The 576,716-nt window shown below is 34.2% G+C and overlaps 34 protein-coding genes, 3 long non-coding RNA genes and 1 pseudogene across 75 annotated transcripts in view; 23 read left to right on the top strand and 15 right to left on the bottom strand.

Moving 5' to 3' along the window:
• Nucleotides 1-15,841, top strand: part of LOC128682797 (multidrug resistance protein homolog 49-like) — a 21,922-nt gene extending 6,081 nt beyond the window's left edge. Inside the window, exons 5-26 of the mRNA XM_053767655.2 lie at nt 1-96; nt 557-728; nt 1,240-1,364; nt 4,525-4,720; nt 5,037-5,261; nt 5,577-5,763; nt 5,916-6,058; nt 6,302-6,510; nt 6,685-6,779; nt 7,203-7,382; nt 7,754-7,869; nt 8,712-8,852; nt 9,305-9,487; nt 9,610-9,813; nt 10,878-11,007; nt 11,550-11,745; nt 11,993-12,155; nt 12,440-12,634; nt 14,123-14,332; nt 14,807-14,953; nt 15,173-15,281; nt 15,483-15,841. The exon at nt 1-96 is cut by the window's left edge and continues 5 nt beyond it. Coding sequence (XP_053623630.1) covers nt 1-96; nt 557-728; nt 1,240-1,364; nt 4,525-4,720; nt 5,037-5,261; nt 5,577-5,763; nt 5,916-6,058; nt 6,302-6,510; nt 6,685-6,779; nt 7,203-7,382; nt 7,754-7,869; nt 8,712-8,852; nt 9,305-9,487; nt 9,610-9,813; nt 10,878-11,007; nt 11,550-11,745; nt 11,993-12,155; nt 12,440-12,634; nt 14,123-14,332; nt 14,807-14,953; nt 15,173-15,281; nt 15,483-15,571 — 3,511 coding nt within the window. The 3' untranslated portion in view covers nt 15,572-15,841. The remainder of the gene's footprint in view (nt 97-556; nt 729-1,239; nt 1,365-4,524; nt 4,721-5,036; nt 5,262-5,576; nt 5,764-5,915; nt 6,059-6,301; nt 6,511-6,684; nt 6,780-7,202; nt 7,383-7,753; nt 7,870-8,711; nt 8,853-9,304; nt 9,488-9,609; nt 9,814-10,877; nt 11,008-11,549; nt 11,746-11,992; nt 12,156-12,439; nt 12,635-14,122; nt 14,333-14,806; nt 14,954-15,172; nt 15,282-15,482) is intronic.
• A 3,954-nt stretch (nt 15,842-19,795) lies between these two features.
• Clk (Clock) lies at nt 19,796-32,862 on the bottom strand. Of its 10 annotated transcripts, none has more exons than XM_053767664.2 (13): nt 32,248-32,862; nt 30,194-30,342; nt 29,362-29,543; nt 28,887-29,004; nt 26,379-26,474; nt 26,096-26,156; nt 25,636-25,874; nt 25,401-25,548; nt 24,541-24,718; nt 23,620-23,796; nt 22,949-23,125; nt 22,344-22,437; nt 19,796-21,423 (listed from the first exon to the last, which is right to left on the bottom strand). In XM_053767664.2, the coding sequence occupies exons 1-13, from the start codon at nt 32,283-32,285 to the stop codon at nt 21,398-21,400; spliced, it is 1,683 nt and encodes a 560-aa protein (XP_053623639.1). In that variant the 5' UTR covers nt 32,286-32,862; the 3' UTR covers nt 19,796-21,397. The 10 variants fall into 10 exon arrangements, 8 of the variants coding, with proteins under 8 accessions (XP_053623639.1, XP_053623635.1, XP_053623632.1 ...); XM_053767660.2 differs by having other exon boundaries at nt 22,321-22,437; nt 32,248-32,850; XM_053767657.2 differs by having other exon boundaries at nt 21,124-21,423; nt 22,321-22,443; nt 22,949-23,200; nt 32,248-32,428.
• Nucleotides 32,863-33,196: 334 nt separating this feature from the next.
• Nucleotides 33,197-74,774, top strand: LOC128683075 (uncharacterized protein). 2 transcript variants are annotated; one of them, XM_053768295.2, is made up of 14 exons: nt 33,197-33,278; nt 36,041-36,083; nt 38,900-38,935; nt 50,064-50,506; nt 51,672-51,791; nt 52,052-52,122; nt 65,207-65,346; nt 65,644-65,769; nt 68,049-68,306; nt 68,723-68,844; nt 69,282-69,414; nt 69,735-69,838; nt 71,824-72,094; nt 72,293-74,774. In XM_053768295.2, the coding sequence occupies exons 2-14, from the start codon at nt 36,060-36,062 to the stop codon at nt 72,434-72,436; spliced, it is 1,992 nt and encodes a 663-aa protein (XP_053624270.1). In that variant the 5' UTR covers nt 33,197-33,278; nt 36,041-36,059; the 3' UTR covers nt 72,437-74,774. The 2 variants fall into 2 exon arrangements, with proteins under 2 accessions (XP_053624270.1, XP_053624273.1); XM_053768298.2 differs by lacking the exon at nt 38,900-38,935.
• Nucleotides 54,569-56,416, top strand: LOC135310049 (uncharacterized; annotated as a pseudogene).
• A 2,467-nt stretch (nt 74,775-77,241) lies between the features above and the next one.
• Nucleotides 77,242-82,661, top strand: LOC128683104 (uncharacterized protein). 5 transcript variants are annotated; one of them, XM_053768359.1, is made up of 6 exons: nt 77,242-77,389; nt 77,985-78,105; nt 78,635-78,782; nt 78,881-79,072; nt 79,890-80,145; nt 80,796-82,661. In XM_053768359.1, exons 2-6 carry the CDS (start codon nt 78,053-78,055, stop codon nt 81,293-81,295), a joined length of 1,149 nt encoding a protein of 382 aa, XP_053624334.1. In that variant the 5' UTR covers nt 77,242-77,389; nt 77,985-78,052; the 3' UTR covers nt 81,296-82,661. The 5 variants fall into 5 exon arrangements, with proteins under 5 accessions (XP_053624334.1, XP_053624331.1, XP_053624330.1 ...); XM_053768356.1 differs by having other exon boundaries at nt 77,245-77,746; XM_053768355.1 differs by having other exon boundaries at nt 77,250-77,270.
• Nucleotides 82,662-82,691: 30 nt separating this feature from the next.
• Nucleotides 82,692-91,307, bottom strand: Fer2 (48 related 2). 4 transcript variants are annotated; one of them, XM_053768361.2, is made up of 7 exons: nt 89,415-91,307; nt 87,958-88,741; nt 87,273-87,448; nt 85,666-85,786; nt 85,037-85,157; nt 84,660-84,750; nt 82,692-83,539 (listed from the first exon to the last, which is right to left on the bottom strand). In XM_053768361.2, the coding sequence occupies exons 2-7, from the start codon at nt 88,008-88,010 to the stop codon at nt 83,421-83,423; spliced, it is 681 nt and encodes a 226-aa protein (XP_053624336.1). In that variant the 5' UTR covers nt 88,011-88,741; nt 89,415-91,307; the 3' UTR covers nt 82,692-83,420. The 4 variants fall into 4 exon arrangements, with proteins under 4 accessions (XP_053624336.1, XP_064293062.1, XP_053624338.1 ...); XM_064436992.1 differs by having other exon boundaries at nt 87,958-91,307; XM_053768363.2 differs by having other exon boundaries at nt 85,037-85,154; nt 85,681-85,786; nt 87,958-91,307.
• A 1,844-nt stretch (nt 91,308-93,151) lies between these two features.
• Nucleotides 93,152-127,012, bottom strand: LOC128682946 (peptide transporter family 1-like). Of its 3 annotated transcripts, none has more exons than XM_053768023.1 (14): nt 126,396-127,012; nt 109,011-109,089; nt 107,574-107,715; nt 106,760-106,846; nt 99,422-99,696; nt 98,893-98,975; nt 97,946-98,110; nt 97,538-97,663; nt 97,329-97,451; nt 96,925-97,253; nt 94,689-94,908; nt 94,113-94,349; nt 93,662-93,843; nt 93,152-93,322 (listed from the first exon to the last, which is right to left on the bottom strand). In XM_053768023.1, the coding sequence occupies exons 1-13, from the start codon at nt 126,453-126,455 to the stop codon at nt 93,682-93,684; spliced, it is 2,088 nt and encodes a 695-aa protein (XP_053623998.1). In that variant the 5' UTR covers nt 126,456-127,012; the 3' UTR covers nt 93,152-93,322; nt 93,662-93,681. The 3 variants fall into 3 exon arrangements, with proteins under 3 accessions (XP_053623998.1, XP_053623999.1, XP_053624000.1); XM_053768024.1 differs by having other exon boundaries at nt 93,674-93,843; XM_053768025.2 differs by lacking the exon at nt 126,396-127,012 and adding an exon at nt 123,176-123,491.
• Nucleotides 95,042-96,876, top strand: LOC128682947 (venom carboxylesterase-6). The gene has a single exon (XM_053768026.1). It carries the CDS (start codon nt 95,057-95,059, stop codon nt 96,758-96,760), a length of 1,704 nt encoding a protein of 567 aa, XP_053624001.1. The 5' UTR covers nt 95,042-95,056; the 3' UTR covers nt 96,761-96,876.
• On the top strand, nt 100,806-103,137 carry LOC128682948 (uncharacterized). Its single transcript, XR_008406231.1, has 3 exons — nt 100,806-100,854; nt 101,518-101,615; nt 102,711-103,137. It is a non-coding gene; the product is annotated as an uncharacterized LOC128682948 (long non-coding RNA).
• A 2,137-nt stretch (nt 127,013-129,149) lies between the features above and the next one.
• Nucleotides 129,150-134,831, bottom strand: LOC128683222 (uncharacterized). The gene is made up of 4 exons (XR_008406258.1): nt 134,567-134,831; nt 132,891-133,096; nt 130,383-131,403; nt 129,150-129,292 (listed from the first exon to the last, which is right to left on the bottom strand). It is a non-coding gene; the product is annotated as an uncharacterized LOC128683222 (long non-coding RNA).
• On the top strand, nt 130,566-131,717 carry LOC128683221 (uncharacterized). 2 transcript variants are annotated; one of them, XM_053768612.1, is made up of 3 exons: nt 130,568-130,705; nt 130,991-131,152; nt 131,461-131,717. In XM_053768612.1, the coding sequence occupies exons 1-3, from the start codon at nt 130,643-130,645 to the stop codon at nt 131,674-131,676; spliced, it is 441 nt and encodes a 146-aa protein (XP_053624587.1). In that variant the 5' UTR covers nt 130,568-130,642; the 3' UTR covers nt 131,677-131,717. The 2 variants fall into 2 exon arrangements, 1 of the variants encoding a protein (XP_053624587.1); XR_010370339.1 differs by lacking the exon at nt 130,991-131,152 and having other exon boundaries at nt 130,566-130,705.
• A 654-nt stretch (nt 134,832-135,485) lies between the features above and the next one.
• On the top strand, nt 135,486-157,350 carry magu. Of its 2 annotated transcripts, none has more exons than XM_053768330.1 (12): nt 135,486-135,899; nt 137,367-137,544; nt 138,814-139,032; nt 147,402-147,455; nt 147,566-147,765; nt 147,951-148,077; nt 149,603-149,704; nt 150,337-150,452; nt 152,714-152,906; nt 153,412-153,505; nt 154,654-154,910; nt 155,093-157,350. In XM_053768330.1, exons 1-12 carry the CDS (start codon nt 135,825-135,827, stop codon nt 155,167-155,169), a joined length of 1,692 nt encoding a protein of 563 aa, XP_053624305.1. In that variant the 5' UTR covers nt 135,486-135,824; the 3' UTR covers nt 155,170-157,350. The 2 variants fall into 2 exon arrangements, with proteins under 2 accessions (XP_053624305.1, XP_053624306.1); XM_053768331.1 differs by having other exon boundaries at nt 135,487-135,899; nt 149,636-149,704.
• Nucleotides 157,351-157,919: 569 nt separating this feature from the next.
• On the bottom strand, nt 157,920-166,972 carry LOC128682933 (uncharacterized). Of its 2 annotated transcripts, none has more exons than XM_053767996.2 (9): nt 166,574-166,972; nt 165,634-165,840; nt 164,535-164,642; nt 163,556-163,696; nt 161,931-163,174; nt 160,503-161,673; nt 159,748-159,866; nt 158,868-159,255; nt 157,920-158,206 (listed from the first exon to the last, which is right to left on the bottom strand). In XM_053767996.2, exons 1-9 carry the CDS (start codon nt 166,725-166,727, stop codon nt 158,016-158,018), a joined length of 3,723 nt encoding a protein of 1,240 aa, XP_053623971.1. In that variant the 5' UTR covers nt 166,728-166,972; the 3' UTR covers nt 157,920-158,015. The 2 variants fall into 2 exon arrangements, with proteins under 2 accessions (XP_053623971.1, XP_053623972.1); XM_053767997.2 differs by having other exon boundaries at nt 157,921-158,206; nt 165,634-165,831; nt 166,574-166,971.
• Nucleotides 166,973-168,710: 1,738 nt separating this feature from the next.
• On the top strand, nt 168,711-171,930 carry LOC128682934 (uncharacterized). 4 transcript variants are annotated; one of them, XM_053768000.2, is made up of 2 exons: nt 168,711-168,940; nt 169,493-171,930. In XM_053768000.2, exon 2 carries the CDS (start codon nt 169,513-169,515, stop codon nt 170,716-170,718), a length of 1,206 nt encoding a protein of 401 aa, XP_053623975.1. In that variant the 5' UTR covers nt 168,711-168,940; nt 169,493-169,512; the 3' UTR covers nt 170,719-171,930. The 4 variants fall into 4 exon arrangements, 3 of the variants coding, with proteins under 3 accessions (XP_053623975.1, XP_053623973.1, XP_053623974.1); XM_053767998.2 differs by having other exon boundaries at nt 168,712-168,930; XM_053767999.1 differs by lacking the exon at nt 168,711-168,940 and adding an exon at nt 169,021-169,176.
• Nucleotides 171,931-174,209: 2,279 nt separating this feature from the next.
• On the top strand, nt 174,210-197,995 carry DUBAI (Deubiquitinating apoptotic inhibitor). 4 transcript variants are annotated; one of them, XM_053767821.1, is made up of 13 exons: nt 174,210-174,228; nt 174,737-174,932; nt 177,858-178,025; nt 178,189-178,341; nt 178,974-179,194; nt 179,427-179,585; nt 185,800-185,970; nt 186,282-186,472; nt 189,230-189,409; nt 191,698-191,814; nt 193,089-193,159; nt 193,480-193,894; nt 194,169-197,995. In XM_053767821.1, exons 3-13 carry the CDS (start codon nt 177,869-177,871, stop codon nt 194,575-194,577), a joined length of 2,244 nt encoding a protein of 747 aa, XP_053623796.1. In that variant the 5' UTR covers nt 174,210-174,228; nt 174,737-174,932; nt 177,858-177,868; the 3' UTR covers nt 194,578-197,995. The 4 variants fall into 4 exon arrangements, with proteins under 4 accessions (XP_053623796.1, XP_053623797.1, XP_053623793.1 ...); XM_053767822.1 differs by lacking the exon at nt 174,210-174,228 and adding an exon at nt 174,235-174,372 and having other exon boundaries at nt 174,776-174,932; XM_053767818.1 differs by lacking the exon at nt 174,210-174,228 and adding an exon at nt 174,235-174,372.
• A 145-nt stretch (nt 197,996-198,140) lies between these two features.
• LOC128682865 (uncharacterized protein) lies at nt 198,141-203,503 on the bottom strand. 2 transcript variants are annotated; one of them, XM_053767825.2, is made up of 5 exons: nt 203,396-203,503; nt 199,914-200,179; nt 199,349-199,498; nt 198,846-198,977; nt 198,141-198,359 (listed from the first exon to the last, which is right to left on the bottom strand). In XM_053767825.2, the coding sequence occupies exons 2-5, from the start codon at nt 200,163-200,165 to the stop codon at nt 198,276-198,278; spliced, it is 618 nt and encodes a 205-aa protein (XP_053623800.1). In that variant the 5' UTR covers nt 200,166-200,179; nt 203,396-203,503; the 3' UTR covers nt 198,141-198,275. The 2 variants fall into 2 exon arrangements, with proteins under 2 accessions (XP_053623800.1, XP_053623799.1); XM_053767824.2 differs by lacking the exon at nt 203,396-203,503 and adding an exon at nt 200,692-200,806.
• Nucleotides 203,504-206,559: 3,056 nt separating this feature from the next.
• LOC128682864 (cytochrome b-c1 complex subunit Rieske, mitochondrial-like) lies at nt 206,560-207,597 on the top strand. The gene has a single exon (XM_053767823.2). The coding sequence runs from the start codon at nt 206,725-206,727 to the stop codon at nt 207,547-207,549; it is 825 nt and encodes a 274-aa protein (XP_053623798.1). The 5' UTR covers nt 206,560-206,724; the 3' UTR covers nt 207,550-207,597.
• A 214-nt stretch (nt 207,598-207,811) lies between these two features.
• LOC128682866 (uncharacterized) lies at nt 207,812-208,486 on the bottom strand. The gene is made up of 2 exons (XR_008406220.2): nt 208,319-208,486; nt 207,812-207,963 (listed from the first exon to the last, which is right to left on the bottom strand). It is a non-coding gene; the product is annotated as an uncharacterized LOC128682866 (long non-coding RNA).
• A 4-nt stretch (nt 208,487-208,490) lies between these two features.
• LOC128682862 (GRIP and coiled-coil domain-containing protein-like) lies at nt 208,491-210,987 on the top strand. Its single transcript, XM_053767817.1, has 2 exons — nt 208,491-208,627; nt 208,732-210,987. The coding sequence occupies exons 1-2, from the start codon at nt 208,603-208,605 to the stop codon at nt 210,960-210,962; spliced, it is 2,256 nt and encodes a 751-aa protein (XP_053623792.1). The 5' UTR covers nt 208,491-208,602; the 3' UTR covers nt 210,963-210,987.
• A 2,234-nt stretch (nt 210,988-213,221) lies between these two features.
• On the top strand, nt 213,222-220,166 carry LOC128682964 (polypeptide N-acetylgalactosaminyltransferase 35A). 2 transcript variants are annotated; one of them, XM_053768054.2, is made up of 11 exons: nt 213,222-213,463; nt 213,670-213,939; nt 214,325-214,460; nt 215,186-215,615; nt 215,787-216,024; nt 216,219-216,364; nt 216,735-216,887; nt 217,141-217,358; nt 217,934-218,063; nt 218,873-219,007; nt 219,885-220,166. In XM_053768054.2, the coding sequence occupies exons 1-11, from the start codon at nt 213,367-213,369 to the stop codon at nt 220,014-220,016; spliced, it is 2,085 nt and encodes a 694-aa protein (XP_053624029.1). In that variant the 5' UTR covers nt 213,222-213,366; the 3' UTR covers nt 220,017-220,166. The 2 variants fall into 2 exon arrangements, with proteins under 2 accessions (XP_053624029.1, XP_053624030.1); XM_053768055.2 differs by having other exon boundaries at nt 213,228-213,463; nt 213,769-213,939.
• A 532-nt stretch (nt 220,167-220,698) lies between these two features.
• On the top strand, nt 220,699-222,072 carry LOC135310055 (uncharacterized). Its single transcript, XM_064437019.1, has one exon. It carries the CDS (start codon nt 220,699-220,701, stop codon nt 222,070-222,072), a length of 1,374 nt encoding a protein of 457 aa, XP_064293089.1.
• Nucleotides 222,073-225,716: 3,644 nt separating this feature from the next.
• LOC128682999 (discoidin domain-containing receptor 2-like) lies at nt 225,717-409,808 on the bottom strand. The gene is made up of 18 exons (XM_053768111.1): nt 409,631-409,808; nt 312,902-313,208; nt 291,077-291,188; nt 285,303-285,534; nt 284,822-284,969; nt 284,449-284,637; nt 284,176-284,309; nt 283,848-284,055; nt 277,603-277,921; nt 277,280-277,380; nt 270,663-270,757; nt 251,335-251,502; nt 235,107-235,225; nt 234,525-234,683; nt 234,310-234,402; nt 234,043-234,184; nt 233,515-233,619; nt 225,717-232,298 (listed from the first exon to the last, which is right to left on the bottom strand). Exons 2-18 carry the CDS (start codon nt 313,191-313,193, stop codon nt 232,098-232,100), a joined length of 2,817 nt encoding a protein of 938 aa, XP_053624086.1. The 5' UTR covers nt 313,194-313,208; nt 409,631-409,808; the 3' UTR covers nt 225,717-232,097.
• On the top strand, nt 250,085-251,054 carry LOC128683004 (uncharacterized). 3 transcript variants are annotated; one of them, XM_053768118.1, is made up of 2 exons: nt 250,085-250,227; nt 250,692-251,054. In XM_053768118.1, exons 1-2 carry the CDS (start codon nt 250,188-250,190, stop codon nt 250,991-250,993), a joined length of 342 nt encoding a protein of 113 aa, XP_053624093.1. In that variant the 5' UTR covers nt 250,085-250,187; the 3' UTR covers nt 250,994-251,054. The 3 variants fall into 3 exon arrangements, with proteins under 3 accessions (XP_053624093.1, XP_053624092.1, XP_053624094.1); XM_053768117.1 differs by having other exon boundaries at nt 250,100-250,257; XM_053768119.1 differs by lacking the exon at nt 250,085-250,227 and adding an exon at nt 250,229-250,361.
• On the top strand, nt 323,518-328,110 carry LOC128683002 (uncharacterized). The gene is made up of 8 exons (XM_053768114.2): nt 323,518-324,243; nt 324,451-324,601; nt 324,936-325,106; nt 325,439-325,553; nt 325,913-325,998; nt 326,214-326,277; nt 326,449-326,595; nt 326,972-328,110. The coding sequence occupies exons 1-8, from the start codon at nt 323,649-323,651 to the stop codon at nt 327,932-327,934; spliced, it is 2,292 nt and encodes a 763-aa protein (XP_053624089.1). The 5' UTR covers nt 323,518-323,648; the 3' UTR covers nt 327,935-328,110.
• LOC128683001 (uncharacterized) lies at nt 329,599-334,560 on the top strand. Its single transcript, XM_053768113.2, has 8 exons — nt 329,599-330,317; nt 330,473-330,623; nt 330,821-330,991; nt 331,286-331,403; nt 331,570-331,655; nt 332,115-332,178; nt 332,667-332,813; nt 333,067-334,560. Exons 1-8 carry the CDS (start codon nt 329,735-329,737, stop codon nt 334,291-334,293), a joined length of 2,547 nt encoding a protein of 848 aa, XP_053624088.1. The 5' UTR covers nt 329,599-329,734; the 3' UTR covers nt 334,294-334,560.
• LOC128683000 (uncharacterized) lies at nt 364,269-367,390 on the bottom strand. The gene has a single exon (XM_053768112.2). The coding sequence runs from the start codon at nt 367,246-367,248 to the stop codon at nt 364,444-364,446; it is 2,805 nt and encodes a 934-aa protein (XP_053624087.1). The 5' UTR covers nt 367,249-367,390; the 3' UTR covers nt 364,269-364,443.
• A 14,507-nt stretch (nt 409,809-424,315) lies between the features above and the next one.
• LOC128683027 (lipase 3-like) lies at nt 424,316-426,026 on the bottom strand. The gene has a single exon (XM_053768184.1). It carries the CDS (start codon nt 425,999-426,001, stop codon nt 424,541-424,543), a length of 1,461 nt encoding a protein of 486 aa, XP_053624159.1. The 5' UTR covers nt 426,002-426,026; the 3' UTR covers nt 424,316-424,540.
• A 3,347-nt stretch (nt 426,027-429,373) lies between these two features.
• Nucleotides 429,374-432,208, bottom strand: LOC128683287 (lipase 3-like). The gene has a single exon (XM_053768739.1). The coding sequence runs from the start codon at nt 432,142-432,144 to the stop codon at nt 430,732-430,734; it is 1,413 nt and encodes a 470-aa protein (XP_053624714.1). The 5' UTR covers nt 432,145-432,208; the 3' UTR covers nt 429,374-430,731.
• Nucleotides 432,209-440,012: 7,804 nt separating this feature from the next.
• Nucleotides 440,013-444,334, top strand: LOC128682962 (uncharacterized). Of its 2 annotated transcripts, none has more exons than XM_053768051.1 (7): nt 440,013-440,252; nt 440,726-440,887; nt 441,342-441,522; nt 442,025-442,276; nt 442,568-442,642; nt 443,755-443,870; nt 443,998-444,334. In XM_053768051.1, the coding sequence occupies exons 1-7, from the start codon at nt 440,085-440,087 to the stop codon at nt 444,259-444,261; spliced, it is 1,218 nt and encodes a 405-aa protein (XP_053624026.1). In that variant the 5' UTR covers nt 440,013-440,084; the 3' UTR covers nt 444,262-444,334. The 2 variants fall into 2 exon arrangements, with proteins under 2 accessions (XP_053624026.1, XP_053624027.1); XM_053768052.1 differs by having other exon boundaries at nt 440,157-440,274.
• Nucleotides 444,335-444,839: 505 nt separating this feature from the next.
• Nucleotides 444,840-457,201, bottom strand: LOC128683257 (V-type proton ATPase 116 kDa subunit a 1-like). 2 transcript variants are annotated; one of them, XM_053768681.2, is made up of 15 exons: nt 456,968-457,201; nt 456,394-456,570; nt 455,833-455,999; nt 454,912-455,086; nt 454,295-454,471; nt 453,246-453,455; nt 452,478-452,628; nt 451,680-451,841; nt 451,097-451,308; nt 449,922-450,031; nt 449,227-449,351; nt 448,383-448,630; nt 447,528-447,735; nt 445,518-445,704; nt 444,840-445,094 (listed from the first exon to the last, which is right to left on the bottom strand). In XM_053768681.2, exons 1-15 carry the CDS (start codon nt 457,082-457,084, stop codon nt 444,974-444,976), a joined length of 2,547 nt encoding a protein of 848 aa, XP_053624656.1. In that variant the 5' UTR covers nt 457,085-457,201; the 3' UTR covers nt 444,840-444,973. The 2 variants fall into 2 exon arrangements, with proteins under 2 accessions (XP_053624656.1, XP_053624657.1); XM_053768682.1 differs by having other exon boundaries at nt 444,982-445,089.
• Nucleotides 457,202-458,003: 802 nt separating this feature from the next.
• On the bottom strand, nt 458,004-471,069 carry LOC128683079 (V-type proton ATPase 116 kDa subunit a1-like). 2 transcript variants are annotated; one of them, XM_053768308.2, is made up of 15 exons: nt 470,661-471,069; nt 467,912-468,094; nt 466,888-467,054; nt 466,370-466,538; nt 465,928-466,104; nt 465,131-465,343; nt 464,682-464,826; nt 464,006-464,167; nt 463,211-463,419; nt 462,687-462,796; nt 461,781-461,911; nt 460,724-460,998; nt 459,956-460,127; nt 459,585-459,759; nt 458,004-459,272 (listed from the first exon to the last, which is right to left on the bottom strand). In XM_053768308.2, the coding sequence occupies exons 1-15, from the start codon at nt 470,739-470,741 to the stop codon at nt 459,113-459,115; spliced, it is 2,529 nt and encodes an 842-aa protein (XP_053624283.1). In that variant the 5' UTR covers nt 470,742-471,069; the 3' UTR covers nt 458,004-459,112. The 2 variants fall into 2 exon arrangements, with proteins under 2 accessions (XP_053624283.1, XP_053624282.1); XM_053768307.2 differs by lacking the exon at nt 470,661-471,069 and adding an exon at nt 468,464-468,687.
• Nucleotides 469,640-482,376, top strand: LOC128683080 (uncharacterized). Its single transcript, XM_053768309.1, has 3 exons — nt 469,640-469,770; nt 472,060-472,352; nt 481,461-482,376. The coding sequence occupies exons 2-3, from the start codon at nt 472,068-472,070 to the stop codon at nt 481,947-481,949; spliced, it is 774 nt and encodes a 257-aa protein (XP_053624284.1). The 5' UTR covers nt 469,640-469,770; nt 472,060-472,067; the 3' UTR covers nt 481,950-482,376.
• Nucleotides 482,377-492,158: 9,782 nt separating this feature from the next.
• Nucleotides 492,159-493,339, top strand: fln (flightin). Its single transcript, XM_053768624.1, is given in 5 exon segments — nt 492,159-492,237; nt 492,240-492,294; nt 492,296-492,367; nt 492,483-492,668; nt 492,820-493,339. Coding segments are annotated over 5 exon segments (684 nt in total). The 5' UTR covers nt 492,159-492,173; the 3' UTR covers nt 493,127-493,339.
• Nucleotides 493,340-497,503: 4,164 nt separating this feature from the next.
• On the top strand, nt 497,504-501,484 carry LOC128683277 (uncharacterized). Its single transcript, XM_053768720.1, has 4 exons — nt 497,504-497,663; nt 497,771-497,871; nt 498,766-498,931; nt 501,027-501,484. The coding sequence occupies exons 2-4, from the start codon at nt 497,824-497,826 to the stop codon at nt 501,377-501,379; spliced, it is 567 nt and encodes a 188-aa protein (XP_053624695.1). The 5' UTR covers nt 497,504-497,663; nt 497,771-497,823; the 3' UTR covers nt 501,380-501,484.
• A 1,364-nt stretch (nt 501,485-502,848) lies between these two features.
• LOC128682922 (uncharacterized) lies at nt 502,849-509,551 on the top strand. The gene is made up of 4 exons (XM_064436995.1): nt 502,849-503,147; nt 505,136-506,043; nt 506,379-507,071; nt 508,012-509,551. Exons 2-3 carry the CDS (start codon nt 505,879-505,881, stop codon nt 507,069-507,071), a joined length of 858 nt encoding a protein of 285 aa, XP_064293065.1. The 5' UTR covers nt 502,849-503,147; nt 505,136-505,878; the 3' UTR covers nt 508,012-509,551.
• Nucleotides 507,109-510,755, top strand: LOC128682925 (uncharacterized). The gene is made up of 2 exons (XM_053767972.2): nt 507,109-507,843; nt 509,547-510,755. Exons 1-2 carry the CDS (start codon nt 507,826-507,828, stop codon nt 510,207-510,209), a joined length of 681 nt encoding a protein of 226 aa, XP_053623947.1. The 5' UTR covers nt 507,109-507,825; the 3' UTR covers nt 510,210-510,755.
• Nucleotides 510,746-538,691, bottom strand: grnd (grindelwald). The gene is made up of 5 exons (XM_053767971.1): nt 538,547-538,691; nt 525,756-525,964; nt 520,971-521,018; nt 518,437-518,582; nt 510,746-517,402 (listed from the first exon to the last, which is right to left on the bottom strand). Exons 2-5 carry the CDS (start codon nt 525,955-525,957, stop codon nt 517,115-517,117), a joined length of 684 nt encoding a protein of 227 aa, XP_053623946.1. The 5' UTR covers nt 525,958-525,964; nt 538,547-538,691; the 3' UTR covers nt 510,746-517,114.
• A 355-nt stretch (nt 538,692-539,046) lies between these two features.
• per (period) lies at nt 539,047-575,708 on the bottom strand. 4 transcript variants are annotated; one of them, XM_053767965.1, is made up of 26 exons: nt 575,497-575,708; nt 571,718-571,828; nt 571,301-571,384; nt 570,367-570,518; nt 560,672-560,778; nt 559,568-559,699; nt 558,819-558,894; nt 555,392-555,595; nt 555,036-555,264; nt 554,646-554,757; nt 554,153-554,272; nt 553,705-553,854; nt 553,289-553,407; nt 551,672-551,764; nt 551,180-551,320; nt 550,261-550,438; nt 549,734-549,881; nt 549,133-549,255; nt 548,620-548,733; nt 548,253-548,419; nt 547,468-547,608; nt 546,336-546,527; nt 546,009-546,125; nt 545,589-545,690; nt 544,587-544,724; nt 539,047-543,512 (listed from the first exon to the last, which is right to left on the bottom strand). In XM_053767965.1, the coding sequence occupies exons 2-26, from the start codon at nt 571,807-571,809 to the stop codon at nt 543,396-543,398; spliced, it is 3,348 nt and encodes a 1,115-aa protein (XP_053623940.1). In that variant the 5' UTR covers nt 571,810-571,828; nt 575,497-575,708; the 3' UTR covers nt 539,047-543,395. The 4 variants fall into 4 exon arrangements, with proteins under 4 accessions (XP_053623940.1, XP_053623941.1, XP_053623942.1 ...); XM_053767966.1 differs by having other exon boundaries at nt 548,620-548,730; XM_053767967.1 differs by having other exon boundaries at nt 549,734-549,878.
• Nucleotides 575,709-576,716: the final 1,008 nt, after the last annotated feature.

Genomic DNA, 576,716 nt, shown 5'->3' with positions numbered 1-576,716 from the left:
AAGGATCCGAATGCTATTTCTGACATCAGTATTTCGTCAAGACATGGCATGGTTCGACACTGATTCAGGATTCAACTTAGCAAGTAAAATGACTGAGTAAGTATTCATAATATGTACACAATCTTTTGTTATATATTCTTTCTTCGTACTTCGTTTCGTATATATACCTATATGTACCTATGGTACCCACTTTAGAAATCCACCGCTGGTAAAATCTGTTTTCTATCTAATCTGTCTTGCATCAAAAAACGTTGCGTAGTTTTAAGATCTAAGCATACATAGGTCGGTACTTATGCACAGGTACAGACAGCGTGAAGCTATTTTGTTTTATTATAATACTTACAATAACAATTGAACGAGAAATGGGATAATATTTCCTCATCAATCAGACAATCCAATTAATCAGGTATCTACCCCGTTTGTTTAGTCACTTGTAATGTAAAAATGTTGATATTTCATTATACACATTGCAAATATAACATTTAAAAATAAGAAGCTTTCTTCGAATATGTAGTTAAGATTATGTATAATAGTATGTGGTACGTATTGTTTCCAGTAACATGATGAAGCTCAAGGACGGGATGGGTGAGAAGCTATCGGTAGTGTCGAACCTGGTGGGCACGTCGATCCTGTGCTTCTGCACCGCGCTGCCGCTGGGCTGGGAGCTTGCGTTGGCTTGCATCACCGTCATGCCATTCTCTGTTACCGCCTCCGTATTGCTGTCCAATGTATGTGCCAAAACTATACTCTGGCCTGTTACGTGAATAGATTCATCTCTTGATCTCCCTAGAATGGATCACTCCATATCTTCCCTGAATTAGGACCACTCTATATCCTACCGTGGATATCAGTGTTGCAACTAAAGAATAAAATATCTTGATACGTAATAGTCAACAACAGCATTGCCAATGAGGGATTCCCTCTGACGGACGACGGGTCGGCAATCAGAAGTTTGAAATGAAAATTTATAAATATATAAATGATTTTGAAGCTTCAATGTATCACAGCTGCTAATCCAACAACGAACACGTGAAAATGAGAGAAGGAATGATCAAATAGTTTAGATTTATTATTTACCAGAGGCCTGTCCCAGATTCGCTCGGGTAAAACCTTCCCCAGAAAACACACTATTAGTGAAGACGTAATAATGGTCCGGTAGTATTTGAGTCATCGCGTTCATCAGACAAACAAGACGTGAAAGGTTTGGGATATATTTTGATATACCTGTGGAATTTCCAGTACCAAACATCATCAACGATCAGAGAAATGGAGTCATACAGCCAAGCGGGCAAGCAGGCCGAGGAAGTGCTGAAGTCAGTAAGGACCATCGTGGCGTTCGCTGGGGAGAAGAAGGAAATCGATAAGTATGTCAACAACTGTGCCATACGAGTTTTTACCCACATTTCATACAAGCTTTTGCCCACAACTTCGTATGTGAGTGAAAATACATTTGCCATGGGAATTTCAGGAAATCCCTTCTTTTTGCTCCCCTACACTGTCCTATAAATCTACACACCAAATTTCAGCATTTTTGGGCTGTGCGTTGTCTGTCAGTCAGTAACGCAAGAGTTTTATACATTGAAAACAGTCAATACTACACTGTGATTTGTTGGTTACATTAAGACTGCAAAAATAAATATACATAACAAAATACTATATACTAAGCGGACCCTGGGCTCGTGAAGGAACTGGAAAAACGATCAGATGCTCAGATTTGAGATTTTCACATGACGCGTCTTCCATTTTTTTTATTACTTGGGGTGGATAACATCATAGCAAGTATGCGAATGTTTAAGAAATTCGCGCCTTTACAACTTCTAATGAAACTGGAAACGTATGTGAAAATCAATGCCGATTGTTTAAAAAATCTTTTTAAACAATCGGCAACGGCAAGATACCACTTTCTTCCGACAAAGTTCTTCTGACTAGACGTTTACTTAATTTATTTAATGATAACCGTTTAAGACACCTAGATTAATCTTTTACAATAGATGGGTATTGCCGACTATACGCCACGACTATAGTCATATATTTAATATATTTTAAGCGCAAAAGCGCACTGTAGCCACTTATTAGCGCCACCATCTCATTATTATCAATTTATTTTATATTTTAGTGAAAATGTATTCATTTTCATGTATATATGCTAAATTAAACAAATAATTATATTAGAAACTATTATAGTTTTTTTTCCATTACGCAATAGTCAGTACAACAACTGCCAAAAAGTGGCCTCTACTGGTGTCAACTGGCATTATAGAAAACTATATTACCTATACTTTCTACTAAAATTCTTGATCGAATGTGCCATCTTAATCTTTTGCGATATATTATTTTTATTTTTCGCTAAAAAATGAAATAAATTGATAAAATTGTAATGGTGGCGCTAGCGTGCGGCTAATAGCGCCACGGCGTAGTATTGAGGAACTCATTAGAAAGAAAGAAATAAAGATAGAAAGAAAATCAATTTATTCGATACACAAGATATGGCACTAAACTAAAAAATATATACTAATAACTAACTAATAAATATAACTAAAATCGAAATCACGATTTTAATGTATCAAATTGTCTCCCGCTCAGCATATGTCGTGGCATAACCAAGTCGCTGATCTTCCGCGGGTACCATAATAATAGCTTAAACCTAAATCACTTATAATAAACACAAAAAATACACAAAACATTCACTTGCAATACAGTTTATAGTAATTTTTATTTACTTATTTATTACACCAACGTTGCAGACGTTGGTGTAATAAATATTTTACACCTTTTGGGCACTTAAATAGATTGTTTTAAATTTACCCTAAATGTTTTCACAGAAATATAATTTTAAATGGCGGCGGAATATTATTCCAATAATTCGTTGCAGCGTATCTAAAACTTCCTCTAAATGCAAAATGCAGCAGTTCTAATTCTAGGGAACATTAAGCGGTCATGAAATCTGGCTCGACGGGCGAAAACTAATTTATCATATTTGGCGCTTTATTTTTTATAATTCCGAAAAGTACGGTTGCAAAATGTAATCTAACGGAGAATCCATATTAAGAAGGTCATTATTATTTAAGTATAGTGTTATGTGTGATCTGCGAGGAATGTGAAAGAAATATCTTGCACACGAGTTGCAGAATATTTTGTGGATTATGTGTTTTATATTCAAAAAGAAAACTTTTTTTTCGTTATTAAATACTACATACTAAGAAAATATAATTAAAATTAAGAATTAGTTATATACACTCTTGCTATCAAGAGAGTATATACCTAATTCTTATATAACTGCCTATTCCTCTGATTAAGTAGGTACTTGATAAAGTTTTTCATTTTCCCAATTTTCAAGGATGGTAGTATAGTTACAAGAAGTGGTGTAATGGTTAAGACGCCCGCCTGTTGATCGAAAGGCCCAGGATCGAATCCTACTCGTGCCACATGAGGTTGTATACAAATCTGACTCCTATATAGTAGTTTTCATCGACCACCTCTTTCTTCCGGTTTGATTATTATTAACTTGTGTGTGAAATGGAGAAGGCAATGACAAACCACTCCATTAATAATGCCAAGAAAGTTTTTGTGTGTGTTTCATTCCACGTAATGACTACGACTATGAAAAAGAGTATAGTTTCTCCCTGCCCCGACAGTAACTATATTACCTGCCGCAATGGTAGTTTAAGACTTAGCAACTAAGTTTTTCAATCATAAAAAAAACAATAAACAACTGGTTACATATTCTGTCTAATATTATATTTACCGTACCACAGATTATAAAATAGTTCCAGTACCGTACTAAGTTTACAGAAAAAATGTATACTTGCCTACAGTTACGAGACTATTCCAAACAATTGGTTTATGTAATAACAGTGATAAGTTTATTTGCAAAAACGTAGTTAAATACTTATAATCACAATGAACGAACCGATTAATTATAATAACAAAGCCGGTTATATAAATAATAATAATTTCAGTTAATTATTTTGTAAGTTAATATAAAATGTTCCTTATCGTAGGCAGTCAAGCATCCTTTCCTACATATTATAAAACAAAGTCTACAAGATAAACTCAAAAACTATTACACGAATTTTCATACAGTTTTCACGTTTCCTGAGGAAGGTTTAAAGTGTATAATTACCATCTTACTTTGAAGTATTATTTAAATTATAAAATCTTTACGTTGTAACAATTTTTTTTATTATGGTTATAATGCCTAAATATTTTTTTACCATTACAAACATGATTGATATCTTTACAAAAATAATATAAATGCGAGTCTGTCAGTCGGTCTGTTCCGCTTTCACGGCTAAACTGTTAGACCGATTTTAAAGTATACTATATGTATATAGTTAAAGAGCCCCGTTCAAACACAGGCATTAAATGTAGTTTGTGTGAAAATCAAGTCTGTCAGACTTTTGCAGATAAATTCAGACGGGCGAAGTCGCGGTCTATAATGTTACAATAAATTCTATGTCAGTAATATCGTAATGAAAATTAGGTTTTGAATCTCTTTAAAATAATGATGATAACGATGTGCAGGTACAAGCAACTGCTGGAGCCGGCCGAGCGCTTCGGGCGTCGCAAGGGTTTGTACACGGGGCTGGGGAACGGCTTCAACTGGGTGCTCACGTACTCCCTCAACGCCATCGGCCTCACTTACGGCACGCGCCTCGTGCTGCAAGACCTGGACAAGCCGTCTGACGAGAAAAAGTACTTAGTTGGCGTCGTATTTAGTGTAAGTAAACAGTCATGTTTGGCAGTCTGCGCACTCTTATTTATATTATTCATAATCAATGATATCTTTCACAATATTGGCGAAGCATAAGCACATTTTTGACGTGTGATAAATTTGTATTCATAACTAATCTTTATCTATACCTAGTTTGATTTATGAAAATAATTGATAAAGATGAAAACGAAGAAAATACGTATTTTATAGGTTAATATATTTCTATTTTAGAAATTATAGCAATCAGAAAAACTATACTTTATTTAGATTTTTACCGTCCGAATTGCATCTAAATTATAATCTTACGTGTTTTGTATTACAGATACTGTTCAGCATATACATGGCAACTCAATCTATAACGCTATGCGTGCCCCACATAGAAGTGTTTGCTAGCGCCCGCGGTGCTGCGGCTAGCATCTTCTCGCTGCTCGAGAGAATGCCCAAGATCGACAGCATGGCCCAGCAGGGCCTCTCGCCTCGAAGGGTAATCGGCGAGATTACGCTTGATGACGTCCATTTCAGCTATCCGTCGAGGCCCGATGTCCAGGTAACGACATATCGCATAAATCAGAATTATTTGTTTTAAGTTTGATCACTAAGTTTCCGAACTTGTTCAACTTGCTACATGATTCCTCATACTCTGTACTGAAGACTTCAGATGCTATAGGTATTAAGTAAGTGTATAATTTTTATATGGATGTCTGTCTACGCAACACTGATATCTAATAGTAGAAATTGAAGGTCATTTCTTAATATCTTCACGGAGATAAGCCATTGCCACGGCTTACTAAACCACTAATAAATCTACTTCTCAATGATTTTCTGACATCAATTCAAACTTAAAGAAGTTTTTTGTTATCAGGTTTTGAAAGGTTTCTCAATCCATGTAAAGCCTGGAGAATGTGTCGCATTAGTCGGGTCTTCTGGATGTGGTAAATCCACAATACTACAACTACTTCAGCGAATGTATGACCCTCTTTCGGGATCAGTAAAACTTGACGGGAAAGACTTGAAGAACCTGAATCTTCGCTGGCTAAGGTCATCTTTAGGTAAGTAGGTATACTTAATTATCGTACTAAAAGCGAAAAGTGTAAGTATAAGTATAGTAGGTATATGTATTGTAATTAGCACGGCTATCAGTCGTTATAAAATTAGAATATTCTGTTGAATAGAAATATTCTCTATTTTGAAATATTCACAGGCGTTGTTGGCCAGGAACCAGTACTGTTTCGTGGCACTATTCACGAAAACATAGCCATTAGCTGTCCTGAGGCCACGCGGGAGGAAGTCCAGAGAGTGGCGGAGATGGCTTATGCTCACGATTTCATCACACTCTTACCTAAAGTTAGTAATATAATTATTTGCTATATTTGCGCTTGCTCTATTTATTCAGGTTCAATATCAGGCCAGATTATGTGATCGAAGCACATCTGAGCATTTAGCCAGAGTGGTCGTGGTTAGGTTCTTCAATTACCAGTTTACACCACCACACAGCTGAACAATTACATACCTACCTAAAAATTTTTCTGACCCTGCAAAATAGAAAATCTTCGAATTTCTAACACTCCGGGATATTATTGTCCTTAGGGCTATGACACAGTGATCGGAGAACGTGGCGCATCCCTGTCCGGAGGTCAGAAGCAGCGGATAGCAATCGCCAGGTCTCTGCTGAGAGAACCAGCGGTACTGCTTCTTGATGAAGCCACGTCGGCACTGGACCCTCAATCCGAGAAGCAGGTCCAGGCAGCCCTCGATCGAGCTAGTGTTGGGAGAACTACTATCACTGTTTCGCACCGGTAAGTTTTACTGTCTTTAGTCATATGTTGCGCCATCTTTGATCGAAATACTGTGTAAATGCATTATTATTTATTTATTATTTCCAAGGTCTTCAATTAAAACACACAGCATAAATCCTAGCCGCTTACATATATATAGGTATATTTATTAATACAATTTTGTCATCATCCCAGGTTGTCCACCATTGTAAACGCCGATCGTATCATCTGTATGGATCAAGGGCAAATAGTGGAATCTGGAACTCATGGTGATCTAATGAAAGCTAAAGGTATGGATTATTAATTCTTTAAACTGATAATGTTCATTAACCAGTTTCTACCATACACCGAATATAACTGCTTATATATATATATATATATATATATATATATATATATATATATATATATATATATATATATATATATATATATATATATATATATATATATATATATATATAGTACATACTTGTCTTTTTGATCTATTTATAAATAAGAATCACTTTAGGCATGTTGCCAAAGTAACGCAATATTTAGTATGATAAAAAATGTTGTATAGGTCAAGGTTTTGATCAAGATGTTGATAAAATAGAAAATTAGTATTATACACTTAATAAATGCTATCTTTTTAAACCTTTAATACCCACATACGTAATTAGAAACAACACCCAACAGTCTTCAACAGTTTTAGAATTGGTTATTTATTTTAGGTTTCTACTACAATCTGGTGACCACCGGAAATGAGAACCAAGAAACGGAAATAATCGAATCGTTACCAGAAGAGACGGAACTAGAGGGGGAACAGCCGCCACTGGAATCGCTTGCGCCGCGACTCGATGTCAAGCGAAGATCAGGGAGGAGGCTGCACAGGCATCACTCCTTGAAAAGAGGTGACCATTTTACGCTACCATCTAAGCATATTACCGATTTCTTATTTAGGTTTCTACCTAGCGTAAGGAAGAATTTGTCAATTACAAACGCCGAAGTCTTCGGCGTTCTTAATAGCAAAGATAAAAGAAAAGTTCTTCATTTCACATTTTTGTGATTGTGAAAAAAATATTATCTATGTCTAATGGCCTGTTTAACCGTTTGTTGATAAAGTTATTAGTACTAACAGATTTATCTGGCGTCTAGTTTAAATCTGTCAGATTAAAGTATGATCATTTATCATGTGGTGAAACAGACCCTAAGTATTGAGACAGATAGTCGGTTACCGTAGTTTGTAGAGAAATAACCTTACAACAATGTGACTATGTTGCAGACTCGCACGACTGGATGACCCCTCGAGGGTCCATCAGCTCAGTGATGTCCACCGGCCTCAGCAACTTCGTGTACAACGCAGATTTCGACGAGGAAGAAGAGAAAGACGAAGAAGAAGTGAGTAATCCTCTTACTGCACAGAGTAATTTGGCAATGTCTATGAAAGTGAAAAATGATGCTATTAATATGCAATGAGATTTGAGTGACATTATAATCTGATTAAAAACCTAAAAGACGACAAAATAGAAGCGAAAAGAGTAAAAGGAAATCCAAGAAGGGCCCAATGGACCAAATAAAGGAGTGAGCAAGATTGATGTCGTACATAGAGGTCAAAACAATCGCTGAGAATAGAGAGAAATGAACCGAACTCCACCGACAAGAACGATGTTCTTAAATGTATATGAAATAATTAATTTGTGGCGACATCTACCACGCCACGTATACGACGCGGCAGATGAAAAAGCCAAGCAAACGCAACGAATAACAAGCCACACAAGTGATTCACTACGGGCAAATGACACGACAGTCGACTCACTATAGACAGCTAACAAGCCTAGACCGCGCAGACAGTGTGTTTACGATTGGAAGCATATATACAACCTCCGACATGACACCGTCGGAACCGTGCGGTTCCCCAGGCGCAACACATAGCCTGGCGGGAAGATCTTCCCTTTTCTGCCACAAATTAAATTAATTAAATAAATCGTTCCGAACAACTATATTTAGCATCATATCTTTCTTTGAACACATATTTTAAAGCTGCATATTCTTAGACTAGTACATCTCACACTGACGAATTCCTTAAATAGTGAGTTGAACCAGGCAACGTTAACTTTTACCTGCGGGCCACCATCGATAAGACCAAGTGGCTATGCGATGTTGACCGCAGTTAGCGTCAAAATTACCTGGTATTAACGAATGTTATTTGTATCTAGAAACTACTTTCCTTTTCCTTATAGGACGTGAAACCTGTGAGCGACTGGCAGCTGATGAAACTGAATGCGCCGGAGTGGCTGTCATTGACGATCGGCTCCATCGCTGCGTTTACCCAAGGCGCTTGCTTCCCAGTCTTCGCTTTGTTATTCGGTTACGCTAGTGGGGTAAGAACAATACAATAAGTTTTTTAAAATTTCTTTATTATCACATGCGTTCATTGCTTTCTTGCCCGACCTTGACAAGGCAAAGGGGCAAGGGCATGCGTAGTGCATTAACAGTTATTAACAGTCAGCAGAGGGACAGTGTTTGATTACCTTATTTTCCTCCAAACAAAGGAACCCTTATAGATTAGTTTCAGACAACATTGTTATTTTCCAAGATTAAATCGATTTATTTTAAGTGTTATTAAACATAAAAATATTATATTACAAAATAGTACAAGGCATGGTAATTGCCCCGCGCCAAGGTCCAAAAGGCTGGCAGAATAGCCAATTTGTAAATCACTGCAATGCTCAGCGTCTGCAATATATTATGTCATGTACATACATCAACCAACATTCTTGATTTTATTTGATTAAACTAAATATATTTTTGTAAATTAATGTTATTTGAACAGATATTTGTGATGGACAACCGCGCGGACATTATCTACATGGCCGATCTATACGCGGGCATGTTCGTGGTGGTGGCTGCGGTAGCGGGCGTCAGCATGTGTCTGCAGAGTGTGGCCTTCACCAACGCTGGCCTGAAGATGACTTCAAGACTCCGTCATCAGTATTTCACTGCCCTCTTGAAACAGGTGACTTCTGTAGACTTCTGTTCTTTTAATAACTAACTAAACTAATGTAAATTGAAAACTACTGAAAATTATATGTTTTACTACAAAGAGATAATTTTTCAACAAATCTTATGAACTTCCAGGAAATCGGTTACTTTGACAAGGAATCAAATACAGTCGGGGCTCTGTGCACTCGTCTAAGCGGGGACACGGCGGAGGTGCAGGGCGCTACAGGGCTCCGCACCGGGCTCGTGATGCAGGGCGTCAGTTCCGTCCTGGTGGGCTTCGTTATGGCCATATGTTACAACTGGAAACTCACGCTTGTTGGGACAGCCTTCCTGCCTATCGTAAGTTGTTTTACAGTCTAAAAAATATATATTTTTTACATTGCACCGGCTTCATAGATAAACAACAAAATAATTTCATTCAATACATTCAAGCCTGTTAAGGTGATTACTGATTACTCCTCGCACACTAATACCAACCTCACATTTTTATTAATTCGTTTTATTTTAATTCCTTTCATACATTCTGCAAAGGAAACTACTTACAATATCTATGGTTTTCCATTGAATAATTTCATGATTTATTCATATACTTACTTCGACGTCGTATATGAATAAAGCTTCATAAAACTAATGTTGTTTAAATTTGTTATGAATAAAGTGCATGGTACTAGTATCCCTGGTGAATCGACTGACACCATGCACTCTACCTACTCAGCTTTATTTTCTACTATGTAATAGGAAGGCCATGAATTTCAAAAACGAAATCATGTTGCGATCTTTCCATGCATTACCGCCATCTAGCTGTAGAGGTAGAATGCACTTTTCCCGGGTGGATAGGGCGACGGCCCCCACCTTCCGTGGGGGATGAATGAATAATAGGGTTGTGTTGGTAAAGGAGGGTGGCAGGGTTGAGAAGACTTTTTTACTAGCTAGCTAATGCCCACGACTTCATTCTCGTGCAGATAAACATTTTTTACTATTTTATTTTATGTATTGATTAGTATTGAGTAATATTGACTACCTCGGTGGCGAAGTGGTAAAGTGCTTGCCTCTGAACCGAGACGTTGACGGGTTCGATCCCTGGTCGGGTTATGATGGAAAATGATCTTTTTCTGATCGGCCCGGGTCTTGGATGTTTATCTATATATGCTGTATATGTTATAAAATATAGTATCTATCGTTGAGTTATTACCCCATAACACTAGTCTAGAAGTTACTTTGGGGCTAGCTCAATCTGTGTGATTTGTCCTAATATATTTATTATTTATTTATTGGGAAGTAGTAACATTTTAATCATGAAGTGGCGATTACTGTATTAAAGAAAACTTAAAAGTGTTGACAGATCTAAACAAACAACCGCTTTGTCTCTCAACAGTCCCGTGATATACAACCTTTATGAACAGATGGTGGGTAGCATCTGGTTGGAGGGCATCGTGTCGCAGAAGTCGCAGACGGACGAGCGCAACGCCATGGAAGCAGCCAACGCGATCGCCACCGAGGCGGTCGTCAGCATCCGCACTGTGCAAAGCTTGGGTTAGTACCTACTCTAGGGAAACAACACATATTCCTCTTATTCATAAAAAAGATAAAGCTTATTTAAGAAGTAAGTTTTAGCCTCGTTTGGTCAAATATTGTAGAGACAATGACAAAACTTATTTTAATTTGTTTCGTGAATAATCTCGATGATGTGTGGTTAGCATCGATGTCATTCTTTTACGGTCTGCCAATACGCATATAGGTTAACTAGTCGATTAGAATTTTTTGTAAGCCCAGAAAAAAATACTGATAATTACATAATTATCTCAGTATTTTTTTCTGTTATTAATAATAATAGTTTACATTATATAATATTTATACATATAAATATTATATAATTTAAACTATTATCATTCGCCTACCCTTATCCCACATTATGAATGGTCGATACAGTATGTTAGATTTGCATCCTGAATCCTACACATTGCTATAGTATGCTGACCAGATCTCCTAAAAAGAATGCTTAACATCATAATTTTTATTTCTTAAAACAAAAACCAAACATCTAGCTCAAAATTAACTAAATTTAAACTTAACAGGCATAGAAGAAATGTTCCTTCAGAAATTCAAGTTATCGCTACTAGACTCATGCAAAGCGATAATTAAGAAAACAAGATGGCGCGGGTTGGTGTTGGGTCTAGGGATCTACGTGCCGTTCCTGTCGTACTGCAGCGCCACGGTGTACGGTGCCGTACTCGTCGCTCGCGAGGGGCTGGCTTACCAGACTGTCATGCTGTGAGTATTGTTAGTCAGGGTTGGAAAGAATCAGTTTCAATACAAGGTTATTTAGACTACATTTTACCTAATACATCTACCAAACAGATTTTTATACAGTCTTAACCAAGTTAGTGTGATTCCTGAGAAAGGTCACTGCTTGGTCGTAGAATTCAACTGTTACCAGCATGAAAACTTTCACCTTCCGGATTGTAAATTTCCTGCGTGGACTTGCCTCTAACTGAAACATTTCCTTTTCTTTATTAAGTGTAAACGAGGCCATAATGTACGGAGCATACATGCTCGGCCAGTCGCTGGTGTACGCGCCCAGCTTCAACTCGGCGCGGTTCTGCGGCGCAAGGATCCTGGCACTCATCAACCGGACGCCCAAAGTTCGCACTGAGGACGGAGTGCGGGATAAAAAAGAATGGGTAATCTTTACACCCCTTAAAACTTAGCTTATTGTAACATTATTTAAAATAAAAATAATTAGATTTACAGGTGACTAACGAGTTCATCTTGATAGGTAGTTACTAATAAGTGTCAAAAATGCTTAAGTCTGTCTGTCACCTTTTTTACATAAATTTAATGGAATAGGTACAGCTCTAGAATCTAATATAGGTAGAGGTAATCACTTAGATACAAATGAGAATTCAAAATCCATCCACATTCTATTATACCTAGTCATGCAGTATAAGCAATGATATATTTTCAGACGGCAACTGGAAAGTTCAGCTTCAAAGATGTGGAGTTCAGCTACCCCACGCGACCGCACCTGCGCGTGCTCAAGGGTCTAGATCTGAAGGCGGATGCGGGGAAGACAATCGCACTGGTTGGAGCCTCTGGCTGCGGCAAGTCCACAGTGCTGCAGCTGCTGCAAAGGTTCTACGACCCAGACGCGGGATCTATAGTGAGTGCCTTTTGTTCAGTAAAGTGTACCGCTGAAAAATTCTGTTCTCGGAAATTTCCTCCCTCGAATATTCCTACAGATTTCAGAGAGAAATTCACGCGAACGATCTAAAAAAGTTTTCGGAAATTCCCAAGAATATGTCCGAGTCGTTTCCATGTATTATTCCAAAGTTCAAGGACGACACTTTCCTAGAACAGGGCGGTAGGTATGTTCATCGCGATTAAATTGTGATTTGGAGACTGGCCATAAATGGTATATGCTGGGCATGAAATAATAGTATGCAGACATGAATTAGAATACTTACCATAGAATTAGTATGTAGGTACCTACTCCGTACAACAGTACTTGTTATATCCATAGTACCTACTAATTCCATGTCTATACATGGAATTAGTAGGTACCATGGATACCTATGTACAGATCGTTTTCATAAATATGAATAAAGAATTTAATCAATACCAAGACGACCTAATTAGAAAAAAAATAGTAGTTATTGACTTTTGACTATAGTTGAATTTCACATTGACATCTTGTTTCATATACCTAATTCAAGGCTTTTTCCATTTTCAAGTACCTAAATAATATTCGTTATCAATTTAAAAAATAGGCGATTTTTAATTAACTAAATTAGTACACAACACAAAACAGTTTTGTAGTGAATTTTAAAACTTGTTAAAATGGGACAATATCTGGGGCAATATTTGGGGTCGTTCACGGCGAGAGATGTAGGATTGAACGCGGACGATAAGCCAACCTTCCCGCCAGCCAAAGGCTTCGGCTTCACGAGAGGAAATCGACAGATGATAGCCTGTGAAGATGATCTAAAATCCTGCCGGATACCACTTAAATATCGCGACTACTGTGCGCACCTCCTCATCAAATACCACATGTGTCGGTACGAGCATATGCCTTTCCTTCTCAAGTGTGCTCATGAGAAACACGCCTATCTAAACTGCGAGAAGGATGACTATGTGTTAAGAATGAAGGAATTCGAAAGAGAGAAACGCTTGCGGGAGAGAGAAGTAAGAATAAAAAAAAGTAAAGAAAAATAGGGATAATGGTTTAAAACACGTCTTTGGTGAAATATTGTATAATAAATTATCTATATTATCTTTGTGTTTATTTCAGTATTCTCATAGATAACTATTTATCGCTAGATACATATTAGTTTTTACTTAAAATATCTAATAGTTGGGTTTGGGCGATCCCATGTTTTCTTCGCCCAGAACATAGCTACGCCACCACACGCTATAAACGACATTCGTGAGTGAAGATTAAGGGCAAAATGTTTAACAAAATCCCTGTCTCCCATAATAGTCTGCATGTTACATATTATGGAACTGATCGTTATCATCTCACGTGTTCTCTCTCTTCACATCTCAATGTAAAGTTTACATCGGTCGCTTTAAAGCTCTGTCTCAATGGACGTTATCTTTCCGGATGGGAGCAGTGCGGTACAAGATACTTACAAATGCATTTAATGTTTAGGAGTTAGACGAACGCGACATCCATAGCGGTCTGACGCTGCCGCGGCTGCGCCGTCAGTTGGGCGTGGTTCAGCAGGAGCCAGTGTTGTTCGACCGCACGCTAGCGGAGAACATCGCATACGGCGACAACAACCGCAAGATCTCCATGCACGAAATCATCGCAGCTGCCAAGGCCGCCAATATTCACAGCTTCATATCATCTCTGCCCAAGGTATGGCTAATATTTCAGCAAACCCACCTTATAATTCCACTGCAGGTCATTAGGCTTCCGGGGATAACTTCCAAATTAATATAATAACAACAAGCTCTTCAAAAGCTACATATTATTACGCGATAACTCATATAAAAACACTCCGTGGTGACAGTATATTAATAATATTTGTGATTTCGCAAACATTCCTACATACAATATCCCATAAAACAAAAAACACAAGCTTCGATATTAAAGTGTTTAAATACATATAGCCTACAGCATTTATTTATTACCATTTAAAATGTGTGCTTAAATTGAACCTGTTTGCAAATTTTGTTTCAGAAACTGAGTTTTTTATTAATAACTTTAACTCAGTAGTGCCTTTGATCTCTATCTAGCCTGATGATAAGCAAAAATGAGGTCTAGGGACACACAAGGTCAAAAAATATTTTGGCTTTTTATTTCTGTTGGAATACTAAATCCAAATTACAGGGGTACGACACCAACTTGGGGTCTGGTGGTGCGCAATTGTCTGGCGGTCAGAAACAGCGCGTGTGCATTGCGCGTGCGTTGATTCGATCCCCGCGGCTCTTGTTACTGGACGAAGCTACTTCTGCTCTGGACGCTAACAGCGAGAGGGTAAGAATTAAATATAATCCATGTATCCCCAACCGGTCAGTCATTAGGTAACGTTAGCATATTCGACTCTTAATAGGTTTGACAGGTGTATAATTGAATTTTTATTCCAAAACAAAGGAGTACAATATTAAAAGTGAACAATGAAGAGTACAATATTGAATAATCAAGATTAACAGACTGATTACCCTAATAACCATTGTCAATATTAAAACTTTGCAGGCGGTGACGGAAGCCTTAGAAAAAGCAGCTCAGGGCCGAACATGCGTCACAATCGCACATCGCTTGTCTACTATAAAAGATGCTGACACCATATGTGTGGTCGATAAAGGTAATTTAAAACCTGTTTGTATATTTTTATGAATTGACCAGATACGGGCCAAGATAGGCCGGTAATTACAGGTTTAATACTTCATAAAACTAAGAACTTGTACAGTCACGTGCATAATTTGTACACATGTCACGCACTGCACGTGATGTTCGATGATAAGTTGGTATATTTTTATTAATATAATGTAATGATTCTATCTAGGTAAAATTGTGGAGCGTGGCACCCACTCTGAGCTGGTCAACATGAAGGGCATTTACTGGCGCATGTGCAGAGGGCAACGTATGGCATGAACTGGAACATGCGAACAGCCAACCCCTAGGAAAGCTATTACCAAATATTTGCTAATGTTCGGCATTCACGTTCATATTTTTGTTACCTACATGTTATTTTTTTCTACTTCTATTACGTAGGTTAAGTTGTACAAATCTTAATTAAAAGTATAAGTACATTTTATAATATAATGACGTCTAATGTTACGCGTCAACACAATGTAACGTGTTTAAACCATATATAGATCTATTGAAATTAATCGTTAAATAAAAAGTCAGGGACAGACAGTCCATTATTTATTTTTATTCATTCCAAAGATCGTCCATACCACATTTAAATCATTTGCACACTAAAGCTAATAATTTACTTACATTACTTCACAAACTTCCTTTTTGGCAATACCCTGTAAGATTTCCAATACACAAGCACTAGGTACTAAATGTAAGACTTGTGAGCTAATCCAGGAATCCAAAGGAGCTAATTTACTAAAGAACAAATGTTATCTCTCATTCTATTTTATTTGTGGATATTCTCTCAGTCACATTAGTGCTTTATAACATTTGTCATTTAGTAAACACGCTATTTCATTATATTAGACCCTCTACAGCTCGTAAGCGAATCGTATTATGTGCATAGTAAAATCAACCACACACGAAGTCACCCCGCATGGAACTAGCAACGACAAATATTTTTTGGTAATGTGTTGTGTCGTTAATACGACGAGCACGAATATATGCATACATACGTGCTCGTTGTGCTCACTACATACTACCTTCATCGAACTACTTCGTCTGAATTACTTACTATATGCAACATCGCATAAAAAGAAAAAAGCCGGAGTCACTAGCCTGTTTGTAAAATTGGCTTCGCTCAATAGTTCATTTCGTAGTGACAACAAGGTTAATGCCAAACGCAGAAGACCAACGATCTTCAAATGTAACGTAATACTCCTATACATTATGTTTCATAAGAACGTAATCGACCCACTTAATTGCAAGTAGGACAAATTCGGCATTAGGTTTACATCTAAATTTGAAATAGCTAACGATACAGTTTGCTATGCGATCACAATTGATTTTAAAAATGTTGGTTAGATTACTACATTTGTTTGATAACCCTACCCAAAAAAGTATTTGATAAAAAGAGACTATGATTGATAAGCGGTAGGTTAGCCTAGTCCTAGTATGTCAGACGCTTTTTGGCGACTTGATCTGTGTCGAATCAACCTATAGCACACTCAATAAGTACAACTAAATCATAAGAATAATCAATGTGATATGAATATATCACAATCGCAAAAAGAAAAATTGTATAAAGAAAGTAATCTGAAATATGATAAAAAATATATTGTGCTACTCTTGTTTTCACCACCGATTAAATTAGTAATACTACAAAATTTCCTTGACGTTGCCTGTTTCGCATAGCAGACCGAATCAGTCAATTCTTTAATAATATGAGAAATATAAGACACTTAAAAGCTGATCTGTTTAGTTCGAAGCATATTGATTTTAGGGGCAACAGCAGAAGATAGAGTAGGAGTAGTGAACTGTTATTAGAAGTCACTTAGTTGTGATGGTTCAAAATGTCAATGTCATTTGGAAGACTTGTTATTGTAAACATGGCAAACAAAAAGTAGGTGATCAATATCTGGGAAACAGAGATGTCTTGAAACGTCAACATTTGCGGGAAACTGTTCAGTTCTTCACTCATGACAGAGGGTTTCATTACGTGCCTCTGTCAAACAACCAGCTATCACAATTTAATGAGAATCGTACAAAAGATCACTAATATAACAACCTGAGCGCTTCTAATAGTAACAGAACCTTTAAATGTGATATATAAGTCATATGCGCTCATACTGCGGAACTAAACTTCGCTGCATTGTTCTAAACTTGTACTCTGGTGTGTTAAAATGGCAATATATTGTTCCCTATTGTTAGCAAACTATGGTACTTGCTGCTCAGCTCTTGTTTTGGTTAATACTATCATCTGCTGTGGAACCCCAAAGTTATGTCTTAAACTAGTTCTACTTTAAATGCTACATTACTAAAGATCAATATGAGAATAAAAAACGACAATATATAAGATCTATATCCGGGATCAGAAATACAAATATATCGATATCAAACTAACGTCCTGAAACAACTATGTTGACTTATAAAAATTGGTAGTAAGTAAAAAGATTTGTAAAACTGAATTCCAAAATATATCAAAGGTTGAGCAGTGGGCGTGAAAAATTTCGGAATAAAATACTTACATAAATAGTTACATTAAAATTGTTGCATGTTTACTGAGCCATGCCGTTTCTAATAAGTCAGTTACAAAACGATTTTTACAAATACCAGAATATTCTTATAAATAATTATGTAGTGGACATGAGAAGATGAACAGCTTATTGTTATATTATCAATGGTCACCAATTAGGTATGTTACACCGTTTGGTATGAGATATTTTATGGCAAGTTAAAGTATAATTATAATTACTTATATTAAATAAAAACCTGTAACATAATTACATTTGTTTAAAAAAACCTGTGTGGACGAGCGACAGGACAGCTGAATTCTAAATTCAAGTTATTGATGGTACAGCTCTATAGTTACAACCATCGGGTAGCCGGTCGAATTATAACTTCACTAAAAATAAAATATTTAATAACCATGGTAATATAATTGTACATTTTTCTCCTTATTATGAAAACTACTTTAAATTGATGAATATTAATAGACATGCATACCATATATTATAATGCTCTTGAATCAAGCGATTGTTGACCTAATAAGTACAGATGTGACGAAATGCTTCATAGATTTTATGGCACATGACGGCAAAGAGCGTGTCTGTACTTTAACAAGATATTGCCGTATACATATAACCGCCTAATCATGCCAAAATAGCAATTAAGAGTATTTTAAAATATAAAAATGGGATAAATTCAACTAAAATCCACAACTACCAATATAAACAGATTTATACCTCAAAAGACAGCATTCAAAATAAACGCGTAAAACAAATTTGAAACTAGAAACAAATAAAAAATACACCAAAATTTTAAGAATTTAGAACGCGTGTTGTCGTTTAAATCAATTTAAAAATATTGTAATGACATACGGTTCTGCATGAAACTTGATTCACTTCATCAAATAATACTAAAAACCGAAATATGAAAAATATCAGGTACACAGCTTACGAAACTAAAATAACTCGCTTAGCAGATTTATTAAACCATTAGAATTGGTCATTGAATTGACTGGGCGTGAGTCAGGTAAGTAAATAATACAAAAAAATATACATCGGATGCATCTAGATTTCACCAAGACTATGGAGCTGGGCGATTTTCATCCACAGATTGACGTTTATATCAATTTCAGGCATTTTATAAATCCCAGCGATAATCAATGTTCCTCCACTATTTACAGAAATAACAGATATATTACTATATCTTAATTAAAAAGTATTAATCCAATTGGCCAATATCTTCCTTGCATGTGAAATTTTATCAAACACTGATGTACATATAGATACGGATAAGGTAAGTTTGTATTTTATTTATGGTTAAATGTCTCATCATGGAATCATTATCATAAATGACAAGAAATGTCACATTTTACAACATTCCGAGTACAACTCAATGCTATCGTTCATGCTACCCGGTATACAGGACATCACCAAATTTATTCTACACTATAATATTATCTTATGATAAAAATCTTCTTTTAATATATTAATTTAACATGACGTCATTGATACTTCTTTCTGTACAATTTTAAGAATGTATAATTTGCACCTGCTTTAGTAAAATACCTAAAATTGGTAAAGAAGCTCATTATTATATGACATATATGTTATATATATTATATATATTATGGCCAATATAAATGAACTAAGACCCACCAATCTACAAAAACACAATAAAACTTTCAATATCTGTTACAAAATATACTTATAATTAAAATACATTGCACATGATTCAAAACACCATAAAATTTAAATTAAAAATTATCCTAACAGAATTAAACTTTACGTAAAAATAACGATATTATAATAAGAATAAAAACTCTATTTTATAACATAGAATGTCATAAAAGTTTCACTTTTAAATACTGACTCCGGAAAAGTCAGCGCTCTCGCGGATGACAGTTACTAAATTAACAATTACACAGAAAAAACGAAAATTAAACTTTTGCAACTTTGCCACTTTTATCATCTCATCATTTTCACCTTATTTCTTTAACTTTTTCCAATATTTATTTAAACACATGTCTAAAATCATGCAAATTACCCTTTTCCCAGAATAAATATACAAATGTATGTACACACGTTGGAATCAAAATTTGTTCACGATGTATATTTCTGCACGGATCTTGAAATACATTTATTTCAAATTATCTACACATAATCATCAGTTATAAGCCAGTTAAAATACCATCGATTGTAACGATTATCCGTTACAAATATATCGCCAAAATTTCAAAAAGTATATTATATTATCAGTAATAATCTGCGAACGTACAAATCTACGTCTTTTTAGTAAATAAAAATTAGTAAAGCTTTATTTAGTCATACTAACAAGTGGCGATTAAAGAAACGGGACTATCTTTCATGTGCGATTAGTATATTTATTACAAACTGCTTTTTTGCTTTCATGACATAAGCATATACAATAATCATATCATACATATTTTAAAATCAGATAGACACGACAATACTATTTACACTTCATAAAGAGATCAACGAAAATATAATCAATCAACAAGTGAAACGTATGTATAATAAATATACTAAAATGGCACATAACTTTTCATTTTCATAAGCCTAATATATTGTGCCTTTAAACTTCTTAATTAGCTCTTATTAATTTACATCTAGATAATATGACAGATCACAGACAGTAAAATAATATTTGTGTGGAAACTAAAGTAAATATACATTTTTTATAATGAAGACAACACATTGCACAAAAATTAACAATTTAAAAAACGATGGGTATAATATACAAATTATATTGGATGCACAGCCTTTGAAAATAAATAAAACTTCCACTAAAGTTACAACATAGTCGAAGGCGGGTGTTTAGCGCAAAAAAAGGTTAATTAGTATTCGGTGATATAGTCTTATAATTAAGACGCTACTAAAATTACGTGATCTACACGTCACATGAATATATATATCGAATAATATATGTTTGGTGATCTTAATATCCTATTTGATCACAAACAACAAATATCTAAAATCATCATAAATACCACTTATGTAATTGAACATAATCTTGACAGATCAGGTTTAGGCAAAGACTGATCAAAACATGTACGGATCATGAGCGCGCGTTTGCGATTTATTAACATCTAGTTTTCGTTCATTTTCAAATTCGAAGAGTATTTCATCATACACTTACGGATAATCCGCTATCTATAATCGACAGCGCTATCCACTAGTTCAAACAGGCATCGAACTCTCGACCTATGCTCACAGATATCGACTACATTTTAAAGTAACACTTAAGTTTTTCTTACTCTAGGCCAAAACCACAGAGTATATGTATTGACCATTAATCTAATTTCTATATGTACGTTTAACTGTATTTGATTAAAAAACATGTATAGATATTGATATAGACTATTCATAATGACGGTAACTCAAAATACAGTCCCAGGGTACTATTTAGACTAGGATCATATCTTATAGTAGTCAATCAATGAACATCAACAAGATGTCGCGTCACTGTGGCATATTATTGTGTTGGAGATTGTTGTCTTGAGAGTGATGCGGCGGGGGGTACACGACGGCAGGGCGCGGCGCCTGCACGTCGTACACTATCTGTGCTGGCCGTTGGTTCTGTTGCAACTCCTCAGACGTCATATACTGGCTTGGAACCTGATCAACAATTATTAGAAATCAAAAACACAAGATGCAAATCGATACCTATTCTCACAAGCTGCACCCATAAGAACCGAAGCGTCCAAGCGTATATAGCTAACAAAAAGCTTTACCAAAACGTACAACAAAGTCATCAGTAACCAGTCTTATAGCGACAGTTGCAGACGTTACCCACATGAAGTGTATTAGTAAGCAAAGAGTTCCAATACCATTTAGTAAAAGATTGCGGCAAATTTTGGTTGAAATGTTTCCATTGTAAAATGTATCTAAAAACATGACTTCGCTCAAATTGAAATGGGTTGATGAACGATTTAGCGAAAATTATAAATGTTTAGTATTTAAGGCCCAAATTTGCCGGCTCTAGCTGAGACAGCCTAGTCAGTTTTTGTTTTATTTTACCTAATGATTGATTTCTACGGAAATACGTAGTTTATTTTCTACTATAATAATAAAACGCCATAATCTTTATGATATTTTGTCTACAAAAAAAAATCTTTCAGACATATTATTCACGCATATTTCTTACTGGACTGATCCTGCTGTCTCAGATTGCCCAGCGTCTGCAGTTTGGCAAAATCATCAAAAAACAATAAAAATTATCACAATCGAGATCGTAACTCTCGTTACGGAACTTTTGCTAAAGTGCTACAGCCTGTAAGGTTCCAACCCGATTGATCCGTTGTCCTCCGTCCCTCGTCAAGGGACGTCAAACAGAGGACTCATAGAATTTTATGGAGTTTCGACGTACGCCATTGTGACTAGCAATCAAGGTAGCGACAACGCGCTACCTCGACGCCAAAGTACAACGGAGCCGGGCCTTATATTGACGGGATTTTGTCAAACTTCATAGCCAGGAATGTCGCGCGAACGTGAGGCCACGTGTTGAGTACTCACGTTTATAATCGGCTGCAACATACCAAGCCTGGCGAGCAGCAGCTGCTCCTTGACTTGGCGCAGTTCCTCCTGCTGCTGCACGATCATTTGTTGAAGCTCCTCATGTTTCCGCTGCAACTGCTCCTGCCACAGCCACTAACTAGTATCATATAATCACAACACCGGGTGAGGGCCTCGGTAGTTACCATTATTAACTATAAATAACATGCTTTAATTTGAATGATGTGTAAATTTAAATCCAAACTCCCATTTTTATATCAATCCAACTGATCACAAACATTAAAATCGAATTTGTTGCAATCCTTCCCTGAACTTCTACATGATATGATTTAGAAATAACAAAAAATTGATGGAAATATATTTTTGTTATTTCTACATCATCTAAAATTTTATTCCTTTTAAACTAACATATTTTATATTTGTTTACAGCCTTAAGTATAACGAATCTTGAATTGCAATTAATGAATATACTAAGTAATTTAATTTCATACTGCACAACTTAAGCACAGGCCACTTTTACGCTGTTCTATTTTTCCTGTCCCTAAATATACACATATGAAATGTAATGAATTTCATGGGTGTATACAACAAGTTTACACCAATGTATGTATAGGAATAACAAATTCACCTGCAACTGAGCCTGGTCCGGCGATACGATAACAGGCAGAGGCGGCAAGACCGGCAAGGGGGGTAAGGGGCGAGGCAGGACGCCCTGGACTCCCACAGCGCTGACGTAGGGCGCCGGGTCCAAGTACTGAGCCCCGATACCGTGTTGCGGCACCAGGGCCGGCTCCATCTGATGCGCCTGCGGGAACATCATCATGTTACCATGACAAGGCTGCGCATAAAACGGCTCCATAGGGAGCGTTGTCCGCTTCAGCTATCGGACAAATAATAACAACACAATTCGAATTACAATATAGATTCATACATTGAAAGATTGAAAATACATTGTCACTATAAATATATCCAAGAGCAGTCAGTCAGAACTACTTTACTTTCAAACAAGTAAAACTTAAGTTAACACACACAAAACATTAATTTTAAAAAAACACGAAAAATGTTGGAGTTGGTATTACTTCTTCGCATAAAAGCGAGCGACTTCGCTCGCTCGCTCCAAACAATACACGGCAAGTGAATAAAAATTGCGAAAGTTATCCTTTCACATTGTTATGCAAAATTATGCGTAAGCTGTTTGCCAAAATATTGTTATGCGTAAATATAATAAAGATAAAAGTAGGCATTATTATATTATATCTCAAAATTTTATGCAAATGGATAGGCAACTGATGGAGTTACCTCTTGGGAGCTGTTCCGCTGAGACCTCTGAGAATCGCCGGAGAGCGAGGCGGTGTCGGAGGCGGTGTAGCGGGTGTGAGAAGCCCGAGTCCAGGACGCAGCTGCGGTCGCTGCCGTGTTCGAAGTCGCCACGGTGCCCGTCGTGCTGCCTCCAGACGCTGACTTCACAGAAGCGGGCTGACAACAACAACTCATATTGCAGCCCGAGATATTTAGTGATAGTTCGGGGGTTTACTAATGCTTACACCCAAGCTAACTACTCTGCTTTACATCTCGATTGTGAGGTGAGTAGAAAAAAACCGGCATTACAAAAATAAAACATATTTATTTCAATAAAGAAATTGAGCTTCGCCGTTCGATATATAAAATTGATGACTATTATACACATACGAAGACAAGGCCGGATAGCGAAGCGACGTCTTTGGTCATAGAGCTGAATGCATGATGTCTATTGCCAGTATGATGGTTAGATATACGGGAATTTTTGAATAAGTGAAGTGTTTTTAATTACTTACCGCCCTAGGGCTTTTCTAGCTACCCTAGAGCGCTTATTGGTCACCTACAAGCCCCATTTGGGGGTAATAAGGACCTATTATCGAATATGAAACATGTAAATACTATTAAATTCCCTGACCAATAATGAAATTAAATAAATTTATTTATAACGTTGTGGCAAATATTAAGTAAATAAGCAACCAAAACTTATTTGGCTGCCGGTATTCTAAAGTGAAGTTCTATGGCCACGTAATTATGGAAACCTATTCAATAAATAAAACATAACAAACCCCTTTTTCTAGTCGAAAATAAAAAATGGAATTCTTGCAATAGCGATAATTTACGTACTTGGCCTACAGCTCCTTATGAATCAAGATTTGGCATGTTATTTTCAACTAATATACAACTATATATACTATATGTTACCTGTGACATATGATGGTAGTTATTGCCGAATGCGTCGCTAACCTCTGACATGTATGATGGCGACATAGTAACCATGTCTTCGGAGGGATTATCTTTCATCGTATTATTATTATCCGTCTCGCTCGCTGGTTCAGTTTCAACTCCCTCTTCTTTCATACTCTTGACTATATCCGAGTAGCTGAAAAATAACATTATACTAATTTTAATTAAAGAAAATTCACTTATCTTTGCATATTCCCGCAACTTCGTCAGTAAAACGTTGAGAAGTTCCCTCGAAGAAGTTAGGAAGCGATTCTCGGTGCTCCATCAGGGTATACTAAATATTATGATAAAAATGCATTATCATGGAAACTGAAGCGACGTGGAAAACTACGATTTGATTACACACACAATACTAAATAAAAGCATGTCATACACGAAATTAATTCGCGGAGTAAAGCTAGTATCGAATAACGCAGTTAGTGATAGTCGTGGGCGTTATTTCAACTAACCGTTTTATTCAACAGTTTTCTATGCTCAACGATCCAACTGGTTTAATCATAACTGCAAAAGTTGGAACGCCCAAATGGTTTTCTTCCAACATAGCCACGCGAGCGCGAGCGAGCTGTAGATGTTTTGCCTACGTGCAATGCGTTGAGCCAAAAACGGTAACAAAACAAAAAGTAAAAATCGTCCTCAAAGGCGCACACTACGACCTCAAAGTTTTGCCGATGTCCTGCTAATGGAATTAATGAGCAAAAGTCATAATTTATTTGCAAATGTGGGATTTTTCTTTATTGATTAAACAGAATATGAAATAATTTACATGTAGTTTTTGCATACACACGTGACTTGGGAAGAAAATCTATTGAATGTATTACCTGACGACACGGTGTGTGCATACAACGAACTCTGGCTTCGAGTTCCACTGATGGTATGTGATGTAGAAACGGGTCTGAAGCCAGATCCACTGCTGCCCCTTCGTCAAGAAGCGATAGTAACAAGACGTCAACTCGCCTTTTTGCATCACTGTGACAACCAAGATTGACCATTACATTACATTAATCCAAACAAAAAATAAATACTATATTGTAAAATCATCCAGGCTATACTTACGTGCTTCATGGCACGTCATAACCTTCTCCAGATCATCAAAATGGTAATAATCGTATCCAGAGGTGCCTAATACTTCGAAAGGCAAGTATCCAATGATGGGCGGCGCGCGGTGGTCGAGAAAGAGGAATTTCCATTCCAAACTGTGTCTGGACGTGAATTCGTTTCTATTCGAGTCTACCAGCGACACGTCGCGGATCAGCTGAGGCGTGTATAAGCGGCCGGTACAAACGAAGAGCAACCTAAAATATATATACAGATAGTAACTATAATACTGATCTAATAAATATTATAGATCATTGTCTCACCAGGAAATTTTAGCCAACCTATTTGCAATAACTACATTTGATTAAAATTACAATTGAAATTCAATAATGAAAGTAGAATTTATTTTACAAAAGTATACATTTTTTGATTGAAATTAATTTTTTTATTAGTACCATACTAATAAAAAAATTCTTACCGTGAATCTCGGTCATGTTGATATATTATATCCTCACGATCAGGTTGGTCCATGTTAGCTCCTGTAGAAAAATTATGAGAACATTTTTTATAAAATTCATTCAACATTTTACTTCCTTAAACAAGAATCAACTGCAAAATTTATAAGGTTTAATACCTCACTATAAAGCGCGCATGTTCGCTACTAGTTTACACTACGTTTTTACTCCTAGTTTATAGAAAGCTACATCCATGTTTAGGAGTACAAGACATTTATTCAATAATGAAAGTAATTTTGTACTAACTAAAATGACCATTGAACTGGATAAGCTCATAGGTGGTTTCATCTCTGAAGTCTAGGGTTCCGCGCCGTAAGTGACACTGGAACCTTACCTCGTTTTCTGTAACATAAAACAAATATTGTTATGAGATTTGCAAGTTACAATTTTTAATTGTACATCTTTTTAATAAATGATTATTTAAAAAATAACGACGCAGCGCTTCATGAAAAGGTATTATAGACCTTACGTTACTCTGGCTTGTATTCACCGAGACTGCTGGGAGTACTCCCATGCCTACATACATTTTGTCGGAGCGAGGCTCCAGTCGGTATTTCGATTTTCATATAGCGTAGTTATGAAATCCGAAATGAGTCATTCTCCGGGCACCTATATTTTGAAATGTATGTGTGGCATTATTCTTCATGTCCATTTTTCATATATTTTGGCTGTCTGATTAGTTTTCAGTAAATAGGTACAGTATAGCAATTAATAACGTATAATTTGTTCAGTGTACATAACTACGAAAAAGAAGTAAAAGAAAAACATGATAACTTGGTGATCTCAATTTTATTGCACGGTGGTATCGCCCATGTGATTTGTCGACGGAACCAGTACTTTTTACTGAGATGACTAAACAAAAGAAATGAAAAATATATTTATTTTATAGATCTGAAAAAAAAAACCGAAGTATATTTGCACGACAATCCAAATTTTTATATTCCTTCACCTTCTTGATTAAAACTAGCAAGCCTTAGTAATTTAAAGTTATTGGGCAACATGCCGAAACAAAACAAAATATGTATAATATATAAGTAAATACTAGTTAACTATACTGTTGTCTTGTATTGTACTAATTATACAGAAGATGAAACTAGGTAATTTCACGACCGGCCAATGCCAATGTCCCATTTTTCCAAAAGAAGTGTTGCTCAGCTGTCCGGCTTTATATCCCTTAGTGGCTTCATACGACATCCGCTGGATGTTATAGAGTGGTCCTAATCAAAGGCTGGCACCACACGCCTCAGCAAAGCAAAAATCGTTCGCCAAAAAAAACAATTCGCCAAAGCATATTTGTATTTCAAGTTTAGATCTAAGAGCATACATATGAGTTAGATTTAACAAAAATAAGTACGTCGAAGATGTACTGAGATGCAACAGTCATAATATTTATCGATTTGAATAATTCTCGCAAGGAATCCCGTGGCTTAAGCCCATAAATAAAACGAATTGCTCGTTTCGGTAAAACAAATTTTTTTCCTATATCAGCTGCATTACCCCATAACAATAATCCGTAAGACATTATGTTATGAAAGTAGCTGTAATACACGAGCCTGTTTCGATATTTGTACACTGTCTGATCCTTCTCACTGCAAAAGCTGCCGAACTAAGTTTTTTGGCCGTGATTTCAATATGTTTATTCCACTTAAACTTACTATCCACAGTAATGCCCAAGAACTTGGCACTGTGTACCCATTCTAATATTTTACCATTAACTACTAAAGGAATATCAAGTAGTAGGGGTGCGTTTGAAAGAGAGAACTTAATACACTTGGTCTTGTCTGTGTTTAAAGCCAGGTTACATAGTGACATAATGTTGCTTACATTGTTATAATTTCTACTTTTTCTATCAACTTTAAACAGTAGTGACGTGTCGTCAGCAAATAAAATTACATCACACAATTATTGGGCAAGACAAGGAAGATCATTTATATAAACTAGAAATAGAAAAGGACCAATAATGGAGCCTTGAGGCACGCCCATGTGCACAGGAGCGCTGTTAGAGGCTGCTCTATTAATTTCTACTTTCTGAGTTCTATTGTCTAACTAAGAAGATAGTACATCAAGGGCCGCTCCAGTGACACCATAGAATTTAAGCTTATTTTTCAGTATGTTGTGGTCGACACAGTCAAAAGCTTTCGAAAGGTCACAAAATACACCTTCCCAAACATCATTGACAATTCCAACTAGAGTGGCTGCTGCACCAGAAGTGGAACGACCTTTAGTGAAACCGAATTGACTATTGTGTAATATTTTGTTTATGTTAAAATAAGAAACTAATTGAGTTAAAATTAGCTTTTCAAAAATTTGCATCAATATAAAGTATTCGTTTGCTTTGTAATTACAATACGTAACGTAAATCGTTGACCAATTTGATAAGGTTGATCAGACAAAACAATAATTTACAAAATTGTAAACATATTTTAGGATTCGTTCGCTTTCAAGATTTGGTAAAATCGCAGTAGCTTCTTAATCTTAATTTACATAGGTACTAGCGACAACTAACTACTAAGTAGCAAGGTACCCTATGTCTTTCTCCATACTTAAAATTATGCTATATGTATGCATCATTACAATAAGTTTGGTTAATTAAGCAGGTAAAGAGAGAAGGAGACGCGAACTTACTTTCGATTTAATAATATTAGTTAGGATCAATTTATACAAAAAAAGCAATATTCTGACATCACAAAAAATTACTCAAGACACTGAAACAAAGTCAATAAAAATATTAATGAGGAAAATTTAAATATATACCTTCGTTAATACCTTGCTGGGCCTCCAATAGTGGTGCCGGATTCTGAAGCAAATTATACAAGCTTGGCCGATCGTCTTCGAAAGCCAAATCAAAGATGCTTTGGTTTAATAGACTAGCCTGTGAAACAAACGAAAAACCAAATTATTACGTTTTAGAAATAAATCTTAAAGAGGGTTTTAGATAGTGTTGTAAAATATGAAAAGCGAACATTTACTCTGACTTTTAGAAATTGTAAAAAATAATCTTTAAATTATTGTTACAGAATTATACATTAATTATTCATTGAATTTATATTGTAAGGTTGTAATAGTATAGTAACTATATTAATAACCTAATAACTGTGCAGTCTTTATTATATTTTGTCTTATTCTGTCAATTTCAAATATCATAAAGTGACAAAAGCTTAACGTTTGAGTTTTTAATGAATAACAAACATTACATAATTTCAATGAAATGTGAAACAGAACAACATACAGGATTGTGACCGAGGAGTGACGATATACTTTCAGAAACATAATGGATTCGCCCACTGGCGGAAAAAACCATGACAAAGCCTTCTAAAGCTTCCAAAATTAAAAAAGTAAATTCTTCATTTGACAAAAATGCCGGTTTCCAGTCTTCTTGCACATCGTGAGCCCTTGACCTCACTGTGATCTCTGAAAAATTTTTAAGATTATATTCTTTTTATACTTTATTAAATTTTACTTATCTCCATTTAAATAATAAATAAATCAAGAGCATCTCGAAAGTTTAATATACTTCAGCCAATACATGACAATAAGCTTTGCGTGCAGTCATGTATGTAATTAAAATGAGAAAAAACACTAAAATGCCTATGATACCAAGTTTGTTTTGTCAATCCACTGATCGCTGCACTGACCACCCCACATGCAATTAAAGTATTCTTAAAAATGTTGTTACAATTATAGCAGCTAGCTATATTACGTCCCATGGATGGCATACAAAGCGATTAAGGACACATATTCTTGACGGCTTATAGCCAACAATAGAATTCTCAAATAGGTCAGAGAAATCAAGAGCCAAATCTTTCTAATAAAGTCATAAAAACTTGTAACTTGTTAGACTTCCCAACCCCGAACGAATCATAAACAATTTTAAAGTTGCAAAAATATTATACTTGTTAGGCTTCACAGCTCTGAACTGTATAGAAACGGGAAGTCGTAAAAACTTGTAACTTATTAGGTTTCATAACCCCAAACTACATGCGATCAGGAACCCGCGAGGATAGGAGCAGCCATAATAAACAATAATTATTATAATTTATTAGGTTACAAATATCACTTACCATTATGATTTTTTAAAAATGATATTGTAGCCTTAAGGACTGTGGATTTATCCATTTTTCTGTTGGTAGACGAGACCATGGAGCTTAATTCATTTACTAACATGTTAAACTGGTCCCGCCGCTTTTTCTCACTCAAGTTACGTGTCCTCCTAATAAGATAGACAAAATTAATGAAGTACAAAATATGTGATATTAAGAAAATACTGAAAGAAATAGGTAAGGTAAGGTCATACAACAATACAATTTTGATAAGTACCTTATGAATCAAGAGACTTAATACTAGACTGAAAGAAGTAATGGAGGGAGGGAGGTTTTGGCAAGCTGTCAAGCAGTAAGCAACTGACAAGTGTGTCAGCTGATAATGATAACACATCTGGGTCAAAGCATTTTTTACTTTTATTTATCAATTATCAGATATTTTGTAATGGTCACATACTATTTCTTCCTTTCTCTTATTTTATTATTCTGTGATCTACATCACTCTCAGTTAACACAGTCAAAAGGCATAAATAAATATGTTGAATTTTAAATTTGGTTAATTCAGAGGATCGTAAAACAAAGAAATGTACTTGAGAATCACTATTCAAAATTTATGTACAATTCTTTTTTATAACTAAGAGACAGTTAACATAGTGTTACAAGCTTTTAGTCTCTCATTGACTTACAGGCAAGTTGACTTTGCCAATTCATAACACATACATTTTTATAAGAAAAAAAAACATCCAGCATGAGTTTTCATATCAGACACAGTGTTAAAAGATTTCATTACAATTCATATTGAAGATTACACATTGAATATAAATAAATCTTGCCTATGATTGTGCACACCGAGATAGTGAACACTGTTGCTGAAGGATCAAAACACCTCAGAAACCCAGCTCAAGTATTTATATAAATGAATTTGAATAAATAAATAAATATATTAGGACAAATCACACAGATTGAGTAAGCCCCAAAGTAAGTTCTAAGACTTGTGTCTTGGGATACTAACTCAATGATACTATATTTTATAACATACATATAAAGACCCAAACCAATCAGAAAAATATCTTTTTCCTTCATGACCTGACCGGGAATCGAATTTGAGACCTCTCGGTTCCGAGGCAAGCACTTTACCACTTCGCCACCGAGGTCATCATATTATGAATTATTATTAAACTAAAAATAATTAATTTAGATTATCTAGATTTATATACAACTTAACAAGATGGAAATATACAAATACACTGGGCAAGGACTCCAATGCAAAAGGAAGGAATGCATGAAAGCATAAAATGTACCCAAGTGTATTCGTGGCTTAATGTTTGCTGGCAACCTTAAAAATATTTTCCTTGTTTTGCCACTTGAACTTTTGGCATTCGCCTTCAGGTTTCAGAAATTTTAGCATTTAAAATCCAAAGGATGGAATATTAGGATGCTGTACCAAAACAATTGTTAGACAACAATTCTAATTGTTATGTTGATCTAAAGTTTTCAACTTTCAACTATCAACTTTTCGACAGTCAAATAAATAAAAAACATGGTAAAATAAAGCCACAAGTAAATAAAGTGGTAGATTCCACAACAAAAATGGCTGTTGGGGTAGGGTAGCCAGAACCCGGACCATAATTATATGCCTTGAAATTCAATCCTATAATGATACAATTTATCACACCCCAGAGAATCTATAACTCCATATCTATCTACTTGAGTATTTAAAAAGAGGTCAGTTAGTTATCAAAGAGAACTTGAGTCTCTCACTTATATTTACTATTTTAATAAAATGATTACTTTAGCACACTAAAAGATTGATAAAAATTCAGTTTGATGAAACTAGCTTTGGGCCGCAAGTAGGGTTGCCAACAAAGTTTAAGATTCTCAAGGCAACTTTAGACTAACAATTCTTGAGTGGTGCAAAATTATTTATTGAGTCTTATAGTCTGAGAACAAAAATACCTTTAGGTTTTGATTATCTTGAAAGTATTACATGTGCTACCAACCATACAATTAAGAATCTACATGCATATAATTGGTTTTAACTACTACTACTATGACAATAAAGTAGCGCTTCCCACCTTTTAGAGTCATCTTTATCATCTCCGTCGTCTTCCATCCTGGCAGCTATTTTGTCACTTAACCAAGATACTCAAAACACATCATAGTATAGTTCAAGCTCAAAATGTTTAGTATTGATCCATGTAATACATACATATAATACAAACTACAATCTTGAATCAAATTGCTGATCTCTACGTTTCAGTTTAGTATAGACTGATATCTATCTCGTAATAATAAATCGCGTCACGCCTACGCGAGGACCGACAAATTATTCAGAATGTGGTATTAGCAACCCGGCATCCAGAAGCGCCGTTGCAGCACTTGCACCGTATACTGTGCTTAGATACCATGCAATTATGGTAACTTTCCACACCCACGCTATTGTTGCGCTTATTTTCTTTGCAGAACAAAATCTATACTGCACTATGTTGTCAATAGCCACAACCTAAATCCAATAATAACAATATGAAATTCGAATGATAAGTAATTACTCCTCAAGTGAATTTATACGCGATATAATAGAAATTCTTATATTTATCACTGTAATTTCACTATTTCTAGATGCAAGCAAACATTGATTGAAAAAATAATTTTCACGAATGTGTGTGTCATTCTTCTTCCGTTCTTCGTTCGCTTCGTTTCCGTTCGTACAGACCACAGATAAAAGACCATAAGACTAATCGAACCTACTGGCAAAAAGTGTAGTATTACGAAGTACTTACTAAATCCATGCAGATAAAATATTTTTACTAGAGACTGTATCTGTACATAATAAAAAAGGTTCGTGGCATTATAAGGAACTATCAAAAACAACAGTTATGCCACATTGTTGTTAGCAGCGATTTACTATCGCCACGTTTGCGGGAGTTCTTTCGTTATACAAGTTCTTTCGTTATAAGACTCTACTCCTATGCCTCAAACAAAAAAAGTACCACGTCACGGTGACATATACAGTCACTATGACAAGTCAGGTAAAAACTATTTCAGTCATTCTATTCCTTCCAAGACTATTCGTCCGCTCAGTGTGGTTATAGTTGGTGCCAATCATGTAAGATTTGTTGTTTATTATTATTTCGGTTGTTTTATAGTATGTATATGTATTATATAATATATAAATCAAGTAAGTCCTAATATAGATAAGTAATTATTTTACATTAGTGCATTAGTACTTTTCGTAAATGTGATGGTACTTTAATGTAGGAAAATGAGGGTACCTACTTGAAGGATAATAAGAAAAGTTTTTTCTTTTTCAAAGGATGAAATAATGAGCTTTAATATATTTACCTTTTTGGTTGGTCTTCATTCTACTTACTTATTACGTAAGAAAATTCATAGTATAAGAATAGGGATGAATAAATCCGGCGAACCCTGCGCTCGAATTTCTATGTACCTACCTACCCACATTTTACGATAATCAGATAATGTACTGGTCCAAGTCTAAATGTGTAATAAGTAATAATCGGCTTATTGTGCTACGAAGTTTAAAAATTTGTGCAAAAAATTGTGTAAGAATAATGCAAGAATTATGGAAGTATAAATCTAGCAAACCCTGCACTCAAGATGGCTTTAGAAATTTTTGTATGTACCCTCGATTATACGAAAGTGACTAACGGTTTTACTATAAAGGTCTGTATAAGTATCACTAAAATAATACTCCATTGTCCATCAGTCTGTCACCAAGGTTTGCCTTAGTCGTAGAGATTTTTGTTTTGTAAGGAGTGTAATTCCATAGAAAAATTCAGATCAAAAAAAAAACAGTTCATTCACACACCTAACCTTTGAAATTCTGAATAATTATATACAAATATAAAATAATAACAATAAATTTAAAAATTGTGACATATATTTTTTCCATTTGCACTATTTTTTATACTATTGAACAATCTCCCTTATTTTCATCAAAAATGGGCTAGGTTTTGTTTTTTTAAGCGGACTAAATAAAATTAATGGCTGTTCTGTGTCCACTAATTAACATAACAATTCATTATGTATTAATTAGAGAAATTTAAAATACTTATTGTTCTATCGTTCATTTTATACAATACTATGCAATAATTATTTTTTATTAGATAGAGTTATTGCAATACAAAGTAGTCACATTATTCAAGGTTCAGATAATATAAAATTACTTTGTTTTTTTTTTTTATCGGAAGCTTGATCAATGTGTATTTTTTCATTGTTATTATTGATTCAAAATGGTAACAAAGTCTGCACATATTTTCTTGTCAATGAAGTTCACTTAAATCTCCCAGGGTATTGTTTTGAATGAGTACCTATGAACCTGAGTAGAATTGATTCTAATGCCAAGAGGAACTAGTCTGCTTGACTCTCATACAATCTGCTATATTTCACCTCAATATTTTATGCTATTTTTATAGCGTATTTTTTACCTTGTTCCTTCTGTGCTTCAATGTCATTATAAGACTTTCTTCAATTGGAATTGTTTTCTAAATAATGTTTGTTCTGAAAATTCAGAGTAAATAAAAGAAAAAAAATAAAAGTTTAATAATAAATAAAAGAAACTACTATTATTATTAAAAATATATTATAAATTTGGATGCCAAAAGTTAATATGATTTTGAAACTAGAATGGATTTTAAAGCAACCAAAGAAACTGATGAACTACAAACATGGACATAAAAAAGATACTCTCTTTTTTACGTCCACGATATTCCTCGCGTATTATAGGATCAGTCCTTTGACGATGTGTGCTTTGGCGCTCCTCATTTCATATACACACCGAATTTCAGTTAGAGAACATGGTATTTTAAAAATATCAGCCGTTTGATTTTATGCGCAACTAATAAACCATTTTATGTAAGTTTTTATTGTTCCTGTCTCCCGCATAACGTATAAACAAGTACTTAATATTGATGGGAGGAAGAACATGGTTCCCGGAATGCTGATGTAAATCAAATAAAGTTTTCCCAAATTAAAATAAATAGTAGAGTAATATTTAATAGATCTGGCATCGGTAACCCTACGCGCTAACTGTTGTAGGCTGCAGAGTCAGTGTGCCACTGGGTCGTGTTGCATAATGTCAGTAACCGCACCGCTTACTCGGGTTTGCGTAACTGCAAGCAACACCACGGTAACTAGTTGATTTCTTCGTCCTACACTATACCGTAATTTTGCCATTGAAAATTTTTATGGTTTCAAAATACGCAGTTATAATTAGGTTATTACAACACTGATTTCTATGTGTTATATAACTGATATAATCCTTGAATATGGATTGTTGATCTAAGAAAATGGATTGTTTATCAACTTGATATTATTATTGCAAATGTAAGTTTTTTTGTTTTCACGGTCTATCTACACGACCATCTTCTTGAAATTTTGAATACATGTAGTTCGATGTGTGGAGATGGAGTTAGGCTTCAACCGATACGTCCATTCAATACGGGGAAAAAATACTGTTCTCGTGGAAAATTAGGCAGTGATACCTACATTTTTTGGGTAGTTCGCTCTAGATTGGGGCCACTCCATATAATCCCGGAAATTGTGTACAAGGCGATCGAGCGGTAAAAAGTACAGTGCCTATTCCAAAAGAGGATAAATCAATTAAAACAGATCCTCTTTTAACTCGCGCTTGGTGAACGAGTAAAAAAACTCATGAGAAAGCCTTTCTACCTATTATAGGTACGTAGCATTGATTATTACAAAGTACATACATTTATGTACAATACTGTGCATTTATGTGACTTCGTGTAAGCCTCTATGAGATGCAAAGAAAATCTTCGAGAAGTATGTAAGGTTTTTTTTAATAATTGGAAGTTTGAATAGTACATATGACGATATTTGTTGCAGATAATTCTACGTCTTAAGCATGGAGCATGGCAACGATGATCAAGTAAGTACATATTTTCACACAGTAGTAGGTCTTTTCTTTTAACTATTAATTATGCCATAAGCTAATAGTTGTGTCAAGGACATACCTACTACGTTGTGCAAAGATACAGCACAGATTATATAATACTTCCAGTTAGATCGATAGTACATATGATGATTTATGTCTATTATGGCAGTGCATTCTCGTTGGAAGCATTATGTTGGCAGCATGGACGTATAAAAAAAGACGGACGGAGTACGAAGTACCTAAACAAACGGGGAAGCTTAACAACTGACCTTCTTTGTGTGCCAGAAATGTTGCCATAATGCAGATTTTTCCCCCATGGTAGCTTTTTATATTTATTCATTTCATCTATGTATTTAATTGTTGTGCTAAGCTATGAATAGATATACTAAATACTAGCTGTACTCGCAACTTTGTTGATATTAGCTCATAGCAGAACGAAATTTTCTTTCACAAACAAAATTTTTAAAATTATTCATTTTTGTTTTACCATCGTCCTGGCTACGTCCGTGATATATATAAAGTGTATGGGGATTGAATAAAAAAAAACAACACAGTTCTCTCGAAATCAAATAAATATAGGACTAATATGGCACATTTTTAGGCAATTCATAAAATCAAAACGAAAGATATTACTGTTATAATATAGTTGACTTAATAAATACAAAAAATGATGGCGAAAATCTTTCCATTTTATTTGTTAACTCTTTACTTGTCATTTGTTTCTGCATCATTCTAAGACAAGCCATTAACTCGTAAATAATTTTAAAATTTTATTTAATAGTCATATCGGATTCAAATGAAGCTAAACATTTTTAGAATTTGTTTTGTAGTCTACTTTTTGACTACTAGGTATGTTTTTTTTTCAGTTTCAAGTTTTAAAATGGACTAACGCAACGTCAAACCAATTCGCCTACATTTGGGAGATTTTAAATTTCTAATAATCGCAACACCGGTCCATATGTCATTGACATTTATTATTTTTCAATTAATTTCGGCGTAATAATTATGCCATAAAAACATAGGTAATATGAAACCCGACTTATCTGTGAAATGTTACTCTCTGACTTATTAAGAAAACCACTGTGTTGCGGCAGCATTTAACGACGCAATACGGCATTTTATTTTTTTTTGTGATATCGAAAGTTCGAAACGCGGTTTTCTAGATGGTAGCTCGCTGCGTAATGGTGGCCGTTCGATACACTAAGGTGAGAGATGGGTGAGAGTGTGTGCGTGCCGTACTGTCTGTACAGGAGTCCGACACACTAGGGGTTTCTTCCTAGCGCTGCCTTGTAAAACGCCGTCCGTCTTTTTTATACGTCCATGGTTGGCGGTATTTCTCCCATACATTTTGTTTTAATCTTCATAGAGAGAATATGAATATAATCTGTGAATAGTTGATATTGTATTCTAATTTCAATTTCGTATTGTTGTAAGGATCAATAGTGTAGTATAGGATCAGTAGATTTAAAATTATTATAAACGCCAAGCCTAAACCATAGAAACTATACATTCCAAATTTCGGCAGTAGCTTTAGGTTATTACGTAGTGATCAGATAAGAAAGGAATTTTCAAAATTCGATCCCCAAAGGGGTAAAAATTGGGGGTAAAGTTTGTATGAAAAATAACGAAAATCTTTACTGATCTACTTACTTGAAAATAAATGCTATGCAACAAACATAATGAAACCCGTGTTTAAATTTGATCTTTAGGGTAGTTAAATGAGGGTGAAAAGAAATAACGAATAGTCCCATTCAAAATTTCGTCAACTAAATATATGAGTAGACAGCTCAGCGGTAGACAGCATTGAATTCACGTTGTTGCTGTTTATGGTTCGAATCGTGAACTTCAATTATTTTGAATTCAATCTGTTATCAATCAAGATTGATTATGGTTTTACCCGTGGTTTTACTCGAGAGAAGCCGGGACGGGCTGCTAGTGTCCCATACAAACGTTGCTTCTCTTATTGCGGTATAAACGGAGGTATAACGTAGATAATAAAAGGGGGGGCTTATACATCTGGCCATAATAAACCCCTTTTTATTACCTCAGTGGATAGATACGTCCAGGGGAAGCAACGTTTGTATGGAACATTTTTTAGAAAGTCATCCCTTAACCACTTTTTTGCCTTTCGCGGACGCGCAAATGTCATTGCGCGGAAGGACACTTGCGCGCAAAGAAATTCGCGCAAGAGTCGTTCGCGCTAAAGTACCAGATTTGTCATAGTCATATATCGAGTCATAAATATATGACTCTGTCAGTGTGTATACAGAGCGTTGGTGGTGTAATAATTAAGCCTATGAACCAAAAGGTCCCAGGTTCGAATCGTATTGCATGAGTTTGTATACCAATTTTACTCATGTATTGTATTTTTACGACCACCACTTGCTTCATTAGTAGATTTTTTGTTTGTAATGAATAAACTCAAAAACTACTGGGCCGATAAATATCTGTGAGAAAAAGCTCAGATTTTCATCTGAGCTTTTAGAGCTCGAGAGAGAGCTGAGAGAGAGAGAAGACGAGAAGACATTTCTTTCAAACATAATAACAAGTCGAGTCTTCCGAACAGGAAAGGAGGGCCGAGGGCTGACCTAATTAAATTTTGACCGATGTTATAATTTTAATGTTCTATAATAAAGTATTTAGACTAATTTCTCAATAATGTAGGGTGTTTGGCCTTTTAACCTAAATGTCTGGCCTTGGTTAGCCTATTAGGTTTGACTCGATCCTACCTAGATACCCTGTTAGATAGGATTAATCTAGTGAAAAGTATCGCGATACAAACATTATCGTTTGATTGTTTCGTTCTACAGGTGGAATCCGATGTTTCGGCCGATACTTCTTGCCTCGTAAGTAATAATTATTACTTTATATTTTTTTAAGTACTTTTTAAGTCAAAATTTATATTACTAAAGGATACATACATAATTCATTACATTAGTATAATGGTATGTTATGGACCAAAACGAATATAGATGAACAAGATCTATATTCGTTTTGCTACCGTCACGTAGATTTCTACAAATAAGATAACGAATGCGTTATCGCATTTCTAGAGTAACGAAACGGCCAACCTACGTTTTAACTAGAATGTTGATTATGTAAAGTTAGGTCTGGTAAAGTTAGAGCTCATATATCAAGAATCTTGGCTCTACATGAGATCTGACCACTTTTTAATAAATTTTGACTAAAGTGTAGTTTGTGAAGCAAACTAGATTCAACTTGGCCACATTTTTACATGAAAATTTTTTTGGTGGGATATTTTTTACTCGAATATTAGAACCCCCTCCGTTTTGGAAGTCTATTAAAATTGTGTTCTCTCCAATTTTATCTATAACCTGATGTTGATAAACATGTAAGACCCAGGTCAATCTGAAAAAATAATTTCTCATCTTGGCCTGACCGGGGTCGAATCCGGAACCTCCAGTAGTTTGGCATGATGGCCACAGAGGTCGTCAAATATATCTGTTATACACAGTCTAAATAACCGTGAAGCTTGATTACGAGTTTGTTCTTACTGGTGTAATAGTCATAAATATGACTGTCAACAATTTCATGATTATAGTCAAATGACTATAATCATGAAATTGTTCATCAATCATGGATATTGTTAAATATTTTATTACGTCATTATTAAATAATTCTAGCAAGCGATTAGCGAACATATATCGTATTAAGATCTAACAAAAACGTATACCTACCTGTAAAGTACAATTATAATAAACTAGTTTTGCCCGTTAATTTCAGTTCTTAAAAGAAATCGAAGTAAAATTTCAGTTATTTTTTTATCGCGTATTCTAAGACTGGTAAAATTTATTTATTAATATATGATTGAAATTTGTATTTTTTGTCATATTTAGTTCAATTCCCTGTATCCCGCTACGTGTCTCATTCCGAAACTTGCAAATTCCGTTTCCTGCAAATTGTCCCTTGTCGTTTCCCGCTTCGTGTCCACTCCTGTTTCCCATAATAGGTGCCGAACATTTCATGAACCTCTCTTCAAAAATAATAAAGTTTGGCATACATTTTCACCCCCTCATAATTTCCCTAGAAAGGCATTTTCAAAATCTAGTAATTGCATTATTATATTTTAATAACTATGTATAGATTATTAACTACAAATATCAATTAAAAATTTCATGTGTATCACTTCAGAAATGACGAAATTTCATACAAACTTGCAACCCCTATTTCACCCCCTTAGAGATGAAATTTCGAAATATCCTTTCTTAGCGGATGTCCTAGTCACAATCTACCTTCCTGCCAAATTTCATCTTCATGAGCTCAGTAGTTTCAAGATTTCGTGATACGTGAGTGAGTGAGTGTTTTACGCTTTTATTTATATAGATTTAACAGCGGTTATTGCACAAACATAACATACAGACATGTGTGGCACGTCGCGAACTGTCACTCGAGGTGTTAGTGAAACCAATCATAGCTGCATACAATCTCTGCTTTCAAAATTGCAGTTCGGTTACACATTTTGTTATCTTTAATTTTGTTATCTTTCGAGATCCTTTTTCATAATTTTGCTATCATACAAATACAAATATCAAACAAAATCGAAGATATGCTTGTAATAGATGTTAAGTAAATAACTAAAGATTGGCTAAACGGCTTAAAAAAAATAACAGTTTTTTTACAATTCGGTTTTCTTAACTGCTTATCTACTTAATATCCGCCCCATCTCTATAAATAACTGGTGTTGCTAATTATTTGTTTGTATTAAAATAGTTCAAAACAAAGTAAAACGTAGAGTCTTACCACAGCCGTATTCTCAGTCAATCTAACAACTAAATTTGCTACCCACGCCCATTTGAGGTAGAATACCGAACTGTCAGCTCAGGGAATAACAAAGATATTTGATTTGACGACCAAAAATAGAAACTTTCTGAAGTCATTTTGAAGATTTCAAATTTATTCAACACCAGCAACACCTTCACCGGCCGGATAAGTTTGCTTCCTTCAGTTCACATGGATCTAAAAAAAATATATAGAAATGGCATCTGCAGATATTCGGATTCAGGAATTAAGCAGTTTTGAAGTTTACACAACAAACTTAGGTGTCCCTGTGTCCATCGTCGCCGCTGTTGAATAAAAATGGTAATTTAAAATGACTTTTCAAAAATATTTTGTCGCCGCTAGGTCAAGTTGCTTCTCAATGTGTTTATATTCCTAGCAAATGAAAATGTACTTTTTATAAATTAATAATTATTTAAAAAATGATTGTCATAAGTGGGTTTAACTTGCGGCTATAAAATTAGGTTACTATCGGTCGTCCTATATCGGCGTTTCTGTCAAATGACACTGACGTTAGTTTGCTCAGATTATACTCTGGGAACGGAATATTTTGATTTCAGTATATATTATCCTTGTTGAGTTCAATATGCCAAACCATTAATTTGAATTATTTTTAAATAAAAGTTAGCTTTCTTCAGTCCAGAATAATGTTTGATGGAATAGGTTCCCTCAAGGGCCTCCAATATGAGGAAGATTCACGGGGCGTAGCGCGGCGCGACGAGGGTGTCCAACATCAAAATCCAAATCAACGCATTAGACCGACCAATCAACACCAACTGCCCAATGAGTGAGGTTATGTCAAATTCAAGTCGAGTAGAGATTTTAGAATACGGGTGTAGAGTATATCCGCCGATGTCCAATAGCAAGGCACATATCGTTACCAAGTAAACAAATTAAATCAAAAAATCTTTCTTGAATTCAAATTCAAATCATTTATTCAGAAATTAGACCTTCACAGGCACATTTTCACGTCAATTTTAATATTAAATAGTTATTTCTTACAAGCTACAAACTACTGTCATTTCGAAACGACCACTGCAGAGAAGAAATACAGAAAGAAACTCACTTTAACAGTGTTGGTCCCTATCATTCCAGAAGGCCTACCATTATTTTTTTTTTCTAATAATATATAAGTACATAATGTATCAATACAGGTGATTGTGATCCGAGAGCTGATTAAAATATTTAATATATTATAATTATATATACGTATATATATCGATGTGAAACACAATTAACTTTCACAAAAAATTATGAGAAACGAGATGACCGGTTCCCTCTGGCAGCACCCGTTTGAACAATAACGTCAATAATCTACTATATAGATGCTTAAATGTAGGAATGTAAACATAACATTTGCTTTGCCACTCATTGCTACCTGAGGGGTTAGTGCGGGTTAGCATTTCACTTCTCACCATCGAATCGATTCGAAGTGGGACACACCGCACCAATGACATTGCAGTGTGGATGTCGTTGCGTCACAATGGCGCAATGTGATTGGTTCGCTGTGTCTCATTTCGAATCTATCCGATTGTGAGAAGTGAAACGCTAACCCACACACCCACTGAAACCAAAAAGTAACTTTAAGACTTTCACCTTCCGGACACGGAAATTTTTATAAATAATCGTATTTAAAGAACACGTATTTAAGGAGTACTTCGGAGTAATAGTTTGTTGTGCTATTTCTTCACATTCGCTTTGTTAGTCGGGGCAGTAGACTTGAACTATACGTAACTTATAGTTCAAGTCTACTGCCCAAGTAGTAGGTAAGTTTTCTGTATTTAATCCCATATTGAAAATAAAGAACTTTAACCATTTAAGTGAATACGATACGCAACAACTACAGTCCATCCAGTCAAACTCACTGAAACAATTAGAATAATAGGCGACGTAAAACTGACACTAATGAAATAACTAACTGGAAAACAACAACTATCGTATATTTTTAATGATATATTTTGTTGAATGGCGAAATTTCCATATTGCGACTGGCGTCGCTGTACACTTATACACAATATACTCTATGAAAAAATAATCCCACCAAAAATATGTTATTCTCTTTATTTCTCTACAAAAAATAATCAAATCTCTAGTCAGTAACGCTCAGCCAAGTCTAAGCAACTCTATTAATTGAGAAAACGCGGTAAGGATTCTGCGGGCTCTCTATTAATTGAGTTTGCTTTTGTCATAATAGTTTGCCTTTTATGTGGAACTCTATCTCTACACCAAATTTCAGCGCTCTAGGTATATAGAAAATACTACTTCTATAATATTTTGACGATCAGTGAGTGAGTCAGTGAATCAGTGTCGAAATCGTGGAACTTTGCTTTCACATAACTTTGAAAATATTTGACCCACAAGGTCGATATTTTGAGGTGTTTATAGCCTACTAAAGATTCTCAAATGGGTGCTCGAAAATGCCGAATTACTCGAGCGTAGTCGGGACGGGCGGCTAGTTGTAAAATAAGCAGTTCCCATATAATTCATGAAAAAAGACGAAAGTTGACTGCTTGTATACAGAAAATATTTAATACTTCATTGATGCGAGACAAATTGCATAGATGGCGCTAGTGGCTTTACAGTTTGCCAAACTTTGGTGGATTGTTGGTTTTTCATTGCGCAAAATAAAAGATTTCATACAACAAGGTTCACGCATTCGCGTCGGAGGCATGGGTCTGTAAGTTCGCCGGCGAAGGCGAGTGTATACTCGTCCCCTTGATTTCCAAACCTACTGAACCTAAATTTTTGATTAATTTGTGATTTAATTGAAAAACCACAAACATTTGTAAAGGTTTACCTCAATTGGTTTAAAAATAGGTTCTTATGAACTAACATTAGTCCGATATTATTTTCCTTGTAGTAAAAATACTCTATTCTTTGAATTGAACGTCTCTTCACGCGAGTTTAACTCGCACATGACCTGTTTTTGTAAACTAAACTAACTTGATTTTTCTTATTCTCTCATTGCTGTAGGAACACCAGAAGTAACGTTTGGAATCACGAAATACCACGTTGAAATGATATTTGATTTTCATAAAAAAATTGTACAGGTTCGTTGTGAGGTTCAATAAGACTTTAGATATAAGTCTTAATACTCATGTACTAATATATATATATATATATATATATATACTAAGTACCCAATTTTTTTGCAATTTTTCACTGCATGGATTAAAATGACCTATTACTAATATATCTATATCTCTGAAAATAAAACCATCATTTTTAAATGTCTATCCAATAACCCACCAAGCTACATATGTTGTCTAAAAATTTTTTCATCCCTCACTTACATGTATAATTTTATAGTACGCATAGTCTCAAAGTAAAATGACTGCGACATACGGACAGATGAAAATGACAAAACTACAAGTTTTGCACAATCGATAGTAATACTGATAGTAAGCAAAACTATCGCTACTATTGCTTTTTCTCAAATTATCGAAAGTCTATTGAAATGCTAACGATAGTTGAAACGAGCAGCAACACTAGCACAAGATACACAAACTCATGGCTTGAGCTTCTTCTCCGTTCAGTTGATCCTCTCAAAGCTTGTTTACATACTCTTGTATTTGATATGCAACGTTCACTTCATGCTAACATCAATAATACTTTGCACTTATATTGAAACATTTATCCCCTCGGGTCGCGCTCTGCACCCCTCCCCCTCTTTGAAATCCACTCGGTGTCTAGTTAGCCAAGTACTATTCATATAAATATTGTTTGGTAACTGAAATTCAATTTTCACAGTTTTGGTATAACAATAATAAACTTTGAATTGATATTAATATTAGTGACTAGGAACCAGGCCCGACTGCCCGTCCAGTATATTTTTAATTCATTGCTAAAAGATAGACAGACAAACCTGACAGAGGGCTTTATGTTGTAATATGTAAGGAAGAACTCAAGACGTAATCTAGCCTTTGTTTCTATATAAATATCAATCTGTATCTGAATAGAAACATTTATTTGTATGAAAGGTAACAAAAATCCCTCCTGTTCTAGTCCATCTAGACGTCCATACAAAATCCTGGCATAGAAACAATATAAACTCGTTTACAGGTTGTTGCGAAAACAGTGGTATTTTCACAGATTTCCAGGCAGATTATTATATTAGGGTTGTTTCGATTTTATTTTTGGTTTCACTATGCTGCTCACGCCTCTTGTAATTGGACTAATGTTAAAACATACGTTTTTGGTAGCCGGTTATGTAAATGGCATTTTATTCTAACCATCACATTTTTTACAGTTTCTTTTATTTATTAGCAAAAATTAAAAACATGCAACTGCATTATTATTAATTATGCTACCTTAGATCACAAAGTAGTATAGTGTTCTATGGAACACAGTTATCAGGAGTCCGGATAAAGTAGCCGGACATAGGCTTTTTGGTTGCGTGTCCGGTCAAAATTAATTGTTAAGCTTTTTTCAATGGAATCATAATAAATTCACAAGTCGAGTCATGCGATCACGAACGAGCGAGTGCCGAACTAGAATTTAATTGGACTGATTAATAATAAAGTACTTTCACTAATTTGGCATTCCATTTTATTTATATCATACGAATTGGAGAAGATTTATGGTAAAAAACCTATGTTTTTGCATACGATCTTTTTATCGTTTTTCCAGTTTTTTCACCCAGTCCTGGGTTGGTGAGATTTAAATTAAACATATGGTCAAAATTACATGCACAGTAATTACTAGGTTTTCAAATTCACATGTACATAGGTCTAAAACGCATGCACTTAAATTAATAAATTAGGTAGTCTAATCTTAAATGCACATTTGAAATAGTGGTTGTGCTTTATATTCGTCATTTTTTTAATTAATAAAGTCACATCAAATGGATTTAAATTTATGGTTAGTAAAACACGTGACGAAGATATAACTAGTCGGACAATACGTAAATGAAATGAAATACATTTTACCCGACCTGCAGAATACATGATAATTTTATGCGGAAGCGAAATTCACACAGTCAAGCCCCGGGAAAAAGCGTGTGTTCTCTATGAACTGACTGGAACAAATTTCTACTCAGAGCTTGAGTTTTTACGAAACCAAGACTAGACCTGTCATAAGTTTCCTAAAATGTTAAATAAAACTTCGTCTGTTTATCTTAGGGAATCTTTGTACAGTTATTTCAAGAGTTATATTAAATGAAAGACGGTTAATTCATCTGTCTTCGAGTTATAGGAATATGTATGTTTTAGTCTTATCTTCTACTAGCTTTTGTCCGCGGCTTCGCTTGCGTGAATTTCATAGTATCCCGGTCATTCTTTAAGAAAAATTCATGAAGACCATTATTTAAGTAAAATTGACTCTTATTTTGTGATTCTTTAAGAAAGTTCCATACAATCTTTCAAACCCCTATTATTACCAAATACGTATTCATACATTTGTTGTACCTAAACAACCATATTCAAAATTTCAAGTCACTAACTTCGGCGGTGTGGAACTTTCATATAAATGTTACATATATTTAAACTTTTATATGAAAGTCGTCTGTAGAGTTAAATTTCTCTAATAATTCGACTCCTTACCAAAATCGGTAACGCCCTGAAAGTCGCGGGCATCAGCTAGTCAATATATATATATAACAAAAATTGTTCGGTCACGCGCACAAGGTCGCGGGCATCAGCTAGTCAATATATATATATACTATAACTTATACAGAACGATTCCAATGAAACTCAGTTCAATTTAGGCACCTAAAATGAATCGCATTCATACTAAAAATTAAGTCGATGGTACGAATTTGCGATGCAGTTCAGTTTAGGTCGTAAAGTGGATCGCGTTAAGAGATGATGGTAAGACCCTCAGATCTTCGATTTTTGTACTTCGACAGGAAATGCTCATCAGGCTGAACAACTTTTGCTCAGGCGACATTTCTATATTTCCTATAGTTTTGCTGGACAATCATGGGTCTGCATCAGGTGTTCCAGTTTTCAAAATCATTATACCCATATTTTGCCCAAGCTTATTTGTTTTTTTTTTTTTCAAATTCTTTCCCTTACTTGACTCCATCGCGAAATTTTGTTTTTATGTAAATATATTCATTGTACATGCAGGTTTTTTTTTCTACTGTTTTTTTAAAATAATAGTATTAATTGATGGATCGTAAAAATGCATATCAATACATCTGGGGGCACGGCTAGTCGAGCAAAAAAAAATGGCACGGCCGTTCATCGTAGCATCCTTTTCTCTCGAAGTAATTCAGGCCAATTTTGAACCCCAATAACTTCTTTGTGGATAAAACAGGAAGCCTGCACTTTCATATATTATATAAACTTTCAGGCATCGTATAAACACTGTAAATTTCAAATTTCATTCAATTTGAACCAGTAGTAAAAGAATTTTTAAAGTTTCTTGATTTTGAAACTGCTACTTTCAAGAAACTTGTTAAAGTTTCTTGATTTTGTCACTCGCTCACTCACTCATTGACCGATCATCAAGTCTTCTAGCAGACATAGAAGCTTCAAATTTAGAATACAATTAGTGTTTCATGTCTAAACCAAGGGAAAACCTAAAAATTTTGTAATTTCGGTCCAGTTTTCTAGATACACCAACTGCATTAATAACTTCCCAATCCCATATAAATATAGAAAATTACAAATTTACATTTGCAGCTAATGAATCATTGTACCTGTATAATGGAAAGGTGTGTTCAGCCCATGAAATTGAACAACATTCCCATATCAAAATATGTTGAAATATGAAAATCAAACTATTTTCCATACAAATTCTACTTATGACTACAAAAAGAAATGAGATGCCACCAAAAACATGCTGTAAAAAACCCAAGTCATTACATTATTTAGTCCCGACTTAAGGAATCTTCTGCCTTAAATTATTACGCAAGTTATTATCATATCAATATTAAAAATCTTTTAGGTTTTAAATAAATAAGTAAGTAGTTAAGTAAATATGCTAAAATTATTAGAATATCTCCTTACAGAAGAATTATTTTACAGAAGAGCTTATCTTCGAAATTAATCGGCAAACGACGTTGCAACAATGATGAGTTTAGTGAGATGTACAGACTTACAAACCTAGCCAGCGACAACTACAAATTTAAAAATATATTAAAAGAAAAATACTTTTCAAAAGCTTTTACTTAAATGCTCCATAAAGAAGATAATAAAATTTTCCTTTAAAATTTTTACTATCAACTTATAACCTCATATGACAAGCTTTTTGACCATATAAATTGTGTATAAGTTATAAAGACAACGAACGACGGGTTCCGTATTTTCCTTTGAGGCGCGGAACCCAAAAAACACAGACGCGTAAAGAATAGAAGGATTAGTTGCTAATGCTTTTTTTTTTAATTAGCCGCCTGAATTCAGGATGTAGTAGGCGGTGCGGTGGGATGCATTTCATGCAACGGGCGGGGGGCAGGAGCGCGCTGCTTCGATTGCATAAGCGAGTTCGCCGTCACAGGGGACTGTTGCCTGTTGCTGCCGAGCTCCGACGCGGCCCGGCTGTTCACTAGGCCAAGTTCACATTGACCGTTTTGTCCGATTCTTCGCACGATTCGTTCGCGCGCGCTCTTTTCCATACGACCCTCTAAACCAGAACACTATTATTTCAAAATAAATTTCTGTAAAATAAGTGATGTGATCCTGCTTGTTGTAGTCCTGAGTGCTGCAACTCTCTTTTTGAGGTTCGTGATATCATTAACACTTTTCTTAGATTTACTTAATGTCAAGACATTTTTGTTATTTTTTTGTTTCGGATTAGATATCAACTTTATATATTGAGAGAGATAACAATGATTTACGGGACAACATAATATATTTCGTATGAGGCCACATTTCGATAGCACTTTAAATAACTGTTTAAATAACTCTTTTGTTACACTGTTTTTTTTTTGTTAATAATGTGCCCTAGTTACCTCGTTTGTGATGGTGAATAAAATATTTTACTCGAATTTGTTGAAAAATTGCTTTTTACAAAACACAACCGAAGCCGGTAACTTCATTAAAGATGAAATCTGAGAAAAGAATTCAGTTGATCCAGATGACGGGCGACACGACACGACATGCGATGAACACTACGCCTTAAGGTTACGAAATTGTTATTTACTTTTCTTAATGACTTACTTTTCTACTGAATGTTTGTCGTCGCTTCACAAGCGCGCTTATCCAGAGCTTTGTCATTTTGTAACAGCTGAAACTGTCTGTATGGATATGTATGAATACAGATAAGAATGATCTGTGATTAATTTGATTGCGACTAATTGTCACGTTTGTTCTGGGAGATATCGTTGGCATTGTACTTTAGTTATTTATAGTGTTTTTATTTTTTTCACCTGATAGCAGTATAATAAACTAGATTTTTATTGTTTTGTCCAGTCTAAAAAGTTATATCGAGCTTTAGAAAATAGTTCTTTTATACGTTATAATATTGTGGCCCTTATAATAGATATGGTTTTTGGCATTTATTCACCTATAACTCCTACTAATAAAGAGAGAGAGAGACAGAGATATATATAGATAAATCAATAAATCAATCAATAAATAAATGAAAGTGAATGAATGAACGAACGAATGAATGAATAAATAAATAAGATATTAAAATGTATAGTAAAAATCCATCCCATTACATATACCATGACGCGTTACGCTTTACGCGTCATTTTTCATATTTTTTTATGATGGTGGCCAGATTATTTTATGTATTTATGTAGGGAATTTATTTCTTATGCTCAGTTATGTAATCAGAAGTCATCTCTGTGATCATATCAGTATTCATAGGTTGTTATTTATTTCATAACATATATCCTACAAATCATCCTAATAAAATATTATGTGAATGATTGTTTGAATAAACCACAGCTTGCCACTGTATTCCTGGAAGCATTCCTGTCTATGACGCCTAGACGACAGGGGCCTGATTTTGCTAAAAAAATAAATATTCGGCTGTGATTTGACGACTACCCTTTGCTTCGGTGTGAGGTGTCTAAGTCCCTTAGTCGCATTGTACGACATCCAATAGAGAATATTGAATGGTCCTATATGTTCATGTGCCTGTATGGTCCTATATACATTCATTATGTAATTATTATTACATAAAAACAACGTCATATTTTCTGTACGTAGTTTATTATTGCAAAATAACTGAAAAATTATGATATAAGTTCCTACTAAAAATATTTTTTTCTTTTTTTGTTTACAGAGTACGACACCATACTCTCGCTACACTTGTAAACCACCTACAGACTTGTATTACGAGCGTAACCGTGCACGTAAATTACGACCCAGAATGCGTTTAGCGCGAAGAAAGCGCGGCGCCGATGAAGTCGAGGAAGAACGTTCAGTAGCTCGGACTCTTACTTATGAGGACTCCGATCAATCACCGTCGACCAGCCAATCCAGGCCTAGTACTCCAGTCAGGAAAGTCGTATTAGACTACCAGATCGAACTTCGGGAATCATCAAGTCCCGAACCCGAGAAAAACCTTTCTTGGCAGAACGGTGACAGCGCCATGATTGCTAGCCGCCTTATTTCCCATGCACGAGAATCGCCCTGCATGGATGATAGGGCCATTAGTTGCTTGAGTTGCGGAAAGCTGCCGTTGATGCCTGTTACCAGCTCTTGTGGTCACACCAGATGCCAAGCGTATGTATTTCGTTTTACTTTGTATTCGGGGGGTGTCCGCTGTGCGTTTTTATTACATTTCTTCCTTCTAATTTTTCCCTCTCTACTCCACATTTCTGTTTGTCCCAATGTTAAATTTAGTGAATTGTATATATATTTATTTATAGTCTAATACGATTTGATGATGAAGCTGAAAAGACACAAAGCCACTTGTAACATCATTAATGTAACAAACCACGAGTGGTTCCATTAATGTTATTATTAAAATCCGTTCTATAAATGCGTAAATCTGTCACACTTGCACTGTTAAACGGTTTTGGCAAAATTAGGAATAGATATGACGACCTCGGTGGCGCAGTGTTAAAGTGCTTGCCTCTGAACCGAGAGGTCCCGGTTTCGATCCCCGGTCGAATCATGATGGAAAATGATCTTTTTCTGATTGGCCCGGGATGTTTATTTACGCATGTATTTGTTATAAAATATAGTATCGTTGAGTTAGTATCCTATAACACAAGTCTCGAACTTACTCTGGGACTATCTTAATCTGTGCGATTTATCCTAATATATTTATTTCATTAGGTATATTTATTTATTTGTAGTGATTCGAGATCAAACAGGTAAAATAGGTAATTTAAGACTATGGTAATTCAAGAATTCAGTACTTACTAGAAACTGGTTTAAGAAAATAGTACATGATCATAGATTTAATATGTAAATCAATTAATCGTTTAATAATATATCAATCGGGGCTCCAAAAGGTTTCATTATATAATATTAATGAGTCTATACTTCATTTTGAATTATTTGATTCAACATTGTGCGTGCAGCTTCTTCTTGATGTGTACGTTGGCATTTCAATTCATTTTATTTTCATTAATTTATTTTTATTGTGTCTTTGTTATGTTATTGTTCATAGGGATTGGTAAACTTCGATTCATATTGCAATCATTGTCTCTTGTTTTTCTATAATTTTTTTTTTTTCTTTGTTTCTTTATATCTCGTTGAAAGTTTAGAAATGTATATGTGTTGATCTTGGTTCATCTACTGTAAACATAAGTTTCATACATACAAAAAATAACATAAGTTTTAGTAAACATAAGTACCTATATAACTGTAACGCTGTTGGTTTTCTTAATAAATAAATAAATTCATACCTATATCTACTTAGTGAAATGTTCTCCACCAGGTGTGTACAAGAGTCCGTGATATGTACTTGTGGGATCTCACACACCCCCTGGCTGCTAAATGTCAATGTAATGGTTCAAGGGATCACCCAAAAAATCCAATCTTCTGAGCCAGATTTAAGGTAATTATCATATTGTACATGAAATTTAGAGTATTTAATGTTTATACTTGTAATATAATAATCTCCGAGAGTTATTCGATGTGTTATACATGGAACTCTCGGAGATCATTATATTATAATCTGCCATTGTCAACTGTATGAACTTGAAATATTCTCCACGTGACAAATTAAGCTGATAACATAGTTGTAACATGTTGCCATGGGCATTGCAATTGTTTAGTTGTTTATACATATCATTAACTTTAATAACGTTTCTACAGGCAGTGGATGTTGACTTCTGAAGATGAGGCCGGCGCCCGGGGTGGTGCCGCGTCCACTCCGTCCGTTATAGGTAGGTTTATTATTGTATATAATAGGGGTGTTGCGGATGTTCCATAACGCGTCAAATGACACATTTTTAAAACGCTTGCGGTGTTATGCTTCTTATCTTCCTTGATGTTTCAAACTAATATTGAAGTTATTTTTGAAACTTGTAAAATTGAAAATGTAAATTTAAAAAAAAAAACAAAATGCTTGTACGTTTGTTCATACTTCCGTAACATCCCTAAATTCGTGCAACTGCGATTTTTTATATATTGATTATATATATATGCATATTTAAGCGAATATTATTAAGAATTTATGAAGCTATTTTATTATAAGTTATTAATAGAAAAAACCTTTTGCTTGCGTAAATGCGTAATATTTCAGTAATTTCACGTTCCGAAAACCCTATCAGTCCTCTGTTTTAGGCCGTGTTCGGACTAACGTAATACCGGCAATGTATTATCGGGAAATAGTTCGGCGAACTTAGGCGGATTAGCCATACATTCCTGACTTTTCATACCGGAAAATAAAAGCTCTAATACAAACAACGCAATATTCGTACATTCGCGTGGGAATCTGTGAGTTCGGCGATAGTGTATAGAAGGCATAAAAAATTGAAATTAGCCAAAACGCGAAATTCTAATGCGATTTCAAAATTACGCCCGTCCGAACACGGCGGCATTGCTTGATCCCTTATGAGCGTGAGAGAGGTACTTTGATAGTACCTAATCAAATAAAGTACCTATTATATAGATAAAATGGATAATTTTCGCCAAAATCAGAATTTGGTGTAAATCGAAAATGTCGTTATTGATGATGATGAATAAGTCAAGAATTTAGCCATTCCAAGTGACAACGATAATAGATTTGAATATGCACTTGATGCACTTCGCAATTGACATAAAAGACTATTTTATTTGGACCTCAAACCTCAATTTGGGCCGATTCCTAGAACTGGGTTGATAATAAGCATTTCTTATACAATTTCTTATATAGCAAGTATCTTCCTAGTCAACATCCTCGCAATGTAAGCGAATGTATCTATCAATCATTTATCGTATAGATTTCATAAAACCTTGACTCGAGTAGCACCGGACCGTCGCCGTCACCTTAATATTGTTATTTCAATTTCCATTTATTCAGGTAATGTAGATCTATTGTGTTAGTATAAATTATTCTACGTAATATATGTATTTAGCAAAAGATAAAGTAATTTCTACACGCCATACCCGAAGCAATGACTTTTAGAAGACTGATGTAGCTACCACGAATTCTGATTATGAGGAGACTTTTTCTTTTCCTAAGTACTTAATGAAGAAAAGCTATTCACTACTCCTCGGCCGATTTCTTCTTAACCCTTTGTTGTTATGCTCAGAAATTCTCGTGTTTCTTGCTATAAAGTGGTAAGGATTTTTATTTTAAATAGTATAACAGTATTTTCGTAATATAACTGTATTTTTTTTTACATATTTATGCATAAACTGCTGCTTTTTCTGTATTGTACATACATATGTGTATTAAAAACAAAAATCTTATCAACGAATATAACTTTTTAACTCTTTAAACTCCGTATGCGTGATGGCTTAAACATTACTTCCCCTAAATAACCGGCTAAGTGTATGCCGGGTAATGCTCAGTGTAGGGTTCCGTAGTTTACCACCACAACCAAACGTGTGCCAGTCAGATTCACTGACCGAGTTTCGTACCATGCCACCAGTTGTTCGAAGTTTTATATTGGAATACAGTTGATCGACTATTGCTCAGAACCTTATGAAGTGTTAGTTTTTCTTCTAATTATACGTTTGAATTCCTAACAACAACCTTTTCGTTGGTATTTATTGTTGTAGCAGGTTGGACACTTGACTCTAACGAAAATTGGCACATTATAGCTTAATAATTTACGAACATCTTAATAAATCCAAAAAGGACTTCCATGCGAATATTTTGAAAGGCCTATACAACAACACTCCAAGCTATAGGAAAGTAGTAAAAAAAGCAATCCCACTTCACTTGTAGGGGAAGTACCCTAAAACTAAAACTTTCAAGATTTTATTCTCCCAAACGATTTTATTTGTCAGCGTGAACGTCCATCATTGTCAAAAGTATGTAGTTATAAAAACAAACGCAACCATCATAAAATAAACTAAAATATTGTAACAACGCTAACAAAACGGCGGCGCTAGTGTACGAAAAACAGTTGCCACTATTTCGCAAATTGTGACTACATTTTGTATTACTGAAAACTACAGTTCTTTAAAAACCTTTTCTAGTGAAGCATAAATTGATAAAATAGTTTTTTCGTTTTCGCCATTATATGACATATATTTAAAATTTCGTAGCTTAATTCATAAGTACGCAATGTAGGCCTCTGACCGTATGGTCAGAGGCCTAAGGTAACTTATTGCACGTTTGTAGAGTTATTTAATCGATATTTGATTCGATTTAATCGATACCATACAAGCTCACTCGCACATATCGCGCTCGGCGCCATCATTATTTTCTGTGCGAGGTAACGTTAGCACGTGTCATACTTTTTTCTTTGTTTCGCAAAAATGTCGAAAAGAAAAAACAGTGAAAAAATACATCAATATGAAGAGAAATTCAGACGTTTAAAAGAAGATAAGGTTGGCCCTTCTCGTCGTCGAGTTATAATGTACTCGGATTCGGAAGAAGAAATGGTAAGTACCATTTTCTTCTTCCGAATCCGAGTATATTATAACTCGCCAATTTTTTGTTTTTACAAAAATATTAAGTGCCTGTAGATATTACCCTAGAGGTCGTATGTAGGGATGGTGTACACATAGGTTTTCAGCCTATAGGTTGTCTGAGAGTCAACGAAACGCCCCCTACTGAGGTGACAGCGGCCATAGAGGATGCACCCGAAATCGACTCCGATTTTATAACGGCACTAGGAGACCCAGCTGATGAAAAAACCGACGTATGGACAAAAATACCATCAAAATCTCGCCGATCGTTGGCTACCGCTATTATGTGGGGGTCGTTCAAAGGAAAATAAAAAATCCCTCCTTAAGGAACATAATATTCCAGAAAATAGTAAACTTCTTAGGACTCCTACCCTCAACCCTGAGATTTCGGCCGCGATTTCCGAAACCGTGAGGACCCGTGACAAGAAGTTTGAAACTGCTCATCAACAACTGGGCCTTGGAATTTCGGCCATAAACAGAGCACTAACAATACTTGTTACGAGTGTAGAAGACAAAGACACAAAAGTAAAATTCATTAAAATGCTGTCAGATGGCTGTCGCATTTTATCTGATCTCCATTTCGTTGAAACACAAACTCGAATGAAGGCTATAACGCGTGCCTAAGATAAGGCATTCCTTCATGTTGTAGAAGATGTAGAAAGAGATGAGTCACTTTTTGGGTCTAAATTATCAGACAAAATCAAAGCTATTAAGACAATTGAGAAACAAGGCTTACAAATACAAAAACCTGCTCCACAACAAAAAACATCCTCTACTTCTCAACCGACAACTAGAAACCGCTATGAGGGATACTGGACAGCCCCAACCCGCCAGTGGTTGTCAAACAAGGGGGGGAAGAGCAGGAATGATGTAGACCTCGTCATCAATCCAAAGGACAGCCCAAGCATAGACAAAATAACGTTATGTTTAAGTTATGATGGAAATTTTGTAAAGACAATAATGTTCACTTTCTCGAAGCCTCGACGTCACAAGTACTTATTTTTCTAACTAACCAGTTTGAAAATGGAACTGCATATGGTTCCTTAAGCACACATCCTCCGCACTCACCTTTCTGTTACGAAGAGAAATAGGTGAAGACGGCCGCATCAAAACACTTTTTAAAGGGGCTTATAGATTAAGACCATTTACCCCCAAATATTCTGCGACTTGGGACCCCCAAATTGTTATAAACTTTATTTCTAAATGGTACCCCAACAAAAGTTTGAACATATCACTAAGAAATTTGCGATCTTATTAGCTCTTTGTACTGCACAAAGGGTACAGACTTTGTCACTCATAAAAATAAATGTTATGTCGAGTACTAGTGGAGTGAAAATTATTATCTCCAATTACTAAAAACTTCAGCACCTGTCCGGGACCAGCTAGTTTTGTTTTTTGAACAAAACAAGGATTTGTCCAGCCACCATTTTAATAGAATATTTAGAAATAACACTACCGTAAAGAAAGGATAAACTCCAGGACAGCGTCTGCTCAATCTATCAGCAGATGGATTAAACAGACGTTGTACGTGAGCGGCATGGACGTCAATGTTCAGCGCGCACAGCACGCGGCCACGTCGGCCGCGCATGCAGCCGGTGCGTCTCTTGACGCAATACGCAGAGCCTCAGGCTGGCTTAAATCTTCGGAGACTTTCGCAAGATTTTATTAACGGCCCATTTGACTCTGATATTGATTAAATGATTGGATTATTTTAGACGAAAATAAAAGTTATTTTTGTTAAATAGTATATTAAAAAAAAAATGAAAATTATTATACATTACCCATACAAAACTTCGAAGCGTAGGTGGTGTAATGGTTAAAAACGCCGGCTATGGATCGAAAGGTCCCAGGTATGAATCCTACTCGTGCCACATGAGTTTGTATACCAATCTGGTTCATGTATAGTAGTTTTCATCGAACTTGCTTCCGATGAAGGAAAAACATCGTGAGGAAACCTGCACACTTGTTAACTTGTGTGTGAAATGGAGAAGGCAATGGCAAACCACTCCATTAATAATGCCAAGAAAGTTGAAACGTGTGTTTCATTCCATGTAATGACCACGACCCTCAGTCATGAGGAATACGTCGACTATGAAGAATACGAAATTTCATTCTCTAAACATCTACATTGTGTACTCATATCTGAAGAATGAAGCTACGAAATATAATATATGATCAAACTTCTAGAATGAAGTTCGATCATTATTATATGAGTAAGCTTCATTCGAAAATATAAGGATACACCCTCCCAAAACCCTATGAAAGTTTCGTTAAATTCTCTAAAAAGAATGATGGCGCCGAGCGTGATATCATATAATCGAATCAAATATCGATTAAATAACTTTTCTGTTCTTATATCTTCAAATGAAGCTTACTCTAATAATAATAATTGAACTTCATTCTAGAAGTTCGTTTGATCATATAAAACGTGCGCGATATATCATCATTAGAAGTCATCACCATAAATCTGTAGAACACACATAGCTTTCTTTGCGAACATTAACCAAGTTATGATGTCACATCTACATGTCATTTAATATGGATTGTTTGGACGAATCCAAAAATGTGTGATTTTATTTTTGTCACATCTTGGAAAGCATTATCACTGTATTTTTTCACTGGTGTATTTATTAATAAAAGGACCTTCAAAATGTTAAATTTTACATATATAAAAATCAATTTAACTAAGCTATAAAATTTTGTTTTCCCTCTAATTATACGTGTATATCTATTATTAACTTTAAATGCATGTCAAAACCGCCACGTCTATTAGATAATATGTATGCTATATGTATGCTGATACACGATCCATTGCCTTTATCAGCTATATGTAGACGCTAGTTTACAAGTTCATTATAAAATGTTTTTAAGAGACACATATTATAAAAATCTTGTTACTGCTTACTTACTACCCTTGTTACTACCCCCTTTGTCCTGTCTTTGCCCTTTCTTTGCCGTGCGAACACATTTTCATACCATAAAAATATTCTCGGAAATATCCAGCCGTTTTTTGATGAGCACCGGGCATATTATCAAAAATATCAAGTTCAACGCGCAAGTTTGCTAGAAGTGTACCGATAAAAATTATTGTACCAACGTCGTCAAGACAATAAGTTGTCGGATTTTCGTCGTCTGCGTAAGTAATCGAGAACTGAGCTATTATGTAAATCGGCTATTTGTCTGTTACAATGCTGTTATATAAGCATATTGTCGGCGTTAGCGTTACGATGGAGAACGGAGGTCGCAGGTTACGTTATTATTCGATATATAGGTCGACATTGCACTGTGCAAGTCACACTAAGTAAAAGCAGTCACTCTTCTTTAAAAATGCCACTATTTAGTCCACTAAATTATATAGATTTACAAGCGGCCCGTACCGGCTTCCGTTTCTCGTCACATGTTCTGGTTATTATAAAAAATTAGATCTTTGCTAATGAAATGCTGATCTTTAAAAATTCCGCCCCGTTCACCGTTTTGGTATGCCCTCGCTCAATATCTTATATACGTAAAAGTGTTTAAGTATGATATGATTCGAGTCTCTGTAAATCACATTTCCTTAATTGGTGTTTCCTTTAAACACCAAATTTGGCCTGAGTTTATTCATTACTAACAGAAAAAAAACAAAGATTAAAAATTACTTTCTCTTTTTTACTTTCATGTAAAATCCTTGATGCAAAAACGAAATAAAAATTAGATATTTTCTGCGGAAATCTAGTTTTAGTCATCAATTAATGGATGTTTTTTTGCCCATTGCTTTTTCTGTTTCTTGTGTATATGTTTTGTATTTAATATGCAATAAAATTATTTCAATCACACAAACAAACATAAATATTATTTTTACAAAAAAGTAATTTTTGACACAAGCTTTTAATAGTTTTTAAAAAAATCTTGTTGAATTCAATGTATGACTTAAAGTCACGTCCATGTTGAAAATCGTTGAATAGTTCAACCGTTGAAAGATCCTTGGTGCATCCGTCACAAGGTTTTGCTTGTCATACATTGTCATGGACACTAAAAAATTTCAACAACTGACTGACTGACTGACTGACTGACTAACAGACTACGTGCAGCCGAAAATATTGGGCATAGGAAGCTGAAAGTTGGCATGTAGTTCCCTGCGGAGTGTAGGTTAGCACTAAGAGAGGATTTTTGAAAATTCTACCCCGAAGGGGGTGAAAGGGGTGAAAAACTTATATATAAAAATTCTATACCGTTGAAGTTAGTTACGAGAAGCCGCGGGCAAAAGCTAGTCTAGTATAAACGGACTTACGTCCGTTCGAAGTCAGTTTGTACTGTCAGAACAATAATCGTTGAGTCGTTGACCTACCGGGAATTACCTCGTAGAACAAAGTAAAATAACATTTAATTATCGTATTTAATAATGTCATTGCATCCACTCATTTTATTTTATACTTACTCTTGCAAACCCTATTGAATACCTCCGATTGATATTGGTTTAAAACATGAAGAATCTTATATTGAAAAGAAATTTTTAATTTTCGTTTAAAGTACTGAGCTGCGGCACTTCGCTTCACAGTTTCCCCGATGCTCGTCAATATCACTATATTGAAGGGCATCGGGGAAACTGTAAAAGAGCTTCTTGGTATTACAGTAAATTAAAAGGGACTGCGAAGTTTTTAAAAGCGTCTGCTTTCAGTACGAAGCTTTTGAACTTCAATTCCTGAAATTTCTAGACCAACTCTTCTAGCTACGTGCTCTAGAAAATCATACAACTATGTATAATACTATTATGCACATACACACCCACAAGTTTATAGTTAAACTTATGGTTAAAAATTAAGTTTAGTTCAACTTAGAATTTGCGTTAAAACTTACTACTACTTTAATTGGAATCACAATATCGAATTATTTTGTATCCAGTTAAATAGAGAATAGATAAACAAATTAGAAAAGTCTTTTACTAGTCCCCGTTTTCTTTTTTTTTTCTATTTTATGCTGTTTTAATGATCGTAAAGTAAAATCTTTCTCTGTCCATGGCAAACAGGCGTACGGAGCAGTTTTTGTTTTACCAAGTTGCTAGACACAGATATTGTACCCGCGTAACATTTTCTATCACTGTATTTATTAGGCAGTATTATGCCCGACGAAGACCGGGACAGGTAATTTTTATGCGTTAGTGCCATCTGTATTAAACAATATATAATCTATCCTAGCGTAATAGTATAATATAGTATTTTAGGGGCTATATTATTACCTTCCGGACCATAATGTTAAATTCCAGAAATATATATTTCTGTAATATATATTTTAATTACCTAAAATTTAGCCAATTCTACTATATACAGAAAACATACATAGTAAAAATATACTATGTTTTACCTAATATTTAAGCAATTAATATTTTAGTTTTATATTGTAATTGCACACTTTACACGACAAGTTGTAAGTAGGTACTTGTTCGATTATAAATTTACATTACATAAAAATAAAACTGCATATATTGTGTACCTAATGTAAAGATGCGCCCTGATTAACTAACCACGGATCACATTTACACAAAATAAATTATGTACTTCTTTTCTTATTATATTTCTTGGATTCCCCTCAAATACTATTTTAGCGCTACTTTGAAATAATACTGTTTTTCAGATAAAAAGGTGGTGACCCTACGGGCTAAGCAAAAGCATGTTTAATGTCTGGTGTACTAATTGAATTTAAGAGTTTTATGTTCCGTTAAGTAGCAGTGCATTACATTAGTATGTGAAAATAATACAATGAGACAATAGGATAATCTATAAAATAAATCGGGTAATTTTTTAATTACTTTTATTTATATTGTTCTCTTTAAATTCAAATTCATGCGGTCGTCAATAACAAGAAATGAAGAATAATAACCCTGTCAATAATAGGAATTTCTATGGAATGTGCATAACCAACAAATTTATTTAAACTTGACGTCACCATTTCAGACCAAAGCATTCCAATTTACTTTATTTAATGAAAATTAAAAATTAAGCAGAATTTATTAAAATTACGTTATATTCGTGTTTGGTTCATCATTCGATATTTAATAATGAAATTTAAACTTTCAAATTTTAAATTTTACTAGCACTAACCGGCAGCTTTGCCCGTAAATTTCCCATGAGAACAGCTAAGTATTTTTTCGGGATGAAAACCCTACGCTTCGTCCCATACTCTATGTCCTTCCTTATATTTTAAACTACATATATTCCAATTTAAGAGGTAATAAACAAACTTATTTTCGCGTTTATCTATATTCTGTCTAACCTAATTAAGTATAGGCCAAGTAGGATGGAATAGAGAAATTCGAGTAAAAACATACTGCGATGTTTTGATTCAGTAAATTATAGTTCTCCACTATACTTTTAAGTCGTTAATTTCCTGTGACATGCCAGCTAAAGTGCCGCTGCCTGATTAAATAACTGCAATTGCTAATAAAACGAGTGATTTGGAACGCCAAGTTTAGGCAGACAAGTTGAGCAATATGATGCCAGCAAAATGGTATTTATCCTATACTTACTTACAAAGCGGGCTTCAGACTTAAGACTCGATGTCGCGTACATTGAGAAACATCGACGCGATGCGACGCCATAAGAAAATATGAAATTGTACATATTCGCCTGTGGCCAGCCTCCCAATCGCGCTCGTATTTTTTATCGTTTCAGTTACAACGTTGGTACAAGGTCTTATTTTAATCCAAGATCCTACGATACACAGAATTGCACATGTGAAAGTTGGTCTAATAGTTTGTAAAGCTTACGAGATTTGGCCCGAACAAACAACGAACAATTTGAAATCAAATGAAAACAGTTATATTTTCAGCTATTGTACAATAAATGAAGTTGGTCGAGTAAAACATTTCAGTGGAGAAACGAAAACAAGGGACAAATATACGCATATCGAAATTTTAACAGGCTATAAAATGCAGGAAAGTTTGTGAAAATACATTGCACGCTCATAGCCATCGCTTCATATTTAAATTTTAAATAATACAGTAAACATGTGCATATGTTGAATTGTTATCAATTTTGAAGTTGCGTGTAACTTTACATAATATTTATAATGAGAACTAGTTATTAAATTGACTAACATGTTACATTTCTTAGTATTATATGTAAAGGTTTAGATGTAACATCATTTTATTTTAGCTATAGTTGCTGACCTATTCATGAGGCTAGGTAGGTCGTTGTCAACTGAGCCGATAGCGAACTTGAAACGTAAATACCCAAGAAAGCGTGCAAGGCACGAGGAGCGGCGGACAATTGACAATTTTAATTATTTTTTAATGGCAATGATGAATTGCAGTAGCATGCATTATTTTATTCAAACTTACAATCAAGAATTATATAATGTGGGCAACGAATTACTTATTAAAAAACGAACTGAACACCACATTTTGCTATAAAAATACACCTTCATATGCTATAAAATTGATTAATCATTTTGTATTTCCATACCCAGTATCAGTATTGAATGAAAACTAATAGACCTGTATTTAGTTACAATTTGCTGAGCCAAACTCAATACCGTATCTCAATTTGCCTGTAATACAAGTCTTTGTCGGTAGGTCGAATTTACAGCCTGCACAGTCCATTAACCACGTGAGTTTCCTTTGATACGGGAAGGGAATCATATTATCTTAGGGATACCTTTGACTAATATATAATATATTTCATGTGTGGCGCACATATTTATATATATATATATATATTATAGCACATAAATAAATAATTGCTCGGTGCTATAATATGCAACTAATGTTGCACAAACACGTGTACTTATTCATAAAACTAAAACACGTGTTATCACGAACACAGATTGATATTGTCACAAAACCGCTGCATTCTTATCGCCGGTGCAGTTACGTAATGATTGTTAAACTCTGACTCCATTCTAGGTTATATAACAACGGCATTATGTAGAAGAGCGTACAAAATGTCACAGACGTATGATCGTCTCTGTTTAGTTGACTAGCTGGCCATGACGACGCGATGAGACGTCACAAATATATCGGACGTAAATAATGTTTTGTACTTTATAAAATTATGCAACTGTGTTGTACATATTTGAATTTATTGCTTACAAGTTGTATCGGGTTCACCCATATGTATTTATCATAATAGCTATTAGTTATTAGTACCTATTAGTACACAATACTAGATGTATTTGTATGGTGAAGGAAAACATCGTGAGGAAACCTGCACACTAGATGGTGGTGGGTAGGTGTAAAAGTCATGTCATATGCATTTAGGTAACTTGAATAAAATATAACACCTGGGTTATCAATAACACACTCGATAAGAAAGTATGTATTATAAATATAATTAATGTGTTGTAATTAGTATATATACGAATTGTTATTTAAATAACAAAGAAAGATTCGTCGTCTGTACGGTCGGCTGCAAGTCCAAAAGTTTTGCAATACTTTTGAATTTCATTTCCTAGGAATAAGGTTCCATGATATGACTGACTGACATTTGCGGGTGTCCTAGCGTCGCGTTGCTTGCGGCTGCTGTTTGGCGAAACGTCTGTTTATGTCAGGGTCTCCACCCGGATAATTGGGAATAAACTTGATATGTTTGGTTTTGAATTGTTAGTAAATGGATTTACTAACAATTCAAAACCAAATGCGTGCGACATCAATGTGTCTGTACCAAAGGAACTATTTACTCGAAATATAACTAGGTTTCGTAAAATAATTCTTGTTCCAATTTGTTTTTATTTTTGTAATTTTTGTGATGTAATCTTATGATCCTCTAGATCAGTGTTGCCAAATTTTTTAGGCAAAGCGGGATTTTACACCTTAAGGATGTAATAAGAAAAAAAATCGCAGAAAGTTTAAAAATTTTTAAAGTTTTTCATATTTTTAATCTAACATAACAGTTAAATTGTATTGAAAATTTAAATTACTTGATTTTTTGAGCAAAACAAACATTTTAGGTTACTTTTGCGTTGATACTGAAAATCCAAAAAAGCGGGACTGAGCTATAAATTCCATGGACAGTAAATTCTGGAGTTGTGACGTCCCGTCATAATCGGGACGTCTGTCAACGCTGCTCTAGATCCAAGGTCGTATCATTGAAAACTGCATTTTTAAGTGTTATAAGTACAGTATAAATAGTTTACATTGTTATTGCATTGTAATAAACTTTTAACGTTTTAATTACTATTTTACGTCGCGGCAATATAAACTTTGTTACGTAATATTTTATAATGAAACCTTGAAGTAAACGTGATCACATAATACTTTCGAGTACTTTCATTACAAGGTCGAAGCTCATGTGACATTCAACCAATTTGCTCCAGGTTTCATCAACGCTTACATAATTGACCGAGCGAGCGAAGCGAGCGAGGTATAACATTCTACTTGAGGCAAAAATACATTTTTTTATGTATGTAAATATGTATGTTTGTAACGCGATAACTTTTTAAATTTAAAAGGTTATATACCTTTCTGTCAATAGAATAAGTTCTTAGAGCACCAAAATCGGCTAAATCGTTTTCAAAATATTCACAATTTTGTCAAATCTCATAAAAATTATTATAATCTCATAAATAATTTTGTTTAATTATTTTATGTAGGTAGATACCTATACGAGTATATTGTTGAACAAGGCAAGCGCAGGCGTGTGAAGCCAAAATACTAACTTCGAAAAAGATGTTTTGAGATATTTGATTGAATGTATATTTTATTGCATCTAGAAGTTAATGTAGTTATATGTGTCTTTTATGTATTTAGCCGAGTCAATTTTAATAAAAATTGTAAATAAAATAAGAAGATACGGCTTATAACTTGTATTGTTAAAATAAAAAATAACGTAAAGTGTATATTTAGGACATGGCTAAACACTGTAACGGACATTACAGTGTTATGTCGCACTATCAAATTTTGCTTCAACCTAATTTTGTATTGATGGATAGCTGTGACTATTTTTCTTGTATATATTCGCGAGGTGATTGAATGTATATTTTATTGCATCTAGAAGTTAATGTAGTTATATGTGTCTTTTATGTATTTAGCCGAGTCAATTTTAATAAAAATTGTAAATAAAATAAGAAGATACGGCTTATAACTTGTATTGTTAAAATAAAAAATAACGTAAAGTGTATATTTAGGACATGGCTAAACACTGTAACGGACATTACAGTGTTATGTCGCACTATCAAATTTTGCTTCAACCTAATTTTGTATTGATGGATAGCTGTGACTATTTTTCTTGTATATATTCGCGAGGTCGACGTTCGCGGCGAAAAACTAGTTAGTGTAATTAAAATTTGCTAGCAACAAGTACGTTTTCATATAATAATTATAATTTGTTCTATAATGCCTACTATGGACTTACAATAAACTGGTTAGAAACAATTTGACGTAATAACTATATTACAACCTATATAGATAAATTGCAATTTTTTTTCTTAAAGAACGCGAACAAGAGGCTGGTCCCTCTGCTGATGACGGAATTTCCCGTGGTGATGACGGGAATGGAGAGGAAGCGGCAGGTGGTCCAGAACAGAATGAAATGAAGGACAAGGAACTGTTCCGAATGCCGATTACGCCTCAAGTAAGTGAAGACTAACTATTTTGTAGTCTGACATGAGTACGAAAAGGTAAAACAATATAAGTTTCATTGGATAAGGTTTACATCGATTACACCTCATATAGGTGATCGAGTCCCTCAATTACCAGTAGGCTGGTCTACTAGTACACACAACATTTTTACTATGTATGATGAAAAATTTGGTCGGGTAAGTCGCAGTAAGTACGCGGATACCTGGATGGCGAACTTATACAGAGGCTTATTCTCAGTCAGCGGAAAGAAGATGAAATGATGATAATAAACTGAATGCTTTGATGACAGGACCGCTTAGATTACGCGAGCCTTCTCACCCGTGAAGGCAAATTCATGGAAGCGGCTCCTCACTTGGCCCGCCTGGCCATCTCCACCGGCGCCAATGCTCTCACCGCCCGGAAAATGCTCGTAGAGGTATGGGTATATCATTCGAATATCTTAAACCATTATTCAGAAGTTTTTCTGACTATGTGTACCCATAATAACTTGTAACATTTTCATGTTTAATAACACCATGTCTTGCAATTTATCTTAACCGTTACCTTCATAATTCAAATCATTTATTCAGAAACTAGCTGATGCCTGCGACTTCGTTCGCGTGGCCGAACAATTTTTGGTAAGGAGACAATATTATTCGATTTGTATACATCAACAGGCGTTTTTTAGCATTTCCATCAGGCTGAACAACTTTTGTTAAGGCGTCATTTCCATATTTCCTATAGTTTCGCTGGACCATAACGAGTCTGCATCAGGTGTTCCAGATCATCAACTTTTGTTTAAGGCGATTTCCTAAAGTTTAGCTGTACCATCATTGTTCTCCATCTAGTGTTCCAGTTTTCAAAATCATTTATACCCTATATTATGCCCAGGCTTAATATCTCTATAACATAAAAGTTTCATTCAAATCCGTCCAGTAGTTTCGAAAATTAGCGTGTACAGAGTTTTTTTTTCAAATTCTTTCTCTGTTACTATGACTCTATCACCTAATTTTTTTTAAATGTAAAGGTATTGATTAGACCTTCACAGGCACATTACACGTAAATATATATATCGATGTGAGACATAATTGTCTGCCCACGATGCCACCACCAGATTGACCATTGGATGCCACGCTCGATTCCCATGACTCATTCCTTCATTCATCGACATTTCAGACACTTGAAGATCACAAATCACGTACATGTTTTACAAATAAAATTTTAAGGTCACTAATGAATTATTATAATAAAAATAACAATTAAATGTAAAAATAATAATATAATTGTAATTCAATAAGTTTATTATCTGCACTAGTCTATTCGACTTACCCGAGGGCGGCATTGTCAAAGGCAATACCTCAAAGGGATGCCAGTTTGATTGTACCTTTGCGAATTAGTCACAAAATAGCTTATATCGAGTAGTATACAGCTCGAATACCTGACATACCTTTATTATATTCACATGCACACCATTCTTGTTGCTTCCCGTTTCCTGAAAATTGTCCCATGTCGTTCCCCGCTACGTGTCCCACTCCCGCTTCCCGTAACGCGTGTCGAACATTTCTTGGACCTCTTCAAATATAAGTAAGTTTCGCATAAATTTCCACCCCTACATCATTCCCTCAGAGATACAATTTTCAAAATCTGATTAATGCATTATTATTTTATCTATTACAAATTTAAATAAAAAAATTCATGTGTCTCACTTAAAAAATACGAATTTTAATACACTTAATAACTTGCAACCCCTGTTTCGCCCCTATAGGGATGTAGTTTTCAAAACCGAATTAATGTATTATTTATTATTTTTACCAATACATACAAAAATACTGTAATTTATATAAAGAGACGATGTGTTAAAATATTATTATCTTTAAAATACGACTGACAGGTGACGCTTTAAACCAAACATTGTTCGAATACAGCGCTTTTTAACAGTACATCGTATAAGTTGAATTACTCCAAAAAATATTCCGTATCTCGGTACAGATTCACTAGGCCAATAAGCTGCAAGTAAAGCATTAACGTTTATTTCTGTTGACAGTTTATACAAAGCAAATGATGACCTACTCAGTCTTTTACAAAGGTATTCTATATGCTGTTTCCTATTTATTCTTGAGTCGTATATTTTCAACATCATTTATAAATGGCCTTGTTATTCAATATTGTAATTATCGAAATGATTTATAATAAAAGGTAGTATAAATATTCATTTAGAATTTGTACAAAACTAATTCTTTTAGCTTTAAACTATTAAGTAAACACTAAATAAATATTTACTTTCTTTCATTAGTTTATACGTTAAGAGTGCATCTACAAAAACATGCTTTTCAATTTCAATATTCGGGTAATATACCTACTCCCAGTTAGATGTGGACTTAATAGATTATAATTACCATTGGAGTAAGTCTGGGGTGGTGGCGGACGAGTTAATTTGATCAACTACCAGTGCGGTGTCTATGTTATCTGATATGCACCAAACGGAGTTTATTTAAAATATTTAATAATAAATGTAATAAAAAATGCACACAACATTTTTCACGATGATGTTTTGCGAAATTGAAGTTCTACATTCGATATCACTTTATCATAATGAAACCTACTAAACGGACCAACTGTTTCGAATATTGTGTGACATCAACCTGTTGGACATCTTCAAAAATCACTTCAGAGACTTGGATTACTTATATATACTACGTAATTATACATTAACAGGCCATATCCGAGTTGTCTAAGGAGGGAGACATATCAGAGGTGGAGAAACAGCTGTGCGATGCGATCAGCGCACAAGGGACAACCAAGTGGCTGAGCCCTGGCGACTTGGAGTGCGTGTTTTGCTGCGACACCCTCAACGACCCGGTGACCACCCCTTGTGGCCACACCTTCTGCCGCCAGTGTCTGGAGCGCTCCCTAGATTACAGGAGCACCTGCGCGCTTTGCATGCAAGTCATGATCAATTTCAACCTCCAGGAGGTAAGTTAGAACTTACCTATCGGTCTCCGATATCATAACTCGTGTTTACCCGTGGTTCAGATGGCGGCATATAGCCACCAATTATCTGGAGGCCATTCCCAATAATCTATTTACAGAGTAAGATGCTTTCTAGAGTTAGGAGACCAAGCATTTACTTTTATATTTTATTTTATTATTTATATTATTATTACATTTTTATTTTATTAACACAAAAACAAATTACAATCCTTAGGTATATCATTTATAAACAAAATACTATAGAGAAGGTAACAGGGTGATTTTTTAGAGCTGGCTGAACTAGCCAATTGTATGATATATCAAATGCAAGCGAAATTCTGAAATATATATTTTTAACTAGTTTTGAAGTCGTTTGAGAAAATAGCCGTGATCAGTGATAAATGGTGAAATGTTTGCAGGTGTGCGTCACAGAAATTGTGCGCGCGGCGCTCGAGGGAATCGGCGCGATCAAGCCGCCCGAACCTCGCGACCCCAACCTCCTGCCCATACTGACCTGCTCGGGCCCTATTACCTTCCCGGGGTTTGTCTATAGCCTCCTACTAATATTTACTTTCAAGGAATTCGATAGCACGTTGTTAAGTTACTTTCGCTATGGTCGTTATTGTTATAGGTGATCAAAATTGTATCATCTCCTCCGTACTTCGCAAGCCACTTTACGCACGGTGCCGGTTGTTTACGGTTGTTAAAACCAACCAATCCAGGCCCATTTTCCTTATTCATCCACAGGGACGGCCATGGCAATAGGGACGATTGTTTATTAACAGGTCTTCGAATTGCTTTGTACATCTTGACTTACTACGTTGCTTTTAAACGCGGAAGTACACATGTCGATTGCTTAGGGCGCGTGTCACTGTATAGACATACATACATACATACTTATGACACGAGAATTTTATACATAGATGAAGCAGTCATAGTTTTTGTTAACATTAGTGACAGTGAAATGTGTTTCCCCAGTGTGCCGTGTCCCCTGTACCTGTTTGAGCCGCGTTACCGCTACATGGTGCGCCGCATCATGGAGAGCGACTGCCGCAGGTTCGGGCTCGTGGCTCAGGAGAGAGAAAGCGGCGAAGTTTCCGACTTTGGCACTGTAACTATAATTATTTGTTAATTATTAATATTTGTTTATACTTTTTTATTACATAATAGGAATTTGTCCATGTGTCTAAAACTAAATATATGTATATGCATATATGTATAGGGCTTGTACGGAATTAGGCACAAGTAACGTCACAAGTGTTGGTATCAATAAAATAAAATTGACATTTGATTGATTTTATACACAGGCAAATACCCTATTTATTACCCTATTTTTATTATTAATTACAATATTTACAACAAAAATATTTCTAAAGTGAAACATACTTTAGCTTAAAATATACGTTAACTTTTGAATATATTTATTAACAGATATTGGAAGTACACAACTGCATTCTGCTGCCAGACGGGTGCGCCGTCATATCTACTATTGGCATCTCCCGCTTCAAGGTCATCGCGCGCGACACTTATGATGGGTACGAAATATTCTCCTAATATTTCTCCAATAAACATATTTCCAGGAGCTCAGTGACGCAGTAGTTAATGCCCTCAGTCTGGAATAGTGTCAGTTAGGTCATCAATGTATTACATTGAGCTCGCCCGAGCTTCGTAAGCAAGTTCGGAAGGCGTGTTAAACCGTTGGTCCCGGTTATATATGCAGTCTTCAAAACCCGCCAATCCGCAATGCGACCGCGTGGTTAGCTTATACTTACCATCCATAAGGAAGGCCTATGCCCATCTGTGTGGAAGTTTATATAGCTATTAACGATTGAACCATATTTTCGCACTTAAGTACCAGTGGTAGATCACACAAGTAATATAGGTTTTATTTGTTGTTTTCTGATCCTAATCAAGGATTTACGCATGGGTGGAATTAAGTTATATATAATTCATGCAAATTATAGTTTCCGGTGTAATCGAGGCTCGATATTCGAGTTATGACATGGGCACAAGCGCAGCCAACCATCAAAAATTTTTGACGCAACGATTAATGGGTTGCGATCGAATTCAAATTGAAAGTTAACACTACGCACTCTGAACACAACATGTAATACGAGGGCTGCTATTTATGTATCCGGAATAACAAAATTAAACAAACATATATTATTACATATGGTTTTATTGTTTCTCGAAGTATTCTCCGCGATGATCTATGCACTTCTGCATACGATGAAACCAATTTTCAAAGCACTTTTTCCATTCTGATTGAGGTATGTCCAAAACGTGTGTTTTGAACGCATCAACGGCCTCTTCGCGGCTCGAAAAACGTTGACCACGTAATTTATTTTTAATGTTTGGAAATAAATAAAAATCATTGGGTGCCAGGTCGGGGCTGTACGGCGGATGACCCGCCAATTCAATCTTTTGACCCTCCAAAAAATTATTTGTTTCAGCCGACTTGTGGCAGCTAGCATTGTCGTGATGAAGTATGATTCTGCGTTGTGGGTTGTTCTTTCGTATTTTTTCAAAGACTTCTGGCAAACAAATGGTGGTGTACCATTCAGAATTAACCGTCCTACTATTCTCTAGTGGCACTGTAGCTACATGTCCGTTGATACCAAAAAAACAAGCGACCATTTGCTTTAAAGTGCTTCTCGCACGAACAACTTTTGTTGGATTCGGTTCATCTTGAAAGACCCACACCGTTGACTGCTGTTTAGTTTCAGGGTCATAAGCATAGATCCAGGTTTCGTCACCTGTGTAGATATTATAAACAGCTTTTGACGTGCCACGGTTGTATTTTTTATCATTTTCTTACACCAGTCGACACGAGCCTGTTTTTGATCTACGCTCAAGTTGTGCGGAATCCAACGCGAACAAATTTTTTTAACAATTAAATGTTCGTGTAATATCGCGTGTATACTCGTCATACTAATGCCCAGAGACGCCTCTATCTCGCGGTATGTAACATGACGATCTTGCATTACTAATTGTCGCACAGCATCAATATTTTGTTGTACCACTACCGATTTAGGACGACCCTCCTTAATTTCATCCGTGAGCATAGACCGTCCACGTTGAAATTCCTTAAACCAATAATACACAGTGGTTTTCGATGGTGCTTCATCTCCAAAAGTTAAAATGAGTTGTTCGATGCACTATTTTTGAGTTAATCCACGCCGAAAATCATAATAAATCATCGCGTGAAAATGTTCACGAGTTAAATCCATGGCAATGAAGACAAGCTATTTTCAAAATTGGCGCCAATTGAAAAAAACAAATGACAGGGACATGAAAAATATTTATTCTCTAGCCGAAGAGTTCTATTTTCAAATGTTGTAATTACTTTTTAAATATTCTAGAATTATTGGCCAGTTCCGGATACATAAATAGCAGCCCTCGTATTTACTTGATATTAGCAGATATTTGATAGAAATACTTCTGCTAATATCAAGTAAATTACTCTAAGAATGCGTGCATTCTTAGAGTAGAGTATAAGGAATAACGTTTGTTATTATAGATGGTGCGACGTAGCCCGCGTGAGCCCAATCACTGATATTCCGATCGTAAGCAACGACATTGTGGAAGGGCTCCGCGTGTTGGCGCGTCATATCTCGTTCAAGGTCGCCCTGTGGCTCAACTGCTTCAGCATCCAAACGCGAGAGAAGATCCAACGCCGTTTCGGTGCCATGCCCTACATTGACATTCAGGGCGATTGGTGGAGGACCTCTGATGGCCCCGTTTGGCTCTGGTGGATTATCTCCACTCTCCCTCTGTCTATGGAGATCCGGGTAAACTTTTAGCTAATTTATCATTTTGTGTCACGATTTTCGGCTCCCTCTGAAACGCTGTATAAAATATATTAATCACCTACAATAATAAATTAATGACTGTCATTAAATGTAAAAATATTTAAACTTTTTTCTTATTTTATCTTATTCTTTTTCGCAGTCGAATTAACAATTACTTAACAATCACATTTTGCTCAGGTCCTGATGCTGTCCACCGACTGTTTGCTGAAGCGCATGCGCGCCGTCCTGCGAACGTTGGACAGCTGCCTGGCTCAGACTCGCTTCAGTCTGGTCGAGTACGAGTTGACTCTCAAGGAGTGGTGGGACCAGCGGCCCTTGTGATCACTCACACCCCCCGCACCCGCCGCACCCGCCACAACCGGCATGCCACGCCGACGCCGAATGCACTTTTTCACCTACGGCCAATACTACTATTGCACCGTTGTTGCTTACCAAGTCAACAACCACGTGTATTTCTCATATTCTCTACCTTTTGTATTACTCTAAATATAATTATCCATCTAATAAACAGGGTTATATGTGATTGTAAACTTTCGTCAAATGTGCACGTTTACACCTATTAACATAATAAACTCTTATATGTCTGTTTAGAAAGGGTAAGTGTGCCAAAATCTACATAGTATTCAGGTTTTTTGCACACATCCTTCTCTTTTGATAAATGTCAATGTTTATATTTAAAAAAATAGCTCTATATATAGAGCACACTGATATATTTGTAAGTCGACCCTCCATTTTCTCGTAATAGGTGCAATTAAATTGTATGCAGTATTTTCCCGTTCACGGACGCTCAAGGAGATACAAAAGTAGTTAATGTGTTAGAACTGTTATGGGCAGTAGTGCATTCGCGGACGTATTTAGAGCCATTTTGTGGATTATCTCCACTTCTATATTCAATTTAAAATAAGTGTATCATGTTCATTAGGTCGTGTGTTCTTTTTTGATTCGCGCATGAGATAGTGCTATAATAATTTAAGACAATGAAAATAAATGTTGTTGTAGTAGTTAAGTCGAAGTGTTTTAAAGACATATCCATTCTACTCCCTTTCTATAATACTGATTGTCAATTATTTTGATCTTGAAAGGACATACCTATTGAGACTGTCTTATATACCGTACTATTAAGTTTCAATTTAGTATATATGATAATAGTATACTTGCATTTAATTTTAGTTATTGAAGATAGAAGCAGTGGCATGTGGTTTACCTTACTATTACCAGAACGTGTTGTACTATCAATGGAATGGAACTTATCATCTAATTTAATCTCTGAACTGAAACAAATAGGACTAAGATACAATTTGTGGTTTGTCTTTCTTTTATAGATATATAGTCTACATTTTAGGATAACCCACATATATCTGATTGTATTAAGATAATCTGTCTTTAAATTATAGATATATAGTCAACATTTTGATAAAGTCAGTAACCCTTATAAATCTGATTATATTAAGATAATCAAGTAATTAAGCTATTAACAGTAATCAAGAGAATATTTAGTGTGACCATAACTTTAGTAATGTCATTCTAAATATTCTTTAGAAAGCGGAATTTGATCTCATTAATTTCGGGTTTTTATTTTACGAGATTTGAAATTTTGAAAAATGGTTGCAGTAGACGTTTCTTTTATAATCAGAGAATACGTCTTGGCTTTATAGCACTTAACTTGATCTTGAGTTTCGTCTAATAAAACTTATGTAAATATAAAACCTATATAGATATAAGACCTACCTACATGGATATAATCATAAGTCTATTTACTATTTTAGTGTATAAAGTCTCGCTGTGATTTATCATAATACTAAGTATACCAAGCACGAACGACGAATGTATTTTCTATGCTCCATCCTACTTAAGTATTGAATAGTTTCCTTAAAACATCTTTCGAAAGTTGATCATGCATACTCTACTTAGAATGTTAGATGTAATTTGCGTCCCATTATATCCGTTTCGGAAAATCGAGTTTATATATCGAATTAAATTAATATGTAATTCTATATTTGCATGTTACTCATTTTGCTTAATGTTACAAATGTTTAAACGCAAAATAGCGTACAATTATTTCATGAACCCCATTGCACCCCTCGGCTTAACTGTCCACCCTCACATGCGATTCGAGTGGATAAGTGGATAAGCCTTGGGTCAGATCCGGAATCATCAGTCACTTGATGTGCATCAAATTAGAAATAGTCATACCACTAATTAATATTTGATGTTATGGTACCTAATGCAATTCTTGTAAGTGTTGTATCTGTGATTGTTACATAAAAAAAATTAGATTATTATTTTATTATTTTATTTTTAATTTTTATGTTGTTTTTTTTTTATTTTGTTATATTTAAAAAATTATTCACTCGTCTTTGCACAAATGCCAAGGACCTATTTAGTGACTTAAATATTAAAACAATGTGTAGGTTATGCTGTTAACTGTCGTGAATTAGCATTTATTAATTATTTCCCTCCAATTATTAATTCCCTACACATTTTAATTTTGATTTGGCATTGGTAATTGTTGTTAAAGTTTATTTTGTTATTCTTTTTTATTTACTTGTAGTTTTTCTGAAAATGTTTGGTAAATGTTGTTAGTTGAGAATCTAAAGTTTATTTTGTTGTTCTTTTTTATTTCCTTGTAGTTTTTCTGAAAATAAAGGTTTCAATGTCAGATTGATGTTTTATTTACATTCCATGTAAACCATATATACCCACAGACCATTTATATCCTATTAGAAAATATTAGGTACTCCGACGGAGTACTATTTCCTAATCCCATTTGTGCGTTACTCCAGCTAGAAACTATCTCCTACAGAAATATGAATAGAACCTATAATTAGTGCCTAATCAGCTATGTATGTGCCCGGCATAAATCATTTGTGCCTGCTGTATTTTTTTTTAATGGAATAAACTATATCTGCTGGAATAATGTTGTTCTAGTGTAAATTGAGTCATTATATGTATAGCCAATAAATATGTCGGATGAAAAAAACAATTGCCAAAAAATCTTTGAACGCGACTAACGGTTGAGGACGTTCAATAAAGAAGGTCATCGCTGTATATGAAACCGCCGCTTTTTCGTAGCCATTCCAATTTGGTCGGAAAACCAGCAGTTATTTGCATGAAACATTATTTGTTTTCTATTATTATCTTCTTACATACGAAACATTTTAAGCTGATAATTTTCACTGACTTATTTGATTATAGGCACTAACTTATGGTTCTCACCAGCACGTTATGGTTTGACCCGATTTCTTGTATGTTGACGTCAAACTAATAATAGCGCCGTTTAGACTTTTAGTACTATAATTATTTTGAAACTTTATGGATATATATAAGGCATAAAGAAGAATCGATTATTTTTGTTTTTCAAAAAAGTGCGATCACTCGTAAGTTATAAGTATTTTCATAAATCTAATTATATGTGCCATGAGCACTAATCAAGAAGCTACTCGTGTATATTGAGTCTACATGCGTACCTGTAATGGTTTAAGAGAAACACGATTTTGAAAAACGTTACTCCAGCAAAAATCTCAGTATTTCCATAAACTGAACACGCACAAATAATATTTTCGCGACACTTACACACATATAAGCTTCCTGACCATGAACATTGTCTATCTATGTGATTATTACCTAGTTTAAAAAATTCTTGCTGGAACAACGTTACTCCAGCAGAAATCGTTTTTTCCATTTAAAAAAACTATTACGGGCACAAACGTTTTATGCCGGGCACATACATTGCTGATTAGGCACAAATTATAGGTTCTATTCACATTTCTGTAGAAAATACTTTCTAGCTGGAGTAAGGCACACCCACGGTTCCTATCTATATCACTAAGATTTAGAAAACCCAGTGCTAGATATACCAACCTAATATAGTCATATAGCCTGACGGATTCCGTCAACATTTAGTATTTGTATGGGGGTGTATCTTTATCCTATAGGGAGTGAGGTCGAAGGAGTGTCTGCCTGCTATACAGCATACATGGAAAAAATACTGCTCGAAAACTGTCGTCGTTCTTGTTCTTCTGTACTGCGTTTTTTCTCCATCCCGCTCGTGCCGCGTCTCGGAAAAATGAACACAGGTGGAAATATCATAGCATTGATAATTCATATGAGAACGGCTGTCGCCAAACTCACACATTTACACACACTGTTAATCACAAAATTATCCAATGAGAACGGGCACAATTCGGTGAAGTCAACGACTATTACAAATAAAGAAATACCAACCATATTGTCCATATACTATAAAGTCGAAGTTAGCCATAACACTTAGATGTCGGAATTCTATTCGATGATAGAGGTCACTAAATAATATGTCCATAATATTACACCCTATTCAGTAATTATTAGGTCGAGATTCACATACGCTCATTCGTTTTTTCTAGAACTGTGCTTGCGACTCAAATAGGTGATGGGGTGTAGCTACTCAACGTTAGATGGCGCGTACGAACCAAGCGTTATACGATTTTAGATTTTATCACAATGAAATGTCGTTTTTCATTCGTACTAATATTTTTTCGAATTCATTGGAAAAAAATATTAGCGAAATATGAAATAATGATACGAGATCGTAATAAGTTCTTAGTACCATAATTGCTTTTGCACTCTAGAACAGAACATCACCGAGTCGTTTAATGTGTTTTTTTTTTTGTAATCGAACATATCGATACAGGCGTCACAAAGCGTTAGTAACCACGAAGCGACTGCGTGTAGACTGAGTCGAGTTAAGTCTCCTAGACATAACTTTGGCACCATATAATGTGTGATAACGCTTCCGCCAGTCTATCGTATTTTCCGCAACGAGTACTGACCATTTCCCGCAAAGCGATGAATATTACTACTTATATAAATCATATTTATTTTATTTATCTTAAAGTGTCCCGTCCCGTTTCTCGTAATGTGTCCCACTATATTATCCGCAACGTGTTCCGTTCTATTTCCTATGACATGTCATATTATCTTTATCCTAACCACGTTGGTATGGATTTAGCATGAAATAAGAAATACTATGTCTCTACCTATCATGCATGTCGTCATTCTTTGCCTTGCTTGATTGTCAGATCTGGAGAACACAAGATATTTATTGCCAGAACACAAAATATTCTTTCATGTCAATACTGCGAAGTGTCAGTGTCACAGTCCAAGTGTCAGACATGGTGTGAGTTTTCTAAAAGTTTTTATATCACTGAGCTCAAGGAGAGGCCGTTGTCAACATATACGATGATAAATTTGTTTGATTGATAAATGTATACATCATACATTTATCAAGCAAGTATGGTACAGAGCATGAAACATATGTATTTCTCTTTTTTCTACCGATTACATTTTACATTACCGATTATTTGCACTGACAGCTGTCAACTGTTTGTTGATCTGTGAATACACAGAGTATACATTTTTATGGCCGGCCGGCATATATTATCTGGGTAAAAACGAGGCGCCAATTTTTATGTAGTATTGTTGAAAGGGAAATAATTGTAATATTGTAATGGAAACTGTTGATAAGGTGATATGAATACATGTTATTGAATGACACCAAATGGTTTCGTTTTCCAATGATATTTGATGTTTTGATACGATGCCAAACACTATAGTGTACTTGTAGTCATGTATACCTTGGTTTCTTAATAATGGGTAGGTAGTTTTAATTGTATTGTATTGAATCATTACATTATTGAATGATTACAGAAATAATGTGAACTATAAAGATAGAAAATAAAAAGATCAGACATTTTCATTAAAATAACAAACAAAAACCTTTTCAACTCAACATTATGTACCTATTGCATTGGTGTTGTTTTCAGTTTTGGTGTTGGTGTCATAGTTCTCTATAATTTCAATCTTAACAGTATATCATTCTTTCTTCTTTTAGAGACTGACTGCATTTACCTACTTTCTTTTTCATCCTTTCTAAATATTTGAATTATATAAACTACAATAATGGTTGTGATAAAATGGAGATTTCGATGGAGAGAAATATACCGACGGATTAAGTAAGTACTACTAGTGTGTGCTAAGTAATTTTATATCAGTGTAATTCTAGCTCTTGTCTTTTCGTCTATAAAAACAAAACAAATCACTATTTTTGTACTATATAAACTAAGTAGGTATGTCACAGAATATCACTATTCATAAATTACATTTTATAAGTTCTTTTATGTAATGGATTTTATTATCTTATTCTGTTTGACAAATAACCCTGTTATTCATCAAAAAGATCAAGTGCATATTTTTGGCTAAAATATGTTGTCTCATACTATCAATGTCAAATTTTGCTAAGTGTGATGGTGACAAAACATACTTTAGATTTAAATATGGTTTATCTTTTTATAAATAACCCACTAGACTCAATTCTGTTCTCCTTAATGAGTGAACTTTAAATAACATGGTATGAGTATGGTTTTGAACCAAATATCAAATGTTTGTAACATAGAGAATGTAGCGGCCCATCCTAGCTTCACCTGAGTAAAACTCTAATAAATTATACACCTAACATACACTAAATCTTTTTGTATATTTCAGGGGCAATGTATTACAACATTACTCTGAAACAGCTCTTGCAATACGTTCATTGACCTATAATGAACATATGAGTCTGAATTACATCATTGACTGTTTGTTGGAACCAATTTTCTGGTTTGTTGATAATTTTGCAAAATACTTAGGAAAGGTAAGTTGGAATATCAATTTATTTTCTGAGGAATTAATATAGGTGATATCTTTTTTTCTTAATACAAATATAGTACCTATATTGAATAAATTTTACAGGTGTTTGTGTTCTGTGTCTCAATTTTGACCTCTGCGGTTGTAGCCATAGCCTATTGGGTTGGCCTGCCCTACTGGTGGCAGATATGTCCCTACACTACATTATTTCTGGTGGTGTTTGGCAACTGGTTGCTTTTGAATATAGTATTTCATTATTATATGGGAGTAGTTACCAAACCAGGATATCCCCCACATGTAAGTATTTAAGGTACACTTGCACAAGCACTTTTGTATTTAATTGTTTAGTGAGAAACATAATTAAACCATTATGAATATTAGAAGTAAAAATTATTTGGACTACTAATTTGGGAAGTAAATGAAAGGCGGTAAAATGTTAGGGTAATTTTTGTACCAATCTAAATTCAATCAAAATTATTTATTCAGTAAGTACAATTTGTTTACATAGAAACGATATTGGAGTCTACTTTTAAGCAAAGGAATGCTTGTACCAGTTGACCCCGCTCTTCCATATTACTAAAATATAAGTACCTACATAATTTACAATTTGCATAATTCTTAGTATTAGATCTAAGGATTATCAAGATTACATAATATATATTACCTAAATGTATTATTAATGTATGTATTATTTGTCTATTATATATGTATTGTATCAAATGTAAAATATATACTAATTAGTAATACAAAAAATTAGGGGACCAATAGAGATCTATATAGATCTCTATAAATCCATAGATATATGAATGTGTATATGTCCCTACTAGTTATTGTGCCTGCTGTAATAGTTCAAAAATAATTTTTATTATTCATATTGGTATTGTGGCATACCCAAAATATGGGAAATGGCAAGGAAGATCACAATGATTTGTCTGTTTATATCTGCTACAACAATATTCAAAAGGAATTTAAGTAGGCTTTCACTGATGTTAGTATGTTATATTTGTTTGAAAATATCCCTGGTTTTCTCATGGTTTGGTTGTGTTCCCATTAATTAATATATCACAATCTAACATTATAAAATAATGATTATAGTATTCATGTTAATTTTCAGGGTTCAATGATAACGGAAGCAGCTAGTATTTGCAAAAAGTGTATCTCACCAAAACCAGCTCGCACTCACCATTGTTCAGTATGTGACCGGTGCATCCTGGCGATGGACCACCATTGCCCATGGCTCAATAATTGCGTTGGTTACTACAACGCCCGACATTTCTTCCTCTACATGGCATATATGGTGGCAGGGGTAACCTTTGTTATAATAGCTGGATTGGATATCGGCTATCAAGTGTTATGGGTAAATGACACAGGTAATTTATCAAATTATATTTATATACATTGTAATTATAAACAAAGAAGGTACACCACAAGATTGTAGTTATTGTATTAATTACGTTTGATGAAATAGTACTCGGTTGGAGCCTGACCGGGCCGAAAAAAAAAATTTTTTAAAGTGTATGCTTGTATTTTTTATTATTAAAGTTGGACCAGTATTTCCCGAGATAAGCGTGTACAAAACATATTTTTCGTAAAAGTTACGGCGCACTTTACTCTGGGGCTTTTTATTCTCCTTTCCAAAACTTTTAAATTTTCTAGAATCGAAGTAGAGGTCATGATAATTATCTACTATTGGTTAAACACTGACTGCATTTTTATATAAATATAGCTAGGATTTAAAAGTCTGTGAACTCAGCCCTAGGCGGTGTTGAAGGACAACAAATACCTACATAGTGTGTAGGAGTAAATAAATAGTGTTAAACAAATATTATGGTAAGTAAGGAATATTGATCTGTTCTAGAGGTTCTAGGACAAACTTGTTATTCGTCAAATTGCACCTGGGTAATTGGATAACTAACTCGCTAACTCAAACATTTGTAACTTTTATAATATTTGTCAGTAAATTACATACACTATGTATGTTGATTGCACGTTTTTAATTATTTAATAATTTATATTCTAGGTGGCCTTATCCCAAACAACGACCCTGATCTAATTGGGCACCCGGTGCGAGTCAACCAGTCAGGGGTGCTTGTACCTGTGAAGGTGATAGTGGAGTATGACTCCATAAACTTCCCCCGGGAGCACGACTTGCCAGTTCCCCCACTCACTGAGGCGCAAAGAATTTGCGCTCACCCCTGGAAGAGAAAAGCTGTTATGTTCATGGCAGTCACGTGCCTGGCTGTACTCTTAGCACTCGGGGTGCTAAGCACCATGCATGGAAAAAATATCAGCAGAGGAGAAACAAGTGTAGAAGCACACATAAATGAGAAAGTAAGGAAAACACACAAGTCGTTTAGGAATCCATACAATTTTGGAAAAAAGAAGAATTGGAAATTGTTCCTCGGACTGACCCAAGGTAGAACATTTTTCAGACATGTCTTATTTCCTTCGCGTCACCGACCGCCAGGCAATGGGCTGACCTGGCACACTGTACATAACGTCTCAGAAGACTGGCCTTGAGCAGCATTCCTTGAGAAGTACTCTCGTTTATTACATAACCAGCCTTTTCATTAGGCTCCACCAGAGGGTCTTTTTTACAAACTTCGTAGCCGCTTATGGGGGCTGTGACTAGTCTTGTCATTAAAATTAATCCAACATTAGAAGTAAAAACTTAATAGAACAGTCTGTATTGGTAATAAATTTGCTATTATTAAGATTACTCGTATTGGACTAGTTGATTGATATCGGCTTCCCGAATTCTTTTTAATGGCAATAAATAAATCATGATAATATTATTGTATTATATAGTGATAGACATTTGTGGATAAAAACTCTGACATAAATCTGTGACGAATGTGCTAGTCATATCGTGCAATAATGTAATTCACGCTTGCACATTCATAATAATAATGTAGTTAGGGTCTGCAATAACCACTTTGTGATAATATATTTTAATCTCATAGATAATTGCTCTGTCATCAGCATAAACTTGGTGTGGACCAAACTATAGCTCTTCGCTAAGATATTACACAATTGTGACGTCACCTTAGTTATTATTTAGTCCACCAGTATTTAGTTCATTTAGTCACCAAAAAAGTGTGATTTTATTTGTTCACTAAATAATGTTTCTAATAATATAAGAGCCGAATCGAATTGTCATCAAAACAAAAAAATGTCTTCTACCCTATTGAAACTTAATTATGTGTGCCGACATAACGGCTATTTCTAGTTTAGATTTTGATATCTAATTGTAAATAAATAATAAATGCCAAGTATATATCTCATTAATTTGCGTTTAGACAGGTTGTAGATTTTGAAGTCATGGATCACTATTGTCAATTACTATCGCTACCCAACATTTGTGTTATTTATGTGTATCAATGTCATCTATATCTGAATATTGGAAATTTTTGTGTAAACACGATATATTGGTTTCAATCATCCGCGATACAATTATAATATTTATTAAGTATTATATTGAAATGGTCGACAAATTGATGTGTTTAGTCTAATTGAAGTCATGATGATGTATTATATGTATTATAGACTTTAAATATTGCTACTTTGTTACTAAACCGGCAAAGGTATCTATTAAAATCCGTGTTGTAAGACTGTTGTAATAATGTAGGTATTATTATATATTTGGGAAAACTAATATTATCTAATGAAATCCTCTATCTAGTTCAGCATCTCTGTATTTTTTAGTTTTCTGTATAAATTTTAAAAATTGATAAAATTACGGTGGTCAGAAAAAATATAAGATTGGTCCTCTGTGGTGATAGAAACCGTGATGACCAGGCCGCGATTGTCAAGTGGGCCTTAGTTACCTACTGACTCATACCTTATGTATATTCTAGAAGTGAAATAAAACATAAGATAATTTTAACGATATTTTTATTAATTATATAATTAAATATACCCTCAACTATTATATGTACTTACATTGCACCATTTTGACTAAACTCAAATACTTATAATAATATTACGGCTTTGTAACATGCTTAAAACAAATATATTACCAAAAAAGAAATTCACAAATGTTCACGACACTACTGTCTCAATCAATACTAATTGTATGGTATTTATTTTACCAATACCTATATACTTAATCATCAAATGGTATTTAACAACTTTGTAAATTTGCCCTGTATTATGATTTGAACATATTTATAATTGAGAACGTAAAACTATTGCATTCACTTCAACATAATTGACTGATTAAAGTGTGATTTTCGACTTATTCTAACTTATGTATTACAAAAAGTGCTATGGTTAGACTAATATGGCACAGGCCAGTGTGATTAAACTCATACGCCTAAACAACATTCCCAGGCCTAACTGCGGTAAATTGTCTTTGTAAAAAGTATTATATAAGTAAAATCTCGGCGTAGGCAATAAGAATTAGAGAATTCTTTATTTTTTTCCCGAATAAGCTTTTTCAAAAAGGAGGCGTATAAGCGCACACCCTGGCGAACAAGTTAGGTACGCCCAAGATCCATTACAATATCGGCACGGCAAACAGTTCGCCGAACTGTGGTTTCGACGTACGGTGCTGGTTATTCGTTGTGGATAATATAGGTTCTTATACAAACTACGCATATGTCTGAGTTCGGCGATAGTCAGCCGGTATGATGTCGCTGCGGAGTTAGTTATGCGCATATTGCATGTTGTCGGAGCTGAGCGCCAGTGAGGTGAGGACGCTGCGGCGCTGAGGGTTCACGCCCAGGTTCTCCCAGTTGATCCACGACAAACGAGCCGTCAGATCTGAAATGTTTCATAATCATTTATTTGCCAACTAAGTTTACAGTAACTTGTGTGCTGTGTATACGACTAGTGTTACTAAACGGCGATTGGTAGTCGTAAAAGTTATGTAAGATGGCTTTAGGCGACTTGAACAAAAATCTGACACCAGTATGTTAGCTATACCACACTAGTAAGAAATATGTTAATAAAATTCGCTTTTCTTTAGATTTTTCCACACCATGTTTAATTGACCGAGAGAACGAAGCGAGCTAGGCTACAATTCAACTTTGGCCCAGCAAAGATACATTTTTGTATGTTTGTAACGGGATAACTTTTTATTTTGAAATATTCACAACTAGCTGACGCCCGCGACTTCGTTTGCGTGGCCGTACAATTTTTGGTTAAGGAGTCAAAATTATTAGAGAAATTTAACTGCACAGATAAAGCGTAACGATGCCTATACAGAAGATGCTCATGCAACTGAAATATATAGTTCCTATAGTTTAGCTGGACCATTATGACTCTTCTTCAGGTGTTCCAAATATTCGATTTTTATACATCAACAGGAATTGCTCATCAGGCTGAAAAACTTTTGTTAAGGCGTCATTTACATATTTTCTATAGTTTCGCTGGACCATTATGGGTCTGCATCAGGTGTTTTAAATCGTCAATTTTTATACCTAAACAGAAAATGCTCATCAGACTGAACAACTTTTATTAGGGCGTCATTTCTATACTTTCTGTAGTTTAGCCGTACCATCGTGGGTCTAAATCAGGTGTTCCAGATCTTCGATTTTTATATCTCAACAGAAAATGCTCATCAGGCAGAACAACTTTTATTATGGCGTAATTTCTGTATTTCCTATAATTTAACTGTACCATCATTGTTCTCCATCAGGTGTTCCAGTTTTCAAAATCATGTATACTCTATATGTTAGTGTTTGTGAGGTCTATGTTCGCGGCAAACAACTATATAGTAATGTGGTTTCGTGTTTACTGTGGCGTTACTTATCAGTCAACCCATACAATTTTATAAAATAATGTTATACAACCAGATGAAATAGATTGCGAAAGAGTCTTCATTCGGATAGTATGGCATATAATCGGCTGGGAATTAGAATGTGACTGACTAGTCCCTCACCACTTGTGTTCCAGTGCGCCCTATCAGCTTTGATTTCGCCTCGCAGACATTTCTCTACATAGGTCAACGGATCGTAATCCGCATCCAATACCTGCAAGAAATAATGGAAATTATCATTTACGTCTTAGAAAACAATCATATAGGTCAGCAAAAGAAAAACTACATGGATCAAAAAACATTCGTCTTGTGTCAAAAAGCTACCTATCTATTAAAAGATTTTCTTGGACATGATCGTTCGACATGATGGTAATTGTTTTCAATTCAATTAGTTTCTTTCGGTATTTCTTCCGTTCTAAGGTGCTAGTAGGTTATAATTGGAATTAGTTGTGAGAAAGTGGAAAACCTTGTTTGCCTTATCAAGTATGAGAGTTTCTCACCTCCCTCAACAGAGCAATATAGGCGATAGCGAGCCGGAGAGTGTCGATTTTGCTGAGGCGTTTCTCGTAGGGAAAAGTGGGCACGTGGACGCGCAGTTCATCGAACGCCGAGTTTATACTGCTAAAATCAGAATGTCACACACACGGTATAGCCACATTATAATGAAGAGGACTACGTCGGTATAGTATAGAGCCTTGCACGAGAGTGAATTAGAAAATGCTTGTTCGGACCATGGATAAACGGGTATCGCTGAATATATTGTGAAAAAGTCGAACGAGTTTAAAATGTTTGATTTGTGAGGAGACATCGTAATATAATTCATTTTAATAATTCCAGATCCTACGAATGTGTGATGATGTTATTATTCAATCACAAACAATTGATAGGCTGGCATTAAGAATATTACCGTTTTTTTAGGCCGATATTGTCGGTAGTGGTCTGTTTGAAATATACACTAGGTACCAATGTTAAGTATTGACCAGACAAAAAATAATAAAATTATACCTATTGGACTTTTATGTTTACCTATACAGAATGTAACTAAAGAAAATTTCTCGGCCTGCCATCTGAATGAAGCAGAAATAACAAGAAGCAACACAATAGAAGATCTGCAAACGTGGGTAGGTACCCATTGGGGGCGGACCTCAGCATGCGCCTGCGCTCGCGCACGTTGGCTGCGGCGCGCTGCACGCGATACGGGGATCCGCCGCACTGGTACTCTGTCTCCGTTGCTGTCTCTAGCAGCACATCTGTTCCAAACATGTAACATAAATACTCGTATTGACGGGACTTTCTAATATTAATAGCCTATGAGCTAAGCCAGTGACAAATAGACATGTTCCTTGTTTAATTCGGAACTCTAAAAAGGTTCTTGCTAAGTCCCGTTTATATTGGTAGTTATATGCTTAAAATACGATAGATAAAACAATATGGCTAAATAGTAACAGCTGCGGAGGGAACCGGGAAATTCTCAAATGAGAGAGAATACACACGAAACAAAAGCTATTGGCTTTCTGTTTACAAAAATCTGAATACAAAAAGGCTCGCTAAACCCCACAGGCTCAATGCGATCAGATAAGGGAACAACCGATACTTGAAGATAACTATCACCGTAATCGACCATCGCGAAATTATCACGGATAAAGCGTGCGTACTTCGACCTCAAAGAGTTCCATTCCAAGAGATATATTATTATCGCTTGACGAGCATTTTAGCACGTTGCGACTTCACTTGTTTGTGTCATTTAGTACTTATAGAGCGTTTGGACGAGTCCAAAAATGTGAGATTTTATTTTTGTCATATCTTTGAAAGTGTTATTATGTAGCTTTCGAACTAACATATGTTATTTCGAATGTTACATTAAATATTACATTTATGATGATGATTGTTACAAAACTATAGTTTTCTCTTTTTGAAAGTTTACTACTCATACTTTATGAAAACATGAACATCCTAAATTTTACCTAGATCATATATATTTTTTACAATTGTCCTTGTCGTCAAACTTTTCAATTACCCTATGAATGTGGAAGTGTGTTTCTTTGTTTGAGATGATTTTTGGTGTGGAGATAGTTGTAGAGCTGGATATAGTGCGGCTTCACTCGCGGCAAAAAGTACCCACAGCAGTTATATGTATATACAAAAGCTAGCAGAAGAGAACATGTATGCTAAAAAATAAAAACGAAGCCATCTCCGACGCCAGGCTGGGCTATCGTCTCGTGGGTTTAAGAAACAAAGTCAGGCTAATCACTCGACTATGTATGTAGTAATTATTGAAGCGGTGGTGGTGTAATGATTAAAACGCCTGCCTGAGGATCGAAAGGTCTCAGATTGGAATCCTACTCGTGCCACATGACTTTGTATACCAATCTGACTCAAGTATAGTCTGACGCATGTTTATGTAGTAGTTTTCATCGACCACCACTTGCTTCCGGAGAAGGAAAACATCGTGAGGAAACCTGCACACTGGTTGATTCTTATTAACTTGTGTGTGAAATGGAGAAGGCAATGATGGCAAACCACTCCATTAATAATGCCAAGAAAGTTGTTGTGTGTTTTTCATTCCCAATATGGTTATTGGGAATGAAAAACACACACGAACCTCAGTCATGAGGAATACGACTATGAAGAGAGAAATATTGAGTGGAGTTACCTCATTATTGTGCTTACGCGAACGAACGCACTAATAGGCAGCTCCATCGCCAGGGACGGACTTTGTGGTTGAGTGAGTATTACCTGGGTGAAGCTGCCTGCTGTGTTGGTGCACGTAGGCGGCCAGGGGGAGCTGCAAGCGGCTCCTCGCCGCGGCGTACACGCACGAAGGCAGCTCCGTTGCCAGGGGTGGACTCTCGTCGTCCGATCCGTCGTACGCGAATTTTAACCCAGAGTAGTCGATACGACGACTCGGGTTGCTATAAATAAGTATAGCAGATTTTAGTGTCGGAATCATAACCAAAAATAAATAATTCTGATGCACATCGTAAATAGGTTCCTATTTACAATAACTTTCCTGGTTATTTTTTGAAGAATTTTTCAGTATATAACATTTGTAGTGTACTCAAATTTTACTTATAAGAAAAATTTTAATAATATTATTAGCACTTATTTATCTTCTTCATGATCTCTGCAACTTACTGAAATATGTAAAAGCTATAGTCTCCATTTACAGAAGTAAAAGGCCAAAATAATTAATTAATTAAGTAATCAAAGTAGGTGTACCTACTTGCGATGTACATACAATTTACAAACGATTTACTTTACAAAAAAATCCTATATAATCGTAAGTAAGTAATCAATCAAACCATTTATCATTTTGTATATAAATATGTCCCAGCTAAATAAAATGACGTTTTTTATCGTTTCACGTAATTTGATAATAATCTACGATCTTAAATTTATTCTTCATAATTTAATCAAATACCTCAGTGGGGGCGATGTTGAAGAATCTGCTAACTGCGCTCTGGTTGCAGACATTTCTTAATTTATACTTATCACCAGATAAACAAGTCACTCTAAAAATACGATTGAAACTGAACTGAATCTGTATGAGTAAACAATTTTATAGTACAGGGGTGGTTACGAGACAGGGCGAATGCTAGAGGGTAGTGTGCGTGGCAAAATTTGGCTATTACTACAGTAGACCTTAACTATATCGGTAAAGAGGTTATTTTGGAGTAGCTATAGTGTTGTTGCCCAAGTCTCGACCCTGTCATGTGGGAGGCGCTACTGTTAGGGACGAATGGGGCGGGGCTATACAGATTTCCAAGATAAAGCTGCAAACTATATTTTTGAAAAGCCTTCTGAAAAATAAAAAATGTTAGAAGTTATGTATATATTTGTTTGTTTTAACTATTTGAATTATTATTTTCAAGGTGAATTTCACGAGCGATTTGTTTATTAAATTTTACCATAGACAGTAATTAATTTAATTATCCTATTTTACAAATAAGAAAAGTACTGCTACATTGTTAATTTTATGAATGATTAATTAAAAAAAATGATGTTTTATTAAATAATATTGTCTTGACTATCTATTATAATACGCTCATACACCGCGTTCAAACGCTCGTGAAATTTACCCTAGAATAATTTATATGTACTTGTAGTGTTAATTTATATTAATAATGGAATAAATTCTAATTTGTAAGCATATAGGTTTATCTGTATTACCGTAATACCACTTACCTACTGGAAAGTCGGGTAACCTGAAAAATCAGGGAAAATTGTGATTTTGTCTGAAAAATATCGTGGTAATTATAAAATTGGATGTGTTCCTTGACCCCAAATTATTACCTGCCATTTCCCACTCCTAACACTTTCATCTTTCAATGCTCTTGATGGAGCAGTCTTTGGCGTCATTACAAAAATATTTCAGATTTCAGGGTGAAATTCAAGAACAAGACAAAGTTTAAGAACACATAGCGAAACCGTACATAGCAAACTTTGCTTCCTCGTCGTGTACCTACAATCTAGTGGATAGCCAATAATTTATATAATAATATTTTGTACTAAAACTAGGAACTTGTTTGTTTTAGTGTAAACTTTTTCGTAAAATACTTATAGATATTTTCAAAGCAATGGTCAGGAAATTTAAAAAAATATGGTCAGGGAAAGTCGGGGAAAAGTAGGGATATTTTTAAAATTTGCTCTGACGCCATGATTACCGTGCTGCTACCACGTAAGTTTGCAGTGAGTGCGGAGGATGTTTGTTATACATTCACGCAAAATTTGAAGCGTTTAGATAAAATTGTGTACAAGGGTAGAATAGCACATAGGTACGGTGCTTTCTTTTCTTTTGGTGGATGCATATAATGAATAAAATTATTTTGGGATTTTTGAATAAAATAATTATAAGGTAAACGTGGAAATCTTCTTTACCGCCTTCTTCAATCCGGACTGGTGTGGATGTTGCCGCCCCCGACCTCCATCGCGCCGAGCCTGCCGCTGACAGCTCCCATAAAACGCACGCTGCCGCCTGCTGGTTTCAGTCAGAACCCCACTTGAACCATTTAGAAGCCATTTTCTTCACTAGCCTCTGTTATGTGGTTTCACTTAGATATATTATATTAGTTTGGTACATTATTAGTACATACACATGGATAAGTATCACGTAGAATGACAAAGAACACCCTTCAACGCGACCGCGTGTTACGAGTCTGCGAACAAAAATCTCATACTAAGTTTAATTTATTCTTACATAAGTATATTCTTTATATGTTTTTATGGATTTTCTAAGGTGTACAATAAAACATATAAATCTAGTAGTGTGCCTGCACCCAAGGGTGTGTGGCCTACCAGAACAGCACACTAAGTAGGGTCATACAAAAAACAATGTCATTAATAATAACCGACTACAAGCTGGGCGGCGTGTGAACTCTTAACGGGCAATCTACATTCGCGTCTACAAATTAGCGAATCGCCCTAATATAAACAAGTAATTTCGCGGACGACTATAATTTTGCGCTAATTCTCATTCGGAAGTCGCCCCCTGTAATTGATTTGTCGCGGCCCGGGGCTGCCGGGGACGGGCGCGCGTCCGCCACGCGCCGCCACGCCCCGCGAACATGTTTGATAGTTTTACGCCTGAAATCCTTCAGCCACTTGTGGGATCTAGTATTTGTCCCCTTATAAGTAGTTTGTAGTGGTTCGTTTGGATTCACCACCTGCATCTGACATTTTAACCCGAATTTCAATCGAATCCATGTCATACATGCAACTTTAAAATAACAAAAAATAGTTATTTTAAAGTTGCTAAAAGATAGATACATTATATCTTAACAGGTGCCTACTAGTAATCAACCTAGCTAAGGTGCTTAGTATTTTATTTATTTATTTTATTTTCGGCGATCTTACAGTGAAATATAGAGTAAACTTACATATGTTTCAATATATAAAAACTATGCTAATTACAAGACTCCGCCTATTAAAAAAGTTCCCCGAGTTTTTTTTATTCTTAATGTTACAAATACTAAACGGCTTTACCACATTTTTGTTACCCTTGATTTGCAAATAAAAATATAATTTATCAACAGACTAAAAAATTAAATAACCCTAATAAATTCAAATCTAAATAAAAAAATCACATGAGTCTTAATTCCACAAAATCAACATACGAGTACAGAAACCGCGGTTTTCATTGCTTTCTTCATTGGCTTTGGTTAATTTATTTATTTGGCGGCTATGCTCTAGGTTGGGATTATCCCCTATGCACGTGGTCGCGAGGCCGCGTGGCGAGGTCGCGTGTCTGCCTTGTTCGGCCACGCTCAATGCACGCGTGACCCAAAGCGCACAGAACATATTGACGCCTCTTCAGAAACTGTTTTTCTGACTGCACTTAATTAATCCGTGTCGTGCACAAATGCCCGATACGAGTTCCAGATCGAACCTCGCGCATGCAGCACTGCGTTAAATGTCTGCGTTAGGACCTTGGGATACAGGGAACTTAAATCTCTTTAGACCTAAAATTTTAGCCTATAATAGCATTTCAGAACAGTCGGTATGATATCAAAATAAAGGGCCTGCCGAAACCAATTAGAATAATAGTCTGACATCACTCTTAATCCAATATGTCGGACTTTTATAGTTTTTTATGCTTTCTTATACCTAGTATGTATGAATGTATGTATTAAATACACATATTTAATGAAAGGTCTGAGAATAAAAAGGTAAAAAAGATGCTCTTTGCTGGTGGTAAAATCATTACAAGGTCTCATTGTTCGAGATTAATCGGCAAACGACTTTGAAACCATGATGCTTTGAGTGAGACTCAGAAACCTAGCCAGCGATAACTAAAAATTTAAGAATAAATTAAAAGAAAAATATTTTTTTAATGGTTTTATTTAAATGCTCCAAAAAGAAGAAAATAAAACCTTCCTTTAAAATATTAACTATCCAACTTATAACCTCATTACCTATACACAATTTATATGATCATAAAAGCTTGTCGCGAGGATTACTTGTGTAAATAAACTAGGGTAGGTACCTATTTATTTGAGTAAAATACTATAGGTACTTACGCAAACGTCGTGACAAGCTTTTATGGTCATATAAATTGTGTTTAAGGTTATAAGCTGATGGTTAAAAATTTAAAGAAAAATATTATTTTCTTCTTTAAAAAAAGCTTTTATTTAAATGCTTCAAGCATTTAAATAAAAGCTTTTTTAAGTACTTTTCTTTTAATTTGTTTCATAATGAATCGATTTACGATGAATCGACATTGTGACTCGGTTTTCATAGCTGTTCCAATGATTTATTATCATATCCTATCGATTAATTGATTTTCGTATAAATTACCTACTTATACTTTATCTCGTTGTCTCCCGGAGCTCTTCTGAATCTATGGTTTATTTTATACAGGTAAAAAAATGTCATACGACAAAATCATAAATATTATGTGACAAATAGAAACCACATGTGGTATGTATCTACATTGTTTCATTTTAATAACGATTTAGCCCAAACTTCCCCTTCTCCTGTAAGTGATAAGACAGGTAGAAAACAAAACTTTTCACAAAGAAACGGTTATCATAATAAACGACGCACGATTTCATATTATTGCACAATTGACATTTTCTACTGATCTAGATATTTTTTCAATAGCCTGGAAACTAAATATACTCGAACAGTCTTTTATGAACACCCCTACCCGTATTTGTCGGTCTGTTTGTTGTATTTAAGCATTTGTATACGCAATTATTAACAAGTCGGTTGCAGACCCCACGGTTACAGAATTGTCTGTGAATGGTTCAGTGGTTCCCAATATAATGATTTTTTTTCCTTCGGGGACTTTAAAAGATAACGAGTTTAAAAAAAAATACAGAAATTTTGATCGATAATCTATTTTTCACTATTCTTCAGATTGGTTAACTTTTACTAAGACGTCATTTTCATATAGATTATAAAAGAGCTGTTGCTCGCGGCAAAAAAGACGGGGAATAAAATAGATTTTTGAGTCTCAAGATGTTTGTGAATCATTGTTAAAAACGTGGACCAAATGAGTCTTTTTATAAATACCTATGTTAAAAATGCTCATTAGGCTGATCAACTTTTCTTAATGAACCTGATGATGAACTCCAACAGACCAGCTACACTATAACATATATGACAAAAGCGCCTTTTGTCATATCTGTTATAGTGTAGCTGGTAGATAAATATTATATGTAAGCAAATCACCTATATTTATCTATTTACCATCCCTTTATTTTAAATAGCGTGTAGCTAATTAATAGCATGCAATTAATTTCTTTCCATAGGGATTTACGCTCCTGTACCGGATTCCCCCTTCATCCTACGGCCGCACTTTGAAGCTATTCCCTTTCCCTAAGTTTTCTTGATATCTGGCTGTTTTGGAGGATTAAAGGAAGTGGTGTTTTTGTTTAGAGACCTTTTTATCAATCGGGATGGTTAATATTTTGTTACCCACCTATTTAATGGTATCATTCTATTTCCTTTTTGTTACATTTTCTAAAATTAAAATCTGTCATTTTTGTAACGAAGTCATTTTTTTTATCCTTTCCTTACTAGTTTAGAATAAATGTTACAACCTGTGGAAATTTTGATTACAACATTAACTACACCATTTCGTTCTAGAGTTTACCCAGTAAGTACTGACAACATTTCTTGAAAATATTTATTGTCTAGTTTTTGCGAGGATTTTTGGACCTTATTATTTCAATAAATAAATGTTTGAGAAGCAGTGCAATTGACCCTATTTATCTGTGAGCAGGACACGGGTGGTTAACCGCCGTCGCTTGTCATCAGCCCCAGTGATGCGCCGGCGCCGGGTCCTATGGGAACAACACACAAATTACCCCAAACTAATTGTTTAATGTGTTCACGCCATTTAACTAAACAGATTGAATATAACATTTCGAGTGGTATTTTTCACATCCCTGTTGCGAACACTCGCAATTTAAACACATAAATATTGGAATTTCTAGGTTTTGAATTATTAGAAATAATAATTTCTTGATCAGATATAAGAAATCTTACGCGTATATTCTTTAGCGTATTAGGAAAATTAAAATTATATTTCAATCAATTTAGAAAAATAATCTTCCTTTTAGCTTCCAATTTTCCTAATAGTAGATGAGGTAAAAAAGAAACTAGAACATTAATGTATTTACATATTTATTAACCATATCAGCTAGGATTGTTTCTGGGCATTTTTCTCCGGCAGTCTTATCTCCTCGACCGGCAGCTCCTCGACGCTGGATCGCACGTCCACGTACCGGTAACGCAGCGCGAGCGTCGCGAAAATTAGCATATCCACCAGCATCAGACCCGCGAACAGGAAAAACTCCTTCCACTGGAACATAGAGTTAAACATGAAATATTTGTTTAATGAACCATGACACAAGTACATATGGCGTTATTTGACAGTGGAGCATAAGCCTTTGAGGACTTCCCAACAAAATTTCCGCTCAATTTGACTATATTATGAACATATTTCCATAAATTCATCGCAAGTTAAATAAAATCTTATAAATAATAATAAAAAAATAACAAAATAAATAAATATGTAGAGATGCAGAATCCTGCAAATGGTATACAAGCAGTGCGGTACAGTGAACTTACTTGAGCATCTAAGAAGTTTCCTTCGACGATGAGCACCACGATGAGGTTTCCGACGGCGACGGTGAGCAACCAGACGGACTGCAGGACCGACTTCATGCTGGACGGCGCCTGGGTGAAGGAGAACTCCAGCCCCGTCACCGAGAACATCACCTCGCCCATCGTCATCACCACGTATTGTGGGATCAGCCACAGGATGTGCACTGTGTTCGCGGGGGTTATCATCACTGGATTTGCCCACTGAAATTTGAGACAGGTCAGTGTAATTATAGTTTGTGCTTTGTGGTACACATAGCCTAGGCCGTTGAAAGAATAATAGCATTCCCAAGTACGATTAACGTAATGTCGCGGCCGGTTGTAAAATCATACATGACTCAAAATTTAAATTTTAAAATTCGCCTGTGATTTTATTTTTATTGAAATATATATTTCAGTCATATAAGGAGCATCTTCTGTTTCTCTAATAATGTTGACTCCTTACCAAAAATCTCCTTACCAACGCGAACGAAGTCGCGGGCATCAGCTATTATATAATGTGAGCCATTGTTTGTAAATAAATATGGAGAAAGTTGCACTTACGTAAGTTCCATTGTTGTCTTCATATACATTTATTGTGTACACAGCTCCGGATTGGAAGTAGAAATCTTTCAAGACTATGACGCCATTTATGTCCACACTACTGACACCTTTTTCGATGTGCCTGGGCTCGGTATCACTGCTCGGGGTGATCAACTTCGTGATGTTCTTCTTCGTGTCAAATACATTTATCTGTACTAATTTCTTGATATTAGATAAAAATCTGAAATAAAACATAAACAAAAAAATTAATCTTGTTAGTAGAGCGAGACAATCGTAAATTTATAACCAAAACAACACTAGCAAGTTAATTAAACCAAGGCTCTTTGAATTCAAATCAGTTAAACGTATGTACTCTTTAAAAATATGTGATGTTTTTAAAAAGTTTAAACATATTCCTGTTATTAATTGCAGATGTTGCATTACACACAGTGCAAGTGAAAGTTGAGCAGGGGACTGTAATCGGCATCAGACTGAGTACCGTTTTCGAGAAGAAACTTTATTATGCATTCTACGGTGTTCCGTACGCCCAGCCCCCCGTCGGTGAGCTTAGATTCAAAGATCCTAAGCCGGCGAAAAAATGGGAGACACCGTTCGATGCATCTCTCGAATACCACGGAGCATGCTCCCAGGCACATATAGTACATAAACAAGGTTTATATGGATTTGAAAATTGTCTTAACATGAATATATATACACCTCACCTCCCGAAAGATGGCAATAACAATCTCAAACCTGTGATCGTATGGATTCACGGCTATGCTTTCACCTCAAGTTTCAGTCATATACATGGTGCTGATTTTATAATAAACAATGATGTCTTGTTTGTCAGTGTGACGCATAGGATTGGAGTTTTCGGATTTTTGAAGAAAAATGAAACGGATACCCATGCTAACATGGGTCTTAAGGACATAGTTCGGGCTTTACAATGGATAAGGAGAAATATTAAAAAATTCGGCGGAGATCATAATCAAATTACTGTGATGGGAAACGGATCCGCGAGCACTTTTCTTTCTATATTACTTATGACAAAATTTAAGAAACTGTTTTCGAAAATGATATTACATAGCGGAGCACTGTATTCTCCATCTCTTTTTCAAACTGATCACATTTTAGAGAGAGATAGATTATTAAAAGCTCTTAAAAAAATAACTCTTGACGATTTGGACACAGCGCAAACTAAAGATATAATATTAGCTTCAGCAAATATTTACACCAGTAAAGAGCTTATCAATTTCCAACGACCAATAATTCCGTTTATGCCTACTCTAGAAGAAAAATCAAAAATGGCGTTAGTTACGAATGATCCTCTGAAAGAAAATTTAAAACACAATACTCCAATATTAATTGGTTTCAATAGTCAGGAAAGTATATCTGAAGCAATCCCGTTCATACACAATCCCAGATTCTTGAAATCGTTCGAAGCTTTCTTTAAGTTTATGGTGCCGTTCACAGGAAAATGTAGATACAATTATACATCTAAAAAGTATACAGAAATTTCTGACAAAATAAAAAATAAATATTTTGCCGGTTCTATAACAGAACATTCTTTGGATAATTTTTTGAGATATGTGTCAGATTTACTTATATATCCCATATTGCAATTTATAAATACATCACTGAATAAAAAAAAAGATAATATGTATGTGTATAAATTTAATTATGTAGGCAATTTTAGTGCGGTAAAGAGAAATTCCCTGGCAAATGCAAATGTAAGAGTAAAGGGCGCTGCGGCCGGTGACGAGATATGTTACGTGTTGAAGTGTGAGCCGCTCTGGGAGGACTATGTTAGGATAATTCCTGATGCCAATAATAAAGACAGAAGATTAATCGCTGAAATGGCAAATTTATGGTCAAATTTTGCTAAAACGGGCAAACCTACGCTTTCAGTATCCACAGAGACTTTTAGTTGGCCACCGATAACATTAGGCGACAAAAAAATTGCCGTAATTAGCAATAACATAAAATTAAGCAGCATGAAATTAGAGCAGGAAAAGTTTTCTTTTTGGAAAGATATCTACGACAATTACTATGCAGACGAAAGGTGTAATAAAAATGATCATGATGAACTATAGTTACTGATTAATTAGTAGTAGTAATTAACTATCTTCTAAAAATAATCTTATTTTTATAATAATCTACTTCTGTAATCTTGAAATTTCTGTAAGTTCGAAATGGCGATCCTGTGAAATTGTTTATGTAAATAAAATACCATTTGCAAAAAGATGTATTTACTAACCTCACACTAACACCGTCGATGGCCTTATCATTCTTATCAGTAAAGTTAAAGACACCGTTGCTGTTAATAAAGAAGGAATTGGCTGTTTTCTCTTTCAAGCTAAAAATTCCGCTGTAAGTGACGCTTGCACAATTGGTGTCGGCCTCGCCCTGCATTGAATACGGCAATTGAGTGACTTGGTCAGCTTTTATATCTAATTGTTCATAGGCTGACAGGGGTCCAATAACGTGGGTGTTATTCGAACCTGTGCTTAACGTAACGTTACAGTTAAATCCGTTGTAGACTCTGAGCTGAGCGAGACCAGCTGCTACTGGAGTACCATACGTAGGCTGAAACATAATTTTCTCTACGTCATTACATGTCTTCAATTAATACAATAATTAAAATAAGAGAAATATACCAACCAGAAGATGCAGTTCCACTATACCAGAAATCACAAAGGCGCACGCAGCTAATATTCCTCCCCAAATCATTTTGTGAAGGGGTTTCTTGATCAGTCGGCACCACGTTAGGAATGGATAAATTGCCTATAATATAAAATTATTTTTAAGTTCAACCTTTGATAATGGGTTCCACCTTATTGCAAATGCCAATGTTGCAAATTTAAACTTACCACTTCGAAAAGAGGAATGAAGACTAGAATAAGAAGAGGATTGAGCACTTGCATCTGGTCCGCCTTCAGCTGCCAGTTGCCTATGTCCTGGTCCATGCGGTCTGCCTGGAAAGTCCATCTCGAACCCTGGCATGCAGACATAAAGTAAGAACGATACTACTTTGTTCATAAAAATTGCTTTCGTTGCTTTTTTTATTTCTAGATGTCAACAACCAACAGGTTACGGAATAGGTACAGGATTCCATAAAGTGACATTATTAGGTGTGATGGATATTACCTGATACCCTTGACCTTACCTAATAAGTAATTAAATTTCCATCAAAGGTGCATTTACCATTTGTTTTTTTGCATCAATTATTAAATGAGTTCTGCGACATACCAGGCCCAACAAACATAAGGAATACTCACTTGCTGGTCGAACAGTGCCCAGAATACTGGCAGCGGGATGAAGAGCACGAGCACTCGCAGCAACGCCTTGACGTCTTCGATGAGTCCAGCGTCGTACTTGTCGTCGGCATGATCCAGCCAGTGCTCGCGTTTCTCTTCGTTCTTACACGATCTCACTATCGCATGCTACAATGAAAATAAAAATTCTTTAACATATGATATACATACTTACATCACTTAATATGATAATTTCCTAACAACGAAGTCTAAGAGAGCGCAGGTGAGGAAGAACTCAAATATACTTATATTGCTTTATTATCAGATCGGACTGTGTTAGCAATTTTGTCAGGTTTTATTCAAGCCGCCTAAATCCATCTAACATGATTTTTATGACTACCGCCGTCTTGTGACACGAAGTCGCATAAATAATATTGATTGTTCAATATTGTTTTATTGCTAGTTTCCAATAAAATTGCCAACAAATAGGCCTCATTTCTACACTTTCACACCTTGTGTTATATTCTACATAATGGCTACGATGTCGGTCAGCTTTGAGGAAAGCCAGAATACAGGGTCCTTCTTGATATATGCGGCAAAACTTGAAGTATAATCTTAAACTTGTCTACCTACTTACAGTTTTCCTGTTGATTTTTTTATTCACTTGCATGATTTACTTATTGCAAACAAACAAAATTTTAGTTAAGCGAGATTGTTTTTTTTTTGTTTTTGTTTTTACTTAGATTAATGATTATTTATATAAGTACGAATGATTATATGTAATTAACCACATCACACATCAAGTACATACCTATTTGGATATTGATAGGTGAATGTACATATATTCTTTGATAAATAACGTGAAATAGGTATTAAAAACCATTGAGACGCGATTATGATCAACGTCAGAATCGGTACCTAGAAGCTTAATTGATGTAAACTAAATTAATTATTAGAAAAGAGTTACTCACGCCAATGCACGTGCCGACGCGGCCAATCACATTCCCCGCCGGGTTTTTTATTATGTACAATCTTTTGCCGGCTACGAAGAAAACTGAAACAAATTACAGTACTTTAATACACTGTGACTTTATAAAAAAACAGGCTAATATTCGACAAAATAGAGCAGACCAGTACAGGTATCAAAAACGAACAAGACCAGACAGTTTGGAGGCATTTTGTTCCCACCATTCCCAGCCACTTCCCACATTTGGTATTTAGATTTCGTGTTTAAAAAGCACCCTATATTTGCCGACCTACGTGGTCCAGAATCGCCCGTTCACTATCGTTAGGTATTCGATTCCATGGTCAAATGTTTATATTTAGGTACTATGTTTATTTGTCCGCGGTAAAAGTAAATTTACCCCGTCCATTTGGATATAACTTTCAGTTCAGTAGTTTTTGATCACTTAGCAATTTCTAGGCACCATAGAGGATTAAAAAGCTAATTACGAATGTGTAGGAAACGAAATCTTATATAAAAAATTGAGATAAACTTACGAATGGATACAATCATGAGTATTCCAGGGACGCCAAAAGCTAAGGAATAGCAGTCGTTTTCCCCGAAGCAGTGGACGTCAGCCCTAAGGATGGGCGTGAGGAAAGTGGAGATGAGGCTGCCGGCGTTGATGGCGAAGTAGAAGAGGGAGAAGAAGTAGCCCAGGTACCTCTCCTGGTCGGGCAGCTTGAACTGGTCCCCTCCAAAGGCAGACACGCAAGGCTTGATCCCCCCCGTGCCGAAGGCTATGAGAAGTAACGCGAAGATGGTGAATTCACTGGAAATTAATATATTTGTAAAACTTTTTGACATCCGAGGGTCTGCGGTAATTATTATTTTTATTTCAAAGTTACATGTTAACCTTGTCCGGAATCACTCACCAAGGAAGGTGCTTGACTCCTATGCTTTTGTTCGTTATATAATTATTTATTTCATACTAGCTGATGCCTGCGACTTCGTTCGCGTGGCCGAACAATTTTTGGTAAGGAGTATAAATATTAGAGAAATTTAACTGTACAGACAAAACGTAGCAATACCTATATAGAAGATGTTCATACAACTGAAATATATAGTTCCTATAGTTTAGCTGGATTATTATGACTCGTCTTCAGGTGTTCCAGATCTTCGATTTTCATACCTCAACAGAAAATGCTCATCAGACTGAAGAACTTTTGTTAAGTCGTTATTTCTATATTTCCTATCGTTTAGCTGTACCATCAGTGGTCTACATCAGGTGTTCCAGTTTTCAAAATCATTTATATCCTATATTTTACAGACGTGCAGACGTGCAGACGTGCAGACGTGCAGACGTGCAGACGTGCAGACGTGCAGACGTGCAGACGTGCAGACGTTATTGATTTTACTATTTTCCCTGATCTACATTGTAAGGTGATCTGCATTGTATGTCCTTAAGAAGTTTTAAATCTACATTGTACATATTTTGATACTTTAAAATTACAAGTTCATTTTTTCCCCAGCTGAACGAGCCGAGTAAATACTCGTACTAGTAAATACGAGTATTTACTAGTACGAGTAGTGCCGAGGCACTCGTATATAAACAATTTGATATTTTTACCCGACGGCGAAATTTATAGAACCTGCAGTGCGCGCGTTGACTCGCAATTTACTGGTATTTTCGAGTTTCATGGTGAAGGCAGGCTCAATAACGAGGGGTTCCAAACCTGACACCATATTGCGATGAATTTAAAAAACCGGTGTTTTTTATTTAATTTAAAAGTTATTTTTGTCGGCAAAATATGTTATACACATAAAAAAGTTATCATTTTAGTGGACAGTTTTAATAAAATAACTCCTCCTCCTCCTCCCACAACTTCTCGTTGTTGCACCCGCCTTATCCTTCCTCACTTTTCTGTCCACCTTGATTAGTCGGAGCGCACGCACGTGCAATAACGTCATAGTGGATTTTCACCAAAAGGTAAGTTAAATTTTTCAGTAATGTGGGGACAGAAATGGTTGTTAATGATTTCATTTCGGTAGCTGTTATACTCGTGCCAGATTTATTTCTTTTATTTTGAAATTGTGTATTAAATTCGCCGTAAGTCCTGTATTGTTTGAGTAGTTTTGAAATGTTTATAATGATTTTAATTTTGAATTAAATGTAAAATTACGCTCTTTTTATAATCTCGGTGTTATTATTTCAGCAGATTTGGTGGATTGTAATAACGATAACTGTTCACGGGAATAAAATGTACCTCCGAAATAATAAATCCATAGTTTTAGAGCTCCTCGATGTACTTTATTAGTAGATATATGTAGATTAATGCAAGCATGGTGGACTAATTTCATTCCGGTGCAGTCTCAGATGCATAATTATCATTTCGATGGTCATTTTTTTCATTTCCTTGGACACTTTTCATTTCAGTGGGCTCTCAAAATTCAACCTTAAATATTTAAGTAAGTTTTGGTGTTATTTGATGTCCACTCACATAATTTGATTGTCATAATTTTAAAGCATTTTTTTAAAATAAATATATTTAAATAAATATCATTCAAATAAAGAAAGTCCACCGAAATAAAAATCACTTGTTGGCCCAAATAAATTATTTAACATGTTTATGTGAGCAATGGATTGTTTTAGAGGTGTTCAGAGGGTTGCGGACATCAGCTAAAATAAACGGACAGTTGATGCTAGCAGCTGACTAGGAAGCGCGCTCCTACATATCGGAGCTAATTCACGTGAGTTATACGATTTTTAAATAGTGTTCTTGGTTGCCTTTGATTAGTTTAAAATTATTGTTTCTAATTTCACTTCGTCAAACCTTATTAACTTAACTCACAACGCACAATTATTATCTAGTCTAATAGATTATTCTGCACTTTAATAATTTAGACATATAATTGTTAACTACAATTTTAGAATCTCTATAGTAAGACATCCTAAAATCGATTGGAAATTATTTCTTTATACTTAACAGTAACCTAGTTTAATAATATTTGAGACAATATTCTCATTTCAAATGTATGTATGTAATAATAATTTCGAAATGTACTACAACAAGTTAAAAATTTAAGCGGATAGCAGGGTTGAAGGGGGGCGTCGGGGACCGGTAACACCCCGCAATAAAAAAACCATATAGATAACAAACTTAGCGTTGTCGGTTAGGTTAGGTATGGGGGCCTACCATCAACTATTACAAAACGATTATCTCAAAACACCTTTTTTCAAAATTACAGTCTTTTGGCTTCACACGGCAGCGCGTGCCGTGTTTATCAATATATAGGTATCTACAGCCTACATAAAATAATTTGGCGTGCGTATTTTTTAATTCCACGATATTTCAGAATCTATTAATACAATTTATGTGCTGTAAGGGACAAAATTTATCTTCATGAAATTATCTTGATGATGAAATAATATATAATCAACAGTAGAGCCAGCGCAAGCACGTATAGTAGATTTTCGGTAACCATTTTTTCGGAATACTTTATAATTGTTCATTGATATGGCTGAGAACAAACATACATACATACAAAAATGTATTTTTACCCCAAGTAGAATGTTATTAACAAACATTTTATTTTTAGTATTCGAAATAAAAAATTGTTTGCCAGTTACAAAACGCAATTTCGATGTATGTACATAATTCAGAGCGTTAGGTAGCGCAGGGTGTTCAATATCTCACATAGTTTGAAAAAAACTTATTTCACATAGTTTCAGTTATTATTGCTTTGAACATTTAAAATATCTAAGTTTAAGTTTGGTTATCCGATATATTTTTTTTATCTTTACTTACGCATAATTACAATCACTAACAATATGTTTTCTTGTAGAATAATGAACTCAAGAAAAAAATACACAAAAGAAGATCTTCAAAATGCTATCATGGCAGTTAATAATGGCAGTACCGTTTATAAAGTTTCTCGATATTATAATGTTCCAGAAACGACATTGAGAGATAAACGTGATAAAAAATATTGCAGTAACCTTGCCGGCAGAAAACCGATACTCTCCAAATCTGAAGAAACAAAGATTGTTGACTGGATCCATTATTTAGGAAAACATGGTTTCCCAGTTTCCAAGGAACTATTGAAGGAAGAAGTAGCGAAGCTAGTAGAAAATTTAAACAGACCAAACACATTTAAAGATGGCGTTCCTGGTAAATACTGGATTTCCAATTTCTTATCAAGACATCCAACTGTTGCCAAGAAAGTAGTAGCACAAACATTGCCCACTAATTGTAATATAGTGACTAAAAAAGATGTGCACAATTGGTTTGATAGAATAAAAACCTATTTTGAAACAAATAATTTATTAAGTGTACTTGCAGACGGTTCGAGAGTTTTTAACTGCGATGAAATAGGTTTTTTTCTGTGCCCCAAAGAAAATGACGTATTAGTCAAGAAGGGAAGCAGGCGAGTGTACAATAGAGTTGCTAACCACGATAAAGAATGTTTAACCATCTTAATCAATGTTTCTGCCGATGGCAAAATAGCTCCACCTATGGTGTTCTTTCCATTTAAACAGCTGCCAAAAAGCTTATCCCAGACGATGCCACCCACGTGGGGTATAGGATGCACGGAATCAGGGTGGATGAACATGGAGGCCTTCTATGAGTATGTAGTGAATGTATTTTATAAATGGTTACTAGAAAATAAAATAACAATGCCTGTTGCTCTCTTTATGGACGGCCATACCTCACACATTTCTATGTCACTCAGTCATTTTTGCAAAGAAAAAGGAATTATACTCTTTGCAATATTACCAAATACGACGCATATGCTTCAACCTCTGGATGTTGGAGTTTTTCCACATGTTAAGGGTGCGTGGAAAGAAATTGTTCACGAGTTTAGAGTAAATAACAATTATGCCAAATTAAGACGCACAGATTTTGCCAATGAAGTACAAAAAAGTTTCAGAAAAAGTCTTACAGTAGAAACAATAAAAAATAGCTTTAGAAGCGCTGGAATCTTTCCATTTGATATTAATAATATTAACTTCTCAAAAGTAATTCCGCAGGAAACAGACTGTACCGCTGTAATTAATTCACAGGATGAACACACAGAGCATTCTAAAATTTTTATTACGGAGTTTAAGAAACGACTAGATCCAGAAATTCTTATAAATTTCGTTAATTCTGGAAGCGAGTGGAGAGGCGAGGAAAAATACAGGTGTTTATTTGAATTTTGGAAGAAAATCCAACAAGAAGAACCGTATTCGTTTCCTATTTTCAACGATAAAATAATTATGAACAATTGTGACTTGTCAGAAGTTGTTTTGAATGTGGAAATAGGTTCAAATGGCACTGTCATACTACCATTGAGCCCTAATCCTGAATCCAGTGTTTTGCAAAGGGAACGTTCACTTGAGCGTGTAACTGAACCTTGTTGTTCAATGACTATAAATCTAGCGTTTGATCCTGTTGATAGCTCTAACCAGAGTAAGGAAGATATCGTATTCAAAAGCACTATTTTTGATTCGAAACCAAACGATGTGTCACAGGCTTGTTGTTCGAAATCACAAAATATTCAATTATCCCGAGCAAGCTCAGGGCAGTCAAGTAGTGATATAGCAATCGATATTTTTAACTCCAAGAGTTTGAATAATAAACTAGAAGTTGAAAACACTACGTCTAATACGAAAGTAATTTTTCCAACTCCGTTTAAAATACCGTTTTCCTTTCCAAAGTCCGTCAGGAAAACATCAACTAGACAAACTAAAAAACTAACTACTTTGGTTGCAGTTGCAGACGAATTTCTAGAATATCAACGTAGAGTTGAAAAAGAGAAGAAAGAAAAAAATGAGGGCTGTAAAAGACGAGAAGAGAGATTAAAGAAACAAGAGGAAAAGAAATTAGAAAAACTCATAGCGGTGCAGATGAAAAAAAAAGGAAAAATATAATACAGAAAAATTTAAGTTAGAGAAGTCAAGCGTCCTTGAAAAATTTGAAGAAAATCAAGAAATTGAGGCAAATATAGATGATGACAATTCAATCAACGAAATAATCAAACTTATATATTGAACTCTGAATCCTATTACGATAAAGAAGACATAACTTTGACATAACAAACAAAAAACCTGCCAGTATTAAAAAAAACTTATTTGGAGTTGTTCGGTGACTCTACATCGGAGGATTCAACACAGGTTTTTAAAGGATTGCGTTATTAACCATTTTTAATTAACAGATTCTTATCTTTCAATAGAATTTTTAAGTTCTTGGGGTTAAGTCGTTTTTTAAATATTAACAATTTTATAAAAACTTGTGTTCGCTAACCACATTTTGCTGTTGTTTTGATCTTATAATTGTAAGAAATAGTCATTATTTTTGATATGATTGTTAAAGTTGTTATGCTTAAATTATAAACAATCTATAAACATACGTATGTTGTATAATTCTTAGTCATAATATTTATGTACCTACACGAAATTGGTATCCCGTCATAAATATATTATCTAAGTTTAATAATTATGTTTTGCGTTGTTTTCACTATAATCTGTTTTTAGTTTTTGATATTACATTTTCAAATTGTTAATTTTGCTAGAAAGTAAATTTATAAGTACTAAAAAATATAATATAATTTGTAAATAAAGTACTGCGATGCCATTTTAATTTCATGTAACAAAGAGAATGAGACTGATGACAGATATTCTAAAAACAATAAATACACTTTATTTATGAACATCATGTATCATTGTCCCTCACCTCCATTCCCCTCGGATTTAGGATCAATATGAGTCGGAATTAAGATTTTTAAATCGGAATAAGGGCCCTCGAACTCATTTGTTTTTAAATAATTTTACATTTATAAAATTTGTTTACTGTCAAACTTTAAGTATATTTTAAAACTAAGATAAATGTCACTGCTGAGAATAATGGACAATTCTACAAAAAAGGTATATTAAATTTAAATTTCGACGTTCATTTAACTTTAGACGAAAACACCGCGGAATTAGGTGACTTTACATTGACTCAATACATGAAAACCAATATTATACCACCAAAATAAGTACAACACTTCCAAAGGACGTATATATAGCATTGGCAACTTCCTGATAGGCAACAATAGTTTCCCAAACGGTCGACGTTAAGCAGGCGGCTGGTTATAATTTTACACTAAACTCCAGTGTCGTAGCTTCCCATCCCCGAATGCAAGCGGGAATAAGCTAGGCCGTCTAGGTAGATCTACCGTAAGAGAGCCATAGCAACTTAAGATCACGATCCTTAGCAATGAAACTTTAATGTAGAAATAGTAGATTAGTAGCCAAGGGCTGTAGGGTTTCAATTGCAGCCCGAGATATTTAGGCGCACGAGCGCAGCGAGGTCGCCTATAGTTCGAGGGTGCAATTGATGCTTACACTCGAGCTAACTACTCTGTTTTACATCTCTATTAAGAAAAAAAAGGCATTACAAGAATTGTTTTTTCCTAATTAACATGTAAAAAAATCCCAAAAACAAGCAATATTTAAAGTAAAAGGTTCTCCTATTCCCGCCGTTTTTCATTAAAAAGAACCAAGTAAAGAACTTTTTAATTTTTTTTTCAAGAACGAAATTAAGCTTATTGAGCATTGATATTTAAAATTGATGACTAACTCATACGAAGACCAGGCTGAATAGCGAAGCGACCTCTTTGGTCATTGGGCTGAATGCATTATGTTTATTGCCAGTATGATGGTTAGATGTACGCGAACTTTTTGAAAGAGTGCTTACTTACCGCCCTATGGCTTTTCTAGTTACATTATTACTCTAGAGCGCTAATTGGTCACCTACCAGCCCCATTTGGAAGTAATAAAGCCTAATTACCGAATATGAGAGATGTAAAAGTCTTTTTCTACATTAAGTAGATACAATAAATAGAAAAGAGGGACAGACATGTTTACTCACAGTTGAGGTAAACTGATCGGCGGCATGGCGGTCAGTGAGATGAGGACGGTGCCGGCGGCGTACACTAGCGACAAGTACAGTATTGTCCTGAAAGAGAAACACACCCCATGAGAATTCATTCATGATTTGTCGTACCTCATCTAAAATATGTTTAACAAACTTTTATGACATTCGACAAAAACCCCACCTAAATGTTAATTTAGTTCAGTGCTATTTTATTAGTCTAATAATGTCAAAAAAATTAATATTATTTTTCTTGTTTGTATAATTACCCACATGCTTATTTTATATAAATTTTTCACATTATAGATGCACACTTTCCAGTAGTTCAAAAATCTCCAAATTGTCTACCTTAACAACTGGTTTCGGGGCAAAAACATTACTCGTTACTCGGTAATTACTTTTTTACATATTTTACTCGAATTCTCCCGAAGCGAAAAGAGCTCTGTAATTACAGTATTTTTGATATCGATAGAAAGCCTGCTTTTTGTGCTTTTTGAGATTCTTATTATCTGCCATTAAAGATACGACATTTTTCGATTCTTCGTGTGATATATTCTTCTTAGCGCAAATCGGTTGGAATAATCTGTCGAATGCATGGTAAATATTAGGTTTTTAATTTCTCCACCTATTTTATTTGTCAAGTTCCGAGAATTTCTAACCAGTATCTAGTATCCTACTTATTGAGATTTTTTAAGCTCATATCATCTTGTTTATATTACTTTTATTTTTAAATCGATATACGCGGCAGAGGTTATGTACGAGTAGGTATATGTTTTATTTATAACATGTAAGGGAGTTGCGCCTCTCTTACCTGAACCTGCCGAGCCAGCCGTCCGCAATCATGGCGCCCAGCAGTGGGAAGAAGTAGGCGAACATGGTGAACACGTGGTAGATCACCGTCGCGCCATTGTCCGAGTAGCCCAGCTTGTCGCGCAGGTACAGGGACAGTATTGCTGGAAAATTCACTGAATTAAACTCATGCACGTGAAATAAATCACGAAATAAAAAAATATTAGCTTATTGATAAATTCTTAGTACTTATTAATTTTTACTATTTCAGCAATGTTCTACGGGCCTCGGTGTATGTTCTGCCCTGGGCCTGTGTCGAAAATGTTATTTGTTTTTAGGATATCATTATGATTCAGTTTTTAAGCGACATTGATTTATTAGAGCGACATATATATATACTATGTATGTACCCTAAAAACACTGACAAGGTGTTATTTTAAAAATGTCATAACAGATAATTTTAACAATTACTACTATTATAGATATACTATTGTTTATTTATTACTATGACATAGTTGCATCTAGCTGTCGATAAGAGTTGAAATAGCTATACAAACTTGCCGAGTGCGGCGTAGCTTGGTCACTTAGGCCCTGTTACAAAATATAATCGAACACCCTAACCAAGCTGTTTTAAGTTTTTCATATGAATAGAAATGATGAGTAGATAGGCAAAAAAAAGGGTTGATGGAAGAAGTTCATAAAAATATGATTTCTTCTCAGTTTATTTGAGATGGAAAGTGAATACAGATGAAGCTGTGAAACGATGTGTGTTCGACATAAAATAGATACGGGCGCCCTGCGCTTCATGAGCCCGGGTACACGGTGCGGTCTTTCTTTATATAGCTACTCCGCTACGGGCTGGCAATAAAAATTAAACCTAAGTAGGTCGCTTTAAATATATAACGTACCGTCTAGGCTACCTCTATCTAATCGCACTGAAAAGTGTGTGTTTGTTCATGTGTACGAACAAACACACACGTATTCCAGTGTTGCGAAACTTGCCCAGGCTGCAAGTCATTAGAATGCATAATACAATAGCCAATGTCTAATCAGTGTGTTATCTAATACGACTTATTGGCCAGTTTAGTTTCTTTGGCGGTAAGTATAGGAATTATTGTTCATGTAGGTATAGTTACTTTTCTTTTACTAAAAGTTGTGCATGATTTAGTTTCAATTTTTACTCGTATAGGTACCTCCGATGTTAAATTTTGCATTATTGATGTCAAAAAATATTACAAACTTTTTTGCAAACTTTCTCACAGAAATTTGATATTTTCTATAGGTACCTATACTTTCTTTCGAGAAGTGAAACTAGAAAATTTTATTGCGTAGAAGTTACGTAGTACGTAGAAAATTACGTAGTAGTAAAAGTACGTAGAAAAGTACGTTATTGAACACAACTCCACAGATAATAAAGAATTCAAATCTAATTACAACATAACCAATTAACCATACTCACTTCGCATCCCATAGTATGAGAATCTCTCGCAAAACTCATTTGTGACTATGAATCCAACCGCTTTCGGATACGGAAGTTTCTGCAAGAATAACCTTATATTAGTATATAATAAACCAAAGCTTTTCCAGAAATAATGTATCTACGTCTTTTTACAGACCCTTCTGAACATACTTACTCTCATTCGATTAGTATTTATTAAACTTTATTTTTCCAAGTAAAACATTTTTAACCAAGAAAGAATTAGCCATGAACCTATGTATCTCTCTCTCTCTCTTTTTGGCAATTTATTTACCGAAAGAGGGGGAACCCACAAGATTAATCTGCGCGGTATTATTGATTCCACATCAGAGTCGACCGCAGCAATTCTCTAGGTAGGTAAACTTCAATCATGATTATGTCGCAGCGGTGTTGAAATAGTAATCATTTTACAGTGTAAAAATTAGTAAGTGTAAAAATAGTAACACTAGACTTTAATATAGTCCCTACATTGTTCAAAGTTAGCGGAAAAATTATATCTATATTTAAAAATATCTAGATAAGGTATGACATCTTCACAGGTAAAATATAAACGATCGCTTTCACGTAAGTAAAATTTTAAAAATATCTCAAAACTAACTACTGCTGGCTGAATACAAAAGCTCTTAAAATACGTACAATAAAAAAAAGATAAACTAACTAGCTACAAGCGTCTTCACATTGGCTGGAATTTCAAACACAGGGAGTTTGAAGAATACGGTAAGACAGAAATATGTTGACTTGCTTTAATTAGGTATCATGAATTCTTCTGCAAGTACTAGAATTAAGCAGCAACATATCCTTCTATGGATGGATGGCAATGTTGTTTTACAAGAGACATATTCATAGCCGGTTTTATTAGACTACAACATTACAATAGCGGACATGTAATCAATAGCGGACACGCCTGCTCGAGACGACACTGTAGTCTAAGTGTCCAATTCGTTGGAGAATAACTCTTGCTCATTACACTCAACGACTCAACCATGGTACGATAAGGACTTATATACCTACTTTATTGTAAGACAATTCTCGCAAGTTTTGGTTGTCAGCATTCGCCTCACAATCGACTATGCGATTTATCCGTTATTTAGGTACCTTTTCAACTCTCTCTCCATATTTGCCGATTGCATTGAGGCCGCTATGTAGTGCATTGAATAAAATCTGACGCAATTGTCAGCACACACACTAGAGAAGAAAGAAAGAACGGAGAGAAGTCCATTGTGAAAAGTTTGTTTTTTATTTTTATCCACCTGCCTGAACTGAGGAAGTAACTAAGTTCATATTATTATTTATTGATTATATTATGTACTTTTGCCTCGACATTCACGGGAAGTTATGGAGTGATTCTAGGGTGGAACCACAGGCCACTGAATATGTCATACAAAGATAATATATGGAAAGTACCTATATATACCTTTTTAGATATTCTTATACTAACTGGGTGGTTAAATGGGTCGCACGCGAAAGGGTTAATTAGAGTTAACTATAAGAAGTGACCAATTTGTCAGAGCAAATTCGTCTCGTCCACGGTCCAAAATAATAAAACTACAGAGGCAGAATAATTTACACATAAAATAAATTTAACTTTTAGGTTTTCACCTCTGTCATTGAACAAAACACATTCGAGGTCGTTGGAGATATAAAAATGCATTTAAAACCCATTAAATTAAAAGAGTCAACCTTCGACCCATTTAGTTTTAGTAGGCATTTTTTGCGAAATAAGCCTGAATATTTTGGTTATATAACCGATTATTCATAAAAAAATTCAGCATAACTTTTGCTAAAATAGTTTTGTCACTATCACATTTTATATTTGCCATTGACAAACAATAAGTGGCTACAAACTTTATAAAAGGTATTACCTTACTTCGTGCAATTTTCGTGAAAACTTACATGCCTAAATAATAAAAATAAAAATATTTTGATATTATCATACTTAATGCAATTTACACTTCTACGTAATTTTATTTTGCGCCAATATCTTGTCCAAATCATAATTACACATGAACTGGTTATAACCGGATCCCGGTCGGGCGGAACAACTTTAATTACAGCAAGTACTTTTGGGGACATTATAGTGATTGACCATTAAATTGTTTCACTAACAACATTTGTGCTTCTGTAATTTTAGCCACGCACTTAGCAGTATAGAGCGAGAAATTCCTAATGACGAGAAAATTGAGATTACAATGTTAAGGCTAGAACTTTTACTAATTTTAGTTTTATTTTGAGGTTATACAATATTGCCTTTAATACATGTAGTATGTGATCAGAAGGTAACTGACCGTTTTGATGATTGATTCATTGACAATCAATTCCAAACACAATAGGTACCATCCAATAGGATGTTCCTACAATAGACAATAGTACCACTATTGATATTCTATTTGGTGACGTCTGTGGTTTAGTATCAATCACTCCACAATAAGACCGACGTACGGAGGGCTCCCCAATAAAAAATATTTTAAGTATATATTTTTATGGATACAGTTGTAAATATCCTTGAACGTTGCGCACTGAGCCATACTAATTCGTGCCTGTAAACTTGGCACATCAAAGTTTCGTAGGAGTTATAGAAATAACTCCCATGAAACTTTGATATTCTGAAGCTTGTTGCGCCAAGTCCACCGACATTGCTAATTCTTCCCATTGTGATAAAAATGTTGGTAGGTGTATGTTGCCGAAGCCAAAGAAAATATTCACAAAAAGTCACAAATAACTTTTTAGAAGTAGAACTAACGGTTTGAAAACAATTTGTGTACAAACTTTTGAAACAATTATACTAGCTTTTGCCCGCGGCATCGCACACGTGAATTTTTCAATTCTTAAAAGGAATCGAAGTAAAATTTCGGCTATTTTTATCGCGTATTAGATTGGCAATATTTATATATTATTATGATTCAAATTCGTATATTTTGTCATCTTTATTAATTCAATTCCCTATTTACCGCTACAATTTCCAATACGTGTCTTATTATTGTCCCATATAGTTTCCCGCAACATCGCAACATGTTATATCCCATTTCTCGCTACGCGTCCCACTCCCGCTTCCGAACATTTCATCTTCAAAAATAAAAAGTCTCGCATAAATTTCCACCCCTACATCATGGCGTAGAATTCTAAAAATTGCATCTCTATGGAATGCCCCTAGAGATGCCATTTTTAGAAGTCTCAAAAGCATAGGACTCTTCATATGCTTTTGAGACTTCTAAAAAACATTTTTTTTTAATTTTCAAGGTTTTCACTGCTTTTAACAAATTAAATTTTAATAAATTAATTTAAGATTTCAGAGATTTATGTCATTTCTCGCAAATATGTTATAAAACTCTCACCTATATAGGCTGTAATTTTCAAATTATCGCACTTACATCATAATGAAAAATAAGATACAAGAAAAGATAAATTTAGTGTAAAACAGTGTTTGCATTTTTAATCCAAGCATGTATGTACAAAAGTATCCCATGAATAAAACATTCGAAAGAGGAAGCGTACGGAATGTACTCCTTGACTGGAACGCATTCAGCATGGCGATGAACTTCTGGGGGCTTACCATCATCTCTTATAGCGAATCATATCAATCTTATAGTAATTCGTACCATCGACTTAATTTAAGTATGATGATGCGATTCATTTTAGGTGCCTAGATTGAATTCAGTTTCATTGGAATCGTTCTGTAAAAGTTAATGGTAAACCTGCTGGTTAGTGTGCTCATCGCTCGAAAATTATATACTGCTACTACCATACTACACAAATACCATACCATAGATACAATAATAATATAGTTATAGATAAAAGAATAATATATAGTACGTAGTTACTCATCACTTATTATTACTAAAATTAAAAAAATAATAATATCTGTAACTATAAAATATGGTAATAGTCATGCTCGTTCTGACTACTCAGTACCTTGGTTATTTATGACCAGCGGCTCCCAGCGTTAAAACAGGAAGCCTATGTTTACCTCAAAGTCTAGTCTCAAATTTTATCTAAATCGGTCGAGATTCTTTTTAGTTTTTTCTTTACAAAAATTAGTAAAAGATCTGTCCTCTTTTTGTAATAATCGATATACCTATTAATATTATTTATAAATATATATATATCGATATAGATCTTTATGTAGACGAATCATGAAAGTTATTATCAATTTACGGCTTAAATTCCAATGAAAATATAATAACAATATATTGCTATCAAAATGTTACCACATCCAAATAGCATTTTTCAAGTGTTTAACCTACTTAAGCCTTTTTGGTTCGCCGTTACTTAATCTAATCAACAAAGGTAGACAGAAAGTGGGTTTTAATATGGTTTCAATATTGTCCTTTTTCATCTTCTTTGGTTAATTTAGAATGTGCTAATTATTTTATATTGCATAATTTTTGTGGATAGAATATTTCTTAACTAATCTATTCTTATAAATAATAACTTATTTCTAAATCATGTTGAAATTATAGATTTTCTTGCCTCACAATTGCAATTTTTATAGTATCAAATATTGTTATGTTAAATAAATTATTGTTCTACCATTTAATATAAAGAGAAAGTTCTTGAGTGTAAGGGGAATCTCTGCTTTTCTATCTATTTTTAAAATTCTTTCTACTTTATATACGAGAACCCAAGTCTCCGACACGGGAGCGAGGAAATGGAACGCAACAGTTAATATTTTCGGAATATTTATTTTTTGTATTATTTAATTAATGACATAGTTTAGTAGTATTTTTGACAAAAATATGAAAGTTAAACGAACTCAGCGACTCACAAATTTATTGCAAATCAAATAATAAGCAGTATTTCTCCTCTGTTTCGCTCGGTTAGTTACTATGTCAAGGCAAGAGGATTCGAGCAGAGCAAGTCAAGGTGGCTCGGATGAATACTAAAACCAGTATTTACGTTTACAACATAAACGTTGGGATGAAATTAAATTAATTAGGATGGATAGGGATGCGGGTCATCCCATAGTCATGTTTTGAAGAAATAAAACATTATGTTGCTTTCACAACATAGTTTTAATTAAGTTTTCATAGTTACAATCGGACACGTCAGTAGGCTAAAAGCTATTATTTGGAAAAATATGGATGCTGTTCTTTGAGATATATTCCTCAATAATTTATATAAAATAGTGAAGACGAAGTGACTTTTTTCAATCAAAAAGCATTGTTTTATAATTAAGTAATTAGGTACTTACTCTATATAAATTCCTAATTACGTAATTACCTAATTACTCTAATTAGAAGACAAAAATAGTATGTAAACCACGTTAATATTTTTTTAAATAGATAATAAATAATTATTATCGTATTTTGTTATATAAACACAGTAGTTACACATTTCATTTTTCCCAAAAAACAATCGTACAAGAATGATGTACTTAAGGACGCGATAAAAGACTTATTCATTGTTTGTGAAATGTCTGATCTATCTTCTGATGATAATTTGGATAAACAGGGTATTTTTTATTACACATTTTTAATTTTTTTTTGGTTCCATTTTTACCATTTGAGGTAATCTCCAGGCATTTGGGAGAATCTCCAGTTTATAGCCTTCTCCCTTATTTGACTTCTACAATCCGCAGGGGAAGAGAAGCATCTGGCACAAGTCTGGCACATGTTTACCTTTCGCTCCCAGGCCAGCATGGAAGGTAGTAAAAAATTGAATGAGACGGTTATTGTGTCGACCTCACGTCAATGAACTACAGTGACTTCACAAATTGAACCTACGCAATGTTTTATTGTTGTATAGAAATTTATTCAGATAACAATAAACTTTTATTATATACAACATAAAGTACTAGGAGACAGGAGGCTGGCGACATTTACTCTTTCTATGGCCAAACTCAAATGTTGGCCAAAATAGTCACTAGCATGAAGCACCAAGGGGACCCCAGAGACATCGACGTGCGGAAATTTCTTTGTTTTTGCATCCGCACCCCAAGTTCCCAGGGTCTCTGCGGCAAAAGGCGTAAATATATACGGCTCTCCCAGAGATGCATATTTACGCCTTTTGCAGGACCCTGTCGCCAATGCAACCGCACCAGCCTTACAAACACTCGCAGTTACGTGGCATGGAGCTACTATATCCACGCACGTCGCATCCCACAGTTGTATGACTAACGAGGTAACATTTATATTCATAGAGATGGGAAAATGGTTAAGAAGAAGCAGAGGAGACCGCGGACGAGACAGCAAGAAGCGAGGCTCCTCACTCGTGATAAATAAATAATAATAAATAATCTCTGCGATAGATAACTATTTTGCTTGATGTTATTTGACGAGTTAGCCCTATCGAACATTCATTTTAACGCTGTCTGTTCGATATGTTACTTATGGGCTATCAGATACAGTACAAGCAAGCGATTTTCTTGCTGTTTTCGTGGGTTTTCACCAATAGATTGTGTTTCCTGAGGGCAGTTTTCATTTATAATTTCATTATTTACCCGAGAGAAGATAGACCGTCGCTAGTTTTTTAATACATTTAACCTGTTCCATAAAACAAAAATAAAAATTCGCCTTGAACAGAAATACCTACTATAATAGAACATATAATAAAACAGTAGAAAAAAAATCCTGTACATTGAATATATTTACATAAAAACAAAATTAGGCGATAGTCTGTCTAGATCTAGATAGTCAGTCTGTTTGTCTGTTTGTACACGCTAATCTTTGGAACTACTGGACAGATTATAATGACACTTTTTTGGTATATACCTAGCTATTAAGCCTGGGCAAAATATAGGGTATAAATAATTTTGAAAACTGGAACACCAGATGGACAACAATGGTACAACTAAACTATAGGAAATATAGAAATTACGCCTTAACAAAAGTTGTTCAGTCTGATAAGCATTTTCTGTTGAGGTACAAAAATCTAAGATCTGGAACACCTGAAGAACAGTCATAATGGTCCAGCTAAACTATAGGAAATATATATTTTCGTCGTATGAGCATCTTCTGTATTTCGCTTCGCTTTGTCTGTACAGTTAATGTTATCTAATAATTTTGACTCCTTACAAAAATTTATAGGCCAGGCGAACGAAGTCGCGAGCATGAGCATATACAATATATATAATATATTCGATATCGATACTACATTTCATTAAATATATATTTTGTAAGTATCTAAACAATAAATTTACGAGTATATTGTGTCTCATCGAGTGACCGTTAACGTATGTTTATATGAATATGATGATTTTCCCAAAGTACTAACAACAAGGGATGCCGACGACTGCGGGCTGCGACGCTCAACTGCTAAGAAAGAAACCGAAATACGTTCAGGTGAGAGAGAAGTTTTATACTACAGAACAAATATACAAAGTAGAACGTTACTACTACGGTTGGCAGATTATCATCTCATGACATACGATGAGAAAGTGGCTTATCGGCAACTAAACAAATAAGATATAACAGATGGCATTTATCTCTATGTAAACCACTTGAAATGAAAAAAAAACCTAAGATTACGCGTGTATTTTGTATTATACAAAATACATATATATTTTATAAAATGTAAAAAATGTGTCGTTGAGTCTCGTTGAGCGTTGAACTTTCGCGATTAAAAGTGTCTAATTGAATTGCATTTTATTGTACCTAAACATAAATACTGAACTGCTACACGCGGGGCATCACTACCGAGGAAATATCGGGATAAAATGTTATTTCAGGTACAGAGTAACATCGCATCACATTGTCGCAAACTTTTGCATTTATAATATTAGTAAGATGTACCTATATTTTTTTTGTCTTGTAATTTTAAATAGGTTTTGCATGAAGGATTAGTACGATGTATGATTTTGTCTTATGACTGGAACTATCTCGTATGTACCAGCGCAGGTGTATCCTGGACTCACTTCTTTGGAAGTTCCATATAAAAAGTACCTATGGCTAATGTTAGGAAAAATTCTGCTTGTGTATGGAATTTTCAATTTGCTTTTAGTTTATTTAGTTGGGTATTACAAATATGAAGCAAATTTTACATTACACTATCCACTATTTGAGATATCAATATTAGTTAAAAATTTGATCAATGGCATATTCAGAAATAAATAAAGTTGTAACAAATCATTCGGCAACGCTGACTTTCACGAGGACGACTAAAAATAGCAATAAAAACTTTAAACGACTTGAAAATTTTAAACGACAAAAAGATAGTTTACTCATTAGTGACATTGCAAATGTAAATCAATCGCTGAAGCGTTGTTTAGTTGCTGACGAGAATGCTGGAGATTATCGTACATAATGCAGTACCGTAGCGTGCCTTAGCCAGGTCCAGCATCAAACGTTTTTGGGGGCACTTCAGTGAAATAAATAATAATACTTTCAAATAAATAACCCACGTTTGTTTGATAATCATTGACACTTTCAATGTTCCTGGGAAACATTAAAAAAATATATAATTGACTTCTTGTCGTTTTTCGATAAACTTTTTCATTAGGTAGCACAAAATTCAATACATATAACTTAAGACCACATTAAGTTCCCTAGATAGTACTCTAAATTATTTTTTATTTTTTCAAATTATTTAAAAACCAGCGGCTCGTCCTGGTACGCTCGGGTAAAATCATACACCTAAACTTTCCTCAGGAATCACACTATTGTTGAAAACCGCATGAAAATCCGTGCAGTAGTTTTGATGTTTGTAGAACAAATAGACAGGTGCAGAAATTTTGTTTTATAATATTAAAAAAAAAAAGTAATTTTCTTAACCGGGTTCAGGCAATCCGGGTGCCCCTTATAATAGATACGGCTGATAATTACGACTGCTACGCCTCTATCGTAACGAGCTATTCACAATAATTATACAAGGAAAGCCAGTGAAATGCTATATCGTCCGTGTAGATCGCAATGTACAAAATACTTGTAGCTGATCGCATTTCTATTCCACTTAGATTTAGATCATTTATTCTGGAAATCAACGACATGACACATGCTGAGCTGATACATTTTTGTATGATAATTAATGTACTTGACAAATTTTTCATATAACATGTTTTTATCATACAAAATATATATCTATTTCTATATATGTTTATTGACACACTCAGGACAGTCGTAGATAAAAGAAAAAATATTAATTTCAATATATTAATTTTATCTATGGGTATTCTCGTATGGACAAGATTTCTCTATGTACCCACTCCTGAACATTTTAATTTTTAATTAAATCCCGGAAATAAGAATATTCCCGTGGGAAATACACCAGGGCGATGCTGCGGGCAATAGCCTATAAATTGTCTATAAATTATTATTTTTGACAAATATTAACAGTCGCCACTTTAAAAAATACAAAGTTGTTTTGGGGTTGCTCTGTTTTAAGTTAAATAAATTGTTATTACCTTTACTGAATTTCAATATTAACCTGCTAATATGTATATGAACGACCCGACCTGACTTTGCTTGGGAAAAAGCCATTATAAAATGTACACCTAAACCTTCCTTATTAATCAAAAATCCGTCCTTTAGATTTTAAGATTATCACGTTCATAGGGATAGACAGATACGATAGGGGGACTTCTTTTTATAATATGAAAGGATGGGTAGGTGCTATTTATAAATTTTAAATTATATACAGAAATAAATTATATTACAAGTTTGTTATCTAGTAGTCGTGAACGATCAATAGGCGATTTATCTTAGAATAAATCGTTAACAGCTTTCCGCTCCGATAACTTCAGAGAATTGCATTTCGTAATGTAAGTGCGGACCATTCGTCTGAATTTCAATGTTTGATGTCATGCTACTTTAGTAAAATAATTTTATTAAGTAATTGGTTATCATATCTTCATATAATATTTTTACATAAAGTCAATATCTGAAGCAAGTAAATGTTGAATAGAGTTCCACATTAAGTTATTTCACAACAAAATCGTTAATTTTTTCACAATATAAGTGAGTTTAGAAGTGGCAATCACCACTCCTGCAATAAGACTTGCAAATAACTGTGTAAAATAGGTTTTTATTAATTTATAGATACAGAAACACTCTGCCATTTATATACCTCACATATAGGTAACATTATTATAGGTGTAATGATTATCTAACCTCTGAATAAAGAATAAAAGCAATAGTAGAAATAGAAATAAATTTATTCATAGCATACAAATATACATCACAGAAAATGAACAAAAAGTACATTAAATATGATACAAAAGAGTACCAGGTACTACTCTGCTTGTGCCACGACGAAATGCTATGACGCTGATTTTCAGTGATACCGAACTACGCATGACACTACCAGAAAAGAATTTGCGAGATAAATCCGCGAGATGCGAGATTATTTTGATAATATATTGTCTGTATATGTCATACATACAATTAATATTATCAAAATAGCAATGTCAAGAATGGATAACTGAGAGGAAAATACACATAACAAAGACTTTCCTAACTCCCTATATCATCTGATTGGGGATTAAATGAACAGGCACGTTTGTTGTGACCGTAGATGGCGGAATTCCCCATCCTCACGGACATCGCCATCAATTTATTGTTTTTTGCTCATCTAAGTACGAGCTGGTGGGCTATTGCGCAGTGTGTGCTCACACGTAATAAAATACCTAACATATAGCAAAATGCATATTAACAATACATTTACAAGTTTATACTTATCGTCCATTGTTAAAATGAGATTTATAAAATGTGAATTATCACACCACGTGGCACTATTAGTACAGTGCAAAAATGGACTTACAGGTTGTAATATATATATTATTCATAACACTGGTGATCTTGTCTACTGACAAGACGGTTAGCAGTCATGTTAGTAAGATAGGGATAGAGAGACGCACTGACTTTGTCATAGCCTGTAAATTTAAAAAATGGAAGATAACAATCAAACAGAACAAAAGACAAAAATGTATAAGTACTTATTTCTTATTTGAACGGACTTATAGACCTACAAGATAGGAATATTTATCCCATATATTGTTTTGTTATAGGTCAATTCGTGCGAGTGAAGCCGTGGGGTAACTGCTTGTATACAAAACAAATATATGGATGTGAAGCGGCGTAGTTCGAGACCAATGTATCTTTTTTATAAATTCATTTCTTTCTTGACCAACTAGATCATTATATATTTGTTACATTGTTACCTTCTTGTTCTTTGTTTCTTTTAAAATTATATTTATTTTTCGTACAATTACGATACCATTCATAATACAAGTACCTACATATAAGTTAGTTTAAACAATTATGTAACAGACAAGCTGCATTAAAAGCATGTTCTTATAATGAAATTCGAAATCGCAACACAAACTTAGCTAAACCAGGCTGGCTTACCTTGGATGGAAAACTTATGTAATGTACCCATGTACCTTAATAATAATTAAGTAAGAAAAATTATATACTGTCATGCAATACTGTCAGAAAGTCGAAATTTGGTATCAATTCTAGGGAGTCTTTTGCTATCCCATGTTTGGCGAACTTTGAAAGTGTACACAATTTTGTCCTTTTTTGTCTGTATTCAGTTTGGGTGACATAATAAGTTTAAACAAATAAGTACAAATATTGTAATTTCGAGGCTGAGTGTTGAGTTTGTTCTAACTTGACGATATTTTCCTACTAACGACATTAATCGGAATAATAAATCTTTGAACTAAAGATTCAAAATTTTTATTTTCTTCTTTAATTCTTATTAATTAATGATGTGCTAAATAACTTTGTACTTATATGGTGTGTGTGTCGTGATCACTATGATGAAACTTAATATATAGTTATGATAAAATCTTTATTACAACTACTGAGAACAATAGTGATGATAAAATATAAGTACCTAAGTACCATTGCGTGTATCGTTATGTTAAATCCACAATTTTATTAAATCTTCGCGTCGTCACAGTCAAGAACAGTCTGTTCGGATGTCAAAAGCTATACTCGTATAAACAGAATAAAGAATCTGATTTATATTATATAACCAATTTCAAACGAACTTACAAAAACATTTCCATACTTTTATTGTGATATCAATTTATTGTATTAATATACTACATAAAACGAGCAATATTAGCATATAATTACATATTAACGCGTTAATATGTAATTATATGCTAATATACATATCAGCAGGTTAATATTGAAATTCAGTAAAGGTAATAACAATTTATTTAACTTAAAACAGAGCAACCCCAAAACAACTTTGTATTTTTTAAAGTGGCGACTGTTAATATTTGTCAAAAATAATAATTTATAGACAATTTATAAAAACATTTCCATACTTTTATTGTGATATCAATTTATTGTATTCATATACTACATAAAACGAGCAATATTAGCATATAATTACATATTAACGCGTTAATATGTAATTATATGCTAATATACATATTAGCAGGTTAATATTGAAATTCAGTAAAGGTAATAACAATTTATTTAACTTAAAACAGAGCAACCCCAAAACAACTTTGTATTTTTTAAAGTGGCGACTGTTAATATTTGTCAAAAATAATAATTTATAGACAATTTATAAAAACATTTCCATACTTTTATTGTGATATCAATTTATTGTATTCATATACTACATAAAACGAGCAATATTAGCATATAATTACATATTAACGCGTTAATATGTAATTATATGCTAATATTTACTTAAAAATCGTTTGGTAGAACTGTACGGTTTTCACGAATAGACTGTGTTGTAATGTTACTTAAAAATCGTTTGGTAGAACTGTACGGTTTTCACGAATAGACAGTGTTGTTTCTGAAGATGATTCAGGTGTACAATTTATTACTATGGTTTTGACGACCTCGGTGGAGCAGTGGTGCTTGCCTCTAAACCGAGAGGTCCCGGGTTCGATCCCCGGTCGGGTCATGATGGAAAATGATCTTTTTCTATTGGCCCGCGTTTTAGATGTTTATCTATATATGTATATGTTATAAAATATAGCATCGTTGAGCTAATATCCCATAACACAAGTCTAGAATTACTATGTGATTTGTCCTAATATTTATTTATTTACTAGCTGATGCCAGCGACTTCGTTCGCATGGTAGAACTGTTTTTGGTAAAGAGTCAAAATGATTAAAGAAATGTAATTACAGAACTGAACCACTTTTGTTAAGGCGTCATTTCTAATTTCCTATAGTTCAGCTGTACCATTATGGGTCTGCATCAGCTCTTCCAGATCTTCGATTTTTATACCTCAAAAGAAAATGCACGTCAGACTGAACAACTTATGTTAAGGCATGCAGACAAAGACATGCAGACGCAACTTTTTTACTGTTTTATTATATGTAGATGATATGCTGTCCATTGTAGACATGTATATAGTTATTTGATTTATATACCAAACTTACAACTATCATTAGACATTCGATTCTAATACGATAGACGTAGCAAGCAGTAGGTAGTACCTATATGGTTGTCTGTGGGAATCATTTGGAAAAATATTCCTAATGATAATGCATATCAGTTGGTCCACGAGGAAAACTTGTTCCAAAATCACATTTATTATGATTAGCATACTTTATTATTATGTTTATTGAGTCCATAAATACTCCAAGTACCTTGCGTGCGTCCATGACTACATGTATAAAAAAGTTTGCAATCCTACCTACGCGAAACTTGAACGGAGCCTTCACGGAATAAGTGCTCTTCAATACATATCTACCTACTCACTATCATAATATAAATTGGGTACCTATCTCCAATTAAGTACTTTGTCGAAAATCAATTAGACACATTAAACGTTATAAGTTTACTGAACTGATTAAAATAATAGACACTTTGTTCACTTTCTGTGATGTATATTATTATGCTATGAGTAAATTTATTTATATTTCTAAGTACGTTCAGATCAATCAAAGACGATATTGAATTAATAAAAGTTTTAATCAAAGCATTTCTGTTTACACCGAACTTCACAAAAAGTAGTAAATGCAATGCACGAAACATTTTCTGTCAGTAACGTCAGAATTAGTATAAGACCCGGTGTTACCACAGGCCAACATTTAACGACATTTAGATAAAGAAGCAATAAACACAATAAATAATTACCTAACGTATTCAGTTTCACAAACCATAGTTCAAAATATATAAAATCTGCTTCAAAATAACAACAAGTTAGGTTTATTAATTGTACCAACATAATTATTGAAATCAATCAATTCGCAATCAAAATCGCAAAGCAAAATAGAAAATAATAATACTCACCCCTGAAGACTTTTCCATGGTTGTTTTCAATATATTTCGCAAGTTAAACGTATTTACGAATCAATACTGATATCATAGTTTCTAATTTCGAACGATGCGCGTGCGTCAGTGAGAACGCGAGAAATCGGACTGTCACTGTCATTTGAAGGCGCGACTTCGAACGATCCCCGCCAGTCTTCATCAATCGGCAGCCAGGACAGCAGATGAGTAGATAACTACGAAGTCGCGTGCCACAAAGGCTATTCATATAAAGAAGTGGAATGTACGCAATCTCAGCGCATAACATAACGATAGACGGGTGCTTAAGACTTGTAACATAACCTTGAACACATTTGAACATGACTCTCTAAACCTTAGATTAATAAAGATTCCAACCGACATTATCCAAAGACATTGTTTATTATTTGCGATAATTCCAAACAGCATACATCAATGCAACAAGCCGCTGTTCTACGGTCAGTTGATTATTACAGTCGCGACCAATTTTAATTTCGGTGGAAGCCACACAACACACGCCTAACGGCGATGCTGCGCCCACAGACAATCCTAGCTATTTTGCCAAACACTGCGAACCTGCCTACCAACCTGATGCAGTAAACCGCAGTAACGCAATCGACACAGCCTATCCAATGGCTTTCACTGTAAATCAAATCATGCAAAAAAATTTAAGCTAAAGCTAGCTAAGCTATTTACGTACCTACCTATCCTAAATAATATTGATGCGAAAAAAGTTTGTTACCTCTTCAGGCTCTGCTCAACCAATCTTCTTTAAATTTAGCATGTACCTACTTAGTCTGGAGGAGTATGGGAAAGGACATTAATTTTCCACCAATTTTAAAATAAAAAAGCTAATAAAAAAAATAAAAAAATATATGAAAACTTATGATTTCTTTAATTTAGATAGTTTTTATTCATTGGAATAAGTGGTCAAGTGCGTGTCAGGCCATGCGCAATGATATGGCTTCGAATATACTTACATGTGTAGGACATACCTCCCATAGACTTCCCCAATCATTTTATTTATATATTTTTTCAACGTTTTTATTTTTAGCGAGTTTCGTTGTAATATTTACACGGGGTTTGACCGATATTTACCTTTCATATAAGTAGACAAAACAATATTTTGAAAACTATTTCAGTGCTTTTCGTCGGAAAACTTTAGAGAAAATTTGCAAGTTTTTCCAAAATCTTTGTTCGGTTTAGAATGCTCCAATTAGTAGGTAGATACCCCGTGGAGTACCTACTAATTCCATGGGCCTCGACACGTCCTCCACGACATCTTTTTTGACCACGGCAATTTAAATTTTCACTCAAAAAATAATCAGACGATTTTCGCGATTTTTAGGTATTTAAATTGAACAAAGGTTGATTAAAAAAAAAGAATTATATAGAAAACATTAAAATGAACGCCTTCAAAACATTCATCACATCCATTCCAAGGCATAGGCATGGCTGTTCAATTTGAAATATCTTCGTAACTAGTCTCGCTTTGATTGTAATACACGTGTATTTTATCTATAATTTTATGATCTAAAAGCTGATGGAAATCTGTTTAATCAGCACCTTATCTAGAATAACTATATTGTTTCCACTTTCCACTTGTCAAGGGTGAACGCGCTGGAAAGTAACTTCTGAGTGAGTACATACTTATTCGATAAATAAAGCAATAAATAATATTTATAGAAACCTAGATTACTGTGAGGTTAATACTTAATAAAATGAGGACTCGAATTGCAATGCCACGTCGTCAGTAAGCAACATTTTCTAAGTACAGGATATTTATAGGTACGTCAGTATTCTTTCTTATTTGTTTCAACTCGTCATACCTATTTGGGATATTAATTTTTCGCCGATGTTATTATGTAATGATGATAAATTTGCATATCTTACAATCCTAAGTTACAAGTTGTAACTTAGGATTGTAAGATATGCAAAAGAATTGTAAATCTTAAATATGAATGTCTGGGAGCTAGGAAAAGGTTAAACCTAATGAGTGAATACTACATACATATGTATCATAAAACCTGAAATACAATAGGATTTATCGAAATCTCTACAAGGAGTTACAAGTTGTAACTTAGGATTGTAAATCTTAAATATGATTGTCTGGGAGCTAGGAAAATGTTAAACCTAATGAGTGAATACTACATACATAGGTATCATAAAACCTGAAATATAATAGGACTTATCGAAATCTCTACAAGGAGTGGTCCTGATCAGTATTTTACGGCAGGTGAAGTCAACTAATGACATATTTAGTACGTATGATCAAGAATGCGCCTGCGCCTCAATCTAGCGAAGTCGCTTCTACCTGCTTCCTAATGACGCTAATCAGCAATGTCGCTGGATAGAGGAAGGAGCAAACACGAAACTGGTTTGTTGTCACCAAGGATGAAATGTGTGCCAATGGTCTAATAACGCCAAAGACCGTGCAAAGTAAAGAATAAAAAGTGAACTCAAACTCAGAAAACGACGAACTTAGGAAAATCTGTAGAGGAGTTAAATCTTCAGTTAACAAGAAGCATCTAAGTACGAGACGGTGTAGGAAGAGGGCAACAATTTTGTAACAATTTGAGATGACAATGGCCGTGGCCGAAGAGCGTTAACGTGACCGAATTACTTTGAAAGCGGTAGAAAAGTATTTAACAAATAAAGTGGTTTCAAAGGTAAAAACCCGTTTTTTACACGATTCGTACACGATATGGAAAAAAGAGACAACATGTTGAAGTTGGTAACGTGTTAGGTATGTGTAAGAAAATACGAAATATAGATAGCATACTTCATAGAATATAAATATAGCTTCTCTTTCTAATCTTTTACTATTCACACATGCATTATAATATATAAAACTAGTATGTCGAGTACCCACCTGTGTGGTGCGCATGTCACTATATACATCTGCAGTTGCCGATATATCTAGTGATATTTATATCGAGTGTGTTAATTACCAATACTGTTGTTAGATTTTATTCAAGTCGCCTAGAGGCATCTGACATGACAATGTATCACCACTACTGGTAGTACTTGCCTATAGAACTCAAAGATCACGATGCCATTTCGTGGTTACACTAGTAGGACAAATAGTCTAATTCAGGTTTAACATGATAAGTGTTACTCGCCCTATTGTTATTTTGTTATATTTACTATGTCTAGTCTAATAATATTTTGCATAAGACTTGCAACATAACCTTATTGATAAAACCTTAACCATAATGATTACCTTAACATTCCGATGCGTCAGCAAGTCGCTAGCCTCTTCGATTACTTCCTCTTGCCGCATTTTATAATTAACAACACTGCTTCAATTAAAGTAGAAACTTAAATAGTGCACCTGCACGCTGCTGAAGGCTTGATAACGATAGGTTACTCTGATAAAATCGTTAACATTAATACGCAATGTTGGCAAAGTTGAGCCCTGGCAAACAAACATCTAGATATGGGCGACATTTCAAATGATTCTCCAAAATAATCACGTACCTATACATGATCTGCAACTATCCATCAAACGTGCTGTTAAAAAAGATCACATTTTTGTATTCTTTATACAATTTTACATGTAAGATCCGTATAAGCATTATATTCCAATTAAATTTAAGTAATAACTACAAATCATTTTAAATCGACAAAGCTAGGCGTATCTAGTACCCATGCAGAGATTGTAAGCAATACACTTATTACGAATTTATCACATTTCACGCACATTCAACTCCTGATAAGACACATAACTTTCCTTCACAAAAAGTTAACATAGTTTAAAATATACACAAACGCACGCAAAATAAAATTGTCCCATAAAAAATTTCACGAAACACTGCTTACTGAGAAGATGTCGGTACTTGATCATCTACGCAGTAGGTTCAAACTATTTATAGTCTGTTTAGTCATTCAGTGATCAATTTGTTAAAAACTGTAGTCTCATCATTGTTAAGACACGTGACGCAATTTTTTTGCAGGAAATTGTGGAAAACCTACTCGTCTATTGTCGTATTTGTTTTTTTTATTTTCGTATGAATATATTATGTTACTTTGTTCTCTGTATTTTGTAGGTACTTAAGCGTTACTCAAATAGGTTCAAAAAAGAAACACTTTTCTATAATGAACTTCTAATTCCAATTTAGTATTTTTTTCCATTATGTGTATGTCTAGTCGACTAAGTAACTCGACATGTTGATTAATTAAGAGGTAGGTTATTGTAAAAAATACAATAGATCGTCATAGTAGGTATCTCACGATTTCAAGGATATCTTCAATTCATTGCACGCAAACTTTTTCATTAGTGTGTTCTATTAGACAATCTGTGGATGAAAAGTTGACAATATATAATCACACAGAAATACAAAATAATTCTTGTAGAACTTGAAAAATTAAAATTCTTATAGCTTCCTGAAATACATCGACAGGGAAATACTTAACTGAGACCCAGGTATACACTAATGCAAAAAATCATAGTTTGGGAAAACAAACCAAATACCTATACAAAAAACCAAACGGGAAAGTAGACCGATCGTTCCGGAAGATGTATGGTATGACAATGAATTAATTCAAGTTATAAGTACCTACCTGTATTAATTAGGTGCCTACTTTCTCCTTAACCCAAAAATAATGAAAAAAATAATATGAGGATTTCAGTTAACTGACCTGGATAAGAGGTACTTTTATTAAGTTTAGTGTGATCCACATCTTTCAGCGATATTGACAGGTATTGTGACACGTGGCGAAACGTTTCCAAGCAGAACAGGTAAACATTGGAGGAGACCTTATGATATCCGATCAATTTTGCAGAGGCCCCCAAGGAGTCTCTCAGGCATTTGGTCCATAGAATGCAGACTAATTGTAATATTGACGTTTGTTTATTTGGTTTTTCGACAGTTCTATCCATGATTTGAAAAAATATATTTAGAGAAGCTAGATTTTATGAGGAGTAGAAGCAGCATGCTTTCTTGCAAGCCATCGGCACGAGTGGTCTTTATAGTTGGAGAAGTTTTTGTCTTAAGAGCAGTAGAAGCAGCATGCTTTTCTGGAGGCAGCCGGAACGAGGGTGGTGGGGTAAGTCTGCGTAAACGCGCACTTCTTAGTGAAGGGGTTTAGAGGCTCCCTTATGGCCTGATGCTTCACTTGCATGTTAATCCGCGCAAACTTGTCTCCTTTTTCTTCTTCCTTCCTGATCAGGACATAGTAGGGGCGAAACTCGTTAGCGTACATTGTGCATAAACTAGTTTTTACACTATAATTTTAAACAAATCCTAATGCTATAATAAATAATTTATTTTTTTTGATCTTTAGTATACTTTTGACAAATTTGAACCAAAGATAAAAAAACACATGAAAACCCACTGTCTAGATCAAAGATCATTGAAAAGAGATTAGATTTGAAAGAAGAACCAAGGTCTAATATCAAAAGAAATTATTAAAAAATTAGACCTTCGTTCAGGCAATGTAGCGTTGCATCAAATGCTAGAAATTACAACTACCTTCCTGATCATAACCATGGAATTAGTAGGTACTCCGTTACTAATTCCATGATCATTCACATTCATACTAGCAATTCGGAACGACCACATCGGGATAAAGAATTTCTAAAAAAAACTCATTTAGAATATTTTTCCTTATCATGCCCAAAGGGCCTTGTTTTTGATGACAGGATTAGCATCCTTTATATCAGGATTCTTCTTTTGCTTCAGATAAAAAATATGAAATTGTTTAAATATCTATGTAGCTTGATGTATTTATTTCCGAACAGGGGATGCAATTACACCCTCTTCGCTGTCGTTGGCAGACAGACAAACAAATAGGATCAAAAGTAACCTGAATAAGCTTCTCATATTTCATTGCAGCTTAAAAATCTAAAATGTATGTCTATAAATTTAGATAAATTAGAATAAATATTCAACAATTTTAACATTGTAAATTAAATAAGTTAGGTAGGTATTGGTAAAGGCGAACACATACTTAATTGAAATAAAAAAAAACTAACTTATAATAATTTAAATAAATATATTAGAGATAAAGAGATGAACTCCCCTTGAGACGCAACATGAATTTCCTTTTAGGTGCCGCTATTTTAACAAATTTATCTTTTATGCCATCTGGATCCTTGCGCCCAGTACATCCCTCACACTGAAAATACACACAAATATTATTCGACTTGTTACACCATTATATTTCTTTTATCAATGTGTTACACATACACTAGGTATGATAAGTATCTGAAATTCTTTACACCTTAATATTTTCTATAGGGTACACTCTTTTTATTATTTCTTTAATACGTCCAACCGAAGCTCAGCTTCTATCTTCGGCCTAAAATCCACCTTCGGCCAATATTCTAGCCTTGGTCAGGCCATCGGATGCTCGAAGTCTTCGCAGATTGATTTGAGCAAGCAAAAAAGAATGAATTGATTTTAAAGTTCTTAAACTTTAGATAACGGGTCTCTTTCATGTCCGACTTCGACATATCTACTACTAACTAATACTAATTATCTGAGACTGGCTACGGCTAGGTCTAGCCGAAGTGGGTTGAGGTCTAACCGTAACATATAAGCTTTGAGGGCATTTTTATCGCGAACTTTCCACGGGAGCGAAGCCCCGGCGACCAGCTAGTCTATATATACCTGTAAAGATGCTCATACCTATACTTAATTTATATAGGTACCTAATTATATTGCCACTAGGCTATAACTATGCTGTTTGGGTTATTTTGTATCGATGAATTAAATTTATCGACTGTCCTTCTGAATAGAAATCGGAAGGCATTAAAGGCTCCTTGAAACTCCGAACTGTCTGGAATTACCACGGGCTGGACGACATAGGGATAATATGCTGGAATCCATTGTGTCTAAACAAATAAGCAAGAAAAATAATTGGAAATTAGAAAGTTTGGTATATGAATAATATATAATTAATCAATTTGGTATAGGTTTGGGTAGTAATTTGATAATATATATATAGACAAACAAAGAGTTTGAGTAGGTATGACTGAAGAATTATTGAAAATTAGTAAAGATGCAATAAATTATTATAAGTATCTAAATAAGTATAACTACTTATTTATTTTATAAATAACTTTACTGGCATCAGCCAGATAGGTAATCATTAATATCATAATGATTAGGTACCTATCCTGTCAAAAGAAAAATGAAAAAAATATTCAACGTTTTCAGTAAGAGAAATCCAGTAAGACTAAATATAAAAAAACTTTAGCACTTACAGCCATTGTTACATAGACAGCAAAACAAAAAAATATGGCTAGGCAGAAAAGCATGTGACGAATAAGGCCCATCGCAGATAATACCAAGTTTTCCTATACAGCTTCGGATATAAAGTGAAAAACGTATTTCTATCAAATGTTATAGTTATTGGAAATTTAAAAGGCAATAAAGTTTTTGCGAAACATTTATTTCCACCGGGGCGTACCAGTACATACAATAATCGTTTAAGATACAAAACAAATAAGTTTGATTATAGATAATGCATCAGCATCTGACTTATTTCATTGTCATATTGTTCCTCTTTGTCTGTTATACAAATGCCGTGAGTAAGCTTAGCGATTCTATCATGTTTTTCGTAACAAGTGTATAATTAGATAGGTAGGTATACCTATCTAATTATACACTTGATACGACTAGGTAAGTAGATTTACTTATTCGTATAACGTGCCAAACTATTAGAAAATTTGGTGGTCGAACCAATTGTTCACAGGGTAGTCCCCGTGGCGCAGCTCTCTATTCATAGACGATATTCTGCTTAAGGATCATTGTACCGTTGTCGGTTTTACTCAGGGCTATGCAATTGCCAATAGTTCGCTTGCGATTGCAGGGTTGTAACAGAAAACTCAGGGCATTCAAAGGTAACGTAGAGGGAAAAACGAACCGCGAGCGGGCTGTTAGAAAGCGTCCTGGCCTGCTCACCATCAATGCAAGAATGCAAAGTGTCTCATACAGAGTTCCTAGTAGGACAACACAGCGGAGGCGGTGGCTGGTAGGGCACCAAAATGTTTCTTATGGCTTATCGTAGCAACTGAAGATCTCAATTGAAATTGCAAAATTAATTACTTGACATGTATAACCTATGCACAGATGTATCATACAAATGGTGGTACTACCTACACCTAGGTTATTAAGCCATTTGTATCATATATTTTAATCATCATTCTTCGTTAACTCTTCGATTCATATGACTCCGACATGATAGACAAGTATGCACCAACCGAGGTCGTCCGCGTCGTCCATCTGTAGATATGTCGCATTTTATAAAATACCCTTTATAATAAGCCCTTACTGCCACAGGGACGACCCAAAGCCAACAACGTGTTCCGTCGTGATGGCCTGCCCGAGGACTTCAAAGAGACCACCTTATCTCCGAAGGCGCAATTTGTCCTCAGCCAACTGAGCAACAGCAAGATAATTAGGGACAAAAAGAACTACAAGGCCTTGTTGCAGCAGCTCAAGAATATCTTCCACACCACCAAGCGTCCCACCCAGAAATGCGGCAAATGCGGCTAACGTTAATAAACTATTGGGATCTAAGGGATCCACCTACGTTATTTTTATTTTCTACTAGTGGCCTACCCGACCCGGTTTGCTCGCGTAAAATCAATATCAATACATTATAATAAAACAGTAGAAAAAAAATCCTGTACCTTGAATAAATTTACATAAAAATAAAATTAGGCGATAAAGTCACAGCAACAGAGTAAGAATTTGAAAAAAATCTGTTTGTACGCGCTATTCGTGGGAACTACTGAACGGATTTGAATGAAACTTTTTTGTTATATAGCTATGAAGCCTGGGTATCATATAGGGTATAAATTATTTTGAAAACTGGAACACCAGATGGAGAACAATGATGGTACAGCTAAACTATAGGAAATATTGAAATGACGCCTTAAAAAAAGTTATTCATCCTGATGAGCATTTTCTGCTGAGGTATAAAAATCGAAGATCTGTAACACCTGATGTGGACCTATGATGGTACAGCGAAACTATAGGGAATATAGAAATCACGACTTAACAAAAATTGTTCAGTCTGATGAGCATTGCGTGTTGAGGTATAAAACACCTGAAGAAGAGTCATAATAGTTCAGCTAAACTATATAAATTATACTATTTCAGTCCGAATGTATACGTATCGTTACATTTGTCTGTACAATTTTTCTCTAATAATTTTGACTCATTACCAAAAAAATTGTTCGGCCACGCGAACGAAGCCGCAGGCATCAGCTAAGTCATTAATAAATAATATACCTATCCCCTAAACCTTTGTGCACCCTGGATCAGCTTCCAATTCGAGGGACCTCCTCAATGGTTTAATGCATGGCCATTGACAAACTTCTCTTGTTCTGAAGTCTTGTGGCAAAATGTCATTTTCGTATGTATGAAACTTGGATTTGTTTGATAAATTTTAACTTGACAACTCTCGGTTTCGGAGAAAAAAGTCTTGACAGACGGGTAGTTGGACAGAGAACTGAATTATAGACTTACAAATACAGAAATATATGTATGTGAGATTTCTGTAATTATTTATGTATGTTATTTTTTCGTAATAATACAGCAAAACGTATTTGCGTGTGACTAAAACTAAAATCCATCAGGCGCCAAGGAACATAGTACGTTACATTTATTCTGTTCCCGCAACTTCTTTTGCGTGCTGTTTTGTTTTTCTATCAAGAACTTAGAAGTTTAAGAACTTAGAGTTTTGAAGTTTAATCATTGATTACCTATTAATTCCATGAGCTAAATATGTAAACTGTCAAATTAAGATCAAAAATCTGCCATTAGAACTGTGTTGTTTTTCCCAGGTGTTTGAGGAAAAATCGTATTTTTATCTTAAATCTTTGTGTAACCTAAAGTTTTTCTTTTGTGTTTGTTTTGTCCAGGCACAGGACATCTCTATACGACTTGCTTCCCCCTTATGTCCCAAGACCTGTAAATATGCAATTTTTATTAACATTAGTTTTCTCCCCATTTATAACTATATTGGCAAAATTTATACAAAATAATAATATCTACTTAAATTTTTATTTACTTTATACGTATATATGTATGTATAATATATTTATATACTTTTATATTTTAGGGTACACACTGATCTGTGTTTATATTATGTTCCGTCAATTTCGACCTTGACGTTGGCAAAATCATCGTTTTGGCGAACGATGGAGCCATGAAATTAAAAAAAAAAACATTGGAATCTCCCGAGATTTTAGAATTTATTTTTACGCTGATCCTGGACTTCGCACCACCACAGCCCGGAATGAAACCGGATACTTATATGCGAAGATGAGAGGTCGATTCCCAAACGGCTCTAAAGATTTCGATGAATTTTTCGTTCATATCATCTGGGGGTACCCCAAGTCGAGCAAAAATAGCGGTTCATTTTACTGAAACTCAAACAAATAAAAAAATTACAATAGGTATGTTAATTACAATAAAACGTCCATCATCAGTAGGGCTGTATTGGTTTTATTTATCAATCACTATACAATTATTTTAATGACTTTTTAAATAGGTAGCAAATAGCAAAAAATAATCATAATTAGTAGGTACTCCATTGTATAAAATACTTATTAAATCCATGATAATATTGTTTCAAATAAATTGACAGGACACAATAATTAATCCCTATGTAATTAACATACAGAAATATAAATATATTTATTAGTAACATATGTAGGTGATACATTACCATAGGGATGCGCATGTTAAGTAAAATTAGGCAGGTAAGTACATCAAGTATGCTAAAAAATATAAAGTACAACACTATATCTCAAGAATATTTACTACATTAGACTAGAGACGAGACAAATATTGTAGGTAACACTTTAAAATTAAAGGACATTAAACTAATATATAAATTATATATAAATAATCCTATTTGAATATTAAGAGTACACAGCTAATGTGTCTGATTGTGAATTTGATAAAAACAATTTAAGGTTTGACTTAAAAGATGCTAACATACATGATTCCCATTTCTACATCTATATTTACCAAAGTATATATACAATAAAATACATTTGCTATTCCAAATGATTTATTCCATTGATGAACAAGTTTGATTAGTATTCAACATTTGGTTGATTGTACTTACTACTAAGTATAACATTTGAAACAAAAAGGAACAAATATTGTGTATGTTTATGGAATAAATCAAATACTAGGGACATGTAACAAATAGAAGATACAATGTTGATCATAATCACCATCTAAGCCCTTTTTTGCCCACTGCTGAGAATAGGCCTCATAAATATTTACAAAAGTGCCAGTCCCAACAATTTCTTGCCTTGAGGTAAAGTGCCAAGAAGGCTGGCAACATTGCCAAGTTGCATGCTAATGTTGATTCTCTGAGCGAGATAGGTAGGTACGTACTAGACCATTGGTCACTTATTATTACCTCTATAATTCTTTTGGAGATGGCGTCATTCTATTTTTTATTCTATTCACCTGGATTGAAGAAATGTATTTGTTCGAAACGGCTTCTATATGCGACTTACGTGGATATTTATGTATGTTGTGATAAAGTTTGTAGGAATAACTTGTATTTTTAGAATCATATTCATGTATCGTATTTAAAATAAATTTATGTAAAACATCAAAAAACTAGGTAAGTAGGTTGAAGAAAAATTTCAATTTCAGATTAGAGGACTCGACAATGTGACAGTGACAGATTGGGATTGTGACAGTTAATTGACACTGACATTTGCAACGATTTGAATCGTTAACTATTCAAACAGATTGAGTACGTATTCGATAACAATTAATATAAATAACGATAATCTATAAAATTTATCGCTTCAAATAATATGTTCAGTTTTTATTTTATATTAGGACTATAATATGTATACATTTTCGTTTTAATAATACGTACATATTATGTGCTCTTCGCTTACTTATGAATATAATATAATGTTTTTTTATAATTTTACCTGTATTACGTAGGTAACAGTTATTTATTAAGATAGTTAAAGTATTCTTATATTTTGTCTTGTACTGTCGGTTTTAAATATGCAACAGTGACAAAACATGCTTAAGTTTACGCTTCAATCTTTAACTTTTATAATTAAACATGTATAATTTATTTTTTTTTTAAATCTCGGTACGTATTTCCTAAACAAACTAAAATCAGTAGAAGATGACAGGTTTTATTTTTGCTCGTTCAGTAATTTTATATTCAAAATGAATCGACTATTATTATAATTTAATGTTACAGCTAAAACACCGGTTAACGTTTAAGAGGTACATCATTATTCATAAAGTGATGTGGTGATTGTGAATATATGAACGAAACGAATGCTAAGCGGTGGGCGGGGTGCGTATGCGCTTTTTGCTCGTGGCAAGGCAAAGCGACCGTCCACAGCCGTCATCGGGGCTGGGACGCACCGGTCTTTAATGTATTTTATTTATTCTATTCCTTGTTCCCTCTATGCGATCGTCGATCGCTCTGCGTAGTGCATCCCAGTTTTTATAACAAAATTATGTTATTGTGTTTTACATAAGATTTTAGTAATGTTTCAATAAGAAGGCAACTAAAAGTTTTGATGTGATTGTGATTTTATTGTTTTGTGCTTAGTGTTGTAATAATCAATGAAATATTGATTAAAAATATACGTAACAAATAATTTCAATTCGCATCTATACATACTAATAGCATTATGAATTATTTTGCAGTACATTTATTTATTTTTAACGTTATTTTTTTTGTTACTGGAGGGGTGCCCGATTTAAAGGTAAGATATAATTTATTATATTTTCAGCTCAACATATTTTTTTTTTAATTTTATTTAACAAACTAATAATTACCTAGCCCACCTACGATATGACTGTGCGCTGTGCTTATGTGTAGTAAATAAATAAATGACCATATTTTAAATGTTCGGGGTTCGATTCAGAGCTTTTTAATGTAGGTACCTATCATCTTTAGTAAGATATAGACTACTTTTCGGCCTACCTACTGACTTTGAGTGATTGTTATTTTTGTTTAGATTTATTTTCTTTTTTATCAATTTATTGTAAAATCTAGTTTTGGCCCGCGGCTTCGCCTGCCTTATTTCATGCATCCGCTCATTACTTATATTTGCCAATATCTCTTTTTCTGAGAAACTTATCATGATGAAACCTGATGCGTGATGTACCTAGCCATGTACAAACATAGCGACAGACGAAAATTCTAAAAGAAAAATATTTTAACTTCTACGTAGGAGTCCTATCAAGAACCCCCCCCCCTAACTCTCTCTATTACTATTATTATAAAACTCTACCTACCTAAGTTGGCTATGTCTATACATACGAAAGTACCTATAGACTAGACATAGGTAGCTCACTTTTATTATATGTATAGATATAGATAAAAAATGCTAATGTGAGAAAGACTAGCAATTAGTAATTATTAACATTTATCGTAAATTTAACGTTTTTTTGATAAACGAGACACCATTTTTTTGATAATCTTACCTACCTAGGTATACATAATAAAGATCGTCCATAGATGAATTCCAAATGAAAATGTAATCTAGTTCTTTGTACGTACTAAGTAGTAGGCTGTTTTTTTAATCATCTAAGTTTTCGGCTTGGTAGAGCTGCCTGCCGCTATCGGCCACCACCACCACCTTTTATCCAAAAGATCATACATATACAGGTACCTACCGGATTCATGTGAATGAGCACGAGCAGAACTAAAGATTTTAGTTCTGCTGTCACATAATTATCGATCTAGGAGAAAATTGGCACCAAGTGCCACATTTATTCACTTGCCACGATAGTGTATTGAATTCAAATTAATGCTTATAGGTTGTACAATTGAGCTCGTTTATAAGGAAAAATGGTCATAAGCATAAAATTTAAAGTCATCTCAAGTACACAGGCCTTATTGTTCTTAGAATATACTGAATAAATCCATACTGTCCAAGCCGATAGGTACGTGCTATGCTAGCTGAACAGTAGGTAATAAACTTTTTATATTATTAGATCAAGTTGATATTATTTTTTCTTTCTTAGTAATTGGTAAATGCCAATAAAATACTACCAGATAGCATGAAATGGAAAGGTAAAAGTAAAACCGTCCCATTTACATTGTTAAAAGTCTTGTGCTTTGCATCCAAGCAATATCGACAAAAGCAAAGCTTCTAAATACCTTTTTAAATTGACGTGATTAAATTATCTAATTCTTAGAATTAAATTATTTAATTCTTCGCCAGACTAATGCACAAGAGGACACATGTTTTGCTCGAGCAGCGACTTGTGAAGTAAATCCGTCAAATACCCGACGTTCAGTATGTGGCACAGACGGGCGAACATACTCCTCGAGGTGTCATCTATTGAAAGCACAATGCTCCGGAGCTCCTGTTGCTTTTGCACATAAAGGGCAATGTATGGGTGAGTATTCTCCTCACTTACAACATTGGTTATCATGTATATAGGTATCACTTTTACATTATCGTCGTACGTATCATCGAAATATATTTAGGTATCATGCAATTTTAAACTGCATACCGCAGCAGCAAAATGACTGTGATTTTATGAATAATAAATTACTGTGACTATAAAATTATCTAAAAGTTTCATGGTTTTAATTATTAATTTATGGCAATATAGGTATAACCATCTTTCTGTGTCATTGCACATACCTAATTTATATTTTGCTTTTATTTATATAAATATATTTATTTTATACTTTTTAGGTTCATTACATATAAACTTTAGTTAAAATAAAGTTAAGCATAGAAATATTCTCCACGTAAATCGATTAAATATAATTGATTGCTTTGTGGTTCGATTATCTAAGCTTGCTGTCTAATACCATAACATATCATTTTTTTATATTTTTAGTTTTTGCAATCATAGGTACCTAAGTAATTTATATATATAGTTGGGTAGGACCGACATTGGCATTAGAGCATAAACCTGTACTTCGATATTTTACCATGGAATTAGTAGGTAAGTAAGTATAAGGTACTCACGAGTGCCTAACTACAGCTAATTCCGCGTTAGCGTTAGCATTAAATACCTACCTAGGTATTCCGATAGAAACCAATTGTTTTTTCGGAAAGTACCTACATATCAATATATATTTAAAATAAAACGATTGAAAGAATTAAGTTTTTATTACTCTATACTAGCGTCCCGCGCCGGCGTCACACGTGTAAAAACAATAAATTAAATACCTAAACCTTCCTTAGGAATCCCACTGTTTATTGGCGAAAACAGTAGGTACATAAGAAAATTCGTGCATCAGTTTTTGAGTTTATGGCAACAGACAGATAGCAGTGGACTTTGTTTTATGATATGTATGTAAGGATACTTTTATACTTGCCGGAGAACTGAATGAGCGCATAACAACAAAAACACCATTCGACCCTCCAAACCATAATAAAAATATTCTGTGAAAAAAATATCAATAGGTACTTTCCGTTTATTTCTAATTTTCACATTTTTTTCTTAATAACAAAACATGTCAAATTCCTTATATATTTTTCTATAAACTTTCGAACAAAATTTGAAAACTTTTAACTTTACATGAATAATCTTCAATACATCAATAAATTTTCACCCCACACCCGATTTCACGAAATGTACCGATGAAACAGGTAGCCCCTACAGAACCTGCAGATATTAAATATATGACGAGAACAACCTTGTTCACAGAGGGTCAATCTTCTTGCATGATCGCGTTGCGTTACGCGATGAACGCGCGCACGGGGCGTCGCGCAACGTTCGTGCCGCGGTGCCGCGCGGATGGCACGTACGCGCCAGTTCAGTGCGCAGCCGCAGGAGCCGCCGCTGGCTGCTGGTGCGTCACGCCCGAAGGCAAGACACTACCTGACACCGCAGTTAGGAACGGAAGACCAGATTGCACCAGAACTGGTGAGTTACTTCTTATGCCGACTATACTATCGGCAAACAGTTCGCTGAACTTTGACACATACATTGCTGGTTTTCTCGCAAACACACACACTGCTGCTACTAGGTAATCCGCGCATACAAAAACTGAAAAATAGTCGCAATTTTAGGCCCGACATTCTAGCGCCTCACGGCGATTTTACATTTTATTACACTAATGACAACTTTTCCAACTCTGCAACCATCCTGTCCACATTTATACTACACCATAGATACGAGTCATCTGCGGCCCAGGGGCGCTAGCTACGCTCCACGTTTTCAAGATAAACGAGTAACTTCCAGGAGTCACTGAATTCTTATATCTTTATGGTTTCCCCCGAAACTGCGCGATAGGTGGATACTTCAATTTATTACACAGAATACACTAAGATTCTCATATCTACCCGAATTCACAAAACATCTGTTTTGGCTAATGGCGAAGTGCTGTAAATTTTGTAGAAATAGATCAGACATGTCTTGTAAACAATTATTGACCAGACGTAAGCCAGTGTTTACGTTATCTTGAGCCCGGGAGTCGAACATATTAAAAGATTCCCATCGTTAATCAATATTGTTTTCAACCGCCACTGTGCCTCTTCGCTGGTTTATGTTGTTCCTCACCACTACGGCAACTCTATAAATGTAGTACTTACTCTGCTATATATCTTACCGCAATATGATTATCTTCTGTTAGCTACGTTTGTTTGTCGTATTGGTTTGCTCGGGCAGAGATCGATTTTTTTAAGTAGTGTATATGAATGTTTGCTATATGAATTGTCAGTATGACTGTATTTACTGTGGATACATAATTAAAAATGAATTTAATTGATTTCAACCAAAGAAAATAAATACATCAATTCTATTGCTCCATTTACAGAAAAATAATATGGCAACTTCACAGATAAGATAAAAGTTTAGTTTCCACTTTTCCAGGCTTCCAGATTTTCTAAGTACGATTATTATTATTACTAAGTACGAAGATTTTACGTAATTTTTAACCGTTCATGATTCTGGGTTCGGGGCCCGTTGCGCGTTTATGTGTTCACAGATGTACATAAAGGTAACCAATAAGGTTTGCAATAAATTTAAAGCACGAAACACATGCGCGTCGCGCTCGTTAGCACGCTTACGTTACTGTTTCATACAAAGAAATGCGCACGCTTAGCTGTGTGCACCGGCCTTTAGTCTATTAGTAAATGTACGTGTACCTAGTAATATCTCACATGCTTCTTTTAATAAATATGATATCTAGAAGTCCTACACACGCGATATTTTTCGATACGGAATCATAATGATGTCGCCACGCCCATGCATGTCGCGATATAGGTAGGTATATACATGTATTCTAATGAACATGTACTATATATATGTACACATGATAGGAAAAAGGCGGTCAGTTCTTTCGCACGAGTGGAACATTCCGATGTAAGTGATGATAGCTTTATTAAAACCATTGAAATATTAAACCGAATCGATTGCAATAAGCTTGACAATGAAAAGGTTCGTGCGAAGTCTCATAAGAAATATGTAGTTACAGCGCGAAAGTTGAAAAGACACTAAGCTTGATAGTAACCAGAGTTCTTGAAATAAGTAAGTACATATAGTTGGTACATTAGTGATCAGTTCTTTAGTTTCTTCCCGGAATATCAGACCAACCTTAGATTTGGGAAGAAACTGGGCAAAAACTGGGCGTAAACCCATATCTGTAGAGGTGATCCGAGCCGCGCATTTTGTGAGGAAACCCTAAGAGAGGGTCAGGGGCCCAAAGTGGCGGAAGTCAGCAATCCCATCTTGTTTGGTGCTCAGGTGGATACTTAAATAAATGTAAGTTCACAATGATAAGTTTTTATTGCGTTCTAGATCTAACAAAAAGTTATTTATTATTTCGGTATAAGTAATTAGTATTATTTTGCATGGCCATAAGTTTGTTTTATCAGAAAATCCAATTAATTATCTAGCTATGTTTTTCATAAAGTTGAATTTGAATTATCGAGTAGACAAGAATTGCGCACCTCAGACAAAGGGCCAACGGGCCAGCCTACGCAGGGCATTACCCGCGGTGGCCTAATAGTCTGCTTCCTCGTCACCCGATGTTTACGACCTCCGCTTCATTCGGGATACCAAATGGCACTCTGTCCTATCATAGATGTGAATCACGTTGAAAACAATAAATTGTATTTGCTAGCAGTAGGAGTTAAGTTTCTATGTTCCGCAAGGCAAAAACATGCCCACTTTGTTTTGTAATTATTATTCTTCGAGCTGCTTAGAAAATTACAAAAGTCTTCAAAAAAATATACTTACTAGTATATAAGATTGTTTATTATCACATCATATTTTGTTCTTATATCAGTTCACGGTTCGGCCGAGGACTGCCTTGCGTCATACCTACTTTCTCCCTATAGGTAGTATAAACTTAGGTGATCCTTCTAGTTCAGGGCGTGTATACCTTACAAAATAATTGCACACATGTTCAGAAATACGATTTTAAGTCGTCAAAATAAGTTCTAAATAAAGAAAATAAAACAACGTTAAATTATGGCCTGCTCGGGATTCGGATTCGAAATCCTCCGGTTTATAAATCCAATATATTTGCATGTCCCGATAGAATTAAGTGCAAAATCAAGTCAAAACCAGAGGCTAAACATATTGAGTCACGGTATGGTTTTACCTGAGTTTATTTTTACAACAAAAGTAACGTTCGGTGCTTTCAGTTAAATATTATCTTTCTGACTCATGGTCATGTTATACCGGCCGCTTACAAATACACCAAGATACCTATATAATGTCTATATTTTTATATGATTATATAGAATAGATTAGTAACTACTTGTTTTTAGAAGTTGTGTAAGATGAATAAAATCGTTGAAACTCCAATGCATTATATGTAGATCTACATAGTGCATTGGAGATACGAAAAATAGATAGGTAATTGAGTTAAGTTGCTATTATTATCTTGATACAGATATTTACACTACAAAAAGATGAAATATTGTACAGTTGATGAGAGAAATAATGCATATGTAGATTGCATGAAAAAAATATGAGAAGGAAGGAGCAGTATCATTAAAAAAAGAGACGAAATATTGTACTCGACTTTGAGACTATAATTGATTTTTTTCTCCAAACACCCTGAGCATAAGGCATTATGTATCAGACACGATCTCGACAATAAATTACTATGAATAGAATAGAATAGAATAATGATTTATTTGAATACTCTTGTCTCTACTAAATTTACTCTTAACCTATGTGTTAGATCTAGAAAGCCTTGCTTATAGGATCTTGATTTTATGTATGTTACCAAGAGATACATACCTACAGCTAATTTCTCAGTTACTAATGAGATTCGTTGATCAGTCAGTGTAGGTAGTTCTTGGTTTAACTACTTAAATCTCCATATACCTATTTCACATGTCGACACACAAGATTGTTAATAAATCATAGTCTTTATAAGAGTGCATCTCGCAACAGATTCATTTATGTTCCATCTGGCTTCTAGTGGCCTGTCCTGATTGAGCCTGATGTGTCTGTCGCATCGAACGTTAACCATTTGCGCATTAGAGACAGACGCCTAAGTCGGCAATTAAACATTTATTGCTTTGATACTTATATTGACCCCGATGCCAGATAGGTACTTCGTACTGATTTTATTTGTTATTTATATAAACTTTTACTGTGTTAGTTAGGTGATGTGGGTTCCTTGGATTGATCAGACTGTAGCCTCTTATCGAGATACGCTTCTAATAATTAATAAAATATTATAAACCTATTACAACCTAGGTACTTGGAGGACGGAGCGTCGGAAATTATTTATTATATTAATTTAATACTCCTTACTCATTATTCGATTTATTAATGAACGCTGCTTCAGGATGCAAATCAGAAGAAATATTTTAGTATTTTGAGTGGTTTTGTTTGGTTTGCAGCTATTATATATTGTATGATATATGCTATTACGTCTGGCGATCATGAGAACAGAGCAGGGAAATTGACGGCCCAAGAAAGGAGTCACTCAAACTTAGAAGTACTGGTTAGGTTTAAAGTTTGTACACAATAGAACGTACCTAGTGAGCGCAGGCGCAAGTCGACCGTATTTACGAAGGCTTTCTTAGAATCCCGCGCGCTCAGACTGCTCGACGCCGCCAGAACACAATGGTGTCCAGTTTTTTGCCTCCACCGAAGCAAAGGAACCGGTGTTCGTCCATGAGACAGCAGAAAAAATGCTCCTCTTTCGTCCCTTTGATCGGCAATTCCTTTGATGTCCGCGTTTACCTGTGCCCGTTTTAATGAAGTCGTTTGGGGTCACCTAATCCGATTTGCAATCGATAACTTGTTTTGAAGAATTAACGACTTGCTCTTGACATAGGGGTACATACACAATTACAGAAAAAGAACGTCTGGAGCTGTGTATTTTTTGTTTAAAGCTATGTAAATTAATAAAAACACATTTGCATGACATTAAACATAATAAAGCAGTTATTCTAAATAAGTTTTTATAACAGGCTTTAAGTCAAGCGCCGTTAAGTCTGTTTGGAAACCAAAACCCGAATTGTTATTTGTTTTTTTTTATCCCAAAGAGATCCGATCATCAGATTTCAGCATAGGGATGGGAACTTTAATGGGGAATTAAATTATTTTTAACACACATATATAAATATTAAGTACATTACTTTCCTAAAAGTGGAACTTTAAAGAATATTATGTAAGTAGTATGTACAAGTACAAACCTATGTTATGATGTTGATTTTCGGTTTTCACATTGACTATGTATAACCTATTGAAATGTTTATTTTACGGCTAAACCTGGGCTTCGTCGATTAAACCTTGGTGTAGCCGGCCTTAGATGCTTACAGCTAGATGTAGCCTGCATATCTTCAAATAGATTTACCCAAAGTAGCGGTTTGGGTAAAATTACCACACATGCAACCATTACAGGCAGACTAAAACATAAGTCTAGCCGCACTTTGGTGTTTAGCTGTAACATACCAATGTCATTGATGATCTCTTCCTACCTATTTACAAGACTCCTTTAATATTTTTTTTTGTTTAACATTTTTCCTGTCTTCCTTTCCTTAAATGAGTCATTTAAAAACTTGCTTTTATCTGCGCGATATATACTAGAAATTTCAGTACAAACAGTTTTAATACAATCAGAAATGCGTACAATAAAAAAAATGTCGTATTGAAAATATGAAATAAAATAAATACTTATTTTTTTAAGCCTAGACTTGAATCGGCAGCCATTACCGGTTTTATCGACTAACGTGTGCATCACTCCGTTTGGACCGGTTGTCCCCCCTCCCCTTCTCGCACGTCCCCTGGCCCGTTGGAACACTACAATGTGAAAATTAATCTGCACACGAATGCAGGACATTAATGCAATTTATGTTAAAACATTCACTTCAACCATGATGAATGCATTTTTTTCACTACTCTTCTATAATTTGGGAAAGCGAAAAAACGAAAAAAATAATAATTAGTCCGGTTTGTAAAATTGATAAATAGGACGGGCTACAGCCCGCTAATGCCGGCTCGACACTGTCGCCGAACTCGAGTGCATGTACATAACGTAGTTAGAATGTTTTTATTTATCGCAGTGAAATGTATCCCGTATCCGCCAGTTTGACAAACTGTTTGGTGACATTGTGGAGCCGGTATGAGAATTAATAGTCAGGTTAAGTAGTAGGTATAATTAGAAAAGTAAGTAGATATATTTACCAGTTGTGAGTAAAACAGACGAAGCGCTGACTACCAGCAACCAACCAGCTTACTGTACTGTACCTATTTATTATCGGCATCTACCTACTGAATCTGTCACGATTTCAACTTTATCTCTCATCTTCACGTCTTCCTGGTCACAATTGGAGCTTATAAGCGTAAAATAATTGTGATATTTTTTAAGATACTATGATTTTACAACCGGCCCCGCCTAACCCTCTTAGAAAATGGCATTGTTCAATGTATCAAGCCTCATATGACATAGGCACACGCGCGGGAGGAACTGGAGTTGTCCTATTCTAGGGCGGGACCACGCCCCAGCAGATTACAACTTTATGAGAATCAATAGAAGTCCAGAATGACTAGCGCTGATTTATATTTAACGTTTAACGTGAGAAAAAGACATTTAACTAAATAAAGTAGGTGCGAAATTGGAAAATACCAATTAGTCAAATCAGATATTTTTTTCCAATGTCAGCATCATCAATCAATATCAATACATATAATAAAGTTAAAGAAAGGCAAAATTTGTACATTGGATTTTTTTAATTCTTCGTGGAATAAACTTAGTTACTGATATAGATGACGAAAATATAGTGTTGGAAATTTTCGTCTGTCTGTCTGAACGCGCATCATTCGAAATCTACTGGACCGATTTGCTTGAAATTTGGTATGTAGGTACCTTATATACCGGGATAACATCTTAGATTCATTTCATCCCGGTAAATGGTCAGGTTCATGGAGGATAATTAAAAACTAAATTAAAATTGAAGGACCAAATTTGTAAATTTTTTAAAACACAAAAAAATGTGGCCTAGAATAGGCTACTTTGTATCCCGATATTCTTTCCCGAAAGGGGAGAAATAGGGAGTGGAAGTTTGTATGAAACTTTTGTTATTTTTGAAGTAAGACACGTAAAATTTTAGATTTACATTCATCTTTAGGTTGAAGTTTTAAAAACAAGTTTGTAATAATTTATTTTATAAGTATTACAGTTTACTCTCGCCATAGAACTTTCACCATTGAATAGAGAAGCTGAACTCGATACAAGATGGCGCCACAAGGAAATTAAAAAAGCAATGTCGATTCGTATGTCCGCCGGGAAATTATATCAAACTCGAAATACGTAGGCACATATGAACTTTTGGATTTTCGATTCGAATAAAACAATACATTTTTCTTTTGCCTTAAAGGTTTCAAAACTTCCCGAAAACGATCTAATCTTTCTTCCGTTTCTGCGCACGCTTGAGATGGTTGACAGAAAGTCGACCAGATCGTGATGAACGTTTAGTTTCACAGCGTTCCAATATTGCATCGTCTAGATCCCACTTTTTGAGACTCTTTTAAAAGCGAATCATGTTTGGATACTGCCTCTCGATCTATATCAATAAAATATATTGATTTTTCTCAACCTCGCTCAATTAACATATATGCCTGTAATATGCCCGCAATGTCGTGCTTCGAAATGGCACTGAGAGCACAAAGAAATGTGTTGTTATATGGAGAACATCCGCAATCAAAACACTTCCTGGATAATAGGTCCTACCATAGCGCGTTCCAAATGACGTTTTTTTAAACCAACTAAATTTCAGGAGCATTCATCCTTCACGGTTCACCTTTAGAATTAATAGTCAAGTTTGTCATCTAAATAGTGCATTGGTGCTGACTGACGTTCCAATATTTCTGCAAATATACTTTAATATACTTAAACCTGTATTCTCTTATAGGTGGCACTAAATGCGTTGAGTTCATTTCAAATCAATAACGATTATATTTGACAGGAAGGTAGATTATGGATAGGAGACGTCCGCTGAGAAAGGAATTTTGGAATTTTATCCCCTAAGGCCGTGAAAAAAGGGTAGCAAGATTGTATGAAACTTCATAAATTTAAAAGTGTGATTGCCGTGGGATTTGTGATAAAAAACTGCCAATAAACGTTTTAAATTTTAATAATACTATAAAAATCAGTAGATGGCGCAGTTATGTTTTTCACATGGCCTGTAAACAATATGTAATGCGTGCATGGCCTGGTATGTTTGCGTGTGTCCAGTCCATGCTCAGAATTTGTTTATTTGGGAATTGGGAGAACAAGCCATATTCTATACAACAAAGTCCTAAAAAAATTTTCAGATTTGTTCAATCCTATTCCAGTTTTTAATCTCAACTAATATCTTAATCCTATCGACTAATATTATAAATACGAAAGTATGTTTGTTACCTCTTCACGCTCTAGCTAACTCAACCAATCTTCTTGAAATGTTGCATACATACAGTTTGAAATATGGAGTACATAGGTTGCGTTCCATCCTGGAAATTAAATGTTACCGTGGGAAATTTACGCGGGCGAAGCCGCGGGCAAAAGCTAGTAATTTAATAAGACCAAAAAATACCTAATTGCCTAAAAAATAAAACTGATCAAATGAACTGACATTTAATTATCTTGTTTAATTTATTACTATTAGATTTTATGCATTTAATTTATTAACTACCTAGTGAAATAGCCAATTTATCGACGGAAATATCAACTATAGTTTCGATCTTTCAGAATTCCTCCGCCCAGACCACTGTGAGACCATTTTCGAGAACTCGGAGGACCCAATCGTATTTTTATTATTATTCTTACATATTGTTTACAGGTAAATCACACACTAGACGCAGGTCGTCAGTTCGAGATCAACGAAATAAAAGAAGTAAGAATAAATCAATACTTATAAATAGATAGTATTAAGAAAAAATCTAGTCGGCAAATTAACATGGAGTTTGTAGTGTTGTGTATGTTGATTTGGGTGATTGTTGTCAGGTTGCACCCGACTAGACCGCGCGCAGTTCAACGCGAATCTGATCAAGATCTTTAGCGGAGAGTTCGACCGGGCGCGGCCAGGCACGTCCGCCCCGGAGCCCCGGCTGGTCGCCGACTGGAAGTTCCGGGAGCTGGATCGCGACAAGAGCGGCTCTCTGCAGAAGTCCGAGTACAGGGGACTTCGCCGGCTTATAAAAAAGGTGAGTTATACATACAATTGTTTGCTATAAACAGAAATGCTTATGTATGTTAAAAGGGAACTACCGCGGTACCATTACTAGACTAAAATCAATAATCAAAGATGATTTATAACTTCTAAATACTAACCTTATTGCGCAGTTAGACTTTAGATGTAAGGAATAATTTATGATCATTGTCTTATTAGGTGGTGAAGCCGAAGCGCTGCGCACGAGCATGGGCCCCGGGCTGTGACGGGGACGGCAACGGCGAAATCGCCAGGGTGGAGTGGACGGCATGCTTGCTTGCCAACCCAGAGCCGCCCGCACCGGACTGTGAGTACCTTTGTGCTATACTGATGGAAGCATGCGTAACATACACCGTTTCCGGTGAAGGTAACCGGTACAATTTGAGTATTGTAGGTAATGCTATTTCACTTTTTGTAAAAACGGCAAATTTTATGTTCAGCATAATATCTAGGCTTGCCTTTCTTTCTCTGACATTCCTATATGCCTGTGCTATAACACAAATAGACAGATTTAACTATACCAGTTGAAAGGAAAGTTACCTCAGTGTAAGACGACAGTCGTAATTAACATAATATTCGACATGATTAGTCATACAACAAGTAAATAAAAGCTTTTAAAATGTAGGACTACAAAACAAATCGGGCCCAACAGGTTTGACAAATAAAAATCCAGATATTTAGACATAGAGGATTATAACGGTGAGCAATGTAGCTTTATTCACATTCCGAATTTTAATTAACGACTGCATCGGGCTGGCTCATTTGCATTTTAATCCTTAATGCAAATAGGTACATCCGATTTCAACTAATATAAATGCAAAAGCGAGTTCAAGTAGTATCATTCGGTCAGTAGTATCATTTGTTTGTTCATGTTTACGACTTCTCAACATGGAATTAGTAGGTACTTCGGACCTGCTTAATCAATCATCACTACATAATAGTAGTCGATTCCTGCTCTTGTCTGTCCCTATGTATGTTAACTACGCAACTGATTTTGATGCGGGTTTTTTAAATAGATTCAATATAATGTTTTTATATCTGTGAAATAGATAGTGATTCAAGAAGAAGGTTTAGATGTTTAATTTATTATGATGATAGCGAATCCATGGAATTAGTATACACTCCGCGAAGTACTTACTAAATCCATGAGCGAATCATGGCATTGTGACAGGTGATGTCGAGAGGAGTTAATCAATATAAAAAATAGTACCTATCCACGTGCTATTAACTTTCACGCTGGTTTACGAAACTAAGCTTTACTTAGGTACTTTATTACAAAATAAAAAGTACTACCAAATAAGTAGTACCCTTGTATTTAAGTTTCCTATAACTTACACTGTTATAATGTGTACAAATATTTGATGTTACTTGGATTTTACACTATATTCATTGGGATATTACAATTTATAAGAGATAAATTCATCATTCATTCATCTCTCTCGGAAAAGTTCTTTGAACCATGGAAAATTAGTAGGTACTCCAACGAAGTACTTACCGAATCCATGCTTTGAACATAGTTACTGAGTGACTGACAGACAGACAACGTAAAGCCGAAACTACTGGGCGTAGGAAGCTGAAATTTGACATGTAGGTTCCCTGGGGAATGAAGGGAAACTGAAACTCCCACGGGAAACGGGAATTTACTCACATACGAAGTTGTAGGCATAAGCTAGTAATAATATATAGGAACTATTAGACATGGTTTCCTTCAGACAAATAATTATCAACTCGCCATTTTCCCTAACTGATCGACCACCTTTCTTACATTCAATAGCCTTATTTATTCTGTGATAATTTGCTTATGCGTGTGCAAACATAATAATAATATATAGTCTCTCTTCGTTTCTTCATGTCGTTGAATGCAGACGACGACAGTGGACCAGAAGCCGAGCCGGACTACACAGAGGAGGAACCGCCACCGGATCCCAGCGCAGGTGATTCATCTTGTCTTTCCTCAGCAATCAACTAATATTTATACTAGTTAGTTGTTTCTCGATGTTCTAAATATTCTCTTACACCCAGGATAGCATAACTACAGACTAGGGAACTCAACGGTTTACAGTACGGTCATGATTTCACGGGCGTTGAATGCAAAATAACAATAGGACTAGGACGATAATTAATGTAAAACAGATTCATAAATGTATGCAGGATTTGCCAAATTTGGCGATAATGTATATAACCAGGCAGTATCCCTCATGACTGTGACAAGAGACTTCTACAGTTACACAATACAATGCCGATAATCCTGGTTTCTTCACGATGTGTTCTTTAGCAGGAAGCAAGTGGAGGTGGCCAGTGAAATCTACCATAGAAGAGTCAAATTGGTACTACAAACTCTTATGCTTGTGGCTAGATTAGAATTCTAACGAGAAATAAGTAGCATATCAATATTGTACACCAATTTAATATGATACGATCGAACAAATTACATTGAATATTTTATAAAAAAATTTCGAGTTCGTAAATGCAAGAATAATCAAAGATAACCGAACTAAAGGTGCTAAACATATAAAAATTGTACGAGGCATCTTAGCAGAGTATTAAACTAACATAATTTTTATAGTGTTGCCGGGAATAATGAGGAACTCGTTTGCTCCGGACGGTCCTGACGCCGACTCGAGACGGGAGGACGAGGCTAACGACTGTCTGACAGACAGACAAGCTGTCTTGGATGAACAGGTCTGACTCAACACGTATTTGTACAGTTTAAAGACCTGCGTAAGCGAGGTGGTTTTGTCTTTAGTGGAAAATACGTGGTATAAACAAGTATTTTCACTCAGCCAAATAGACAAAATTCGAAATTAATACAGCTACAAAAAGTAAATACGAGGGCTGCTATTTATGTATCCGGAACTGGCCAATAATTCTAGAATATTTAAAAAGTAATTACAACATTTGAAAATAGAACTCTTCGGCTAGAGAATAAATATTTTTCATGTCCCTGTCATTTGTTTTTTTCAATTGGCGCCAATTTTGAAAATAGCTTGTCTTCATTGCCATGGATTTAACTCGTGAACATTTTCGCGCGATGATTTATTATGATTTTCGGCGTGGATTAACTCAAAAACAGTGCATCGAACAACTGATTTTAACTTTTGGAGATGAAGCACCATCGAAAACCACTGTGTATTATTGGTTTAAGGAATTTCAACGTGGACGGTCTATGCTCACGGATGAAATTAAGGAGGGTCGTCCTAAATCGGTAGTGGTACAACAAAATATTGATGCTGTGCGACAATTAGTAATGCAAGATCGTCATGTTACATACCGCGAGATAGAGGCGTCTCTGGACATTAGTATGACGAGTATACACGCGATATTACACGAACATTTAATTGTTAAAAAAATTTGTTCGCGTTGGATTCCGCACAACTTGAGCGTAGATCAAAAACAGGCTCGTGTCGACTGGTGTAAGAAAATGATAAAAAAATACAACCGTGGCACGTCAAAAGCTGTTTATAATATCTACACAGGTGACGAAACCTGGATCTATGCTTATGACCCTGAAACTAAACAGCAGTCAACGGTGTGGGTATTTCAAGATGAACCGAATCCAACAAAAGTTGTTCGTGCGAGAAGCACTTTAAAGCAAATGGTCGCTTGTTTTTTTGGTATCAACGGACATGTAGCTACAGTGCCACTAGAGAATAGTAGGACGGTTAATTCTGAATGGTACACCACCATTTGTTTGCCAGAAGTCTTTGAAAAAATACGAAAGAACAACCCACAACGCAGAATCATACTTCATCACGACAATGCTAGCTGCCACAAGTCGGCTGAAACAAATAATTTTTTGGAGGGTCAAAAGATTGAATTGACGGGTCATCCGCCGTACAGCCCCGACCTGGCACCCAATGATTTTTATTTATTTCCAAACATTAAAAATAAATTACGTGGTCAACGTTTTTCGAGCCGCGATGCGTTCAAAACACACGTTTTGGACATACCTCAATCAGAATGGAAAAAGTGCTTTGAAAATTGGTTTCATCGTATGCAGAAGTGCATAGATCATCGCGGAGAATACTTCGAGAAACAATAAAACCATATGTAATAATATATGTTTGTTTAATTTTGTTATTCCGGATACATAAATAGCAGCCCTCGTAATTATGAAACTTCCACGAAATTCCCAAGCAAGCACATCAGTTTGCTAGACAACTATCAACACGGTTACTTAACACCAGCAACCTAGTTGTATGTGTTTGTTCTACATCTTACGAGTTTTGATAATTATATTTTGATTGATGACGCTTTCTAGTGGGTACTATGAGATTGCTCTCATGGGGCGGGACTGAAAAATCTGGGCAAATATACTTTTTTAATGTTGATTTGAGTGATGTTTGATGAAATCAACGAAATTTGAGATAAACCATAATAAAGGCCTAGTTACTAATAATAATTGAAACGTCTGCCATTTCCTTCTTTCAGTTGTAAAAAACACATGAATAATCCTTACTGAGTTGTTTCGAAAAGATTTACGTTTAATATATTTAGCTATGGGTTCCTAGATGTGTATCCAGTTAAATTATTTACAAAAAGGCATGAGTTTAAAATATCATTGCATGCCAAATCACATGTACATGCACATGTACCGTACATAAGAACGATATTTATGCATGCCTCCACGTTACAGGATTTTAATTGATGCAGTATCTGTCCATTTTATAACTTAATTTATGATTTCATTTTTGTCTTGCTCAGCGAATATGCACGCGACATGCATTGCGATTTTTAATTTTCGGCATTTTTGTTATTGGTGAATATTTATATAAACATGCTTAAGTAAATATACTTAAGCATGTTTAAATATTTCGACCTGTAGGGGGTATTCCCTTAGCTGTTTTAGATGCTTGATACTTTATAATGCTTTAGTTACACTACTTAAATATGATTAATATTTTATGACCAAAATAAAATGTTAATTGGTGTAAATTGTGCAGAAAGCGGGCGGGTCCGTGCTGTACGTGCCAGAGTGTACTGGAGACGGGCGCTATGCGCGCGCGCAGTGTTACCGCTCCACGGGCTACTGTTGGTGCGTGCACCAGGACACTGGTAAACCGATACCCGGATCCTCTGTGAAGGATGCCAGGCCTGATTGTGACGCCGCCCCACAACATGCCAGTCCAATGAGAGGTAAAACCATACCCAGAGAAATACATTATCATTAATTAAAAGTTTAAACAGTATATTTACTCTTTTTCTCTACTTAAATCCTAAAAAGCACACACATTTCACACACTCCACATTTTCACAAGAAACTCAAAAACTTTATGATAAAATAAGCGGCAAATCGGGGTATGTCATGTGCTGTGCTGTGAGTTATTAGAAGAAAGTTAAGCGGGTCTTCGCAAAATACAAACTTTTTGTATATGTATATTGGTGTTCTAAAAATTACTTTCATCTTACTGTGCTTTTATATTCCACATATTATTATATTACTATAAACTAAATTGATTATATTGATTCGCATTATTGTGGCTATCTGAGCGAATTTATTGCTGTTGCGATTGTGTACTGGCATTATAAAGATTTCAATGTTTGTACTTAGTATATAATATTAACAATATCTAGTGAGATATTGATAATATGAAATACTAAATATATAGGTAATTCAATTATTACAAAACTTTCATGACAGGGTGTCCCGAAAACGTGAAGAACAAATTCCTAAGCGACCTGCGAAGTTTCTTCATCGCAAAGATGACGAGTGCTACTAACGGCACCGGGCCTGGGTATGTATGACATAAATGTTTATTATCGTTTATAAAACAAAGTCCTCTGCTACACCTGTTTGCCCGCCTGTCTGTTCGTGATAAACTCAAAACTACTGCATGGATTTTCAGACAGTTTTCGCCAGTAGATTACTATCTGGTAGTATTTTAAAAGCTTTTATTTAACTAGTAATGTATGTATGTAATATACATACATTACATACATACATTGCTAGTTAACATATACATATATATATATATTTGTTCGGGTGGAAACTTGCTACTCAATTTTGAAGCAGATATCTTCAAACGATTGAGCTGAAATTTTATATACACGTTTAGTTTGGATAACAATACACGATAAACTGTGTGACGTCATTCTAAATCCAATATGGCGGACCATCCAAGATGGTCCGCCATATTGGATTTAAAATAATTATTTTTAATGCATTTCTATAATTTGCGTATCAAATGAAAGGGCTTGTTGAGAATAACTCAAAAAATGTGATGTCATTCTAAATCCATTATGGCGGAACAGTCAAGATGGCGGATTAGTTATTTTTATGCACTTCTACAATATGAGTATCAAATGAAAGGGCTTGTTGAGAGTAAGTCGAAAAATAATGTGACATCATTAGATATAGAGTTAGAAACTAGTCAGCGACTACCAAAAAATAAAAATAAATCATAAGAAAAGCATTTGTTTAAATGCTCTAAAAAGAAGAAATAATCAACTTATAACATCATTATACACAATTTATATGACCATAAAAGCTTGTCGCGAGGTTTGCGTAAGTACTTACCTATAAGTATTTTACTCAATTAAATAGGTACTAGTTTATTTACACAAATAATCCTCGCGACAAGCTATTATGGTCATATAAATTGTGTATAATGAGGTTACAAGTTGATAGTTAAATTTTAAAGGAAATTTTTATTTTCTTCTTTTTAGAGCATTTAAATAAATGCTTTTCTTATGATTTATTTTTATTTTTTGGTAGTCGTTGACTAGTTTCTAACTCTATATCTAATGATGTCACATTATTTTTCGACTTACTCTCAACAAGCCCTTTCATTTTCTTAAAAAAGTTTTTTTCTTTGAATTTATTTATAATTGCAATGTGTTTGCCAATGTCTAAAAGTTCAAATAAAAGCCTTTCCCAATCCAGTGAAATGGTGAAATGGGGTGCATCGAACGAGGAGCAAGCGGCTACATGGACGTACGTGATGTTAGACAAGGACAAGAACAAAGCGCTCGAGAGGCGGGAGTGGAAAGGCTTTCACCAGCTGATCTCCAACGTAGACCACCTGAGGAAGTGTGGGCGGAAGTTGCCGCGGTACTGCGACGTCAACCACGACACCAAAATCAGTATCACAGAGTGGATGGCGTGCTTGGAAGTGGTGCAGGTTTCGCAGGGAAGACCCGGTGAGTGCTACACAGATCTGACATATCTCAGTATGGTTTGTCAACGCAGTACTCGACAGCATGCGCGCTACGAAAGATCTTAACGACCACTGCAAAGGTGTGAAATTTCCCCGTGGAAATTTCACACCTTTGCAGTGTAGATACCCCTCATATTTCTAAGCAAAGTTTCTAACTTCTTTCAGCCGAAACATCAAAGCCATCTAATCCCAGAAGGAAAGGGCCGAACCCATTGGAATCGATCCTCAAGCCAGACGATTAAGAACTACTCATTACTTCGTGGACAAACAATAGCGCTTCGAGTCTGTTGGTGGTATGCGTAAAGTCAACAAGTAATTTGACGCGGATTTTATGCTTCCCTATATGGATGGCGTTATACCATGTTACAACAATTTGTTAAAATGTGACAATTTTGTTCTTGCAGCTAAAGCCTGCACCAATATAAATGTATATAAATTATGAGTTACGTTATGAAAAGAACTGGATTTCATAAATTATATAATTATTATAATTGTATATTTTTATCAGAGTTATGAGAGTTTAAGAATCGAACAATATTACTGGATTCCATAATAAAAACGAAACTGAATGTCGTGTTTTGTGGGATACACGTAATATTAGGGATACCGTGGATTCAACGAGTCGCCACGCATTTCACTACAATCCAACAAGCCAACAGCGTCCACACTTAAGTAGTATGGAAATGGCTTAGTTTGGCTGGGACAATAAAATGTCTGGGAAAAGTTATTAATAGTCAGAAAGATATGTATGTACATAATACTACGAAATATGAAAATAAATAAATTATGAAATAAATAAACTGTCCGAGCTCAATTCCGTTGACTTTACCAGTATTATTGTGTTTGTGAAATATAGATATAATTTAAATACATCATAGTCATCATATATAACAACACAACTAACTACATGGTTATAAAATTTTGTGCCGTTAACTTAGGCACATTTATAAATAATGTGTATTGGTTTTAAAATAATATATTATCCGATGTACTCAAAGATAAGGGACTGGACCAGATATGACAATTGTTAAAAACATGTAATATGTATCATGATAGAATATTTAAATAAACTCATATTTCGTATTTTGTACTCCTATGTTGATTTATTTCATTGCCAACAACGCATGATGCCTATAATATAATGTACGATTAGGCAGCGTTTTGGCCAATTCAAATATCGCACAAAAATGAGCATTGTTATTTGTTATTTCTTGAGAAATACCTTGATATGATATCTCACTGATCATTCTAGAATTGTGAGATTCTTCAGAGGCATCAAATCTTATTGTCCGGTCGCCTATATATCGCATCAATATTGTGACGTTAATCTGAGCACTAACCGGCATATAATTTAATTGAAAATTTATAAATTCTATTTTAATTGTAATACTTCCATAACATTAGCTTTGATAATTTTATCAACATCCAAACAAAAGTAAATAGCGTAAGATAGGTTACATTTTATAGTTAAAAATATTATATTTACTCAACATTTTCGTCGTCATTTCGTCGTGGTCTCTGTAAATTAACAGTATTGTATATTATAAGTAAATATTTTACATTTTTCTCAGTGTACAGTTGATCAGATGTCAAATTCTTTATGCCACGGTAAGTGGGGAGAAGTGGGTAGATGTGCTGTGGACAGTGCTACAGTAATTTGTTAGTTTCGTCACCGATCATTGTCATTTGTGTAGAAAAAGAGAACCATTTTATAGTGAAAGTGATTAGTGGAAATGCTATGGAAATTCCCCAGAAAAACTAGGCTTCCAGTTAAACCCTTTAAATCAAATGACTAGTAGTAATATATTAATAATAGTAGTTTTCATTTTTGTCATTGGAAAAATATATATTCAGTGTTGAAACACTGAATATATATTTTTACACATTAAAATACTCGTCTCGATCATTTTTTATATACATACACCCACCTGTAAATTAGCGGATAAATTAGTTTTACATCTCTCATATTCGGTTAGTATTCCTTATTACCCACAAATGGAGACATCAATGTAAAAGAAATCACTAAGAAATGTTTTTACAGCAGACACAATACCATTTTTTTCGTTGTCATCGCTATTTATTTTAAACAAATGGGAATATCTGTACTAACATTGAATCAATGAGGAATTCATAAAATGTAAAAAAATTGTTTTTTGGCCATAATTTCAAAGGTAACAATTTGTATGTTTTTTTTCGAATATTGCACGAAAATCGTATGTTCAGCCTAGGTTTGACTAAACTAGATGCCGACCGAAGATCCTGACCCTAATGTATTAGTCATGTATCAGTGTTTTATTATTATTATTTAGTGTTTATATCTTAATACGAAAGCTATTTATAATGTAGGTAGTCAGTGTCAAAATATAAGGACTATGTGATATTTCTCATTATTATTATTGATTAATAAATAATTTAATATAAAACCGACTTTTTATTCAAAGAAGGAGCAAAGCGTATGTGTTACATTTTTTTAACTGTATTAAAATATAAGATTTAAAGTCAAAATAATATAACTACTTTTTTTGGGGGGATAACCAGCTAACTTCTAACCAGGAATAAAATACTGGTGGTGGTTACCCCATATACAGCGCTGGTATCTGATAGTGTAGCACTAAGAATAGATCATCTCATATCCTTCCAAGAATGTACGATTACGCGATAATTTACGGTCAAAGATGATTATTTTGCATGCTAATGTCGAAGATCGTGCAAACCGTAGAAGAAAAACTAAAAAAGCGAATCTCTGGCTCCGAGAATGTCTGGATTATTTTTGTATGTCGTATCGTCCTAAATAAACAGATCTCATGTCATTTATACAAAAAAACAACTTGGTTTTCTATAATATCAAATTTTTTATATAAATGGTTATGTAATTGTGTACATTCATTTTATTGGTATCATTAAGTTTTCACCCGGTCAGTGGGTAGTTTGTGAAAAGGGTGATAACTGGGTTTTAACCCAGAAGAACTCTGTGCAAGAGTGATTGAAACACATTGTATAATAAAAGTTTAAATAATATAATTTAGGTATGTATACAGTACAACATAAATGGCTTGCCAAAGCAAACCTTAACAACACTACTAGGAGCTTACTGTTCAACTTGGACTATTCTCTTGTATTCATCGATGGTTTCTGTGAGGATCCTTTGGAAAATGCTTTCGAACAGCTGGTTCTTGACGGCGACTTCGTCATTGTGAAGCGTAGTCCACTCGGGCTCGCAACGGCGCCACTCCGTGAACAGAATATCCTCTATGTGGTCTGATCGTCGCGACGCCACACCTGAATTCGTAAATGGCATAGATTAGTGAGGTTTGTCATTCTCATTTCACAATCAAACCTTTTCATTTCGCAATGAGGGGCCATCATAATCATAACAATCGCACATCATAGTATAACTTGATTGAATAACACCAGTGTGATGGTTAACTATGTCTTGCAGAAAGACTCCATAGTGAAATACACATTATTCAGCCCTCAGTGACATTAACTACTTTTAAAAATGAAACTAGTGGTACATAATGTAGCTGCACGCTTCTCGCGGGTACATGTCAAGATCGTTTCATATAATATTTAGAGAACTATATTCTTTATAATGAAGGTAAAGTAAAGAAACAAAAATCGCGAGTTATTGCATTAATAAGCAAGACAATGTTTTCAAGTATTGACATGGTTCGCAGTAATACTCTGTATAATTTATTAACTCCAGGAGGGATAACGGACCCTATCGCTAAATTTTTTATAGCTTTAAAACTCAAGGATATATGAAATTGGAATACACTGGAAGGGAGAAAGCTGCTTGAAATTTAATATGGGATTTACTTTATATGTTGGCAGCAACGCCAAGCACGTCAGGTTGAGTTTCCTATGAAGAAACATTAAATCCTTCATTTTACTATTATTTCAATTGGAGTTAATAAAAAGAGAGAACCAATCGGCTTACCTGAGACGACGGTAGGCGCGACTCCCGTAAACACATCGACGAGTTCCTCCGACGTTCTCGCTAATAGCTTTTCCGTGTTGACCGGCTGCTTTTGTGGTAACAGATTACACGCGTCCCAGGGTTTGTCGCTGTCCTCCAAACGGTGCTTTCTTATAGTGTCATTGCAGAAATCGTTAACGAAAACGTCGAACGCGTCTGTTGGGTCGCAAGGCCCGAGATTCGGATTCGTAATGTACTTGTGGACTCTTTGAGAGGTGGTTTCGTCAGCTAAGTACATGCGCGGGTTTCTGGTCAGCCGGCTTTCGGTGGGCGGAGTGTAAGGGGGCGGGGGCTTGTCCGGGATCTCGCGGACCACCAACTGACATTGTTGCTGTTCTAAAGCTTTTATCTGTAAATGTTAATGTATTATACAATAATATGTAGAATCAATTCAATACATTATGGCGGGAGCCTAAGACAAATACACAAATATTTAAGATTATTATGGGTCCGTATGGATAGATGGTTCTGTGTAGTTGGGTAACAAAGTTGGGTAAGCATGAGCCTATTTCTAGATTTAATAAGATACTTGATATAGACCTATTTCACGACAGTCCAAAATTACTTAAAGTAAAAGCATATTGTCTAATATTTTTAATTTGTGGGGGGTACATTTCATATGCTCATTTTTTAAGAAAATTTTATAATGTTTCTTTTTTTACCGTATGCTTTACATATTAATGCAGTGCACATCTATAATTGATGTAAACCTTAGAAGTAAGTTTTTATTATCATTTTTGTTTAACGATACATGTTTATATTATTTGTGTGCCTAATAAATAAATAATTAAAAAAATAACAGATGGATTTTAGATTGTTAAAAGTCTGCGTATTAACGAACCTCTCTCTCGATGGCAAGCTGCTGTCGGCGCAACTCCTCCGCTTCGTGTACCGGAGACGCCATTCCAGACAAGGACACCATGGATCGACTCAATAACGGTTGGCTACTGTTTGAGGTCTCTGTAAATTGTAACAATTGCAAACTCTAATTAATACTATATTCGGCATACATATTAATACGTCTCTTTGACACGTGGAGTAAACAATTACTCGGGATTTCTTCAAGTGGCCCATCAAGGCTTGGCTCTGGTAATACCATAACAAATTAAACACCTAAATATTTCTCAAGTATCAAAACAACTGTTCGGTAAGTAGTTTAGTCATATTCATACACACTTATTTTTTATATATACAAGAATAATAATCAACTTATTACAAATCACTAGTGATCTGTAGAAATATCTCCTTACATGGAGTAAAGAGATAATTTTTATTATTACTGGCATTAAAAATACGAAATTAAGCAACAATATTAATCAAATTATTTGTAACATAGATAAACTGTGACAAGTCACTCTTGATTGTGCTATCACTTGACTGTGTCATCATTCCACTAGTACCAGAGATTAGCGCTACTAACATACGTAATTCTTTATTATCATCATCATCATCTCAGACAAAAAGTACATTGCTGGACATGGGTCTCTCCCAAAGTCTTCCATACAGACCAGTTGTAAGCAGCTTGCATCCAACCACCTGTTTAACTAAGTGTATTATGTTATTGTAGATTAACTGACACATTACTACAATACATACCTGAACTCATCGACGATGTTGATGATGTGGGCAATAACCAAAGGGGGACATCGGGCAGTTGCTGGGTCTCGACTGTAGCGACGGCCCCCGCTGGGACCGGCAGCGGCCCGGTCTGCGTCCCCACCTCCTCTTCCCGCACTTCTGGACTCGGTAACCTGGATGGCACCACACTCTCGCAATGCTCAGAACTCTCTACATTGTCCACACTCATCACAGTCTCCCCGCAAATATTTACTGACACAAAATTACTATCACTTGGAGAAGCCACATAATCCAAAACTTTAATCACACTGTCTTTCACCTCTGTCACTACTGCATAATCTCTATCAGACAATTTATCTCCCTCCGTAAGATCCTTGTAATATTGATCCATTTCCTCGACTAGACTGCGTGCAGTTGATGGCGTACTGCACTCGACATCAGAATTCTTCATGTGATCCATAAAGTTCTCAATGACATCAGTTTGATTAAAATTATTGTTGTGGACGTTTGAAGAATGCACTATATTCCTTAATGCCTCTTCATTGACTTCGTAGTGTTTACCATGGCTGAATATTTGCGGTAGTGACAAATTATGGAAAAGAATGTTTAGATAGCCTCCATCGACAACAATAAAATTCTCTGCAGCAGTATCCGTGGTCAATGCTGTTTCTAAAATACTGTCACCTGTTTGAATGCTTTTCTCTACACTGGTTATTTGGGAACGCACTGGCGAACCAGACAGAGGCATTTCAGCCTTTGGTCGAGCAGTGCCACTGTCATCGCATCCACTACTCGACAAATCAAAACATTTCAATGGCACCGTAATGCGTTCTGCTACCCCTTTTTTCAATTTTTTCTTTCCTAATAATATTTGATCAACATTCAAGCTGTTACTCAATTTTAGTTCTATGTTTTTCTTTGTTTTCATCAAAGCTACTTTCCGTTTCTCTGTGAGTGTGAGCAGTGCTTTACGCATGCGTTGCATTTCCCCACATTCGTGCTGCAGTTTGAGAAGAGCGCCGCGCTGCTTTTTTTTTAGTGTTGATATATCTGTGTTGTCCTGTTTCTTTTTGTCTTCTAGCCAAAGAATTTGAGATTTTGTAAAGTCCTTGAGAGCATCTTCTCGCATTTTTAAAACAAAAAGAAGATTCTTCGCTCGCCTTTGTTCATCTCGGATGAGCAGGTTGAGCTGTAATCATAAAAGAAAATTCAAAAAATACTTATTCTCAAGCAGATTACTAATACAAAATGACTAGAGCTTTGTGATGTGACCAAAATTTGGCTGTTGTAGACAATCACTAATTTAGCATACAATAAATAATTTATGTCACGCAAAGCCAAAAACTTTCATGTCGTTAATAAAAAACCGACTTAATCGCTTGATGACTTTATTTGACTGGTGGCAAATGAGTAGCAATGTTTACACATAAAAAGAATAACACTTACCAGACAAAGACTCTTGGAAGCCATTGTTTCAGAATCATCAACATTTGTTCCATTTTCCAGCTTCGAGAGAAACGAGCCGTAATCCGGGCTGATGTCGGCAAACCCAGCCTTGTGGACCCAAGACTGTACTTTATTATCGGAAAAGCCTTTGTCTGGAAAGGAGCAGCTTTCTAGATATTGTAGAGATTCAAAAAAGGAATCTATAAAATTGAGTTCTCTTTGAAACTGCTCACTGATGTAGTCGCTTTGTAACAAACTATTGAATCTTATTGTGCTGATTATATCAGACGGCTTCACTAATTTACTACTATTAAAGACATAGGAATAATTAAGAGACTTAAATTCATTGAGTTGGTTTGTGTACTTTGCCTCGGACTTGTCTCTGTGTTTACACGTATTTTTAGATGACAGGCAATTTGATTCAGTATTTTTCAGTTTCTTCTTGTAAACTGAAACTACATTCATTGGGTATGCCAATTTGTTTGTGGATTGTTCGGAAGAAGAGTCGTTATTGGAGCCGACCACTTCGAAATTTATCTTTTGTCTCGTGGTGCATGTAACTGTTGCGGAACTGATAATGTAAGACTTGAAAATACTTGGTTCTTTAGTAGATTTGTCATTTAACTTAGATGGAGTTATCTGGAGAGCAGGCACTTTCAGATTTGGCAGAGATTTACTATGGAACTGAACTATTTCTTCTGTATGTTCACTTCGATCTTTCGTCAGTGTAACATTTGGTATTTTAAGACTATCAAACAATCTTTTGTTTTCTTCTGTTATAGAATAAGGAGATACTAACTGATCCGCAACCATTTGTATTTCTCGGTCTTCTGTTGGTGTGGGATCAGTTCCAATGTCTACATTTCTACATACCATGTATTTTTCTATATCCATACTACAATTACTTTTCGTTAAATTTGGCACTTCGGTTTCTAAACCTGTAACTGTACTCGAAAATTTATCATCATATTTTTGGTATTTATCTTCAAGGGGTACATGTATAATAGTGACAGGTTTCTTACTACTACTGGCAATTTTTTTCAGTAATTTTCCTTTAACATTTTGATGTATAGGAGCTCTTTGGCTACGAGATGTTTCTGAAGGTCTTGAAATATTGGAATTGCTCTTAAAATGTTGTAGCCTTTTGTATGATTTAACTTCTTTCTCACTTACACTTTTTGTTGTTGAATTTGTGTTTATGCTAATATTGGATATATTATCACTTTTCGTGTTACACATTGCATCTAAAACAATATAAGGATTATATATATGATCTACACCTTTAAAATGTCTATCGTCTAAACGTCATCAATTGACTCCTTTAGCACTGACATGATCAAAAGTGAAACTATTAGTAATAACCAAAATATTTAATAATCAAAATAAGCAGCAATAGATTTTTTGACAAAATTCCAAATAAATTCATACATGAGGCATTAAAACTATAACTAAGTGAATTGACTTTTTTAACCATGACAAACACTCTTACTTTTCATTTCTCTGACAAAATGGAATAATTAAATATGTTCATTGGCAAATTACAACTCGAATTCCATTGTAAATTAACTAATAACAGATTATTTTCCTGCACATTCAAGATCATGACTAAATCTAATGACTTTTACCTTTCCCTTTGGCTTGCTTAATAACTGACATGGACGGTTGACTAACATTTGAGTATTTACTTCTAGGGACAGGCTTTAGTACATTACTATCTTTACTGTTTACATTTCTCCCCCGAGGACTGCTTTTAAGTTCTTTTGAGTCTGAAAAAATAGGATAGATTGACACAAAATATGTTTATTAATCAAAAAAAAGGAATGCCTTTTTAAGTCCGACGGAATATATATGCCTGCTGGCACACTTGTACGATGCTTTTACCCTAGTGTTATAGGCGATCATAGGATATGGTGACTACTTCCCATCCAGTGAATCCATCTCAGTACTATGAGAAAATTATGTGGTTTACTGGTATGCAATATGAAGGAGCGGACACAGGGCGGGATCTCGTATAACCGTGTAAGGGATCCAGCACAGATGCTTCAACATCAGCAAAACAACCAATAAGAACTTGGAATGCTTGGGAATGTAGGAGAATACACCATGCCACCTACTCACATGTCCCCTTTACCAGCATGTTATTGTCCCATTTTACGATATTTGTGTGTATCTCCATCTTTACAGTTCAACTGGTAGTCAAGTGGTGAAAAAAGTTATTTAGTATGGTTCAAATCCCACTTTTTATATACCAATTTATATACCAATCTGACTTAAGTATTGTAATTTACTTAGGCCACAGCTTGCTTACGGTGAAGGAAAACATAACGAAATCTGCACACTAGTAACTTCAGAAAATTCATGACAACTGAATCAAGGTCAGCTTGTATTGTGTTGTTGTAACATATATTTCTACAGCAATAATTATCACAAAGAAAAACATACATATAATATTTTATATGGCCTAGTATTGTATGGTGTATGAGTTTTATTAGGTTTTCTCGAAAGTAATCATGAATAAACAATGTGCATGGAGATGACGTCTAGAAGAACTAAAATGCTTTTAACAAAATCATGCAAAATGAGATTCACCAGAATAGAACTTACTTTTTGGTATAGCTAATCTTGAAGCAGTAGTTTTTGAGAAATACTTGTCTTTTTGTAATAGATCAGTACCAACGGATCTACTTGTTATTTTAGGAGCTGGCTTTTTAGCTGTAAGCAAATGTTAAATATAGCAGGATACAGGTAGTAAGAATACAGCTTGCACTACCTCAACAGAAAATGCTCATCAATTTTTATTAGTCATCATTTTTATATTTCGTTTAGTTGGATCATCATGGTTCTACATAGTGTATTCCAGATCCTCAATTTTAAACCTCAACAGACAATGCTCATCAGACTGAACAATTTTTCTTAAGGTGCCATTGGTATATCATATCATAGGTGTGTAATTAGACCATCAATATTCATAAAGTGTTCCAGTATTTTTTTTTTCTTCTAAATTTTTGACAAGGCTTGAGTGCACTTTGTGTGACTATGTCAGCCTCATGGGTGATCTCTAATATAAACTTATATAGCTTTCATAATGCTTGTCCACAAGATATAAATGGATTTAACCAATGGACATGTGTGATAATGGACTGCTCGGCACTATGTTCAGCAATCCAATCTACATATGACATCCATATATCGAGATAGTAACATCTTGGAAATGCACTTGGCATTTCCAAGATGTTACTATTCTTTTTTTTTAATCTATTTTTTGTCGAGGCTTCAGTTGCTTGGTGCGACTATGCCAGCCTCATGGGGAAATTCCATTTTATTTGGTATTATGTCTGCCTTTACGTCATCACCCCTCTCCAGAATGTATAAATACATCTGGCCTCCCAAGACAATGGTTTGTTCAACTAATGTTAATCTCATTGCCCAAACAGAGATCACATCAAACAGGAGTTTATTTCTTAAGGCATGAGAATTGGTCATTACTACATTACTCTTAAACAGTTCTATGTCCCTAAAATCATGGTATACATCTGTCAGCATCGGTTTTGTTTTATTATTCCAATAATAATTCCCCTGAGATAGTTCTTCAATCAAATCGAGAGAATTGCCTAATGGCAATTCTCTCGATTTGATTAATTCGATTGAAACTGTTACATTTATAATATTAGTATGTATAGTATAATTGTATTAGTGTACATACCAAACTTAGGATGTAAATCATTTTCGTCATCCTCTGTTATAGTTACAATTTTCCTCTGAGTAATATTTGAAGTCATGGTTTTAGAAGATGCTAGTATGTCAGCACAAAGTGATCGGCTAGTCACGAAGGTTGGACCTTCAATCGAAATGATGCGGCGCACACGTGGAGTTAAAGAATACTTGTTTGAAGGCCATGTCCCTGAAAAAACTAATTAACTTCAACATACTTATTAACATTCCTGATTCCCATGGTGGTAGAGACTAGGCCACCATAAGCATGAAAAGAGTGATGACTATAGGGGAAGTGAGTGTGATTTGTCAGAATTGTGGCAAGTGGAAATCCCTAGTGATTAGTTGAATCACTTCCACTTACCAAATGCGCACCTTCTTGCCAAATTTCCACTTGTACAAGCAAATGTTATATGTAGGTTTCAAAATTAATTAGATTGGAATTTCAGATAGAAGGTAAGCTTGTGTATGATTCAATCCATGTATCAAATTTTGTAGCCTTCCTGACCACTCCCCCATGATTGTAAACCCAACAATTTTCCCCTGTTGTGACATTCACTCTTGGCCTGGTGTGGACATAACTTATCAAACATGCTTATTCATAAACAAGCTACATAACAGTATTAGAAGAAGAAGAAAGAAAGAACATTCTTATTGCATGTGGATTTCTAATTACATGAGGTACAGAAAAAATATAAATACAGGTACAAGTTTTTTAATGAGTAGTAAACAAGTTTACTGATTTTTCTCAATAAATTAAATGACAAACACAAATAAATTAAATTAAATAACAATACTTGTTTAAAGTAATTTAAAAATAACTATTAAAATATGAGGTCGAAACTTTAGTAAAAAAAAATCACACGTTTCAGTGCGTGGATGTTACAGAAAGTGCATGCAACTATTTTTTTTTTCAGACCACAAGTTCTTACCTTTCCTGTCGTATTCAAATTCCGGAAGCTTGGTGTATTTGATTACTGTACTTCTTGGCTTGACCGTACGAAAATTAGAGTTCTCAATCTTCAGAAATAACCCATACACATCATTTATATCAGCGTCAATTTGCGGCGATGCCGTAGCATCCATTATTATAATCTGGTGAGCTTTTTCTATATAACTAATGATTAATCATATTAGTGTGATACATTAAGAAAATGTAAGAAGCTATAGAAAACAGTGTTGTTAAGATTGATTTTGGTTACATTTTTACTTGAATTATTGTTGAAAATGAAAACCAACTGCTTATCTGCTTTTTTTGTCGATATTTTTTATATGTAGGTACTAGGCAATAGACATTTACATTTTTTTTAGTCTATCCATATCCATCTATGAATAAGGATCCATAGGCAATAGACAAGAGATGTATTAACCATAGAGATTTTAAAAAATATTCTTAAAGAAGGCCAATGTACTTTTGCATGATCCCCAGCGCTAAATGTGTTATCAAAACACGTTAACAAAGCCCAGTCGTTGCGCTTATTTTTGTTATTGTTTTTTTAAATAGCTCATTCTAAAAAATGACTTTCTATAATGAGCGCAAGAGGTAGGCTAAGGCTTAAAAAATAAGCAACTTAATCGTTAAATTATTTTTTAAATTTGGTTTTCTTACATGCTTATCGACTTAATAGCTTATTATTTTGAAGTAAAAACTCCTTTAGCGGTGTTGTGCACTTTTTGTAAAGGGTAAAAAATAAAAAAAAATGTAGCCCGCCAGAGTACAGCACTGTATGTTATGTATACAAAAGCTTTGCCGCCTTTAGCTATGTTGATTAAAACGTTTATTTTAGAGTACTTAATTAATCTTTTCATTATGTAAGCATTCGTTTGTGAAAATATACAACAATGTAGCATATTCGGGTGCCGAAATATTGGGAAAAATCGTTTTACATAAGATAAAAGAACTTCGAAAACCATGGGACACGTCTTACGCTGTAAAATCTAAGTAAATGATTTTCTTCTCTCCTCATCACGTGTCCAAACCAACCGAGTCTATTACACCTAATTTTATCATTTATAGGCGCAACTTTCAAACTTCCTATGATATAAATATTCCTTACAGTACACATTTCAGTAAAGTGAAGTCTCATTTCGTCCTGAACTTTGGTAGCCCAACATTCTGAGCCACAGGTCTCACAACAGCTTTATCAGCTTAACAGCTCAGCAACAGCAAATGTAAATAAATAAAGAGGAGCATGCTATCCACTACAAATAACAAAAAAAAATATACTATCTCTAAATTTTGAGTCTATCATTAAAGAAATCATTTAAAGTGTAATCATTTAAATATTTATAAATTAATAAAGACTTGAGGTGCTTTTTAAATAGATTTAAGTTTAAGCTTTTATATTGATTTGGAATTTTGTTGTAAATTTTCGGTGCCATACATACTATGCTATTACAATACAATACAAATACTCTTTATTGCACCAAAAAGAAAAAATACACAGAAAACAATTTGTAATAAATATAAGAAGGTACAAAGGCGGACTTATCACTAAAGCGATCTCTTCCAGTCAACCTTTAGGTGGAAGGAGACATATATATATAAAAACATTTAGGCGCAGTAAAACAAACTACCAAATATATAATTACATACACTATATATAAATAAATACATTACATACAATATGCATACATATATAAGCATACCAAATACACATATACATATACATATAAATACATATATATACATACATAAATATCATTATATAGAAGGAAATACATGTACAATAAAATTAGGATACGTTAGATAGATAGTGAGACTTAACGAGTTGCTTAAATTACCGAGTAAAGCAGTTTTTGATGGGTGCATAAAATAATCGATAAATATATCGGTGATTCCTCAACACAACATCAGCTATACGAGGGAATAAATGAGCATTGGTGACACCGAACCCTTTAGTTTGATGTCACTGTTGACCTGCATCAGGTTTTAATCGACAAAGTAGCAAAAGGCGGTATAACTTTGTGTACCTCTACCTAACATACAGTGCTGTACTCTGGTGGGATAAATGTGCAGTAATACTCCAAACATTGACAAACTTCAAACCGTCATTATACGTCAACGTCAAACAGTCTAATTAGGAAGCGGAAAAAAATAAATAAAACAATTGCCGCTAGGTACCACCTCGGTAAAGTGTAGCAGAGCTGTACCTAAGTTTGTCTAGTGTGTAGGTCCTAGGTACTTAATAAGTACAAGTACCTAGTATCTACTTATGTACCTACCTAGTTCGTAGACGTTTGTAAATGTAACTATATATCGTATTGTTAAAGTGATCGTGTTTTTGCGGTAAGTACTTGTAAGTTTTTAATTTTCTACTAACGATTTAAAAAGGTCTGAAATCAGAGATCAATACTTGGTGCATCTATGCACATGCACTCAAGTATTGATTTTTCATTTCAACAAAGGATTTCGCGCAGCCGCCGCACTAGGGACGCGTTCCTCGTCGACCTGTGTATTTTCGCCCAATACAGTTTTAAGTGTTCAGCTAGTGTATTATTTCATACTTATTCAAGTGCGTTAGTCCAAATATAGGTAAATATGAGTACGCAATGTTGTTGATGTTGTTTACTTAGGAACCAAGATTTATTAAACATTACACCACCTTCTTTATTTTCAATATTTATATCGTGCATTATCAAGATAGAGATTATCAACAATAATACAGATTATTATCATTAGGGAATATATGCCATAGAAGATTTTGATAGTTTTTCCTTTATTCTCAAAAAAAATGTAGGTGTTCATAAAATTGACAACAATGCACAACAAAATTATAACCCTGCAAACAATTGTTTTATATTTCATGATTTAATATGGATACAAACAACTAATTTAATTTCATTCTCAGGTGCTGCTGCTGGAGCTGCAATGGCTACTTCGAGTAGAAAACAAGTGACTTCGGTGGATTCACTGTCAAATCTAATGGAAACACTTGTTGTTTCTCCTATATCAATTGGGTCTGCACTCTGGGTACAAGTAACCCACATAAACAATCCTAACAGCTTTTATGTTAGACAGACAAGCTTCAATCATTACCTTCCGGCATTGCAAGCACCTGGTTCTGAAGTTGAAGTTGATCAATTGCAAATTGGCAATGTAGTTGTTTATAAATCAAAAATTCACAAGTGCTTCATTAGGGGCCAAATCATATTTATTGATGATATCAATGGAGATGTAAATTTAGAAGTGTTTGCTATGGATTATGGGAATCTGGAGAGACAGATACCATTAACAAGTGTTTGTAACCCCCTTAATAATAATTGGATACCACCTTTGGTGAAGCATTGTTCACTTGTATTGTGTCAGCCACCAAATTGTGAAAATTGGCCTGAAAAGTCAATTGACGCAATGAAATTTTACATTGGAGATGAGAGAACAAAAATTATTGTAAAAGGATTAAATGATGATTTGTTAACCGTGATAATGTACAATTCTTGTCCAGAAGATATTTCGACAATGCTCGCCTTACAAGGCTATTCAGTATTAAGTTATGACCAACAATCAGTTAACAGATTTTCTGCTAAACCAGCACCAAAACAAGCTTTTTACTTATTTCCAACTCTAAAAATTGGTGAATCTCTTCAAGTTAGAGTACAAAGTGGAAGAAGTTTGAAAGAATTTTATGTAGCAGAAGTCAACAGCTACCAAAAATATATAAGAGAAAGGGAAATTATTGCTCAATTTTCTCGGCAAGAACATGCAATACGAGTTGAAGATATGTATGAAGGAAAACCTGTATGTGTTCATACTACAACACGTTACCAATTTGAAAGGGCTATTATAAAAAAAGTTAATGAGTTAAAAAATAAAGCAACAGTTCAACTAGTTGACTGGGGAGATACAACAGAAATATCACTAGATAACATCAAGCCTATTCAAGAATCATGCCTTGAGAATGAAGCAATTGCTATCTATTGCTCTACAGATGAAAGCCAAGTTTGGGATAATGGATTGCAAAAGTTTTTATACCCGGGTTATTCCTTTATTATAAAAATTAAATCTTTAGGAGATTCTTTTAAAACTCCAAATGCAGTCACCATTTTTAAAATACCAAAGACAAAATCTGCCTGTTAATCATTGAGTTCATCCATACATTTAGAATAAGTATGCCATATAATCACATTATTTCATACCATATAATCACATATTTGTGTAATCGTAGAAAAGTATTAGCAACCATATGCAATTCTGTACTTGCTGTATTAATTGGAGTTAGGTTCTTAACTTGGAACAAAGTTCTAGAAAGCTGATTATGACAGGGTATGTTGGAGTTACCTATTTATTTAATAAGCACTTGTGTTTTCGCTTTTGTTTAATTGTTGTGTGTGTTCTCTAATTTTAATAAATATAATATTCACCAATAGTAAAAGTTCTGAAAAAATTTTGAAATACCTAACCTAACCTATTACAATTTGTAAAATAAATAGAATGTTTAAGTATGTATAATTTTTATAAAAGTAAATAAGAATATCAATATGTTTATTGAATATTTAGTAAAAAATTTTACTAAAATTTTAAATGTTTACTTTTTCTTATATATTTACTATCCCATATATATTAATGTATTTTTTTAAATGTTAGAATTGATTGAGCATTTGTAAAAAATATTACTTAAACTAGCAGTTACTTTTTTATCTTACAAAATCCTATTCGACGAAAACGTAAATAAGCCATTTTTAAAATTGTAATAAACATTTGTATAATGAAATGCGATTATATGGTTGGTTTGTAGAAATATCTGGTTTATAACAGCTTGAAGATTGAGTGAGCACAAGGAATCCTTTGTATTTTTTTTAAATTATGGCTCTTGATAATTAAAAATTAATAATCCCTGGCTCTAGTTTTTCCTAAATCAAGGACACTCACAAACTTTTGTAACACCAAGATCTTGCTGGCCCTCTGTGAGAGCTGAGTGAGCATACTTAACTATTTATAATCTTTACAATTGGTTTTACAAATTTTACAATTGGTTTTATAAATTATTTATGACCTTTACTAATTGGTGAATATTATATTTATTAAAATTACAGGGTGCGAACTCAATGCACATGCACACTTAATTATTTACCTTACTTTGTACTTTTTCTAGTAAGTTACTATAAAAATAATAATATTATCTTATTTTATACTTTCGGCAGGTCGTATTTTGTGGTGCCATCGATATTCATTGCAGCCGCCGTCGCCGCCGACGAATGTGTCACTCCCTATAAAAAATAATTTGTGTTTGATGTATGTAATCATTGTAATCAAATGGTAGTAGGTACTAATAAACATTCGGTCACCCAACAATTTTTTTATTTATATGTATTCTAAAGTGAGATTTAAATAAGTACTTACCTAGGTATCTATTCTTCTATTTCAAAAATCTGTTAACTATTAGACCACTGTTTTAAAAAGGAAAAAAATAATCTTGTGATTACTCAAGCCGTGTAAGGGAAACTTCAATAAAAGCTAAGCTAAGTACCTGGCTCAGATCACCGTGCATTTAACCAATGGTTTCCTCTATACAGGTAACCAATGATTTCTTAAGAGGTACACTGGCATATCTACATGCTCAGACGATGGTATAGGTACTGAACTGAACTACTATTCGTATGGAATCAACAAAGTGTACTCAAACAAGGCAACAAAGAGCTGCTAAACGTGAAGCTAAAAATCAAATATGTGTCGTTGTATATGAAGTTAATAAGTTTTTCACTATGTTCCACGACGTCGTTCGCGTGGCCGAACTATTTATGGTAAAGAGTCAAAACTATTAGAGAAATTTAATTATACAGACAAATGTAACAATACCTAATACATACAGCAGATGTTAACCAGACTGAAAAAGCATACTTTCTCTAGTTTAGCTGAACTATTATGACTCTTCTTCAGGTGTTCCAGATCTTCGATTATTATACCTCAACAGAAAATTCTCATCAGACTGAACATTTTTTGTTAAGTCGTCATTTCTATATTCCCTATAGTTTAGCTGTACCATCATAGGTCTACATGAGGTGTTCCAGATCTTCGATTTTTATATCTCAACCGAAAATGCTCATCAGGCTGAATAACTTTTGTTAAGGCGTCATTTCAATATTTTCTATAGTTTAGCTATACCATCATTGTTCTCCATCAGGTTTTTCAGTTTTCAAAATAATGTAGTATACTCTATATGTTGTCTAGACTTAATAGCTATATAACAAAAAAAATCATTCAAATCCGTCCAGTAGTTGCGAAGATTATCGGTACAGACAGAATTTTTTTTCGAATTCTTACTCTGTTGCTGTGACTCTATCGCCTAATTTTATTTTTATGTAAATTTATTCAATGTACAGATTTTTTTTTACTGTTTTATTAAATGTATTGATGTACAAGATTTTTTTTTTCTACTGTTTACTGATTTGAATAGTTTTTAGGTGAAAGTGGTTAATTGATTATGTTGAAACCACCACTTCGATGGTCGAAAATAATATACATAGCCCAATCCCACAAATAGCGCAATGTGATCTCAATAGTGTTCAATAATTATTAAAGGCGTTGTGTTTTACAATGGACTGGTATCATTTAACAAATTCGTATTTTTACACTTTGTGTTTTGAAGCGTATTCAATAAACCACTAAATCCTTTTCTTTTCTCTTTTAAACTCTATTCAATAAACCACTAAATCCTATTTTTTTTTTCTTTTAAACTCGCACCACGATTGCGAAGAAGGTATTTTAGTAAATCTTCAAAAATATTGAAAATTGCTGCTTTTTGCCTCCATTGGCAATGTTTGTGTTCTTTAGTTGTACCACTAGCGCCATCTGCACTGAGCTTAATGGGCATATTTCAGATATACACAACCTGTTGACAGCTAAACTACCACGAAACCCGTCGCATAACATGTCGGGCTATGGCACGTACCTAAACTTTTGACAGGTGTTATCAATTTAAATAAGCAAATTATGTTTGTTCTTGTAGTCAAACACGGTAGAAAAAAAGAGAAAAACATATATTTAACGCTCTGTACCATAATTACTTGATAAATGTATACCTAAGTAAAATTCATGTATATATGTTGGCAAGGACCTCTCCGTAGGCGGCCATTACACAGTCAATCTGGATCGCGATCCTGCAGGTCATCGAGAACGTGGACTGATGGATTGCGTAACAACATTACACGTTCAATCTTAATTTCGTTCAAAATCAAGTTTATATCAGTTTATGACCACAGTTGACCAAATAATGCAGAACAAAATCTAAAATTGTGTTTTTTATTTTCAGGATCCACTAAAACCTTCCTTTTTCCTTTAAACTCGCACCACGATTGCGTAAAAGGTATTTTTGGTAGTAAATCTGGAACAATATTGAAAATAGGTTCTTTTTGCCTCCGTTAGCAATGTTTGTGTACCCTAGTTGTACCAGTAACGCCACCTGCACTGAGCTTTGCATAATATGCTTTATAATTCTCTCTCTTACACTACACAAACAAGCATTTGCTCGTGTAAACGTACCGTAATTAGTGTATTCTATAGTCTATTTTCGGTCTCTATTTAGTTTATGGAATTTTATTGTATAGCTGTATTGTAAGGATAGAGATAGGTAGCTACCTACGTATCTAGGTAGGTAGATATATATTTCACATGTAGGTACCTCCTACTACACTGCATTACATAGAAAATAGTCCCAGCCAGTGATTAAAAATCAATTTCGACATAACACGCAATTTAATATCACCATTCAAAATTGTTTTGAAGCAGTTTAAGGTTTGTGAATCTATTTGTACGATTGCCTACTTGTTTCTGTCCGCCTAGGCACGAAATATACATTGTATTGTTCGGGTACTTAGTCTGGGTGAGTCTGGCTGGGTGGTATACATCAATAAAGTGTCGACTTTGACGATGAAACAATGAACAGCCTATCAGATCAGATGGATGGTATGTGCTTCGTGAGAAAGTGTCGCGAATAGGGTAGATAACTAAAAATATGGTCAAGGTATATTGGAAATCAAGACGTGACCATATTTTCTACTTTGATAGTATTGTATAAAACGTATATTCATTCGATACCTATGTGTGCTAAATTCTACCAATTTAGTAATACGAATACCAATGGATGATTTTTCTGCAGATATACTGATTGTGTCGTGATAGAAACCTTCACTTCTAGTCTTATCCTTGGAGTAAATGCAATCATGCTTCCTCTGCTATTCCATCACCGATTTAAAAGATAGAGAAGTGTTTATAATGATTAACAATATCAACAAGAGGTGTTGTAATCTCATATAAATAAAATTATCTCTATGAAGAATTGTATGGGAGTTGAGGTGAGTCCTTTTCATATAATTACCTAGATAGGTATATTTTATTTTCTAATTTTCAATACTTATAATTTTCAATAATTATGAAGCCATAATACCTACCTACTTTAAAGTTTCTTCATCATGTTTCATGTGTCACATCAGTGCGGAATTACTAATATGTTTTTTTAATACTGCCCCACAATTCTTCCTCACAAGGGATTTGAAATATATATTTTTTTATCAGCATTCAATCACAACATAACATGTCTTTTGTGTACTTGTGACATTATTGGGACCAACACTGTTTAACCCATAGATTGCGCTGAGTCGAAGCACAATAGCTGAACTATTGTTTGAGTGGTGTATTTGCACATTAAACAAGTTTCTTTAACCATTTTTTTTCAGCTGTAGTCATTCCGGACAGCTGTAGCATTTGCTAGGAGTTTATGTTAAATATTTTGGCTTTGTATCATAGGTATTGTAAATATAGTATTGTTAAAAAAAATATTGAGAATTCATCAAGGTAGTTTGAAACAAAATAGCTTTATTTAGGTATACATGACACATTACATCACATTCAAGAATTAAGTTTTTGGATTAGCCCAATGTTATATCTTGAAAAACATTGCCATTAGGTAGGTATCAGAGTGTTTGTTTCACAGATGTTCCTGTCAATGTAAGGTTTTTTATTAATCCAACTGATGGTGACAGTTACGAAAGTTTTGAATTCTCTTTTATCTTTGCATGTGACTTATGTAAACAATATTTAAAATAGGTTAAAGACCTACTAAATTACAGACAGGCTTTTGACATTCATCATTCATCGCACATGGTCCATCATAAAATGTTTACTTAAAGATGCTTCAGGCATGTTGCGTGAATGCAACCAGAAAACATGTGAAGATGAGAATGATAACATTTTGCTTCAATTTGTGAAATATTGCTTAGTTAGTCATAGAAAGCATAGTTTGGAGTATGCCTTTCATTATACATACAAATAATCTTATGTAGTTGTAAGATTACATTTTCTACAAAGTAGCCTAAATGACATTGAGGAATGGCTTGCTAAATGGCGAATCACAGGCAGTGTATCCAAATCAGTGCACATAACAATCACACTCAGAAAGGAAGATTGCCCATCTGTCACTTTAAAATATTTTGGACACAGTAAAATATTTTGGACCATAGACTCACTTGGAAAAAACATTCAAACAAAACGAGATGAAGTTAACTTAAAATACAATTGGGCACTTGGATGAAACTCAAAACTATCCATAGATAATAATCTGATCATATACAAAAGCATTAATAAAACCAATTTGGAGTTATGGCATACAACTGTGGGGCTCTGCAAGTGCCTCTAATATCATGATAATCCAACGTGTACAAAACTACATCCTAAAACAAAAATATCAAATGCACCCTGGTTTATTAGAATAGTAGAGGTACATGAAATCATGAATATGCCCATGGTTAAAGATGAAGTAGACTCATGATGCCAGCTATATCAAAAGACTATAGAAGCACCCGAACCAGCTCGCGGTGCAACTCTCTATCCCGGTAAACTTGCGATTATTTGTATGTATGATAAAAAACTTAACTATGCTATATAAAAAGAAGCTCCGTAATCGTCGCGTCGTCTCTGTCTGTCTGAATAAGATAAACTCAAAACTAACGACACTATAAATTATTGTACATAGTTTTAATCTTTATTAATTATTTTACTCCATTAATTACACAATACATGCTATAAAAAAATTTACATCCATAAAATTTTGTTATCTTTTTTCTGAAAATAAAATAGTTTCAATCTTATTTCCGTAGCTTTAAGTAAAAAATACATTTTACTTTTATTGTAATTCATACATGTAACATCTAATTTCTTATTGTGTTGCGATTGCATCCTTACAAATTTGTTGAAAATGTACTGACGTAAGCAGGTTTTCGTAGGCCAAAAGCCAATTAAGTGTCTTGGGATGCTATATGCATGCATGTATGCTACTGTGGTATTTATAAAGATCATCAGATCAATATTACAGATACGATTTGTATGCACATAATTGTTCCTGGAAAAATGCAAATACTAACAGTAAAGCCACAGTAGAGTAACAGTCGCACACTAACAGTTTATTATTGTTTGAATGTATGCATGTGTTCCTGTCATCTGATATAATTAGCCATTAAAATCTAACAAACATATATAATTTCCCAGGGGCAATGGGCAAAAATGATTGTTAGTAATACTAGGGTTTTGTGTATTAATAGGTTTTCGATTCCCTCATAACGCTACCGACCTACATCTTCTTCAGTAACCACACTTATCTATTAGTTAAATAACGCCATCCCTTACAAAAATCTCTATCATCTTTTATTCTTGCGATCAATTGATCGCATACAGACAAACAGACGCAACCTGTCGCGTCTGTTTGTCTGTACTTCTCACTATATAGTAGAAAACAAAGCCGCTTCCCTCTAATCTGTCTGCTCCTATGTAGGCTTAGATCTTCGAAACTACGCAATGGATTTTGATGCGGTAATAAACTTATATAATTTATTAAGTATTATATTGGTACCTATATAATTCTTTTTTTCTTTCGAGGCTTTTGTAAGTTAAAGAAAAACACATATAGAAACAATTATAGTTATTTAATGGAAATAAAAATATTTAAAAACTTAGTTGTTTCTACGTTTGAGTCGGCGGATGATTCACACTTTACCGTGTTTTTTAAATAAATTTTTTAGTGGTCCGCCTGGCTTCGCTCGGGTATGACCATAATAAATTATACGTTTAAACCATCCTTAGGAATAATCTCAAACTCTTTTACATCTCAAAGTTTATTCGCGTTCATTCCGACAGACAGGTCAGGATTATTACCTGACCTGCGTGTGTATTCTTACACATATATAAAATATAAAAAGTAGTATCACATCAGAATTATTTGGTTTTAGTTTAAAACACTATGGCTGTTAAAAAGCATGAGCTGGTACACGACAATCGCACACAGCTGGATCTGACTGCGTTGGCACAGTACCTCGAGCTCATGAATGAACAACATAATTACCTGCCGTCACCCAATGAAATCATCAGATGTTGCCAAGATATAGTCAAATGCTTGGGTATGTACTCTTGTTCCTTACGTCTCGTTTGGCAATCATGATGGAATGGAGACCTTTCAATGTTAACATTTGTTTTATATATCCTATAAATGACATCTGTTTTACAAAGAATTCCTTAAAATTGTAGTGATTTAAAAAATAAATAATTTTGTGTTGTTTTTAGCACGATCTACAAGTAATGAAGAGGAATTGTACGGACTACTTCATACGATTGAGGTTTTCCTTTTGCGTATCGTGACTTCGTACCACAGCAACTACCGTCATGAAATTGTCACGGCTATTCTTGAAAAATTCCACGCCCTTATTTCGGATCCTCGTAAGTATGATCTCATATAAGCTCACAAAAATGTTATATAGTCACTAAAAGAGAATCTAATTTCTTTTTCGCAAAACAGAGAAAAAGAACGAATTTATTTTTCGCTAATCTAGTCGAGTCTATTTCACATTTTTGTGTACACTCATTTAGAAGAGAGACAACGGTGTGCCATTAGGGCGGGTGCGATACGACGTTTTAGTTATGAATGGAATATTGAGATCTGTTATGAAAGTGGTTAAAATCAATGATTTTAAAAAGTTTGTGTACTTTTTGTGTAAATTTTCTTTGGTTTTTATTTGGTGTACAAAGTTAGGTTTTGGGCGTGCATCGTGGCCACAGCTGTGGATCTGCGCCCGTGTTGGTTACATTTTTTAATTGGGGTCATGATTTCTATTACGGTGTAATAAAATTGTTATTGTTTTACTTTCGTAAAATCAGTTAAGTACCTAAGGTACGGCGGATGCTGTATATATTATTATTTTTTTAAATATTTTTTTTTCTAGTTTGTACATATGGACATTAATGTGCGTGGCATACAAGTATACAACCATTAATAATGTGATTTTCAGCAAATTTGAAATACATGAATAAGATAGTTAAACTAAATATCGAGTATATTGTCATTTTTTTAGAATCCGACGCCAGTCCACTGACTTCTATAGTTTTGGTGGTTCTGGACTCGACTGATCAAGAGGCGACGTTGAACGTCGCCCGCTGGCTGGTGCAGCGGGAGAATGGGCCTGCAGGGGCGGGGTTGCGTGCCTCTCTGTCGTGCCTCTACAGGTGGCTGTATGAGTGGCATGGCACACCTACACTTGGTGAATGGGTGATGGCATATATAAAGGCATTAGAGGTTAGCATACGGAAATATTAATATTAATACGGGATAACTCACTTGTCGGCTTGGCCGATATACATTACTGACTGTGAATGTAACTCGTATTAAAATTTGTTTTATCTATTTCTCACTTTTACGTTATAAGTAATGGAATAAGTAGGTTACTGTGATTATGTTTTATGTAACAAAAAAACTTAAATTAATTAATAGTATTAGGATGTTATAAATTAATTGTACTTATTTATAGGAATACGAGCACTTCGACATCCTCATCGAAGTGTCGGTAGACAATTTGACCCCGTTGTACCTTGCCATGGACGAACCCATCGCCCTTCGCCAGTCGGTTGCAGACGTCATCGTCCACATTCTGGCGTCCTTGCGCGAGTCCACGGAGGCACTTGATAAGGTGAGTATTTTTAGTAATTTTGTTTTATGTTCCACTGTAGGGCTAGAGGCACCCCTTAGTTTCTTCCATGTATTCCAGGTCGAATTATCCGCTTTGAACCCTCTTAAATCTTTTGGCTTATTTCTTCCTATCCTCATTGAACCGAAGCCAAGTTATCAACAGAATACGGAAAGAATTTTTTAACCTTACCTTTTGGAAAAGAGAAAAGAAAACTACAGTCTCTGATTCTTAAGAATTTGCTTTGCCTTCCGAGTTATTATCATTATGGTAATACAAAATGTTTAATAACCAGTATTTCAAATCCCTTCCCAAGTGCGATCATTATGAGATATTGTATTCGATGATAGAAACAAATATCGAGTAAAATATTGTGAATGACTTACGTATATTAACTAGCTGGTGCCCGCGACTTCGTTTGCGTCCAGAACAATATTTGGTAAGGGGTCAAAATTATCAGGGATTAAAAAATTTCTTTATATACATTGTATTCGGGTTCTTTCCTTCGGACGCTAATATAAAAAGACCTGAAGAGTTACTCCCTGGAGAAAGCCACATAAAGTCGCAATAAGCGGTATACGCGGAATAAGTACAGTTTCACCGGCACCACTCCCAGTGAGAATCTCGGCTTCAATTACATTTTTATACTTCAACAGGAAATGCTAATCGGGCTGAACAACTTTTTTAAAGGCATCATTTCTTAATTTCCTATAGTTAAGCTAGACCATCCCAGGTCTGCATCAGGTGTTCTAATTGTAAATTTTTATACCTCAACAGAAAATTCTCATTAGACTGTACAACTTTTGTTAGGGCGTCATTTCTATATTTTCTATAGTTAAGCTGGACCATCTGGTGATCTAGGCCTTTAATTTTTATATCTCAGCAGAAAATGCTCATCAGGCTGAACAATTTTTGTTAAGGCGACATTTCTATATTTCCTATATTTTAGCTGGACCATAATTGTTCTTCATCAGGTGTTCCAGTTTAGGAGGATAGGTTTTAAATAGGACCAGAGCTGAGGCTTTTTCGCTTATTCGCATTTACAAATAAGCGGTTACAACGTTGAACTTCGCCCACTTTCGTTAATCATTTTTAGTAGTTTTGTAATTTCTTTAGAAAATTGTCTCCGATATGTTTAAGATTTACTCCTGTGAAACCACAATATAAAACTATTATAGTTAATAACAGAGTTTACGCAAAAATGTCTATAATCAGACGAGTAAGCAGGCATTTTGAGTATACCGCTCTGCCTTCTGCCAGAACCCAATAGAAATAGTAATATATTTACCTGCGTAATTTACTGGTTTACGCAAGTCGAGATTGTAACCCTTCTGCCACATTGGAAACTATCGTTTGAAAACTGCACTTTGAGTTAGCCGCTACTATGTCACGGACAGGAGGGCTGCTTCCATAGTGGGAGCTCCTCTCGCGGTCGAACTTCGTCATACCACACAAGCGCAGCAATTACAATTTCGCGACATGCTACTCTTTTGCTTAACTACTGGGCATACATACAATCAATCTTCAAAAATATGTATATCTATTTAATTTTTTGTAGTATAAACGGTCATACCTAAGTCTGTTATCAAAATATGCACGTTCTTTGTGTACACGTTATTTAAAAAACGATTAACTCTCGTAATATAAATAATTTCAGTGGAATTTAGTATAGACTAGCTGATGCCTGTGACTTCATTCGCGTGGCCGAACAATGTTTGGTAACGAGTCAAAACTATTAAATAAATTTAATTGTACAGACAAATGTAACGATACCTATACATACAGAAGATGCTAATCAGACTGAAAAAGTATATTTTCTATAATTTAGCTGAACTATTATGACTCTTCTTCAGGTGTTCCAGATCTTCGATTTTTATACCTCAACATAAAATGCTCATCAGACTGAAAAACTTTTATTAAAGCGTCATTTTTATATTCCCTATAGTTTAGCTGTACCATCATGGGTCTACATCAGGTGTTCCGGAATTTCGATTTTTATATCTCAACAGAAAAAGCTCATCAGACAGAACAATTTTTGTTAAGTCGTCATTTCTATATTCCCTATAGTTTAGCTGTACCATCATAGGTCTACATCAGGTGTTCCATATCTTCGATTTTTATATCTCAACAGAAAATGCTCATCAGGCTGAATAACTTTTGTTAGGGCGTCATTTCTATATTCCCTATAGTTTAGCTGTATGTACCATCATAGGTCTACATCAGGTATTCCATATCTTCGATTTTTATATATCAACAGAAAATGCTCATCAGGCTGAATAACTTTTGTTAAGGCGTCATTTCAATATTTCCTATAGTTTAGCTGTACCATCATAGTACTCCATCAGGTGTTCCAGTTTTAAAAATCATTAATACCCTATATGTTGGGCTTTATAACTATACAACAAAAAAGCGTGTGCAAACAAACAGACAAACAGACAAACAGATAATAAACAGACAGACATTTTTTAAATTCTTATTCTATTACTGATTCTCTATCGATCTCAATTTTTTTATTTAAATATCTTCATTGTACAGAAACACTTATTTACTGTTTTATTATATGTATATTGATTGATGTGTTGTTGATGCATTTGAGCTTCAAAGGGTTGCTTTTTAATAATATTTCGTTTGCCGAGGACAGAGGTTTCCAATGAAATAAATATAGAGGTAATGTGCATTGGGATGCATAGAACATTGAGCTCCATTTCCAGGAAGCAAAGGGAGGCAGCCGGGGAGTACTGGAAAAGGGGTGAGTGTAGGTGGGAAGGGTTCCTAGGATATTCTATATTTATAACAAGCTATATTGAAAATTCTCTGGTTGCTAGGCAATGTTATTCATGTTCGTTTTATAGTTACTTCCCCCCACGCATTCGCTGAAAAGCGATAGTCCATATTAATTAAAAGTTAAAAGTGTTGGGGATTGATATTTAATATTAGTAGCGCATACAATGTGGGGGGTGGATAATTTAATTATTTTATTGCAAATATTTGGCCAGCCTATAAAGTCAAAGTACCTGTTTATCCAGAAATTAGAGTTTCATTGGTTTTTATCTCGTCATATTTTTTTAACATATTGAAGTTTTTTTTAATTGCATGGTTATTTTAAAAACTATTACCTTTTCAAAATGACCACTGCTGATAAGAAATTCCGAAAGTTCGAACAAATTCATTTAAACAGTGTTAAACTAGTCAAATTAACATAATTATTTTTCATATTTTTAATAGTAAACAAAATTCAAAAAGAATGCAAAAACATGCCTTGATTGATAACAATCAAGGTCGATCACGAGGGTTAACCAAACAAAATATGTTAGAATCGAGCTGATCAGTTCCTCCTGGCAGCACCCGTTCACTTTTGGACCTGTCAAAGGACTAAACACACCTTTGATGTCAGTGACTAGTGTAGATTTTGCGTAGACAAAGTGAGGATCGGAAAATGTACGCGTGTGCAAATGTGAGCACCGGGCGCCGGATTCGGACATGTACCGGGCAGTTGGTCCTAGGTGCCTAACGGGCTAGGACCTGCATCGCGCGGGCACGCCAAAATACTCTTTTACTTGAAGTGGTTAGGTGAATTTTCGTATGAACTCACGGTGCGTACGACAGTTATTTTCAAAGTTTAAAGCAAGTCAAGCCTTTGTGAAAATATAGTCTTATCCTTATATATGCATTGCTAATATGATTGTTTAAAAGTTTGGTACTTTTGTGACTTTGTGTAGACCAGTTTTACAAAAAGCTGTTGGTGGTTGGTACTTGTAAAATACGGTATCCTACTACTATTATAAATGCGAAAGTTGTGTGTACAACGATGTATGTACACACATACATATACACATATGTACACTCATATATCGTTGTACACTAAAAATAATATTATCTAGAATATGATATAGGGTACTTTTCATGCCAACTTGACCACGAGAGCGAAGCCCTGGGGAGCAGCTAGTATGTTAGAAGCAAAACGTATAAGTGTATTCGTGAGTGTGGATATGTTACTGTGTATACTTGAATACTTCCAAACAGATAAAACGATTTAACTCCAATAATGACAGCACAATAAAATCTCAACTTCTCTTGATTCATTACTTTTTCACAGATGTTTCCTTATTGTAGTGTAACAATAAACGATTTAACTCCAATAATAAACGCACAACAAAATCTCAACTTCTGTTGAATTATTTCTTTTTTTCACACGATGTACCTATACTATGATGTACTATGTACTTATTGGTCGTCGTTTATTTCAAACGCACCCTCAAATTTTTTGGACACAGGGCTTGCAGCGCGTTTGCATTTCACTTCTCACTTTACAGTCGATTCGAAGTGAGACCATGACCCAATCACATTCAATTTTGGTTTTCGTTATGTCACAAGGGCAATGTGATTGGTTCACTGAACTACGTTGCGTTTCACTTCGAATCGATTCGATGTTGACATGTAAGTCAAGTGACAAGCAAAGTCTATGTGATTATTCACAAAAACCAGTCCGTCACCTGTACAGTAGCTGGATGCCCTTTGTTTCGTATAAAATTCTTATCTTTTACTAATTACTGTATTACCGTTAAACTAAGACTAAACTAGTTATGCAAAAATATTGCCTTGATTTATGTTTTCGCACTATAATACTTAGTTAAGCTTAACAATAATGAACTCCTATTTTACTCTCAAAATAAAAAAAACCTAACAATAATAACCCAAGTCACAAGTTAAACTTTGTCTTTGTTCAGGTAAAACTTGTCACCACACAAAGTATATATGTATACAAGGTTACTGGTATCAGGCGCATCAGGTATAAATATCCACATCCATAACATCTCCTACGACTCATCATCCTACGACTTTTGTTTAAATGTACCTAAGAAATACAAAAAGAAACCTTTTTTTACTTTTAATAGTTTTAATGTCTTCTATAAATTAACACTATGTTTGATTCCGCTACATAACGCTACTGTACTGTCTCGTGTTGTTTGTTAAGTGTGTTAAGATGTGTAGTGTTAAGATGTGTAGAATCGCAAATTAGATCGAATCACAATAAGTCGTAGAATAAAGTTTGCTTGTTTTGGTTTTAACAAGTAATCCTTAGGAGGGTTTGCGTTTGATACTAGTAACCCTCTATATACGTTATAGAATATTGAATCGTTGAGTTAGTATACCATAACACAGTTTCGAAAATTTTGGGTCTAATTAAATCTGTGTGATATGTATATATTTTGTTATTAAACAAAAATAAAAAAGTGATATTTTATTATCGTGTATCATTTTATGAATGCATTTATTTATACACTTTATTACTTTATTTTATTCACAGACAACTAGCATATTATTTGTTTAAATTGAAATTTGTAAGGATATCGCATTTATCGATAAGCAGGCGATAGTCGAGATTGGCCTGTCTCAATAGGGAACGCAAAGCTCGGCGCAGATGGCGCTACTGGTACAGCTAGGGTTAACAAACATTGCCAATGGAGGCAAAAAGCGCCAACACGTTCTTCGCAATCATGGTGCGAGTTTAAAATAAAAAAAGATGGATTGGATTATTGAATAGGTTTCAGAACACAAACTGTAATATAAGACGAATTTTCTAAATGATTCAAGTCCATTGTAAAACACTATACCTTATAATTCCTTAAAAATATAAACACCAAAACCGTCTATAGGGTTAATTTTTACCTGTGAAACGATACATGTTTGATTTCTTCACGTTTAGCAGCTCTTTATCGCCTTTGAGTACACTTGGACTTCAGTTTTAGACCATTATAAAACTGAAAGAAGATACTTTCTTTGGCTTACGGATAACTGGTCCTGAAAATTATAACACCATTTTATTAAGTTCTGCACTATTTGGTCGACTGTGTGATAAATTGATTAACTTGATTTGGATGAAGTCGTCAGATGTGAAGTGTTCCGAGCATATTTTTGGCCATATACGGCTCGAAAGCGTGGGACGGTTTTCCATAGTTTTCGAAGTTTTTTATTTTTTGGAAAACGATGTTTCACAATATTTCGGCACCCGAATATGCAACACTGTTGTATATATTCAGAAACGAATCCTTACATGATGAAATAAACGTTCTGATCCACTTAATCAAAGGCGGCAAAGCTTTTATTTACCAAACCACACAGTGCTACACTCTGACGGGATAAATCCGCAGTAACACGATAGGAAACTTACTTATTGCGTTTTTAAAATCGAAATCAATATATTTTTGTTGGCCAGATTGCTCCACATGTGGGTCATGTGCTTGTGAACTTGGCGGCAGACAGCGGCCAGTTTAGTAGGCAGCTGCTCCAAAACGTGGTAGACATCCTAACAGCTTCAGTCGACCACCTTCAAAGCGCGCTCAGGGCCGAGGCCCGCGATCTCTTCAAAAACAAATACGCTGATGTGGTAAGTGCTTTGATCTACAGAAATTATTATTTTATGTTATTTCGATAAAATATAGGAACATAAAGCTAAATTTGTAGTTATTATGTAATTGAATATTTGTCTGTCTGTATGCAAAAACTACTGAATGGTATTGCGGAGTGAGAATCTAAATTATAATTTAATTTAATTTAAGCGTAAGTTTCGTTTTAATATAGTGCTTAGAACTGGCGATTCTAACAATAGCATAAGGATGTAATGGGCAAGGGGCAAGTTTATGGGGTTAAGTTAAATTTCACAGTATTGTTACCAAAATATTGAATATGTTGGCACAGATCTTGTGCTTGGAAAGACACATGGCGTCCCGTACCTGCCGATACACCCAGTTGTCGCCGTGGAAGGCGCGCAACCAATGTTTAACATCTATGATGGATTCGCCCACCCCTAAAAACAAAATTGGGCTGCTAAACCTCGGCAACACATGCTACATGAATAGCGTGATACAAGCTCTCCTGGCTACCAGACAGTAAGTGCTATATACTCAACGAATCGAAGCGAAATGCAGTGCGAAAACTACATCGTACATAATTCCCATTATTCACTCAAGCTGGATTAAGAGGAGGGCAGGCGGGGCTTCGGCTCCAACGCCTGACTACCTGCCCCCACACTAGGACTTAATAAAACAAATATAGACAGTTCAGCAAATTTTCATATCGCTTTTTGTAACAGTTTTTCATGTTTTTCCGTTTACCTTAAAATCTCGCACTAAAACACTGTCAAGAAGATGAGAAGACCGCCAATGACAATTGCCTATTGTATTAACAGAATATTGTGGAGACGATATACTCAAAAAATAATATAAGTATTCCGTTCCTTTATTGACACTTCCAAATACTAATTCAACGGTATCCGCATTTATTTATTCAAACTATTTTTTTTTGTATAAGCTTTGCGAATGTTATTTTATATAGTGTGTTTATATTTTTACGAGTCATATTACCTGGCGCCCTTTCTACGATGTAATTTTATGTTTACGCTCTTATTTTGTCGAAATTACGCTCTTATTTTGTCGAAAATATCTTGAACTTGCTGAGCCATATTTGAATTGTTTTAATAATGTCTTTGTAAATAGAGCTCCTTTTTTTTCTTCAAATATTTTGATTTATTTAATTTAGTGTTTTAAATATTTTTGACTTATAGCTACGTGCGATTGTTTTTATTATATAAGGGATTGCTTGTTTCTTACATTTTCACGCGAAAATTCTTGGCTGATTTGGAAGTTTGGTATTAATTTTGGCGCACGAGCAGACTTATACCTGGAACAGTTTATGAAGTAGTTTCCGTCCCGAAACTACGCCGAAACTGTGTTGCAACTTGTTATATAGCTAAGATCTTTATTATGCTCTATAACAAATAGTTGACTTTAGTTTGTTTTCTACCGATCAAACTAAAACGTGCTGTCGTTTTTTCGTGTAATATATTATGACATTATATCTAGATATGCTGCAAGTTTACATTACGTTATCATACTAGTAATGAAATTAGTTCCACAAAGTTCATAAATACAATATGTTCAGATATAGGTAACTTTTGCATCGCATTCGTTCTCATAAAGTTCATAAAAATGATTTCATGCGGACAGACCTTTTGCATCATATTTGCTTCTATTTTATTATGATCTTTGATGCAGACGCGAGTTCGAATAAACTATGTAACTGAGTGCTCAAAGCGAAATATTATGCGAAAACTTGTGTGTTTATCATTTGAAACTCTTTGCGTTCTTCGATATATTTTTTCGTCTATTTACGAGCTGACTAGACAGGTACGTAACATGATTATGGAATTGAAGGGGTAATTTTCCGGTGGTTAACTTAAAGTACTTAAATTGGGCAGTGATTAAGGTAATAAAATGAAAGATATGTTGTAAGTAAGAATTCTCAAAAGATCGTTTTATTAATGGTTGCAAATCACCGATGCCACAGTCTTCTTAATTTATTTTTAAATACTTAATAAGTTATAACGGTCCGCCTGAGATCAAACAGTCCCAGCTTTGAATCCTGCCCATGCTACAATATTAATCTGACAATTTTTTTTACCACCACATGCTTTCTTTTTAGAATAAACTGCTGCTTGCTGGATGGATGCGTAGTGATAATTAAAAATGCGAAAGTTTGCGTATGATTGTTGTCTTAGTATATTTGTTGCACACAACTACTGGATGGATATTCAATGATATAATTTGATATAGGTAATAACCTTTTTGGCTATTTTTTATCTCGAAATTCCCACCAAAGCCAACTGCAACTACAAAGTTGATTTTGAAACGTAGAACGATTTGAATTATTTATTTATTATTATTATATTGATAGTGAATTGTAATGAATTTCTAACGATTATTAATGGAGTTCATTCTCACGCCCGTTTTTGCTGGCCTTGCGAAGTTCCTTATAGAGTGTATTTGACCGAAACTCACCTGCATCTCAGCGAGTAGTTTGCAAAGTCAAATAATGTTATTGTTTTTAAATCCTGCATATCGGATTTTTTAAAGTACTTATCTATCATCCCCGCGGATTCCTGGCGGCATTCATGGTTATTGCGCCTCGAAGGTCTTGAACCACGTAAATATCTAAATCTTGACGATTCAATTGTGATTTTATCCCTCCGCTCATGTTCTGAGTCTGCCTGACTAACCTATTGCTTATATTGGTGCTTGCTATTGTTGAAATACATCCGCGGGTACCACACCCCGCCGCTATCCTACTAATATTAAAAATGCCAAGGTTTGTGAGGGTGTTGATGGTTATGTTACTCTTTCCCGTAAAATGTACTGGACCGATTGCTATGAAATTTGGTACATGGATAGAATATGAAATCGTACAACTCAACACACAATATACATTATTTTTAAATGTCATGTCTTAAAGTTTTAAGGTTTAAATGTTAAGGTTTAAACTTAAATATACCTAATGTACACGTAAATACACGTAATTTTAAATATATTTTAATTAAAGTTTTCCTTTTCTGTTAATTTCTAATGTGATGGTTTCTTCTGAGTCGCCATGTTTGCTTACGTTTCAATTGACTGTGATTCCTAGCGACATTGCCGTCCAGCCTTTGTGCAACTGCGAAGATTCACTTGTAAAGTCAGTAAAATGAACATTTTGAAGTATATTACGACTAGAATTACGATTCTGCAAAAAAATCCTATAAACCAAATTAGCTTATTATATTTATAAATATTAAATAAGTAATTAAGTATTGAACACTAGTCGTTTGTTCACAGGTTCAGTAGCCACGTGATACTGCGAATGAACGGCGCACCATATTGGTCTAAGATGGGCATACTTTTTGCCCAAATGATGCACTGTAGCGGTACAAAGCTCAATCCTCAGGAATTCTTCACCGTTTTCAAGCCACCATTTTTCACTAGTGACCATCAACATGACAGCTCTGAGTTTTTAGGGTAGGTATAGTTTAAAATTTGTGTCGATTGAAAATTGAGTAAGTATGTGCGTTAGACTTCATTTCATCCCAAAAAATGTTAACACCTTCGTAGACACTCGACTACACAAAAGTATTCTATATTTGTGTCTTATATTATAAAGAAAGCCTCATATAAAAGACGAATTGGACCGGTTGACTAGATTATTTTTTTGTCTATAATGCTGCAGTCCCATTATCGCTCGAAGCTTCGCAATAGTTAACGCAATATAAACTTTGTTTCCTACCACGAAATCGGTGGTAACAAACAAAATGGCCGAAGAATTTGCTTTGTAGCCATTCTATCCTAATAATGGAATATCTAAAGTTGGTGTGCTTATTTGTCATTTATTATTTCATGATCATATGTTGTTTTGTGAATTTAGACGAAATTTATTTGACATCGGTTAGTAAAAAATCTGAAATAAAGTATTTTTACAAAACTCTGGCGAGAGCGAAAAAAAAATTTGTCGTCAATGTAAAGTACATACTTTATATACTACAAAGGCCGCTTTACAGCTCAGTTCGGCTTATGGTTCGGGTATACAATAGTCAGGTTACTTATGTCCTCAGACGCGTCTCCTTTTGTCACCTTCACCTAGTCGCGACCTTACTTCTTGACATTTCGAATTGAGACGCCTGTGCAATCTGAATATTACTAGTGTAGCCGCCAATTTAACCCAAGAAGCTTTAATAGCAATAGATCCGTTGGATTAAGTTACGCATTTTATACGAAACGATCAAATTTTTACATAAGGCGTGCGTGCCATAATGTTTAAATATTTCTTTGATTCCAATATATATAAGTATAGTATTGTGACACGGTCCTGCGTAAGCCGCCGCCCCTTACTGTTCAAAGGCATTGTCTTCTCAAAAATTATTCATTGCCTTGAATAACTGAGTTTTAGAAATTTCTTTTTGGCGCTTTTAGTTCTGTTCTTTTTTCACCAGTGACGGTACATGTGGTAATTGAAAAATATGAGTTTTTCATCTTTTTCAATAAATATATATTTAATTACTGACCTTTATTTAATTACAATTAGCTTACAGTTTACTATGGCAGATAATGATAGCTGCCATAGTTAACTGTAATTAAAGGTCAGTAATTGAGAAAAACAAATATTTGCATTGATTTTAATAGAAAGTTGTATTGTTTTAATAGCTTTATTTGTTATTATGCACTATCATTATTGCTATATTAGGAGTGGAGGGGAGTGAAAATAGGGTATTTTTCAGTTTTATCTTGATAAGAACAAATACTTATTCATTGGACCTCCAGCAGGTCTACTGTTAACTTCCGATCAACTTACATCACGAAGGCTTCCAATGAAATTTAGTTAAGAACTAAACAATTTAAGAACTAAAATCTAACTCGATGGTACGAATTTGCGATGTAGATCAGTTTAGGTCGCAAAGTAGATCGCATTAAGAGATGATGGTAAGCCCCTGGGCACTGGGAGGAAACCGAGCGAGCCACGCGAGCAAAACTTTAAACGGGAAAAATATTTATAAATAAACATACTTTTTGAATACAATGAAATTAGAAACATTAAAATTAGAAATCTCAGGCATTCTCCGATAATCAATAGCAATTTACATCGTCAAATATTATAATATGTGTCATCTATACGCATGGAATAATATACTGATGGCAGCAAATACCTATACCTATTTCTTGGGACCGGCGTCGGTACTAGAGGCACTATCAAAAGTTGCGAGTACGAAACGGGCCGAGACGTGAGACATATCGCGAAAATGGCATAGGAGACGGACACGATAATCAAACCTTTGTACCAGAGAAATAAGAATGTCTAAAATTTTAGTAGCTATTGCCTGGCGCACAAGGGGCGATGCTGCGAGCAAAATCTGTTTTAATAAATAGTTTTCTTTGTTCCCGCATCCTACTTTATCCCTTGTCTCTCACAATCACTAAGATGACATTCGGCTGATTTTCATGGCATATATTGCTTTTATATGTCTGATTAGTTAAACTCATACACTTTCAAAATCTTACTGGTGCTTTAAATTAGATATAGACAGAGGAAATTATGGACAACGAAATATATTTAATTTCGCCTATAAAAGAAAAACGCCTGATAGAAATGCACGGGAAGAAATGGGACAGAGCGCTAGTATACGTTATCCCTCATCGTTTTCCCTGTTTTACAACGCTTGGGCGCTTTGTTTGAGATGGACCGTGAAGTTACATGGAAATGTTTTACACATTTGGCAACGCTAGCGTGTTTTCAGGCATCTTTGTACTTGTTGCAGTTACTTGTTCGAGTTGTTGCAATCGTACGAGCACCAATCCGATCGCAACTTCGACTACTCCCGGCCGGCGGTACTCACAGGGCGAACGCGCGCAATAGCCGCGCCATCTACCTCCAGGTACTTACTGCCAAATATTACCTATACATAGAACAAAGACTTTATGTACATACGTTATTATTATTATTCTGGCTACACACTATCGCCAAACTCGGATAGATGCTGACGAGTGTGAATGAACATTACGTAGCTTGTGTGTGAGCTTTTATTTGCCATTTTGATTAACCAGCAATGTATGCTGAATCCGCCAATGTTCGGCGAAATGTTTGCCCATAGTATATAGCCGGCACGAGTATAACCGTAAATTAGTACTTTTCTTCGCGGCCCTCGTACCTCGGCGACATGTATGTGTGAAATTTAGTTGTCTTTGCGATCGCTCACCGTAACAGCATTTTAAAGTTTTACAGAAGATTTTGTACACCGTGTTCTTGAAGATTTTATCATACCGTTTCCGTGAGAAGTTTTATGTTGGTAGCCTGGGCTTTCCGGGTGCGTTTTGCAATGGTGTGTTCTATTACAGACAGGGATTTCTCTAATATCGCACGCAATGTACTCTTGTAATTGGAGAGTATACTGTATGTCAGTATACTCTCACAGAGACAGACTGAAATAAAATACATACATTTGCTCTTAATAAGTAAGGAAGGGCAATAAACATACGAGTACAGACAACGTAGGTTGCTCTGGTATGTACAATTTTAGTATGAGCACATTACATGTGAGTGCAGACAAATCCTCTCGCTTTGTAATCATCATGCTTCATAGTATTAAAGTCTAGTTTCCTAGATTTCTGTGTCTGTTCTGGTGGATAACGGCCACCAAATACCTACAGTTGTTGTAATATGTTGTTCGGCAAATAACCAAACATTTTTTGCTTTGATTGAAGATGTTAAAGATGTTATAAACTTATTTTTTTGGGTGAAATAAAAATAAAAATAATTTACCTACCTAATTGATTTAACTACCTATGTGGAGTAATTTACCTTTTTTAATGTTTGTTATTTTATCTTAATATTACATTTAATTTTCTACTTGTATCTTCCCTAATAAATAAATTCGTAATACGTTCAATTTTAAGTACTTTACTTCCTTGCTTCATTGAATCACGCGGGCGCAGTCGCGAACAATAGCTAGTTCTTCTAATATTAATTTAAAAAATCAGGATACTTTACCTATCTACCATGTAAATATAAAGGACATATTTTGCTTTAGAAATATGCGAGCAAACTTGGTGTCTGTACTGATATACAATGTGGCAAACGCTTCCCGGGCGAAAGTGAAACACTTAATTCCTTATTGAAACTTATTAAAATAAAATAATTATTGTTTAACAGCGATTATAATCCCGGAGAGTCGGCATCCAGCAGGCGGTCTGTGTCGCCACGCCCTGGGAACAGTGTAGCTGGTGAGCAATAATCTTCGCACAGAAATTGGCTATTTTCCAACAAGACTTTTTTTTGTAATGTAAAAACAATAATTTTATGAAATTTGTGTGTGTACATGTCATAATTTTACGAGTAGACACTTCTATTTAAGTGAGATAAGAATCACGCATTTTTAAATTTATTTATTACTCCTCGTTTTGCGCCATTGCAGCGCCGAATGCTACATGCCAGAGAGGTGCTTTGTTTTTTACCCAATCAAATAGCTAATTTCCATTAAGATGACTAACTAAATAAGAGAAAGTCGAATTTTATATTCACGTAGACTTTGATTTACGTTCAGGATCAAGCTCGGGCGCGAAACGATCGTTGCATAATGAAGCTATCGCTCCACCCAAGAAGCGCCTTCGGTACGCACAGTCATGGCAGGATTCCGTCTCCTCGAACCCCCTGCGTCGCGACTCTTACATCGACAATATGTTCGCTGGTGTCCTGCTCACACGTATCGAGTGCACCGAGTGCCACTCGTCGTCTCTTTCTCGCGACGTGTTCCGCGACCTGCAGCTCGCGTTTCCGGAGAAACCCGATGGCTGCCAGCACAATGTCCAGAATCTACTCGAGTTCTACTGCTCCAAAGAACGACTGTCTGGAGACAACCAATACAAGTGCCACGACTGCGGAGAGCTGCGCGACGCGGAGCGCAGTGTTGTTATCGAAACCACACCCAAGTATCTCATCCTCGTTCTCAAATATTTCAAGTAAGTTTTCTTTTATATTGCGTTTTTATGATCTTGGTTTGCTTTACATTGAACGGTATTTTTAAGTAGACGTGTTTACCTCTCTCTCACGTATTTGTTTTAGTTAACAATAACCATACCAACCTACCTGTTTGGTTCCAACAGTAGAATTTCAAACACGTCTTCGCAGAGCAGTGATGGGCATTCTGAGTTGAGAGCCGAGGCTGATAAATGACGGGCTGTAACGTTTTTGTAAAATTAATACATGACTTTTATATATTTTCCATAATTCTAGATTTGATCCGAAAATGCACGTGCAAACTAAACTGATGCACTCGATCTACCACAACCACACGGTGACCCTGCCCACCGTCCGCTCGCAGGCCGAGCACTCGACCTACTCGCTTTACGCCGCGGTCATCCACACGGGCACCACCATCGACTCCGGCCACTATTACACACTAGCCAAAGACTTCAGGGATGAGTGGCACCTCTACAACGATGACATCGTGACGGTGAGTGAAGAGACACATCTCAACCATTTGCAAAATGCCAGCACCCCTTACATCCTCTTCTACAGGCGCACAGATATTGACGAGGGCAAGGTCCTGTCCCTACAGGAGATGCCGCAGAAGGTCCAGGATCTTGTCTTGCGTGAGAACGACAGCTATGTGGAACAACAAGTCCGGGTCTCGCACCAGTGACAGTTAAGGTCGGATGCCCGACGGTACGGGTTTATAAATGTCGTTTAACTTCAATGTATCGAGCATTAAACAGTTACAGTATACATAATTTAACGTACATGATTTAAACGATTTTCTTGGCATAATGCTTATCCATCCCCGGCTTAACCTCGGCCATATTTCTTTACTGGCCTGAAAATCAATACTTGTAACCTGTACTTGTACTTGTAACCAATAACGTTCAGCCTAAACAATATCTGTTGCATTGAACCGTACCGTTGCCAGGTAATGGTGGTTCAAAATTTCAATACAGCACGCATTCATGAGGTGATTATTTCTAGGCTAAAACTATAATATTATCAATGTACTGAATCCAGTGTTTCAGAAGAATTTAGCAAACACCTAGCATCGTAAGTCTCGTATTTAATCGATAGATCTTTTTGTCATGCATTGTTGTAATTATGTTAGTGATTATTCGATGGAACCTTCTTTGCCACAAATCGACTTACTCAAAGTCCCGTAACTATTTATCTCCTTTTGTATGACATTTTGTGCAATAAAAGGGTTTTGTATAGTATTATATTCTTGTTTAGTGTGTATTTTCACTATTATAATTAAGTTAAATTTTAATTTACTATGACTTTTCATAATTGTAATTATGTAGTTAGCAATTTATATTCAATAGACTGTTTTTTACATGAATTGACTTCCTTACAGTCCCATGTTCTTCGATTCTGTGTACATTTGTATGTATTTTCATTATTAGAAATGAAGTTAGTGATAGACAATAGACTGTTTTGTTTGCCACTAATTGAATTTGATATAATAATATTTAGGTGGATATATTTCATGCGTATTTAATCATAATAAATATGTCGTGGCCACATCGTGATATGGCTGGGATATCGTCATGTTGATGATATGCTCTATCAAGATCTGGCTGACTATAACGATAATAAAGCAACAACGTTTATGTCGATAATCCCAGCTGAGCCAATGTTACAATTGTATACTTTTATTTTTACTACTTATACGTCCTTAACTGGGTTCCAGGAACTGGGCATCGCTCCCAAGGGAAGTTTATTAAGATAATTTTGACCATTCAATTATCAATTCAGGCCACGACATAGATGTATTAACATTACTTATTCTGTAATTTAATAAATGTCGTATATTCAAAATCATAATAAGTGGTTGTTGATTAATGGTGTCAAAAATATTAAATATATGTCTTACTAGTTTACATACAGGCGTTCTCATTAGTGTTTACATGTCTAATATTGTGATCGCAACGCTGCGCCTAGACCTATGTTTGTCGTGAAGTTGCGATGTGTGGTGCTAAGATTTCTTGGACGATGATTTATTGCTATTTCGAAAGGCCGCGTGACGGTTTGCAGTGTCTTGACAGGCTTCGTAGAAGTGTTGGCGCAGCATAATAATTGTTGGTTATATATCAACCTGTTCTTTCAACCATAATAAAAACTAGATGTGTAATTGGGATTATTCTGAATAATTAATACGATCTTATTATATTCTCCCGTTCTCATAAATATGGACTGGGATATTGTGAATCCCACTAGTTTGTAATTTGTCGTAGGTTAGGATCGTTAGTCTGTATTCTTTCTTACCGTTAGTTTACCATTTCGCTAATTTAATAAACAGGCAGTCTTACCATACAAAGTTAAAAAATATAATTATTAATTAATTACAACAAAATATGAACTAAGTAACTTCCACCGTGTGAGTGAATCCGGACTGGGTCGGTATTAGTATAATTTTATTATGTTCTATATTGTAAATAAAAATGAATTTGTCTCATAGAGACTGGTTTCTGTAAACTTTCATTGGAAAATTACAAAAGTAAAACATTAATTTTATTAGATGAAGACAATATTGTGCAGAAGGATTAAATCAGCGTGCTAGTATTTTGCCATGAAAAATTACAGAAACACTTCTAATTCATTTGTAAATGTTATTATAAATAGTAGTAAGGTGTGAAGTGATGAATGTGGGTGGTTCAAAACTGTCCTCATCATTAAGTTTGTTAAGTTTATTCACGTTTATGATATTATTTTATTTTCATCTTACAGGATATTTTGATCAAGATATTGGAAAGCTTTTTATATATCTGTGGAGAATTTTACATTGTTTCCAACTTAGTATTTAAATATATCCTTTGAAAAAAGATCCCAAATCTCCGACGTAGTTTAATCTCTATATTCTGCTAAAATATATGTTCGATCAGATTACGTCTTCCTAACCAATAGTATTAGTAATTCCAGAGAAATACATTTTAAAAGGAAGAAGAATAACCATATGAAGATAAAACTTTCCATTTCTTGATAAGTTTTAGTTAATTTGTTGTAACATAATATCTTTACCCATGGTGCAGCAAACGCAACGCGCAATACGCTCCGCTGGCTAGATATTGGTAGATTTTATTTTATCACCTCGCACTTCATCGCTGTATTAATTGTTGATATATATTAAAAAAGCGGCCATTATTGATACGCGTGATACGACTGAGGTTGTTAGGAATGTAAAAAACGTAAAAAGAAAAGTGTACTGATGTATTTTTGATATTTTTACTTTATTATTAAATTTAATATGTATAATATTGGTTATTATGCTATATGCGTTTATTAATATCAAATTAATACAATACCAACTACTAAATACGATTTCGTTTATATGTTTAGTATGTTTATGTATGTTTTTGTGTGTTTATTGTATGATTGTATAGTGTATAACGAAATTATCAGAAATGGAATTGCTGCTAAATTGAACAAACGTTTAATTAAACGTTTGTTCAATTATTATAATTATATAGATAATTCTTTGAAATTCTTATTATCTATTCCTTTTCAATTTGGCGTATTGCCAGTGAAATTAATGTTTTAATTGAATAAAATAACATAAGTATCGGAAATTCTTAAGTAATTACACAAACTGAAAGATGAAACGATACTAACTGAAGTGGCGGTCCGCCTCTGTTCCTACTGCAGGCTCCTGTGATTCGTTTGCCTCTGATCCAGGAACAGGGACAAGTAAGACGAAACTATCTTTTCACTGTGGAGCGTTGTATATTATTTTATATTGTGTATTATTTGCTCAGACTAAACATAGTATTACACTATCATCTTTGGGTGTGTCTATTCTATATATTATTATTGTTTATTTATTAATGTAATCAGATTGATCTATGTATTTAATATGTGAGTTATGCAATGAGGATACTCATTGATTTATGTTATGTTATTTTCTGTAAATATCAAATTTCGCATTTAACTATAAGGTTTAGATATTCAGTCACGGTTACTTATAACTTGTAGTGGTATATCGATGTTCGGGGCCTAGTTATGCTCCAGTGAATGTATCACTTTCAAAGATGTGAAATCAAAATTTGGTTTCGATAAATAAATCTTAATAATCATGAAAATCTTTCATTTAACACGCCTTATTGTTTCGTTGTAAATTATTTTTTTGAAACATGTGTTTAGTTTAATTATAATCCTGGTAATCGAAGTCAAACATTATTTCCCAAATCACCATTTTACCCTCGGCCTCGGATCGTGTAGTTCATTAGTATAATTGACAAAATGTTAACAACCTGTGATCGTAAATAAACTAAAATTATCTAACAATCCTTATGTCTACTAAGTAAAACTAATATAGGTAATTATAGTGTCACATAGCACATGTAACAGATAGTTCATATGTTACAATCCGATTAGTCTTCCGCCCAGATTATTTAACTTTTCTGATGCGGCTTTAGTTATCTTCCTTAGTATCGATCCTGGCACCTGAAAAAAAGAAAAATAGTTGTGAAATACTATCTGAGAGTTATGAAATATCATAAATAAATACGATAATATAAATATGAGGCATTGTGATGTGACTGAAACAACGTCGCAACCTGATTGGTTGGTTTTTCCCGCTGCAAAAAGTGAACCCGATCGAGTTCTAATTGAAAACTTAGACTCTTAGTCTCAGACTAGAGCTTTAGAAAGATGCCGTCTTTCTTTTATAATTAGCTACAACAAATAATAGCGATCGCGTCATTATGTCATCAAAGGCCACGTTTACACGAAAGTATCGACTTTTCACATCATCTTTTAATTATGATGATAAGGTATGATATAGGGGAAGACCGAAGAAATTTTTGGGTTTCGATCAAATTTAATAAAAATTAGAATTAAATTAGACATCACCTTACTCCATTACTCTTTTAAGCTTATTGGCAAGGAAATAGGCATTTCGCGAAGCGATATGGTGTGTCAGCGTCTCACCTCTATGATTGAGTTAACAAAGTTGGAGACGCCCTCGGCCCCACTAACTAAAGCGCGGCCGGCTCCTATAAATTTGTCTCCAGTATTCCCGTATTTCTCCTCCTCCTTTATAGTGTCTACTATCGGTTTTGGCTGTGAAAGAAATGTAAGTTGTAATTGTAATGAAACATTACATGTAATGTTCTTGTATCTGTGGTTGTAATTTTGTCATAAAATAATTTCTAATTAGAAACACATGAAAATATGTGTTATCTATGGTTTATTTTCTCACGAAAATCACCACTATCTACTACCCCCAGATTGAATATTCCTGCCTATCGTGACTATTGTCTATTTTATGGTGGTTATAATAATAAAATTGCTATGTATGTAATATCGGTTTTGTGTTTTGTATACGTGTAATTTAGTCCGTACTTTCACATAGTGTTCGTGAAGTGCCTATCTAAGCCCAACTAGGCGATTAAAATGGAGAGGTATAGCATAAGGCATCACATTTCTGGTACCTGTAATATTCCAGCCACAATGCTATGCAAGTTGTCTTTGACAGAGAGGGCCTTGCTGCCGATGTCCTCGGTCTCCAACAAAGCACCTTCGAGGCTGGTCACGGGAGGCGCGAACCAGCCCTCCGATCCTTGGATGTTCAGAGATCCACTCTAAAAATACATATATTATAAATAGATTAATTACTGCTGTGGCCTCATACACATTTAACAATTTAGGGTACCGTACTTAAGGTAACTTGTAAAAGATAGTTCGATCAACTGTTTGTCAAATCTTCAGGATTAAATTTTCTAACGCATCCGAAAGAAACTACACTTGCAAGCAGGCTAAACCTAAGCAAGGCGGAGCTACGAGCTGAGCTTTATGCGGCGCGGGCGGCGGTGTGCCCACTTCGATACGATAAACAATTTATATTTTACCACTTTATTTGCAAATACATTTTATTTCTATACAAAATAGAAGAAATTATTTGAACTTGTTTTAATTATTCAAAAAATATATTTTTGAGAAACCAATAGCAATTTAGATTGGTGAGACGAATGTATTACCAGTGAACGAGTCGTTTACCTTTATAGTTGAATCTGCTGATCCGAAGAGAGGTGCAGAGTTTAACTTGTGCGAGAGGAGATTTCCAACTATGGAGTTGTCTTTTTTCGGATGGTCATAACTTTCGAACGCCAGAGGCCGGGAGAGGTAGACATCGTCAGACCCTGACTGGGGTTGATCGTAGACTGGTAGATCCACTCTTATGGGATCATCTACCGGCGCTGATCTAATGCCCATCGTCGATAAAGCTAAGAGTGCAGACACGAACCACATTTTAACCGATTTACCTGAAATGAGTTTTTTTTAAATAATAGGTAAGGCTTTGTCCCCTACGACACAGTTGAATATACAACTATGAATGTAGGTACTTATACATTACAATGTTTTGTTTAAAGGTGTATTTCAATCTACAAATTACCAAGATCTGATTTTTTTTTATTACTAAGTCTGATTTTTGCGCTGAATTGTTTTATTTAATATTTGAGTAAACAACAAAATGTACTGGAACTTTATCATGGCGTGTTACCAAAAAAAATCCAAAATCCCAAAATATGATGTAAATAAAAAACTAGTGCTAGGTACTCGCTCCACCACGGGCATGACAAATAGGCACCTGCAGCCGAACGTTGGTTGGGATCGACGAGTATCGTCTATATCTTTGCTATACATATAAAAACTGCATGGAATTAGTAAGCTCTTTGTATGAAATACTTATTAAATCCATGTAAAACTGTAAGTGTTGTAAGTTAATGTTTCTGCGAAGAACATAAAAACTGTTATAAAAAGTAAAGGGACATACCTAATTTCATCCTCGACGTAACTATGGGATAGATAGGTTCTGACTCGTCTAAAATGTTTCGCTTTAATTAAATAGCTAGCCCCGTTACTCGTAAAAAAGTTAAGCATATATTAAGCTAAAATATATTTTGTCACTATCGCACTTTATAATATTTGCCATTGACAAACCGAGACCAAACAAACTTAGCAGTAACTGTGGAATTAGTATGTAGGTATGTATGTAACACAGATATAGGGACATTTGTAATGTTCTTATATCTGACTCCTTATCATGGAATTAGTAGGTATAGTACTTATTAAATCCATGCTTCGTACTCATACTAATTCCATGGTATAAACTTTTTGGGCCCATTATGATATCATGGATTTGGTAAGTACTTCCTGCTAATTCCATGCATGGTATCTATTCCATGGAATTAGTAGGTACTCCGTGGAGGACCTACAAATTATATGACCTATTCTCATCGATATTGGCTAGTAATTTGACACTAGCATTTTGACTCATCAAAATCAAATCAAAATTTTAAGTAATAGGTATTAATCACCACAAAATTTAGATTAAGCAATTAAGTTAGTAGTTGCAAGTAATTAAAAAATGAACCTTAAATAGCAAGAAACACAATGGAAATGCCAGAAGTGAAAAAATTCCTCACAGTTTTCCCCTTAAAGTTTGGGGCTTTTCTTATATCATTATTTGGCCTTGCATCTGGGGGCGTATTAGTTGCGGCTATAATTATATACGGTATTGCAGAAAACATAATATTGAGCTATTTCCCTAATGTTAGTTCTTTTGATGATGATATTAGGAAGATGGTATTGATACCTGTCGGTTGTGCTGGGCTTTTGCTGTTAATATCAAATTTCATGATATTCGTAGGTGTAACGTGTAAGAGCAAGCCTGCTATTATAGTTGGTGTTCGTGTTATGTTTATTATGTGCATGATAATTTTGCTCTTGGCTACTTTAGCCCCAGGACTTTGTTTTTTCATGGCGGATATGTGTATTTTAAAGAAGCTATCATTTATTTCCATGGTCTGTTTGTATCTTATAATCACAATATTCGTGGAGATATGGATATACAACGCTACCATCTGCTGGAACGTGGAGAGGGTCATGGGAGATTAGAAATTTATAGGTTTGGAAATGCAATGTATTATAATATACGTAAATAATAGTGAATCTTGTTCTTTTTTTTCGCCTTCAGGGTAGTAAGTCAGCTTTGGGGCTCGAATTTAAGAAATGTTTCCTTTTGGGAATACAATGAAAACAAATATCCTACGACAAATATGCAAAATTTATCGTTCTCGTTTTTGTATTGCTAAGTTATTCCTTGAGACATTTTTGAGTGGAATTAAAAAAACATATTGATGGCAAGTCGTAATTAATATACTTAAATATAACTTTATCAGTAAAGCTCGGGGTTAGGTTAGATATGACGAACAAAATAAGTATAAATTGTGCTCATTCTCATTAGTAAACTAGGGGAAAGTATAGGTAGGTACCTAATCGCGCAATTATAGTTGTACTTAATTAACCAACAGTAGACAAATCTATTTTTATCATAGATAGGTATATAATATTTTTTTTCTACGCGGGGCAATTGTGAGGTGTGGGACGAGTGGTTTGATCGATACAACAAATAATTGATTTTGAAATTAAGTAGTAGATATAAAAGGTGCGGAACTCATAGACATAATGTTACAGTTACTATGTTTACATATTAGCCGTGTATATTTTGGAAATCAGTATTGCGTCTTACAACCATTAATGTTGAATTTCATACCTAAATGTCACATTTTTGGAGATCATTCTTCATCCTTCCTGTAAGTAGATACTTTACGAATTACCTACCTAATTGTGTAATTTACACTTCTTGATATAATTTGAATACCTAACTGTATAAGCAATTATTTTAACCAAAAAGACATACCCAATAAATTACCTAGAAACAAAAAAAAAACAATTTAATATCTTTTATGAAACACTCTGTATCATGGCTTTAATTAGCAGTGTCAACCCTGTGCGTCAGTCATAAGAATAAAATCTTACTAATATGGTTAGTTAACATTCGTACCGTATTATTTATATGTAAATATTATATTTTGCACCAACATAGTTTGGTTCCAAGGTGGACTGTTAGCTGTTAGTGGGTATCATTTTGTACTTTTACATGTTGTACAAAGCCTAAATATTTCTATATCTATATAACACCACGAAAACTACCATCGACCTTGTGTGCATGATACAGTTTTGTTGTACCTGTATATGTTAGTATTACTAAATGTTTTGCTCAAAACAAAGCATTCTAATATATCTGTAAATAATAAATTATTAAAATAAAGGAAACCAAGATCGGCATGTAAATATATGGTCTAATTAAATTACTAAATAGGCACTTGATATAATTTTGTAAATGGTAATGGTAATAGGAAACTCAAATTAGGTATTAAATATATCTCAATACTTCATGGTTTTTGGATAGGAACAGGGATGATTAAAATTTGATCGTCCCGGAAAAATGCCGGGAGCTAACCATCACAGGATCACAGAAATAAACACAATAAACATGTGACACACATACACAATATATTATACTTCATTTTCAATTGAGTGTCCACTATATATAGGTACTACAAATTTTTAAGTGCGTAGGTATTGTGTAGCGTACTGCATATGTATTTAAAAATGTTTATTTATGTGCTCACCTGCGGTAGTATATCGTGGATGAGCTGCAAGCGCCGTGAGACGACTGTGCTGGCGGCACTTTCACGTGTTACGTCAACGGAGCCTTGGCACTACAAACGTGCTTCTTTCGGACTCTACATATATAAACTACAAGAAACCTATTGTTTATTTAATGAGTAGGATTCATTATCAAATATTAAAATATAATTTTAAAGTGACTCTATATTGAAGGTCTTCTTCTGCTGGGACTATGACGTTGGTAGCATTTTTGGTAAAAATCTAGTGTAAATATAGGTCGAATTAATTCGTTCGACAATGGGTTCTCCTTGCAAACATCTCATCTGCTCGCCTTGTCCGGAGAACCCGAATTGCCCAAATACCTGAATCCGGGGTGTAATGGACTTTTGGAGATACCATCACCATCGAAGATAACTATTTATCACTGATTTAGTGAGTTCAAGCATGGACGTCGTATGAGCACGAAACATTGACGCAGTGCGTGAACTATAAATGCAAGATCGTTATGTTCCATATCGAGAGACAGAGGCGTAGATACATAAGATATTACACGTATCCACACGAACAATTGCCTACAAAAAAGTTTATTCGTGTTGGATATACCGCACAACTTGATAATAAGTAGATCAAAACAGGCTCGTGTCGATTGGTGCAAAAATATGAGAAATACAATCGTGGTGCATCAAAAGCTGTTTATGATAACTTATCTACATAAATGATGAAACCTGGATTTATGCTTATGACCCCGAAACTGAGCAACACTCAATAGTTTGGGTGTTCCAACATTCATCATCATCATCTGCACCCCTCCGTGATCCACTGCCGGGCTTAGGCCTCCTTCCGTCTCCGCCAACCATCACTGTCCTGGGCTACCCCCATCCAGTTGTTGCCAGCAATTTCCTTTACATCATCCAATTTCCAACATTAGTCAAACCCAACAAAAGTTGCTCGAGCGAAAAGTACTTTGAAGCAGATGATCGCTACTAGAAAATTTGAAACCCATTTTTTGGCAGAAGTCTTTGCAGAAATTAGGAAAAACAATCCACAACACAGAAACATTATCCATCTCGATAATACAACTTGTCATACTTGTTCAGGTGAAACGACCCGATATTTGGAGGATGAAACAGTGGAACAGTGAAAGGGGACATCTGCGATAAAACCTTGATTTGGCACCGAACGACTTCTTTTTATTTCCAACCGCGAAGATTAAATTATGTGGTCATCAATTTTCAACCCTTGAAGATACGGCCTTTCAATTGGCAAAAGTGCTATTATGAAAACTGGTTTCGCCGAATGCAAAAGTTTATCAAAAGTGGATCAAATTGCGGAACAAAAGTCCAATATAAGTTTATCTGAAGAGTTTGTCTGACGAGACAAATGCACGGAGACCGACTACTCCGACTACTTGACAGAACAATTATTCACCGTACGATTGTTCGACAAGATATTTCGCCTCCTACTTAATTCTAAAGTCCTAACAAGACATATTAAGTCTATCTAGTCTAGACATATCTAGTCTAATAACTGTCCAAGATATATTTAGTTTTTTGGCCAATATCCGACAGAATCTTTCATTTTATACTTACCTATTAGTGACATGTTTTGGGTGTAAATCTGCCACATGATTTGAGAGACTCAACCCATTAATATGTATGCCATATTATACCTACATACTTATACCTAAGTACATAATTACCTAACATATACCACAGATATAAAAATATATTCATTAGGTATTCATACTATCCATATAAATACTTATGTTATAAATGAAATATAAATAGAAATAAATTTATTCATAATATACTAATATACATCATAGGAAATGAACCAAATGTTAACGAGAGAAACTGAAACGTGAGAGATAGACCTACCTACCTAAAGAAAGTTGTACCTATTATGTATCAGCATATCTTTCTTCTTCTTCAACGATTGATAAATCAACAAATCTATATGAATCGATCTTTCTTTGGGATTGTATCGTCCATGACCTGCGACTCTGGGAGCGTACGTGACCTATACTACACCAAAGTATTGTTGTTGTCGAAGAACAATAAAGTCGTACGCTAAAATGATTGTTATCTCAACGTGCACCTAGTGGAGGTACATCTTTAATCCTGAACAAACCGTGAGGTGGGCGGACCTCTTTATGATCCTACTTGTTTGTCCTTAGAGGTAAATTAGGATAATAAATATTATTATTTGGTTTCTAGTCTACACGAATGCTTGTGAATATGGGAGGGACATCCTAGACTGAGTACAAAATTTGCCGTGGCGAGCCCTCAAAGTATTTTTGGAAGTAGGGATTACGAGAGTTAAGTACCTAATCTACAAGAACTGGTCAATTGGTGCCAACAAATAGGTATCGGAACAACAGGTACCTACCTACTTGTAGTAAAAAGTATATTCGTAATAAACGAAAATACTTTTTTCCAATCAACTAGATGTTTCCGTTGCGAAAAAGTAATTAATTTAATCCTTTGAGCTCACTACAACACTGTGTGGCAAAGGCTGTGCTAATTGGAAAGCCTGAAAAGTGCACTGCATTACTTTATGCAGGTTTTCTTCCATTCATTGGACATCTGGCTAAATTAAAACAAAAAAACAGTTATTAGGTAGTAGTTGGGTTATTTCAGCATAGTCAATGGTCGGAGTTTCTACTAATAGGTAGTATTACTGCACATTTATACCGCTAGAGTAGGTACGTGCTGCACCTTCTGTATGTTAGGTACACAAAAACTTTGCCGCCTGTTGCTATATCGATTAAAACGTTTATTTTAGAGCAATCCTTTCATTATGTAAGCATTCGTTTGTGAAAATATACAACAATGTAGCATATCGTGTGCCGATATATTGAGAATTGATAATCAATTTTCATAAGATAAAAAAACCTCGAAAACTATGGAATGGAAGCTTGCCCTATTACATAATAGGGCATAAATGTGCGTAGTAATACTCCCTATACCATGTTTCAATCATATCATTATTATATTTTTCTTTTTTTTTGATCTATGGTTGTACATCATACGCACAGATGTAGTAAATAGTTCATTTAATCAATCTATGGTCATACGTTGTTGGTGTACCTTTCGTTGTACTATATCTTGTGGGATTATACTTAGATTCTAAATATGAAAAATGCGATGACAAGCTTGTCAACTTTTGTCAAGTTATTTCAATTAAATACCTCAAGTCAATTTTCTAATGACATAATTATCATTTCTAAGGATCGATTGATTATTTGACATAAAATCGAAAATATGATTCAATAAATATGTAGCATCAATAGTCCTATGATTAACGAATCATTTAGTAGTCATATAAATCAATGATGAACATTTTGAATAGCTGTTTCGCTAGTCGCTTTAGTCGTGTTGCATTGACATGCTGCAAAGAGAAGCCGCCGGGTGCGGTGAGTGCCCTCCCAAGCGGCCACAAGCTTATACCATGTCGGACTCAAATACATAAAGCTCTTCCAGTTAAGTGTTCTGGGAAATTGCAATTATCATCCGGTCTAACAATGTGGACTCAAGTGCGATTCCAAAAAGAGTGTCCCCGTTTGCACCGCGACATTAATTTCCCAAATTTCGACGCCTACAGGAAAGATGATTATCTTGATGTTAGAAGAACTAATTGGGGCTCAGGTGACGGCAAGCCCGGTTATACTTACATCGTTAGTGTCTTTGGTCTGATAGGAGCTACCTATGGTGCGAAGTCAGTGGTGACTCATTTTATTTCATACATGTCTGCGGCTGCGGACGTCCTCGCCTTGGCTTCTATAGAAGTAGATCTATCTAAGGTAGCAGCCGGCGGCACTGTTTCCTTCAAATGGAGAGGCAAGCCTCTTTTTGTCAAAAACAGAACTCAATCCGATATAGACTCTGAAGCTAACACTCCAATGTCGGCCCTACGCGACCCTCAAACTCCGGAACAGCGTGCTCCAAACTCTGAGTGGCTCATCGTTATTGGTATCTGTACTCATTTAGGGTGTGTGCCCATTCCAAACTCCGGTGATTGGCCGGGGGGTTTCTATTGCCCTTGCCACGGCAGCCATTACGATAATATCGGAAGAATTCGGAAAGGACCAGCGCCCTTGAATTTGGAAATACCACCTTACAAATTTATTAGTGAAACTTTAGTTTTAGTAGGGTAGTTTTGTGTGAATGTTTTGTGAAATGTTACCATTAAATACCTACGTATATTACTTTTTTTTACTAACTAAGCATTTAAGGTACAATGAAATAAGTGGTATGGCGCGGTTATGTCGAAATAATCGCATTAAATTGGTAACGCTTCCGCCAAGCTATTATTATCCGTGGCGCGTGGCGTAATATAAAGTCTAGGTACTCAGGTGGGGGAGTTTCCGGAACTAGACTGGAAGTGAAATAGACTGGGGAGCAAAAAAACGCTAAATGTACGCCTAAGATCTATTTGATTTTTATTTATAAAGGAAATAATTACAATAATTAATTCTTTATCAAAAGCTATTAGTTTAAATTTTAAAGATGTCCGTTCACATCGTACGAAGTAAATCTTCCAGAGTTGCGTCCTTCGTCATTATCTCCCCCTTAACCAAGGCAAGAATATGCATGCAAATAAATGAATATTAGTATTAATATATTTAAAAGAATACATAAAAATTTATAAAAAATTAGCAGCCCGTCCCGGCTTCGTTCGGGTAAAAACATATATAATAAATTATAAACCTACATACTTACCTCAGTAATCACACTATCTATTGTAAAAATGGCATGAAAATCCATACAGACGCGTAAAAGTAAAAAGAAGAAAACGATTACTTTGGAAGGATAGCAACGATGATGGTTGAAACGCTCAACAAGACGGCGTACTTGTACCAGTTTTAAATTGTAACTAATTGACGTAGGGACGGTAAATACATTGCTGATAAACCCTAAACCTACCATATGTGAAAAGTAACAATGGCAACTGCGAGCGGGCCTTCTTGCCTTTGTGGGTGTGATGCAGTATGATTTCATTGGGTGGTTTAAACGGACAGTTGATTTCTTTCTCATTTCGTGATTATTATACAATTGCTTATTCTTTAACTTTATAATTTGTTTTATGTTCAATTTTATAAGTCATAACAAAATATTGTCCCGAAAACATATTATAATTTTTTTATATTGGCAATTCTACATATGTGTAATTTTCTAGGAGTATATGATTCAATTTTAGATAAGAAATAATGTATTGTTTTTACATGAATATATGTAAGTGAACGTAATCAGAATTCGACTTGTAAAATACTAAAATTCACTTTATCGTTTCCCTGTGGACTACGACCGATCTTACCTCGATCTATTCTCTGTTCCAGGCTTAGGACTCGTACTTAGTATTAAACCTGCTCTGACTGTTCCAACTCGAAACAAATATGATGTAGATGAATTTTTCAATGATATGATATTAACACATAAGACAAAGTTCCAAAAATTAATGGATAAAATTGTAGACAACGCTGTGGAAAAAATCAACGTAATAAATCAAAAGGGAAAAACAAATCAACCCGAAGACCTACAACAATCAGTGACAATAAATAGTAACAAAGTTATATCAACAAGTTCTTCTATGGCAACCCTCAGCTTTAACGTTAGAAATATGAGACAAAATGAAAATTCAAGGTATTTAAATTGGCGGAAAGAAACAATAAACAGTACTCCAGAGGATGGGAAAAAGTCAAATAATGCTCAATATGATGGTTCGGACAATATTGTTGAAGTACAATATAGTACCAAAGTAAAAAATACCATGAATTATACAGGCAATTCTAATGAAGCACATTACAAGGGCAAAAGCTATGTTAAAAGAAATGAACTCATTTCCGAAAAATTAGCAAGACATATCAAAACAAATAAAGAAAAATCTGTGTTTAGAGAAGAAAAATATACAGATAAAAATAATGATAAAGTAGAAAGTAAAATAAATATTGTAGACAAAAATGACAATATTACAAAGCGATATACAATGAAATCAAACATGGATACAGCATCAAAAGAACGTGATGAAATAAATTATCCTCATGAAATAAGTCATAAAAAATATTATGCTAATAATAATGACCATGTTTCTAAGGAATTAACTAGAATTATCAAAATAAATAAATCTAAAGATGCAGAGATTGCAATTAAACCAGACTTTAGAGAAGCGGTAGATGATAATATAACAGAAGGTAAAAACAATGGTAAAAAAAATAAAAATCAATACAAATCAAAAAAATATATTGAAACATCACATGAAATTAAATATTCAAAAAAATTTAATACTACTGATGAAATTGATTATCAGGAGGATGCAAGTCATGAAAAATATAATACTATGAAAAGTGTCATTGTTCCTAAGGAGTTAAAAAAAAGTAGTCAATCAAAAACATTAAAGGATGCGAAAACTGTGATAAAACAACATTCGAGAGAAGGTACATATAAAATATCAACTATTGATGAATTTGAAAGGGAAAAGAACAATATCGAGAAACACACAACGGATGAATATATAACTAGTCGTTTAAAAACTACAACGTTGGAACAGGATATTGATGCAACACAAGTACGTAGCAAAAAGAAATATTCAAAAAAACCGTACAAGAAAATTGTTGGAAAAAAATATCATGTAAATCGCAATGCTAAAGATAAATCAGTAGAAGCGAAAGATGCAGACAAATCACTAGAAACTAAAAATAAGAAATCAATGGAGTCAATTGAATCATATGATAAGAAATTATTAACAGGGAATTCTAGTTCTAAAGAGTTTATTGAAAAAGATAAAATAAATAAATTGGATGTAAAAGATATGACAGATCCTAATTCTGGGATACACACGTCTGATAAAAGATTAAAACGTCTCACTACAAGAAAAATAGATCTAACAGTTGAAAAAAGCACAAACGGTAAATTAAACTATTCAAAAAAAATAAAAACCAAAGGCGCCGTACAATCTCCCGAATCACAAGAGAAACAAACAATCGAAGATTTAAATTTGAACAAAAAAAATATTGAAAACGATAAGACAAAGAACGTCGATCTTGAAAATACGAGTGTAACTAGAAAAGTTATTCACTCTGATGTAACTAAATGTGCAAGTATTGAAAAAAAAGAGTATCGGTTAATGAAAAAAAATTTTGATAGAATTGACAAGATTTACAAAATACTAAAAACCTTCACAAAGGTCCCTGAAATAAATACGACGAGAAATAACAAAAGAAAGAAGAGTCATAGACATAAGCATTACGCTAATAATAAATTTGGTTCTCATAAAAGTAAAAAAATAAATGACGAGATCGAAGAAAATAATAATAATTATCTAGCAAAACGAATAAAAAACGTTGTTAAATTGAAAAAGCCTTTGTCGTGTGAAGAGTCTTATGTGACAAGAATAATTAGAGACGGTAGAATCGAGCTGATTAAGGATGAAAGTTCAATTGAAATCGAAGAGAACAGTGAAATATCAGAAAATATTGCTGGACATTCAAATGAAACATCTGCAGCGAAATCTTCAAAAAAGTACTACAAACTTTCACGTGATGTAGAACAACATTTCTATGTGTACTTGTAAAATACAGCTATTAAATCTGATAAAAGTATTTTTCAATTCACATACCACCTACGCGGAAGCGTATGGAAATGTAAGAGAGGATTTTTAGAAATTCTACCCCGAATGGTGTGAAAGGGTGAAATGATTTTTTCCAATATCTCGGCACCCGAATATGCTACATTGTTGTATATTTTCACAAACGAATGCTTACTATTAATAACTACTCTGAAATAAACGTTTTAATCGACATAGCAAAAGGCGGCAAAGATAATCCACTAAATCCTTCCTTCTTAACTCGTACCACGATTGCGTAGAAGGTCTTTTTGGTCGTAAATCTGCAACAATATTGAAAATTGGCGTTTTTTGCCTCCATTATCAATGTTTGTGAACCTTAGTTGTACCAGTAGCGCCATCTGTGTTGAGCTTTGCGTAATTTGCCTTATACGCGCTATTCAAGTGAGCGTTAGTTGTGCATATACCATTCAAATATACGCCGGGCTTATATTTCCAAAATGTTTTATCACTAGGCCTCTGTTTTATATCCAATACAGAGGGGGCTTACGCCTTCTTAATTCTTCAGTGGACTATAGTCACTCGTATTACAAAAAATATTGATTGATTTGGCTGTATACCCTTTGCCTCCTCAATGAAACGAGGGAATAAACAAAAAAGTCATTCAAATGTCACTGCAATGTCACAGCATTGCCTAACTGGAAATAACAACAAAAAAAAACGTGCATTGCCAAACTGAAAATCGTCGCATAAAATGGCTGCCACTGCTAGGGATGTGACTACAAAGTTCCTTTTGTGTATCTTGTGTAGGTAATTTAGAAGGATAGGTAGGTAAAATTTACCCACCTAGTTTTTAATAATTATTATATATATAGATATAATTCGAACGAATAATTTAAATATTTGTGATTGCGTTTTCGAAAACGGCGCTAAGGATTTCGTTGAAATTTGAAATATAGGTGATTACGACAAAATGGTCCCATAATTAGTTTTTGCTAAGTACTAATTACCAAAATACACTGTTTATTACTGCTCATGACTGTACACCTGAAGTCTGTGAACTGATTATTTGAATTGGATCGATCAGTGCCCTTAAGGTTCAATATAATAACGCATTTAAGGTACTGTTGAGGCTGCCACGATATGACATTGCAGTACATCTGTATGTTTGCGGATGCAGATGGCTTTTATGCTTTCAAACGGGCATTGGTGTTTTTATCTGTTCAGGGTAATCTTACAACAGATCCTATTTTAAATAGAGCACAATAAATAGGTTTGTCCTGAAAATGTTAAGGTGTTTCCTAATATAAAAAAAAAAAACTACATCACGCGGACGATCCGCGAACAAAAAATAGTATTTACTATTATATAAAATTAAAGGCCTGTCCTGTTTGTTCCATTTATTACTTTATCTACTCTGTATAAAATGAAGCTTACCCTGGGCACTGAAGACTAGTGGCTCAAGACGCAAGCGGGACATTACGCTCGGATTATTGCGATGAGAGTATTTAGGATGAAAATAAAATAACAGTTTATTTTATATATTTTTATTCATTGTAATAACAGATAGGTAAAATTTTATACTTCATTTTTATTGAGCACATCACTATTTCAGAATGTAAACAAATGACGACATGAAATTTATAAAAATATCGCTTGTACCACAAAAATATGACCAAATATTAACAATTATAAATATTTTTTCGTTTTTGTTTAGTTTTATTTTTGATTTGGGATGATTTCAATCACTTTTTCAAAGAAAACAACTAACTAACCTATGAAGCGCCATTCGAGGTCGATTTTTGTTTTGGCTTGCACCACACATCGCTATAGAATGCTTAGGCATATTGCGCTAGGTTTTTCTCACACTACCACGTAATTTCAAGTAGATTTTCGCGTAATTATATGGTAAATTTTAATTTTGTCTAAAATAACACAACCTGTTGCCAGCTAATCTACGACGAAACCCGTCCCATAAAATGGCGGACATGGCACGCACCTAAACTTTTGACAGGTGTTACCATAGCTATAAGCAAAATATTTTTGTCCTTGTCTCAAATGCAAAAACACGGTAGAAAAAAAGAGAAAAACATATGTAGAGTGAAATTCGTATATGTTGACAAGGGCCTCTTAGATTCTATTCTCTAACTTTCGTATACATACATACACATTTATGTACCTACATACCTGTTGCTAATTAATAATTATGTACAATTTGTTTTTTTGGCAGTGAGTTTAGTGTGCAAGTTTTAAATTTCTCAAAACTCCGAATCACGGTCTTGGCGGTAGCATAACTGTTTGCGTACGCTCGATTCTTTTGGAATTGTAGCTACAAATATGGGCAAAAATATGGGCTTATTGCAAATGCAAATGTAGTGAAGTGATCATAGCAATAGTAACAGATTAGTATAAAATGGGTAAAATAAACAACTCTTTTCTATGGGGTATTTTGTTTGCATCAGCAACATGGAGTATTTCTTTGTACCTGTATTGGTTATTGAATTTGAGTGGTAAGTCTCTGTTTATCCTAGTACCTAGACGAAAATCGGAAAAAGTAGTATTATATAGGCTAGAACCTACTCCAGCTGTATATGATGTAGAAGTTATTTTTTATTAATTTCTCTCAAAACAGATATGTAAGTAGACTAAGTATAATAATTACTTATTATTCTCTAATTTGGTGTTTAATCCCTCAATATTTTTTGGGTGTTTTAAGGTGATAATATAGTAAACAAAGCAGACAATAAGATGTACTATCAACTACCAAACTCTGAAGAGAAGAATCGTATAAAAAACAATGATAAATCCATTGCAGCATTAGAGGGCAAAAGTCTACTTTCTGATATGCCACAAAGTAATGACAAGTATTCCGGCAACGTTTGGAAATTCCAAAGGAGTTCAGACTACCAGCGCAAAATGATGTTGAAACAAAAATTTTCCAAACAACTTAATTTAAATGAAGCTATTAATCCTGATAAAAGACTAGGTAATTTTTTTTAGTTCTACTATAAGGTGGATTAAGATATTAATACATAATATACATATAAAATATAATAAATATATAAAATGTACATAAAATATGTTACCCCAGTATTCCAGATTACACATTTATTTTACAATGAGGGTATTTGATTTTTGTCCTTGTAAAAATTATAAAAATAGTAATAGCAGCGTAACCCCCACTACCTGCTGGTAGTTTTTGCTGGTAGCAGTGTCACAACCACCTCGGTCAAAATGCTTTATATTAGCAACATAAGACTGAAATGTGTGTTGAAATACAATATTCATAAACATATCTAAATAATGAATTACATTAGATTAGATTAAATTTCCTGTGCATAGAACTATTTAAATTTATCCTTTGTTTGCAGATGGACAAGTGGGACTTATAAGGAACCCAGAAGATGTTAGGTTGCGTGAAAAAGGTTATAATTTACATGCCTTCAACACCCTTATATCCCAAAGGATTGGCAATCATAGAAGTTTGCCAGATACCAGAAATAAATTGTATGTTATGTTTTGATTATTTACTAAGTTTTTGATTTTTTTTTCTAAATTTTTGACAATGCATTTTGTGTGACTATGTCAGACTCATCTCTAATATAAACTTATCTAGCTTTCATAATGTTTGTCCACAAGATATAAATGGATTTAGCCACCTTTGATAATGGACTGTTCAACACTATGTTCAGCAATCTATTACACATGGGCACAAAAAACCTATTGCGTAGGGCAGAATATCGACCACATTCCAGCAAGACTATTTTTGATTTGAACAATATGAAAAATAAACTTTTGCTTTAAATGTTTAAACAAATCATAGCTTCAGTATATTTTACTACTTAACATCTAATCACAGATTAATTATGTTAAGTAGTAAAATATACTGTCTATATGTTTATATACTTATAAGGTTTTATTAATAGTGTATTACAGGTCTAATCTTAGATCATAATTAGAACCACTTTCTTTTTCATATACTTTTTCCTTCATTTATTATAAATACACATTATTGTTTTAAGTACAAGATTAATCAGTTCAAAATTGGCTTCAAACTTACAATTTTGGGGAACAAATTCTGAACAATGTACATTCTAAGTGTATTAACATATCTAAATTATTTATTTATATCAAGTGTGTTAACATTAGTTTCAGATTTTACTCAAGTCATCAAAAGACACATGCAACTTTAACAACTATGTACATCAACATTATGCATTTATTTTTTGCAGATGTGGAAGCCAAAAATATCCATCAAAACTGCCAAAAGCTTCTGTAATTATTTGCTTTTACAATGAACACTTTGAAACTCTCATGAGATCTGTCTATTCAATATTAGATAGGACAGATCAGCAATTTGTTAAAGAAATCATATTGGTTGATGACTACAGTGACCTCAGTGGTCTCCATGAACAAGTTTTCAAAGCAGTAAATGAGTTGAACTACAGAATGCGCAAGGAAGAGGAAATGCTTGAGACTAACAACTTAGATGACAATGTTGTGGAGTACATAAATGATGACAATAATATTATAGATAAAAAGACTACAGACAAGTATGATAAGTTTTCTAAAGGAGGCTTTAGTATAAGACTATTGAGGACCTCTAAAAGAGAGGGACTTATTCGAGCTAGGTTATATGGTGCTGCCAGCAGTGTGGGTGATGTAAGTATTTTGGTTTTTGTGAATAACTAATATTTTATTACAATCTATTCATAAAGTTTGTCAGAAAACCCGTTTTCTCTTAAAAGACAGGCTATGTTATTGAAATTAACTACCATAGCATAGTGTCTGTAAAATACACAAAGACAAAAAATAAAATTATTGTTATATCAGGTTTTAGTGTTCCTGGATTCCCACATAGAGGTGAATGTGGACTGGCTGAGTCCGTTATTGGCTCGCCTGGCTGAAGGCCTGGACGGCAAGGAGCGCTACTCCCAGAGAGCCGTGATGCCAATCATCGACATCATCAATGCCGACACCTTCGACTACACTTCCAGCCCGCTTGTCAGGGGTGGCTTCAATTGGGGACTCCATTTCAAATGGGATAACCTGCCTAAAGGGACTCTTAAGAGTAAGTGTCATTATTTAATTAATTATTAATTATCAGAGTCTAGCATTTGACCTCATTAAGGATAATTAACTATATCTATTCCAAATTTAAACAAAACCTATATCCACTGACATACCAACAAACATTTAGACCATTGTATTTCTAATGTTTTCCCAGTTTAGTTGTTTTGGTAGAAGTATATTATAATGTTGCAGATGACGAGGATTTCGTAAAGCCTATCAAATCGCCGACGATGGCCGGAGGTCTCTTCGCGATCTATCGCGAATACTTCAACTATATCGGCAAATATGATGCGGGAATGAACGTGTGGGGCGGCGAGAATCTCGAGATTTCATTTAGGGTAGGATACTATAACATCCTTGTTTGTTATATTTCATTGTAAACATCTTTATATCAAATGGTAACAACAAATGCTCTTATTTTTTGGTTTTGTGTTTTCAGAATATAAATAAAAGTGTTTTCGTGTATCGTGGGCCGGTATTGTTAGTTTTTGTTTACAATTTTGTAAGAATGTAATATTTCTTCTACTAACTCTATTCAGATTGTTTAAACAACATTGAGGCCTAAAATCTTATTTTAATTATTCAAACTTTGAACACATAGGTTGAGGCATATATTATGTAACGTGAACTGGTGTGAACGTATTTTTATTTAATAAAGTAAATGTAATAAAATCTTGTAATCGTTTAAAAATACCATGTTGATTCTAGATATGGATGTGTGGAGGGACCTTGGAGCTGATCCCTTGCAGCCGCGTTGGCCACGTGTTCCGCAAAAGACGACCTTATGGCCTGGGCGAGAAGGAGGACTACATGCTCAAGAACTCCATGAGAATGGCACATGTTTGGATGGACGAATATGTCGTAAGAAACAGTAATTATTTACATAATCTGCTAGAGTGTTCTTTCCTCCTTCCTACCATTCAATCTTTCCGCCCACTGCTGAGAGCAGGTATCTATAACGCCTATTGGAACTTCGCCGTTAATAATTAATTCAACTAATATTATAATGGTAAAAGTTGTTTATTACTTCTCCACTCTCAAAAGGTTTTGCCAAATTATATTAAAAACAATGTTGAAAATAAGAAATCTTAATATAGAATAACTTTTATTTCAGAAAAAGGTGATAGATCAAAATCCGTCGGCAGCCCACCTGGATATTGGCGACGTGTCTAGTCGGACGGCACTGCGCAAGAGTCTTCAATGTCAATCGTTCAAGTGGTACTTGGACAACATTTACCCCGAGTTGGAGATGGGAGAGGATTCGGTGGCCAAGAAGAGGCTGGCTGCTTTGAATGACCACGACAAGAATAAGTTCCAGCCTTGGCATTCGAGGTAGACATATCTACACTCACTATCTCCATATATCACTTACATGTAAACAATTGTTATACTTATTGTTGAATTTTGTTAAAAAATAATAATATATTAGTTCGAACTTATGCATCAAAGATTGTCATATTCGGTAGAATATTTATTAAGCATGAAAGTGACTTTCTGAAAGCTATTTTTTTTAATGTACTCTACATTTTAAAAAGTTTGAAGAAGACTTTAAACTCATAACAGACTTTAAACTCACAAATGGCATGGAAATTTGACAATGGGTCGGGAATTGTCTTCTTACCTGTATAACGTGTAACGCTAGTTTTGGAAAATTTATCTCCCACCGTAACTAACAGTGGTGTGAGGCATAAAGGTAAAAATACTAGCGTAATGGTATAAATACTAGTTTTTTGTCGATTGCCTTTTCCACTTCAAATACCAACAGCTCTGATAATAACTATCAACTAATATAGCTGTCTTCACGATAAGTGGTAGTATATGAAACAGATGTGAACAAACTTATATCTCACGAGTAGGATTAGACCCTGGCAACCTCAGCCATTTACAGAACTTTAATTGCTTTACAGGAAAAGAAATTACACAGATTCTTATCAAATAAGGTTGAAGAACACCACATTATGCATTCAAAGTGCGAAAGATATAAAAAGCAAGGGCAGTGGGCTTGTGCTCGCCAACTGTATCCGGACATTGAACCAGGTAAAGCAGCGTCTATTCTTATATTGGAATATTCATGTCCCACATGCTTTATAAACTAAATTGATATTGAGTAAGATTGATATAGAGTAAGATGAAAAAATTAAGTCCAGTCGGAATCGAACCCTTCTGGGTTTAAACCCGTATCTAAATTAAAATTCACAATTTGTCTATTTTCTTTACCAGTTATCATTACCACGTTTCATTTTATGGTGTACATTCGAACAACAACTACGCGTGTGTGATTATCTTGTATTTTTGACTTGTGTGATAAAAAAAACATATAATAATAATGTTGTGATTATGGAAAATCTTGAGAACGGTCTTGAGAGGGAAACAAAGCTGAAAATAGTACTAATTTGTATGTGTACTGCATATTTAAATCGAACGCGAAATTGGTGATTTGGTTTGAATAGTAGACGAAAAAATATTTTCCTCGCAATAGTCATAACAATACCATAGTTTACCAAATGTAGGTTTTGGTACAAGCGAGTCGGCAACGTTGATGAGCTACCAACAGACTCAACTCACAGTCCAGCCAGTTGGTCCGTGGATAAAAATAAATGAATGGGTGTATCAAAACTAAAAAAAAAAACTATTCTGTATCACTTCCACTATGTGGAAATAACCTCTTTATATGCGGGGAGTTCATGATTGCGCGGTGCCTAGAAAGCGGTATGCTCTAAGCGAAATAATACTTTTTGGAAAAACGAGGCATATAGGCAGAGTTATGAAGGAATTATTGCTTCTAGAAAATTCCACTTTTTACATATAAGTGTAAAATGCAAAATTAGGAAATGGCACAATTTCAGATGTGGTTTGAGACATCGCGGCACGAGCTGGTGTTAGGCCGCACGCTGTGTCTGGACGCTGCTAACAACATGACGCCATCTCTCGGGAAGTGTCACGAACTCGGCGGCTCCCAGGAGTGGATGCACGATGGATATGTAAGTATATTTTTCACATACGAGTGTACCTTCCTTACAAGGGATGCGAATAATCGTCAAACAAAAAAATCATCTAGCTAACCACATTATCGCGGAACTAAGACATGACATATTTTTTAAAATTTTCTTTGTTCATTAATTGTCATCTATATCCTATTGGACAACTAGGACGGGCTTGAATAAGAGTTAAATACATCATCAAAAGACGTCGAAGATTCGGGTCATTATTACAAACTATACTGAAATCTCACAAGAGTGTTGCGCAATGTAAAACATTGCATAATATCCTGGCATAGTTCGATCGATCACATAATTTGTTTTTAATTGCCTACTACTTTGCACCGACGCTTATATTCGCCTTGGTTTTGCTACTCTTTTATAGCATTGTTCCACTTAATAACGATGTAATCGCTAAATAACTTGGGGTTATTAATAACCTGATCTTGATGATGTTTTTTTTCACTTGTGTTGTGGACATTTCGATTGCTTTGTCCATGATCTTCCCCATACCCATCTCGTTTTTATAATTGACAATGATGTTATAGATGTTCTATTCAGTTATTTTTTTCCATAATCACTCACATGCAAGACAACTAATAAAATAAGTGTTAATAATTTGGTGACCTAATCATAGTCTTTATAATCGTCATGCCGGATTGTTTGATTGAGCTCCAACATTCAATGAGACAGCCTGGTGACAGTCAGGTATCACATGTCGGTATCACTGTCAACAACAACAACAACTGTTTTTGTAAAATAATGCGTAACGTATATAGACGTATAATAGAAAAAAAAACGGGTTTACAGGAAAAACAAAGAAAAATATATTAGGTTTTTTTGTGTGTTGTGTCTAAAAAAAATTCAATCAATTTTTCAGGCTGGCAGTCCTGTGTACAACACGGCTGCGGGCATGTGTCTCGGCGTCGAGCGTAGTTTCCGCGGGGAGCCCCTCGTCATGGTCATCTGCGACAACCAACCCAACCACCAATGGGATTTCATCAGGTCCTAGGTATCAACGACCTAATGACTCCGCTCCTTTGCACTGCGCTCCGTCACGTGGTTCCCCGAAGAATAACAAATTGTGTGAAGTTTTGACGTGCGTCATTGTCAAAACGTGCTGACCTATAACGTGCTGCGTCGTCGCAACGGATCACGACCGAGCAACGTGACATGGCTCTTAGGTATCCAGTATGACTAGCGCGAATATTTGCCATAATATAGTCGTATCAACAAATATATATGTAAAACTAACTGTTCTTCGTAGCTCCGCCCACGATAGTATATAGTTGATATCGGATCGTAACTATATCCTAATTTTATTTTTGTTGATCTATGCGATAGACAGAATTTCGCATTTATAATATAAATATGGCATGTGAATGGAAATGTTAGTTAGACAAGTTTGTCAATGATACGATTACGTTTTCGCAAATAATTGTGCTAGCCTAGGGCACAAATTAATTTGAAGCTTGCTACTTTACATACTGTAGTTATAGTAGAACCGCCTAAATGAGTCCTCGCCCGCGGAGTACAAGGGGCGCGGGGGTACGACGACAAAGGGGACCGAGAGAGGTGCGGGCGGCGGGCGCATTCTTGTAAAAACTCAGTTCGCTCGCTACGCGGTTAGCGATCACACGTGTTGACAGTTGCGGACGCCTTGTGAAAGTTATACATGAGATTACATTCTCAAGATGAGTCGAAATGTTTTCGGACATAGAATTAATAGTCAGTGCAAACAAATGGCGTTTAACGTATATGAATATTTTAGAAAAAAGAAACTCGACCCAAATTCTGATGAATATAAACAAGATATACCTTTAAATAAAACTGTAGCAGAAGTTACTGGATTATCAGAAAAGACTGTATCTAGAATTGTACAACAAGGGAAAGCATTAAATGACAACGAGAGATTTAAATCACCAAGAAAACCAAAACAGGTTCGTAGAAAAAGAGTGGAAATAGACGATTTCACAAAAGGAGTGGTAAGAAGAAAAGTCACTCAGTTTTACACAATTTTCAAAAAAATACCTACTCTGAAAACTTTGAACGCTGTACTTAGAGAAGAGAATATATTACACTGCGGCAGGGAATATTTAAGGCTATTATTACATGATCTAGGTTTTAAATTTAAGAAATGCGGATCTAAAAGGAAACTCCTTATCGAACAGCCAAATATCACATCGTGGAGGTGGAAATACCTAAATACTATTAAAAAATATCGTAGAGAAAGAAGACATATTTTATACCTTGACGAAACTTATGTAAACGCGTCTCATAACGTTTCAAAATGTTGGCAATCAAAGGATGAACTTGGCGTTCTATCTCATATTGGTAAAGGGGACCGTTTGATCATCGTACATTGTGGAGGTCAAATTGGATTTGTAGACGGAGCCCTTGTGATATTCAAATCCAAATGTAAAACAGGTGATTATCACGATTCTATGAATTTCGCAAATTTCAGTAAATGGATAAATGAAAAGCTCATGCCTAATATACCGCAAAATTCTGTCATAGTAATGGACAACGCAGCTTATCATTCGGTTCGAGAAGAGAAAAAGCCAACTATGGCTTCTACCAAGCCAACTATGCAAGAATGGCTACGACGACATAACGTGCCTTTTGATGAAAAACTTAGAAAAGATGACTTATATAAATTAATTAAAAGCCATTTCACAGAAGATATTTACAAAATTGACGAGGTATTGAAAAGAAACGGACACGAAGTATTGCGTTTGCCTCCATATCACCCAGACCTGAACCCCATTGAGTTGGTCTGGGGTGATATCAAAGGACAATTAGCACAAAAAAGTATCGACTCTAATTTGGACCAGAAAAAAGAAATATTAGAGAGATTATTTGCTGAATATCCCAAAGAGAAATGGGAGAATTGTGTTAAACACGTGATTAAAATCGAAGACGAATATTGCAAACATGATGGAGCACTAGATGAAGTTGTTGATTTTATTATTAATGTGCAAGACGATTCTGATGATTCTGATGATGGCTGTTTCGAAAGTGAAGAATCAAGTTCCAGTGATACTGATATTATGGACATAAGTGATTGATTTATAATTTTGATAAATTTTGCATAAATAAATATTACATACATAACTTTATTACCTTTTTTTTACCTACATATCATACCTATATATCATAAAATCACATTTTTATCGAATTGTTTTGTATGAAAAATAAAAATTTGAAAATAACAATAATCGAAAAATGCTTATGCTATTTAATTCATGTACGTGGTCTCGTTGATACCATGGAGATATGGGATAACAAAAGGAACACGTTGTATAGTTTACAGTTGTTTCATTCAAATTTTGTATAGCCATTATTAATTTTTTAATAAAAATCTTCACCTGTTTGCCGCTAACCACTATGACTTCACATATCTCAAGAAATGTCCAGTAACATTTCGCCTCTTGTATTACACGCTACGCTCGACCGCCGCCCGCACCTCTTTCGTTCCCCTTCGTCGTCGTACCCCCGCGCCCCTTGTACTCCGCGGGCGAGGACTCATTTAGGCGGTTCTACTATAGTTTATTATCTTTTTTCTACCAACTTTACATTATTTTGAAGAGTCAAATTATAAAACAATTTACGCATTGTACCATATTGGTAAATAACGTTTGAATAAATGAATATCTAATTGTATTGTTGACTGTACAATTACGACTTAGATTAGTTTATTAGAAGGGATGCTAGTTAATTCAATTAGTGATAGATACTTTAAATAGAATATTCTATTTTTAATCGTTACGCTTGTCAAATCTCACGAGCAATCTCGCGTTATGATTTATACCTGTCATTTTGAATCTCTTGTTGTAGAAATTATATTTCACTGGTAATTATATTTTTGTAGTCGTGATAACAATCAAATTTATTTTGTGTCTTGTGTCCGCCCGTGTTTAAAACATGGAATTAGTAGGTACTCCGTACAACTGAAAGCTCACTGTATAAATGCATGCTGAGAGAGAGCCTCGAAATCTTCGTGCGTCATTTTAGACGAGGGTGATCATGTTAAAAAAAATTTTCTGGAATAGGCACGAGTCAGCACGAAGGCGTGAGTTGGTTTTGCAATATAGTCGCGTAATTTCTGTTGTATTTGGTTATGTTGTAAGTATCAAATTTCAATAGATGCACTCGTCACAACTCGCGAGTGAAAGAATAGTAACTCTCGTACTTATAGAAAAAGGTACTTTTTAAAAGTAACTAAAGTTTCACATACATAGTATTATGTCTTCATCCCTTTCGGGATAAACAGAGACCTCGGGCCAAAATACCCAAAGGCCATGTTAGCGTGTATGTGTGTCCATGGTGGGCATAGAGGTTGAAACAGGATTGCATTGGATTACACCCTTTACCTCGACCGACTTCCTACGGTCTGTGTTGTGTCAGAAGCAGCTGATGGGTCTAGCTCCCGGACTTTAATAGTATATGATATTTTACTGATACATACAACACTCTGGCTCTGAATCACACAAGAGGGCTCAAAATTAAACTTTACTTTGTCATGAATTTGACTTCGTAAAAATTTGTGAATATTTCAAAAATGATTTAACCAATTTTGTTTCCCTACGAACTTAAAAAAATTACACAACACCCAGACAAAATGAGTCTCTTTCAAGAATTTTTCGTCTCCTATCTATGGTTATTCTAAAATAGTACGTAGCAATTTGAGTTTATTATTGTTTGTTAGGTATTTCGTAGTAATCTATCCAGTTGTACGAAGTCCGTAAATCCATGGTTTAAAATAAATAAAAAATTAAACCAAGTGCCAAAGTGTAAAAATAAGTTTGTCTTTACACTATATTATCTAAAAAAATATTTTCTTTATCTTAAAAAAAATAATCGTGATTTAATGACATTAATCATATTTTAAGAATCAGAATTTCATGAAAAATTTTATAAACTCAATCTAGGGGAATTTTAGGTAAGTTTTATGAACATTTCAATATTTATTGGATTAATTACAATTTAAGGTATATTTTAAAGAAACAGGGCCTTTTAAGAGTTTGTTTTAAATTTTGTTAAGATTAATGTAATATGAAACATTTGTAATTTAATAAACTCGTAAAAATCATATTCCATATTAAAACTTGATGTCGAACAAAAATCCATTATTTCCCGTGATAACAATAATAGATTATACTTTTAAGATAATAAAGTGAAGCATTTTAGACGAGGCGTAACTATAGTTGGGAGGTTCTCGACCGCTGCGGACGTTCGGAGATTCAATCTCAGGTGTATACTCTGCTTTTCACCTCGATTGCGAGACCTAAAGCGAGAAAGAATAATCTCAATAATAATCATCAAAAGAATAATCACAATATAACACAAATAACTGTCTTACTACATAAACTACTATAAATTATATATATACTTCTAATATATACTTACACGATCTTTATATGAATCTGTTACTTTTTGCATATGCATCACTATGTTCCTAGAGCAAGTCATACTAACCTACCTATTATACTTAGTTGATTTTAGTACAAAATAGTAAAATCGAAGTTTTACACTTTATTCCGTCCTCAATAATATATCTATAATTGCCAAATTTATATATTTTTTACAATTTCTATATATAATTAATTTTTTAATTTGCTACATGTAGTCATATAAAAAATAAACATATATTTTTTACCTAAAACATAATGCATTATTATACTACTTTTTAAGTAAAATTAATTATTGTAAATAATCTTGCGTTTTTTAAAGTACTTTTTTACTCTTAACTAAAATCGCTAAAACTATTAAATCCATTATTTTGTAATTTAAAGAATGCAGCTATTTTATTTAGGTATTAAATGAAATGAATCTCTCTATAAAAATATATATATATTCATAGGTATCTAGTAGATTAAAGATCGTTTCAAGGCACTAATGCCTAATTATCCCTTGAGTGGCTTCTTACAGTAATTGCGTAGAAAAGGACTGTTTAATCTAACATTTGAGTGTAACAGCTATGTAATTAAGTTAATTATAAAATATTTTATACAGGGTAAATCTTGTTATTTGTCCCAATTTAATACGTTAGTGTTTCTATTTCGTGAGTGTACCAATAATTCTTGTAATTTTGCATAGTTTTATGTACAGAGAATGGCATTTGGAAAAGTCCTGTTTCCGTGGGCGATCCACGGTAAAAGCTAGTACGACTACTTGTTTTGTACTACTTGTACTAGAGGGGTACAGTTGTATCATTTCTCAGAAAAGAAAATATATTGAGCTAGCATGTATTTGTTATTTGTATGTTTTTGAGATTTTTTATATATTAATGTTAAAAGACATAGTCAAATAATAAATGTTGTCAAGCAAGTTCGTTTTTCTATTATGAATCCAAGCGTTCATCGCGAACCTATTTTGATGTCGGCTATACACATTATGTGCGATACAAAAAAGTTTCTGGTTGTGCACCTTGTAATCAAGAGTTCCTTTAAACTGAGTTTTGAACTTTGTGAATCGTAACGATTTTCACTTACTAGTCTACGTATCTGATAATAAATCTGATTTAATCCACTTTGATCACCTGGGTGATATCATCTCAGATATCAAATTCCACATTTAGTGTGAGATAAGCTTACTGGTTACTTTACACTAAAATACTAAAAAATCTCGCGAAATCTCACTATGGATAGATCATTAGGAACGGCCCTAATAGTATAGGGGATTCGAAATGAAACATCAATATTGATATGTTAATCAACATTTATTTTAACATTTAAAATTACATAAAAAGAAGGCATTTTGCCTTAAAAGTCTTTGATTATTTATTAATTATGTACCTACAGAATTGATTTCATTTATAGAGTGATAAGTGACAAACATTTAGTGCATCAAGTATGAACATGCTATCATCCAAATTGATGATCGTAGGTGTGAAGTGCAGTAATCCACACATTTATATAGCACATCACATTAATAAATTCATTCTTGACATGACTGGACAGAGTATACACAACTTGATTAAAATGCAAGTGTTGAAGATCGTATAGAATGGATAGCATATTAAAACTTCATGTAGAAATAGACAGATCAACACATACGATATGTTTGAAATTAGTACATAGTGTTCATAGTTTTAACACTCAATTTAAAATATTGGGAACATCGTAGTTCGTAAAAATAAATATTTGACGTTGATCCACACAATAAAGTATTACGATATCTTAAGTGTAACGTGAGCAAACGCAGATTCTCTTACCTACATGGTGGTACAGTTCGGCTTGGCCTCCTTGGGAAACTATAATTCACAACAGAATATTGTCTTAGCGCGTCGTCGCTGGTTCACATTGGTTTCTTTCTAAATATGTATTGCAGTTAAGTAGCTAAGTATTTTTTCGGTTGATTTCTTAGGTATTCAGTAAACAAGCAACGTGACCAGCTCTGCGCTTTCCGTCATTCTACCATTGGTCCCAACACATGTAAGAGGTCACTGCATTGTGGACAGGGTGGAACAAGTTCTCCAAAATAAAAATTTTGGATATTACTTCGCCTACGTGACCTCTCGCTTCTATTAATAATCCAACAGTCAAATGAGTTCAAATTACAGTTAGTGTTTTTTTTGTAAACAACTTTAACATTAAAAATATTTTTGGGATGAAATATAGATAAGTAAATACGATGTGTAAGTACAATTTACGATGATATGATGTTGTGATAAAAGTCCGTGGCCCATCTCTACGCCAGAGCGCATCTAATTTGTAGGAGAAAGAGATAGAAATGTCTCTTAGAAACTGGCGAGAGCAGTGGACCTTCAGACGCGTTAGCCTACGTATAACAATATATAAACAACAAGAAACACCATTTCGAAATAATTAATTATCGAATGTGATTTAAATTTTAAAATGTGTACATACATATAATGCCCGATTAGGAAGAATGATACAAATAACTTATTAGTGATTAAAATAACACCGAACATTTAGTACAACATCTTCATTAAGTTGGCGCTTGTGTCGTGTTGAGGGCCTGCAATGATTGCGGCAGATTCAGTTTGCCACGCAGCCCTGCAGCACGGCGCAGTAGCAACAATACGATTACAAATGTTTATATTCGTTGTACAACCCACAATTAGAACATCATGTTTCATTCGACATACATTAAAATACAATAATTGATATAATTAATATTAAATACATTTTAACTCTATATAATGAAATACATTTTTGCAGGGACTTACTTAATTTTAAGAGTTCCTTAGCTTACCTGTTTTCTTTTATATTTAAGGTTTATATGTTTATACGATGAGGGTTGTTAAGAGCTAGAGGTGACAGAGAGGTGCATAATATGGTTATTGTCGGATCAGCACAGACACTGCAACGGACGTACGTAGGGATCCTAAGTTCACGACATCAAATGCATGCAGTACATAGTACAATAATTGATTACATCTTACAAGTAAGCTACAAATTAAGCCTGACGATAATATTCAAACACCTGCTAACTACATGGATGGAAACCAATGTACACTGAGCGGAAGCTACACTGTTCTCAATGATATTACTGTACAGTAGCCATTAACATCAAAATTATATTTAATTCTTATAATAAGCGGTAGATGTACTTTATAATTATTGTTACTTACATGCATTATTATTATAATATGATCATTCGGGTGGCATAAATAGTCTTAAATCCCATATATCGAACTCCTTACAAATAAACTTGCGCTAACATGATATTGATACCACCCTCCATGATGGTAGTTAATTGTATAGGGTAAACGTAGCAACCAATACAGCAATAGAAATTTTGAATTGCGGGACTTCTTCGTCAAACCGCAACATTATCTACAAATTCCAATTGCAAGTCAATATCTTGCAGCCTCGCCTGCTTCGGTCCTCAACTGGGACACTTGTTCCGCAGGTAATTGAAGTACTGGGTAAGTAGGTATGTACTCAGTACAAGAACTACGTAATGATGAATGATACTATTTTCAAACCAATTTTCTAATTATTCAAAAATAAATGGATTTGACCAATATGCCAATTGTTCGATTACGTTCTAATACCGCAGGTATTTGTTGCACAAACACCAGTGGTAATAGTTGTTGCTAATTTCATTACCGATAATAAATAAAAAAAATGAATAGACTGCAATATATCAAGTGAATCTATCACCACATTCATCACTACGTTTAAAACATATAATCTCTACTATATTCACAACTAATGGTCGGTATTGCTTTCTACGAGAATATCACGTATTTAATCGTTTAAAAACTATAAACTTATAATCAATAATTATAATTAACACATAAGTACATATAAAGCGATGTTTACAAAATGCTGAAATCTCCATCCTTATCCTTATGGGATCGGTGCAATACAGATATGAAGCCTGGTATACTGTCGGCCGGAGCCGTTCCCTGCGATTCAGGGTAGCCCGATCCCTACTGAAGGTATGCACGTATACACCTCCTCAGTCTTGCCACTAGCTCAGGGTATCAGGATCAAAAGGATACATTCAATACATTCTACGACTTAACAGTTAGTTGAAGAAACAGCAAGCACCCCGTTTCATCGAAAATTACCGAATGGTTAGGTTTGGGCAATATTAACCGATGCCGTTACAAACCCATGCTCGTAATATTAGTGAAGTGCAATATTGATCAGTGATGTCTTAACGTGCTTATTGTCGATGAAGTCGGGGTAGTGTCGAGGGATTACTGGGTCCTAATTTACCATGACAACAATTACACTGTAACTTTAAAAACATCCATGGTTAAGTCTATTGTAAATGTACCTCTTAAAACTAATATTAGATGGCCACAAGGCTTCAAGATCAAAGACTAGACGAGTAATTCGGCTTGAGTAAACCTTGTGACGAGCATGATCACACGCTGCTTCCGGAAATATTGATTAGATAGTAACCTTTCAGGAAATCACTTCTTGATAAATTGGCCCTTCATGACGGTCGAATATCAACCGAATCAATTTATTAAAATAATTTTCTCTCTCGAAAAATTCGCACAGTTACATCGATATTTGCGGAGGCTGTGTGACCGCATACTTACTTATCAGATCGAAGAAAACAAGAAGCATAGGGGGCAAAATACTGCCCTTAGGCCTCTCTCACCTTTCGAAGTATACAACCTTAACATTTAAAACAGGATAAAAAAATAGGAGTTAGACTTTGGATATACTATAGACTTAAAGCCGACGAGTCATTGCGATTTACCAGATTTGGAACACCACCTATAGTGTAATTTCGTATTAGTGGATCGGAGTAGAAAAGTATTGTATGAGACACAAACTAGATTTGTAGTACTACTAGGAAAGGGTTTCCCACAGTTTCCGTAGAAGAGTTAATAAAACTACCTAGAAATAAACGCTAAAAATATCATTAAGATAAAATTGAAAAAAAAAATTTAGAAATTAGCTAATATTTCAATAGAATTTAAATTAAATTAAATTATTTTAATAGTAGTAGTAAGTAATAAATAATATTTAGTGTAGTGACCAAATAGTAATCAATGAATTACCAGCTCTATGCCTAGGATGTCACCACTTTAATATGCAATGTAAATACATGTATAAAAGATCGCCATTCCGAATGGATGTTAACCAAATGGCCGATTTCGTGTAAGTCGTTTCATTCAGATTTCGATCGTGTATTTAAGTAGTGACCTAAAGTAGGGGATTGCCGTAAAGGCGTGATAGTGGAAGATCGTGGAGCGCGAACGAAGGGCGCTAGGGTGGCGTGAAGAAATACGCTTTGCCACACCACTGCTGCATTCACTGTAGGACAACATTATTTCTTCGCTCCTTCAACAACAGTCAATAAAATGCTTAAAGACATTTAAACAAACACGACAACTAACAGTCAATCTTATCAATTTTGTTAATTATAATTTACTGTTTCTTTATCCTCTTATATATCTAAGTGATTTGCCATGCTATAAAATCGTTACGTTATAAGATGTGGGTATTACGCAAAGCTTGTCGCAAATGGCGGCGCACCCTGTTAATATCTTATTCTACTTAGTACTGCACTTGATGTAATAACATCGCAGTTAACAATATGTGATTTGCAAATAGCCAATTATATTGTTAGTTGTGAAGAATAAGAAGTTATCCATGATAAAAAAGTCAGCAGTAGTGTTGCATCTCTGAAGTAGATCCTGAATGTAGAAGTCATGTCGCTCCCAATTAACTAACCTTCTAACTATATGTACACAAGCGATCCATATTACCAACTCTACTTCTTCCAGAGAATCTACTTCAGCATATCGAAACCAATATCCAATTAAGAAATTGGAGTATTGATAAAATCAATGAGTCCGGCGGAGAGTCCTTCATTGAGTTGTCCAAGTTTACCGCTGAACCAATGATATGTAAATGTATAAACATAATGTTACAATGTTCGAAAATACAAAATTTGAATCAATATTCGAGATGCTCGTGTATTCGTTTGAAATAATGTGTCGTCCACAGAAATGTGAGTACAAAAATTAACCCATGCGTATTTCGGTCCAGTAAGTAAATAGTGTCAAAATATTAATTTATGCTTGTTAACTCACGAATTAGACTTTCCACCTCACTCACAAACAAAACATGCATCCTAATAACTAAGTTTACATATAACACTTTCCGGGCACTCGCTATCACTCGAAAATTTTACTAGAGATCAAAATTAGCGAGTGCTCGGTAAATAGCAAAGCTATGCTCATTCGAGCGTTGCAAGTACTTAGATCTAATTGAAATATCTTAACTATTAATACCGATATTAATACTGCCGAATTGTCTAATATTAGAGCAGTCTGATCGAATTGCCGTATATATGGATTCCGGACAAGTTGACAAAGCTGTCGAATGCTATGCTACCTTACGCCTACAGTTAGCCTAAAGGGATGTGACGACAAGCTCGATGACGGCCGTGCATTGGGAGCAGCACGGCCAAGTCTAAACAGTGTTGCATTCCACTATTCAAACCCAACTAAACGATAAACAGGCAGAACAATAATTTATACTACAAATGAATTTCGAAAATATTTTAAAGCGAAGCACAACGGGGATCCCTTGTTTCTTTTCGATGAATGGATGACGGATTGTTAATGCTTTTTATCAAAATGTAACAATACAACTAATGTACGAGACAAACAAGAATATAGGAACAATATGCAAAGAAAAATAACAAACCCGCCCCCGACCCACCACATTTGTTCAACATCTGTATAAATCACACAAGATTAGAACAATTGTGGCCTCCCAAACTAAACACTAAAGTTAAATAAAGCTATTAAGGTGACGGTAACGAATTATATGCTTTCAAATCATATAATTTTAGATAATAAAAATATGGTTATATAATATCATAATATTATGTGGTCGTAAGTGAACGGTAGACGGAAAATAGTGCAGCCACTAAAAGAAATACCAATGTGTTGGAACTTATTTCAATGAACATCACCCTGTAAAATCAAATTAAAAATAACTTTCTAACCTTAAAAATTAATTAGAAACAAAAAATATTACCTACGTAATTATTAACAAATTAATTTATAAATTTCTTCTGAAATATTTGAAAACGTCAATTCTAGCCTATTGGGCTATACCGTTAACTTAAGCTAAATAAAAGATAAACTTATTTAGAAATATGCCAATCTTGTTATAAAGTTGGGAATTTCGTCGAATAGTGGAGTAAACACAAAGGACACAAAGCAGACGAAACCCGGAAATAGAGGTTATGCGTTAACACCATAATTTAGCCTAATTTACGTAAAAACATAAATAACCTTTGGCGACATATCGTCTTCCATATTACAAAGGTGTTAAAGCTCCTCCTGATGATGCCATACTTACTAAAATTCTTTCGTAAAGCACTAGCTTAGCACCAGCTTAGCCCATACATAAGTACCTAGAAATTTTCGTATTTTTTGTATACAGTAACGAGAAACCTCATGATTCCGGGTTTCAGGAAGGGTTGGTTACAACATCCAGTGAATCAGAATTTTTAAATTTAAATGGTTAAGCATATATAGCCGACCCTAGGGGCCGGGTAATGTTCATACAGATTTTTTTGTCTCGGATATAGTAGGTATGCTTAGGACGCATAGGAGATGGTTTCGTCGCGAACATTAACGTTTGTTGGTTTTGTACCCATGCGACATGCGGTCGAGGAAGCGATGTAGGTCGTGGAAGCGCGGGCGCTGCATGGGCTCGCGCCGCCAGCACTCGTGCATGAGGTCGTACAGCTCGCGGCGACAGCGCGGCGGCGGCGCAGCAGGAACGCGCGCCCCGCGCCCACCGCATCGCCACTCGCTGGCATTTGCTACTACCTATTACACCACATAAGTATCTAAATAACTGCAATAGTACTTAATACTTAGATTTTGTTATAAACTACAAAAGAGCCGCCTTACTCCTGTCTATATTTCTGTGGAACGGCGGATTATCACTCATCACCAAGACAATTAACCCAGTAGATGACAATCCGGCGCAAATGTGTCCACAAGTTTGGTTTGCGCCCTACTTTTTAGAAAGAAACTGGAGAAATACTACGAGTAGGTAAATCATCTATGCCACCCTAATTATAAGACTACCAAAAATTGATATCTCGTTTGTTAGGTAACTAAAACTCACTTAAAACGAAGCAATGTAGTCAACAAGTAGTTTTCTTTTTATTATAATACAAGACAAATGGAAAATTAGGCGAAGTCGTTGATTGATAGCGACAAACAATTTTTGTATGTAATGTAACTGTAATGATCTAAAAATATCTGTAATATATCAGATAAATCAAGCAACCTGCCCGTGCAAGATGCATCATTTTTATAAGATTCCAATTTCGTTCCAACTATTACGGTTAATCTTACATTGAATTCAGCTCCGATTTGCCATTTATCAAAATGTAATAAAAGTAATGTATCGAGGATCAAGTTTCTCGTGATTCTAAAGTTTGCTTTATGGTATAGTGGATTCCTTAGCCAGATCGAGTTAACGAGTTCGGTGCTCTGGAACTTTCCGATTCAACCTTATGTCGGAGTTGGCGCAACATAACGACAACTCCCAAATCATATTAGTGTCATCAGCTACATGCTTCATTCATCTCGTCACAGTGTTAGATTATTAAGTAAATATAATTATTAACTCTCTATTATTTTTTTAGATTCTTATTTATTTTTAACATGGCTGAATCTGAATTTGAAAGTATTTTTGTTTATTTACCATTATTACTACGTGTTTATTTAGGTCGATTTTGTATTGTTTTTCATCTAATAAGGTGAATATCGTCTTTCTTATATAACAACTTCATACCCAGTATTTTTTGCTAAGAAAACACTAGATCATTTTACAAAAGTAATACTTAGGTCAAGGTCACAATGCTACACGTAGACAAAAGATAATGGTGGATTATATATATATATATATATATATATATATATATATATATATATATATATATATATATATATATATATATATATATATATATATATATATATATGAATAATAATTCATCCCCTCGTAATTTTCTTAACTGAAAAAAATTACCTGGTCATCATTCATCTCATCAAATGGCTTCGCAATACAGAAAGTGAGGACCTCCCACACAGTCACTCCGAAAGACCACACGTCACTAGCTGGTGAAAACATACCCTGGAACAAAATATAAACATGACCCTTCTGACAATCCCATCATCGTACCATTAGCAAGTGACAATGTCATATATATTTCTTAAAAAAAAAAATCCTTTGTAATAAAATTATTACGAAGGAAAATGTTTTAAGAAATAGGCAAATGCCTACTAGATGAGTCCAAGCCGCCAAGTATAGCAGTAAGACCAGTCCGTCATTACGCCGTAAGCGCCCGCAATCTGCGATCTACCGACTAGAGAGAGGATAAGTTATATTCCATTCTATGCATCTGTATGCTAATCAACTGACCATTATCAATATCATCAGCAGACTCTCCCACGGCCTGAACTGATGCTCAGAGGTAGTCCAGTGCCGTCAATAGTTGGTTTGGTAGATACCCCTGACCTGCAACCTGATTTGTTTGAATGCCGACCATGTACTGACCATCAGCAGACTCTCCCACGGCATCCAGCGCAGAGGCAGACGAGTGCCGTCAGCCAGGATGTGGTAGTCGCCCACAAACTCCTCACAAAACATTGCGTAGTCCGACACTTTAACGTTTAGATCTTCGGTTACCGTGATGTTTCTGTAATTAAATATTATTTATGAGTTTTAATAAAGTTTAGTTTTATAAGGTTAATTGTTGTTATTAGCCTAAAGTCGTTCAAAGAAAAAAGGCCAGCGAAATTTACATGGAGATGTTATTCTTACCGAGCGGCGAGGTCTCTGTGTACTAACTCGAATGACTCCAGGTACTTCATGCCTGCTGCTATCTGACAGCATATGCGAATCAAATTCGTATAACTGCAACAACCAGTAAAAATATTATAATCTGTTTATCTATCTACGCGTAAAAAAGGATTCCGTGTTCCGAGCAAAAAATTACGAATAAGTAGTTCCTATTCAACCGGCAACAAGATACTCACTTCAATTTCCTGTCCAGTTTCAATATCGATGGCAGTGGAACGGCATCGCCTCGATCGAGAGCTGCGCACGGGGGTTCTAGGAGACTCAAACCAAGGACTCTGGCTAGTTGAGGGTGTTTCAGTCCGGCGCCCCACGTGGCTTCGCGGGCAAACGCCGCTCTACAAACAAAAAATTTTATTACTAGAATTGAAAAAAAAAAAACATGAATCGTGACTCTATTGTAACATTTCTATCAATATTCTCGCCAATACCCCAACTGGTAAACGGTTAAATCCTGTGCATATTTTTCTTTTGTTTGTTGCTTTCTCCCACATTTGAGCGTTTTCCCGGTACTTCCACCGACACTAAGCGTCGAAGTTTAGGGCCCGCTTTCCTATTTTTATCTTCTCCACTTCGCACGAACCTAGCATCCTTAGTAGTCAGACCATTGGTTGTTTCGGCATTCTCCTTGTCAAAATCAAGCCAGTATTTTTGGGTTTCCCACTTTGTGTCGACATTTTTTTTCTTTCCTTAAATCTTTGCCGATAGATAATATTTTTCAAAATACACAACACAATACATAATAAACAATGAGTACTGACTTGACTTCGCTATGGCAGCCACGCCACAGGGTCTTTACAACGACAAGGCGACTGTGATCGCCATTCGGGGAATCCTCGTCGCTCAGCTCGTCGATGCCGTCCGTCTCGCAAATCTGGAGCTGTCGAAACATATCCACCATCAATTTGTTGCCTAGGATACATATTGTTGCTACTGAGTTTGTGGTATCCATCCCTCTTTTCATAATCGTATTCCTCATGGCTGAGGGTCATGCTCATTACATGGTATGACACACGAAAATCATGTGATTTCCGCATTATCTAAATTGTGCCACTCCGTTTCTAGGGTTAAGAACACGCTAAAATTCCAGCAAGTGGAGAATTTGATGAAACGTGAGCAAACCTTAAAATAAAATACATACCTACCTACAAATTAATTTCTCCACACAAACTTAAGCTTAAACAAATACAAAATTGGACAAGGTACAAAATAAGTTAATGAGTCTGAACTAATAAAGCTTGTATCTCAGTCATTATGTATGTGTATGATATCAGATCAAACCTTATGTGAACTTATTTCGTCCTATTTAATGACTAGTAATTTTTTGAACAAAGAATAGAAAAACAAATATCTGTTTTCGACACGTGAGTTTTCATTGTGTCGCTGTTGCTGCGAAGTACATCACGAGTCTGAAGTTTTGGATAATTATTTTAGGTAAAACGTTTAATACAACAATCTAACAAGTCAAGTTGACATCTATAACTTTCATTATTTTTTTAAATAATGACATACCTATAGCATATATAAAGCAAGAGTTCAATCAGTTTCAAATTAAAGGCAAAGTTCGAATTGGAGATCAAATCTCGTGAGCTGTAGTAAGTCAGATTTACTGATCAAAATTTTGTCGTCGACTTTTACGAAAATGTTAGTTCAATTTGCTCGATAGTGCAGAAAATAGATAGAGAAAATACAAGAAAACTGTAAGAAAATTGTTAAAATATTGTGTACAGATTAGAGCATGAGTCAATAAATCGTATATTGTAGGCAATAATGGAGAATTTGAGACATGGCGCGTAAAAGAAAACGTTAAACGTACCTACCTATCTATATTGTAGTACCATTTATATTGTTATTTGCACCTACTTACGTTATTTTTACTTAAAGTCAAGCTTTTTCAATATAGTTGATGGGATAAAGTGTTGAATAATATAATATTTAACAACATAATAGAAATGGCGATCTACAATAGTGCCAGTAATTTGGTCACCTTGTATTTTTTCGCAGCATGCATTCACCTTCTATGTTGATATAAAAATAAAAAGCAATGTTGCAAATTGATGTGAGAACTTTCCACAGGAATATAGTTCTTAAGCACGTATAGGTAAGGTAGTGCGGGACGGTTGAGAATTTCCTATGTTTTCCATATGTTTCGCAAAAGCCTACTTTGGCCCAGTTTCTAAGTTTACCGACCGTGGAAAATGGTATCGCGTCTAGCGGATTTGTGGGCCTTGGGAAATGACTCCAATGGCAGATGCTGACTGCCATGGGAGGCATCTGATCATCACAGATTTAATGCAGAATAAATGTTTGAATAAGTACGTATTAAAAGTGCTGCATGTATTTTTTAAATATAAAGTTTTTATACATACAGACAGATTGCAATGGAATAATTTGCTAGAAGAATATAATCTAGAATAGGACCATCCCATATCCTCCCGTAGATGTCGTACGAGGCGGCTAAGGGACACTAAACCTTCGCTACTAATAGGCAGTGATATCATTTCCAAGGAGGGTCAAACCGTTTGTGAAATCATTGCCAAATTTTATAAATGTTAGGCGTATGTAACGTTATAGCGTGAAGGAAGATAGAATAGACAGACAACTTCTAGATTTTAATCACTATTAAACATTCTTTATAAATATTAGTAAGCGCTTCTCAGTTGTTTTATTCTCCACTTAATAATTATCAACTTTCTTTTTCTTCTTTCTCTCTTTTCTTTTTCGGGTAAAGTGTAAAAGGCGTGGTTTATTAAAATAACCGTAGAGATATTATGGTCTGCGACATTACTAGAAACTATTATAATAAATAATGGAATTAAATCCCTAAGTTCAAGCAAGATAGACTTTCTTTCAACCACAGACCACTAAACCACTCCACGTATCTCGATCAGGATACGATATTCGAATGGTGAAAATATTTTTTCGAATTAAAGGAAAATATTAGTCTTCACTACTGGTGATTATGAGAAGTAACGTTGTTTTTGTAGATTAGTGGATAGATCAGCGTTAGCAACTTGTTTATATAATGTACGTGATCCTCAGTAATGCAGCTAAGCTTTCTGAGACTTTAGTCCGGCAAGGGAGAAGAAGTACTTAAAATAACTAAACAATGCTATACTTAATACAACAAACAACAGTACTAACTATAACACGTAACTATCCATCGAGAGCTGAGCTTTAAAACCAACAAACTTAACATTTGCCGTGAGTCTGTGCAGTACGGATACACGAGTTGCTAACTTCCATCGGAAACATGTTGTGTTTGAAAGACTGGGGAATACGCGATCCTTGTAAATCCACGCCTAATAGAATTAAAGCATTGTTAGCTCAGGTGCGCCACATCTAACTAGCTATACTTGGGTAAATAAACTAAAAATGCTTTAGAAATGTTATTTTTTCATCAACATTGAAACAACTTGGCCACAGTAAATCGCCAGCAATCAAATTATAAACATTTTTTGAGTTGTTTTATAATTACGGAAGAAAACTTTGCGGTAAAAAAAGATATTGTTTATGGGACTCGTTTTGTAATTTGATCAGCTGTTGTCAGAGTGATTAGAACTGTTAATAGAGGATTCTGTGATACGTTAAAAATTTTCAGATATATTGCAAAAAAATACCTGGAAGATTTCAGTTATTGTTTACTATTTGGCGTATTATTACGCCAAATAGTAAACAATAACTAATATAAAAAAATATAAATAATTACATACGTTGTTTATTTTTATGTATTAAATAATAAATACGTTGGACAAGTCTGAAGTCTCACATAGTATATGCATATTGTAAGTATGAAATTTTTGTCAAGGATGAGGTAGGGCTATACATAGTTATGCATACAACATTGGGAGGGTTGTTTTTGTAGTGAACACAAATTGGAAATTTGGGTAAAAAAGATTGGAGTTTTGTTGAATTAAGTTAATTCAACAAAACTCCAATGTCCACCAAAACTCTTTTATGTCATTCGGAAGCCAAGTCGCATTGGAAAATTATTGTGACTGTTCTTTTTTAGTTCACATATAAATATGACAAAAATTGAAGTGAAGGTACTGCAATAACACTATAGTTATATGCACGTCGATGCACAGCGTAGATGCTCCATTGTTTTACAAAGATTTGACGCCGACTGCGTCACTCAGCAGTGCGTCCTGATCCGTCGCCGAGTGAGCACGTGCTTATCCGAAAATTAACCATTCTACACAAGCTATCAATATTTTCATAAAATCTTCACAATGATTCGTAAATATACCTTCAAGTATTATAAGCAACAACCGGCAAAATACAATAATGTGACTTGGTATTGAATATTCACAATTGCATGTGCCTCAGACTGAGGATAATAAAATTCCTCAGCGAGCAGCAAGGGGTTGCCACTTTATTTATATATGGAGTGGACTCTGTATGACTCTGTATTCTGACCATAGACATACAAAAATGTTATGATAATATTTTTTTTTTTCTGCTAACTTTATTATTGTGATTTATATAAATGGCCTGTCCGACACATATTCAAGTCATTATATGTTTATATATTATTGATCTGTATTATTACACGAATAATATAATAGGTTTTTACAAAATGTAATATTTGTTTCAAGATTGATGTCAGAGGCATCTTATTGCATTTAGAAGTGTGACAATAAATTATGTCCGTGCAGTGAAATTTTTATGTGAAAAGCTTTGCAAAAAGATACAAGATTCCATCCGAGACATGTGGACATATGTACAATGTACGTAGGTATATTGCATGTTAAACGCTTGTAAGAATTAAGTGTTTATAATTTGGTTATAATAAGGCAATCTTCGGAATGACTCAACGTATATAAAAAAATTATATACATTATTTCTGAGCAACATTTGATTTTATTAATCAAAGTATGCATATCAAAGTATGATGCATCCAGTATATATATATTATCCTAACGGATACGATAAATAATTCCTATCATATACGTGCCTGAAGGCACGTATAGTAACTTTACTTTCGTACTATGTACGTAATGAAATTCTACAATGTTTGGAAACACATCGAGCCGTTAGTACCGGTCACTAGAGATTGGTAGAAGTAGGTCAGACTGGATATGTCGAATGGAATAGAATAGTTTCTCATCCCTTTAATCCTTCGGTCGAGCCCGCAATAGTAGACAATGAGATTGATTGCACATAGGATTTAAGTTTTCTTTTTAACTTCATATTGTTTTTGCGAATAAATTAACTTTGTCTTTGTCTTCTATACAACCAAGAAAATTGCATCAAATTTCATCCAGTAGTTGTTGCGTGATGCGCTAACAAACATACAGAAAGAAAACAAATAAAAATATGTTTCGACGTCTATTAATATAATTATTTTTCTTTAATATGTATTATACATAACTTATACATTACTCAAGCCATATTAATAATAACAATAATAACAATAATAAATCAACTTTATTGCCCACACACTCAGCGGACTTATTGCTCAGCAATCTCTTCCAGCCTACCTTTGGGTAGAGAAGAGGAACAAATTGGCACGGGGTGGGCACAGCCACCAGCAAATACAATAAAATACATACATTTACTTACAAAAATAGATACATAAACAAATAAATACAATATAAATAAACATACATAAACATAAATACTTGTACAAACAGAAATATGAAGATTTGAACAAATGAACAAGACAATAATACTTAATTATGAAATAACATTAAATTAACACAGATATAATAAAATTACATACAATAATATTTTGTATTGTTTTTCTTCAATATATCTTATAGTAGAGACAAAAATATGATGTACTCGTAATTTTATTTATTTCTTAATCCCAACAGTACAGACTAATGTTAAAATTTAGTTTATTAGTAGGTATAATAGCAAGAAAGTATTGACACTTCGCCGTCGATTTATTTTCACGGTAGAGTAGGAATGCGTCTCTGCATATAACAGAGCGTCGCCAACCGTTGAGTCAGGGAGGGCCAGATGAAATGAAAGATAAAAAGTCAAGAGCACAAAATTTCACAATTCAAAATTAACAACGCAGTGCGTATGTGAGTGTGTTTTTTTACGGAATTGGTGGATTCGTTCGAGTGTCGAATTGCGGGGCGTTCAATAAAATAGATAGCAAATCGGGTCAGTGGACTATAGATTTTGATTTCTAATATTTCTGATAATACATAGATTTATATTAACTTACATTTTTTTCCATATTTAGGGTGGGAGGACTGCCCCTCGCTGACCCCACTTGCCGACGCCCCTGTGGCGAGCCCGAGTTCAGCGTGAATAATATTTGCATTTCTGCAAACTTAGTTACTTTTATTTTGCATTCTGGTACTTTATTAAGTAAACAGTACAACTCATTTTAATTTTGCATCTAAACGGCGAGAAATCAGCGTTGAGTTTTTTCGATTACTCAATTAAATGGGAGTCCTCATTCTAAGGTAGTATTAGGGGGACGTATAGCTTAACTAAACTTACAATCATTTACAATACAGGGTGATTTTACAGACACACAGTTCAGTTGTCTATGATACTGAAGAAGTTTTCGTATGGAAGTAACCAAAAAACGCGAAAAAAAACCAGCCGATCCATACATTGATTTTTGTATCGAGATTTCGGAGCTCCCATACGAAAAGTTTTTCAGCATCATGGATTGAGCATGTACATAAAAGGACGATAATGTATAAAAGTCACTCTGTTTAATAACGTTAAAAATATGAGTTACAAAATTCTGCAAGCCCAGCGCAGCTGGGAAATTAGGCGCGTAATATCAAAAATTATGAAATCGTCTTTACGTCGATATCTCGTTTCGTACTACGCATCCGCCATTGCTTTATCCACGGACAAACATACAGTCTGTGACTCCGCTCTAATCCACTGAACATCCGCGCTAGCCTTGCTCTGTGGACACACGGCACATCGTGTAATCGTGTTTAACGTGCAATATGAACGCGTAAAAATTTAAATTACCATTGCATATTTGAGGGGCGCGACCGGGGGCTGCATTTTTAAACGATTTCGTGGTAAATCGAATTAGGTCCTCCAGCGGCTTGTTGCATTAATACAAAATAAACCTGATCTAGTCACAGAGACAAGTTATCAATACAGATTTAGACTTTTAGACTACACTTGCTAAAGTATGCAGAAGTTTTGTAGATAATATGTATTCCACGCTATTTTAAGCGCAAATTCTTTATAAGTATAATCGCATTCGAGGCTGTGATGTCAGAAAACCAGGGGTCAAGATACACAATTAATCTTAAAATTTTGAATTTGCCTATGATTTTATAACCGGCCGCCATGACATCCTCGACAGTATATGGTATATGACAGAGCGACACCACACGTTACGTGTCGCTGTAGATTACACTATATATAAATAATTTTTATATTTTCCAAATTCTTCTTTTATTTTCAGGTAACTTTTAATCAGATATTATGTAGATATGATTTATGAACAGAATATGTGATGGAAAAACCCTGGATATTGCAACTTTTATTTTTTCAGTTGACGAATAATACAGTTACCAACTGTGGGATAGCAGTAAAGAGATTTTTCCTTTTTTTTATTCAAAGAGGCAAGCCGGCGCAAACATTTTAAAACAAACCGAATTACCGATGAGGCCCACGCGCAGACAGAGAAAAGTGTAATAAATACGATAAAATATGAAAAATAAACGGCCAGCGCCATTAAGGAGTGTTTGTTGGGAGCGGGCAGGCGGAGTGCGCAGATTGCATTTCCTTGCTATAGCCAGTAATCAATTTTTACGAGCATTTTTATGGACTGTCTTAGAATAACTAATACATCTACTTATAGAGCGTGCAGAATGACGAAGCGACTAGAACCGATCAAGGTTTAAATTAATATTAATTTAGATACATACCTGTTTTTGATTTTTACAAATTAAATATTAAAATTAATATAATAAATCATTTGTATCATTTCTGTTATTATTTTTTGTACAATTGTAATTTATTGTAAAATTGGCTAAATTATAATACGATAATATATTATATAGTAAGGGTGGCTACCCTACACCACAAAACGTACAATAACATGCGCAAAAGGCGGCCTTATTGCTATGAGCATAAGGTAATAAATATAATATCATTTATTCTAGGTAACCTTTTCGAAAAATTCTAGAAACTTATCATCCGGTTGTTATACGCGTTCCTACTGTTTTATCCTTACTCTGAGACCTCTTTTTGGCACCCTCTGAGGCAAGGTTGGGGGCGGCCTTCATAATAATTTTCATTAAGAAAATACTTGTGTGACATTGAAAAGGGTGATAAGTAGAGTAATACATTAAAGCAAGATCATTTCAAATTGAATTTTTGATACTTTATTGCCCTAATTGAAATTATTACCAGATTAGAAAATATCGTTCGGGAAACAAAAAAGAGGAATTTTGTTTACTCCAAGCGCGGAATCAGTTTTCGTTCATTAAGTCGTGTTTTTACCGTTTAAGGATATATACAAAATCTAGAAGATCTTTAAGAAATTCGAGCAAACCCAATATTGTCAAAGATCACCTAGCAACCAATTGTACTTACTAATCTGATGTCAGCCTAATCGACATTGTGATTCAATCGCGCTGCGTAATTGACCGTCACTGGGTTATTATCACTGATAGATAAACCAAACATAGCTATCAAGCATAATTACTATTGATTTGATAATAGGCTATAATATATTACTATATTTTATTTATTGGCACACAAAACAGTGTAACAACATAGCATGTTCGGCTTAAATAGTACAATGGGTGCAATGGCTGGTTGAAAAACCAAGAATGAAGTGCGCACAACATGATTTACATTATTGACAAAGAGAACAATATACTTTAAATAACGATCAAACATTATATGAAGTTATATCAAGACATTGGGTATGGACAAGATGCATGCATTTTGTATTGAATTTACTGTACAATATGTTTAAAATTATAATAGAATAAAATGGACAAAGTGAAATACATGTTTAAAAACTTAAAGCAATTGACGAATTTTGGTTTTTAATGCTATTCAGCGATAAGCTTTAGACGTCAGGTACCTGGTCGGAGTTGTTACATCTGTATAATTATAATTAATTTAATGCTTTTCTGTATATAGCGATGCTCATAAAAGGTTATTTAGTACGACATTTTTTATATTCGTAGCCACCGACCATTAGCTGATGCAAGAAGGTAGTTATTAGCAAGTATGTAGTACCAACAGCCCGCAGACAGAGTAGACAATGCGGAGCCTACGATAAAGCGAGAGCACCGATCGTATGCTCAGTGTCAAGGCCGTCCGGGCTACGACGTAGATGCGCCTACGACTGACAATGGCTGAGTAATATCGTAGTAAAAACTTAAAATCACTGGATCTCCAAGATTATCACTGCAATCCAAATTTTAACTACAGATCCACAATACCAATCATATCAGCTTCACACTGATATAACTTGGTCGCAAATTAAAAGGTTCACGGCTTTGTTAGAAATAAACAAACGGAGTTGTTAAAAAAAGATTAAGATTAACTTGTCAACAGCGAAGTGATTGCTGCTATAGACATATAGTGTTTGGTGTCAGCGTTGATCAAATGTGATTGTTATCAAATTTTGTCAATAAACATAAAAAAATGTTGTTCTGTTTTTATTTTATCTCTCACAGATATAAAATGTGTTCTTGTAAGACCCCAGTAACAAACGAAGGTGGTAAATGGTAATAAGGAGGACATAACACACATTGGTGAATAAAATGGGATAGGTATGTCTCCCATGGCCTTAATAAACTGACAGATTATCTTAAAACATTAGATATTTTGACAATTAAATATAAATTGAACTTTATTTTTATTGATTAGTAAACATCATTTTGTAGCAACAGCTTGACATTTTGTATTCTTACATATTATAATCTGATAAAGCTCCTAATTATTTATATAATATATTTAGTATTTAACTTAGAATCAAAAAGTGAAATTATTTTTTATGTAAATAATTTATTTAGTTTTTTTTATACTTCTCACAGTATTAATTATAATTATTTCTAATATTTGTACAACATTATTTACAAAGTCAAAGGTTTCCTTTTTGATAGGATCCACATCAATGGCAAATAAAATTCCTAGCAAAACGAAATTCGACATATTTAGCGGAAGTTTTTGATTGTTCAAAAAATGTTTGCTTGTATTCCTTTCATGTTCACTGCAGGAGGCGTATGAGTGGGGTTGACTGTGGATGACAATATGTGGTACGTTGACCCTGACACGCCACGGCGCACTCTGTGCGAAGGCAATAAGCAGGTAAGTAGGTATTCTATTGTATTTCAATGATAATTTATTTGCAAAAACATAAATTTAGATTATTTACTGTGGCGTTGAAAAGATCTCTTGCTGGGGACAGGCCTTCCATATGGATGGATAAGGCGTATGTATGGACTAGAACCCACTACGCGGATTGGTGGGTTTTAACGACTGTAAACATAATCGGGACCACCCGGCTCAATGCACCAAGCATGGGGAAACAATATTTTTTATCACATATCCAGTGAGACTCTGGTAGACCGAGAGTACGTAAACCGCGACTGTCACAGGCTTCACGCGCTAAATGTGTTTTCTCTTTAAAAAAGCCTAACCTGAGATGTATATAATAAAACATGATGTTATAACAAAACTGTATTTATATAATCATATACGCAGTTTTTAAAATAAAATATTTGTATTACCAGATTAGTGTGAAAGAAATATAGAAGTACAATTTAATGAATGAACATGGAAGCCGAAATTATACGTTGAACGTTGTGTATTTATGTATAGTATAGGTACGTATGTACGTACGCTTGTTCGTATCTCAACAAATGAATAATCTAGCAACCGGGACTGACAACCACTTTCTTGTTTAGTGCATTATAAATTAAAAGCCGAGCTGTCGGCCAGATATATTAAAGTTCATATTATGCTCGAGATTGTATATGGACTATAATTTATCAAAGATATAATAGGTAGGTACTTTCTTTACTCTCGCCTTCCCTGTTATCCTAACTTCAACTTTGCCTAATTCCTTGCAAATGTTGGACATTGTGACCTAGGGAACCATGCGTCACCTATCAATATGTGGAATTGATATATCTAACGAATATATAATAATAATAATAAATGCGAAAGTTTGTGAGAATATGTTTGTTACTCTTTCACGCGAAATATACATGCGCCCCGGTGCACAGCTAATATTTAAATTATGTAATCAAAAAATCTAATATTATATAATCATAAATATACAAATTTTTAAAATTGATTGAATGTGTGTTCTGTAAGCAAGTCCTAAAATTACTTGGTCAGTATTATAAACCGTTTTAATTTTATACCTAATGTGCAATCGTCAGTTGGAATATGACCACAAAAAGGTTTGCATTGCCATTTAATGGCAGTCGTGAGAAACTGTAATTTTTCACGAAGTAGCAAAGGCAATAATTTCAACTTTAATGTACCACAGGGTTTTCCCTTAGTGCGGGTCATTCCCTTATAGCTTCATAGGGTAAGCCACCATTAAATATAAGCAGACGTAAATCTTCTACAGCGTTTTATTGAATATGTCAAATGGATATAGACTGCAAAATCATCCATTTCTCTCGTACAAGATACGAACGCGAAAGAAGAAAGAAGAGATGTGCATTTTCATGCGAAACGAGACAGAGCGCTATCTTTTGTCCCTTAACACGTGTCCAGCTCAAGCAACTTCTCCCACTTTGTACGATATTTGCCGGATTGGGTCGGGAAGTATCATCTATCTCATTTAGTTACACTCGTTCGTCGTCTTTATAATACCGGAAACATATACGAAAATTAGAGAGAAACAGAGAGTTAGAAATCAAAATGTTTAATTGGAAAACGTTAAGTTACTTTTTTACACACGTAATATTTTACCTCTTTACCAAAGCCTCAATGCTTTGATCCACTTCTTTTCATATCCATATTGAATACAAATCCCCCTGATTGGGGCCCGCACTCGCGTTCCCTTTTTATCGTTGGCATAATGTTATTTCAGTAATAACATGCGGCTACTGTAAATTTAAAAATATAGCAAATTAAATAAGCTGTCCGGAAAAGGAGTTCTCATCAAAACAGGGAATTTAATATTTTCAACTGCTCGAGTTTCACTCACTACTCGTGCCATCTAAGCCTGTACACCATTTTGACTCATGTATAGTTTTAATCGTCCACCACTTGCTTCCGGTAAAGGAAAACTTACGCACTAGTTAATTATCAACTTGTATGTGCCAATGAATTGTGCCAGAAATTGAAGAAATTGTATAGAATATATTATATAGTTGTATGAGTTTCATTCCACGTGACGATCGACTTCAGCCATGAAGAATACGACTAAATATTATTTGTATTTAAGATTTTTAAGATAATATATAAATAAATTAATTTGTAATATTCTAAAAATATGAAAACTTTAAGATCTACATATCGAATTAGCGTAATGGTCCAAGTTTGCAATGCAGATATCGTATGTGTAGACACATACACAAGAACTAACTTGGGGTTAACTCAATCAGGGATACGTCCCTATCTATCACATCTTATCTGGCAAACAGCTCCTATTTTCGTAAATACAACGTTGCGGGCTTGTTCGGCAAACATCAGCAAACATTAGTGTGTGCTGTTGAGTTTTCATTAAGAACGAACAAACAAACGGAATCAGTGTGCGGCCACCTTTACCGCTGGTGTTTGTGGACAACGCCTGTCCAACCAGGTCGTACTGATGATCTGTATGATCAGTTATATTTTCCAAAACTATTTATCCAATTGCTATGAGTAGGGACACATCTAGTTATACAAAATCATTGAAAATTCGTCTCTACTTTGACTGAATAGAGTTAGTATATAATACGGTTATATCGGCTGTAAACCACAACAAGTTAGCCGAGTGAACATACAATAAACACACCTACTCATCCTACTCAATAATAGTGAATTTATATTTGACGCAGTGAAACTAGATATATATATATATATATATAAAGATTATATTATATTTACAAAACAGTAAATGTTTTAAAAGTTTTATTATAAAAAGTATTTTTAGTTATAACTACAGACTAGGTACATCCATGGAAAATCCATCAATTGCCAACCAGAAACAATGCTACACGAGCTCAAGCCGGCTTCGGTTGCAGATAAATGCCTCAATTGCGAGTACTAATTGTAATTACTGCATAAAAGCCCCTACAAAATGTTGTTTCCCAAATTGATTGATTGAATTTCAATCTATACGAATTCACAAGTATAATTTTTGTAGTTTAATACAAATTGAAAACTGGATACGCATTTATTTTTATTTACACGCTTAAGATTTTGTTTTATAGTAGGTTCAGTGAAATAATTAAATGATCATAATTACTTGTTGGAATCAATAAAGGTTATATGATTTTCTTTTGGCATTTCTATTTAGCTGTAAGTTGTTCCGAAGTCGTGTTAGTAGCTTGTAGTCACATAAATCTGTGCTTGTATCTCTGAGATAAATATTATATGTACCTATTTTAGGTACATGTGAAAAAAGTCCAGTACCTAGAAATCCTCTCTGTTGATTTATTTCCATTGCACAAACGAAGCACCCAGTTGGTTTGGTTGGAACAATTCTTCTTAGGTATATAGTTCCATTCTGCATAATTAGTTTAAAAAAATGTTTGGAAAATAAAATACACGAGTGACTTAACTACATATATAAATTGGTGCAGAAATCGAAATTTTATGCCTGTTTTACCGATTATGGGTAGTCATAAATGAGAAGCATACTATCTAACATACATATATAAATACATTCTTCTATTCAATATTTAAGCTATCGGTAAAAAGCACGCGTCATATGAAAATTGTATGATACATGCAATAAGCACTACTAACGACACGCAGTATTGATTAAACATTGACGAATCAATACTCTAATAATTATTATTTTTTCTGTCAAGGTACACATCACTTATTTATAGTCTCATTTGTAAATGGCGCCGCAGCTGCGACCGAGATTAGGGCGGAATCGTTCGGCAATTATCGCCAGTCCTGTAAGGCTTTGCTGTTAGGGCTGCCAGTTTGTAGCAACTAAGTACTTGTTAACTTGAGGCAAACCTAGTTGCAAAATCGTCTGCATAGTATCGCACTCTTGACTATTGCAGCTGCCAGTGATGACACTTCTGGTTTTTTAGGCGTCTATAGGCTGCGGCGATCGCTCCCTATATAGGCCTCATCTCATGCCTGCTTGATAACATATAAAAAAAAAACAAAAAAATACTGGCTAAATATTGATGATTTCTTTGTATCATAGACAGGTTCGCCGAACCTGCCAGTGTTATTATTATGAGGCTTTATCGGGTTGCGACCGTCTTTTATTAAAATTTTGAGACCGTTTGATAATACTAAATTGAGGTAATTTAGTATGATGGGAAGCAGAGAATGATGTCTATGTTGTTATACACGCAAGCTTAAATAATGCTTATTTATTCGTAGCTTGAAGACCAATAAATTGTAGGATTCGGGAAATATCGAAATAAGGTTTTTTGAAATAAGGGACTTATCGTAATGCGGGTCGGTTTGGTCAAATATTATATATATTTCTTTTTATTTAAGCGTATCATACTCCATATTATTTAAGCTTCAAATAAAAGAAAGCAAAATAAAAGAACAAGACAATCCATTAGCTTAGCTTTATAATATTTGTTAGAGAATGAAATGGAGGCCGCTAAAGAAAATAAATCATCGAGTGCTATTTGTTCGCTTCGACAAATAAACTTCATTTTTATTTTATCTGCTTTAATTGTAATAGTTAAAGATTTATTGTATAGCAGTAGACATTTATATTCACCGCGTGTGAGAATAAATATGGAATTAGCACTTAGGAATATTAGAATACATGATCTGGGTGAAAAACGATATCGGATGAGAATGCGGGCATAACTAGTAGAGAAATAAAGTACATCGTAATATGAGTTGGAACTAGTGCGGAAACTACACTGTATGAACATTTTAAAATCATGATTTGTAGCATAAACTGAAGTAAATTTTTGGTAGTCACCACAATAATTATATAACACGTATTTGTGTCGTCACGTAACGATACGTAGCGCACGACGACCTAAGTGAGCGCTGCGCGACGTGATACGTGTATGAAAAATTACACATGACATCAAGTGAAAGTGTAGGTCACACGTAAACACAGAACAAACAAGGTTATCTGGCCCAGTCTTAGAATAATAACTATAGCCCGGTGTTAAACTTTCCGATTCAATTCGTTGCAATTTCACTTTCATGTAATTTATTAGACAGCAGTGTCTCTATCACTGAGCTATAATTAATCTTAATTATATAATCTAATTTAAATAATCTGTAAACATTTGAGCTCAGATTGTAACATCGCACAATGTTGCGCTGGCTTGTCTCGTTAGTAGCTAGGACAGGTTAGATTCGCTTCATTAGGCCGCATTGTGCTATCCTCCGTGCATTTTAATTACATGTTGCGCGCTTTTGGAAAGAATACCTCGCTAATTGACCAAATTACTGGACACATACCTGAGCCTGTTTACCATAATTATGCGACGTATAATAAACATACCAATCAGCGCTTTTAGTAGAAATTGTCGTACTCGTATAGGTGGGAAAATGCTACAGTTTATAGATCTCCCAGTTGAATATGAATTTAATTTATTTAATAATACGCAATAAAAAATAATGCTACAATTTTCCTCTTCGGTGTTAATAAAAAAAACCTACAAAAAAAATAAAAGAAATCTCGGAAGGTAAGATATTTGACACTGACACATTGTCAAAAAATGAAAATTTAGTATCCTCTAAATCTAAAAAATTATACTGTAAACATGGATAATTTTATAAAAAATATAAAAGACAAAATATCAGGTAATAATCTCGTCGATATGATGAAAGAAGGTAATTTTTCGTAACTATTACGTTTAATTCGAGGTGGCCTCCCCGGACCTGGCACAGCAACAGGACCTGCAGCTTCATCTTAAAGGAATTTCGGGATAACATGGGTATTATAACCTCTTCCAGATCACATGCTATACGTATACCATTTTTTTAAAATCCATCTGGTGGTTGCGTAACAAACATCGTCACATCGAAAGTTAAAAAAAATCGTAGGATAGGATTTCATTAAATCCGAAGTATGGACAAATTAGTCATTAAATGATGACTAATCTAGAAGACGTTTATTTTAGTTACAGTATCGAAATATCTTTAATATTCTCATACAGTTGAACATTTAATTTTTATTAATCCTTACGTTACTGGAAATTCATGTAAAATATAATTTACACTGTCAAAATAACTTGTAAAATTAATCCAAACAATGTATATTTCAGCAAAAGTGATCGACGACAATACGATCAAAGAACAGGAGGTTCGCAGGGTTCTTAAAAACATCGACCCCAACAACGAGCTCAGCATTGAGGACATGACAACCAAGTTGAGTGACATCAGCACCGTGCCCAAACCCACCAAGAGCAAGGGTCAGGAGGCGCTGGATGTAGCCAAGAGCAGTTTGGGCGTGCTGCAGAAGTTCGCCTCCAACGAAGAGAAGGCTCCGGAACCTCCCAACGAAGACGAACCCTGCCCATACGTCAAAGAAGACAACATATTCAACCTGTGCGACGACTTCCGTTAAACCTATATAACGATCAACCACAAAAACATGTGAATTAATAATAATATTTTGATGTTTTAAAGTATTGCATTTCATTGCAATTAATTTATTTGAAGTTTTAGATATTAAAATTATAATAAAAAATGTCTTATCACTGGGTCAGAAGCATTACGACTACAACTTGAGAAAATAAAAATATCACGCGTTTGGACTAGATCTCTGTCAACTGTTCGGAATGGGGATGATATATTTACTCTTCAGGCTTAAGCCAAAATATTCTATTATATTTATATTCTTCATATTTATATAATGAAGTAGGATAATGTGGAAAACTATAATGTTAATACAAGTAGAGTACTTACAGTCCCATGGGGGCCCTCGCCAAGGAATGTGACAGGTCGCATGCGCCCCCGCGGGAAATCCAGCAGGGGCGCCACTCCGTTTGGGGGCTCGGCCTCAGGTAGTTTGATGGAGGTGAACAGCCCCGGGGTGGGGCGCTCCCGGCGGCAGGCGCGCTCTTCCGGATACGTCTGCAAAATGCTCACGTTGTAATTTCTTTCAAACGATGGTGGTCCTGCGGATAAGCGGTGTGAACCGAAAGGTCCTAGGTTTGGGAGTAGGTCCCATAAAAACGACGTGCTGCATGAGTTTGTATATTAACCTCACCTATATGAGTGAGGTTTATATACAAACAGTAGTTTCCATAGGCTACCATTTGCTTCCGGTGGATTCAAAATATTTAATCAGAATTTAGACCATGGCTTTTACCACAGTAATTTCCAGAAAAACTAATAGCATTTTGTTATTACTGCACACTGTTGAGAAAAATAAAATTTTCTAGTTCTATACATACATTATATTACTTTACATTCTATATATACAAACAAGGAATGATAACACCTATTGAATAAATTAAGAAATAGTGCATTTCCTGTACATAGATAAGCTTACTCCTTGGGAATAAACTCGGAAAATAATGGGCGTAAACCATCTGTCATCTATATTTAATAGCTTTACGCATGGATTTAGTAAGTGTACGGATTACATACTAATTCCATGGCTTTACGCCTAACTTACTGCAAAAACAAACCACGCACGTGACAGCGTGGCAGGTGGTTCGTGAGTTCGTAGAACAGATATAAAAACATTACATGTTCGTAGCATATTTATGGACTACGAACTCTTGTAGCAGATATTATGTGCTACGAACCTTGTAGCAGATCAGTGCTACGAATCTTGTAGCCGTTAAGTGCTATTAGGGACTCTGCAGCTGACCAGTGCTACGGAAGGTCAAAAGGTATTGAAATGGTTAAAGAATAATGCAAAAAAAAAAAGAAAACCTAGCGCGAACCGAAAATAGTACATATATCAGAATTTATGTTATATGTATATGATAAATATCAGTTACTTAAACGTAATGGGTTTAATATTTTCACGCTGGGACTTTTCCACTTTTTTGTCTCCATTCTCTGTTCTATATAGTCGTTTGCTAACAAAAAATGAAAGTATATTCTGCACAAAAATTGTATCACAAAAGGATGTTGAAGTAATCCTGTAATATTATTAGCACTAAGGACGTATTCATTTCGTGTCACTAATACCATAACCGTATATTTCTACATTATTTTTGAATTTCTAGAATTCTTCTATTAAATTATTTCAAAAGAATACGAGTCAGAGTATTAGGTAATATTATCAAATTAATTTTTTGCGAATAAATGAACATAAAAAATTACATAAATAGTTCTAATAGTAATTAAGCTTTAGCGTAAACTAATGCACTTAATAATTTAATTACGAAGCATTAATCATAAAACTAATTGTTATGAGAGCGTATTAATCTCGGGGCCGCAGAAGCCTGCCCCACGTTGTATTGATCAGTTTTTGTTGCGATATTACACCGTTAATAATGTCCGATCGCACATATTTTATATGTGCTAGTAAATAACCCAGGTTCCCGCTTAATTGCTATTCCCCTCCCAAGATTGCTGCTCGTATAATTTATACTACGATGAATTATGTGTAGATGTGTGTGTGTGAACTTTAGCCTTTGTGTAGATTCATGGAAAAATCACTTCATTTAAGTTAAATCGCCATCAAATTATAACCTTACGCTTCAAGTTTAAAATATAAGTAATCAAAATCTGGATTAATGTCTTCCTAAAGATATCGCAAACGAAAATTTTTAAGAAGACGTTAATCGAGATTACTTATAATTGAAAAATTACAGCATATCGATATGCAATTCGAATGGTTATATTTATATGAACGAATAAAAAGGTACGTCAATTATGCCTATTTATTATATGAACGATTAAGGAACAAAAGATCAAAAGGGTGCGTCGTGATTTCTCAAAAATAAACATTACGGCATATTATAGCGAACAAATTTACGTTACAATTGAAAGCATCAGTAACGACAGCGGGCACAAAGGCCGGGCCTCATCCGTAAGCCCCACAAAGCCATAGTAAAACATTAACAAAACAGCAGAGCCAGCGGGCAAGTCGCTCTCCTCATAATGCCGTTCTATACTCATTTATCATTTCGCAAACGGCCGCATAATACCTCTAATGAGTAAAATCCAGGCATACCTTGGGCAATACCATTAATATTACAAACCCGGGCCTCTCCCCTTTACAGATGCGTACACTGAGCGGTATAGTTTAAACTTTGAAGGTTATTTGACCGCGAGACCGTTATGTGGTCATCATTACATTTCAAATTATTTAATTAAAATAATATAGTTCAGTTTATTAGATATCACCCATAGATTATTTTATTTATATCTATGATATCACCCAATATATTTTTACGAAAAAATTAAAAGACAATAAATAACAAATTGTTTTCTCGATTTAAATTTCAAACTTTTCTGAAAGGCACATAAATCAACGGATTTTATACTTTAAAAACTGGTAATCTATCAGTCCTAATTGCCAGTTAACAAACATTATATTACTAAATAGAATAAGCATGCAAAGCAATCCATTATTTGATTCAGCTCCGGCGCGATACCACTGGCTGGGGGTGGTCGTGGGACGTGCGACATATTCTCGTCGCCCGGTACACAGCTAGTGTTGCGGCTACATGTAACCGTGTGTAATGGAGTGCCCGGGAGGGGAGGCAGACTCGTGGAGGCGCTAAAATGATGCACAAAACAATATAAAACGAAATGTATTTTTTATAGTTGAATAAAAGTTTTATTGGCACCAAAAACCATATACGCGTTTCTTTAGGAGACAGTATTCAGATTTATTACTACACATGCCCCAGTACGTAAACTGAATACGGATTCATTTGGCTTCTCCCATCTTAAAGAGAGTGTAGTCGTAGAATCGGTTCACGAAATTAAAATTTCAAGACGTGATTGTCCTGGTAAGAATCCTCATTGTCTAATTTGGTGTTTGACTCATTTTGCCCGACCATGAATGAATGCTTAAGTATTTTATTTTGACATGCACACGATTGTTGCTGATTAACGAAGAAAAATAGCTCTTCTGCTATTGCTTTGCGGAAAAAATTTAAACATTTCTTCTATAAATAGCAAAAGAGCTATTTTAGAAAATAAATAATAATAGAAATTTAATAGAGAGGTCTTATGACAGAACAACTATTTTGATTACCCATTAAAATTTATTTGTTTGAATGTGAAATCATTCCACGTGATACCGGGGCGGGTTGCTAGTAAAAATGAACTAGTCTGCTAACTTATGCATGGAAAGAATTACACGGACGTCGTAAATAGGCGACCGCGCAAAGTTGCTGAGAAATAGTTCATAATGTAAGTCTGCCTTACTTTCCGCTGAATATTTTAACCATGCCAGGGAAAGAGATAGCAGAATAAGGGCGCATGTAGATAGCACAGAATCTGTATTTTTTGCCCTTTTCTTTTATTGTTTCCGGTTCATCTCATGTTTTCTTATCATTAATATATATTTATATATAAATAAGAGTAGTATACATAATTTTTATTTTTGTTTTATATGGAAATATTTGGGTGAAGTTTAAGATCAACTGTAGTTGAAAGAATAAAGACACGTCGTAGTTTAAAATTTCACAAAAGAATATCTACTGGATTTAAAAGCGCCAAAAAGACAAAGTGGGCTGCATACGACCAGCCTGCTTGCTCCCTTATTGCCTCCCACCTCAGTCATTAATATTAGGGCTATGTTACATGCATTAAATAGATTTAAAAGTAACTTTAAACCCGAAGACGAATTTGCGGGTTTAGTGAATTCATTTCGAGGAAAATGCCTTGCTTTGCTGGTTGACTGAAATTGGACTCAAATTAAACCTGTCTGACCATAACTATACAAACGGTAATTTCACCCTTTACAAGACAGAAATGGTGTTTAATCCAGAATCTATATTTTAACCTAGTCTGGCTGGCAAGAAAATTATAAAATAGTGCCGTGTTGCAAAACCAAGGCTGGAATTTTCATTACCCAGCTCCAATTTTCTGGAAATCCCTGTATCATGAAAAGTTTTTTTAAATGGCTATCGGCTATGACTGTATGCCTGTAATTTTCACTGCTTAATCCATTTATCCTCCTAATATCATTACTGTATTTTCTTAAATAATGTTGTACAATCGAAACAAAATAATAATTTCAATTGAGAAAATCACAGTTTGAATTTGTGTGAATGTGTATGTTTGTTATTCAATCACGCAAAATCTTTATCCGACTTAGCCATAACTCATGTTTCTTTTGAATTTTTTATAACGTAATAAAGTGTTATATCTATAACCATGAAGAGCATAAAGGTACCTACAATTTAAAATTCGTGAAGTGGAAAAATTGGGCGCAGCTGGTATATCAAATGTATAATTAAATTAACATGCGTTGTAATAAAGATGGAGAAAAACCTTTAACTGTGTGCACTCGGGTTGGAGTGCTCTAATTGCTGTAGTTACCTGGGGAGACTGAATCCTTGCACCACATGTGACCACTGTTCACATTGTTCGAGTGCTACTAGGTCGATAGTCATTATAAACAAGTATCGAAAGAAGTATGTAGCACAACCCTTTATTAGACATTTTCACGATTTTGTGTATTGGATTGGAAGCTTCGCGTAAAATTTTATACAAAAACGTTTTTATTACAAAATGTATTTTTAATTATTACAATATTTGTTATCTAGTCTCAAAAAACAGTTTATATAAATCAGCAACCCTATTCATTATATTTTTATCTTTGAATAGGGAAGTCGAAATACACTTGATTGCATTGCTAATAAAATAATTTATATATATTTCCTTTGTAAATAGCAACTAATTGTTTTCTGAAAAAATTAGTTGCTATTTACAGAGAAAAACTGTAGTAAGTTTTTGTTTAGTAAATGTTTTACATTTATTTCGACACGATATAGTCAATGATTTCAGTCCAGTTATAAGCTAGAAATCATGGCAACAGCTGCTAGTGTATGGATAAAGTGAAGTAAAATATATGATCACTTGTTACTTCCACTCGCATAATGTGGACAGTGAGTACAGATGTGGAAAGAAAGTTTCATCTTACACAATACACATGTCGATGCGGGTGGGTGCAAGATGCTCGGTAGTTCGCCGAGTTTGAATCATTACTAATTACTAAAATCGGAACGAAAATAACTGTTACATTGCCATGCCATGATGCTAGCTCAATGAGGAGTCGATTCAGATTGGAAAAATCATATTCGAACCGCAAAAAAATATTATCTGCAGTAAAAATATATATTTCTGTGTAACCTCTATAAAACACGAACGTGTATATATTGCAACAAAAATTCACTCTACACAAAACAGAAATTTTTGATTCAGACGAATGGAACTTTTCTAAAATGTGGATATTGTTTGATCTGTTTGTTTGGTACCTTACCTGTTGGCTGTAGAATCATGACTGGTGTTTGCATATTGGGGAGCGGGAATATTCCTGCAACTCTCAGTCATATTTACTGACTATTATCAATAGCCCAAAATGTTTACACTAAACCAATACTGGGCAAACAAATCATCAAGCGTATCGTACCAGAATTTCGGAATTAGAAATTCAAATATGATCAAATATCAAACAAAATATCATAATAATTTGTCTAAATGAGCGATGAATTAATTTCATTTACGTGAGAGTCAGATATCATGGTTTAGAATTATACATTACTAGCTGATGCCCGCAACATCGTTCACGTGGCCGAACAATTTTTGGATAACAGAAAAAGTTTCATTGAATTTCGTCCAGTAGTTTCGAAGATTAGCGTGTACAAACAGACATACACAATCTGTGTGATTTGTCCTAATATATTTATTTATTTTATTTAAAAAAAGTTACTCAAATAACATTTTTTTAATAAAACAACTATTATTGCCTAAGGCATGCGATGAGGCAGAAATACATAAATTAAATCACAAATAATTTTATTTAGATGTCAGGTATACGAACGCTAAAAATGAAATCAATTCTATCCACGTTCAGCACATCACTACGTCCAAAAATGTTTTAGCAACAAAAGACGCTACCCTTAATCCTCGAGAGGGCAGCGAGCATACGTCGTTTGGAATCTCCAGCCAGCGTCATTATAAAACACCGACCGCAATGTGGATTCACTTTGAGAAATGGAGACCGGCTTTGAAACACCTGGGCCCGTGTATAGAGTAACTTTGCTATCAGAGCGCGCGCAATCAATGAAAATCTTATGCAGACACTATTGCTATTATTTTCATGTTAGGTTAGATCTTTGTTAAGTATTCTTGATCATTGAAATGTGAGTGTGAAATGGATTTAGATTATTTTGGTAAGAAAATCTAATGTAGCCATAAAATTATTTATCAATGCTCTTTTGAAATTTGTTTTAAAATCGCTTTTATTTGTTGACCAAACTTCATGAATAAATAATTCCAAATGATCCTTTCTCCATGTATCTAAACAGACTTTACATATTTTAAGAAAGATTATAAGATAAAAGTACTTTTCTTAAAAGAATGCGAAAAGCGTGGAATGCGAAAGAAAAGCCATTCATGGATTAGTTGAAAGAAAATGAAGGATCGTGTCTTGTAGGGAGGCAAACTCGGTGGCAGCGGATAGATGTAAATAAAGACTGCTATATATTAGTATTATAGTAGGAGCAAAAATAAAAGGAACATGTACTTGTAACTTAATTATTAATACGTAACGGTAATACACTAAGAGAACTCGCGACGGTGGTCGGATGATGGGCAAGGGACTCGTACACACAAGCTAACAGTTAGCACTACTATACTAGAGAGTTATATATAGAACGTACTAATATTAATGTTAGACAAAGTTAATTAAGACAATGCAAACACAAAATTCTCATTAGTCATTAAAACAGACAATTATTATTCACGTTATACCTACATAAGTAGATTACCGAAGCATACGGAGCTGACAGAGTGCCGTGCTCTACAAATAATAGTCACTTGAAGCCAGGGCCCATCTCATAGTCACGGCGCGCTATCTATGTAGCTGCCTGCTACCCTCTTTTTACCTCCGACGCCAAGTCACTTACATTATATTTATAACTTAAACACTTGAAAATGTTTGCTACATTCCCTGTTTGAAATTTACTTTTATTTTATTCCAAGAAGAGCATCTGATATAAATTGTGTTTTCTGAAAACTTTTAAAACACTAAATGTATTAGACTCGTAAACCTTTTCAAAATAAAGAAATCTTAAAAGTTATTTTGTTGTTACAGTTGCGCTTTTACGAATTGGCTTTAATAGCAGTGCAGTTTCAGAGTAAAATATTGTTTTCATAAAACATGAAGTTGTAAAATAGTTTTCTCAGTTAAACGTCGGTTCTCTATTTGTATTTTTTACATCGGCGTTAACGCGTTTGGTATTTGTTCAGTCTGAATAGTGAGGCGTGGCGGTCGTGGACGAATAAATACGACTTTTCGCGTTTGTGCTACAGTTCAAAGCCTCTGATGAGGGAGCCACCGCCGGATTTTCAGCCAAATAAAATATTTAGACTTTCAGAGCCTTGCAAAGATTGGACAGATATTCGGATACAGACTTCGCAAATATTCACTACAAGCCTATAATGCTAACATGAATATTTGCTGTTTATCCAACTTTATTATAGTTTATTATGTTGTGATGTGTATTCAGGCGTTAGAAAACGGATGAAAGTAGTCTTGTCTCGTGAATTTATTTAATCTAAGGTGATGAAGAAGCTTGGGTTACTTTGTTTCTATGTCTAAGAAATAGGTCAAACGGACACAAAAATATTAACTGTCGTATTTCTTTTTTAATAATTACAACGAATAGAACATCAGTATGTTGCGTACGTTAATTTTATAATTTTAGTACTAAAATACCTAAAACGGTATCATAAATACAAGTTTCAACAACAGAACACCTCTGTAAATGCTAGAAGAGAGTTTAGTCAGTAATTACCGCCGCAAGCCACACTCCACCCAACAGGAGGATAGCATCTAACCAACGCCCTCTTTAATTTTGTTTACCACAGGTGCTCTTGCTAACTCTGTCGAACGTGTTAGCTCGGCCGGGACAGTTTGTAGACTCATTTTAGTGGACCCTGCTTCAAAATCAATTTCCTCGTTAAAAGTACTCGCGATGCAATTTAAATCGAACTTGTTTTTAAAGGTGTGTTATCGACAAATCGATTCCGCTACGAAGTTCTAAATTTTATTGAATACATTGAGTTGTTATGTGAATTTGTTAGCTCTCTAGTACTTCAAATTTGCTGATATTTTACAAAGTAACCCTGTATAAAGAAATATTATCGTATACATTGTCAATTTGTCATCCCTTTCCCATACGTGACGAGTTAGTCCGTGGGGCAATGGTTAACGAACCGCGTTTAGTTAGAGGCGTGCTGCGTGTGCCGGTCGACACCGAAGTAAACATGTTGCCATCGACCCCACGCGCGCACATAACAGCTATTCTGAGTAATTTAAAGCGACGATGGCACATGGGTTAAGCGCTTGTTGAACTAAAAGTCCCAGATTCAAATCCTACACGTGCCACATGAATTTGTATACTAATTTGACTCATTGAAAATTCGTAATCGTAACGTAAATTCGTAACCTGTACACTAGTCGACTCTTCGGTATATCTCTCTTCTATATATATATATATATATATATATATATATATATATATATATATATATATATATATATATATATATATATATATTATAGTTATATATATATATATTCTCAATCGTAAACAAGTAACACTAACACAAAATTTTATATATATATATATATATATATATATATATATATATATATATTATAGTTATATATATATATATTCTCAATCGTAAACAAGTAACACTAACACAAAATTTTATCATTTTAAAATTATCTTCCCTAATAATATTTATTATACGTAATAGTATTCCGGGTTTCCATTATATCTAACTTTATTTCCGTTAACTTTGCCTTAAACGCACCACTCCGGAACTTCAAATTTTATAATTAAGTTTTGAAAATTTATGTATGAAAATTTTGCTTTGATATATGAACGAGAAGAACGCTTGACGAAAAATACATTATTTTTCGTTGAGGACACGGTAATCGTTTCTGAATTTAGAATTACGAATATTGTTATTAATATAAATATTAGAATATTAAAATACATTTGAAAAAATAATTAATATATCAATTATTTATCGCCATTATTTAAGGTGGGTTGCATCGTTAACTTTAACACGCGCTGAAAAACGCAAACTACGCCATTTTATCTAAACGACAGCAGCGCAAGGGTTAAAATTAACGTCAAATTCACCCATTGTTAAAATGTGTACTATGTGTTTTTTAGTGTTTTTCAGTTTCTCTGGGCGTAGCTAGTATAATAAGTGCGAAAATTCGCGACGATGTGTGTGTGTATGTTTGTTACTCTTTCAAGCAAAATATACTGAACGGATTGTTATGCAATTTAGTATATGGGTAGAGTATAACCTGGAATAGGGCATTTTTATCCCGAAAGCCGAGGTCCAGATAGTTTTTCATATACACGTTAGGACTCGTAAAAAAAGGAGTGTATTTACTTAAATTCTCGTCACGTCCGTAAATGTAATCATAGTTTGTAATGGTGCATGAAGCCCGATATTCATCGATGCACGTGTCATTACCCGCGAAAAAATTAACACAATCGAAATCAAATTGTATCGTTTTATCATCGCTTTCATTTTATTCCCCGCTTCATCCCCCATGCGACACGTGTACGAATTTTTTTACATTTTGTTGGATCCAGCAGGAGAACAGTGTAATATGTTTCGATTACCGTTGCTCTGGCTACGAATGGATTGAAAAATGTGTGTGTTCTGACAAAAAATACGGAGGCGGAAAGGTAAGTTGTTAGGTATGTGTTTTATCGACCAAATAAAAAACTAAATTGTGATGAATTGCGAAGGGCTTCATTCAATGTTTAGAAAATGTCAGTGAGTATAAAGTATAATTATACTAAATACTAAATTAATGAATATAATGAATTAACTCTTTGTTGTGGTACATTATACTATAATAATTAATGATAGAAAATATAATACAATTGGCGGTCTTGCCGTTATAAGCGATGTTTTCCAGAATACTTCCAGAATAATTTAACATGGCATACTTTTAATTATCATAATAATAGTTACGCACAATATTAATTTGACATAATGTTTTAGGCACAATTTTTAACGCCTATACCTACCATAATCATAACAATTTTTGGCATAATATTTTAAAGCTTATTATAGCGACTTATGGGTAGCCCAAGGGCCTACTGCTACACTATAGCTTTATACAAATCAAAATTATGATAAAATACATTCGCCTAAACTCTAATTATGTTAATTGAAATGGTATGCCAAAAAACAAGTAATTGAAAATAGTATTATGTCAAAAAAATATATGCCTAACTTGTTATGCTAAATTAAATTAGGATAAAAAATGTAAATCGAAACGAAAAAAGGGATCCCTTGTAAATGCATGAAAATAGAGCGAACATATGAAACATTTCAAAAAACAACAACGTTTCAAACGATTTATCAAATTAAATATCTATGAAACTACACGAAATAAAAAATGGTAACGGCTAGTTGACCAGTCAACCTGATACACGGCAGTGGTCCCCCGAAGTCTTATAAGTTTAAGAGTTGGGATTAAAACCTTGCACATCCAGAGTTACTCCACGTTCTCGGATTTACGTCCAACATCTTATTAAGCAAATAGGTCGAGATTGATTTGCATGTAGTGGTGTGTGAATTAGTGCCTTAAGTCAAGTAGCCACTTCCGAATTGCGGCTGCTCAAAGCAAATTGTTGATTTTAACGGCTAATCAACTCTTCGTCTAATGTTACTACAGTGGCTTACAGTACATAATCGTATTGATTAAATATAGTTAATACTCATGTTATATAGGTAGGTAGAATCTTGATTCATATTGCTTGCCACACCATAGGTAAACCTATTTAACCTCGACGTCAATTATGTTAATGACTGGAAATGACAAAACATTATGATAAATCTCAATTATTTAATGAATGGTATTATATAATCTTTAAGAATAACTATGTATATGTGTAAACTCAAACAGATATTATTTTATTAGTATGCTAAATGCAAAAGTTACTTTGATTATACTTGCGTTCGAAGCGGAATATGCCAACTGTCGCAATTTTACAAACTGTAAATTTATTTACGACTACTAAAGTCATTTAGGTAGGTAGTTGGAGAGTGTTACTATTACCCGACTAACGTTTTCCGGGATTATGTTATTCAGCCCGATCTAATTGCCCTGGGCAAATTGTCCCGCTGATTATTAGGTATATTAATTTACGTGGAAACGGAGGGATCAAATCAAATAGTGTCTCGGGTTTGCTAATGAATTAAAGTTACATTTGTGGGGCAAAAGGTGAGCCCACGGTGCTTTAACTTTTTTTAGATTAGACTGCAAATTTGGATAGAAGTGAAACATGTGTGTAGGTTACATTAAATTTTGTTTCATAATGTTATATATTATTTACATTAAATAAAAATAAACAAAATATTTAAATACTTATTTTAAACCCAGGTAATTACTCTACTAAAAAATAATTACGTGTCAGTCTAACAACAAATTTATATCGATTTAAACTCTTCTCAGCTTTCTGGTTATAATGAAACCTATTACTTAGGAAACAAAGCTTATTATAGTATTGACGACTATCTCGAATATACATTTTAATTATAATGTTACTATAAATGAATATGAAAATTACACTTTCATTGACAAATTATATTTAAGTAGACTGCGACACAAACATTTGTAGCTACTTCTACAAGCATGTATGAGATGACCACTGCACGGCGCTATGAACAAGATTTTCACGCCTGCGCCACACGGCCGACACTGCATTTCTGCGAGCGTTGGGGCAGGTCGAACATATTTATGCAGTGGACCCCTGGCGGCAATCGGCGTAAAATAAATCGCAATTTGTGATTGGTTATCATCATTTCTTATACGATTAAAATGTTAATTTTGGTAAAGCTGTCAAAATATAGTCTGATTTTCTACTACAGTTCGAGTTTCATTTCTGCACTATATCTACTCTCCAACACATTAAAACAGATATTAAAATTAAATTATTATTGATAAATTACAATTATATATTTTAAATAGTAATAATATAAATACTATTTTTCTATGAATTTAAATTGAATTGAGACCGCAATTTACAATTTATAAACATTCATTTTGAGTGCGACCTCCTCTTATCTCATGTCGCTGTGCCTGCCAGGGTACATAAATATTTTTTAATATATTCAAATTCAAAATTATTTATTCAATTTAGGATGATATACATCACTTATTGACGTCAAAAAAATTACTTAAACTAAGTCTATTGTCGGCTTCCAAAGCGCAGGTGAAGAAGAAGCGGCGCAAAAAACTTCACCGCAGCCTTTTCTCCAAGGACGTCAATTAACAAATATAGGTCTTATACATATATTAAAAATTAGGAGGACGAATTTACATCATTATTAAAAATGACAAAATTTGAATAAATAAATAAAATAAAAGTTGTATTTCCAATAAAATTATTATTGAAATTTGTCACACAAAATATATATATAAATAAAAAGCTAAATGTACAAAACGTACGTAATAATGTCATAAATCAATTACATATGTTATGAGGATACTGCGCTATGTCGTTCACATAATCATCAGACTTGTAATATGCCTTTTTACAAAGTACTTCTTTTATATAATTTCTAAATATAATTTAACACCATGTCAACTTCATGGTATGCAAAAAAAAAAGGGTATTGAAATATCAGGTTGTCGCAGTCTATCTCCGAATCACTTGCTGAAGGAAATAACTTTTCTGTAATGATTTCTTGTGAGTTTACGTAATAAACTTATCCTGAACATTTTTCAGCCTTTAGTGGTAGAATATAGTTATTTTTAAACGTGCAGTCGATTTAAAAAACTGCAATATTCGGTTCGAATATTAAGTGACGTGAATATAGCGAGAAAATAAAGTTCATGTTGATTTTTTAGTTGTCGCATCACTTAATGTATGGCGCGCTGCCGAGGGTCGCCATGGGAGGAGCCTCGCAAACTTGCGTAACAAAATATTCCATCGTAACCGAGTGGAGTTATATGAAATGGCATTTCTGTTGTAGTTAGTTTACAAATTTCCGAATGTTTTACTTAAAATTGCTGTACGTAACACGTTCTTACATTACAACGATCTTGTTACTAGTAATTGATGATATTTAAATTATTTGCATACAATCAAGTTTTAAATTCAAAAGTATGCACGGCTGAGCGGGATTATGGTATGGTCGATGCTATTAGTAGGAAATTAGTTTAAAAGTGGGGTGGCAAACTTAGGGGCACGGGTAAGACGTGGGTCGAGCTTGTTACTCGGTCATATATATGTATAAACCAATATTTCCAACAAGCTCAATCCTCGGCTTCGCCCGCGTGAATTTCACTGAAAAAGCCGATTATTAACTTTCACCCCCCATTATAGTCATTTGGGGCTTGATTTATGAAAAACAAGTTCAATTGTTTGAATGGGAGCCTTTGACTATAAGCATACCAAATTTCATCAAAAACGGTTTAGCGGTTTAGCCGTAAAAGCGTAACTAACAGAGAGACAGATTTTCGCATTTATAATGTTGGTATGGATATGGATTTAAAATAAAATAAACAGAAAGACATAGCTTTTCAGTAGTTTTATACGCAAAAAATTGAAATGTACGTTGGAAATAAAACCAGAAATATTCAAAGAATATCGTATAAAAATTTCTCATACGTTCGTAATACTTAGTCCTTTTATAGAAAAAGAAAAGGAGATAAAGATTATATGCAACACATGCATATCACCGCAATGCAGTTGTTATTCAACATTTTGTGCGTTACATTACGTTCTGGCAATAATTTTAAGTAATTTTTTCGCTTTTACGAATCTAACAGTACTCGAAATGTTTAATAATAGTCGTGGCTTTTGACGTTTGTTTTCGGTAAATGGTTATAAAAAAGTTATCTTAAACTGGTCGATATTTATAATAAGGGTGGGTTGCACCATCAACCTTGGCTTTAACTGTAACGTTCGCAGAAAAACTCAAAGTACGCCATTTTGTCTAATGGTCAGCGGCGCACAAGGTAATATCAACAAGGTTAAAAGTATAAAATATTTACTGCTCGCTCGTATTTACCTAGTATTGAAAACTAATAAGTTATTACTAATTTTGTTTACGAACTTTTCTTTAGACTTGTCATTTTGACCAAGCGACCTCGACGGCCGCAACGTAATCTGCACTATATTCCACTTTGTCGTTTTTGAGGAGCTTTTGACATATTCATGATTGCATTTCTTCAATATAAACCATACGAGTAGCAGGAATGACAGGCTGGATGGATGAATGGCGTCACTGGTTTGCGAGTCCAAAAACTATTTTCTGGCCGACCATACGATATATGACATGACACGAAATTTCATAGCCAACCACAAAGAAGATTAGCTTCAGATCTTCTTCTATTTCCAATCTTTCACAACATAAGTAATTTCGTTCGTTATGTTTTGGAGTCTTGTGTCTCTTTGCTGACGCTGAACGTATTAAAAATAAAATAAAAATCCTTTTAATTCATTCACTATAAAGTGTACAAAGATACATTGTTAGGTATTGTAATTTAATTTTGTGTATTATACTATGACTTAGTACGAACTTTAATTATTCAGTCAGCATTTCAGTTATATCAGTCAGTTTCTATAACTCGATAATCTCAATTAAATTTTAATAAGTTTTCCAATGAAGAGAATAGACGGGAAGGGACAGGTAATGTGTGTATAAACCACGAGTGCGTCGACATCTTTTCGGCTTAAAATACTCAATTAACGGTTAGAAAGATTACCGCATTCGCCTTCCGAGTTTTAATATCACACAAAGTAAAACCGCTAATGGAAGATAAGTCGCTGGTTTTATCTGACTTCACAATTTCTTGTGCATTTTCGCGTTTTCAAAATTATGATAAAATATTTAATGCTCGCTCGTATTTACTTAGGATTAAAAACTAATTACAAAACACGATAATAACGGACTTTCACTTCTTTGTGCTAATTTTGTGTGTATTAATTTAGGTTATTGATTTCGGAAAAACATTACGTCATTTCGAAATGGCGATCATACAAGTGTAGTTTAAAAAATGTTTTTTTCTTTACGGTCAGTTGCACCAGTTTTAATTTAACATTGATTTTCACGTGCGCGGCGCTGAATTTAGACCACATGGTGTACTTGAAATTTTTCTACGCTCGTTAAAGTTAACATCAAAGTTGAGTTGTTGTTGAGTCAGCCCGCCCTTAGAAAAAAGTTTGCCAAATAATATTTGGAAATAGCCTAAATATCGTGACTTGTTAGATTTCGTGACTAAACAAGCCATTTCGCTCTGTACGGGAGAGCCTCGATCTCCATAATATTTGCTTGAATGGACGGCGCCATACATCGGCTAATTGAAATGTATTCAAAAGATTGCATGGAGATTGGCATTTAGGCCATTTTACTAAATGGGCTGCTAGTACACAGTTGCCGATCAGAAGTCTGACTTATGTTGGATACATTATTTCCACCAATAATATAGCTAATTTGTAACCGAATTAAGGAATGAGATGTGCAATCTGTGGTAGTAAGTGGTTAAGTAAAATACATGAATATATATCATATTACGTCAAATAAAAATTGTATAACTAATGTAAGTAATAAGCCGATATAGGAGAAAGAAAATGTTAATGTGCATACACACACTCAGTTTTAATAAATTTTAGAGGCATGTGGTTCCCGCCCTAAAATGAAGACGGCTGGCGGCAATCGTCCGACAATCGTAGCCGAATGTTAACACAAAATTTTCTTTGCGCATAACCGAACACCAAATAGTCACAGCCAGAATAGAGAATGTAAACGTGCTCAGACGAGAAAACAGTTTTTATTTATTATATTTTATCAGTTTATAACGTAAAGCTTTTTATAACTCTGAGCACGAGATTTGATTAACCATGTCGGCGATGCGGCCCGCAATAAAACATTGGCTTTTAAACGCGCCAGGAATAATTAAAATATCCTGATAAAATTATAAATTTTAATACGAATGCTTGCAGTAGAAGTTAAATGAATCAGGACAATTATAAAGGGATTTCGTACTGCTCGGATATCAGATTTTGCGATCGCAAGCGGGTCCGATTTGTTTGAATACTACTGGCCCGTCCCGGCTTCGCTTGGATAAAAACAATACTATGTAATCTAAATTATGCATGGAGAAAACCGAACAAAAATTAGAATGTTTTTGAGTTCATCGCGTATAGACAGACAGACTCGACAGGGGGACTTGTTTTTATAATATGTAATAGGATAATAAACAAGACGAGTTAATTCTCGTAATCGCTGTTGACTTTTCGCATCTAAGTACCTATATCTTTTTATATAATACTATAATTTGAAATTTGATGATGACCAATTTAGTAACTGAAAATGGAAGCACTCTAGTTGAATCTATTGGTTTTTAGACGAATGTGTAATCAAATGTATATTGCATGAAGAACAATTTCACTAAACACTGAACTTAACATTAAACATTAAATTGAAATAATAATAATAATAAGTCCAACCAAATTTCAATCCATAGATCAGTACTTCTATCCATTTTTCTGCAATAAGTTTAGAGAGCTGAACTGGCATGAAGCGAAAAAACCCACATCAACTTCTTTTCTTTGGCTGGCGGTCATTTACTTTTTTAAGACTTGCGCAGGCGGATATGACCCTATATTTCTCTTTTTCTGTAACCAATGTCTGGTATCCAGGTAGTAAAAATGTGAGCCAAAAAGCCGATTTAATAATTACATTCCGATTCGGTCACAAAAATCGGCGCTATATTATGAAAGGGGTTTGGGAATTCATCTCTCGCTCAACGCGGTCGCCTTGACACAAAGGAATGGCCTGTCAGGGTTTCGATTTAACGTTTTCCCGGAAGATGTCAAGGTAGTTGTATATAAATAAACGACCTGCCAAAATGTATATACAATTGATGGAACTATTCCTTTAACATTCATTCGCTTGCGTTCCGAAGCAAACAAAGTTTTTAAATTTTGTAGTTTCACCATTTTTTGCATAAACTCGATTTAGCTTACATATTCTTAGGAATTATTTTAATTTGTATTCATATAAATTGCACGGTTAATATGAGCAGCAAGGATGATGTGATAAATGGTAAGTATGTAATTTAGAACGAAATGGACGGCAGAGAGAAGGATGTATAGAGCACTACGTGATGAAATGAGGTCCAACAGGTCGACAGTGGTCGCAGCCTGGAAAAATATGGTAGCAATGCAGTATGTTATTGTAAACATAATATTGACTTTATTATACTGCTTTTAGTAATAAAACTGATTACAGTTTAAATAGATATATCGATAGTTTCAGTGGTTAAAAAAGAAATAAAGAAAAATATTTATTAGGTTATAAATTATGTTATTCTACATATAATTCATATAAATACTACTACATATACTACTACAAATAGTACTACAGTACTATACAATTTTTAATAGACAGATGCACCATATTATACTTCGCTCTGCATTGTGTATTGTCATGAAACAGTACACTGGTCTTACGTGAATACCAAATTACAAAATACAATATACAAAAACAAACAAAAATGTTTAAATCGAACTTACATTTAGTCTGTAATAAATAAACAATGAAGGTGTGAAACAAAATTATTTACATATCAGGCTTACGTAAGTAGATATAAATAACATGATGTAATACGTACTTGTGAATTCAATTACAGATGGAATAAGGGGAACAACTGACTCATTACAAATTAACGATCAATCGGTGTTTTCTACACGCTCCCCGCACTCTGGCCCTCGGGAAATCAGTAGGGAGAAGGTACCTTACTATACAATACTAACGCGCACCTATAGCCCATTCTCACCGTATGCCATTATGTAACCTTGTTTATTGCGATGTATTTTTAAGAAATAGGCGCACTTTTCCTACTTACAGTTCTTTCAACAACTTTATTTATTGTACTTTCAACTTGGTTGGTTTATTTATTGTATTTACGTTCCAAGCACAGTAAACTAGGAATATTATAGAAGGTGTCATTTTGTTAAGAGTTTTTAATAATATTTTCTTAATCTAGCAGTTAAATCCCGACCCTAATGTCTTCGTATTGAATAGAAATGAATACGACTTTTTGAGTTGAGACTTTTGTCGTGCACAACTGACTTGTGTTGCTTTATATTTTGTATTTCGTGTCTTTAACCACTCGGCTAATTGAAGTTTGGTTGAAAGACATTGTTCGATGCAAGATATAATCAGTACTCTGCGAAATAACCCAGAGTCATTGTTTGACAAAATACTTTTATAGCAGTTACATATAGCAATTGTATTGTGGATGTACACTCCTCGTTTTTTGCACATATGTTTGGCTAAATATTGTAATATATTTGTGAATCGTCCTCGAGAATCTATCGAAGTAATTCATTCAGAATTACTTCGATAGATTCTCGAGGTTTCATTTGTTAAAATGGAGATATCAATGCTTGTTGGGTCAGGGCTGCTTAGCTTAGATGCCGGTGAACATGATAGCCGTTGTGGAGAACAATAGTTCTCTCTGTGATAACACGCCGGTGTCACAAACGGGCACTATGCATTCTCTAGAACTGGCGCTAGCACGAACTAATTATACGATATCTCTTAGTTCACAGGGCTGTGTTAAGGACAAGTTCTGCTACATCCCCGCCGCATGATTGCCTTTAGTAAGATGTGAACAAGCGGAAACCAAACGCTCGGATGCCTCTCCGGGATTGTTAATGGAGATTATATTATGAATACACTATTAATATAATCTGCCTGTTGCGGAACTGCATTTGGCCAGCTTAGGGAAATTGCGTTTAGATTTGAATGAAAATTGTAAACTTAATTTGTACCGTTAATTAATACCTTGGTATAAGAGGGACGTGTGTCCGAAATGTTCCATGTTATGATTGTTTGAATATTTGAAAATCCTTCTTAGGATAATATTTGTTGTCATGCAGAATATTCCCTTTTTAATATTTAGACAATTATTCTAACAATTATATGTTCTTACTACTAGGTCAACAACGTTGGAAAAATATTTTTCCTTAGACCAAAATAATTACTTCTACGATTAGAAAAAAAAGATAATAAATACTTACATGGTGTATAATATCTGTAGCAGCATAAAAACTCTCATGCGGGTCGGGTCGTTTCATCATGTAGGGACGGGGGAATTCAGGATCCTCGCATATTTCTGGGGACAATCAAACGGTCGTTAAAAAAAACGTAGTCAAGAAAATACATCAAGCTGTTCAAAATCAGATAACTTATAACTTCATTGCAGAGAGTATTGAAACTTTTGCTGCAAGATAAATAAATATTTTATGAAAGTTGTTCGGCGATCCAAGGGGCTTAATCAAGTATTCCTGACTTCTTCCTAAATAAGTCAAAACTTTATTTTGGTTTCTTTTGAGACTGTAATATCTTACAACATTATTACAGTCGCAATAAAAATTGTGTGATATAATTTGATCAGCTAAAGGAGAATTTATTTTCCAGGGAGTTTTATAAATCTTGTATTATTAATTTACAGTTATAGCAGCTGTAATCCGATTCGAATAATTCATACTAATTATACCAAATAAATGGAAAACTCTTAATTGTGATGAAATTTGGTTCCAGCATAGGCCAAAGACCTTGCGATTACTTAAAAGTACTAAAATTATTTAAAAAATTATTTAAAAAAGAACTTGTATCATATTTGAGCAACTTATTAAATCTTGTCTTGAATATTAAATTTATTTTACTGAAATGTTAAAGTGATATAACACTATACTTTATTACCGATATTGAAGTAAAATGACGTACGTACGACGTTGTTAACCAAGTTAGTGTAGCTTAATGTAGTGGATAGGTATTTTATCGTGTACTTGCTGATGTAACTGTTCGTTAAACTATTTTTTGGTGCTAAATGTACATATTGTGATTTTATTTATATTCCCACAGCTAATTTGAATTCGCCGAGTTTGGTTTTATTTTCATCTTTTTCGCTACGTCTGGCGCTGTCTGTACGTGGTAGATGCGAGAGTCATCTTGATATACCCTTTTTGTTAGTAAATTGGAGAGAGAAAATGTATAATACACATGTCCTAAACGTGAAATGATGTAGTACTCGCCTAAAATACAATTTAATACCGCAGATTCAAGCCTTTGTACATTTACATATTTCAGCACTGTACACTAAGTAAGTGAAGTGAAATGAATATGATCCGGCGAATAAAAGTACAAAAACATCGCGAGGAAATGGATAAGCGAAGCTTAACAATAAAACCAATAATCCATTGTGTAGATTCATCACAGATATCGGTATAATAAGACAACTGGAAATACCAGCTGCTTTACGGCTAGATACGGAGGCCCACGACTTTCACCGCGTTCATTATTGCTACTACCGGGGCCGCACTAAGGAAATTCTAGGGGCCCCTTTTCGGCAGTAGACTTCGAAATTAAAAGTAATTTAAATAAAAGTAATTTTTTGACGTCAATAAGTTATGTATATCATCCTAAATTGAATAAAGAATTTTGAATTTGAATGTAGAACAAAGTCCGTGTCTGTTTCTCTCAAAAACAACTAAACAAATTTTCATGCGTTTATTCGACGACAATCGATAGTTTGATTCCTGACTAAGGTTTAAGTCTATAATTTATTATATTTTTAATGGAGCGAAACAGAGACGGGCCGCTAGTTCCAGGTTGCGTTCGGGTTTGCATAAGACTAAAAAATCAATGGTACAGCTTTTAAGTTTCGGTCAACTTCAAGAATGCTGCATATGCGAGTTCTTTGGCGGAACCAACTGAGTCATGCTTAATGAAAGCTAAAAATGAAATGAAAGCTAAAACTTTGTATTTATAAAATTTTGGAACACCGAATGACAAAATTGAAAATATTACAGGCCCGGTGCCTCTTTTCAACGTGGGCCCACACGGGATAGGATCCCGACTTACGGTTAATCCAGCGCTGTCCAATACTTGTTATCTTGATGGGTTTTAAATTGGAATTGCAAATTATTTTTGCATTATAAAGGATTTTCAATATATCAGATCTTCCTGTCGACGGGCTACAACAAAGCGAGTAAATATTTCTACTGTATAGCGGTTGAAGTAACTACTTTTGTTCATTAAATTACCTCTCTGACCTCATTAATAAGTTTGTAATTTATTCATATTGAACTGTTGTTAGTAAATCGAATTGAGATTTGAAAATTACATTTCATGTATCGGTAAATACCGGAATCGGATGTTGGTATTCACATGTAAGATCAATTATTAATTTGTAACCAACTCGTCTTATGCAATGTTAAAAATACAGTTATATACTACTGTTCAAAAGTAATCTTTTTAACCGTAGTTATAAGAATTAAAGAATGTTATAATATAAAAATAGCTGAAGCAAAAAAACTGGAAAACTTATTCGTCCCAAGTTGTCTTTTTTGTAACATTTTGCGGTGGACTATGTACCGTGTAAAATAGGTAATGAGAAGAAAAAACACAATTACATTTCTTGGAACCTTTTAACATTTTTGCTTTTGTTCGGAGCAGATTTTAAATGTTTACAGCATGGCGTTCTGGGTTGTAGTTTTAATGCATACTGTAGCAGCAATGCGGTCTATATCATTATTTGTGCACTAGTGTGTGTCGGCAATTAGTACAGACGTAACTACTCTGTACAGATCAGTCAATACTAAGTACAAACACACTAAAGTTATTAAATGAAATCTGCTATAATGGTTGATCAGATATTTGCAGGATCATTGAAATAGTAGATTGTTAGATAAGGAACAAAGGTAAATACACAACACAATTTTTTAAAACTTATTATAATCCATGTATATTGTGAAAAATTGGCTGGTATTTAAAAAGAATATAATCATATAGAAAGATAACTGAAAATATCAGAAATAGGTATTTGAAAATAAACCAGCTGAACTATTAGACTTTAGAGTGTCCTTAAAAGAACTCCAAGATGGCGGCTCGTTACGACACCGGACTTCCGCCGGACGCCATATTGTTGCGCAGCATATTGAGATGACGAGAAGAGCAGATAATAGCTTGGCTATCTTACGTCCGCGACCAGTATCTGTTTATTGGATCTTCTCATGGATCTTGCTTGCTTTGTTTCATGTTTTGTTTTCCTACTTCATAATCTACAGCGGCAGGTTCAGGGGTTTTGTTAGTTGATTGCATTGTATCAGGAGGTCTGTGACCTGTTTGATGTTATCACAGACAAATTTGGGCGACAATATCTGTTTTTGTAATTATCCCCTTTTCATTTCCGCTTTAGGATTTATCTTATTCTTCATTTCGAATTTAATTAATTGATTAAAGTTTTTATTACACGTTGACCTCGGCCAACTCAAAACATGTGCAAACTCTCAGTTTGCACGTTTGGGCATGATCAGTAGTCAAGAATGAAAGCCATGTTTGCATAAATTGGAAATCATAATTCAGCATAAACATACACACGTGGATCAGTGTCTCATGTCACTATCACATCGCGATTGCCGCACTACACAAATTACCTGCTTTCAGAATGAACCTGTATTTTAAAAAGTGTGCTCGTTAAGGAATCATTAGGCCGTTTCGTCTGGAGTGCTTTGCGGCGAACAACTTGCGATTGTCAGGGACCCTAGAGGCGGGTCGGGGAGGATAACTAGTCCTAGAAAAACTTAACGAAACTGAGGCTTTCAGCTTTGAAGAGACCTAATTTGTAATTTTATTATTGTTGGTGGAATCTTGAAGATTGTTATTGTAGCTTAATTTGGTTTTGCATGGGCAGAAAATTTATTTGTTTTTAATAAATTACATAGCACATATTCAGCGCATGGAAGTAGGTACTGGAAATAACAGAAGGTATACTTATACTTAAAATCGTGAATGTGTTTTTTTTTTGACAGAAATATTTAAAATTCTTGTAAATATGTTTCAATCTCGTGAAAGTTAATAGTTTTTCCATATTAGCCACGATTATTACCTTTTCTTTTGGAGTACATAATTTATTAATTATTTATAACTTTAAAGCATCTGTGTAAAAGTAGACATGCAGGTTGATTAAGTATAGTCAATTAGCACAGTATTTCTTAATTATTAGTTTACGGTACATTTCGGCAGACTATTTTGGTCAACATAACATATGTTAGAAAAAAAATTATCTCGCGGTTTTACAATATTTTATTAATTCGCTGTATCTACGATAATATAAATGTGTGATTGCAGCTATTTCGCTCCAGTTTCAGCCCCTGGTGAATCCATTGTCAGCTTACTTTGTTCAGCCGGCAAGTCTCCAGATTCTCGGTTTTACAAAATCCGCTGAGAATAAAACTTGAAGTAATAAACATTTGCTACAGCGAAAGTTTGAAATTTTAGAAATAATCCAGAATTTTGCACAGACTTTCAATACCAATGCAGTTATGCAACAAACTGCTATACTGCATAGCGATGTATGCACGCAACATTACGAGAATTCCGCATCGGTACCAGGGGCCCGATTCTCACGCAATCGAAGTTCATATCATTAATTTTCTCAATTTTTTTCGAAGGTTAAGCAAATATACAATGGGAAAAATAGTCAATAATAATAATTGATTGATGCATTGAATCGAACTCTTTCAATTGTGACTTTTTAGTAAGAAACCGTGCTATGTTAAACATTCTAAAAAAATGAAGAAAATTGTCGAAATGAACTTCGATTGTGTGAGAATCGAGTCCCAGAACTTAGGTACAGTAAAACAGGAATTAAAGATCCAATAAATAATAATGTGAAGTATTCACGATCCGATCGCTTTGAGATTTGCTTAAGTATCATATGTGGCGCAAGACCCTGAATTTCAACGATAAACCAAACTGACAATCAGGAAATGAAGTAACTACAATGACAGATATTAATTGGTAGAGTTAACTCAAACTAGATCTTCAGGATGTGCTAAGGTTTCAAAATTGAAATATTTTTGGCTAACGCGGGTTAACACATCGATCGCGGACGCAAAATAGATAAACTATTGTTTGAACGGTGCATTCGCTGTTCCTGTTCGTACATATCCCGGATATTAAGCTGATTCAACTTCTTGTTTTCTAGTCGTATTTATACAATACGAGATCAGTATATTGTATGTCTACTATATTTCTAGAATTACTTTCATTCAGCTTAGTAAGTTTTATTTTTCCATTACACGGGCGTAAACATAATGACAAGTGCACGCTTGATTTCTGCTTGCAGCTCCACATGTGAGGTAATTGTACCCGCCCCTACTATGAAGGGCTCAGAGTACCATCAACAAAGGGCAGGGATCTCATCCCCAAAGGGCTATTATTACACGTAAAGTTTTTATTAACATCTGTGGTACATGACACGCTGCTAAATTACATTATGTACATTGAAAACTGCTACAGATTTTGTAAATAAATAGCATTAAAGGCACATAATGAGGCTAGCACTTAAAGAAGTTTCCGTGTAATAAAGGAAATCGAACACAGTGAGTCAAAGATAAATATTTTTTACTTGACCGATTAATGCTTTTTGTCTACCTTCTTGTGAGAGAAGGAAAGGGCGTCCCGTATGATTGTTACAATACTGGTAACTGGTAATTATGGTACCAAAAGAGGTTAGAATAACAGAAAAAGCTATTCGTAAAAGAATATCGTATAGTTTGGCATTAAGTTTGTTTAAATTAATTTATGGAGTCGAGTATCCTTTTATCGTAATCCGTCGGGAATCGCATAATATTAAACGCAAATATTTTCTAGACAACGACCGGGGCAGGCCGAGGCGCCCTCTTTGCGGAACAGAAAAAACCAGTAGTTTGTTCATTTGTATTATTGTTTACAATTAGGGTCAGACCCCATGGATTAAACATCCCTGACTTTATTACTCTTTTCTCCTCTTGTCTGTGTACTTATGTTTCATCTGTTTTCGTGTAGCGAATTGAGACGGGTTTGTAAGGTCAGTCGAAATATGAAATAAAATGATGGTTTGATTTTTCCTTTGGTTTTCTATGGTACAACTATTTTGGAAAACTAACCCTTATTTAAACGTTTACGATATTGAGCCCTTTAAGCGATGAATACAAATAAGATACCTCCTGTAATTCTAATCATTTATTTCAGAATATTTAATGTCAACTGCTGCTAATTTAGTATTTAATTTATTTTTAATAATTTTTCATTAGTAATTAGTAGGCTCAGCTTAACAAGCTATAAGAATAAAAATTGGGCAAACAATAATTTATGAATTTTAGAAAATCCATATTTAGAGATATAGAAGATACTGTGTTTAAATTTTATATGGATCCTCATATGTTAACTAAGTTGTTACAGGTAATTTAAGCAATACATATTTTGAAAAAAATATGCTGGTTTGATTTTTCATCTGCTTTAAGTTGTGAAATAAGATATATTTTAGGCATAAAATAATCAGCAAACGACCACGAAGAAACTATACTACTCTATTCTGCCATTTTCATAGATAACGATTTAAAAATAAAATGAATTTTCTTTATACAACATTTTAATACGTTTACGCGGGATATGGGATAAACGAGCGGTTGAGCGAGCACAAATTGAATGACATACCACTGGCATACATACAATTATGTAGTTTATGCCGGGAATAATATAGGATTTATTTCGTTTCTGTGTATAAAAGCAATAAATATGGAACTATACCTTTTGTTTTGTTAAACTTATAAATTATATATTGTTTAAATAAGGTTCAATGACTTACCGTATTCGTGATGGTCATGCATATCGCGTTTATCCCGGCGGCCCAGGGTCTCTCGCCAAATGTTGTACGGCTCCCGGTAATCCTCGTCGACGACCGCCGGCCTGGAAACAAAGATCATTTCAGGCGACACAAATAACGTAGGTATTAAAAGGTCTCCTTTTTAAAGCACGCTAATTCAATTAAATCACGTACGCATTTTTTTGGCGGGCGTTTACCAGATTTTGCTTTTACGGAATTGAGGCTAATATTGTAATTCGAGTTGAGGCTAATATAATTGTTTTAAAAGGGGTTTGGACCTTTTAAGTTAGGGTTATGTTACTTACCGGATCATATGGATGGGCGGGCAGTTGGCGAGCGCTAGCGCTAGCCTCGGGGCGCGTCTGTTGTTCCTGGTGTTGGAGTTCCCGGTTCGCAAGGACGGGCAGAACGGCTTCTTGAGCAGTTGAGGTATCCGCCGCCTGACCTTTTTTGTCATGAGGACGGCAGTGGCGGCTATAAACGCTCCGCCCCCCATTAGGGCCCCGCAGGCTAGGCCCACGGAGACCCTAAGGGAGGAGTTTCGTTTTTTTCTAGAGGAAGGCGGCATGTCTGTTCTATAATACTCCTCCAGAAATTCTATCGACGAGTTGATTACCGTTGGTGCTGTTGACAAAATGTATAATGTAAATATGTATTGTAGTGTGTTCATATTGAAATGGTTAAATTCATAGTTATATATTGCAAAAGAGCTAATAAATTACATAACAATTTTCTAATGTCTAGAGTGATTTATGCACTCAATGTAAGAAGCGCGTGGGGGTCAATCTTTGGAGATATGAAAGCACCTTGATAACCCTGCGGCATTGAATGAAGGCAAACAGCGCCGTAGGATGAGACAATGCGGGGAAATGAATAGGTGTCGCCAGCAGAACTAATTGTTGGGCCACAATGGGCCGCCAACTCGGCTGGGTTGGTCTGTATCCGCACCACACAGACTTATTGCGCGTTACCTATTCTTTCTTGATTTCTTCAAATTCAATTGATTCAATGAAATGTTAATTTTATAGTCTACCAACTGCGCCCTGGGTCTTCGCTCTCATGGCAATTACCTAATAAAAAGTACCCTATGTATTATTTCAGATTATTTTCTATCTGTGTACCAAATTTCATAACAATTGGTTCAATAGATAATGCGTGAAGATGTAACAAAAAAACTTTTGTAGTTATAATATTAGTTGGGATTACTAACGTAAATTTCATCAAAACCGGTTCAGTAGCTTCTGTGTTTTCAAAACCATACCTACTAATACAAATCGTTTCACTTCATGATAAGTTGATAGTTTACTTAATTGATGGGCAGATATTTTGTCTGTGTAGTGTAGTTTGGTGAGGCATATTTTTCAACTTTTACTCATTCTTATGAAATAAATTGTGAAATAATTTGACAATTAAGATTGGTTTGGTTCATAAGTATATGTTTTAATGATATTCTGGTTCCAGTTTGACTAAGGTACCTAGTGATATACAATTTAAAAAGTTGTTAAATGTCGGCAAAATTTAAAATTAAATTTCAATTGAAAATGAAAACATGATTATATATCCAATTTGGTTATCATTCGCAGCTCGTGAAAGTTATGAACGGGAGCAAATGACGAGAGTTTCAGCCTAGTTTGTAACGTTCGAGGGAGTACGTCTTTGTGCACACTGAAGGCAAGGCAAGCATGGCGGGCTGCCAGGGTGATGTAAGCCAAGTCTCAGTCGCTTCTGTTAATTTCTAATTGTAGAGGGAAGTGTGATATCGCAGGTCAACAGAGGCTACTAACTAAGGATTACGCCGGATTACGAGAATAACAAATGAACGTCGCAAGTTTGTAACTACAGCACAGAGTTCTAGTAGGACCCAATTGTCTGTGTTATTATAGGTAATGCTGCAGAAATCGTATTGATTTTTGTATTGATGAATTTGGCTTCGGTCTCCATTTCAGTCATGTAATGTTATTATCAAATCAAAACATAGTGAGGGATTATTCCAACACTTTCTTATTATCTATTTTTATAATTAACATGAGATATAAATTAATAGAGAAATTTGCCTGTAGTTATTTGAGAGTAAGCTCTATTCAATACCTGTATAACACAATTTTTAATGCTACCTTACATATAGGCTATCAAATATAAGAAAACGGTAAAACGGATCCTTGCATTAATGTTCTCACTCTTAAAACAGATACATAATGAGAGTTCTCGTTCGTCAATTCTCATCATCCATTGTAATACCCCTGGTGGGGTGGTGGCGTTCTTTAAGAATGGACAACGGACGACTTATTGAAGTGCGAGTCTTGACCCAAAGTTGTTCCTAATACAGATTGTAGGGTTTTAACGATCACAATCATAGCTTAGCGTGCTTTTCAGGCACGGAGGAGCACAAGATAATACATTTTGGTCATCCATCCAATGACCGACTATAGCGAAAGTTGTCGCCACTATCATTCACCAATATAGCAAACTACTAAGTCACTCGAGCTAAGAGACTCTAGACTTCTAGAGAGCAATAATTGCTAAATCCGGAATCGAACCTGGGAATTTGCAATATCTACTTTTGATATTTATTGTGTCTACGTGAGAGGAGAGGATTCAAATTCACGAACTTTGGGCCTCAACTGATTCGGTTAGCGATCTGTCCGAACTTCAGCTGCAGATTCAATTATACTATGTTACAACAAAGTTACGCGGTAGCCAGTAATCCTATTGTATGCGATTATATAAACAAGAATACTCCCAAACATTTTAGATATTGGTTCGTGGAGTACGCAGTTAAGTCTGAGAGAATATCACGGTTTAACTCTTTACATAGAAGATAGACCTCAGAATTACTGTAAAAACTATAACATAAAAATTTCCTACCATCCTGGTAAACACTGTGGTAAATTTTTCTTCTAAAATAATTTATTTTCTTCCCACAGAAATCTCCGATTACTGGATGTGCCAGGGGTAATTTTTCTCCAACGATTTACTAATCTAAATATATAGTAATGTCAAATGGAATATATACAAAATATATAATACGTCATTACGTATTATATTATATTTTGATGACACTTGTATATAAAAAATATATTCGCTGTTATTATGTATTACTTCTGAGAGAATCTTGCAAACATTAATCTGAATGCAACAACTAGAGTCTGAAGTGTGCGCTGGGCCATTGTTACCGAAAAAAGAAAAATAAATATTTTTGATTATACGAAATTAGGGGAACAGAATACAAACAAAAATATTAAATTAAAACAGATTTCATGAATTGGTTTTTGTATCAATATACAGGTAAAACACGAAAATTTTCTGATAATCTAATAATTAAAAAATAAAATCTAAAATAGAATTAATAACATCAACATATCTCAAATGTGTATATAAATTGTGTTTGATCTCCAGGAAAAAGTATATTTTTATCTGTCGAGTTGTTTGGTCCAAAAACTTTTATTACGGTAAGTAAAGGTTTATACGGATGTTGTCTTACAAAACGCGGCATATCCTCTCCTCTCACGTAGACACAATAAATATCAAAAGTAGATATTGCAAATTCACAGCATTTATCACCGGAGTTTAACAGGAAAATTGAGAAAACACAAGTACATAGGTATTTAAAAAGAAAATAAAAATATGCATGGTGAAGCTTTGAAAAGTTAATTGAGTGAATTCAATATTAACGAGAAGAACCCGAGTTGACTTTTCGATTTTTTACAAATAAATTTTCATGCAAATTCAATGCGTATTAATTCAATTGGAATAACATTTTGAATGTTGTTCGTTAATGGTATTCATAGAATTACTACAATTTGATAAACATCTCAGAGTACCGCCGCGGTTTGTGCATTTGTTATATATTCTTGCTATTCGTATTACGAGCTTGAACATGGAGTTATCACGTATTTGCAGATTGCACCAAACATTCTTGATTTATCCGATATACTGTACTATGAACTACGTAACCTTTGACACACGACAAGAGGATATCCGCATGTGAATGTAAAACATAATATATATATAACGCTATGTGAATGTAAAAGACTATATAGGCCACACGTAAATACATTTAAGTTTGATACAGAAGGGTTTCATCGCATTCGTAGCCCAGCTAGAACGAGTCACATCAGATGTCGGATTGCGCGTTCATTGATCGGCTTGCGAGCCTACCCTCTTATGTCGCAACAATTTGGATTAGGTGCTATGTAAACGGACAGGATTCAGTTGCAAAATTTAAAATAAAAACACAGATGTAGTGTGGTAATAAAATATATAGTTTTGTTTTTGTAAAAAGAGTTGAATAACAATAAAACTACCTAACAGAATTAAATATTTTCTGAAACCAATCAGACCCGTTAATAAATTAAGTACAGAAAAATATCAGGTTTCGAGGTTATGTAGTAAATTCCACATTTTTAGATCGTAAGTAAATGTATGTTCGAGGCATCACTGTGCCTAAGGCCACTGCCTTATGTGATGTTGTTATTTGAAGTAATAGGCATTCTGCTACAAAATCGTTGACACATGGCATGCATCGTTCTAATTACTCGTTCACGTAACTCGCTTGCGGACAAAGTGACGAATGTCAGTGCTATAGATATCCATAGAAATGGAGACATCTGATTACGAATGCCAGGCGTTTACCAATCGTATGTACATACAGCAGCTCATCAAGTGAGTCAAGTTCGTCACTGTGACCGCAGAATAGAGATCTATCAGTGTTTCGTAATGTGAAGCTGACTGTACTTTGTGTACCTACTACATTCACCGCAATACGTGCCATGGCACATTTGTGTAGGTTTGTTCGCTAGATCTAGTTCAGATGTCGCTTTATGTGCGTCGGTAATACCGACTGATTTGAGGGATCGTAAACCGAATTTGCTTCGAATTGTTTAAGCATTGTACATTTTTGAGTTGAAATGACATAATTTACCTTTAACTCATTTGTCGGGAGTCGGCATTGGAGTGAATTTCATTTCATTTTTAGACGGACTGAAACTATGGTGCCTTTAATAGAGGATTACGACCCGGATATCGAATACTATTTCACTAGTAAGGCTTCCTAATTGGGGGATTATGTGTGGCTTATCACGAGCGAAAATCAATTTAGTGATAAAATAATAATATGAGTGTAATATTATTGTCAGTAAAACGAATATAGTATTGACGTCTACCGAAGTAGGAAATACATATTTGAAAGAGATATTTATTATGAAAAGAAAAAAAGAATCAAAAAAGGATTAGATACGAAAAATGCACTATAACACTATTCCATAGAAAATAAGGTCGCTTTTGTCTCGCAGTTGAGTCGAAAGAACCGGCACCGGTCGGCATTTCTATTTTGGGTTGGTTAACTTGAGAAAATTTATAAAACCTATATTTAAGATAAGCTATCTTAATATATAATATCCAAATTTAATAGCATATTTTTCAAAAGTCATTACATAAAGTGAATAAAACCGATTTATATTCGTTACGCGCTTTATCGAGTTTTGTCACAACAGGGCAGTCCTACTCAGAATTTTCATTTCATTGAGATGCATATTGTATTTAAGATGTTGTTTAATCATTTAAATATAAATATTTAATAAAATATTAATATCGAAAAAATTTAACATTTTCTATTGTGGACGCCATATAATTGATTAGTTTGATAGGCGATTCCGCGTTGCGGAAGAAGAAGACAGCACAAATCCACTGAATTTACGTCGTCTTACTTTATTACTCGAATATATGTTTCTCAAATTTTATTTACTATTGACAGAAAATAATCTCAAACATATTTAATAAATCTCAAACATATATTATTTATTGTAAAGATATACAAAAGTACGAAAACAAGACCCTAGTGGATCGACCCCGCGTCCGCGCCCCAGCTGATGTTATCCCAGCGACCGCAACGTCACAAGGCGCCCCAAATACAATTGAGGGAACGAAATAATCCACATCAAAGATTTTCTTTAATTACAAGTTCTTCACTTAGCGGGAGGCGATTTATCACTTAAGAGGCGATTTCTTCAAAAGAGCTGTGGATTAATTAGAGAAAGATAAAATTTGTGAAATAGCCGGAGGCTTGCGAGTGCTCAGAACAGATAAGGGAGGTCGATTTGGAGTAATGGATCTATTAGCGTTCCTGGCTGTCCTGGACCCCTTCGAGACTCTCTTTTTGTTCGTGCGAAAAATCACCCAATCGTGCTTATGAATCTTCTCTGCTCACTTTTTCGCCCCAAGTAATTTACTCGAATAATTTGTTTATATAAAACATTTGATTCGATAAACTGTTTCGAATTCTCATTTTCGAATTCACGGAATGTTTATTCCGAGAATTGAGCGTTGATTGGGCTTACGGAAAATGAGTTGGGATTGAATTCCAAATAAATTATCTGATGGTCGCGTTGATTTATTTATATTTAAGACGAACCATGAAATCCGCTTCTCAAATCGACTGGAAAAGAATGTCTATGTGAAAAAATGTTCCCAATGATTCATGTCTCTTATTGACTAGTATCAAAAAGTTGTTGTTTAACCAAATCAATAAATAAATGTACATGTTTGAACTTACAGGACTTGAAGGTGATCTCGCTGACGAGGATCCACTCGTGCTGGAAGGTGAGCTTGATGACGATATGCTTTGCGGTTCGGTTTTGCAGGTCTATGTGCACCACACGCGCGTGCTCCGACACTCTGTCCTGCTTCGGCTCGTAGGTTACATAATCTTCTTGCCAACGCTCACCTTCCAGTGAGAAATACACTTCGGCTTCTCTGAACAACTGTTGAAAGAAACAACTTATTTTGGAGTCCTCTTTTTTGCGAGCAGGAGGGAATACATTATTGTTCAATATAATGATGTCAAATCTTTATTATCCCCCAATCTATAAAAGCAAACTAACCTGAACGTCTTTGGTGAACATGTTGTTTGTGTGGATGTCGACATAATGAAATGACCTGGTATCGGTAAAGTTGAAAGTGAGTTCCACTTCATCTTCGGTGAGCATTGTCTTGTTCCAACCGACCCAGCGAGTGCCTAAAATCATAACTTAACTTAGATGGGAGTTTAATTTTATATAAGGGAGTAGTCATAGAGAAAACTAAAAATCAACCACCTAAGAGTAGCCGTCGATAAGTCCATCTAATGTAAATAGTATTGGAACGAAATTACTGACCTCTGGTGTCAGATGGGTCAGGCAACTCAAAATCATTGGGGCCAATATAAGAATCAGTAATCTGGCCCAGGCCGTCGGAGAGTCTGCCGTCACGGAGGGTTCCGTCGAATGACATATCTTCAAACTTGGCTCCGCCTGTCATCGCCTGCATGTCTCCGCCTTTAGGCGCCGAGTATGCCACTAAAGCCTCTGCAGAAATATAGATAATGTAAATTCTCCGCCAGTGGCGGCAACCCATCGCATAGCATATAACAATTAAACATTTACATATTCAAATTAAGAAGCTTTACTGATTTCTGTCGCGCAAGCGAAGACGCTCAGCATAATGTCCCGGGACCTCGCAAGCTATGATCGAGATCCTTGTTATACCTACGTTTCCAGCGGCATCCGTAGAGTTCCACTCGCATGCATGCGGTGCGCGGGTGTGCTGCGTAAGGAAAGAAACGGACTTTGGAAGCGACGAACGGGGCTTCTAAAACAGTCTTGTGAGGCGTGTAGGTGTTGACGTTGCCAGGGATTAACTGCAAATGAACAAACGCATTGGAGTTTACATTAAATTTAAAAATTTAATATAAATCAACTCAAATAAAGTTTAAAGAAGCATTTGATTTTAACACATTTGACACTTAAAACATTGTAAAGCAACACTAAAACCGTAGTATACGGTTTCTATTCCCATCGAGACTAATTTCATATAACGAGGGTGTCATATTTTCTTATGAGTCGAGTGACTTTCATAACCTTTTTTTGAACATTTAAAGGAATTTATATCATAGGAGTGAATATAAGTAAATCGCCATTTAAGAGCTAATCAAATGTATATAATTCTGCCTATGAAAAGAAAGATTTCGTACTTTGGTTCCGTTGTAGTCCTTGTATCTGACCCAGCGGTTGAGAACAGGGCGCCAGTACTCCACGGCGTAGCTCTCGACGAACTCCACTCCGACGGAGTTGGCAAAGCGGCCCTGTGACTCCGTGGCGGTGATCAAGTACTCGGCCTGCAGGTTCACCTCAAGGTACTGGCGGCTGTCCGGCATAATCAGCCCGTTCGGGCACCAAGCACCGCCGCGAATCTCCGTGCGGATCCTGTACCCAATATAATTTTTAATTAGGAAATTATTTAATTTTAGAAGGGTTATTAAATTTACAGTTTCTATGTTTAAGTATGTTTTATTATAGTACGTCATATAATATTTTACCTATGATGATACCATGTTATGAAATGTTTGTTCAAAAATGTAAATTACAATAACAACATTGAATTCATTCTACATACTACACACATTCTATCAGCCCTGTCGAAAATTACGATATGTTGTTAAATCAAACATCAAACACAACTTTTAGTTGTCAGGATTCAGGACTGCGAAGTATACAAAGTAAGCCCTGGCTTACTTCTGATCTTAATCAAATCCTGATTTGATTTGTTTTTAATGATCTTAAAAGGTCAGTTTTGTAGTAAGAAGTAAATTTACTTTACAATATTTTATTAGTCCATATAAAATATTGTAAAGTGAATTTACTTTATTTTACGTTGATATGATAAAATGTCTATTGTGTTGTAAGATACCATACAATAGTATACGTCGTTTGTTTGAGACGTATAATATTGTAACTGTCATTTACAACATATTACGTCGGGAAAGTTAAACAAATATTATATTGTAAACTAATTTACAAGTGCTTACGTTGGAGATTTATTTTTATAGTAACATAATACAATATTTGGTTACGAACAAAATGCAATATTTTAAACTTAATCTTTACTTGTTTCAGAATCTCCATTTCCCGTGAATTTTAATAATACCGAGTTTAATGCTATGGTTGATGTTATGATAAATGATGAAAATTTTCTTCTCCCATGCATGAATCAATGCTTACAACCGACAATTTTCCAGATTCGAGTAATATTGGAACGTCGCACCCTTCGCCCAGTTGTAGTATCAACCATTTAGAATATGACTGTGATAATATTTTTGCTCATATTTCATAGAGAAAGATAATTTATCATTAAATCCATCATTACCTGAAGAATCATCTGCACAAACTGGATATTCAACGCCGCAAGCCCAATAGCCCTCTTTCGGTGTTATCTGATAATAGTCCACACACATCCAAAATTCAGCGACGTAGGAAAGACAGAGGTAATTTAAGAGAGAGACATGTTAAAGAATGGATAGATTTTACATCTACGAAAAACATTAAGAAGTTTAGGAAAGGAATATAGTTCACGACGTGGTGTAATTAGAGTCGCTCAAAAAATGGGACCTCCTTGCCGTAGTCCTAAGAAATGTTTTGAAAAACTCAGTGAAGATGCGCGAAAAATTATATTTGGAAATTTTTGGTCACTAGGTGATAGGGACAAGCAATGGCTGTATTTAACTAATCTGGTTACTAAGAAACAAAAACGGAGAGCCTTAACGGATATTGCTTCAAGACGTCAATATACTTTAAGCTACACATTACCGGTTAAAGCTCACGATATTCTAAAGTATGTAGATGTGTGTAAAAAACATTTTTTAAGCACCAAGGCTGTAAGCGATCAAGTCGTTTACAAAGCTTTAGAGAAACTTAATGATTCAAATGGGGCAATGGAAAGAGATGGCAGGGGTCGCCATAAAAATCATCCCTGTAAAATAACTGAAGGTGTTATCAAGAGTGTGTGTGATCATATCAATCGCCTGCAGCCAGTAGAGTCACATTACACTAGAAAAAACTTAGAGAAGTTATATCTGGATGGTTATTTAAATTTTCACTGCTTGTTTGAAATGAACAATGATTGGCTCAAAGATAATGAATATGAAGACAAAGCAGGAACCGAAAGACAATATCGTGATATTGTGAATAAATCTTTTAAGTTAAGTTTTCACGTACCCAAGAAGGATCAATGTGATCAATGCCACATTCATAAAAATATGGCAAACCCTACAGATGAACAAATAAACGTGTATGAAGCCCACATTGCCAACAAGAAAATTTGTAGAGAATTGAAAAATGTTACAGGCAAAATAGTTACAGCAAGTTTTGATTTTCAAAAGGTGTTGAATTCCCCTCACGGACAGTTAAGTATACTTTATTACAAGCGTAAGCTTGTATTTAATTTTACTATATTTGATGTTGGAGGTAAAGAAGACTATTGTTACATGTGGCATGAAGGAGAAGGAAAACGTGGTGAAGTATCGAGCTGTCTATATGACTTTATGAAAAAGATGAAGGAAAAAGGTGTAAACGAATTTCGATTCTGGTTTGACAACGCTTCGGGGCAAAATCGTAATCGTATCGTTTTTGCATTTTATGTGTACGTTGCTAAAACGTTGAACTTTACTGTAAAACACATTTTTATAGAGAAAGGACATACTCAACAAGAGGGCGATATGTCCACGCATTAATTGAGCGATCTTCTAACAACAAACTCATTTATACACCATTGGAGTGGTTTAGTGCGGTCAGATGGGCTAAACAGGATGGAAAACCATATAACGTTATAGAAATGAAGCATTTCAACTTTTTTAACTTTAAAGACTTATTGATAAATCGTAATTGGGAAAAGAATATTAAGGGGGAAACCGTTTATTGGAAGAAAATAAGAAAATTATTGGAAGAAAATAAAAACAAAATAGACTATAGGTATGATCTGACAAATAAAGACATGCTGACCATTGCTATTGAAACAAATACCCGAAGACGCCAACGAACTGGAATGGTAGAAGTGTCTAGAGTATATCTAAATATACCCATTCCTAAAGCTAAATATAAAGACTTAATTTCTCTTTGTAGCAGTGGTCTAATTCCGGAAACTTATCATGACTTTTTTTAAAATTTGCCGTGTGTGTGCCCTTTGAGAAACCCTCGACCATACAACCAAATGAAAACGGTTCGGATGATCCTGAATAGAATTAATTACGCTACTGCTTTTGTTTGCCTCGTTAAAAAGTACTTGTTAATTAAAGATTTGTGAAAGATTAAAGTGGTAGAACTTATAATAATCATAAAAATTACAGAAGTTCCTATGATCGAGGTTGAAAAATCTGATCTAATTGTACTGTTTTTGATAATAACTTTTTTCATATTAGGTGTATAATGATTAATGTTTTAGATCTCATTATTATGTTATTTTTATGTTACAATTGATTGTTACTTTAATAAAAAATTTCTATTAAAATATATAAGGTTAATCTCGATTTTAGCAGTTAAAGAAGTGCTGTGGAGCTGTATGAAAATCAATAATAAACCATTCTTCTCAATTTTTACCAAATGATTGTAGTTTACTTTGTTGGTTAAATTGCTATAAGTAGTTTTAAACAAGTTATGTTTTTTTTGTTTCATGAGAAGGGTATTTTATATTTTCAAGGCAAGCAAATTATGTTTTTTTTATTTAAATTATCATTAAGAAATAAAAGTTTAATTAATCAATAAGCTAAATGTTTAAAATAAAGCTGATTGCACTAAAAAGGTTTTATTTAATTTAATTTTTATTTTTTTTACATATACAATATATGTTATTTACATGTAGTTCGAAGTAAACTATTGTAAATATTACTTACAACTACGGCATTTATTTAATCACCGGTGTACATTAGCATAAGTATCAGTTACAACAAATGGCATAAGTTGTAAATCATACAAAATTATTGTATATGATTTATCTCAGAAAGTACTAATAAAATAATATTTCTATTCATAACATTCTATACATTATTACTTTTTGGACATACAGGCAAAATTAAAGTACGAAACATTAAAAAACATAGATTTTATTGACAATAAGAACTTCAAAACGCTTTCCTGTAAAATGGCATTTTTTCATTACAACATTATTCGTGGGAGGCAAACAATAAAAAAATAAAGTGGAAAATCTGAAATTATTTAGATGGCATGAAATAATTGCGGGAAAATTTTGTACCCACAAATAATTGTACAGACAATAAAGACCACGTTATATAAGATCCAGAATTTAAGACAAGGAAATGAAATAGCTTTTAATGGACAGTTAAATAAACAGGATACCGTGAAGAGAAATACAATTTTTGATGATGTTTAATCCTTAAGCACGAAATATTTGTCATTTAAGATTTGAAGTACATATAGTTGTCATATTTTTATTTGCTACTAAGCCAAGTGTAAAAAGGAAATGGAATTATGTTATTATGTCTATACTACAATACTTTAACAGTACATAGATTGTATTTTTGTATATTATGTAAGTACAACATTATCCAATTGGACAGTGTTTAAATGTATCTAGAGTATTTAAACCCAAACATATTCTAAAATGGGATTAATTATTTATATTACTGAGAGAGAATTTTTGATCACCGGAATTGGTTGGCTGTACTGTTCACAATCACAAACAAAGTGATTGTGAACAGTACACCGAAATTAGAAATACGTCAACTATAGATTTTTCTATAAAAAACTAATAATCTTACAAATGTAATTTGAGTGACTGCATTTAGATATAGGTCTCTTTAATCTTCAGAAAAAGAATCGTGCTGTTATCCGTAAAGAAACATCGCGGTTTCAGCTTAGACACACTAATTTTTAGCCTGAGATATTCAATCAGAGACTGTTTAGCCCATGGCTTTTAAATTAATTCTGTTTGTGCGAAAGGTAAACTTTAGTTTAAATTCTATAAACGCCGCCTTAGAGCACGCCGTTGCATACGCAAATAAAATTAGCGTTATAGTCCGAGTAAATAGTCTAACGTTTCGGTGTTTCGTTTGTCAACAGACGCTAGACGGCGGGCCTGTGTCGGGGCCATTTCATTTGAATATCTCCACTGTGATCTCATCAGGAGGTAGCCGGGAACAAAGAGCGCTAAACGGTGAATTAACGTAGTATTTCCTAAACCGCCTCTGACCCTATGTAAAGTGGTTCAGTTGATAAGGCTTTGGCACATCCGTCCGTACTTACATCTTGTTATCTTTAGGGAGTCAAGCTCCTAAAGGCTTTTGTAGGATCACGGCCGCTCCGAATTCATATGAAAATTTAATTTTCTGTTAGTGAATTTCTGAACGGCATGCGAGTTTTCGCGCGCTATTGTCTCGTGTGGCTTATGCGGGCTCAGGGTCGAATGTGAACCCCTGTTAATTGTTCAAGCTAAATATGAGCATTGCGGCTCTGGTATTCTTAATTATTGTAACGACTTGGTTACATATCACTTATTGTTTGAGAACAATAGACAGACGCCTCGTGTATTGATTTCATGGTTAATTTTACAAAGTGGTATTATGCGGGACTATTGGACAAAGTATCTCTTAGTGAAATTGATTAAGTTGATATCGTAATTGGAAGATCGAATCAAATAACACATACAGAGCTAAATATAGTAAATATTGTAATACTTACGTCAGTATACTGATACTCATTTTTTAAACCGGGGTTAATACTGAACTTAAACAGATCACAGAAATGGAAATATAATCTATGTCAGTAGGGGTCCTTCAGGGCAATTTGTTGACAGAATGATGTTCAGCAAGTTCCGGTTTATTTACATGTTATTAAACAATGATAGGACCTGGCTTCACTGCATCGTTGCATAGACGTGTTATGTATTTGTCATTGACTTGTGTTGACGTTCATTAAACTACATACAATACTGCGATGATGTCGAAGTCCGAAGTCTTACCTGGAGCTGAGAGGAGAGACGCTCTGGTCGTAGCTGGAGCTGGCAGAGAGGGACTCGTTAGAGATCATGCCACTCTCCATGCCCAGCGGCACCTCACAGGTGCCCAATTCAGCTGAGGACAAGCAAATATTCACATTACATTTTGTCACTAACATATCACTACTATTTATTTATGAAAATAAAGTGGAGTAGATTATTTATTTATGAAAAGAAAGTTTTTCTTGAAAGTAAGATTACTTTGAAATTATAACGTTTTTTTATAATATGCATTTTCACATATATTTCTTTTCGACTTCAATGTCTTTGATCGCATTGCCAAATACAATCCTATCTCCAAAGCCGACAGCGAACAATAAGAAATATAAAAATGTTGATAACATTTCGTACATATTTGTACACTCCTGAAATACCATACTTAATTTTATTTCACCGCTGATGAAAATGCTGTTTTAATATGCGGCGATGCTTAAAATAAAATTTTGAAACAATACTCACAGGAAGCACATAATCAATCATCATTGTTCTTTGAAATGGCACCATATTTTAAAAGGCCTGTAGCACAAAGCGCGCGAGGAATTTTTTATTTTATTTAAAAGCTTTTATTTAGTTTCAAACAAGGAATTTCAAACATGTATTTGCTTTTCAAGGTTCATTTAAGAACAAATTTACACCAAAATTCAACATTATTGTTACATTAGCAAGTTTAAACCAGAGTGTTACCTTGGGTCTACTTCATTTACAATCTAATTTATTTCTGGGATTTTTATGACCTGCTGGTACCTAATCTATTAGAAATTTGGAAACTATTTTAAAGTTAAATGCTCAATTTTTATATCGTAATGTGCCGTAGAGAAGGTGGTTTCGTAATAATCTATTATTAACTTTGGCTCGTTTATTTCATTATACTTTGGCTTGGTGCTTCAGTTTGTTAACATTAAATAAATAGATACCTACCTCATAAAATGTGATAAATTATCATAACATTTTATTAACTTTTTCCAAGGTAAATTTTATTTGTGACATAGAATGTATTACGTTTATTGTCCTCTCGTAAACTTCTTGACAACAAAAAAAAAAACAATACATAAAAAAAATACAATCCAAAATTATACTTTTCAGAATTCAATAATTGACTTATCATAGGAAGACAAAAAATAATACAAATCTCTAAGTCGGTAAGGTCATCTTCAAACTTAGCTTGGTATATAAATATGACTGGTACCTTATATACCTTACTACATTATACATACATTATACATATATTACCTTATACTATAGTATAATGTGTAATATGCGTGCGTGACATTATTTAACAGGTACATAGAGATCCGCCTCGTACTGAACCTGCGCCGGCCAAGGGAGGGGACGGAGAAACAACCCCAAATTTTTGTTTGTTCTCCTGCTTTTAATAAAACGAAAATATAATACACGGGAGAGGTACAAAGGGAGAAATTCAAATTCGGTTTTGTACGCGGCATTGTTTTTACAAACGTGTGTTTATTTTGTCGTTACCTAGCCTCCTTTTATGTACGTAATCTTGTTGGTAAAAATATCATTTATCCATGTTATTTGCTCGGCGGACTTGCTCTGCCTTTCGAATTGTCTTCTTTCCTTTGATGTGTTTCTCTTTATCGCAATAATACAATTTAATCGTTTTGTTTTGGGTGATGTTACGCGGATTCTTTTTTCAACGTAGATTTATACGACCCTAGTCCTTTGTGATTTATTTTTACAATAAATATTAAATGTTTTATTATAAAATTATTAGTTATGAGATATTAATTTATCTATATTACATCCGTGGCAAGAATTAAAATTCATCTATAGCTAATATTGAAGGCAGGCAATTATATAGGAAAAAGTAAATCGTACTGAGCATACAGTACTAAGAATCAAAGGCAGAATTGATTTTGATGCGTTCTTCCATAATCTGTCTGATGGTAGGTTATCGTCAAACAAAAATAATGAAGTAGGTTATGCATTAATAATATGTTTGAACGCACATGCATTAATAATATGGTTTTCTATTGAAGATCTATCATTGAGTTTTTTCAGTGTTCGATTGCTTTTTTCGTAAAAGCCGAGTCTATAGCAACAGATGCGTTATGACGTTAATCTTGCAAGCGGGATGTGAGCGCTGCTCAACCTAATCCACCGCCGCCACGTGATAAATGACACAGGAACAAATTACGTGAAACTGGCGGGACAAAAACAAACAATTTATTACAAAGACAAATTAGCCGCGAGACCGTTGTCGCAAGGTGATTTTAATTATAACATGATAATACTTATTTACATGAAGGCAATTTTGTATGGAGTTGTCGACGGTCTCATCTTCGCTCTAAGTACTCATCGCCTTACACACGTATATTGTGATATTACAACCGATTAATTGTGAATAGTGTACTATTTCGAATTATTGTTTTTAAATTTTCATGAAGTATAATAATAACGTAATAAAGTTCTTTCAATGTTATTGAGGTAGAGACTAGATCGTATTAAGCTGTATTTACAATCGCAACTTATTTTTAAATGAAATAATACTTATATTGTTATCGTACTTAATATATATTTTTGAGAAGTCAATTCAATGTAGTACTTATATTAGTTTTTTTTAATATCGTGATAAGTGGGTGTATATGAGTTTGTCAACTTTATATTTACATTACTAGCTTTTGTTCATGATCATTTTCCATCATGACCCGACTGGGGTTCGAACCCGGGAACTCTCGGTTCAGAGGCAAGAACTTTACCGCTGCGCTACCGAGCTCGTCACCATATAGATTACCAACTACCAATTTAAATAAAAAAATGCACGTGTCACTTCAACAATGACGAAGTTCCATACAAACATTTGCAACCCCTATTTCACCCCTTTAGGGATGTAATTTTCAAAATCGAATTAATGTATTATTATTTTTTACCAACAACAAATTTAAATCAAAAATTTCATGTGTCTCACTTCAAAAATGACGAAATTACACACAAACTGGCTACTTTACTTTCTTAGCGGACGTCTCCTAGTCACAATCTAGCTTCCTGCCAAGTTTCATCTTCATGGGCTCAGTAGTTATCGAGATTTCGTGATACATGAGTGTTTTTCGCTTTTATATATATAGCTAACACTGATCGATATACATAAAAGCTAAACAAGTTAACGACACGACGATGTCAAGACGTGTGTGGCCTACATTACACCTACATGTTACGTGTTCACATTGGATTATTTCTGATTTAATAATAACTTGTACACTCTCTTAGATTTATGATATATAATTTTGGTGATCGGACCTTCACATTAATTTTTGGATGTTTGTTCCCGTTTTATCTCTTTTACGACTAGTGCTTGAATTTATAAGGGTCTTTACAACGTCATAAACGTGTCCCAAAGCTATTGACTGTGATCGATTTTTCAACACCAATGCCTTTAATATTATTTATACAAAATCCTTTATGTTAGTTAGCAAATGGTATAGAAATGCAGTCGTGAATAAGTTTTTTGATAACTAGTTATAAAAGAGTGAACGAAAAAGCCTTTTAAGGAACAGTTATTTTACCAGGATAAAAGGTACTCTATATTCTTCTCCACACTTAAAATTACATGAAAATTTTCAGGAATTAGAGGGTGCAGAGGTAATATAAATAAAAAAACGTATATTCGATTTTTAGGACAGTTATAAATATTGGATGGTTAGGAATAATGGGAGATTTTCTATTTCTAAGGACTTATTTCAATAACAATAAGTAGAAACTTCAATCAATCGTGTGCTTATTTTATGTTTAGGTACTCCGACGCAGTCCTTCCGTTGTGAATTTTATAACGTCTGTGTATCTGTGACATCTTTGATATACAACAAAAAGATCAGAATCAGAACATTCGATTGGAATAAAATCTTTTGATTAAATTCATTTTTCTGTATTAGAAAGATAAATTATTCGAGAGTGTTTTTATACATGATTTGATGACATTTTTAATGTATAGACGGTTTTTTAAATGATTATTTTTGCAAGCGTTTTAAGATGGTTAATTTCCAAAAGAGATTCGGCTATAACTTTATACAGACACTTTATACATACAACAATCATGTACAGAAAGTGACAATTCAAAGAGTTCAACAGCTGGTTTAATTTAGACTGTTTGTACAAGGAGTTTCATATTATTAAAAACAGATATTTTATTGCAAGCGAACTCTCATCATTCTCATCAAATAAGGGAAAATTTCGTGGGACTTACGTATTTTATAACATGATTAAAAGTTTTAATCATATGTACTTACCCATCACAGAACCCTGCTACAAGAAAATTTAATTACGATGCTCAGTATTAGCGCACGCTCGACTTTTATTAACACCTACGGAATTTATAATCAGATGTTGCGTCACAGCTTTTTACATCAAAATGTATTTAATGTAATGAAAATACATGTTCAAAACTTATCTTAACAAACATTCATATAAACCAAGTAGCCTGAAAGAACATCGTTTGGCTGGCTAAACTTGCTACCTCATTATATTAATTGCCAGTCGCAAAGGAGAATTACTATTAAAAATTCATACATGCCTTCCTTCGACTTCGGTCGAATAGCATTATTAATGTTTAATTCTGCTGAGACGCCTCGCCTAATGCCCTAATTTAAAATTCTTACGAAACTTAATATTTGAACGAGGCAGGCCCCCTAAGGATACTATGCCTACTAAAAACATTTTAGCATTTCCGTTTGTTCGCAGCTATTTTCATTACAAAGCGGTGTAAATGGGTGGGTCGGTTAGAGATCGTCGAGAGTAAGCCGCAGTGTAGAGAGAGAACTGCAAAATTTTTGCGCCAGCGTGGTTCGGGGCGAAGACTCGCGGTGCGGGACTAGACTTGCACGCTCAGTGGTACATAAATTTTCCGGCGGTACCGCATCGGAACCGCAGTAGCTAGCTCGAACGACGTCCGTACCTCGTACGTGTTGCGCTGCCAAATAAAATGTCGAACGAACCCTACGTTTAACATTTACATGGCTCCTTCTTATTTGGAGATGACTCAATGGGCTTTCTATCACAGTGAGAGATATTTGTGTCGTCATAATATAATTTGCATTATTCCTATTACTTCTTTTTCAGGTTGAATATACATTTGTCGAGAATTGCCTTCATTACATTAATTTATGGAAAAGTTATGAATGTCGTATGAAATATTGTGTGTATCATAGATAAAAAGAAATGTATGTGTACGTAATTCTTTAGTATAATGTCTGCAAATTGATGAGCTTAGTAATTCTTCAGAACATTGTTTAACAAAGTTTAGCACAATAAGCAATTGCATGTAGGTTATAAGGCAATGGCAAACCACTCTATGAATAGTGCCAAGAAAGTTGTTATGTGTGTTTCATTCCACGTAATGACCACGACCCTCAGTTATGAGGAATCCGACTATAAACAAGAATACGAAATACAAAAATAAAGATTTATTGTTATTACAAATATCTAATTTCCATACATTCTTTCATACAATCGCAAATGTGCATGGTCCATTACTGCAATTACAATCCCATAAATACTATTAAGGGTCACTTGGTTTCTCTTGTCTGTACCTATTTCAGGTTAAATAATGATTAAGAAAGTTTAATTTATCAAAAGTGAAAAAGTAAAGTTTAAAATATTAATATTCACTTGGAGAGAGGGAAGTGTAACTGTTTGATAAATAATTCATACTAAAATTAAAGAACTTAACAGAGTTTCTCTTAACGAGCGGCTTAATGAAACTGTTTGCTGGAGCAATTTATCCGATTCGAAAATACGGTCAACGATCACCAACTAGTAAATTAGTTGCAAATTCACCCCTAATACCGCAACTAGATATAACCTAGCATAGCATTTTTTGTTGAAAATTAAGTTTAACTCGGAAACTTTAAAATCAAATAATAACTTTCATTATAAACTAGTATAGTTTTTACCACTAATGCATTTATCACTTGCTATTTTCGATAAACAAAAAACAAATTGTAACTTTGAACGAATGCAGCTGAAAAAATAACGCCGAGTTGTTCAGTATTGTTCGGCTAAAAGGTTAGTTTATTTTTATTTTCCACATAATGCTGGGGATCTTATAATATCGAATATGTTTCAAACAATAGGAGTGCTGTTTGTAGCCGGGATGAAACAATCATTATCTCAAATTATATTGAAGCACCTTGGCAGTTATGATGATATTCAAATAATATTTTTTATTCTTAGTCGAATTTATCATTCAGAAACTGATAGAGTGTAGTCTTTCCTGGGTGCCGTATTCCTCATGGCTCAGGGTCGTATTTTTGAATGGAATGAAACACATACGACGACTTTATTGGTAATATTAATGGAGTAGTTGGGCATTGCTTACCCAGTTTAAAATTATAACCGGAAACTAGTGTAAAACTAATATACGTGAGTCAAATTAATTGGTATACAAACTATGTGGTACAGGGGATACCGATATTGCAGTCCAGATTTTGATATAGTTAATATAGTTCTTCAGATTTAATAAAATTAAGCAAATTGAAATCCCATCTAGAATTTAAGAGCGGATTTACAATTCCAACGTAATGCGCCGGCTTCATCTCTTGATGCAGGTAGCCCACTTCGTTTAATGTATTATCTGCCTCTGGAACATAGAAATTCCACAGAAATGGTTCCAAAACTAAACGTCCAATTTCCAGGACGTTAAAATCATGAAAGTTTAATATTTCCCTAATACCGAAAAGAATTTATGATGGATCTAATGAAGGTAGACATCCGACTAATGTGAATGACATCATACTGAATTTTTCATTTTTGTAAAATAGCAGGTCAAATTGGGAAAGAAATCAACCTTGAGGGTCGAGAAAGAAAAGTATAGAATGCAGAAAGTCTGGGCGACATCATTCAGAAACCTTTTAGTTTCCTTTTAGTTGCATTTTCTTGTCACTTTAATTATCACCAAGTAATATAAGTTTATTCCTTTGTAGACTATAGTGACATAGCAAACCTAAAGAATTTAAGGCTGTGTTTGGACGAGTATAATCGCGTTTGTAGGAGCTCAATAAAATATTCAAACATTTTGAGAGTTATTTATTTATGTATGAGGAAAATCTTAAAATTTGCCAACGGGAAATTCTAACGCGACGTAATAATAACGCTCATCTGAACATGTCCAGAGCATTTTTCGATTCGTTTCAAAAATAATCCAAAATGTCATCACAAATGAGGAAAGATCAGTGAATCTCTCTTGCTGAGAGAAGAAATTCAAAGCTAATAATAAAGTAATAAATAATGCGTGAGTGGATTTACCCTCTAATGGATGAACAGTGAAAAAAAAACCAAGCTTATTTGAAGCGACTGGCGGCAGCTACGACGACAACTACGATCAAATATTAACGCAGTCTATCTTAAGACTTTTATAAAAAACGGTAGAATGTATTTATATTTTCAAAATTAAACGTTGGACTTAATTTATTTAGTTACATTAAACTTTTTAATCCCTGAGGATTTATTATCTCGGAACATTACCAAAAATACGTGAGATTCAGAACTAAAAAAAAATAATGATTACCATGAATTTACCAAACTTCATTTGTAACGATCCCAAAAAGAGGACATTTTTTGGTATTTATTCTTGGAGCAGAATATGTAATTTGACTATAGTCAGACATTTGGTGCGAATCAGATAGATTAACATAATAGACATACGTACATGGATAGTCAATTGGAATGTTATCAATCCATTAGGCAGAGTACTCCTTTGACGTCTGGACGGAAATATATCTACAATCTGGAGTTAGCTATGCGCGCATTGACATACCTGGTCGAGAAAGTACTCACCACATATTGAAAAACGATTGACGTCAATGTTCATTTAGATATGCGCCTTTTAAAAAATTAAATTTATTTCCAACAAAAAATCTGGTGACATTTAATCCGAGTCGCCGCGTTTGGATAAAATAGCATACTCTCTGTTTTTGTACACATGTTAAAGTTAACGTCATAGTTGACTGATATACCACCTCATGATTTAAAATGCGGAATTATGTTGGGGTGTTTGAGTAACTAAAAATGTGGTTTTTATTGTATTGGTAATTATGAATATATTAGGTTGTATTTGTCACGGGGGAAGGTAAATAAACTTTTGTTTTAAAGAACACACGTATTGAAATCTAAACACACATATAATAAAACAATATAAATATTTTGTCTGTATTTAATATTTGGACTGATAGAGGGACACTTAATAAAAACCATTTTTTTTTTAACTTCTAGTCTGTCTGTATGTACGCTTATCTCCGAAATTTTTGCTCAAGCGAAGCCGGGTGGGCCGCTAATATGTGATAATTTTCAATTTTACTAGGCATCTATTGCCGACATAGGTGTGCCTGACTATGTATGATAAGTTTGTATGTCTGTGGTTTGCATCCAACAGGAAACGTTTGTCCTGCTTAGATTTGACCGCGCTGTTAGATGTTGATGTAGCTACTATTTACAAGTTCCTTCAGTTCAAAGAGTTTCAATGCAATTCGTCCACATATTGCTTTATTGAGTGAAACTTCACATAAAAATGACGTACCTGATGCGATTCAAAAGAAAGTTTTGAAAAGAAAACAGATTAATACAATTTTAGCAATGAGACAGGAAATAATATAAAACATTTAAATATGTTTGCTAATATATTACTTACAATTAAATATGCATACTACTACTACTGACACGATCCGGCTTCGTTTAAGCAAAATCGCAATGAATCATCAACCTACCTCAGGAATCAAACTGCTTATTTGTGAAAATCGGACGAAAAACCCAGATACAACAGACGAGGCTTAATTTTACAATATTAGCGATAAATAGAGAGTGATGGGCTTCTATTTAATTAAATATTAAAAATATATTTGTGTATTTTGTAAGAACATCTGCTTTATTACGTTATCCTTAAACACTTTCACACAAAGTTTTTCTTCAGAGTTTTCTTCTTTCGACCGACTCATAATTTCATTTCGTAGCAAAACATCAAGTTACGTTCATTAGAATTTATAATGATTGGAAGAACCGAAGTCTGCCACAAAATATGATACATGTTTCTTTATTACAGTGTATGCGAACACAAAATGTAGTCGGTAGCGGCCCGCGTCTCACATTAGGCAGAAATTAATGATGTGGCGCTGTACTGTCTCTATGACAGAATTCTAGCCTCCACAACCTCCATATATAGCCATATATGGAGGTGCTGGAGGCTAGAGCTCTCAAATTGCTAGGTAGATGGCGAAGCTATGTTTGGGTATTTACATAAGGTGAGATGAACCAAGCGCTTTACGCAAGGCTGCGAGCCAGGAGCAGGACACTTTTTAGCGTGTTTGTAAATGATCTTGTTTTTAGGATTCCGTACCCAACGAGTACGATGAAACGGGAGAATACGATTCTGCTGTTCATCTGTTTTATCTAGGCTATTGCCGGGTGACTGACGGACAGACAGATGAACATGGTATAAAATATTTTTATTCATTTAATCGTATGAATTATCATAACAGATATAGCATTTGACCTGTTTTATATAACTGTGATAATAATCTGACGAATAAAAAGACACAAATTATTCAGGACGTTTGAACATTATAAATGGATATGTCACGAAAATTCACAATACAATCAAGGGAGAATCAACATAAGCGCTTACTTTAAAAACAGTAGAATCAAACGAACGACCTTATCCAGGCCCTCAGGTGCCCCACGCTGACCCACGTACAGTTACAAAGTGATTCAACGTTTATTCTTATTGGCTCCCTTTATCTTTACTTTAGATTGAGTGCCAATGATAGTAGCCGTACATATAATATAGTATATATGGACAATTCGAAAAATGTATTTGTTGACGAATTTATTTTTTATAGATTAAAATATAAATAATTAATAAATAATTATATAAAGACAAATCACACATATATAGTTAGTCAAAATGTTAGCTCGAGACCTGTGTTATGGGATACTAACTCAACGATATTATATTTTATAACAAATTCCTACATATATAGATAAACATCAAAGACCCAGGCCAATCAGTAATAAGAAATACTAAGATATCGATAGATAAAAAAGTTATCTTAGTTGCCGATCGATTTTGGGTCAAAATCGAAAAAAGAATACATAGGTCTGTCTACATACAGGAAGTAGATTATAAATAGCTATTACGTTTGGGAACATTTTAAAGACTGTACCGCTTGAAACTCCAAAGGCCTTAAAGTGTATAAAGTTCCTAGTAATTTATTGTCTATGAGTTCTATAGCTTAAGAACAGAATAAAGTTACTTTTGAAGGGGAATCGTAACTACCATCCCTAAGATTGTAATTATTTACTGGTTTCGCTCCACTTTGTTTATTTCATGTGGAGTTAAAGTTAACTGTAATTGTTTGTGCTTACTCCTTATGTTACTGCTATGTGCGAGTTGTAAATAGCGACGTGTTATATTGTTCACTCGGTTCTTAAAGATTTCCGTCTTAACCAACATCCTAGCTGAGCGACCGAAAGCGACACGACGTAAATAAATATTATTGACATGTCACTCGGATTGAAAGCGACAAAGTTAATTCGGTACCTATGTTATGGGATACTGACTCAAAGAATCTATATTTAGTAACGTATATTTAAACAGATGAATATTGAATCATGAAAATGATGAATGAGGGGATCAAACGTGGGATCTCTAGTGTAACAGTTCGCCATAATGACCTAGGCTACAGAAGTCGTCCATATCTTTTAGGAATAATTCCAGCAAAATAAATAGACCGTAGGTAAGGCAATTATACCGTACTTTGCAAACTGTGCATGAGTAGGAGATCTAGATGAGTTATGGACGTTTGAAAATATTGAACAGTGAAGACAGAAGTAGATGAATAGGGAACTATACCACAGTGGATCACGAATGGCTCATGACGAAGATTAGCTAGTTACATACATTTCTGACACATCGCAATGCGTCGCACTGTTTTGTAGAGTTTGTCATTCACGTATGGCCTACGATCTGAGTGGGTGGTATATTAATAATAGACATAGCGTATTATTTTATATGTGTAATATAACAATGTTGAAAGTGTGTGTGGTTGTTCAAAGTTTTTAACCGCGAATTACATTGATTACCACGTATTAAATTTCTCTATTGATATGTATAGTTTAAATGATTAAGATTTATTACAGTAACTTATAGAAATTATACACACTGCAAACTGATTTCTACGGCTAGCTTTCACAGTGTTTATTCAAAATGACTGCATAAATTAAATACTTAATGTTCATGTGCGCAATTTTCTGCACAAATTTTAATTAGGCAATGTTCCGGGAAATCATAAACCAGAAAGCGGCGTTTCATTATAATTAGTTTTCAAAATATAAGTAAGGTTGGTAATATTCCACTTTTTATATAATGGCGTGTGTTCCCACTCTAGTGGTATACTAGGTGAGGACTGGGTATTCCCAGGGTGGGAATTAGGTGCTTCAGTAGTCCACTAGTCAAAATGAAAAACCCAGAAAGCTGATAAGTAACAACAACATTCTCAAAGAGCGCGGACGTCAGGCAGACCGGTCGTACAATCACAAGGTAGGTTTACTGTTTAAGAGAAGCCGACTCGATTCGGGGCTATGGGGCGTCATAGATGATAAGAGAAAGAGAGAGATAGAAAGATTTCGCCTTTTCATTTTCAGTTCTCACCGCAAGTATTGATCTAACTTCATGTCCCCTGTTGCCATAAATTGTGAGTTTTTCAAATTTTCAATTAATCTGAGCGTGATTCAATGCGAAATCTCTTATCAAATGATTTTGTTCCCCTCGTTTTACCTTCCGATGTTTTTTCGTTATAATTAAAGCACACAAAATTTTCATCGTAAATACCTTTTTTTACTTATATAGGTATATTGATAAAAGACATCAGGTAAAATTAAATAAGTACCTTATCCAATACCAATAACATAAATGCGAAAGTCTTTTTGTGTTTTTATCACGCTTTAACGGCTAAAACCCAGGCCGATACTTTTTATAAAATCCATAATAATTTTATAAATAGCCAATCTGTTTGTCTTACCGCTTTGCTTGGCACAAGCTTTGGCAGACGGAGCTGTGATATTGCTTTAGATTATTCGAGATTGGTTTAGCCGATAGTAACAAAATATATTTTAATACTTTTTATGAACAACGGGGCAATTAGTTATGGTATTAGTCTATAAGAAAAGTATATTTGTTTTGATTCTCTGAAGATTTTGTTTGACACATTTTCCATTGAGCACCATGGTATTGTACTCAGCTTGTTTCCCGAGTAATATCTCCGCTCACATAATTAACGAACACGACACGATATACACGTTTAGTTAATTACTACCAGTTGTTTAATGTAATGAGGAACGGGAGACGGCGAAAAACAGGTCGCCACATTTATTGAAGATCTGTTTCATATATTATGTGCTTGAGGTTTTATATCAACTATCAACGGTGAAAGTTATTATAGTGTTTTTATTACACTGTATTTATTTTGGTTGCGTGTGCTTAGATTAGGTTCACTTTATATCGAAGTCGTACGAAGTGACTAAACGATAATTTTATCCTTTAGATTTTTTTTACATTTTTTTATATATTCAATATATCACCTCACTCACCTCGCGAACACAATATTTTTTTACAAAATTGTGAATATTTCAAAAACGGCTTAGCCGATTTTGTTGTCCCATGAACTTAAAAATTCTATTGACATACATACCCATTAAATTTTATCAAAATCGGACTAACGGTTCGAAAGTTATCGCGTTACAAATATACATACAAAAAATGCATTTTTGCCCCAAGTAGAATGTGAGATAAGTATTCCTGACAATATAAATACAGTTACTATTTGGTTATTGATGAGTCTGAGTCGAGTCACCTGTTGAAAGCCTGTAGAATTCAAAAGATTGCAAAGGTCTAGAGCATTTGGTGCCGAAGTATTTGAAGAATTCATGCTCACCTTGTTACCAACTAAAATATATTTAGATAGTTTTGCTAATTTTATGTTTTTAATAAAACAACCATATACATTGAAACATAACCTCGACCTTGACGACCTCGGTGGCGCAGTGGTAAAGTTCTTGCCACTGAACCGAGAGGTCCCGGGTTCGATCCCCGGTCGGGTCATGATGAAAATTATCTTTTTCTGATTGGCCCGAGTCTTGGATGTTTATCTATATATGTATATGTTATAAAAATATAGTATCGTTGAGTTAGTATCCCATAACACAAGTCTCGAACTTACTTTGGGGCTAGCTCAATCTGTGTGATTTGTCCTAATATATTTATTTATTTATTTATTTATTATTATTTATAACCTTATCTTTCAAATATAAAATTGAGAGAAGGTTCAGGGCATCACAGCCGAGAATAACTTCGGGAACACGTTCCCATGAGTGAGAGAAAGAGGGAGATATTTCTGTCCGGAGATAGTACTGCTTCTTGAGTCATCGTAGCGTTATGATCAGTTAGAATGAATGCAGCCAAAATCCCATATTTAAGCATGGAATTTTCCAACCCATATACTCATGATAGACAGGGATAGTATATGCAGTCTGTAACGTATTAGAGAGAGTCGGAATCTAGCGGCACGATTTGTCACTGTCTACGCCAATTTCCTCTTGTAACTAGGTTTTTTTTTCTTTGCACCGCGTAAATTTAATTTCACTTCTTTGTTGAACCTGTTTGAAGCGGCGGCGGCGGAGCCTTGACTTACTTTTTTCGCACTTATTACATTCAAGTGGGCTTGTTATTAAATTTATATCATTTTTTATTTGGCGAAAATTAATATAAAATTCATTATAAAATTAATATGTCGTATACAGTAATCCGAGATAGTTCCAGTATTATTTTACTCTGCAAGCATTTTACTTTCCAGAACTTCCTTTTTTAAATGTAACTATCATTCAACTTTAATGCACAGCGGTTAAGTTACAATACCTAATGTGCGTAAAAAAGCGATTGTGCGTGCGTATCTTTAAAAATGTTTTCGTCCGTCCGTTCGTGCCTCGACTCTCATGTATTTTTTTCAGTACTCTCAAAATGTTTTTTTTTGTATATACTTTTTGACCAAGTACTTTATTAGTTGGTATTATGAAGGGCTCTTCATGATAATGAGACCAACACTTTCTTTATCTTTTGCTTTGAAAAATTCCTAAATAATAATGAATAAATAATGGTTTGATTTCATATCTTTGCATCATGAGCGAGCCACAGAGTGAGCACTCAAATAGCTAGAAAGCAGGTCAGTGCGTGAAAGGTTAGGCCCTTATTTCACGGAGGATGGTTGCGTCTCGCGTTATCCCTACCCGTATAAAATCATAAGGGAAGCTGAAATATTTCTTCCGCCAGTAGATTTACTATGAAAAATAAAAATAAAAATTAACATTGAGATATTCGCAAAAATGTTTTGAAATTTCAAATTTCAAAATCATAAAATCGAAAGTTGGGCCGCACCATTTTTCGATATTTTTAATTCGACTATAGTTAAACACTTATATTATTATTATTTTATAAGTTTATACCAATCATCAATACATATTATATCAATAAATACATATAACAAAACAGTAAAAAAGTTGTGCCTGTACATATAATATAATTCCAAAAAAATAGAGCGATGTAGAAACAGTAGTAGATTAAGACTTATGAAAAAAGTCTGTTTGTCTGTATGGCTATATGTCTGTATGTCTGTGAAGAATATGTAAGCAGGAATAGTCGGAAGCACAGTAAAACACGTCTGGTCACTACGGAATTTATAACGGAGACGAGTACCTTCCAAAAATAACAATCTTAAAGGCTAATTGTTACAGCTACCCACTTATACATATGTTACAGTCTGTATGTATGTATGTCTGTCTGTAAGTCTGCTAGTCTGTTTGTACACGCTAATCAGAAGATTATCTGAACAGATTTGAATGAAATTTGTTTTGTTATATAGCTGTATTATTAAGCCTGGGAAACATATAGGGTATAAATAATTTTGAAAACTGGAACACCTGATGGAGAACAATGGTGGTACGGCTAAACTGTAGGAAATATAGAAATATCGCCCTAACAAAAGTTGTTCAGTTTGATGAGCATTTTCTGTTGAGGTATAAAAATTGAAGATCTAGAACACCTGATACATACCCGTGATGGTCTAGATAAACTATAGGAAATTATGCCTTAACAAAAGTTATTCTGCCTGATGAGCATTTTCTGTTGAGCTAAAATAATCGAAGATCTGCAATACCTTATGCAGACCCAAGATAGCACAGCTAAACTAAAGAAAATATAGAAATGACGCCCTAATAAAAGATGTTCAGTCTGATGAGCATTTTCTGTTGAGGTATAAACATTAAAGATCTAAAACACCTGATGCAGACCCATGATGGTCCAGCGAAACTATAGGAAATATAAAAATGACCCGTTGCATTTCCCGTTGATGAATAAAAATGGAACACCTGAAGAAGGGTCATAATACACTATAGGAAATATATATTTCAGTCGTATGAGCATATTTTGTATAGGTATCGTTACGCTTTGTCTTTACAGTTAAATTTCTCTAAAACTTTGACTAGTTGACTTTGACCAAAAATTGTTCGGCCACGCGAACGTAGTCGCGGGCATTAGCTAGTATAATATATACAAGGCATGTTCTCATCTGGCAGAAGGGGCAAACCAATGACGTATTGGCTTGAAGTTGTTAAGAAAGATATGCCAAATATAGATAAAAGAAATATATATGTGCCAATGGTGTGACTGCCAAGGATTCCGAAGACAGTGTGAAGTGAAAACAAGATGTGAAGTGCTTAGCAGCGGAGGAAGAAACCAAGCAAACGCTCCGGTGCCAGAGATAATTATTATCCTTTTTACAAAAGTTATTTGTTTTATTCAAGTAATTAATTCAGTTGATTTAATTAATGCTCTAGAGTCAGACCATTTTAAATTAAGATCAAAGAAACAAGAGAATATCAATTTGAAAAGGATAGTGTGTATAAAATTTATTTTTATTAATTTCAATCAGTTCTATTTATGTAGTGTAAACTATCAGAAATAAAAGTATTTACTTATTTAAAAATATTAATTTACTAGCTTTTGCCCGCGGCTTCGCCCGCGTGAATTTCATAGCAAAATCTCAGTAATTTTTTTATCGCGTACTCTGTAAGACTGGTAAACTTTAATTTTCCTACAGGATCCCCCTCATTTTCCGGGATGAAATGTCTATAAGATGTTAACCCGGTATTCCGAGGAATTTTTGATTCATAATTAGTTTTTCAATTATCCTGCAGGAACCTGACCATTTACCGGGATGAAATGTATCTAATTTTCCTACAAGACCCTCCTCATTTTCCGGGATGAAATGTCTATAAGATGTTTACCCGGTATATAAGGTACCTACATACCAAATTTCGGTCCAGTAGATTTCGAGTGATCCGCGTTCAGACAGACAGACAGACAAAAATTTCCAAAACTATATTTTAGTCATCTATAACAGTAACTAAGTATATTCCATGAAGAATAAAAAAAAATATCCAATGTACAAATTTGTTGCCTTTCTTCAATTTTATTATATGTATTGATTAAAGTACCTAATAAATAAAAATATTCTTTTCAGATAATGTTACTTCTACAACAAAGGTACCATACGGTGGCGTAGCGCCACCGCACGTCCGTAGGGTTGTGGCAAGTTCCTCAGAGGACCAAAATGGCTACTGACACATGGCTTCCCATGTATGGGTAAATCCCTATGCCACAAAGGCTAAAAAGTGGCCATAGCTTCACCAAGTGTGTTCAGCCTTTATCCATTGAGCATCAAAACCGAGTTGCCACCTTTGGAATGAAGTAGCCTCTCTGCCAAACCCATTTGTGCTACCAGTTGAGAGCCTCCCATCGGAGTATAAAGTACCATGGTCGGAGCAAAGAACATATGTCCAGATGGAGGATCTCTAACAGCATAGATTTGAGTTGTTTGTGTGGTGCGTCGCAACACATGACTACATGCCCTGCGTGTTTAAACAACTGCAGGTGGACCTAATGGCTGCCACCGACAACGCGAATAGGGTGGCTAATTTCTGGAGCGCAACAATTTAGCGTGTACCATCGAAACATTAAGAAGAAGCAAAGTAACAAAGAAGTAAAACGGTTAAAATTGTCAGATATATAGTAATAAAAACAAAACTTTATTTTCAAATCGAGAAGATTTCAACAAGAAATCAATGGAAGAAAGTGAAACGGTTCACCAAAAATCTATTGACTACTTCAGGTCAACATTCATATTTCCTCGTAAAGATCTACATAAATGTTTCCTCATAGGCTATCAAATTTATTGTATTATTGAAAAGTTTCAAGTTTGCCCAGATGGTGACCTCACGAGCATTGGATGAAGAGTATCAATAAACGATCTTGTTCTTGAGGTAGATTTACATAGAATTTTAACACCTCGAGCTGAATTTCACCAAAATATAATTTTGGCGAGCTGCTTTATAGTTTATATACTTTATTGAAAGACCTTTTTCTAGGAGGGAGATAAATTTATTAGAAAATTATAAAAAAATAGATTTTGGTTTGGTAAAATTTGATATTATAAAAATTAAAACAGATAGGTCTAGATTTCCTTACTACTAAAGCGGTAAAATTTATGAGGTATTTATGAGGTAAATTTAAATTATTTCCCAAATTTATTAGAGAGAAGCAAAATTCTGTACATACCGATTCAAACCACTTTGTTATCGTAATCTTGGCAGCTAAAATTATATAAAGAAAATAATTAAAAGTCTCTTTAAATTTTATTTCTATACTACAAGAAACCGGCGCGCTTTTTAGATATCGGGTGATTACCAAAAAGTTAGAACTCCCGCGTTCTTATACAATACATTGAAATTTAAGTATTGAGAGGTCAACCTGCGCTGGTGCGAACGGCACCCCCTCCCCGGTGGAAGGGGGCGTAATTTCACGCCTCTTGAACGCGTATCGAACCAATATTAGGTTTATTAGATAGATGAGCCATCGCGAAAAGCGATTTTTCATTTTTTCTTATTCACTCATTACATACAACGTTAAACAATAAACAATACTTTGTCTTTAACGGAGATATCTTGGAGGAATTCTTTTCCATTAGATTGTATAAAAGAATAGTCTTTAAAAAATTAAAAATAAAACTTGCCATACTAACCACTTTGTGCAATTTATTAATTACAGAGTTGTACCTATTTCTATAATTTAGATTTTCTGACATGTTTTATTTTATTTAACTTTTCTAAAATATTATTTATTTATATTTCTAGATTACAAATACTTATATACATTTTTTACCCAAATGATAATGTCAATAAAATTTTATACACCGGCCAACAGAGCGATTCAGTTGAAAATGCCACTCCCATATTATCTGTCTTATTTTAGTTAAATGCTGAAGTTTAATGCAGATTATCAGTTCAGAGAAGTGCACGCTGGTGCAAATTGGAATTAAAGCACTAACTCGTTTTCTAGAAACAAAACGTCTTGGTCCTTTCTGGCTCACATTCCTTACTTCCTCAGCGCATTCCTCCAATGACCGGGAGTTACACTCAAATTACGTTGGTCCGTTACTTGGTGACAAACAATTTAGATGCCCTCACGTCGGTCCCGGAGCATTCCTTGAGGAACCCTTGGAAAACTATGTGCCTTAAAATGAAAACGGCAATGCGCCATAGTCTGTTTCTTCGCTTTAAAGGGTTATATTATCACATAATGTACTGCAATATTGCTAATCAAGTTCTGAAGTTGGGAAGTTTTTGCAAAACAATTTCTGGTAATTTTCTAAATTCAGTTTATGGATTCGGACTTATTATTAGATGCGCCTCGGTGCTTCATTCCCATAGGAATTCTGGGATGATATACCTATATATATGTATATATATATATATATATATATATATATATATATATATATATATATATATATATATATATATATATATAATGTACACCGGGTATGCATTATATAATTTCATTGAAATCTTACAGTAACACTTCCGCATTTATAATATTTATTAGTAGTGAGAAATGTCATTCTGAATCCAGGTGACCAGTTACATAAGACAGTGAGAATTAGCTTGCTAATGGTTTAACAATTACTGTGCGAAGTTAAGAAAACTCTGAAGTTAAGAAACAGTCTGACTTCGTAACTAACCGAAAAAACGCTCCAATGGCAGGAAGAGACACAGAGAGAGAGAGTTGAGTCAAAACAAGCCAACAACAAGTGTGATAACCACAAGAACATTGTATGTTACCATGTAAATTGAATTAAAAGAACTTTGGCTGTTCTCATCGCACGTGATTAGGAAGATTGTAATAAATTTTCTTTGAAAATACACATTTAATTTGTTTTGTATATCTGAAGACAACGCCAACATCAAAATGGAAAATATATTTTCTAATTGTGTATTTATTTTATTTCCTCTTTATCTCATCATGAGCGTGTCGACTGTATAATTATAACGGACGGTATAATTCCTAATCTTAACTTTTATTTTTAATTTAACACGTCTAATAAATTTTAATATGTTTTTAATACCGCTTGACAAACAAGACCACAGTTAGCTGGAACATGTAAGTAAAAATTAAAAGCTTTATAATAAAATTATTTACTAAGTAATTCATATACAGTTTATTCTACCTAAAGCTCCGATTTTTTATACAACTAAGCAGGTAAACAGCCATGCGCTCAAATATTGATGGAAGGTCACCGAATCTCATGGATTCCTGCATACCACCAGGGGTACCTGATTGAATCTTTATAAGTAGGAAATATGAAAATAATATTTTAGTACTACGTACAACGTACCTACTAATATGGAGTATTACTGCACATTTATCCCTTTAAAACTAAAACTCTACAAAGGGCCTCTACGCATCTTGGATCCATATCCCCACGCAAGCCTCTCAATGGACCGGACTTAGTGCCGTGAATTTTTAAAAGGAGGTACATAATAATAATTAATAAATATTAGAACAAATCTCACAGATTGAGTTAGCCCCAAAGTAAGTTCGGACTTGTGTTATGGGATACTAACTCAACGATATCACATTTTATAACAAATACATATATAGATAAACATCCAAGAACCGGGCCAATCAGAAAAATATCATTTTCCATCATGACCCGATCGGGAATCGAACCCGGGACCTCTCGGTTCAGAAGCAAGCACTTTACCACTGCGCCGCCGAGGTCATCGAGGATTTTAATATGATGGGTTAGAGTTAGTTGTTTATGATATTTACTTATTAAATTCATTTTTAGCTATAATTTCTTGTCAACATTGTTTTACAGGCTTAGATTAATCATTCCCTTATATGGTATGCATTACTATCAGCGTCCAATAAAGCATGTGGATCTAATATCCCTCTTTTCATAAAAAAGAATGCAGCATACTTTAAGCAATAGTTTTTTTTGTCATTATCGAACTATAGAGTATTTAACATTTACAGAACAAGAAGTCGACAACATCTCGCTTCTTTTGCTTTTTAAAAAGTGCATTAACTTTAAATAAATGACAGAATAACTTTAAATAATTCTACGAGCGTGTTTATTTATGTTTAGTGGTCAAAGAGTGGCCACTTTGAGTGATGCACGAAAACATTAAACTTATAAAACGATTATGTTTGAACACGTAACCAATAAAAACCATTTACCGTCGTCCGCCACAGCAGAATAGAGAGAAATCGCAAATTCTGGATATTAATGTTCAAACAAGGAGTCGAATTGAGAACACTTTGACAAGAAGATACAGATAACAAATTGAGGAGTTTCTATGCGATGGACACAATCGCTCAAATTGCACAGTTCATTTCGATCGAAGTGGGACAATGGAGCTCATTCCATTCTACCATAGAATGATAACCTCAATAAATTAAGTTATAAAAAATTGTCACAAATAAAAATGGAAGAATAGTTCTATGTAGTAGTATTTATGTGTTAAGAGAATGTTTTGCAATCTCATATATCTTTTGACATATTGACTTATTTTTAGGATTCCCATTAAAATAGGAGTTCCTTGTCACTTGCACGTACAAGGAACATTAATAAATGTGCGCGGGCTTTCATTATGAATATATCGAAGTGGACATTTCATTATTTCTAGTAGAGGCTACACATTTGTTTTACATTAAGAGCATAAAATAAATATTTATATATTTCATAATTTATGCTAAAATTATCATTTGTCAAGTTTGAAATTATAATAATGTTGTACTTGTACCTGGAAAATATATTTTCACTATTAAACTTTGTTTTTTCTAATCCATCGGTTGTAACCATAGATAAAAGTATTGTAAATAATGTCTGTTAATAACATCTTTTCATAATATAATTATGTCCTCAAATGTTTACGTAAAATAAATCAGGAAAGAAATTTACTTTTCAGATAATTAGGGCGACACGTGCGCCTTAATGAGCATTTCATTATCACGATTTCAATCTAAGATCAGAAAGAAAACAGGTAAAAGAAGTGAAAAAACATCTACAAAAACCTACTTCCTTTTTATCCAACCTTATTTTGTTGTTGAAAAGCAACGTGTATTTCGGTAACGTTAGGTACTTATATGTGTTTCGCGGCCTTGTCAGCGCAAAATATGTTAAATTGGGTATTTCAGATTTTGTTAACATTTGATTTCTATTTTTACGTGGTTTTTCATTAAGTCACGTAATATCTTTCTCGAGACATCAATATGTTTTGCCATTTTATTTATATATATTTTGTCTGTGTAAGTTTGCCCACAACCTTGTTTAAGTTAAAAAATATAAAAAAGAACGTCGTTGTAGGCAGCAGGCTATTGTAGAAATGTATACTTACTGTGATCAAAGGACCGTGGGTCGACTGTGGTCGTTGTCGGCGGAGTTGTATAGTCTATATCTTCTTCTTCCTCAGGATCCATTGTCGTTGTGGTAGTAGTAGTTGTGCGGCGCCGGTTTCGTTTCCTATTCTCACTCCGCCGTGGCATGGGTGCCGTGGGCTTGGGCGGGCCGAATGTGGGCCGAGTTGGCTTTGCCACGACTGATGTGCCCCCGCCATCGGGGTCGGCGAGGGCGGTTGCCACCAGTGATATGGCCATCAGCCATACCACCAGTGGCCCCACTCGCCACATTGTGCGCCTGTATGCCTGTAACATCACATACATTTATGAGTCATAAGTTTCATAGCTGAGAATGAGATGGTTCGTCGAAATTAATGTGATGGTAATAACGGGCGTGGGATATATTATTAAAAATAAAATAAAATAAAAATCATTTATTGCAGGCATAGCCCATAACTTTATGGGTTAGTAACAGAGGAACTTATAACTATGTTAGTAAATCTACATTAAATCTACATTATTATAAATGGTTAGAAGCAGAAAGCGAAGGCTTCTGTCCAGCATTAGGTTTGCAAAACAATTAGGAAAGTAGTAGCAATGTTTGCGTAAAATTTGTTTTCCCGCTGCCTGTGATCGTGGAACGAACTTGGAAAACAATGTTACGTTTAATAAATATACCGAAAATTACGGCTGATAAAATTTGAAATATTTTATAAAAACTTTTTCGTGGGAAACAGCAATTGTCTCGGATGCCTGAAGGGCTCAATCGGGTTAAAGCGGTACCGTGTCGTTACTAGTCCGCGTCTGTTTGATGACAGCTGTACTAACGATATCCGAAGGGGATTAACAATCGTAAAATGGTCGCCTGGTTCTCATAGTGTAAAAAAAAAAGAAATTGTGTGAAAAAAGTTTTTAAAATAAAACAGTCATATTTGAACAAATAGAGGCAATAATCGTTTAACCAAATAATCGTTTAACCAAGGTGTGTTTAAGTCTGCCACACACATTAATGGATGGGATCACACACGTCAGTGACCGTGCCGGTGCTTTCTTGCCACGGGTAGCTCTGACTTTTGGGTACCTATGTTACTGACTTTATTGTACTACGCGTAGGTACTATACGAGTAGGAACTCCGTGGAGTTCCTACTAATGCCATGTGTTATTGATGTCTCGTATTACAATTGACATTACTATGACATAGCACCTCTCACCTCAGTACTATCCATATTAATTTTGTGTTTGCTAAGAAATTACTCAATGTCCTGTGGGGAATCAAAGTTCTGAATATCTGTTTGGGGAAAGTTATTAAGATGGATTGAGATAACCATGATTGATAGGAATATATTCTTCTCGGAGATTTCGGATTCGGAAACACTGCAGTAAATATATCATCTACTTAAATCCAATTGCTTCGGAAATATTCGGTAAAGTTGATAATAAATTTTGTGTCGACTTCCAAGTTTTTTATATTCTTAATTTGATTGGTAATGGAAATAGATATGTTCATATTTTACACCAGAGAAAAATATCGTAGGTACGTAGTACCTACTTTTCAATGGGTTCAATGGTATAAGTACCTCATAAATTTATGAACATTGTGATATTTTTACATACAGATATACCACAGGGTAAACCTACATAGTAAAAACTTTGTTATGAAACTTTTAAACTAGGCTAGCTATCCCAGAAATAGGTTGTGGTAACAAACAGTTTTCTGTCATTATGTAGTTGTGTGTGATAACATAAAAAACCTATACCTACCTAAGTTAAAGTAGACATTCTATTATTGTTTATAGGTACTTCCAACATATTCGGACAGTTTTTCACAAAAATGACATTTTTGACAAAAGCTTTCATTGTTGTCAGAGATATCATATTGTCATGGATTTAGTAAATACTTCGTGAGTACCTACTAATTCCATGCAAATTGCATTAAATGACTGATAAAAAAAAATCATGTCCATGAAGTAAACCATTGAGTCTGGGGCCGTTTCTGAGTGCACCATTAGGTCATGCTTATCAAAATAATGCATTGTTATCCAAACTAAACGCGTATACAAAAGATTCGTTTGAAGATATACGCTTCAAAATTAAGTTCCAAGATAGTTGTTACATCGCAAGTTAAATAAAAACTTGTAAAAACAGATTTCGTAAATTGAATCAATTGTATATTATGTGAGTTCATACAATGCCGCGCGGCTGAACATTTCACATTTAACACGAAAGTGGAAATTTGTCCCAACCTTCCGCACACCACAAAAGTGCCTCAAGTCCACACAAAAGGCCTGTGTCGTGGAAACTTGATTGTTACGCCTTGCCCCGCTGTTATTTGACCGTTTACGACACGAAGGTAAAACGGAATGATATTTGCCCTATATATTTCATCGGGCGAATGAACTATTTTGAAAGAACAGCTTTTGCAAAGGCAAAGATTGACCAATAGTGTACGTAAAAAAAGAATTTTTATCTACTAAAATAATATTGAAAAGTATTCTTTTTTAATGAAAAAAAAAACACATCATGAAAAAAATCATTCAATGTTCAGGTCAATAAACGACTCCGTTATAATTATTTACTATTCATGAATCAATAGGGAGTATTACTGCACATTTATCCTGCCAGAGCACAGCACTGTATGTTAGGCACACAAAAGCTTTGCCGCCTTTTGCTATGTCGATTAAAACATTTGAAAGTACTTTATTAATTATTTCTTTGTGTAAGGATTTGTTTGTGAAAATATACAACAATGTAGCATATTCGAGTGCCGAGATATTGGAAAAAATCGTTTCCATATGACTAAAAAACTTAAAAAACTATGGGATACGCCTCACACTGTAAAATTTTAGAGCCAGCAAACTATCGAAAAGAAGCTCGGAACACTTCAAACGTGAAGACTTACTATAATATGGACTTCATACAGGTAAGATCTTCAGACAAAATCAAGTTTATATCAGTTTATCACCAAATAAAGTAGAACATGACCTAAAATAGTGTTATTATTTTCAGGATAATCCACTAAATCCTTCATTTTTCCTTTAAACTCGCACCACGATTGCGTAGAAGGTGTTTTTGGTCGTAAATCTGCAACAATATTGAAAATTGGCGTTGTACCAGTATCGCCATCTGCACTGAGCTTTGCATAATGTGCCCGATTAAAAGTCAAAAGTCTAAATCAAACTAAAGGATTATTTTACAAAAGACTTGGCTGTATGGGCTAGTACCCTTTGCCTCCTCAATGAAACGAGGGAATAAACAAAAAAAGTCAAACTAAAGGACAACAAAATCATCAAAAAAACAAATGTGTTAAATACGGAGTTCTACGAAAACCATTATGCACTGTGGTTACCGTCGATGTTGATATAATGCAAAATATTGGTTGTTTTAATATTGTGGTTGGACAGGTTATATAGTGCCATGGAAATTAATTTAACCTTTAGAAAATAGAGCTCTGTGTGTATAACCGACCTCGAACATTTATCTACTATATGCAATTATATCTATGTACCTATGTATAGGTACATACTTTTAAGCAGCAAAGTGCATATCGATTGGCTCATGAAAATCAAATCGATACATTTTAAATAAAACTGAAATAAATTAAATTATAGACAATGCTTGTAAGATCAGAATCTGAAACTGCTGTTTTGCCGCGTTGGATGGCGAGGCTAGTTCTCTGCACGAAATGCAGCTCTATTGTCACCAGGATATCAGTTGTTACACAGGATACCTATAATAACTGTATCAAAATTAAAAATAACCGTATGAAAATTAAAAAAAATGCAAATGCACAATAGTTAGAATAAAAGGTTGGAATGTTGCCGGAAATATTGGCTCAAATCTCAGATATAAAAATATTACATTGAAGGTTCAAATATATTTTTGTTAGTTTCCTTACAAGGAGTTGGATCAAACTTTGGTCAAATCGGAATAAGTTGGAAGTTTGAACGACTTGGGCCGTCTTCCGCGTTTCGTTCACTAAATCGATTTTCCTTGTTGAATTCGGATGATTTACTTGTACTTAATTAGTAATTTTCTTTGTGTTATTAACAAATTTTATGAATACTTTCAAAAATAATTTCAATCATATTACGACAATTAAAAAACTTGTAAAACGTATACATTGAGAAACAGCGATTAAATAAATACAGTGTAGCTTATTGAAACAGCAATGACACAGTTATTTGTCGGCTGCTTTTGTTCTATCACTAAGCACACAATGTAAAACGATATTTAAACTTTGTATTTTTGCCGTCTCCAAGAAATTACAGAGCTAACAAGTGATCAGAAGGCTGGCAAAGAATCAGCCAATAACGTGTTATGCTGCCAGCCTTCTGGGCACTTTATAAACGAATTATCGGGATTCGTATTTTTGAAAATATTGAAGACTATATACATTGTCTTACTTTGAATTCAGTTTTTAGTTTCGGTAAAAAATAATAATGCATTAATTTTTGAAGATTTTGAAAATTACATCTCTAAGAGATTGCAAATTTATGCGAAACTTATTTTTTAAGAGGTCCATGAAGGTTACATGAAGCTGGAGTGGGACACATTTCGATTGCTTTTAAGAACAAAAATTCACGCGTGCGAAGCTGCGGGCAAAAGTTAGTTAGATTATAAATGTACCATTGAAAATACGCTGAAAGCATTATCAGTGTTCAATATATATCAGTTATTTAGTAGAATGACACCTCTATCCGGACTGGATGGAGTGCCCCAGTCCCCTGGGGCACTACTGAAAGCCTCCGTAGTTCCAAACCACTCCGATGATAGTCACAAGTTCCTGTTTGTTGTATTCTTCGCTTTAAGGGTCTGGTCCGACCCTCGTCTTTTATTTGAGCAGTATTTTCCCAAAGTTTTCAAGTTGTGGTTTCCCAATTCATACATCCATCTCATATTCATATATTGCCGAATTAATAAATGTATTTGTATTAATAATGTAATGTAGAAGGCCTTGGACAAAAGGTTGGGTTCCCTATTATAGACGAAAGAACATGAAAAAATATGAAAGACAAAATTATAATTACGCTTTATTAAAAAAAATGTTTATGATAAAAATATGGGATAATAGTTGATTACTTATAATCCACTTTAAGTAGTCGATATTATTTTAATAAAATTGTAATTGTATATCATTATAGTTTTAAAGTACTGAGTTACAAAATAACCAAGTCAGTACAGAAAATAAATAAAAAGCCATGAATTTACAACAATACAGAACTTCGCTCTTGTTTGAAGTTAGTAAAAATAGTTTCCTAGTGAAAAAATAGACAACACTACGCAGGATGGATGGTGAAGCAAGAAATATTTGGTTGCAGGGAAATTAGTTTTCAACTTTACTTCGCTAAGCAGTTGAAATAAATGGCGGGCAACTTTTGTCCATATAGTTGATGCATAAAGTACAATGCATTCCCTGCATAATAAAACCGTGGAGGTAATCAAAAATCTCTTTTCCTTAGTATTGTGCGTGCAATTGAATTTTGCAAATAATGTAATTTGTGTTAGAATTGTACCTAACCATTGTTTTACTAACATACAGATTATTGAAACAGTGTTTAAATCTATTTATTTCACTTTCATATATAATTATATTGTGTAATAGAATATCGATTTAAGTAGTATGCGAACGAGAAATTTCTAGGCATTTGAAATCGTGAATGATCATAGCTCAAACACATTTTTATTACAAAACTTGTTCAATTAACAATTTTGACGTCGTCGATTAGTTATTCTTAAGATCAATGTCGGCTAACTTTAATTAAATTCATTTCGCCATTGAATAAACTGGGTCATAGAAAGTCCGTTTATAATGCCGTTTTAAGGCGGTACATGTTTTGGAATATTTATTTATTTAACTTTTTTAAAAACAATGTAACTGGCGTACTCGTTTACTATCAGTCAACGGACAGAGTGAAGTGCAAAATTATCAGCAAGAACAATATTCTCAAAAATATGTTATGTACCCTAAAAATTAGAATCGGTTGGTTAATTCAGTGCTGTGCAAAGTACTGACGTAGCAAATGATATGGATGATTACATTGGATGATTCGTTTCAACATTTCAATATATGACTTAACAGAACAAGCAAATCGAACACAAAGGGACACACCAGAGCAAATATCATTTTCTATCGTATGTGCAACTTGAAGCACTGCGATTTTACTCAGTTTCTTGTAGATATATTCGTCGTACCCACAGACCATTTAACTTGGTCTGTGGTCGTACCGATTTTAATCATATATTGTTTTACAAATAACACGAAGTTTGTCAAGAGTATTCAGATTGATTGATATTGATGGTCTGTGTGAACATCCCTTAAGGAACGTAGTAATAACTTTGACAGTTATAACCTCCACGATGCTTTAGTTTACCAGCGAGTTGGCGGTTGGCGAAACTTTGACACTTTGTAGTCTGTTTGCGATATATCGTTCACTTTCAGTCCATTTGCGGTGTAAGCTTTAGGAACTTTTGTACTCTATTTTAGCTTTATGAAATAATTTGACTCTGATGACCTCGATGGGCAGTGATAAAGTGCTTGCCTCTGAACCGAGATATCTCGGGTTCGATCCCCGGTCGGATTATGATGGAAAATGATCTTTTTCTGATTGACTCGGGTCAACAGTCTTGGATGTCTATCTATATATGTATTTGTTATCAAATATAGTATCGTTGAGTCAGAATCCCATAACACAAGTCTCGAAATTACTTTGGGGCTAGCTAAATCTGTGTGATTTGTCCTAATATATTTATTTATTTTAATTTAATGGGAATTAATGTTATTATGACCTGTAAAATACCTAGGAGTTCTTAATTTCTTTTTTCGAATTTCTACTAAAGCTTACTACGTGGTTACCATTCTGGAGGACAATTTCATATCTTCTCGTGGATATCGTTCAAGGTTCTGATAAGACTTGACAGCTGGCATCAGCCAGCTGTCAAGTTTCAAGATTTTATATCAATAAAATCAGTATTTAAAACAGGTGGCCGCCGGTTAGGCATATAAGCTTGGCCCAACCTTCTTTTTTTGCGGACGCTGGGTTTTGTATGGATGTTTGAGCTTTGATTATTACCAGAAACAATAGATATTAAATAAAGTAAAATATAAAAAGAATTTATTGAGAAAGCTTCTTAAAATTGTTTTTAAACATAGCACGGATGGTGATAAACTATATAATACATTTCGTTCCACGAAATATATTTTACACATCTAGCAGTAGCCGTCCGTTGTAAATTCCAACTAGAGAAAGAAAATTTATGGGCACTTATTCTAATAAGCAATACTGTATCTAACCAGTACTGCATGAAATACATAATAGGTATGCGTGGTTAGATAGCGTAGCGACAGTCGTTTATTTTGTCAATTGGAATATTTTATCTACATACTTTGCTACGCTTATTTGGCTTTTATATAGAATCCGAATTAAATAAATCATCGATACGCTTTTATAAAAGTTAGGAACCGTCCCGCGCCTTATCAACATTTATCTAATAATATCACAATAACTTTCTGAATTGAATTATCCATATTCTAAGAAGTCTACAATTAAGATAAACGACAGAATAGTTTTCGAGCGCCCCTTAAAGAACTTTGACATTGACAAAATGCGAAACTTTAACTATAGCGCGGGTATGCGGAGGGAAATTTTTGGAGAGGCGCCACTTCCGGGCAGGTGGTGATCTGACAAGATGTAGAACCGGAGCTCGGCATTGTACCGGGCTGGCTCGGCGTCCTGGTCCCGATAGAAAAGCGACAAGCCAGAGCCACGCGGCGCGCAATGTGACAAAATCAATTGTATGTATTGGTGGTGGTATTGGTGGTCCATTTCGATGTAATTTTTATATACACATCGTAGCATCGCGTGAACGAACCTTTTCGTTCAGTTAGGACATTGGATGATCGAGCGCCGGCCGCGACCAAGTGCTCTATGAGCGAATTTTCCCGTTTTATCCGCATCAGAAAATTGATTTCTATTCAGAAGTAAATCCCGCCTTCCCTTTGTACACCGAGACTTATTTAGCTCTAAGTCCGTTATTGACTGATTAAAATTTGTGAAAGTATTTTTCATGCCGCATCTTTTATGCTGAAATACTCGAAGTAAGAGGATTCATTCAATTGGTTTGTGGTTTGTACTCGGTATTCTTTCTCGGTTTTGATCATAATTGTTATGGAAGCTTCGTTTTGTCTGCGTGTCGAGGTATTCCAATAAATTGCAAAAACTATTTGCCTTAGCGGTAAATCCACTAAGGCAAATAGTTATTACTTATTCGCTGGTTATTGTTTTTTACTAAGAGTGAAAATGTTTATGGGAACTAGTATAAATAGTGTCTGAACTGAAGTTGCGAATTAGTAAAAGTTTTATATAACTATAAATTACAAGAAAAAAATCATTACTCGGGTGGTATTTGAAATTGAACTTATGCTTTCCTGCCTTTAATAGACAGCAGCTCTTACACTTAGCTATCGAGGCCCGGACCCACTCAGATTATTACACGTCACCCCGGAATAGCACAAGACGTGGGTTTGATTCCCACTCTAGCACCTCTTTTGATCATTTAAATTTAAAACTTGTGAAATAAAGGCAAATAACATATATTCTTAAATTGTAATAGAATAGAAAGAAACCGAATTATCTTACACACAATACACATAAAGAAAGACTTAAATAATTATGCTAGGTGTGTGCGCGCATCACAATAGGTAACGACTCAGTGTACGCGTGTAGAGTTGTAGACGTGTAGAGTTTTATTAATTATTTAGAATCAGTGGGTTAGTAGAAGTTGGTACTAATTTAGAAGCGATCTTTATTAAAATATTGAATTACAATCAACTTTACGATTTCGTGCAACTGTGTGAAAACTTCATTTTGCAAAGTAGTCACCTAGAACCAAAAAAAGGTTCCGGTATAATTCTGATGCTACTTTGTCACGATATATTTCTTTTGAAACAATGAATCAATTGCTGCGTGACTCATGGCATGATTTTAGAAATCGTAGGTAATTACGGGCTTAATTTTCATATCTGACCTTAATTTCAGATAGTTTAGTGCTTTGTGCAGCAGTTCATTGAGTCACTACTAATATTAAAAGCCAGTTAGTAATTACTAGTAGAGTAACAATTGGTATAAATGATTTTTCGTCAAATACACGTATTTTTTCTATACCGATATTGGATTAGAAAATAATTACCCATCTGCTTTAAAATATCTACAAATTGCAAGGCAACTCCATTGCACAAGGCATATCCGACCTTCTGTCCGAGACTCAAGATAAGTTAGCAATAGTTCCCTTTACTAGGCTCAGCTTTGTGTTAAAAAATATATCTGATATTTTTAGATGTTTATTTTGGAGTAAGTAAAATATTAATTAGTCCGTGTAAGAATAACACCGTTAAATAACAATTAAACATCGAACATGGTGGACTTGTTTTAGCTCAATTAAAATAATTTCCTAATCAAATTAATTAATTTGTAAAATTTTAGAAAATGTGAATTTGTGATACATGGGGTGCTATATTTTATTCTATATTTCCATCAGATATGTTGACACATACAATTATATAGGTAGTAAAATATATTTTCGAAATTTTGAATACGATGAGAAATTATTAATACGTCGTTTAGTGTGTGTGCAAATGCGTGTTATTATTGGACATAGCATATGACGCACAGCAGTGGACCGTTGTCCCAACAAATATATGGCAGCGAGGTACGCTCAAACTTTTTCAGTGTCTGCCGTACCAGCCTACCAAGCCTACCCCTTTGCCAGATTTATGACATTGCCGTGCATTTGAATAAGTTTACCATAAAAATAAACGTTTTGCGGCCAGAAACTTTGGCAATAAAATGCAAATGGTGACATTGGTAAGTCTCCTAGATTATAGAGGCGCCAGTTATTAGACGTAAAATTGAACAATTTGTTGTCGTCAAAGAAATCCCTCCTTAAGTACTGATCATTTTACCGTCCTTTTTGAGCAGTAATGAAAATAAATTTAAATACACATTATAACGCGTAACTTAATTTCTAAATTGATTAAGGGTTCAATTGATGTTATTACTTTGATCGTGGCTCACGGGGGCGAAAACAAGCTCGAATTTAATAGATAATTTACAAAATCAAATTCAAACGCATCATAAATTCGTAACTAGATAAAACAACATTTAAACATGAATTTTTCATGTGCTTCATATCTTTGATTTTTAAGCATTTAGCAGTTATAGAAGGAAAATGTGAATAAAAAATTGTAGCTTAGAACGTTCGAGCTAAAATTTGTACAAATCTTTGTTAGTAAACATTGGCCGTCACAGGAGCCATTTATGTGTAAGTATTTCATTCATTCAAATAAGAATAGAAAATTAAATAAAATGCGGTTGTGTTGTAACACAGAATATAAAATCTAAAAGAAATATTAATGTCGTATGCAGTTTTATCATATTACGGCTTCTATGAGTTATGGAAGGACAAACGAACGGATTTGTGGGATTAAATATTGAATCAGAATGGTCCTATTAACAATTTTCAATAGTTGCGAAAGTACACACAAACGAATCAACGAATCCTATAAAATGTTTATGAAGATTACATTGTTTTATGGTATTTTGAAATAAGAAATACAGAAAAGAAATAAAAAAGTTTATGAAACTTTCGCAATTTATTAGAATAACATATTTTTAGGGTCTAATTTTATTTTGTAAATCACATATTTCTTTAAGTAGTTCTACATTAGTCTCCTATTTGTCTCTGTTCACATGATCTCAAGACTTTACCTCTTATTGATCATCTACAAGGTCATCGAAGATATTTCAGCTCTTGTGGAACTTCCTCAAGTCCAACAAAACGACATTTTAAAAACGGACTATCTCATACGTGAAACTACAAACAATTTATTCTCAATAATCAAATTAAAAGTGAACGAGTATCCTGCTTTGAAACAATATTCGCTTATCCAGAACTATTTGGCATCAGCTAGTTTATACGAATACAGTAGATTGATTGAAGTGGCAAAACTTACAAGAGTCGATAAAACCAAAATAAACAATGAAACTAAACTTTTTATGGCAATTTTAAATGGAATATTAGACGAAGACATAAAACATGACTTGGGGACCGAAGACGAATTTGTAATTGAACATATAGAGGGCGTTTTGAAAAATCTTAATGAATACACCGATAGTTACAATTATGATAAATCTAATACAGATATAATTATTGCAGATATTTTAAACATAATAGAACATAACGACACTTTTACTGAAAACTATTATAACGATACGTCAGATACTAAGAATTTAGAATTGGCTGACGGCAATGGCGCAGTAATCCATGACAGTAATGAATTTTGGGGTAATTATAAATATTAAACTTTAATCTTTTTTTCTCTAATTTCAGCTCTTATCTTAATCCTTAACAACAATTTAATATTATCCAATATATGTTTTGATTCTTATCTGATCTAAAAAATGTAAATTATGTTTTTATCTCTCTTGGTATTTATTCTATGCTTATAATAGCATACACTGCAAAAAAGTAATTGGTTTTACTATTTCACAGCACCCAATGCTCGCCGTATATTTCATGGTAGAAAGGCGTCTATAAGGGACTTCCCGTTTATGGCAAGCATTCAAATATTCAATCACTTTCAGTGTGCTGGTTCCATTATCAAATCTGATCTGATCATTACAGCTGCATCTTGTTTACAAATGTAAGTTTGGTTACTTTTTATATATCAGTCCTTTATTCGTTAATGGAGTCAAGTGGCTTTTGTAATATTAGTACGTGCACGTTTACGGTTTTCAGACTTGATACCTGGAAGCTTGCGTTTCTGGAAAAAATTTCACGGGCAGGCGCATAAATGAACAACGAAGTTATGCCATAAAGTGCATTTTTTTCTTTAGTATTAGCATGTAAATTTGTAATAGAACATTAGAAATATTTATTGTTATTCAACACAATACATTATCTCTTAACTTTCTTATTTAATATTAACACTTTGCCTTAAAATTTGTTTACCTTAGAACTTATTTTCTAACTTCTAGGGCTTGGAACAACCGTTTCTACAAAGAGAATCCAGCCTTCCTGTCGGCAAGGGTGGGTAGTACCCTTCATAATAGTGGTGGGGAAAATGTTCCGATTCTGGAGATCTACTTCCATCCTGAATACGACCCGAGAACTCTTGTGAGCAATTTATGCCTCCTACGACTTCGCCGGTAGGCATATTTAAGTTTCATAATATTCTATATTATACTTAACTAGCTTAGGTTTGACCGAACGTGATTTTTTTTGTATGGGGATATCTGAGAATTCTTTCTTATTAGACATTTACTCTCAACAACAAAATACCAAATTTCAGGGGTAGTTACGGTTGCGCGTAGTGAATCCTGACAGCAAGTTACTTTCGTATTGGTTTAGTTTTATCTATTATTCTCATCCAGCTATATAATAATTTGCTTTTCTCTTTGCCTGAGCCCATAAATTCGTTAGATAAGTAATTTAAAGTTTTATAAATAATTCACTGTTATCTATTAATGAAACGTTTTAGATTATTGAACTTAAAAATATCGAGAAGGCTGAAGAAAATTGAAATAGACAAACATACAAATCCGCTACCGATGAACACGAATGGCATCACTATTGTTGGATGGGGAGCTAGACACGTAAGTAGCTCGCTCGCATAGTTTAATGCACAAGTAATCGTTTCTAATCGTATGATAGCCCGTAGCTTTACGTTTCGATGGTGTTCTGAAAGCGAAAAAAAAATAGTAGGTACGTATCAGCACTCTTGCGCAGATTGGCAAAATAAATTTAGATATTTTTTATGAAACTGCGCAAGAGTAAGTACGTCCCTACCAGTTTACAGTGACAGTGATTGACTCTCATACGCAATAAGGAACCTGTCACTATTTCAAAATGTCTTTTACTAATAAGTTTCCCGTTTTTCGGCTTTGTTTAGCCTTGTGAGATCTCAGACTTGAATATAGGTACATGATCCTTGACGCCTTTATGCTTGTTTTAGAGAACCAGCACCATTATGGAACCATTCTTAGCCTTTGCTGTGCTTGATTTTTATCCTCTCGAAGAATGCAAAGAAGTTTACTCAAGGTAATAAACAAGAAATATGTATATATTAAATGAAGAATGAGTGGATAGAAAAAAGATATTGATAGTTCAAAAACATAGAAAGTTCTTCAATATTATAAAGGAATAATTTGGCAATTTTTTTCCTGAAGGAGCCTTTTACTAAGAAGTACTTATATTTATGTAAGGACTATTACTATACTACTAACGAAGCAATTACATTCAATTAATTTTTCCAGGACTTATGTCAAGAATAATAACTTCTGTGCTGGATTTATTTCGCAAGGTAGCGGTGCTTGTAACGTGAGTATATAACTAGTAGAATCGGAATTTAATATCTCGATCGCGAAGAATCGAAGTCATACATAAACAATAGTTATCTAGTAGCGAGCGGGTTATATCTTCGCCAAAGAGTTGATATTGATTTCCTTTCACTATTTACCTAAGCTAGTTACTCTTTAATGTGTGTTTTAGCGAGATATTGGTGGCCCAGGAATCACACGTGGTGTGCTCGCTGGGGTAGTGAGTTTCGGCTCACCGACATGTGGTACACCAGATGCACCCACAGTCTTCACTAAACTAGGGTATTATAAGGAATGGATTGAAGATATAATGCAACAGGTAAATAAAAAGTCATGATATTAGAGCTGATTCCCGCACATGAACGAATAACGTTGCCAAGTTGAGAAGTCGCCGGCTAACTTTTAGATTTTAAACATTATTACTACTGGGCTCTGTTGCTATACAAATTTGAGAATGTATTTTATTTTACTCTAGTTATAATCACTTGTTTGTTAAATTCCAACAAAATCAAATAATTAATATCTAAATAATTGCAATTAAAAGCGGTTACAATATTCATTAAATTAAAAAGTTCTGTGTCCAACAAAGTATTAATTAATTAACAGACCAACGCTGATAAATATGGAAAATAATTTCTGTCCTATATAAATACTTTTTATTTACTTTTTATTCTAAATATTTATTTTTATTTCAGAACGTCGTCACCGGCAAACAACAAACTACTACTACATTAGGATCAAGTCGCAATATCTTTAAAATACCCTACGTGTCAGCTAAAACGACGTTCAGAGTAACACCTCTCTCATCACGCAAAAAAACTATACCAAGTATAGTTAATGAAGAAGCATTAAAACAACAAAGAAATAATAAATTTCTAAGAGAATTCATTGATAAATTAACTCATAGTGAAAGATTAAATAAATTACTTGAAAAAATTAAAGAAAATGCAGATGTAGTAAAAAGAACACCAGTCACGAATTCGCTGGTCACAACACAAGAATCTACTTTAGACACTGACATAGAAAGTTCCATAGAAACCATCTTACCAGAGAATTTAAGTACTGTTATGGGTATTATGGAGCCAGATAATAAAACTGTCGATATTAAAAGACAATCCCATTTTGAGTCTCTTGAAACTTATTTTGAAGAACATATTAAATATCCAGTCGAAGCGAAAGTAAATAAATCTATGGAAATTGAAGTAATAAGAAGTAAAAACAGTAATGTGCATAATAAAATTATAGATACAAAACGACGTAGCACCGAAATTGAAAATGAAATACTCGAACTGATTAACGAATTAAAAGAAAAAAGAAAACAGAAATTGCGTTTATCAAACCGCCCTTTCTGGTACGCATTAGAAAAGGACCCAGCATTTGAAAAAAAACGCTATTTTATTACGTTAAATAACAGTTCTATTGAGGATTCCTCAGATACAGATACAAATGCTGATAGTGCTGAACGTGGGTTAGCAATTGAAACCAATTTATTTATTAAGGATACAATTTTAAACAAAAGGTCAATAGATCGTATCAATTATTTAAAAGAATTAAATGATGCATTTTCTGAAGCTCTTAAGGAGGAACTTGAATATACTATTAACACAACACTTACAAAATCATTCGAAAAAATCGAATCATCGAGCCGTAATACATAACACCGAAAACAAGATTTTCCAATAAATGAATTAGATCATAACTGTGGAAGAAAACATAACATTTCATTTAACTATTGTAGTCAGATTTTTTTTTATCTATTTATTTAAGTTAATTTAAGTTATATTTATTTCGTTTTTCTCAGTGACGGAATATATCATTTTCGGATAAATTTTTATTTAATATTTTTTTCGCATAAACTTTTTATCCTAATTTAATTTAGCATAACAAGTTAAGCATATAAAAAAATTCAAAGTCACAGACCTTTTTAAGCGTGGCAGGAAACCTTAACCTTATCTGCGGTGTCCGCTTGAAACTTCCTTGTCGCCTAACTGGTGTATGAAATTACCCTTTTATCTACATAAAACCTAGAAGTATATTAGAATCAAAAGCGGAAATCCATCATTGTTGGTCTATCACAGATTGTAGTCAAATTATATTTCAGAAGAAGTAGTGATATATACATTTCATCATTATATATATTATAACTGTAAAAAATTGTCTGTACATTTAGTACATTTACAAAAAATAATTTAGGGCAAAAAAAGTAACAGTAAAATTTAAAAAATCTGTCTGTTCGTCTATTTGTATACCCGCTAATCTCCGAAACTAGTAGATGAATTTGAATGAAACTTTTTTGTTGTGCCTATAGCTATGAAAACCAGTGCAACATATAGGGTATATATTTATTTGTAAACTGCAGCAGCCTATGCCTTTCTCTAACGGGACATTTAAGCCATAAAGAGATATCGAAATGATGCCTTAATATTAGTGGTTCAGATTGTTACGCATGTTTTCTAATGGTAGTACCGTAAATAGGTATAAAACTTCGTCAAAAATTACTTCATAGCAAAAGTAATTAAGTCTGATTAGCTAATGACCTTAAGGTAGTAGTAATTGTACTTAATTCGTAGATTAGTATTTACTATATGATACACAGCAATATACAGTGTATCATAAATTGTACATCCAAGTGGTGAAGGCGGTTACAGTATACGCTTAATTTTCGATGACCACGCATAATAGAAACATAATACTAACAATGCTTTTTATAAACACATGGAAAAAATGCTGTTAAATCACTAGGTGTAATAAGCAACATCCTTTTAATTTCGTATTTATAAATCAATGGAGTCGTCGAGTCCACGTGAATAGAATCAGTTTAAAAATAAGTTTATATTGAAACAGAACAGCCGATATTTTTGTAGTGTTGATTGTTTACCGCAATATGACCGTTGGATAGCGATATCGATATCTAATACTGTCTGTGTCTAGTATTATGTTATCTCTATTTGTTATGAACATGAAATAATGTACACCGGCGTAATTATAATAGCTTTTTATAGCAAACATGAGATAAAGAGGGCGAAGTATGGGTTTGCATTTCACTTTTCATAATCAAGTTGATACGAAGTGAGTTGCGGCTAATCACATTGCACTGTGGTTGTCGTCGCATTACAATGTTGATGTTATAAAATTAAAACTTGGCGAACGATGGAGCACAAGACTGGTTTGAAATTTTTATTAAATTCTGTATGAATACATAAAATACGCACTATATTTTTTGCATAATGTTAAAATATTGAGAAATATGTGAGTGAAGCTATAAAAATATTTATGAATGATTTTTATCGATTTTAAAACAAAACAATTATATTCTTTGTATAAAGATATAAAATAAAACAAATCATAAAAACAGCGAAATTTATTACACTAGCATATTTCTTGATATAAAATATTTTTTGTAGGGTACATTCTTACAGTGATTTTATTTTCATCATTGCGATCTTGTGTTCTGTCTTATGTCTTCAAGAGTTTGCCTCGCGTTGCTCATTGTCAAGATCTTCGGCGACACATCAGCTCTCGTAGAACTTCCTCAAGTCGACAAAAATAACATATTGGAGGCAGATTTATCTATACGCGATACTACTAACAAATTATTCACAATACTGAGATTAAAAGTAAACGAAAGGCCTATTTTGAAACAGTATTCGTTCATTCACAACTACCTTGTATCTACCAGTTTACAAGATTATACTAACTTGATAGAAGTAGCTAAACTTACAAGAGTCGATAAAATAAAATTAAACAATCAAACCATACATTTTATGGCAACTTTGAACGAAATATTAAACGAAGACATAAACCATGATACAGAAACCGAAGATGGATATGTTGTTGAACTAATAGAAGGGTTCCTAAAGAATCTTGATGTTTATACAGAAACTTATAAACATCGTGAAGAAAATGATTATATTATTGCTGAAATTTCAAAACTTTTGGAAAATAAAGATTTTTTACAAAGAAATAAAAGTGTAGATTCGTATAACAGTCGGTCAACAGAAAGCGAAAATTCTACTCTTCGTTATCAAAATGAATTTTGGGGTAAGCACAGACTGTTTTAGTTGCGCGTTCATTTTTTAACTTTCTGGGTATTTTCTAATATAAATGAAGCATAACATAATATGAAGAAATTTGAAACAAAATATTTGTATAATTTGATTGTTTTGATTTGATATTACGAATATTTTCAATTTTAGAACCAAGTGGTCGCCGCATTTACCAAGGTAGAAAAACAAGCATAAAAGATTTTCCATTTATGGCTAGCATCCAGATCTTTAATCACTTCCAGTGTGCGGGTTCCATCATCAAGTCTGATTTGATCATAACAGCTGCGTCGTGTTTACAATTGTAAGGTTTATTTATTTTATTTTTTCACTTTTTTATTGCAATTAAAGCAATATGATAAGATTTTCTGAGGACTTAAATTGAGAACTCTCAGTTCAAAACTGATGAGTCATTCAAATGCGATACTTTTTAAATTACTATCTATTTTGTATTCTATAATGATTGTAGTGTCATTGATACAAATATTTTTGTTTTGTTAGAGCTTGGAATAACCGCTTTTTCCGGGAAAATCCCGCATTTCTTTCGGCCCGTGTCGGCAGTACTTACCACAACGTTGGGGGAGAAAACATCCCGATTTTGGAAGTTTATTTCCACCCAGAATACGACCCAGCTACTCTTAAGAACAATTTGGCCGTGTTACGACTATACAGGTAAATTGCAATGATATGTAGGGGTAGAATAATAATTTCTTCACTATTTTTATAAATAATATTTTATTTATTAGGTGACTATATATAGTGACATAATGAGACAAAACTTAATTTGGTTTATCACTTTATTTGAGATTCTAATACTGATATGTGGAATTGAAGTTTTTATTAATTTGACGTTGACTTCAATCGGCGAGCCGCTGACTTTTTAGACAAAATGGCAATTTTCGTTTTTCTGCGCACGTTAAAGTTAACGGTGTAACTCACCTTTAATGATAATTTATAAATTTTCAGAGTGTTGAATTTCAAGCATGGTAAAAAAAGATTAAAGAAGATTGCTATTGATCGGCAAGCAAATACGTTACCGACTAACACTAGAGGTATCACGATTGTTGGATGGGGGGCTAGGAGAGTAAGTTCATTACATATTTACTCATCGGTATATGTTTACTGAAGACAATAAATTTATAATTATATTGAAGACAATAAAATTTATAATTTTATTACCTATAGATCACCCAAAACTCTCCAATAAATATCTAAGTCAAAGAAAAGCTTTTCGACTGTTTTTTTTACAGAAATCGAACATTATTGAAGAGCCATTCTTATCATTTGCTGTACTTGATTTCTACCATCTTCAAGAATGCCAAAGTGTTTACTCCAAGTAAGTAGTTATAAAGTTTTCATAAATGAACAAAGAGTGTATTTGAGTTATTTCTAAAAACATTAATTATTAAGGTTTTCATTTTCTTGCCGTAGTAGTTTGAATGAGTCCAATCTTGCAAATCAAATTAAATTTGCCTACTTGTCCTATAAAGTTAACTGTTCTTGTCGCTTCGCTTCTAACGACAATGCATTTTATTTTAAACATGACATTGATGGCGATGAATGGTTTACCCAAGATCGGCTCCCAACGAACTCCTCATTGGTTTATTTCGAAAGGGCATTTAATGAAACATGGATCCCCCGATGACTAAATAAGTAACAATATTATATCTTTAAGCAGTACAACTTTTTTTAGGAGTCAAATTAGTATTTTCTCTTTATATGTACTTTTCATATTGACCTGGGTCTTTGTTAATATCACTTGAAATAATTCTCGAACTTTTACATTTTGTTTTAGACATTACGTTACGAAAAGACACTTCTGTGCGGGATTCATTTCAGTTGGTGGCGGAGCTTGTAATGTATATCAACAAATTTATAATTTATCTGTTTTTCTTTTTTAATTAATTTAAAATATTTCAATACAAGCTAGCTAGTATGCACTGATAGTTATGTGAAGTGTCTGAAATTACCCAATTATCTTCCAATTTCTCTATTTTACTTGACATAAATTGTTATCTCTGTCAGTGTTAGTACTATGATATGGGCTCGGAATTTTGACCACAAAAGTAATCCGCATTTACAAGCCTCTAGTTTGCTTCTAATTATTGTACGAATCATATACCTCACATGTTATAAAATTCTTAGAGTTGAAACGGATTTCTATATATAAATATATTAAAATTATTAGAAAATTATTTGCCGACCTCGGTGGCGTAATGGTAAAGTACTTGCTTCTGAACCGAGAGGTCCCTTGTTCGATCCCCGGTCGGGCCATGATGGAAAATATTTTTCTGATTGGCCCCGAAACAATTATATTATGTATTTAGACGATTGTCTGGCTTTTCAGCGAGACATTGGTGGTCCAGGAATTACCCATGGTTACCTCACCGGAATAGTCAGCTTTGGCTCTCCTGTCTGTGGAACCCCTGATGCTCCGACTGTCTTCACCAAATTAGGATACTACACCGACTGGATTGATGGAATTATGAATATGGTAAATACAAAATAATACGCATTTTTTGATGCTTAAAATAACTAAAGAGTATACACAATATTTTAAAACGACATGTGTATTACGAGGGGATGAAAATTGGCACGATTTGAGGAAAAAAGAAACATCCTGCTTGCTCTACTTATTACTTTTTCTGCGATTCCAAGATGAAATACTTACCTTATAGATCCACAAATCACACAACCTAAAATGTTACGTAACGTATTTAATCTTTATTATTATCTTTTCTTTTCAGGAGGTCGTTAGAGTTCATAGATTAACTACACTTATGACCCCTCTAACAATGACTTGGCCTACTAGTTTCTATATAACTCGAAGTACTTTTAAAATAAAACCAATTATATTTACCAAAATGCCTAAATCTCTAAGAGAAGAAGATCGAGATATTAGTGGTCAATATTCTGAAAAAATGCTCCGCAACGTTAAAGGATCAAAGACTAAAAATGATATCGTTGAACGAATTCCATTCACATATACTCCTGTTACAACATTAGAACCAACCGAAGGACCTGAAATTCAAAGTACAAAAATGAGTGATACTCAACAACTTGAGATATTACGAGGTGATGAAGACAGTTTAGTTAAAGACTTGTTCAGTTCCATAATGGATAGCAAAGAAGTTGACAACATACTTAAAGCAGCTACTAAAGATACAAAAGTAGATAATCCGGACGATCAAGATACCAATAGTGTCGAAGATCAGTCAATAAATACTCCTGAAGAAATCAATATTCCTGAAGACAAAACAGTACGACAAGTTCCAATCATTGGATCTTTGGTCTCGACATTAGAGCCAAAAGAGCTTACAACTTTAAGCCTGATTACCAAATTGGGTATTATGAAAGCTGATGACGCTATAAGTGAAAATAAAAGTACAACATATGCATCTGATAAAAGTATTAATGAAAGTAAAGACAAAGAACTAAATGCTCAACTTGAACAGGATATTATCCAAATTCTTGATGGAATAAATTTAGAAGATTTTATAATCAAAGAAAGTAAACGTACCGATACTTTACATTCGTTACTAAAAAACAAAAAAAATAGCAATGGTATAAAAGACATTTTTACTTTACTTTATCTATCAGATTCAGAACAAAAAAATTTGACAAGTGTGCTATCAGATGAAATAGAAAGTAGCGATGAAAGCGGGATGGAAATAGTTGCAGATGTATTTAAACATTTTACAAAATCCTTCAATAAATCACAAAACATATTAGATTCCGATAAAGTTTTGTTTGATATTGTAACAGATGTTTTACAAGAGGAACTTCATAATAAAACCGACAGTAATAATAGTAACAAAACTGTCGATAATATTAGCGATGAGATTGAGAATACTATGCCTGAAAATGAGTTAACTAAAATTCGAACTCGAGAAAAAAAAGTATTCAAACAACCAAAATACGATCACAAATCAAGAAGAAGGATCAGGAGGAAGAGTACAAAGCGATCATTTTGATCCTAATAATAAAAAAAAAAAAATGGTTATTATAAATTGCTTCACAATATTTTTATAAATATTATATTTTCCTTTAGGCATGTTTAGAAATATAAGCATATTTTCGAACAGAGGCCTCATCAGCGTAAATGGAGAAGGCCTATGTCTTATGACTGTTAAAGAAAGGGTGAAGATAATAGGCATAATAATAGGATAATAGATATTAGGCATATATATTATCATAGTTAATACTATTATTAACTTAATTAAGTATAAAAACAGTAATTGAATATAATGAGAACGTTACCGATAAAGTAGAATTTATTATGGTTCATACCAATGAACCATAATAAATTCTACTAACAATATAAATGCGAAAGTTTGTGAGGATGTGTCTGTTTGTTCACTTTTACGAAAAATGTACTGGATAGTTTATTATAAAATTTGGTACACAAGTAGAATATAACCTGGGATATATTATAGGGCACATATTATCCCAAAACTCCAACTGGAGCAAAGCCCTGGGGTGTAGCTAGTATAGAGATAAACCAATAAAACCAATATTGGGACAGTCGTTTCACTTCTTGCAACCTAACTTCATCTGTTGATACAAATTATTACTAATTTCTTCAAATCAATCAATATATATATAAAACTCTTCCGTTACTGAGTGACTGACTGACAAACAACGCACAGCCGAAACTGCTGAGCGTAGGGAGCTGAAATTAGGCATGTAGGTGAGCATTATGAGAGGATTTTTGGAAGATCCCGAAGGGGGTGGAGGGGGTGAAAAATTTTTATATATGAAAGTTCTACACCGTTGAAGTTAGTGGCTCAAAAATTTGGATTTTAGTTTTTTACAACAAATTAAAGAATACAAGTATCAGGTTTTTGTGAAAATTAACCCAGAACCCCTTTAAATGGGGGTTAAAATTTGTATGTGACTTAATACAATTTTCAAGATAAAAAGCTGAAAATTGGTAATAGTATTGGTAGTTCATCATTTGGTGAAGTGGAAATAACTTGAATGTTAGGTAAGAGAAAGAAGAAAAAAAAATTCTTGATAATCTCTAGGGTAATTATGGAGGGGTAAATTTATATGAAACTACATTATTTTTAAAGAGAGACCCGTAAAATGTTTGGTTTACGTTTGTGGTAATAAAAACACGGGAATTAACAAGTCGTGAAAAATAGGACGGTACGCGTTACAGGCAGCGGGAGTGGGAAACGTAGCGGGAAATGAGCGAGAACAGTCGTGGGAAATGGGGCGGGATACATTGCGAAAAACGTCATGGGACAATATGTAGGAAATGGTACGGGATCCCTATATGGAAGGAAAGGGAAGCGAGATTGAAAAAATTGCGAGACAGGACACGTAGCGGGAAACATAAAATTGAACTAAAGATAAGAACTCGAATATAATCACATATGCTTAACGAATATAATCAAATACGTATTGAATCACTTATTGTCTTACAGAATATGCGATAAAAGAATGATCGAGATTTTACTATGATAACCGACATATGTTGCCCTCCGCCTCTTCTAGAATAGCCACATTTTAAATGTTGCTCAGGTGAAAGTAAAATAAAAAACCTTTTTTGTTGAGCCTATAATAAGAACCAAAGATTTGCAGAGATAAAAGGTAACATTATAGTGAGTACTCGCAATAGAATGACTCAATTTATTTGTATAAAATAAACCTACGTATAATAATAACTGCAATCAATTGTAATTGTCTGTCTGAATGTTAATTACCTATCATTTGTCAATGCGCCGTAATGACCTGTATTTGACTTGTTGTATGTTTGGAGACCTGTGGTTGGAGATATTCAATGACGCGAATCAATTTTGCAGCTGCGCGCGCAGTGATTACAAGTTGAAACTAAAGTATAACATATATAGCCATTGGCATTAATTTATTGAATAATTTTATGATTTAGTGTGATTAAACACTTACAAAGTTGCCATATTGTTTACAGAAATAACATAAATCTTATCAATCATATTTTTTAGTAATCCATCTGCGATTTCCGAAAATTACACGATACGAAGTGGCAAAAACAATCTTCTAACCATCTCCTTGTCTAAGCACAAAAGAATAGGTGTATAGAAGCGGTACCTAAGTCCTTTTTGTCTTCGTATTCATACAAAGCGGTGTTATAAATTTGACCGTTCTGTGGGATAGTCCAGATAGAGCAGTAAAACAAAAGGTATCAAAAGTGTGCTTATTTATTGCATGAATGATTGTGTTTCCGTGTTGGCTACATTCAGCTACGGGCGGAGGCGCAGGAAAAAACTAGTTATAAAATAGAAATAAACATGTACGCAAATTGTATTATCTATTAAATTATACTTTTAATAGACCATAATTCTGGGATTTACCGGAGTACAGCTAGAACTTCATGTGTTATGACGCATTTCTGTAAATTTGTTATTTTTAGGTTTAAGTATCGATAGCCAATGATGGATGGCTGTTCCCAGGCTGTGTGATGGGTTATGTGAGAGGTATAAATGTTTTTCTGGACAACATGTGGGATGTTCTGTAATTAGATAGGTATCAATACCCAGGGTTGACTAGATAGATAGGCACAAACAAACTTAGTAAACAAAAATATGTCTTATTTTTGTTTACAAGGTTTCCTATTTTGAAAGGTAAAAATAGATAGCATTATTATTCTGTCTGCCAACGCACCTTTTTGAGGAATGAACTTGAATATCAAAGAGCTGTAAAAATATAACTAATTAGTAAATAAATACGATAAGCTGAAAAGAGGTTTCAGTGCTTAAAAACCTACGCAGCATTTATAATCCCGTTCTATATTATTGACACATTGCGGATAATAACACGTAGGGATAAAGGACAAACGGGAAATGAGACAAAAGAATACAAAAAATCCGAGTAAAAGTCTTCCATACGGATTGAAATAATGGCTGAATGTTTTTCTTTTATTTTTAAAAGGAAAATTCATGGGAGAATTTGTGGAAAAAGCTAATACGGTATTAGTTAACCATATTATGAGTGAAGCACAATTATTATCGACGCGTCAAGTTGTCCAGTACCGACCTTTGTAAGGTGGTATTAGCAGGTTGATGTGCTGTTGAATGTACAGTAAGCAGCAAAAGTCCATATAGAATGATAGATCGTATGCAGAGGTCACGTTCGGTCGCGTTCACTTACACATCTACACAAGTAAACAAATAAACTAAAGTTGATCTTTTAATTAACCAGAAACATATATAATGGGCTGGTTTAAGGTGGATTGTTTCAAATACATTATATTAGGCCCCCTGCAGTGAGTGTGTACTGCAACGTTAATTAACGGAGCTTCATTAGCGTGCTTTACCGCCTGCCTTTATGTACTTGAGGTCTGTAGGTGGCCTAATAACATTATGGGATACATTATTTTTTGCTGTACTTTTTTAATCTGTACAGATTCTTTTAAATTACTATTATAATAGATAGTTTTAAAAACAAGTCCAAGGGGGAAAAATGCGACAAGTTTTTATAATCATATGTGTGTATAATGTGATACACTAAACAAGTCCTTTAATTTGATACCCATATTATAGAAATGCATTAAAAATAACTATTCCATCTTCTTGGATGGTCCGCCATATTGAGCTTAGAATGACGTCACACACACAGCTTATCATGTATTACACACACAAAAACACACACACAAGTAAACATTGCAAGTTAAATAAAAGCTTTTAAAATAATTTTAGGGATACCATGCAGGTAACACATTATTTATAATTAGTTTAAGAGTCATTATAAGTGAATATTTGTATTCTTTATGAGTCAATAGAGAATTAATATTAGTTAAGTCGAACACGTTACCCAACTTCAAAGGAGTAGGGAATCCGTTAAAACTACTAATAGCATGCGTGTCTACCAACAAGCTTGTCTACTAGCCTCCTAATTAGATATAATTGATTTAAGCGCGCTCGGGCAGTGGACAAACTAAGGGCCGCGCAATGATTGTCAAATATTTGTATCGAGCTCCTGCTCAAATAATTTTAATGGAATAAAGTAGAAATACGTATACTATTAATTATTTTAAAATACTTCGTATCAGATTTAGAATTAAATAATCCAAGGATGTAACAAATCGTAAAAAAATGAATATATATATATATTTAAATATAATATTTAGAGTGAGTAAAATTATTATTTTATATTATCATGTCTCACTCACATAAGAAAACGCTAAACAAAACATGTTTATTTTGTTTAAATCTATTTTGGCAACCCTATTAATATAATAGATAACAATTTCGCACCACGAAGCTTTGTCTCTGCTCCGTGGCCCGACGCTGCGGTCAGTCGATGTTGTAAGCTCTGTTTCGTCTTATGACAACCAATAAGATGCTAGTCGTAGTAGAAGTTCCGAAATGTTAGTATTTGGAAATATTATCATGAACAAGTGTCTGTAAAGTTCTAATTTCTGAATAAATTAATTTAATTTTGTTTTTTTGATTTTTAGAAAACACTCTATGCATCTTGATTGACAAATGGAAAAGTTGTTCCAATTCGTTACACTTCACTCTGATAAAGTCGATCTCGAGTAGTTATGTTTAGTATTGAGCGATCAAAGTCAGTATTACATATGACATTTTGCGTCTACAATATTAAAGCTAAGTACTTATCTCAGGTAACTTGTAATTCTATTAAAATTTTAAATTAAAGCCGTGTAGTTAATAATAAATAAATCATCTAGTTAATTGTTTAGTTACATCTACCAACGTAAAATTAATGTGCTGATTTTTTTTTGTGACGTGTGGGGTCCCGTCCTAGTATAGAACTACTTCATATATTAACCTTAAAGGAGGACTTCTTTTAGGTTCATTTTTTATACCGATCCTAGGGCTTTGCGCCGTCACAGCTCCGCATGCAATCAAGAGAGAAAGATGGCTATTATTTGAACTTTCTCAATTATTTATTGATAATTGGATGATCAGAAGAAGATGGACCATGACCAAATTTTTTAACATATATAAAACATAAAAGATACGTGACCCGATCTTAATAATATTATAAATGCGAAAGTTTGTAAGGACCAAAGGAAAATTTGTATGTATGTTTGTTGTCACTCTTTCACGCAAAATCTATGAGACGGATTGTTAAGAAATTTTGTGCATTGATATATAACCTAGAATAACACATAGGGTACTTTTATATTATCCCGAAATTCCCTCGGGAGCGAAGCCCCAGCTATTTCTATATAATATCGATAATATCGAGCTACAGTACATAATTCAATAGTAAATAATTAATTTGGTAATTCAATGTAAAATGGGGCGTATACATTGGATCATCTTCATGTTTGGGTTGTTGCTCTGCGGGATACACGTTCTCGGATTAATATTAAGTATTCGTAGGCTCCAGCGTATTCGCCAAATGTTATAGCGCTTATCTACTACCACTCTCAGAGGTATATGAGATATATTCAAAACGGAGCTCGTTTGAACAAATAATACCTATTATTTGTACAATATTTATTTCAACGAATAATTAAATAGAAAGAATTACAAAAAAACATTTTTAGTCTAAAGCGTTTTGTTGTCGTCAGAGAAATCTTATATGACATTTAAAACGAAGCAAAAAAATTATGCTCGTGCAGAAGGCGATCCCATTTACACTTAGGTCACGCCTATTTTAATGTTGCGTTGTCATGGAAACTGATAGACGTGGAAAAAAATAACTCTGTGGACGAATGGAAGTAGGTAAAATAAAACTTGCAAGCTTTGATTACAGACAGACAAACATCGGGATAGGTGAAACTAAATAAGTTGTAAAAATAATCTGTAATTAGTTTCCGAACATTCCTTTATTGACAATTTATGTACAGATAACTTAGTTGTGCGTCATAAAACATATATTTAATTATGCCAATGTTATTCACTATCCCTCCACATAATCCCTTAGTCAGAGAAACGAAAGCAGATCCAGGCGAGACTACAGAATAGGCGTGGGGATTCCCGTCGGATTTGCTACGTCTTCCCTTATTAAAACTAGAAGTAACTTTCACCTAAAGCTCAAGGTCGTTTGTTAATTGGTTTTGGTACACATATGATGGATGTAAAAAAGACCGGGAAATCACTCAAATGAGAGAAAGAGAAATAAATCACATCCAGCAAAAATGTATATAATAAATATGATGTACTTAATGTAACCTTGCTTCAGTCTTCATGTCCGTGACCGAGCACACAAACCCCTATGTCTACGTTGGTACGGCCACGACTTGCGTAGACCGACAAATTTCATAGGAACTAATTACATGGTAATACCGCTCCCACCTGGCCCTGGCTGAGGGGTAAACCCAAGAAATGCTGGCTTCATGTCGTCAATAACGAGTAAACACATGGGAATTCGTTCTTTGAAATCTTCCGAAATATTGTGTAAAAGTTGACAAAGCATTGAATTTCAGTCAAGGCGATAACTGGCTGCGTGCGTTTTGTAAAATTGTCTCCTGTTAATAATAACAGGATCAAATTTTTGTTAGTTCTGTTAATAATAACAGAACTAACAAAAATTTGATCCTGAATCTAAATCTGATAACTAAGCGTGCTTGAATACTCTTTTCCGGCGGCACTCTTTGCAAACACACGAGTGCACTCGGAAAGTTGCTTCTTCAAATAACACTTCTATTTTGTTCTCGAATCTATTGGGAAATTGTAAGTACAATATGAACTTAGATCACTTTGTTATTTGAAGGGTAGAATCTTAAGAAATAGTGATATAAAAAGTAATCAATTTTAGAATTGAAATAATTATAAAAATATTTCGGACCAAAGTACAACAGTTTCAACGAAATTATTTGATTAATAAATGAAAATAAATTTGTTTATTTCGAACACCAATGAATATAATAGAGGTATTATAAAGTATAAGGTTTTTAATATAAAAGCAAATAAAAACTCTTATATTTTCTTATTTCTATAAAAGCTGATGTATTTTAGTTGATTTTCTCTTTATCCCGTCCGGGAACCATTAAACATAATGTAAACAAATATATCGTTTTTAAGGCCTATTTGCCGTTAATACAAATTAGATATAACATAATGAAGTACGGGGTACCCGCCCTATAACTAAGCAATGGATCGCTGCTAATAGGCGACGACATAAGTCGTAAAATCATAGTCGAATTATTTTCTTGTAGATATCGGGGGTTTATAACTGCGAATTGAAACATCTACACGCGCGGATGAAAATGAGAAATATAACAAACAGGCAATAAAATGATAATAAACCAAGTTGCTGGCATTCCAAATGCCTATACATACCTTTTTCAAACGTAGAAATAATACCGATTGTATTAACTTTCAATAAAAAAAAATAAACTGAACAATGTTCACTCGTTTGGCTGTTATGATGCCACAGACACGTAAAATTTATAACATCCCATAATTTATCGACGGTTGACATTATATAGATATTATGTTTTAACGTACTTAATCCTATATCAAAGCTATGAAATTATATCAGCTATGTAGGTACGGTAATTTTATTATCATGCTTATTCCGTTCACTTATGTAATTAAATTAGTGGAGAAACTAATTCAGAAGCATCATTGTCATTGGCACCATTATTAGTCAGACCATTGGAAGGTATAGCCAGCAGTTTTCATTATTTATACATTTATTACCTACTAATTATATAAGTATATAGAACATGAATATATTTGAATGAAATAGGTAATTGCAATATTTTCTCGAAGTGAATCTACCGAGTCGTAACTACTTACTACGAACATCGACATAACATTTTCATACATTTTATATTCAGACTGATTTGAGTGCTCTCGGGACGTTCCTATACTAATATTGAAAAGTATGTGAGGAAATGCCGAATCGTTTTAGAATTTTCGATATATTACCCGGTCCCTTATCCTCCCGTAGTACCGGTTCTTTAGGACCTATAAGTCTGCATGAAAATAATTAACACAGAGTTTGAAAATTTGGCTATGATTTTACAAACTGCTGCTTCCTGATATCCACCCTTTCCCTGGAAATGATATTGTTGTCTCTTTTTTTGAAACATACATGAGTGCCATTCACATATAATGCTTGTACGAGTGTATTGAGTATTTGTTCAGTTCTTTAAAAAATGTGTAGTAAAACACAAAATAGCCACTGGCGGGTATTGGTTCAAATAAAATGATTCTAAAAATCAAAATGAAAGAAAGAAGTCAGGTGCTAAATTTGTACTGTTGTCTTTTTATTGTAGGTAAAAATAATAAAATACCAGCAGGTGTCCACTCTGTCGGCTGCGGACAGCAAGAGCGCAAAAATGACACGGCATTTTCGTTCTAGACGCCGTAATGGATTTAAAATGGCCGTCGCAATCTTTATATGCTCGCGTTTTGAGTTATAAAATATTGTTTCGTACAGTTTTAATTTTATTTTACCTTCTCCGAAAATATGAGATATTGAAATATATTTTAGTAATTCAGGAATTTATTTTAATGATTTTCGAATAAGTACAGTACATAACACTTGAAGTTAAATAAATTCAAATATACCAAATAAATCAACAACATCCTGAAAGCCCGATGCGTACGAGTATATAGACATATAAACATATAGACCTTCGGTCCGTGGTATTTCTCGTTGGCGGTTTAAAACTTTTGGATGGTCTTTGGCAAGACCGAAAAAGGCCGGCCCTTCTGTGTAATTAAGGTCCCGATGTGTCAACTTTGCTCTGATGTGGGCACAAATGTAAGTATAGCTAAGTACACTCCAACTCTATGTGGAAGTATTAAATCAACGTAAAACGTTGATGTGGAGACACGGAATCTAGTCTGTAATTTTAAAAGTGGGACAGAGAAAGAATAATATTTATAATAACAAAACGTTGCGTTATTAGCATTTTGTTGTTGTCAAAAACAAAAGAACACTGGCAAAAAAGAAAAACACTGAATTGAATTGAATTTGAATTGAATAATAATAATAATACCTACAATATATAATACAAATCTTTACCAGTTTATATTTTTATCAACACCGTAGAGGTGTCTACGCCGTAGGCAGCGTTCTAGAAGATATTCGAAAAATGGTTTATAAAAGCGAAAATACTGAATTCAAATTCAAAATTCTTTATTTAATTTAGGATGATATACATCACTTATTAACGTCAAAAAATTACTTAAACTGAGTTTACTGCCGGCTTCCAAAGCGCAGGTGAAGAAGAAGCGGCGCAACAAACTTCACCGCAGCCTTTTCTCCAAGGACGTCAATTAACCAATATAGGTCTACATAGGTATACATATATTAAAAATTAGGAGGACGAATTTACATCATTATTAAAAATGACAAAATTTGAATGAATAAACAAAATAAAAAAAAGTTGTATTTCCAATAAAATTATGGAAAATTGTCACTTTTTTAGTTTATAACTTTACCGCAGCCTTTTCTCCAAGGACGTCTCTCTCGTCTCGTATATATTACTTGTAATATTGTATATCTATTTTTTTGTCCGGCAAATCAAGAATCCATTTTGGCAATTTATTGTAAAAAGGGATATAGTTCCCAACAAAAGACGTTCTAACTTAGGCCAACCGATGCTCGTGGTCAAACAATTTATATTTATTACGACGTAAGGCTCTATCAGTGTAATCACCAACTTTTTTAATAATAAGAGAATGTGGTTACAATTTTACTTATTGATACTATTTCACTTCACTTATTAGTACTTTGTAGCATTTTAAGAATATACTATACAAACATTGGCGTGAAAAAGTCTGTGACGGTCTAATTTCTAAATAAATAACTCGTTATGAAGAAGAACAAAAATAAAACAAGAAATTGTAAAGAAATAATACGATACCGCAGCAGTCAATAAAATTGTTTCATCGGTAATATTCCTATTTTAAAATTCACCAATCACAAAGGGAATAAGCTCGAGTCGTAGCTGCAGTCACGAAATGTCAAGACCATCGTACAACGTTCAAATAGTACATCAATTCCGTGTCGAATTTTCAAGAATTGCCTCGGAATTCTAACGGTGTTTGGGAATTTCAGAAAGGAGTAAGTAACATAATTTTCGGTCTCGGCGAATGACGGTTTGTATTACGGCCAGAGTACCGTTTATAAATCATCTCCTTGAAAAGCACCAATAATTGTAATTGAGATTAATTAATAAAATTTTTGTTTTATTATACTGTAAGTATAACTAAGTAAATTCACGAAAAAAATATTCAACATATATTTTTCCTATTCACAATATTAGAACCGTTAACCGATTAAATTCGTTGAGTAGAAACTTTGTGATTTCGATCAGCTTATAATTTAGTTTAAATTTATAATTTAACTTAGTTTTTACATTAATATTTATACCTACCACAATATAAAAGCATTGAATACCATGTGTCAAAATAAAAAATCCAACAAAGTTAATATTTTTACAGTTTAAATTAATGTGATAATATGCTAATATAGCGAAGAACACTGCTATATCTAAAATATCTATTATCTAAAATTCGCCGCCCGAAATTCAAATTTTAAATTCGAACTGTAACAGAAGGTGTGATCACGATACCACTCGATGGGAGTAAATGCATCCGTGTTACACGAGAGACGCTTCCCTTATTTCCCGCTTCCCCATTTTTCCCAGACGTCCACGGACGGAAGTAACACGATTTTTAACTTAGCCGTATTATACTGCGCAGGTGAAGCGTGCTGTTTCACATGTTCGGAATTATTTATAGCGTTCAAGAAAAAAAAACAATTTTCAACGAAATTGAAAAAAGAATGGATTCGTTTCGGTTTATTTTCTGTTTATACTTTAGGCTGGTAGAATGTTTTATACATGGAAAAATATAGATTTTTAAGTGGTTTACTTCTGAATGTAATTTAAAAAGAATAAAATAAATTGAATTCAATAACTCTCAAGACTGTGAGATAAAATCATTAAACAGGTTTAAAACCCTAGAGACAAAAGTGTTTTTGTATGTACGTCTTGAGATTAATTCGGTGCCAAATTTGGAATAAGGTACTAACCATATATAAAAGAATAAGTACTAACTGAATACGTGTATGAATAGAATGTACTCTACCTAAATATGAACTGACTGACTGACCTGGTCGTCTTTGGCAGTCTTGATAACTTTGCACCGAGTTCAACATACATGCCACGATTTTGAGTGTTTGAAATATTGAAGTCGGTATATATTTTTTTGTGGAATTATGTGTATTTAAATGATATCAATAAAAATACTCTTGAAAGCTAAATCAGTGTCACTGGAGTCATGGAGTCATCTTAGAGAAGCTTACCACTTACATAATGGTGAGTTTAAATTACCTGTAAAAAACAAGAATTAATTAGTAAAATATTAAGATTTAATTTAATAAAATTTAGTTATAACTTAATCTATACATATAATTACCTAGTCCAAGCCTTTAATGGCTGTGCAAGCAACCAGTGAACAAGAATCTATACCTATAATAAAAGTGTATGTGGGCTGTGTTTGTATGTAGGATTTATTTAAAAAATATGGGCGGTTAAGGAATTAGGACCTAACAGAACAAAAAACAATATTTTTTACAATTTTTGTCTGCCAGTATGTTTATTCGCGCATCATCTAAAAACTACTGGATCGAATTTGAAGGCGAACAGCGGATGGTATAATTTGAAATTTGGTATAAATGTCATGTTGCTCAGAACCCGAGACATGAACAAGAATAAGTTACGAGTGGACGCATGTAATAAACGCGACCGAAGGCGCGTTTCAAACTAATATAAAATAGTAGACATTATTATTTTTCAATATTAGTATATTGCAGGAACAGTTTATTACAGTAATAAAGTGGCATTACATTTCAATTTACACTCCTCAAAGAACAGTACAGTTCAGCTACAAATTTCTATATTCGAAGTAGTACAATGAAATAATTATGCGTTTGCAAAGTACTTTAATTAATAGCAAAAGAGAATAGAGCGACATACCTACATAGTATGTCCTAAGTGCAACTTTGCAGCAATTTATTTTAAGTGTCCAGGCTCTGTCAGTGCGCACGTAATTATATTAAGCAATTTTAAAACAGAATTGAGTCAATGGCACTGTTAGCCCGACAGAAATGGGACATTTTTAATTTTCCTAACCTGAAGACTAGCGCGCGGAATGAAGCCGTCTTCATTGACAATGCAGATTTTTTCAAAATGAATTACGAAGGATAATCTTGATAAAAAATTTTCTTCATTACTCAAGTTGTTGGACACAATGATTTTTTTAATGAACTACGTAAGTATTTGACTCTATTGAAAACGTACATCAGATTATATTTACATGAATTTGTTGGTGAAAATTCCATTTTAGTAAAATACATATCGTCGTATATAGTGTTTGTCGCGCCTAATCCGATTTATATTCGACAACGACTATGATGTATGGAGTGCATAAAAAGCATAAGCTGATCTCAAAATAAAGTGCTCACAACATAATGCAGTTAAAAATGTTTTTGATGCAGATTGATGCAGAGCTTTTTATGCAGAGTGCACAATGGAAATTATTTTATCTTATTCATATTTTAACATTATATTTATGAAAGATTTGAATAAAATTTTATTTATAAGTTAATAAAAATACCAAAATTAAAAATATATATCTATCTGAATAAAGATCAACTAAAATTAAAACTAAATATATACATATATTAATACATACATACATACTTACATAATTTATCCTCAATTTAGTTTATTTCCATAGAATTTTTTCAAAAATCCACCAAGAGTTACCACCAACGCATTAAGTATAAACATTTTAATTTAGAGAGATCGAATGGGCCATGTAAAAGACAGCCAGGCTTAAAGATTCAGTGACTAAACTGATTTGTCGAACAAATTGAGTGCCAATTTGTATCAAAATTAAACTTTACACTTCAGTGGTATAAGCACTGTTGCATACAAATGAAATACCATTCGAGTTCCTTTGAACACGGATATATGAAGTACTCATAACTAAAATAATGGCGACACATTTATTACTTACCTCCCACCGCGCTTAGCTGGCCACTTTAATATACTGCGCTAGTTCACACTGAGCTTCACTTTGATACCATCGTCACCCTGATTTATGTACTTTGAATCTTGTTTACTTGCTTTTTATATTTAACTAGCTTTTGCCTTCGCCCGCGTGAATTTCATAGCAAAATATCAGTATTTTTTTTTATCGCGTACTCTGTATATGACTGGTAAACATATATGATTCAAATTCGCATTTTTTCTCATCTTTAGTTCCATTTCCTGTTTCCCGCTGCGTGTCACGTCCCGCAAACTTGTCCAATCCCGATTCCTGCTATTTAATGTAAAGTAGATATCCCGTACCATTTCCTACATATTGTGCCATCATGTTTTTTGCAATGTGTCCCGTCCCGTTTCCCACTACATGTCTCTTGTCTTGTCTCATGTGTAGAACTTTCATATTTACAGTTTTTCATCCCTTTCACCCCCTTCGGAGTAGAATTTCCAAAAATCCTCTCTTAGTGCTCACCTACACTCACCTACTAACGCTTACCTCTTTATAATATTAGTATGGATTTGTGAGAGACACCATAGCGTGATTTAGAGATTTAAAAGTTTTAGTGGCGCTAACGTTTTGTCTGAGCGAAACCATAGCACGTTTAAAACTCTTGGTGGCGGCATCAATCATCTTTTTATTCAAAACCAAAATATAACAAAATTAAATTGTAAATTGATAACTTCCAATTATATGACTTTCATCGATAAAAAAAATGTTTATATTCTGTTTACACCTTTCTATAAAATTTTAAAGTAAATCGGCTCCGTGTTATTTTAATTTTCCTACAAAACCTTCCTCATTTTCCGGGATGAAATATCTATAAGATGTTAAACCCGGGATTCCGAGGAATTTTTGATTCATTATTAGTTTTTTAATTATCCTACGGGAACCTGACCGTTTACCGGGATGTAATGTATCTAAGATGTTAACTCGGTACCTAACTAATAAGGTACCTACATAACAAATTTCAAGCAAATCGGTCCATTGGTTTTAAGTGATGCTCGTTCAGACAGACGCGCGTTCAGACAGACATACAGACAGACAGACAAATATTTCCAAAACTATATTTTCGTTATCTATATCAGTAACTAAGTATATTCCATGAAGAATTTTAATAAAATATCCAATAAAATATCAAATTTGGCCTTTCTTCAATTTTATTATATGTATTGATTAATAAATTTAGTGTACAATAATGAAATACAATAAATATTATCTTTCATGTGAATAGAAATAAATTACTAGACACCAAGGTGTGTAATATGATGATACGTGAATTAAAAATACCTTCGGTGGTAGAAAAGGGTGGCGGAGTAGTTCGCGTTTTTTTAAAAATTGATTTTAAAGTTGTTTTGGACTTTTTGAACTTTGTTTGGGGCACATATAGCTAATTAACCTAGGTACATAACACTGCAGTTGCCTTCTTCGTAATGTTTCAAAAAATCGTAAATAAAAATTACCTAATCTTTTTCACACTAACTTACCTCAAACGAATCAAGTGAAAGTTTTGGTTTAGCATATTTTGTATAAGAAACTCGTCCCTTAATGTATCCATTTCAAAATAATCGGCTTTTATACGATTTGGTAATCCCGAGATGGCGTTTCATTAACGGCTTGTTTAGTTATGGACTGTCATTAAACTTTATTATCAGAGGCGCTACGCATACGAGCTTCATTTCCGTCCTTTCCATGTTTTGTGCCGAAACCCTTTCGTTAATTTACTTAATGAGCTAAAAGCATAATGGAGCTTTGTTTCGACCACGCCGCCATTGTGTCAAGAACAACGTGACTTAGCCAAGCTGTTGCTCTTACTCTTGCTTTGTATTATTTTAATAGAGGTTTTTATCGATTTGGATATTTATTTACATGCATTATTTGTCTCTAATAAATAAAACTGTAACCACTGATCGAGGCTCTTAGTTAGACAATCAATTAAGTGGGTTTCGCTTATTTTACTTTATGCCTTATTTACATCATTCCTGTGTCTGTCATACTAACAATTACCGATCGTAGGTAAGCTTAGAAGTAACTTCGCAAACAGTAGTTAGCCTTTTTTTTGGGTGTAATAAAATGTATTTTCTAAATCATATCGCTTTTTATTTTCCTCTGAACTTCGAACACATGTCAGATCAAATACGTAACATGAAGCAATATTGGAAAAGATTATTGTATTTTACTTATATGATACAGCAATATTTTATATTAGGAGGTTCTTATACCTCTCCTATATTTGGAAATAAATATTATTGAATACCATCTAAGAAGATTTAAGCTTTCAAGCGGAGCAGAGCTCGAAATACACAATACACACAATTTATTATAATATGCAGTGGCTAAACATGTATCCGCGCTAGGAACACATTCACTTGGCTGAGTTTTGAAGCAGATCATGGCTCAGTGAAGTTACGTCTGGGCACACAGCCGTCGGCCAAGATTGCAATAAAAAAGTTATGTGCACACATTATTGTTGATGTCGATTGTTGCGTCCCTACACAGATACGGGTCTGATCCACACGAATTGATACCCTTGGGGATCAGATATATTTTTATTAATTATTTTATATTCCGACCCATTAGATACTGAGAGGACAAGATATGTCACGACTGATATGAAAGCTTAATCAAATACATTAGGTAATTTAATATTTATGTGTGATCAGTTGTTTTGTTTCATAGTTTTAACCCCCAATGGCAGAAGGAGACTTATAGTCCGTTCCAACGTAGCAGCCAAACTTTTTCAAATTTTGATCTAGTTATTTTATTTGAAAGAAAATTTGATTGAGAGTATGCTTTGTAGTCATGTGTGTTTAGAAAATATGTGTACAACCGTCTAGAAACCGTTAGCTTTTTTTAGTAGATTGAAAATGCCAACTATATTGGAGCCGGGCGTTTCTGTAATTTTCGATTAGTATTGATTTTTGGTAAATATATTTTTTTATCTACAAACTAGGTACTTCTATTTTTCTTTCTATATAATTTTCGAGTGCATTATTGCTAACACTTGGGTCTAATTACCTTCAATAGCACAAAGGCATTTTTCATGAATTTGACGACCACCGATTTAACGTTGTGTATTCATTATAGTATACTTACATTTAACGTGTATATGACAAATAGTCGCATACACGCTAAATGTGAGCAGTCAACCAGAGTGCGGTTTCCTCAAGATTATTTCCTTTATCAGAAGCAAGTGATGGTCTATACACTACTAACATTTTGGACGACAACTACAAAGAATAAAGAAGAAATAGACTCAATTATCAGTCTTATATAATAGATGCTTTTGTGATGAGCCAAAAACAGACAAACATTTGTGTATACAATTCTTTGTTTTTTGTTTTCCGACTCAGGTATTTTTCTTTCCCCAGACAAAATGGAATAGGAAAAGAAACAAGCCGATTTGTGTACCCTATTAAGTAAAAAGATAATTTGTTTTTTTGAAATAATGAAAACTTTCCTTAAAACAGTGTTAGAGAAATCGTTTCATAAATTAAGTAATGAAGGAAAAATAAATCATATTAACTTTGAATTTGATTGGAAAAGGTTTGATTTTTAATGTCTATGTGAAGGGGACGGTTCCACTCGGCGTTTGGATTCCGACTTATTGAATTATAGGTTGTAGGAACGTGACTGAACGAGATCGGGCCATCGAGTTCTCGATGTTTGCTCGATTCTTGTACGTGTGCGGCGAACTTTAATCGATTCTTGGATGATTCTTGTCGCGTGCTCCCTGCCATGCGACCGTGCGTGTTCCCACTCGCAATTTATTGTTTGTTTTTCTCCAATCTAATAAAACAATAGACGCCAATAAATTACCTTCAGTGTCCGAACCCCTACATCCATTAACAAAATAGTCGTGAATAAACACTCTACGGCGAAAAGAAAAGGGAGAAAAATGAATAATCTAAAGAAATTTAATTTCACGATGGCCCTCCACCTATTCAGGAATGAGACACAATAAGTGAAAGGGTTTCTTTTCAGGCACCTCGTCTCTAAAAAATTGAGGTAATGGAACGTGAATAACAATTCGGCCCTCGGGGAGACAGGGAGGGCTGAGGGGCAGGAATCGGAAGGTGGGCAGGGGGATAGATTGATGGTACCCGTTTGCAGCATCTGTCGTTTAAGTGAGCATCGATTATAGTATACACCTCAGTGTTTCTTTGTTTGGCAAGCAACGTTTGACTTGCTCATCAGTCACGCTGCCTAGGGGGATTAATTTTGAAATATAAACAAATGACATGCTGATATTCCCCTCCCCCCTGAAGGGACGAATGTCTTCCCGGATGAAAAAAGACCCCATTACAGGTATCGAGAAATTCGTCTGTTGCTTTTATCAATTGTAAGAGGTTTTCTGAATATTTGATAGATGTTATGACTTTAGCGATTCGAGCCGGAAAGTAGACAAGGTAGCAACTGATCCCTTTTTAGAATCATATTTATTTCTTATTTGTAATAGAAATACGAATAATCTAATGTAAACAATATTATGCACTTGATTTCTTTTTTTTTGTCTTTTGTTATTTAATGTCTAAAAATGAAAACTATAAAACTAGAGGGGTCGATAGTTGAAACTACTACAGTGTAGGGAGTCCATTTCCCCGCAGTAAGACGGTACCCGAGGAAGAGCCGTTCTAAATCTGCCTCCCATGCTATGTACAGCACATTTCGTGCCGCGGGGTGTTGTATTCGCGAAATGGAAGTCTGATGTGTTTCTCGAAAGCATTGCAAAAGATGCCAGATTATGACACGCATTCTGATGATTACCATTAGCCCATGACGTTTAATAAATGATATTATAGTTATTTATTTCTGTAAAAACGTAAACACCACAAAGGCAGCTAATTAAAGTAGATGCAGTAAAAGGTATCTAGTTATCTCTGATCTTCGGTAAAAGCACCTGTGTGCAGTTATTCAAAGTTTCACTTGTAATAATTATAGATATATACCAACATTTCTATTAACTACTCATTAGCTACGACCTCTCAGGGAGCGTGATCAGGTCCACTGCAAAACTTGACGTGCGGTAGACTGTAAGGCCAAACTGTGTATAATATTAAGTTTGAACTATATTAACCCAAACTCCCGATAAATTAGCTTTAGTAATCAGAAGTACTTGATTATCAAAGATCATTTTGTATCGTATAACAAACGGACAGCACGCCTCTGGGAAATAAAAACCCAATCACACTTGGTGATTGCGTTTTCTGTGCAAATAAGTATAAATGTAGATATTATAGCCTTATTTTTTATCAGCTTAATAAATTGACTTGGATCCTAAAATAGTATTTGGGCTAAATATTTTTGATGTAACTAGTTTAATTGCAGAGATTATCTTCAAAAACGATATCATGGTAGCTTTGGATTTTTTGAAAGTAAAACCAAAATTTATATTGGCTTATAAAATGATCCACAGAGCTTCACCAGTATAAATAATCTTCGAGCCTAACCAGTGTGTATATTTACAATGTAAGGCATGCAATAATTAACATTTAGCCGGCGTCGTTGTAACGTAAATCGCGATTCTTTGCGGAGTGAATACGCCGTCCAATATTCCGCTGATCCTTATTTACTGGGCTGAGCGACAGATATGTTCCCAGTTTTACGACGTTATTTGACCCTTATGGATTTAAAATTAACGTATATCGAACCGTATGTAGTCCGATGGCCGATTAATAACATTTAATAAAATAGGTACTTATTTAGTTACCATGTTTTACTGATTGTGTATAAACCACGAAAGTATATTTAATTGTAATTTGTACATTTATAGAAACTTTAATAGTTATAAAATTAATATGTTTATGTATCTATTATTTAATGTATATCTTGTTTTGAAAATTTTTGAATACAAAATTACTACAAATATAGTATTATAGAACTCACGTTTTTATAGTTTAATTGTAAAACAAAAAGGCATAGTTTGGTCTGCAAAATTTCATTATGACATATTTTGTAATGGTTGAAAAAAAAGCAGTATGAAAATTTTTTTATATGTATATGTGCTTTGCTATTTATATTTTTATTTTATATATGTAGTTATTATTGTATTTTAGCATGTAGTAGTATTTGTGTTTTAATTACTTTTTTGCGCCGCACAATTTTTCTCTGTTTCTCCTAATGGTTAGCTGGCAGAGAATGCTTATAGCATGAAGTTCGCCATTTGTTTATAAGTATATTTTGATTTGGAACAATAAGTAAATATTTTGGGAGGAAGCTAAAAAAGTGTTAAGAGCCCCTAAACTTCGCTGTGGGTTTGTCCCCGCCATTGTATCAATGGGCATGGGCAGTCACTAAGCTGAGAATCAAATATAGAAGCCTTAGATGAAGTGGATCCATTCTAATAGATTGACGACCTCGGTGGCGCAGTGGTAAGATTCTTACCTCTGAACCGAGAGGTCCCGGGTTCGAACCCCGGTCGGGTCATGATTGGAAAATGATCTTTTTCTGATTGGCCCGGGTCTTGGATGTTTATATATATATATATGTGTATTTATTATAAAATATAGTATCGTTGAGTTAGTATCCCATAACACAAGTCTCGAACTTACTTTGGGGCTAGCTCAATCTGTGTGATTTGTCCTAATATATTTATTATTTATTATTTATTAGATCGAAGGACAGCAAAACTTTGATGCGCGCTCTGTGAACACTATTGTCACTATTACAACAAAATATCTATTGTACATTTGCATTAGCTTTTATCTTAGTTTGTACTGCAGAGCATCTACGAAGAAAGCGATGAGTATAGAGGAAGAAACCGACATTTGTCAGGACCGTGGCAACTGGAAACTCTAGGCTTCAACGCTCTATGGCGGCAAAAGAAACCGGGAAAAAGAATTCAACAATCATCAACAGGTATAAAACATTACATTATAAGAATATAAAATTGTTTAGAAAACTTAATAGTTACAAGATGTGATTTTTATATTATATTTCATTATCATTCAATTTTAACAAGACTGAATGGAATAAACCCGTATGTATAGCCAAGGAATTCAATGGCAGCAATGCTCCAACCAATTAGCTCTTTCACCGCCGGCTGTTCGCCACGCAAGAGCCGCTGGGACTAAGGAATTGATACCAACTGCTGACTTTGCATAGTGACAAATAACTGCACTATTTGTCTAAGATATGATTTTTAAATGAGTCTAAATTTATTATATCCATTGGTGACAGACGTTGAGAACGGATTGTTGTTGAATTTTGGTTCAAAAAAATATTTAATATAATTTAGATACTTTTTAAAACGTCTTTTTTCTCATGGTTCATCGGTTTATATGAGAAACACATCGTCTTCTTAAGAATACGACGCACGCGGTTTTTACCAACTTGGCCTATAATGTATTTACAAATAAGTGGATTACCCAACAAAAACTAATTAATTTCATTATTGTTGCATTGCATAGTATATGTAAATAGTCACAAAACTTTATTTCATGTCAGGATCAATTTAATTTTTATTTGAACGAGTTAAGGCTCCGCCTACCTGCTGCCATTTCAATTATTTAATAATTTATTTGGTTTAATAACGAAAACCAAATAATATTTTTTTTCAAGTATTATATATTTTTTATATTAGACACAGTTGCTACAATTTTCTAAAGGGAAAGCGTTGGCAACTAAAATCTGTGCCATAAATTGTGGCTACAATGTATATAGGAAAACTATATGTACTTAATACTTTCTTAAAAAACTTTATATCTAGTATAGCATAGTTTATGTCGTTTATTTTAGATTAATAAAAATTTCGTGATAGCGCTACTATATGTACCCGTAGGGGCCCTCATAAATTCTTTGAAACACTTCATTAGATATACGTAATGTATAGTTATACATTACGTATATCTAATGTATCTATATCTTGATGTCATGCTATGTGTGATTACTGTAAATTTTGTACTTATGTATACTATGTATTATACATTTGTGCATAAGATTTTTTTCTATTGTATTTTATGTAGGTACCTTATTTCGACTCCGTGAATATCCATCGTTATATACAAGGAAACGTAAGTACCGAATCCAGTCACACATCACAGGCACGGAATGTAACAAGATTATGGCTGAGAACTGTAAGTACGAAAAGGAAAACATACCGCAAGTCTGTACTGTCGTCGACGCAAATGATAAACTTGTTTAAAATAATTATGTTTCATACAGTAAAAATATATTTTCTTTCCACTACGACCGATTTTTGAGTATTTCTTTTATGCGTAAAGATACAATAATATTACAACACCATCTAGGGGTCCTATAAAATTGAAAGTAAAATATTTATCATATGATCCCGTTTTTTAGCCTCTGCAGAATAAGTAAGTCCGAAGGCACTTTACTTAAAATCTTTCAATAAACTAAAATTAATTTAACACTAATATGCCTTTTAATTAGTAGAAACTGTAAAACTATAACTTAAATTAAGCCGAGAATGCTTTGTGACTTGAATTCTTAATAAGTTCGCGCTGAGCATCCATTTATTACATGAAACTTGGGTCTTAATGGAAAAGTCTCGAACATTAATTGTAATATGTACCTAGGGCTAATTTCGTAGTCGTTACACTAATGTGTCGTCCTACAGCTTTATACGTACTAGTTAGCTTTTAAACTCCCGTATTTTAAGATAATATTGATATATCATCTTAAAATACGGGATACACTGGTATTTCAAATAATATCCTATGTATTGTATACATTATGCATAAAAAAATTATGATCTTTTGAAAATTAATCACAGTTCAAAAAAGTCGGGGTCATTACCCGCAAACAGTAGCCTGTGAGAATGAGGTCGCCATAAATCACCTTAATCCAACGCATCAGTTCAAATCGTAGTGTCAATATGGATGCCTGGACATTTATATTTAAAATTACCATATTTGATCCAAAACGTATTCGCATACTGTCCGGTTGAAAGCATATCGATTTTCTTCAGTACAGAGACCCACAGATACGTGCTTTTTGTCTACGACTGTACAATCTTGGTACCTGCGGTTGCATGCAACTTGTATCATAACATTACGTATCAACCCCTGGGGCACGCCAGAATAAGCTTCATGAGATTATGTGAGGTGAGACGTGCTTTACATAACATCGATATTACAGAGATAAATCTTTTGGCTACATTAAAAATATATTTTTCATTATTAAATTTTATTATCGAGTGTGTGTACGCGAATGCTAGTAGTAGCTAGCACTCGCGTCAAAGGATGCGTAAAAACATCTGACATGAGTTTTACGAAAGTTAAATTTTATTTCTATATATTATTTAAATTTTGTTTGTGACGTAATGTGGAAAAAACATGAGTATATTTGATAGCTGAACTTATTGATCAATTAAGGCTCGGTTGATCCAATCAATTTTGACGTTAATTTTAACACAAAATTTGTGTTAATTCGTGCGGGTTAAATTTAACGTCAATTGTTTTTTTTGCGGGCTTTGCGGCTTCACAACCCCGAACACAGCCGGAAACATGCGGAGATGAGAGAAAAAGTTTACATCAAAATTTACTGGAGTAACTGAGCCTAATTATACGCTACAAGTGTTACGAGTTATCCCTTCTTTTCCGTAGTTCCATTGAATGTCCCATTAATGGGACGAAGGAAAAAATCCGCCTACCCTATGTATGCTTTATCCGTAAATCTTTTCTAACTGTTGTTCTGTTCTTTATTTTTTTTATTTGTTATTTATATCTCCTTAGTCAGTATAAGTACATTGATATAGTTATATAACAGCGAATGTATAGTGAAAAATATTAGCGTAATCTTTTCTGTAAGCATACAGAGCAGCATATAGCAGTATACAACACAGTAAGATAACTAGAAATATTTTACATAATACCTAATACAGTTGGGGACAGTAAACTTGATCAATAGGCCCGCATGATAATGTCTATACTTAGTTAACAAAAAATATAATATCTTAAATTCATAAATAAATAAATATTAGGATAAAATCACACAGATTGAGCTAGCTCCAAAGTTTAACTAATTAAATTAATTAATAAAATAAATAGAGGTCAATATTATGATGATAGCACATGAAAAGTTCCATCCAGTATTGTATATCTGGACTGGTAGTTTTAGTATCAACGAGTTAAATCGATAAAATATATAATCTAAGAACAATTTTACAATTTACAACGTCGGTTTGAGTTAGCCGTCAAATATACAGACAACTTTGGGTCTGTATATTTGACGGCAAACTCAAATCGACATTGTAAATAAACTAAATTAGAAGCAGATTAGTCAAGGTAAACCCTAAATTATCGTTGTTCAATTTCGACCGAGCCGTCGTCGTGCCTCAACCTAATCTCCAGGGTACGAGATACCGTATCTACAAATTTACAAATTTTATAGATAATTTAATTTACTTATTTTATAGATAAATATATAAATTTTTAGTACCTATGTATGTATGGTTGACTGCAAAAAGACATGCACGATTTTGAACCTTATGCCCCGAGAATAAGTATGTTAGGACTTTTACAGCCGACCGTACTTGCCGGTTACAATTGTAATTGCGTTGATTGTTTTCTTAATCATTAAGAATATACGATGTTTATGCAGACTGTATCAATTTATAAACCAAGGCTGCAACTTTGTTTATTTTTCTACTAACCTTAGACAATTTGCTATTATTATAGAAATACATAATTGTATTTAATACAAACACGATGACATAATAATTACCTAGTAAATTATGTCATCTCTCTCTCTCTCACCTGTACTACAATTATTCTGAATCCCGCCCACACTTATCTACGGAAACTTAACCCCGTGATAGCGATCGTAAGTCAAATTCGACCGGCTGACGATTTATTGTCCAATTAATTTGGCGCCGTAGTATAAATACTCAAGCATTAAAAGAAAAAATTGCCTGCACTTATCTTCTCGATTTATCCAGTTTTATTATAACAAATAATTTTATAAATATTTTTTCCAATAGACAAAATCACAGTTGTAAACCACAGTCATAATTAAGGTAACACATAGGTTTTTTTTTACAAAAATTACATTGTTGACAAGCTTTTATTGTTATTATAGATATCTTATTACGTTCAGCAATTCAGTAAACCATCAGAGTTCTTTCGTAGGCAGCCGTTCCTGCATGGTTGCACCATCAAATCATGCTCATCATGCATCGTCATCCAAACTAAACGTATGTACAAAATTTCAGCTCAATTGGTTTAAGATTTGAGTTACAAGATTCTACATGAAAATACATACTTTACTTGTACTTGCAAGTTAAATAATAACTTTAAAAAATATTAACGCTTCAAAAATGTTTTCATCACATAGATATACCGTAGATCACCAGGATTTAACAACGTTATAGATAATAAGCAAATGATTTGTGATCTATAGCAAACGATACTAAAACTACGTCATTAAATGTATGTAACCTATTCGGCACGGTGACATTTTTCCGCAAGAATACATTTTGATGAGACGCCCGACGCGGCACGGCCGTTCTAGCTATTCATTTCCTTGCCAACACTGTTAAAACCTAGCTTTGATTGCCTCTACTGAAACTAATTTAAAATGGACTACTAACCGGACTGTATCCAATTAAAAGTAATCAAACTAAAATGCTACAGGCACAGCGAGTTTATTTACATCAATCATGTGTATTATCGACTGATGTGATTGCTCGGCGGCGGTGGATTGGATTCATTTTCATATAAGCGGTAAAATACAACACCGATTTCTCTCGTTATATCTGAAATACAACTGTTGATACTGACTGATTATTTTATCTGAATTTTAGACAACATTAATAGCTTCCAATGATGAATGTCATTATACTATTTCAAATATGTTCCGTTTAAGTTTGATTAAATTAGAATCGAATCAAAACGTATGAAAATTTATTCATTATTTTTTATTAGACAGCCAAACTATCGAATTCCATAACTATTATAAATGGGAAAGTTTGTTTGTTTAATTACCTCATGCTTTATCTACACAAGCAATCTTCTTGAAATTTTGAAAATGTTGTTTTATAGTACGGAAAAAGGTAAAGGGTAACTTTCATTCCGGAAAAACAACTGCCCCCATGGGATATTTTCGCTGGTGAAGTCACAGGCAAAAGTTAGTATTTTTATAATTAATTATACAAATGACTTGCTACCCTAGGTGTATCAAATTATGTATATATAAATATTTAATTAATAATTAAGCGTAATAATTTTCCTTTGCTATACAAATTGAAACAATAAGCGGAAACAAGAAAAAGATGGAAAAACAACTGATCGCCAAAATGTTCCAATTATCCTTTTATCTGTGGTTCCAAAGAAGTTTGTTTTATTTTTAATTGTATTCTTTTTTTAGCAATATTTTAACGTATGTCAATAACTTAGGTTATTGACATACGTTAAAATATTTATGTACTTGAAATCCTCCCATGCATTTATGTACTTGAAAAATAACCGTTACATAGACTATGAAAGTTGGTCTAGTAGTAAGTCGCTAGTATGTAAGGTAGATTCGCCAAGTTCGCCACATTCAATATGGAGCTCATAAATGCGTGACAAATTGGCTGAGTCAAAGTCGAAATCGTTAATCTTTAATTTCGTTTTTTCTTCAATGACTTCGCCTCCAGCAAAACACGAGAATGTCAGAATTAATTTTCCTATAGATCTTACAGTTGCATAAGTTGAGATCGGCGTCTTACGACACCATTAGCTTTTAAAGTTAACAAAACTGTCATTAACCATCAATAAACTTAGGCAAAAAAGCGTAATAAACAACAGGGGACAACGTCAACAACGAGATAAGTTTGAGCTCAAAGACTGTTATATTTTAGTTGCTAGGGATCCGATATAAGGGTCTAACCTAGCATACAAATTCGTAATTAGTTGCAGCAACGCCCTTTACAGATATCCTAAAAATAACTGAAAATAGATAAATGTATTGGTGGCAATTCTGATTATCGAATAAAAACCAACAAAAATATGTAACTACCTCTCTTCTTTTCATAATCCTTTTGATCCACAGACGGGTGTCTATAACCACCACCACCACCGCTTCAAATACTTATTAAACGTAATTAAATTATGTATCCACAAAGCTACTTCTAAATGCCCATTTTGGATGTTGAATTGAAATACTTTGATATGTTCTAAGGTCTCGTCTGCACGCTTGCGTTAAAAAGCGACGCGACGCTACGCATCGCAATTTATACACGTGTCTGTGGTTTGTGTACACTTTACTTTGACACACTTTTATAGTTAATATTTTTGTATGGATTCTTATTATTCTGACAAATTCTTATTTTGCGCTTTTATTGTGCGACATTGAAATCGAATTATAAGCGGCGTTGGTTTTAACATAGTTTGAATGTCGAATGTCATGTAATGTCGAAAATGTTGTTGCGCGTTGCTAATGTACTCATAGGAATGAATTCTAAAACTTTATCCAGTTCGCCTTTGGGGTTTGTGCACTTGGGAAATCACTGGCTAATTAAAATCCCTGAGTTGGGTCAGGTTGCCTCGGGGATAACATGGCTCAGAAACACAGCCCCATTATGAATATAACATTTCCACATAAAAGGCCGTAGGGCAAAAATGTTCCAGATGCTTAGATGTAAAGAGAGCGAACGGGATTATAATTACTAACTCTATCATTTCATTTGTTATATACACATTTATTTATGATATAAACTTATACCGTAATCGGATAATACTTAAATTGTAGCTACCTAGGTACTTTATAAGTATTTAATAAATATCATCAAATACTATACTATAAATTTCGACAGGCTTTTAGTTCTTTATATTCGTGGAAGTTTAGCAACTTTAACTCTTGCGTTTATTATTTCTCCTGTGAAATATAATTACAATATACGAAATAGAAAATTTCCGCTTACAAAAGTTAAATTTTATGATTCGTCCAAAATATCAACGCTTTCGATAATAACTCTCTGATTACACTCGAACAGGTCTTTTACGGCTCAAACAGTTTAGGAGATTTTAAATCTGTAAGTGATATAAATTCAGAGCTCGCCACCGTATCTTCAAATGCTATGTCAGCCGTTTTCAGACAGGGCAATTGCTTTATGAGTTTCCCCTCATTTTTCAAGAACATAATTCCTTTGTGTAACGGATAAAATTAAATTATTGTATCCAACCGGATTCGGAGCAGGTGACCGAAAATTGAAACGATTGTAATTCCATTGGTTTAATTTTTATTTTGCTACCACCTGTTATAAATTACGGGACCATAACCTATAAATGCACAAACCATAAAAACTAACTTCCATAGATTCTAAACTTTGTGACGTTGAACCCAGTTGAGTTGAGTTGACCTATAAATGCGCTAAAGAGCCACAGAGGTATGCAATAACGTAATTTCACCTAACAATATGTAAGCCAAAAATGGCAAAAACAATTCATTTCTGGTAAGAGCAAGAAGCGGTGGAATGCTAGACGGTCCGTAAAAAGCTATTCTTTGCGGCTCGTTTGCCTTTTGCACCGTACATTTAATGTGAACCAATGTAATAGTTCATTTGAAATTTTTTTCGTATACTTGACATTTTGTAATACGAAACCTACTATTTTTACTAAACAACTAACATAATGTGTAGGTATTAAGAAACAAATACCATTTTTCTTATAATAAATGGCTAACGTTTATTGTCTCTGCTATATTTACACTGTTTATACTATAATTACACATCTATTTTTATATATCTACACTGTAATGTGATTAGGGAATTATCCTTATTATTGATAAGGCATAATCTCTTAAATAATAATATATAGGTTACAATTTTGTCTGAAATCTGTTGAAAATCTGTTTATATGGAATTGTAAAGCAAACTTTAAACTGTACACGCGCGTGTGCAGCACTACAGTTTGATTCAGATGTGCACGTGCCTTTTGTGTTTACGTTATAAAAAACGTTTTGATATTTAAAGAAAATCACTATAATTACAAATCACAATATCCTGTATGTCAAGTCTCATTGTAATGGATATTTGTAATCCCCTCAAGTGCTGCAATATTGTTTTCATTTTGCTCTAAGACATTAAAGCACCTTCTTAGTGTATCTTTACTGTGAGCAAGACTGCAATCTCATTGTCTGAAAAGTGTTCACAATAAACTTCTACTGCATTGTCGGCGGGACTACTTCTAAAATTTCTATTGAAGCCGTTTTAATAATCTGTGTTTTATTTTTCTACACAACTGGTAAAACACACCACTATTATGCTAATATTATAAATGCGAAAGTTTATGTGGATATAGTTATGTGTGTATGCTTTTACGAAAAATCTACTAGGTGATTCGCTACGTAATTTGGTACACGGGTTGAATATAACCTGGAATAATTAATAGGATATTTTATTCCGAAATTCCCGCTTAACCGACTTCAGGGTGCAGCTAATTACTATAATCATATATAATAAAAGGAATTAAGTTAGTAAACAATGACTACCAGGTTACTCTTTTTATTTTCACTGACCTGCTTTGCGGAGTCACAACCCCAGAATCATAGAATAAAAAGTATTTGTAAAAATATTTCACAATGATATTATGTTATATATTTACCCTCATATATTTCAAAAGCTTTTTGTAAGAAGAAAACAATAATACTGATATAATCGGATTAGAGTCCTCAACTTGATATGTACCATAGACATATGTAATATCATTTTATATTTTCATGAAATTACATGTAGGACTTATCTATAAAAGGAATATAATCTTGTACTGATATTAAATAAAGTACAGGTTTTTAATCATACCTCTCATTAACAAAAGCATTATTTTTAATACGAACCAATGATCACGTAATAGGGTTGAACAACTCAAAGCAAAGTATTTCACTAAGAAACGAGAGTAAAGCAGTGTTCATTTACAAGTACTCCATATTAAATAAATGCACCTGTATAGAATAAATTGATCCTAATTTAAACCCTAGTGTACAAAAGGAATCAGATTAAAAGCTATCGACTTAGCAAATTTAGCGAAATAAGTAATTCAATTAGTCAACTTTGACGTTAATTTTAACCTGCGCAGAAACTCGCTAAGTACGCCATTTTGTCCATACGATTGCGACGCAGTTAAAGTCAACGTCAAAGTTGACTGATGCAACTAAAACTCAACTGCTTTAATCTTTATGAATCTAGTTGTCAATAATATTAGGCAAAAAATCTAACAAACGTAATATTACTAGTGATAGAGAATATTTTGGCTTATCAAATTAGGAAATACTGGTAATAAGTCGAAAAAAACATCTGTGTCCACCCATTAGCCGGGCATATGCTATTTTAGTATCGCCCTGATGGTATTATGGCCGTCATAATGTGCGCAACGTCCAAACACGCGACCGTAAATGCTTACCCTTGACGTAACTACTTACATTTGTTGCGATTATGAATACTTTACTAGTAGCTACGACTAAATTTATTTATGTATTTTAACGATGTGTTTCATCTCACCATTTTTCTGCATTGAGCATTTTCCTGGCTTCTTTCTCAGCTGATGTTAATCATCGATGTATAGTATCGTGGAAGTCTTCGATGTACTCATGTTCTATACATCCTAACGACTGCTGCTAAGATTAATACTTTCACAGAATATAGAAATGTGAAGAAGGCGTGTCACGCGTGTCAATCTTATACGATTAATATTATCATATAATTAAAAATTATATATATTTACAAATATATATATGTATATATATTTACAAGGACATCACCTCAATAGAAAATGCTTAACAGTCAGAACCACTTTTACTAAGGCGTCATTCCGATATCTTAGTTTAGATGTAAACTATTTCAATAAATAGAACTGAATACGTAATGTCTACCGAAAAATACGTAAGTAAAAAATACGTCCCTACACAAATAAAAACCACCTGAGTAAGAAACAGTCATAGCATAAAACAGCTGAATAGAAAATAAACTAAAAAGGCAAGAAATATTTAAAAATTAACACAAAAAAAAAATAAATAAATAAAATTCATTTATTTCGGACAACAAAGATCCATATACACGACTTTATAACAATTACATAAAAATAAATACAATCTAATACAAATGAAAATTAAATAACCATAATAATTAAAAGTAACACATACAGTAAAATAATAAAACATAATTTGGAATAAAATAAAATAAAAATGTCAAATAATTAAAAGTTTAGGATGTCAATACCTCCTCAGCGGCATAGACACCGCGACATGTCTTTCACAGCAACACCGGGTGTATGGACAATCCAGTCGGTCGGCTATCATGTTCAAAATGACATTGGAGCTGGTCCGTACTCTGCGCACCAGGGACGCACTTCGCTTACGCATGGCTGCATGAAAACAGTCTGTTCGCGCCTCCGCAAACATACCCGAAGCGCTACAGAATCGGGGCAGCCCCAATATCACTCTGAACGCGTTATTGTAAAGGACGCGGAGGTCATTGTAACTCCTTTTAGTATAGTCAGCCCACAGGCTGCAGGTATACAACGACGTACAGTAAGCCCTGAACAGCGCAATTTTGACCTGCCGTGAACATCGTGCAAACCTGCGGGCAATCATGTTGGCTCTGATTGACAATGCCCTCCGCTCCCTGTCAATGTCGGCATTATCCTTAAGGTCGGCAGCTATAATATGACCTAAGTATTTAAATTGAGAAACCCACTGCAGAGGCGTACCACTTATTCTTACCGGTGGTACATCCCTGGGACAATTAGTACCCGCCCTAAAGACCATACCTTGACTTTTCTTAACGTTATACAAAAGTCCGTGGCCACACGCGTACTTCTCGCAAATTTCAACGAGCTTTCTCAGACCGCAGACCGACGCGCTCAACAGCGCCATGTCGTCCGCATAACTTAAATTGTTGACGCAAACTCCATCAACGTGACAGCCAACATGTTGGCTACTGAGCTCGATGATCAACTCATTAATATATAAATTGAAGAGGGTAGGAGATGTTAATCCGCCCTGTCTCACGCCGCAAGCTAACCCATATGATTCCGACACTGCACCCGCCCAACGCACGCTATTTGTTTGATGAGCGTACCAGTACTGAAACATGTTTACAAATTCAAGTGGTAATTTTACGCTCCTTAACTTACTCCACAGTAAGTCATATCGAACTAAGTCAAAAGCCTGTGACAGGTCGAGAAAGCAGCCGTACACAGGAGTTTTGCGGTCAGTATAATATTTGACGGTATGCTTAAGACACAGTATGGCACTCTCAGTCGACAATCGGGGTCGAAATCCAAATTGATTGTCATGAAGCACAATGTATTTGTCCAGCAGTGTATTAAGCAATCCGTCAAATACCTTGGCTATAATGGTAGCAAGGGATATGGGCCTATAGTTACTTTTATCCGTGAGATCTCCCGTTTTATTTTTCACTATAGGTACTACCACCGTTTTCATGAAATCCCCCGGCAAGTAGGAATGGCTCACGCACAGAGAGTAGAACATAGCTAATACCCTATTAATATGAGGTCCGGCAAACAGCAAGTGCTCAATGCTGAGACCGTCATGACCCGGAGACTTTCCTTTAGAGATGAGTTTTATGACTTTGGCAACGTCTTTCGCAAGAAATGACGCCCCCACCTTTTTACTACCTAAGTCAGCACTGAGCACCTCCCGCGGCGGACCAAGCGGTGAATGAACAGAAAAGTGATCCTTAAACACATTGGCAATGTCCTTTGGATCACTGCAACCAGCGACGCTCACGGGAAGGCCAGGTCGTACATTGAATTTACTGGTGTCGCTCCAGAAGCTACGAAAGTCGCCCTTGGAATATTTTTCCGCTAGGGATTCCATTTTCAATCGGTCCTGATTTTCTTGACACCATTTTAACCTTCCCTTAAAAATTTGTTTACTTTTATACATTTCTTTGTAAACAATACCGGACCTCGGTCTTCCACATAGGACCCAGTCCCTAAATTTAGACCTGGCCACTACGTGAGCCTCTCTGACATGCTTGTTCCACCCAATAATGCGCGGACCACTCCCACCCCGACGTCCGCTACCCCGACCCACCGTGGCAGCGTCACGGAGTGCGGCCACAATGTCAGAATATAGCCTGTCTAGCGTACGCCTGTGTCCACGATTATTACAAAAATGATCTGCACATGTAACAAAATCCGAAGGAAAATCAATTTGTTTCAGTCTTTTATGACACTCTGAGGTATATTGTATTGTCTGTTCCTCACTTCTACTACCCCACTGGACGTCCTTATTTTCATCCTTAAAATTACTCCTGACTTTGGGTGATATCAGTTTTAAATCACAGTGAATAATAAGTGGGAAGTGATCCGACCACCAAGTGTCATACAAGACATAAACATCCGTAACCAATTGCCCAGCCGAGTGAGTTGAAACACAGTGGTCGAGCCAGCTGCGTGTTCCATGCGCATCACTAATAAAAGTAAATGTACTAGGATGCAGCCTATCTACGTCTAAACACGACCACAACTGATCATCACAAATACTAATAAGCTCTCTGTAAAACAACTCACCCGGATTCGCGTTAAAATCTCCCATAATAAACACCGCATCGATTCCATATTCGTCAATAATAGCACTAACAACACTTAAACAATCGACAAATTCCGGTAGGTTTTCGGCACTGTTTGTTGGTAAGTACACATTTAACACTATCACTGGCCTATCTCCCGTTGTGATTTTTATAGCACAAATTCGATTATTATCGCATTGCAGCACTGTCACTTGTTGAAAAGCACTATACCGCCATAATAACGCCGTGCCTCCATACGGCCGACCCCTAAGGATGCCCGCAGACGTGTCGACCGCAGACGTCGCCGTGTACCCAAATTCGCTGTCAATAGTTCCTATAACAGGAATGTCGTGCGGGAGCAGCCACGTTTCTTGAAGGCATATGATATCACACGTCTGACATAATCTTCTCACATCCTCAATGGATCTTTTTACGTTTTTACAGTTAAAAGTGGCAAACTTATGGGAGGTACTATCCATTATGGGGTTTGTCCTGGCCGGTTTCCAACTTTTTTCTTTGTGTAAAACTAACAAAGCGTCTAAATATTACTCCAGCTGGCCACATCGCTTCATCCATATACATTGGTAAATTAGCTTCCGATATGAAAAACTTATAAGCTTTATGTCCTCTTTCAACTTTCATATTAATTTTCTCAAGGTAAACTGTTTCCTTCGTCTTCTTAAATATATAGTCTACTATGTCTTTTTCCCTTGTGGACATATGTACATTAGTTATAAACATAGGAAGTTTTACATCTGCCGCCCTAAAGGTACATTCCGAATCTCTTGCAATACCCGATTTTCCCACATATCGATACTTCTTTTGTTTTTTTCGATATGTGATCTCTTGCCATCCATCATTTTCGCTTTCATTCCTCGTACTCGTAGTTTGTTGCATCGATGAACGCTCACCTTGTTTACGGGCGGCCTTATCGTTACTTGTCCCGCTATGCGAATCTGACGTCACCTGAGCGGAACCGGTCTGGGCGCTCGCTTCGTCACTTGCGGTTGAAGGGCTCCCTCCCGCACCGCGGGCTGCAACCTCGCTCGTCTGCGCTCGTTCTATAGACCGTTGCCGCTCATTCAAATCACGCTGAATATTATCTTCATCTACCCTCAAACTTCGATAACGCAAAAATGATTCTGCTTCCAAAGAATTGTTTTCATTAATCGCATGATTATCGTTGCTTAAATTGTTGAAGTCATCGTTAGAAAGCCCCATCGGACCACTGTCTAGCCAAGCGCCGCGCTTTGTGTTTACCTTTAAAGCCAATGTTGGCGGCAAGGAATTTGTTTTTATCAAATTAATTTCCGTTTCTAATGCCTGTATGCTATCGATCGTAGCATACGTCGATTTAATTATCTCGACATCAGCCCTTATCTTCATCATATCCTTTAGAAGTTTGGAACAATCTAAGTGATCGAATGAAATCGGTGGAAGTTTATTTAAATTTTTCGCTACAAAAATGGGCATTATATCTGGTTCTGTAGATTTAAATAAATTTATAATATCACCCACCTCGCGCCCTTCTTTTCCCTTATTTTTCCGGTGTATTTTCCTCACGTCTGTTGGAATAGATTCGAACAGAAGTGACTTTGCGTTTTTAATTTCTTCACTCGAAAAAGACGAGGTACATATACGCACAAGAGTTTCCTCATCAGCTATCGATACTTTGTCCTGTATGTAACAAAGCAATTCGTCAATGACGATATTACATGCACTGCACTTTACAACTTGCGTCATTTTAAATGTTAACCACGAAACAACTCAACGGTTACCGATTTATTTTAGAGCAAACACACCCGTCGCGGGGGGGTGCGTGCGCGACACTCTAACAACATTCATAAAATTATAAAATTCAAATCATTCTCATTAATTACGTGCCTCCGACTGCAGGTTATGTATATTGAATTATTAACGTTTTTTTTTCCTTTCAGTAGATTTTCTATTTAGCTACTCGTACTATCTAATTCTTATGAAGGCGGGTTTTATTTTAAATTAGGTATTCTTTTATTATTTCTTCATCGCCTTATTATTTCTTTTCATAATAAAAGTACAAACAATTTTCTATTTTATTAATGTATTGAGTTCCTTTTAAATATATGCCTAATTGAGTTGTCTGTTTGACGCCAATAAATACTACTCAAACTATCTTCTTGAAATTTTGCAAGCGATTAGCTAGGAGTACAGAGAGTATATAAGTACCTTATATCAGAAACAACGCTGTTCTTGAGAAACCCACGCGGTTGGAGTCATGGGCAAAAGAAAATTAAAACTATAAAAAATAACAGGAGAAAGGAAATTTGGACGCGGGTGGAAAATAATATATTTTATTTCCAGCATTAAGCGTATTGTGGGCAAGCGTCACCTGTCAGATTTCGCGACTGCACGTCCGCAACCGTCTGTGAAGACTCCACTCAAATTGATTTAATTTATTTTTTCCATGGTACGTGACGAACTGATACGACACGCGGTATACGACAGGAATTTCAACAATACGCCTCCGCCATTGTAATGTCTGTCTCCGGTGACATGTCATCGAAATGAATTGTTCGGATAAAATCGCCGACTTAGCTACGTTTTTACATTTCTTTGATTTTTATTATCACGCTTTCTAATTAGATAAATTCATATTTTCAGAACTGACAGTTTCAATGTTAAATGTACTTGATCGATTTACCATTCAAGTATTTAACCTTTAATTTTATTTTAATTAGTAAAGTTTACTATTATTATTATAACTATATAATATACTAGATGCCCTGGCCGCGTTTCCGTGGGTATTTTGAGATAAAATATAGCTTAGAGCAATTTTGGATAATGTACCTTTCTAATAGCGAAACAATCACACTCACAAACGCTTACCTAACACCTATTATATTATAATAATAGTATAGATATAAAAGCGAAAAATATTCACCCACTCATTACGAAATCTCGAAAACTACTAAGCCGATGAAGATGAAATTTTGCACGAAGGTAGGTTGTGATGAGGAGACGTCCGCTAAGACAGGATTTTATGAAATTTCTTCGTGGAGAAAGAACGAAATAGTTCAGAATTTGCTTATACCAATAATATGAAACAAAGCAGGTGAACATATTTTTTAAACATAACAAAGGATTTAACATGGCTTTGAACAAGGATGGATACTGACATAGGGAAGACAAAGGACCGACAGGCTGGCGCACTTAAAATGTATGGTTGAATAAAAAAAAAAGTGAAATAACGATGACGTGTCAGTTTTTGCTGGATTTAACGATCATTCCGCGGTTGTCATTAAACGAAGGGGCTTCTCGTGCCATGAATATGCAAATGTTACGTTCGGGACGATAAATGCCGATTTGCTTGTTTATGCATTGTTTGGATAAAAAGATCCTGTAATAAAATTAAATACCTATAATGATTTCTAAGCCAGCAAGCGACTGATTCGATTTAAAGCCTTTAAACAATTACTCTTTAGAAGTAACATGAAACCAAAATATACGAAAATTGATAATCTGTAGGTAAACAGAAAGAAGATAACATTCACTTCAATGTCATTTATATTGTGATTTTTTATTTGTGACTACTTTGTTGTTTGTTCTACTACAAAGAAATTACAAAAATATAGTAATTCTATTTCGTTGTGAAATAGTTTGTAATGCAGAAAAAATCTTTCAAAGATCCAATCAAAAGCTACAGGAATGGAACGCTTCTCGCGTGACACAGCGTGTATCCAAATGGAGCTAAAATATTTTATTGCAAGGCTGGTTATGTAACCAGCCTTGCAATAAAATATTTTAGCTCCATTAACGTTCACCATTAAGCTGCACTAATTACAAACATACATTTAACCTATTTTTATACCACATATGTATATTTAACCCACAGAATAGTAACGCTAATAATATCGCTTTTGATAATATTCTATTCAAACAGACGAAAAATACGCACTTTGTTTTCGAGTTTATGAATAACAAAGTATTCGCCCCGAGTTCATAAGAAATTCTGCATGTGAATTTATTAAGCTCGCCCCGCTCGCAGAAGATAAATTAAACATACATGATATAATCTGTTAACTCATACTTGGGACCATGCAGGATTCATTACAAGCTCGGATTAGAGCTATGCATGTTTTCATAATCAACTAAAATTATTAGGTCTAAATCGTACTTAGAGAAAAAAAGTGAACTGATTTCGACAAATATAGTAAATATTTTTCTATATTTTCAAGTAGCATATTTTTTACGCCTAGAGTTTATAAATGAACTTAATTTTTTTAAATGAACATAAAAATAATTTTATTGTTAAACACATAAAATTAACTATAAAATCGAAAAACCAAACCTTTTCTTCTTTTGTTGACGTAGGTTATTAGAGATTACATTTATAAATCGTACTATCGTTACCAGGTTCAATATTTGACATAATACATAGACATCATACAATAATGTCGACTTAAGTATGCAATAGTAATGAGTGCGATAACTATGACAATAGTTTGCGTGGCGATGCTAACTACATACAATTGTAGGCTTCGCTCGGTTTGAGCCTCATGGCATGTGAAATCGGCACCAGTTTATTATCGTACACTTGCAATTTATCGCTTGCTTTAACTATTAATCCAAGATGGAATACATATTTACATAGAAATTATATATTTAAATGAATATATCATATTACAATTATTTCATTACTTCCTTAAATTAGGATGTTGTATCTAGAAGAGGGAAAATATTATGGCACTTGAAACGATACAATGCATTCTTTAGTTAAATGATAAAAGGAAAATTAGAAGGAAGAAGTGGTCCAGGAAGAAAAGGAAAGAGTTACATCAGGCAAATAAAAGATAAAGTGGGCGTCATGTCGAATCAAAAAGTGATGCAATTAACTAAGAGAGAAGAAACTCTCCAGGCAAGAACCTCGCTCTTAGATACGATGATGAATAAAATAAATGGAATGTTATAGTTGTTTGTTTAACTTTAATTAAATTGAGACTTGTTTATACAGCCCGGTCAGGTGGGTTGTTTGCTTGTTTAGTTATCGTTACAGAGTTCAGCTACTTACCTAATGTTTACTTTCTTGTTTTGGAAGTTATTCGAAAGCTAATTGCGCTATCATATTTCTCGAATGATTCAATTGAAAAAAATAAAAATTATCCGACCTACCTTAAATGTCATAATATAGGCATACAACATAACTAATGTACCTATACTATTACACTAGTAATAATTGTTCAAGGTTTCTCTATGTAATACGATTGCCGTAAATCATATGCATAAAGGTAAGATGGTGGGAACAAGTGTTACCAGCTGTTCTCTGCGACTTTACCCGAGATACGGGTGATATGGTACCCCAAAAATGATTAATGTATGTGTATACCCTTGTCTCAAAATATTACGTCACTCCACCATCCAGTTTTTAATATAATTAGCACCCAAAACTTTTGTTTATAACGAGTTTAAAATTAATCCAATGTGGCGAAAGAGATATATTTATAATAAAGAGATTTAAAGCGCCTATTCGTAATTATATGATGATTTATCATCATAATCGTAAGTCGTTCCTGAAGATATCAATTAATATGCACAGTTAGTAGATCTTGTAGTAGATTGTTTTATCCTTTCAATAAATTGATATTTTTTTTAATAATAATTGAATATTAATAATTGAATATTTAATATTGAATATGACTTGTTCCCGCAACCGTGAGCAGTGCAGTAGCAGTGAGAATTGAAAATATCTTGAAAAAAAAAAAACATTATAATGAACGAATTATTTGGATGTACATTAACTCTATTAACCATTGATCTAGAAAGTACATTCATACAAATATTGTTATCCAATTTGCCGAAATGGCGTTTGATTCAGCCGATACCAGAGATGGGTTTGCACTCAATATTTGCCAAATTTCTTCAAAAAAGTCCAAAGAAAAATCAATAGTCTATGAGTACGTATGAAATTAAACTTTCCGCGACTTAAAAATAAATGTAATGAACTGACTTGTGTAAAAGTGGCCTTAGAAATACATATTGCCATAGAATTAATAATGTGACAGCGCAAGTATTACGAACATGTGAACCGCTCGAGGAGGTTTAGTAAACTTAACACTATAGTACGTGACAGGCTTTACAATGTCACAGACTTCCAGTAACAATGTCATAGATAGGATTAGCGAGATACTAAACCTATGTTCGCAAATACACAATCAGTATGTATTAATTGTATGTGTAAAAAATATAAAAGTCAAAAAAATATTACAGTACAGATTACACATGTTCCGTCTGTCTATCAAATGTGCAAGGTAAATTTCACCTACTGCCGCTGTTGGTTTTACCCGAACGAAGCCGCTAGTTTTATGATATGAAGGGTTTTTCTTCAGTTTTGCTTCTGATAAATGTAAGTAAAGCTAATACAAATAGTAAAGCGAGTCGCAAATTGGCTGGGTCCCTGTATGCAGGTGTTAATGCAGCATCTGACGCGGGCGACACCTAATGCCTTTGTTTATACGTATTTTCACAAGGGTTGCCAACCTTTTATACCAAATTTCCTTTTTTTGTAGTCAGTACACATAAAATATAAGGTGCAATCAGTTAGTATAGAAAAATGTAATAATTTATATGCAAGGAATGAAATAGCATAGTTTTTTATGTGACATTAAACCTCGGCGGGTCAACAGTTGTTTAATCAAAGTTCGATATTTTAATTACATTTTACGATGACCTTGGGTTTCACGGCATCACAGCCTCGAAAGCGGGATAAATATACCCTGCAATAGAATACTAGTGCTTTGAAATAATTGTATTTTTATAGTAATGTTGGCAACCCTAATTGTCTCGGAATACGCCTGGATTGTCGACTTGTCGAGCCGCCGCCATATTCCACTCTTTTGTCCAATGATTTTGCTGTCAACTGAAATAAATGGTACATGACGAGTTTTGCACGGAACTTTTGTATTGTTTGATCCGACAATTGTTTGCTTTTACGTTTCACTATTCTTTTTATGACATTTTATAAAAATACTATTTTAATCTTCTTTTCGAGTTGGAATACCTGTAGAAATATATGCCATCAAAAACATGCTGTAAAAAACCCAAGTCTCGCAGCTTAGTTTTTCTACTGCAAAAAGTTATGAGATCCATGTAATACCAAGTCGATTAATTTACTTAGTTCTTACTTGAGGGGCCTTCTGTCTTAAGTTATTACGTAAGTTATTATCATATCAATATCAAAAAATCTTTATGTTTTTATATTGTTCGCGTAGGTCGCTATAATCCGCCGTGTGAAGTCCATTCACAGACTGCACTTAAAGAATATTGACAATATGCTTTAAAAATATATAACTCGTTGCTGAGGGGTGCGGAAAAGCTGAAGCTTAACGAAATATAAACATTGAATTCTTCTCAACAAATTCCTTTAAACATCAATCCCTTTAAAATAATGTTAATTTAGATGCCAAAGCTTATTTCTTTAGCACAAATTTAAGTAAAGAGATAATGTTTGAATATGATTTATTTGAGAACCATATTATCTTTAATAATAGGAAACGTAATTAAACGCTGTAACGTAAGAAAACAAAGGTACATGAGCCCACGCCGACGATTTCCACCAACAAAACGAACGAAAGAGGCCCTTTGCACCCAAAGGGTCGGCCCTCAAGCTAAGTCTTATAATTAAAATATACAGCGAACAATGATACGTCTCGCTTTTAATCAATGTTTATTGACGGGCTACGGAACCCTTGCGATTTCAATTTGCAACTCTGAACTCGCCAAGCGTTTCATCCCACAACATTTTCGTCTCATGAGGCGAAGTGGCTTTATAATTTATATGACTTGAGCAAAGACGGAATGGACAACTAGTCGTCATATAAATTATAAAGCCGCTTCGTCTCATGAGACGTAAAAACACGTGCTTATGTTTTTGTGCCAAGTTTCATTAAAATAGGCTTTGCAAACAAAAAAGAAATAAATAAAAACATTGATCTAATATTTTTTTTATATTAGTAAGAATTTGTATAAAGATATGATATCTAGAAGAAACCTTGCGTTTTAAGTAAGTAATCGAAGTAAGTAGTTTTTATGGATTCAGCTCAAGTTTAATTTGTAAAGTTGTTTTCTAAACGTATACCAGCAATTTAGTTGGACTGACTCCTAGAACGAACACGGGATATTTCCCAAGTTTGTTTAGTATTTTCGACATATCTCTATATATTAAATGAAATGTTTTTTTGAGATTTTTTATTAAGATTTTTTATTAAACTCGTACTTTTTGTATGTGTAACCAATCAATAATTGTTGTAAAAGATGCTAGATATAAATTTATTCATATAACCTTGTACGTCATACAATGTATGACGTTATTAGTTACATATTAAGATTGAAGTATGTATGTACTGATAAACTTTTATATAAATCACTTGAAAACGCATATACAAAACATATTTATTTTATTGTAAGAGTTTCGTCCCGTGGGACAAAAATGTTGAGGGACGAAATGCCTACTCAACTCGCCAAAACACTGCTCGTATGTGTGAGACAGAATTTTGTCCAAATGTGAATGAATAATTGAGTCAAACATTAAAGTTTCTGATATGATTACGGGTAAGTTAGTTTAGAGACTTCCATTATATTGTCATTCTGTTAAGTCAAATGGTTTTATGAAATGTGAACAGAGTATATCAACATTATACATTAAATCGCATATAAACAAGTTTAATTCTTTTTAAAGTTAGTCTTCCAAGACTTTAAAGTCACGATACTAAAATACATACAAGTCTTTGCTAAATAAAGGAAAAATAAAGCATGTTCCAAGTTATTTTCTATTTATTAATTCATCTTCTCACGGCCATGATTATTTTATATCTTTCAATTAATATGTCACTAAATATATATTACGAAACTTTTACCCAAACACACTTATATCCTCTATAATAAAAACATCAAGTTACTTGTCAGTTCTTGGATCAAATTTTTCCTTGTGTATTAAATTTCAACTCAATCGGTCGCAAATTTATTGTAAAATTCGAACAGACAGATGCACAAAAACACAAAAAACTTAAATGTGGCTTAGACATATATACAAAGTCCGTACTGTGATGTATACGTGAGTACAAATTCCACTTCAGTTTATAACTGTTTAAACTAGGAGCCTACAAGGGAACACATCTATGAATTTTTTAATGTTTGGTGACTAGAAAATTTTCACTTAAATGTCTCAATCATTATATTCATCACCTACTAACGAGAAGGTGTCGAGTATGCATAGGTGTCACAGATAGTAATAATTTAAATTCCTAGGATAGGGTAGGAAAGGGTCGCACAATTCCGCCTCCCCTGGGGGTGAGAAATGGCAGTTGAAAGTTTTCGTTATTGGGATGAATTATACAAATCCAGCAAGTTGGGCTGAGCGTTCTTCCTAAGAATGGGTTTATGTACGGGTGTACACGCTATATGTTTAAATATTCAAGTTAAACATAAATTCTTACTAATATATTATAGATGCGAAAGTAAGCATTATGCTTGTTAACTCTTCTCGTTCCATTTACTTAACAAATCTACTTGAAATTTTGCATATATGTAGATTTAAGTATGGAGAAGGACTAAGAGTTCCTTTCATCTCGGAAATATAACACGGGCGAAGCCACGGGCAACAGCTAATTTGATATAAAGATGAAGAATAGAATAAAGATGATAGAGAGAAATTGAATCCACGAATTGAAGTCGATCTGTATTTGAACATTTTAATAAACCCACAACCCTTAAACCAATAACAATCTCAAGGTGTGACATTTCATACAAATAATATAATCCACTATCCAATTAACCTATAATACTACAGACTAACATAAAGATAAATATACGAAACGAGTGAGTCAGAAAATTAATAGTAATAAATTACGAAGTTTTTCTGTTTCAAACAAATAACGAAAAAAGAAATTTTCAATTTCAAGCTTTCAAAATGTTATAAACAAACCAGCTTGCATGATAATCGAGACAGGGGAATGGTCTAAATAGTTTTATCAAAAATTATTACCGACCCTCTCACGTGAAATTCTCATGAAGGGCTCCCCACCACTAGCGTAAAGTAAATATTACACAGATAGAGGGGTTAGTGCGGGTTAGCATTTCATTTCTCACCATCGAATCGATTCGAAGTGAGACGCAGCGGACCAATGACATTGCAGTGTGGTTGTCGTTGCGTCACAATGGCGCGTTATGATTGGTTCACTGTGTCTCATTTCGAATCTATTCGATGGTGAGAAGTGAAATGATAAGCCGCACTTCGCCCACAGATAACCATCTATCTACTTAACTGATTATAATATGTTGGGAAATACGTGATTTTGAAAGTTATTTTTTATTTGAGTATATTATTAATAATAAAAGTGATCGTGATAGCAATACATACCTACATAGATTTGTCGATCCATGTAATAACTATTCGACAGATTCACAAAATTTATAAGAATAATTTTCTGATCTCTCTTTACTTTAGTCCACCTTCATACCTCCAGGGGGGAGGTAGGGGGAGGAGCACAAGCGGGGAATTCGGCATTCACCCACAAGCTTGTATTTTTCCTAACGTACTCTCTGATATTAAAATTCGAATGTTGGGTTAAGTAAATGTTGTTAGGCCGTAAGTGGAACGGTGGCAGGTTTAAATATTATTATTATATTACACACAGTAACCTTATAATTCACTAAATGATCAAATACTATACACATTCTTATTTACAACTGTTAGCTGTGCCCCGGAGCTTCGCTCACGTGAGAATTTCGGGATAAAAAGTATCCTTTATGATATACCAGTTTATATCACACTTGTACCAAATTTCAAAGAATTTAAAAGAGTAACAAACACCGAAACTCGTAGACTTTCGCATTTATAGTATTAGTATGATTAATAGGATTTGAATTACAAAACCTCGTAGAACCGTAGCTAGTCGTAGCACATTGTGTAGCACTGCTACGATCAGCTACGAAGATATGTAGCGTTGTGCTACAACAAGTCACGTAGTGATGGGTTTTCATGGCGCATTCTCAGTACCTATTTTATGAACGATTTGAGCAATTCGAATCAAATACTTCCATATTCTAATTAATGAAAAAAATAAATTTAAAATAGAAATAAAACGCGTCTCTAATCCGTTTCAATTAATCCTAAAGAGCATTAATACCCCACAACTGACACTCGGCAAGTTCCGATAATATTGCACCGGCAGCGAGGATTAGCGGCTATAAATCAATAAGTTACCAATGCCACAGATTAAATAATACTTGCCTAAATGGATCGATCGCTCTAAATCCGAAGAGAGCGAAATGTGCATCGTTTCTCGATTCGACGCAATGCTGTGCGTGTTTTTATATGACTGCGGCATGTAGGGTCGCGCTGACTTGTCGCGTTTACCGCTTAGTTATGACATCGGGTAGCTACTCAACTGTTACTTTATTTATTTCATGATATTATCAAAAGTATAATTAAATGTTATTTATTTGTTTACCTAAATGTTTACTTTAGAAATACTCAAATAATAAATACAGGTAAGTTCAAAAAAGATCAATACTAAAGGAAACCAAAAATTTATTGCAATGCAATGTAGGTATAAGCTACTTATATGAAAACCCAAATTACGAATTGATCGACTGACAGCATAACCATTAACGATAGCATAAACATATACCTATCTAAAACCATGGGATCAATAGTTACTTGAGTACCTACAAATTCTGCATAAATTAAACATTCCCGTTTCCATTGTCTACGTCAACAACTCTAAGCTTCAAATACCAAGAAAAGACGACGAGCGTATATAACCAAATGAGATGAGAGATACCAAACAAGTTCCCGGCTTAAATCTCACACAAAATCACAGATTGGGCAGGTCACGTGATGAAGGACAAAATAAGTCAGTGTTCTTTTACGTTTCTCGTTATAAATTTTTGATACGTACATATCTTTATGGTATGAGTGAAATGAAAGATATGACGGAGCTTTTAAGCCCCGTCATGGCTTTCAGTGTCTACTGGAGCTCACTTTGTATCTTACCTCTAAATCCGGGTTAGAACGCAAATCACACAACTTATCGTTGCTATTCTTGTTCGTAAATAAATAAATAAATATAAACGGCTCAAAGACCCTTACTCATTTGAATTTCATAAAGGTGCTGTGTTAAAACAATCGTGGTGCAAAGGCACGTGAACATAGAATACACACAGCTTTATTTATTACGGAAACAATGTCTCTGAGACTAAAAAAGGAATTAGGTAATTTAATATTATCCAGACTTATTGAGAATTATTTTTATGGGGAGAAAAGATTTGTATTTTTGTTTGTGATAAATAAACTCAAAAACTACTGGACCGATTTTGATAAAATTTGGCAGGGAGATAGACGAAACCATCTGTAGTGGTACAAGCTACTTCTTTTATTTTAGATTTACCTGACCAAATCCGGGGCGGACCGCTGGTATTAAATAAAATATGTACATATTTCTTACAGCTACACAATGGTTCAAATGACGGTCATATCGCATCTCTCTCACTCTTGTTTCTGGTTGCAATTTAGGGGTAACGCCCAGGGTCCATGTAAAACTTAACTATTATATATATTTTGAAGATTTAGGTTAAATATTACGATAGCCTCCTTTAAAGAAATAATGAAAAAATCTAAATCTAATCAAATTATTTAAATATTCAGAAATTAGGCACTTTTTCACGTCATATTCTAAATTAAATTATATTTTTATATAATAGATTAGTATTTCTAAATATTGACATCACTAATAAATACGGCTTGGAGATATTGTTACCACAAACACCTATTACGCGTAAAACAAAACATAATCCTCATGTACCCACAAAATCGAATAAAACTATAGGATGTAACTTCTATTATGATATTGTGATAAATCTCGTACAGTAAGTTTAGTTATACATTGTGAGTCAAAAGTTTTACAATAACATTTCAGGTGCATTCTATGGAAATCTCGATGCAGAGAATTTAAATATTCATAAGTAAAGGAGGTGAATCCGAAAGAGCAGGATCACAGAGTATAAAACTAGAATGTAATATCAAATACATGTGCCTAAATTTGTGTCCTATTTTTTTTTTTACAAATCTCTTTTAAAGAATTTATATATAATAAAAACCTACTTCAACTTGTGCACATTAGACCAAATACCCAAAAAAAACTAAAAGGGAAAGTAGACTGATCTTTCCGGCATTTCTACGAGGAAATTTAGTTATCTTGGGAATATTCTTTGGTGCGTATGCGCGGAAAACCACTCAATTTGTTACTGGATTCATTTAATAAAATGACCACATTAGATGAATATAAAATTTTTAATTAGGTACCAATTATAAAAAATTATCTATATTTTGAGGTTGTTCGTTTCGTAATAATTAAAATTCAAATAATTTATTTCGTCCGGCACTTAATATCATATGTTTTTTTTTATATCATATGGTAATTTCTCAAAAAACGCAAAAGCTACAAACTACTGGCTAGAATATGATTTAATGATAAGCTCTCATGATATACTTAGTTATTGAAATTCAAGCTTCCAATACTATCTGTATGCCACAGGCAACATACAGTTTAGAGCACGGTCGTTGCTTCTGTTGTAACGGATATTACAATCCAGATAACATCTCATAGCGTAACTTCGATTCAAGATATTTACCAATAAACTCTACACAATACTGCACTACACATTCAAGTTGTAACATTGTTCTATTATTACTGTGTGAGAGTTTCTCTCTAAATTAATGTATTGATTCCTATGAATGAATTCCAGAATTAGTATGAAAACAAAGTCACTGCCCACAGTCCCTTTTAAATAGGTAGGTTTAGATGCATAATTTGATAGTTAACGGAGCGAATCCCGTACGATTTTTTTAAATTTTATTAAATTATTTTACTCATTACATTGGTAATGAGTGTTGGAATTTGCAAATAGAGAAAGGTAATTAAATTTTACTTAACAACCAATAAAATGGATACCTAATGTAACATGATGGATGCACGTAGATTGCAACGAATTAAAACATACAATGTTTACTTATTGCAATCAAGCAAAATTCGGCCGTAAAACTTAATTATATGTAACTTAACCTACATTTGCTTCTAGGTTTGTTCTGCAACAATACATGAAGCTGACTTCTGCAATACCAAACAAGTTTCAATAAATAGTACTTACATAAAAAGAAAACACTATTTATCTAAATACTTTTACATCAAAAAGGACAAAACTACGTCGAAATAAAAAAATGGCCAAAAAGAATACACGAGCAGTATGAGGAAGGCGAAAAATATCGTCAATAATGTGAATTCGGCCTCATTAAAGCCCAATGACGGGTGATTCAGTAAGCAATGGCTAAGCCGGCAATGTGAAAGCACTTCCCGTCAAATCCGCGTCAAGTAGTCCCAATTGCCCCTCCTCCTCACGGCCCCTTATGATAAATGTTGAGAAAATTGAAATCACGTTCGGCTCCATTGCTCAGTTGTGCTCCGTTGTTTTGACGTCCGTCGACGGACAACGCAGAAAAATCTATGCCCATTCAACATACGTTGACGCATTATATACCTATGAAAAACAAAGAAGCGGCACGACGCTTCGTAGGAATGGGGCCTGGCTATTATCCGCAATAATTCACCGGAGTGGGTCTAGTGGCTGTTATAAAAGTGTGAATGGTTGTCGATTGCGAAAGGTCGTCTACAATAAAATGGAATACCCGTGTTACACATGTTTAGGTCTACACATAAGTAACTCGTGTTAGGTATAAATATTTATTTGATAGAATGTTATTCACATGACAATTTTAATTTATAAAAATCTGTGCAAAAATTTTTTTGTGAAACATTACCACTGTATAATATATTATTTGTAAATTATAAATATTCTATACTATATACGTATGCTTATGTTACAAGATTCACAAATCGCCAAAGCGTTTCATTTTACAACAGAACAATTACACAGAAAATGAAAGGTCCTGAGGAACAGAAGTTTAAACTTGATGCAGTCGGGTGCCTAAAGGAAACATTAAGGGGCATAAAACATTTTTAATGTCGCAGAATAGGAATTCGCCAGTGTGGGAGCGGGACAAACATTTTAATAAGGCTACCAATACGTTTGTTACGATATTAGAGAGAGCATAGTTAAACTCAACAACTTTAAGGTCTAAAATCGGATGAGCACCAACTCCAAGCGGGATTCCTGTCGAACCTTTGTCATTTTAATCACGGTTCCGATCTTTCAAAATAATGTTATTGAAATATGTTCAATTTCCTTCGTTCTGTAGATTTGTTATTTTCTGTTACCGCTTGGGGTTTAAATAAATATGTTGATATTAGTCGTATCAGCCTTTGAAATATAGATATGTTTTCCATTAAATTTATATAAAAAATATTAATGTTTTTTTAAGTAAATTCTTCTTATTTATTATTGCATTACTTTTTTCATACATCTTAAAATGCTTTTAATGTGATATCCATGCATAATGACGGTAGTTTATTACAGTAAATTTATTTTAATGTTATATACATATAATTTTACATTAACTTCTTTCAAAGAAGTTGATTTTGGATAAAATATTCATATCATATATTTTTTAAATCGGCAGATAACTACTACTATTTTGTGATCAATACAAAAACAACATATTTATGGTAAATAACAAACAAAGTATGGTATATTATAATCATGACTTATGCAAATGGATAATGAAATTTAAATATTTTCTTAATCTACTTTTTATTTATGAAAGCTAATAAAAACAGAGGCTTTAAAAGTTTTTGCACCGAATATAGAATTCAAATATGCTCATACTGAGAGGCAATAAAAATACCTCGCGTCAAATCTGTGCCGCAATTATTCATTCGAAATGCCATCGGGCCCGTTTTACCCCAGCTCACCCTCCGCTTGTAAGGTCTATTCACGCTATATGACAGCCAGCATTTCACGTGACACGAACAAAAATACTATTGTAAACGTCATCTGTGAGGGATGTAAATGATTAGAGATTTGAAGAGGAATTTAAAATGTATTCACAGCTAGTAAAAAAGTTCATACGCGTAAAAGTAGGTACTACGATCTATTCACCTAAATCCACGTTCATATTTTAGAATGGGTTTCACCTGTCAACTTTGCCGTTAACTTTAACCTGCTAAGAAAAACGCTAAGTACCGTACGGCGCGTACATTAAATTCTATGTCAAAATTGACTTGTGCAACTTACCCTTACAGTGTATAAGTTTGAGTGTAGGATAATCTTCAGAACTACTCAACCATTTTCAATTTTTTTCCACCCGCGTGGAAGCTACGTTAATCCAGAGTGAAGTAACTAGGTTACTTTTACTTAAGTGGTATTATATTTAAACAAGCGCATAGAAATCCTTTAAAGATAAAAAACGACAAGAAAATCGCGCGACAATCGCGTCTTTCAGCATAACGTCTATAAGAACAAGGGCTGACTCATTAACTAAACTTAGCACAGCAAGTTGGCTGGCTTTTGGCTAATCCAACATTGGACTCAAAGTTCGTTCGCGTCGAATAAGTTCACGTTGCAGATGCCGTAGGGAACTTCAGCTTGTGATTCTGTACAACTGCTTATTGAACCATTCTATCATATATGCATATCCCTATTAATGTTGTAAATGTGAAAGTGTTTTTGTTTGTCCTTTGTGTTTATTATATACGAACACTAGTTTGAAATGTTTTTTAGATTCCAGAAATTTGCAGAAAAATTAAGGAGATTGTTGAAGACTATGGAGAGACATAAATAGGGGACACCACAGGCAATATATAAGGACAAGACACTCAGATCGACTTAGCTCCAAAGTAAGTTCGAGATTTGTGATATGGGATACCTATTTACAAGTACCTGTTACAAAATGGCTTAGTTTTCCCTTTTATTTGCAGAAATTGACGTCAAAGTTTATGGATGTAACCCACTCGTGATGTGCATAGACCCCGATACGCAATCAAGTCTCTTCATGCAAATAAAGTTGGTGTACGCCGTAATAGGTCACCTATAAGGCGGAATGAAACACAAAAGCACACTTCCAAAGAGGCAATAATTCTGCGAACCGTTTAGTTTGCAGATGAGAATGTGCTGCAGGATGAGAATGTGCAGTTTATAGCTAAATTGATCGAGATAAATGTTTCATTCCATCGCCATTTCGTTTTAATGAAAACGAAGTTATCTTAAAATTGAAAATGTCACAAAATACTCCAGATATAAGAACATACATCAATGTAATGTTCTCATAGTTGTGCAAAATACTAATAAAATTATGAATATTTTTAGTGCAGTTTCACCAGTCAATTTTGACAATGGCTTTAACCTGAGTTAACATGAAAGTTGACTGCTGCAATTTCAGAGCAATATCCATCATCAGTAACACAAAACTTTGTATAATTAGCATAGCAAAATGCTTTAGATTTCAAAGCGTACAAAATTCTTAGAAATTAAATAGAATATACCAATTGATATCTGAGGAAATAGATAAATAACTAAAACCATCCTTTTTAATATTACAAAATTATATTTGAATATTAACTATATTCAGTGTAATATTCATAAAAATGAAAAGTTGTCGGCAGAGTTCAGATTCCCGAAAACTCATTGCACTAGGAGAACAGCAACAAAAAGTTGTTGAACAAAACAATTCCAAGTTAATTTAACCCCAACAGCGGCTACATAACAGCAGTTTATGCGAATCGTGTTTGTGTTTATTTTTTAGAAAATTTTTAAGTGCCAAATAGACTCGCGTTCAGTCGAGATCCGCCCCGTGTGCTAACGAGAACACAACGCGAAATCGTTCATGCGTTTTGTTTATTCGCGCACGTTGGCGACACGTGTAGGTATATCCTGTGTCTCTCGCTTTATATTCGAGAACGAGTATATACCTACCTACTACTATTGTAATTAAAAACGTAAACCCCGGTTGCACAGTTATTAAGCACCCCTTATGAAAGTAATCCTATTACAAAGGTTCCTGCATAGACGTCTAACATCATTCATTAATTTTAATTAACATTCATGAACACAATTAGGTAATATGAACGGTGGTACATACTTATATCATACGACATAATAATTGTTAATTAAATCAAACATCAATATCAATACATATAATAAAACAATAAAAAAGTGTTTCTGTACATTAAAGATATTGAAGTCCTGGTCAACATATAGGCCATAATTTATTTTGGAAAGTGGAACAGCTCTAGCAGAACCTATGAAGACCAGCTAAACTGTAGGAAATATAGAAAAGTCATTTTAACAAAAATTGTTCGCCCTCATGAGCATTTTCTGATGACGTATAAAAATCAAAGATATGGAACACCTGATGATGAACTCCAATAGACCAGCTACACTATAACAGATGTGACAAAAGCACCTTAATGAAAGTTGTTCAGCCTGATGAGCATTTTCTGTTGAGGTAAAAAAATTGAAGATCTGGAACTCTCTATGCAGACCCGAGATGGCACAGCTAAACTACAGGAAATATATAAATGACGGCCTAATAAAAGTTGTTCAGTCTGATGAGCATTTTCTGTTGAGGTATAAAAATTTAAGATCTAGAACACCTGATGCAGACCCATGATGGTCCAGCGAAACTATAAGAAATATACAAATGAGGCCTTAACAAAAGTTGTTCATGAGCATTTCCCGTTGATGTATAAAAATCGAAGATCTGGAACACTTGAAAAAAAGTCATAATGGTCCAGCTAAACTATAGGTAAAATATATTTCAGTTGTATGAGTATCTGCTGTATAGTTATAGTTATGTTTTGTCTGTACAGTTAAATTTCTCCAATATTTTGACTCCTTACTAAAAATTGTTCGGCCTCGCGAACGGAGTCGCGGGCTTCAGCTAGTTGGTAAATAAATTTAGACTTTAAATGATACATTAGCTCACCTATGTAATAATGTAAATGTATGATATGTAAAGTAGTAATGAATTTTTATTAGCGCGAAGATTCGCTCACAAAGCAGTAGCTAACGATTAAAAGAATAAAAAGTTAAATAAATAAATGTTGTCGTTGTATATTCGTCAACTCACGACGCATAGTCAACAATAAAAATGCCTCTTCTCTGGGCGTTTAGGAATTTGGCACGACAACGACGTGCTACCGCAACCTGGGTAAGTTTACAAAATCCAATCAAACTTCGCTCGTCGTATATCGAACAGGAGTTTAGGACAAAAAAGAAGTGAAATCAAATAACATTCTGCAATTCGTTCAGTAATCGGATAGCGTGTAATGGACGCATTGACTCGGATTTCCTGTACCCCACAACCGTCACGTCATGTCAAAACGTCGTTCTGTGAATGCTTGACGGACATGTAGGGTTGGATTCAGGTATGGAATAAATAGATTTTGATAATTCAACCCCAACAACTCATACGTTTCAGTTTTTGACTGGTTCAATCAACTTTGCTAAATCAATATTGAAATTAACAAGTATGATGTGGTGGTTGGATAAAACAATTGAAAAAATCAACTTAGAGTTTTTAGGAGTATTTTTATTATTATTTCATTATTGTAGCACAAATCAAATGATCTAGAAAACAGGGCAGCAATTATGCTAGGAGGAAACCATTGACAGGTGGCGCACCGTTGTAATGTAATTTAATGTTATTATTATGAAACTAGATGCCTATGTATGCTTGGTATAGTAAACAAACACAATTTTAACTCGGCTTCGCGTCAGGAAATTTGCGCTACCTGCATACAGGTACATACACGGCACCTGCATACAGGTTCATGTTCAGTGTTTGGAGAGGTGTCCTTGTGTGTGTTTCAGATGAAACTTGTAACCATGTGACGACCCATGACCGAGGCAATTGGCACTACTGGCAGAAAATTGTTAAAATTATATTTAAGTTTCAATAATTCATGTTGTTTAATTGTTTCTTCTTAGACGCGTACAAAAATTAAAATCAAAAATCAAAGTTCTATGTAAATTTTCAACAGAGAACATGAAGTAATTTTTAATCCCAAAATCTCCAAGCACCAGATTACTTAATAGATACTAGATTGATAGATATAATTGGCTATGTAACTTGATCAGGGTTTGGTAAAACCTATTTTCATTTAATCGCTCATAAATAAAATATTGATTAATTAGCTTACGTTCCTTAAAGTCAAACTCATAAAATGGTATATAATTATTGCAAACTACCATATCAAGTGGCATTGGTATGAATCCGATAATATTATGCCATAATTAATATTATCAGCTCACCCGCTACATGGGAAACACATTGTCGGAAAAATATACACCGCAATATATTACTTTCGCAGACATAAATCATCCGGTGCACAATAATATTCATGCTGACACTTGTGTTCATTCATTCATGTTTTAATCCTGAGATAAATTATGCATATATTGGAGAGCTCAAAGGTGCAGTGGTTAGTGCACTCTCACCATGGTCGGTCATTGGATGGGTGACTAAAATTGTATTATTACCTTGAGCTCCTTGCTTCGAAATGCACGTAAAGTAGGTACTTAGTAAGTACCCGTTCTATTTGCAGTTGTTTAAACTTCCTATTTCGCAATGGGCACGCGTGGTTGCCATTACCCATACTCTTTATCCATCCATAAGGAAGGCCTGTCTCATAATTATTTAAAAAATTGGTAACAATTTTATGGCATCACAAAAAATATATATTTTTAATTTATTAATCTCAATTTTACATTTTTAAATACCAATGAACAGATTATTATAAAAATGACATGTGCGTGACTTAAGATATTTTACAGTAATTTAGGAGTGGCAACTAGCGAATCATGAGATTAAAAACTAATAACATCAACTTAATAACGTCGGACGTAACTGTGCCGTTTAAAATTAACTCCATCCCGGCGTAAGGTTCAGTTTTCGGCTGATTTCGGTTGGCAAAGTTGGCAGCTCGTCTGGGATATGGAAATACAACACGACGTATAGACGTATAGATTACAGATAAGTACACTGAAACGTGTAATTGTTCTAGTTCTAAAATTATTTAAAGTAACAAAATTATTTAATTTTAAATACATAGATTTGTGTATATATACATTTTGCTATACATTTTGTGTTAAATATTCTTCCAAATAAACAATTAAGCCAACGTTTTTGCGTGTACTTAAATAAATCTGAACATGTGTTTTAATAGCGAGGGTCGAAAATTTTACACTCTGATACACAATACTGTGATTGCAGTAAATGTTAAAAGCTTCGGCGATGTACAATGTCGGTTAATTTTAATGGAATTATTTTAACGCACACAGCGTACAAAGTAAAATAAATTTATTCATTTCTCTTACAAATAAGTATTTTGATCATGGCTATTATTGTGGCACTATATTTATCAACGTCCAAGCGTCAGAACATCACAGCTCCTCGCAGTCTGAATTCTCCATTTATTTCAGTATAACACAACGCTAAACTAGAAACGAGATAACGATTTTGAGTATTCATTGTCCAGTCGTATTTTGACGGCTGCCATGTTGTCTGAAATCCTGAAATGGCTCGAACAGCAATCCATTGTGCAAAATAAAGAGTATAATTATAAGACAACACAACTTGAGCCATCCTAAAAATGGAATACCATCTCAACGATACTATCAATTGGTCAAGATTTGAATTAAGGAATTGTTAAGTATGAGTAATATTAAAATGAATGACGAAAATATAAAGACAATGATTTTGGTGAAACAGTATTTTTATTATAACAGTTGTTAAGAAAAAAATCTTTATAAATATGAAACCCGCCTCGGGGCTCAACTCTCAAGATTTTAGGCATAAATATTATTCGATGTTATTACAGGTAATTTTCCACCATACCATTCGTCGTAATCCATCCAATTTGTTTTACGAGATTGTGTAACAAACAACCTCATATTCTCCCACATCTAAACTTTCACAATATTTATATTAATTAAAAGAAATATGTCTTTATCTTAATATTTATACACAAAAATTCACACTAATTTAGGCAGGTTGTAGAAATGTAGTGTGTATCAATATCAATGGATCATAGCTGGATAATATTAGCTGGATGGTATAGCTGAATAGGTACTAACAATATGGTGCCCGCTCGCTGTGGTTGATACCAATTCGACTTCAATATACCCGGCCAGTCGTTCAAGATCCAATCTTGCTGGAAAGCTGTTCAGGCAAGATTGGCTTAATTTTCTGACCTAATAAATAAACCATCCAAGAATTCTGCAGTGGAAACCTAACGGCGTCTCGACTTTAAAAATTTCACGAATGTGTTTCGTCGGAAAATTGTTTCGAATGCTGCACGGAAATGTTTTGTATGTTAAATTGTATGTGTAGAGCTGACAATAGGGCAGCGGCTCTCGTAGAAAAATCACACTGTATTTTGAATTTGAAATTATAAGGCCTTATTTTTTTTACGACTACAAAAATATATTATTGTCATTATACGTGGTGATTTTTAATACAACGGCATCTTTGTGTCTTCAAACTCAGTTCATGATAAAGAACAATTTGAGGTAAATGTTATGAAACGTCTGTGTTTGTTTTTTGCGATTGCGAGATTATTCATATAAAAAGTATTATGAACTGATACATATATGTCAAATATGCTCAATTGTTATTAATATATATTATAATATATAATTGGTATAATGTTCAATTGTTAATATTGCAACGAAAAGTCTGGCGTCCTCAAAATTATAGCCCAACCGAGTGGACAAGCAAATGTAAGTTACACGATCTATAAGTTACACAGTTATGTTTTTGTATTGGAATAGTTTAGCGTTTCTAGAAATTGTTGTTGTGATTAGTAAAATTAAATTGTATTCGAAATTGTGCTCAAGTTATAAGAATTTCAAACACAATGCAAAAATGGTTCTTGAATAAAGACAATAATTATAAGTAGAAACGTCGTTACATGTCTATTCGAGAGCTCACAGTGTCGTATGTTGTGCGTATTTTGGAAAAGCCTCATTGATAAAATACTTTGCCTCAATTCCTGACTTAGAGTCCCGGAAATTGCCGCGAGAGCGCGACATTGTCTACGCCGGATTATTGTCAATTCGGCACGTCATTTCCGCTTTACGAAAACATCCGGTAATTATTCGGAAATTCGGAAATTGTCAAATGTAATAGAGAGAGGGTTGTTAAAATGAATTCACCGCTGGATTTCAAGGAGATCAACGAACGATTCATCATTTGCCTTAGTCTCGAATTATGTTAATGTTATTATTACTTGTTATGCTCAACTATAGAAATGTGCTTCATTGAAAACAGAGTTTTGGCACTAGTAGAATTGCTTTTATTAAACCTTTGTAATAAGATAGAATATGGATTCTTGACGTAACTATGTCTTCTTTCAACGCTTATGTTTTGATAAAAGTTTAAACATATTACAATAATTTACAAATATTAAAAATAATCCAATATAATTCTTGATAATAATAATAATACAGAACAACATAACAGACACATTGGGCTCATCGCTCTTTGCAAATAGGTACCATTCACTGCACATGCAATGAAAAGCTGTCAGGTCGTGTGCTGCACCACCGCAGCCAATTGAAATCGGTCTGGTGTCAGCGATGTGCCGACCACACGATCAATTATCCTATTGTGGATTTCAAAATGTTGGTAATTACTCGTATCGCATTCAATCTACTTAATCCATTGCCAATTCGCCGCTATTATAGCCCTATTACGGTTTATTCATCACTTCGCTCGAATGGAGGACGAATAAGAGTTATGTGTGTTGCACAAATCAGTAGGTATGTAATATTATTTTAGGTTAAATTTGGACAGTCATCTATTTTTTGAAAGCATAACATGCGTTGACAACAAACTATTCAAGATAACCTATATATGGAACCAAAAGAGGTACACACGAACAAAAATGTATTTAACCAATTTGAAAGTTTATTTTATTTCAAAATCTTAGGCTTTTTACTTATTGTTTTGTTGCTGAGAGTACAGGTAGGTTTTGTACTACCGAGTGTACTGACGACAAAGAAAATTTTGACATATGATATATGCCAGGTCGGGCGAACAAAACGAGAAAAGTGACGAACAAGCTGCCTATTCTCCGTTATTGGTTCTGCACACATACGACATTTGACATGGAATTGTCGGTAATCGAGACTGATTGTCTGAGAGCCAACAGGCGCAAATTGTTTGATAGCCCATTAAAATACATATTAACAATTTGGCTTGTATTTGAAAAATCAAGCATTATATGAACACGCCTAACCTATCATCAATTTAAATATGTCTGTTACATGTTCTGTGTGTCTGTGAAGTGTATCATTAGACTAAAAGACTATATTTCCTATAATTTAGCTTGACCATTATGACTGTTCTGCTTGATATTGCAGATTTTATACCTCATCAGACTGAACAACTTTTGTTAAGGCGTCATTTCTTTATTTTCTATAGTTTAACAATGATGGTACAATGTTCTCCATCAGGTGTTCCAGTTTTCACAATCATGTATACCCTTTATGTTGCTCAAGCTATACAACAAATAAAGTTTCATTCAAACCTATCCGGTACTTCCGAAGATTAGCGTGCACAAACAGACAGTTTTTTTTTCAAATTCTTACTCTGTTACTACGACTATAGAGTCGTTCCCTAATATGTATAGTATGGCCTAATTTTATTTATACGTAAGTTTATTCAATGCACAGATTATTTTTACTACTGTTTTTTTATATGTATTGATGATTTTGAAGTTATGAATAACTTTGAAGATATAAGCTGGAAGTCAATTGAATGTTCTATATTGATGAAATACGAAATATCTCATATATTGGCATAAAGAGAGAAGATAATATTTAGTGCGCCGCAAAGACATAATAAACTTTCTCCTTTATCGTTCATATTCAAGAGAGCCGAACCAACTTCGGCCTCATAGCGCTATTGTTTTCAGAGAAGCTTTATACGGATATTTTTTGCTAGTGACATAGCTTCAGATAGGTGTGTCACTTCACGACATAGTTAAAACAAAGTCGCTTCCCGCTATCTGTCTCTCCCTATACAAATGCTTAAATCTTTAAAACTACATGCGGTTCTTTTTAAAAGAGTGATTAAAGACAAAAGTTTATGCCATCAAAAACATGCTGTAAAAAATCCATGTCTCGCAGCTCAGAAATTTGAAATTTATAGTGTTTATACAATACCTGCTTAGTTACTGAATATGCAGGCTTCCTGTTTTATCCACAACGAAGTTATTGGGGTTCGAAATTGGCCTGAATTGCTTCGAGAAAAGGATGGTATAGCCGCGCCGCTTTTTTTTTTGCTCAACTTGCGGGGGCATAGGTAGGATATCACATAATGAAATTAAAGGTTTGATGTACACATTTCGCTAATAAACTTTTCACTTCCATGTTTAAAGCATAAAACACGAATCGCCCGAACATTCCGCTTTGTCACAATTACCACAATTTTTAAATACGAAAAGAGAAAACATGGTATATAAAGTGGGTCGGTAGACTTAAGACCTCTGAAAAACGAGGCAACATTATTTATTCGCTGGGCCTCTTTAGGTTTTAATTCGGATTTATGTATGTACATTAAAGAAAGAGGCTTATATCCCGCCCTGTGACATGAAAGGTCTTGTGTGCCAACACCTTTATTTTTTTCAATTTTCCGTGTTGGCAATTTCAATTTCTAATTTATAAATACTTATTCCTGTTATTTTGACTTAGTGGAATTATTTTTACTTTCGTTTTAGTAATTAACGTCTTGTTTGTTAGAAACAGTTTCTTAAAAACAAGACATTTATTTATAAAAGGAAAGTAAAAATAATTCCACTGAGTATGTATACGTATATAGTTACTATAAACCTACCTAGTGGAATGTTAGACAATATGTTAGAGATTCGTATTAAACATTTTACTAAAATATTCATTGATAAATTGGACATTTAATTCAGTGAAGTACCTAACCCATGAAGTTACCAAGCGAAATACTATTTCAATGGGGTTTTCTCGATCTGTGATTAGGGAAGCAGCTTTTTTTGTATGAGAAATTAAAAGAAAACAGGCATGTTACAGTTAGTACAATGTGAATAAAGTAAAATAATTATTGACTTCAACCAACTATTCATTTCTGATGTTGGACTGGGAGGAATCCTCCTCACTGACCAACTTAATGTTCCCTGGAACGAACATGATTTATTTCGAAATGTTTTTATTTACCTGTCATTTCGTATGATACATCTGTATTTACCCCAAAATCGACTGCTTTTGAGGCACCTGTATTCAGACTATTTATATAAATCGAATGAAAAGACGTACTAACGTGCAGTTTCAATGTGCCCATTCGTATTGGACGAGACGACTCTATTTTCGCATTGGTTTCACAAGTCGGCTCCTTTTGTATTTTATATAGATTTTTCCTTGGGTATATATAAATTTTCGCTGTTGATATTTTTATTTACCGAAAGAAGAGTCCTTGGATTTGATAATTATAGAAATATATCACGGTATTTAATAAAGTAAATCAGAGGAATGCAATTTTTTTTTATGTCCAGAAAATTAAAAACTAGCACACTACTTGAGAATCTTCACCTTATGTTGGAGTCGGTTAAAAAGAGACGTCATGACATTAATTACAATAATAATAGACTATAACAGCAAAGGCTTAGAATTGGAAAAATAAAAATAATCCAATAATTAAATTAAAATAAATTAAATTCTTAACAAAAGAAATATAAGAATAAAATACTTTATTATCAATAATATATTGTTACAGAGTAACAAAAGGCTACACAGCTACAGTGCTACCACAGACCAGTAACAGCTGATTTCAGTTGACATCTTGAGGAGAACCACGTAGTATGCTCGTATAAGTGAGATAGTTCATGCAGTATCTTACTTTTTCTTTTCGAAAGCGATAATTTATGAACATTAAATTATAGTATGTATTTAATAAAGTAAATCAGAGGAATGCATTTTTTTTAATATCCAAAAAATTAAAAACTGGCACTCTACTTGAGAATCTTCACCTTATGTTGGAGTCGGTTAAAAAGAGACGTCATGACATTAATTACAATAATAATAGTAATTTCAATGTTGAAATGTTTGATGACCCCGGAAAACGGATCCCCGTATTATTAATTATATAATTATATTAACGGAGCATCACAACCGATAATGTAACCGAGAGCACATTCCGATGACAGGTAACGATATTTGAACTTTTCTTTGTAGATCCATGAGGAACATAGTCAAGCTGGCAAGCAATATCTCAGGAATCGATGCGATGAAATCCGGATAGAGTATGCAGTCGCTCTTTTGTGATGTGATGTTATTGCCGGCACAATGTTTGCAGCAAAACGGACATAGGTGTGCACTCACCCTATTTTCACGAAGATTTTCACAATAGAATAAAAGGACAGACTTATAATAAAAGTATAGTATATATATAATGCTTGATGTGGCAGCCTTCAATAGAATTTTACTTTTGAAATGTATGTACTTATGTAATTGTGTAAGATATATTGTAATTTTCTCTGGCAGTCCAAATAAATAAATAAAAATAAATAAAAAAAAAAAAAAAGTGTCAAATTCCCATCTAATATCAAGACTGATTCATGACTTCTTATTTTATGGTATTCTAAACAAAACAAGCCATTTATTTCATTTATTTTCTTCAATAACTATGCCAAAAAGTGAAAACCGGGCAAAATTTGTAAATTAACAACGATTACATGAGAATCGGGCCATTTTTGTTTCAGTAAGTTCATATATTACTCGTGACAAAGATGGAATAAACGTATCCCGAATTTGGGCCACCTTATGATTGCCTTTTATAATAAACTACCGCTTACGTTTAAATACAATTAAACTTAATTTTGTTATTATAAAACGCTGTGTTTTGCAAAACATACTTCAAACGTGTATTACTTTAGGAATAGGTTGAAGTATTTGCAAATAGTTTTAATTTTTCAGAAATTTTGTCGTCCTTATCATAAGTGCAATAATTAGGTTTTTGTTATTTTCGAGAAAAACGCGGGAAAAGAATTGGACGGCAGAATTACAGTACAATGGTATTTCACTTCACTTACTGAGAAAACACTCATTAAAATTATTCATAACTAGATGTTGCCCGAGGCTTCGTTACCGTGGGAATTTTGAGATAAAGTATAGCCTATAGGAATCTTAGTTAATGTAACTTGTATATATAATATCTAGTGGTGACAGAATTTTTGAAATCGTAGTTTCGGAAATTTAACTCGCCTCAAAGTCACAAACTTACAAACGCTTACGTCTTTATAATAATAGTACAGATGAGCGTGCGATAACAAGAACTACTGACCAAAATATTTTGTGAGGTTGCAAATTTTCGAAGTACTGAATTTTACAACCGCGATTTTATCTTGATTAGGTACTTATTTTTTATAAACGACATGCATAATATCTAAGTTTTTGTAAATCACTAAAAATCAGTGTATCACGGTCAGAGGAGATACAATAATTTTGTTACCTACCGTTTTTTAACACTTCTAAGGGTATATTAAATATGAGTGTTTAAATAGTGTCATGTTTGAGCATTACATTGTCTCAGTCATCCATTTGCTATGAATCCCAAGCAAGGAAATAGCCACAGCGATTGTCAGGCACCATAACATTTTTACTTCTTTCTTTGTACAATGTCGATGGTGCCAAAACATTATTCACTCAATTTACCCAAAGGATATCGAGTTGAAATCACCCATATAAAAGGAATAGAGAGGACGATCCCCAAAGCGATGGCTGCTTACTTAAAATCGCATGTATAATTTAAAAGGAGCAAGGATACCACAAGCCCGGGTCCAGCTCTAAAAAAAGGTTGTGGTTACAGTGACCAAAAGTTATTGAAATACACGGATTTACAGTTTTAACAAAATAATTGTAAACTTCGGTGCTATTTAGGTTCTTAAAGAGAAAAACTGGCCCTAATTATCTTTTTTATCTCATTATCTGAATAAAAAGTGAATTGAAGTAAAATTGATGTAAATATTTAAATTGTTGTTTACTGTACAATTTACATGTAACTGTACATACAATGTCAATCAAGCTTGAGGTTATCCACGGCGATTTCGTAGCCACAACGATGGATCCGCACCCGAAATACCGCTCTTGAATATGATCTCACGTTTTCCAATAGGCTTCATTCGTCACCTAGGTAAATTCGTCAACTAAAAACTTTGTGTGAACTCGGTACTCATTATCATTTTAATTATCATAGTACATTCGTTACTTAAGGTATAGTAAACACAATACACACTTAAGGTAACTCGTACAAACAGCAGCAAAAAAAACTTAATTTTTTATATAGTTGTGCTCCCTCAAAAATTATTGTCTCTTTCCGTAGTTAGATCGTAGTATAATAAATTACAAGGTCCGAATTTATTATTACTTAAATATTCATTTGGTGGCGAGTCAACTTGAGTACCGAATCAACAACGCTTCCGATAAGGCTCATATATGCCACATATTCGGTTTTTAACGTATCGAATAACGATTACTTTTAATTAAACGATGCTTGATTTTGTTTCCGTCCGCAGTTATTTTGCACATGTATTCCAATCTGTGGTTTTTATCACAAAGATACGTTGTTGTTTGACGACGAACGATAACAGCAAAGGCTTAGAATTGGAAAAATAAAAATAATCCAATAATTAAATTAAAATAAATTAAATTCTTAACAAAAGAAATATAAGAATAAAATAGTTTATTATCAATAATATATTGTTACAGAGTAACAAAAGGCTACATCACAGCTACAGTGCTACCACAGACCAGTAACAGCTGATTTTCAGTTGACATCTTGAGGAGAACCACGTAGTATGCTCGTATAAGTGAGATAGTTCATGCAGTATCTTACTTTTTTCTTTTCGAAAACGATAATTTATGAACACTAGTATCAGATATTATTCGAGTCACCTAAAGGTATCTGTCAAGACTTTCAAGCTACCTACCGTGTCTCTAGGTAAGTAATGAAATATACACTAGAGAACCTAAACAGTGATAACACTGTGCAGGTTTGAATCCCTCATGAAGTTTCCCTTCACTGGAAGCTAACGGTTGTCTATGAAAACTATTAAACATGAGTCAGCTTAATATATGTAAAGTTCTATTCGAACTTGGGAATATCCGATCATACACTGACTACCACAGAGTACCACAGAGTAAAATACAAAGAGTAAAACAGAGTTGTATTGAAAAATGTGGCAACAGTATAAACTGCGCTATTATATCCGTGTCAAAAAATGACAATTTAAAACATGTTCGCTTTGTATACTAAGAATATTTTTAAATAAGTGCTGTAAAATGCAAGAGAGCCGTTACTGACACTCTTACTCTTGACACGAGCCCGGGATCAAGTATAGTATTTTATTTATCTACCTTTTATTTTGTTGTTTGATTACAGTATATCTTGTTGTCAGTCATTTATATTTTCATCTCTTCTTTGCGTTTTGTTTTCGTCCTGTTTGTAAGCAAATACTGATTTATTTATTCTGTGTATTTTATTTTGTACGTCCGTATTTTTATTTCCAAAGGAACAAGTGTCTAAATAAGTAATGCTAAGCCCCTTCTATATTGTGCCTCTCCATTTATTTTCACATAATTTCTTTTATATTAGCTTCGTATTAGCGTCACATTTTTTTGATATTTCTTGACCTTTTAAGTTAAACTCACAAATGGGACATTGATAAAATAAATTGCCCTTTTTAGGTGACGTTTTATGAACTATATATAGTTGTGACTTCTTTTTTTGATTCCGCGCTTTGAACACGTAACCAACGTTAGCACGAATCTAATTTAGTGCTGATACTTCAATACTCTGTCTGGCTATAATCACGGCGACTGCAAGGAAAATAAAAGCTACATTAAATATTAAAAATTTTAGTTATACAAGGTAAAAGTGCTCTATGACACGTGCAGGCGACTTGATGCTGCAATTTCAGGAATAATGTAGTTTCGCTCATCGTCCCCGTTGCAGCTGCGATATTTCGATGCATTATCATAAATTCGTCAGTTTCCTTTGTCCGGCGACGATTCAATTCGGTGTTCAAGTATGCACTTAAATGTACCTTCATTTTCAGTTTGAAGGTAAGCATTTTTTTTTAATAGTTGAATAGAGAAAGCGGATGGTTGGCTCTACTTAATGTTGAATCTAGTTAGGCCTTGGCAGAAATAAAAAGAAATATATTCTCAGTAATATTGAAAAACATTTCGGAGTAGATTGGCAATATTATTAGGGTGGTTGATAAGACGTGGGCCCGCATATTTTTGCCTGTTTTCAATTTTATCCGCATTATCTTGGTGTTGTTTGTTATCAAACAATTTCTTGGTTTTGATGTTGAGGTTCTTTTGGTTCGAACGCTGTTTATTATTCAGAGAAAACACGATTATTGTATAATATTACACGCTTTTACGTTTTAAATTAATGAGGAATTTAAAAATTAACTACGTTAAATTATTAACCAGAGAAGACTTGAATTTTACGCAAAATTACGTAAAAAATAATTTTGGTGCCGTAGAATGACCGTATTTATCTGAAGTCGAAACACCACTCAAAATATAGCTTAAGGTCTAGTCACGTTCTTACGTATGACTTTTGAATGATTATATAGGCATATATATCTATAGATAAACATCCAAGACCCAGATAAATCTAAAAATATTATTTGTAATTTTGCCTGACCTGAGAATAATTTATGACATCCCAGAACAAAATCACCGTTAGGACTGAGTAAATAATGTCTTCATCGCTACAATGATCAATATTTCAAATTACACAAGAGGGAAAACGGCAGGTGGCTAATTGTAATATTTACACCTGAATCTTAAAGTTTGACGTTAGAATGAAGATTAACTTGAATGTTTCATTTTGTTCATTATAATATAAAATACTTATAAACAAACTTTCAAATCATCGGAATGTCTGATGTATGTGTACCTATTAATAGATTGATAAAATGAATATCCTACACATTAAAATTATTTACCGTTTCGATCAAAAATGGTCGAACTATACCTTTAACGTGCTTGTTAATCTTTAAATCCTTTAATGGACGTCGCAAATGTTTAAATGGTGTAAACTGTTTCGGACTTACCGGAATAGATCAATTAGTTATTCCATTACAGGAATCCTTCGTATGATAAAACCTTCGCCTAATTCGGCTTAAACTTTGTTTTGTATGCACTAAACCTGTTGCTTTCAATATTTTATTAAAATAAATAAGTCGACACAAAACTTTTTAATTCACAGACACCTTGTTTTATAAACTCACTCTGGTAATGAGAAAAATAGACGTTTTTATTATTATTATTTATAGTATTGACTCACAACAAGGTAAGAAAAGGAAAAGGAGCCCTTCTAAGCTGATCCAAGGAGTCTACGAATATTGATGTACTAGAGAATTATTGGCGCCGTAGACACACTGTAATTCCGTTAAATAAATGATTATCTGTTAAAATGCTTTTTGTTTTCGTTAAGAAATTAAATAAATAGTTAAAAATGAACTTAATGATAAAACGCGTCAAATGGTCAAATCGTGAAGAGATGACGATCTGGCCAATTCGACATAGAGAGTCGGGACATAAATGTGTATATGTATAGTCGCGGTTTACTTCTACGGTGTTGTTGGTACATTATAATATAATGGAGTAAGTTTGTTTGTGTAGGACCTTGCTTATGAGGCTACATAAACACCTACAGCTTAATTGTTTTAATAATAATGTTTCTTAGCTTCACACGTTAATGTTTGACTCCAAATATATTTTTTTATTTCACATGCATGTAGAATATTCCATGTTGTGTAAGGTTTAAACAAACTTTTCTATATTCTCTTTTTAATTTGATTAGTATATTTCGGATCGGATATTTTCAATTTCATTTGTTAAAATTGTAAATTTTACAATTTATTTTTTACACGTAGATTCAATGGCATTTTTATTTGCAAAAATACTCTATTCTTCTAAAAATAACAAATTAACACAGGTGAATTAATTCTATATACTATACAAGAATTTCAGACTCATAGAATGTGGTAAAACAATGTAAAATGGCAGATTAAACGTGGGTTTAGTGAAAATCTATTTTGATTGGATCCATTCCGCGCCTTCCTTCATTCGTATGCAGCTGATTTCAAATTCATCCATTCTAGCTTTCAATCTATCTAGTGGAACTTTATATTCTGCTGTGCCTAGTTTCAGGACTTGATTGAAAAGTTTACGATAATGTTTTAAAAGTAAAAAAAAATACTAACATTTTATGGACAGTGCTCATAAATATTTTTAGCACCCCTGAGCTATTCCCATGGGAATTTCAGTATAAAAAGTACCATTTATGCTGTGTCTGGTTATATTTTATCTGAGAGCCAAATTACATTAAAATCCCTACAACTTTCCAATACGAGACTGATCTTTTTTGAGTATTCGTCACATTTTATTGTCAGGGTTTCAACGATTATTTACTTCGAACCTGTTTTAGTTTCACCCAGCTAATAACTGGGTGCAGCTATCCTTATTACTCAATATTATATCCTTATTAACTATGCACCTAGTTTGCTTTGGTTTAGCTAACAATTAATAGACATTATTCTTTTTCTCTTTTAATTTTCTCTTTTAAACCTGTCAATGATTTGTAAAATGAGCCAATTATTTAGCTAAAAGTGGTCTCAGTCCCACAACTCTGGGCTCTGTCAATCCAATTTCGACGGTTTTCAAAATTAAAAAGTTCAAATATTAATATTCCTCTATATTAATATTAGTCGGATGCCACTATTATAGAATATTAATTTTGGTCGAAAACCATTCGACCAACATAGTTTAATGTTTTTTTAACACAGAAAATACAGTTTCATTTTCACTCGAAAGGACCTATTCATGTAAAAATAACTAGTTTCGACGGGTTGAAATACTGCTGAATAATAATAAAATCGAAACCGGCGATGGACTATAGAGCCGAAAACGAATACGCGACCACTAATAATACTAATGAAGAAGAGTCGACTCGAGGTAACGTTAGTCAATCTTGGAGATAAATTATTCTGTATCTGCTGTCAGATTGTACTCGGAAAACCCCTTTACATCACGGTGTGTGAAGGCGGAGCTGATAACGCTTTACGTTCTCAACAGTTGTTTTAGACCCTGTTTTACATAATGATACGGTATAATATACAAATTTAGGATTACCAAGTCTCAAAACGAGCTTGCACCGTTTTAAACCTGTTTCGGATTTGCGATGAAAAATTTGTATAGCGGCTATTATGAACATTATTTAAGCGGTTAATGGACACGGTGTTCTTTAGGGTAAGCAATAGAGGTGATTTTATGTACGAAAGGATATATGGAGAAAATTTTGATATTCACTAATGTTGGCACTCAATTTATGTCCAATTTTTAGTTTCACGGATAAGTTTGACTTTATAGCCAATCTATAAAATTTTCTGTGACACGCTGCCAGCTTCTAGCCAAAAATGGGTTATAGTAATAATAGGTAAGTACTTATGTCTATTCGTTATATCATTCAGCTTACCGCCAGCCACCGTTTCCAAATTAAAATAATTTAGTTCATAGTCGAATTAATGGGCTAAAATGGGACAATAATAAAATAATTGTTCATTTATTTCAAAGAGCAAATAAACTAACTTTTGTAATTCTAACAATCATTATGGGTTTGGGATTAGTCAAATGTAATCCTTCTAAAACTCAACATTTGCAAGTTAAATTACATATTTAGATAGATAAAAGAACATAATGACATTTGTATTATTTTATTAGAACTTTTGTCAGGATTATAAGCTTGAAAATAAACAGTTGATGTGACATGCATCGCGTGGCAAACACTGATAACGGACGCGTGACTTTGAATAATAATATGTTAACGACACTGGGCTGATCTAGAATGAGTACTCCCCCCTAATGATTTGTAGACAAGCCCATTAGATATTCCTTGGTGATAAAAGAAAAAGTAGTTCTTATTTATACATAACGAAACCTACAATTGAGAAACGATTTTAGTATTAGAACAGACACTCTTAAAGACGCATAATTGACTACTAAACAATTTAATCATCCTATATAACCAACAAAATATTGTATTATTCAAGTTTGTAAATGTGTGCCTGTATTCATAAATTCTAATCAATTCTTCTATTTTATTCAACATATATAATGTGGCAGATCAACGCAAGTAGCATATATATATATTCTTAAACTCCATGACAACATTAACAAAAGTCTATCACTGCACTGTCTGACTCATTAACGATTGTTATTACAAGATAAATTTTAAATAGCTTTTAACCGGCTCAAATTGAATAAATATTGAGTCTGCCGAGATTGAAATTGCATTTAATGTGCCTTCGAGCTATTTGCTCTACATAAACTTGGTGTTTTAGCGTACTTATAGGTAAGTATTCTATGCAAATATGGGCTTAGAAGATATTTGGCGTATTCTGCCCTATAATTAGATATTTCCATACCCTTCTGTGCATTTCGTAAAGGATAAATAGCATTAACAGCTGACAGGCAACAACAGCATTCCCAAAGTAGGTTGTAAAAGCGTAGCTGAATCTTCAAAATTTACTAAATTATTTTTTACGCAAATCCTTGGGGTTTCTCAGCTCCGAATTCTATCTTTGTAATTAGGTCATCTGAACATGCGGATAGATCTCTGGGGCTCTGTGCGTGTAAAGTTAAGTATTAACGAATGTTGGGACGATGTTAGCTTAGCTGTAAACTCATGTATACAAATACTATTTAAGGGCTGCTGACTTCTAGAGCAAACAATGTAAATACTTTCGTTTTTCTGCGCAGGTTAAAGTTAATGTCATAGTTGTCGGTGCAACCCTCTCTCAATGGTACATATATTTAAATATACTAGATGCTTGTCAGTGCTTTACTTGCATGGACGTATCAAAAAGCTGAAGCACCATTGTGCTTCCTGCTGATAAAATAATTTTATAAATTGTGCAGTTTGAAAGATTATCCCCATTATAAACTAGTGTATTGCATTGAAATACATATTTACCATTTTATTGCTCATTCCTTGTCCGTTACTTTTACCACTGTATGGAACCTTTCTTAATTGGCTTAATTAGCTAACTTACTGGTATAAAAATTCTGTTAAACAGTTATTGTATATACTGTCAAGTATAGTTAAGTACTTAAAGTTGTTTAAGTAACACCAATATTTTCTGTCCCTTGAACTCTTTGCTTTTGTAATACGATATTTTTACCGTCAAAGCCCTTTACAAGCCCAACACCATCTCATTATGTACTGTCCAATTAAAAAGATATCTTTTGTTCGAATTACAAGGAGATTTCAAATAAAACATGATTAAGTAAAAAATAATTATTCGCCAGTTAGCTCCAAGATTTAATAAAATTTAGCAATTAATAATTTGTTTGCGTAATTAAAGAGTTATTTTTATTAAAACAATTAATTTTCATCACAAATTGTAGGTTATAATCTGAATTAATTTAAAGTACGGAAATTTAAAACGGTAGGTACCGTTGTAATTTATTTTCGACCGTTATTTCAGTTCATTCAATACAAGGTAACCCTATAAATAACTTAAACTTGAGATTAACCTTACCTTAAAGCAGTTTTCGGAAATATAAAGTGATTTGTTAAACTTGATATTTGCGATAATTGACCTGACCAGATGGATATAAAAGCGTATTAATAAAATTGCGTAACAAATTAAATAAAAAAAAGGATCTGGCACCAATATCTGGTACAGCCGTATAACACAAGCCACATAAATTAGTTCCGAAAAAAAAATTGTCCACATAAAGTGAGATATGGGCAATATAAATGGCATGATGAACGCTGGACGCGAGTTGCGCGGTCAATATTGATACGCCTTTACGACCCATTTGCGTTTTCAGCTGGCATGTCGGTGGACCGGAGTTCCGCTCCACTACATTCACCGACATTCTTTCAGTAACTTGTTTATACGGACCTTATGGGTAAGAAAAACTGTTTTCTTCTCTGAGTGTCGATTAAAATCTGTAAACGTTCCATTGAATTTAGTGATTTCCTCAGAAGCTGCATTCATATCAGCCGAAGTACAGGTGTTTGGGGACTCGGAACAAGTAACCAGTTGGACCATGGATTGCGGGGGGGAAAACTGAAGCACTTGCATGACTGCATATATAATGCGGGCGTCCCTTTACAGAGATGCATGATCTTTCAATAATAAACGGGAAAATACACAATGAATAATGTAGGTATGCTTAATACGGAAGTAATTTAAGTAAACATTCCAACACATTTCTACAATTAAAATATACTTATTTCTTTTATATTTAATGAGATAATCTATTTCAATTTTGAATAGGGTTGTAAATTATTGGAACTTATTTTTATTTGGTACCTACGTCACTTTGCAGTACTTACTTATATGCTAAGTGCCGGTATATATTTTAATTTATGTATATATTTTATATAAATAGGAAAAATAAAGTTTAGATTCTGTTGTTACTAATAAGTTTGGTAATATTGTATGTATTATCAAATCTAAACAATTCAGTACTACCTACTAAAGTATATACATGATTATTCTGATCATCCTTAGTGATCGACTTTTTAATTCATAATGAATTAACTGGGTATGTCTGTTTTGATAAACTTTGTTCAAAAGCAGAATCGTTATTTACTAATCAAGTTAACAATGGCGCCGCCGGTTCAGTTGTAAAAATATTTGAAGCCGCGTTGATTGCGCAATGTCGACCTATTGAATAATTTTTTCTGCAGTTCCGAACCTTTTTTTTGTTCATCTGACGCCTGCATCGTCTTTTTTGCTGACTATTGTCAGTTTACGTCGGTCTACACTACTTTTTAATTTTTCATCTTTCCAAAACCGAACAAACCCATTTTTCGCTCGTGAATTTTTGACGCGGCCGACCGTCGAAAAAAGGCGTGTGCGGTTGTGCGTACTTTATCGGGCTTAGAAAATAGCAGCGATTTAGCAAATGTCAAGTTGACCAAAAGGAGGTAAGGTAACATAAGGAAAGAACACGGCTCGCCTCGGTGTAGGTGTCAACTAATAAAATGAATTGAAATTCCTGGTCGATCAAGATCCGCGGCGGGACTCGGTCGCTCGCTCACTGCTCAGCAATAAATCAACTCGACGCTTTTATGTATAAAAAAGAAAAAAGACCGTAAAAGTCGTTTATTTGTTTCCAAACTATATTCGAACGGCTCTCAACCTTCGATACTTTAATAAAAATCTTGCTGTGGAATTGAAATTTCACATTTCGTCGCACTGGGCCTGTGGGGAAACGGGGACTGCCGACAAAAATGGATAACTGCGAAACTTTTCACGTTCCCGGCTTTAATTAGGTAGAAAATGCGTCATTAACGAAGATGTGGAAATAAAGCGTTCGCTATTTACAAAGGACTGTGTAATCAGTTTTTGTAAAACACACATAAAACAGCTGAATTAGATAAGGTTTTCTGAACTAGAATAATTTTGGCATATATTAGGAGAATTATTTAAGTTACCTACTTACAAGTTTACCTAAGCTTGCATAGAATATTTATTATTGCCGTATCTTTATCGTTCACATTGGGAGACTTGCAAAACTACCTACGTAAGTAACAGGTATTATGTAAATGAATAGCTTTTTCCATAGTAAATGTCATCTATATAATAGATGTTGGAAAGTTTGGGAGTTAAATCTAAAATGACATGTTGGAAACCTGATCTGAAGACATCAATCACTGTCGAATGATGGAGAACCACATTTAGTTTCAAGATTAGCACACTTTGAGTAAGTTTTGCGAATACGTAAACCTTAGGTATTTAAAAAGTATAACCTTTTTTATAGTTATAATTCAAATAAATATTTGTTGGATGATAAATAAGTAGTTTATTTTATTTGAGTCTACATAATTTAGGATCAAAATATATAAAAGCGGCTGAAGAGTTGACAACTGTGCGCTGTAGCGTACGTGTAATAAAAAAAGTAGCGTGATAAAAAATCTTACAAATACCATTTTCTCAAGAAATAAAGAATGGTAATATAGGTATAGGTAAGTTTTCAGAAGATTTACCATAAAAAAATATTATTTAAGGAGAAATAATGTGGCATAACTTTAAAATTGTCCTTATTCAGGTAAATTGAAACGCACCTCTTACCAGTTGGGAGAAAAATGAAAAAAGTTCGTGCCGTCCAATTATATTTGCGACCTTTTCGATATAAAATTAAATTTTTCGCTTTTCACAGTCTGTTCACGGTCCCGTCTTAATTTTCGTCAGGTTACTTTTCGGAGAAACGAAATTCAATAAATCGTTTAGAAGCATATTAGCCGATTTCTTAAATGAGGTTTCATAATTTTTGACGACTTGGCGGTTTTATTAAAATTAATGTCTGGTATTTATTAATTTTTCTATTATTTTAGATGGCATATAGTCACGTGGTACTCCTATTCGATTCGGACCTGAAACCTTCCGGTCTAGCAGGCGTCTTAACCATTTTTCTACCACCGGTTTCTATTTATATTAGACGTCTACAAAGTACCTAAAAATATAAATGTCCATAAACCAGTCGGAAGGTGTTGTGACCTGTGGATCGAAAGGACTCAGATTCGATTCCTACTCGTGCTACATGAGTTTGTATCAATCTGTATTATTATACTAATCTTACTCATGTATAATAGTTTTCATTGACTATACCACTTCCTTCAAGTGAAATGCAAAATCGTGAGGGAACCAACACACTGGATGATTATTAACTTGTGTGTGAAATGGCAAACAACTCTATTAATAGTAGCAAGAAAGTTGTGTATGTTTTATTCCACGTAATGGCCATGACTTTCAGCCATGAGGAAAAATTAATAAGAAAAAAGCAGTCAGCAAAAGAGAAACTACCGGTCATTACTCAGTGAGCAAAATTAAGTTTATCATTATTTACACATTTACCTTCTACTGATTAAAATTATCACGAACAGTAAATTGAGTTTACAAAGTGAACTTAATGAAGTATGCAATCTTGTGAAATGTAATAAGAGCTGCAGGGTATTCTCGGCAACTTCCTAACAAAGGGCGGGAATGCAGCGAGTCTGGTTCTGTCTCAACGTTTAGTTTACGTACAACTCCGCGATCGTCTTAACTTTATTAATTATCTACATCCATATGTAGTTTAATGTCTCCTCTACACTATATTGTTTAGAGACAAATTTGAATGACGAACAAAAACTGTGTTGATGGAATAATAGGTGCGCATCGTTAGAAACTAGCGCCGATCGTCTTTTGTTTTTCAAACTACTTATACTTTATTGTGTACGAAGGCCCTTTGTCTACGCCAGTACACTACAATACTAGGCAAAATCTAGTTTTTTCTATTGTTTCTTCCTGTTCATTCGATTTCTGTTTTCCAACCAATTTGTAAGAACAAAGAAAAATATAGTTATCTAATTTTTAGCTCAAAAGTATTTTATTTTAACTACCTATTAGTTCCCTAACGAACAGCCTTTATTTTCCATACAATTTAACTTTGCAGTCTGGTGCATAAATTTTTTTTTGGACTTTAGATTCCTAGCTTCTGAGCTCCGACATCCTACCTAGCTTCTAATCATCCTTTTATTTGTTACCAGATGGAAGTAGATAATCGTTAGATTCTTATCAGATGCCTTTTAAAAAATCTGACACCTGTGCAATAGGTAACACATTCGATGAAAAAGATAAAAGGACCCTCTTTTAGCAATGCGTCCGTGAATTTAGAAGCCGCAAGCACACTTGGTATAATAGCATTCAGAAACGAAAACAAGAAAGTTGCATAGAAAATGCACAAATGATGCGAGTGAAAGTTTGCGTCTCCAACTTTAGTTACTAAGTTATGTTGTTTGTGACAGATGTTTGAACAACAAATATGGAAAGGCTTCTTTTGCAGATTATGTGTTTTGTGTAACGAATATCCTACTAGTAGTAAGAGGGGCAATATTTACCCTTTCATATTCAAGTGTCTGTCAACCAACGTGAAGCTCTTATAGATCATTCACCCTGCACCAATGTTCGAGGTCAACCATGTCATTCTATAACACAACTTTAATCGTCGCAACTTTGGCCGTAAAAGTATTTATGCAGCAAATGTAACTTTTTCGTTAACGGAACCACAAAGAAAAACTGATCGAATGCATTAAATATTGTTTTTTTATTTGAAATCTCTTTATATCTCATTTTTAACATCATATCTTAAAATACCTAACGTTAATTTAACATACAAGGACCTAATGATTGGATCATTACGAATTCAAGTAAAACTCAACAGGGAGTAACAAAATTGATTTTAATGTAGTCTAAGCTAACGATTTAAAATAGATCCATTAAAGTTATATCCATACCTCGTTGCCAGTATTTGAATTGCAAATCAGCTGAGTCGCGTCTAACTGTAATTTGATATGATTGTTGCGAATTCTGATACGTACGTTTTCAAAATAGCTTTTTCTTTACTTTATTTATTATATCAAGTAATTAACAAAATTAATATTATCTTAGCATAATTAAATCGTGGAGAGCTTGGTTTCTATTTATGAAATTTTAATTATTTGCTATATCTATGTATATGTACAATTGCTATATCTATGTATATGTATATATAATTTTTACGTTGTTTTTTTATATAATTTAACTATTAGTTATTAGATGAACACCTATGCAGCAATAGAACTCTGCCGTGATACTGATATAAAAAATAATTTGATACCGTTTTTTTAAAGACTTATTTGAAATTAGTAGAGACGGTGATATCGAATATATGCGACATCTGTACGAGTAAATTTAATTTGAAAAATATTATCGCTGTAAAAATTCTTCTTTTTTTTTAAGAGATAGAAAAAATGAGTACATGATATTATGTACAAAGATACTATAAAAAAAATCCTTTTCCATTAAAAGCAATATTTTCCGTACCTACTCGTAATACTTACTTAACGCATCTAATTTAATTTATTCAATCTCAGATATTTATGAAAATGTTATTTGGGTATATTTTAAATATGATAATGTAATAAATATTATAATGATGAAAAAATTAACTACTTTATAAAATACTGGCAGTCTCGCGACTTCGTCATATATTCTGTCTCTTTTTGATATATTAAAATATAAAAAAGAAATAGAATTATCAACATATGATTTAGATATTCGTCGTTTTATTATAAACTCACAAAATTTTATTACGTTGTTTTGACATCATGTACGTGTACAACACATTAAGAAATGTATTTTTTATATTCTCTAAAGAAGTCATTCAATTTATTTTCAAATAAAATTATTTTAAATATTAAATATAAAGGAATTATACTTGTAGTCCTAAATAAATAAAATTCGAAATGGGGTTTATCAAAAAAATTATGTACCTATGAAATGGTTACAAAGAATTTTGCTATAAAGCTTGCACATACGTTTGTAATAAATTTGTATTTATCCGCCCTAACAACATTAATTACAGGAAAGGAAACCATTTCCTTTTCCTAAGCCAAAGCGGTGAATTTCCGAGAAAATGAGGAAATACGTATAGGGACTTTTTATACAAATTATCTTAATGCTATGTTCGTACAGTATTATTTTAAATTTTGTTGTTGTTATTTTATTTATCATCAAGCAAACACATTAAAAATACACGTCATAAATAATACAGGCACGTCAACAGCAGAAACAGCCAAATACATTCTGAAATTGTATAAAAAACTAAAAGCAAACAAACTGAGAAACTGTAAAAAATATATATTTTATGAAAAAAATCGCGCACAATTTGAAATTAAATTTCAGCCGGAACATTTCAGGGTTGTCCACGTTGATGCCGTCTGCAGTGAGCGTCGGAAGTTCCTGTTGCGCCAATACCGGCTCCTCGTAAAACTAAGACAAAACTTACCTTTATTCACGCCACAGCACGCTGTCACGGCACCAATCAGTCATTTTCACTTAAAGTCACCATTATAAACTGAAACCGGACACTTAAAGAGTCACTTAGAGTTTTAGCAACACTTAGACAGGTGAACACATTACTCCGAGCAAGTAGACCGTCCTGTCAGGTCAGCCACTTCCGCGAAATTCTGGCGTAGATGTGAGGGCCAAACGGACCCACCGGTCCATTTATTGGAGTCGGGGAGGAAACGCGCAGGCGTCCAGCACCCTGTTGCTTCATAGTGATGGGGGAGTCCCCACGTGTCGATATCGAGTTTCATTTATTTATTATCGCTAGATGATGTTATTCAAGTGATAGCAGATATTTAACGTTCGTCAAAAAAATTCTGACATCAATGTTAGTCGAACACACTTGAAAAGAAAAAACAATAGTGCGATAACTTTTAAAATGTCCTTTTTATTAACGTACTTATGGAAGTTAGACGATGAAATTAGATAATAGATTTCACCGTTCACTATTAATTATTGACGAAGTGTTATTTTTATTGTCTGCATCACTGATAATTTTAATGGCAAGAATATTGTATATATATATATATATATATATATATATATATATATATATAAAGTATCCTTAAGAATTTACTATTTCTATGATTTAATTGTTTCAAAGGTTAACGACAGCATTGTCGATAAAATAGAAATATTTTGCTTAAAATATTTTTAAAATAAAAATATTAAATTAATTATTAATTCGTAATTCCTGTTCTTAATTTTACACAAATAATTTCTCTAATCATTTTCATATACTGATATTTTCGTATATTTATGAGAACTAAGCATGCATAATAATATTTTGTTGTTGTGTGTATTTGTAGTATTTGTGTATGCATATACACAATAAGCTTTCTATTCCTTATTATTACTTCCATAAAATTGTTATCGACTATCGATATTAAAAAAAAAATCTAATCCTTATTTCGCCCTTCCCCACTCCACAGCAACCTGTAAAACTCCTACCTCCCTATCGTTTAAACACTGACTTATCAAAAAACTTATGTTTAAGTTACAAGTTTCACCACATTGACGCGGGTGGGCTGAGAACACTCGCCCTGTGGTTTCTTATAAGCGATACGGTATCCCTGAATGATCCCCTCTTAATTAAGATATTTACGAGACGGTTTCTCGCGCCCTAAAACTTGTACAATCTGATTATTAGATAATGTGAGAAGCCAAATTAAGTTTGTGCTATGAAGCTTCGAATAGTTATTTTCATATTTTAAGTATACATCTTATATTTATTTTAATTAAACTCATTTATTATGCATGACTGTTGTACTATAAAAAAATACATAACAGAAATTGAATATCCAAATTTGATAATTTAATTTCTATATTTTGCTATTTTTTTAAATCCAAATCCTGGCGTATGAGAATATTTTCTTGACGTTATCATTTCAAACGACACAATTGCAGCTCAAAATATTATTAGCCATTATTAGACATTTAGGGTATTTATGTACGGTATTAATAAACTTTTAATATGAAGATTAAATTGACACATAACTGAATGAGAATCATAAAGTAATTGCCAGAAAAATGCAACGCAATGTTTAGATGTCACCACGCCAGCTCGCCCTCGCTGGCAGGGCGCGATCTATCTCCCTTAATTATATTAAGTAAATATATATTAACCTTGCCCAAAAAGTTTATTTATTTTAAAAGTTAAGTTAATTATAAAGCTTTTAAATTGTACATTAAAAGAACGAAAAGACTATTAAAGAATATACTAGGCCCGAGTAGACGTTAAAGATTAGGGAGAGACTTTTCCAGATCGAATTTCAAAATGTGGATTAGTAATTTCTAAGCTATTTAAAGTAAAATAAAAAATGGCCAAAGTTATTGACTGGTAAAGAAATTTGGGGACTAGTGGAGAAATTTATCTCTGATTCCTCCCGTCGCCATAATCCACACTTGGTTGCCAGACCTCCATCATCAAGCTAGGCTAGTTGTAGTGCGGCTGATAGTGTTTAAAATAATTTTTAAACACGATCAGCGTATGTAATAATTTACGTATGCGTATTAATCTACGTAAGGTGCTGATATATTTCTGGAACGAGGAATAAGTGAACCTGATTAAGCAAAGCACCATTTTGTGAATAGGGAGTATTACTGCGCACATTTATCCCGCTAGAGCACAGCACTGTGTGTTAGATACACAAGCTTTGCCGCCTTTTGGTATGTCGATTAAAGTTTTAGAGCACTTTATTAATCCTTTCATTGTTAGCATTCGTTTGTGAAAATATACAACAATGTAGCATATTCGGGTGCCGACATATTGGGAAAAATCCATATAATAAAAAACTTCGAAAACTACGGGATACAGCAGTGTAAAATTTTCGAGCCAATAAATGGTCGAAAAAAAGCTCGGAACACTTTACACGTGAAGACTTATTCAAATATGGACTTCATACACACAGGTAAGATCTTTAGTCAAAATCAAGTTTATATCAATCTTAGGGCAATGAAAATAATGACCACAGTTGACCAAATATTGCAGAACATTACCTAAAATAGTGTTATTATTTACAGGATAATCTATTAAATACTTCCTTTTTCCTATAAACTTGCACCACGATTACATAGTCGGTATTTTCGGAAAAAATTGGCGCTTTTGCCTCCATTGGCATGTTTGTGTACCTTAGTTGTACCAGTAGCGCCGTCTGGGCTCAGCTTTGCGTACTATTCTGTGAAAACTCTATTATGCAGGAGTATTTCAATGTTTGTATTTAAATAAAAATGCTGATTGCCTTTATTCAATTTATTAAAACTTTTCATTAGGACAAAGAATTCAGAGTTAGAATAATAATTGAGAGTTGTCAGGTCATAATTCAAATGCAAATATTTTGGGGCCAACCAAAAGTTCAATTGTATTTATCAGGCAGTAAACAAAAAAATATATCAACTGCTCTAATAAAAAGAATAAGGATATTCTGGAATCTTCTTACGGCCATTCCCCACTGATCACTGATCAGACCTATTTGTGTCTATTTTGACTTAGGGCAATGAAAATAATGACACTTTAAGCTTAGAGAACTAATGAAGCACTAATACTACATAAGGTACAAATATACATAGGTATCAATATTATATAAATTATACAAAGCCAGGAGAGTAAATATGTGGCACAAAATTTCCCGAAATTGATAAATAAACAAATATGAAACTTCGCAATTCAATATCAAAATAATTGAAATCGCGTGCAATGTTTTCGTTGATTCCAAATAAAAAATTATTAAAAAACTATCGTGGAAATGTATAAAACACTTTGAATAAAATTGCGATATTTTCGAAAAAATATGAAAAATCCTTTTATGACAGTTTGGTAATTACGCATAGACTTTATACAAAGGGCTCCTATACAATGAATTCGATAAAAATGTAAAAAAATATATACAAACGTTTTATCAATATTTTAATTACCTTCTAGTTTATTATATACGGAATTCAAAGTGTGATTAATTTTAGACTGAACTCACTAAGTTTTCATCACTACATCACTAGATAACACGCCGGGCAATACGTTAAGCCAAAAATTTACAAAATTCATGCACCAACGTGTCATAATTTTTCAATTAATGTCAGCGGTAGTAGAAGCATGAAGTACTTACTGATTCCATGAATAGAAGCAATGGAATAAAAAATGAAATTAACTACAATTTTTTTTTTAACAATTAATACTTTTTGTTTTTGTTATTTGTTAAGCTGTTTTAAATAAAGAAAACATATATTTTATTTATTTTAACCAGGACTTTTTTAAATTGTAAATTGTAGAAATATTAGGTCCTTACATATGAAATTGGCGTTTGGTATAGGAGGAACAAAAAGTCGAATATTTTTTAATATAATATATTTATTTAATCAAAGTAATAACCTTTTTTAATAAATTAAAAATAATTCATACAAACTGGCTGTGTAGAAGCGTACGAAGAAATTATTAAATACATCTATGTTTAAATACTTTTTGTAAATAAATCCCTTATTGTCGAAAATAGTAATTAATTTGTGTTGTACAAAAGATATAGGAGCTGCATTCGGTTGCGTTCGGGGCTGAGACGCCGCGAAGCTCAAGGCGTTATAAATATCCTTAAAATGTTGAAGATGCAGCTATATATATATATATATATAATATTTCACAGATCGAAGCCTGTCTGGTGTCAATTCTCCTTGGAAATACTATTGTTGCTACTTAGGCTATGTATCCCTAATTCACCTTGTACGACTTCCACGTGAGTATGCATGGAGAGGCGGATTAATTATAGGGCGTAGTCATACGCCGCAATATCGCGGGAAATTTCGCCGAACTAGAACAGATTCGGCATACACTCGTGATTTTTCATTGCAGTAAATAAAAGTACTCATACAAACTACGCAATGTTCATGCAGTATGGAACTGGCATAACAATTTCACTCTTCATTCCACTACGCTCCATAGATTTGGCTCTACTGGGTTTGCGAGCGGAGATAATAACAGAATCGCAACACAACAGTATTATGTTTCCTATAGTTTGCTCATTAGTTTACACATAACTGTCAATTAAACGTGATGAATTCTCTTTGTAATCAAACCTTGTTTGTGTAAACGGGGAGTGTAATATAGCTTGTGTGCTGCTGTACCTTTGTGCAGGTTACATGGAGCCAGTGAAATTGCATTACTGCAACGAGAAGTCGGAAGTCGACCAGTTAGTTTACATTGCTGTATGACAATTGAATGAATATTTTCAAATTAATTTAACACAAAATTCTGTAAAAGAATTTTAGACGTGGATATGACGTCACTATTATCACGTCTAAAATTCCCTATATAACATTAATATGATAATTATATATGTAGGTAATTTGATATACCCATGATATACCTATTTGTACATTGATTTTGTATTTGTCCAATTCATCCGTAGTTAAGTACCTATTGTGTATATGAACATACAGGTGGATAAGTATCTGATAAATAAAACCTTTATTCCCTTAGGTATTCATGTCCTGCTGCCAAAATAACCATCTAGGAGAAGGGGGAATAAAACCAAAAATCAATATACATAAATTCGAAATGTTAAACTCAATATTTAGAAAATATTAACTCGAAGCTGCAATCCTGCAATCCTTCAAGGAGAATCAAATACATCCGTTCAGGGAGATTTCATTTCCTGGTTTGGCGCGGTAACATTATTGTCTAATGCGAATGATCGAGAGCATCCAGAGACAGTTTCAAGTATACTAAAATTGTTTATTTATCTGTAAATTTAATTATCATTCATGTATCTATTGTTTTGAATATCCTTTTGTATGTTGAAGGAACAACAGGAAATTCAAAACCATTAATATTTGTATCATAATAATTTTGTTGATACGAATATGGTTCAAATTTGAAAGGTAAAAAAAGATAAGGTTTATGTTGTCGCGTAGCAGATGTTACCGTCCAGTGCACTGGACACAAAGAACGCTGCATTATTTCGAATTCACCCTTTTTTGTCGCACTACACGGGATCGCCTTAGCACGTGAAACTTCTACCGTGCCCAAAGCAGCAATGCTGACACAGATGAACAAGTCCCAAAGTCCGGTTTTTAATAGAATTGTATAAAAATCGAGTAATTCGTATTTATCGAAATATTTTCCAACATTTCCGCCAGCAATTTGCCGATGAATACGATGCGGCGGCCCGGAATAGTTCCGGAAAATGGTGTAAATCCAACCAGATACTTTAATTTTAGACTTTTCTATGAATTGTTGACATTTAGCCAGAAAGTAGTGCAATCTTTTTACGAGGCGCTTATCTGTCATTTAACGTCTGATAAATGTATTTACTGGTCACACTAATTATTGCTATTGCACCTAAGTGTCTTATTAGACAGATACATATTTAAAAACTTTTGCAGCTACAGAACACATATATGAAATGAAATAATTAGTGTGATAATGACATTGCTTTCAAAGATATGAAAAAATAAAAGCACAATATTTATGCTCGTCTAATATAGTCTCCATACTAAACTGAATACCCGAATATGTGAAGTCAAAACTTACTAAGACGTTCGCAAAGAAAAATATGTTTTTTAGACAGCTATGTTAAATATTACCTTCTTAATAAACATTGTTACAAAATTTTAGTTTTTTATTATATACATGTATCTATCTATATATATGTATGTATCTATCGAAGTGGCTCGGTTCTGGCAAAAATATATTAAGCACTCAAAAGAGCATAGCTTTACCATCGACACGCAAAGAAGAAGTTTTTTACGATGATAAAGATTGTTTTTATAATTCCCTACTTTAAAAAAATAGATTTTCCAACCAACTTTAAATCTTAAAAAAGAAATTAATGTTATAATTGTTTTCTGACGGAAACATGGTTTTAGTAAGTACTTTGTAATACCTATTAAATCCATTCCAAATGAAAATCAGTGAAACAAAAAATTCTAACTAGTGAAATTGAAAATTTCCTCCTACTAGAAGCGAAACAATAATAAAAACCTGTCTACCCATGGGAGACAAAGATGTTATAATGTATCCAATCCATAGCTGTTAAAATGGAAATATTTGTTGGTACTTACCTATTTTGTTACTCATGTGAAAAATAAACTCCGGGTATTTTTCACATTTTGGTTGGAAAGAACATATGAAGTATTTAAAGCTCTTTAACAAATATAGTTATTGCATTCTTGGATATCGGAAATCGAGATATTTATCAAATAGAATTTACACAACATTTATTGGCTTCTAGTCGAATTCGCGAACGTATCGGATTTTTGCAACATATATTTTTGAAGAGCGTTTCACGGGATTTTTGTTAGGTAACATTTTCATGTAAGTGGCAATATTTTGATAGGAAAGTTATTCTTATTTTATGAAATGTGCTAAATATTATTTATGAATTGTACGCAATTTTTCATACACAATACTAAAAGAAAAAATAATAATATTAATATATAAATTTATTTCAGGTTATAAACGTAAGTAAAGCTTAAAACAAATATATTTATGATAGATACCTTAGAGACATACATGAAATATTAAAATTCATAAACTAGATTGCACGCATTGACGGCGGCGCCGTGTGGCGCGTTGAATCAGCATGAAAGCATCCGTGAAATTTTCGAAAATCCCGAAAATCCGAAATGTCAAGTGTTAATTGGTTTCCCAACCATCATATAGATTACTTTCCTCTACTGTACTACGCAATGCGGTTCGTGTATATGCATGTGTGTAAGAATACGCTAAAAACTGACTGAAAAACTGGCGCAGCGTAGCGTTGTGTTCTGTAGCATTTTTTGTTTTGTATTGTGGGTTTACAACCGGTTTTCATTGTATATGAAAAATTCACACAACCTTCGCTCTGATTGAATTATATATATATATATATATATATATATATATATATATATATATATATATATATATATATATATATTAATACTAGGCATTATAAATGCCTATATATATAAATGCCTAGTATTAATTTAAATATGCCGAATGAAGAGTTATCTTATTACCACCCTGTTTTTTCAACATTTTTCAATGAATTCTATTACAATGGTGATTGTTTTCACTTTGTAATTTATTTGGCAAAGTGAATCGGCGCAAATCGTGCATGTCAGACGTTATCTGTGGAGGAATTCGGGGAGAGTCGCACCCCACAGGCAATATACACCAAAATCCCCTATAATAAGGTAAGTAGGTAGTACGACCTATTGATTTTCTATTTAATAAAGTACCTATAAGAGTAAATTAATTCCTGCATTTGTATGTGCATGTTATAGCAATAATTATCAATAAGGTAATCGTAGTGCTTCGAGATAGACCATTATATAGACAGATTCGTGGTTTTTGGCTTCATATATAATATAAATTAATGATTTCGCTATTTTCAGATATTTTGGCATAGGCCGGCAAAAGAGTAAGCGGTCATCAATGGTCATCATCATGATATAGATTGCAAACAGATTTTATTCTAGTCGCCTAAAGGCATCTGACATGACTTTTACGACTACTTGTGGCAGGTAGTCGCATACACACTAGTGAACTAAACTGTCCACTGATATTTTCCTTCACCGGAAGCCATTGTTGGTCTATGAATATATGAGTCAGATTGGTATACAAACTCATATGACACGAGTACGAACCTGAGATCTTTCGATCCACAGGCGGGCGTATAATCATTACACCACCACCGCTTTATATATTATCTAAAGTAAGTAAACACCGTTACCTAGGAACGACTGTAACACCAAACCGTAACGACTCAGGAGCGTTGCCAGCCTTTTAGGCAACTCTTTTTCAATGTGGTATGTTTTAGAAATACCGACGCAAGAAACTTTTAGACACAAGATTCCACAAGTTTATCGAATTTCACCTTTTATTCTGAATGATAATAATAATATTATTGAACACAGGTGATACCGGCCGACCCGTTTTTTAAATTCGAAATAAGATATACTTATGCAACACGTGTCTCAAGATTCGTGTTCATTTACATATTCATATTTGTTTTTTATTTTATGAAGCTATGTAATAACGAAGTACCTCAATTATCTAGTGAAGGTTTATGAATATATCCTTAGTCTTCTCATTGTAATTACTTAGTTAGCACTTAGCACCTTACTTGGCGTCCTGCCTTAGCGACGGCAGCACGCACTTAGCAAGCAATGCAGCACAGTATTTTGTTTGTGTGTGCATTTGTGCATATTTTAAACTTGCAACATGCTTCACAATACAGAAACGGATATGCTTCAGACTAGTAGCTCTAATAAATACTTATATTAATATGTCGATGCCATGTCACTGATAATTTCAGGTATCGATTCAGGTATATCCGCTTGCACATGAACATACATCATGAACATGCATCGCTTCTACCATCTTATATCATATAAATGCAAAAACCACAGACTTAGGTATATATTAACCTCAAATACAAAAGCTAAACCACGGCTTTTCAGGAGATCAAAAAAGCGGCTTTGGTATTGGAAATCTACTTATTCATAGTGTCGGCTTATCTTATTTATGTCAACTGGAAAAATTCTTTGAGTTTTCTGTTTTTTTTCTTTTTATTACATTTGATTTTTGTAAATAGTTTCATAGGTACTCTGGTGCTTATTTTAAAAACATATATTTACTTAACTATTTTACGGGGCCGTGAGAATTAAGATAAACACCACGAAGGTACGTCAAAAATTCACACATCATTATGGTTTTAAGACGTAGAAGTGCATTTTTTAATTATAGGGAGTTTCTACGTATATATATATATATATATATATATATATATATATATATATATATATATATATATATATATATATATATATATATATATATATAATATATCAATATATAGAGCGAAAGATTCTAAATTCATTACCAGTTGAAATGGGTACCTTTTATATTCTAATATAAAAGGTTCAAAATTTCAAAATTTCTAAACACTACAAAAGTTGCCTAGCGGTTTCGCCATTAAAGTGTAACAGACGCATTTTTACATACATAATTTTAGTATGGATATCACGTTTAGATTTTTTTAGTGCAAATTTGACCTCAATCTATTTAACACCACCCCTTTATTATAATTCGTGGCGGTATAATTCAAAACTTTTAACGACGTTCCTATAATATCGTACTTCATTTGAGCAAAGTTGAAAATCGTTGGACATTGGCGTCAATAAAAATGGCTTCTCGCTACAAATTGTGGAAACGCATTACCCGGCCCACAAATGGGGGAACCGTTACGGCATCCCTAGGAAAATATAAAATTTTGACATACAAAGTAAAACCGAATATAATAAATAACACAAGATTAACTTGTCTTGTAGACTGGAACTGACTACATCGTCAGACAGTATCTATCATGTATTGATAAATTCCTTACAGCTTCGATCAGCTAGAACGCATGAGTGCGTTTTGATACAGTGTTATGTTTCTCACTATTGTTAATCCTCGTATATTATATAAATAACAATGTCAAACGAACTGATGAGAAACCAAGATGGGAACTTATAATCCATTGCAACTAGCTAGTTACAGAATAATATTTTAATGTAAGATAAACATATTGAGATCTTAGCTTTTTAAGTATCAGCCAAAAAAACATCACATTTAATTGTCTATGTAAATGCATTAAAACAAATCAATAAATTATAGTAAAAAACGTATACTCACCACACAATTTCGCCGCAATCAGCATTGGGTTTTGTATGGAAAGTCTATAATTTAGTTAGCTATAAGTTTCAATTCGTGTACCACGTTATACGAGTCAAGCAATTTAGGGTAAACGTGGCGAAAGTTGTCACATTACCAGCCCCCAAATTACCCGGCCTGGTCAAATGCCCTTAGGAATATTTTTAGGGGAAAATCTATCTGTGATTTTCGTTATATTCCTACCAAGCGTCTGAACGGTTTCATTTTGTCATCATTCGCTATCTCGCTTCGGTTAAGTGTGCACTTATAAAAAAAATGTTTTGTCACGTGAAGCTTGATGCTTAAAAATATATTTAATAACATATCTATTATTTTGCTCGTAAAGGGTCACTTATTTCGCCAACTTCAATCGTATTGTATCTCATTACGCACTTGTGCGTTATTGTAATGTAAAACGTACAAGTTTTGATAAACCGTGAGTTTAACTCACGGTTAGGAAAGTGGTCAACACTTCTAAAATTAACTTCAGAAGATAAAATAGAGATTTATTCGTGGTTGTATTTAATTCTACTCATAGAATAGAGGACCTCAATGGCGCAGTGGTTACGCGTAATAAGATCTCGGTGAAGACACTTTATCAAAGGTCGATTATTGAAAGGGTGTTCAAAAAATCTTGAGCTCGTTCGTGATTCAAAAGGCAGGCATTAAGTTGTTAGTCCGATGGTATGTGCAGTCTTTAAACGCGTCCATCAAATCAACACATTTATTTGATTACATAAATATTTCTAACTCATCTTATTAAAATAAATATACCTTAGCAACATATTAAAAAACATATAAGTATACTTAATACTTCTACTTCAAAGAACTTATCAGTAATATCTGTAATATCAAAGATTTATAATATAGGTACAATTCTTTTACCAAATAATATTCCGTGATATTCAATTCCAAATGGCTGCCTAGAGACAAAGGGACCTGTTGATCTTAACATTGTCATTTTTCAAAGTATCTTTATTCTTTCCTCATGGGGTCCCTTCTTCATTCAGGGGTTATTTTTACTGCATGTTAACCCACGAAATGGCTTTTTTGTGTGCGAATAAATCGAATAAAAAATTTCTTGAACAATATTAATGAATTGTGACGGTATGCTTTTGTTGGAATTTTTCATAATATTTGTTTCTGTTATTCGTGTCTAGTCGATGTTCATAAAATTAGAATACTCCTATAAATTTTAATGCCGTTCCGGTTTTGTTGCTTTTTTATCGTCTCATCGTCTCTCTCTCATGTTCACGTATTCCCAGTTACATTTGGGGCTGTGACGCCACGACGCCCAGAGTCCATGAAAGCTGTGATCTTCCTGTCCGACGTCAACCCCCATTGATAATGCTATTGTTGCCTATAAAGCTGCTTAGCTTGGCTATGTATCCTATGGTCGCCTCGCAACATCAACCGCAGTATATGGAGTGGTCATATCTAGGGCGGGACCACACGCCACCAATTCAATATTTTATTCAGTATTTGTCATAATAATGTGAAAAAAAAATGCGACATTGTTTTTATTATGTGATATGCGAACATCTAATATATTAATGTTTTAAAAACTTAAAATGTCAAATTATAAGGAGACAAATAAAATTCGTATTCGTGTTAATCTTATCATAAATTCAATTAATGTGAATACATGAACCTGCTCATGGTTAACAAAAAAACTGCACGTGTTCCCCAGGCACAAATTGAGGGGTGTCGAGTATAATACTACAAATGTACAAAGGCAATTCGCATAAATAAATATTATTGATTCACAGCTGACTACTTTAATCCCGTGTGTAATGCCATCTCCGCAGTATTGCAACAGTCACAGCTGAACGCAATAAAATGTTAGGGCGTTGCATTGTATACAAAAGGTAGAATGTTTCGTATAAAATGCGGCACTAATGCATTCACTCAACTGTAGTTATAAGTATAGAAAAAATAATGATTATAAGTATCAATTTTATATAGAAATTAGTGAAGACGCATTTTTAATTAGTGATCGAAATTCTTGTTGATCGTAAGCATCTTAAGTGATCTCTTTAAGCGCCTAAACATAACCAATTGTGTGAAATATTCACAGGAATTATAACTATTGCAAAGACTACAAAAATGAAACGCGCTTTAAAACCTTGGAAGTGTAATCACTTTAACTTGGTATTTAGCACCTTGGTAATTAAGTATCATCCATGGAATTGGTAGGTACTCCGTCTTATTAAACCCATGGTATCATCATTTTGCCAATCATAGATTTAGCGTGCTTGTCAATACTGAGACCGTTCGCTGTGAGACTAATCAACCGAACACAATGCGGCATAGTGACGCGCCGACAACCACGCCGCAATGAGATCTAGTCGGCGACTGACGTTCAACGCTTAAGCACGTTTATTACAATTTTCAGTATTAATTTAACTAATAAATTAAAAACAGATTACGATGTTGACATATTTAATTTTGAAGTAATTAATGTCACTTTTACTCATTGAGCATTTCGAATCCAAACTTCTTGTATGGAGTGTGGGTTAGTTTGTGTTCTTTGTTATCAAATATGTATCTTGACTTTTATTAACACTAAGTATTTTTGCGGCATTTCACAAATGTATTAATTTTTAAATGAAATACTTATCGGATATAATAGAAATGAAAAATATTAACATACTTTTATTATTTCCACTATCGCGCTAAATAAAAGAAACAAAGCGGAGCAATCAGCTTTTAAAAATTAATTTCTGACGTATTAGGTATCCTATATTCATACTGATTTGTGGTAAAGTGCTTTTAATTACTGGTTTCAATACAATTTTCACTCGCCTTAAAAAAAATAGTATTGACGCCGGTTATTATTTTTAATACAATTCTGAATGAGAATGGTGATCCTCTGTTGAGATCTAAATGTTGGTGGTGTTAATTGGAATTTGTAACCCGAACTTGGGGACAAAGAGAGGGGTACCGCAATCGAAAAAAACATGCTACACTATGCACAGTCTTCAGCATTCATAATTGCCTGACCACTGGACTTATTTCATCTTTGTAATCATCAGGTTAGCGCCCAATTGCGCTAATAACTCTCAATCATTTTTTAAAAGAATGGTTACTTTACCTTAGACAAATGTGATGGATCCTATGCCCAGCAGTGCGATACGTCATCAAAAAATGTATTATGGTTTCACTCAAGCGAAGCCGGGACGGGCTGCTAGTGGTTTATGTTCTAACGAGGTAACACTACCCCCTACTACTCCCCGCCATCCGCATGTGTTGCTAGACGATAATATTTTATCGAAATTAGTAGTAGAGAACAAAGCAATACGATATAAGTACATCCACTCAACTGTACTGTGTTTCACATTATTAGGTTCATATTTAGAGGCATGTCTAAGGGTCTTTATCAGACATTATTATCAAGTACCTTGTGTCGATTGGTCGAACATTCCCGTCGATATAACAATCAACCCAACACACGAACTTTTGTAAATTATATAGTAAGTAGCCTGGGAAAATTTTCTTCTCGATGGTATTTATTAGTGTCCAGTAACAAAAGGCAGCAGCTCAACTCCAACCCTTCGGTATGCCTTCATCATCTACATTATAATTACGTCAACGAGAATTGCGATCCCAGAAGCAACACGACCACAGCATCCCATCTGTCTTGTGGTCAAATGCAGTTATGTGGAATTCATTCCACCGCGATTGTGTAAATCATTGATTAATCCGCTGTCTTAATCGTCTATTTATCCGTCCGTCTACAAGTACCTACTTGTAGTACTGAGCTAAGCCATACCTATGGCTTAGCTCAGTGGGTAACTCACCTGTAATACTTACTATCTGTAATCCATGCTTGTATAATATTTTTATTTTTTTAAGTATAAAATAAATATTATAATATGTTAAACTATGTAATACTTTGTTATTTATTTATTTTTAAGTATACCTATCCAACTAAAGATTTGTAAGTTGCCCCTAATATCGACAATCTGCATTTTAACCTTGGCGACGAAAATGTCAAAATAAAAAAAAGGATTAAAAGGATTGGATACATACTCTACTCATATTAATTTGGTCAAAAATTCCAAATTCAAAATGGTACATGTTGCTATAACGGCTGGAACCGCCGATAGCCCACCCGGGAAATCAGCTTGTTGTCCCTCTCCCACGGTCGATGAGAACATGGTCATGAAATATGTCACTTTGCCTGCCGACGTGTTTTTCACCTACGACCGGTACCTATACTCTATAGAATGATTTTATAACGGAACACACTACTGACAAGTGTGTAGAAGTTAGATGGACTACACAGAAACAGGCACATTATACCCAACTACATCTGTTAAATATAAATATAGATAAATAGCTGGAAAAACGGCTAGAAATATTTGCCTGTGTTAAGAATCGAACCCAAAACTATGCCCAAATAAGTAGCCATGAAATATGTATTAACTATATTTTTCAAATTTATACCTATTACTAAGTACTTCATTTTGGTTCAAAAAACATCATCATCATTGGTTACATCAACATCAAATGACTTTTTTTTTAACTAAAATAACGATACACCATTTATTCAACTAGTCTAATTTTAATCAACTAATTACAAAAACATGTACTAATACTATATTTGCATTACAATAAAAGTATAACTCAGAAACTCAGAAAATAAGTTGATTATGATAGTAATATTGATACCTATCACAATTAGTTCACGATGAGATTATTACGAAGAATATTTTCATTTTGGAACCTCGAAGCCTGGGGATCAGATAATATATCTAAGACGAGGCTGTAAACGAGTTGCGGTGCATCTTCTGCCCACAAAAAGTCAGTGTGGCTAAATTTGTATCTCTTTACAACGTGGTGACCAATTAGATTGGAAAAAAATGGCAATAAATTTGTTATGTCCCCTATTGTAGAGATCCAGTCATCTATTGATGTTATTATAGCTATTGGTAATGTGACATCATTCAAACGATAGCTGGGAGGAGATCTCATTCCATATTTCTTCATATTTTTATCCGGCCCATAGTCGTACATTTGAAATTGACCGCTATTTATTAACTGAACATAATGCTTCAATGTCTTGGCAGAACCTTCTTCTGAAGCATGGGTCATTATGTCATTCCTAAGATCTTTATTTAATATATCTTCTCCGCCATTCGCAAATAAAAGTATCGATTTAAGACATAATCTGTGATCATGAACGCAAAATTTGTGGAAAACTTTGTTTGGAATGCTTACGTTTGCAAGAAAATCCTTATGGCCTAAATCGTCAATATAGCCGTATTTTTCGACGTCTGCAAAATATCTAATCGTACCTTTGACATTGGACATAAATGCTAAAGGGGCCAGTAAAGTTGCCGTTTTTAAAATATTATTGTATTCTGGGTGAGTAGACAACAGAACCAGCAACGCCGTAGCTCCCATTGAGTACCCGACGTAGTGAAGTTCTGCGGTGCTGTCGCCGATATCCCTGATGTAATTAATAGCAGCTGCAATATCATATATTCCAATTTCATGAAAAGAAAAGTCCCAATATTCTTCTGAGTCTACCGGGAGAACACTATGCGCCTTCGAAAATTTGTTTCCTCTAGCATTCGTCATCCAAACGTCATAACCCGATAACCACAGTAAATATGGAAGTGCTTTATTTGATCCAAGAATCACCCAATCTTCTGAGCTTCCAAGAAGCCCGTGATGTAGTAACACTTTTTTCATTTCTCTCCCAGTTGAGTCCCGTAGAAATACTCTATGTAATGTTAACAAATACCCATCCGGTGTGAGAGCTGTGTGTGTTTCAAGTCTATATCCATGAAACGTTATTAATTTTGTCATGTCAATGTCTAAATTTTGTTTAAATTGTTTTGTTTTACCATTAAACTTACCGATATTTGCTTTAGACGTTTCTGATCTACTAGAAACATATTGACACTTTTTATTAGCAGATTTATTAAACGTTTCAGAAATAAACTTGTTGAACGCATTTTTGGTTATCAACTTCCTATGTAACAGTGCTTCATATTTACACATAAAAAAGTTTTTGATATCTTCCATAAGTTTATTGAATGAACTAGATATGGTATCCATTGAACTTCTTATTATAATGTCCAAATCGGTTGCGGTACTATAATTAATTAAAACAAAAAGAAAGAGTAAAATCATTTCGACCACTGCTGTTAGTACTGTAGTCAGATCAAGACTAAATGTTAATAATACAATATGTATCACAAAAAAGAACAATTAACTTAATCAACATAATGTGAACCATAATATTTATTTATAATTCAGTTTATTTCGCTTTATGTAAGTCAACAATGCAATGTATATATTCTCAACTAGATTTTTCCCGCGGCTTTACCCGCGTGAATTTCCCTAAGATCAAAATATTTTTTATGCATCAAGCTCTATCTAAATACATCCCGTTTTCCGCAATGTAGATATCCAAGTTGATTGTTTATTTTTTTTTGTGTTAGATCCATGTTCCATCTATCCCTTACGTCATTAGAGTAAAATTTATATATGAAAAATGTTTCTTTTTCTAACTATGTACTTAACTACTATCGCAAATCTAAAATTTTATGCATGTCCTTGTAATATGACAAAGTATATTCACTATATGGCACATATGGGTAAAAATTAGAGATAAATAAAAATATATAACTTTTTTTTTGAGAAACACAGACTAACATTGAAATTTTATTTATTTCTACATAACCGGCCCGACCCAGTTTCGCTCAGGTGGACAACTTAGAGGTATATAAATGGATAACAGGCTATTCTCAGGCGTCCACAGAAATCCTCAAGCCTCCTCAAAATCGGTTCAAAAATGAATGTATATGTAAATGAGTTTATTCATTAAAATCAATAAAAATCAAAAATACTTATATTTTCTTTTCATAATAATGTTACTATGGATATAAGGATGGAGAAAGATATATATAGGTAAGGATACTAAAGATTTCTGTAGCCGAACGGGATAACGGGTAACGCATATTCACGTCACAGAACTTTATCAATAGAGAGAAACACACCTCGCTGTCTGCACACGTAATGAACCAACAATATCGTTTCAATTTCTTTTTTTATTGATATTTTTCTTCATTATGATAAATTTCTCGAGGACTATTATACCTTTATATTTTTATGTAGGTATACTTTATATTAAAATTCAATTCCCGACATATTATTTCACTGAGTGCTTTCCTACTGAAGTGGGATTACACAGCTCCCATTAGCCAAGTATGAGAAATAAAAAATAAAATATGAGACTGGCTGATATTGATCGATGCCGTTGTTATTAATTTGGTTGTTAGTAAGCGTGGGAATATACAATATACTAAGGCTGTGCTATGCTGCCCGTAGCTATGTTATTAACACAGCGTTGCAGAAAATAGCATTAATTGGAGATCGCTGAGCAAAGTGGTAAAGCGGTGATCGTCAAGTGGTTAAGACCGTCCGTTTGAAAACGTTAGGTCCCGGGTCGAATTCTACTCGTGCCACATAAAATAAAAATAAATGTAACAATACATTATATGTTTCTTACAACTAAGTTAAAAGAATGTGTGTACAGATCCGCTTGGTCAACAATTAGCAACCCGTGATCGAGCTAGGACCATCATGTGAGCTTACGGAAGTGTTAAGTGACTTAATTAAATAAACAGTTACAAATGTACAAATATTTGTAACCATAATTCCCAAACTAGAATATCTGTATTTTGGGAATTTGTACAAATATTTTACACTGCCACCAATTTATACGAATATTTAAAACAATAACGCTAGTTCTATATCTACATAAAAATATTTGCTCTCTGTCGTCATTAATAGAAAACATGAGTGTTTCTTTAACCACCACCACCACGGACGGATGGACGAACAGTCACACTTAGCGGTCAAACTTATAACACCCCTCTTTTTTCGTCGGAGGTTGTTAAAAATTTCCTGACAAGACTTGGCATTGCATCTCCATTGGGCTAACAGGTCGTCTATCTAAATCCTTATGGAAATTAAATTTTTATATTTTCCTTTAAATGCTTTGATGTGCTAATTTATATAAAAGAGTTCTCCTAAAACAATGTGGACGGCCTAATGTTTTCAGAAGGAAATAAATGGTAATCTGTTGTGCAAATTCTTTAATTTTTTGTTTCATCCCCTTTTGTCTGCGGGAATGGGTTTATTAAATTTGTCGCCACAAAAAATTGTTCTATTACATTTTACCATTAATAAAATTGTACAAGTGTAAATTATTGTATATTAGCGTATACAGATATTTAAAAAAATATATAACTATAATACTATTCGTTAATTGTTAAATTTAAACAATCCTAATATTATAAATGCGAAAGTTTTTTACCTCTTTTCCGGATAAACCAATCTTCTAGAAATTTTACATATACATGTAGCTTGAAGTACGAAGGAGCGAAGGCTCCGGGGCGCAGCATGTGCCCCGTGTGCATTATGTATCTATGTATGGTACAACGAGTTTTTTTGTTCCAAAAAAGATATGAAAAAAATATGGGTCCAGATTATAAAATATATTGTGGATCTATTGTTTTCGTGCTGGTAAATTCAGTTTTTATAATATTATAAAAGCTGAATATACCAGCATTACCAGCACGAATTAATAGAAGTTAATTAGATAGCCCTTCACTGAACAACATACGATATAAAATAGATCATTACGATGAAGCTCGTCGTTGTACTGAACGAGAAATGAGAGAAAATTGCATCGGAAATAATTGGCCATAAGTGGATTTTGATGGACGGTGTTATTTTACGTTCTAACGAGTAGCAAAGCAAGTTTTAATTTAGTATATTTTTCGTAACAACGGTGACTGATTTGATGACCAATATAATAGTCACCAAGCCGGGCTGCGAGCGAAGGTACCAGGTTCAAACCCCGCGATCTGGTCAAGATGGAAAATAATATTTTTCAGACTGACCTCTGTCGTAGATAATTATCTAGGTATCTCTCCACTGCGTTTGCAAGGCTACAGCCTGTTAGCTAGTTTTGTTTTGGTAAAGTACGATGCTTCTATGTTCATATAGCGCTTATCGCCGCGGTTGGGTCGATTAGGTTCTTCGGAGTGTTAGCCTCCACTCCCTGAACTCGGCGGCCGGTGATAGTCAGTGGGGTGAAAAGGCGCCAACACATAGATATTATCCTAACTTTAAATAAATGTAAAAGTAATTTTGTTTATTTCAAAGCCGTTTTGTTTGTTATATATTGTTATGATGACAATGAGTTGAAGCCGCGGTTAAAAGCTTATAAAATATATGTATGCGAAACCATTATAGCAAATATTTATATTCCGAATATAAAAAAAGAATATGTCAAAATAAGGAAACTATTTAAATAATAAATAGATAATGACTACATATAGCATAGCGTTGTTGACATGAAAAATTCGTAGAATTGGCTTTTTACTTACTGCATTCTTAGATTTTGGATATCATTCAAATGTACATAAATGTACCTGTACTTCTGTAGAACTAGCAAGAACTGACAGGATAAGGGATATAAAAACACATACAAATGTTGTAAAGGTTTATTTTGTATAGTGGATATGACTACATTATTAGACACATTTTCTGTAGTAACCACTGGTGCGGTAGATTTATTTTGTATAGCCATTATGACTAAATTATTAGATACATTTTCTGTAGTTACTACTGGTTTAGCCGATATATTTTGTATGTCAGATATAATTAAATTTTTAGATACATTTTTTGCAGTAGGTGCTGCTTGAATAGATTTATTTTGTACAGTCAATATGACTAAATTATTAGTTATACTTTCTGTTGTAGTTACTGGTACGGCAGATATATTTTTTACAGCAGATATTAATAAATTATTTAATACATTTTCAGCAATAGGTACTGATACAGCAGATTCATTTTGTATTGAAGACGTGGTTATATTATCAGAGACATATAGTATACCACTTGTAGAAAGGCCTTCTAGAGCCCTTCCAGAGGCTTCTCTAGGTTCTGTCTTATTACGTTTGTCTGATTCGTATTTCATTGTAGACACAAATATATTATCAGATGCACTTACTGTCCCAACTACCACTGTAATATTCCGTTTGCCAGATTTATTTTTTATAGTAGATCTTAGTAATTTATCCGTCAATTTTACTGTAGTCGGGGCAAGGACCGTATTATTAGGTTTGTAAGTACTTTTAAACAATGACAACTTCACCGGTCGTGAGTGGAGAGTAATATTCGCAGCATTTGTCGAAATCTGTAAAACAACACTAAACTATTACACACTATTAGTTACAGTGTGGATCAAATTGTTGTAATACATGTAATGAATGTAATTTAAATATTCTACAAAATGCCAGCAGGAAATTCAAAAGCAAAAGAACGATTTGATTCAGATAATAAAAAAACAGAAAGAAGATCCAATATTAATTAACCAATAAATTGGTAACAAGAGATAATGAAAATTTAAGTCATATGTGTATCTGACAAACAAATGTTTGAAATATGAGTATAAACTAAATTATAAATTTTATATACCTAAATAAAGAATGCTTATAAGTAGGTTAACATGTATAAATATAATATAACCTGTTATTAAACTCAGCCGTTCAAAATAGAAAATATTTGTAGTATAAACGAGACTACATAGCATGCATTGCGTATTATAATGAGAAGAATGGATTATTTGAAATCCCTAATTATCATTAGTATCATTAGTATCTTAGTTGATATAAATATAAATATAAATATAATGAATAAAACAGTGGAAAAGAGAGCTCATATACATTACATTACAAAATGAGCTCTATTCCTCTTTAACCCATTTAAGAAATCCATAAACTGGTTAAGCATATCTAACATTACAAAAAGTTTGCAAATACAATTTTATGAGCTGTCAAAATTGCTTAGTAATTTAACATTGATCCCACTCCATTGGCTTCAAAATTTGTATCATTTAACTGAATCTCATTTTTAGACATTGAACTAAAATTTGTGCCATTTTTCATGTATTCAAGCAATCTCGGAAATACCACTGTATCAGCTCTTGGACCCCATAAAAATTCTGTGTGACTTATATTTCTGCCATGAATAACATAGTTATCAACCGGTGTCATAATAGTATAAAATAGTTTTAAAACATCTGGAGCAGTAGCTATCCAGTCGTCAGTAGAACTTAACATAGCTATGGGCACGGTTACTTCTGATAATGGATATTCTGCAAACATATCACCAAATCTATGAAATCTACCGCTTGCAGCCATTTGTTGGTAATGTTTAATAGTATTTGTTGAGCCACCTGCTGGAATGTGGTAGATTAATGTTGATATAAAACTATCATTCCAGTCTTTATGACTTGGTAACCCACTTAAAAAAAATAAAGGATTCGAACAAAAGATGTTTAAACCTTCACAAAAATGTGAAGCTACATCTTTTGGTATCTTGCGTTGAGAAAAAAACTCTCCATCTTTTATCTCACTAAATATTGTAGTAGTCATCTTAAGAGGACCTTTAATATTGTTCAAATACACTAAAGGAGCTATAAAAATTGCTATCCTGAAGTACTCATTATACATCGGAAGAGTCGACACAAGAACTAAAAATGCTGAAGCACCCATAGAGTGACCAATAAAGTTAATTTTTTCAGTGTTGTTTTTTATTTTTCTAATATATTCTACAGTTGCTCTTAAATCATAAACTCCCATTTCGTGAAAGGAGAAACTCCAATACTCTGCACAATCCACTTTCATTTCTATGTGTCCACGAGAATAGTAATTTCCTCTTGTGTTTATCATCCACACATCATATCCATAATTAGATAGGATGTACGGGAGTGATCTGTTAGCACCCAATAAAATCCAATCGGCAGAACTTCCTAGCAACCCGTGATGAAGCAAAACCGTGTTATTGAATGTATCTAAGGATTGATCTAAAACAATCCTGTGCAAAGTCAAGAGATAGCCATCTTTTGTACTTATAACATGCGATTCTACCTTTTTTCCGTGTAGTGCGGCTAATTGTGGTGTTGATAATAAAGTTGTGGGTTCCGTATCTGTCCTCAGGGTAGGATAATGTTTTTCAGGATATCTTTCTGTTTTCAATTTGTTGTATGGTATGGCTTGACTATGGACCGGTTTTGTATTACGATGTGTATCGCCATACATAAACGATTTTACTGTTGCTCCAAAATCTTGGAAACTTTTAACTACCGTGTCCGCGAATTCATTAATTTTTGACATCACAATTTGAAAAAATTCAAGGCAGCTGACATTTGTAACTTGACACAACAAAATTCCGATTGTTAACACTAATATCTTCATGATGTAACTCTCAGACTGACCCGCACGTCCAACTGACAAAGCGCAAAGAAAAAATGTAATGACTTTTTCTCATTGAAATATAATAGAATAGTTTACAATTTGAAACAATAGACGATGAACTCAATACAGGATGCCAATGTTTGATACAATGTGACATAATCACTAATAATATTTGACGACTATATAGTAACATAACTAAAATATAGATCTATGTTCAGTTGTACATACAATAGCTACTTAAGTATGTACCTATGTGTAAACATACTTACTTTTTTGGGCTAGACTTTATGGACGTGGCAATATTTTAAATATATATGCGAATTTAATATATATGCGAACCCCGAATAATAAAATCAGTACATCTGTTTGACTCAAAATTCACGTTGCTTAATACTTAACTAACTTTTTAAGTTACTTAGTACTTATTACAACTTATTGAAGCCTCTCTTTATCTCAAAAATAATATGGGTCACAACAATCCTCACACGTTTATGCGGAAAAATTAAATATACCAAGAACTTATCCTCGTTTCGCCCAGTTTCTGAAACTTTCTTTCTTAACGACGTAAACAATTTAAATCTAATGCAATATGCAGACCGCGCCGGCGACTCCGACATAAACCCCCCACCCTTAGCTCTCCCTCCCTACCCTGTACCTGCGCCCTTATGAAAAATTCACCCTAATTCTGAGCCAGTGTTTGGAAAATCTTGGGCATCCAGGTTAAATTACCACCCATAAACTTACTTCGCGATAGCATTCTATTTGCTATGATCATTCATTCAATTCAATTTTCAAATTTATATTTATTATAATTACAATTTAAATTTCAATTCAAAAAACTTATGTTAAGAAAAATTTAATGGATAAAGCGCATAATTGACACAATTAACGCCTATTTGACTGATAAAAACGCTTGGATCCTCCCGACAACTTTGCCACCCCACACATGATCTCCTAATTTTTATTTTACTATTTTTTATTATTTTATTCATAATTATTTTTGTTATAATAATTCAAATATTGTGACATTTAAATTTTATTTGTAAAACATGTACGTGATTTGTGATCTTCAAGTGTCTGAATTATACTTCTATTTCGACGAATAAGAATTGTAATTATGAAGTCATGGGAATCGAGTGTGTCATGCTCACTCAAATGGTCAATCTGGTGGTGGCGTCGTGGGCCGAATCGTGAGGTTCCCTCTATTATGGTTGAGCTACGCGATGGTTGTCCCATGCGTCAACTCGTGAACGGGTACTGCCAGTGGGAACTGGTCATCTCGTTTCTCATATATTTTCATGTAAGTTAATTGTGTTGCACTCGACTCACTCACTCTCACTCACACTCGGATCACAATCATAACCAGTTTTGATATACCTTTTGACTATGTACATTATGTACTTTTATATATTATTAGAAAGAAAAAAAAACATTGTAAGAAACAATAATGGTAAGCCGAAAGTAAAGTAAAGAAAGAAAGAAAGAAAAGAATGAAAAAACTTTTATTCGCTCAAATATATTATGTACATACAGCATAGTACCTACAAATGAAGTGAGTAATCGACGTGCGAGCAAGTAGGTACGTGAACCTTTTACCTTTTTCGTGTGTCAAATACGTGTTAAATACTCGTACGTACTTTATAACCGCTAAGCCAGTCGTCGGCTATACAGCAAGTTTTAATGTTGCTCATAGCGCACCCACCTTGTACGTGTGCTTACATTGCGAGCCGTAAAGGCTTACGGCTAATATCGATTTCATATAGGCATATGAAATCGATATTGTTCCTAAATAACACAAAGCATATATTGTCGACGACATCTCGATACTATGTGAGCAAGCTTCAAGCCAAGTGTGTTAACAAAATAAAAAACAGCGTACCTTAAAAAGTACCTTATTTCACGTTATATTCTACCCGTGTACCTCATAATAATCCGTCCAGATATTGCGTGAAAATGTAACAAACATACATAAACACATACGTCCTCACAAACTTTCGCATTTATAGTATTAATAAGTATTGTATGGTACCCGGTTAAACGAAGACGGCGGGACCGATTTGAGTATTTTTTTGTTTCTATTGAAATCTATGTATATTTATGTTGACACAATCTTTTATTGTTGTCAGAGAGATGTCCTAATCAATTGAGAATTTGCCCCATCGGCAATACAAATTTAACGTCACAAACTTTTAGCCCAATCGTTTGAAAAAATCATCTTTAAAATTGAGTTACAAGATTCCATTTGAACATACATACTTACACCAAGTCAAATGAAATTAAATATATTTTATTAAACTTAAATAAACTACTTATAAAAAATATGTTAAGTAAAATAAAAGCTTGAAAAATGAGCCGGGTGGGTATCGCTTTTCAAAATAGCCTCGGAAGTCACTAAAAGGAAAGAAACAAAACAGGGCTGTAACAATTCGCTGTAATAAAGACTCAATAAAACACTACAGGTTGGATGTAACCATGGCGTGGATACCAACCAACTTGGATTGGATTCATACAAAATGCAGTTTCAAGTCCCCCCCTTTAACTCCTACTCGTCCACCCAAATACCCCCAAATTTATAAATGATTCCTGCTCAATTTCCCCGTATTTTAATATTGTTTGACTTGTAAAGACATCGCTTGTGATTTCGAAAATACATATGTAGGAAAATTTAGGCAACTCTGAAGAACTCACTGAAGAACTCACTTAATCTGAAGAATTTTTAGGAATGCTGTTGTTGCTACAACTTAGGTTCCCGCCCTAATATAAGGATCGGGTGGTCTCGTATTAGGGTGGGAACTTTTGTTACCTCTTCATGTTTTAATTACAATCTTCATGATCCGTTATAATCCCGAATACGGAGGTTAACTTGAATTAAGGTTAATTTGAAGTTTAAGTTTTCACGCGGGCCAAGACTATTCCTGAAGCGCGAAAAATATCGTATTGTTGAATTAGCATCCTTATATTTATATCAATCAATCAATTTATTTCATTTATATTTATATAATAGTATTTGCCCGCAACTTCGCATTTATATCAAGCGTCCCCTCGGGTTCTAAGCAACGTATCGCTAAACCGTATCGTGAAACCTAACCCAGATTTTAAGTAAGACAACGACCTTCTGCTATGTACCTAAAATACAAGCAGACGAGAATAAAATATTTTGAGTCCAGACCCACAATAATGGTGTAAATAAAGATTTTTGTAATAAATATATCTTTACACTACACATGTAAATGTACTTACAATTTTTTTTCTTTGAAATCGTAGCGGTAATCTAGGTAGATTTAAAGAAAAAAAACTGAGTAGATAAGTAATTCAACGAAAAAGAACTTTTTGGAGAACACCTACTTTAGTGTTCCTATATTTTTGTTTAATTAAAGCTCCTCCACCTTTGAGAGCTTAATTATCTTGAAGCTCGAGGGGCCACTTATTGTACCCTCAATTCATTTTCTCTCGACATTCAATTTTTAGATGTCTCAGATGAATTTGTTTTCATTATGAAAATATTAGCGCTTTCTCTACATTAATGCAGATTTTTTTAGCCAAGATAATCCATACCATAAAATTATAAATGCGACAGTTTGTCTATCTTTCCGTTTGTCTGGATCGAATTTGATGAAATTTGGTACGCATTTATTAAAAGATCTCCTTTCAAACATAGAATACTCTTTTATTTAAAAAAAAACCTTCAAAGGACTATTATGATGGAGGTTGAAAGTTCGTATGAAAATCATGTTGAAAATATGACTTACATGGTTATCACACAAAAATATTAATCTATATCTATATTATTATCTATATTTTAATAATCTATCCTAGAAATTAATAATCTGATATATGTAAACACATTAAACACAAAATATATAATTATGGTGTCAGAAGTATTCTATCCTACACTGATGAAAGTCGCGAGTAAATAGCTAGTATGTTACAATTTAGGGAATGCTTTTGAATAGTGTGGGTTCAAATTTGGCTCAGATGCATATTCACTGTTAATTTTTGCTTTGGGGTATTATAATTATTGTTATCAATTAGATGTTATTTAATATCATTATGTAAATAATATTACCTATCTATATTAGATAAGAGTATAAATATTGCATTCTTGTCTATCATTCAATAGCGAACCAGCTATGTCTGACCTATGTTTACAATGTTGAGGTATGCCATCCTGCACACCAATTCGAATGGCCCCGATTCGAAAAGCGCTTGATCTGGTTCGTTTAGAGCACTGAATGTACTATTTTATATGTTATTCGAAAAATAATAAAAATACGTAGCAATTGGTAGATCTAGTAGTGATGGTAAGTAAATACTTACCATAAAATAGATATTTTAAATAATTTAATAGAAATATTTACTTTAATCAAATTAATTAATACAAGGCTGCAACACTTTCATTAAATTAATCATCGAATAGCACCTGAAATATATTGATCGGATCACTGCCCTAAACGGAACGTATAGAAATAGATGCTATATCGGTGCCAATCAAATTGGTACGCAAACCGGCGTACATCGCAATGTAACCAGTATAATAGTTACGCATATTTTATAGATAACCTATCATAAAACATAATAATGTTATTACAAAACATTCCATGACCCATGTCCAGTTTAACGATCTTACGAAGTGTTCTTACCAATATGCAAATTAGTCAGGTTTGTTAAGTCCAATTATACGTACTGTCTATATATTATATTCTCATTGTTTATATTGTACACTTAACACTATTATTCTGATTAAAGCATACTTTAACATCAATAAATCATTCTGGTTGACTTTACCAGTCAATGGAATGTATCATAAACATTCACGCGAACGAATCCACAGGCAAAAGCTATATATATATGAGACTGGTACCTTGGAAACAATAGCTTTAATAATTACTTTTTTAAATTAAAGATGATGTTGGGAGTTATAATAAAACAAACAAAACTAATTTTTTTTTACAGAGGGTTGCACCGTGCAATCATGAGAGGGGTCGCTGCTTAATTGGATAGACACGATGCACAAATTAGTTTTTAAAATATTCATAAGATTATTAATTCCTTTTCATTTTAAATTTTTGGTACATCGCTTATGTAAATATATATAAACAAAATGAAGACTTCTTTCTTCTAACACAGTCGTCACCCGTCCCTAAAATCATAATAAATCATACATACCTTATCCTTCTTCCTCAGTAATGATGAACTAAGATCAACTAAAGACGTGGCCACTCGCGCGTGGTTACTTAAATATAGCACTTAAGAACTACTGAATCTATACTTATATTAAGACTATTATAATAAGACTGTAACTGGACTATGTTTGTACATAGCTACTCGTATTTAGGAAAAAAATATTGGAGAGGACTATTTAGGGTCAATAGAAGCCAAAACAATGTTTTTTAGAATTTTTGTCTGTCTGTATGTTTCTTTAGCACAGTGATAGATTGTAGCCTGGATCAGAACATAGGCTACTTTTTATCCCGAAATTCTATCTCGAAAGGGGAAAAATAGGGTGTGTAAGTTTGTATGAAACTTCATTATTTTTGAAGTAAGACACGTATAATTTTAGATTTACGTTCACCCTTAGGTTGGAATTTCAAAAATAAGTTTGTGATTATTTATTTTTTTATTTAAATTCGTAAAAGATAATTAGAATTTCTATTAAAAATACGGATAATTAATTTTTCTACCTGATAATAAATGGCGTAAAAATAATTAGATTCATTACCCGATATTAGATGGCGCGACATGTGAACACATAAAATTGAAAAATAAATCGTGCATGAACCAAATTGTTAAATTATAACTATAATTCCCATTAAATTAATATCTGTTAGAATGAAATTTTACAGTTTATATTACTCTTGCTATCGAGTTTTTACCATTGAATATAGAAGCTGAACTCGCTGCAATTTAAAACTGAGATACTTGATGGCGCCACATACAAGGGAAAAAAATATGATTTCGACTGTCCGTCGGCAAATTATATCGTCAAATGGGACCTTTTGGATTTTCGATTCGAATAAATACATTATATAATTTATTTTGCCTTAAAATTATCAAAACTATGCCTTCCTGAAACGATCTAATCTTTCTTTCGTTTTTCGTTGTTCGTTTCTCAAGCCAAACGCGCACGCTCGAGAAGGTTGACAGAAGGACAACCGGCGTTTCAGGAATGCATCGACTCGATCCGAAGATACTCTTTCTGTAAGAGTTATCCATTTATACAATCATGGATACAGAACAAAGCTCTTCTAGCGTCCGGCCCACTAATTTATACAATAATCCCCACTAATTTTCCAGTGACAGACACAGAAGATTGCAGAAGTAGGTAAGTACATCTAGAACAGACATGCTTTTCCCATCCCAGGCCTGCAGTGTTGAGAGAATATACAATATTCTATATATTGCAAAAAGTTATAGATCTCTGAACTGACCCCGTGTAAAATTGGCACAGGCGTAGCCGTGGGCAAAAGCTAGTTTATAATAAATTCATGTCGCCGTATTCAAATTACCAAGAACAATAATTTTACTTCTGTCGAGTCAGAATGGCGGAATCCGGCCAGGATGTCGTTGAGACCGGGCCTGCAAAGAACGAGATGGCGAGATGACTTAGACAGGTTCCACAAAACCTAGACAACTACAACATAGGACCGGATCAAATGGAAAGAGGCCAGCGCCCTTTTGGGCACTTTGGCCCTAAATAATAATGACCTAGTAAGTCCTCCATAGTGCAAGATCTGGATCACGCATGCGGTGTAATTTCATTTCATTAATGTATTCGGATTTCAAAATCGGTTCAGCGGTTTAATTCTCAGACAGACTTTCGCATTCTTAATTACATTCACTTTTATTTAGCTTACCCTAATTCACCTTGTGACGTCAAGTCTTGGTAGTTATTTTGGTAGGAGCATGGTAGAAGTATCTTAATTAGAAACAACAAATCCGAGAAAGTAAAAAACAGAACAGTAGCCTGTACTGAAAATGGCAGCGTTGAATCTTGTTTCAAATGGCCTAAACCGAGCGGACTAAGTTCCCGATTGCACTCAAAACTTTCGGTTGCCTGGAATAAATTTCAAGCTATATTGGAAGGTTATGCAGCAACGTTGCAACTTTTATTATGGAGCTTGCTCTATCAGATGTCCGTAATTATTAGCAAGTTCATGCGCTCATATCACTACTTAGTATAAAATTGTCGCATCCCGTTGTCTGTCTGTCTCTACGTATCCTTAGATTTTTAATATTACTGTTTATACAAAAAAGTAAATAAAATATCCTCTCATTCAAACAATGAATATTATCAAATATCTATTATACACAAAAATATTATAGTTAGTATCTACCACATACATAATGTAAGTTATATAAGAAATAAGGTACTGTTTCTATGATTAAACTTTAAGATCTGTACAAAATACATCTGTCGTGTATTTCGTATCATTTTTACCATAAAAATATATTTACTTAATATCAATAAAGATCTTTAATATAATCAGAACCTTTGCCCTATTCTATTTCTGTGAATGCAGTGGGCAGGGGAGAGAGGCAATATATTTTCATCATTATTTATTGCGCAGGATTAGATCTACAAATAATCCTGGGGTGCACGCACGATGCACCGCAAAATTAGTTTTCTGTTTTTTTTCTTATACCAATAATTTTTTAAGTACTATGTAATGTATATGGCAAACACGCGAAATGTATATACATTTCGCGTGTTTGCCATATACATTACATGCCAGGCAAAACACTTTAAGAACACCATAGTAATTATATAGTAAAAATAATATTAACGTGGCGGAGGTTTTAATCAAACTTTTTAAAATTTCGATTGAAAAATAAAGTGACACTTATTGTAATTGTCAATAATATTTTGAAATCGTAAACGCAAGGGTCCAATGTTTTTAACTATATAAATAAAAATATACAGTTACAAATAAAAACTCAAGATGCCCTTTAAAAAAATAATGAGGGGAGTGCCGTCGACCCTGCTGGCAGCTGAAGGGCTGATGTACCATGACTGGGAAGCCATGACCCCGTGCCAAAGGGCTTGTACGTCTCGCCTGGGCGTCACCATACAACAGGAACAAGAGGCTTACCTGCTGGCACACCCTGAAGTTAGCTAACACTCGTTATAGGGTATTTTTTTACCATTCGGGTATTGCAAAAATTAGTAGTAATGTAAAATAGATTCTGTAATCAAAATTGAACTGTAAGCAAACACGGTAAAATATGTCGAAGGTTCGTTCCTGAGGTTCGATTGCAATGCAGCTGAAGAAAATTAGTGTGATTGGGATCCGATCTAAAAAGAAACTTTAATGAAAAGATAAAACTTCGTGTCAAAGTTGGCAGTAGCGAGCGAACGATACAAACTTTAGATAATAAAAAAATCCGTCTGGGTTTCCTCGTTTCAAAAGCAACCAACTTCCATGCTACATAACTTGTTTTATTTAAATATCTGTAGTAAAACTAATTATAAACTCGTCACCGTGCTTATCCGCCACTTAGAAGTCCCGAGTTCATTACCGTTTTATTAAGTTTTACTATACGTGACTCAAATAGATAACGACATTCTTTTTTATCATTTTAGGTACGAGCTATGTTAGAAATATTGATATCGAAAACGGCACTTAGCAATAAAAGAAAAGATATTTTGAAAGAAGTAGCAGAGCATTTTACGAGACCTGATACAGAACTTGACGCAGAAATAAGGGAAAGACTAAATATTCCGCCAAAGGTGCCCTATACATCGGTAAAACAAAATTAATTATACTTAACAAAAATACTAATCCTGTTAGTCATAAAAAAGTTTCGTCACTTTACAATATTTTCCATTATATTGGCAAAAGAAGACGTAACATACCTTAGCTTAAAGTATGTTTTAACTTTTTATGAATTGAAACACCGTTAGATAACATTTTGTTACCTACAAAATGTTATCTAACGGTGTTTCTATAGGAGAGACGTTTATCCCAATTTTCCCGTTAAATTCTTGTTCTACAGATTTATATACCTAGATATATTAACTATTTATTGTACCATTTACAATCAATCTAAATAAATTTTGAAACTAAGAGCCATATTTTCAGTACTCTTTTTGGTGGTGCCTTTATTAGTAGAGCACCATAGACAGGTTATTGAGAATGTAGCCTTATAAATGAATCATAATTTATTGCCCGAAAATTTAACAAATGAATTGTTTTCAGCAATGTAAAACGCCGTTCAAATACAAGGACTTAGACCTAGAAACAGATTTGAAGAGGATAATTCTGAAACACTACCCTCCTCCACCGTGGAAAGTGCCTACACCATCCATATCCACTCCCGACACTGCATCGTCTTCATTCATATCCATCATTACATCGGACACCACGCTCCCTACGCCAGGTGAAATTCCAACGCATATTATATCATATATCTGACCGCTGTATGTCGGTAAAACATGTCACGCCTGCTTTTAAAATGAAATTTTATTATTTATCAACCAGTACCAACTTGACTGCTTCTAATGTCAGCAGCACCGTGAGATTGAACGATAACGATATCTTCCCAATAACTTTGGGATCGGTTAGTTTAAAAATAAAACTAAAAAAAACATATGATAAAAGTAAGAGGTACAACAACTACTCGCGTATTAATAGCTATAAATACCACTATATATAATATTCCTATGATCTCATCCAAGTTTATTCATAAAATTTCAAAATTTTGGTTAAAAGTCCACCTATTTATATGATACGAACAATTTTAAAATTAACGTAACGTAACGCTATCAATAAAATGCTGTTCTCATAGTTACGTCAATCATTTATTTCATCTCACTGAACCAGAGCTTTGGTTAGTACCTTCGCTACTGCAAGACAATTTTTGCAATCACTACTACTTTCAGAGCCAATACCTACTCCGGAGCCGACGCTGTCTGAGACATTCTTTGGACTAATTTCGAACACCGTGGACAAAGCAATCTTCCTCCACGTCGATGATTACGCTCTGCGGTATGACACGGCTTACGTCGAGCTGAAACGAGCTGTAGAAGAAGCCATGGAAGTACCTGTCGCTGAGATTAAAGAAGACATTGCAGAGTTATATTACAATGCCTATAAGCTTTTTGAACTTGATATATTGGAGAAGGAAAGGATTGGTACATACGCACTTACCTGTATTTTATTTAAATTTCTTTTAATATTCTTTTATTTCTATCTAATCTGACCGTGGACCAAAAATATAGATAAACATGTTCCATCTCATCTTATTAGATTATCATAATAGACATATCATAATATTCAGCCCAAAAGAATCGAAGTGATTGGAAACGCTATGTACCGCGGATTTTTGCTGATATAAAGTAACTTTTTACTTTTACTGTGTAGATAAATCATGAATTAAATGATAATGAATGTGTATAAATACTCACAAGAATTTAATATTTCAGCTGCTGAAATTGCTTGGGATAAAAGAATGAGAAAGAAATTGAAGAGAACACTTAGAAGACAGAAGAATTTCAAAGGTTATTTCCATTTACTCATGTCAATACAATAAGTAAAAGACCTATTAACTATTCTTAAACATCCCGTAGAAATGAGCAATATAGATAGATATATAGCAATATTTCTTCGTGAAGTACTCGTCACTGGAACTCCCAAGAATTGCCCCTAGTTCTGTCAGCAAAACTAACAACAGAACTAACTGCTAATAGACGTGTTGTAATATATTGGATGTTTATGTAACCTAAGAAAAGTGAGTGAAGAGTTACAGTATATGGGATTGTTGAGTCCCCTAATCTGTAGTTATACTTAAAAATACACATTAAACCGTATCCCATAAATCTATAACTTTGGAGCTAATTTAATTTGTCCATATATTTATTTTTATTTTATATAACTTTTTATTTAATTATACCTATAGGTCCCACTGCTGAACAAAATAAATATAAAACCCTAAAAGATTTACTATTTCAATGTTTTATCTTCATAAATTGCAATCATGTCGATTGATATTGTCCTTTTTACGCAGTAAATAGTATTTATTATTGCATCTACCACATGAATTATGTCTATGATACCTATGAATCCGATTGTCACAAAAATGTCTAGTTGCATAGTCTATTAGTACAAAAGGTAAACAATTATAACACAACTACTTCGAAACAAAAGCAGAGCCTACGTCCACAACCTTCATATAATCGTACTACAGCACAAATTGTACTTCATTGCTCGAACATGAACAATGGTTGACCAGTCAACATCATCGATGACAAAAGGTATATTAGCAAAGCCTGTTTGTGTTTTGTGTCCATCGGACCCACGATACAAGCTTAGTACTTAATGCCCACACAGTACTAAGTTCGTATAGTGCTAAAAATATGAGCACTTAGATTACGCTCAAAAAAATGTTTTCTAGTGCCTGCTCTTACCTTATAGAACCTATAAGGTGTCACTTTCTAGTCCGTCTATGCGTTCATCTGTCGAGAACCATTTTCTCAAGATATATATGTATTTTACGGTCTATTGTAGGTATGAAAAAAAAACCTTTTAAAAATTTTCCAAGTCTGTTAACTTAGAATGAGAAAGTACTAGACCATTCTATTCTAGTCTCCACATAATTAGTTATATGCTCCAGGTTATGAAACCCCTCCGACGCCAAAGAGCGAGATATCATCCCATGAGAGCTACAAGAAGCCGCCTCAGCCTCCGTGCATCTGTCATCCGCAATTTCACTACAACAGATATCCCAAGGTAAAATTTAAAGCTGTGGAGGTGGCATGAAGCGAATTTATTTCCATAACGCCCCGTATACATACAGACGCGATTTATATTATTACATATTATACAATTGTTTCAAATATTGTCTATTCGGCCACAGGATCGCTTTGGAATTTACATGCCTAGAACTGAAGTGTACAGGGACCACAACATAACAGTGACTCCGGCAATTTCTATAGAAAGTATTGATGAAGCAGCCAATCAACAGCCAGAAGACGCGAAATCTACAGCAAGCAACAAGTCAAAGGTTTCGACCAAAAGCGGCAAGCCTGCCAATCAACAACCGGATGATACGAAGTCCATAGTGAGCAACAAGTCCAAGGTTTCAACCAAAAGCGGCAAAAAAGCAACAATTGCAGATTAGCTAATGTTTTCATCAAGTTAATAACGGAACATAATGACAAAAAGATATTAAACGTTTGGTTTTACATTTTTTATATTGTGTTCTTATTTTGTCTTAGCACGTAGAAATCACGTTACGGAAGGGTAGAAAAGTGTAAATATTATAGTGCCAATTGATCTGTAAATGATCATCTTCAAGTATGATGGTTGCGTTTCATACAAATTCAAAGACGTCGACCGAAAGATCCGAGCGATGATGATGAAAGTGACAAAACGTGCAGTCCTCGTTGACGTCGTCCATCCCCTCGTTGGAACCCTGACAACTTCATATGATTTTATACACGTAGTAGCAACAAAATGCAAAAAAAAAACAGTAACTTCGTAACATATAACAAATAGGTTATTCCTTTATCCTTAAATTGGTCAATTTCCTCTACCACGTCTGCCTGTTCGCGATAAACTCTAAAGTACTCCACGAATCTTCATGAGTTTCAACAATTGGAAGAATTTCCTGAGGTAGGTTTGGATTTATAATGTATTGTTTTTACCCGCGACGCTAGTTGATATAAAATACAGTACAATTTATCGAATATTAAATGTTTTATTAAAACTAATACGTAAACTACATTACAAACAAATCGATTAAGAATATAAATACCTAGCAACAATTAGTAAATAACTTTTAACGAAACGTTTTAACGAAACGAAAAAAATAATCTAAATTATTCAATGTTCTAATGGAGCTTTTTGCAAACAGCATCCATTTTATCATCACTTTCATTAAAGATGTTGGCAAAAGAGAACGGAGTAAACATCCAACCACCACCAGAATAAAACTTGCTCATGAATTCTACCCTGAAACAAAGTACAGACATCAGCCACGCCCTAAAATAGGACCTCCTTATCCTCCTATAGATGTATGAAGCGACTAAATGCTTAAGCTATAGCTTTAACAAAGGAGAGGCAAAAATAGCATTCCCAAAGAGGATTGACATCAGGCAGGCGACGGGTAGTAACAGTTTTAAGCATATTCGGCAGTTTAAACTCATACACACACAACACTAACAGTACAAAGCAAAATCTTCAAAATTGTATGGTTTCGAATGCGAACCCAGGGCTGTTTAAGCTGAAAGGTCACATTTAGCTGTTTGGCAGGCATCAATAAAATAAAAATAGGTACTGAGTTTAAAAATATATAATATGCCGCCAAAGTATTTTCGTGCCATTAGTATTATAATGATAATAAATCTTTACTATATTTACAAACCAACTACTTACCAATGTAGTCGAAGAGTATGAAGAAATGCAGACATTCCTTCCATTACGACGAGAATTGACACGGTAAAACCCGCCCATACAGCAAATATAGCGAAGAGTAGTATTGCACCAACAAATTCCCCATGTTTCAGGCATGATCTTATACCGATATCTCTCAAAATCATATCCCACAGCATTTCTGACAGTTCTGTAAATGAAATACATACATGGCGAGAACAATAAATAAAGTGCTTGATCATTAACAATTTTTAAATGCATTTTTTAAGTTTCGTTGGTGAATTTTAATAATAAATACATATGAATTGTAAATCAAAGTCTATTCTCGATAAAGTCAAAAATGATTGCACGGATTTTCGTGCGGTTTTCATCAATAGATAGTGTGATTTCTGGAAGGAAGTTCTCATTATCACTTATTAAGTGTATAATTATGTTTTAGACCGAACAAAGCCAACCCAACCGTTAGTTATATGTAAATATAGTTATATGTAAATGTACATATGTATGTATACTTGTTTATCATTCGAAATAGGTACAGGCTCACGCCTAGTTCGATGATGGGTGGTGATGGATGGTCCGCCCGACGCGATAAACTTTTGTTTTATGTTTTTTCTATTGTACCAAGAAACTGTAAATAATTACTTTTTATTAAAAATATATTACGATAACACTGCTGAACAAATTCAAAAAGGTCCACCGAAATAAGACATATTACGCAAATTTCAGCAGATGGTGCTACTGGTACAACTAGGATACACAAACATTGCCAATGGAGGCAAAAAGCGCCAATTAACAATATTGTTGCAGATTTACGACCAAAAACACCTACGCAATCGTGATGTGAGTTTAAAGGAAAAAGGAAGGATTTAATGAATTACTGAATAGGCTTTCAGAACACAAGTGTTAAATACAAGACGAATTTGCTAAATGATTCAAGTCCATTGCAAAACACAATACCTTTATTATAATTATTGAACACTATTGATATCACATCGCACTATTTGTGGAATTGGGATATGTATATTATTGTCGACCACCACTTCTTCAGTATAATCAATTAACTACTTCCACCCAAAAACTATTCAAATTAAAAATATAAACAAAAAACCGTGTGAAGGATTAACTTCTCATGACGACACATATTTGATATTTAGTTTCACATTTAGCAGCTCTTTATCGCCTTTGTTTGAGTAGGTACACTTTTAAGAGTTCAGTTTTAGACCATGAGAAAACTGAAGAGCGGTTAAGTGGTCCTGAAAATAACTCACTATTTTAGGTTATGTTTTGCATTATTTGGTCAACTGTGGTGATAAACTGACAAAAACTTGATTTTGACTGAAGATCTTACCTGCATGAGCTTTTTTTTCGACTGTATACTGGCTCGAAAATTTTACAGCGTGAGGCGGTTTCCCATACTTTACGAAGTTTTTTATCTTTTGGAAAACAATTTTTCCCAATATTGGGAACCTGAACTATTGGGAATTTTGTTTTATTTTTTTTTCATTGTTGTATATTTTCACAATGGAATGCTTACATAATTAAAGGAATAATAAAGCACTCTAAAATAAACGTTTAATCGACTTAGCAAAAGCGGCAAAGCTTTTGTTTACCTTACTCAGTACTGCACTCTGGCGGGATAAATGCGCAGTAATACTCCCTATTGTATAATGACAATCAAATAAAAGATAAACAGACAGATAAGCAAACATATCCTGAAATGTGGTTGTGAACTAAATTATTTGAAATAAATTAATAATAAGGAGCAAATTTTAGATTTGAGTCATGTAAAGCTTTAAATTGTTGAGCAAATTTGAATTATGAAAGTTGCACCGGCGACTCCGCCACCGATGCAACTTTCATAATACGTATTGCCATTTCAGGTAAGAGAAGTTTACAATACATATAATAATAGTATTTACAGAAATCATAATTGTTAAGTAAAAAACACACGAGACGTGACGAGACGAGAGTAAGAGAAATATAGCAACATAAAAACTTAAGTTTCTCGCTTACGCGCGTGGGCCAAGGAGAGTGCCCAAAGCCGCAGATACGAAGCAGTGTGGGACACGGTGCTCAGGGTGTACTCGATGGTATGAATGGATTGACGAATCATAACATCTCCAAAGTCGAAATCTGACTTTTTTTTGATATTTTTATCAATTTCATCTTTCTGTGTACTTCGTCGATAGATTCGAAACTCAGTTGGCTTGTCGGCTAAGTCCTGTACAAAAAATGGCATTAAAATGTATTTGATAGTCAACCCTACCAGTCCTATTACAAATATAAAAAAATCTACTGGACGTATTGTTATGAAATTTGGTAAGTACACGGTTATAATATAACGCGGAATATACTTTTTATCCAGAAATTTTCATTATAAATGAAACACCCATGAATCAGTCGCTTGGCTACCACGGGTCGTTGTAACACGACCCGAAAAGTCCGAAGTATAAAAGATACGCGCGCGCTTAAAATATGTGATAAATACGAAATAACAAAAATATTCAATCTAAAATTTGCTGTCGACAAATCTCATCCACCCTTATCACCTATTTTCAACCTATTCAGTTAGATTTGGATTTAATAGAAGTTTAATTTAATTGGATTTTGATATAATTTTAATTCAGTTAAATTTATTTAAATAAAAATGTAATTATTATTTATTACATTTTTACATTTACATTTTTACTACCGACTACTTGAAATTAATGAAAAGTGAACGAAGACAATATACATCGTGCATCGTGCTGCAAAATGAAAACAAGGTTGTACGGAAAAACTAAAAAAAATACTGACAAGCTTACAATATGGAATGAAGTAGGTCGCAGCATATGTAAAGTAAAACTAGCCTATTTTTATATTACTCACTTCTTGCGTTTCTTTTACTTGCTTAGCAGCTTTCCTTCTCAAATACAGTGGTGCACCAAACAACATAATAGGTACACACAAGATTACAAGAAGTAATAACACCCTGTGCATTATTCTCTGGGTTTCCCCAAACATGTAGAATTCCGTACAACCGGCAGGTAATTTCGGTTCAGTTTGTCCGGCAAGAACTAAGTCTATTATTAGAATAAGAAGTAGCTGGGCACAAGAGGGCGACTTGTTCTGGATAGCTAAAAATGTTTATATGTAATTAATACTGTAATTGTAATGGGGCTACCATTTATACACTAAAGTAGGCTCTTAAGATGGCGCCACTGAGCGCGAGATCCGAAAGAGAATGTCTATCAACCTCGAACTCGGCCATAAAAAAGGGAAAACGCTTAATTATATCATCAAATATTAATGATTTTAGTATATTATTAAAACAATAAAAAGGCACTAGATTTATGAGGTTCTTTTTTGTCTTGGGCATTTTTTTGCAATTAGTTATAATTGCAATGCTCATTGCTTATTATTTTTCTATCTGAAATCAAAATCATTTTAACAAATTGTGGGTTAATATTGTCCTAAACAGCCAAAGTAATATTGGCGATTGACTACTCCAAACTTATGTTTTTTAACTAATCGTAAATAGATATTTACATCACGGACATAAATCAAAGGCATTTGTCGCGTCAGTTTGTTCGCGAACTCAAAAAATACTTTTTCGGATTTCCATGCGGTTTTCATCAATAGAAAGCGAGATTTCAGAAGCTATACCTGAACAAACCAGCAAAGGCCGCTTGTCGTAAATAAACATAGTAGACATATATAATTTAACACTCACTCGATTTAGGTTCATAGTAAAACCATTTAAAATACATTAAGAAGACCAGCCAGAGAAATAGACAAGACAAAATTATAACAGATGGTATGTCTACCAACCATATATGATAATATTTTTTGAAGTACCTGAAACATATAAAACAAAACGTATCAAATAAACTAAACGCCTTTTGTAAGCTTTCAGTGCAAACTTTGAACTACTTAATTTATTCCCGTAAAGGAGTCTATGAACCAATTGTGTCTGGTAAGCTAGCTACCAAGGCTGGTAAGCTGGACCACCTTATATCTATCTAGAGCTGGAAGGAATTGTAACTCCGCCGCCCGCACTGGTTCGGCCACGTCTTGCGTAGACCGGCAATAGGAAATAAATGTCTGGCTATGCCGTTCCCATCTGGCCCATTTCAAGAAATAGTGGCTTGATGTCATCAGGACGCTGCGTGTCAATGGTCTGACAACAAAGAATGCCGACAACTGTGCGAAGTGTATACGAAAAAGTAGGAAAGCGGTCCTTAAGCTCCGACGCTCGACGGCTGTAGAAGGAACCAGGAAAAAACACTAAAATGCGAAAAAGTACATTGTACCTACTTTTTATGTAAGTACAAATTGTAATACTAGAAACCCACAGGAGCGAAGACGCGGTCGCAGCTAATATCTAATAATTGCAATTTACATAAAAAAGAAATTGACATTACTTACACGTTGTTAACAAATGCCAAACTAAGACCAAATAGCATGTGAACCACTCCGAGAATTATAGATAATTTCATTTTGAAGGAATTCTCAACCACGATTTTATTCATTGCTTGCTGTAAAATTATCAGGTTTCAAATAAAATACGAGAACATTTCTCACAAGCTACGATAGCTGTAAACTATGGCCGCAATGTTTTTTGCTATTCCCCAAATTTTTCTGCAATAACTACCTATTTTGCCTTGCGTGTTCTGAAAATTCTATATGTCAGAGTTGTTGTAAGCAAAGTTAATTCAACTTTTGACCTTTAAACTTTTTGATCCTCTATCACAAATCTGACTCGATGACGCAGGGGCGGTATTCGTCACTACTCTGCTCACTTCAGTTGAACATAGTATCCACAACTACACTTACAAATATTGGTTAAACCACAAAAGACACGGCACCTTAGGTAAATCCTTTATGTATCTCAAGTTAATTCTACTTAATAAGTATTCGTCTATTGCGTCCATTATTACGGAAACCTTAACTTAAAAATTTACATAAAAGATCTCCAAGACACCGTTTTCGTATAAATAGGTATCTTGTAAAATCCTGCATATTTCTATTATATATGAATTCTATTACTTTATGTCTGTAGCTCGCTGGACCATGTAATGTTAAACTCTGCATAAGAACGGAACGTGATAATTGTAACCACTATATTCATACAAAATCTTATAATGTGCCCGCACATTATAAGATTGTTCCTGTCAATATTTTCAAAGTGAGAATGTATTGCGTGTCAAAACTTAGCTTTGTCATAGTTATACACAGTGTTGAATAAATATTTCACTTATATTAATATAGTCATATTAACGTAGTATTTTAACATAATATATGAATTACAAGTTGAAGAGGCACTTATGTATGCTTATACCAGAAGACTATAATGATCAAAAACTATCCAAATATTCGAAGATCTCAGAAAAGTATGTCCGACAATGTTTACTTCGCGCTGGACTTGGCAATAATAATGTCTGTAATGTAATAATATATAGATGAAAATAATCTAGATTATACCCTTAAATAATAAAGTAAGTATTCATTGAGACAGTGAGCTAGACGAAACTTATTAGCTACATAGTGTATGCTACGTAATGTATTATTTTTGGGAAAATATATTTTTTAATCTTTAATACCTTCCAAATTGGATCCAACCCGAATAAATAAGCAAATTTTCCCGTAGGATCTGCAGCATTGAGTGTTATATGGTTATTATCTTCAATATCCGCTTTCGTTTTAGTATTTATCCAATATGCGTCCATGAGTCTGAATCCTTTTGAAAATATGTCATTATACAAAAAGCCAGTGATTACTGAAAATATCCCAAGCATCAAAATAACGTAACGCCCTGAAAAATATACATATTGGTTAGACTCTGTTCAAAGTGAAAAACTGAATTCCTTAAGATAGTTTACATCAAGCTGACAAATGGTCATGAAATCACAGGCGAATCTTCATAATGTAAATGAAGTGCAAAACGTGGGCCTCAGGCTTTGGACGTCACAGTTAAGAATATAACAGGAGAACACGCGAGAACAATTGTTTAGAAAATTAACTCCTTATTGATCGAGCGAAGTGAGCGAGGTCTATAATTATACTTGAGCAAAAATACATTTCTTGTGTGTATGTATGTTTGTTGTAATGGTATAACTTTCAACAAACATACATACACACACATGAACTAGTTACAAACATTATAAATTTCGTTAATCCACTTGCCTCCAAATGCGATGTTAAATATTTCATTAGTTGACCTCATGGCTATAATTTTTCTCTCATTCATAATCATCCACATCGCGAATACGATTAAAAGTATGCCATGACCGAGATCTCCAAACATTACAGCGAAGAGAAAGGGAAAAGTTATTATAGTGAAAAGACCTAAAACAAACATAATGTTGAGCAATATTGTGCCCATTTTTGTGTAAAGTGTGAAAAGGCCCTCCTGTCAGCGATCCAACCACGGGACATCAACTCCGTGTCAATGCTTATCACATTTCTGCCGTTCCAAGTGTAAGTGAGTAGTGAGGATGGATGGATCCTCACTCCACAACCACGGGCCACTAAGGCAACGTCGGCACTGTTAACGTAGAACGAAAACTGTTTGGAAAATTGAAGAAGTTTTATTTTTCTTACCGCCATTACAATAATATGGGCAAGGTAAACACCGATTTAGAAAACATGTCCCGAGTCGTTGCGCTCCGTTGTCTCTCACCACGTTGACGTCCGTTGATGGATCAACACAGAATATATTTAAGCCAGTTCGATTAAAAATTAAAACGTGTTCCTTTCAGAGCACCTCGAGCTATTTTACTAACATGATTTATGAATTTAGAGTAATATTTTGTAATTTCATTTCTTGAAATCAAATAAACCTTATCCATAATAATGACTATGGTATCTTCGTCTTGAACTTTTTTCTACTTACAGTAGACACATAGTATGTCAACTCCAAAATAATAACTATGATACACATAGTATAGAGTATGTGTATTGAAAAATTATTAAAATACACACCTGGATTCACCTCTCTGTAAGTAGACTCGCCATACGCATTTATCAAAGCCTGAAACCCATGTGTGAACTTATTTGTTCTATGATAGGTGGGCGGTTTTTCATCTGCATTTGACTTTATCATAAATGATTCCACGGTAGTACCCATTTTTTCCTGAAATATCACAAATCATATGTCTAAAAATCGTTTTTTGCCTTATGTCTCTGATTAGTCACATGTGGAAGACCATGCCAAATGGAGTTTAAAAAATAAGGAAAGCGAACAGTGAGGTCTTTATTCTTTATGGCTGAGGAACCCTAAAAGTTGTCAAATGAAAGATTGAGATATTTCAAAGAGATATACATATCTCTAATGTCTAAGTTTAATATCTATGTATATCAATCTAGATCATCGTAGCTAAAATCAATTCGATCGAGGTTTTTTGTTTGAAATAAACATTTCGGCTGACGTCATTTTCTTTAAATATAAATTCTACGGGGGGAGTGTCCGATAACCTTCAGAAAACATACGAAAAGGCGTGAATTAAGGATAGGTACTCTTCTTACCCATGATTCAGTGTTGGGGTACCTTCAATTTCAATTTTAGTGGATGGAAATAAAACTATAGAATAGATGATCAGTTACGCTGCGAGTGAGAAATGGGGACGCGGATATGAACTGTCAATGAACGAGAATGAAGACAACAATATGACCGTTTGATTTCGAATTCGAAATTAGTCAATACAAATATCGATTTTTGTTTTCCAATAAATCTTTGAACCGGATAAATACCGAGACAAACTTGAGGCATTCGTGTACTTTCGGAACATCGACGTCGGGTACCCAACAACGACCGATGAGACACTTCCTCGTGTCTACATTAAATAAATTCATAGTATGGTAGATCGCCTTTGTTTTCTTTACTCGTATCTTCCAGAGGTGCCATTGTTGAGCCACAGTGAACAACGCTTTGCAGCGCTGATACTTCGTCTTTTTTAAAACCTATAACATTAATTTCTATATTAATAATTACAATCTTATCCGATGCTTAAATTTGTACAAGTGAAGTAGTTCATATAGTTTGAGAATAAAGATAGTAAATGTAATCGATATTTCCTTGTCATAAAATATCAATAACATTGACGACCTCGGTGGCGCAGTGGTAAGGTTCTTGCCACTGAACCGAGAGGTCCCGGGTTCGATCCCCGGTCGGGTCATGATGGAAAATGATCTTTTACTGATTGGCCAGGGTCTTGGATGTTTATCTATATATGTATTTGTTATAAAATATAGTATCGTTGAGTCAGCATCCCATAACACAAGTCTCGAACTTACTTTGGGGCAACCTCAATCTATGTGATTTGTCCTAATATATTTATTTATTTACTTATTTATTTATTTACTATATTTATTATAATAAGGAAATTTGTAGAAAAAAAACAAATCATATTGTTTATAATGATATATGGTATTATTTATGGACGCGGGGCGTCAAGCAGCAAGTCAGCGTCCGTTTGGCAGCCTGCGTCGTAACGCACGCTGCTAAATGGAAACGTACATTGCGTGTTTTGTATACGAGCTTTACTTAAAAGCGAAAACCATCATTGTGCGCCGAAATCGACAAAATCCTACGAACTGTTTGCTATAAAAGGCATCTTGTTCATATTTTCATGTTTCAGGGTTTACAGCATGTTACGTTTCGCAGCTGAATGCACGTTTTCCAATCGAGAAGAATCCATAGTAAGCGATACAACAATCGTGTCTACCAACAATGCCCCAGCGAATAAACGGTAATTTTCCACGGTAAGTGGACAAAACGCCTTAGGCTTTTATTTAAATACCTCTTCCTGATCAGTTAACTTTTGACCTATATCTTGGGTGATCTTCGATCTATCGCCGGCTGTTCTCGGACAAGGGTACAGAGTGGCTCGGAAACCACCGCACACCTTCAGCACTCGCTCGTGTAGCTCTTCTCCTTGGCAAATCACGAGGAACGCCACTTTTCGCTCTTCAAAACCCTTTAAAAAATAAAAATTTTTCCATTATTTCGTATTTTTTATTTCCTTATTCAAATACAAACATAAAGCTTTTATATGTAAACAGTCCAGATGATTTTGGTGGAATTTGGATTACAAATAAAAACATACCTAAATCTTCTAACTTTGTTTTTCGAAAACATTGTCAACATTTATACCAAGGTCATCTGGCAATTGCTTTCTTCGTTATGGCAGAGCATGGGCACACAGACTGATTGCTGGATTCTCGACAATTATGGGTTCTAAGGATAGCTCATGCAATGGCAGAGTAGAAGCGTCTCTTGGCGAGGTAAATTCGAATCTAGCCATGGCAGGAAGGGTAAACAAAGTCAGTTCAGCATTTGAGAAGACGTCCCTCCAATTCTGATCTATGGTCAGTGCTTTATTGTCTGTCTGTGTATACGTGAACTAAACCTACACACCGTAACGTCCTTAAATACTTTGTCTTCTTCGGTCTGCCTGTAGTAAATATTGCCGTGGGAGATGCGCCAGAGCATCATCTGGAAAGTGAAGCCTCTCACGCGTCTCACTACGCCCGTGACGATCATCAGATGCCCAGGTAACACCGTTAAGTCGTTTAATTTATCTGCTTCCGTCCTACAAATAATTGCTTATAAATTATATGCTTAAAAATTCAAACATAATATAAATAAATAAATGTATTAGGACAAATCACTCAGATTGAGCTAGCCCCAAACTAAGTTATATACTTGTGTTATGGGATAGTAACTCAACGATACTATATTTTATAACATATATACATAAACATCCAAGACCCGGGCCAATCAGAAAAAGATAATTTTCCATCATAACCCGACCGGGGATCGAACCTGGGACCTCTCGGTTCAGAGGCAAGCACTTTACCACGGCGCCATCGAGGTCGTCAACATATATCATTCATAAGAAATATCTATATATTACAAAAATAAAGTTTATGAAAAATATTTCTTCTTTCGAAATTCGCGAGTGAGATGTGCCGAATTATTATACAAATAGAACTTTTCAGACACACATGGATATAAAAGCAATAACAACCTGGTAATTTATAAAACATCAAACAATAACTCTAAATTTTTTGTTAAAAGCAAAGACATTAATATAACAGAAGTACATACTCTCTGCCTTACTCTGGTTGGCCATATGAATTATATAAATTAATATGATTGACCAAATTGTTGTTTGTGCTGTATTGGTTTGTATTGGTTATGCCGTAAATTAGATTAAAAATTTCCTTCATATTTATTAAATCGATAGCTATAAAGCGTCCCTCTGGTTTCGTGACCATTGATTCTCCGTGGATGTGGTTCTAAACTACCCTAAACAAAAGTAAAATTTAGACTTACAAAAATTGTTTCGGTAACAAAGCATTTCTTATCTCGGCATCGCCCAACATTGGACCGATGCTGTCCAAAACGTAGTGCATCTCTGACATTTCCGTGTACAATTTCAAAAGACCAGCGTAATTTAAATTTAATTCAGTTATTTCGTCTTCCCATTTTTCAACCAAAGTCTGGAAACAGAATCAACGATGTTATAAATTGTGTTTTAAACAATAAAATCTGTATGTTCATAGCTAGCTCACAGCCACTTTATTCTGAAATAATTACTGCATGGTTGAAACTTGGCAGATATTAACGCAAAAAATCATCAAAGTATGATTCCCACCTGCACCGTATTCTTATATAGGTATACTTTAAAAACCTGGGGTTTGTTATACTAGCGCATTAATATTTTTCAGCTCGGTCAAATGTAAGAGCGCCTCGAGTAATACTAGTGATGAAATCAAAGTCAAATCAAATAATCTTTTTAAGATATAATTAGATTAGATAATTTTGGATCAAAGGTGCGAATCTAATGGTGTAATAAATGGATTACCTCAGACTTGGCACTGAGTAACAAATTACCTCTAAAGGAGCCATTTCATTGGGCTGCAAAGGCCTAGGATCATATCTAAGTCTAGTCACGGGAATGCCGTCCTTTTTCATTTCGTCTTCCAAGAATCGCAGAATACGTTCAATTTCACTACATCGACATATTTCTGATACATAACGCCTGTGAAATGCTTGTACGTTTTCGTTCATCTGAAAATTTAATTTTATCAAGGCATTTACATATCTTCAATTTGTTGGTCATGCTAACACATTTCATTGATGGTGGAAAATTTCGTAACGAGACGCTACAGGTATGTAGGTATACACCTACAGTCAAATTATAATGAAAAGTATTTGTAAAGCTAGGGCATGGAGCAGTGGAGTTCGAACGAGACTGAAACATTCCTGTGTGCTTACAGTGCCACAATGAATCCACCAGTAATTTCTTAACAGGATTGTGAGAACAATAAACATTGTAACCAAAACAACCTGTGACTTTCCCTAATAATCTTGCGAACCACTCCAAAACATCAATTTATACTCATTAAGGAGTAATAATACTCATGAACAAATGATTGGATTGAACAAAATATAATTAGGTACTTACGTCTAGAAATTGAACATATCCTCCATTCCCCAAACACGTAATAATTTCAAAAGCTGCCTCTGGTTGTATATATAAATCGTATAAAGACATGAAGTCACTCCTCAACATATAGCCCATTGTTAATAAATATATTAATACGTTATAGTTAATAATAGAGTTTCTAATGATATCCTAAAAAACCAAGTATATATAGTTTATATAAAACTCAATTAAATTGTATTAGTTCATGTAATACAAATGTCAAAACCAAAACTTTTCTACTATGAAATATATTTTTTAAATCGTCATAATAATATAAATATCTGAGGAGGTTCTTCATTCGTAAATCTTAAAAGACTTTAACAGACTTCCAATCATGGTACTCCGTATTAGTACTTACTAAATCCATGCTTCAATTATATAAGGGAAGTATTTACAATTTTATTACGGTACTTTTTTATGTTTACGTGGATATAAGTAGAGTAGATAAAAATGTTTTATCTACTATCTTTTCTAAACCGAAAGTATGGAATTAAAATTAATTCCATGAACTATGCCCGAGTGCGGTAGTTCCATGGATTTAATAAGTACTCCATCTACTAATTCCATATGGGTAGTTAATGTTATGTTCGTTCGTGAGTCTGAAAGGAAATCGCACACTACACAAACCTCACGTTTCATTCCTTGAAGTTTAAAATTTGGTGTTAAAATTGAGATTGTGGAACCGAGGTATACCCACTGTGGGTACAACCATGTTTTTATGTCTATGGTACGAGTTTATTGAGGTTCGGGCATGTACTCAGTAAGTACCAACCTACTCCGCGGAGTACCTATGGGTAAGACCACGAGCCAAAATAGATTTAGAAGGGTCCCATGTGCTGTCAATAGCCCTAAACAACATTACCAACTAGCATTTTTTAAAATTTCGTTTTTATTCAAATAGGTTAAGATGTGGTGGTGTTAGTGTACATTTAGTAAACTGTACTTAATTTTTGAAAACACTATTTATGATAGGGCTTAAAAACAACACACTTATTCATTTTACCATTTTATTGAACAGCTATGCGAAGTAAATAGCTACATTTATACTATGTTATACAATATATCAAACGTTTTCTGTTTATTTAATATCACAAAGCTATCAATTGGCTAAACATAATATTCAAAGTTAACAAACCATGTGATTCCAGTAGAACACGACGAAACTTATAAGAGAACTAAAAATAATTCTTAAAACTGAAATATATGCTTATAGTCTTAACTTAAAACTATATATTTAAAACTTAATACTTGTGTTACATTAATATTTTATCAAGCAAAAAACCCTATGTAGACGTTATTATAGAATATATATTTAAATTGTAATAAAATATCGCAGCTATTTTTAAGCACTTATTTAATTCGTTTCAACTAAAATCCTACATAATCCTGTTTCCGATAGACCTCAAGTAAATATAGTGAATCGACGAAATTTGTTTATTAAATGATATACTTACATAATTTTGCTGTCATAACAATATAAACCTTATCCATTTCCGGATAACTGGGTGCAAATAGGCACAAAAAATAATGGCATTACATTACCTTATGCTTTTTTGAAAACTAGGGATTTGCTTGATCTCGAAAAGTAAGACATCAATACTTATTACACTGGGTCGGAATAGAAAAGTACTTATCACCTTATCGTAATATTCATTAGACACCAACATACGCTTATCAGTTCTCAGACTTTAATAAGGTACCTAATACATTCATACATTAATGCATTCATATTCATATTATAACTAAATAGAATATGTCAACTTAGTCAAACTCGTGCGCAATAGCGTAAATATTTGAAAATAAAATTTTAACTTATTTTATTTTTATTAAAATAGAAAATAAAAAAATAATTTCTACGAATATCTACCAATGAAGTTAATGTAGAGTTTTGCGAAATAACTTGTTAATTGAAAAATATGGATAAATCACGTCTACATGGTTTCTTCTGGAAAGTGTAAATAGTGACAAAATGGCCAGCGCGGGGCGCGTCGCCCTCGTCTTCAAAAACATCTACCACTAAACCGAAAGTCCTTTTCCGACAACCACCACATGAATGACCCATATTTTTCATTGTTCTTAAACAACGTACTTAAATATTGTCACATCAGTTTTGTCAAATAACTTTTAAAAATCACCAGCGCTTGCTCTCACGCGACGTTGCTTACACAGGGCCTCTGTTTCTTCATCACAGTGTCTAAAATCCAGGTCGTCAAGAATAGTCGCAAGAGAAAATGGAACGAATGGAATACCACCGCCTTTGAAAAACTTACTCATAAATTCGATCCTGGAAAAAAATGTTTTTTTTTCAATAACTACGTACGCCCCATTTCATATAACCATCTACATTAACACGTCGACCTAGCGCAGTATCGTGAAGCACATGACATGCACACATCACCATATCTTTACTCGTATTCGTAAATACTTTTTTTTAAATCAAAAAGCATTTCTAATATATTTTCAAAATGACAATAATCACCTACGTACTTGAATGTACCAAGTTTATTGTATTTATCCATTTAAAAACACCTTAACTAACACTAAATTAGAAGTGGTAGGTAGTAGGAATTATCATTAAAGTAACATCATGACTCACCATTGAAGTCGCAGCACATGAATAAACATGGCGATACCATCCATCAACACGAGAAAGAACACAGTAGCAGTTGCCCAAATTGGGAAGACTAATACTATTTTTCTACTTCCGGCAGGAGTCAGATCTCTCAAAGCCAAGGTTCTCATTGTACTGTGCCAGAGCAAACGCGCCATTACTGTAAACAAATTAAAATTTTACGAACATTCATTATATTTATAGGGCGTATAAAATGACTAATTTAAAATATAGATATCACTATCTGTGCTCTGGACCGGAGAGACCTTTGTCTAAATATTAAAAAGATGTTTTAGTTTCCGTACCTCAAAAGCTAAAATACTTCATAAGCTTATTTATTAACTAAAAAGACTTACCAGTGTGTGCAACCGAAATTGCCCAAAGCCGGAGGTAGGACGCCATGTGGCTGACCGTGGCTAGTCCGTATTCCATTGTTCGCACCAAGCGATGTGTCAATAGGGTTTTGAAATCGACTCCTTGCTGCTTCTTGAACGCATCTATTTGACATTCTCCATATTCTCCACTGTTCTAAAAGGTATAAACAAATATTCAAAGAGTATTTTATAAAGTCAGGACTATATCTGTAGCTGAACTAAATTATATAGCACTTTACTGTTACACAAGGTTATCGAATTTGAAATGAATTACTCATAGACTGGTCAGAAGTGTATTGCCAACTCCTGGGAAATTTTAGCCAACGCATGGAGAATCGGCAAAATATTCCGAATTATTTATAATGTATATTTTTCATCCAATAAAATCAAACCTTTGTAAATCTCTAACTAGTATGTATTTAAAATATATCGGCAACTAGGACCGCAATGAATTCGGTACGCTGCCATAGTGTTGACGTCGACTAAGGGCATACATACATTTTATACGTCTGGTTCAAATCGTAATTAATACAGTAAAAGATTTTTTTTTCCTTTATTTTTCCCAGACTTAAATTTATTCCATGCGCTTCGAGATTTAATTCAGCCTCCAACAATGCATTTCTTTAGTCGCATAAAGTCCCCTAATATATGAAAATGTCCCCTGTACCACGGTCCGAGTTGATAGCAGCTCCAATTATCTAAACCCTCGGTGTGACTAGGATATTAACAGAAGTTTAAGCTATTACTTACCTCCAGCCGTCTCACTGACATCATATGTCTAGTATATAAATATATTGGCGACGCAAATGCCATAATGGGAAAGCATAGTAATGCTACATGGTATAATATTACTTTAGTTTCCATCCGGTCTGATAAATCTCTAGCGAAAAGTGTCATTGCAGGCAAAAGATTAGGATTGTTCGCGACTGCTTGAGTTATGCGTGGCCAACAATCTAAACTGATATTCCTCCAGAATATCAAGTCTAAGAATTCTGCACTCAGAGTAGGCCAGTAGGCGCGGAAATCTGAAAAAGATAAATTTCATTAGTAGGGAAGTAAGTAGTCGGTATCGCAACATCCGGAAATTTATTGTATCCAAGGTTTTTGAGAATGAACTTTTGAGAGCTCACCTGTAAACACTGCCCACTCTGGCTCACATGCTGATGCTAGTTTTCATATGGGCAGGTATTTAATGTGCAGTTTTGAGGGAAGACTACTATTTTTTGGCAGCGTTGAACCGGAGATTTGCCCGTATTACGTTGCAACTCTATGTGCACTAATAAAGAAAGACCGATCTGTGCCAATTGCGATAGGTAGCTTCTTTAAGCGACTCACTAAGTACCTACCTGCTAGGCATGTCGTAAGGTGAAAAAGATTTCCGAGTTGGTGTGGCCGTAGATAGCCAGATCAACTTCGTTTTGGTACCCTTTAGGGTTGCGAGGCTACTATGCACGCAGATCGTTTATTTGTGGTGGATCTTAGCAATGCCAACTATGTTGTATTAAAGCTGGTTATCAATAATGCTTTTAACACTTCAGAGAGAGATAATATGCAGACTTAAAGAATAATTTCCCTAAATCGTTAATTAACATTGTATTAGTGTCTTCTTTAGTTTGAAGCCGATAGAAACAATTCGCAAGTCGGATTAGTATTCTTATGGATTAGAGTTACGAGTAAATAATGGGGTCCCTAGATGGAACCTATTCGATCGATCATCACCATAGAATCTTTTTTTTAACGTAGAAGAAGGCCAGATGTTCCGAGTCAATAGGATCCCTGTAAGGACTCTTAGGGTATTAATACTAACCCATTTGCTTTGTATAAAAGCTTAAGATCCATTTATAGAAAAACATGTATACCAGCCATCCATAAATACACCAAATAAATAATAAACGAGGTACTGAATGACATAGGATTGCGTAGAATTTTCTGAAATATCTGTAAATAAAAGGTGTTGAATAAGATATCTATTTTACTGAACAATAATAAAAATTCACAAATCATTTTTATTTCATGACAGAAAATGCTGCGAAACAAATATTGTTCATCAATAAATTTTTTATCTGTGAAATGTGTGAAAATGTGAAGACATCGGTACTCGAAAGATATCACATCTCGTTATTAATTTTATCTATGGATTTGTAGACATCTTTGCAATGACAGCACATTGTATTTATAGTAAGGTATTCATAATGGTTTATTTTATTTAAAATACTACAGTCAATTAACATGTCTAATATTTAATTGCCAACGTGCGCCCGAACTGTAAGTATGACAGTCTGTCGATATAATGAAAGAGATGATTATTAAAATACTGATTTCAAAACATAGGTATATTTAATAAATAATTGTACAGAAACAAATTAGTTCAACCAATAAAACAAACCATCTTAAAAAATATAACTTTGTTAAAGAATTATTACATACTAGAATCCTCCAATCACAACCTACGTAGGTAATAGTGTTTTTGAAACAACCAACCAAAGGCCAGTAAAACATCCTTATCCTACAGGTAATAAATAAATCAGGAAACCTTATTGGCTCTTTCTAACAAATGTTGATTCAAGTTGACACTTCTAACGTGCAGCAAGGAAGAAAGGTGTTATCAGTTTTAGCATTATCAACAATATGTTAGCAAAGTCATCGTTACGTTTCCCAAAACGAACAAATCTGTACATACATTGCAATGTAATCATCAATGAAAAGTACTTACATTATGTTACAAATATTTAAAATCAGGCCCAATGTCATATGTGAGAGTCCAATTATGACCGCCAATTTCATTTTAACTGAATTTTCATGTGAAAGTCCATTAGCTGCTATCTAAAATATAAAAACATGTGTACTGTACATATTACGGCTAACAACAAACATTTTTTAATGTAAATTGTATTTTTTATGTAGTATACGTAAGCTTTTGCATGCTAGTCATATATAGATTGGAAAACCGTAATAAAAATGACACTTCCGACCTATATGCTACTAGTTTTATGCCTACGCGTTCTGGCACTGTAAATGCCTGTTGCGTCATATGCTTAAATTGGTGAGATATTAAATTAGTGAAATAATTATGCAATTAGGTAAAAAATTGCACGCGGATAAACACTATTTCAATTAAATTATTTAATGAAATCTTCTAATTCATTCAATTTAAGTCATATCTAATTATATTCTTTTTATTCCACTGTTCAGAAACGTAGTCAGTGGATCAAAGTGAATGAGAGTTTATCATCATACCTTTATCCCAGGATCAATGCCAAAAAGATACACAAATCCAGTATCTGCCTTCGGATTCAAGGTTATAAAGCTGCTTTTGGATATTGTATTTGGATCACTTGTGTTTAGCCAATACGCCGCCATCAACTTAATCGCTTGCGAAAACCATTCATTATACATAAAACCCATGAATATTGTAAACAAGCCCATTAACAGAATCATGTAACGACCTAAAACAATTAATTCAATTCTATTACAATCGTCCGGAAATATTGTTTGATCTTAATAATTATTGAAGTCGTCCGTAGTCCTACATTTTATTAACACATGCAAAGTATAGGCCTATAGTTAGCATGTGTACACTCCTGCCCATACTTTACATTGTATACTCCTGTATAGAGGTTTATTTTTGAAGAAGAAAATAGGCTGTTTGATCTTTGTTTACACGCATACCAAATTCAAAATAAGTCCAGCAGTTGAGCTTTGAAAGCGTAACAGACAGACCTGCGCATTTATAAAGTTAATATGCATTATACAAACAACTTCTTCATTTAAATATACCTTAACTGATGGTGCGTCCGGTTTCACTCGGGTAAATTATATACCAAAACCATTCTTACAAATCACACTATTAGTAAATATCAAATACGTTTGTTGATCGTTAGAATCCAATTTGTAGATAATTTCGAGATAATATATCTATATCTTTGTGATTAGTCTAACTCCTTTCTAACTAGGAGACGAAAGCGTCGTCCTACTTCTCATCGTACTATCTTCGGCATCTTCAGTAGACCTCATTGACGACGACTGACCCACCTGCGAAGATTATGTTCCACACGTCGTTACGAGACCTCCGGGACGCATATTTCTTTTCATTATTGATCATCCATATGCCGTAGATAAAGATCAGCAAACCATGTCCCACATCCCCGCACATAACGCCGAAAAGGAATGGGAACAGTATAACACTGAAAATAGCTATTAAAAAGAATCCTGATTAGAAAGTCTAAGTACCAATCTGCCTAGCTAGCTAATCGCCTATTTAGCAAAAGTCTAACTATGAAAAGGTCTATATAACAAAACGTCTATTTTACAAAAGGTCGATCTCTCAAAAATGCATATTATTTTTATTTTATATTTTATGTTATTCCGCTAATAAAGATGTATTTTGCGTTTGATTAGGACTAGCTTTTGCCTCCGACTTTTATCTTATGGGAATAGATTATTTTCCGTGATTAAATATATGAATTAAGACGTTTATCCAGTCTCATCCAAACCAGCACCAAACTTCACCTAGAAACGCTTAGTAGATTGTATATGATGCAAATACAAACATAAAAACAGACAAACATACAGAAAAATATTTCGTTTTCTACCTAACATAGACAAAAAAAAGACCATTTATTTATGAAAACCATAGAAGCCACTATTTAAGAATACTGATAATAAAACTATTTGTAGCCCATTTCTGGGATAAAAATTTGAACTATACCTGGATTCAACTCCCGGTATCTTCCATAATCATATGAACATGTAACATTTTGGAATCCTTCAGTAAATCTGTTAGTCCTATAAGAAGTGGGAGGAGTGGCTTCAGTGTAGGTCCGTACTATAAATGATCGAGCGCTCGACGATGCCTAAAATAGTAAAAAACTTAACATTTAAGAAACCCTACTTAAAAGAGCTGACGATTTCCTTAGGGCTGAACACACATTTTCCAAACATAGCTATAATACTATCGATTAAATGATCTTTCAAAGAAAATAAAATAATATCAGAATCTCCAAATTCTCATTTTACTTTGAAAAATTGCTTTTTTAAAACGTTATATTCTCGACGTCCGGAACGTATTAAATAAACGAAGATACAAACTCGGATACGTCAATACAATTCTGGAAAACATTTTCTCCATACTTATTAGGTACTAAATTTTAGACTTACCGAGGATATCTCCAATGCACTTTCCACTTTATTAAAATTTCGATCCGCCAACCAGCACTGACCTATCAAAGTGTTACTAGATATGTCAAAATTGAACAAATTGAGCTGGTAGTAAATAGCTTTGGCTTTTCTGACTTGTGTAAGCCAATTCTCCCATTGCTGAGCAATAGTGCGAAATGTCGCCATACGCTGAACTTTAGTTCGCTGCAATACCTAAAAAATAACAGTCCTATTGTATTAAGATAGTGGTTATTAATTAAAGGGTTCAACATTATTTAAATAAAAATTGGGTTATACCACTACCTTAATCATGTTTTCTAAGGAGAATACATAAATGACCTTAAAAAATATATTAAAGGGATACAATAATTGTATCCTTCAAGTAAATTATTTACTTGAAGCAATTTCAATATTTGAAAGTGCTTATTTTACAATGTTAAGGCCACTAAATAGCTGTTTCCCTTTCTCCAATAAAATGAATTACATGGCCAATGGTAACCTCATAAGCATCATATTGACAATCTGTTATAATTGTATCAAATTGAACTATAAACTAAAAAAACACTTATTTTCGAGTGTGTTATAGCTAATATTAGAGTCAGATTTTATTCAACTCGCCTAAAGGACACGATCTGACTAGCCTTTTGACTACCTACCGACATCTAGAAGCAAGAGATCGCATACCACTAGTGGACTATCAACCAGTGTGTCAGGTTTCATCAGTGTGTCAGGTTCAGGTTCCTTCACCGGAAGCATTTGGTGGTCTATAATAACTACTTCTACGTGGTATATATCACCTTGTCCATCTCAACCATTCTTTTAGCGAGTTCATTGATGGTCGACACTCTATCCTCGTGAGTTTCTGGCCAACGGTACAAGTTCACGTTGAACCCATTGCACACCTTCAAAATCCGCTGCTGCAACTCCTCTCCAGGGCAGACTATCACAAATGCCACTTTCCGAACATCCCGACCCTAAAATTACGAAACTAAATTCTCCCTTAATGAATACGTAGATATAAATATATAATTAATTGGTTCAATAATATGGGCCTGTTTTAATCTGACAGACAAACGGCGAGATAAATTTGCTTGATGTGATTAGCCAGTTAAAACTATCCACCAATGTGTAAAACACAATAATATGCTATCTATTCGCTATGTTACATTAAACTGTCAGATACTATATAGAACTAAACAAGCTTCTTTACTCTGATTTCTGCGATCTTTCCAACATTACCGTTGCAAGATTTTGAAATTTCTCGTCTCTTGCAGCATCCTTGTAGTAAATAGTACCATGAGAGATTCGCCATAGCATAGTTTGGAAATGATACGTCAAAGACCGATCGATGACTCCAGTGATTATCTTCAATTGCCGCCTGTCGTACGCCCCTGTCCCAGCTCCCACCCTAAAAAATATTATGTCCATTGCAATGAAATGCTTATCTAAATTCAAATTATATTGTTTTCCAAATGTCAAAAGCAATTAATTTTGAAAGAAATATCGTCTAGTTAAAAATGCATTTAAAAGAAACAAGTACACACAAAGCATGCAACCAAATCGGCCGTCACTGCATATCGTGAACGCAGGTTTGTGAGTAATAATCTTTATTTCTTATCTGAGCATCTTCCCAGTTGCATTGTAACGAAGGTAATAAGTATCATTATGTGCTGTGTACGTTTTAATTTTAACCCATGAGACTACCCTATTTTGAACAAAATATAAATATTAAACTTTGGGAAAGCAAATTAACGCACCGCATTGTTTTCGGAAATTTGGTATAACCCGCTTCCACGTCCCCTAGTATAGGATCCAGATGATTTAGGACATAGTAAATCTCTCTCGTCTCAGACATTAGTTTTATGAGATTTGAATGGTTCGCTGTCATATCCTTCACGTCCTTCACCACAGAATCTAGCATATTCTGAAAAAATTGTGAAAATAAAAAACATTACTTTTGCCCTAAGTTATAATAGGTTAGCCTACATGGCATAACCGGTCATGGTTTTCTTCAGAGACTATAAATGGCGTGAAATATTCATGCAGGGCCGACGTCTCGTGTGAGACATCTTTGTTGTTGCAGGTTGGCAGACCTATCAAGTGGACCACATGTCATTTTGCTTACTCTATAAAAAATTGAACCGTAAATTTTTTATCTTGGAAAAGCGGTATACGTACTTCAAAAATGCAAGAAACTATTAATGCATATCTAATATCACAACGTTTGTTCGAGTAGTTTCGATATCTCTTGTGAGCTTAGTCATTTATTTGAATGCGCAAATATCTGGAACCGCTATTAACAGCCAACCAATTTTTACATTAGTAGATGATAAACAGAGATCTCTGTTTTGAAAATAAGCTTTTTTAAAACGTTATATTCTCGACATCCGGAACGAATTAAATAAACAAAGACACAAACGCGGATATATCAATACAATTCTGAAAAACAATTTTCTCGATAATTACCGAGAATATCTCCAATGCACTTTCCTTTATATAACGGATATAATAATTTTAGTCAATATGCTATACCAGACCTAAACCTATATCTAAAATCTGGTATAGGTTTAGGTTAGTTAGAGCTCCGCTATACAACTGTAAAAACCGCATCAAATTCCATCAAGGAATTTTTGCGTGATGAGTAAATATACCGATAGAGAAAAATTGTAAAAAAAAGTTTTGGCTTCTATTAGTCCCATAAACACCACCTTAATTATTTTTCTTCAATATCGTCTATATACAGACATGGCCCACTTACAGTTTTATTATATGTATAGATACCTCAAATTCAAACATATCTCTTGGATGCAACGGTTTAATATCATATATGCCTCTCAATCTCGGAATGACCACATCTTCCTTAACCATATCATCCTTAATCATGATGAGACTTCGTTCCAGATCGGCACACCGGCACAGGTCCGGTACAAAGTGTCTATCGACAGGTGACACGCTTGGGTTCATCTGAAAAATATATAATACAATATGCATACAACTAACATCTAAGAATAAGTCATCCGTGCTTCGGAAGGCACGTGAAGCACGTGATCTCGGTTGTGATTGCAGTCCATAAAACTCGCCGATCCACAATGGACCCGCGCGGTTAACCCCGAGCTCCTTATCCCCAGCAGTTTAAACGTTTAAATCTTGATGAGGATTCAATAAATTAATTTTATATCAACTTGAGTTATTTGGTAAGTTGACTCACATAAATGATATAGGAATTCAAAGGCCACTAAATACCTACTTTCCCACGTCTCACAGATAATTGTAGCAGTTCCTTTCTTAATACTACTCGTGAAAACACTCATTGAATAAATTAAAAAAGCTTACATCTAAGAATTGAACGCACTCTAACTCGCCGAGGCGAGAGATGTTCTCAAAAGCTGCGTCCGATTGTATATACACATCGCATATTGTCATCTCCTCGCTTCGTAACATCTTGATAAAACATATATCTTTTTTATTTCCTTCTCATTAAACTTACAGTTCTATTCTTTGCATCTTAACTTTTATTCAAAAAGAATTTTACCTATGAAGAATTTGAAAGCAAAAAATTGTAACACGAAAATAAATGAAAGTCGAATGTCATTTTTATTTTCTTTGCGCCCTGTATAGATCTATTAAGAATTTATATTAAGGTTATTCATGAAGGTTATCCTTCATGCATAAGAAAAGAATAAAACACTAATGTTTTTGTAACTGTGATGAAACATGAAATTTTTACGCGGAAAGATATACCTACTTTATATTTCATTTACTCGCCCTTTACCTCCGTAAATTGACTATTGACTTGTTGAAAATAATGTATAAAGGTAGATTTAAATATACAAACATTATAATTATGTATATCAATTTTCATTATCTGTTTCATTAATTATGCGATTTTTTTTTATACGATTTACCAAAAAATATTGGACGGTCCGTCAACTGGGAGCGCTATTATAAACGACCGGTGTCCCAGTGCAATGATTTATTTAAATATTTTCCTTCCAGCTGGACTAAAAAAAGTAAAATAGTAATTAAATCACATCATATTTTTTATGATATCACTGTCATTCAGGCTATTTTGTTTTAAATAGTGGTATTCAAATCATGGAATTAGCAGGTACCATGGATTTAGTTGGTACTTCCTACAACAGTACCTACTAGTTCCATGGTAGGTACTCCGAAGTACTTGTTAACCAATACTACTTGTATGCAAAATTTTTAAAAGATTTATAAATTTGGTTATAAACATGGATTTACTTTAAGTATTGTACGTAGTATTGTATCTAAGTACTTGTCCGGAGTACCTACTAATGTCATGGAGAGATATTTTTGTATTAACTAGTTTAATCGATAAAACTATCTAATGCTAACTGAAACTATGTACCTAAAAATAAATAAATCTCTAATAAATGTTAAATTTAATTCAAAATCCCTAAGCCCATGACGTCTAGACTACGGAAATCCGTTGTGAATTCTTGCTGAGGTGTCGCAGGCGTCTCTTTTCCGACAAAGAAATCGTTCGAAACAAAACTCAGTATTATTTCTGTGTGGCTCACAGTTAAACATAGTCTCGCCCACACTGCTCGCTCACCGTCGCCCCACGACTGTCCAGTACTATCTTCCTCTTCGACGCCAATACACGCCACCAGGTCAGTCATTATTTCAATTAAATCGGATCTTTAAAGCGAACTTTAATTCTATTTATCAAATTTTGCTTTGCGACATATTTAGTTAACTTAAAAGGATTTTTATTTTTTTTAATAACTAAGCAATTTTCCGCATTTCACTGTGCACATCTGAATTTAAAATATTCGATGAATGATTATTTTTAGGTGCGTTGTTCAAGATTACATAGTATGCACTATGTATATCACAATAGCTCCTGTTGAACAAAAACCGGGTTTACGTTGCTATAAATATCCCCATATCGAATGTTTGCGAATTCTATTTTCAACTTGTTCTACTGTAAGCCGCGCACGCGCCGCTTATTGAGAAACATCAATAATCATTGTCTTGTTTATATAATTAATGAATTAAAATAAATTTCAAATTTTTATGGTCTATGAATTGATATATTTAGTATCAGTTAATATTTTACTTGAATTTTTTTCTCACTACCAGTAATTCTAAATCAATATGCCTAGATAGTTTTATATACAGTAAAATCAAAGTGAAATAGAACTCTCCGGTTAAATGCCCAGAATCTTTTTTATTGTGTAGGGTCAAATTCAGAAATTAGACCTTCACAGGCACTTTTTCTCGTCAATTTTTATATTTATAGTTATTTCTCACAAGCTACAAACTACTGGCATTTCAGAACGACCACTGCTGAGAAGAAATGCCGAAAGAAAGTTATTTGAACAGTGTTGGTCCCTATCATGCCAGATCGGCTTACCATTATTGTTTCTTACAATATTTTTTTTCTAATAATATATAAAAGTACTTAATGTACATAGTCAAAAGGTATATCAAAACAGGTTATGATTGTGATCCGAGTGCTGATATATATATATATAGATGTGAAACACAATTAACTTACATAAAAATATATGAGAAACGAGATGACCAGTTCCCTCTGGCAGCACCCGTTCATGGGACAGCCATCGCGTAGCTCAACCATAATAGTGGGAACCTCACGACCCGGCCCACGACGCCACTACCAGATTGACCATTTGAGTGAGCATGACACACTCGATTCCCATGACTTCATAATTACAAATCTTATTCGTCGAAATAGAAGTATAATTCAGATACTTGAAGATCACAAATCACGTACATGTTTTACAAATAAAATTTAAATGTCACAATATATGAATTATTATAATAAAAATAAAAATTATGAACAAAATAATAAAAAACAGTAAAATAAAAATTAGGAGATCATGTGTGGAGTGGCAAAGTTGTCGGGAGGATCCATGCGTTTTTATCAGTCAAATAGACGTTAATTGTGTAATACGCTTTATCCATCCATTTTTCTTAACATAAGTTTTAAATTGTTTTTGGTCTTAGTCGGCGCGTTGTCACTGACGTATGCAGATATCCACCCAATCTATTCTTAAATTTTAATTGATGTCAGAACAGATTTGTTTCGAAACATTCATTCCGAGTCATGTGTCTGCGAAATGTTTTATAGTAGCTTTGACGTAATATCAATGAAAGCTGAAATCACAGTGTAAACAGGAAATACCTGATGACGCAGTAAATAATATCTAATAACATAAGCGACGTAACAAAAGCTCACGTCCAAAAAAGAGATTATATTATTAGTTCATATTTATTGCTTTTAGCTTTAACTAGGTTTTAACTAGGTTAGGCCCGCGGCTTAACCCGCGTGAATGTCGCTGCAAAAACGAAACAGGAATAATTTTCAAACTTTCACCTCCTATAAATTTAATTAGTAATTTGGGGGTTGATCTTTGAAACACCTATATTTAAACGGGGGTCTTTGACTACGTATACCTATACCAAATTTCATTAAAATCGGTCCAGTAGCGATAGCAGTATATACAAACAGACAGAAAGACTTTCGCATTTATAATATTAGTATGGATTAAGTATTCAGTTTCATTTTTGCTTTATTATCATTATCATATGACGGGGCTCGTTGTGGTCGCACGTCGAATTTTTGGCTTTGTACTTACCCAATGCCTCACTCGCCCGCAGCATTCCGGACTCTGAAGAATGGCAATATAGCATAGGCTAACCATAGCTAAGAATATCGAACATTAATATTAATTTAAATTATTAAACATTATTATCAACAAAAAATAATTAGTAGTAACTAATGCTGAGAGTTCCGGCTTCTCTGGAATCACACTATCTATTAGTGAAAACTGCATGTAAATTCATACCGGATGATCATTTTTGAGTTCATATCGATAGACAGACCGACGCCCCTTTATTTTATTATATTTAAGTTGAACAAATTGAACTTGCAGGTCACATCATGAGCCGCGTAGGAAGAACAAGGCGCACGCGCGTATATGACTGCAACTACAATAAGGGGGAAAGCTACTACCGTCCCGTGCTAGACCGGCTGGACGGCAAGACTCCAGTCAGCCGGGCCGCAGAGCCTGATCGCGACCGGATCCGTGCCGATGTCGAGAGCCGCATCCGATCCGCGCTGGACGACTCCGAAGCGCACGACGAGCTCTTCGATTCGAGAGGAGGACGCGCTCAACGAGGCAGGCCACTGTCCTCCGCCTTCGAGGAAGATGAGCTATCTGAGGATGTGAGTAGATCAAATTCCTTCTTTCTCTCTTCTATTTCCTGTAGGTCTACCATCAACTTTAACGAAACGATTCACGAATACAGAGCAGTTTTAATATATGTAATTGAAATGTATGGCATTATGCGATTGTCTAAATTATAATGGTTGATAATGATATCAATGGAATTTGTGATACAGAAAACTACAACAGGCAACTTGTTGGCTAGGGTCGCACAATAATGCAGACAAAAATAACTTACCCAAGGAGATATATTTATCGTTCCTATTCATGATTTTATGAAAGGCTTAAAATCCAATTTCAGTAAATCTAAATAACATTGGCACTCATTTACAAAAAAATACACACGAACCACTACGTACACCTGCAACAGCCAATCCTGATACTCTGCTTCAGACTACTAAAAAAAATATTTCATAAACCGTCCGTCCAGCTTACAGCTTATTCGAAACAATCGTGTTGCTTTTTCATATTTCGGTATTCACTTTGGTGAAACATTTTTATTCGCGCTACATGTGTAACTGATGCACTCAAAGTAAGACGGTGCTTCAACGGACATTAAAATATATTTCGCATATATACAAACTTCACATTTATTCCCACAAATACATTTTACAATCTTTACTCTATTTTAAATAAGATATAATTTAATGATAGCACATTTTCTACATACAACAGGTCATTGATAAAATGTTATCGAAAAAGAAATCATAAAAGAAATCTCTAAAATCTATTTAACAAAAGTTAACAACCATATGATGATACTAATAAAAATAAAATTATACTGTCTGTTTGTTTAGGTAGTAACATAAATGACTAGCCTTGAAACTGCCGTATGACTTAAATACGAGTAATGGCTGAAAATACACAAGCTCGATGCCAAATTGAATTAGTATCATGTACATAAATAGTACATGAGTAATATTTATTTAGATCAGATGAATGAATTTGTGAAATTAATCATCGAAGGAAAGTATAGAATAGGGAAAGGAAAGCTGAGTGTCGTATTGTATAGTGTAAGAAAGTAACAAACTATAATATATGGCAGAAAAATGTTTTATACTAAAGAACAGGTATAAACCGCGGGCATTTTACCCGCTACTTCGCCCGCGTAAATTTTCCACTAGATAAAGCGTGATACACATCTGTGTATGATATGATCTACTTACTTTCACATTTATAATATTAGGATACGCTAAACGCGTGATTCCTAGCACAAACCCATCGAAGAAATAAAGACTGATAAAATGAAATACTCTCGTACTGCAACAGAAAAGAGATAAAACGTGGTATTTTCATTCAAAGCAAGTTTATTTACTATAAGATGATACGCCTGGTAGTTTATTTTTAACTCATTTAGGCCATCGTAAAAATAATTCGACGACGAGACTTGGGAGCACATCATTGTGATCTCTCGTTTCTTATATGAAAAATATCCTGGTTTCTTCAATTTTTGTTTATTTTTATTTCGTCGAAAAACTAAGTCTAAGCGAAATGTGAGATTAACACTTTGTGCACCTGAAATGTGAATAATTGCGTCACAAATATATAAGCTCGGTAGCTGTGACTCAGCCAACCGAAATAGGTAGTGATGGCATTTCTAATTAATTTATCAATTTCAACAATACCAGCGCAGTAGTGTAATCTATCAGCGCCGGTATCGGATCACAGATATTCATTCCCATTAGTTTAATTGAATACTGCAGTTATTATAAATCCATTTTAACGACTTCTCTTTGTGAAATATATCGGATGGAATTTCGCTGTCAATATAAAACTCAACAATAATAGTATGTTCAAATTTACGTAATTCCACGAGCCACGAGGGTAAATTTTATGTCACCGACTCCTGCGGTAATAAGGATACCCACTATTTGCACCGATGCACCGATGCTGCTCATAAACTCAATTTTCCTACACTCCTACTTACTACATCGCACCGCTGCTATATACATGCTGCATAATAACCATATTTATGGTGCTACTGTTATGTTGAGCAATACTATAAACTTATATAAAATATGTACTTATTACGTACGGTACCTTTCAAGGATATCAAGAAAATTTGTAAAAGACGGGGTTGTCATCAAACTCCTACTCCCCAACACAATCAAAGATTTTGTAAGTAATTACGGTCTCTGGACTACGGCCACTATATCCCACGCATGTAACGCAAACCACGTAGATCGCTTCAAGGCAGCAGTTTTGCCAGCTGTATAGTGGAGTCGTGTGTGTCCCAATTGGGGGTAAAATGCAGCCATAATAAAAAAGGTACAAACAGATCTCTTGAATGTTGTCTTCAAAACATTTCTGGGTACCATTTTATTTTTACTATTTTCAACGAATATTTTACATTTGTTGAAAACAGTACGACTTAAACAGTAAAATTAACGAATTAAATAAAAAAAACGTAAGCCACGTGACACCGATTAAGATATGAACCAATTTTATTTTCTCTTTTATGCAAACACTACAATTTCTAAATAGACGTACATTTCAACATATATTTCCACTCCTCGGCACAAAGGGTGCCGACATGTGGTGTAAATCGAATTTAAATTAAGCTGACACGAGTACTTATCACCGATGCACCGACGCTGGACGTTCAGCGTCCGTCTGACTAAACCATTATTTGCCAATTATTCGAGAACACAACTTCACAAACTATGGAGAGATCAATACAATTATTACATTTCCCTAGATATACATTTTTCATTATATACATTTACTTTAGATTAATAATTCACGACCGGTTTCCGGTTTCTTTCTTAACCATAAAGCGTCTCAGTCCGGGTATATTATTTTTTTTTATCTTGTTTCCAATAGTTATATTGAAAATACTACATTCATTTATTACATTAAATACATTACTATATTTATTTAATACATTATTTATTTTATTTTAATTTTTACATTTTTAATAATGATGTGAATTCGTCTTTTTTTATTTTTAATATATTTATATATGTTTGTTATTTGACGTCTTTGAAGAAAAGTTTGTTGCACCGTTTCTTCTTCACCTGTGCTTTGGAAGTCGGCAGTAATTTTTTGACATCAATAATTTATGTATGTCATACTAAATTAGTATTAAAGAATTTTGAATTTGAAACTTACAAGATCATCGGCGTCCCTTGTTATTTATCAGGGGCATGCATCATCACTTAAAACTTGACCTGACCTGACCTTGACCTGATTTCTTCTATTGTCTGTTGTTATCTCATTTTAATAAATACAGATATGTTGTTGTATGTACGGGCTTGTTGGTAAAATGTTGATAAACCCTAGAGCTAAATCTTCGCTATATTTTTCTGTCGTTCCTAGACCATATTATAATCTATAGAGTCATAAAATATAGATTTCCGCCCGTGATTTAAGGCAGATAGAAATTATCATCATCATCGCTTGTCGATGGCATCGAGGCTTTCCTTCAAGGGCTCTTTTTCCATATCTGGCTATTTTCCAGAAAACACGCCACCTTTTTCTTTTAATCACATCATGTAAATTTGATCTTTCTGGACTAATGTTCCATTGTTTTTACGTTTATTTTTAATTGTATAGTTTTCTATGTCCAAGAACCTCTCAACTATTCCATTTACAGATCTATCGTTATTTTATGTCCATTCTCTTCGAGTGACGGGTTGACGCTAATTGTTTCTCGGAAAGTTTATTACTTTTTATTTCACTTACGTAATATTTTTTTAAATATTCAGATTTTCCCTTTGCAATCAATTCATCCATAAATTCATAGATAAGGTATTAGCAACTTCCTATTTCGGTGAGTCATCAGTGATGTGCTGTAACTATAACTACACATAAAATTTCACCCATTATTTTACCCCGAATTGACTGGACTGGTGCTCCTTTTGACAACCTCGAATCGCACCTCTGTGCCCACGTGGGTAGGAATCTAGTAGCAGTTGCTACAAGGCTACGTTGAGTCGGTTTTAATGCGATTCCTTTCAATCGCTTTATAGACGTGCCATTTTATTACACTTCGTTAATAAAAGCGATAAAACTTGGTTTTAATATAATGGTTCCATTCCTCAGTCTGCCCAAATGCTCGTCACCATGAATAATGCCACGTCGGTTTGGTTATTTTTTACTTTTATTTTAGCAAGCACATTGCCGTTTCGATTATGTAAGTTAAGCGGGCACCAAACCATATCATATATCTATAAATAAATTTCCTAATTTACATACGGTAGAAATACGAGGTAAAATACGGTTAATTGTTTAAATGTCCAGTCGGCAATGGCGGAAATGGTACAAAAAAGAAGTAACAGGAAACTAATCAAATGCAAATTGGACTCAAATTTCTTTAACAGTATTGTAATTTGCAACTGCTTATATTACAATATTGCTAAATTTAATAATTATAAATAAACGGCAAGTACCTTTTAAGTTTTCACTGCTTTGTGAAATCTTAAAACATGCGATCAGTTATATATTTTGGTCACGTTGACTAACAGGTTTGCTTTTTTTAGGATCGTAGCCCGGATTATTGGTATATTTTAACTGAATACTTAGACGCAATCCTGAGAAAATAGTATCAACAGATGGAGCGACAAACAGACACCAAAAATCCATCCAGATGCTAATGTAACAGTCAACAGCACATCAACCTACCCAAATTCATTGCAAACTCACCGCCATTACCGCGCCATAGAGGCTCATGCAGTGTGACTTGATGTGCTGTTGACTGTATAGGGAAAGAGATTTAAGGCTTTTAAAAATTGGATATTATATTAATACAACACGATTCTAAAGCTAATTCTGTAGTCTAGCAACAATGGAAACTTATACACACATAAATCAAATAACCAAGAAGTTTGGTGTACGTCGAAATGTTTCCTTAGGGAGTGGGAATGTGTCAGTAAATGTGGCCCAACTCCACTCTCCTGTGTAAACTTGCGATGTAATTATATTAAGAAATTATTATGTTGTTAAGTGTTATGCTTATGGCGTGATAGATTCCACCATAGATGTATTTAGGCGACCAGGAGTCAGGCGTTCAGAGCATCGTTAACACGCAACAGAAAAATAAAACCTTTCATATTACGAAACAAGAGCCAATCTGATAAGCTATTTGGGGGCACGGCAGTGCCCCCACAAGTCGAGCAAAAAAAGCGGCACGGCGCGGCCGTACCATCCTTTTCTCGGAGCAATTCAGGCCAATTTCGAACCCCAATAACTTTGTTGTGGATAAAACAGGTAAACAACTTAGTAGGTAGGTCAGTAACTAAGCAGGTATTGTATAAACACTGTAAATTTTAAATTTCATTCAATTTGAACCAGTAGTTTAAGAATTGTAACTTATTAAAGTTCCTTGATTTTATCACTCACTCACTCACTGGCTGACCGATCATCAAAAGTCCAAGGCACTTCTAGCAGACATAGAAGCTTCAAATTTAGAATACAATTAGTGTTTAGTGTCTAAATCAAAGGAAAACCAAAATAATTTTGTAATTTCGGTCCCATTTTTTAGATACACCAACTGCATTAATAGCTTTGTAATCTCATATAAATATAGGCATTGCAGTTAATAAATCATTTTACCTGTTTATTTTAAACCTAAAAGATTTTTAATATTGATATGATAATAACCTAAGACAGAAAGTCTTTTAAGTAGGGACTAAATAAACGGACGGACGGACAGACAGACAGACAGACAGAGGGTATTACATGAATCTCACATCTTTTTACGGTAGAAAAACGGAGTTGCGAGACTTAGGTATTTTACAGCATGTTTTTGATGGTATTCTTTATACTTGACTTACTTGCTATGCAGATTTCATAAAAATATGTAAATCTAGAAAGACAAGAAATAAATTTACAATATTGCCCCTGTTACAATGTTTGTAGTTAATTTTAACTATCATATTAAGGCAGAATTAACTTTATTACATGCGGCCCACGGGGGCACCCGAGTCACGTGTTAGTGATAAATTAATAAACAAGTGTTAGTTTGCAACAGTACTGGCTAGTTAACATTTATCGACGTCCTAATAATTTTTTGATTTAACATATTCCATTATTCAAGCATAGGTACAAATCACACAACTCCAGAGTGAGTTCCCTTGTTATGTCACAATATGTCATGAGATACTAAGCACATAACAATACTTTGCATTGAGTACAGTTACAGTATTATTGAGAAATATCTTTTCACATTAATCCACCCTGACTTGCTGGGGGTTGAACGTTGAAACCAAAGGACAGGACCTCACCGCACTGTTATTATATATGTGACTCGGTTTTGTTCCTCTATGAATTGTTATTTTTCCGCTCATTATGCCAAGACTTGACGAATTATCACTATTGCATTTATAAGACACAAAAAAACCCAGACCATTAATTGACATGACAATATTGTCCGTTATTACAATATGGAAACGTTGGAAAAATAAGCGAAATCAATTTAATCATTCACAGTAGATAATTGAAAATATATTGTATTTCAGCCTGTGAATTTGAAAACAATTCCACGTGAGCAAGATTCCGATGTGAGTTAAGGGGAGCTATTCGCTACAGATTTTATTGCGTGCATTACAAATGTTTTAATAGTTAAGACGCCGCCGCCTGTAATCGAAATGTCTTAGGTTTTCGAACCTAAGAATCGTACTCCATGTCAAGCACTTGCGTCGTCAGGAAACCTACACACTGCATTAGTTTACCGACATTTGGTAGTACTTACATAATAATCAATCAGATTTGTGCCAAAATCTGACACAAGTATTAACAATAACACACTAGATAGAGAAAAGTATTGCTGTACTTTATACTTACTACTTAATAAGTATATAACCTCGAAATTCATAATAAGGAGAGGTTGGGCCACGAACTACAAGAGATATAAATATAACATAATCTATAAAATAGATAAAAAAGCAGAAAGATATTTTAGATGTTTGCATTAAAATGTTCTTCTTCTTATTTGATTTGGCTCCATTATTATTATCTTATAACTTCAAAGTCATACTTTGCATAATTTATTCAGCGATAACTGTTTCGACCATTTGGAGCATATGGTCTTAAAGGAATGTTCTAAAATATTACACGTTTCGGCTGAATGCCTGTTGCCCCCCTACCTCCTCCCCCGTGCAGCGCAATCGCCAGTTATTTAATAATCGAATGCCCTCGGCGGGTACGTACTCACGTCCGCACCGTCATTGCAACAAGCCTTTCATGTTATTTTCTTTATACGTTTTATAATGGTTTCGTATTTCGAACTGGCAATTTTTTGTTTTTCGAAAGCCGTCACATGGAATTAGTAGGAATACCTACGTACTAAGTCCATGAGCCGTCATTCGTTTACGTTGGGGCAGCGTGAAATTCGAATACGCTTAAGTATATTCCGCGATTTTCGTTTATTTTCAAAGACGTCATGCCGCAATTTCCGAAGGGGCGAGAGTTTTTACAACAGGCGCAAGTCTTACGCGCCTAACCCATTCCATCAATCATGGTCTGTTGCGCCTATAATGTTTTCTATTGCTAAACATAACTTAAAAATAATTAGATATGTTTTTATGTCTTGAAACCGACAAAAAATTCAATAACTACGGTACTCTTGAAACAATATTCATCAAAGTTACCTTCACCTGTCCGATATGTCTGATATAGAGACAAATAAAAAGAAAAAACTTTTTTAAAAAGCTTTTATTTAAATGCCCCAAAAAGAAAAACAAAAATTATCCTTTAAATTTTAACTATCAACTTATAACCTACATACACAAATTATATACATACATACATACATACATATAAATATATATATAAATACATACATTGCAAGTTAAATAAAAGCTTTTAAAAACCCTGTGACGTGTCATGCAAGTTTATTTATAATAAAGTAATGAGAAACCCAGTTCCCCTTAGCTATTTTCTGTCGGCAATAAAACAGACGTTTTAATTAAAAAACCATGGCCTCCATTCGCTTCAAAAACACTGACGTCAAATAATCCCTTTAAACTCGCATTAAAATAACTTTTTAATCGTAGGTGGTCGGTTTCTCTGCAAGTTGATAGTCTCAAAATATAGAAGTTGGAGAATTATTTTGTTTAAAGAAAATTATACGTATTATCACATGTACCGTATACTACAGTAAAATAAGGATACCGACCGAATTAAAAAATTCGGGCTGCAAAATAAGATGGTTTATAGTTTATCATAAAATGTAACGTACATATTCTTTGAAAATATTTTATATTTTGAAAAATTTTCATACCTTGTAAGTCTGAGTCTACATTTTTATATCTCGTTTATTGTCCATCAAAAGGTTCATATTAATCATACTATACGAATACAAAAAATCGCCAAAATTGTTAAAAACAAGAAACAAATTCCTTACAAGAGTTACTCGTTATCGTACGTGTAGGATTACAGCGTGCTCATTGATTTATGCACTGTAAGAAACAGATATTACAAAGAGAAACAGATATTATTCATTGCGTTATCGGGTTATAACATATTTACACAGTCCTACTTCCTGACCGTCCATGCTGTGTGTAGATTCGATATGAAAGTTAACCGCAAATACATCCAGAGCCACAGATGATAGGCCTGTCAATACAAATGACAAAGCATTTGAATCGACATAGAATTCTAACATTAAATAGCTTTGTGGTGAAAAACCTATTAACTTTCTACATTTTATAGATCAGAAAATAATATGTGACGTTCTACGGGAAAAGGCACGTTATAAAGATTTTGAGCTTTTTTTTTATTTGATTAGTCATACGATAGGTAACTTAAACATTTTTATTTAAGCATCCTTAAAGCCCCCAGACGTTTTCATAGTAACGAGCACTTCTTCGACTATAATTGCATAATTATAAACTATGTATATTGCATAATTATAAACTAGTAGTTTTGAACTATTATTAATTAATAACAACACAGTTAATGTAGGTGGTTTGGTGGTGGAACATCAAAATAGGATCGCGTCAGATCTGGCCGCGCGGGAAATGATCAATATGTTAATATAGTTAGATTTTATAGTCTGACTTTCTTTGTCACCGATCGGACAACTTTTCGCCTGTTAACATATTTAAAGCAATGCTATTAAAAAGTAATGTATTTTCGATTAACATAAATATTTGTTACTTTTCCAGATCACAGAATCCTTAAAACGTCTTCGAGCTGGAAAGAAGACCTCTCGGTTTGCAGAAGACATCGATTTCGAAAACTCTCTGTCCAACCTCGAGAACCGTGTCAAGATCTCTGACAAAATCCTCGAGAGCGTGGGGATCGGGCAGACAGAGGTGAGCGGGGCTAGACGAGCCCTTCAAGAAAACGAAGAGCGCACAGAAAAACGCATCGCACGCAGACTTAATGAAGAGAACGCACTAACCAAGTGGACAGCGCTGAAGAGTGATGAAGAGAGTGCTGCCGCTCAGAGAGCCAAGGTCACGAGAGCGCGCCTCACTGACTTGGAAGACGAAATGACGGAACTGAACGAGCGAAGTGCCGCCAGAGAGAAGCGCGCCGCTCGTCTCCGCGCGCTGGTCGCAGACAGCGACGCGCTCGATTCCTCCACCGCTGTCGCCGCCACCAAAGTCACCATCCGCGCCGAGAGGGAAAAGAAACAAGTCACCTTCTAAACTCGTGCAAACAAAATCTTACGATCCGAGATAAACTCTGTGCTCTAAAACCCACGTTTTAGAGGATCGTGCAGTTATTGCTCTGTGGTAGATCTGTTTGCTAGGATGTGTCCTGCATTTGTGGCGTACGGTGTTCAAGCCGATTTTATATTTTGTTGGATAGATAAAGCGCTGTATATTGCCCTGTTTTATTTAGAGGTGTCATATGTTTTTATACGATTTAGTACAAATATAATTTCTACATTTGTAGGAATATAATTATGTTCATGATTACGTCTTTGCATAAGCATTATGTGTATAATTGGAGATGTTTTAGGTCGGTAATGTATGTAATGACCTATGGTATTATTTGAATTATGTGAACTAAGCCCACTTATTTATACGAATTACTGTACCTATATTTTATTGAATAAAGTCAACAAATTGATATTTCGTAATTTACTGTAGCTGTGTTATCACGAAAGGATTCCTTTGATCTAAGAAAGTATACAAGCTGAAAGGTAAGTAGGTAAAGCTGAGCGAAAGTAGACTGTAATAAAATGACAACCCAGAAAATGTATGAAATGCACAGATATATACAAATACATTGTAAATCTGTGAAGAAATGAAGTCTAATGTGTGATTATGCAATATTGTACACACTTGAATAAATATATTGAACTTTAGTATCATGAGCTATGCTGATGTGTGCTGTTTGTACGAATCATTTGTGGCTTGTACCAAGAAACTGATGATTTGTGCAGTTTCTTGTTCAGGTTGAAGAACAAGTAGTCAGGTAAAGTTTTTTCCTTGATTGGCGTCATGCGATAAAAAATTGGCCATGTTTGAACATTGTCAATTTTACCCCGAAGTAGTACAAATTGCAATTTAAAGGGACAATAAGATTAAAAAATAAAGAAAATATTTACTACTTTTACATTAATTTTGAATTTTATATAACAGGAACATAAAAGGAAAGTCACACAAAGTCTTTGTTGTAAAGAGCACTGAAAATATCCGAAGCAAATGGATAACGAGACACTTAGGACTACAAAGAACTGCAACACCTATAATAGATCATAAAACAACAAGTATAGAACATCTTTTTTTGGACATCACTGAACCTGGGAACATTTTTGGCGATAATGAAAAATTGCCGACGCCATTCCGACGGAATGACTCGTAGATTGGCGATATTTTGTCTACATGCTCAGTCAAGTCTGAACAACTTTTCGTATAAGAGCAACTCCAAAATCGTAAATAAAACAACTGACGTTCTATACGAAATCAAAAACATAATTTGAGGAAAATGTATGGATTACTAAAATTTATTTTCGTCGTTTCAGGGTTGCTCCCATACGAAAAGTTGGTCAATATCAGGGCCTATGCATGTAGATAAAACAAGCCAACGTATAAGAAATCACAGCATTACGGCAGCATTTCAATGCACAGTCGTTTTCTCACTGCTAGGTGCTATTTCTATAATCTCGATTTTTGTGGCTGCAGTCAACTCCTCAAACAAAGAATCGTTACTTTAATATTAAAATAAGGGCTATGAGCAAATCATTGACATTTTCATTTCTTGAGTTTTCTCACAGTAACTATTCTGCTAGTTAATGAATTACCAAATATAGAGTATCCCGAATATATACTACACAGTTTCGAAAAAAAATTAAATGCTTCTCATATTTATTGAAAACCCGTATGCCCGTTACTATTTAACACACTAACGATATTCCATCTCATAAAAGCTCCGCTAGATAACTAAGTAAAATATATAGCAAAGATTCATCCTTGCGAGAGATTCTCTACGAGTGATATGCACGAATTAACCTCACGGTACGTAATCAGATGTACTTGTTATTTATTAAATATGTAGGTACTTGTGCCTACAGTACCTACATATTTAATAAATAGTCAATGGTTTTTTATGATAGGTACTTAGGTTACTAAATATACTAGATAATACAAATTGCAGGCACCATTAATATCGCGTTATTAATAAATTTTACAGGTATTTCAACTGGAAACCTATCTGGATTTTCAATATTGCGTTTACACAAGTGACACTCAGGATTCGAACGAACTCTCGATAATCGAGTAGTTGTAATACTCGAAATGAAACAATTTTATGTAGACAGATAATTAACAATATATTTATCGGCAAATCCATACATATGTGTTGGTTGAAATTGTTTTACATTTAAGTTTATTTATAAAAATAATGTGATTTTCTGTGTGGAGATGGTAGTAGGAAAATTAGAGGATTTTGCTTAGGACAAAATTTGACTTTGACGTCATTCCATAAAATGTCGGATCTATAATGGATTAATTTCAAACCATATATATTTTATTTCAATATATTAAAAAAATAAAAAAAAATCTGAAAGGTAATAGTGTTTTACCCACAGATTTATATATCCTAAATATATATACTAAAAATCTGTGGATTTAACGAAATTAAATTAGAGAGTTGAAAATTCTGGATTCTATTTCATTCTTCGTCTCATTTGAGTGTGTTCCCGGTATATCCATGGCCATTGGGTGTCAGAGCCCATGGTCTACTTTCCTACTATTTTGCCACCACTTCGCGCAGCCATCGGCATCGCTGGCTGTTGGACATTGGTGGTACGCATAGGTGTCATCCTTGAAGACATCAAGCCGGCACTTATCGGGGTTGTATTAATACATGGTACTTATGAATCGGAATCAATGATATATTTAATCGCTAATAGATCGCTAATAGACTATAATAAGTTTGTTTTTCAGACAAACAAAATAAAGCATCTGTATGAGAATTCCTGTTATATAGTTATTTGCATAGGTACATAAATGTCCTAGTATGTTCATTCTAACCGAACTTGTTGAACTTTATCTGACTTATTAATTAAATCGTAAAATTGGAATAAATAAAATAAATTCCTAATTATATTTTTTCATGATTCTCTAATACTATGCTTATCATGGGCCGATAACACTTATTGTGGGTAAGGTACACCGGTAGTCTCCTCCACTTCTCCCTAACTGATGTTTGCCTATTAGTTTTCCTTTTTAACACTATCTCGCTTAACGCACAGTTAAAATATACTTACATTGTTTCGATAATTATGAACTATTTAGTTTACTATTGATAACCTTTTCAAATGAAAAGGTTATGAATAGTTGAAATATATAAATGCTTAAAATATTTTTTTACAATAAACGTCCAAATATTAACTCATCGACTACCTCAAAATGAATTTCTGGACGTAGATTTTATAACGATAAATTAATTACACGAGATTCCCTAATTTGCATCAGCGATGACAAGGCCGCGCATGACTAATTAGGATGACGTTTCGTAAATCGTGCGCGGGCGCAGGGCAAGCATGGAATATATACATTACAGAAAATAAAAAGATTATACAATGTTAATTGATCATCAGTCATATAAAATAATTTTATTGTTTTATATGACTGATGATTGATGATTATATTATTATACAAAAAATCACAGGAGTGGGTTGTACCGTCAACTTGAACGTTAACGCCATTATGTCAAAGTTAACTGAAGCAACACATCCTAAAGAGCTTAAACTTGGCATGGCATACCTACCTAGAGGTATCAATACTTTTTGTAGAGAAACAAACGCTTCATTAAAACTTGGCTAGTTTTTACAAGATCTCAGGATCTTTATGGTTGCATTACAGAAAACAGAGATGGTCATTCTATCTCTTTATGTACTGAGAAGTCAAAACTTTTATTGCTTTTTAAATAGTATTATAATAAGATAATCGATTAGCATATTGTATCGCTAGGCAATACACAAATCACACACTCGATACAAAAAATGGAAAGGTGACTTTGGCCTCTGCCTTCTAAAATTCCCAACCTAAAACTTTTAAAAATATTTTCTTGAGTTTATTTTTTCAATTCTCTTTAATATCAGTTAGTTCTTATTTGTTAGTAAACTTTATTTAACGTCATTTGTTAGTAGTAACATTATTAGTTAAACGATTTCTCTTCGGTAAAACATTAATTAATCAACTCTATGTTATGTTACATTCTAGTCAACAAAGACCGAGATATCTGTTTTCTCTATATTTAAGTGTGAACGAGTGCGTGAGTATGAATTAATTTCATTTTTACGAATATGAATAAGCCTTCTAATCACTGTCAACTGTATTAGAGATAAGTACGACACTATTTCTTGCTATAGAATAGTTCATTAGACGAGTCTACGTCGTCACAAAGAAATCTACTTTGAACAAACTCTGAAGTTAACGTAAAAATAAAACTCTTTTATTTTTAGTCAGAGCCGTCTTAGAACCAGTTGCTAGGCTAGGATTTTCTGGGTGACAAGACGTTTTACTATGGATATGCACTTCATATAGAAGGTAATAATGATAACGTATTTATTTATAATTAATTTCTTGAGACCAATATGAGTTTTTCAATTAATGGGAACGAATATGAGCCTGGCGCTATTGCTTGAGATGCACTCCGTCATCCTACGTTATTATGACGTTAGAGAAATTGTATGAAGTCCCATCATACTGCATATCAATGTCAAAACTTAAACAACAGAGCACAACCGAGCCACATTAGCTAATATGTAGCAATGGTCCTATTTTCTTCCTCAGCCGTGGAACGTCGGAACCCAGGAGCCGCTTTCCTACTTTTACGTCTCCACTTAGTACGGTCGTCGGTATCCCTAGTAGTCAGATCACGGGCACGCATGTCGTACCTGACAACATCAAACCATTATTTCTTGGATTAGCCCCTGCTGCCATAGGGCCAGGCAGGAGCGACGTGGCCAGACATTTGTTCCCTACGTAATTTGCTTAAATAGTTAGTTAAGTCTAGTTCTAGGTTACAGACTGGTATTGATTTATTTCAATCCTCCTATAGATTGGCACTCGCTGTAGGTCAATGGGGCGAAGCGCTGATTGAAGCCAAATTATTCTGTCATTATTTCTATTCGATAGGCAATGTGCTGTACAATGCCACAAATCATCCAGTATTTTTATATTCATGTTGATTTCCCTCGGCACCGTCTTCATGATGTGTTCTATATATCTACCATGCCACATAAAATTAATTTTAAATATAAAAACAGAGATGGGTTGAAACGATTTATCGTGTCGCAAGAAAAATACACAAGTACACTAATACGATTTATAAATACTCGATATTTTAGTGGAAAAACCATCCAACATAATAGAAGACACAAATCCTATTAGTGTAAGTACTCAAGTATTTTTCTTGCAACACGATAAAACGCTTCAACCCATCTCTCTTTCTCTCTCATGCCACGTTGGTGGTTTTTTTCCTCAGCGGTTATATCGACCCATCGAATCAACTAAATTATGTAACGATTGCAATCAAAATCTTGCCGCAGTCTGCTCATTATTTGGGCTATTTATTAAATCTCCCAAAAAAGGCATGAATTATATAATAGAAAATAGTTTATTCGCCACTGAATTATAAACGAAAAATTTACTTATCTTCCTAAATAAAACATAAAAATTATAAATAACAGATAACTTTATACTACGGTTCACTCAGCTCTTTATTTACAAAGAAACTTGCCCACACATATACTGCGTGCTGTACCACGCGGGGTGTATTAGTTATTGGATTGTACAATATGCATTTCTCTTAGCCTTCTAGAAATACAATATCGAATCAACTCCATGCGTAGGTACCTACATTCTACGTACTCTGCTGTGAGTCACAGTTAGATATATCGACGTTTAAGTACTCTTTCTAGTTCATTCGAGCATTTTAGATACGTATGATACATGTAAGTATTCTCATAAAAATAAGAATACTTTGAACCAGGACTAAAAAGTTAGTGTTTTTTTGTGCAGAGCGTAGACTGCATTAAGAGCGGTCTGCAGTTTTCAGCACTTTTATGATTCTATAATCTTTTTTCATACATATTAGGTATTAATATGTATTAACCTAATATAGCTGCGCATCGGGTCTTTGCAGCTTGGGAATTTCGGGAAAAGTACATATAAATAAATACTATATATATATATATATATATATATATATATATATATATATATATATATATATATATATATATATACTATAAATGGATTTTTACTTAATAGTAAGAATCTATTTCTAGTATATCCTTATATAATAATAGAATCTATTTCCTTTGTCATTTGTGATGTAGCCAAAGTAGTGAGTCTTATCATTTCCTGATCTATTAATGTTCGTGTCAGATAAAAGATCAGAAAATCTATTAGGAATCTGAAATGGCATTTATCTGTCGATTACTTTTCAAACTAGTGCCGGGTATCGGGACAATCTTGCTGGGAGAAATTGTCAGATGAAGTGGCAAATTACTGGCAAACCTAATCTCACTGAACTGTGCAAGAGGATTTTATTTGATGCCGCCAACACCAACCACCGACGCGTCGTTCGATATCTAAATTTAATCTTCGGCTGATTTAAATCACATTTCAAGTACTACAAATGACTAGGTAGTTCAAGTTAAGAATCAATTAAATAAAGTTAATTCTTTACATTTTTGCCATGTAGCCTTATGTCGTAATTTTAAAGTATACCAAATCGTTATAATAGCCAAAGAAGATTGACACCAGACGGGCAGCCGTTTGTAAAATCACAGGCGAATCTTCGACATATTTTAATTCATTTTTGGGGTTCCGTACCTCAAAAGGTAAAAACGGAACTCTTATATATAAACGGATCACTTCGTTGTCCGTCCGTCCGTCTGTGTGTCTGTCCGTCTGTCCATCTGTCCATCTATCCATCTGTCAAAACCTTTTTTCTCTGAAACGCGTAAAGGTATCAGGTTGAAATTTCTACCAAATACCCAGGTCTACGGTCTCTTTCAGCTAGGAAAAGATCCAACTTATAGGTTTACGAGATGAAAATATATGACCGTTTATGTCACATATTTCGCGATATTTTGCGATTTCACAAGGGAATCAATAGGGTACTTTTATTCCATACAAAATGAGTGCATTTCGCGATTTCACAAAGGAATCAAAACCTACATGGTACTTCCCGATGACCTAGTATCATGATATAGGTAAAAATGGTATTTTTTACTGAATGGACTAATAGGTAACTATAGCATTGCCAAAGAGGGTTGACGTTAGGCAGGCGGTAAAATCACAGCCGAATTCGACTTCAAAATTTTGTACGGATCCCTCAGTACGCGAGTCTTAACTCGCACTTTACCGATTTTTATGCTGACCGCGCTTCGCGGCATCTTAATCCCGAAGGAAATGTTAGTAAAATAGAAATGGTAAAATAGATAGAATTAAAATTTCAATTCAGCCAAAAGTCAAATTAAGCCGAATGCAACGAATGGAGAAAGAAAAACACATTTAAAAAGTAGGTAAAAATTTTAAATACAGTCAAACATCTGGAAAGGTGAAACTGGATAAAATGGTTGTAACATATCTCGCAATTAGTTCACTCTTATTTTTAACCAGCTGACAGCTGACGCCTGCGACTTCGTTCGCGTGGCCGAACAATTTTTGGTAAGGAGTCAAAACTATTAGAAAATTTTAATTATACAGACCAATGTAACGATACCTATACATACAGAAGATGCTAATCAGACTGAAAAAGTATACTTTCTATAGTTTAGCTGAACTATTATGACTCTTCTTCAGGTGACCCAGATCTTCGATTTTTATACCTCAACTATGCTCATCAGACTGAACAACTTTTATTAGAGCGTCATTTCTATTTTTCCTATAGTTTAGCTGTACCATCATAGGCCAACATCGTGTTCCAGATCATCGATTTTTATATCTCAACAGAAACTACTCATTAGATTTAACAATTTTTGTTAAGTCGTAATTTCTATATTCCCTATAGTTTAGCTGTACTATCATTGGTGTACATCAGATGTTCCAGATCTTCGATTTTTATATATCAACAGAAAATGCTCATCAGGCTGAATAACTTTTGTTAGGGCGTCATTTCAATATTTCCTATAGTTTAGTTGTACCATCATAGTACTTCATCTGGTGTTCCAGTTTTCAAAATCATTTATACCCTATATGTTGACCAGGTTTTATAGCTACACAACAAAAAAGTTTCATTCAAATCCGTTCAGTAGATCCAGAGATTAGCACGTGCAAACAAACAGACAGATTTTTTTTAATTCTTATTCTATTACTGATTCTCTATCGATCTCAATTTTTTTAATTCAAATATCTTCAATAGAAACACTTTTTTAAATGTTTTATTATATGTATTGATTATCCCTTTCATTGAGTCGTAATGTGTTTTTGAATTGTAGCCAATTAGTTCTTTATTTAGCCGGAAAAATATTCAAAGCAAGTGTGTATATGTTACTGTAAAAGTCCGCATACAGGTAAATCTTAGGTTTTTTCAGAAAATCTTAGGATTTACCGGTATGGGTTGGTAAAGGTAAGGATTTTAAAATAATTTAGTATATGCTAGGTATTTCTATTGACGGCTGGTAAATGTTGGTTTTGGGAAAAAACAATGATTAATTCTTATTAATCATTTATTTTTCAGTCAAAACCTTACATATTTTTATGTAGGTATCATAATAAGTAATTAGTCAAATCCTTTCCTATTTTAAATTATTTTCATTTGGTAAGTATTTTTATTTATACATATTTTTAACTTTTAAAGGTAATAATATATTTCGAAAGTAAGGTATAACCTTTAAAATACTTCTTAAATATTAAAAAATAACAAAAGTAAAATTATTTTCTCAATATTTACCGTGGCTTCGATGAAAATCTTAAGATTTACCAAGTATGTATGTATGTATAATTTACCAAGTGTACCAATGGTGGTAAAAGTTCGAATCGCAATTTTTTTATTATTTTTACATCCGTTTTGAAACTGTTACCTTTTGTCTAAAGGTCAGCGGCACGCAGGTTAAAGTCAACGTCAAAGTTGACTGATGCAACCCACCTTTAAGTGAGCTACACGTTAAACATCCTTCAACTATTTTAGACCTTACCTGCCAAAGCAAATATTATGAACGACATAAAAAATCTTCTACGGAACCTCCAAAACATGCCTTATCAAATGTACTATCTCACCTGGCTGCCCCGCCAATGCCAAGACGTCAAAACTATATTTATAGCTTCAATCTAGCGGAAGATTGACCATTTATGTATATCTGATCAATTCCGTGACGGACCTGCTCGATGAATGATATATCACGGAAGCTGTGAGTGTCGACTGATGGACATTCCAATAAGGGATATTATTCGCACTCAAATCGATCACACTTCATAGTCAGGTGACATTGCATTAAGCAACGTGATTTTTAGCGTAATGGAAAGTAATGAATCATGTATGATGAGAGCGTCATAATATTTCGACTTTTGATAATAACAATTAATTCTAGTCATTTTGTAAGCTCGTTCTATTTATTAATAACGATTAATCCCATAAAGACCACCATAACTAGTAAATACAATATCGAAAATGCCATTCTTTTGAATATCTAAAATCATTTTAAGTTTCTCTCAAACCCAGCAAGCTCTGAATCTGTGCTGTACTTAAAAAGTAATCCCCTTTTCTCAGATCCAGACATGTGTCTATTTTTGTTTTAGATAAAAAATATTAAACTAAAACTCTGACCGCATTACGCGGTGAAAACGTGTACTTATAAATGAATACGTAATAAATATTTGAATTAGATATGGTTTTCGAGATATATGAAAAAAAAGTGTAAAATAATCTTGTATGACGCATGAGACCAGCTGGCACGCACCTCCAAAGTATTAGAGTGTGTTGTCGTTATAAGTAATAATATTCAAATGTAAGATTTTATACCAATTTTTTTTTACTGGAAATATGAATAATAATAACTTTATTCACCAAAAAATAGTATAATAGTTGACAGAAACATTTTAGAAGGTAGATTTACAATTTATAAGTAAGTTGGACTGTGGACTCTACACTAAGCAACAAAATTCTCAGAAATAATGTATTTCTTGGAATGTTTTTTTGCGTTTATGAGTGCGATAACATTATTAAAAAAGAACTTTCAATAATTTAGCACACTTTCCTAAACAACTGTGACTATCAGATAAAATAATAAAAAAACGTAATTATACCCATTACAGATTAATGACAGAGCCCTGCGCTGGAGTCATACGAAAATAACTGCAAACATCCTCTATGACACTGTTTTGCTTAATATCTCATATAGGAAATAACAGCACAGTCAAGATTTTTTAATGTATGCAAGATTTGGCACATCATTAAAAGCTATGAGGAATTCGTCGATGCATGGCCGTTGTATTGACAGAAAATCATTGGCAGCTGATCCCGCAAACAGTGCAGCGCTTGCGACAGCCAGGTGGGGTCGCAAACAGATAATTTGGGAGGCTGCGCGACAACCACTCGCGGCACCAGTCGGACACGAACGACCATCCACTCCACACATATCTCCACTCCCACTTAGGTCAGTGGAATCGTGATGTGATTATACGTAGTGGTCTTACACAGTGAAAAATAAAACAATCCGTGCAAAGTTAAAGTGAAATAAAATTTTAATTTAGTGTGGTTTTTGATCCCAGAGTAACCCCTGTCAAGATGTGGGACGATTTTGAGGAAGAAACTCCCGCGCCTGAAGCCGTGGCGGAGGAGGCCCCGCCGGCTGCGGAGGAGGCGGAAGCCAAACCCGAAGAGGCTGAGCCGCCGGCACCCGAGCAAGTCGTCATGGGAACGGAACCTAAGAAACTCGTTTTCAGACATTGGATCAGGTGAGTCCTCAACGCCTGACCGCGAAAACGGTATCCCCACATTTTACTCTCATCTAGAACTATAAATAATTTGTTTACGTTACGAAACAAGTGAACTTCACACCACACAGAGTTTTTACTATTTCTGATAACAATCACTGGTGTGTTACAGGCCGAAATTCCTCCAATACTCTTACCTCTACGACTACCAGAAAAATTATTACGACCAAGTAATTAACTACCTGGACAGGCGGAACAAAGGTTTACCAGTAGAGAAACCGCGCGCGCAGACGTGGGCCGAACGCGTCCTCAGAACCTACTTGTCAAAGAATACGTCCAGTCTCAGCTCCAGGAGTACGAGCAGAGACACGGCCCTGCTGCGAGGCATCTCTTCAGGAGCTCGCTTCCATCGTTACCACAGCAAGTCCCTAATCTCGAGGAAGTATTCCAAACTCGGATTTAACACCGTGTCCATCTAGCTTCGCTCTAACACCCTGCTTGACCTGGCTACGCGGACCGCTCCGGTCGGTGGCGTGACCTTTCTGTCATGTTACAGGATTACGTTGGTGTGATGCAGCAAGTGTTAGCGGCTCGAACAGTAGACCGGCCGCACTTTGATCGGAAGCCGTCCGCATTCCTATTTAAATGTCTCTTCATTGGTAAGACAATAAAAATTTAAGTACAAATGACAACTAGTTTCATTTTGTAACCTATGCTTGCGCTTTTTCATATTAATATCCATATTCATTCGACATTTTAAATATTGTAAAACATGCAAAGCGAAAGTTCTGTGAGTCGAGCAGCAAAGCGATGTAGTTAATGTACTCAAACTCAAATAGGTAAATAATCACAACATCACACATTTTGTAAAAGTACTTTAAATTTAAATTACATTTATATTTACATTAATGAGTAAAATGCGGTTGAATCACTTCAAAGAGGATATCATTATATTGCATTTGCATGTTATTTGTGGGTTCATATTTTGATAGCAATGTCCAAAGTGTAATTGAGACATGTATAATGAAAGTTGGAATTATCAAATATTAATTATTGAATACGTATTGATAAAATCCAAATCCCTGGGCTAATATATTTAAATTTGGAACTTATCGTTACTTATTGCTATTGAAAATATTCTAATGAATTCATATCATCCTTCACCAATTCTTCACCTACTTATCTGTATTTTGGTAATATTAAAGTATCTTTTATAAATAATCTTTTATTCTAAGTTGCTGTTTCAAAAGTTTAAACAACTCTCTTAACTTAACCATTACCACAACTTAAAGATTTAGTTATATTATTACGGTTAAACTCTAGAACAATCGCATTATGCACCAAGCATAAGTTGCAATGTCATGTTCAATTTAAGGTACTTCACTTTTAACTAAGATATATCAGTATTATAAAAAATCTGGTAGAATATTTATATCTGAGATAACAATGCGAAGATGCTTATGTAAGTAAATATAATTTATATATTTACAGCTTACAAGTAATTATTACAATTAAAAGCCTTTCATGAAGGATTTGGATTAGATTTGTTGATAAAGATTGCGAATATGTAATTAATCAATTTAGAAAGAATTACAGTGCTTAAACTTTTTTGGAATGACGGCAGGAAATTGATTTTATTAATATGTTTATTAAAGAACAATGTTGTTTCAATCGGGTGGCAGCTCGCTAATAAGCCATATTAGATTAATGACCGCAGATAGATGAGCCTATTAACTTCGTTGTATTCATAAATCTGCTCGCAACCATTTATTAACACCGATGATTTACGACTCCATAATGAAATGATGCATTATTTAACGAACTGTTATTTTATTTAAAGTTGATTTAAAGCTTTTATTGAGCCTTGCAGGCTGTCATTGTTCCGATATCATTTTTGTCGGTAAGATAATTAAGCAAGAGTAATTGATAAATTATTAATAAATATATTTTTTTTTACAAATTTACTAATATAAACTATTTACAAACATGCAATTTGCAATCCGATGTCGATGTAAAGTATGATATTTTGTTGAAGAGAAATATAGTAGTAGTTAAGTAGGTATAATTAATATATTTTTCTGAGGCAATTATTTATGTACCTATGTAATTCTTCGACTCTCATTATTGTAAGGTACGATCGTGTAACCCACAATAGAAAATGATTAAAGTTAAATTATTTATCTATACATCCGAGAGATCTCGATACAACTCGAGAGTTAAGAATCTGATACTAAACATATTTAGAACATTTCTATATATTTTCGTTCTTCATCTCTCGGCGACGAATTACATTGTATACAAGTATTTTAGCATATATTTGTAATAAAACTTTTACAAGATGTTAAAAAACGTGTTAAACAACGATGTCATTTCATAAATTATAATTTCGGATGACAGCTCTACAATGACGAATAAATTTTCAATGTCAAAATAAATTGAATCATTTTAGGACTATACAGAGTGTTTTAACATATATATTGTGCACTCGATATATTTACAAAAAAATATTAATAACGTGTCCCTCTTTAAACATCCGCCTCATATTGATACAAAACCAAATACATTAATTATATCTATGATAGTAACACGCTTGGAAGTTTTTTATACTTATAAAGAATATGTCGTTTGTCTCTTTTTTTCATCAAGTGTGAATGAGTGGGGCACTCTGTATACGTTTCTTACAAAGTATATTCAGAGATTTCAATGTCAGCTAATCTAAAATAACTTATGTTTGACAGTTTAGTGAATGTTATCTTTTGGACGTCGACCAAAATGCTCGGCTACCTAACAGGTAAAGCAGGCAATCAGCCAATTCGAAGATAATTAGATGTTACAATGGCCACAAGCCTAGACATCGATTAGATACTCGAGTCACCAAAATAGATGCTAATTACGAAACGAGCGTTGCATCATTGTTAATTTATTAATTTGACTTTAATTTACGACCTTGTCTTTGATTAAAAGTTAATTTTCGAAATTAATATTGTAGAAAAAATCGTAGTCGTTCCCAAATGACTTACAAAAAGTTCAATTCCTGAGAATTTCTTACTGATGAACTTCTGTGTAAGGGACAAGTTTATTTTCGACTTTCAACATCATTCAATATTAGTATTTATTTACTTCTTTAATGATTTGACTACTATCCTAATTGAAATGTAATGTCATCATACTCTTAATTTTATGCAATTGCGCATATAATGAAGACTTTATTCCGCTGTAAGCTGCCAGTTCGTCATACAGAGTCATTAATTAAAATATAGTGACAACACTTGTATATATATATCTTAACTGGCACGCAAATCGTGAATAAATCCCAAAATACTACCAACGTTTACTACGGTCTAGCAAGCGTGAGTTATTTGGCTAAGATGTATTTATTACGATACTACAGAGAACTTGCCCTAGGCCTGATGTCTGACTTATGACGAGAAACGATTTACTGTTTTGTGTGTCTGTCGAAACACTGTCTAAGGTTCAGTAATAGTATATAGCCTGTAACGAAATACCTATAATAGATACATCGTTGGGTACAGGTACATATAATAACCTTTCTAATTAACAGGTAAAAACTTAATCTATATAAAAACTTAATAATCGTATACAGTGAACGCGACTGACGACTATAAGGTGGGTTTCACCGTCAACTTTGACGTTAACGTTAACATGCGCGGAAAAACGCACAGTACGCTAATTTGTTAAAGTCAACTTCAAATTTGACGGTGCAACTCGCCCTCAGAAGTATGAATACTTCTGGAAGGAAGTTTCAAGTTATTATGAATAATAACTTGAAACTTCCTTTAGAGGAGGACCGAAGGTATCTTAACACTTCATATTTGTTAAAATCAATAGTTTTTCTCCTTTTGCAATAATTTAATTTTTGGTGGGTTCCCTGGGTATGCAGCTACAATATGCTTATACAACTAAGGATTATCGTGCCATATATATATATATATATATATTCCATGAATGATTCATCACACCAACCAAATGTTACAATGATCTTTGTTACAATTATTCTCTTCTTCTTTCTCTTATCGCCGTCAGTAAAGTCGGAATTTCATACAACTATATTTACATGGCGAGTCTCATATAATTGTCCCACACTATCGCCAATTGGAAAGAGTTTAGAGACACGGACAGTTATAAATTTATGTAGTTATATTACATAAATATTCTCGACCATTGTTGCTACAGTGTGACAAGGCCGAAATATTATAAACAGATCGTTTCAGATATCTACTCTAAATGTGAATACTATTTATCTGTTAGACTATAAGAACGAGCGCACATCTACATATTAAAAAATCCTTAATCACGAAATATGAATAAAATAAAATACAGTCGTTTAAAAAACAGTCAACAACTTTAGCCGCGAAAAAAAGCGTAACAGATAGATAGACTTTTACGTTTATTTCCCTGAAATATGATTTTACAAAGGCAGAAAACAGCTATACTGTAAGTTGAACATCTATTGCGCAATTATATTTTTCTCAAATCTGTGTACCGTTTAAATAATGAATGTGAAAAACAATGGTGCCCACTATCTCTCATGCAGATAATTTAGAAGATTTTTGAACAATTATTAATAGTCAACGCAATGCACCCTTAAACGCGGGTCTAAATATTAATACGTCTAATACAAAAGTAAATTTAGATATATGAATCAATGAAGTGGACGCGGAGTCCTGTATGAATAAGAGAATTCCTATGCATTAAGTACAAGGCGTACATGCATAAGAGAATACTGGACAAAGATAGGCATACAAAAAGAGAAGGCGGAAAGATATTGAAATAATGACATAACTGGCACTATGCTTATGTAAGATTTTTTTAAACTATAGTAAAAAAATCTACTAACTATGTTACATTTTATAGCAAAACATTTTATTGATTCAGTGATTTTATGGTTTACGTTATTTCGATTTAATATGCAAAGTCGTAAACATAATTCAAAAACAACCAGAAAAAGAAATTGAGTATCACAGTATCTCGGAACTATTTCTAGTTCAGGATAAAGTAGGTGTCTAAAATAACCTTTCTTGTGTAAATAACTGCCTAAAATAATTATCGTAAGCATACACGATGAGCATAATGTTTTTAAAAATGTACATTGTTTTTACTAGCTGTTCCTTGTTGATGATCGCAGTGGTTTGTGACTCAGACCCGGCCACTCGCAATGACACAGACGGGGAAGCGTTCTTTAGGGATATTGCTAATGGGAAAAGTAAGTATTCATAAGTATTAGGAAGTTAAAAAAATATGAAAAATGCTCGACTTCTTTTCAATTGATTGACAGTTTCCTATTTCTAAATTACTTATGATGAAAAAATATCACGACTTGCTGCTTATGCTGCTTAAAACAATGCTATTGGTATTAAGTACAATATATTACAATTTTAGAAATTCGCAGACCAGAATATTTGCTATTCACTGCACCATATCGCCTTTGCAGTGGTGGCTGCAACGAGTCTGCCCTCCCTTACCACTTGAATTTCCCTATATACGTAGGGCAAATGGCTGTAGATTCTTACAAAATTCATTACGAAAAAGATTGGAAACGAATTCATAAGGCAAATCCACGTGGTCCTTTCCAAAAGAGGACTACTCGGGAGCATCCTACAACATGCGATACGCAAAAATTAAGTTTCAAAGTAGTATCATCAGTAGAAGAGACTACGCCAATGACAACAGAGAGTACTACAACTACAACAACAACGACAACAACGACGACGACAACAACAACGACAACCACCACAACTACACAATCACCTGAAACAGTGAAAAGAAGCGTGAAAATTTGTCCAGAAATAGATAAAAATAAGTGTATGTTGAACGGGGAATTAGTTGATAAAATTGTTAAACATATAAAAATTAATGCCGAAAAATCTGCAAAAAGAAGTAGAAAAATGAATGAAGAATTTGAACTCATAAGGCGACTCGTCAAACTTCCCGATGACGATTACTATTGAAATAAACTATACCAATAGTTACATGTGTATGACATTCCAGTTTCAAATGTTACATAATATAAAGAGGCACAATATAACAAAGATTTTATTTAATTTGAAATGTTCATGATCACCCACTTCAACAAAACTTAATAATTGTTGGTTTTCAGGCCTTGACTATAATAATGATGTCAGTGGCTGTGCACTCCAGAATTGCTGACATGCAATGGCAAAGATGGGATTGGTCTGAGCCGAACATGGAAAACTTCTTCCGAAGGAATCCTAAAATGTTTATAAAGACACCGCAAATGCATTGCGAATGTCCTCCTTTCAAAGGTACCCCTTGCACATAAGAACTCCACGCGCGTTGTGACATAAACAATATGTACAATTAACTAAAATTTGTCACATTTGTTAGAAGAAAGATTTCTTTGTCCAGCAGTGGGATAAAACTCCTAGGAATAAATTAAGTAAAACGTATGATACATTTTCAACTATCAACTATGCACTGATAACTAGGTTGGTACTGATAACAAGGTTGTCAACGATAAAAAAAATAATAAATGTACGCTGATTTAATCCCAAAAATGACATGTACCTTAAATATTATATAGAAACTGCCTAACTTCTGACACGAAGAATTCTTTGTAATAAGTTTAATCCAATAAGAATCAACCCATAAAGAGTAGTAGAGTAAATTAACCTATCCGTTACATAAGACAATTTCAAGATTAGAACTTGAAATAGAAAATACCTAATATAACGTCGAAAATTTGCCTTAGCCCTTTAATTTAAGTTGTGCGTCTATCGGTCCCTGGGTCAATCGTGAATAAGTGCTCAAATGTTCATTATGCAACAGTCGAAGTGGTGTAATTAAGCATTCTGAGCGTTGAAGAAGCGCCAGTCCACTTGTTAAAACTTTTCGTCTTCATCTTAGTTTGTAGATATTAACAATTCATACAGCTTTAACTTTTTGACTAATACCATATTGAGCTCAGTAGATTAGTTCCACATCTTAAAATTGAAAGCCCTGAGTCATTTAATTGTTCATCTGTCCGACGCGTCTATTTATCCATCTGTCTATCAATAACCTTATTCTCAGTAAAATGTCAGTTAATATGTTGTCCATCTATCAGCTGTAATAAAATCTTTGTTAAAATTTTACTTTGTTAAATGAATTCAAACCTGACCAATCTTTGTATTTAAAATTTCATAATGTGGCGTCGCATCTTTAAAATTACTTGAACTTCACAAGAAAATGTTATAATCCTACCTATGATTTATTCTACATCATGTGAATGTACAATATGTTTCACAAATATATAATTATTTCTATGTGGTAATATGAGGACGGTCCTTTTATTATGTACGAAATAAAGATACATCAAAGCAGTTTTAAAACATTCTTATTGAAACATACGGTTTATTATCAACGTTGTAATATAAAATTATTTCAAATAAATCTTGTCTTTGACTTTGTTGAAAATATAAACAGAAGAAGTTTATTCAATTATTAGTTAGATTTATTATACACAAGAAACATACAAAAATACATTATTACTTGCTAATTATTTCCAATGAAATCTCTTCTAGACTCGTGAGTGGAGAGGTGGTACTTAAATATTATAAGAATAAGAATTTAATATAAGTACTTCTCAATACCTTCGCTAAGTATGTATAATATATGAGAATTATTATTTCTGCATATAGCAGAAAATGGGATTTGCTTCGTAACAAAGAGTTTTTAGTCTAGATATATTTTACAAAAAATATACTGAAGACACAGACTGTCTAAAATTATATATACAAAGAATTTAAAGAACATAAAGTACCAATGTTTTACTCCAGTCGATATCGTGAGGCCGTGTGTGACATAAACCTTTATGTACGACGAAGAATTGACAATGGAGTTTCAATATGTACCTAGTTCTTAAATGAAGTAGTAAATTGTATTAGTTTATGAATAGATTTCAATTATGAAAATAAAGTTCTCAGGTTCTTTTAACTTCATATTTCACAGGAGTCGAGCTTTGTGCCTATGGTAATATAAAACGATTCGGAAATTGTGAATCTATAGTACTACTCATAATATATAAACCTTAAATAACAAGTTTTTGAATATCTTCGATATTCATATTTTTTAAATAGAACCTACTGTATTAATGATATTTTAGTATGACAATAATTAAAATCATGGAATTAATTACTTTTATAGTTGAGTTTTGCCTTGCTTGTTGGTTGTTAGAGACGTGTAATTCGTGAAACATATTCCGCTTTTATTAACGGATTAGTATTCCATCTAGGTACGACATAATCCGATTTTCGAGTTCTGAAAAAGAGTCCTCATAAAGTAGTGTCGAGGATAAACCGCACATAGCACGAGGTAACAGGCTCTGGGTAGCAATAAAAGTATTAACGAGTTAATTTTCAGAATGCGAGGTTGAATTCCAGCCAAATGAGGACATGATTGACTTTCTTCATCTCCGTGGTGTTATTAATGAAACAAAAGCAGAAGAGTACAAGGAGGACTTAAAAAAAATTAGCGATTCTCCTGAGCCCTCCTTCAAAAATAAGATCTTGGAACGAAGAAGGAGAATGAACAGACCCGAAGATGACCAGAAAATTGATAAGGCACAGAATCTAGAGGACAGAGAACATTGCTGCTGCCCTCCACATAGCATAATGTTGCCTACATTTATTACAGACCAAAAGTTCGACGAACTTGTGGAACGAATTGAAGATAGATATAGGAGCAACAGAAAAAACCTTCAGAATGGTTTTTAGCGGGAATACAGGTTTATTATACGGAATTTTGGGTGTAATTGATTGTTGATTTAATTTTTGTTCTTTGATCTTATTCTTTGAAAATAAACACCACACCTGTGCAAATGTTTTTTTATAGGTAAAATACTTAATTTGTTTACGATATTTATGATTGATATTTATATATCGAATAAGTGGTATAGAATTACAAAAAATTAAATCAAAAAGACAAAATTTTGAAATTGAAATACAAGTCAGTATAATGTATGTATAGTATACTAGCAGCCCGTCCCGGCTTCGCTAGAGTAAAACCATATTAAAACTTCCTCAAAAATCATCCTATACCTATAGATAATCAATTTCTTTCTATCTTTAGTTGACGAAATTTTGAATGGAATTATTCGTTATTTCTGTTCACCGTTATTTAACTACCCTGAAGGGAAACTTTAAAAAATCCTGAAACACGAGTTTCATTATTTGTGTTGCATATCATTTATGCCTGTAAATCAGTAAAGATTTTCGTTATTTTTCATACAAACTTTCATACAATTTCTACCCCTTTAGGGGTCGCGTTTTGAAAATTATTTTCATATCTGAGTACTACGTATAACGTAAAGCTACTGCCCAAATTTCGCGTTTATAGCTTCTATGATTTAGGCTGCAGGTTAATTAGTAAAAAACGCTTGTTCTTTTATATTATATAGATATTGTCACAGTAATAAGGTGTCTGAACTGTGGTTCGAAAACTATGATTGACTGAAGATAGGGATTTTGAGATATAATGGATGTTAATGCACATAGGCGACGTAGGTAGCTTTTGCTGTGACGCTTACAGCAATTCTGCCATTACCTCTCTCTCTGTTATCTGAGCAGTTAAGTTGACGCCCAAAAGCTAGGGGTACTTTTAAAGCTTTAATAACAAATTTGAAGATTAATGACAAACCGACGGAGACGTCATCCTGAGGCAATAACAGGGGGCTTAGCATCATCTCTTAACGCGATCCACTTTACGACCTAAACTAAACTGCATCGCAAATTCGCACCATCGACTTAATTTTTTGTATGAATACGATTCATTTTATGTTCCTAAATTGAACTGCATTTAATTGCATTGGAATCGTTCTGTAAAAGTTGATGGTAGGCCGCTTTCCTAAACAGGGTCCTTCAGAAATGATGTCGAGGCCGTGGCGTAGTTTTGGCCTTTTATCCCTAAGTGCGTCCGCCTCAAGTCAAATCAATCAGGCATGCGCGTTGTATCACTCACCATCCTCAAGAACATATCTTACGTGTAAAAGAGATGAAAGAAAACCATGAAAAGTGGCATATTTATGTCACACGCAAAATACTCATGTGTGAACGCGTCCCGGTCGACGCAACATCAGTAAGAGTACGCCCGTCCAGTCGTCACTTATGACTTCCATAGTAGGATATGGAATGGTCCTACTTTAGGGCGGAAAACAAACGCCATCACATCAGAACTATAAATGTAGTAAATACGTTTATTTATACTTTCCGTTATTATTACAATGTCAACGTTAGAATGATAAGGTTAAAACTATTACACGCTTAGAAAATTGTATTTCAGATTTCAACGTATTGAACAGTCGACATATTTCGACACTTTAATGCAGTAAAAAACATTTGAAATGTGTATTTCATTTCTCATTTTACAACTAAGACTCACAAGTAGTAGTACTGCATGAGATTATAATGTTCATGCTATTTCTGTTCATATTTTCCATTGCAATCTATTGTGTTGAAGGGGATGAAACTAAACAATCGGAAAAAGGTATAAAATATTTTATTATTTAGTACCTACCTTGAAATCTTTAGGAACTTGTTAATATAAATGTATAAATAATTCTTGGTTGAAAATGTGCTGTGGCCTAATGAGCTCATAACATTACTATGTAATGTATGACAGATTATGAAATGATCAGAAAATATTTTCATAAATAGAAAATCGTCAAATTTCATCACGGCAGAATTAATGTTTTTCAGGAGTGAAATATGTGGAGAGCCTCCCATCAGATGTCGACTTGTCAGACATTTTATATAAGAAAATACTAGCTCGAAGGCAAACTGTCGCGCACCAAATTATTGTGCATAACAGCGAGGAGTACTTTAATATTGTGTTGAAATAAAAATTCAGCTCTGCAGTTTGTTTCTAGAATAATATCTCACTATTATTTTCATAACTTTATAAGTGAAATACCTACGCTAAATGTTAATAATAATACTATGCACAAAACAGAAAAGAAGTCACTGAATATCCTGACGTTTATGGAATAAGAACAATCTAGAGATAAATTCCTCTTTCTAATAGACATCTTAATTCAACTACACTGGAATCTTCAAAAATCTCGTCATATACTGTAATTTTTAGCACGAGTTGTTATATAAATCTGCACAAAAAGTTTTTACTATATAAATATAGATTTATATAACTAATCAAAAAGTTTACATGTATATTTACACATACGTGTGCATATATATATTTACACATACATGTATTTATAATAATGAAAGTGTTGGGTTTAGCAACTACACGTAAAAATGTCATTATAAACCGACTAAATCAAAATTATTCACCGCAAAATTGCGTATGTTCCGCCAATGTCGTGTGTGCCAAGATTCATTCCATCAGTGGTGGGTCATCTATAGGGTTAATTAGGCCACAGCACAAAATAGCTGGGGTAGAAAATAACCACCACAGCACCCTGATAATCCTCGTCTATTTGGCGATTTAAATTCGGCAAACCGCTGGCTGTTCGTTTAACTACCTTAATTACCAATCGAACGATCTTCTGTTTAAATATTAAACATTAATGAATCATATATTAACGGAACATAAAAACAAAACCAGCAATGAATAGGCAAGAAATATCATGTTAAGTGTTATGAATCATTGGAATTTATAATAAATAACTATCGAATGATTACCTAAAATACATATGTTTATGATTCTCTGCTATTCTATTTTAGTCCACATCAATTAGTATTTTGCCCCTTCAATTTATTGTCTTACATTATTATTCATTAAATAGGTAAAAACCAGTTTTCCTAAAATCAAGCTTTTTTCTTATAACACTTTATAATATTCGAAGTAACAAGTAACTTGTTATGACTAACATTGGTAGTTGCAATACTTACTTAACCATAATAAAAAGTTGCCTACTTATATAACTCCTCTCTGTGCCAAATTTCATAAAAATCAATGCACTATTTTTTGAGTTTATTCATTACAAACAAAAATACAAATCTTTTCTCTTTATTACAATAGTTAGAATAGGGTAAGTAAGAATTGTTTCGTATACGTAAGCACTGCGAGATGATAGCCATTGAAATGCAATATAACTCGTGGATGGGTCAGCAAATACAAAGTCATGCCCGTACGCTGTATGCAGTGTGTCTCGTACTACAGTTGGAGTATTTTGCCATTTCACCAAATTTTATGGCCTAGGTAGCCAAGTGGTGCGTTTTAACAGGTTCAGACAGAACTTCCCTTAGTTCTGGCATCTTAAAAAGGGTAAAATATTTCAACATCTATACACCAATCCAATTTTATTCTCTTCTAGTCAGAATTTTTATCTTCCTACTTACCAAAAAAGTAGGTGAACCCAAATGGAAAAATCGAAATGCAGTTAGGTACATCGGAAAATGAAATCTACGTTACCATTATGGACGAATTCAATTTTTGCCAAAAAACGCAAATAAAAAAAAACTGTGAAATCCTAAGAAGTCTTCCATTTATATAATTAACATATAATATTTCAGGAGATTGCGATAAGGATAGGCCTCCCATAGTCATCCAGCCTGTAATCATCAAATTATATAGATATCCGAAAACTATCGGACAATCTATCGAAAACTTGGAACGTGAAGTATATAAGTCAAGAATTGGCTCTAACATTAAACGGCGAAGACCTCGACTTAGACATTTTCAGACATTTAATACAAAAAAATAATAATTAAAGATTTTTATAGCTAATTAATTTAATTGGTTATAAATTTTTCTTCCTTCTGATAAAAAAATATTAAAACCGGCTAATATAAAAGCTGTCTTTATTTAAATTTAATTAAACAATTAATTGAACTTATTTATTTTATTGGTCGGCCATTATTTTGCCAGAAACAACTGCAATACCAGGTGGGTTGCCGGCGTTTCCAGAAATTGAACAATCGTTTTTGGAGCATTATAATATAATCAAAACATTAAATTAAAAACTAAGAAAAAAAATGTATTTTTTACACGGCACTACAGATTCGGAAAATGAAAGAAGGTTTACAAAGATATCTATCTACCTACTCAAGTTTGTTAAAAAATTACGATCTTTACAATTTTTTCTCCTTTTTACAAAAAAAAATTATTTAGCCTGTCTAAATATTAAGGGTTCCGAAATTTGTACTGTAATAATTTTTATTGGAGGTTGTTCTTAATATTTTATATACAAGTATATTGAAAATTTGTAGTACATAGGCAGTATGTAGGAAATAGGCTTAAATTTATAAAGACTGAAATGGCGCGCACCAGCTTGCATAATAGCACAGGTGTATTAAAGCATTGGCGTCAATCGGTTACGATTTTCGCTATACGAGCTTTGTATTGTTCTCTGCGTAAGTGGGTGCGAAAGACGCGCGACGAAAGACATTTGTGGCATTGCAAAAAATCAAAGAAAATGACGGTAAGCCAAAACATCAATTATTATCTGTGAATTCATATAGCCCATTAGTGATTAGCAACAAATGTCGTGAAGAAAATATGTCAAGTAAACCTAAGAAAATCCAGTCAAGGTTCATGTTTGTCATTTCACGTTAAAAAGATCACTTGCATCCACGTTCCTTTCTAATACTGTGTGCAATTTTTTTTTAATATTCCTTAGTTTAGGACAATAAAAACGAACATCTCAGCTTTTATATATGAACTAAACAAACTTACTAACATTTTTTATTATTATTTAAATTAGCATAATAAAGACTTAATCGTTATACATATATATATATATATATATATTTGCAGAACAAATGGATTTTAATGGCATTATGTGCTCTAACAAAAATATCAACGGCGTCGATCACTGGAGTCACCTATAGGGATAACTTCGATTTTGAGGAACGTTACTACAACCCTAATGAATGCAACCCTTTCTACTGGCATCCGCTCCACTTACCTGAAGATTGCGCAGAATTGTTATCAAAAGCTATAAGAAAGAAAGCCTACGGACCGGTGAGGTTCATGATGACCAAACCTATTTATGTACCTAGACAACCACCCGTGTCAAACCACCAATCACGTTCACGCACCAGATGCAGTCCTGATGAAAGTGATGATGGAATAGACGGTTGCAACCCAATAATTATACCTAAATTCGAGTCAGAAATATACCAAATAGATGACTATTATCCAAGAAGAAGAAACCCGCTTAGCCCATATGAGCAAATGTTGGAAAACCTGAGAGAAGACATCAGCTACTTGCCCACGGCGCCGAAGATCGCCCCAGTCCCTGGTTACGGCCCTGTCGCCTTTTACCAACAGCCTATATCAAAGACAAGTAAAAATATGATACTAGAAATAGCAAAAATATACGGAAAATACAGTCGACGGCAACAAAATTCATATTCGTATCCGTATCCGCAGTACGAGACGATACTAAAAGTGGAAGAAAAAGACACCAACGGTGACAAAAACAAAGAAAATGTTGAAATTGTTTAGGTAAGTTGATGTGTCTAACCTAGATCGTTTATGTTAATTCTATTATTCCGATTGCATTTGGGGTCAATCTATATACTATTATTACTAAGTGGTAAGCGTTTGTGACTTTATGAGTTTGCAGTTTGGTAAATCTCTGAAAATACGAAACCGATTTTAAAAATTCTTTCACCATTAGAAAGGTACATTATCCAAGATTGTTATATGCTATATTTTATCACAAAATTCCTACGCGAGCGAAGCCCTGGGCAACATCTAGAGTAAATATTATTCAGCTGTGATTTTACAGCCAGCCTCCATCCTGACTTCAGCTCTCTTTAGGAATGCTAATATTGCCTATCAGCTGCCAAGACAGTGCGTCCTTTAATTACCGAATAGGGATTGGGTGGAACGACACGCCCTTATCAGTAACAATTTATTTAAGAGTGTTCTCCATAAAACCTTTGGAGAACCACACAAAATTCAGATATATCAATGGTAAAGACAGCTACTTGTATGAATTATTGGGTAATTAGGTTATAGCATCAGTGACCTGGGTTACTATAGTGAGATAAGACGTTTGAAATGATACGTCACAATCAGCAGTTCTTGTATAACAGTGAGTATATATCAGTTTACCTAACCCGTTTGTTCAATCAGTACCATTGTACTGCAATCAGGTGCAATTTGAATTGGTATTAAAACATTGGCATATGGTATGGTAGGTAGTAGGACGTACTTTACTCATAACCGAATTGTGGCATAAGACAACAACATCATGCGGACTTTTTATAAGGTTAGTGAGAGTGTGTTACTTCGAGAGAATATATTTAATTTGTACGTGATGGAACTTTCGGGTATACTTATAATTTTTTTTATTTCTGTTTACTTATAATGAAGGAGAATGTTCAGTCTTTCTCAATTTTTATTGTAAACAAAAACAAATTCGTTGCTTATCTTTAAGGTGTTCATGTTGACTGTCCTTGCTGGTAAATCGTCTCCTTCCATCGATGGCCTGACGTACATGGACGACATGGAATTGAAACCGAGCAAACCCAGCAATGATGAATGCAAATCACTGTACTGGTATCCTAAGGGAATCCCAGACCACTGCTATAACAAAGACATTTTGCCGCCAGAACCTAGCTCCAGTTCTACTCCAATTCCTGTCCCTATCCCAGTACAATTACCTCCGGTCGTTGTTCCCATACCGGTACAAGTTCCTCCCATAGTTATGCTTCCGCCATACGTCCCTCCTGCTCCGCCTCTCGTACCTATACTTCCACCACTTCCACCACCAAAGGGTTGCTATTGTCCCCCGTGTCTCGTCCCAATAATTCCAGTGCTGCCCCCGCCGCCCCCTCCTAACCCTTGTCAGTGTCCGCCCTGCCCCCCCTGCCCGCCTCCGCCTCTACCTCCACCTGTTATATACCTTCCAACTTTTGTACCAGTACCTGCAAATACATATCCCTTATTACCCCCCATTCTACCTCCTCCAATTCCACAGCCAATGGTGCCTGTTATCCCTGGATAGTCACTCCAGACGGCTGCATAAATCTAGAAAATATATTGCTTAGTTTTCGAATTTTAGATTTGAATATAGTACCTACCTACCAATTTTAATGTCGATAAAAGCTAACTTGTATACAACACATAACACTTATAAAATCATATTTAATCAAAACATTTAAAATATTGAAAATTGGTATTTGTAAATGATTCAATGCTAACTTTTAAATTTCCAACTCTCTAACAGCTACTTTTAACTTTCCTCTTTGAGAAATATTGAATCACTTACTTTTACTTCATTTCAGTCAATTAGGTTTAATACTGCGTGAAAGCAATATTCGACAATTCTATTCGACTATATTCGAGAGTCTTTTCAAAAAATTGTATTTATTACTTGAAAAGAAAATTACTTCCTTTAACTTAGTGTTAAATGAAGAAAAAAATAAACCTTTTATATGTATTTAGCTTTCGCCAGAACAGCACGATAGTCCGCTTCAACAAAACTTGCGTCCTGTACTTCACCCTCTTAATTATGGTATATCCAAAATTTACTAACTTTAGGTCCAATTTCATCTGTATTAGTCAAGTAGCTTTCAAGAATTGTGAGATGATTGCCGCTTTCATATTTGTGATGAAACTCTTTTAAATTATTTAAATGTTCTATTTTGTTTATAAAAAGCAAAAATAATTTTCATAACTATTTATTAAAAAACGTTGCTACACAGAAGTTTACTACAAGCAGTCGAGTTCTTTTGTTTTTGTTTGTGAAACACCTTACTTTTCAAACTTTTTAAAAATGCTCAAAACATAAGCACCTAATTTTATAATAATTTTTAAACTTTCGTGTTTTGAACACATGACGGGACTCAGCACGAACTTTTTACTTAATCTAGCTTCTGCTTCAAAGGTACGTACTAAGTCCCGTTAATATAGATCTAATTATATTGTTTTTGCTTTAAATATAATTGTCATAAGTATATTTTATTACAGATACTTCTAATGGGGTATCTTATACATCTATGTATGGACCAAATGGAATCGAAGAAGGAACAGGCTCCAATGGACGAATGCAACCCACTTTACTGGTATCCAAAGCAAGTCCCAGAGCACTGCTTTCGCAACAGCACTCCTCCGATGATAATTCCTGTGCCGATTCCTGTACAAGTGCCGGTATTGCCACCATTCCCTATTTTCCCGCTTGCTCCTCAACCAATGGCACCCGCTATGCCACCACCAATGATGCCTCCCCCACCGCCACAAGCTATGCCACCACCAATTATGCCACCTGCCCCTGGTCCTTGTTATTGTCCTCCGTGCATGATGCCAATGGTACCAGCTCTACCCCCGCCCCCACCTAACCCTTGCGAATGTCCACCGTGTCCGCCATGTCCACCTCCATTGGTACCTACTATGCCTCTTCCATCTATGCTGTCGCCTCCTGGAATGCCCTATCCCATCTTACCTCCCTTCTTTCCCCCTCCAAATCCAATGGGAATGATACCGGGACTCCCTGGAATAGTTAGCCCCGATGGCGGAATCAACGTGCTACCATTCTCAGATGCCTATTCAGATCTACTTGAAAAACACAAGAACAAAGAGTTAAGAAAAAAATATAGAAAGCTAATTAAAAAATATGGCAAAAAAAGGTCGTAACTACTCTTACGTAGATACATCTATGTCCTGACGATGTAGGTATTAAGGTAGATAAGAAATAATTTATTGTCTTAAATTATTGTAATTTAATTCCGCGTTGATTGCTGGAAATGCACGCCGCATATTGTAACAGCTACACACTATCGGCCTACATATTAATTGCTAGTATTTTCTTGCCGGTAATAAAGCTCACATAGATACACACATTACTAAAGATATGTGGGTGAATTTCAGGACTGTTTGAACGCGGCGTGTAGCGTTTCATTAGTGTCGCACGATTTTTAAAAATAAAGAATATTTATTTTATTAAACATTTATAAAATTAACATTTTACCAGTACTTTTCTTATTTATAGGATAATTAAATTGATTATTGTGTATGGTACAATTTCATAAACACTAATGATAGCCCACGGCGGTATTCAAAACGCTCGTGGAATTCACCCATGTATGTTTTGTTTCTGCTTATGTCTGAGTTCGCTGATAGTGTATTTGGCAACAGTTAATTTGATAAGTGATTTAAAATAAATAAACATGTTATTTTGTATTTTTTTAATTAAGTGTTTTGTAATTTTGTATAATGCTTTATTACATTAAAAATCTTTTTATAGAGTGTGTTTTCTTTAATATCATTTTTCTAATACAATATAACAACTAATGGTGCACTTACGAGTAAGAATGGATATAATCCAAGAGAAGGTAAAGTAGTGTGTTCACATAAAAACTGTCACATAAATCTGTTCTCCAAACTACAGATTACGATCGTGTTCTCTGTTTGTTATCTACACAATTTATATAATACATTACTCAATTATCCTTAGCAGAAGTAAAAAGTCTTCGGTAAATAATTTAGAAAATCAGAGAACAAAATGTAAATTGAGCGTAGAAAAAAAAATGTTTACCTTGTAGTCACCACGTTCCGTTACCAAACGCTTTACGTCAATATACATCAATAGCCTAGCTCCCGGGGCACCATTCTCACGCAATCTAGATTTACTTCGTCATCATAAGTACTGATTTTTACTATATAATCATAAGGATATCGATATCCCTTTGAGCTTAGTATGCTTATGATATTTATTATTGAAGAAGTTAAAAATACGAACAAGAATGTATTTATATTTCTAAATTCGCATAAAAAGTTCTTGATAAATTGCAATATCAATGTTGAAAAACTATTATATTATCTACCCCAAGTGATACCTTATTTTATCATTACAATTCACAAAATTATTTGAATAACTCCTTTAAAATACTAACGAACAAATGTCTTACGAGTTATATAAACTTCTATATAGATATGTAATCTTCATTAGAGAAATTAGTTCACTATGACTGAACCTAATATTGAAAGTGATAATCCTATGAATAACTTTAACATTAATTAAATGTGATAAAGTAATACTTAATCTAATATTGGACGGAATACCTGACGGCTTTCAATATTTACAAATATTCGTATAGACTACTAATAACCTAAAATTAAGTCTGTCTAGTAATTAATTCAAATTACAATATACTATACATGGAATAAATGATTTCACTAATGAAAGTTATCTTATGACGTAAACTCAGAACTTATAAATTATTTAGAATTCGACTGGTAGCTGAATTTCAGTTGACTTACAAAGATCAAATTACTCATATAAAAGAGGTATTTTTGCTTTTCGATCGAATCTTGTGGGTCCAATAGGTGATAATTTACAATTTTCATACATTCCTAACCAATATTGTGTTATGTCCAAAATTTATCTAAGAAGGTTACTTATGAAAAATGCTTGATTAGCTCTAGAATTATTAGACAACTGAATTATTGTTGAAAATATGTATTTAACACGTCTTAACCTACATATTCATTATTACTTAATAATCATTAAGTACAAATTGCCACATGTTTTTGACTTGATAAGTATATATAGAATAAATAATATAATTAGCAATAAAAATAATTAATTTATCGAAAAAAAGTCATGAAAATAAGTTTTGTAAACAAACGAAATATGTAACAAGCGTGTAAATATTTATAGCCTATACCTATAACGAAACATATTCTAAACAGCGATTCTATATTTTATCATAAAAGTAAATTTATTTATTTATTTCATTAATTATTTTTAAGTATAAAAATGCGTAAGTTATCGAACAGCTATTGACCAAGATTGATTTCTAAAAAAACCGCATAAAATATAAAAACTAAGAACACATTTAATTATTAAATTTTATTTGTGTTCTTTCGTTCGTGTGTTTCCTTTTCTTGCAAGGTAGGTAGATGTGAGTATATTTTAATTAGCATTAACATTAATAGACAATAGGTACTAAAACTCGACTCGATAAGTAGATTTATAACAATAACTATTGGTAAATGCGTTTTATGCTACATGCAATAGCTGAAAAAATTTACAAAATCTACAAATTATTAAAAATAAGTAATAAACTAAATGTGTATTACTTATTTTTAATAATTTGTAACATGTACAATTAAGACAAAAGATCGGTTTAAAACGTATTTCTCAGATTTCAGATTTATTGGACCATTTTCTGCGGATTTTTTTAACTATCATCACACATCTAACTTTAATGTATAATAATGACATATCAATTGAAGTCCTAACCATTGGCCCGGTTGATACGAATTCGCATTGAGTTCTCGTCGTAGGTAAAACATACAATATCCATCCATAAGAAGGTCCTAAGCCCAACGGTGGGAATAATAAAATCATTTGATAAAATAGACAATTTTCAATCTTAACTAAGCATGAAACCTTTAAAAAACACAAGATGGTTTTCGTGATCCTTATTCTTAGAAAAAAAAATTAAATTATATTTTATTTATTCGCCATTATCTTTCTAATATAATATATAAAATTATTTTAATGTTCATTTATCTAATGGAATGTCTGGTATGGACGGAAACGTAATAATAAATTAGAACTAACCTTATCCTTTCTTATATTATAATTATGTCATAACTAATCACTACACGATTTCAATGATGAAAACTTCTTGCAAATTTTTCACTCCACAAATATATATATATCTAAGAGACTGATACTAAATTAGTATAGTGTCCAGTTTTAAAAATTAGGTGGAAATGTCTATTGATTAAATACTAGATTACAACAACCTAACGTTATTGACACTTCAACGACTTAGTCGTTACATTTTTTAAATTAACGGCTATTTTAAATATTTATAGAGACACGTTCTTGTTGATCTTTACAATTGAATTCTTATTTAAACAATTAGTATTAAATGTGCACATTATACGTTTTTTGTTTGGAAAATATAAATCACATAATGAATATGCAAAGTTTCATTATACTAATGTCTTTTTTGTAAAATGTATATAATATAATAAACAAACGGGGAATTTTTAATGAAACTTTTGTCAATAAAGCCAAGAAGAGACCTAGCCATTTAGTTGTGGACACATACTTGAGATTAATAAACAAGCCTGTGGTTGCGGATCAATAGGCAACACAAACCACGAGCAGTGTCATCGTGCCACATGTAAATGCACTAATACCTCACTTAACCAAAGCCGAATGGTTTCTAAGATAGTTTGAACAGGGACTTCTCTATATTTTATGAAGTATTTCAGGCATCATATGAATTCACTCCGAAATTCAAAGCCTTTTCAAATTACCCTTTCGAATATCAACGTTTGCGAAGATTCACAGACACATGAATGCAAAAATTCTTTTACCTAAGGCTTCGTTTATAGGGAGTATTTCAATTTGAAATTGGTTAAATTTAAAATTTGATATACCTACTCTATATGAACGTTTCATAACTATGTATGTACAGAAGAAGTCAACAGCTTGAGTCATACAGCGATCTCCCATATAGAGTTACACAAAATACAAAGTCATAGTATTCCTCCGCCATTTATAAGAGAGATAGAATATGAGATTTTTCCTCTCGTATTATACCTACGGCATATAGTTCTTTACTCGTATATCATAAACTCGCCTATAGTTTTGAGCATTACTCTTCGCATTACTCTTCTCGAGTGTAATCGCTAGAATGTATACGAGGAAGCACGCAAGAAAGCAATGGATGGTCGTTGGAATACGCGTGAATGTTTGTTAGAATGCTCGATGGAAGACACGAAAATGCTTAAGGCTCGGCCCACACTGAGTAACACAACTACAACTAACCCATATCAACCATTTGGTTACAAAATGGATGCGTGGTGTATAGTTTTGGAAGAAGTCTATCCAAGTTTCAGTTTAGTTAGGTTGCATTACGCCGTGTGTTTATAAGAATAGTTAGGTGGGTTAACCTGCGCAAAAAGTAGACATCTTGTCTAAAGTTAAAGTTGACTAATGCCTGATACTGCATCGTGTGTTGTTATAACGTTTATACGAGAGTATGAGCAGTGATGTAGTTGAATTATATTTGAAGGAAAATACAAGCCATGTAAACTGACCCTAAATGTTATTTCCGAAATTCATACCGTATATTACCGTCTACAATATTGACGAACAGTTCATGATTGCGTTCGCAATTTGCATTGGATTTTCAATTATAATGCCTAATGAAATTATTTCAAATATTTGGACACCTACTCTAATTCTGGTTCATATATTAGAATTCTTTGTAAACATTAATATATTGTTAAGGAGGTTAAAAACAATGTATTGCTTTCATATTAAATTAACGTTGGTGAAAGTTTGCTGACTATTATTTTAATTCTAAAATGTGGCACATCTTTATGCATTATTTAAAGATATAGGAATTTCTGTATAGCGTGTTGTCACAGAAATTGGTATAATATGGCTAAAAATATTTATTCTATAATAAATTCTAATTAAATATTATTAGCTTAAAGATTAATATTATTATTATTTAAAGAGCCCATTTCATTTCATGTGGACACAATACAGTTCCATGTGACACAGATATAAAGGATATGCTTGTCACTATGTGATTCACATCTGATCGATTTGCAATGAAAGTGTTGTATGGTTCTTAACTTACGTTAATTATTAAAATGAGATAGATTCACAGTTAATACTTAAACATATGTACAAATATAACATAACCCCAGAAAAATGGACAGAGGTTGACCAAATGACAATGATTCATACGTCACTGGCTAATATGATAAATATAAATCATGTATAATATTTACATAGACCTCTTTAATACATAATTGATAATTTTAATTTTATCCATGACTACACATACTTGTTTAGGTGTTTTATTTATTTTAGATCAAAACTAAAATAAGGTTTTACAAATCGATAGGGTTAAGCTTGAAAAAAGTAAGTATCATCTGAGATAATAACGTATGATATTAGTGTACTGCACCAGTCAACTTTGACGTTAACTTTAACATGCCCCTCGCCGTTGTTTAGATAAAATGGCGCACTTTTGGCGTTTTTCTGTGTAGTATAATGTAGTCGAACGACCGTCAAAGTTGACTAGTGAAACGCACACTTTGAATGTCAGAAATAATTCAGAAAAAATATTTGGTTAGTGGTGACAGTCATTGACACACAAAGATGTTAATATCTTCCACTTCACGTTATCAACATAAAATATACTAACATACAACATGTGCTCCTTGACCTTATATAGTTGATTTGTTAAACATAGTTAAAAGACGTCGCCAAGGGGATGGTAGGGAGGAGCAGGTGCCATTTTAAAAGCTTAAAAAATGTACCTTAACTTTAGGCAACGAAAGTTGTTTACCACTTCCTTACCCGTCCATCGTCCAACAACTGGTGAGGGCCTTAGTACTACCAACTATTAACAATGCAACTCATGAAACACACAATAATTACAACAAAAATCAGACAGCACAAGACACAGAAAATAAAAGTTAGCTCAGCCAAACTGCAACATTTATTTTAACCCGAGTTAAACTCGAAAAACAGTATTTTAACTAGACATATATAGTAAGAAATCTAAATACTAATTAAACGAAATCTACCACATTACAATTTCAAGAACATATTTCATGAACTTTATTCACATAGAATAGGATAGATGACAAAATTACTATGTGAAAAAATTACTATGGTAACGAGAAAAGGTTATATTTGTGTGACAGCTTCCATATTGCGTTGGGTTGCATGTCCAACATGCTGCAGCATGTTGCATGATATGACATGCATGTCATAGTGTTGCATGCCTACTTGGTGATCACTTTATAATAATAGCTGGGGCTAGCACTTTTCAAATACAAATTCAAATTCTTGCCAATCCAGTATGTCGATCCAGCAGCACTGTTACAGTCTGTGAATTATTACAATGATCTTAGAATTTCCTGATCTTTATTTATTTATTAATGTTGTCATTTACCCTATTACAATTATATTAACTTACGACGTCATCGACGGTCAACAAACTAAATTAATATATAGGTAAGTACTCATTGCCCCAGAAAAGTAGTGATGTTTTATTATTCTATAAATACTAATAAATAAATATTGCTTTACGAATACACTGCATGTTAATAAGAGTAATATCATTCAATCAATATTGTTTTATAAATAACAAAAGAAAATTATTACGTTAAAGTATACGACAAATGTAACTATTTATTAGTAAGGATATTTGAATTAGGTATACTAAAAAATAGGGTCGATAAAGCTGGAAGAAGATTTTTCTTGAAATGTTTCCTGCCGTATCATCACTATGAGTCTACATAGTATAAAACAAAGGCCCGCGATTCAGATATTCATTTCGAGATAGAGATATTTGATAATAAGTTTCATCACAAAACAATTGATACTTCATACAAATATTGATATCAAACAATTTACTTTGGAGCTCAATATATTTAAAAATCACATAAATTGTTAATAAAACAGTTCAAATTATGTCATAATTTGTTGAAGTCATAATTTAAAGTTAAATATGAACAGTTTCGCTGGAAAACTGTACAGTCCGTTCTCAGAATCTCTCAGGAGGAGTGACGTTTAAAGCTCGATTGTCGTATGAAAAGTCCAATGTTGTATCTTCCGCTGGGTGACGGTTGCTGAGCGCTGTGCTAACGGTCTTCGGTGTCATTGCGCCTTGGCTCCTATCCGCCTGTGACGTCCTGGTGTCCAGATCCCTAACGTTTAGAGCCTGGGGTCTGTCAGGGTTCCGTATCTCGAGTTTCGTATCAGGTTTCGGTCTCACCATCTCAGCGTGAGGGTTATGATGTGTTAGGCCAGCCGGGTGGTTGTTTACACGGTTCTGAAAGTATCATAAATATTATTCAAACCAAAAGTAATATCGTATAATTCTCATCTGCCCAAAAATTTACCACTCATAAAACTCATCATACTTCTCCTGAAGACCGTGACTTTGGCTCTAGTTCATAGTGGACTAGAACCACTCAATCACTGAGTACCAGCTTGGAAATCTTACTACGAAAGTGATGTACTCACTAGCTATTAAATAACTCGCGTAATTCTGATTATTTTATCATCCTGAAATTATTATTCGGTAGCAAAATATTGAAAATAAATATGGCAAATAAATTAATAGCAAATTGCTTTAAATAAATATAGGTATCAAATGAAATTTTCAGTACTCTCCATAATTACTTTTCCCGAAAAAATCTGTACAGAAAATAATTAGGTATACCGCGAACTACGGTTATGAAATGAAATTATATTTAAATTAATGACTATTAACCGTACAAATATATATTATTTTAATAGCCCTAGGCCATATATATAATAATATTTTCCATTGAAATATTATTATTTCGAAATGAAATTGTTAATTCCACCATATTTCGTATTTACCAGAACGAAGTATCATTATATTAAGAAATCTATTCTAATAATATTGCTACTAGCTCATATCACCCGGGGTAATGTATGAACTTAATCTCATATGCCTTTGTAAGGTCATTATAAAATAAATATGGCGGGAAAACAGAATTTCGACGAAAGGGTTTTGGAATCTAGAAGTAGAATCAAAACTGATTTCGTAAAAATTTTCGTAATTATACTAAAATCAGTACAAAGACAAAACGAAGAAGATTTTATCGAACTTTCCCGCCTCCAGCTAGTTGTTGACGCCTTAAGATTTCCCTATCGACTGTTCTTCATCATTATTGTATAAGTACACTTCAGTGGCACTATGTGAGCGAGAGATCACTCACATAGTCATAGTATTATTTCTACATTTTGCCCACGACTTAGCCCTCGTGAAAAAAAAATAACTTTTTGCCCTATGTCTGCATAATTGTCACATTCCTGAAAGTATTCTGAGAGTACCTTTGTGTGCTGGAACTTCTTCTTGAGGTACGCCCAGGAGTAGCGTCCGCGGCAGATGATGATGAGAATGACGACCAGAAGCGCCAGGGCCACCACGCTGATGATGAGCGCTGCTTGCGCCTGCTTTTGCACTCCTTGCAATTTCACTGAGAATTCGTCATAAAATGTTAACCTTGATTTTGATGAAGTTTATAAATATAGCTTGAACCCACTTGCCCAGAAAATTTATAGGGTAAAAAGTATTCTACCTACTTAGTTACCTCATTTTATCAAATCCGTACATATTTTGCGAGCTCTTATTCACATGTTAATGCATTACAATATTAAAGCTTTTACGTGTTTTATTGGTAAGGTTTTATTTATTGGTAAGGTTTTTACGAATTTGATATATAAATTGGTGTTTGTGTCATTCTACCGGTAATATCAAATTACATACAACAAAGGAGCTGGATGATTCTTATAAAAACATTGTTTTAAAACCTGTGATAATAGTAAAAAAAATAACATAACATAAAAACTCTCCAAAGAGCCTCTACGTGTTGGATCCATATCCACACACGCAAGCCTCTCAAAGGATCGAACTTAGTGACGTGAATTTTTAAAAGGAGAAACATAAATAAAAATGGTGGTCTATGAAAACTGCGTAACTTGAGTCAGACTGGTAGGTGTAAAACTCATGTGGCATAAGTAAGAATAGTCTATAGTCTCTACGAAATGTAAAAGAATAAAAAGTAATAAATATAAAATAAATAAAAAAAGGAAATATTTACAAAATTTCGCAGTTAACTATTCAGGTGTGACATTATCCAACCAGGTATAAAATATTAACAATTTAATATTGCGCAGGGAATGTGAAGCGCAGGGATTGCCTTCGCGTCGCCGATAGTAAGTATATTTTAAAATTTAAAAATTAAATAATAAGCCAGATCCGGGGGCGAGGGTGAGTTGCACCAGTCACTTAATCAGCTCCCAAAGCCGTTCGCAAATGGCCTCGTACAACAGTTTAGTTCACTAGTGTAGATGGCGGTAAGTAGTCGTTAATTGACATTTCATATCATGTCTTTAGACTTGAATAAATTCCGAGACCAGTGTTAGCAATAACACATTCGATATGATAATGACTTCTATTTTAGGACAGGACCACAAGCTTGTAAAATTATATTAAGTACTAGCTGCGTCCCGGAGCTTCGCTCCTGTGGGAATTTCGTGATAAATGTAGCCTATGTGTTATTTCAGGCTTATTTCAAAGCAAATTTCGTAACAAACCGTCCAGCGAATTTTGCGTGAAAGAGTACAGTACAAACATACACACATCCATCCTCACAAACTTTCGCATTTATAATATTAGTAGGAAATACATAAAACTAATTCGCAGAGCAAAATAATATTCTAGTGAGAAAACTTTATCTTTTCAGGATATATAAAGCTAATATTTAGTTGTTTGAAGTCGTGAATCACTTTACCAATCGAGTTTTACCTAAAAAACATCACCGTTTTTGCGTGAAGCATAGGTACCTACATACTCACATACTTTCGCATTTACTATTGGTGTTTTTATTAGTATGATAAAATAAAAATATGATTTCTTAGGCTGTCATCATAACAAATTTTAAAAAATCGAGTCGATCTTTTTTATTTGTATCTTTTTTTACTTTTCTCCCTCAGAAACGAGCTAATAAATAAGTAACCACTTCAATTTGGGAGATAAAATCGGAAATTATGGAAAGATAATTAGTGTAGTTGTTTAACCTTAACTTTAACATGCGCACATAATCGCAAAGCTTTCTCTATTTTATCTAATAGCTCGCCGCCTCTGACCTTCAGAGGTACAATTTCAGAACATGGAATTACTCCAGAGTGCCTACTAATTCCATACATGAGAAAAAAATACACAAACGTTAAACAGAATCACTTTCGCAAATGCAATTAAAAAACACATCAAATTTATAGTCGCATTATACTGGTGAGTTACTCTAGTCAACTTTGACGTTATAGTTTGTCGTTTGCCCCACTGCTGGGCAAAGCTGTCTCGCTTTTTATTCCACCCATCTCTGTCCATTGTAGATCCTGGCCATTACTATAGGAATTCGTCAGTAAATTCTATGGCGGCATAAAGATTAAAGTTAACGTCAAAGTTGACAAAACACCAACAAACCAATAGCCTCCTGAAAGTACAGTTGCTTGTCTTCTTTGTAACGAAATCGATAAAAAAAAGAAATAATAATACCTATCTATGGTATACAATCATTATACTTAAGAGATAATTATGACAAGTTCTAGTCGTAGAATCACTTCAGGCTTGAATAAAATCGAACAAAAGTATTTGTAATAACTCACTCAATAAGAAAATAGATAATGTCGCTAGATATGTCGGTGTTTGTGTCAGATGCCTATAGGCAATTTGAATCAAAGACACTGAGACTTAGAGAAAGATTAGATACCCGAGATCAATAAACAAAAACAGATAGGTACATCATTATTTCATGTATAGTTTGTGTACTGTAGTGTAGCAAATCAAAAATAGTTATGCTTACATGAGTCGGCCCCTCCATTGTGAAGATATCGCAAGTCCATGAGGTAATCTGAAAAAATAATAAATAAATAATGAATAATAAATAATGGACTACAACCAACCGCTTACATTCGTCAAAGAAGAAATTCCTATATTTTTGGTCTCTGCTAAATAGGCTACCCCTTACAGTATCATTCTGATCCATGAGCAATCGACTCGTTGTTGAGGCCCGTGAGCCTAGATCATTTGATTTATGTTTACACACATTTAAATGTATTAGTACAGTTAACAGCATATCAACCTGTTAAAATTTGTTTCGTATTACCTCCACATAATGACTGTATATTACACGCATCATAGTAATCAGAATATCATTATGTGGCGAGCCACGGCTCAAACAAAGATTAGTATGCTTTGCGTGTGCCACTTGCGTGTGTGTGTATACTTACACTGTACTAAGTGCATGCATGAGTGCGTTTTGTACCTGTCGGAGTCAACAGACCATATCAACCATGGGTATTGTTAGCTAGTGCCAGGTGACCTCCGCATCCATTCTGTTGTAGCCTCTAATCCACGAAGATAATGTTTATTATGGCGTATCATGGCTTATCGTGAGCCACGTCCACCTGACGGTATCACAGTCTCTCACAATTCATAACATTTTTCTCTAATCTATACTCAGTCTACGAAGTTAGGAATTATAGTAGCAACTTGTGTTCTTCTTGGTTCATCTTTCACTATATCAAAGAATAAAGGTACTTGCGAATATTATTGCTATGTGACGTGTCGTTTCCAGGCCACGTCATGTACCTACCGTGGATGTCGTACGAGGCGATTAAGGGATAAGAAAAGCTCTGACAGCTGGTAGGTAACAATATCATTCCCGAATAGGGCAGACGGCCGGTCGTAAAATACACATATTTATATATAACACATATTTATATATAACACATATTTATATATAACACATATTTATATATAATACATATATGTATATATAATACACATAAATCTTAGACACATATTTTTTATTTTGCGCGGATAAGATTATTTTTTACACGGGCCCGTACATATTACGTAATATGCTATGATAGTTTTAATATACTTCATCTAAAATTCACTACCTATGTATCACATTTTTGTATCTAAACGCCTCCAAGGATCTACATACTCGTATATAAAATACGTTAAACTCATATACAAAATAATTTGTTTCATAGGAATATTTAGATTCTACAAAAAAACGAGTGTAAAGAAATGTAACAGTTTTAATTCCGTCAGGCTGAATCTTGACCCCGCGTCGTCCCTCCGAATTACTAACTTATACATGTATTGAAATCACCAAATACAATCTAAGGGCTAATTTATTAATAACAAACTTTTGGCCGTGGCCTCGTCCGCGTAAATCCCTCCAAAAAATAATCAAAGTAAAATGTAATCTTTTCTCTTTATAATATTACTAGCGGCTGCGCCCTAAAATCACCTTAATCCGACCGTAATTAATATTAGATAATAGTAATCATTAGGGTTTTAGTTTATTTGTGAACAGACAGTTAACTAATAAGTCGAGAACCTGCTGCGGGTAAGGAAGATTACAATGCAAGGTCAATGCCTGTGTTTGAAATATTGCATAAAACTTATTATCTGCCGCCACCCTAGTTCGACTGAATATCGAATATCGATACCTTTAACAAAATTAATTAATACTGTGGTAGCTGTAATCAAGTGAGACGACGAGATTGTCTAGACCAAGAAGTACGCTACTTGTTTACATTTCTACATAAAACTGTACGGCAGTAGGTACTAGTCACTAGTTGCTATTTCGATTTGAAGGGTGAAAGAGATAGTGTAATTACTGAATAGGTATATTAGGTCAATAGAGCCTCAGCCGCAATACCTGAGCTCCTCCTAGTCGCCGATATAAAAAAATAGCCAATAATGATTTATTTGTTTGTGTGCCTCTATGATTTTTTATTTTTTGTTGATCTATGGTTAAATCCCTTTGCCTTTCTGGATTCCATATATGGATAAACAAACAAAGAAATAAGATCTATACTATACTACAAGTAATCCCAGAAAGTCTAATCGATTTTAGGTAATACTTTAGGTAATACTTAAGGTCTTTAAAGGGATGCGAGAAGTAACATCTCACAGCAAAAACTTTGAATTTGGGTGATTGATTAAATCTAAATTCATAAAAGTATACACACTGAATACTGATACTAAAGAAACGAATTCTATTAATACACCATACAGATAAAACTAAATAACTAGTGTCGCTCGAATTTAGCAACTTTTGCTCTTGTGTAAGTTTTAAAATATGACATTTCTAATTGTTTGCACGGCTGAGGGTCCTAATCGATGCGAAGCATGCAGTTTCCTGTTTTGCCTTAGAGCAAATCCAGCTCTGTAGATAAGGGGATTTTTGACCTGGAAACCTACGCATTCTTCGGTTGGTGTTAAGATAGAGCGAGAGAACAACACTACTTGCCTGCAGACTGGTTTGTGAAGCGGTGCGGTTGATATATAAGTCTGTAGGTCGGTCTGTACCATGGCAGTCATCAGAGAAACAAAAGATAATCTATTTTAAGACTTGCGTAATTGAATCAATAATTGGTCATGTCACGGTATCACTATATAACACAATAAAATAACGCGTATGGCACGTCAGACAAATAAGTAAATACTAAATACTTACTAATAAATAAAATTGAAGTGTTTATCTGTCTGTCTGTTTGTTCAGGCTCCGGAACGGCTTATCCGATTTTGATGGTATTTTCAGTTTAAGGTTAAGAAAGCTACGGAACACAATATAGGATAGTTTTTAACTCAGAAATTCACCCCTAAGTGACTTAAATAGGACCCCCTATTAAATTTGTATGAATCTTCGTCATTTTTGAAGTTACATTGTAGGTTTTATTTGTTATATAAACCTTGTTTGTAATCCTGCACGAAAACAGTCAGCAAAAAAATATATGTCATTATCATTAAAATAATATACCTACATGTCGTCTTGTGCTGAATTATGTGGTTTTATTACCGATTATACTGGTTGGTCAAAGAGAATAATGCTTTCAAAGGACTTTGACAATTCCATCCCTATAGGGATAAAAAAGAGGCCCAGTGCGAGTCGGACTCGCCCATGAAGAGTTCCGTAGCAGCAAACATAACATAAAAGTTCTTGTCGAGCGATTTTTGTGTATTTTTATACTATAAAAATCGATCAACAAGAACTTTTTGCTTTGATTGAAGGGAACACATTTTACTATTTTGGAAATGTCTCTCGTGCAACCTATTCAGTTTAGAAAATAATATATATTAGAAACCTCAATATCATTTTTGAAGACTTATCCGTAGATATCCCACATGGGTTTAATAAGTATGGGGACCCCAAAATTGTATTTTTTTTTTCTATTTTTGTGTAAAATCTTAATGCTGTTCACAGAATACATCAAATTATCAAGTTTCAACATGTTCTAGTTTCGGAAAAAGTGACTGTGACATAAGGACGGACATTCCGTTTTTGGCTTTTGGCTACGGAACCCAAAAAGGGGTTACAAGTTGGTTGTTTGAGTTACCTCAAAATAATCACAGATGGCGCTATGCTAAACTAAATTGCCTTGATTGTGTTATCTGCCAGCTCCACACTACCGTCGAACTCAGATGCCGACGCGAATGCGTAAACATCGCGCATTATGTGTGAATTCTTTTATTTGTGCGACAGTGTGGAGCATTCAATAAAATATATTGCCGCCATTACATATATACATTGCTGATTTTTCCATGGAATTAGTCCATAATCCATGGACTTTTCATTGCGGTAAATAATTGGTCAAAATAGTACCTGTGACCTATCACAGGTACTATTTTGACAGGTACATTGCAAGAAACGGGATTGGACAAATTGCAGTACGAGGCATGTAGCAAGAAATTGAAAATTGAACTAAAGATGAGAAAAAATACCAATTTGAATATGGTATGATAAAATAATGACTCAAATTTCATTAATTTTAAGAAAATAAATTAACGCGGACAAAGCCGCAAGCAAAAGTGAATTAATCCAAATCATCACAGGAACAATAAGATAATATTTTTGGGGATGTACAAGGCGATATTATTACCGGATCTTGTTGAACAAACAGTCATAAAGAATGACTGTTGTATGTAAACACACGGCATGTTGACGGATGCTTATCTTTTGATGCATTACTTTGTCTCTCTTGTAAAAGTGTATCGTGATTATTAATCAGAGATTTTAAAGGTAAGAGACATGGGAAATGATGAAAACTAGAAATTATAATTTATAGGCCAATAAGTAATTTTATACAAAACAGTGTACCTATGCCAATTTCGTTTTGATTTTTCCTACATATTATTACTTATAGGTATATGATCTGTTTAAAGTATTTTTAATTGACGTTTTTTTTAGTCCTTCGCCAACAGCAGCCGATGTCCTCAACTACTTACTATCATTTAAGACACGACCAATGCTGAGAAAAAGTGTCGAAAGAAATCAATTTTCTATACGGTCCCTATCGTAGTAATGCAATAGGAGCAGGGGCCCGATTCCCATGCAATCGATGTTTATTCCACCAATTTTGATGAAATCGTTCACACAGACAATCTTATTATTACTATTTTAATTGAAATGTCTGTCACTTGTATTTTCATTCTCTCTCTTTCGATATTATTCTTCTGTTTTGTGGAAATAAAATTATTTCAATGCAATCCTTTTATTTACACGATCATATCTTACATTCTATTTCTATTCGATTGCGTATAAATCTGTATGCTGAAGCTTACTCACTCTGGCAATCCTGGACGCAAAGTCCGGCGTCATAGTTGTGATGACTCTTGTTGCAGACCACGTCGCAGGGCGCGCAGCGATTGGTGTCCCGCGAGCAGTACTCATTGAACTGGCACTGCAATTGGCCGCACTTCACTCCGTCCAGAGTGAGTTGCGCGGAGGCCATGGTAGCCATCGCTAGGAAAGGCAATAGTCGACACATGGTCCACCTGAAATAATAGTAGATTAGTAGCCCAGAGCTGTAAGGCATCAATAGTGAGTATTACTGCGCATTTATCCCGCCAGAGTGCAGTACTGTATGGTTGGTAAACTAAGGATTGCCGCCTTTTGCTAAGTTGATGAAAACATTTATTTTACAGTACCTTTGTAAAATAATCCGAAAAAAAACGCTACCGAAAATCTTAACGTGCGTGCGCTGGCCCTACTGTTACTGTATGTACATGCATATAATGTACTACGACAATATAGGTTTTTAGTAGATCCATAAAAAAGTCCGCTATCTATCTTTTATAATTAAGTAACTATATGGCATTTTATATGTAAAAAGGTAATGTAAATTAAAAGGTGCATTTTGACAATTATTACTACACAATAAATAAATAAATATAAATATATTAGGACAAATCACAAGCATTAATCCTTATTATTAAAATTTATTTTGTCATCAAGATATTTTCATGAAGATAAATAATTTTGTCCTTCACAGCACATAAATTGGATGAATAGATTCTGAAATATCGTAGAATTAAAAAATACTATATATTGTTGAACACAGCACGCGCTGCCGCCATTTGAAGCCAAAAGACTTGTATCTTTGAAAAAGGTGTTTTGACATATTGGAAATTATATCTTATATGTAAACAAATGTATTCTCGAGGTCTACGTTCACGGCGAACAACTAGTATTTTTGATTTGAATATTTTTTAGGTGTAAGTGGTTAATTGATAATGTTGAAGAAGTGGTGGTCGAAAATAATATACTTACATAACCAAATCCCACAAACAAATAAGTAGTGCAATGTATTCAATAACTTATGATAAAGGTATTGTGTTTTATGGACTTAAATTATTTAGCTAATTCGTCTTGTAAATCCTTCTTTTTTTCTTTTAAACTCGCATCACGATCGCGAAGAAGGTAAGTATTTTAGTCGTAAATCTTCAAAAATATTGAAAATTGGCGCTTTTTGCCATTGGCAATATTTTGTTAATCCTAACTGTGTACCAGTAGCGGCATCTGCGCCGAGCTTTGCGTAATATGCCCTATAATTGCAGCCCAACATATTTAGGCACACGAGCACAGCGAGGTCGAAAAGAACCAAGTAAAGAACATTTTTTTTCACGAACTAAATTGAGCTTTGCCGTTCGATATTTAAAATTCATGACTATTATACTCATACGAAGACAAAGCTGAATGGCGAAGCGATCTCTTTGTTCATTGGGCTGAATGTTTGATGTCTATTCCCAGCATGATGATTAGATATACGCGAACTTTTTGAAACAGTGAAGTGTTTTTTTTTTAAATTACTTACCGCCCTAAGGCTTTTCTAGCTACATTATTACCCTAGAGCGCTTATTGGTCACCTACCAGCCCCATTTGTGGGTAATAAGGACATACTATCATGACATCTCATATTTATGAGAGATGTAAAAATCTTTTTTACATGAATTGCATTAGAACGGAAACACGCATGGTCAGATTGCATTGAACTTGTTAAGGCGTTCTTTCTTATATACAACAATTTCTCAGAAATAGGAAACGTGGCAGTCGTTTCCTTTCTCCTGATCCTTCCCTTTCTTTTCCTGTGAAATTTAGAAAGCTAGTCGACTGATGTTCTATTTTGTTTTAAGAGGCAATGTTTAAATTTCAAGTTGGATAGAAAAGAACTTTGCCCTGCAGTGGGGCGAAACAAGTTTGTCAACCATATTTGAAGGATTTAGTAAGTACTGACGGAGTACCTACTAATTTCATGGGAAGACCCTAAATAGTGATACATCAATTAGTACATAATGAAACAGTAGGAAAAAAATCCTGTACATTGAATATATTTACATGTCTGCATGTCTTCTTCCAAACTACTAGACGGATTTGAATAAAACTTTTTTTGTTATATAGCTATTAAGCCTAGGCATAATATATGGTATAAATAATTTGGAAAACAGCTGAATGGAGAACAATAATGAGGAAATATTGAAATTACGCCTTAACATAATTGTTCAGCCTGATGAGCATTTCCAGTTGATGTATAAAAATTGAAGATTTAAAACACCTGAAGAGAAATCACAGTGATCCAGTTAATTTATAGGAAATATATATTTGAGTCGTATGAGCATCTTCTTGATAGGTATCGTTACGCTTTGTCTGTACAGTTAAATTTCTCTTATAATTTTGACACCTTATCAAAAATTATTCGGCCACGCGAACGAAATCGCGGGCATCAGCTAGTCCATAACAATTAATTACTCAGTTCAAATCGTAACGAAATTTCCAAACATATACAAGTACAGCATTGAACAACATTGATAAATTATATGAGTGAGTGAGAGTCTCAATGTTAATATGAGTATACTACTGACAAAAACGTGCCTGATGAAGTTTTTTATTACAAAACCAGTTTACCAATTCCTCTACAATAACTTGTCTACTTGTAGTGACATGTGCTTGAAGGCTCTTGCGAAAGACAAAAAGGCGTTATCTATAACATAAAGAATCACCTTACAAACTACACTATACAAGCCTAAAAGACTACAATACTTAGCCCTTATAAATCGGTTGAGGTTAGTAAACTTTCTCTGCATAGTAAACAGGATGAGTCATAGTAACACATGGCGCATACCGGCACTAAAAAGAACAAGCGATTTCCAAATTATCGACCTTACGACTGTAATCACAACGTTTCTTTTGCTTTTATCTGATTATATGGTATAATAAAATATTAATTAACCTACTACCATACCATTTAGCACAATATTTGACTAAGAAATATCTAAGTACTTTATACACTTTTAAACTGAATTTGGACTAGGTCAAAGCATAGTTCTGCATAGCCTTTGAGATAAGGTACAGCCTGCTTAGACCGCCCGAGAAGGGATTATCCCACAGAGAGGAATCGACAGGAGCATCTTATATCTATCTTATCATGTTTCTGAGTACACGGTATTGAGATGAAAATAGACAACATTTTATTGCAAAATGTTTGTCTCACGGGGCCCTTTATTACTTTTTCATTTCACATACTCGGAGATTTGTATTTGTAAACTGCCCGCCGATAGTTGTCCCACGGAAGCGTATTCAAAACGCTCCCGAAACCTCGACCAATATTTTTTCATAACACTAAAAAGTTCATAATCAGCAGGTCCCAACGGCCCTAACCTATGGCCCTAACCATAGATACACGTTTCCAAACGTGTGTGAAAAATAGTCAATAAAGGTACTTAGATACTTAATAATACTCGCTTGTGCGCTGTGAGATGGAAACACGGATGTAAATTGCAAATAACTCACATTTTAATTTCTATAGGTGCGTTGAAAAGTTATACAAAGTAATCTGAGCATGTTAGCTGCACTGGTATTTGCAAACTAGTCACTGCTGGACTCTCATGTTCACGGGGCAATCAGCTTGCACGTCAAAGGATTGAATTCTGGGAAACAGTAAATTAATTTCAAACGATTAAAGCGCGTCGGTACGTTAATGAAACTTATACTTCATATTTTGTATACAATTGTGCAGCTCAAAGGGACATTCGCAATGAACTACTTAACTATGTTTTACGTGATTTTTACGAGAGATATGCAACAGAAGTTGAATCATACTGGCATTCATATAAAATGAACAAATATGTTATTTTAGAGCATTTAGATAAAAGTATTACATGAAATTAAAAACGTGACTGAAACTAAGAGCTGGAAACTTGTATTTTACCCTGTCCACATTACCTAGATCTTAGTATTCAGAAGGTCTGATATTGCCAATGCCGCTGCTAGTAATGAATTCGTTAGCGGGGAGAGATCTCGGTAATCTGGCTGCCGAAGACGAACCAGGATTTCCACGAGGAAAGCGCGACTTATTATACCCCTACATTATCTGGCATTTCTCGCTAGTGATTCCACTTTTCAGCTGTGTTATTCAATGTGCACCAATTAATAGAAATAATTTGTTTTGTGCAAAGCACAGGTTTAATTTGATCGTTGTACCTTTCAGATATTTTCAACTTCAATTTAGATGTGAAACAGGTTGTGAATAAACGTTTTTAGAAGCCTTTGAACAATCCACTAGGCACCGTGATCTTTTATTCTCGATGAAAATATTCAATTTCAACTAATTCTTGCCCCGCAAGTATCGCAAGTTCCTACATAAAAAAACGTAATTGACTATTTTATCTCAATGGTCGAACCAATTGATGTCCTTTTTCCGATACCATATAGCAGATAGAGCAAAAAGAAATATGTTTATTTCAATAAAGTCAAATTTTTATTTAATATTAACTCACGTTATTAACATGATTTTTTTCACTATCACATAAACAGATTTAATTGCGAATTATAACTTACTTTACTTTTAACACCAAAAATAGTCGGAAAAAGTAAATAAGTAAATGATATTAATAATATTTTAATAACACCTAATTAAAAGCGCGAGCAGCTTGATTAGTCATCTCTTAACATTACATATTCCTCATATAGTGATACAAAATATTGTAAAATAGACATTAAGTACTTCAAATATTTGAAGTAAGACTATGAATACAGGTTTGAATTAGTGTACTTACCTACTTATAGTTGTCGTAAATAAAGTATTTAATTTATTTAAAATTATTCACACTATTATTATGAATTTATCTACGCGATACGAACATTTATTATGTAGGTAATAGGATAAAGAATATCAAAAACAATAATCACATGACTTTATGTCTTAATGTTAGAAATTCAATTGTGATCCATAAGAAAGGGTAATATTACACCAAATAATAAGGAACACCTGACACAATATAAGACTTTGTCATTTCATATTGGATCTATTTAGTTTCAAGATAGCGTATATAAATATCTTACCAGCACACCAACACATTATCTGGCATCACACGTTTGAGGAGGAAACAGATCCTGCAGTATTTTCAATGCACTCATGGTGTACCTAAGCTGGACACAACTATTGTACAGGACTTAAAAGCTTGGTTGCTGGGCAACCACCGCTAACATACTCGAACACAGTACGCTGCTTTAATATTAAACTTGTAAGGCTGAATGTTTATACGGATGTATTTTATATTTTGGTTGGATATTTATTATTTACAGCGAAGCATTTTTGCACAAATATTATTTAAGCTTGTGATTAACTGTGTGCTTGTTTGTTTCCTCGATTCCGAATACACATTAAATACGATCAATAACTGTCCACTGTTGGAAGTGACCGTAAAACTTTTGTGTTCTTTTACCCAAACTATTCAGTGACTCCATCCAGAGATACCATTTTTTATGGGTTAAATAAGTAAATTAACAGTTCCTATAAACTCTGCAAGCATGCCATCTAATTACCAATAAACATATAGTTACCCTATTTTACTACCCCATTTTCTTTCTTTCACTATGTGTGAATTGTGACATCACAGTGTCACATCATGTTGTTATGATGAATTCAGTTGCTGCAAAGGTCTTTTTGCAGCAACTGAATTCATCATAACAACATGACGTGTAACATACTTGAATAACCTTAAGGTACTCCGATTGGTCCGGTTGGCCTTCTTAACCGTCGATGGTTCCAGTGGCTATGTTGGAATATATCCTTATGTAGTATGTAAGTACTTATCGACCTATATGGCCTAGTGTTCATGGCTGATTGTCTCAGTGGAAGTACCCGTTTCGATCTCCTGTTAGATCATGATGAAAAATAATATTTTGGATGTTGTTCAGATGGGCTTTGAGTATTTTGTTTATATTTGTTGTTGTATGGTTGAATCAATTGTAGCTGTTTACTCGGTCTGTGTGATTTGTCTCGTTATATCTTAACATTATTTTAACTTTTGCGTAGAGTAACCTTTTTATATTTTTATTAATAAACCCACTTCGACGTTAAATTTAATTTGATAATTCTACTAATATTCCAAATACGAAAGTTTGTGAGGATTTATGTGTGTTTGTTACTTTTAAACGCAAAATCATTGGCGGATTATTATGAAATTTGGTACACGGATATAGTATATAACTAAATTGAATAAATTGAAAAAAGTAATTTAAGCCCTATGGGGTATTACACAATGTCGGTTTACTCGATTTGAACTCATCCAAATTTAGTAAATACTTAAAAGTTCAACAAGTTAATACTACTGGACCGTATTCGGCAAACAAAACGTTAATCAAGCCGACTATTACAATGGTAAGTACGCGCGTGTATTTATTTATCAAACGCTCAGAAATTCCAATAAAATAGATAGTAAATAAAATGCTACGCATTACAAATCACATGGATATTGTCCCGAACGTGATGAGACGCGTGCGACTCTTGCGCAATGATCTAATGCTTAGTCACCTTGAGATCGAGGCTGTAGCGCACGTCTTAGTCTTAACCACTATCCGTTTTCTATCGACTGCCTGATTAATATTTTATTTGTGTTTATAATGTACATAACTGGTACCTATTTGTAAATTTTGTAAACATCAATTCTATTATTAAATTAACATAGGTACCTATATAGGAACTTGTCATTGTCACCTACTTACAAGTAAAGAAGCTGTAGTTGTAGAATTGTAATTTATGTATCTGGGGGCCCGGCAGTGCCCCGCAAGTCGAGCATAAAAAAGGCCGTACCATCCTTTTCTCGAAGCAATTCAGGCAAATTTCGAACCCCAATGACTTCGATTTTCAGTATAGCAGGTATTTTATAAACACTGTAAATTTCAAATTTCATTCAATTTGAACTAGTAGTAAAAGAATTTTAACTTGTGTATCTTTGGTGAGAAACTAGATTTATTTAAAACCTGAAAGATTTTTAATATTGATATGATAATAACTTGCGTAATAACTTAAGACAGAAGGTCCCTTAAGTAGGGACTAAATAAATTAATCGACTTGGTAACATGGATCTCACCACTTTTTACGGTAGAAAAACTGAGCTACGGACTTGGGTTTTTTACAACATGTTTTTGATGGCATTAGGTATTAGAGGCAAATCTCCCGAGATAAATTTTAGGTATTTATGTAGGTGATCATTTAGGTATACGAGTGGGTACTACACTACACACATATTAGGTATAATGAAATACTTAAATAGGAAGAACAAACATTTGCCAGTACCGGGAGGCGATGGTGACTCTTTTAAATTTATGTGTATTTTGCGATTTCAGAAAATAATAAGATCTGTGACCTATGTACGTACATCACAACAAAAACAACCTACCCAAATTCATTGCAATGCGGCACAAATAATTCTGCAGCTATACGTATACAAGATTCGAATCTTATATATGTTATGATTCCTCCATACAAGTATTGAAATGTCGAAAAAGCTATTAACTTCAAGGTCAAGAACAGGTGGCTCCGTAGTTTCGAGTGACTACATACTTATTTAAACACTGTTTATTACAATAATAGGCGTATAGCAATTTCAGCTTGTCTCTTTCCAAATATAATTAAATATATTTAGCTATATATTTCAGCTTGTCTCTTTCCAAATATAATTAATAAAGACTATTAATTTCAATGAATAGAAAGAAGAAATACCAGTCTTTCATATCGTTACATTGTTTTTTGAATATCCGAGTCATGTTTTAGTAAAGTTATCAGTCTGTATTTGAATACTTAACGGGTGGTAATAGGAATAATATAAAACATACATAGCGAAAATTCTGATAATTTATTTCTTATTGTGCCGCAACCGCAACACAAGAACATAGCCGTAGGTACCGTAAGTACTTTCTCGAAATTATTTATAGTTTTTCTAAATCTCTTTGATCTCTTCTTTTGTCACTGTAACTTCAGGTGTGGGTAAATTTGAAATCTTGCATCTTCAGGATTCAAGATGATTAGCGATTCTAACAAACTCTAACTTCTTACATTCAATACCTAATGACTTTCATTTCAAATCAAAAATATAATCACCTAATCAAAACATACAATCAAGTTGTAAAGTCTAATATCTGAGTAATCTTTTTTTAGGCACTTACCTACATATTATTTCATATTTATTTTTAATTAATAGTTTTATCATGTGGGTGAGTACCTTTATGTATACGCAATTGTATTTATGTAAATTCCATTCATGGGTTAAGTCCGCCATTTTACCTTACATTGTGGACTAGCTGATGCCCGCGATTTCGATCGCGTGGCCGAACAATTTTTGGTAAGGAGTTAAATTATATATGTGCTTTTATCATTTGTTTTTACAAACAAAAAACCACATAGTGAAAATTTTTACAAACATCAATCCCATCGTAACTTATATATAGTAAGTACTTATGAAGTCGTCCGGCCGCCTTGCCCCACTAGTTGTCGTAACGCCTCACAAAAACCTGTTTTCAGCGATTTTGTGCTGTGAGTCATTTCTATGTTGAGATGATTATTATTATATTGCAGACAATAACAGTCAATTGGCTTGAATCGTTCGATGGGAGCATACTTAAATAAGAATATATATATGACGACCTCGGTGGCGCAGTGGTAAGATTCTTACCACTGAACCGAGAGGTCCCAGGTTCGGTCATGATGGAAAATGATCATTTCCTGATTGGCCCGGGTCTTGGATGTTTATCTATATATATATATATATATATATATATATATAGTATTGTTAAAATATAGTATCGTTGAATTAGTATCCCATAACACAAGTCTCGAACTTACTTTGGGGCTAGCTCAATCTGTGTGATTTGTCCTAATATATTTATTTATTTATTATTTATTTAATATCAGCTGAAAATTTATTTAGAAACCCCCAGCAATCATCCTGCCAACCTTGTGGCGAGAGATCTTTAAGGAAAGCACCAGCTCGTATGACAAACACACATTGTTTTGACTCATTGGTATGCAAGACGATCCTCTATGACTGCAACGTCGAGGTTCCTATACATCTACTCCTTAGTAAATAAGAATCAACATCTAACTGTCCCAATCGACACCGATACGAAGGCACAGTTGACTGTTATGTCTACCGTGGCTTTCCTTGCCACACTTTTACCTTAGGTATATCGAATATGGTACGAAGACCATTCCAAATATTTATTACCTATGGACAGATAGCTGTAGATATGATTCATCCTTTAGATTGAGTTTTAATGTAGACACAGCAAAAATGTATTAAACAATTTATTTAACAGAAAAAAAAGAAGTAGACACATAAAACAGTAAATGAAAACGGAAGTAAAAGTACATAAACAATATAACCGCTGTAAAACCTTTAGCGTGTTCCGGCCAAGGTTATATAGTTAGGTATTTATCAGCCACTGTCAGCCAAAATGTTTGTAAAAAGCAATGACCGATAATAATAACATGTCACACGACTTTTACAGGGCTAATTTCATGCGTCTTCAAGATTCTATCTACTATATGAAATGCTTAAAGATATGTGTACGTGGAATAGCTTTGCAAAAAAATACAAATTAGAAAAGTTACCATATCAATCCAAATTCATCGTTAACCGCATTAGTGATATTATAAATGAATTTTGACTTTTTATACACTATAGTCACCGGTAGTAAACTCATAAGGCATCAAGCCGGAAAACTCCGGAGCTCCGGGCCTCCGGATGTGATCGGCACACTGTCCTGTCCCGGATATTACGCCCAGCTCCATCACATACAGTGTTTATTCATCTTTCATGTGCACCTGTCCGAACAGCGAATTTCCACGAAGATTTAAATAAAATTGTTTTCAACCTCATCCAAATTGTATTGGAAATGTGAACCGTTTTATTAATTCGTATGAAAACGTACAGATGGTAAAAGCAGGTAATGTTTTTACGCAATTGAAAATAAATAAATCGCTTTACGCTAATACTTTCGTATAAATTTATGTTATTTATTACATTTCGTGAAATATTTTGTACCGTATTCAATAGTTAAATTTTAAATTTTTCGTGTCCAGTGCTCATTCACAAAAGACACGTATTGAACATTGTCTCATGTATACCTACACGGGGATATAAGTATGACGATTTCAAAGATCTAATAAAATAATGATTCTAAAAAAATAAGTGTACCTATAGTTTATAATTAAAAATATTATGCGCTCACAGGCTGAAGATTCGCAAATCGTTTATCATCTTCGCATACATCGTATCACATAAGAGTGCGTGCTAGAAAAAACCTATTATCAATCTCCACTTTCCCAATGGTTATGCTGGTAAGTCTATTGGGAAGAAATTTCCCAATACCCCAACTAGAGATAATACTAGGTAAGACTACTGGGAAAAGGAGGATTTTTCTCTACCCGTAGTCTCTGTTTTGGACGATAAAAGCGCCCGCAAAAGGACAAAACTGTATATCACTCAAGTCTGAAGGGCCGACAGGAGAGAAAGGTATCCCTCAGACGAGTAACGCTTAAAATCGAATGTTACTCGATTCGACTGTGTGTGAGGTTAGAAATATTGTAGTCATTTGTAAAATATATTTTACTGTTTTATATTTATGTAATACCTACTGATTAAATAAACCTACTTGGATGAAATATAAAAGGTAGCATAGTAGAGTGTTAGACAAGGATCGAAAGGAATTATATAATTGTCATGAGTTATTTAGACAGTTAAATAAGAGTTGGAATTGATCATAGATAAAATAAAAAGAATTGATGACTTTCTACCGTGGAAAACAATCTACTTTCAATATATACTACATACAATAAAACTGTAAGTGGACTATGTCTGTACATAGATATTAAAGAAAAGTACTTACTTATGGAGGGTCTTTATGGAACTAATAGAAGAACCATTTATTAATTTAGATACAGCTAAGCCTTAGGTACATTATTAAAGGACAGCTACTACTACTACTACTACCAGATTGCGAAAACATAAACCTAAAAAATATATGTATACTTCGTATGGGAGGTTTGATGCCATAGACATACAAAAACAAACTCGTCGAACTCACACTGTTAGTGCTGGAGATTGAAATTAAACAAAAATTTTTTGTTTGAATTCGAGAGAAGACTCGAATTGTTGAGTCAGTGACAATTTTATAGTAGGCACCTCAAAGCGATCTTAATCAATCAATGACTAGAAGCAATTGGCTGTGTTAGTTAAACAAAGTCATAATGAAATCCCATTACGAAAGAACAGCTTTTGTAAATCAAACGTAAATATTTGCAACAGAGAAATAGACAGACGGGCGATAAACTGGCCGCTTTGTAAAGGTCCTATTTCAGCCCAAAGAATTTGAATAGGACTAAAATGGAATATGTCTGATTTTGGCCGAATAGTCCCCATCTCAGACTGCAGGTGACCAGACTGCACGTTTGCAATGCACCTACCTATGTAGGTATAAACAAATGTTTGAAAGGATTCATAATTATAATGATTTCTTCTGATTTTTTGATTCTGAATCATTCAGATTTCATTGAAGATTATTAAGGATTTGCATTGTTGTCAGCTAAGTGTAAAATATGTTCTGCGATAATATAGAGGTAGGCACCTATATGATTCTGATAACAAATGAGAATAATTATACAAAAAGGAAAATTATACACTCTATGTGTATGATTTGAGTGAATAGGTACTATATACTAGTATCAGGTATATTTTACTTTAAGACATCTGATACTATGCTGATATGTTGAGACATGATACATCTTTTATACCAATAAACTAGTGAACTTCATCAACCAACGTGCAGATTTCCTTACAATGACTATTCTAGATTATAACCAGTTAATCTTGAAGAAAAATACAAAATTGAATATCTATGAGCATGATGGACTACTGAGTAAGCACAAAATTTCTTATAGGATTGCTATAGATATCCTGGGATATACAACAATACAATACATATACCAAAAGAGAATTGCATATTTCCTTTTATTCAACAAGTTATACTACCTACATGGTCAACTCGGCCACTTCGCGTCATTGACCCCATAGAAGAGCCTTTACTTTTTTCTTTTTAACTTCATGCGTGGTTATTTAATTTGATACATATTTGATGGAAAATTAGCTTAAGCTGTATAAAAACTATAATCGTTACCGATTATAGTCATTTTTATATTTACCTCCCATGTTATTTTTTTTTTCTTGTATCTATGCCTATTTTACCGTAGGAACTAATTATTTTCATTACTCTTAATGACAGGAAATATCACAGTACATTACACTTCTTGGAAACAAAATATTTCTGGAGCAATGACGTTAATAATGAGTGTAGAATAGATATCTCGATTAGTCTTAACACATAACTACTACGGTAGCTCAATGACGTCAAGTCAAGCATTAAGTCTATTGAAGTAGAGTACCTACCTGCAGCATTGAGGTTTGTTCTCGATATTAACCTTACTCATCGGACAAAAATGTTACTATAAAAACTATTTCGAGTATTAACAATCACTAATCACGTGTAAAGTATATTATTTACATAAGTACACTTTTTAATTAATCCTGTTGGGTCGACACAAACTTAATAGGTACTAAAGCACATATAATACATACATAGAATTTCGCTTCGCAGATATCAAATACAAAAAGGCACAGTTAGATCGTAAACTAGCTTTAGAGCCAGTCGGACGATAACAAAAACCTCACCAAGGCTGAAAATTTTTCCTCAACTTATACACCTTTGGTTCTTAAGAGTAATAATTAAAAACACAAACATACCTCAATAAGCCCACATGCTGAAGAAACGTTTAACCGCCACAAACACTTTCTAATTTTATATAGTGAGAACGGATATCGAAGGTTTCGTCGGCCTGTCGACCAATTGTGAAGGCGAACGCGGAATGTGACTCTTGCGCAGGTAGAGCCGCACGGCGGCGGCGACCGTTGCGCTCGTGTGCGTCATAATAATTACATTGTATAAAGACGCCGTGCGAACAGGTGTATGTGTGAGTGTGACTAAGGCTATCACAAAGTGTCTTCTGCTGCAAATGGGTTATTACAAAAGTGATGTATTCAAACATAATTATCAGATTCGTAGAAATAAAAATAAAAATAATGCAATTGCACACAAGGTTTTGATTAGAACCGGTAGGTTGCTGTGTAATTGTAAGGGGTATTACTTACCACAACATATTCAAAGGTGTAATTTGAACATGTTCGCTATTTATGGTTTTAGAGGGACATATAAATCTACTCAAACAGAAAAATAAAATTTCAAATTCTCATTACTACATTTTACTTGCTCAATCATTATTTAATTATACAAACGATTACTTAAAACTAGATAGTTGAGACCACATTACAAGTAACCAGTCAACATGCGAAGTTAAAGACAAAAACAAACAATCATAACATATCAAAATAATGTCTGATCATACAAAATTTTATATTTTAATGATTATACGAATGATTATAGACTATAGGCGAATGTAGTAACATCATAATACATATATATGAGTATTCCGGTGTGATCCCCATAACGTGATACCCTAGTGTATCAGTTTTATTTTAATTGCGTTCTGGTATCTAGTACATAAAATTGTCGACTATCTTATGGTATCTATCTTATTATCTTATTTATAATCTTTGTTAGAACATTTTATCCCTAAAAGTCAGTGTATAGTATATATAAGAATTAACAATATATTAGTAGTAAATATTTACCCTCCCTTTTTTGTTTTAGAATGTCTGAAGAATTGTCAAGAAGAAAACAGTTGTTGCTGGTTTAACAACCAGCTTTAACTGTTTCCTTCTTGACAATACTCAGTTTAGTAGGGGATCAGACCGGGCAAAAGTAATTATAATAATTAATTGTGGATCCGTTTGGTAGATCAGATCGGAATATCTCGTTTATATACCTATTCCTGAGTTACTAACAAATAACTGTTTCTATCAGCAAACCAAACTATTTATATGTTGTACGTCTTAAGATGGCAGCTCAATTGTAATGTTCAAAACCCATGGAATTAGCAAGTACCGTTGTACGGAATACTAATTCCATGTCAAAACCATAACGTTTGATATTACATTCTTAATTGAACTTTTTGATAGTAATTATAAATTTATCTCACTTCATAATTAAGACGTTTTGATAGTCTTTCCACAATTGTGAAAAATCTACATATACTCATTCATTCACAAAGAACAAATATTTGAAGCATGTGACAACTTCAGCATCAACTAGATAAGAACACAGTTTCATTTCGTGTAATACAACTAAAAACTAACATAATGCCGTGTTTTCTTTTGATTTTTATATAATGAACAAAATAGTTTAACATTTGTATTTAAATAAAATTACGTTGTAACATATTTATAATAATGTCTGTATATATAACGAAGACTCTCATAAAAAATATTTTAGCTGATTCAATTGAAAACACCTAAATAAAATAACTGACAAACATAACATTTTTAACGCCTAATAACTAGTAGACGTTAATTTGTAGTACAATTTACCAAGACATTGATTTTGAGGTTAATGGCAACATTTGGTCAAGCACAAAATATTACAAGAACTACAAATATCCTTAGAGATTGTACTATTTGGATTTTAATATTAAGGCCTTAAAAGACTCTTTTGGTAACCATATCCACTAATATTCTTGATAGATTTAAATAAATACAGAAAGTATCTATCATATACATATACGTAGAAATGTGATAGGTACTTTCTATATTTATTTTATATGGTAATTATGTTAGATATATGACGTTTTAAATAATACATATTTTATACCTACATAAGTATAAAAATACATATTATATAAAACCTTTAAAGGCCATCCCGTATTGTTAAAGGCATGACTAATATCCCTGCACTCACATGGTGTACTCTGTAAAATATGATTAGTTATCGGAATGTCCTTAGAACCGGAAAAAATCACACAAAGAAATATTTCATTATGATCTCATGTTGTCATGGTTGAAATTAATTAATATTTAACCAACCTAATCCAGAGACGTATTTTTATGGAGAGTTATTTTAGGTACTTTAAAATTTTATTAGTACAACCTACTTAAAATAAACAGCATTTTGTTCGGCTGCTTTATTTAAATTTAAAATAATAAATATTTTGGGATATAATAGTTAAATTTTCAGTTTTATAAAAACAATTTTTCATAATATTGTATGTCTTTGCATTTGTATATAGTTAAAAATCTATGTACGTAGATATAAAAATATTGACTTAAAAACTTGACATACATTTTTTATATTTGAAAATTTATAAGGCCGGATGTATCGGCAAATTTTTAATATAGAAATATTCCTTTAAAATGTGTTGTAAATGTTAAAAATATATGGTTATTATATTTCAATGCACGAAATTGTAATATATTAAATACGTCATTTATATAGTTTTATTACAATCTTGCACATTTGCGGTAATAATAGAATATAAAATGTATAATAAAACATATACTTATCAAATTTAAATATAATCTATTTTAATCTTTCATTGTCCTTTAACGACGATCACGTATCCATCACAGTTACTAATTCGTCTACTATTAATTTGTTAACTTGCATTGAATATAGAATATAATATACTTAGGATGAATTACCTACTTTCACACAGGCAAAAGTCAAGTACCACTTTACACACATCATGTACAAAAACGTATTTATATGATACCAGTTACTAATATTTTTTTTCTTAATGCGAGACAATAGAAAGCCTTGATAGCAGATACACAGCCGCATGCCCAAAAATAGTAGACAGTGGTAAATAATAGACAAATCTTCCAAATTTGAATGCGTCATAGCAGTCCAGAATTTCTATTGGAGCAGAGTAAAAGAAAAAATATCCAAGCAATCTGAAACCACGCTACTCGCATGCGCTTATTACTTTAAGTATTGAAACAATTTAAATTCGTGTATTGCACAATAACGTACACAAAAATCACAAACACACGAACTAAATTCGAGATCTTATCACAATTAATCCTACCAAAAATAATTAACTACAAGTCACACTCGAATGGTAAGGGTTCCGTGCAAACTCGTATATTTACATTAAAGTCCACCTATACGCTGTCGGGTACGAACTTATTAGACAATGTTAGTCAATCAAACGTTTCAAACAAACCGAATAAATAAAGAGCTATTTTTGTGTAATCAAATTTAAAACTACAAAAATACCAGTCTTAGTTTAGCAAATTTTCAAATACCGACTCTTTAAATTCAAAACTATTCTGTTTTGCTCATAAAAGTACAGCTAGTTAGTTAGTGCATGACATGTTTTCGTTTGGATGTACGGGACCCTAAAAGCTTAATTTTAACTAAAGTAAGGAATATGGTCTGATTAAAAATACTTACCTGTTCAAACAAACAGCTCACATTATCGCCACCCAGGACTAAACCGCTTTGCACTTGTATTATCCTAATGTTGTAATCTCCAGATGCAACGAAATTTAGCTCAAGTGTTGGGGCAGTTCGATATTTTCTGGTTGCAAGAACTATAGAGCAATATTGAATAGCTACAATATTGAGAACTCATCAATACTACTTTAAGAACGACTAAATGCTGAAAAGTAGTATAAGGGCATTATATTATTTATCGTATTAATAAACGTTTACATAGTACGTATAGTATATCTTAAGATTAAATTAAACAATTAAGGGTAAATAACGCTTAAATTCCTATTCGGTACGCCCCACATGTTTGCGCGCCCGTTGTCTAAATTATCCCAGGATTTTGCAGATATATAGTCTTAAAATGTTTACTTTTGTGTAAAGACCCGTAAGCAGATAAATTTTAAATGAAAACCAATATATTGACGTTTGAATTATTTCGTATCATTAATTTCTATTTAAACGCGCAACTGTTTTGTGCGGCAGACGCATAAATACGTTGTGTTTAATGTAACTATTGAACGTAAGAAAAATGAGGTGTTTTCGTGACTCACACGCGGCAAGCGGATTGTGCTGTCGCATGCGTCTACCGCAAAAAAATATTGCTTTAGAGTGACGTCTTAAAAATATCTCATTGAAGCCATAAAGAGCTAGAGTTTCTGAGGCAGGCAAAATACGGACAAAGACCGATGGATAGTAATAGTTTCACCATACAAAAACGCATTTGACACCAAGTTCTTTATAAACATTCTAAAAGATATCAACTTTGTGCTCACGCGCAGCACATGCATATTCAAAAACAACCCTATTTTCGCAAGAAAAGAGATGCTCACAATTTTGTGCAGTACTTACTAGTTGATTTCTAAAGCGTTCATGACAAATCTAGGTCTTTATAACAATTATATTGATCGTTATATAATACAGTATTCGCAGTCGAACAAACAATTAACGAGCTTAGTAGTATATTTTCGGTTCAAACGACTACTATGCATGATAATTCCGTCTACCTTGGAAATAGCCATAACTGGACCAACGAATGTGTTGCTTTCACTCTTAACTTAGAGCAAAAAGTTGTATGAGAATCTTTTATCTCATTTGGGTACGCTAGCCCGTTGTGTTCAGTTTTCTTTGTATAGATAACAGAGACACATTCGTTTTCTTTATTTTGCTCAGTATGGACATGTTAATTATTAGTTGCTCCCTGGTGCAGCATTATGGCGCGCTAGAAGTCCCAGCAGTGGGCTCGTCCTCGGGCGGCGACGGGGGGAGGGGTGCGTCTTCTTCGTAAATCATGACCAACTTGCTGTATTCTCGCTTTCTTCGGGGAGTCTGGAAAATATTCGACTTATTTAAATATGCGTGGCAAATATTAATTTGTTGTAAAAAATATAAGTATGTCTATAAGGAGTAGAAGATGGAAGTGCTGTATTTGGCTGGCTGGCAACACTGGATGATCATCATCCTAATTTGGACATTAGATTTGAATTGACATGTATTATATCTTTGCAAAAGCAAGGTTAAAAATTGTAGCATGTTAAAAATCTGTTTTCCACTCTTTATAGACAGACTGGAAAAACAACGTACTTTTTGAAGTTTATAGTTCTATCATCATTCATCATTGATGTCGTCATGACGCTCAAAATGTATGTTGTAACATAAGATGCACGAAATGGCTTTCAGTACATCAGTTCGTAATTTTGCTGCATAGCTCGTCCACTATATTCATTCAAAGAAAACTACATAAATAAATTCAATAAGTTTCTTAAAAATACTAATCACTTGATCGGACCTAGTATGGAACGTCAAAAATGTTCGTATTTCGGTTTAATTGGAATGTAGCTAAATTTTCCATGTCAAATTCCATGACATTGCTTTATTATAATAAACATGACCTGAAGATGCACCCAGAATAAGTTTTGAACCATGGAACTCGTCGACAACAATTTAAGCAGGTATATGATTATTTGTCGCGCGTTAAATGCTAGAAAATCTAGATGACGACTACAAGAGGTAGTTTGAAAAAACTTATTTAGATTAGTGAAAATTAAGGTATTTAAAAAGCCAGTCTGTATTATGTTGTAATGAAGAGGTGGGTGAATTACGTAAAAGGAAGCATTAATAAGAATAAATATAATAATGATATAAAACATTCTGAAGTCGAGCGGGGCTCAACCCTGTCTATCCGGCACAGTACTCCCAACCACTGAGCTATCGAGACCACTTCAGTCCAACTGAAATGATTTCTTTATGTCTTCCGCGACATTTTGGTACTTTCATTTAAGTTACAAGTGTTTTTTTATATACTCATTCATGCATATGTTATGGTTTTACGGTTTGAGAAAAAAATTATGGCCTTTTATGGGAAAAGGTCAAGGAGAAGGTAATGTTGTACAGATAACAAACCTTGGTCTGGCTGGTGACGGTCTCCTCCCCGGAGCTGCTGGAGCTGGTGATGCCCTCCTCGAGAGTGAGCCGCGCCGCGACGCCCTCCAGTTGCAGGTCTAGGTAAAGCTGACCCAGCTGCTCGTTCACCAGCGTCGGCTGTCACACGATTGGTCTAGGTGTTAGTGTGGGCTCAAGGTCATAGCAGACTAATTAACAATTTATGTACACTAATGTTTTTGCGAATACTTGGCATTAGATATCGGTAGGTAGTCTAAGTCATGTCAAATGACTTTGGGCGACTTGAATATCTGACACTAATGTTATAACACATTCGAAAAGAGAAGACTTCTACCCACTTCAAAAAATTATACTTATTAACACACAGCGCCATCTAGTTAACTCGTGATTTGCCGGCTATACAGTATCATCACAGCTCTCGAAATTTTTGTTTCAACATTATTTGTAAGTTTGTTCTTGCGGTAGATAAAATCTCACGTACAAAGTATGCAATGTACGTTCATCCACATCGGCATCTGTCTTGAGTGCGGCCATATTGTGTAACCGGCAATGAGTTGAGCCAAAAGCAAAGAAAGGAAAAATGATGATAATACATTATCATCATTTTTCCTTTCTTTCTCTCTTCTTTTTTTCTCAAATGAAATAGAATATTAGCATACAATTGCCCGGCCATACAAAGTGGTAATATGAGCATTGTATAAACGGGCACACGACGGAAAAAATAAGATATTAGCGCTATCTCCTTTCATTTCATGTAATATAGCAATAAACTTCTAAAGCTCTAAAATATTTCAATAAACATCAACTTGCCGGGTGAAAGCGCTGCGATAGAAGTAACATCCCCCCTCTACCCCCCGCCAGTGTCATATGTAGATTACAAAACTATTGAAAAAATAAGTTGTACACGAGTAGAATACAACCTGGATTAGCACTTTGTCTCGAAACTTTCACGGGCACGAAACCACATGGCGCGGCTAGTTTATATATAAATATGTTACCAACCTGTTCCAGATTGTTGATTTTCTGTTGGTCAGCGGTGAGCACCTCATCCATGGTTTTTGTTAGTATTTGATATTTATAAATTAGTTCCGAAGTCACGCACACCTTTAACCAATCAAATTTTTAAAGTCACAAAAATGAACGTTTAATTAATTGTCGTAATTAATTACTACTTACTACTTCACGCATTATCTACTCAACAAATCTTATAAACATCTAAGAAAGACCGGTTAAGTGCGAGTTGAACTCGCGTGAAGAGGGATAACAGAAAAATTATAAAATATTTATAATATAATATAGAATAATAGAATATTTCGGTATATCCGGTAGAGACAGCCACAAGAGTTATCCTATATTTTGTACGGAACCCCAAAAAAGCAGTTCCAGTGTGGTAGTAAGTATATTTTAAAATTTATTTATTACCTGCTCCACCCATGGCGGTTCCATTTTCCTCCTGGCCATTTTCTTAACATTGCGTGAATCCTTATAGCAATAACTATCCTCAGGCGTCTGGTCGCCAGGCCGATTTTTATTCCAGAACTGATGAATACAAAAAAAAAATGCTTAGTGCGTTTGTTTATTTTTAATGAAGATAGAGAAACAGCAAAATTTTAAAAAATATAAGCTTCATATACTTTAAATCGAATATATAAATTTTAACGTTTGTGTCTGCGGTTTTTATAATTATTGATTTTAAAATTTGAGCCATAGTGAGCGAAGAACAATAACCTCATTAAATGCAACACTAACCTTATTGGACTTCTTCTCCGTTCCGCCGCTGTCCTCGGCGCTGCCCGACTCAGTCTTGAAGAAGGACGAGTAGAATGAGGAATAAGAAGATTCCCCATCAGTTCTGTCTACGGCCTCGTCGCTGTTCGCTAACCTGTTGCTTTTGGAAATGCCTGCTCTAGAAGCAACTATGTCCGGTAACGCATCGGTGCTCTGTGGGCAAGACGACTTTGTCGTTCAAATCTTAATATAATACATACCTTACCATACTTAGGGCCTGTATCAGACAGATAAACCTACTGCTAAATATATCAGCATTAAGTTATTTGCCAGTTAGCCGGATCCTACACTGTTCTAACGCTACCTGTTCGATGTATTTTTTATGTATTTTGACACAAACAGTCATTAAAAACAAACAAATAAAATAGGACGCGCAAAGTACAGATCCTAGATATTTAAATTGGTCCGTACGTTAAACCAGGCCTTCTCGCGAACGGGTGTACTGTAACATTGCAAGTGAAATACTCTGTCCTTGCCACATTTAGTTTCTGACCGCCGATCTCAAGCGACTCCTTAAACATATTAATGATTAGCACCAGTGTCCATCTGTTTGCATCTGACAAATCACATGAGGTTGATTAGGCGTGTCCCTGACACTCCGAGACAGTACTCTCCTGTCAGATCCTAGTATCCGCTCAAAGAACTTGATGATCATCATGATGAGACATATATTTAAGCCGGGATAGTTACTATACTCTCTTACCGATCTTTATTTTAATGCAATCTTTGAAGGCTGGCGTTATAATGATTATCCCGATGAAGTACGCGGTTGAGAAAAATAGTCAAAACGTCTACACCCTGACGACCCATCGCCTTCTAGGCCTCAATCGTCTCTGGCAGCTTTCCGATACTTCGGCGAAGAGCTGTGTGAATTCAATCCTGTCAAAGAAGGACTGTACGTAGCCTTGTTTGGTCCAGGCAACGTCTTTCTTAGTGGCACGTTTGGCTACCCTACGCGCGTTTAAGGAGGTCCTTCTGCTTTCTCTTATTACTTAGTTACTTAGTACTTTACTTATTTTTTATATAAAAACGACGACTCTACAAAAAAATTATTCTCACCAGAACTTAGTACTAATAGGATATGCAGGCGTACCCGATTGTGACCGTTGGTGGAGGAACAACTTTCGCCGCTGCCTTGGCCGAGCTTGGAGGAAGCAGTGTTAGAATCCGCCCGCTTCTTGTCTCTCCAGGCAGTGATCTTGCTCGAACGCAGTTGCAAACCAGGTTTACACGCCTGCGCATCATTTATTTATTTTTATTTATTTACCTAGTTGTTCTTGTCGAGTGCGTTATTGCTAACACTGCTGTCAGATATAATCTATGACGTGACTTTAACAACTTCTAGCGCCACCTAGTGGCAAGTAGTCGCATACTAGTCAACCTGTGTGCAGGTTGCCTCGCAATGATTTCCTACTTGTATCAGTAATGACGTGTTGTTCTTATATATGAATGAATATTAATAATATTAGTGAACATTATAGGTGGAAAAGTGAAAGTAACAAATCAGATTGATGACTGATTTATGAAATTGATATGTATGACAAATTCAGAATAGTCATAGAAAAAGGGCTAACGCCAGCGAATTCGTCGGATGGTTTTATGAAAAATACTTTGCACCCACTTTGCATTGTACGATCCACAAGTTAACTATTGAGCCGATTGATTCGACATCTTCCTTTGGTTTGACGTCCTTCAACGAATCAACATATAATGAAATTTCGATGTCCCTAAAACCTGTGGAAAATAACGGAACGGTAACGCGCTACGTCCACGCATCGTAGCAATGGATTCGGGGCCTTAGATAATGCTTTTGGAATTAAATCCGCCTATTGTACTTTCACAAAAAGATTTTTTAATTTAAATAGATAAATAACGAACCTCCTCGTAGTTTCTGCTGGTGAGGCCGAGTGGATTGAGGGAGTTGGACTGTTGCATCGACATCGCCGCCATTGCGGTCTGCTGTACCGGATACGAGACCTGAGGCGCTATGGGCGAGTACATGAACGCTGATCCGTACATCGCCTGGCCGTACATCATGCATTGCACTGGAATACAAACAATATAAAACTTGATATTTTTTACCATGTTTTCTCAGGAATGACGTGAGAGGCGATTTTGAAATAAAATATTTTCTAGTTCTCATCGATGTACAATTGAAAGTGAAAGAGTAACAAACATACATACACAGCACACACACATTCGCATAATTTATATGAGTAGTGGGATTATATAAAATGAATCTTACTTGGAGGACCTTGGAACTGCTGTCCCGTGGGTTTGTTCGGGTCCGGCTCACTGGAAGTGGAGGGTATCGGCGCGGCTGCCGTGGCTGGCGCGTAGTACATCGGAAACATGCCTGCTATTATCATATTTATTTATGGTTATTGATTGTTACGACTTTTTGCTTTTATTTAGTAGCGGCCCATACGGGCTTCACCAAAGACGAATAAGACATAAAAAGTAGCCCTTCTGAACGTATCGTCTATCTCCGTGACTTTCATTAAAATCGGTCCGATTTTTGAGTTTATGAATTGGAAAGATAAATACAAATCTTTTCTCTTTATAATATTAGATACAAACTTGATTCGATACAAACTTTATGCTTCGTGAAAACCGTTGAGTGTTGTCCATTAAGTTTTGCATCGCTCGAATAAAACCATACTAAAATAAACACCTAAATCTTACAAACCGTGTGATAAGATTCCCGTCCTCTATTGTATATATTAAACTAACATTAAAATTAAACAAGATTAGTTACCGGGCATTGGCGCCATTTGCTGAGGCACCAGCGGGTTGATGATGGACATCTGTTGAGGAATGCCGACTCCGAGAATGAATGCATTCATGTTGTTCATTGGAGCTGGTGGCCATTGCGTCACAGCTGCAAATTTATATTATATATTTAAATGACCGTCGTTTTATAGAGATTCTAATGTAGAATCTATATATTGAGAATATAATGGCCACGAACACTAGCCATGAGCAAAATAAGTATACGCGAAAGATTTCGTTACTAAAGTAGACTAATTTTTTAAAATCTGATTTCGAACAAAAGTTTGACATTTGAGTTGTGCGTATGCGGCGTCTTATTTTAAGGTTCATTACGTAATTTTTGATATACAAGAAAAAACCAACGTACGTCGATACCGCCAAAGTTTGGCAAACTGTTTGCCGATAGTGTACCGTCGGCATTAAGTAGAGATGCGCTCTAATGAAGAGTTGCTAATATAGATGAGGAGTTTATAGTATTTTCCAACTGTATTCGAAAGAGTCCGTTGCAAATTGAAAACCGGTTTCAGCCGGGGTTTTAGTTAACTGGAAAAATATAACTGGTGAACCCGTCTATGGTTGCTACCGACCTTGGGTGGTGGTGATGGTGTTGGTGGCAGGCAGTGTGTGAGCGGTGCTCACGTGCTTGCGTCGGGAACTCCGGTTTGGACAGTGGTGCTTACGTGGTACGGATTCGCATGTGTCCGCCTGCTTGTTCCGCTTGACACCATGTGGCTGCTGACAATGTCAATACAAATTTGTTTATTTCCACCAAACGATATTCATCAATAATAATAATCTTCTGTCTATAAGTACAAGAAAATTGTTTTTTAAAGAATTTCCTTTGCAATATCAAATAGAATAACCAAGATTAGTTGATAAACACCAAGTGTTACCAGCCAAGAGGGCACTCATTTTATTTATTTTATACTTTCGTTTGTTTTTTTTATTACCTCGGCACGCTTTATCTACTAAACCAAGACATTATTCTAATTTAACACCACACTTATGAGATTTAGTTTTGCACTCATCCGTAAAAAATCAAAACTGTTTGACGATAAAAATATGCTAAGAAAATTACCTCAATTTTGAGTCTTATATACATGAGCTTACATACCATGGGTTCAATATCCGAGATTGTACCAGCAGCAGTCGGCTGGAAGGAAGCGTTGCACCTCGCTAAATGCTCTTTCTTCTTCTTCCTCGTGTCGTTGGAAACCTTCTCCCGATCTCCTTTCGTTGAACGACTGTCCCTGTGCATTTTCATCAATTCTTTCTCCATTTCTGCATTGTGCCTGTTCATATGGAGCCAATTGAATAATTCAATGTTAGTCAAAATCATATCCAAACTAATATTATGAATACAAAAGTTTGTATCTTTTTGTCAACGCGGGCGTATACGAAACAGCTAGTGAAATACAATTAAACCATCAACAATTAAATGAGCCACAAGCTAATGAAACAGATATTCCTTAAAGTGGGCCGTATAGATTTGTTCTCTTTAAAAGATTAAATAATTTTGTACATACCTATTAATTATTTTTCGCATATAAATAGAAAACAATCAAAAATAAAATAACACGTCTTTAGCTCTTATCCTTCGAGTCGGATCAAGTATCATTGCAATAGAATAGGGTAAATGACTAATTTTTATTATAGTGACAATTCGAAAGCCCTTACAATATTAAAAACTCCGCAATAACAATGCTTTAAAATATATGACGAAAATAAAATCACACATATTTGGACTCGTCCAAATGCTCCATACTAAATGATACCGTAAAGTGATGTCACGATAGAGTAATGACTTTTCTTAGAAATATATTTTTATTCTTACCCTATTAGTTATAGATAGATACTAGTTTATACAAACCACTGTTCCTTCACTGCAGATGTATCACCATATCGTATGAGTGAATGTTCAATTGTAACTGTTGGTTTTTCAAGCGGAACGCGTGCTTCGATCCTTCACTTATTACCTACTGTGTGTCCTTAACCATTCTATTCTTAGAGCAATAGATAATAAATAAACTAACTTGCTAAGCAGCGATTCTGTCAGCCGATGAGGATGGCAGTCATCAATGGTGCTGGTAGCACAGTTGCCGATGGCGAGAGTGCTGCCTTCATATGAACTCATTTCTCCTGAATCCCCCGAATTGACGGCCGGTGATGAAACACTATAAACAAATCGATTATACAAGGTTATTTTTAAAATAAGCAACACTTGCAAGACTACATAGCTGACATCATAAACAACAACGTTCTAAGAGTTTGAGATAATTCAAGATAAAAGTTACTATTATCCTATCCTTACATTCGTACCTCCACGTGAGTGTTAGAACCGCCATAATTTACACCACCATAATTTAGAAGCCGATATCATAAGAACATATATTTTAACAACGGGACTTAGCACAAACCTTCGCTACAAGCATAGACCATGGAAAGTTCAGAGATTTCAAGATTATATAGTAATAGTAAAGTGAAAAGGTACATAAATAATAAATGTAATTATATCGTATAAATACCTTGATGGATCAATTTTGTTTAACACAAATAGATTATCATCGGCTGACGTGTTAAATTCTTCATGATAAAAAGACTCATGGCTGTCGAAATATCTGAAAACAAACATAAATAAACATTTAACATCAAAATCTTCACCCAGACAATTCAGTACATAAGAAACAAATAAAAAAATCACTAAACTTTGCAACAAAGGGGTTTGAAGATTTGTGGCATACCTACTGCCGCCATTTAGATTTTTTTTTCAAAATCGCGGCCAGCCATAAAACGTATATAAATCGATAGCTGAGATAAATACCAACAAAAAATATTAAAACAATGACCCTCCTAAAGTGTCAGGTTTCTGAGATAATAACCGTCAAAGTTGATCACGTGACATCCATAATTATAAGCAAGGGTATGTGTTCTGATGAATAAAGATGTTAAAAATAAAACTTTTAGAACAAATATGTATGTTGCATTGTATCTGGATATATTTTTCAACTTAATAACATATTTTGTGACCATCTATGTGTGAGTGCAGTATCGTCATTAGATTTAATATGACATTTGACATTATAGGGTAAATGAAAGTAATAGGTACCTCTGTAAAACCATTTACTACATAACACAAGATAGGAATAATCATAAAATTAAAAATTCTCTTTACGTTTATATTGTGGCATAGTTTTATGGTTACCTACTTACTACAATTTCTCTTTGCGAAAATAGTTATATAAACCTGGATTTCTTTTTACATTGGCACAAAAGGGAAAACAATTAGAAGTACAGTTTCGGAACAGTATTTTTATTGCCCGATAAACAATTTAAGGCATCATGCTTTTAGTATACACAATTTAAACACTTTTGAGACTACAAACACAAAAATCACATTCATAACATCAATACAAAAAACACTTTTTGACTTTCTTATACACATAAAACAAGTAATAGTTAATTACTTCCTCCGCCACACTCCCCCCACCCCCGCTTGTAGTGTGTCTCGCTTGCACATTAGAATAATACAATATATAATCTATTTTCTTGTTATATATAACACCTAAAACAATACCTAATGAACAGTACGTCTCCATTGACTTTTTTGTCGTAGTATAAAATATTCTTATTAAGTACATAGTAGCCGCAACATGTAGAAATATCATGAGGCATAGTTATCTATGTTTTATTATTAATATTATCTATACCTATTAGAATATTTTGTGTATGTTTACACATTGTTATACCAAATAGATGGGTTTATAGTCGCTATTAAAAAAAAAATAGAAATCACGTGATCAACTTTGACGGTTATTTTCTCGGAAACCTGACACTTTATGAGGGTCATTGAATTAATATTTTTTGTTGGCATTAATGTCAGCTATCGATTTATAAAGGTTTCATGGCTGGCCGCGATTTTGAAAAAAAATCAAAATGGCGGCAGTAGGTATGCCACGCTCCATAGTAAAATCTTCAAACCCCTTTAACGGATTACATACGTGCATACTAGCGACACCGTAATATTTAAGAATATATATTTTATTTCTTATCGAAAAAGGTAGAGCTTGTAAGCGGCTAAGTAAGACCTTGGTAAAACAATGAGGTCGTCCAAAGAAAAATTAAAATAAACGTGCACATTATACCTCTGCAATGTTTCATTATAATTCAGCTGATTGTAACTAAGAGGTGTTTCAGTACTGGATTTACTGTCGTTGTACTCGTGGTGAGGGGAAATACCTCCAAACATTACTGAGTCACGTTCCTGAAAAAAATTCATATTGTCATTAGGAGATAATATTTGCATTATATTTCTCATTAGGGAAGTGACACACCGTTTGCTTTTCACAGCACACTGGTATTATCTTGTTACTAGGGCAGTGAATGTTTTGAAACTGTTACTAGTTTGATTTTTTTTTTGCCATTGCAATACCAACTATGAATGGCCAACATTTGTTGATAAACACATAGTGTTACCAGCCAAGAAGGCACACCCTCATTAATTTTTTTTTCATAGACAGACTAAGTACGATTTGCATATAAAGTTGGTAACCAAACTGACATAATAGCTATTGTCAGGCTCTTGAATTTCCAGACGGAATTCGTCGTCGCCTTTCGGTGGCTCTTCCATGAGACTCTCCATGAATGATGCCAGGTCCTGACATCTCTTGCTCATCTGCTGCTTGGCGACCTCGGCAGGCTTCGTCAGCACCTACAAAGTACAAGGTTTATTTGAAATGGCCACATTAATAAATAGTCAAGGTATATTTTAAGCAAAAACATGGCACATGGTTGCTTCCGTAAGTGGCCCTATTAAACCCACTCCATATCCTTCCGATGGATATGGCGGCGACCGAGAAAAACATAGCCTCAATCTGCAAAATTTTAAGGATATTTTTATGCTGTTCCAGTAATACGCGAAGTTGAGAGATATTCTAAGCATCTTTGCTTAGAAGTCTTTGCTTAGTTTATCAAAATAAAGATTTTCGTGCTCGGAATTCAGTACTCACTTCATTAAGAATTCTAATGATGCTGTCCCTCAACCCTTGCGTTTTGTTCTTCTCTTCCTCGGACTGCTTGATCGACTTTTCTGATTCCGACGTTTGGAGAACATCAGGATTTGAAGGGCCCTTTAAAAAACAAATTTAGAAACCATTAATTTTACCTTAGTTTACTCTAAGATTAACATAATTTTAATTTACTGAAAATCTAGTGGGCCTCAATGACAAATTTTATTAAAATCGGTTTTATAATTTGTGTGCTATATATATTGTATATATATATATATATATATATATATATATATATATATATATATATATATATATATATATATATATATATATATATATATATATATATATATGTATATTTATTGTAAATTATATAATTAATGAATAGAAAAAATCTTCTTACTTACAATATTGATATAGATATACGATATTACTAGATCATATACTACTACATTTGTACAGATATAGAATGTATAGAATAAAGGCTTACCTCAATAATATAATGTTTACCGGTGACAAATTCCAATTTTCGTGACCACGGGTTTATAAAAGACGACCATTCAGTTTCAAGCCGTAAATAGTCCCCATTTTGTGTCATCATTCTAAAACATAAATTATTATATTTTGTAACTATAAACATCGAACACGCCGTAATAATATGTAAATAAAAGAGGGCACTGTATAAATTAGATCATGTTATACAACCCTAGAATATTACTAAGACCTATTTTTTATTTAGTACCTAACAGCTACATTGATTCAAGCGAAATCAAGAGAATATTGTTACTAACTTGTCAAGAATGATTATATGAATCTAGTGTGGAATAATAGTGACCTTACCTTTTTACATGCTTTGCGTGGAGATTAGTACTATTATTACCTGTATGGCTTCGAGCGGGGCATGCCTCCTTCCTTCACGATCGTTTCATACACATGTCCTAAATAGCCCAACTCCTCCGGATGGTATAAGTTCAGAGCGTTCTTGCCAGTCAAATCCTGGGGCAAGTAGCCCAAGTAGGGAACCGACTCGGGGTCAATGTACTCGATTTGGCCATTCGCGGCATGCCTCAACACAAATGGCACAGATTTGGTAACCGGCTCATTTGGTACTAAAATTTAAAAAACAATAACAATAAATGCTAACAATCATATTTTCTAATTTCAAGAAATTTTGCCACTATAAAAAAATTTACCTCTCGAAAAAGATAACCTCTTAAATAAATATATTCAACTTACGTTTGAAAGCAGAGAAAAACGGTGTAGCCTGAATAACTAGATAGATAACTTTGCCCTTGTCGTCGCTGATGTCTTTAAAAGTTAGCTTCAAGAGGAACGGCAAGAACGTAACTAAGCGTTCTTTGACTCCGAAACCGGCGTTGAGGCCCCGGTACCGCCGAATGCGGCACACCATCGTTGACGTTGAGCTCCCCGGTGACTGAGCTAAAGTAATCGAGACACTCCTTTTAAAAATTACAATCATTAACAGCGGTTATACACAAATTTAAAATCGTAAAACATGGCCATATCACACCGAGTGAGCTAATCGCGGTAATTAGGTACACAATATTTCATAGTGCATATTAACATAGAATCACATATATATAAACATGGCAATAAAGAGAAAGTTTTTTTATGTAAAGAATATTAAAAGCATCAGTAAAATGACTACTTGGATCAAAATCAAATGTGCATTGTATGCGATTATAGGTTTTTGTTTTAATAGAGCCATTTATTCGGTCTGGTCTCTATACATTTATCTTAACAATTACTTGTTTATAAAATATAACCAAACAGATACGATATTATATAAATACGATGTAAAGAAACAAAACTGGGACTTTTGTCAGGAAAATCCATAAAATTGCAATACATAATATTGTGACGTGCAAGGATCTAAAAATGAGATAATTCTACATCTACACAATAAAACTAATATAAAGGTTAGCAACTACACAATAAGCTATGTATTAAAATAATGTCATACTTACACAGGAAACTATACTCAACTCAATCAACAATTCAAACAAGCAAAATCATTTTCATCAGAAAAATATTATGTTGATTCCCGAAATAATTTAGAAGAATTGCTAAACACTATATGTGGAATGTTAATTATTAATTTATTTAATAAACATCAAATTTATTTAACAAGTTTCAAATTCAATGAAGTTTCAATACAGAAACTGTTCACTTTTGCAAAATTTGGAAAAATATGACTCCAGTTTGTTACTTCGGTTCAAACGGTCAACTGTTAATAATTTAACCAGTCTTGGTCATTCAATTGTTTGAGTAAAAAAATTTGAATTTTTTACTCGGTTGATCAATTTTTGATAGGTACGTTCGTGTACTAACTTGTCTGTAATATGCATGGATTTAATAAGTACTTCGTACAACTAGATAGTAGTATAGTGTTGTGTATTGTGACCAGAAATTTTGATTTCTAACAAAATTCACAAAATATTCACAAAATATCCACAAAATTATATTTCCTTTTAACATAGTCATCCTCGTCAGAAAGGACGCACGAAGATTTCGAGGCTCTCTCTCGGCATGCATTTATGTCACAATGAACTTTCCAGTTGTACGGAGTACCTACTAATTCCATGGTAATATTCCATGGTAAAAGAAAAATTGGCACACACGTAAATGTAATACATTTATTCATACATAACCATTCACACGTATTAGGAAATCAATGTCACATAAGGAAATCCATTTCATAGCCATTAAAATATGATTAAGGATATGACGTTAATTGTGACGTGATATAGCACAAATCAGAGGTTGTTTACATGGTTCATTTATTGTTTTAATCATATTTGATCAACCTAGTAAAACCTAGAGCTTGGAGCTGATTTTTTTATTTCATAGCTATGGTTAAATTTCCATTTCGAATATAGAAACTGAAATTTAATATTTTTGAAATCGATTTGAATATGTTGCAATCAAGACATCAGTTAATGGTTTATAACAATTTCTTTTTACGTATTCACATCATGAATTTAGTAAGTATTTCGTAATACCTACTGATTCCATGATTCGCATATTTAATATGAGAGTGTCGCTTTTAAACAGCGTTACCAAATATCGGGATAATAAATTGAACAGTAAATCAAAAATCCGGATTTTTTACTTCAGAAATTACAAGCTCGAGATGCAAAAACATGACATTGGCCATACTTTTGCACAAAAGGTAAATCTATAAAATTAGTAAGTAATTTAAAGTTTCAATATAATTCAGTTATTTTGTTCATAGTATTTAATTTACCGAATAATATGTTTTTCGAGATAAAATTAAAAGTCATAAGCCCCGCGCGGGACCAAATCAGGTCTATCACATGTTAGCGCTACTAATAAGTGAAATAATTGAATACAAACATGAGCCTGGTCCGTACCAGAGATTGTTCCGTAACAATCTCCACGAGATTTCCACTCGCACTTTATTTTACTCATAAAAGGTTTAAAAATACCACAAATGTATAGAAAATCTGGCAACGCTGCTTTCAAATGAACTATACGTTGGATCAAAAAATATTCCAAATATAAATTGGAATTCACCCGTGAAACTCAAAAATCGAGCTCCTGGCTTAGATACAATATCGTACATTTTTTAAATGTACGAAAAATTTGGCAAATTGTTACAGCGGATTCTCAATGTCATTTTGTACGATAATTGCATTCCAAACCTAAGCCCCTAAATATAATTTTCAATTTTAAATATATTAGTTGTGGATGCTAGTTATGTATCAATGTCGATGAGACAAAAGCATAAGTTATGTACTATAAAAAAAGCAAAAACAATATCGAACCTTCAAACAATGCAAAGCTAGCATTCACCCCTTTCATCCATGTGCCAATTCTACAATTGAACTTCCAAGATTAATGAAGTCAAGTAAATAATATTTTTTATACCTCTAATCTACCCTTATTTTAGAAAAATAATATTTAACAAAAATCTTTCACGCCTTTATTCTAAAAACGACGCACCGAATGTGCGTCGCTTATACAATAGCAGTGTGCGTGTTAGGTGCTATACTACTTGTACTAGTGTGGCGTGCAACGTGACCCGATACGTAAGTAGTCACTTGTCGTTCTTCAATACTCGTGTGCATGTAGCATGGCCGCCAATACGGCCGTCTTTAAAGTTACGTCACATTGCAATGTTCACCAAAGCCCGGTGACACAATCTTAGGACGCACTCGATCAAGCTGCACACGTGACCATAAAATCGTGCTAAATATAAATTAAGGACGCGTCTCATATTTCACGACATCATAACGAACTTGGAAATATTTTTCCCGTTTCTAAAATAAAGTTCCGAAAATAACTCCACTCCAAACAAAGTTACTTTTTACTTTATAAATAGCCCAAGACAAAGTTATGCGGTTGATTATTCATAGACTTTCTTACAATTTTTAAAAGTATATTTATTTCGGTTTTTTATGAGAATCGATATTATTCGACGCCATCAACCCGAATATTCAACAATAATTTACAATTTAGCACGACAATGACGCGAGAGTATCGATTGTTAATTTAGTATTCGTGCATATGAGAGATGTGAGCACAGAGTGAGAATCATCGTGCACACAATCATGCACCAAACCTTTTATACAAATAATCAATTAATTGGCACAATGGATATTTTTAAAATGGAAATTACCTTTTTCTTGCGTACCATTAACAACTTTCGGAACTGCCAAACCGTTAGTTATTTGTGATGCAAAAATATTCCGATCCTGTGAATAAAAAAAAATATGTCACGAAATACAGAAATGTACAAATAAACGTAGTAAGTAATTTAATATAATCACATATGAGTCATGTGGGTTAAAACAGCATTTTCCTGCACATGCAACTAGCATATACAGCATCTACTCATTATCAGTTTTTATAGTTTATTCTCTTGGCCATGGCTTTGCTCGCATGAATTTCATTTCGACACATTTTGTTTCAAGTTGTTGAGATTATTTCAGGAATAATGATAGCCCATGTATCGCTGGTACTATGCCTTTCTGTACCAAAAGCAAACATTTTGGCTTGTGTAATGTAGACCATATAATGTTCATACTTTCCATATATATTATGAACATCTTCAACATATGTATATTTGTATCATAGATGTATTAAAATTTGTATAGAGATACATATCTGCGTGCGTCTATGTTGAAAGTGTACATACAAATAAAGATTTTAATCTTTACTTGTAATACAAGTGTGAAAAATACAACTAGTTTCTTTATAACAAATAGTTCACCAGGTGACTTTATAGTAATAATAATTATCATTATCATTAATAAACCAAATTTTATATTCTACTCTGAATAAACAGGCTAACCGCACCTGATATATCAAATCGTCTGTAAGTATAACAAATTTGTTTTTCGATTCAATTAAAATTAATCCACTTACTCTAGGATGAACGAAGTCAATAAAGGATCTGCCAATCCACATGTCTTTAGGGAAACCAAGGGTCGTTGTAAGAGTGGAAGTGGTATACATAACCACCCCATCGTGCATTGAGATGACGCAAGAAAATCCTTCCTGGAACAACAAGACATTTGACATCAAGTTATTCTCCATTTTAGGAAACAATAAAATACTTCATGGGGCACTTGCGTGATCGAATGTTTCGAAATTGTAATCTTTTAAAAGTCAGAACAGTAATTTTCTTGTCATATTTATTCAACAGAAGCGTAACTTTAGAAAGTAAATTTATATATATTTGCACTTCAAATTTAAGTTTAGTTTTGCTGTTGAAAATGAATGAAGAAATTAAATAAACGAAGAATGACTTTAGTTATAATACACATCGTCTCATCGAATTTCGGCATGGATATTATTAGAGGGATACACACGTAATATATTTATCTAATTCTAATCAATAAAACATGCACACATTTATGTAACATGTGCGAACCAGACGTTATGAAACTCCTGGGTAGATAAATTGGAACAATTTTACTATAGGGATTAATCTTGAAATCTGACTTCTCAAGAAAAAAAACAGAACATTGATACCATAAACTACTAGAATCTTAACCCTAGACTAGAACTTTTAAGCTCAGAAATGCAAAAAGACACGTTTATGAAATTCCAAAGATAATGTAATTAAGTGGAATTACTTATTTATGATCTCGCTACGACTATTATTTTAGATACAGCATATCTGGTATAATGCATGCGGTTTATCTAATGGCAAACAACCAGCGACTCAATATGAGTCACGGATGTGTTGAAACTCAAAATGAAATGGGTAAAGTGACACGATAAATGTTGTCAAGTAAAATGTGTACGTATTTTTATACCTTCATAACGCCCTATCATCGCGGTAGTCATATGGAAATAGAATGTATCTGACATTTTTGCGTTATTGAGTAGATAGGATTTCTGTATGTGTAGGTATCTTCAGAATCTTCTATTTTTATTTTCTAAAAGCATCAGCCGCGTTTTTTCCGTATGGCGTCAGCATTTCTCACGATAGTTCGATTAAATCAATACATCAGTAATAATGACCTTGTTACCCTCCTCATCCTTATCGCTGATTCTGTCAGAGGCCACAATCTCCATGAGTTCAACGCCCTTCTCAGACTGCACATGCTGTGTTGGCGGAGACAGCTCAACTGCACAACAAATTCACAGACGGAAGATAAACATGAACCTACATACAAACTAACATATTTAACTATATCTGAAATAAAGACACGTTGAGATTTGACAATGATAAAAGCAAAAAATGACATCTTTTTATATTTTAAATTTTTACTATGACATATGTATGTTGTATTTGTATACATACCATGCTTTTCCAATAGAACCTGATTAATACGTTACCTTTAACTATTGGATTAAGATTTGCCATAGTGAAACCCGATGTGAAGTACCTATTTAATATATAAAAGGGGGATATTTATGCAACTGACACGAAGTATCGATCACCCGGTCCTCTGGAACGATAATAATTATTTTAATAATTTTGAAAATAATAGCGTTTCATCTATACAACAGAATTTTATTGTCATAATGTTAAATACGAGAAAATTACGTGATTATATTAACATTGGGATAATTACAGCAATTATTTTGATTTTATTATAATAGTTTTGCAGCTATATTTACATGTTTTCTTAATTTTACACTTAGAACCATAAAATTTAATTTAAAGCCTACCAACTCAATTTCAACAAATCAAAATTTAGGAAGAAGCAATTTCTTACAGCACATGTATAAGAATAAAACTAGATACTGCAAATATGTTATATATTTGTAATTATTTTTTGCTAACCTGTTGATGTATCCCACTGCTGGGTAAAAGCTTCCTCTTCGTTTTCCACTTACCTTGTTACCACTTGGAATATTCGTACATAACCATAAAAAATATTTTCACGAAAACCTCAGGGCGCTATAGTTCAATTCGCACTTGATCTCATTAATATATAAATACATATAATATTTAATATATAGGCTTTCTAGTAAAATTATAAATGCGAAAGTTTAAGGATGTATGTGTGTATGTATGTTTGTTACTTTTTCACGAAAAATTTAGGCAAGGGATAGTTACGAAATTTGGTACAAGGGTAGAATTTAATCTGGAATTAGGGCACTTTTTATGCTGAAATTCCCACGGGGCTCGGCTAGTTTAATATAGTGTAATTTTGAAAATATAAAAAAATCGTTTAGAATTTAGTTTTATTGTAAATACTAAGTAATTCATTTATTGTGAGCTATTATAATAATCTCTGATATAATAACTTATAATGCAAGAGTACCTAACGTCTACCAGTAGCGTACATGAAAAACGCATTGGAGAAAATATTTACATGTAATTATATATAGTTTTATTAATTATATATGAACGTTTTATTGAAAGTCTGGATTTATTAGTATCCACTCATTTACAATAATACAGTAAGTGAATTGAGTTTAATACCTATTTTTGAATCTATCGATTAAAATAAAGTATATAATTTCCCAAGTTTAATATAAAAAAAGCATAGCACCCGACAATAAATATTATTTATTATTAACATAATTAGACAATTAATAATACATAGATAACAATGCTTGCTTACATACTATCCTTTAAAGTCGATTTATCAGTTGTCTCCCGTACTGATTGAGACGCATCTCTTTCTCAAAATATTTATTTGGGTGTCCGAGCTACGCTTGACCCACTTAGTGAGATTACCCCTTGGATTTAGCATGTGACGACAACGTGTACTACGTCATAACACCCCCCCTTTCACCCCGCCCGCACTTTCCCCACCCCTAGCGCGTGCGCTGCGATCGCCATGTCGCGCCGGGCGGCTCGTCCGCTCTTCAGTACGTCTTGGATTTTTAGAGTGACAACACGTGTTCTAATATCACAGTTGGAGGACGAAACGTTCGTCGTATTATTTTATTAACTGTGATCTACGTGTCATATAAATCAAGGTAAGTACTATATCAAAATGGGAAAGCCCCATTTTAGTTATTTTTGTGATTGCCCGCTCAATAGACGGCAAACTCACCACATAATGTTAAAACATCTCAGGAAAGCCCTGGGAGGTCTCATGTGATGCACTTATTTAATGTGCAAATGTCTTCTACTAGAGACTATTTTAGCCGACTGTCGGCTGCTCGCCAGCCGACTGACGCCTCCTCGCCCAGCCGACATGTAGGCTGGGCGGGCGACATGCCGGCTGCACGGTGGACGACACGACGGCTACGCAGCCGACGTGTCGTGTGAGCATGCTTAACCGACACCTGTAATGTCGCTTGACCAGCCGACGGTCATCTGGGCTTACTACCACATGCAAACTAGTACAACAACGCCCGCTATTTTCAGATGGCGCCATGCACCATGGGTGATCTTGCTGACTGGGTGCCACCCGACAAAGAAGAAAAGTTCTTTCACAACATAGTAGCTGTTTTGGATGAACTATACCCAAGCGATTGGAGAGGATGGGTTGTAGAACGTCTCGAATACAAAGACTTGTTTGGGGAGACGATATCGCCAGACCTGGAGTGCAGACTGCGCTTTGCCATTCCTACAACAAGGCTTGCAAAAGCCTACAGTTCAGATCTAAATCTCAGCGAACGCCGTTATAAGCACATTAAGCGCACCATGTTAAGATGGCCTTTAGGCCGGGCTCTCATATACGCTCCATTGTTCATCACATCCAAAATACACCCGACGCCATCGCATTCTAAATTTTTGGATACCTTAGACTCGCTGAAAACTCTGTTCATTTCCCGACATGAGGCCTCTAAGATTTTACGCACAGAAAGGCTCGACAACACAGAGATAGAATCAACCTCGAGTGTCCCATCCACTTCTAAGAGAAGCCACTCCCCCGATCCCTCCGGATTATATAAAGAAGCTAAACTGACGGACTTTATGGCTCATCAGAACGCTATGTTCGAGAAGTTATGCTTTATGGTACAAACCACAAACGAAAATGTGACAAGGATGCTTAATGAAAATGTGAACCCCCCGCAAGTAGATAATGAATCAGTTGTGTCCATGCAGGAAGATCTTGATGATCACATCGAGCAGGATGACTGGGTAGCTCCCCCCCTGGTGGAAGAGACACTAATTGAAGAAGATAACATAGAGCAGGCAGAGCCACCAGAGTTAGAACTTGAGGATTTTACTCCTGGAACCAAAGAATCTGAAGCAAAAATCACAAAAGCCAAGGAAACACATGTAAACCAAGGTATAGCATGTCAAAGGTTTGGATCCGAAAGCTGGCAAAATATACGGTATGCAGAAGTACAGAAATTGTTCCAGGCAACTCCAGTATTCACAGCCCTAAAAGTAAATAGTAATCTTGCTACCGTTACACCCCCGTGGCAGCTTGTATCTGTACTTGAAAAAATGGACTTATGTCTGGGAGCTATAACACATGGGCTGTTACAGCAGCGTGATACATTTCAAGAGATCTACCAAAAGGCTTCGCCACAAGTAAGACGGGAAATTAGTAAAAACTTCTTGGCCCCAGATTCAACATTCAGAAAAACGTCAGATGCTCTCCTACAATACACCTGTGGTAAACGGGCAGAAGTCATCCAACAAAGAAGGGCAATTTACAAACCGGCTAATAAAACTCTAAACGAGTTGCTTCATTCTATCCCTCCTTCGGGTAACCATTTGTTTTCGGAGCCTCAATTAGGAGAGCTTGTAAAAGAACAAGGAGGTGTGTCGAAACTCTTCCCGAGTAAATTTCGTAGACCAACAACTACTACATCCACGAACCGACCAGTTACGAGACGTGCCCCCGCCCCTACCACGTCATCAACGGACAAAGATAGACCACAACAAATTGGTAGTGGCTTTCGGCAAACCGCCAACCGGAAAAGTGGGAAACGATTTGATCGATTTACACCAAAGAAAACAATTACCAGACCTACGAAAAGCAATAGAAAGTATTAACTTTCGCGCAGGACAGGTCAGTAACAAAATTCACACCTGGGAAACAATAGGGGCACCTAAGAATATACTGTCCATATTATTAGGATATCGTATACCTTTCGTTAAACGACCGCCCTGCTACAGGTTCGATAAAAATGTTTGCTTACGCCATCAAACATTAACCAATGATGAAATGTCTCAAGAAATAGATAAATTGTTAGAATCTGGTGCTGCGCAAGTTTGTCAAAGTGAATCTGGTTTCATATCTCCTATATTTCTTCGCCAGAAATCAGACGGATCCAATCGACCCATTTTTGATCTCAGAAATTTGAATTACTTTTTAAAGCCACCGAAATTTCATTTACTGAATCACTTTAAAGTACCATCTTGCTTGAACCGAAATGATTTCATGACAAAAATCGATTTGTCTCAAGCCTATTTTCATATTCCCATAGCGAGAGAACACCGCAGGTTTTTAGCATTTGCTTATAAAGGAGTAATTTATGAAATGACTTGCTTACCTTTCGGCCTAGCGACTGCCCCATGTACTTTTGCAAATATATCTAACTGGTTAGCAAATTATTTCAGGCAACAAGGCATTCGAGTCATTGTATATCTTGATGACTTCCTTATAATGCATCCTAATGCGGTAACCCTCGAATTGCACACTCATAAAATACTACAATGTCTCATAGACTTAGGGTGGTGCATAAATATGAATAAATCAATCCTAATTCCGTCAAAAAGTGTAGAATACCTCGGTATTTTATGGAATACAGAACAAAATGTCATGTGTCTACCAGAACCGAAATGCAACAAAGTTTCAAAGATAATAAATACTTTGCTGAAGAAAAACTCTTGGACATGGCATATGGCCAAAGTAATACTAGGATATTTAAATTTTGCAGCGTTTGTAATTCCGCTTGGTAATCTTCATTGCAGGGCAATTCAAATAGAGGCAAACCGTCTTCCAGAGGACCAGAAAAACAAAAAATCAAACGGACAACGGAAGTGAGTCAAGAGCTGCATTGGTGGGCTTCTCACATAAATCAAGTATCTCCAATTCATTACATAGATCCTACGGTTTTCGTAACAACAGATGCATCAAACCATGGGTGGGGAGCTACAGTGAACGACGAAAAAATAAGTGGGTCCTGGAATGTCAAGCAACTGTCCTGGCACAGCAACCGCAAAGAGCTGTGGACTTTAAAAAAGGTGCTTCAGGAATTCGCCCCAATAATCGCCGAACGGACTATGTTAGTCCAATCGGACAACAAAACCGTTGTAACATACATTGCCAAACAAGGTGGCACAAAGTCGGAACCACTGTTACAGTTGACGATGGATATATTCAAGCTGGCACATCAAAATCAAATTCACCTTATTGCACGGTACATTCCAGGAAGGTACAACCTAGAAGCCGACAGCCTTTCGAGATTTCATCAAGCACCAGAATGGACCCTCTCTCAGGAGGTGATGGACAAGGTTTTCAAGAAGTGGGGCTACCCTTCGATAGACCTCTTTGCGAGCTCCCAGTCTGCTGTTGTAGAACAGTATGCCAGCGAGGATGCTCGGGATCAAGAATGCACCTTTGTGAACGCTTTCAGCAGAACCTGGCACTACAATCTAGGCTGGATATTTCCTCCACCCTCACTGATTCCTCGAGTGCTCAGGCACCTAGAAAAGGGCTCGGGAACATACTTACTTGTAGTACCCAAATGGGAAAAGACATTCTGGAAAGCAGAGCTAATACAGAGAGCTCTGAGCCCACCGTTCACAATTTGGAAGCTACGCAATCACCTAATAGATCTACAAACAGGCTCACCCCCTCCAGCAGTGGAGAAACTCAATTTGCAGGTTTGGAGGGTACGGGCTGGTCCCACTTAGTAGATAAATGGGAAATCAGCAACAAAACCCTGCTAGAATCTTCATGGCGCAGGTCAACTCTGAAAACGTACAGAGCCGCTTGGGAGCGATGGTGTTCTTGGGCCGAGGATAAATGCCCCATAGATAACCCCAAACCTGACGACGTGGCTCAGTTCGTCTGCTATTTGCATAATCATCTTAAATTAGCACCAAGCACTGTTGCAGTTCATAAGTCCGTAGTAGTCACATTTGCGAATCCAGAAAATTCGAGTTGCATAGCAAATCATCCCTTATTGAAACGTATCATGAAAGCAGTTGCAATAAGTAAACCTCCATCTAGAAAACCGTCCACTTGGAAAGTGAGCACTTTAATCGAATATTTAAAAAATTATGAGCTGGATACAGATAGCTTATTTCAAGTCTCCCGCCACGCAGCGGCGCTTTTACTTCTCTGTTCCGGTAGGAGAATACATGACCTCACACTTCTTGATACGAGTGCAGATTGTTTCGAAACTAGTGTAGATAACATAATACTGTGGCCAAAATTCGGATCCAAAACAGACTCTGCCACGTACAGACAAGCTGGATGGCAATTAACTTCTTCAGGACCGGAAAAATTGGATCCAGTGGTTTGGGTTAAACATCTCATTGAGCTGTCAAAAGTTAGAAGGAGTGCCAGGCCGAATCTAACAAGCCTTTTCATTACAACTAGAGGTCTAGTAAATGTAGCTTCTCGGACGGTTATCGCTGGTTGGCTAAAAACATTATTGAGAGAAGCCAATATCTATGACTCCCCGGGAAGTTTCAGGGCTGCAGTTAATACCGATTTATGGACAAATAGTAATACAAATTTAGATGAGGTATTAAAAAGAGGTAATTGGAGGAGTAAAGACACTTTCCTCCAGCATTATTTCAAAGAAGTACGAAATAGGGAAACTAATCGTATCAACAGTGTTTCTGATACATTTACTCCAATATGATTGTATAATGTAATTGATTTCATTGATATTATGTCTGTACTAACACAATTTAAGACTGATTTTCTTGAGTTATTTGATTAAGACAGAGGATATTTTTGTTTCGTTTAGGCCACATGTGTGGTTGTAAGATATTATGATTAATAAATACATTAAAAAAAAAAAAAAGGTCATTTTACTGTCACAGTACGTCATGCCGCGCCGGCAGAAAATAAACACCTCTCACTAAGTGGGTCAAGCGTAGCTCGGACACCCAAATAACACCGTTTTCCCCCCGAAGGGAAGAAAACGGATATTTGGGTTCCAGCGTAGCTTGACCCACTATATTTTTAGATCCTTGCCGGCCGTGAGATAGTACTGAAGAGCGGACGAGCCGCCCGGCGCGACATGGCGATCGCAGCGCACGCGCTAGGGGTGGGGAAAGTGCGGGCGGGGTGAAAGGGGGGGTGTTATGACGTAGTACACGTTGTCGTCACATGCTAAATCCAAGGGGTAATCTCACTAAGTGGGTCAAGCTACGCTGGAACCCAAATATCCGTTTTCTTCCCTTCGGGGGGAAAACGGTGTTATTATCGAGTACTGTATTGTAACATTTCTCTAACATAAATTTAACTCCATATAGAAAACTATAAATTGAAAAATATTAACTGGCATTTAAAGAAGACAGAGAAAGAAAATTAATATTTGCAAGTAAAATATTTCATCACAATTTTACGTAATAAATACCAGACAACTATTTTCAGCAACAAACATATCACCAACAGCACACTGATGGCTGCCATCTTCGAAGGGGCCAAATCTGTACTACATAACAAAACGAAAAAATAAGCATCGGCGAATAACTTCTGAATTATATGAAGGAAATCAAAAAGAAGTTAAATTTTAAAAACACATAATCAGTTAAAAAATGCCAATGTTCCGACATACTAGTACCTATAGTTTGTAGCGTTGTTAAATATGAATTCATTTAAAATATATTTGTTTTTATTTAAACACTATTTTTAGTTTTATTAAGCTTATTTTTTTCTGCCTCACAGTTAAATTATTCTCCATAATTACTTTTGTAGTAATTAATTATTAAGTTTCATTTATCAATGTTTAAGGTAAGTAATACTTTTTTATTTTACCTAATTGTTTTTATAGTTGTAATTAATACAAATGACCTTTTTAAAAGATTTTATAAATATGTATATTATATACCTTTTAGTTCATCCATTTGTAGTTAAAATTATTAAAGTTTTGAAGTAAATTTTAATAACAAGCATATATAATTATACATTTTCCTTTTTAGTCGTGAAAGAGATCAAGCGATATACGATATTTTTTATGTGTCATGGAGGGAGTTGAGAATTGTCAAATTTTTGTGTTGTTAACGTCAAACAAAATACTTTGTATTTTTTTCCAAGTTTCTCATATTTAGCATGTTATCTGACATTTTTGAACTTTTTTTATCATAAAATTATATTTTATTTTTAACATTATATTTTTATACACGTTTCGAAGTCTAAAATAGAAACATTTATACAACTTTTGTAATGTTATATGCGTCTCAAATCTTCCTTTCATAACGGCAGATTGGTGGCAATTTACGTAATGTTTATTTATCCTTATCTTCTGATAGGAATAAGTGGAAAATATAACTTTGGGACGTTTACAAGTCTTTCAATATTGTGCAACGAAGAAGAGGAAACGTCGGTACTCGATATCAGGAAGCAAATCAGGAAAAGGCGTACCTGACTTTTTTACTTTATATGTATTCGTGATTCTACTCCATGTCAATTGTAAGAAAAAACATAAAAATCTAATGGTCATACTTCGTAGCGGCTTAACTGATAAACAGACACGTTAAAGTTATTATTACACTTCTAACTCAGTTGTCGGGGTTTGAAAAAAAGATTTGAAGAAAATGTCAGATGCGTCTTTTTTCGAAAGGCATTCCAACTGAATCATTGCAGTGCCAACTGCGGATGGAAGCGCTTGTAGATCTGCAAATACTTCCTTCCGTTGTTGACGTGAGACATGGATCAGGGGCCCGATTTTTCAATTTCACAATCATGTAATGCCAATTTAAAAATGATAAACTAAAATTTTATTTTATGTCGACTATGCAGAAGTTTTGAATTTACTTTTCAATCGATATTTTTCCAACACTATTGCCATGTGATGATTATAGTGGAATATGAAACCGGTAGAGGATTGTACTAATAAGTATTATATAGACAATAAAGTTACGTTACTTTTGAAAAATGGGCCACCTGAAGACAATGTTGATAAGATATTGATAAATAAATACATACAAAGACAGAGAAGCTGTAATGCTGCTTTTGCCTTAATCGTCTTGTACGACAACCATGCAATTGTACATCCTAACCTATCCTAATGGCAGGCACGTCACGAATAAAGCACATAACAACTATCGATAAATACCAGTTGGCTCCTAAGGAAATTGTAACAAATGAAAATGGAACATTATCACAATACGACAGCCTACCAACTCAATTTCAACAAACCAACTAATAAAAATAATTACGACCGACAAATAATAACAATTTTTAATGGATAATCGAGAATCATTATAATCATATTAAAATCTTCTCAATATTTGCTTTACTTTCTTTTTATTAAAATCTGATTCATCAAATTCATTTCAGATCAGATTTTTTTGACACACGATAAGACATCCTGTACAAAGAGAGACTAAGAGGAGGAGAAAAGAGAAGCACACATATACATAATATGATAAAATAAAAAGAACTTCTATTGACAGAAACTGATCCAATAAAAGCTATGAGAAATAGCCAAAATGATTACAAATGCTTAGTTTTAAATAATCAAACTAAAGATTTGAAAACAAACCATATACATATATAAATAATAAATAAATGTAACTATGAATTATTTATAATGATACATGTGGCAGAACCTTCTCGGCCTTAATTATATATTAAGTTATTATAATCAAAATGGTAACCCACCATCTAGCTTCTCTTCTTTGGGGTCCTCAAAGACCGCCACTGGCGTGGGTGGTCTACATTCCTCTTCTATCGGGGTCTGAAGAGTCTCTGCTTGACTCTTCTTCTTTTTTGTATCTTTATCTTTAGTCCTCTTTTCTGGCTGCTGCGCGTTGCTGCAAATATTATTTGTTATTACAGCCTAACCCTAAAACACAAACGCTGCTACATACAATTAAACTGCATCTGTGAACTTTCCTAAAGAACAACTAAATATGTCAACATCCACTTGTTGACATTTGAATTTGTACTACGAAACGTAACACTTAGTCTAAATAATTTAAGCACTTAGTGTGAGTTTTCAATGCGAACTTGATGGAGGCCGATCAGTCACAGCAGACAAACCTATTCACTTGGAACATTCGAATTTCAAACGGCTGGGCATTCTTTAAGAATATAAAACAAAACCAAAAATATAGTAGCATCACGTCTTTCATGTTTTGAGACAACCCTCATTGCTGGCGGCTGTTTCGCTCTCAGCAATGCCATCGAACAACTGTATGAATGTCATTAAACTGTGGTATGGCATTGTGATAACAACAATCCCGCAATGTTGCTAGACTAAGTCCTGATGAAATCAGTCAGTCCTGACGAAAAGCTTAGATAATTGATGATATGATTAGTTCCTATTGAATAACCTGGATATAGTATTGAATATTCTTGAACTTTATTGTATTATTTCATTTGATTTGAAATCTATAAACCCTAGTGCCAAGTTTGTTTGTACCATGATTGTGCAATGATGGACCAATACTAATGGGTCTTTTATGCTGCGTCGACGACTACATCCTTTCTATTACAACATAAACCCAACTACATAATACATACACATGTTGCTACGCTCCGGTTTATAAATATTATCACAAGGATAAAACTTGATGCTACTTAGTTTACTAACCTGCTGCCAGAAGTAGAAGGTTTCCCGCCATAACCACTGCTGCCACTTGAATTGCTTCCGGAATGAGTGGACTTAGAGCTGTGGCTGTCAATAATTGGTTAAAATTATTATAGGTACATTGTTCCCTTTTTGAACTTAATCACCATGAACATCATTATTTTAACTTAATTAAACACCCCTTCTAAAATCGATAGGTATTATTTCAACATAAAAATATGGTTAACCTAAAGAGTATTTTCTATCTGGGCATAAAACTACAAGGACAGAAGGCAAACCACTCCCCCCGGTTTGCCTTTTAAATTTCACACACAAGATAAAAAATTATCAACTAGAGAGCAGGCTTCCTCAAGATGTTTTCCATAATCCAGAGCAGTGATGGTTCCATAACCATTGTTATCTTATCTGTCTATGTAGTACCTCCTCCGGGACTGACTGTTGCTACAGCTGTTGGAGTAGGCAGAGTCCGATATCTTTGCATTGTTCTCCGAGTCGAGTAGGAGATTGTCCATCTCGATGTTTTCCGATATTCTGGAATAAAAATTTCATTTATCATCCTGAGGGACTCGATATCTTCTTTCTTGATGGTGGATCTTCGCTCGGTTGTAAGGTAAAAATATTTATGTCGCTTCGCTTATGTAAAAAAGATAAAAGTGGAAAGCTTTCTCGCCCGTAGGAACTTCGGGAAAAAAAGGACACCATTTATGTTTCAAATTACAGGTAATATTTTACACGATTCAAGAACAAACATCGTTACTCACTCCCTTAGATTTTTATCAATAGGTCAGTAGAATTCGCAGAAATCAATTAATTACAAGCAAACAAAAATCGATATCGCATTGCAAAATTTAGGTTTCGTACCTATCCGATATTTCAAACAAATTCGACAACTACCTTAAATATTGTGTTTATGCTGATGACTTCATAACAAAAAAATTTAAGTCTTCTACGACGGCTGAGTTTTTTGTATTTTATAATAAATACTTGACACAACCTGTGGCTTCGCTCCCGTGGGAATCTCTATTCACATTTTGACGACCTCGGTGGCAATGGTAAAATGCTTGCCTCTGAACCGAGAGGTCCTGGGTTCGATCGCCGATCGGGTCATGATGGAAAATGATCTTTTTCTGATTGGCCCGAATCTTGGATATTTATCTATATACGTATTTGTTATAAAATATAGTATCGTAGAGTTAGTCTGGAACTTACTTTGGGGCTAGCTCAATCTGTGTATGTATTTATATTTATATTTATTTATAATTTTATAACAATCGGTCCAGTAGCTTATGCGTGAAAAAGTAACTCAAACATACAGACATCCTTACAATTATACACTTCTTGAGGAATCACACTATCAAATGCATGTCATTTTTAGAGTTCCCTAATAGATTCGTCATGTCTGTCTATCTGTCCGTCCGTATGACACAGCCACTTTTTCCGAAATCATAAGAGCTATGTTGTTGAAACTTTGTAAGTAGATGTATTCTGTTAACCGCATTAAGATTTTACATTAAAAAATACAATAAATTTTGGATTTCCAATTGAAACTCATTTTTATTTTATCAAACCCATACGTGTGGGGTATTTATGGAGAGGTCTTCAAAAATGATATTGTGGTTTCTAATATATATTTTTTATACCGAATAGTTTGAATAGTTTGCGCGAGTGACACTTCCAAAGTGGTAAAATGCTGCCCCCCTGTAAACTTCTAAAATAAGATAACTCAAAGAAATATTAAACTTCCACCGATAACTGATTTGAACGAAATCTAGTAAGTAATTTTTTTAAACGCCATAAATCATAACCGCAATTTCTTAAAACTTCGCCGCGATCAACTAGATCTTTTATGTTATGTTACTAGCTGCGGAACACTGAACACATGGGCGAATACGACTCGCCCTTGGCCGCTTTTTTGAATGTATCGCTCACAGAAAGACGGGGCAGAGGACTTTGTTAAAAAAGCCTTTTCAATTTATCGCTAACAGACAGATGCGGCAGAAGACTGTGTGAAAAAAAACCTAATCTATCTATCTAGGTATCTGTTCATAACAATTATTTTTTATTTGCAGGTAAAGGTTGATTATGAAGAATGGCACTTAGTAAACTGTTTCCACAGCTCGGCCCGTGGCCATCCCGGCAAAATGTGTTTTCTGATCCAATCTTTCACCTCTCTCTCTGGTTTCCGGGGTAGAAAATTGAAAAAAAAAAAGACGTAGGTATACATTTTAATTAGGTCTTCTTCAACTAGGTATATCAAATTTCATCAAAATCGGTCCAGCGGTAAGCCGCGGTAGCCGTGAAAGCGTAACATTCCGACAGACTTTCACATTATAATAATGACGGATATGTACTTGTGTGTACCCTAATAGGTATTTATACAACTAAAATAACAGTTATTGTAAACATCCTAGTCCTAACTAATAATCCTTATTATGAATGCGAAAGTAAGTTTATTTCTTTTTTGTTACCTCTTCACACTCTATATGCATACTCAACTAATCTTATTGTAATTTGGTATACATATAGTTTGAAGTGAAAAGATACAGTGACCCAGAAAAGTAATTTCCGCGGGAAATTTACCCTGGCGAAGATGTGGACAAGAAATTTGTTAAATAATAACTTTCACATGGCATGCCAGTTACTTGCATGTGTAAACAGTGACAGTAGCTGATATGCATGTATTATTAAATTATTAAAGTAAACTAGTATCACAGTTGACCAAAACACATAACATAACTTAAAACGATGTTATTATTTTAGGACCAGTTAACCACCCTTCAGTTTTATCTTGGTCTAAAACTGAAGTCTTCAAAGTGTATTCAAAGGTGACAAAGAGCTGCTAAATGTTAACCCTATAGATGGTTTCTTGTGTTTATTTTTTTTTTTGAATATAGTTTTTGGGTGAAAGTGGTTAATTGATTATGTTGAAGAAGTGGTGGTCGAAAATAATTTACATATCCTAATCCCACAAATAGTGCAATATGATATGAATATAATTTGATGATATGAATAATAGTGTTCAAAAATTATAATACAGTTATTGTGTTTTACAATGGACTTGAATCATTTAGCAAATTCGTCTTGTATTTATCACATTGAGTTCTGAATCCTTTTCAATAATCCACTAAAACCTTCTTTTTTTCTTTTAAACTTACCATTTACCATGATTGCAAAGAAGGTATTTTAGTCGTACATCTTCAAAAATATTGAAGATTGGCGCTTTTGCAGGCATGCATTGGCAATGTTTTTTAACCCTAGAGGCACAACTTCAATGGACCTTGCACTGGGCACTTTATGAACTATAGATAAAATAATAATTTCTGAACTATGGTAAACAATGATTTTATACATGGTACCTACCATGGATTTAGTAAGTACTAATTAATGGTACCTACCTACTATATATATTTATATTTTTAATTACCTACTGATGGATGCTACTTTCCAATCAAATAAGATTTTTTTCTAATGTCAAAAATAAAAAAATATGGAGCTTGTATGACAAATATTTAAATGATGCCATGATTTTAGGAGTCAAAATGCATTCCTAATAGGTACTTTAGGGAATAAAAACATAGTAAATTGTGTAATTAATTATTACTGATCAATTAAAGAGACCCTCAATTATTGTGTAATTATATAAGTAACTTTATGTAGGTATTTATGTTTTTACCCAATCAAGTACCCATTTCTTTTTTATTTATTCCCTCGTTTCATTGAGGAGGCAAAGGGTTCTAGCATTTAAAAGTTTTACCCCACTGATATCTATGGTTTTACATAAGCTTGTTTTTTTTTTTATGGAATTAGTAGGTATTGTACGGAGTACCTACTATTTCCATGTTTTTATATACAGCAATAGTAACTAACAAGACCTTACACAATCAGTGGACCCAATTGTAGCCACCATTGCAATTAGGTCTTATTACAAGCAGGCCAGATAAAGCAGTTTATATTGATCACAGAGCATATAAAGGTATACAGAAAATAAGAATAATTAAAGTAAGAAAACAAAAGTAAATAGGTATCACATATTAAAAAAAACTTCGCATTGCATAAAAATCTTAGTGCATATCAGCAAATAAGTACGTTTTAAGTAACTTCTTTAGTATTATTAAAATTTATCGTATAGCACGGGGCTTTACCCGAGGCCATATCTTTAAGTTATGTTGCTTTTAAAATTGTTTTAAACAAAAACTTACCTGATTTAATGTAAATCCATTAGTTATTTACAAAAAATAAAGTTTGCACATTCAATAGGTACTACTTTACAACACTTTTAAGCACACAATAGTTTCTTAATAAACACTGAACAGTAAAAATGCATACAAAAATAACCGCGGAATTAGCATAAACTCTATACTAGAACCATGCACAGCACTTTTACACTGAATCAAAACTTCGTTTCGTTCACCCACAGCCATAACAATGTAATGAGAATAGTGATGGCAGTACTGAAAAAGTATTTTTATCGATAAATTCAAATTTTATCAAATCGATTGCACACGTCAACAGTTAATTTGCAGTAAGATTGAGTTCATTAATTTAAATTACTTCATCATTATTCTATACAATAGTGAGAGAACCTTAGCTTGGTCAAGTAGATTTTACGGACCGCAATTGCTGATCTCTGATCAATTTCACCTTTAACTCCTAATGCTTTGGTGTTGTATTCATCTCAACACAACACTTTATTTTTAGAGATCGATCCCAAAAGTGTCTCATGATTTCGCCTATAAATAAAAAAAATCTCTTTCAAAACTGGAAATGAAATTTTAGGAAACCAAATAAAATCTTAGTTTAGTAGTAAAGCGGCCAATATACTGTACTTAGACTTAGCGCTGTTAAACGAATTCGTGAAACATTTCTTTACAAAATTTTATGGATATTAGAAAGTTTGGATTTTGGGAAGAACTGAAGAACATAAAAATCCGGTAAGAGTTCGACCTTTCCGAAAAAATACCGAGAAGAAGGCATCCCTGAATGATTTAATTAATTAAGAAAAGTAATCGAGTAACAAACATATCGATAATACATATTTTACAACATTTTTGAGTCAAGCTCTAACGTTGTCGTTCACGCTCAGCGACACGTGAGTTCTATGAGCGAGTAGGATAGCAATATCATCACATCATGCCGGTTCACATTATAAAATTAAAAAGATATAGAAAAATGTACACTTATCTACCTACGAAGTTCATTATGTAGGTAGCTAAGAAAATTATAATGAATTTACTTTTCTTGTTCTATTCTAAAATTCCATATTGATTAAAAAAAAACCTCGTCTCTCGTTTTGTTTGCTCTGCAGATTTCTCTCGTATGAGAGAAAATATGTCATTGTTGAATTTTATCATCTGCGCACTATGGTTTTATTAGAACGTAGAACCGGTAGAACGTATATCGTCAAAATATAGTCCAAAGA

The sequence above is a fragment of the Plodia interpunctella genome, chromosome Z, assembly GCF_027563975.2.
Source record: "Plodia interpunctella isolate USDA-ARS_2022_Savannah chromosome Z, ilPloInte3.2, whole genome shotgun sequence".
NCBI classification, from domain to species: domain Eukaryota; kingdom Metazoa; phylum Arthropoda; class Insecta; order Lepidoptera; family Pyralidae; genus Plodia; species Plodia interpunctella.
Note: the sequence above shows the minus strand (reverse complement) of the source record. Positions and strands in the feature narration are given on the sequence as shown.

Bases quoted from the DNA above. Each gene is read 5' to 3' on its own strand.
- Clk (XM_053767657.2), bottom strand. From the start codon at position 32,285: ATGGAAGACGACGGAGATGATAAAGATGACTCTAAAAG. The intron at 25,875-26,095 runs GTAAGAATTTTT...TATATATTTTAG, and splicing joins CAACATGACCGAGATTCACG to GTTGCTCTTCGTTTGTACCG. The intron at 22,444-22,948 runs GTGAATTTGTTA...TGGCTGTGGCAG, and splicing joins CGGACCAGGCTCAGTTGCAG to GAGCAGTTGCAGCGGAAACA.
- LOC128683075 (XM_053768295.2), top strand. From the start codon at position 36,060: ATGGAGCATGGCAACGATGATCAA. The intron at 50,507-51,671 runs GTATGTATTTCG...GTTCTCCACCAG, and splicing joins GGTCACACCAGATGCCAAGC to GTGTGTACAAGAGTCCGTGA. The intron at 51,792-52,051 runs GTAATTATCATA...ACGTTTCTACAG, and splicing joins TCTTCTGAGCCAGATTTAAG to GCAGTGGATGTTGACTTCTG.
- LOC128683104 (XM_053768359.1), top strand. From the start codon at position 78,053: ATGGTTGTGATAAAATGGAGATTTCGATGGAGAGAAATATACCGACGG. The intron at 78,106-78,634 runs GTAAGTACTACT...TGTATATTTCAG, and splicing joins GAAATATACCGACGGATTAA to GGGCAATGTATTACAACATT. The intron at 78,783-78,880 runs GTAAGTTGGAAT...TAAATTTTACAG, and splicing joins TTGCAAAATACTTAGGAAAG to GTGTTTGTGTTCTGTGTCTC.
- Fer2 (XM_064436992.1), bottom strand. From the start codon at position 88,010: ATGTCTGCAACCAGAGCGCAGTTAGCAGATTCTTCAACATCGCCCCCA. The intron at 87,449-87,957 runs GTATTTGATTAA...ACTTATTTATAG, and splicing joins TCAACATCGCCCCCACTGAG to CAACCCGAGTCGTCGTATCG. The intron at 85,787-87,272 runs GTAATACTCACT...TGTTTGGAACAG, and splicing joins CAGCAGGCAGCTTCACCCAG to ATGTGCTGCTAGAGACAGCA.
- LOC128682947 (XM_053768026.1), top strand. From the start codon at position 95,057: ATGTTTTTAAAAAGTTTAAACATATTCCTGTTATTAATTGCAGATGTT.
- LOC128682946 (XM_053768023.1), bottom strand. From the start codon at position 126,455: ATGCGGCAAGAGGAAGTAATCGAAGAGGCTAGCGACTTGCTGACGCAT. The intron at 109,090-126,395 runs GTAATCATTATG...TTATTCTTGCAG, and splicing joins TGACGCATCGGAATGTTAAG to AAACTTCCGTATCCGAAAGC. The intron at 107,716-109,010 runs GTGAGTATGGTT...TGAATTTTCCAG, and splicing joins CTCATACTATGGGATGCGAA to CAATACTGTCCCTGTACCTG.
- LOC128683221 (XM_053768612.1), top strand. From the start codon at position 130,643: ATGCATCAGCATCTGACTTATTTCATTGTCATATTGTTCCTCTTTGTC. The intron at 130,706-130,990 runs GTGAGTAAGCTT...TTGCGATTGCAG, and splicing joins TTGTCTGTTATACAAATGCC to GGTTGTAACAGAAAACTCAG. The intron at 131,153-131,460 runs GTAGGGCACCAA...TTACTGCCACAG, and splicing joins CACAGCGGAGGCGGTGGCTG to GGACGACCCAAAGCCAACAA.
- magu (XM_053768330.1), top strand. From the start codon at position 135,825: ATGAATTATTTTGCAGTACATTTATTTATTTTTAACGTTATTTTTTTT. The intron at 139,033-147,401 runs GTGAGTTACTTC...TATTGTTTACAG, and splicing joins ACCAGATTGCACCAGAACTG to GTAAATCACACACTAGACGC. The intron at 148,078-149,602 runs GTGAGTACCTTT...AATAATATATAG, and splicing joins AGAGCCGCCCGCACCGGACT to TCTCTCTTCGTTTCTTCATG.
- LOC128682933 (XM_053767996.2), bottom strand. From the start codon at position 166,727: ATGGATGCTACGGCATCGCCGCAAATTGACGCTGATATAAATGATGTG. The intron at 161,674-161,930 runs GTAAGTGTTATT...TTATGATTACAG, and splicing joins CTTCCAAGAGTCTTTGTCTG to CTCAACCTGCTCATCCGAGA. The intron at 158,207-158,867 runs GTAAGCCGATTG...TTACGAATTCAG, and splicing joins CGCGCCTACCGTCGTCTCAG to GTGTGGCGTCGCGACGATCA.
- LOC128682934 (XM_053768000.2), top strand. From the start codon at position 169,513: ATGGCTACTTCGAGTAGAAAACAAGTGACTTCGGTGGATTCACTGTCA.
- DUBAI (XM_053767821.1), top strand. From the start codon at position 177,869: ATGGCTGTTAAAAAGCATGAGCTGGTACACGACAATCGCACACAGCTG. The intron at 179,586-185,799 runs GTGAGTATTTTT...TTTGTTGGCCAG, and splicing joins CCACGGAGGCACTTGATAAG to ATTGCTCCACATGTGGGTCA. The intron at 189,410-191,697 runs GTAGGTATAGTT...TACTTGTTGCAG, and splicing joins GACAGCTCTGAGTTTTTAGG to TTACTTGTTCGAGTTGTTGC.
- LOC128682865 (XM_053767824.2), bottom strand. The intron at 198,978-199,348 runs GTACCAGAAATG...TTTCTTTCACAG, and splicing joins TTGTGGCTGGAATATTACAG to CCAAAACCGATAGTAGACAC. The intron at 198,360-198,845 runs GTGAGACGCTGA...TCTTTTTTTCAG, and splicing joins TTGTTAACTCAATCATAGAG to GTGCCAGGATCGATACTAAG.
- LOC128682864 (XM_053767823.2), top strand. From the start codon at position 206,725: ATGATGAACATTTTGAATAGCTGTTTCGCTAGTCGCTTTAGTCGTGTT.
- LOC128682862 (XM_053767817.1), top strand. From the start codon at position 208,603: ATGTATTGTTTTTACATGAATATAT. The intron at 208,628-208,731 runs GTAAGTGAACGT...TCTCTGTTCCAG, and splicing joins TTGTTTTTACATGAATATAT to GCTTAGGACTCGTACTTAGT.
- LOC128682964 (XM_053768054.2), top strand. From the start codon at position 213,367: ATGGGTAAAATAAACAACTCTTTTCTATGGGGTATTTTGTTTGCATCA. The intron at 216,365-216,734 runs GTAGGATACTAT...TGTTGATTCTAG, and splicing joins ATCTCGAGATTTCATTTAGG to ATATGGATGTGTGGAGGGAC. The intron at 216,888-217,140 runs GTAAGAAACAGT...CTTTTATTTCAG, and splicing joins TTTGGATGGACGAATATGTC to AAAAAGGTGATAGATCAAAA.
- LOC135310055 (XM_064437019.1), top strand. From the start codon at position 220,699: ATGAGTCGAAATGTTTTCGGACATAGAATTAATAGTCAGTGCAAACAA.
- LOC128683004 (XM_053768117.1), top strand. From the start codon at position 250,188: ATGGATAATTTTATAAAAAATATAAAAGACAAAATATCAGGTAATAAT. The intron at 250,258-250,691 runs GTAATTTTTCGT...TGTATATTTCAG, and splicing joins CGTCGATATGATGAAAGAAG to CAAAAGTGATCGACGACAAT.
- LOC128682999 (XM_053768111.1), bottom strand. From the start codon at position 313,193: ATGTGGCGAGTGGGGCCACTGGTGGTATGGCTGATGGCCATATCACTG. The intron at 284,970-285,302 runs GTACGAAATCTT...GTTCATTTGCAG, and splicing joins AGGACTACAACGGAACCAAA to TTAATCCCTGGCAACGTCAA. The intron at 277,381-277,602 runs GTAAGTAACATA...CTTTGTTTCCAG, and splicing joins CCGCCCATCCATATGATCCG to GCCGGCGGTCGTCGACGAGG.
- LOC128683002 (XM_053768114.2), top strand. From the start codon at position 323,649: ATGATCTCAAGACTTTACCTCTTATTGATCATCTACAAGGTCATCGAA. The intron at 325,107-325,438 runs GTAGGCATATTT...GAAACGTTTTAG, and splicing joins TGCCTCCTACGACTTCGCCG to ATTATTGAACTTAAAAATAT. The intron at 326,278-326,448 runs GTGAGTATATAA...TGTGTGTTTTAG, and splicing joins AAGGTAGCGGTGCTTGTAAC to CGAGATATTGGTGGCCCAGG.
- LOC128683001 (XM_053768113.2), top strand. From the start codon at position 329,735: ATGTCTTCAAGAGTTTGCCTCGCGTTGCTCATTGTCAAGATCTTCGGC. The intron at 331,404-331,569 runs GTAAGTTCATTA...TTTTTTTTACAG, and splicing joins TTGGATGGGGGGCTAGGAGA to AAATCGAACATTATTGAAGA. The intron at 331,656-332,114 runs GTAAGTAGTTAT...ATTTTGTTTTAG, and splicing joins TGCCAAAGTGTTTACTCCAA to ACATTACGTTACGAAAAGAC.
- LOC128683000 (XM_053768112.2), bottom strand. From the start codon at position 367,248: ATGGATAGTACCTCCCATAAGTTTGCCACTTTTAACTGTAAAAACGTA.
- LOC128683027 (XM_053768184.1), bottom strand. From the start codon at position 426,001: ATGATTTTACTCTTTCTTTTTGTTTTAATTAATTATAGTACCGCAACC.
- LOC128683287 (XM_053768739.1), bottom strand. From the start codon at position 432,144: ATGAAGATATTAGTGTTAACAATCGGAATTTTGTTGTGTCAAGTTACA.
- LOC128682962 (XM_053768051.1), top strand. From the start codon at position 440,085: ATGCCCTTTAAAAAAATAATGAGGGGAGTGCCGTCGACCCTGCTGGCA. The intron at 441,523-442,024 runs GTGAAATTCCAA...TACTACTTTCAG, and splicing joins CACCACGCTCCCTACGCCAG to AGCCAATACCTACTCCGGAG. The intron at 443,871-443,997 runs GTAAAATTTAAA...ATTCGGCCACAG, and splicing joins ACTACAACAGATATCCCAAG to GATCGCTTTGGAATTTACAT.
- LOC128683257 (XM_053768681.2), bottom strand. From the start codon at position 457,084: ATGGGCTATATGTTGAGGAGTGACTTCATGTCTTTATACGATTTATAT. The intron at 456,000-456,393 runs GTAATTTGTTAC...TTCTGTTTCCAG, and splicing joins ATGAAATGGCTCCTTTAGAG to ACTTTGGTTGAAAAATGGGA. The intron at 448,631-449,226 runs GTGAGTGTTAAA...AAACATTTTTAG, and splicing joins TTACTATGAACCTAAATCGA to CTATCCAGAACAAGTCGCCC.
- LOC128683079 (XM_053768307.2), bottom strand. From the start codon at position 468,571: ATGTTACGAAGCGAGGAGATGACAATATGCGATGTGTATATACAATCG. The intron at 466,105-466,369 runs GTAATGTTGGAA...TCGTAATTTTAG, and splicing joins AATTTCAAAATCTTGCAACG to GGTCGGGATGTTCGGAAAGT. The intron at 460,128-460,723 runs GTAAGTAATAGC...TATACCTTTTAG, and splicing joins TGTCAGTGAGACGGCTGGAG to AACAGTGGAGAATATGGAGA.
- LOC128683080 (XM_053768309.1), top strand. From the start codon at position 472,068: ATGAGCCGCGTAGGAAGAACAAGGCGCACGCGCGTATATGACTGCAAC. The intron at 472,353-481,460 runs GTGAGTAGATCA...TTACTTTTCCAG, and splicing joins AAGATGAGCTATCTGAGGAT to ATCACAGAATCCTTAAAACG.
- LOC128683277 (XM_053768720.1), top strand. From the start codon at position 497,824: ATGACACAGACGGGGAAGCGTTCTTTAGGGATATTGCTAATGGGAAAA. The intron at 497,872-498,765 runs GTAAGTATTCAT...GTTGGTTTTCAG, and splicing joins GGATATTGCTAATGGGAAAA to GCCTTGACTATAATAATGAT. The intron at 498,932-501,026 runs GTACCCCTTGCA...GTTAATTTTCAG, and splicing joins CGAATGTCCTCCTTTCAAAG to AATGCGAGGTTGAATTCCAG.
- LOC128682922 (XM_064436995.1), top strand. From the start codon at position 505,879: ATGGCGCGCACCAGCTTGCATAATAGCACAGGTGTATTAAAGCATTGG. The intron at 506,044-506,378 runs GTAAGCCAAAAC...ATATATTTGCAG, and splicing joins AAAAATCAAAGAAAATGACG to AACAAATGGATTTTAATGGC.
- grnd (XM_053767971.1), bottom strand. From the start codon at position 525,957: ATGTGTCGACTATTGCCTTTCCTAGCGATGGCTACCATGGCCTCCGCG. The intron at 518,583-520,970 runs GTAAGCATAACT...ACGAATTCTCAG, and splicing joins CAATGGAGGGGCCGACTCAT to TGAAATTGCAAGGAGTGCAA. The intron at 517,403-518,436 runs GTACTCTCAGAA...TGATACTTTCAG, and splicing joins AGAAGTTCCAGCACACAAAG to AACCGTGTAAACAACCACCC.
- per (XM_053767965.1), bottom strand. From the start codon at position 571,809: ATGGACAATCTCCTACTCGACTCGGAGAACAATGCAAAGATATCGGAC. The intron at 548,420-548,619 runs GTAAGATTCATT...TTTGTATTCCAG, and splicing joins GCAGTTCCAAGGTCCTCCAA to TGCAATGCATGATGTACGGC. The intron at 546,126-546,335 runs GTTAGTGTTGCA...TGTATTCATCAG, and splicing joins CGGAGAAGAAGTCCAATAAG to TTCTGGAATAAAAATCGGCC.